At 44.1% G+C, this 576,716-nt stretch overlaps 1 protein-coding gene across 4 annotated transcripts; it reads left to right on the plus strand.

Moving 5' to 3' along the window:
- Nucleotides 1–79,291: 79,291 nt before the first annotated feature.
- LOC144828409 (fucolectin-4-like) lies at nucleotides 79,292–469,426 on the plus strand. Of its 4 annotated transcripts, XR_013610443.1 has the most exons (8): nucleotides 79,292–79,543; nucleotides 199,843–199,916; nucleotides 363,400–363,527; nucleotides 363,619–363,686; nucleotides 381,407–381,496; nucleotides 381,607–381,689; nucleotides 381,801–381,823; nucleotides 398,613–398,744. XR_013610443.1 is itself a non-coding variant. In XM_078686534.1 (4 exons), the coding sequence occupies exons 2-4, from the start codon at nucleotides 199,844–199,846 to the stop codon at nucleotides 466,435–466,437; spliced, it is 504 nt and encodes a 167-aa protein (XP_078542660.1). In that variant the 5' UTR covers nucleotides 79,292–79,543; nucleotide 199,843; the 3' UTR covers nucleotides 466,438–469,426. The 4 variants fall into 4 exon arrangements, 1 of the variants encoding a protein (XP_078542660.1); XR_013610442.1 differs by lacking the exon at nucleotides 381,801–381,823; XR_013610444.1 differs by lacking the exons at nucleotides 381,407–381,496; nucleotides 381,801–381,823.
- Nucleotides 469,427–576,716: the final 107,290 nt, after the last annotated feature.

A 576,716-nucleotide genomic window follows, 5' to 3' on the forward strand; every position in this document is an offset into this window, starting at 1 on the left:
TCTCTGGCCCCAGACCCCGATGCAGGGACCCGCGGGTGGCATGAAAGCCAGCTGCCGCACACAGAGTCGGCTGGGTGAGGTCCGGCGGACTCGCTCGGTGTACTGCATGGTCACTCTGAGGCACCAACGAATCAGGGTACAACTAGTAACAGTGTGACTGAGCGAGCAGCACGCAACTCTTTAGCTGCCTAACCTCGGAGTTAATCCCATGAACAGGATTACAACCATTAGACCCCCAGGATATAGCGGCGGCTTTTGAAAAAATGCCGCGATTTCTACTAAAGTGCCGATTTCGCGGGCACTTTGGTAAAAATCGCGGCATTTTTAAAAAACGTGCCGATTTCGCGGCAAATCGCGAAATCGCGATATCCTGGAGGGTCTGGTTAGCACTAGAATGCTAACTGACTCTCGGTCCTTACATCTTTGATGTCTCATGGAGTTCATGTTTATTCGTTTCTAACTTCCCATTGGTATTTTAAATTGCACTTTCTTGTCTGTTGGGTACGAATCTGTGACTGCGCTAACACTTCATTTGTGTTGCAACTCTCCTGCATTTTCCTAGTGCAAAAGCCTTCTTGCTTCACGGTTCGAGGAAGGCTTTCTAGGGACGCAAAGGTTCGTAGTTGGAATTTCATTTGACTTATCCAGTCAACAATGTCTGTCGGAAGACTATTGTATTTCCTTACCAAAGTTTCCTCCCATTGCAGCCTTAACAATCACGTTCCTTGGTTTTCAGCTGATTTCATTGGAAAACCTCTCTAGCTACAAATCTGTTTTAGTGTTTGAAGTGATGAGGGTAGATAGCAGCTTGCAGGTAAATATTTATTAGTTATAATGAAATCCCCAGCGGAAACGTGTTCTGTGCAATTGTTGTTAAAACTGGTAACCATCTGCTGCATTCACTAATTAGCTCATTGATCCCATAAAGGAAATTTATTACGCCAAGTCAAGTCAATAATACTTTGATTTTATTTTGTTAAAAATCATAAAAGAATGAAAAAGGCACATAATACAAAATAATTTAAAATGCAGATTTGTAAAAAACGAGAGAAAAGCACAGTGAGGTCATATCCTCAATCATCATCAACGGTTAGGATGAGATATATTAAATTGTGTAATCAGTGCAGTTTGTAAAAGGTACAAAACAGTTCAATAAGGAATAATGAAAATATAGTGCCAGTGCAGATAAAATGTGTCCCTGCAGTCGTATCAAAGCCACTCAAGTTCATTCGTTTTTTTTTACCCAAATCTTTGGCCTCCATTTTCCAAAATATAATGGCATTGTATGACTGCAGCTCTGCATGACCTTATTTGTTTTTTCCTAAAAATCTTGCGAAGGTCGATTTTTCGACTTTCTAGTATCGAGGGGCAAGTACATAGGAGGTGTGGTGGTGTCTCTTCTCCTTGTCCGCAGAGGCGGCATTCTTTTGTTGACTATGAAAACTTCCATTTCGGGGTAAAATCCTTTGTGGGGAATGACCCCAGCCGCAGCAGCGTCAGATAATGCTTTTTATAATGTGAGAAGTGTTCAGACAAATACAAATGGGGTTTCAGCATCTGATAACATTGAATCACTAAAAATTATTATGGGCAATGCACAGCGTGTTGATTAATGGTGTGAGTTTGATAATAGTTAATCTGTTTAGATTATAGAGGTGCTCCAACTGGTGGCGTAACCGTCCGTTTGCGCCAAATGTAGATTCTCAAAAACGTGTGCACACAGGATGTGTGAACATCCCAGTATTTGGGCACTCCCTCTGGTTCTTCATATATGAGAAGACTCCATTAGTTTCGTAAATTTCTTTATTTTCAGTATTGATGATGACTTTTTTAAGTTTTCATAATGTAGATTCAATTCATCAACATCATTTGATTGTTTTCATAATCATGATCGCTCCAATGCATTTCGGGCAGGTTGCCCTTTCTCAAGGAGCTGTGATGGCTATTGCACCATCACACGTGAAATACTATCGCGTTATTCCAGTGAGTTGCGTTTAGCCGACAACCTACACGGAGACTTTGCGAGTCCCCCCTTGAACCTCCACTCGCCCGATTGCGTGCTGAGCCATCACAGCTCCTTGAGAAAGGGCAACCTGCCCGAAATGCATTGGAGCGATCATGATTATGAAAACAATCAAATGATGTTGATGAATTGAATCTACATTATGAAAACTTAAAAAAGTCATCATCAATACTGAAAATAAAGAAATTTACGAAACTAATGGAGTCTTCTCATATATGAAGAACCAGAGGGAGTGCCCAAATACTGGGATGTTCACACATCCTGTGTGCACACGTTTTTGAGAATCAACATTGAATCACTGCCCATGCATGATATTTCTTGGAAAAGGTTGTTTTATCCATTGACAACAAGATTCGTTTAGTTGCATTGTTCACTGCATTTTTGATTCCAGAGTAGGACGTGATTGTATGCCAGGCCTCCTCGAGGTGTAGTTCCGAAAGATATTCTTTTAGAACTGTGAAGATGGAATTGTTTGCCCTATCTTGATTTTCAGTCTCTTCCCAACAAGAGTGGACTAAGGTATTGTCTTCTGCTTGCCTCATCCGCCAATAATATTTGGCCATCGTCCCTTGTCTCGCTTGTTTCTGGTTTTTAAGTCCATATTCCAATCAAATTTGTTCCTGAGAGATGTATCAGGGGATTAAGAACAGGCTCTTAAAGAAACTCGATTAGGCTAGGTTTAGGGTGGCGGCATCTTTTGTGTTCAAAATGTCTGACCCATAAGATATGGCAGGTATGAATTTTGCTGCAATTACCCTGAGCAGTTGACCAGTTGAGCAACCTTTTAGCTTGTTCTGTAGGATTTTAAAGGTGAAGAGAAGTTGTTTGACTTTCATGTTGCTTAATATTAAGGATGTGATTGAGTTGAAACCCTAAGTATTTGTACGAATTCACCTGGGATATTGGTTTGTCATCCAATTTCCAGGTGAATTTGCCTTTTGACTTTGTTTTGTGATGTTTGGAAAAGCATAGCACCTTGGTGTTCTTAAGGTTTACCGTTAGTTGAGCAGAGGTGGTATAAGATCCTAGTTGGGTCATCAATTACTGCAGACCTATCGGTGTTTGTGCTAGGAGGACAATGTTGTCCGCGTATTGGAGGCTGGGGATTGGTGTTTTACCCAGTTTTGGGGGGTCAGTTTGCACTAGTCGGAGATGCTTCTTGAGGTTGGTGGTGTAAATGTTGAATAGACTGGGGCCAGCACGCACCCCTGTTGTAGCCCATTTGTAGTTGGAATTTTGTTTGTTATGCTGCGCCCATCTCCTTTCCTTATTTGAACCCACGTATGTGAGTAAAGGTTAATTATTGCCTCCCGAAGTTTAGTTGGTGCCCCCAACTTTGCAATTTGGCCCATATCTTAGCTCTTGGTACTTTGTCAAACGCCGCTTTGAGGTCAATAAAGCACATATACAGGGTACTCGATTTTGCGTAAGCTTGATTAACTAGAAGGGCTACAGCGGAGATGTTTGTAAGGATGCCCATTCCAGCCCAAAATCCGGTTTGCGTGTTTGGCATCAAGTTTGTTCGGCTAATCCAGTCTTCTAAATCTACCAGCAGATTCGAAGCATGCATTTTTGCCTCAATATCAATTAATGCGTTCATTCTATAATTGCCAGGATCCGAATATGAGCCCGATTCGTATATTGGGTTAAAAATGCTTCCTCGCCAGGAGTCGGGGAAAGTGCCAGATGGAAAAACGTGTGTGAAGAGCGTGGTGAGAATACCAGACCAGAATAAAGGGTCATGCCGGAATAAGGTATTTGGCAAGCCGTTGGGCCCTGGAGCTCCCTCAGGTCGTACGTTTTTTATGATTTTGAGAACCTGTTCTTGTGAAATCTGTGGGGTGAATTCTGGTGGTTCTAACTTGGATGTGTCGTGGAATATTCCTGGAATAGGTACCCCTTTCCCTGTTGGCATTCCATGGTTTATATAACACCTGAGGATGAAATAGCGTTATTTGTAAGTTCAATATGGGCTCTCCAGGTGTCTTCCATTATGTCCGAGTTGAAATGTCGGTTCTTGCCATTTGATAGCTGGTTGATGACTTCCAAGAAGACTTTAGAGTCTCTTTGTTTACTGGCATGGAGGAGTTTTGCCCAAAAATGTTCTCTGTAGTCTTTCTTAGCTGCATTGATGTCCCTTTTTAGGTCTTTTCTTGTTTTTGATATTAAGGAGAGGGTGTCCTGAGAGGCTTCTGAACTCCGGATTCGAAGTTGTCTTAGATATTTATTCAGTTGTTTTTTTTGTTTCCTCAGGCTGTTGGTGAACCGCGCTGCCCTGGTGATCTTCCTACTTTACGGCCATTACCTTGTCTTGAGAATTTGTTGCTTAGATCGTGAGTAAAGGATACCCAAGCCTTTATACACGATGATTCGACTTTGAAACTCTCCAAAAAGGGTAGTGCATGTGTGAGTCGTTTTAAGTGATAGCATTGCGTTGGTAGGGACATCACATTGTCTTTTATTAGTTTTACTGTTCTTATGAGCAAAGTAAATGTTTGGGGATGGTGATCGCTTTCTGCCCCTTCTTTTATTTCAAATTTTAAAATGTGAGTGTATAATCAATAATTGAGCCTGTTTTTTGTGTAACCCTTGTATATGCTGGGGGATCTTAGACGGACCTTGTCCAGTTAGGTAACACATTGAGAGTTCTTTCAGCAGGGATGCACTTCTGTTGCCTTGTGTATCACGTTGTTTACTGGATTGTGGGTGGCCTGTTGTACTTTCTTTCCTGCCATATAGTAGGTTCATATTGAAATCTCCTGACAGAATTATGTTGGCATGTGGGTGAGCAAGTTTAAGAGTGGCTAATGTTGCTGTTATATTATCGATTCTTGACCTCTTTTGTTTAGGTGAGGGGTGGATATAGACGTTCAATATTAGCAGGCTAAGAAAGGGTGAGACAACTAATTTAATGCATGACATCCAAGTCGAGTCAAGGTCTAATTCGGAGACATGCCATGAGATGTTGGTCAAGACAAAAATAGAGAGGCCTCATTTAGCTCTTCCATGTTTTGAGTCTCTCTTGGCTGGATTGAGATATTATATGTATCCTACAATTGGAGAAGGATATGTCTGCCATGTCTCTTGGAGAAGAAGTAGATCGTGCTGTGTAATGAATTCCATTAAGTTGGGATCCAGGAGCAGATGTTACAAATGTGGTCTGAAATTGATGATTTGGTTGAATTTGTTCATAACATTCCGTGGCTGGTTCCGGCTGTATTTGTCTGCTTGTAACAGGAGGCTTAACTGCTTCAGGGTAAGCAAATGTGATGGTTATTTTCCTTGTGGTTTGGACTGTGTCCTCGATTGGGCTATGATGATCCGGGCCTTTCGCACCTCTTAGCATGCCCTCTGAGGGGTTAAGTTGTTGTTGAGGGCTTGGGTAACGGGGGAACAAGCTTTTTTATCTCTATGCCCCATTTGGCAAATGAATCCTGCTGCTGCCAGATCATAACGGTGATGGTGAGTTGTCGAGAAAAGTTGCTGTAGTGATTTAATGACCGGTTAAATTGGGGTTTAGTCTGAACTCTATGTTTTCTAAATTACGGGTATCAATATGACTCAAGGAAGGATGTGCTTTAAATAGTTTTAGCACTGCACTTCTGTTGAGGATGTCATGAGTTCCCCTCGAGACGTAGTGGGGGATAAAGTCCCGCTTATTGTAGTTGTCGAAAAAATACGGCCCTTGTTCGGAGTCTGGGCTCTTTTCGATTTGTTTGTCCACCACAATTCGCCTCGGGTAGATCGGGCAAAGTTTAAAAACTTTATTTGTATTGTTTTGTAAATGTGTATCGTTGTTCCTTGCGGATATAGCTGCACTGCTTCCCAGGTAGTAACTATTTGTTTTCAAGGTTGCTCCTCTTCTCTCTGTCATCCTCCTTGGTCAAGGTGGCCTCCTTCGAGCTTGTTGTGGTGGATTCTATCATATTACACCCTGGTGTCGGTATGGTTTTCATAGTTTGTGTAGCCTGTGTTGTTAGGTACCATTTCTTTTCCTTTATGGAGGGCTTGAATATACAGTATAAATTTGCTGGCAGCGGTTGTTCCATTATCGGTTGATTGCAGCTATTTGGGGCGATGTGCTGATTGGTTGATGGAGTTGGGTGATCCTCAGTGTTTATTGGAGTGACATTGTCTTCGCTTTGAGTCACATCTTGCTCAATCGTGGCGCTGGTTAGATTCATTGCCTGTCTAGTTAATTTGCCATTCCTGGCCTTTACCAGGCGATTTGTCTCCTGCTTGGATAATAAAGTTGTTACTTGTGATTGCTTTGATGGTGGCTGGTTGCAGTGATCAATGGGTGGAGTGGCAAAGGTGCCTGTGTTGCCAGATACTCTTGATGGTTGTAGTGTATTTGTGCTTGCCGGTGTTTGAGCCGAATTGGTCCCCATTACCCTTGCATTTTGCTCCATGGGAGGGCTAGGGTATGCCTGATCCTCTTCCCTCAATGTTTCTTTCGCTTTTAATCTGATAGTGTGGTCTTTGATGAGACATCACGGGTGACCCCCAATAGTTCGGTCATTAGAGTTGGGACTGCAGCTAGTTGATCTATTATTTGAGTGCAGTGAAAATGACACATTTGGTAAGTTGTTCCCCGGTCTAGCTGCACCCTCATGATCATCTCATTAAAGTTTTGCTACTTTTGTTTCCTCTGAACGTGGATGGCTAGGGTGTTTAAAAGGTCAACTTGGGTGTCTAACTTATCTCCATGGTAGATCATGGCTTTACCAATGGTATCCATGGTGTTTAGCAAGTGCAACCAGACTGCGGATGATGGTGAGCTGACTCATTGTTCCTGAAGGAGTTGAGGATCCGGTGATGGAAAGCCCAGCGAACCCAGAATCTCACTTGATTGCTCCTTTTTTTGTGAAGGTGGCATCATAGGAAGAGTTGGTGGACCTTTTCTAATGAATGAAGTGGCGAGTCAAATTGATCTTGCTTATTAATGTTTACTTTAACGGAATCCGAGTCGTGTGCAAGTAGGACCACTGGCGAGGTGTATGTGTTTCCAAAAGGACTAAGGATATTTAAACTCATCTGATGTGTTGGGTCAACCTCGTTGTAACCGTTATGACCGAGTAAGAATTGTTGTTGCTGCGGCGCTTGTGATTCTGATGAGAGCGGATAACAGTGTATTAGTGCCTTGATTGCTTTGACGTTGTGACTTTGGCCGCTTTCTGAAAGATGAAGAGCTTTGGACTTCTCTGTTTATCGCGTGCAGGGAATCATTGTCCCGTTTCCTGATGTACTTCTGTTTCGCTCTTGTGGCTCTTGCTGCTTATATCATAGGAAGGATTCATGTCGACTTTGCTTTGAAAGTCAGTAATCTCATTGCTAGGATTGGTATGTTTGGGGCATTTGAAGTCATTGCGGTCTTGGTTTTTCTTGTTGGTTTTTGTGGTCACTTTTAAAAAAGCAGTAATCAGTGCCCGTTTACTGCTGTTTGGGCATAAATAGTGCCTGGTTGGTGCTGATAGAAAGCCTTTCTTGCCTCCTTCATGGTGACGTGTGGGGATTACTTTGTCACTTTATTGCTGGTAGTTAACTTAGCACTTGCCATTCCTGAAGTTGCTGCGGTAACTGTGGTTAAAGCTTCCAACACATAGTATGTCCCTGTTTGGGTCATTCCCCCCAGCGTGATTCCAGGTGAGTTGCGGGTATACTCCATGACCGACGCCGGAGGACCCTCCTTTTTCCTCTTTTTTTTTAATTTGCTGTTTTAAAAAAAATAATTTCTCCCCTCCTCTTGTTTTTCCTGACCTCATAGCGAGTTATTGTCCACCCACTTGGTGAGATTGGTCCACTGGAACGGAGAATTTGGGGGTGAGTTGGGACTATTAACTATTGGCAGTTTTTGTTTTCGTTTACATTTTCACTTGAAAGACTTGGTAAATTGTTGGATTATTCAGTCATTTAAATAAGAATTACGTATTGGGTTCGGCCTGTCCGTCCTGTGATCTTGGGGCAGTGGCTGGGCAATGAAGAGGGAGCACTACTATGATGGCAGGGTGAAGATTGGGGGCATTAATGGTTAAAGGCAGTTGGGGGTGGCCTGTCCCCTGAGGTGGATGGCGTCTGTCTAACTGGTGGCTGCGCTGGCTGAAATTCCCTAGGAAAAGTGACAGTGTGGGGGCGGCGGCTGCCTGCTACAGGAGAGCCGCGCTTGCCTCCAGCGAGGGCTCTTACCCTGATAGTCTGATCAGATTTTGATGGGTTTTTATGGATTGTATTTGGTGGAGGTTAGCGGTGTGAAGACAAACCGCCCGGGGGCAGTTGGAATCAGGGTCCCCTCGCACCTGCGCCCGAAGTTTCTCACTGTTTGTCACCCAAGCCGCCCCCGCTGCTGCTGCCGCCTCCACTGCCGGTCACTGTCAGCACACCACAGCTGACGTGCAGGCATGCATGCTCCTTCCCACCGGGGGCTTTTCACTGGCCTCCACAACCTGTGCAGTCCCTCTCCCACGTTCCGCCGCTCGCCACCTCCTCTTCTAATGGACCAGTGAGGGTGCAGTGGGGGTGGTGCTGGAGCCACGGGAGCCACACAGTACCACCGGTCATTGCAGGGCAGCGTAGCAGTTATACGGCTGGGGGGGGGAGAGAGAGCAAGCAGGCAGGCAGACGGGGGTGAGCGAGGGAGCAAGTGGCTATGTTATGCTCCAGCTCAAGCTGCGGCCCCGGCCCCAAACTACGAGCTCCGGCTCAAAACTCCGGGAGATCTGTGCGCATACTCCACCTCCTCCTCTTCCAGCAACTTCCGGCTAATCGGCTTGTATCCCTCCTTTCCAGAGCTCTTTGCATACTGTTATGAGGCACCAGACCAGCAGCAATTAAAACATGTTTTATTTTAACTGTTAAGGGGTTTTTCCATGTTTCCAATAATGCACAATTTGGCTTTAATAATACCAGATACTCAAATGTGACACGCGTTTTAGTGATATTACTGTGTGTGCAGTCCTTTGGCTTTTAAAGCGGTAGTAGCATATTTTGCATTTATCAGATATTTTGCACTGATTTCCACAAATTAAGATACTTGTACAGAAATGTGTTCATTCTTAAGTAAGTTGTGTAATTTCTTTCTTAGATTAGTACATAACAGTGGCCAAAAGCATTTGACAGTCTTCAAAATGACACACTAATGTAGGACACCGTGCCACATAATTCCAATTAGCATAATTTCACACTACACCACAAAGTTCCATGCCACCCAATTCAACTCCACACATTTCCATTATACAACACATAATTACACACCAAATCACATAATTGAAGTCCACAGCACAATTCCACAACACACCACATACCTCCAATCAAACACAAAAAAATTCCATATCATGCCACAAAATTTAACAGCACACCACATAATTCAACTCGACTACATGCCACTCCACAACACACAATACCATGCAACATAATTGACTCCATTACACAAAATCCCACCCTATACAATTCCAGGGCACTCAAATCCATATAATTACTATCTACATAATTCCACAGCACCCCATGCCACATACCTCCACTACACAACACAACTCCACTCCACAACACACAATTTGAAGCCACACAATTCTAAAACAAACAATTCCAATCCAAACCACATTCTTCCACTCCACACCACGTAAATCCACTCCACTCCATAAAAAATAGGCAAAAGACATTGTCATTTACACCACCAATAGCTCTAACTCTTGCAAATGTGAGACCTATTGAATTGCAAATGCTTGTTTACTTTTCTTACCATTTTCCAGGTGTTGCTTTGTAATGATATATTGTCACTGTTCTCGCAGAGGCCCAGATGTCCTGAACACAATGACAAATTGTTGTATTATCTAGAATTGCTTATGTACAAATTCCAGCTTATTATTATTATTATTATTAAATCGATTCTTGGTATAGCGCATGGCTATCCTTAGGCATCCCAGCTTGCTGCTGGTATTCCAGTGTCCATGGTAATGTCTTAGCTGAGACAGTTAGAGGCTGGAGAACGGAGAGCTGGCAGTGTCTGTTGGTGGTGCTCGCTATGGAATAAACTTTTCTTCAAAATCACTCAGTGTTTGTCTTTACAACACTGGCGATGAGCGACTCTTGTGGGGGACAAGCCTACCCACCACCAACTCCCTCGTGAACCCACGTATTTTTGCTGAACTTGGATTTGTTGCCAGCGGCTTTATGGACTTTATCGTGTTTAGTTTCCAGTGGCTCAACCTGGTTCTGTACACACTCTACGCTTTTGGACTTCGCCGACTGGTAATTATATTAAAAGTTACCTTTGACGTTGAATTTCGGACTCAAGGCTGCTCGCAGGTGACTCGCGCCAGTTTTGTGCAGTTAACTCGCACTCACTCCACTCAAGCTCTCGTCTTCCTGCAAACAATCGGCTCATCATCACGCTTGTCACGTCACGTTGGGCTACGACGTGCAGCCATTTTGTTTACCTGTCTCCATAGCAACTGTGATTGTTTCACGTTGCGGTTCAATTTCTTTACAGCTGCAAAACCGAGTGAACATCGTGTTTCATTCTTTCATTTGTTTTAGTTTTTTTGGTATTTTCACAGTTATTACCAATATGTCCACTACATCCATAAGTCAACATCCTGCATTTTTATCTGAAAACGGTGAGCTTTTACTTCCATGGAAGAGATGGAAGAAATTATTTGATTCTTACTTAGTGACTATTGGTGGGGAAAGGTTTTCAGCGTATAGAAAACAAGCTATTCTCCTTCACAATTTAGGCATTGAGGGTTGCACTATTTATAAAAGTATTGATGAACTGTCTATTGGAGATGGGGATGGTCAAGCTACAGATGTTTTTGAAATGTCCATGAAGATGCTTGAGACTTATTTTGGGCCTCGTATTAACGTTGTACTTAAAAGACATACATTTTCATGAGAATCCAGCAGCCTAATGGGAAAGTTGGAAATTATGTTGCATCTTTAAAAACACGAGCTCGAACTTGCAAATTTGGTGATTTAACAGACTCTTTAATCCGTGATCAGCTGGTAAAATACACTAACAGCTCTAGGGATCAAGAGAAAAGTTTGTCATGGAATCTTTCGCTTAAGGAAGCAATTGCTATTGTTGAAGGTGTAGAGAACACTTCTGGATGGGAAAAAGAAATGAAATGACAAAAACAAGCAACTGAACATACTCTTACACCTAGTAACATCCATGAAGTTTTACTTACTGATCCTCAACAAAATCCGTTAGACAATATTTGTAAAGTGATTCAAACACCTGAAGGAAAAACTCCTAATGAACAAGGCAAAATGAAAGTTTATCGTTTTGGGAGCTTTAATCAAACTTCAAATTATCCAAGTTGTTATGCTAAAAATGCCACTTGCCTCAAATTTGGTACTAAAGGCCACTATGCTAGGGTCTGTAGGTCTAGTGGGAAAGTCTGTGGAAAACTAGCTGCAATGGCTGTTAGCATCAGCTGAAGCCATTTTGTTTGTGGCAGCCATTTTAGTTAGCCATGTGCTTTCTCCCTCTTCACTGTTGCCTGCTCTTGTATTCTGCTTTTGTAATCAGAGATAGTTAACTCCTTCAGTACTGAGCCGGAGCCTTGCACATGCTCAGAAAAACCTGTAGTTGCCAATACCCCTGTCCTAGTATGTAACTGTTAGGCTATTCCTACTGATGTAAGCAGTTTAGTCTCTCCTCCCACTCTGTTGACTAAGTGATTCTTATGTATCCTTATATGCATTTGTGTGCACAATTTTACTGCCTCTTTTTGAGTCTCCCTGCATACTCAGTGGTAAATGGGGTATAAAAGACCCATGATCTTTGTACTCCTTAGACTGTCTCCTACAGTGTCTGAGGGTACCGTATTGACGTAGACTCCCTCATGTGAAGTCAGTCTCCCTCATGTGAGGTTACTAAACTTTTGTTTTACTATTCCAGCTTCTGTGCCAATCTCTTCTTTGTTAGTTTAAGGACCAGGTGCATCAGTGAACCCCTAAAAAGGTTTTTTCTTTCTACAAGTCCACACTGTGGATAGTATTGAAACCATAACTGTTAGGCCAAAAATGGTTGTGTCAAATGTAAGGAGTGATGGTGTGGTGGGAGACAACCTTTACAACGCAACTTTTACTACGCAGTGCCATTACGACGCAACTTTTACAACGCAAACCATTACAACGCATTGCGCTGGGGGGCGCTCTAGGACAGGGAATAGGTTTAATTTACTATCCAACACCTTCCCTACTATCCACGGGGACTGGAGTTGGAATAGTAAATTAAACAATTCACTATACAGCGCCCCAAAGCACTATGCGTTGTAAAGGCATGCGTTGTGAAAACCGTGTTGTAAAGGCATGCGTTGTGAAAGCATGCGTTGTGATGTCATACATCCTGCTGTGGTGGATGCAGACCCCATATGCATGCCAGAATGTGATATTGAGATTGGAGGAAAATTGTTTGTTGTGTTAGGGGATTCTGGTTCTCCCTTCACAATGATTGGTAATGAGTTATGGAACAAAATATTTTCTGATGTTCAGTTGCTCCCACCTGATATTAACTCTGTGAGTTATGGGGGAGCACGGATTGAAGTATCTGGTTATACAGTAATGAGAATATACTTCAAAGGCAGGGAAACTATTGGAAAAATATATGTTGCACAACGAGGGGACAATCTTTTAGGGTGGAGGCACCAAAGAGATTTGAGTATACTTCTTAATCCCAATGCTCTTAAAGCTTCTGATCAGGTTATGTTAGTGGATTGCAGTTTAAATTCCCAAAAATTCTTTGATAAATTTCCTAAAGTTTTTACCGACAAGCTTGGTTTGTTGAAAGACTTTGAGCATCGTATTATTCTCAAACAGAATGCTGTGCCATGTGTACACAAAGTCAGGAAAGTTCCTAATTTGATGATGACTCCACTGAAAGTTGAACTAGATAGATTGATCAGCTTAAATGTGATAGAGAAAATTGAATCCTCTGAGTGGTTCGCCCCAATAGTTTTTGCACCCAAAGATGGTGTAAAGAGCATTAGGATTAAGAGGTCTTAATAAATGGATATGGGTAGACCGCCAACCTCTCTCTAACATTGCTGAGTCCATCACTATACTCAGTGGGGCTAAAGTTTTTTCTGTACTTGATTTGTTTTCAGCATATCACCAAGTGCCGCTTCACCAAGACTCAAAACATCTTACATCCTTCGTGACACCGTTGGGAGCTTTTCGCTTTGTTAGAATGCCGTTCATTTTAGCGTCAGCTGCAGCATGTTTCCAACGTGTCATGAAGATGGTTCTAGGTGATATGTCGAATATATAATTTTTCCAGGATGATATCCTGGTTTATGACAATGAACATGACACCATATTAAGGAAGGCTCTCTTAAGACTGACAAAGGGCTCACTGTCAACAAACAGAATTGTAAAATTAGTGTGTCTCCAGTCACATATCTAGGTCATGTGATTTCTGGCGAGGGTATCCAAACAAAACTTTAGCTTGCTAAGAGCATTATTGATGCTCCTGCCCCAACTGACAAGGAACAAGGCAGGTACTTTATTGGGCTAGATGAGTTCTATGCAAAGTTTGTCAAGGGATTTGCAACTGTGGTAGAACCAATTAGGACTTTGCTCAAAAAAGGAACCCAATGTGTGTGGAATGAGGATTGCAACTCCACATTTTATTCTGTTAAACGTGCAATCAGCGAGATGCCTAATCTTGGCCATTTTGACAAAAAAAAACCTATTCTCACTACTGATGCAAGTTTGTCTGGTTTGAGTGCGGTTCTCACTCAAGTAGATGCTGGTGTTGAAAAAGTGGTTGCATTTGCATCGAGAGCATCAAAGAAAGCTGAACATCAGTACTCATGGATAGAAAGAAAAGCACTTGCAATTGTGTGGGGAGTAAGATATTTTACATTTTACTTATGTGGGATCCCCTTGTGAGATCCGGTCATTGTCCACTTGTGCAGGTAGTCTCTTGCATGGAGAGTGAAAGGTTGACTCCATGATTGAAGCTTTGGAGTGATGGTCTAGAAGAATTCAACTTTCAGGTGCAGTATCTCCCTGGTTCTGCTAATAAGGGTGTTGACTGTTTGTCAAGGCTGCCTATTGAGATTCAGGAAGACTATGGTGAGGCTGAATCCTTGAGAATTTGTTGGGTCAAGGAGCCAGCCATCACACAAGATGAATGGACTGAAGCCAAGTCCCATGATCCTCTCTTACCTGTTGTTACGGGTTTTGTTATAAAAACATGGCCCAGATGCAGTAAAAGTGTTAATTCTGACCTCATGCCTTTTTGGTCAATTAGGGATGAGTTAACCCTTTTGCAAGATGAGTTGATGCGTGGAGAGAGGTAAATACCTCCTTGTGATTTGAGACCCAAACTTGTAAATCGTGCACATGAAAGGCACCTGGGAAGGATTCTCACCAAGGCCCGGTTGCGTGAGAAGTATTGGTGGCCAGGCATGGATCATCATGTCGAAGAGGTAGTCAAAGATTGTTATCAATGTGCCTCTAATGACAAGTCATCAATTCTGCTCCTTTGTCCCCTGTGGAGGTTCTGCGAGAACCTTGGACAAAGCTGGGTTTGGATTTGATGGGTCCTTTTGAGGTATTGGGGCCTTCAGAAAGATTTGTCATTCTTTTAGTTGATTACACCTCAAAATGGGTCTCTACCAGGTGTGTAAGCACAGTCAACACTAGAGTAATTCTTGACTTTCTCAAGTATGAGTTTGCTTGTGAGGGTATTCAAAAATGTTTAATACAGACAACGGTGTACAATTTACTTCTCAGGATATGCAACATTTCTTAGATGATTTTAGAGTAACTCATCTGAAAACAGCTCTTTATTGTCCACAATCCAATGGTCTTGCGGAACGTATGAACAGAGTTAAAGGTTGTGTACAAAGAGCTTTGGAGTCAAAAGTTCCTCTTAAGGAAGTTCTGTGTGATACTTGGTGGGCACAACGCACCACTGTTAACTATGTCATGCAGTGTTTTCCATTTCAAGTTTTGCGAGGTAGACAGGCTCACTCCAAGTTGAACCCTGGATGGTTGCCTTTTCAAAATATTATTTCCTTGGATAAAGATGAGGTGAATTCCAGAATCAAATCTTATCAAAGGAAATATAAAGAGAGATATGACTTTAAAAATTCAGTAAAAGCAAGATCGTGGAGTGTGGGTGATGGTCAAGAAACCCAGGTGGCAGAAGAAGGGTGTCACTGAATTTATGGGTCCTTTTGTCAGTACCTCAATCCAGAAGAATGTTGTGACAATGCATAATCTCAAGTAAGGCCAGCCTTACTTTACCTTCAATTGTTATCTTCCCCCATGGTCTGTTTTGGGGTTGCACGTTTTTTAATCGGAGCCATTAGGCGCAGGATAAAGTTGGTTTTTTAACAGTTATTATGTTTTGAGTTTTACATGTTTTTATTTAGGCCCACTATGAGTCTTAAACTGGGACTAAAATACTTGATCAAATTCACTTTCTTCATACTTTGCACTTTATATAATGCTTTTGCACTGTATGTACTTTAGATCTCGGTCACCCAGTCTGATATCAGGAACGCCATTAACGGGGACTCTTTGTATTTGTCTGAGTTGCTCTTTTGCACCTTGCACTTTATAAAATGTTTTGTACTATACTATATATTAGGTTTCGGCTACTGATTTGATGTCAGGAATATTATAAATGGGGATACTTTTGGTATTTGACTGAGCTGGGTTTCTCTCATTTGGTATTTTATATAATGTCTATTGCGGATATTAGGAATGTTAAAAAACAGGGACTATTTGTACTTGAATGAATTTGCTCATTTGCACATTGTCTTTTATATAATGTCTTTGTATTGTATTGTATTTTTAGGTCGTGGTCTCAGGGCCGATATCAGGAATGCATTCGTTCTCTTTTAAATTGAGCTAATAAAATGTATTGTTGTATGTTTGATCACTTTTTTGGCATTAAGTTGTCGAATAAAGCATTCTTGACTTGACTTGCATAAAGGAAGTAAGTGGAGCATGTCAAGACTTGTAAGGTTCAATGGTGACAAGTCATCATTTCCTTCATGATCTGACTCTGGTGCTGATTTGCTTAATTCTGATCCTACTTTCACAAGGAGATTTCCTTGCAGATCTCATCGTGTTCCTATGCGCTTTAGAGATTATGATGTGAATGTATCTTAATTGTACGGTTTCTTTCTTTTGTTTCTTTTGTTTCTCTTTTTCTCTTTCTTTTCATATTATTAGAATAGAGGAGGTGTTGTATTAGCTAGAATTGTTTATCTACAAATTCCAGCTCACTCCTGGTATTCCAGTCTCCATGGTGATGTCGTAGCTGAGACAGTTAGAGGCTGGAGACCGGAGAGCTGGCAGTGTCTGTTAGTGGTGCTCGCTGTGGAATAAACTTGTCTTCAAAATCATTCAGTATTTGTCTTTACAACACAAATAATTGAAACAGTTGAATTTGGACCAGCTCTGCAGAGTAGTATTAGAAGAAGAGGAAACAAAAGAGGTTAGGGAAATCAAGGAAGGTAGATATAGGAAGTGAAAAGTGAAATGAGCATTGGCAAAGCCAATAGATATGGCTTTATGGTTCCAACTCAAGTGAACAAAGGCATTCAGAAATGCTGTTTGCATGAGATGGATGAAAAAATGCTGTTCGTCACATTTGACCCTGACCTATTGCCTTTGGCAATGCTCGGAAAAAGTAGCAAAAACAATTACATGCTATGTATAATGCACTTAGTAAATAAAGAACTGAATGTGACAAGCGGCATGATGAATGAAAGTTCTTTTCTGATGTCAAATTTTCTTTCATGCATTCCCATGAAAGCACTTCTAGGAATGTCATTGAATGAGACACACACAGCTAACAAAACGAGGGGAGAGAATAATAATCTTCTGGGTGGTGCCAAATCCCGCACTATGTACATTTAACAAAAATGTATAACAAAAAGTTTGCAAGCAGCTGCGCTGTCAGCCAGACCTACAAAGGAAACAAGAGATAGAAAAAAAGGCAAGAGAAAAAACAAGTGAAAGGGAGTACTGGAAAAATTATGGAAGGGACAAAACATGGGAAAAGTAAAGATGGGACAATTGAAAAAGATAAGGGGCAATTTTGGGGGGAAGTTATCGGTGCTTTAGGAAAGAAGAGGTTAAGAAGCAAAATAAGAATAAAGGAAGGCACAGTAGAAACAATAAAGACAGGGACGCAACATGAAATTACCCAATTAAAATATGAGTACAGAGTTATCTCTGTGTCAGTCAAATATTCTAGGTTGCCTCTCTTTATTTTAATTTCTAGCCTGTCAGTTTAGCTATGGTTCTCATTACAAGTTGCAGTATTGTACCCAGCGTGGTATTTCCGGCTAGGATACCTCTTTAGGCCATAACAATGTAGTTGTCTAGTAAGTCCAGGCAGAATCACCAGGCCAGGTTTAATCTGGTGCAGATCTGCTCTCGGTGATGGTCTGAAGCAGAAGCAGGCGCACTGCCCGGCCCAGCCTGCACCTGACCCCTGCAGAGCCACAGGAGGTGCAGACAACACTGCCTCAACCCTGCCCTCACCCCTCCACTCAAGCCATAATCACCAGCCGGCTGAACTACAGCAATGCACTGTACGCAGGGACCACCAACAAACTCATGAGAAGACTCTAGAAGATACGGAACTCATTGGCTAGACTCATCCTCAACCTGCTCAAACAGACCCACATCACCCCACACCTCAGGAACCTCCACTGGCTCCCTGTCCTAATACACCAGAGCGGGAGCAAAGGGCTCCCAGAACTGGTTCCAACTTGAGTATGCAAGGAGAGCACCATATGTGCCCTTCAAAGCTGGAAAGCACCGTCCACCCCAGCCCAATACACTAATTCCTGTCTGGGAGGTGTTCACACCTCCCTGTGACAGGAAACCTATTGTTCTACCTTCCCCTGCTCAAGCTCAGCTCAGCTCAGCAGCATGAGGTCAGAACTGTGTCTAGGGTCAACACTAGCTTGCTGGCAGACCCTGGAAGACTATTTACCAGCAGTATTGGGGGGTTTCCCGGAGGAACACCTCAGTGCATGGAATCATACCTCCAACACCGGTAACGGTGTTGAGGTATGATCCCAACATGTTTGATCCCAAACATGCCCAGGTTGGGCACAGCCACTATATAGTTTGCCATTGCGTAATGAATGATGGCCACCATATGTATCAAAATGGCTGACTGCCTTACAAAGTCTGGAGAATTGACTCTGGGGTTTGTATGGATGTCATGCTTATAACCCAGCAGCCTGCCTTCAGTATTAAAAGTCGTACCTTAAGGGTGACATCGGTTTTAAGTGTAGTGACCACACAAATACACCACCAGCCTTCAGTGCACGCTTCCATCAGGCACACACACCACCAGCCGTCGGTGGACGCTTGCACCAGGCACACACCGCCAGCCGTCAGTGCACGCTTCCACCAGGCACACATCACCAGCCGTCAGTGCATGCTTTCACCAGGCACACCACCAGCCGTCGGTGCTTACTTCCACCAGGCACACACACACCACCAGCCATCAGTGTACACATTCACCAGGCACACACACCACTAGCCGTCAGTGCACACTTCCACCAGGCACACACACCACCAGCCGTCAGTGCACGCTTCCACCAGACACACACCACAGCCATCAGTGCACGCTTCCCCACCAGGCACACACCATCGGCCATCGGTGCACGCTTCCACCAGGCACACACCATCAGTCGTCAGTGCACGCTTTCACCAGGCACACACACCACCAGCCGTCAGTGCACACTTCCACCAGGCACACACACCACCAGACGTCAGTGCACACTTCCACCGGGCACACACACCACAAGCAGTCAGTGCACGCTTTCCCCGGGCACACACACCACCAGCCGTCAGTGCAGCAGGCAGGCTCTTCTCAGAGTTTCTTGGTAAATATGTGTTCGATGCCTGGGTGGGAGTGGATCGAGTTTCCTTAACCCCTTGAGCGCTCGTGACGGAACCACTCCGCCACGAGCCACGGACGCGCTGTGCTGGTGACGGAGTGGTTCCATCGCGGCGCGCCCTCCCCGCCCAGGCTGCCGCGTTCCACACCTGTGCGGCGGTTTTATTGAGCGGGCGGGGCCGTGATGGAACCACTCCATAACAAGCACAGCGCGCCCGTGGCTCGTGACGGAGTGGTTCTGTCACGAGCATGGTGGTGCCGCTCGGCCCCCCTACCCTCCAGCGCCACGGCGGAATTACCGCCGCGGCCAAGGGGTTAAACCATGCTGTGTATGCAGGGGCAGTGCATGAACTCCTATGTGAGTGAGTCATGCTGCCTGGGGCTCACTCACTCCACAATTGCACCTGCACCAGGCTTTTTCTCATCTGCAAAGTTTGGCGCATGCGCACAGCTAGGCAGCCCCCACACCACCGGCTTCCTGCAACCAGAATAGAAACAACATTCAGATCAATGAAAACAAGTTAATTTGATGCAAAGAACTGTTACCAAAAACCATGTCCAGCTATTGTAGATCTGGCAAATTAAACAAAACAGCAACAAAAAACAAATAAACATTGGCATAGCCAATAGGTCTTTCCTTTTTTAACCACTTCAAGTATTTAGTTATGCAGCAGAGTATCCTTGGTGTAACAACACCAACTGTTGCATGGCTAAGCACTAATAAGGTCCCAAATGCGAGACCTATTGGCTATGCCATTGCTTGTTTGGACATGCCATTGGGACACTGAGTCTAAGGCTTCCTTCAGTTTCATGGCTTTTCTCTTATCTGATGGGGCACGTCAAGGGAAGGTTCAGGGAGAGTTTAGCAGGGCATCTGCTTTCCAGGCCATCATGAGCCAGTCCGGCTCTCTCATTGGCCATGTATTTCTGATCACACTTCCTTCATGCAGTATTCTGCCTCTTCTCTCAGCCTTTCAGTGTCTCCCCCGCCCCCTGTTGTGTTGTGGGCCCTAGGCCCACATGCTAAGGAAGGACTGACGCAGACACAGGATCTGTAGTTGTTCAACTGGCCACGAGCACGTGCACCCGGGCCCATTTATTAGCCGGTTCACGTCACTCGTGACGCCGGTGGTGGATGGGTGTGGGGTGTGTGTGCCCACTGCCATAGGGGGAGTGGTTATTAAACTAGTGCCTGTCGAGACACTAGAACTTGTCTCACAGGACACAACATTCCTCCAAAACTTTAATGAAAATAAAAGCTCAATAGTTCAACCTGTAGGAATAACTAACAGTGAAATGTACACCACAGGGTCCATCAGTTTCTCGAGCCCGGCATCAGGAAGACGGTCGACAAGGGCTGGTGAGTTTGAATGTGGCAGGATGCTCTCAACAGATGTTCATCATTTAACCTGATCGGTTCAGGACACAAACTCTTGCTTGAAGATGTCATCTGCGCACTAGGAACGTGACAGTGTAATCATGTCCTTTAGTCACTCGGAACTTCCGTCCGCCGGCCTGGATGATGGTATGTGGTGTGTAACAATAGTTCATTTACTTGCTGCGTCAAGATCATGTTGGGAGTCCATGGTGAAAATTCACTGGATTGCCAGGAAACTGAAGGAAGCCGCAGACTCGGTGTCCCAAGGGCGTGTACAAAAAAGCTATAGGGCGGTAACGAAAACCCCCGCACAGCATTAAGAAGCCAGGGTTTAACATAAATATTGATGTTGAAAAGCATGGGCGGGAGCAAAAGTCCATCTGTTAAAATACCTCTACCCCAATAAATCTCTCGCTGGGCCTGCGCACTGCAATGCTAGGCGCCAGACCTAAAAACAAAAGCATCCATCCTTGAGCCGGCAGAAGCCCCGCCCCCTCTCCCCGATCATCAACACTACAGATACAGGATTATAATGGGGCAGAGGTGCATCTACAGCCAAATTTCTGGTGGGGTGGCTAATTCTTCCAGCCATAGGCAGAGTGGAGATGCAGGGACTCTAAGAAGGGGTGAAAATACAACAACACCTGTTAACAAGTGAATGGTCTTTTGAAGACCTGTGAAGCTGGCAGCTCAAAAACTGTGTGTGCGCCCGGGAAGCTGTCTCAGCCCGGGCTGATACACACAATAGGTGAATTGGGGAGGGGGGCTGAAGCCCGTTGAGCCATATGGGCGTTGAGCGCCTGTGTTCAGGGTTATGATGGGCGGCATAGAGCGGGGCTCTGATGATGTAGGCAGTCTCTCTTACTCCCCTCTCCCCATCTTACCTATTCCATCCAGAGCTCTCACTCGGAGCCTCTGCAGCATTGGTCTTCCTTTACTAGATCTCTGCGCCTGTCTATGATTAGCTGCTGCAGCGCCTAGGAGCCCTAGAGCTTGCACATGGCGCTGTGCAGGGTCACACAGAACGTAGCACGTTAGTGCCCGAGACAGACGCTGCTCGACAGGGACTCACCCTCCCCCTGCTGTAAGGTGCCTCGAGGCTTCTCCGCGCTAGCAGGGTCTGTCCGTCAGCACCTCTCCCACAGCCCCAGCTTTATAAACCCATAGATGCCAAGATTTCAGACTGCTATGTGTGACATTTTCAACATTTTACTGTAATTATGAGTGACATTTTAAAGTCTATGAGTGACACTGTCGCGAGCAAAATCGAGGGATGGGAATAAACATAAATATCAGAAAATACACCCATTTGAGCAACGAGAAACTCTAGGATCTGCTGGCAAGCACCAGAAATCAGGAGTGTGAGGCACACATTACAGCCAACCAGGACACTGTATTAGCCTGGACTACACTACTGATTGTTCAACCCTAATAAAAGTGATTACCAGCACTGCTAGTGGTGTCCGCCCCAGTTGTAACATACTGCCTGCCGCCTAGCACCAGATCTACTACTAGTAGGCTATGAGTGCGGCAGTTCCAGAGCTACTAATATACACCAGGCTCTTGACTTAAACTAAGTGACGCTGGTCGTGCTGAAAGTTGACAGGCACCAGTGTGCTGCCCACAGTGTCTCGGGAGATTGTGACAAGACTTTCTTTTTTGCCTGGCAGGATGTGTTGGCCTAGATGGGGAGTAGGGCATCGCTGCCTGCTGACCAGTCCCACGGTGACGGATCGCGCTGGCGGGCTGCGGGTTACTATTGCAAAGCACAAATGTTCACTTCGAGGAGCCTCTTGGTGCTAATACTCGACAAACAAAAAGAGAGGGAGTCGAACAAGATATGAACAGCAAAGCAGGGTTTTAAAGCTTTTCTAAAGGAAAACACGTAGATGGGCACAGCAGTCCACAGTTTGCACCTGCATGCTGCTGTAACAGAAACTATTGCTTTACCGGTGGCCCGGTGGAGCTTCTGCTGAGATCAAGCTCGAGGCTCTCCCACAACGACGCTGGTGGCTCCACCCTGAGTGAGGGTCTCGATTGGAGCCGGCTGAGTGCCTGTGGCCGTGCGAGGGCGTCCAGGGACTGCTAGACTACCATGTGGCGGCCCGAGGTGAATGATTGAGCCACACAGGGCCTGCCTGGATGAGCCCCGTGACTCGCAGCTACCTCCCCAGACGTTGGGCGGGCCTTGGAGCTTGCTTAGCGTTGCACAGACCGACACGGACCTGAACGCAGCGGCGTCACTAGGGTTGGCGTCACCCAGTGCGGCCCGGGTAACTCATGGTGTCCTGTCCCCCCCACTACTTGGGCACCCGGCGCCCACGAGAACTGCAGGGAGCAGGATTTGGCAGAGGTGCCCCTCTCCAAATGAAAGTAAGAACGTAATAACACCACTGTGCACAAGCAAAGTTTTCTTGGGAAACTAGTGTGAAGCTAGAGTCTGCGAAATTGGTGTAGCGGCATAACATTTGGTGTATTAACGTTGTGAGCTCCAGGAATAATTTATAAAGTATGAGTGTGCGCACGGCTGCAGCAGGGGCCGGCCCGGAACACGCTTGGTGCCAGCACAGCCTCACCACAACACCCCGGACCGATTGTACCCCATTGGGCTGCACCATTCACCGAAGCAATGCACCATAGAAGACCCTGCCGTGCAGCATGGAAAGAGAGGAGGGACTGTGGCCTTGACTTGCCCAGCCGGGGCAGGAGTTTAATGGTGCATCAGAGCACACAGGGAGTCGTTAGCTCTGCCCGGAGCCGCCATTAGCACAGCGAGCCCGGGTCAAAAGGCTTCGATTGGGTTCAATTAGCCTCGAGCGTTGAGCTGCTGCGGCGCTAGAGGCGTCTACCCTCCCCCTCCCCCCCCTCTCCTCTGGAGGAGGCTGAAGGCACCTTCTGCACCCGGGGCTGCCTGGTCCGACTGGGATGAGACTTTTGTGGTCACTGGGGCAGGATGCGCACCTGGAAGAGGCTCGCAGGCCCAGGGGCAGGGGAGGCTCATGGGAAACAGGTAAGGAGCTTTGAAAGTGTGGGCGGGGACTGACGGTGTCACCCCATGTAATGTTGTCACCTGGTGCGGTCCGCACCCCCCCGCGCCCACTAGTGACGCCACTGCCTGAACGGCGCTCATCTGCGCATTCAATTTTGATGAAGCCAGACGGTGAAATCGCTGGGCCTCTGAGGAGGGAGAGATGGTGTCAGCCTCGTAGCAGCTCTTGGGGGCCCCCCTTATACTCACAATGTCGTTCTAAGCTGAAAACCGGGCTCTTGGTTGTCTCCGCAATGGGCCGTGCGGTGAGTTAATACCGGCGTTTGGAAATCTGCGCGCTGGCGCTACGGTTAGGTAAATGTTAAGTGAATCACAGTCACTAACTTACTTGGTTTTGCAGCCTCAGTGTGGCGCGGCAACTGCTGCAGTGGTACGGGTTGGCTTGGCCATGATTCTGGGCCTGGCTCGGCAACTGCGCGGTGTGAATTTATGCTTCCTTTGACACCGGCTGTCTCGGACACCAGCGCCTCGGAATTCATAATCTCATTTATCGCCGTACCTACTGGTCAAATGTTACAAATTTGCCACAAAAACTCCTCAAGGGATGCAAGTGATGCGGATCACTGCACTGAAATGCGTGAGTGTCACAGGTGATGTGTGATACTTGACAGGACTGTAAACCACACCCAGGGCACCCCATCTACCGCCTCACGTGCCCACGCGCGACAGCCCAGAACTGATAGTGAAGGTACGTTTCCGTTCCTATAACACGGCCATTTCCTGGAATTCAGTTTTCTCGAGGCGGCAGGCGGGGTGGGCCTCAATGTTCACAGCAGCCCTGTCCTAGCAGGAGACCCTCATCAGCAGCAACCCCCCCCCCCCCCCTCCCCCCGGAGGTGACATTTTATAGGACTGGCGGCGACAGCTACAGCGAAGGAGGACCTTATGTTATGGATTCTTCAGACAATATTGGCAAAGCTAACAGGCGAGGACTTGGAAAGGAAGCTACAGCAATGGATCATTTATTTTAATTTTATAGTTGCAGTCATGTGCCTAAACACTCAAATAAATAAAACAATTTACCTCCTGAAAGTGTCATCTTTTGGATTATGGGTGCCCTGGGCGAGACATATTTTGGTGGGTCCTGTTGGAAAAAGGTTGAATATTACTATGAATACTGGAAATGTAGACCCTCATGATGCCAAACAAAGCCTGGTTATATGCTAAAATTTAAGAGCCTCACAAAAAACAGTTGAAATATGTCTTGCCTGGGGCTCAAACATTCTTAAGCTTACGCTGGGTAGAGAGAGACAGAGCCCCTGGAAGAAGAAGGCAGAGGAGTGAAAGTCATATTGAGATAACGAAACAGGCAGATAAAACCAAGAGACGAATCACTTTCCCATGAAGCCCCTTGTGGGTAGAGGTATTTGCCACCTTTCCCCATGTATTTTAGCCTTTCCTCTTCTTATCACACTTGTTTCTTTTACCATTCTCATTCCTTCTCCTCGTGCTTTCTTACTTGTCCTTCCTCAGTGCTTTGATTTCTTCTAGCCCTTGCGGTGCTACTTTCCTCATTGTGTTCTTGTTTCCCTCCAGCACTGTCTTTTCTCTCATCCTCCACATCTCTGCTCTTCCTTGGCCCCTTCACACGCCCTCAGCCTTCCCTCTCCTGCCTTCCTGCTCCCTCCAGCCCTTCTCACTCCATCACATCCCTCAGTTTCTTGCAGCATCACAGATGAAGCGGGCCCTGTCCTCCTGCTGTTGATGCACTGAGCACCACTGTCAGAACCCCTCCCAGAGGGCTCCAGGGCAAGCAAGGACTTGTGCAGTCGAATACTTGCTTTTATGTAACAAGCATTGGTAAATGCACTAGATTTCGCCTATGGGAATAATAATTATTTTTATATGGCAAGCATATGAGCCAATGAAAAGCAAGGGCCGGATGTAAGAACCTTTTAAGATTTAGATTAACAATAGATTTCAAGAGCAAGTTCTTTGTGGGCGAAACCTAATAAAGGGACCTTGAGATTCACAATTTCACTTTGCAACTCTTCGTGATTTGCAAGGAAGCTGAGGCATGAAAGGGGTGCCCCTCACCATTCCTTGTGATTTGCAGGCACACGCATCACTGTTTTGCACCTCAAAGGAGAAGTGTGTGAGGGGCCAACTCCACTCTGACAATAACAGCATTGGTCCGTTAAGGAAGCACCCAGATGTCACCTTACACCCATTTTTTTGACCCAGGCTTCTTTTTCTAGGAACATGGGCTGTAATTTCAGCAGTTTGCAAGCGCCAGTGGAGGGCTGTAGGTCTGCTGTTCCCTGCAAGCCCCCAGCCCTGCAACGACAAGCATTCCGAAGGATTCACACAGGGAATGCTAATATCAATGGGTCTGGGACACAGGAAAGCCAACCAAATGTGGATGGGTAAAACCATCCCAGTGCAATCAAGGATTCTGGACAAACATTGGACCACTGATGCACCTGAGAATAGGACGTCGCCACCATCATTTTCTACATTCCAAAGATTACGTTTACATATTTTCACCAGGACAAACAGTGGAGCAAAAGGATTGTTAAACCACTTGAAAAATATATGCATAGTTCTGCTTACTCATTGGTTTCCTTGTGCTCTACAAACCAAAGTCCGGAATCCATCCTATTACACTATTTGCTATGCTTGCAGAATAATAAAATTGAACAAATAGCCTTTGTATCGAACTGCCTTTCAAATTTGAAAAATAGAGAAACATATATTTGCTCCATGAATTGTTACCAGAAAGCGGCAGAAAAGCAGTGCAACGTCGATTTGCCCCAATTCTCCTCGGCGCAGAACCACAGGTAATATGTTAAAGTTTCATTTCTGATCAAACCCTGTTGGCTCCCTTCCCTATCACACAGGCAGGAAAAAAATGCACAATGCTTTTGGGACGATTTTTCCCCCCACACCTGCAAATTTTAATGCAACGACAGCTCTGGAGACAGTGCCATTTTCTTTTAGGTGCGGATTGGGCATTGCTTCAAAGAAGAATGAATTGAAATAGCCGCCTTTTATACAGTAATCAATAGAAGCCACCAATAAACAAATATTTGGAAAGCAACCAAACAACCATGCAGAAACGACCGACACAACATCCAGGGTTCTGTTCATGTAACGTACCGTCCCCTCCTTTTGTAATATATGACCTATTCGCCCATTCCTTCGTCATATCTCAATGAACCTTCTTTTGAAACGCTCCTGTGAGGCCGGATGCCGCTGCCGCCCTAAATCAGCCACAGAGATGACATCTCAGGAAAGAGCACCCCACACCCAACTTGAACCAGGCAGACGTTCTGCATAGTGACACTGCCACTCTTTGAAGCAGTCTCGGCGCAGGAGAGACGCTATACAAACTCTCCATTTCTCCAAACTTCTCTCTTTAGTGAACCCTCAAACCCAGAGTCCTGTTTCCTATTTCCCTCTCTTTCTCCTATGCAGAGCTTGGAAGAGGCGCCTGCTATATATGCAATAACATGTTATAGCTGATGTCATTTTCCATAGCGAAAAATCTTCAATTCAATATGGAAAAGGAGGCGTCAGTAAAAACAAATTTAAGGTGTGACACATTCTGAACGCGACATTATTAACACCTGGAACTGAAATTCCCGCTCGTCAGTTTAGTGTTGGGTGTTGTTATCTGGGAGCCAAGAGTGAGCAGCCCCTTCCCAGGTCAGAGACAGGGCCAAACTGGAACCGAAACCTGCCCTGGCAAACTGCTCGGCCGTGAGTAGGAGGTGCGGCCGAGCTGTGTGCACGGGTCGGTTTCAGCCAATTTTGTTAGAGGGGGCTGATATTGTAGGCCCACTAACAAAAATGCCCCCGCTGGGGGCCAAAAACCAGCCCCCACCTTGGCGGCCCACTGGGGAAACGCCCGGTGCCTGCTACGGCCAGTCCAGAGACATGGGGCCTCATTTATGAGAAATGACGCATCGCTGCGTGAAAGCAGCGATGCGTCACTTCTCAGTGCGCACTCCTTGCGTCATACCTGATGCGTCATATTTATTGTATGACGCATCATGTTGCAAGGAGTTACAGATACGTCAGTATTTCTGACTTATCTGTAAGCGCAAAAGTGACGCATTGCTGGAGTGTGTCACAAAAGTGACGCAGCTCCAGCAATGCGTCCTTTCACATGGGGCAAGCCCCATGTGAAAGGGCCTGCGTCAGTCTTACGCCTGCTGTGAGGCAGGTGCAAGATTTTGACGCAACGGCATCCTAGAAGTGATGCAGTGAAATCTCATAGATTTCACTGCGTCACTTCTACGAGGCTTTTTGCGGGGGAACGCCCCCTGCATACATTATACCTGACGAGGTATAATGTAGCGCAGGGGCTTACAAAGTGACGCATCTGCTTACATGCGTCACTTTGTAAATAGTGCGCAACAGGAGGCATGTTTTACGCCGCCGCTGTGTCACAAAAAGTGACTCATCGGAAGCGCAAAACTAACGCAAGACCTCATAAATGAGGCCCATGGCTCCTTCCAGTGCCTCCGGGAACCTGGACATCTCTTGAGAGCCGGTTACGCTGAGGTGATCTTCGGCCGAAGCTGCGGTGGCAGAACTGTAGCTGTGCCGCTCTGAGATTACTGCTTCAAGCGGGGTGCCTTGTCTTTAGAGGAATTCAAAGGCGGAGAAGTGGCGATGCTGTTGGTTCTCCCAGCTTTATGCCAGTGCCACCAGTGTTGCCAGATTTTGAGACCCTTCCGAAGCCCCAAGCTCTCCAGGTTGAAGCCCAAATTCAGCCCATCGCAAATTAGTATCAAAGTAGCCCAAAGTTGTATCCTTCAAAGTATGCAAAAACAGCTGTCAGGAAACATTCTGACCATACATCTAATTTCAATTCAATATGCGTATAATTGGAGGAGTTTCAATGGGCACTTCTGCAATCATGTCTAAATTTTATTCATAATGACTGATTTTGAAGATTGCCCCCTCTATGACCTTCTCATTGGCACCTCTATCACCACAAATCTAAACCTCCACCTGTCACTGATAGATGAACTTTACAAGAGAGGACTATAACCCATCTGAATTAAGCCCAAGTGCGGAAATGTTGAAACGCATGAAGTAATGTGGCTCCTACAATAGAATATTTCACCAGTATAGTTAATGGTACTTGCAGGATTAACACCACAGAATGATACATGTATAAAGAAACCACCCTGGGGTTAGAGCATTTCCAGCATGATTGGTTTGGCAAGCTGAAAGATTCATCACAGTAGGACAAGAGGCCCATTCCTTCTAGTTAAAATGCCAGAAAGGAGATAATCACATACTCCGATGAGTCCCCTGCCCGCCACTCTAAAGTCCTTCACTGTGACCACTTACTCTGGCACTACTAAATGTGACACTGGACCTCTGTTGGTGCCTTTGTGTTGCAGCGCCAACTAAACTAAAGCTCCCTGTGCTGGAAAGAAACCGGTGAGTTTGTTTGGGGGCCAAATGAAAGCAAGGCTTTTGGACCAGAAAGGAAAAATACCCCTCCCGAACCTTTAGTGATACCCTAGCCCAGCACCTCAACACAAATGCTCCCTCAAGCCTGGTGACATCATGATCACTCCCCTTGCCCCATCCCTTCCCCTCCCTCATTAGCACTGTCCCACTCACGTTTTACCTCTGACCTGCACAGTCTCATTAGCTTACACAGCTCATTTACACCTTTCACCCACGCCGGGATTTAGGTGGAGCAGCTCCTAAAACTAACGTTGAAATAGGTCCCTAAAAGGGCCTATGCTCATATCCTTAGATTTAAGGCAAAAACATGGATTTATTTCTCAGTAGTGCATGTCTGCAGCGCAGTCCCTGTTTACATTTTACCTTCATTTTCAATTCATCCTTCATTTCCTAAGTTTATATGCTTTTTTTATAGATGCATAGCTGTAGTTTTATTTTCATGCAATATATAACTCTTGCATAGTGCAAATTGTCAACTGAGTCACCTCCAGGTGTCTAAGTGAGGGCAGATTGTGGGTTGGTATTTATTACCGAGCACGACTGAGTCCTGCCTCTGAAAGTATGAGTTTCTTACAGTGCCTGCAAATGCTATTTAGGGGTTTAGACTACACCCAATCCTTGCCCTCTCTGCAAAGCAGAATAGTGGTCACATGTAAATTGCAGCCATTAAAAAGTACTGAGAAGGCCAGAATAGAAAGTCACTTATTCGGATCAATTTCCTTCCCTTCCCTCCACTCCAAAGTCCTTCAACATAAGCACAAAATCTGGCAATAAATATTACGCAGTTTATTATAAGTATGAATATTTGTTTTTTCCAGGTGTTGTGTTTCTGTATTTTGATTTTAATGCAACATGTGGCTTGTATAGCACATATTCTGAACTGAGTTGCCTCTTGATGTCTGAGTGAGTTTAAATTATGAGTAGACCTTTATGACGGGCATCATTGAGAGCCCTAAGACTGAAAGCAGTGCGAGTTTCTCACTGTGCCAGCCAATGGGTCTTTAAGGGGTTCTGACTAAATGCACATATAATCCTGGGCCTCTGTGCATAGCACACAGAGTGATGGTTACATATATTCCAATTGCAAATGAAAGAAGTACTGTATGTGTGCAGCAGGAATCTGGGTCATGGCCAGTTTAACATGTCCATCTGGGTAACATGAATATGGAGCAAGGACTCATAGAAAAGAGACATGCTCGGACGCAATCCACTCACATAACTCTTAACCCAGTATTAACCTTGTAAGTGTGAAAATTAATATGCACAACAGATGACACTATAGAAGAAGAAGCTTGCCTATGTGTTTTACTAACGAGTAACTCGAGTGAGATTTCCTAAAAGGCCGCTAACTGAAAATCTTTAGTACGCATGGATCTACTGCATCTACGTAGTATGACGTACTTTCGCTTGGAGGGAATTTCGTGCACTTGCGCAGTTGCTGACAAAATGGCTGCTTTGAACTCACATGTTTGGCATCTGCTTTCCTGAAAACTAAAACAAGTTTGTTTACTAATGCTAATGCGGGGAAAGTATTAAAAAGTAAATGTGGTTAGATTAGTAATAGGTGGTATACAGTGTAATAATTTATTCTTGAAAATAACATCCGTCTTTCTGACTTTATTATTAGTGCGCCTTTGGGCCTCTTGAGTATGACAGAAGTAAGCAGAATCATGCGACTGAGATGTTCATCTGCGCATGCCTATTGAGAGTGAATCCTGAACGATGACTGCAAACTTGAATACAAGCCAAGGCCACTTAGTGTCCTTGCCTGGGAACCAAGTGGTGGAGAGTTCACCAGGATGGAAGAAACTGTGGAAGCTATTACAAATGTTGCAAAAATAATATGAATGCACGTGGGAAATAAAGTTTGAATAAAGAATTAAGGGGATGGGTTTATTAACAAAGGGCTAACTGAAAAGAGTGAAATGTAAGCATGGTGTGATGATCACCTCCCCTTGCCTGTCCAATCAGAGTTAGGAGTTTCATGATATTTAAACATTATTGGGAGGTACGTGAATGTTGTAGGGTATATTTGAAGTACTTCTTAGCTAGTTAGTGAGCATGAGACCGGGATGCTACTCGAAGAGACGTCGATGCTGAATGCTGCAGAGGTCGGGATGCCTTCGGAGTGACGAGAGAAGCAGAAGAAGAATCGAACGCAGAGTCGCTTTATCTTAAATTAATTTAATTAGAAGAAGATCGCTGAAGAATCTCGAGGAGGACAAGAGTGTCAGAGAGGGGTGCTACGCAAGCGTCGGGGATAGAGAGTTCCTATGTCCTGTCCTGATTCCTGTCCTGAAGCCTTTGGTCGCCAGGTCTTCCCTTAGGTACCCTTCCCAGCTCGTTGGCCAGGGGGTTGGTTTTCACACATTTTTAGTAACTATAATGATATGTTTGTTTATGTGCCTATGTCCTTTCTCTCTATCCTCTCCTTTCCATGCATAGTCATTGCGTAGTACAAATGAATACAATTGATTATTGATTTATTGAATTTCCTTCCTAATGAATCGACAGAGACTGTTCTGTACTATGTAAGTGGTTCACACAAAAATTATTCTTAGATAAAGATTTAAAATACTTCAGACTCTGTGATCATTTACATTTTGCAAATGAGTGATTTACGTCTTTTCACCATCAACTAGTTCAACTAATGGTCCATCGAACAGAGGAAAGAACTATTGATTAGTTTAATATTAGTTCAGAACCAGAGGTAACTAATCTTGATATTGGTAAGAAATTCATAAACATGACCCCAGCAGTTATCACCAGGTTGTTGTGAACGTGTGTATGGGCCCAGGTGAGTACATGGCATTAGATTACCTGTTGCTGGTAATGCACTGGATCAATGAGACCAGGGCTATTGGCCATTTTCATCCCTACATCTTCTTTAAATCTCCTATTTGCATACCTCATGTCAATTCTTTCCTCTTCAGCAACAGTTTTCACTCTTTCCTTCTGCAAATATTTCCTTTAGTCAGTGCAGGAAATGACAGGATCAGGCAGCCATTATTGCGCTGGATCAGGGCCAGCATCAGTGAAATATGTTGAATTTGTCCCTGGGTATTTTGTCTGCTTTACTTTCATAGCAACAATGTGTAGAGTGTAAGGAGGGTTGTATGTCAGTATCTAAAACTTAAAGCAGTGGTTGCCTTTGCTAGTAAGACTTTTTGCTACCCCAAAGAACCATTTTTTAGCAACCTGGGAATAAGGAAATCTTGAAAAAGCAAAGTTCTAATCCTATGCTTTGAAGTTTGCATGAAGCTCTGTGGTGCTGGTTCATAGCTGAATGTGCTATATCGGAAGTAATGTAACATATTAACTTTAAGTAAAATCAGGATCTCTCTGACAACAGCAGTAACCCACTTAAGCGATCCACATAAAATACATATCTGCATGTAACAAGTAGGGTTGCCACTTGGCCTAATCTTTTACTGACATGGGCAGTATTTTAAGGTTGGATCTGGTACACAATCACATAAAGCCAGAAAACGTTCCCCTCATCCATATATACTTTAAACAGTAAATATTACAAGGAAGCACTTTAAAATGTGTCGCAGAGCTGCCTTAACGATCCGTGACTGCTAATTAGTATGTAAAAGAACAGAAAAGCTATGTTTTCAAAGGATTACAGTTTTTTTAATGGAAACTTCTATTTAACTGTTACTCCTGGACCTCTGAAGAATCTTAAAAAATGTAAATGTTTCCATGAGAAAAGTGGCAATCCTAGAGGTTGTATTTTGCGCCAGTCACATTAACCCTCTATGCTACTTTATGGCAGGAAGACCTTTTGACTAGAGAAAACACTGATCTCTAGCAAGATAATTAACCATCCGAGTTATCTTACCGTTGTTTTTGTCCCCTGGAAATTACTGGGCAAACATGGATTCTCAGGTTTAGCATAGCAGCAGCTAAACGTGCCAAGAAGATGAGCTTGGCTGTCAGACAAACAAGCATGCATACCTTGGAGCCCCTAACTGCCCCAGTAATTCAGCCTTTTTCAGGAATTACCCAAGTCCTCAATTCTCTTTAAAAACTCCCGACCGAGTGTCACAGCCCCTTTACCGGAGTATTGCACCACACAGCTCAGTACATCTCGCCTCTCGCGCCCTGTGCAGCCCTAGCCAGTTAAAGCAGGACCACAGATACTTAATGGATATGGAGGGATGAACCGCTCACATTTTCCCTCAATAACAGCCCTCCCTGGAGGTCTGGATTGCTCTACACATGCCGTAGCCAACCTCTGGGAAACTGCCCACATCTAATGCTGTCAGCTGCGCCCTCTCTGCCCGGCCCTGCCAAATGTCACTCTTCAGGGGTTGGATAGAAGTGCACTTGAAAGCCTTTGGAGAAAGCTGTTTTCCTCTGCCTGAATAGAGCCACACTTTCTAAAACCCCAAACTCCCGCTCCATAAGTGGCCAAACTGATACATTGGGAATTAAACACTTTCAAGGGTGGAGACAGTGCCCCCTTAATTTGCGGACTGATTAGGTTGCCTGTAGTTTTGCTTAAAAGAAGAGTGGAGGCAGCACCAGGCACAAAGTAACACAAGACCAGGATTGTGTCAAAAAATATATTTTTCTTTTTATTTTCGTGTTTTCAAAGTGCACAGGACAGCCAACGCGTTTCGCTCCCGTGGGAGCTTCGTCAGGGCAATAGAACTGGATGATAATTCTTGCTGTAGTGCAATGAAGTTGATAAAGGGGCTGGCCAATATGATGATAAAAGTACTAGTAGAGAAGATTCCAATATTGGGAATAAAGGTACAAAGAGACGTCACGGGCCGTTAAGTAGATCCTGCCAGTTGCATGAAGGGTTAGGTTTCCAAATTTCAAATATCAATGTTCTAGGTGTTAGTCGAGATGCAACGTATGCGCAGTCCTTGGTAAGCTGCTGCCACACGTGCTCCACAGCGTCTTGTAATTGCAACGGCCCTGCATACGTTGCATCTCGACTTCATTGCACTACAGCAAGACTTATCATCCAGTTCTATTGCCCTGACGAAGCTCCCACGGGAGCGAAACGCGTTGGCTGTCCTGTGCACTTTGAAAACACGAAAATAAAAAGAAAAATATATTTTTTGACACAATCCTGGTCTTGTGTTACTTTGTGCCTGGTGCTGCCTCCACTCTTCTTCGAAGTTTCTATCTGGAATTCCAGTGGGACCGAATCGCAGCAGGTCCTGGAGGTTGTCAGCACAGCAAGATTGACTATTTTAAGGGACGTTGGCCATTTAGAGGTGCTGGTTGCCTGATCCGCTGCGGAACACTTTTCTTTGTAGTTTTGCTTAATTTTGTAGAAGCCCGAGGACAATGGGGGTTCCAAGACCCTGAGGAACTGAAATTTAATCCCAGGAAAACAACATTTTCGACGGACATCAGAACATGCTCGTTGAAACTGATTTTATTTAGTCTTAGTTTGCCTGGGCAGCAGGACATGATGTGCGACTTAGAATAATTAGTATTAAGATTCAGCTTATGCAAAAAGGAAACAAAACAATTCACCTGATGTCTCAGGGTCTTTGGGGTAAGGGCCAACATCACTGCATCTTCTGCATATAACTGCGCGGCAACTGGGGAGCATGCGATTCTAGGTATTTCTGTGAGAGAAGCGGCTAGGTGTGCTGTTAAACGGTTATTTTATAGAGTAAGTAAAAGAGGTGTCAATATGCAACCCTGCCTCACCCCACTCTTCAAGCTAAATTCAGAAGAAAGCTTCCCAAGCAGAGTTAAATGGATCCGTGCAGTGAGGTCCAAGTTCAGACAATATAAAAATTTCACCATGGGGAGATCCACGCCATGATCCAGCATATGTCTCAATCAGGAAGAAGTTCTGTGCTCCCCTAAAAAAATGCTTGGCTTCCAGCAGCTGAGATGATCATTTTGTTCATTTACCTGAGCTTGAATTTTCAGGGGTCCACACATAGCACAGGGATGCTATTAAAGTGTCTTAGGTAACTCAATCATTTTAATTGTTTTTCCTCTGGCAGCAGCACAGATGGGTAAAGGGCAATCATTAACCTTCATGGATTTTTAGGTCTGGCTTGGTAGTGCAACTGTCACCTTACCTTTTAACCTGCACTAATATTATTCTATAGTTATTTTCTTCCACACGAATATATACCAGTTCCCATGGTACTCGTTTGTAATTCTTCATATTACGATACAACATTCCTTTAAAGCCAGGCCTATTGGCATTTCTAATGCTTGATAGGTCTGGCGTAGAGATCGCATCAGCTGTCTAACCCGACTCATTTAATACGTGTTTGGCTGTATTTCTCTTTGAGTGACGGGATTTTTGTCTGATCACCTGTGCAAACCCCCCAAAAAATGGTATGATTGAGAGCCAAGTGGACCAAATCTTGACACAGTTACTTTTCTTTTTGTTCTTTTTTTTTAACTCTTTTTATTATTGATAAGAAACAAACAGACAAGGCAATAAAAAGCAGTACAGCTGGATATGTGTTCAAGGAGGAAGGAAAGTGCATTACAGTATAATACAAAGAATCATTAGTGCAGGGGGGGGGCAGGGGAGAAACCAGAGTCAAAAAACATAGAGGCTAAACAACATTAGGAATGTCGGGTCAGGGGGAAAGAGGAACATCCGGAATATCTGCAAGGGGAGGTGTGCATATATCTCCACGGTAGGAGTTCCATTGACCCCGGATTTTACCCCACTTCTTAGGTCTGCCCCGCGCCACATACACCGTCTTCTCTCTAAACATACACCAGTCCATGTTCTCCTTCCATTCCGAGACCGTGGGCGGTCTCTGGGAACCCCACAACTGCGCAATGTCTCTCTTGGCAACCATATTCCCAAGGGTCGCCCACCGCGTCTGCGCCACATCATAGTCATTCGGTTCCCATACATTCAACAGACAACGCCTGGCTTCAGGCGACAGCGCGACACCCGTGACCTCCTCCATCACAGCATGTACTCAATTCCAAAACTCAACCACTTCCGGACACTCCCAAATTATATGGAGAAAAGTACCAATTAAACCACAACCACGCTTACACAACCCATCCACAGAATAACCCATACGAATCAGGCGAGGGCCAGTCACATAAATCCGATGCAGGATCTTAAGCTGGACGAGTCGGAGACGGGCCGGAATCGCGACCTCCTTAGGTGAGGATATCGCCGATATCCAGTCCTCGTCATCCAACTCTAAACCGTCACTGTTCCAGACCTCCCTCAGTTGCGCCAACAGGTCCGCTCGATCGTTGATCAATTTTTTATTTATCAAAGAAATAGTGCTGTCGCAAGGGCAAAAAGAAGCGGAGACAACGGACATCCCTGCCGCGTACCCCTCCCAAGAACAAAGGACTTAGAAACCCGACCATTTACCACAATCTGCGCCAACGGTTCCTCATACAAAGGTTTCACCCAGCCAATGAAACCAGGACCAAAACCAAACTTCGCAAGGGCAGGCTAAAGGTACGGCCATTCCACTCTATCAAAGGCCATCGTAGCGTCCAAGGAAGCCAAGATGGCCGGTTCACGCAGTGACGCCGCTCTCGCGAGAACGCCATGCAAGCGCCTCAAGTTCAGTGCTGTATTGCGATGTGGAATGAAACCAGATTGATCCGGATGAATCAAGTCACTGATTACCTTTATCAAGCGGTTTGCCAGCAACTTTGCGAGGATCTTGGGTTCCGCATTCAGAAGCGACATAGGCCTATAGGACGCACAGCAATCTTGCGGCTTCCCTTCCTTATGAATCACCACAATGGTCGCAAGACGCTGATCACGAGGAAGGGAGCCAATGTTTCGCAATTCTAGGAACATATCACGAAGATACGACGCCATTTTGTCAGGACGCAGCTTGTAAAGCTCGATGGGAAGACCATTTGGGCCCATAGCTTTTCCCGAACGGACAGAACGAATAGCGAGTGCCACCTCGTTAACTGAAAGTGCTGCGTCCATCAAGACCCTATCTGATTCTGACAGACAAGGCAACGCAATGTCTCGCAACAGCAAATGGGAGTCTTCCTCAGGTCTATCGGAAACTGGGGAATACACATCTCGAAAATGTTCAGCAAAACACTCGACAATCTCAACAGGGTCAGTCGCTCGCACTCCATCAGTTCTCTCAATCACAGGAACCACACGACTCGCCCTCTCCTTTCTATCTAACCATGCAATCAGTTTCAAAGCCTTGTCCCCCACATCATACAGCTGTCCCTGCTGCTCTCTACTCAAAACTCTAGCAGCGTCTGTTATCAACCCCCTATAATCAAGTTGTTTGAGACTGAGGACAAGAACCTTGTCACGAGTAATACCCAACTCCAAATCCCCTTCCAGCTCAGCTATTTCGGTCTCGAGGCGGACCACCGCCTCATTTTTGCTTTTTGCAGAAGAGGACACCGACCCCTCATTCTCAGCAAAATACTGATCCAGAGACTTGACCAACTCAGCCCGGGTTTTGGGGTTACGGAGATACCAGGGATTAATCGGGGCCCCCCATCCCTCAGAACCCATCCTCGTGTCCATCAGGAGCCACAGTGGGGAGTGATCTGAGTTACCCCGAGCCAGATGTCTAACTTCCCTAACTGACGAGGCCTGTGCTGCAGGCATCAAGACATAGTCTAGACTGGAGTGACTACAGTGGGCACCCGAATGTAAGGTGTATTGTGCCTGTCCCGGATGCATCAACCTCCAGCAGTCTACCAGTCCCAGCATCTCCAGAAAGCCACTCAGCCAAGACTGTGATCTCGTGAGGTCCCTGGGGGGATACCGATCTTTCCTACCGGAGACGACAGAATTGAAATCTCCACCCATCACCAGGATGCCATCCGGAAGCCCCAGAACTACCCGCCCCAAATCAGTAAAAGTCGTGGTCTGCAGACCAGGTGGGACATATACAGAAAGCAGTGAGACAGTCTACCCCTCCCACCTACCAGTGAGAGCAGGATTATGTCCTCTACCTCCAGGGGGAGAGAGTTCTTAACTAGAATACCCACCCCCCAAAGAACCAGTAGTGAACCCAGAATGTACAGCAAGACGATATCCTCGCCGATTCATAGCGTAGCAAGTGTTTCTGATCAGGTGTGTCTCTTGCAATAACACTACATCAGGGGAGAGGTGTCTCAATAGTTGCAACACTACCCCACGTTTTATCCTATCCCCCAACCCGTTAACATTCCAACACAGTAATTTCAACCCCCTACCCCCCATCCCAGAAGTGGATGCAGAACCCACCCCATAGCGAACACAACACCCAGATCCAGGAGTAAAACAATACGTTGCCTTGAGAGAAAATGAAACACACCCAAACCCCCCCAACCCCACACCCCAACAGAAGCCCGATACAACCCTCCCCACCCTGCACCCCTGCGTTAGACTCAAAAGCCACCCCAACTTGCAGTGTGCCTGTCGCCCTAACATTAAACTAATCTACAAAAAAAGTCACGCAAATATAAAAGTCATCGAACCACAGCTGTATGTTATGCACAATGTTCGGAAACCGGAAACCACTTCTCATTCTTGCTCCGACGGGCCGCCTTCAGCTCCTCCAGAATGTTCCGTGCGATCACGCCGCGTAGGCAATGTATCAAGCCAGTCACTCACTCTCTCAGGGCGGTCAAAGAAAAACGTCCGATCCTCATATTCAACACGCAGCCGTGTTGGGAAAAGCATCGCGTATTTCATATGCATGTCCCTCAGTCGTTGCTTCACACCCTGAAACCCCATCCTTTGCCTCTGAACGAACTGGATGAAGTCCGGGTAGAAGCTCACTGTAGTGTTCTCGAACTTCATGGGGCCGCCCACCCGCGATGCCTGCAGGATAGCGTCTCTATCTCTGACGTTGAAAATTCTGGCGATGATCGGCCGCGGAGGGGCACCCTGCTTCGGCTTCCCACCTTGCACTCTGTGCGCACGTTCCACCTCAAAGAATTTACTCAGGCCTCTGGGGGCGAGGTGATTTAGGATGAGGTCCTCCACAAGGAGATCTGCAGCGGGTTCTTCCGATTTTTCAGGGACCCCAATAATACGTACATTATTGCGTCTGCCCGACTCTCAAAATCCTCCAGCCGATGAGCAAAGAGATCATTGGAGGATTGTAAGTTGCGAACCTCCGTCTGTAGGTCGGACACATCAGTCGTAAGGCTGGAGGTCTTCAAATCTAAGGATTTGACCTTCTCGTTAGTCTTTGATAAGTCCACTCTGATCAAATTGACCTTGATTGCCACAGTGTCAAGCTTAAGGGCCAGAGCCTCATATTGCTGGCCAATGGAAGTCTTCATACCAGCAATGGCGCCCATGACATCCTGTAGAGTTAAATCAGCCAACGCGGTAGGGCCTTCACTTGCCTCTTCCAGAGTCCTACTCGCGCCACCGGGGGACCCCTTGGGTTGGATATAACGATCCATAACATTCGTTTGAATGGTATCTCCCCAGTGAGTGGTCTTGGTTTTTCGTTTCTCGCTATCGGGTCTGCCCGCCATATTGGGCAGAGTGCCCCAGAGGGGCCTTTGAGGCCTGGTAAAAATGGCTCCACATGATTCACCCACCGGAATCTCCAAAAGCGAATTTCAGCAGTGATATCGCAGCACCCATAAACACGCAGCCGTAGGCACACGATGAATTCACGGGGTCCGGCTGCACCTCAGGCTACCAGACCGGTCTTGAGATAGGATGAGGCCGAAGATCCAAAAACGAAACCGAAAGTGAACTCCAAGGCTGTGATCAGAGCCCCGCAGGACGTTGTTGTTCAACTACTGCCTGGGCACTTTAAAAACTCGAGCCACGGGTAACTCCATGGGGCGGGCCACAAAAGTTCAAAGTGTCGTAGTTGCGGTTCCCGGAGCCCAAATCAATTTCTGAAAGCAGCTATTATATCAGCTGGGTTGCGTCTTCAATAACCCGTCTTCGTAATCAGGATATGATTCAGGATAGATGCGGGAGGTGGCGAGGGTCTCGGGAGCCCTGTGCTCACGCGGCCATCTCGGATGCGCGCGAAGCTCCTCCCTCCTTTATTTGTTTTTTTAATGGGGGGAGTTTTACTTTTTAATGTTTTAATTTGTATTACCTCTGCACCAAAGGCAACTATCGGGTAACAAGAGAATGCCTTTAAAAGCAGGGGGAAAACTGGGTATAATTGAATTCATATGAGATGGGTAGACTGCCTGCTGTTTTTTAAATCTTCCACTCATATGCTAGAGCGTGGTTATCATTACTGCAGCAGGTGTAGTGGCACCTTGGCACAAGGGTGAGAGGGGCACACTGAACCTCAGTTTGGGTTCTTTTAGTGGGTGGTGTTTTTCTTGCTTTAGTGAGCGTCCAAGACTCCCGCCCAGGTCCCTCTGCTGCCCCAATGTAAAAATTGGTAGATTAGGTAACAGCGCAAAAATGTCACAGAATGTTGTAGTTTTATTATGTTTTAGGTTCATTGACCCCACATTGACTCCATACTATGGAACATTAGTGCACTGAGCAGGAATGGCACATGTGACCACATGTAGGGCTGCAATAGGCACAATAACACTATGAATTTGACTTTTTTCTTGGACTTATTCGTTTCAAAATTGGCGACAGGTGTAGATAGAGAGTACATACAGCCCGAGATGTGCAACGGGGTGTAAATCATTTGTACCAACCACTGTGGATTCAGAAAGAATTGGAGAAGAATGCTTGAAACGTGCCACACACTTTTGGAGGAAGGTTCAGACTTGCAGCGTCATGGCCCCCGTCACTAATCAAATCAGGCTGGCCAGAGGTGAAAAACATTTTTTAATTGCTCCAACCAGCGGTTTGAATCCTTGTTGACCGTGAACAATGTAACTCCAAAGGGCATAGGCATCCTTGGACTACACCCGATTCCTGCATTATTTGAACACTAGATGTGGGACAGGCTAGAAAATGTTGAGTACATTATCGAGGTCCATAATGTTTGCCATGCCCTACAACGTCGTGGTTAGTATATAATTGCTATTATTACCTCCACGTCTCTGAAGTGTACCCAGACTTACCTTGCAATGTAATGATTAGGTTGACTTACTGGATGCTATATTTTTTGTCCTGCAGTATAACACATGCAATCTAGTGGGGTTATACCATGGAAAATAAAGTCAAAATCTATAGTACAACAATTCCCTTTTTAGTTCTTGTTGACCTGTCTTTTACAACAGGTTTATCCCCAGATTGTTTGGTTTGTGGCCTTCTGTTTCCGACCTGTTTTTGTTGGTTTTATGACTCTGGACACTTTACCACTGCTGATCAGTGTTAAAGGGCATTTGCTCTCCCTCTAAAGGGTATGTATGGATTGGTGTTTCCATAATTGGCTTATTTGATTTACTAGTCAGTCCCTGGTACAGTGCGCTGTGTGTGCCCAGCGCCTCTAAACCAAATGCTGCTAGTGGGCCTGTAGCACTGATTGTTCCACCCACATAAGCAGCCTGTAATTGTGTGCAGTCTGGTAGTGCCAAGTCGACTTGGCAAGTGTACACACTTGCCAGTCCCTAACCTTCCCTTTTCTTACATGTTAGTCACCCCTAAGGTAGGCATGTCTTGACAGTGAAATACTGCCAATTTCGTTTTTCACTATTGCAAGGCTACCTATTCTCATAGGATAGAATAGGGAGTTCGCTTATAACATCTTATAAACATAACTACGCTTGGGAACAAGGTAGGAAAATAAAGTTTAGTATGCCTGAACTCAGAATGTTAAAATGCATCTTTTAGTGAGGGTGATTTTTACATTCAGTGTTTGAAAATACCACTTTTAGAAAGTTGGTATTTTCCTGCTTAGCCTTACAGTGTGCCTCTGCTAGGATGTATATTGACTGTCTGGCTTTGAAATGACAGGGGCTGGGGATGTGCAGTGGCTCCAAAGAGTCTGGATGAGTCAGCACTACGCTGAATAGGCCTGGTCTGCATTTGGAGTGGTGGGAGGCGTAGCACCTGCACCTGAATAGGGTTGGGCCTGCTTTCCACAATGATACCTCCGCCCCCATGTGGTGTGTCTGGAGGCAGGGCTCACACTGACAATGGAGGTTGTAGTGCACTTGCAAAGTGCCCCCCAGAACTGGTTTGGACTGGGCTCAGAGCCCTGGGCCAGGAAAGAACGAAGAGAGGGTGGAAGAGCTTTCTCCTACATCGCGGCCAAGGCCTAGAATAAGCTCCCAGTCAACAGCAGACACTGCCCTACTCTGCACACCTTCAGGAAAAAACTCAAGACCTGGCTCTTTTGCTGACTCGGAACTGAACTATTTCTACCATTTAAAAGTCATATTGTTATTACTGTATTGTGGATTTTTGTAGTTTTGGGCTTGTTTCGTTTAGATAAAGATTATATATTTTTCTAAACTGGTGTGGTGTCCATTTGTAGTATTTTCACTGTATTACTGCATGTGTTCACAAATGCTTTACACACTGCCTCTGAGATAAGCCTGTCTGCTCGTGCCAAGCTACCAAGGGGGTGTGCAGGGGTTATTTTAGAAGTGCATCCCCCTTACCCTGACTATAAGCAAGGGTCCCTATTTGGACAAAGGTACCTACTCCTGCCAACTAGAGACCTACCATTTCTAACAGTTCTCTTCTGCTGTATTCACACTTTACCTTCTTTTTTGCTTTCTAGTAAAGCTGTAAAAGTACATGTCTGTGTCTGCTTTCCGAGGGATCTGTGATTCATCATGTGCTTTTATCTTAGTTGACTTCAGGGTTATTAGAGAACAGTTTACAGCACAGAGAGGCATAGGTGTTGTGGCAAGGCTATCAACTGCTGGTAGCTTCCTCCCTTGTAAGCAATTTACAATACTGAAAGCTATAATTCCAGGAAATGCAAGACCGATTGCATTTCCAATGCCTGTTTCTTCTGTTAGTAACTGGGCCAAATCATCCTTTCTCACTCCGTGTGATCAGTGTACACAATTCAAGTAAGAATGTGTGCCCATTTTTAGGTCTCTCTAGAGACCGCTTTAACTGTTACACAAAGTATACAACTCACAGAATAAAAGTGGTGGCTGATGAAATTTGAATGGGTCTGGGGAGAAAGAACCAAAATGTATTGCACTACACGAGAAAGTGAAACTGTTTCTTCCAAGTGGTGTATTAAAGCAGTTAGGAAATTCTACCTTGACCTATAAATGGCTGGGCATTGATGATAAGAGGAACAACTACTTTTGATAATGTGTTAAAAAAATTTCAGTAACCAGTTAAAAGCTGTTTATGCAAATTCTCCAGTAGCGTCTAAGGAACGTCTGAGAAAGAGCACTGACAAAGGGAGAGTTTCCTCTGACCCAGTAGAGCTCAGTCAGCACTCACTTATCTGATCGACCCCAGAAGATACCCCACAAATAGAACCTCCCACACACTGCACTTCATATCTCACTCTGATAACACCCTCCCCCCGAACCCATTCAGGAAGGCAAAAAACGACTGGAAGAGAGCCACCAGAGACCGCTAGCATATATCAAAACTCAGCCTGTTTACAGTCTTCTCAAGTTCTCAGAGATTATTCCTTGTTGTACATCAGAAGTGGTTTCTCCATTTGGTCTCTAGGGCTGTGCCCCACTGAAATTCCTACACATTTCTGTAAAAATATTAAATAGATCAATTTGTTTAGTGATACGATTGTATCCCCAAACAAATCGATGTGTATAAGTCTGAGATGTCTGTTCCAGACTGCCTGCTCCTCTTCGCTCTGAAGCGAGAGCTGGAAGTAAATCAACTTTTTGAACTGTGGCCCATGAAGTAGGCATACAGTTCTAAAGTCCTTCATTGCTATTGTAGTCAATGGTGGCATCCACTATAGGCTAGTGACGCTTTCAGCCTCACCGTTTCAGTCGTTGGAGTCTCCATCCCTGTTTGAGGGAAGCCACCTGTCATTCACAGGCATAGATTCCACCCTTTCCTATTCTTCACATGTAGGAGTGGCTGCAAGCATGTGTGATTTGGTGCCTTGTACTCGGTAATGGTAAGTATTATAATGCTAATTTTGTGTCATGCTGAGACCTCAGATCACGCTAACCTCCCCACTGTGACACCCCAGTACCTGGCTGCTTGTCACAGGCCCCTTCAGCAGTAGATCTGCTCTTTTAGTTCCCACGCAATATTGATCCAAAAGACAAGCACAGTGTTTATTCCCTTGCAAAGATGATCCCAATATCCGAGTCAAGCAATGAGAAAGAAATATATGCTTATAGTGAAGACAGTTATCTACTGTATCGTGAAAAAAAGCTGGCTCATTCTTCATGCCTTCGAAATGAATGCCAAAAACATGGGTTGGCTTCAGAACAATGAATGTTAAAAACATTAAGGCTATGTATTTCAGCAATTTAGTACCTCTCTTATTTCATGAGATATTTAATCTTGCATTTCCCAAGAGTCGTAGCTATTTTATCATGTGGTGTTTCTGTATTTTTTCTGTGCATCATATTACTTTTGCAAAGTAATACTTTGAGTTCTGCCAGACATTAATGAGGACATTTGACTGAGAGCTCTGAAGCTGAAATTAAAGCAAAGTGCTTCACTGTTGGCCTCTCTGGAGAGCACACAGAAAAATGGTCATGTATTCCAGCTGAAAATGAAAATCTTTGCAATTGTGTGTGAAGGGGCTACAAATACCAACATATGTACAAGGCACAATCAAATGGAAATAAAGTGCTTAAATGTGAGTGAGTGTAGTGTATGTTTGGAAGTGGGTAGTGATGAAGTGAGGGAGATGTGCGGAAGTGCATTCGGGGTAGAGTAAAAAGAGGGTAATGAAGAGAAAAGATAGGAGCTCGAAGATGTACAGATGGACGAGATATGCAGAGAAAAATGGCATACATATCTAACATAAAGCTCACATAACTGAAGGCCAAAACACCTTACACAGGCCTCAATATTAATAAATTCACAGACTCACAATTTCAGAATTTAAATATTTCCAATGTTAATTGCTTACAACAAATTATTGTTGTTACTCATTTATCTTAAACAACTAACAACCATTACTGTATTGACAGGTTGTAGGTGCATGTCAGTTGTGTTATATATCTGGATGTAATAACATCTCAGAGAGAAACCAAAATACCGGTTGGGTGGCATAATATGTGAGTCACGGAAATTTATTTGACATGTTCACTTTGAGAGAGCCATTTTTCATCCCACTTAAAGATCTGTTTGCACATATTTCTGCGTGCAGCTGTGGGTGCTTCCCGAAAGGCTGGTAGGGGCATTTTCTTTCAAAGTTGATGCCACATGCAGTGCAAGACACTGGACAAGCACACACTTTAAAGGGCTTGAAGCTGTTGCGCTGTACAATTTGTACATTACAGTAACTGTTGAACCTATTAAGCAGCAAAATGTTTCCAGTTTTAATGTCCTTAATTTTTCAAGACTAGATGTTCCCAATGCTTTGTAAGCCTTGCTTTATCATTACATTCAATTGCTTTAAAATTCACCATTTTGGCAATCTTTTTTCAATGTTTTCTCGGGTGGAGGGCCCACCCTTGAATCCATGTTTATCCATTATGCTTTCTCACTTCGCTCTCTACATGAAACCACTTTCAAACGTCACCAGCCAACACTGCTATATATTTCATTGCATTGCTCATCTGATCGACCCCAAAAGACACCCCACAAACTTAACACATTGTACTCCATATTTCAGTCTAATTCACCCATCCTAGACTCCTTCAGGAATTCAAAAAGATGATGAAAGAGAGCCACCAAAGACCCCTTACAAATGTCAAATCTCTGCCGTTTACATTCTCCTCAGGTTCTCACAGATTATTCCTTGCTGTGCATTTCATGTTATCGCTTGACAAATGTACGAAGAGTCACAGATGACAAAGCTGCATTAATTTCCTTCAATTTAGATTAAATTGAACTACAATTGAAACATTCCTGAAGGGGGCACCATTTGATCAAATTACTTCAGTACAATAACAGTTCTATAAAAATGCAAATTGGCAAGAAAAATACAGTAATTTCTCCCTCAAATATGATCATTCATAGCAGTACTGCATTTTTCACTATTAAAAAGTAGTAATGTATTTATCTAGGAGCCTTATTATAAAGGGCGAGTTCCAACCTCTCTGAAACAAGTGCATGGCGCAGAGGCCTGCATAGAAATATCATTAGCACTGACATCGATTAGTTTTACCAGAATACACACTGGCGGGCAGTCTGTGTTAAAGTAATCATTGGGTGAGAGAGGCGCAGCACAGACCACCATGTGTGAAAAAGGCCGCTTTATTGAAACAGGGGCGCAGCACAATATTCCTAGGCATACTCACAATACACAGTGTGTTGCTCACCCTCTACCCCTAAGCTCCCCCTCACGTACCATACCTCAGCAAGTAACTATGTTATAACGTACTGCACTTCTGCAAATGTCAAGTTTTTAACTTTCCCTACTGTTTAACAGTGAGTCTATTAACAACTACTAAACTTAACTTCCTATAACATAACCTTTAACTTCCTGCCTCATTCTGGTGTGAGCTTTTTTACATACTTCCTTTGGGCTTGGTTCACCAATGGCAACAACAATAACCTTAGCTCAGTGGATCCCAATCTGTGCTCCAGATCAGCCTAGTGAGCTGTCAAAACTAGCCAAAGGCGCCGTGCAGAAGGCAATTCTGATTTTCAGTTTTAAGAAATAATCATCCCCAGTTTTTGACTGATCCTGGTGGTAACTGACTATGACTGTGCCCTGGGCTCTGCTAACCGGACCTAGGGCCGGTGCTCTGATTAAAAGGTATATGGAAATTAGATGTAATTACAATTGGTACTGACAACCTACTTGTAAGTCCCTGCTATATGGCAGGGCATATAGGTTTAGGGTCCCAGCAGATTTCATGCACTTAAGTGTGCACTGCTGCTTTGCCTGCTGTCATTTTAAAAGTCAGCCCTACTTTGCAAGCTGCTTTTAAACTGAAATTATATGCAAATTTAACTTTGGATTTAAAGGAATTTCCAAAGTATTAAACAACCTTATTTTTGCATATAAGTCACCCCAAAGGTCTACCCCAGGTGTTCCAAGAGTAGGATGCCATGTAAAAGTAAACAGGGACATTTTAAAAGATGTTTAAATGCCTTGATGAGGGAAAAATATCCACTTCTATTTTTCCCCATTCTCGCAATTTAGTTCCAGAGGCTAACATGTGAATACCTAATGGTAAAGTATAACTATTGACAGGATTGATGGGAGACAGCTAGTACTTAAAAGATTGGTAATGATGAATTCAATAACTTGCCACTGTTGACTTTATCATAACAAGTGCAGAAAGGAAGTTATAGAACTTTCTTTTCTGTGAGCCAAACGCCAGCCAACTAACAGCCTCTCCTGATTGGGCAGTCTTGCCAAGCTTAGCCAAACTGCTTTGATGAATTGATAAGTGGCCTGCATAGAGACAAAGGTTATCTGGGAGGAGATGTGCAGCTGCAGAGAACAGCCAGGAAGAGAGCGGGGTAAACAAACAAGTATTCAAAGAGAGAAGGACAGTAAGGAGAAAGCCAGGCCTACCCCCCTCTTCCTGTACCCCCCTAGACAGATGGGAACATCAGGAATGGAAATTGCAGGAGGTCCGGCAGGGGAGTGTTAAGGAAAATGTGCCACACCAGTAGGTTGGCTTTGCCAGATCCTAACCTCATGGAGAAAGTTGCACCATCATGAATTTTAAAGTACAGTGCTTTGTGGGACAAGAATATGCAACACTTTGGAGGAAGCTGTCATGCTTTTGGGTGCTACCCTGTACCCATTGGTCAGGGTATCACCCTGCTTGTCAACACAGACTACTGGATAAATATGAGAGGGCTGTATAGCAACTCGGATCTGCTGCCTGCCTGAAACTACAGGAAAAAGAAGGACTATCCTGCCCGAGCCTTGGTCTGCACCAAGAGGACTGCCCTCTGAATGACTCCACCTGCTGCACCCTAAGGAACTAAAGCCCTAAAGATTTTACCTTGCTTTAAGAAGAGAAGAAGTGGACTCCTTCAAAGCAACAGGTTAAAAGAGCTCCACCTGCATCATCTCGAGCACGAATAACCAGGAGGTCGTCTAGCAATACAGAGCATTCCTCCTGAATTTAAGCCATGACTTCCACTTTACAGGTAATTTGGGTCAAAGTATGACATGGAAACGTTTGCTTTATCATTACTATTGCCCCAATTTGACTGTCAAAGTAAAGGAGTTTTGGAGCTCCTGTGCAACCTGTCAGGCCAGTAGCAAGACAGGATGCAAGGCAAAGGCTCTTTTGATACCACTGCCTGCTAGAGGTTCGGACTCTCCTTGAGAGGGTGGGATGGACATTGATGGTCCTCTAAACCCAACCACAGATTCAGGGAACTGATATATCTTGGTGGTAATGGACCATGCCACAAGGTATCCTGAGGATATCTCCCTCAGAACAGTCACTGCTCCTTTAGTGGCTAGGATCCTACTTGGTGTGTTCACCAGAGTGGGTTTCCCAAAGGAGTTGGTTTCAGATAGAGGCATGAATTTTATGTCAGACTATCTGAAAGTGATGAATGTGGCGTTACCTACAAGTTCACCACCCCATATCATCCCCAGACTAATGGTCTAGTGGAAAGGTTCGATAAGACCCTGAATGGCATGATCATCGGTTTGTGTGACAAACTCAGGAGGAGAAAGGATATTCACCTCTAATGCCTCCTGTTTGAATGCGGAGAGATCCCACAAAAAGGGGTTGGCTTCAAGCCTTTGAATTGTTGTTGGGCACCCTGTAAAATGCCCATTGTGCATAGTCAGAGAGTCTTGGAAAAGTCTCTCATGGAAACCAAGGCCAATGTGCTGGACTATATACTAGGAGATCACGCATGTCAGATTACAAGTGAAAAGCAAGAGGAAACTGGAGGTCAGCCAAGAGCTCATGAAGCTCTCGCATGACCAAAGGGATAGTTGGTGTGGGTGTTGGCAACTACTAGGGCCCTCCAGGGCAGGGGAATGGGTCTTATCCTATCCTAGGGATAGAGGGTGAGATTACCTACCTGGTAGACCTTAACATCTCCCCAACACACACACACACACACATAGCCACCACAGGATCTGACATGTCAATAGGTTGAAACCCCACCAAGACAGGGCAGACATGGCCATGTGGATGGTCACTGATCTCCTACAATGTGAAAGATAGGTCAGTAGAGGGAGTGGTACTCTCTCCCAAATTGACAGACCAACAGCACAGATACTGCAAGCCGGTGCTAAATCAGTTTGATGGTCTGTTCTCTTTGACCCCAGGTATCACCAGCTGTTATGTACATGACACTGACACTAGTGACAGCCTAACCGTCAAGAACAAGTTGTACAGGTTGTTTGACCAAGTCAGATCCAGCATCAAGGAGGAAGTAGCTCAGTTGCTAGAGTTTGGTAACTTATTTTTATCAGACCTCCCCGTGGCTCTAAATAATGTCAATTCTCACGCTCCTAAAGTAACTGGTCTATTGATGTCAAATCTGCTATACGCTGACGACGTGGTCCTTCTTAGTAAAACAAAGATCAGCATGCAAAGGCTCGTGGATGCTACGTCGGAATCCTAAAAAAAGAACGATCTTCTGATCAATAACAAGAAAACCAAAATCTTGGCGGTTCGTCCAGGGAAAGCTACGAAACTGTCTTGGACCCTGAATAAGGAAAGCATTGTTGAATCCATTTGCCACAAGTACCTTGGGGATATTTTTAACAACAATGACAAATATAAAACCCACTTAGAAGAACTAAAAAGGAAGAGAGTTGCACTTGCTTTTGCAATTGGGTCAATCCATAAGGAACTATAAGGCCCAACTTTCGCACCAACAATACAGGTCGCTCAGGCAAACATCATTCCTACACTAACCTATGGCAGTGAAGTCCTCAAAGGTTTGGACAGTGGCCAATTGAACAAAATCATCACAAAGACCTACAGATCAGTGTTCAAGTTACCGCCCCAAACATCACCGGCACAAATCAGGTTGGAACTGGGAATTTGCCACCAAACACACGCCAGAGCCATGTCTTTTCTCGTGTGTTGCCATAAATTGAGGTCATCAAAGGAAGGCAGCCTAGCTCAACATCTGTGGGCTAGTCTTGACAAGAACTTATGGCGTGCAGGGCATGACTATTGGAAAAAAGGCCTAACAACTTTATGTCTAAATGACCTTTGGAGCATGCACATAAGTCAAAATGAATTCAAACGGCTAGCTAAAATAAGCACAAAAAAGCTATCAATAGTCGAAGACAAGGCTCGCCTAGCAAAAAGAAGTCATGTGTGGTTAACCTTGCAATCTTACGCCTTGCTGACCCCACAGCAGTACTTAACTGTATCTTTTACTGCACAAACAAAATTTGGTTTTTTAAAACTAAGACTGGGAGTAATCCACTTGTTGGTCCATCTACCAAAACGGAAAAGAGATTCAGGACGAGAACTATGTCGACTTTGTGGGACCCACAGAGAAGTCATAACACACATAATTTGTCTTTGACCAAAACTGCTGAACGAAAGACGTTTGCTTCTTAGGCATCTCTGGAACATTAACATGATTAGATCACGTAGAGCAGCTGTTTTGGCCTGCTTTGACCCCAGGAACACTAAACTAAACTGTGCCCTGGTAAGGTACATGGATCACGTAACAAAGAAACTCTGTGAGGGGCCCACAGTCTGTGATCCATCATCGGCATAACATTTTACGGCATAACATTTCGGCAAGCTCCATCTCACATCTGCATCGAATTTGGACTTAATCCACTCCCTTTTTAAATGTATTTTTCTGAAAACCCATATTTGCAAGTTTTTTTTTTTTTTTAATCAAGCAATAACGTTTAACTACTTTTTTGGGGGTAAATTGAGCCCCGTGACAATCCATGGGCTACCCCAGTGGTGCTGGTACTCAAATCTAACTCCCGAAGAGGAAAGACAGAGTTAAGGCTCTGTGTGGACTACAGAGAACTGAATTTGGTCACAAAGACTGATGCCCACCCTACACCTAGAGCTGATGAGCTCATTGATCAGTTTGGGTCTGCAAAGTACCTGAGTACATTTGATTTAACCACAGGCTACTGGCAGATTGTCCTCAGTCAAGGAGCAAAGGAGAGGGTCCGCATTCTCCACACCAGAGGGTCATTACCAGTTCAAAGTAATGTACTTTGGCTTAAAGAATGCACCTGCCACCTTCCAAAGGTCGGTGAGCAGGGTCCTGTCTGGGCTGGAGCAGTACTGTGCAGCTTACCTGGATGATATTGCTGTGTACAGTCCCACCTCGGAGAATCACCTGGACCACCTGAAGGCAGTGCTGCAGGCCCTGCAAGAGGAAGCCTGATTATCAAGGTCAATAAGTGCCAGAAAGGGCAGAGTTTAGTGGTGTACCTGGGCCACCTTATAGGTGGAGACAATGGACAACCTCTTCAACCCAAAATGCAAACTACTGTGGATTGGGTAGCTCCCACATCGCAGACACAGGTGAGGCCTTCCTTGGTCTGACTGGGCATTATAGATGATGTACAGAATTATGGGACTTTTGAGCCCCCCCTGACATGACTACACTCTGAAATCAGCCCAAAAAGTTATTTGGACCCAAAAGTATCAGAGGGCCTTTGACACTTCGAAAGAGACAATGGGTTCAGCACCAGTGTCACTGGCCCCTGACTACACAAAGGGATTTGTGGTTCAGACAGATATTTCAGAATAAGGAATTGGGGCAGTGTTGGCACAAGTAAGTGAGGAGGGCCATAATCATCCAGTCACCTTCATTAGCCGACAACCTTCTCCCAGATAGCAGAGGTGGAGTGCCATAGAGAGAGAGGCTTTTGCTTTGGTTTGGTCCCTGAAAAAGCGGAGACCATACCTGTTTGATACCCACTTTCTACATTCAAACTGACCACAGACCTCTAAGATAGCTCATGCAGATGAGGGGGGAGAATCCAAAGCTGTTCAGGGGATCCATTTCCCTGCAGGTTATGGACCTCACAGTGGAACACAGACCTGGGGCTGCCCATGGCAATGCAAATAGACTTTCCAGGATTTTCCACTTAGTTGATGAGGACTACCAGGGTGCAGCTTAATTACCCATCACCTTTTGTTTTGGCGGGAGTGGCTGTGTGAGAAAGGCATCCATTTTGGTACTGATTAACCCCATGTTTATTGGCTGATTATGGTGATAACTGATTCAGACTTTCCCCTGAACTTCGCTAACTAGACTCTGGGCTGGTACTCTGACTAAAAGGTATACAGTAATTAGATCAGATGTAATTGCAGTTGGTACTAACAACTTACCTGTAAGTCCCTAGTATATGGGAAGGCACATAGGTTTAGGGGCCAAGCAGATTTTGTGCACTTAATAGTGCATTGCTGTGTTGCCTGCTGACATCTTAAAAGACAGACTTACTTTGCATGCTGCTTTTAGACTGAAATTATATGCAAATTTGACTCTGGATTTAAAGGTATTTCCAATGTATTAACCACCCTATTTGTACATATAAGCCACCCCTCAGGTCTACACTGGGTGGCCCCAGGGTAGGGTGCCATGTACAAATAAGCAGGACATTTTACACAATGTTTTATATGCCCTGGTGCAGGAAAGAACTGCCACTTTCGTTTTTCCCCATTGTTAACGTTTTAGCTCCATGGGCTAATCTGGGAATACTTTAATAAAGCATACCTTTTGACAGGAATGAGCTAAAATAATAATTCAAGGACTTAAAGAATAGTAATGATGAATCCAACAACTTGCCACTTTAGGATAACTGGTACAGAAAATAAGTTATATAACTTTCTTTCCTGTGAGCCAAAATCCAGCCTTCTAGCAGCCTCTCCTGATTGGCCAGTCTTGACAGGCTGAGCTAAACTGCTTTGATGAGATGATATGTGGCATCATAGAGAAAAAGGTTATCTGGTGGAGGAGATTTGCACTTGCAAGGAACAGGCCAGGAAGAGGGCTGGGTAAACATACTGGTTTTCAAAGAGAGCAGGATGGTACCCTGCAGCCAGATGGGAGCACCAGGAATGGAAAGGGGAGTGTTAAGGAAAATAGGCTACACCAGTAGCTTGGCTTAGCAAGATCTTAACCCCGTGGAGAAAGTTTCACCATCTTGAATTGATAAGTACAGTGCTTTGTGGGACAAGAATATGATGCACTTTGGAGGAAGCTCTTAAGCTTTTGGGGGGTACCCTATACCCCATTATTCAGGGGTGACCCGCTCCTTGTTTCCACCGAGATAAATGAGAGAGAACTTGTGGTGATGTGATCATGCCAGAGACTTGTGAACATTCCGTGATGTCATCTGGAATATTGTGTTTAACATTCTCTGGAGGCTCAGAGTGGCAGTTGCTATCTGTGCCTGTACGTGAGTACCTATCATACCACGGAACTAGAAACTGAAATATCCTTATTCAGATTCTTGAGAATTTTTCGTCTCAAGTACTTTTTTTCAACAATAAATTCAACTGAACCTCAAGATGACTTCACAACCAAATTTAAACCTAAAAGTACTTTTATGGCTCCCATTTCACATAAAAGTCTAGATACCTTTGAAGCTCTAGTAAAAGTGGATTTGAGTAAAATCAAATACAAAAGATCATTAAAGAATCTGACAAGAGCTGAATACAGCGCCTTACAAGCTATGGCTAACAACAAAGCCATTACAATTCAAAAGGCAGATAAAGGAGGAGGAATGGTAATAATGGACACCACTTTCTACTTGGCTAAAGGCAATGAACACGTGACGGAACAGAGTATATATGATGAAGCAAAGCTTCGCATATTTTGCGGACTTGCTGAAGTCATGAACCTCGTTTATGTGTAATAAGGTAACAAGTGTATGTTTTACTAACGTTTATATTAAGTTTGAATAAGGATTTAGAAGCTTGCACATGTGTTTTACTAAAATAATTTACTCGAGTCACTTAAAATGGCCGCCGCTTGTATTTAGTTACTGCGCATGCGTCAGCCATACTCACGTGTCCTGACGCGTCTGCAGAAGTGGAGGGAAATTTATGCGCATGCGTAATACATAGTTTGGCCCAGTGTGGTACTGCTCGTGCCACTGCTCTTGTTGGTGTTTCTATGTAGCTAACATTTAGACTGCATAAGTATATTTCTTGATGATAAGTTAGAAGTGCAAACCTTGTGATGTGTTTTCATAATGACATTATTATGTATTAATTTGTTTTCGCTTACTTTTCATGTACCGCGGGGAATGGGGGTCTGAGAGAGAGGAGAGCCATCTTGGAGGTCCCTTCTGCGCCTGCGCAACTTTCTGAGGCACAGTGGACCTTGACTGATGGAACACAGCCAGTTGGCAGTGATGGGCAAGATGTTCCTGAGAAAGTCACCTCTGCCCTGCAAGAACAGCGAATGTGGCTCCTTATATGTTACATTGTAATGTTGCGCTACTGTTTGCCGTGTAGTTTCTCATGGGAACCCCAATCTGGCTAGGCGGTACCCAAGTATGCAAATACAGGCTTAAAATGTTGTATTATGATTGGTGTGTTACCCAAATCCTACCTTAGGACCAATCCAAATTGAGGGATTTTGACACTTTGCAACATTGGGGGGTGGTACACTGCCCCAAACAGTATATCTACCCTGGGTACACCTAGGGATGTCGTCCGACTTGTCTGGTTTAGCTGACCCGTCACTGACCCAACTCACTCAATAGGTGACTGAAGATACAGAGAGCTGCGGAGCACTCTGTCCGAATTTGACTATAGACTAAGGTTTTACTGAACCTTAAGGTGCTGGCGAAGCACTTTGCTGGGAGTTCGCTGACCCAATCGGGGTCTTGATCGATAGCTGCAGAGAGGGTGGAGCGCAGGCGTTGCTTCCGAACTGTGGGTTCCGGTCCTGTCCTGAGCGGTCCTGTCCTGAGGGTTTGCTGTCCTGTCCTGAGGTCCTGTCCTGATTCCTAATCTGAGGGTATCCTGTCCTGTCCGGGGTGTCCATTCTGCACCTGCTGTCCTTTGAGGGGTATCCTTCCTTGAGGGTTTCCTGTCCTTAACTGACCCGTGGCCAGGGTTTGGTTTCCACACCAGTCTAGGTAAATATTGCTCTGAAAATTCTTAAACCTTGCACCTTCTGAATTTCTAACTTTTTGCTTCAATAAAGTTACCCATTGCATATGTTATTTTCCATGTCTTTCCGCAACTATTGAAAGTCATTTGCATTTTTCTCATAAACTCGTTCCTATGTCACCTCACCTGTTAGAAATTATATTTTGCATTGCTGTTTGTCATTTTCTGATATGGTCTAGAACCTCCTTACCTAGACTGTTTAAAGGTCCATTCACTTTAAGCTTAGCGTGTTACTCTTTATAGGCTCTCCTATAGTTACCCATGCATAGTCTGTCCATGCTTAAACATTTCTGAATTGCATAGAATTTTCCCATTGCATTTCATGTCAGTATTTCAATGGTTACCCTGTCTTTATTTCTCTATAGTTATATCATTTACATTATACTAGTTATTGAATGCCTTATTCTTGTATACCTTATGAATGAAAATAACGAACTTTAGATAAACATTTTAAAACTTCCAGTTGTCCGTGGTCATTTAAACAGTATTTTGGAATGTTATTGGTTGGGTTTGTATTTTGTTGCCTTTTCCTTTACAGCTAGCTCCCTGATTCATAGTGGTCATTAGGTACCCGTGCTGGTGGATGGTAAGTCGGGTGCACTGAGAAACAATAGTAGGGAACACACAAATTGGTAGAGCTCGTGAAGTCACCTGATCAATGTATATGGTGATTTTGAAAGTACATGGGCCCTGAAGCCGGAAACGGCGAAATTATTGGTCGGGTGGCCTCGCGCGCTCTATCAGTTTTTCTGGTAGCAGAGGATGGTTAGGGACTAGTTGAAAAGTAAGGCAGGGACTAGTTAGGCTAGTCAAGTCGGTAGCTGCTAGTACATTGATGCTGCTATAAGAGCGGCCATTCCAGGGGATCTGATCAGTCTCTTGTAGTGTGTTGCCTTTGAATTCATGAACTGTTTTTTCATTATTATCCTTGTTCTGATATTGTTATATGTATTAATCCATGCGTTTGTCAACCGTTTAGTTTCATGTTGTCCGAACTCCACGGGGAATTGAAAGGGCAAGTGGTGAATATAATCCATTGTCCTGAGGTCACAGGCTTGAGGAAAGTTAAGTGCAGGTTAGGATAACCGGGAAGCACTAACTAGGGTTTTTCCTGAATACATGTGTGAATAAATGTTAGTAACGAGGTTCGTTGGCAAAATTCCCATAGTGGCATAACCTAGTAAGGGTCACATCGGAAGAGTAGCAGGTTCCTTGGAGCTTGGGTGAAAGCAAAGGGGTCCGCTGTGAAACCTTAGACTCGGAACATATCCCGGAAAGAAGTGGATGAGTTTAGGGGAATAACAGGTTCACTGATGCTAAAGTGAAGGGTAGGCGGAAGAGATCTACTCGCAGCGTGTGGAAAGTAAATGGAAGTAGTTTACTTGCAGTAAAACAAAGCGTTCCTATCTAGACACTTGAGCACTGTGGCGAATGTGTATTTGTTGTTAAATAACCAAGCACTGAGCACTTTAAAAGAAAGAAAGTTTCCGTTACCTTGTGAAGGGAGGGAGTCAGTCGCGAAGCGCCTCTGACGTCACTCCGTGCCGCGTTGGGATTGGTAGAAACAGCGGGCGGGTAGCGGGACTGGAATTGTAAAGGAGGGGTGAAGCGCCGAGGAGTGAGAACTGTCTCACGAAGGGGCCGCGCACCCATTGGCGGAGATTATTTAGAGTCGCGTACCCATTGGTCGCACGGATTTCTGAAGCGCGTTCTGATTGGAGGTAGTTTGTAAACAAAGTTAAGCGTAAAAGTTGTATGTGGTACTCGCAGACTACAGGAACTAGACCTGATCCAAGGCACCTAGGGTTTGAAAGGGATCAGTGGAAGACTAATAGATACGATATTATGTACGGAACAAAGAGAAAAATGTCCCTTGTAAGTAAGGTGAAAAATTATTTTAAAACGGACAAACAAATTAAATCTAGAGAAGGTGTTCTCGTCCCACCACCCAAAACTCCCGCCTCATTCATGATGTTTGACCGAGGGTACAACACCTGTGTGTGGTTAGAGAATTGGGTGAATTATACAAAAGATGACGGCGTATTGGCTTTTCCGTTAGAAGGTACTTTCAATGGTAGGATCTTATTTAATTTAAGAACCCGAATGAATGAACTGCACCCCAGACCGAGACTAACGCAGTATGAGGCATTAGAGGAATGGGAGATTGAGGCTTTTGAAAGAGAAAGACCCCGAATGGACAAGGGTTTGACCAAGTGGTACCCCAGGCTGAAACAGGAGTCCAGGGATAAAAGGATGAAACAGTGGAGGCAGAGCATGATTGTTGAGGGTCTGTTTCTCATGATGCCGGCATGTCATAACCCTGCAGCGGGTGAGAAAGGTACCGAAAAGTGTAAGCATTGGGGGGCCCCTGGGGAGTCAGATGATGAATTGATAGATGACATCTGTACCAGAAGTCCGCCACCTTATAATGAGGGGGCCCGACCTTCCAGTGTAGGAGATGCTCCCCGTCGCCACTTCCTAAAGGAAGAGGACAGATCCCTAGGACTGGGAGGGGGTGGTCAGGTATTGCCCTATATTGAGAAACCCGAACCGGCGGAAACAAGGGATATATATCCCAAAGTGCCCGCAAACCAAGAAGAAAAATATTCACGTACGAAAGTTTTCTTTCCCAGACCCCTGTATGAAAACGAAGAGAAACCATCGGGTGCAGGACTGCCTTTTGTTCAACCTCCTTATGAGGAAGAGCGCAGGTCCTTTAACACCGGAACATTGTTCCCAAAACCAAATTATGGTGGAGGACCAAGTGAAATGCATCCTACTGCCCCGAGTTTTACTCCTCCATTGACCCCACAGATATTGCATGACACGACTTTAAGAAGGATACTAGTGGAAAAGGAGCAAGAGGCTCTAGCTAGACAAAGGACAGAAATAATTCAGAAAATTTCACAGTTAAACACCAGTCCTGAGGCGTTGACTATTCCAGTAACTATTGGACCAGTGGTTCCGTTATACGGAAATAGTCAGGGAAATCCGATTACTCCAGTTATGACCCCAGTCATGGCACCCCCGAGACAGGAACCGATAATCATAGATGATCAGTCCAGTGAGTGTGAGTCTGAAGTTGCGTTCTTAGACTTGCCAAACAAACAGACCGGAAAGGGAATGCAGCAGAGGCATAACCCTTTTAATGCGAAAGAAATTAAAATGGAATCAGCAACAGGTACTAGGAGTGTCTCTTTGGTAACGCCAGAAGAAATTGAGAATTGGAGTCGCAAATTAGAGAAACAGACTCCGCAAACGAAACCTTTAGACCTCTACAAGCTGAGGGTAGAAATAGAAGAATTAATGGCAGGAAATGTGGGGTTGGATCGATTGAATACCTACTCTGAAGAAGAATTGTCGTTTATGTGTAAAAGCCTTACAAGAAACACCAGAGTACTCCACGAAAAACTGACAGACACCGCAGCCAGTATGGGGGTAGATATTTCAAAATCCAAGCCCTTGCAGAAACCGTACAGAGCAGACTTCTCAGACAAAGATATAGAACACCTGAATGTGGCAGGGAAAAAGTTGCAGATTAAAGAATTATTGGGGGTACTGCAAAAATGGGGAGATGTGGAAAGATAGAGAAGCAGGTGGGCGAGAAAGAAAGAAGAGGCTCGCTCCCGACAAGCGACTCCTGAGTTTGCTTTAAGGGAGGTAGAAAAACCTGAGCAGTTATGCCCCATGCGTGAAGTACCAGGAGGGAAATATGTGCATGTCCCCTGGTCCAGGCAGGATATTGTGTCCTTTACGAACGATTTTCCAAAATTACGAGAGAAACCAGTAGACTGGTACAGGCAGGTGGAAAGGTTTGTGAAAGTACAGAAATGTCTGTGGAAAGACCTGCATGGGTTTTTCGACATTGTGGTTCCGGTAGATTTATGGACTCAGTGTAAAATAGCCATAGACTGGCCTAGTGAAGAGTACCCAAGGAATAAAGAAACAGGGGAGCCATCGAAGGATGTCATGCGAAAATATGAGCAGGTAATTCAGCATTTGAAAGAAAAGGTGCCCGCAAAGGAAACTGATTGGACCAAGATAGATAGAACAACACAGGAAAGGGACGAGACAGTGCACTCCTTCTATGAGAGGTTATTGCAGGTGTTCAAAACATACAGTGGTATCGATAACATCGAGATGAAAGACATGACGCATTTTATTTACAGGTTTGTAAATGGTTTAAGACCCGAAATCTGTCAGTGGATAAAAGATAATAAAATCTGTTGGCACACCAAAAAGATGGATGAGGTCCTGCGGTACGCAAAGTACTGCGAGGACGAGATGGCAGAAAAGAAAAAGGCCCTTAAGGAGAAGGTAATGTGGGCTCAAGTTAAGCTCGCAGAACAGCAGGAAAAACAGTTGAGTAACATGGTTAAAAATGCTGAGAACAAAGGTCCTGGAGGTGGGGGTGGAGGAAAGCCCCGGCCCAAATTTAGCAGGGAAGAGGCTATGAAGAAATTTCCCTGCCATCAGTGCGGCGAAATTGGACACTGGCGTAACGAGTGTCCCTATTTGATAGATGATAACGCCAAAACACCTGATTTAACTCCACAGACGCAGAAAGAAAGACCAAGAAAGACTCAACCACAGGTAAAAACAGTTCAGGTGCCTCGGGCGCCAAAGCAGGTATACAGGGGAAAACAGGCGGAAGGTGAGGAGATAGAAGTTTGGGAAAGCGGTGAGAACAGAAATGCAGCAACTTCGCAGTATCTGCTAAATGATACCTTCCTTTGTAATGATCAGTACTGACGGGGCCTGAGAGGGGAGGACGAGGAGTGCGTACTTGGCGCTTCCTTGCCGGTAGACCAGTCCGGACCATACATTGAAGGAAAGGTTGACGGGAATGATGTCACCTTTCTGTTGGACACTGGCGCTACCCGTTCCACTGTAAGAACAGTGGACGTTCCAAACCTACCCCTCTCGGGAGAAAATATCCAAGTAGTGGGTGTATCTAATCAATTGATTAGTACTCCTGTTACCGAACCAATGGAGATTTCAATTGGAAATTTTAAACAAATGCATAGATTTGTTGTCTGTGACACCAGTCCAGTGAATCTACTGGGTCGTGATTTGCTGTGCAAAATGAACTGTACTATCTTTTGCACACCAAAGGGTGTTGAAATTCAAACTCCAGATGAAGATGGCATTTATAAATTATTATTGCTCAGACCTGACTCAGAAATCAAACGATTGACCCTGCAGGACTTGCCCAAAGAACTCCAAGAAGCAGTGAAGCCAGAGGTGTGGGACTTCACTGGAAAAGATGTAGGATTAATGAAGGATGTAGACCCCATACAGATAGCCATCAAGGATAATGCAGTATACCCTAACACCAAGCCCTACCGAATGAATGCTGAAGTGAAAGCCGGTGTCACACTGGAAATACAAAAATTACTAGAAGGAAACATCATACAGGAAGTGATGAGTAGCCCATGCAACTCACCGATTATGGGCATCAAGAAGCCTAGTGGCAAGTACAGGGTAGTGCAAGACCTGAGAAAGGTAAACAAAATTGTAGTTCCCTGCTGCCCTATTGTCCCGAACCCTGCAGTGATTCTGTACCAGATTCCCTGGGATGCGGAGTGGTTCACTGTGATTGATTTGTGTCATGCATTCTTTTCGATACCCTTGCACCCCGACAGCAAATTTCTTTAGTCATTTGCCTTCGAAGGTCACGTGTATTGCTGGAACCGGGTCCCTCAAGGGTATACAGAGAGCCCCTCTATCTTTAATCAGATCTTGAAAAAATGTCTAGAGACTTTGATCCTACCTGGGAACTCTGTCCTAGTGCAGTACATAGACGACCTTCTACTGGCGTCTAAAAGTCATAGGGACTGTGTAGTTGACACCATTGCCCTACTAAATCATCTGTGTGAGAAAGGGCATAAAGTGGCCCCTGACAAACTCCAGTTTTGTGCAAAATCAGTGAAATATCTAGGACACCAGATAGAAAAGGGCGTCAGAAAAGTAACATCAGAAAGAGTGAGAATAATTCAAAAGATGCAGTTGCCCCGTACTCAAAAAAAGATCAGAATGTTCCTGGGCGTACTAGGATACTGCAGGCAGTGGATTCTGGGATTTGCAGTCCTAGCCAGGCCTTTGATAAAAATGACCAAGAGAGGAATGCCAGATATAGTAGAATGGGATGATGAAAGCCTAATGGCCTTCACCAAACTGAAAAATTGTCTGTGTACAGCCCCTGCGTTGGGAATGCCAGATTATTCCAAAGAATTTGCCCTATTCTGTGACACTCGCGATAATTGCGCATTGTCAGTCTTGACTCAAGAACATGGCACGACCAGAAGGCCTGTGGCCTATTTCTCTGCCACCTTGGACCCAGTAGCTGCTGGGTTACCTGGCTGTCTGAAAGCAGTAGCTGCTACCTGCGCAAGTTTGGAACAAAGTGAGTCCATTGTCATGGGACATCCTGTGACTGTGTATGTTTCACATGGAGTGGTAATTTTATTGACCAGAACCAAAACGCAGTATCTCACCCCTAGTCGGCTGACTAAATACGAGAGGATTCTTGTGGGTGCAGCAAATGTAAGCATTGTTAGGTGCGGTATTCTGAACCCTGCCACTTTACTCCCCGACCCCATGGATATGGAGGGAGGGGATGATGATGAACATGACTGCATTGATCTGACAGAGTTCAGCACCAAGCCACGCCCAGACATTAAAGAAACTCCATTGCCCGTGCATGACATGGAATTATTTGTGGATGGTTCCTGTCTAAGACATGAACTAGGAGGCCTGAGTGCTGCCTATGCAGTAGTCTCCTTAACAAAAATTGAAGAAGCAGGTTATCTATATAACATAAAGTCTGCACAAGTAGCCGAATTGATCGCTATGATAAAAGCTTGCCAAATTGGGAAAAACATACGCATAACAGTGTATACTGACAGTCAGTACTGTTATGGTGTTGTGCATGACTTTGGCCAATTGTGGCTACAGAGGGAATTCCTGACTTCCTCAGGTACCCCCATTCGAAATGGAAAAGTTGTTCATGACCTTTTAGAGGCCATCCAGTTACCAAAGGAACTGGCAGTGGTAAAGTGCGTTGCTCATAAGAAGAGCATGGACAAAGTATCACTGGGAAATGATTATGCTGATCGAGTGGCCCAATGGTGCGCCAGAGATCACTATACCATTAATCCTAAACGAGGGGGGATCGGAGCCAGCTGCCAACTTCAAGTGTTTGAAGAAGTGCCTACATGGGATGAAGTGAGAGAGTGGCAGGAGTCGGCCCCTTGGCAAGAAAGAGAGAAATGGAAGGAGGATGGGTGTAGACCGAGACGTGTGGATGGTGTCATCTTGGGCCCAACTGGTATGCCTGTATTACCCAGACACTTGCTTGGCACAATGGCAAGATTAATACACGAGGGATCACACATTGGTAGGGATGCCATGATTCTGGTATTTCAACAGACTTGGTACAGTAAGAAGTTCAGGAAAGTAGCAGAGTCCCTCTGCCAGAGGTGCCTGTCATGTCAACAGATGAACCCAGGCAAGAGGACAATGGTAGAGCTGAGCAAAATTGGGAGATCAGGGGGTCCCTTTATAAGGATACAGATTGATTTCATCACCATGCCACGTTGTGAGGGGAAACGATATGTCCTTGTCATTGTTTGCGTATTCTCAAAATGGGTTGAAGCTTACCCTACTTCCCAAAGTGACGCACTGACAGTAGCCAAGTGTTTACTAAAAGAACTGATACCTAGATTCGGGGTGCCATTCATTATTGAATCAGATAAGGGCGGACATTTTCAGAATGAAATAATGGCTGAACTCTGTAAGGCCTTTGGAATAAGACAGAAACTTCACTGTGCATATCATCCCGAGGCTTCTGGAATAGTGGAACAAATAAATGGAACTATCAAGAACAGACTAGCAAAGCTGTGCGATGCATCTGGCATGAATTGGGTGAAGGCCCTGCCCCTGGTCCTGATGGGACTGAGAAGTGTTCCTGATCGCAAAACAGGCCTAAGTCCTCATGAAATCATTATGGCAAGAGTGATGAGACAAGCATGGGTGCCAGGAAGCAAACTGTTGAGTATTACTGATGATTTGGTGCTTGAGTACTGCAGAAGATTGGGTGACCAAGTGCGTTCTATCTCTCGCCAGATTGGAGACGACGGCATCCTCAATCCAACGACTCCTCTCCACAACTTGGTTCCAGGAGATTGGGTCAAAATAAAGAAGCACACTCGGTCAAGCTGTCTGGCACCAAGGTGGGGAAAGAAACGCCAAGTAATCCTGGTGACAACCACTGCAGTGAAGTGTGCAGGTGTTCCCCAGTGGATCCACGCCGGCCACACACAGAAGGTATCACCAGACGAGGAACCTGAAGAAGAAGGGCGTCCAGCGGAGGACTCTGCAGGAGCCAGACCAGAAGCAGCTGACAACGAACAGCCCAGCACCAGTCAAGCTGGAGGAACAGCAGACGTTGACCCAGGAGTAGTTGACTACGAACTGCCAAGAATCCAGCCTGCTGAAGAGGTCCAGGAAACTGAGCCAGGAGTAGCTGAAGACGAGCTGCCAAGCATATGGCCAGAAGAGTGGATACCATTGATCGATCTGACCGAAGATCCCATCCGAACAAGAGAGCGACTTTGTGAAGGTAGAGAGTGGACTAGTCAGGAAAAGCAAGGCACAGGCGAAGAACCTCAGCAGCTTGAGATTCACATCAAAACTGAGGAAGGAGAAGGTCAGACAGGGACAGAACAGGTGTTCGATACACCTCCACTAACTCCTGATGTGGATAAGGGACAGCTTAGACATAGAATAATAGTTCGAGCAGAAGAAAATCAAGAGATCGAAGTGCTTGAACAGGATCAGATAGGGTTAGAAGAACGGGTTCAGGAAACAGTAACAGAAACAGAGACAATCGAAAGCCAAAAACAAAATATTCCTGAACAAGGCCAGATTAGTAATCAGGCAGAAGAACTAGATGCTAGCCCTGGAACTAGCCAGATAGGGGAAGAAGAAGAAGAAAGTGAAGCAGAATTGCCACAAGTTAAAGAGAACAAGAAGATAAGAGAAGAAAGCGAAGTCCAAGTGCCAACTAAGAGACTCAAGAAAAGAAAGCACCTTGAGCCTAGGTTCGTAAAGAAATTGAGGCTAAGGATAAAGACAGTGGAAGAAAAACGTGCAGAAGCAAGGAGAAGTGCGCGGATAGCAGAACAAGAGGAAAACCCTTCCAAAAGAAGGAGTGATCGAATAAAAAGACAAAATAAAAAGTACAAGTCTCCTGAATGGACACTGGTTTTGGAAGAACTTGAAGATCTTGATATAACTGACGTAAGCGACGGAGAGCCCGTCCCTGAGTATTCTGCTGAAGAAGAAGACGAACCACCGTGAATTTGCACAAAGTAAGCTAGTTGTGTAAAGACACAAAGAGGGGTCAAGAAACTTCTTCTGAGCCGAAATGTCTGATTCAACTGTGAATGGTAGACCTAGTTGCAGTCGTTTCAAGACGTGCTGCAAGGTGTGTATATGTAGTGTAGTAGTGCTGATAGTCATCTGGATAGGACTAACAATTTTCATTCCCTTTGCTGTAAGTAAAGATACTAACGTTGTCCCTACTGAAATTGTAAATACTGACAGTGAGGAGCTGACAACACAAAGTGTAGCAAGACATGAGAGAGCACTGAGACAAACAAAACAAGACTTAGAAGCATCAGATGAGGGAGGACTACATTATCATGGAGTTAAGAACAAGACACACTTAAATGTTTTCGCAAACTTGTTGATACACTATGTAGAAACTATGGAAATTGAAGATTGCTATGTCTGCATGAAGCTACCTACTTCTGTAGCTGAAGGCGTGACATACCATCACTTGCCGTTGACATATGGAATCTCCTGTAGCATTTTAGCTAGTTTATTCATACAAAAGAGGACCGTTACAGTACTATTACTCTAACAATGACGTGATCTTTTCTGAACTTCCTATACGTGGAAATTTGAATCCTGTACATACCAAAAGTGACACAATAAGATATATGGGAGACTACTTTCTGACTATAGGTAACATTGACATAGCTGATGCACACAGAGATAACTTGACTTGTTCTTTGCGTGAACAGGAAAAGATGTTCCTGAACATGGCAGAGAAAAGAAGAATTAAAATACAAAAGAAGGCTAATGACGAAAGTCAGAAAAAGCCAAGATGGGCGGAAAACATGGAAGGCACTTCATCTGGTGGAGCGGGTCCTGCTCTGTTGCTGGATTTTGAAAAGAAAGGCAAGCTATGTCTTCACCGCGAGAAGACTAGCTATTATAATAACATTTTCATTGGTTCCAGTGAATGCGAACATAATTACAAGGTAATTGGAGGTTGGGGTTTCAAAAATGGGTCAGAGCCTGTGTTTCCTGGAATTTATTATATTTGTGGGGACAAGGCTTATTTCAAATTGCCGGATCACTGGTATGGAAGCTGCTATTTTGGCATTGTCTTCCCGAAAATATACCATGTGAATGGAAATGCTGGAAGCAATGAAAATACTAATGGCTTAGTGCGTAGTAAAAGAGAAAGTATAGGTGAAATTATGGGTAGTATTTTCAGTGCACTGATACCTGGAGTGGGAGTGGTTCTGAACACTCACAGAATTTGCAAATTGTCTACTATAGTGGATGTATTGTCTACTGAGACAGCTCATGGATTTCTGCTGGTCAATACCGAAATGGTTGCGATTAGATCAATGGTTTTGCAGAACAGACTTGCCCTTGACACCTTATTAGCGAAAGAGGGCGGAGTCTGCCGGATGTTGAGGGCGCAACATTGTTGCACTTATATTCCGGATAAAAGTGTACAGATCAAAAGATATGTGAAAAATATCACTTATTTGACAAAGGAACTCAAACCACTCGAGGTTGATAGTGCCTGGAAGAGACTGGTAGATGGTCTCTCAAATGTAGGTCATTGGCTTGCTAGTGTAGGTAAAAGCTTATTGTTCAAGATACTGATGCCAATTGGAATTATAGGTCTTATCATATTATTCCTTTTTATTTGTTGTAAATACCGCAAGCGCACCAAAAAGCACGAGGTAAATGCAAGAGGAGTGAAACGAAGTGTGGATGAGATCGAATTAGAGGAAGTGAATGATCAGATATACAAAAAGGTGAAGACTTCTCACCCTACCAGAACTGAAAGAGAGAAATTGGAGCGATTGCTGGAAGAGATAGAGCTGTATAAAGTGTGAGAGAAAGTTGGCATCTGGTTCCATTTTTTTATGATGATAGTAAATATCATCAAAGAGGGGATTGATGAAGCAAAGCTTCGCATATTTTGCGGACTTGCTGAAGTCATGAACCTCGTTTATGTGTAATAAGGTAACAAGTGTATGTTTTACTAACGTTTATATTAAGTTTGAATAAGGATTTAGAAGCTTGCACATGTGTTTTACTAAAATAATTTACTCGAGTCACTTAAAATGGCCGCCGCTTGTATTTAGTTACTGCGCATGCGTCAGCCATACTCACGTGTCCTGACGCGTCTGCAGAAGTGGAGGGAAATTTATGCGCATGCGTAATACATAGTTTGGCCCAGTGTGGTACTGCTCGTGCCACTGCTCTTGTTGGTGTTTCTATGTAGCTAACATTTAGACTGCATAAGTATATTTCTTGATGATAAGTTAGAAGTGCAAACCTTGTGATGTGTTTTCATAATGACATTATTATGTATTAATTTGTTTTCGCTTACTTTTCATGTACCGCGGGGAATGGGGGTCTGAGAGAGAGGAGAGCCATCTTGGAGGTCCCTTCTGCGCCTGCGCAACTTTCTGAGGCCCAGTGGACCTTGACTGATGGAACACAGCCAGTTGGCAGTGATGGGCAAGATGTTCCTGAGAAAGTCACCTCTGCCCTGCAAGAACAGCGAATGTGGCTCCTTATATGTTACATTGTAATGTTGCGCTACTGTTTGCCGTGTAGTTTCTCATGGGAACCCCAATCTGGCTAGGCGGTACCCAAGTATGCAAATACAGGCTTAAAATGTTGTATTATGATTGGTGTGTTACCCAAATCCTACCTTAGGACCAATCCAAATTGAGGGATTTTGACACTTTGCAACATTGGGGGGTGGTACACTGCCCCAAACAGTATATCTACCCTGGGTACACCTAGGGAAGTCGTCCGACTTGCCTGGTTTAGCTGACCCATCACTGACCCAACTCACTCAATAGGTGACTGAAGATACAGAGAGCTGCGGAGCACTCTGTCCGAATTTGACTATAGAGTAAGGTTTTACTGAACCTTAAGGTGCTGGCGAAGCACTTTGCTGGGAGTTCGCTGACCCAATCGGGGTCTTGATCGATAGCTGCAGAGAGGGTGTAGCGCAGGCGTTGCTTCCGAACTGTGGGTTCCGGTCCTGTCCTGAGCGGTCCTGTCCTGAGGGTTTGCTGTCCTGTCCTGAGGTCCTGTCCTGATTCCTAATCTGAGGGTATCCTGTCCTGTCCGGGGTGTCCATTCTGCACCTGCTGTCCTTTGAGGGGTATCCTTCCTTGAGGGTTTCCTGTCCTTAACTGACCCGTGGCCAGGGTTTGGTTTCCACACCAGTCTAGGTAAATATTGCTCTGAAAATTCTTAAACCTTGCACCTTCTGAATTTCTAACTTTTTGCTTCAATAAAGTTACCCATTGCATATGTTATTTTCCATGTCTTTCCGCAACTATTGAAAGTCATTTGCATTTTTCTCATAAACTCGTTCCTATGTCACCTCACCTGTTAGAAATTATATTTTGCATTGCTGTTTGTCATTTTCTGATATGGTCTAGAACCTCCTTACCTAGACTGTTTAAAGGTCCATTCACTTTAAGCTTAGCGTGTTACTCTTTATAGGCTCTCCTATAGTTACCCATGCATAGTCTGTCCATGCTTAAACATTTCTGAATTGCATAGAATTTTCCCATTGCATTTCATGTCAGTATTTCAATGGTTACCCTGTCTTTATTTCTCTATAGTTATATCATTTACATTATACTAGTTATTGAATGCCTTATTCTTGTATACCTTATGAATGAAAATAACGAACTTTAGATAAACATTTTAAAACTTCCAGTTGTCCGTGGTCATTTAAACAGTATTTTGGAATGTTATTGGTTGGGTTTGTATTTTGTTGCCTTTTCCTTTACAGCTAGCTCCCTGATTCATAGTGGTCATTAGGTACCCGTGCTGGTGGATGGTAAGTCGGGTGCACTGAGAAACAATAGTAGGGAACACACACAAATTGGTAGAGCTCGTGAAGTCACCTGATCAATGTATATGGTGATTTTGAAAGTATATGGGCCCTGAAGCCGGAAACGGCGAAATTATTGGTCGGGTGGCCTCGCGCGCTCTATCATATATGCCCAGCTTGACAAGGATCCAACAACAGATATAGCCAACACATTGAGTACAAATCTAGACCAGGCCGAGAAACTTAATTGGATCGATCTAAATACCAAACATTATCTGTGGCAACAATTCCCAAGAAGACCTAGAATGTATTTTCTACCCAAAATACACAAAGACCTCAGCAATCCTCCTTTCAGACCAATAGTCTCTGGCTGCGAGTCGATATTTGAAAACCCAGGAAGATTCATAGATAACCACCTTCAATCGTTTGTACAAAGCTGGCCAAGTTACCTTGAAGACACATCAGATTTCTTGAGAAACTTAACGACAATCAGCCCTGAGTCTACTAAAGATTGGATTCTATGTTCTATTGATGTTGTAGCATTATAGCATTATACACATCTATCAACATTCATTGATCACTCACCCTTCCTATTACATGTTGGATTTCTTTTGTTTATGAGATGACGAACATTACATAATTATATGTAATGTCGTATTCATATTTTCGAGAGTAACACCAAAAAATTCGTGTGGAGCTTTACACTCAGTTCAAGTCGTGTTAAGCCTAAAATAGACTTGAATCTACGATATAATGCGAGATAAAAGGAAAGTTATATACACGAAGGCGGTGGTAGACATTGTAGTAGGACTAAAGTGTGGCATTGTTAAAACTTTATGGTTCAAATTACAAACTCTCGTGTGCGGTTAAATTAATTATAGTTCTAGGTTTTGTGGCTCACATATCTGGCAAAAAGATTTTTTTCTTTTAGGTTGTCTCGATTTCACAAATTTAAGGTATTGTATCAGAATAGGTGCATGATCTGTAGTTATTTTTAAAAAAGGGGAGAAGCACAGAAGGATTGTGTTATTTGGAAAGTCAGGTATGTATGTTTCAGTCATTTTGGAGTGAACTGTCTTCGAATACTGATTTTTAAATTTACATGTGATCAAGTTATTGGGTAGTTGAATTTCATAGTCAATGAAAATTAGCATGTAGTGGACTTCCTGGGAGTCTCAAGTTGCTATATTAAATTAGTTCATAGGAAACATGACATCTCTAGTTTATCATTGAGACCTTGTGGCGCTAGCGTTTGAAGCCTCTTTATCCAGAAGACTTCTCGCTGAAGTAGAATTTTTGAGTTGTTGAAGCCAGGCTTTTGGGGTACCACTTCAATTATTTTAAACTTTAATTGTGCTATTGAGTGGCGAAACTCAATCCAATGAACTGCTAATGGTGAGGTGGTACTCTTCTTTCGTATTCTACTTTTATGTTCTGAAAGTCTTATTTTTAATTTCCTCCCCATTTTTCCAACGTATAAAAGTCCACATGGACATTTTATTGTGTAGACTAGATGATCAGAATCACAATTAGCTGAATGCCGCAATCGGATTTTTTCTCCAGTTCTTGGATGGGAAAGTGAATTGCAGTAATGGCGTTATTACAGTTTTTGCAGTTCCAGCATTTTGTTGTGCCTTTATGAGAACTCTGTGTAGATGAATTGATTGTCTACTCGGTGTAGTGAGTAACTCTTTGAGATTCTGTCTGCATTTATAAGCAAAGAGAGGTTTATTTTTGTAAAGATATCCAAAATCTTCTTCTGTTTCTAAGATTTCCCATCTTTTAAGGATGATCTTTTTGATGTCTCTTGATGCTGAAGAGTATTTAGAAACAAAAATTGATCGTTTACTTGTTTGTTTAGGTTTCTTTTCCAGAAGAGAAGATATTCCTATTGAATTTACTCTTGTGATTTGTGAGTCCAGTTTTTCTGAGGGGTATCCTCGTTCTATATATCTTTGTTTTTGCTCTTGTAATGTCTGGTCACAGGTACTTTGTTCTGAGGAAATCCTTCTAATTCGCATAAATTGGGAGACTGGAAGGTTGTTGATCAGAGCTTTTGGATGAAAACTTTGGTAGAGTAATGCGGTGTTTTTGTCAGTAGGTTTTTTATACACACTAGTGTGAATTTGATTTCCTCTTAGTTCAACCAACACATCTAGAAATGGAATGTCTTGTTTATCAGTCTGATAAGTGAATTGTATCCTGGGATCAATGAGATTCAGAGTTTTAATGTTTTTAATCAGAGAAGTCTGTGAATAATTCCAAATAAGAAATATATTGTCTATATATCTCTTGTAATATACCAGGCCTTCTTTCCAAGTTTGATCTTCCATGATGAAATCATTTTCGAATTTGGCCATGAAGGTATTTGCGTATACACAGGCTCCTTCTATTGATGTTGTAGCATTATAGCATTATACACATCTATCCCTCACGCCCTAGGACTTGAGGCAGTCGAAGGGGCTCTATTGCAAGAGAACAAATCTGAAACCACCAATTGTTTTATTATTCAACTTTTGGAGTTTTGTTTAACTAACAGTTACTTCACATGGCAGGACAACTTCTACCTTCAACTTAACGGGAGGTTCACGAATTGTAATTCAAAAAACGTGATCTACCTTATAAAATGCCCATGCAATCTGGAGTATGTGGGCATGACCACACGAGCCATAAAAACGTGAATGAACGAACATAAGAGCAATGTGCGTTGTAAAAAAAGTACTACGAAAATGGCCACGCACTTCTTGACATCCCAACATTGCGTAAACGATCTAAAGTGGACCATCATTGAACAGTTACCCTCTGATGTGGGCCTCTTCCAGAAAGAACAGCGGTGGGTGTTCCGTCTGGGCACCCATCTGAATGGGCTCAATGATGACGTCCCATGGAGTCAATTATCAGCATAAGAGACTACCATTGCGCAATACATTGACTGAACAAAACAATATTTGTCATCTCTAAATAACGGTGTCCGATAGGAGATATATAAAAAAGACCACGAATTCCAAATATCTGAAATTCTGTAATCATACGTATGGTTCTTTTTTTATATGGTTTTATTCATTTATCCCTCCTAAAGGGTTCGTGCACACTTAGACAATAGCAACGCTACAATAATCCTAATTAAAGCACGCGCACTATATACAGTAAAGATACAACAATGTCAGTCTGTCAATTAGGAAGATTTTGGGTCCAAAGCCAGGATTCTCTCAGTAAACAGGAGGCTAAATCTCTCCTTCCTATTCTACTTTACACTGGTATCACCACTCGGAATGAGATGAGATCGATAGTCGGTAGACTTCACACGCGCATTGTGGCCACTGAACGTAGGATGCGTATGTTAGGTGCGCATGCGCAAAGAACAGACATCTTTCAGTACGCATGCGCCATTGATCAGTGGCAGGCGGCCGCGCATGCTCAGAAGCGACCACAGGCGCTCGCAGACGCTAATCCTGTGTTACCTCGTCTGGAACATACAGACGCCCTGTATGGCTACAGAGCGGAATACCCATACATGGGACGGTTTCCCTTCCGCCCAATTAACGAAATGGGCTATAAATAACAATGACCGCTACCTGACTCCACTACAGCGGAGCAGCGTGCGGGGTAAGGCGGTGATCAAAGCGTCCTGACTTTGTGAGTATAATAGTGATGGAGTACCAATAGGCCAGAAACACCTGAAACCATCTATATAAGTAAGTGTTACAGAGTGGATTGTAAAAGCCTCATCATTCTTCACTACAGATAGCCATTGAAGCAACACCCCGACGTTCCTATATTGCTCATGAAGCCAACAAACCAAGCTTCAGAAGTATGAATATAACGTACAGTAAAATCCTAGTACCTTATGTGTTTTATGTTGTTTGTGTTGTGAGTCCTTTTTTCTCTTCAAGCTTATTAAAAGCAAATGGTGAGGTTCCAGGTGACTGCACCTGTATGAACTACCCGCTACATGGGTAACCATTAGGTGACATACATTTTTTTTTTTTTGTCTTTCTACAGGTCATTGTGCTTGTAGCAGACCGCTGTAGGCACACTTAGCCTATTAAACTTTCACTTTTATGTAAATACACATTTTTATGTAGTAGAAGACGTGAGTAGGGAAGGGAGTCTGTGCCCCTGTCCTGAAGAAGGAGCTTGTCTCCGAAACATGTCGACACAAAAGCACATCAGAGGTCCTGTTCATTAATACAACAGGTTTGACCTCGCCCTGCACTTTCTTTTAACGGTACCAGCCAGAGCACAGAATAAAAAAATTTCTTTTCCACTCTAGCGCCAGGTACTTTTTAACTTTTTTCACCACACACCCTACTCACTTAAAAACATAACCCACACACTGTACACCACACATAGCCAATACCTTAAGTGCTCCCACGTAGTCGTTGGTCGCAGCACGCCGCATCCCGATAGAGGGGTGCGAAGAACCCGATGATGAAGCATGACACCAAGGGGCCTGTTGGTGTGTGAGGGGTATTTTCACAAACACTGAGTGCTTCAACATTCATTGATCACTCACCCTTCCTATTACATGTTGGATTTCTTTTGTTTATTTGAATGTCTATTGGAGCACAAATCCAACGATTGGCTCTGCCTCCTCCCTGTGTTTTTGATATGTTCGTCATCTCATCATTTCTGGATATTACAAGCGAGCCGCTTTTTATCCGTTCAAATAGAAATTCAAGCATGGATATCACACAGCTATCTTCATTTCTCTAAACATCCCGGGTCCAGTCCGCTGTCTATCTTTCATCTTACTTCCAGGGATATCAGGAAGAATGTACACTTCACTTCCTGAATCTAGTCCGTTGTCTACCTTTATTTAACGCATGGCGAAATTAGGAAGAATACACGTTTTTTTTCGGCCGAACACGGACGCTAAACGCTACGGCTCTGTTTCTCCCGTAACCACGGGTAAGTCAATCTCAAATTTGCGTTCCTTGATCTCTATATTAATCAAGGCACTCGCATGTGCTAAAACGATTCTTTTCATTTCCTTCTCTCAGTTTCCACATTCATGGACTACACCACTTGTCTTTCAATCGTATTGGAAAACGCTCCTTTTTACACAGGTGAGATGTGTACAAATCACACTGTTTTTGGACTAACAGCCACCTTAGTACATAACATTCAGCTTGAACTTCAAATGTATTTCATTCAATCAATAGGTTGTCACGATTATCCAGCAACACAACCATATTGCTGTAATTAGGTAAGATTCCACACGGGATACTCTTTATGACCAAGTGTTCATATAATACTTGTTTTTTTTTTTAAAAACAAAAAATATTTATTTACAGATGCGCATGGTTAATCGTTCGACATTACGTGTATTAGCGTACTCCATACTCATCAAAAAGGGTAAGACTATATAAAATGTGGTTTCACCAACCTGATCCCATATTAGAACCAATAAATTATCACAGAAATAATCCTTATTCTATATATTCATTTTGGCTAACTACATATAAAAGGCATCGCCATATTTCGTTCCCTTTATACATTCTTTTCTTTATTCCACAGAACCCCTGACGAAGGAACATTCGTTCCGAAATGCATTGGGTCATGATGTGATTGTATTTTTGTTTTGTAAATGTTTTGCATATTATGTTGGAAATTTGAAGTAATGTAATGAAAAAAATGCAAATGTGAAAAAATGCAAACGTATAACTCATTTTTTTGAAAGATTAATGTTTAAAAATTCCTTGTATACATGATTAAGATGTTTTAAAAGGAACACCACTAATAGTAGCTGCATGTCAGAGTCCTAGCTGCCCTTTGGAACTAGGCCACTTACATTTGGCTGCACTAGGGACATCTGTCTTTACTCCCCAATAAATCTACTGTGTTTCTACCAGTATGTCGCATTTCTGACTGCTATCTTTGCGTCAAAAAGGGAATTAGAAGAAATCAGCCGTCAGAAATTTGTTCAAAGTTTCTCTGGGGATTAACTACTTGATGCCAAGTGACTTTTCCGCCTTATTGCCTGCGCTGCCTGTCTCGCGCATTAGGTATCAATGAAAAATTTCCTAGCTAACGTAACGGAAAGTTTCAATTCTATTAAGGACAAGGAGGCGAGGATTATGCAGTCCTTTCTTCTCTTTATTACAAACAGCAAATTCAAAGTGGACCAATAAGAAAACTTTTCAGGAACTACAACTCCCATGAGCACATGGGCTACGGTGTCCATAACCCCAGCCATCCAATCACGAGGGTCTCCACTGTATAACTGGTCCTGACGTCCCTTCCTCTTCCTCTTCTTGTCTGCGAGGAAAGATCTCGAGGACGTTCATCACACCTTCTGGTCTCGTCCTAAAGCAACACAAGACAAACCGTTATCGTGTTCCCCTATCCGTGTACGGAAGCATGGAAACGCAATACGAGATAACCTTTATTTCGAAATAACATGGAATACTAGTATAATAGACATTCGAACCGTAAACATGAGCAAGCAGGAGCGTCTTGAACTCCCGAGGTAGCGAGATAACATGTGAACACTAGTATAATAGACATTTTAAACATAAACATGAGAAGTAGGGAGATAACACCTGAACACTAGTATAATAGACATTTTAACCTGAGAAGTAGCGAGATAACATCTGAACACTAGTATAATAGACATTTTAAACATAAACATGAGCAAGCAGGAATGACCTGAACTCCATAATTAGCGTGAATGCTGCCAAGCAGGGATAGCCGTTTAGATACTCAAACCCCCCTGAAACATTTACTTACCGGAATTACGGAGAAGTTGGGGTGGGAGAGACCACAGCGTCTCGGGGGGGATAATCCTCGCCTCCTTGTCCTTAATAGAATTGAAACTTTCCGTTACGTTAGCTAGGAAATTTTTCATTCTATGTCAGGACGGAGGCGAGGATTATGCAGGTTTAAAGCCTTTCAACCACCAATTCTGCGGCACCAAAAATAGGCTTGAAATAGAATTTCTTAAATGTGGATTCGGAGGGCCCGTCTGCCGTGGCTATAAACTCCTCTAGCCTGCCGCCAAGCTGCACGGCCTTAGAAGCCATTGCTCCCCTCGTGGAATGGGCTCCGAACCTGGTCACATCCGCCCCCGCCTCGGTCGTGGTCCAACGGACCCACCTGGCGATGGTTGGAGAGGAAACCTCTTTGAACGGTTTCTGTAAAGCGAAGAGGAGCTGACGATCCCCCGGAGGGCGATATTCGAGCGTCATGTCCTCGTACACCTTAAGACACCTCACAACGCAGGTAGTGTGGGTTGAACCGGAAAAGTAGGGTACGGTACCGACCTGATGTTAGTCTTGGTTCTCCTAGGCACCGTAAAAGTGACTCCATCTGGGGTGTACGCCCGAGCGGAAAAATCCAGGGCTCACACGTCCGAGACTCGTTAGCACGAGACCCGACAAAACACGATCGCCAGCTTGGCGGACAACCTCGGCCTAGTGAGGGACTGATTATCTCCCCATGAGCGGAGTAGACGGAGAACGATGTTGACATCCCAGAGACAGTCGTATCTGGGTTCTGGGGGCCTAGGCAGTCTAGCCCCTTTCATCAGTTTGCAAACCCACGGGTGCTCCCCTACGGGTGTCCCACCCACTTAGGCATGCCCCGCCGAAATGGCGGAACCGGTAAGCCAAGCCTGAATAAGCCAAATCAGCCAGAAAAAATCAAGACGTGAGTAACGTCCGCCCCCACTGGATCGGTGAGTCTACCCATACACCGAAGATGCCAACTTCCCCAAGCTGAGCGATACCTCCTGACATTTCTCGGAGCCCAGGCTCGCCATGAGGTACCATGTCTCCAGGGGAATCAACGGAGGGGACTCCCCCCCCAAGGGACCCTTGAGCAGCGACGGAAACAAGGGCAGTGGAATCCGACAGTCCCACAACGGTTCCAAAAGGGTGGAACCACGTTTGGGCCCGCCAAGACGGAGTCATCAGGGTCATGTATACTCATAGGCGGCAAAACAGCGCCGTCACTCTAGTCATCATCAGGGTCATGTACACTCGTAGTCGGCAAATCTGCGCCGCCACTCGAATCCTAGGAAAACGAGGGAGCGCGAATGGTAGGTCCAGCAACCAAACCCGCAGGAACGCATCCCCTGCGGTAGGCGTCGGGACTGGTCTCTAGCTCCCAAACCTCGGGGCTGACAGTAGGATTGGGAGGGAAGATTCCCAGTGCACTGACCCCACTAGGTCATCAAAGCCTGGAAGGCCGTCCAATCCAGCCGCCAATCGGTGAAACGCGGAAGTTCCTGGAGTGCCAGACCGCAATCGCGGTTCGCCGTCCCGGAAGGTACACCGTCGACCCCGAAACGGCAGTCCCAGGCAAAAAAATGCCAGAATTAATTTGCCAGTTCTGCCCAGGTCAGAGACCGAGGGCTGCTCCGGCCATCGATGTAGGGCACCGCCGACGCCAAGTACGTGCGTAATAGGATGCAGCCCGATACTCCGCTCTGAGTGAGAGGTCCAACCGTAAGGAACCCGCTAGAGGTTTTAGGCAGGTAAAGTGAAGGCAAAGTTCCTCCACGGATCAACGGCCCCCCCAGCCTGACCGGCTGGCATCCGACTCGATGATCAGATCCGGCTGAAGCCGGAGAGTGTTCGCCCGTTCCGCGCACACACGCGCTCGATCAACCCACGTACTTCCGTCCTCGTCTCCTCCGTCCGGGAGACGTGTTTGGGGTACGTGAGCCCTTGCTGAGGTGTTGCGCCTCCATACTTTGCAGGCCAGCCGACTCCGGGAGATGCCGTCCTTCCGAAGGACCTGAGACAGCTCCCCGCGAAACTCGGTGACCTCCTGAAAAGGAGTGTGGAGGGAGGCCGACTCTGAATGGAATAGGGAACCCAAGGAGACCTGCCTCATGGCCTGAGCCCGGCTATCTGCGCATGCCGCACGCATGCCAGAAGTGGGAGCAGAGCGGTAGTCATGTTCAAGTGTCCTGGGGACGGACCGACGAGTTGATCCAAGTTCAGGATGTCATCGAGATATCCGCTCAGCCGAGCGCCCCTCGCGCAGAGTCCCAACCACCGGCCGAAGGAGCCTCGTCAAGCACCACGGGGCCGAGGGGAGGTAGAATGGCAGCGTTTGAGAAACGAAACCTTACCATCTCAAGGGAACTGCGAGAAAACCGGAGAGGCGGGGAGATGGGACCCGAGAGGTGCGTGTCCTGCAAGACTAGACGGACTATCCGATCCCCCAGGAGAAGGGACCGCGTCGGAAATGGATCCCCTCCATCTTGTAGTGGTGGAACCAGTCACTCCTCGAATCCCCGCGAGTTTTGACCGGCCGAAAGCCTTTAGTTTAGGGGACCGGCCGAAACCTGTGTCCTTTTTCTTGACCAGAAGATACAGGTCAAAATCCGTAGGGTGCCGGAGGACCTGCGGCTCGCCCCCAAGCTTAGGATCGATTGTAATGAGAAGCGACCGCTAACGTTACGTCTCCAACGCGAAGTGCGCAATGCCCAAGAAACATAGGGCGCGTTGGGCCCCAACTGCCACGACCTCTGTGGATAACGCAGACCCCGACTCTTGGCCGACACAGCCAGCTGTGACCTGAGCTAAGGGATCCACGGCATCCAGGAGGTGACCCGACAGTTACGCCAGGAGTGGTCTAAGTCTCACGTCGGGTCCTACGTGAACTTGGCAAAGAACTTGAAGAGTTTCTCATCCGTGTCCGGGGTGACGGCCCCCCTGCCCTCTAGCTTCGATCGAGAGCATTCACCCCGCATGCGGGTTCCAACCTCCTTTTCTCGAGGTTTGCGAAATGTTACTCGCCACACAAGCCGCCACCTTGGGGTCAGGAAACCTCTCCGACGACCTAGGATGGTATATCCTTGTAGGGTCAAACAGATCGGAGGACTTCCCATCCCCATCCTGGGACCCCGATGAGTGAGACACCGGGCGCCATGGTGGGCCTGTGTAGTCTGCCTCAGTCGAGGAACCCCTTCACCGGACATACCCTCTCCCTCCAAGGGGAAACCATCATCATGGTCTGTCTCAAAAGCGACCTCGTCGCCACTCCAGAGCGACCTCGTCGCCATCCTCTCCGGGTGTGACTCCCTCCCGGCAGGGTACATGTATGAGCGTCCGCGCACTCTGCAGCGAGGAGGCCCCCAAACGGTCGGACTCCCCGGGTGCCCCGCGTGACGCTCTTCTACACCCACCCTGCGCGCTTCGAGGTCCGCGGTCCACCGACACTGGGGAACCAACCCCCCGGGGATACCCTGGGCGAGAGCGCCCACCCAATCCCTCGGAGGGGCTAGTCCAGAATCCAGGGCCAGCGACCGCGCGCAACCAACTGCAAGCGGTAAGGGTTGGGAGAGAAATCTCTTCCGCCTCCTGAATTAAGGGGCTTGCCTGGACAGATGCCAGCGTCAGATGAGGGTGAGAGCACGTATACACCTTAAACAAATACAGCAGGTAGCCCCCTCGCCAGTGCTCAAGCAACCCAGCTATCAAACTGGGCGCAGTACCTTGATGCCACCACCAGGTGTCGCTGCGCAGTAGCGCGAGTGAGGGGATCACCGAAGCCGGTGTCAGGCGAGGGTTGGTGAGGCAGAGCGGCGCTCTCCTCAGCGCGCCGCCACGCCAGCAGAAAAAAACCGCCGACAGGCAGCTTCTCCGTAGCGCCGGGCGCCCCACAGAGCCGAGAAAGCGCGGGAAGCGCGCAAACACGGTCCGCGATAAGCGGGAGGATTGACGGCGCAAGCAGAGCCTGACGCGCGTCTGTCACCAAGCGACTCCTACAAGTGCGAGTCCAGCATGGCGCGATACCATAATTAACCAGCTACAAGGCTAAACAGAAGTAAGTGACAATATCGGCGTCATAATAATCACAATGAGCTTATCCAAGTAAAGTAGCGCACAGCAATACCAGACAAACCATATTTCAGTAGGAAAGCTGACGTAACTGAGACTCTATCATTAAGTAGAAACAAGCTAAACAGAAGCACGTTACGTCGTAACAATTAAAACTAAGCATATCCAGATAATAGAAATAATAATAAGCTCAACAATACGTCAGTAGGAAAAGAAGTGGACTTAACTGACGAGCAGAGAAGAAAGAGGAAGAGGAAGGGACGTCAGGACCAGTTATACAGTGGAGACCCTCGTGATTGGATGGCTGGGGTTATGGACACCGTAGCCCATGTGCTCATGGGAGTTGTAGTTCCTGAAAAGTTTTCTTATTGGTCCACTTTGAATTTGCTGTTTGTAATAAAGAGAAGAAAGGACTGCATAATCCTCGCCTCCGTCCTGACATAGAATCTTACTTCTCTGACCGTTTGTGTACAGAGTGATTCTTCGCTGGTGCTGTCTTTTCAACACTGATGACGTAGTGGAATCTCCGGGAATCAGCGCGTTCCTTCTGGTGGCTTGTTGTCACGTCATCATTGCTTCCCCTGTTGCCTAGCTACTATCGTCTGGCTAAAGAAACACTTCCAAGCTCATCATCGGGCAAGGACGTGAAACGCAAAACGGCATGTCTGGAAGCCATTTTGCAACTCTGCTTACTTGGTATTGTGGTTCCCATAGCAACGTATTACGAAAGCTGCCACGAAGCTACGAAGCCATCAGTAAGGAGTGTCATCGGTAAACTTCCTCCACTCCTGGAATAAACAAACGGTGAGTGGAGCACAAGCATTTTCAAGCGGGGAAGTGGAGCGCGAGCAGTTTCAAGCGCGAGCAGTGTCAATTTGACGCGCATGAAGGACAAATGCGCGCTAGTGTGTAGCATTAATTTGCACGATATTAACCAGCTGACAGGTTTACACACACAGCTATTTTCTACATATCTGTTTTTAATCCACTTAACGCTGATACACACAGCCCTTGTGTGTCAGTCGGCAATTTTAAGGTCATTTACATAATTTCACTGACACACACAGCATTTTGAAGGCGTCAACATGTCATTATACTTCTATTTTCAACCTCGCTGACACGCTCAGCCTTTGCGTGCCAATTTAATTTTACATTCAACTTGGCTGGCACGCACAGCATTGTTATATGCATATTTTCAACGCTTTCGCTGATACACACAGCTTTCACACATGTGTGTCATATTATACTGTTTATACTAAAACACACAATTTCCAGCTTTTCAAACTAATACAACACTGCCATCTTGTGGTCTAATTCATCATTGCACTTATATTCATATTCATCAAGCAACTCTTTCAAACATTGATGACTGAAATGTTCCGTCAAAATCCCCATGTTGTGATTGTTCCATTTTATTTGTCTGTGCTGCCTTTAGACGGTACTGCTGTCGCAGCTCCTGGTTTCGGTTTTTATGGGGGCGGGGGGGGAGTGGGTGGGTAGGGAGGGAGGGGAGGCATGGGGGGAGCAAGGGAGTGGGAGGGAGGGACAGGGGGGAGTTGGGGGGTTGAAGGTAAATGTATTAATCGTTGTTTCCCTTTTGTTTATTTGTTGCTCCTTATTTTTTGCAGACAATACCTCTTCTGTAGCACCACACGAGTCATATACTGTGTGCAGGCTCCTATTCAGACATCACACGTGTCCTTGTAGGAAGGAATGTCCACAAATAATTAGTCCCATAATTAGCTGAGGTCACTATGCAGTGGGTGGCACTCAAATGCATCGTCCTCCCGATTATAGTTACCATTATGACACCCACCCTCCCAGCGATCAACACCCTCTAGATGGCTCAAACTAAATCCCTGTGAATGTCAAGGGCCTCAACCATCCAGTGAAACGAAGAAAGGTCTTTGGCTACTTAGTAAAATCAAAAGGGGACGTCATCCTACTCCAATAGACTAAGCTATCAGAGGAAGATATGGGTTATATAAATCTCAACTAGGTTTCACACACTTTATGCTCCTCTGCCGTCCACAAGGAAAGAGAAGTGATCACCCTAATCTCAAAGAAATCAAACATCTCCATTACCTCACACACTCATGACGCAGTTATGACCGGCTTCATTAAGTAACTAGGTATTGAATTTGGCAGCACCTTTCTCGAGACCCTTGAACGCAACGAGTCCATCACGTTAGAAAAAATTAAATCACAACTAGACGGCTGGTCCCCCCGCTTTATAACCTGGTGGGGAAGGGTCGAGACCATCAAAATGATGATCTCTCCCTAGTGAATAATCCCATTACAATGCTCCCTCTCACCTTGTCCCAGGACTTTCACCACAAATTAGACGCGTTACTTTCCAAGTTCCTATGGAAAGGGAATAAAGGCAAGGATTACTAAAAGGAAGCTCTGCCTTGATAAATCTTTAGGAGGGGTCAACTTAGCGAACTTCAAATTGTACCAGACGGCCTTCCTTGCCAAGCAAGGTTCCTACTGGCTTTCATCCCCTACTGGCCACACCTCTGTGTGGCTTGCCGTAGAGAAAGCTCTTTTTAGAAACCTCACTCCAGCGGCCGTCCTAACTGCTAACCTTAGTACGGCCACTTGGTCAAAATCCATCTTCCAGAATACGAAAATCGCCTTGGTGAAAATTGATAAACTCCTAGAAAGCAGTATAAGACATTCTATCTGGGAATCGCTATGGTATAATCGCGCACTACTCTACAAAGGGAAGCCGCTACATAATGAACTATGGATTAAAAAGGGCGTATCTTCTTCCCGCACCAACTGCTTGGAGACTCTTATACCCTCTCTTTCAAGGAACTCCAATCCAAATATGACTTAGACTCGATGGAGTTATACAACTTTTTGAGTATTAAAGCAGGGATCTCTAAAGCAAAATTATCCACAAAACCTCCCTCTCTTTCGAAATATCTAGTTAATCTCAATAGGCTTGGCCACCAGGTCTCCTGGCTTTACAAGCTACTGCACCCGCAACACTCTAATCTCAATAAACATCTCACACCTTTCTGGGAATCTCACTCCTCTTTACCAATTTCAGATTTGGATTGGTCCAAAACCTGGGAATCAACTACGAGACACAAAATAAGCCCTACACTCTCCCAGACGAAATTTTGGCTTCTCCATAAAGCTTTCTGGACACCGGCGCGTCTCTTCTCACACAGCATTAGGGAAAATGCAACTTGCTGTAATTGTAACGACAAGGTTGGAGATTTGGAACACCTCTTACTCCAATGTGTATGCATTGTACCCTTTAGGGACCAAATCTTCAAATTTCTCTCTAATGTCTTCCCTTTCTCTCCCACCAGGGAGCTATCCACTCTCTCACAGATAATGATAGGGCCCTACTAGACTTACTCCTCACTGCTGCTGTGAAGACTGTTCTTAATAACTGGAAGGACACTCGCAAAGCCTCTTTTAAATGTTATTTAGATTGGGTCACCAACCTAAGAGGGGCTGATAACATTTCACTTCAAAACACTCCATGGCGCCCTCTTCACAGACAAATGTGGGTCACTCTTGATAACTACTTCAGCGCACACAAACCTCCTTGAACTTTCCACCTACTCCTCTGTCTCCAGCTAAACACGACCCTACACATTCTCTGCCGACTCCAGCTCATCATGCCTCTACATGCTCTCTACGAGCTAAACCAATAAGTCCATTATCTTCAATGAATGTGAACGCCTATAGGTCACTGTACTTGTGTTGATACTACCTATGCAACGTATACAATTGATGGCATGCATCTTTTTTCTTTCTGTTTGTCCTATGTTTCCATATTGATCTCCTAATGTCTATTATCGCCCATGCATTTATTTCTTTTTATTTCTACAGTCAGTCGCCATCTTATTGTACCCATCATTGGTTCCTATGTTTTTCTTAATGTATGTACATGTCTTTTGTGTTCTTTTTGGAAACAACCAATAAAAACGTTTGAAATAAAAACAAAAATCCCCATGTTGCTGTTTTTCAAGACGACATTCTTATTTTTACCCAAACTGAAGCTGAACACGATTCTGTTCTTGATCAAGTATTCAATGTTCTATCAAACAGAGGGGTCACTTTACAAAAAAACAAGTGCATCTTCAAGGTCAAGGAAATTGAGTATCTAGGCGATGTCATCTCCAAACAAGGTATCAAACCCGGACCAGGTCTTATAAAGAGCATAGTTGATGCACCTCCTCCTCAAAACAAAGAACAACTCATGTCCTTCCTTGGACTCTGTGAATTTTATTCGAAATTTATGAGGGACTTTGCCAAAAACACAATGTTTTAGGGCACTACTAAAGAAAGGATCAACCTATGTATGGTCTGAAGAGTGCCAAAAAGGATTCCAATCCCTCAAGAATCACATAGTGCAAGCTCCTGCTTTGCAAGCATTTGTTGAAGGAAAGCAAACCATTATCACTGTGGATGCCTCCGAGTATGGTTTGGGAGCTGTTCTCTCACAACACGCTAATGGAAAAGAAGATACTGTTGGATTCGCATTTAGGACTCTTTGTCCTGTTGAACAGATATATTCCGTAATTGAAAAAGAACTTCTGGCCTGCGTATGGAGCATTGAAAAATTCAAACAATATGTGTGGGGCAGATCTTTCATTCTCAAAACCGACCATCATCCCTTCGTCGACATCCTCTCAGGTAAAAACATCAAGCGCTCTACAGCTCGTCTAGCACGTTTATCTACAAAACTCTTGGAATACACCTTTTCTGTAGAAAATGCTTTGTTGCAGTTATTAATCAAGACAACTTATCTTTTGCACAAGATGACTGGATTACGCAAATTGATAAGGATTCTATTCTCAAGGAGGTTGCATCTTTCATTAAGAAAGGCTGGCCAAGGGAGAGAAGTCTTTCACATGATCTTCAGATGATCTGGAAAGTTAATGAGGAACTTTCATTGGAAGATGCAAAAGTAGTCAGAGGCGATAAACTCATTACTCCTTCTTGTTATCGAGAGAAGATTATTCTTGCTGCACATGCAGGTCATCTTGGAGCAACTATTACAAAGAGGAAAGTCAGGAATTACTTTTGGTGGCCCAGAATGGATATGCAAATTGATGACTTGGTGAGGCAATGTTCACACTGTAACGCCAGCGACAAAGTCTTAGTACTTGTAGGTACAGTTGAATCTCCCATACCTCCTCCTGGCAGAGCTTGGCAAACACTTGGTATGGATTTTCTCGGACCTTTTCATGTCCTTCCTTCTAGCTCCAATTATTTTTTAGTCCTCATTGACCATTTGTCCAGGTGGATGGAGGTTAAACCCATTTCTACACCCAATTCAAAAAGTGTCATTAGCCGTTTGGATGCCATTTTTCGTAGAGAGGGTGATCATGAGGAAATCCTCACCGACAACGGTGTTTAATTAGTTTCACATGAAATTACCTAATTTTTACATTCTTGCAGTATCAAACATACTAGGACTCCTCTCTGTCATCCACAAAGTAATGGGAAAACTGAGAGGTTTAACAGGGTAGTGGTGGAAAGTGTGCAAGCAGCTTTCAGACCTAAGTCCTGTGTTTTACAAGCTGTGAAGGATCTTGTATGGTCATATCGCACTTCATCTCAAGTAGCTACCAATTTTTCTCCATTTGAACTTATGAGGGGCAGAAAAGCGTCTTCTCAAGTGTATCCCTTTTGGATGGTTAAATCATTTCATCTTGGATGCGACATGAGGTGTATGTGGGAATCTGCATGCAAACCTTAAAATGAAATTTGTTCCAAACCCTACTAATTCTCCACCACGAAAGGAACTCACAGACTCTGTGTTGGAGACTGGGTCAGGGTCAAGAACCCAGTCTCAGTAAGAAAATGTTTTTCTAAATTTCTTGATTTGCAGCAAATTGTAGAAATGTGAAAAAATGCTGTTATGTTGTCTAATGGAAACTGGTGGAGCACCTCTCGTGTCACCAAGGATCCTTCCATTTCTTCTGAAACTGTCAAAGTCAACTAAAAAGTTTCAAGGAAGATGGTGTTAGGAAAAGTACCAAAGTCTGTATTAGACCACGAAAATTAGAAGATTATGTCTACGTTTTATTGCTTGTTCTTCTAAGTTTTATTGCTTGTTTTCCTTTTAGCTTTTTTCTGTCTTTTACCTGCTCCCTCTTTTTCTTTCTTTATCTTTTTCCCTTTACCTGTTTTCTCTTTATATTATCTTATCAAAAAGGGGGAGGTGTGGTGATGTGATCATGTCAGAGACCTGTGAACATTCTGTGATGTCATATGGAATATTGTGTTCAACATTCTCTGGAGGCTCAGAGTGGCAGTTGCTATCTGTGCCTTGGCTGCACTAGGAAAAACCAAAGGTGGTGATGGCCGGAGCGTTGACAATACAAACACTCACCCCCAGTCAACTGACCTGGGTTTAATCCATCACCGTTCTTTAGCTCACTCCGCCACCCCAGTTCAGACATGGCCATATGCAAATCAGTCTGACCCTGTGCCTCATGGGAACAGTCCAGCCCGAACTGCCAAGCCATGTCTTCCCTGGACCGGAATCAAGTTTCCCAGGACCGGTTTCTGGCATTACAGCCGTCTTCAGCCGGGCTTGCTTGACTCCAGTGGCAAAGTGAGCAAGGGACTCACGTCTGAGCATACCCTGCCAACTTAGGGAGAACAAAGAAAAACCAAAGGTGGTGATGGACGGAGCGTTGACAATACAAACACTCAACCCCAGTCAACTGACCTGGGTTTAATCCATCACCGTTCTTTAGCTCACTCCGCCACCCCAGTTCAGACATGGCCATATGCAAATCAGTCTGACCCTGTGCCTCATGGAAACAGTCCAGCCCGAACTGCCAAGCCATGTCTTCCCTGGACCGGAATCAAGCTTCCCAGGACCGGTTTCTGGCATTACAGCCGTCTTCAGCCGGGCTTGCTTGACTCCAGTGGCAAAGTGAGCAAGGGACTCATGTCTGAGCATACCCTGCCAACTTAGGGCGAACAAAGAAAAACCAAAGGTGGTGATGGACGGAGCGTTGACAATACAAACACTCAACCCCAGTCAACTGATCAGGGTTTAATCCATCACCGTTTTTTAGCTCACTCCGCCACCCCAGTTCAGACATGGCCATATGCAAATCAGTCTGACCCTGTGCCTCATGGGAACAGTCCAGCCCGAAATGCCAAGCCATGTCTTCCCTGGACCGGAATCAAGCTTCCCAGGACCGGTTTCTGCCATTACAGCCGTCTTCAGCCGGGCTTGCTTGACTCCAGTGGCAAGGGACATCTGTCTTTACTCCGCAATAAATCTTCAGTTGAAATCCATACAGCATTGTTCAGCATCATTTCAGAATTGCATTATAACTCGGATCTGCTGCCTAAACCTACAACAAGGAGAAGGACTGCCCTGGAGGAACCCTGGCCTGCACCAATAGGACTGCATGCTGAATAACTGCACCTGCTGCGCCCTAAGGATCTACTGCCCCAAGGGCTTTGTCTTACTTCAAAAAGAGAAGGAGTGGACTCTTTGAAAGCAACAGGTTAAATGGACTTCACCTGCATCATCTCCAGCAAGAAGAACCCATCTGCCCACCTTCGGCTAGACTTTCAAGCATTTGACCAGGTGCATTGTGGGAACCGTAGTCCCAACTTTTGAGGAGCATCTCAGATACTCTGGAACTGGTTTTGTGTTTTGGACACTTTGAGCCCTTAAGAGAAACTTCAGGAAGACATTCCAGAAGTTTGGAGAAGTTTGGAGCAACTTTTGGAAAAAGCTCCATAAGGTGACTGATGTCGAGAGTCAAGCTGACTAAGTTAAAACGCGACCCGACCTGTATTTGAAATTAGTCCTGCTAAACGTTTCAGAGCTAAAGACTTCCAGGAGTTGATTGTGGGCTCCTGCTGAACCAAGCTGTTGAAGATCCTGCGAATCCGGCCTGCTGGAGATGTCTGCTCGAAGACAAGAGAAAATCCTCCAGAAAAGTTTCTCAGTGCGAAGGTAAAAGATTGACAGAGGCCTCCCGCTTAGTGTATCTGTAGGACTTGGCCCTTTTTGGCTAAAGTCCTTAAACTTTTTACTTTATCCCAGACCTTTTTTCTGACGTGGTGTTGCCAACTTAGATACTTTGGACACTTTGCCACTGCTGATCAGTGTCAAAGTGCAAGTGCTCACTGTAAAAAGTACAATGGTAATTGGTTGTCCATGATTGGTATGTTTGCCTTACTAGTAAAGTCCTTAGTAAAGTGTACGAAGTGTGCCAGGGCTGGTAATGCGAATGCTACTAGTGGGCCTGCGGCACTATTTGTGTCACCCACAGAAGTAGCCTTAAATAGGGAACTCAGGCCTTTCATTTCAGGGCCTGCACGCAGTTTGTTAAACTGCCATGTTGTTCTGTCAAGTGCACTCACTTGCCAGACCTTACCCTTCCCTTTGTATGCACATCAGACACCCCTATGGTAGGTCTGGGGTACCCCCTGGACAGGGTATAGTGCATGTGAAAGGTAGGACATGTACTAAGGCTCTTTTCTTGTTTGACATTAATTTGGTGGGGAGTTAGTTCACACAGGTCCTTAAAACTTCTCCAGCCCCCAAGTGTAATGATAATGCAGCAAACCGCCCCACTTAAGTACACTAGGGCCTGACAGCTCAGGGCAAAGGATCTCAATACTGATATAAGTGAGTGAGTGCTGGTATTTGTAAAGCGCACTAATGCCGAGGCGTCTTGGCGCTGTGTAGGGTAACATGCTGAAGAACTTGCCACCATCCTCTTTAGTAAAGAGCCATGTTTTAATTTCCTTCCTGAACCACAAATGATTGGGGATTTGCCTTAGCTGTTGAGGTAATGCATCCCAAAGCTTCGAGGCCAGATGTGAGAAGCTCTTCCCTCCCCAACGTTGTCTGTTAATCTTAGACACCACAACCAGCCCGCGAGAGGCAGACCTCAGCGGACGGGTTGGCGTGTACCTTGAAAACAGATGTTGGAGATCGGAGGCCCCCCTCCCGCCAATGCTTTGTGCACTAAACACAGCGCTTTGAAGTCAATCCTACTCTGGACTGGAAGCCAGTATAGCTGCCTGATGGCCTGTGAAGTAGAAAGGTGTTTGGGCAGACCGAGTAGCAATCTGGCAGAGGCATTCTGGATAGACTGGAGTTTGGCCAGTTGTGCACACCCTGCTCCCAGATAGAGGGCATTGCCATAATCTATTCTTGAAAAGATAGTGGCAATTAAAACCGATTTCCTAAGATGGTAAGGGATAAACGGCAAGATCTTTCTCATCCCTTTAAGCACAAAGAAACATGCAGACACTACCTGGTTCACCTGGGACTTCCAAGCCAAATCTTTGTCAAAAATGAACCCAAGGTTCCTTGCTTTCAGCACTGGTACCGGACAGGCTCCGGCCGTCTTAGGCCACCAGTTGTGGTTCCAGATGGAGGCTTTCTGTCCAAATTCTAGGACTTCTGTCTTCTCTGTATTCAGTTTTAAAAAATTAGAGTTCATCCACTGCATGACTGCCAACATACAGCCGGCGAAATCAGCGGGCTTGACGTCTACAGAGTGGGACATGGAGATAATCAGCTGAGTGTCATCAGCGTATGACACCAGCTTAAAGCCCAGGTTCTTTATTATCTTGGCTAAAGGGGAGACATATATATTAAACAAGGTAGGAGATAATGCAGAGCCCTGAGGAACTCCTCCCGGTAGAGTAAAGATGTCTGACTGATGGCCATTCCAGGAAACAACTTGCTCCCTGTCCGACAGAAAAGAGGAGAGGAGATCCAACGCTAGTCCTTTGACACCGATATCCTGCAGCCGTTGGATAAGTACCTCATGGTTTACGGTGTCAAAGGCCGCCGCTAGATCCAATAGAATCAACGTGACTCTACCTCCCTCATCCATTCCCATCCGGATTTCTTCCGCTGCCCTCAGCAGGGCAGTTTCCGTGGAATGATTTGCTCTGAAGCCATGTTGGGTGCTATCAAGAATATGCCATGTCTCTAGAAATGCGGATAATTCAGTGTTCATGGCTTTTTCCACTAGCTTGGCTGGCAGAGGCAAGCAGGAGATGGGACGGTAGCTCTTCTCCTCTGAGGGGTCTAGCTTGGGCTTCTTCAACAAAGGCCGAATACAGGCCTTTTTCCAGGATAGTAGAAAAACTCCCGAGCTCAGGACCTGATTCAAAACCGGCAGTAGTAGAGCACTTAATTCTGCCGGTGCCAAGTGGAGCACAAAAGGTGGACAGGGATTCATTGGAGAGCCTGACTTGGTGTTCATCAGTGAATCGGCCAGCATGTTGGCATCCAACGGGGAAAACGATGAGAGAGCACCTTGTGCTTTACATACACCGTCGCCCCTGCTTTGCTCTGGCAGTGTCTTATCTGCTGATGTGGATGGATCATTATAAACAACTAGCACCTTATTCTGAAATTAGGTCGCCATTTTGACAATGAATGCCTTGTCAGGTTGAAAACTCTCACTTCGGGGGCAACTCAATAAAGTATTGACTGTGAAGAATAGCTCTCTGACTGTGGAGAAGTGTGGCTCACTGGTTAGAAGCGGCAGACCCTGAAGCAGAGGTCAGCCCGGGACCGGGGTTCAATTCCCGACGCGGCAGGGTCTTGGGTCAATGTCCGCGGACTCGATAATTCTCGCTTAGGTGCCTATGCTAACCATGGGTCCCACTCTGCAACTCTGGGCAATAGCTTGCTTAATCTCCACAACGGCCCCAGCAACGCCGGGGATGCCTGGCTTCACCTTGGGGGTGCCCTCTCACAGGGAAAGCCAGGACGGGTTCCCCAGCGGTGTACAGCACCAGGACGCCACGTAACGAGGTAACAGTGCGCTTTACAAGTATACATACATTACATTACATTACTTGAATGGACGACGTCCTGTATCTTCCTGGAATAGTAGGAGGATTTTGCCTGTATAATTAGGCTCTTATAATCGTCTAGTGCAGCGCAATAATTTTTTCTATGAGCTGGATCATAATTCAATCTACAAGTCCGCTCTTTCTGCCTGCAGATAATTTTAGGGATTTTAACTTTGGTGAGTACCAAGGCGCAGACACCCGTTCTTGCCGCACTTTAAGTGATTTCTCCGGTGCTACCAGGTTGGCGGTTTTAAGAAGGCTGGCATGAAGAGCCAGAGCTGCCTCATTAACATCTGGGCAAGCTCCTACTCTTTCCCCGAGGGCACCTAGTAAGTCAGACCTTGTGACTGACTTCCAGGCTCGGTATTTCCTGGTGGGAGGAACAGTGATCCTGTTGCTGCACTCAATATAGGGCCCTAGCCCTGAACTACAGGCTGCGGCTGATTCACTTTAAATTCCTACTGAGGCTATATCATACATCTGCGCGCCTAATAGGATGGGATTGGTAGAGAACCTGCGCTGCTTGTGATGCATGGAACACAGACTTTCTGCATCTGGTGGGGGCATGCTCGAGGTTCACGACATTTGGGCAAGAGTGCTTAGAGATATTGCTAGTATCACAGGTCACGCACCGGCCAACACGGATTTTGTTGCCCTCCTGGCCTATGTCAAGGAGACTTCCCCGGGGGGCCCGCCAGCTAACGGGATGCTACTTTTGCTGACCAAGCATAAGGTGGCAATTCACTGGGGCAGGCAACTTGATCCTACAAGCAAAGTTTGACTGCCAGATGCAGCTCTGTGCCAAGAGCTGCTGGATGTATACTGGGAGCTGATGCCCACCCATGCCCATCCTAGGGACAGTTGGACTCCCCTAACGTGCTATCTTAGACCACTTAGCAACCTGGATTTCCTCGTGCTTGGAGACTGGCTGCTGGCAGCGCCCTGGCATGCATCCCACCACATATTGCTGACTTGCACATATGCCAACTGTCCCTGACACATGTCTTAACAATCTGTCCTGAACTGATGTGTTTAATTCAGCCCTAAACATTATTTAGCTTGAGTGAATCCTCCGAGTGTCAAGTTACCAGTTAATTGTCTGGTTACTCCCCTCCTCTTCCCTCTCCCGCTTCTCCCCCTTCCCCCCTTTCCAGACCCCGACCAATCTTACATTATGGAATGATACTGTTATGTGGTGGACTGTATACAATGCTTTCTGAAATGCAATCTGTACCATTGTAATGTCTGTTGATAAATAGATAAAATATACTCAAAAAAAGAAGTAAACCTTCTAAAAATCCAAGAATAAATGCTACCAAACTTTGAACAGTCTTTCTAGTGTAAATAAGGTTCAGCTTGGGTTCTTTGGTTAGCAAAATATTTTCGACAGCTCATCTTCAACAGTGCTGATGAGAAACCCTCCATGATACCTTGTGAAATGAAGTTGAACTACAGAGCAAGAACATATGAAATGACTTATAATACAGAAGTAAGGTGGGTTTTCATCTTTTCCAGGCAAGGTACAGACATGATTCTAAATGAGCAGGTTTGACATTTAGCGTACGAAGGCGACGGAGCAGGCAGTCGGTGGAACAGAGGAGTTCATGGATATGTCTTACTTGGTGAACAGCTACAAAGGAGAATGAGGCAGTTGTGTTGTGCTGGAGTTGTCAGTGGTCATAACATTGTGTTGAAAAATGTTTTGGTTGTAATAAAATGAAGTACAGTTTTTCCAAATAATGTTTTTCTTTGGGCATTTTTGCATGATCGGCAAATCTTGGATTTTGCAATAACATTCACAATGACATTAATGTGCTTAAATTGCATTAAAATCAACCCAAATCATACCTTTTTGTTTCTCAGATACTTTTTTTTTGCTTTCAACAGCTGGCACCATCTCCTATGAGCCTGTACATTCTGATCACAAGCACACAAGTATGCTTTGAAATACAAAGGCCTTGGTTTTGATGTGTTTCACCTGATGAATGCACATGACCCCACAATGACTGTGGAAGGTGTAGAAACAGGTTGGCTGTTGAAATAGAGGGAAGACTGTCGATGGACACAGGGACAGATCTGTACCCCAACATCCCATTCTCAAAAAAGCCACAACATAATGGGAAAGTCCTAAACCGATTGGGGTTTCAGATAACAATACTGCATCGTCGGCATACAATAACAGGGCATCGACCAACAGTTGCGGCATCTGTACCTAGGGCCTGGAGCTTCTCATCTACACCATTTATATAAAGAGAGAAGAGGAAGTGGGCCAACATGCAATACTGTCTACCTCCCCATGTTATTTGAATGGGCTTTGTCAGTTCTGCAGGGGGGCCAACAAATGCACCATAGCGGATAATCGGTCGTAAATATGGGCCAATAGGGAGGTTTTATCTTTGGTGTGCAAGTTTCATACATTGCCATAATCTGTTATGATTTACTAAATCAAAAGCACTGCTCAGGGCCATATAACAGGTGTATACATCCCTCCTTTTCCCTCATGTACTTCCCCACCAAAGGTTCAGATTTAGCCATTCCTCCACCGTGCCCAACCCTTTCCTAAAACCATATTGAGACTTATTCAGGACTGAGCATTCTTCTTTCCACTGCTCCAGTCCCTTTAAAATAACTCTGCCTAACAATTTTGCTGATGAATCTTGAAGAAATATGGGCCGATAGCATTTCGGATCACTTTTACACCCCTTCTTGAAAATTGGTAAAATAACTCATTCAGCCCAGCAAGCAAGTACATGCCCAGCTCCTGCTGCATTTAAATCCGTGGTGAGTCCAGAGAAATGGTAAATATTTATATGGGTCCAGAGGGACACCACCTACAGCTCCAGTAACTTCCTCAACGCTAAGGGAAATAGGAAACAACTGCAAGACCGACTTAAGATTTGATTAAAAAAGACACTTCTTCATAGGATTGAAAACGGATGTCAAGTGGTCCACCCACTCCTTAGCTGGAACTGAACATCTATCTTTGGTGCTGTATTATCCTTGGGAATGTCTGACAAAATATCGATATCACAAATATCGATATACAAAAATATCGGAACAAAATTATCGAAGTCAAAAATATAGGAATCCTATCCTTAACAAGGTAAGTGCAAATATATCGAAAAAAATATATAGAATGACAAAAATATCATTTTTTGTAAAATATCGTTTTTTTTAAATTAAATAAAAATCTAATATTAACAAAATAATACTTATAAATGTAATAAACATATTTAAAAATGTACTATAATATTGAAAATTAATTCATAATGTAATACAAATTAATATTAATAAATATATAATACATAATACATTTTTTATTAATATTAACTCTAAATTAAATATTTTCATAACTTATAAAAAATAAAAATATAATAAATTACTAATACATTTATATACATAAAACAATCACATAAATAACAATTAATAACAACATAATACTAATAAAAAAGCTAAATACATTTTAGATAGTGTATGAGTAAAAACTTACTATTCCCACTCCAGAGAGTGCAACAGTAGGGAAAGTGTTGGATAGCGTAGGGGTAACAATTACTATTCCAACTCCAGAGAGTGCAACAGTAGGGAAAGTGTTGGATAGTGTAGGGGTAACAATTACTATTCCAACTCCAGAGAGTGCAACAGTAGGGAAAGTGTTGGATAGCGTAGGGGTAACAATTACTATTCCCACTCTAGAGAGTGCAACAGTAGGGAAAGTGTTGGATAGCGTAGGGGTAACAATTACTATTCCCACTCCAGAGAGTGCAACAGTAGGGAAAGCGTTGGATAGCGTAGGGGTAAAAATTACTATTCCCACTCCAGAGGGTGCAACAGTAGGGAAAGTGTTGGATAGCGTAGGGGTAACAATTACTATTCCAACTCCAGAGAGTGCAACAGTAGGGAAAGTGTTGGATAGCGTAGGGGTAACAATTACTATTCCCACTCCAGAGGGTGCAACAGTAGGGAAAGCGTTGGATAGCGTAGGGGTAAAAATTACTATTCCCACTCCAGAGAGTGCAACAGTAGGGAAAGCGTTGGATAGCGTAGGGGTAAAAATTACTATTCCCACTCCAGAGGGTGCAACAGTAGGGAAAGCGTTGGATAGCGTAGGGGTTTAAATTACTATTCCCACTCCAGAGAGTGCAACAGTAGGGAAAACGTTGGATAGCGTAGGGGTAACAATTACTATTCCCACTCCAGAGGGTGCAACAGTAGGGAAAGCGTTGGATAGCATAGGTGTAAAAATTACTATTCCCACTCCAGAGGGTGCAACAGTAGGGAAAGCGTTGGATAGCTTAGGGGTTTAAATTACTATTCCCACTCCAGAGAGTGCAACAGTAGGGAAAACGTTGGATAGCGTAGGGTTAAAAATTACTATTCCTTCTCCAGAGGGTGCAACAGTAGGGAAAGCGTTGGATAGCGTAGGGGTCAAAATTACTATTCCCACTCCAGACGATGCAACAGTAGGGAAAGCGTAGGATAGCGTAGGGGTAAAAATTACTATTCCCACTCCAGAGGGTGCAACAGTAGGGAAAGCGTTGGATTGCGTAGGGTTTAAATTACTTCCCACACTACTCCCCCTGTAACACACAACACACTACACATTATAAAAAAACACAATTAATAAAAGTTTCAATTAATCAATTAATAGCAATAAATATTATTAAATTAATGTAATTATAAATGAACTATTTAACACTTATTAAGTACCAATTAATTAACAATAAATACCAATAAATAAATACAATCTCTTTAATTAATTACATGTAATTATATAACACCCTACTCCCCTATAAACACACAACCCACTACACATAAATAAATGAAATCATTTAATCACTTAATAATTATTAATTACCAATTAATTATTAATTAACAATATCAAAAATTAATAAATTAAAAATATTAACACATTAACTCTAATTAATTCAATTTACTACTTAATATTATTTAATTACAAATTAATTATTAATTAACAATTACACTAAATTAAATATATTAGCACAATAAATCTAATTAATGTAATTAACTAATTAACATTAATTAATTACAATAAATTATTAATTAACAATAACAATAAATTATATATCTTAGCACATTAAATCTAATTAATTTAATTAACTAATTAATATTAATTAATTACCAATTAATTATTAATTAACAATACCACTAAATTAAATATATTACCACATTAAATCTAATTAATGTAATTAACTAATTAGACTAATATAATTAAGTAATTACAAATTAATTATTAATTAAAAAATATTTAAAAATATATTAATTATTATTAAATTACTTCCCCCCCTATTCCCCTATAAACCCACAACCCGCTCTAATACTAAAACGCAAAATGTTAACATAATTACTAATTTTCAAACATACATTTCTAAACATATTTAGCAAACATATAAACAACATAATAAAATACATAACACTAAACAACAAAATTTCGATATTACTAACATACATACCTTAATCTCGATATTCTGTCTGTCGATATTATGGCACATCGATACACTATACCATCGATATTAAAACATCGATATTATTGTATATCGATATTTTAATTTCGATATTTTGTCTGACTACCATCCTTGGGGGGCGGCATATTTATAGTTTTGCCAAATAGAGACATATCTCCAGTTTTGTCTGTCTGCATAAAATTGTGCTATGCCTCTTCCTGTAGCTCTCTTTTCTAATAAATAATGCCTTTTTGTATCTTTACCCAGAAATCGGAAGAAGGGTGTTGTCCCTTGGATGCAATAGTACATGTTTTATTGAATCAACACTTTGTTAATTTTATATTGCCCTTGGTTCTCTTAGAAATGAATTCATTGCATGTGAGATTTCTTCATGGGCCTTTATGATGCAACCAAATCTGCTGCCTGGTGTAGGCAGGTCATATTATGGCTATTTTCAGCGATTAGGGAGATAGTAAAACAGGATGGAACAAATCCTGACCATTTAATACTAACCCCATTCTGCCTTCCTGTTGCAGTATTCAATATCCTAGAATGCTCCATTTGCGGTGGCACATTCACTTGCAGTGTTAATACTTCCTCAACTCTATTCATGGCACCACACCCAGTCAGTCAATAAAATAGCATTTGTAAATGCAACATCACTGGTTTCACTTGTGCAAAATGATTGTCTCTTAACAAGGCGATACTAAACCTATGCCTTAATGTACAGTTAAAATCACAAAAGAATATAAAGTGAATAGTGTCTTGCTCAGAAACTTTCACAGGGACGTTGTTTCAAATATCCCACCTAATGCCACCCTTTTGGAACATCTAAAAACCAATGTATTATATCAAGCCTGAACTGGATTATTTGCAATCTTTAAATTTGGTTCACTCCGAGAACATGTCAATAAAATGTATTGTTTCACAGTGGATTTAAGAAGTTTCCTTTCCTTACTTTTACACTGCCACCCAGATAGAAACGCAAAGGTCTCGGATTGGTAAATAATTCTGTGCAGCCCACACTCTTCAGAATATTCTTGATATGCCCAAGTAAAGGAATATGCAGTGCTCCCTCAAGTGATCTACAGTCCTCAATAACAAGTTGATTAGGTTTTAGAGCGGGTCTATACCAAAACCTAAGCCATCGCATAACAGGATCCAGTGCGACAAGATCAGTGATATACCCCAGTCCTACATCCTCATGAACCACGAATGACGTGGAGCTTGCGGGAACCTCAAAAAGCCTACACAAAAAAATAAATCAACCACTTGAAGCTCTCTGACATCTATATACCCCCAGACATCACACCCATAGGTTGCCATAGGGATACATATTTTACAATATAAACGTAAACGTGGTTACTTATATAGCGCACGTATCACCCCTGCAAAGGGGTCTCACGGCGCTTGCTTAGGGAACCCGTCCTGGTATTCCCCTGTGAGATAACCCCAGGCAGGGTATCCGCAAGGTGAAAGCCAGGCATCCCGCCGCGAGGGGCCGTAGTGGAGATTAAGCAAGCTATTGCCCAGAGTCGCAGAGTGTGAACCCGTGAGTCGAGTAGGCACCGAAGCGAGAATTATCGAGTCCGTGGAATTTTTAGCCCAAGACCCGCCGAGGCGGGGAATTGAACCCTGCTCTAGGACCGCTCTCAGCTTCCAGGTCTGCCGCCTCTAACCCCTGAGCCACACTTCTCCACATACTCCACATAATATACCTTAGCTAGGGCTTGCACTCGTTTAGCCCTGAATCGTTTATCAAAATACATAGTAGCACCCACTGCTCTCATTTGTATGTTCCTTTTAAGAGATTTTTGCGGAATCCAAGACCCTCTATCATCATAGAATACCCCAAATAAGGGAACTTTAGTTGGTTTAACCCCTTTGCCAAAGAACTTAATTCCAGCAGCCTTCTGATAACCAATCGTCCTTGTATGATACTCGGTTAATTAGTTGAGAGATTTAATGAGTCTATAAAACCAATGAAAGCATCCAGGAGACATCAGAGGCCCACAGCAGATCGAGTGATCAACACTGCAGTGTCTGTGTATAATAAAGTGGGAATTCATATAGAGGCCGCCCTGGGAATATCCCTGCAAGAAACTGTAAAAGCATTCTTCAGATTATTGATAAATAGGGTAAATAGCAGTGGTGCCAAAATGCACCCTGCCTTACACCCCCTACACTCCCAAGAAACAGACAAGCTATCAACCTCACAGACAAGCTACCATCCCCCAAAAAATAAAGAACAAATTATTCCGGCATTTACAATAGACATTAGTGATTATAAATTTATGCCGTATTATCAAATTATTAAGGGCTTCCCATAGGGGCTGTGTCAAATATGTTCCTGGCTCTCTCCCTGAGTATCAATAAGTTCACATACCTTCTTTTTACGGAAGTGGGCGTCTAGCAAAATTTCCAGACTGAATAAAAAAAAAAACTATCATTAACACAGCCCTGGAGGAATGTTACCAGATCTTTTTCTGATACATCAACTACCCCCACTCATCTGGCATCAAATGTATTGTTATAATAATGATTAGAGTACTAGGATTATCTTCAATGGATAACAATACAAAATAATAGTATGGTGAAGTAAAAATGTCTTGACCACTTTTTATACAAGGAGGTTTAATACTAGGACAAGAGGGTCCCCCCTTTGCCCTCCCCGAACTGGATGGGGTTGCGTTGCAGTAAATGACAGAAATCCATCAAAACTGATCTTATATACCAACCATGTCACTTGTAAACCCAAAATCTAGGCTGTCTGGGTGCAATTGTGCCAGTCACTAGAGTAGAGCTTATTTACCAGCCCAAATGGTAAAAGGAACCGTCAGGGGATTTAATTCTCAATAATCCTACGTTATTCAAAGATAAATCAGGGAGTTAGTCCTACCGGAACAAACACCAAAGTGTCATTAGCCATCAAGAAAAAGAAAATATCTTAACATAGAACACACGGGAGAACCTAGTAATTTGAAAAATATATCTTTCTTTATATATTTTGTTTACAAATGGAATACAAATAAATAAATAAAATCATTCAGCACAAAATCAAGTAAAGAAGCGGAATCAAATTGGACTAACAGTACTTGACTAAACAACTATTCCTAATAAATCATAGACAACGAATCACTTAATGAGAATACATATTGTTACAGAATGAAAATTTTTCTTAGAAATAGAAGATAAGGTCGACTTTTCGGTCTGTTCGGCTGTAGTCCATCAGACCATCTTCACGGCGAACACAATTATGGCTGAGAAGAAAGACTCTTATTCGAGAACAACTTGCCCACTACCATATATTGGATTAGGGGTTGCTGTTGAGGATGAAACACTGTAAAATAGGAAAATTAATTTTCTATGTTTGGTTATTGAGCCAAAGTCTGTGTGACTACAGATGAATGGCTGCAAACTTCTGTATTAATATCTCAGATCTTAGTTGAATGGCAGCGTTACCACATGTAGCAAAACAGACCCGCTGTTTTGCTCCATGCTCCATTATTCTGCCTAGACTGCGGAAGGCTGGCCTCAGTGCACTGGGTCAACTGTGTAGTAAATGCTACTTAAAGGATAGGTGTCAGTCCATGCGCCTTTGACTTCACATGTCAGAATATAAACCATTACCGCAGCAAGTGACTCGGGGGTCGGCGTTGAGTCCTACATTGTTTAATATGTACATCCATCCCCTGACAATAACAATGAGGTCATTTGGACTCATTGAATTATGAAGATGATGCTCCATTAATATTCTCCATGGCCATATTGGGGGCTGCCTCCACCGGCTCTTTCCATCCTTGCTTATGCAAATCACTACCTGGTTGTGCTCTAATATACTAAAGTGTAACTCTGACAAACAGAAGGTGCTCTTGACTGGCCATAGCTCTCCTTTGCTATATTTTCCGTCTTATTCATCAGTCTCTCATCGAGGAGTGGTTCTGATGGCTATCCTGAGTCGTCGCGACTATTGCAAACCCTCTTTTTTTGACGGAGTCTTCTCTCCTGTTGAAGAATCGTCCACGCATTCACAACACGTCAAACAAACTTGCTCCTCATTGGCATGCTTCTTCTTCCGCAGCTTTGGACTCCTTACAGCGGCACCCACTGGTGAGGAATATTGCTTTCTCACGCCCACAGAGCCTATCACCACCAGGGTACAATCTACCTTAGAAATAAGTTCTCGCACTATGTTCCTGGGCTGCAACCCTAGTTGCAATGATGCCTCTTTGACCCACTGATTCCTCTTTTCTGCCAGTACCAGATTTAACCAGACTCTGCCAGCTGAGTCTCCTCTGTCGCAATGGCCAAACTACCAAAGACCCTTCTGTTACCTTTACACAGAGCACATAACTTGCTGCACTACAGAAAGTCCTACCTATATGCTCCACCACCACATTCTGTCTGTCTCATTGAGCCCTCCCTACAGCAGTTAATAAAATAATAGCATAACAGCACACAATGTGTATTTACTAAGCATTTTCACAGATGTTTGCATTCATATAAATGCACTTGTAAAACTCTCTTTATATATTAAGTCCCTGGTTAGGACAATTTGTTCAACTAACTATCTTTTGGCATAGTGAGCAGGGACACTGAGTCTCTCTTTTCCCACCTGCTGTCAATCACTTGCTCCAATTGTTTTCTCACATTCTGTCATCAATCAAATTACATGATGTCCAGAACATGCAGGGCAGGCAACTCCTCAAAGTCCATAACAGGCAACCCATGCAGGCATTCAACCACACACCAACGCTGAAGAATGGGGGCAGGAAGGTGAGTCTTCACATCTGTTGTTCTCATGTGTTAAGAGATTATTGTGCATGCTCTACACTGCTATCCATGCTCAAGACAGAAAGTGGAAACCAGCAAAACAGCTAAGACTTCTTCTATGTCCCAGGCGTGCCAGCTCTAATTGGGTGTTCTCTGCACATCCAATATCTTTCCTTCCAGTAGGCGGGCAAGTAATAGGCTGTTGCCCTGCATGTCCCTTGTTCTCTGATGGAATAACATGAAAGAGTGGGTTGTCATCCATTTATAGAAATGGCTCTGTTGTCCCATCAGATGCACATCTGAGATAAGTGGTCTAGATCGGGAAACAGGCAGCTCTGGTGTCTGCCAGATCTCATGTCATCAACACTCACAAACACACAAAGCAAAGATGGGGCTTTGAGTCAGCCCTCATCAGCCATTCCAAGTCTGACTGCTTTCATATATTCTCCCATATCAATCTTTATTCGGTTTAAAAAACCCATAAAAGATACAAGATAATAACAAATAGACATTCTGGAAATACCACAAGTACAGTCATCATCTCTTTAAACAATAATTCTGTGCCTGTTCAATTTTCGTTTGGTATGAAGACCAAGCTCAATAAAAGAATTTAAAATTTGCTAAAAGGACTACATGTTTTTCAGATTCATGCATTTAAAACAGAGGATATAAAACTTACAGGCTTGGAATGAGGCTACGAATTGCTAGAACATTTCAATAAACAAACAAAAAAAAAACTCATTGCTTGGGTTTTAGGCATAGTTAAAATGCAAATGTTATAAGGTGCACAACTGCATGTGGCTCCTATGATAATTCACATAATCTCTATTGAAGAGAAAAAAAGTGCAAATGCTGTAAAGTGCCAGATATGTTTTTGGTTCCTTGATATTCCAAGCTAGCCTCTATACAAGTGGTAAATAACCACTAAAATTTGAAAGTGCAAGTGCCTACTTGATAGGACCTCATTACAGGATAGTATATTAAAAATTCATACCTTTCTTTGTTCATAAATTATAGCAAATAAGAATCCGCTGACAATGTTCTGGGTAGTGTAGTGTCAGTTTTTAAAACTTTTGGCCCATCAGAAAATGATCTAATTCCCAAATTCCGACATAATGGCTTAATCAATTTACGCCTAGGGATACCATATGCTTGACAAAAGAACAATACGTGGGAGTCGTTTTCTGGGGTATTGGGTTCACACAGATGACATATATTGTACTAGTCCACAGACGTATTGTGCAGTTATACACTGTTCAAGTACATACTTTATAATGGTTGTAGAAGGAGTAACTCGCAGGAATGTGACCTGCAAGGCAAAGTCTAGCTAGATAGCCCTTTAATATTTCAGTCTCAAAATATGCATAGCAGAGAGTGGCTTTGAGTACAGAAGTTGCACTGCCCAAGTAATTTACTCTTTCTGCTCACATTATTTGTAAAGATAAATAAAAGTTAAATGAAAGGAATAGAACCACTGCTTGATCTGATGTCCCTTGCTCATTGCACCATCAGGATTCAAGCAAGCCGGGCCGAAGACGGCTGTAATGCCAGAAACCGGTCCCCGGAAGCTTGTTTCCTTCCCAGTGTAAGAATTGGCTTTTGTAGTCTGGTCTGCCCTGTTCCCATGATGCACTGGGCCAGGGACAGACTAATTTGCATACAGCCAGGTTCTGAAACTGGGATGGTGCAATGAGCTAAAAAACGGTGTTGGATCTAGCCCTGATCTCCTGACTGGGTGAGAGTATTCTGCTTAATTCAGAGACTCTGTCCATCACCACCCCTTGTTGTCAATATTTTTGTCCACCCTAAGCGTGGAAGGGTATACTCAGATGTGAGTCCCTTGCTCATTGCACCATCAGGATTCAAGCAAGCCGGGCCGAAGACGGCTGTAATGCCAGAAACCGGTCCCCGGAAGCTTGTTTCCTTCCCAGTGTAAGAATTGGCTTTTGTAGTCTGGTCTGCCCTGTTCCCATGATGCACTGGGCCAGGGACAGACTAATTTGCATACAGCCAGGTTCTGAAACTGGGATGGTGCAATGAGCTAAAAAACAGTGTTGGATCTAGCCCTGATCTCTTGACTGGGTGAGAGTATTCTGCTTAACCCTTTAGGTGCTGCCGTCGGCCAACGGTCGTCACGGGCACTACCTCCCCAGTGCTGCGTGCGACCGCTGGACGTCCAGTTCAGCACTGGATAATGGACAGCGCAGCACTGGGGAGGTTTGTTTACGAGCTCCTAAGGTGTTAATTCAGAGACTCTGTCCATCACCACCCCTTGTTGTAAATATTTTTGTCCACCCTAAGCGTGGAAGGGTATACTCAGATGTGAGTCCCTTGCTCATTGCACCATCAGGATTCAAGCAAGCCGGGCCGAAGACGGCTGTAATGCCAGAAACCAGTCCCCGGAAGCTTGTTTCCTTCCCAGTGTAAGAATTGGCTTTTGTAGTCTGGTCTGCCCTGTTCCCATGATGCACTGGGCCAGGGACAGACTAATTTGCATACAGCCAGGTTCTGAAACTGGGATGGTGCAATGAGCTAAAAAACGGTGTTGGATCTAGCCCTGATCTCTTGACTGGGTGAGAGTATTCTGCTTAATTCAGAGACTCTGTCCATCACCACCCCTTGTTGTAAATATTTTTGTCCACCCTAAGCGTGGAAGGGTATACTCAGATGTGTCCCTTGCTCATTGCACCATCAGGATTCAAGCAAGCCGGGCCGAAGACGGCTGTAATGCCAGAAACCGGTCCCCGGAAGCTTGTTTCCTTCCCAGTGTAAGAATTGGCTTTTGTAATCTGGTCTGCCCTGTTCCCATGATGCACTGGGCCAGGGACAGACTAATTTGCATACAGCCAGGTTCTGAAACTGGGATGGTGCAATGAGCTAAAAAACGGTGTTGGATCTAGCCCTGATCTCTTGACTGGGTGAGAGTATTCTGCTTAATTCAGAGACTCTGTCCATCACCACCCCTTGTTGTAAATATGATCTGATAGCCAGGCATCCTGGGTATGTAAATGATCCCTTGCATGACTGCAGAAAGGTAGGGTGCTTTGGCTGTGGAGAAGCGTGGCTCAGTGGTTAGAGGCGGCAGACCCGGAAGCTGAGATCAGCCGTGGACCAGGGTTCGATTCCCCGCCTCGGCGGGTCTCGGGCTCAAAAAAAAATTCCACGGACTCGACAATTCTCGCTCCGGTGCCTATTCAACTCATGGGGTCACACTCTGCGACTCTGGGCAATAGCTTGCTTAATCTCCACTACGGCCCCTCGCGGCGGGATGCCTGGCTTTCACCTTGTGAATACCCTGCCGGGGTATCTCACAGGGGAATACCAGGACGGGTTCCCTAAGCAAGCGCCTTGAGACCCCTGGGTGATTCGTGCGCTATATAAATCGAAATACAAGCTCCAACAGATGGAAGACCTGCCCCTAAAATTCACTTTTAAAATATTAACCATTTGATAAGCTCAGTGCTTAACTTGTAAAACAGTGAGTGCCAGTGCAATGAAATGTTGACGAGCCGTATACCAAGGCTGCATAGCCTTAACCCCACCTGATGCCTTTTTAATCCGCTATCAGACTTTCCCTGCTCATTTGTCTCACTCGTGCATGTTCCTGCGTTCTCGCTTTCTGTTTACTTTCCCTCTGCTTTTCCGTCATTCCGTTTTGTGTGGTTTTCGCTCTCTTTTTAAGTTTAAACAGAGATTTTTATTTTGGAAAAAATGCAACCAAGTGCAAACAATCAGATAAGGTAGCAGAAGGCAATACAACAATGAGTGATTTAACATCATACTAAGAAAAAGAAAGTAGTTGCATATAGACATTTTTTTGTAATAACTGTGGAAAAAGAAATACTAATAACGCGACATTATATATACATTTGAATGTAAGAGAGCTTAATACTTTATAAAGGAAATCAACACTGTAAGGCACAATAGCTGTATAAGAAATATAATAACAACTGAAAAAGAATAGAGAAAGAACTTATATAAGTTAATATATTAGCAAACAATAAATCACTATAAACCATTCATGGTGGTTTGGGGACTTCTTCCAATGATGTGTGATGTTGGGTAAAAGTTAGTGCGGAAGTAACCAAGAAAATAGTCACAGGGTTCCATATGTGTTCTCTTTTCAGGAGTAGAGACATAGGGGAGACATAAGCACGATCGAGTCGATGGTTATAACATACACTGTACCACCAAGTTTGAAAGGAATGTTGTGTGGAATGTTTCCAATTTTTTGTTATTTGTTGGAAAGCAATTGCAATTAATAAATCCACAACGTCCGTGTTATAAGAGAAGGTTTGCCAGTGTTCAGATAGTGTACCTAGAAAGATAGCTGTAGGGGAAAAGGGAAAATGAGTGTGACAGATGGGATTAATTTGAAACCATACCTTCAACCAAAACTGATGCGTGAAAGGGCCGGAAAAAAGCATTTGTAGAAAGTCAGCATGAGAAGCATTGCATGGCCAGCAATTTGAGGAAAGTGTGAGTTTGAATTTATGTAGGGACATTGGCGTGAACATAAGTCGATTGTATATAAAGAAAAGTGTTTGTGTCGTGTTGGCTGATCTTGAAGTCTTGCGGAGTTTCAGCCATCATTTGTCCCAAAATGTAGTGGACCATGAAGACTTTAATTCGCATTCCCATTTAAGTTTTATGTGAGTTTTAGTTCTGTGTTCAATGGTTGTGTTCAGAAATTTGTAAATAGATGAAGCGCTAGCTTGGGCACTTAAAACAAGGAGAATATTGTGGTGAGGTAATGAGGAGGATGGTGTAGAGGATATTAAAATAAGGCATCAACTATACTTTGGGTCAATAACTTAAATTTGAAAGAGAATGATTTTGGTAATTTATAAAGTGCTTGTGCATCAGAAAAAGTAAGAAAAGAATCATCTGAGTAAAGCTGATGGAACTAAAGTAGCCCTCTGTCTCACCAAGCCTTCTAAAAGATGGGTTTGTTTTTCATTTTAAGAAAATTATTATGCCAAATGAATGAGTAGGTTTTCCCTCTCTTGATAGCTTACATGTCTGATGTGAAAAAAGAAGTGCAGATCCCCGAAAAATGAGTGGTGGTGAGCTGCGCCTGCAACCACCGATTCAAATTAAGCACTGAGCAAGCTGATACTGCGTTTGGAGGTGCTACTCATAAATATGGGAGCAGATGGAGGGGCGGGGGGTAGCCTGACTTTATTCTTCTTGAGCCACCATGCAGTGTCCCATACAGAGGGATTATGCTGAAAAGTCTGTACCGAAATATCAGCACATCTTGGAGAAATTGCCCTCTAACAAACTGTAAAAGACACATTCAAGGCAGAAATCCAATAACCAGTGGTTAAATGAAAAGAAAGTTGTCAACTGAAACTCGATTATCAGAAATCATTCACTGAGGACGATAAGACACAAGCAGACTGTTTAGATGTGGCTACCACAAAACACCAGCAAAAGAGACAAAAGCCACTGGATTACCAAATTGATAAGCAAACCCAAACGACACAAGCTGCCAGTGGAGGTAAAAACAAACTCAAAATGCAAACAACCAAAGGTATCATAGACCAAATGTATGAGGTTGTGTTTGAAAGCGTAAAACTGAGTGCCTGGATGATGGCAGTAGGGCTTGTACCCTGTTTACTCACATCTTTCAAATACTTAGCAAAAATGTTTTTGTTGATACATTTTCAAATATAGCAGTGAAGAGGAGCAGGTGAAAACCTCAGAAAGCGCCAGTGGATTACTGAGTGTTTGTGGGAATCACAACATGTGTTAGGGTTAGTGAATGATGGTACAAATCTGGCACGGCACTGAGGATTTCTGACAGCAAGTCTTTACAAGGTGTAAAAATGAATGAGCAATGGTGTGAGTGTGGACATGCTCTATGGGTGTGCCATTGAAGAGCTCCACATGGAATGTGTGATGTTCAGTAACCTGTCTGCTGTGGGTTTTGAGTTGGATGACAGACAACGTTCACACTTAGAATCCAGCCACCCCTACAATGGCTGTTTGGCTGTATTTGCTTTGGACTCTGTATACTAGGCCTCCTGCCTTTTGGGTTGCTTATTGCTCTATAAATACCACTTATGAACATACATGCATACATACAGTGAGTTTGTTAGGATATCATCTTTTATAGGAATTGATCATGTCTAATTCATGTAATCCTAGGGACGTATTGCAATAAGTGCCCTGGGGATGCAACGGGAGTTTGCACCCACTTTGCACCCCCTTCCCCGGAGCACTTTGGTATTACAGAAGGGGGCCCAGACCCTGTGCGTCCCTTTTAGTTTTATAGATAGCCCTGGCGCACTTAAAGCTCCACTGCGACCATAAGGGGGCATTCCCTTCAATCAGCCACTCCGTGTTTTTACATGAATGCGCTGCCCTGGGGCAGCATGAGTTCGCGGCTGCTCCGGGGGCAGCACATTCACCATATTGGGCATAAGCTGTGCTGGGCGCAAACAATGACAATGCGTAATATGGGCCCTGGTACTACCTTTTTCTGGCAATTGTTTATTTTGTGGTTCATAAGTGACAGATACCTTCTCTAAGGAGTCTCTACTGGATGGATGGATGGATGGGTTTTTATATAGCGCAATATCACTGCTAGGTCTCAAAGCGCTTTGCATTGGGAACCCGTCCTGGTTATCCCTGGGTATCCCCAAGGTGAAAGCCAGGCATCCCGCCGCGGGGGGCCGTTGTGGAGATTAAGCAAGCTATTGCCCAGAGTTGCAGAGTGTGAACCTGTGATCCGAGTAGGCACCGAAGCGAGAATTACCGAGTCCGTGGACATTTTGGGCTCAAGACCTCTACTAACCTACCACCCACATCACTTTCAGCACTGCTGCCCTGGAGACCTGATAAAGTGCAGTGAATGAATGAACTAAGCAGCAAAACCACATAGATGTCCAAGACTTAGTACCTTAATCACACAATCATATCAAAAGATATTAACACATTGTACTACGGTTAATGCCCAAGCATATCTAATGTCATGGAGAAGAAGTCACAGGAAAATGAAAAATACTGGCGATGTAAAGTTTAACATAGTATAACATTATGTAAAAAGGCTCACAACAGTGATCTCAATTCTGAAAATGTATTATAATATGAAAATAATCATTACAGAAGGCAAAAGTTAGTTAATCATCAAGGGAATGAGAATGCACATTGTCAAATCATAATGCAAACGTTTAAGCTAGCCCTCTCTAAATGTCAAGCATACTGACATAAGGTCTGTCTCATCTCTGAAGCTAAAAATAAAATGAATAAGAAAGCTGGCTATCCCAAAGTAGCACATCTTTTTATAATGTTTTACACAATTTTCACAGCATGACATTTTGTAAATATGCAGTACTGAAATGTTACTAGCACAGCACTTTAATATTTACAAATAACATGTACTTGCATTGCCTAACAGTGCACATAATTTGCTTCAGACGAGATAAACAATGAATGGTTTTGCACATAACTAAATTGGCATGATATCAAAGGCCCAGGTGAATTGCCTTGCAAATCTTACAACATGGAAATAGCCTTTCAGGCCGAAGTCTGTTAAATATTATGGGCCCGATCATAATGCGGGTAGGAAAGCATTCCCACCTAGGGCCCGATGTGGTTAGGAAGGCCCCCTAACAGCATTTGCTTCTTCCGAATTGGATCGGGAACGTGTCTTCCTGATTGAGGGCCAGATTACGATGCGGGTAGGAACATAGGCTCCCATAGAAGTCAATGAAACTCCAACCAAATCGTATCTGGAAGCATCTGGATGCATCATACTCGGTCGGCCGTACTCTCCCGATCCGAGTCGGTTGGAAACCATTTCCAAACCGATTAGATCGGGAAGATTTCTTAACCGCATCATAATCAGGCCCTATGTCTTTTATTTGCAAGTAGGGACCATAGTTTGTAGCTGGATGAAAATGATTTTCTCAAACAGAATGAACACATAAACATGCAGGGCTCGCACACATAATAAACAGGCACTCTTTTAAATGCATCAGCTTGATACGATCTAGTCATGTCAACAAAAGAATGTGGAAATATGTTCACACATTGCTGTAACAGAAAACATTAGAAATATGTCCTGCCACCATTAATGCATAACATTCTAAGATATTTCTAATATTCTGTATGGTGCCTGTGTCTCCTGTTTGATGTTAAAAAAAGTCCCCTTTTTGTGTTCTCGAAAGCAGAGACCGAAATGTACTTGAGAGGAAATTGATGTGAATATAAAAGGAAGTGATACAGCATGAAGCTTACCAAATGTGTCTTCACCCTTATAACAATCTTATCTTACTAGGCCCATTTCATCATCAATCCGCAGTCTCACAATGGTCTCGATAAATTCATAGATTACTACAAACCATGGTCCTCAGATGGATCTTTTTGTTGATCTGACAGGGACTAGAATATTAGGAAACATGAACAATTTATCTAAGAGGCCCTGGAATAAAATAATTGTAACCTCAAACATAATCCAAAACCTTCTTCAGCCACAGATACAAATGCCTTGAGACAAGAAGTATGACCAAAAGAAACAGACATAATCGATAAGATAATTCATGGAAAATATTTATCTAATGCCTCGTATTGAATAGACAAGTCAAGAAAATACACTTCAAATCAGAAATTTAATGACAAAGTATTATTACCAGTAGCCTCAGAACACAACACATAACATTATTAGACAGCTGGAAAATACTTTGTGGAGAGAAAACAGGATAAATTTGAGGCTCAGTTATTAATCATACATACCTAAAGCAAAGCTGATCGCTTCAAGTTCGTTCTCAGGTAGATCTTCTCAAGTCTGATCTGCTGCACCAAATGCCACTGTTGGAGTCAGACAAGCTCTCAGCCTAAAGGTTATTTTCCTGTACACTTTACCAAAGTACAGGATTGAGGTCGGACTTAAATATAGTTCAGTTCCTTAACGTCTATTCCATCTTGTGTGGATGGAAAGGGGCATACAAAAGACAATTGGGATCCAAAGTCTGTCCAACAGCATGCCACGCAGGAAAGGAAAACGACAGCCAGCCCGACTCCTCCCCTGATGGGCAATCATACCTCCAAATGTTCCAGGTTTACACCTCTTAACATATCAATTCCATTGGTCCATGGGGTTCTCATTGGTCACTCATAGTGGGCTATTGTGGGGTGATCAGTGAGCCACACAAATCTGTAAGAATTAAGTAATCGTTTTTGAAAATTTTATTAAGATTCATTAAGTTCAATTGTATTCCCATTTCGTCACTTCTATGGAAGTGGGTGAAACTTTACTTTGCTAACAGTCTATCCATTCCCAAGCGCTTTACCCTGGGTTTCCAACAATACTGTTACATTTCTATCGAATATGCTTCTTAGCGAGAAGAGAGTCCATTGTTAGCTAATGTAGAAATGAAACTTCACTGAATGTTCTCAAAGGGCTTAGGTTTCTTTCTCACAATATTTTACTTTAACACAGAGTAAGAGAAGCATTTGAGACCTACATGAAAATTAGCTGAATTGCTACCATTTAATTTAATTATAAATCACACATTTCATACATGTATTTCGATTCTCTTCATTATAGAGTTATAGTTTCTTTCAGGTACTGCATATCAGTATTAGGTACTACTAAAAACCTTTTCGTGAGCATCATTTGTATGTTATCATTTTCAAAGCAAATTATTAATGTGTCACTCTCAATACCTGAGTTATTGTATAAACGTTACAGAAGCTCAGATTTGCACTATATCAAATCTCTCTAATGTAAGCAATTTTGCATTTCAAGAACTTCCTCATCTATGTATATATTTCAAGTATGATGCACATTTTGAATGTTATTTTTATCACAAAACTCTCTATTTTAACAATATTTTATTTTCTCACCACACGTAATATGTTCATGAATGTTTCTCATTGACTCTCTTTATTTTGTTTACATTTTCATACCATCATTTTAGAACACTCTGCATGCTTTTACGATGTAGCACGTATTCTCATGTTTTTCGACTTAGCAGGTTAACAGGTGTTCATCACAAAATATTAGTCGTAATGATCTTTTACTGGTGAGAAATGATAACGGTAGATGTCAGATAATATCTACGCTACATTAGGGGCAGAATTTTAAAATTAGGAAAGATCTCATACAGACTTTGAAATATAAGACATCATAATGTCGAACTGTATTCCCAGATTGGTTTATCTCTGAGTAACAGTAAGAAAAATTTGGGGAAGCTAAGTAAAGATTTACTATTCTAAACTCCACATCTACCTATCTTTAACTTATATCTATCTATATATATATATTATCTACTGACAGTCACCAGTAAGTAGTTATAGTTAGGACCTACTTTCCATAGGAAAAGCATTATTTGATTGCTAATAATTTTGATGCTGTTTGATGAATCTTCACAACATTTTCAGAAGTAGTGGGCCAGTCAATTCAGCTGCTGTTTGAACAGCTTTGAGTGATTCATCAGGCAACAACTGAGAAAAGCAGGGTTCCCAAAATGCATTTTCCCAATGCAGATTCTCATAGGATTTTTGAACATGACTATAGCTCAAACTGCTGAACAGAATTACACCAAATTTGGCAGAATGCTAGATGCTTGTCTAGAAAAAGCCCTTTTTGTAATTTGGTGTAAATCCATTCAGTAGTTTTGGAGTTATTAAATATATTATGTTATGAGAGCTGATTGACTGCCACTATTTTAAGCTGGAAGTGGTGGAAGCCAATTTGGGACTGGGTCTCATCAGACAGGGTGGCAGGGTAAGACTACCCTGACCCCTAGGCCTGGTTTTGGGGTGCCATTGGGTCCCCAACGTTTTAAGCCCCAAGGAACCCAACCACTGGGGCCTGGTTGTGCAAACAAATTTGAGTGGGGGCCTGTTAGAAATTGGGGTCTCAAGTTGGCAATGTTTTGCACCGTTGTCCAAGTAGGGACTCTTCTTCCTAGTCAGGGTAAGCAGGATACACTTCTAAAATAACCCCTTCTCATACCCTTGGTAGCTTGGCAGAAACATATATGCTTATCTCGGAGGCAGTGTGTAAAGCATTTGTGCACACATACAGTAATACAGTTAAAACACTACAAATAGATACCACACTACTTTAGAAAAATAAGTAATCTTTATCAAAATCAAACAAGAGCAAACCAACAAAAATCCACTATAAAGTAATCAAAGTGCAATTTTTAGAAAGTAAAAACAGCTTTGTCCACAGCAAACTGTAGACGAGACACTTTCAACACAAACTACCTCTGATGTGTCACAATCACTAAAAAAACAGCCTCAGGGAAGGTGATGCGTCGGTTCCTTACACGCAGGAAAGGCGATGCGTTGGCTCCTTACTCCAGGAGAGGTGATACATCGGTTCCTTATTGCCACGCAGGAGAGGTGATGCGTCGGTTTCTTGCCGAAAGGGAGGTGATGTGTTGGTTTCTTACTGTGTAAGGAGGTGATATGTTGGTTTCTTACTGCAGCCCCAGTATCGTTGTTGACTTGGCGCCACAGTGCGAAGCATGAGGATGCGTCGGTTTTAGATCCGGCGGCAATGGCACTACGTTGTTCTTTCCGGTCGGGGTCCCACAATGGGTTGGGTCTTGCAACCGCACAGCAGGGCCTGCATCACAATCAGTGCAGTGATCTCGGACTTCGAAGATCGGTGCACGGGATATGGCATACTATGATTTCTCCTGATGTGGGCAGGTGCTGCATCGGTTTCTTCAGCAGCACAGAAGTGATGCATCGGAAACTGATGCGGATGCGTCATGCATCTCGTAGTTGCGTCTCTTTTCCAACTTCCAATAGCAGAAACAACCTCCAGAGGCCCAACTGAGCAGCAGGCACCTCTTGGCAGGTCAGAACTCCCAGTAAGGAAGTTCAGGGGAGCTGTGGTGAAGTCTTTGTGTCCCTACGACTTCAAAACAGAAAGCAAGCTCTACTTCAAGCCTTTGGGATCTTCTTCAAGCAGGATACACAGCACACAGCAAAGTATTACTCCTCTTTTTGGCAGAAACAGCTACTGCAGACCAACCCCAAACAGCACACAGCAAATGGGCAGCACTTCTCCATCAGCTTTTCCAGCTTTACTCCTTGGCAGAGGTTTCTCTTGAGTCCAGAAGTATTCTAAAGTTCTGGGGTCAGGGTCCCAATATTTATATTCCATTTCTCTTTGTTCTCTTGTGGTAGAGAGGCTCTGTACTCAGTCAAACCCGGTTCTATCCTCACTGGTCCAGCTTCCTAGCAGGAGGTGTAGATAGCATTTTCAAACACACCATATAAAAATCATCTTTACTAACAGATGCATTTTTATATTCTGAGTTCAGGCATACTAACCTCCATCTTTCTATCTTTGCCCAATGGGAAATTATACTTATGGGAAGTTATACTTATAAGATCTTATAAGTAAACTCCCATTCTCTCCTATGGGACAGATAGCCTTTTAATAGTGATAATTAAAATACACTGTATTTCACTACCAGGACATGTCACACACATCAATTCATGTCCTACCTTTCACATATACTACACCCTGCCCACTGGGATAACTTGTGCCTACTTTAGGGGTGACTCACATGTAAGAAAAGGGAACCACTTGGCAGCTCGACATGGCAGTAGAGAGAGCGTGCATACACTGCAGTGGCAGGTCTGAGAACCCTTTCATAGGCTGCTTATGTGGGTGGCCCAATCAGTGCTGCAGGCCCACTAACAGCATTTGATTTATTGGCCCTGGACACACACAGTGCACTGTACTAGGGTCTTAGTAGTAAATCAAATAAGCCAATCCTGGAAATGCCAATCCATAAACACAATTTACAGGGACAGCAGATGCACTTTAGCACTGATCAGCAGTCATAAACCATCCAAAACAGGTCGGAAACAGGAGGACAACAAGCAAAAAGTCTGGAGGTAAACTTAGTGAAAAAGCCTCATGGCCCCTCCCCAAAGCCATTAATTGCCCTTGGGACCCCATCCCCCAGGGCCATCTACAGCTATGTCCCGGGGTTCCCACCCCCGGTACATAGCAGTTTCTCTGCCAGCAGTGGTGCAGGCAGGGAAACCCGTGTTTGCTATCTATCTCTTGGCGGGAACAGTTTTAAAGCTATGGCAAAGCGACAGCAAATATTAAGGGTAATATGCACGAAGGCAGTTTGCATTTCCTAACAGTGCAAATCGCTATTCATGCCAGTAGGAAATTCAAAATGCCAAATCAGTATGTACGAAAAGCATTTTCATAGGTGCAAAATGCAATTTCTATTGAGTAGAAATCACATTTTGGTAATCATTAAATTGGAAACGCAAACAGGGTGGGCACCCCTGGACATAGCGGGAGCCAGCCCTGTGGGGCGGCTTTCCCCATGGTTATTTATGGTACTAGAAGGGGGGCCATGTGTTTGGTTTTGCCCCAGGTAGGTGGTGGTCTCTGGGGCTGCAGTGGGGGCAGGCGGGACCCCCCACATTGTTACTACTGTTTGACCCGGGGAGGTGGTCAGTCCACAGGGCTGCAGGGTGGTTGGGCGATCCCCCTGCATTACTACTATTACTGTTTACCCCAGGGAGGTAGTGTTCCCCCGGGGCTTTTCAAAAGCCAAGGATGGGGGCCCCATGAGCCCCCCTCCTTTATTATAATAACCCCACATGCCCTGGGATTTGAAAATCAGGGGTGGGTGGGCATCCTGAAAAAGATGTGTGTCTTTTCTTTCCAACTTTGCCATGGATCTGTTGTCCACCCAAAAATTCATGGTAAAATTCAATAAAAAATGCTTTTAACCCATGATGGGGGGACTCCACCCCCCTACCATATTTGGGGGGTGGGGACAGGTATTCCTTCCCAGCACAGGGACTGTGGATCTGCAATTCCATTGCAAGTATCCACGTCCCAGATATCTATATTTTTTAAAAGGTAAATATCTCTAAAACTTCTTAACGGTTTTATACCAAAACACAAAAAGCTCACATGCTGGACTAACATCTAGCTTTCTGCCAAATCTGGTGTAATTCCGTTCAGCAGTTTGGGCTGTTGTCGTGTTCAAAAATGCATGGGGAAAATATGTTTTGGGACCCCACTTGACGGATCACCCAGAAACTTTTAACACAGCAGCTGAACCAATAGTAGCAAAAAGCTAATAAAAAGTTATTGTCAAAACAAAAAACCCTTTCCCTATGGAGACATGTTCCTAACTATAGCTACCTTCTCGTGACTGCCAGTCACTGATAAAATCCTTTTTCTTAGCCTCGACCCAGGGGATGCAGTTTCCGGGCCCTCTCACAGGCACGGGTTGGAGGTCCCCACTACCTTATGTCGGGTTCAGGGTACCCTGCTCCTATGCCTTTTTTGCTTTTATTCAAAGGACTCAGGAATGATGCTCGAGTCCTAAGACGGCTGCCACTACTTTCTGGTTTATGTGGTAACAGCTAATCAGATCTACGGAGAACATCTGTCAGCTCTGCTGATCTTCAACTGCTCAAATACTGCTGAACAAATTCACACCCAATCACAATAAGCACTCTAGCTTTCTGACACATTTGGTGTAAACCTATTTAGTGCTGTGGGCTATAGCTGTGTCTAAAGTACCTATGGAAATATGTATGGGGAAAATGCGTTTTCGGATCCCCTTTTTTCGCGCCCCTCCCTTGACAAATCACTCCAAAACTTTCCATGTGTAAACTCATCAAAACAGTAGCACTTGTTGCTACAAGTTTTGTAGAGATTCGTCAAACGGCGCCAAAGTTATTAGCAACCTACAAAATCCATTTCCTATGGAAATAAAATCCTAATTATAACTAGCCAGCAGTCACCACCTCTGAGTAGTACATGTGTGTGTGTGTATGTATGTATGTATGTATGTGTATATATCTGTATATCAACAACAGAGCTCCCAACATAAAAGGAGGACCGCAACTCAAGCAGCATCTATGCGTTTTGGCTACAAACCAGCCTTGCTCACGATGTATATGTATAGTTAAATGCAATAGTTGTAAACATATCCTTTTTTTTTTTTGCCTTAACGTTATTTTGGTCCTTGAAATTTAGGCCTCAATATTTTGTATTCAATAGTCTGGTAGAATGCCCTCATATTATCTGAATTGTCTGTAAAGTCAATGGTCATACTTAATTAATGGGATGAACACCAGCCCAAAATATTCTAGAATTGTACTGTGAAGGACAGAGTTGGAATAAGGGAAGGAACTTCCAAATACTCATTTTTATTTTTTTTAAACATTTTTATTTGCTTTTTACCATAACTGAACAATACAATCATGTAGTCAGCAGTTCGCACATCCACATCTCCCTCCACCACCCTCTCCACATTACATCCATTGCATGTATAATTTTGATCCGAACAAATGTCCAAAGTGTCCATAGTTTTTAGGCACATGCATGCTCGGGAGGGGTTCGTACCGACAGTCAATTGTCTACTTTGCAAGACTCCCTCATAGCCCCCCATCCAGACCATGATATAGTCTCCATTGTCTCCAGACCTTGCGGAACTTCTTCGGGCAACCCCATGCCTTGTAAGTGACCCTCTCAGCGGCCATATATAGGTCTAACCCTCTCCTCCATTCATCCAATCCCGGCAAGTGTGGTACGCCCCAGTACTTAGCTATGTCTCTTTTAGCTACCACCAGAGCCAGTACCAGGAAGGTCAGTAGCGGTCGCGCTAAATCTACGGCGTTAGTCATACCTAAGAGAGCCAGCCTGGGCTCCGGTTGGAGAGGGATCTCCAGCATCTCACTCAACTCCTTGAAAACCTTACCCCAGTATTCCTGTATCTTGCTACACGTCCATATGATGTGGTAGAAGTCCCCTTCCATGTCTCTGCATCTAAGGCACCTTGTGTTTTCTGTCCTTCCCATTTTGTGTAGCCGCACCCTGTCATAGAAGGTTCTGTGTAGCACGTTAAATTGAATAAGACGCAGCCTGGATTGATCGCACCTCTCTGGGATGCATCAGCACAATGTCCCAATCTAAATCGTCCATGTCTCCCACCTCATTCTCCCAGGTTCGTCTAAGCTTGGCCAAGTCTCCCAGCATGTTATTTGTCAGAGTCTTATATGTGAGTGAGACCGGTTTTTCCTGGATGCGCTCCTGTAGGAGTCGTCCCTCTAACGGTGCGTACTCCGGAAGTTCGGCTGCCTGGATGTTCTGGGCCCGCCAAGCATGTCTCAGCTGCGCATACTTAAAGAACTGTGTACGTTGCAACCCGAAATCTGATCTCAGGGTCATAAAATATTTCCGTTCCCCCCTTGGCACTATGTCCCCTAAAGTGGAGATACCTATATCATCCCATCTTTGAAAGCCATTTAGTTTGTTCAATTCCGCGAGCCATGTACAGCGCCATATCGGCGTCTGTCTCGTGGGCTTCCTTTCCCAGCCAGTGCGCTTCATCGCCTTACTCCAGAGTAGCAAGGTAATTCCTGTAGCAGGAAGCATCTGCCCCCGTCTGGCTACCCCATATAGATAGTACATCAGCGGCTTAGATGACATCTTGTATCTTTCAAGGGCGTACGTGGGATGATCCTCCTGCGCGTGTATCCAGTCATTAATCGGGGCTAAGTGTTCTGCCCAATAGTACGCTTCCAGGTTCGGGAGTGAGATCCCTCTGCTGTATTGATGCCTCTGGAGGGTATTCAGCGCCACTCTGGGTTGTTTACTCAGCCTAAGAAAAGATCTCAACTCCGCATGTATAATCCCGAACACTCTTGAGGGGATTGGATAATATTAGTTTTGTAAGGCGTATAAAAGCTTGGGCAACGTGATCATCTTGAACATTGCAGCCCGACCCAAGAGTGTGAGTGGGAGCTGCTTCCACCGTGTCATGTCTGTTGTAAAATTCACCAGAATCCGTTCCAGATTCTGTCGATATGACAGCTGCCGGTCCAGGGTGACATATACTCCAAGGTTCTTGAAACCCTCTTTGGTCGTTAGCAGTCGTCCCGGTAGTTCTGGCCAGTGTCCCTGTCCCTTCGGGTCATAAAGAACCGACTTGTGCCAGTTAATCTGGTAACCCGCACGGCTGCCATATCGCTCTAACTCTAGGAACAGTTCCGGTATCGTTGTCTCTGGGTATTTGATGTACAAAAGAATAACATCCGCGTACAACGATATTTTTTCTTCTGCCGAGTCCATCTCTCCCTTACTGAATCCCCTAATGGCTACATTCTGTCGTATCTTGGCAGAGATTCCAAATACTCATTTGGTACAATTTGAGACTGATATTAAAAACATCATGTGCTGCATAGTGCCTCTAATATGGGGGGGAGAACATGGCGGCTGCCAGCTGAGCAGCGGCTTGCCTCCAGAGGCCCCTACGTCCTGCGACTAATGAGTAGGCAAGACTGAGTAGGCAAGACTGAGACCCGCGTCCCGCCATCCTGTTCTCCCAAGGCTGTTTGAGTGGAACAACTCACCTTTCCGGTGTTGGGGCTGCAGTTTCATCTCTTCATGGGTGATGTGCATTGGAGCCCGCATCGACCTGCCGTGTTGGCCTATTGACGTCCTGGAGTTGAGGAGGGACCGCAGAGCAGCGGCTCGCGGGCTCCGCCGGACCGATACCGGCAGTGGAAGCACTGGCGATTTTCTTCTACCCTGGAGAGGGCTGCTCATGCGAAGCAGACGGGAGAGCATTTGTTTCCTGAAGACAGAAAGCTCTCGCCATTCCCCTCGCATCCGCAGCTACAACAACCAGAGCAGGGGGACCAGGAGGGGGGGGCCCTTCCTGGCACAGCTCTTGCCAGCACAGCGTTCACCACTGAGAGCGGTAAGCTTGTATCACTTTCCTCGCAGCCGCAGCAGCAACAACCGGAGCAGGTACTGGGGCCAGGTGGGGTGGGTCCTTCCTAGCACAGCTCTTGCTAACATAGCGCTTACAACAAAAGGTGTAAGGAGAGGCAGAAAACGTGGTGGGGCGGTGCATGGGCCGGCAAGGGTGAAATCTAATGGGAAAAATACCAAGCAGCTCCTGGATGGAATAGCTGCTGTAAATAACAGAGGAAAGTGTCAGGGGGAAGGAAGTGCTACCCCAGTCGCGGTTGCTGATAGTAGCTGCTCAACTTTCCAGCGCTGTGAGGATAAGGGCAGGAGCATAAAATCAGGTAGAGCTAAAAGTAAACCTTTGGATCTAAAAATAAGGAGGACCCCTTCTTTGCGGTCATACTTTAAAGTTCAACCACTGGTGATGGATGTGGTTAAACAGGGTAAGGCCCTCAGAAAGAGCATTGTTGGGCAGCTGGAGTTAAGACCCTTTTTGGAGAGGATGGATGTGGCTGGTAGCCCTCTCCCACAACATTAAATTTACCTGTAACTTTACCTGTAACTCCTGGACCTGCTCAAACTACAGCTTTGGATGAAATAGCGACCTACCATGAGGGGAAACCCTAGCTTGTCAAATTATGGCGACCAGCGGTAGCACAGAGAAGACAAAGTCTCTGAGAATCGTGAGATTGTGGGGTCCTCATTGGCAACTCTCTAGGTTTCAAGAAGGGTATTTCCGTCTCTGCTGAGAATCAAGGGGAGTTTAGGATCTTCTGTGAGTCGCTGGAGAAGAAAATTGACCTCCTAAATTCCAGGACAGTGGTTTTGGAGAATTGAGTGATGACTTGGGAGCGGCAAAAGCTGATATAACATCGCTCAAGAGGGAAGAGGTGGTGCTTTGGGACTTCTCTTATGAAATCTGCTCTGATCCTGCCAGAGTCTCCCTGGACAGGCAATGGGATCTGGGCAGGAAGTTGGACGACTTCAAGAAGCTTGGTGCGAATGCCTAGCTTAAATTCCTGGCAACTTTGAAAATCATGCATAACAACAAGATGCACAACATCAAATCAGTTCAAGAGGCAGATGAGCTCTTAGACAGTCTGGGCAAAGTTATGAAATAGTTATCTATTGAGTATTTACACATCACACTTGCACCAGGGTCCCCTGGAGTAGATCTATCCATAGGCTTTGAGGTTCACGAGGTATCAGAAATCAGAGAGACAAGCAGAAAAACACATGCTTATATATTCACACAGGATTACACTTGGAGAAGCGTAGTTAAGGGAATTTGGAGGCAAGGTTCTAGTTTCTGCCTTGTCTAGTATTTGTTCATAAAGGGGTAGGGTAGATTACCCCGGGGAGCAGAAACTGGATTATATCAGTCCAGGTAATGGGTGAAGGGTTCTCCAGGGAGGGGTTCTGGTGGGGGATGGAGGGAAGGAGGGATGCACGGGGTGGGGAGCATTGGGTTAAAAAATAAAAAAATTCCTCATTCACCTTTTAGTATGGCCTTGTCACGTTTGGTCTGGAATTGTTTTTCTCGGAGACTCAGTCGATCTATGACTCATGTGTTTAAACCTCCATGAGTAAGATTCAATTTTTGACCTGGAACATTAATGGTCTGCGAGTGAAAACCAGGAGAGTCAAAATTTTACAGTATTTAAAAGATTCTCCAGCGCAGGTCATTATCCTTCAGAAAACCCATCTTTTAACAGAAGAGATGTCTGGAATATTTAAAAATGTAAAGTGGGTGGAACATTTGATTAGCTCTAATCAGAGTGCTAATATCTGGGGCGTTGCTATTCTGATTAAAAGGCAAGCCAACGCTCGCATCCTAGATACTATGTCCGACCCAAGTGGCAGGTGGGTAATTGCAAAATTGATCATTCTAGGCTTCTTGCTTAATGTGGTGGGCTACTATGGCCCAAACCAGGATGACCCTACCTCTCTGAAAGCCATCTTTTCAAATCTTTTGGAATTTCCAGACCCAGTTATCATGGGTGGGGACTTTAATATCGTCTTTAATCCTAAGCTGAACAAGTCCCCCAGTAGCAGAGCTAGGGTTCCGTCCAGGTCCAGGAAGTACATTCAATCGATGATGGTGCAGACCAAACTCTGTGACATTTGGAAGGACAGGTCGTGTTCTCAGCCAGAACTTTCATTCTACAACAGCAAATATGCCCATAAGTCAAGGATTGATTACATTCTGGTCAGCCATAACCTTAGGGCAAAGTTAAGGACATACGTTATTTTACTTCTCATCAGTCAGATCTTGCAGGTGTGTGGATGGATTTGGTTTTGGCAGAAAAAGTAAAATCGAGGGTCTGGCTGTTTGATCGATCTTTACTTCTTGAAGAATCCGAGCTTAAGTATTTGTTTCAGGAAACAGAGTGGTTCGGCAGGGACTTCGGTGGTATGGGATTCATTGAAGGCTTTCTTAAGAGGTATGATCACGAGTAGGGTATGTTATAAAACAGACATTATAGGGAGGAGGTGGCTCACATGGAGAAGGAGATGAAGGCAGTCGAGCTGAGCTTGAATACAGAGACTGACCCTGAGAAGCGTCAAGAACATCTAGCTAAACTTGGTAGTTTAAAGGACCAGTTGGACACTATTATCCGGGCGAGGATTACAAGTAGGTGGGAGGCAAGTAAGCTTGCCCACTTTGAGTATGGAGAGGGTGCCGATAAGCTTCTGGCATGGTAGGTTAAGTCTGATAGGACGCGTAATCTGATAATACAAATAGATAGTGAGTATATGACTACTGTGTTATCCACAGACGAAGAGATTGGTGTGCTTTTTTTTTCTTTTTTTCAGGAGTTATATAAAGAGGACAGTGTGGTGGACAAAACCACTGCTGTGGTGTGGCTACAGGGGAGCAAGCTTACCCCCCTAAATCCTTCTCAGTGAGAAGATCTGAACCTACATATATCTCAGTAAGAGGTTAGGAAGGACATTTTTGCCTGTAAGGGAGGGAAAGCTGCAGGGCCCGATGGGCTCCCAGCTGAACTTTATAGATCTTTGGGGGAGGTAATAATCCCGACTTTAACAGTGCTCTTTAATGAGATATTATCTGTGGCGCTAGGCTCCCGTATTCATGGGGAGAAGACACTATTTCATTGATTTTTAATGCAGCAAAAAATCAAGTGAATTGTGGGTCTTATAGACCCATTTCGCTGTTGAATGCAGATTACCAAATCTTTGCTAGGATCCTGGCAGATAGCCTGGGAGCAGTGTCGGGAGATATGCTTCATCCCGATCAAAAGGGGTTTGTTAACCCCTTCTATGCTAATGACAAGGTCAGCTCGTCATGGGCGTAACCTGCGCTACGCAGATGACGAGCTGACCTTGTCACGTAACGCGTTTTTTTTAAAAACGCAGCGCGCAGCGGGAAAACCGCTAGCGCGCATGCGGTTAAAGGCAGGAAACTAGCTGACCTCACTTATTAATTTGTTAGCTACCATTTTTCTCTCCCTCTCGGCAGTTATGGAAAAATTTAACTTTGGTGAAAAATTCTGCAGAGTCATTAAGCTTATATATGGGGATCCTTCGGCGAGACTCTTGGTAAATGGTAAATTGACTAACACTTCTAAGATCACCAGGGGTATGAGACAGGGCAGCCCCCTCTCCTCTTTGATTTATAAATTGAGCCCTTTGCTCAGCATTTAAGAGAGGAGCGTGGTATCCTACCATTCAAGTATGGTGCTTGGGAGAGGAAGGTAGCCCTGTATGGTGATGATGTCTTGATAATTTCTGCTGTTTAGAGAGGTCTTTTCCCCAGGTCATTAGGTTATCACAGGACTTTGGGCAGGTATCTGGTTATGAGGTCAATGCAGAGAAAACAGAGGTCATGTCTTGGAAGCTGCCGGAGTGTCAGTACCAGACCAAGTGTAACATGAGGTACTTGGGGGTCAGAATTGTTCAGGACATAGATAAGATCTCAGGGACTAACTGTTTCTAGGGAATGTCAGAAAGTAATGAAATCATGGGCCCATCTCCCATTGACCATCCTGGGGAGGATCAACCTGATTAAGATGGTCGTTTTACCAAAAATTACCTTCTTTTTCAATACTATTCCTTTACATTTCAATAAATTGGGGATATATAAGCTTCAGCAAAACAATTAATTCAGATCGCCTGGAAGAAGCTGAGGTGCAGGAGGGAGAAGGGGGGCCTTGCTCTGCCCGACCTGTAGTACTATGCATGAGCATTTCAGTTGTTGCACTCGAGAATGCTTCTGAATGCTCCGGACCATACAGAGGTGGGGGCCATGTTCTCCGCTATGTTAAAGGGTGTGGGTCTGTCACAGGAGGGATTTATTTTTAAATTTGTAGAACAGAAGTTCTTCAAAAAGATCAGGTTGAAAGTCCTCTTGGGGATGGCTCCAACATGGGCTAGATTTAAACAGTGTACTCGTCTAAACTATTTTTCTACTGCCCAGGAACTCCAGATTACCTGAAAGACAGGCTAGCAATACCACTCAGTAAAGTGGGACTGAAGGTGTGGGGGGATCTGGCGCCTGTCGGCTCACTTATATCATGGTTGTCACTACACAATAGGTTAGAAGAGGACATGTCCAGGTTTAAATATTCACAGCTGCAGAGTTGGTCCCAAAACTTTAAAAAACCTATTGGTATAGGAAATACCCTTCAGGAGCAGCTAGTGGTAAGACCGGTGGGAAGAGAGAGGTTTCTTTCCTATATTGGTCCACAGAGGAAGCTATTTATGGAGATTTTAAATTAGTTGAAGAACTGTGGGGGTCTCCTTACCAGACAAACAGTGGGAAGATCTATGGCAAACCTCCTTTAACACCCTGTTTGACTGAGGAGGAACCATTTGTTCACAAGCCATAGGGCTTATTTATCTCCGTTAAGACTGTCCAAAATATCGAAGGGACCTCCAGTTAGCTGTAAGAAATGTGATTTAGAAAGTGCCTCTGACATTCATATGTTTGAAGAATGCCCAGCGATAACAGAATTGTGGTTAAAAGTAGGTGCAACCATTGTTGAAATTTTGGGATTTCCAGTCCAAATCAGTCTTGCTCTGATAGGTTCAACCAATAAATCAATCACAAGAATTTGTATAGCGCGCTACTCACCCGTAAGGGTCTCAAAGCGCTGAGGGGGGGTGGGACGCTATTGCTCGAACAGCCAGATCTTGAGTTGTTTCCTGAAGGAGAGGTGATCCAGGGTCAGCCGTAGGTGAGTGGGGAGGGAGTTCCAAGTCTTGGCTGCCAGGTAGGAGAAGGATCTTCCTCCAACGGTGGATTTCTGAATTTGTGGGACGGAGGCGAGGGCGAGGCTGTCGGATCGGAGCTGGCGGGTGGGTGTGCAGAAAGTGAGGCGGCTGTTGAGGTACTTCGGGCACATGTCGTGGAGAGCCTTGTGTGCGTGGGTGAGGAGTCTGAACGTGATCCTCTTGTTGACGGGGAGTCAGTGCAGGTCTTTCAGGTGGGCAGAGATGTGGCTGCAGCGAGGGATGTCCAGGATGAGTCGTGCTGAGGCGTTCTGAATACGCTGGAGTCTTTTCTGAAGTTTGGCTGTGGTTCCAGCGTAGAGGGTGTTCCCGTAGTCCAGACGGCTGGTGACGAGGGCCTGGGTGACCGTCTTCCTGGTTTCCGTGGGGATCCATCGAAAGATCTTTCGGAGCATGCGCAGGGTGTTGAAGCAGGATGATGACACCGCGTTCACTTGCTTGGTCATCGTGAGGGAGGAGTCCAGGATGAAGCCCAGGTTGCGTGCGTGGTCCGTTGGTTTGGGTGCGCTGCCCAGGGCAGGGGGCCACCAGGAGTCGTCCCACACGGAGGGAGATAGTCCGAGGATGAGGACTTCCGTCTTGTCTGAGTTCAGTTTTAGACGGCTGATCTTCATACATTCTGCGACGTCTCTCATTCCTTCCTGGAGGTTGGCTTTGGCGGTGGCGGGGTCGTTGGTGAGGGAGAGGATCAGCTGGGTGTCGTCGGCATAGGAGATGATGTTGAGGTTGTGTCGGCGGGCGATGGCTGCGAGAGGGCTCATGTAGACGTTGAAGAGGGTTGGGCTGAGTGAGGATCCTTGCGGGACACCGCAGATGATTTCGGTGGCCGCGGATCGGAACGGGGGGAGGCGGACTCTCTGGGTTCTTCCGGTGAGGAATGAGATGATCCACTCCAGGGCCGCTCCTTGGATTCCGGTGTTGCTGAGGCGCTGTATCAGGGTGCGGTGGCAGACGGTGTCGAACGCTGCAGAGAGGTCCAGGAGCATGAGGGCAGCCGTTTCCCCGTTGTCGAGCAGGGACCTGATGTCGTCGGTGGCTGCGATGAGGGCGGTCTCGGTGCTGTGGTTTGGTCGTAAGCCGGACTGTGAGGGGTCGAGGGATCCATTGGTCTCGAGGAAGGCGGAGAGTTGTCTGTTGACGGTCTTCTCGATGACTTTGGCTGGAAAGGGGAGGAGCGAGATGGGGCGGAAGTTCTTCAGGTCCGTGGGGTCTGCGGTGGGTTTCTTGAGGAGGGCGCTCAGCTATGCATGTTTCCAGCTCTCCGGGAAGGTGGCGGATGCGAAGGAGCTGTTGATGATCTTCCGTAGTTGGGGTGCGGCTTTGTTGAAGATGTGGTGTGGGCAGGGGTCGGTGGGGGAGCCGGAGTGGATGGTGTTCATCATGTGGGTGGTGTCTTCGGTGCTGACAGGGGTCCAGGTGCAGAGGGTGGTGGTAGGGGGCGCTGGTTTGGCGGTTGGGTGCGTGGTTTGTGCGCCGAAACTGTTGTGAATGTCGGCGATCTTGCGGTGGAAGAACGAGGCAAGAGAGTTGCAGAGGTCTTGCGAGGGAGTGATGTCGGTGTTGCAGGCGCTGAGATTTGAGAGCTCTTTGACGATGCTGAAGAGTTCCTTGCTGTTGTGGGTGTTGTTGTCCAGTCTTTCTTTGAATGTTGTCTTCTTGGTGGTGCGGATCAACTGGTGGTGTTTGAGGGTGGTGTTCTTGAGGGCAGTCATGTGTTCTGTTGTCTGGTCGTGGCGCCAGGCTTTCTCGAGGGTGTGGCAGGATTTCTTGGAGTTTTTGAGGTCGTGGTAAACCACGAGGCTTTCCTGCTGCCGGGTCTGCTGGGAGGGTTCTTCAGTGGTGCGAGTTCATTGGCGCAGTCGGTGAGCCACTGTGTGAGGTTGCGGGCTGCTTCATCAGGGTCCATCGTGTTGGTGGGCTGGTTTTGGCAGAGGGTGGTGGTGAGCTGGTCGGCGGTGATCTTGCTCCAGCTTCTGCAGGGAATTTGTTGCGGGTGGTGGTGGGTCGTGGTTCTCCTGAAGTTGAAGTGGACGCAGCTGTGGTCTGTCCAGTGTAGTCCGGTGGAGTGGCTGAAGGAGATGTGCTTGCTGGAGGAGAGGACGGGGTCAAGCGTGTGGCCAGCGTAGTGGGTCGGGGTGTTCACCAGTTGCTTGAGTCTGAGGTTGGCGAGGTTGTCCAGCAGGTGTTGCAGTCCTTGTTGTTCTCCAGGTGGAAGTTGAGGTCCCCTAGGAGGATGTAGTCTGAGGAGGTGAGGGCGTGCGGACTGACGAAGTCTGCGTTTGCTTCGCTGAATTGTGATGCGTGGTCCCGGGGGTCTGTAGATGAGAGTGCCTCTGAGGGTGGTCTTGGGGTTGGTGTGGATCTGGAAGTGAAGGTGTTCAGCGGCAGTGAGGTTGTCGTCGGAGTTGGTCGTGATGCGGATGGTGTTTCTGTGGACGATGGCGATGCCTCCCCCGGTTTGGTTGACGCGGTCCCTCCGGGTGATCTTGTAGCCGTCCGGGATGGCTATGGCAATGTCGGGGGCTGAGGAGGCGTTCATCCAGGTTTCTGTGAGGAAGGCGACGTCTGGTGAGGTTGTGTCGAGGAGGTTCCAGAGTTCCACGGCGTGCCTGTGGACGGAGCGAGTGTTGAGCAGGATGCACTTGAGGTGGTTGTTGCTGGTGCTCGGCTTGGCGGGTGCGGCGCAGGTCCGGAGGCAGGTGAATCGTCAGACCTGGCAGGTGAATGGTCCGTGTGTGCGCCTCGGGGTGGCTTGGTAGCAGGCGGCGTTTCGGCCGGCGTTGTGTGCGTGGAGGGTGGCGTCGTCGTAGGTTTGTCAGGTGCGCTGGCGTCGTCGAGGACCAGGGGTCCAGGCACTGGGCACGGTTCAGGCACGGACGGGCGAAGACGCGCTTGCCTTCAGCGTGCGATCGGCGCGCCCGCTGCTCGTGTCCGCTGCGCATACGCGCGTACTCCATTTAAGGCGAAGTGGGAGGGAGGAGCAGCTGGGAGGCGGGAGCGGGGCGGCCAATGGGTAACAGAAAAAAAAGGGGTGGGGCCGCGAGGGAGCAGCGGCGGGAAGCGGGGCGCGGAGGGGGTGTCCCACCAGGGGTAGTCACGAAACAAAGTGCGGCAAAAACCTACTTACAGAAGAAAAACACTTAAGACAGTAAATAGAGTGCAACAAAAAAACAAGGGCACAGAAGGCAAAGGTGGGAGAAAGAACGAGCAGCAGCGAGGGGGCACCGCCGAGGTCAGGGACGGACCTGTGGAGCTGGGGCAAAGATGCGCCTTCAGCTGGTGGGCCGTGCGGCGTGGGGGTGTCCTGGGGTCAGGTCACACTCGCCTACGCCGCGCGGGCTCCATTTAAGGTCAAGTGGGAGGGAGGAGCAGCTGGGAGGCGGGATCGGGCGGCAAATGGGTAACAGAAAGAAAAAAGGGGCGGAGCCGCGAGGGAGCAGCAGCGGGAAGCGGGGAGTGGAGGAGGGTCACACCAGGGCTAATCACGAAACAAAGTGCGGCAAAACCTACTTACAGAAGAAAAATACTTAAAACAGTAAATACAGTGCAACAAAAAAACGAGGGCACAGAAGGCAAAGGCGGGAGAAAGAACGAGCAGCAGCGAGGGGGCACCGCCGAGGTCAGGGACGGACCTGTGGCGCTGGGGCAAAGACGCGCCTTCAGCTGGTGGGCCGTGCGGCGTGGGGGTGTCCTGGGGTCAGGTCACACTCGTAGCATAAGAGGGGTACAGAGTTCCCCGGGGAGAGTGTGCAAGACAAGTGTGCGTGTAGCGTAGAAGAAGGTAAAAAGGGAGGGGGAATTCCCTTTTTGGAACTAAAACCCTCACACACCTAGCAAGCTAGATGCCATGCTTCATCATATGGGTTCTGCTCCTCGTCAGACTGGCGCTGCAATGTCTGACGGGCACCCATAAAGGGGCTCTTTATAGGAGATCTTTTGTTCCAGCCATATGGTGCATGCGGATGAGAGGGCGAGTGAAAAGGTGTAGTCGTGAAGAAGTGGTGAATTAAAAAAGGTGGGTCAGTACACAGGGAACTTTAATGGCATGGCTGACTCCCTTGATTAAAATAGGTGGGAGGGGAGATATGCGCTGAGAAGGTACACAGCAGAATATCTACAACCCTCTGGTCAGGTCAACATGTTTCTTGCCGACATGGCAATTCTTCAGGACATAAATGCTCAGTACTACACAGTGAACAGTTAATTAAATGTGAATTACAACCTTATTCCTTGAGGTCAATAAGTAAGCAGGCCGGCAGGTCCTGCTGTTGCGATGTGACCTAAGGGGAAAATACACAACATAGGGGTGTGATCAATGCTGTGTTCCATTACTTCCTTGGTCAGATGTGTTCTACGCTATAAAAGCAAACTAGTCAGATTAAAACCAATAACAAACAACAAGTACATGGTGACAGGAGACCCACAATCGTGGGTATGAAAATAGCTATGTTAAAAAGGCGAAAACGCCAGAACTCATGAAGAAAGGGTGAGGCAGACAGGCGCTTACCCTAAGTGATTCCCTAAGGTGCCTCGCAGTCTGCTCTCGTGGGACCTGCACCCATGAGCCAGGTACCTAATGGAGAAAAAAGACGTGCAGTAGAGGTGTCTGCCTGGAGATCAATTCGCACATAAGATTCTAGGGGCCCGATGTAGGTAGGCATTTACAGGTCGGTAACTGCCGAATTCGGCCGTTACCGACCGGTAAATGCCTTTTCCAATGTAGGGGGCATGTATTTACAGATTCTGTATTTTTACCGAATCTGTATTTACCGAATCGGTAAAAATACCGAATCTGTAAATGCAGATGTAGGTGGCGCTTTAAACAGTGGCACAGGCCCCTAAGAATTCGTTATTTAACATGTAATACTATTGCATGGTAAAAAACGAATTCAGGTGTACATGCACATCTGTGCATGTACACCTGTGCCATGTGACACACAGACATGCCCTTATGTCCATCAATTGTTGTTTTTGCATGTGTTACAAAAGGGGATGATGGACGGAGCGTTTGAACAAATCAAACACTCACCCCCAGTCAACTGATCTGGGTTTAATCCATCACCATTCTTTAGTTCACTCAGCCACCCCAGTTCAGACATGGCTATATGCAAATCAGTCTGACCCTGTGCCTTATGGGAACAGTCCAGCCCGAACTGCCAAGCCATGTCTTCCTTGGACCGGAAACAAGCATCCTGGGACCGGTTTCGGATTCATAATCCTCATCAGCCAGGCTATCTTGAATCCAGTGGCCAAGTGAACAAGGGACTCACGTCTGAGCATACCCTGCCACACTTAGGGCAAACAAAGCGATACAAAAGGGGATGATGGACGGAGCGTTTGAACAAATCAAACACTCACCCCCAGTCAACTGATCTGGGTTTAATCCATCACCATTCTTTAGTTCACTCAGCCACCCCAGTTCAGACATGGCTATATGCAAATCAGTCTGACCCTGTGCCTTATGGGAACAGTCCAGCCCGAACTGCCAAGCCATGTCTTCCTTGGACCGGAAACAAGCATCCTGGGACCGGTTTCGGATTCATAATCCTCATCAGCCAGGCTATCTTGAATCCAGTGGCCAAGTGAACAAGGGACTCACGTCTGAGCATACCCTGCCACACTTAGGGCGAACAAAGCGATACAAAAGGGGATGATGGACGGAGCGTTTGAACAAATCAAACACTCACCCCCAGTCAACTGATCTGGGTTTAATCCATAACCATTCTTTAGTTCACTCAGCCTCCCCAGTTCAGACATGGCTATATGCAAATCAGTCTGACCCTGTGCCTTATGGGAACAGTCCAGCCCGAACTGCCACGCCATGTCTTCCTTGGACCGGAAACAAGCATCCTGGGACCGGTTTCGGATTCATAATCCTCATCAGCCAGGCTATCTTGAATCCAGTGGCCAAGTGAACAAGGGACTCACGTCTGAGCATACCCTGCCACACTTAGGGCGAACAAAGCGATACAAAAGGGGATGATGGACGGAGCGTTTGAACAAATCAAACACTCACCCCCAGTCAACTGATCTGGGTTTAATCCATCACCATTCTTTAGTTCACTCAGCCACCTCAGTTCAGACATGGCTATATGCAAATCAGTCTGACCCTGTGCCTTATGGGAACAGTCCAGCCCGAACTGCCACGCCATGTCTTCCTTGGACCGGAAACAAGCATCCTGGGACAGGTTTCGGATTCATAATCCTCATCAGCCAGGCTATCTTGAATCCAGTGGCCAAGTGAACAAGGGACTCACGTCTGAGCATACCCTGCCACACTTAGGGCGAACAAAGCGATACAAAAGGGGATGATGGACGGAGCGTTTGAACAAATCAAACACTCACCCCCAGTCAACTGATCTGGGTTTAATCCATCACCATTCTTTAGTTCACTCAGCCACCCCAGTTCAGACATGGCTATATGCAAATCAGTCTGACCCTGTGCCTTATGGGAACAGTCCAGCCCGAACTGCCAAGCCATGTCTTCCTTGGACCGGAAACAAGCATCCTGGGACCGGTTTCGGATTCATAATTCTCATCAGCCAGGCTATCTTGAATCCAGTGGCCAAGTGAACAAGGGACTCACGTCTGAGCATACCCTGTCACACTTAGGGCGAACAAAGCGATACAAAAGGGGATGATGGACGGAGCGTTTGAACAAATCAAACACTCACCCCCAGTCAACTGATCTGGGTTTAATCCATCACCATTCTTTAGTTCACTCAGCCACCCCAGTTCAGACATGGCTATATGCAAATCAGTCTGACCCTGTGCCTTATGGGAACAGTCCAGCCCGAACTGCCACGCCATGTCTTCCTTGGACCGGAAACAAGCATCCTGGGACCGGTTTCGGATTCATAATCCTCATCAGCCAGGCTATCTTGAATCCAGTGGCCAAGTGAACAAGGGACTCACGTCTGAGCATACCCTGCCACACTTAGGGCGAACAAAGCGATACAAAAGGGGATGATGGACGGAGCGTTTGAACAAATCAAACACTCACCCCCAGTCAACTGATCTGGGTTTAATCCATCACCATTCTTTAGTTCACTCAGCCACCTCAGTTCAGACATGGCTATATGCAAATCAGTCTGACCCTGTGCCTTATGGGAACAGTCCAGCCCGAACTGCCACGCCATGTCTTCCTTGGACCGGAAACAAGCATCCTGGGACAGGTTTCGGATTCATAATCCTCATCAGCCAGGCTATCTTGAATCCAGTGGCCAAGTGAACAAGGGACTCACGTCTGAGCATACCCTGCCACACTTAGGGCGAACAAAGCGATACAAAAGGGGATGATGGACGGAGCGTTTGAACAAATCAAACACTCACCCCCAGTCAACTGATCTGGGTTTAATCCATCACCATTCTTTAGTTCACTCAGCCACCCCAGTTCAGACATGGCTATATGCAAATCAGTCTGACCCTGTGCCTTATGGGAACAGTCCAGCCCGAACTGCCAAGCCATGTCTTCCTTGGACCGGAAACAAGCATCCTGGGACCGGTTTCGGATTCATAATCCTCATCAGCCAGGCTATCTTGAATCCAGTGGCCAAGTGAACAAGGGACTCACGTCTGAGCATACCCTGCCACACTTAGGGCGAACAAAGCGATACAAAAGGGGATGATGGACGGAGCGTTTGAACAAATCAAACACTCACCCCCAGTCAAGTGATCTGGGTTTAATCCATCACCATTCTTTAGTTCACTCAGCCACCCCAGTTCAGACATGGCTATATGCAAATCAGTCTGACCCTGTGCCTTATGGGAACAGTCCAGCCCGAACTGCCAAGCCATGTCTTCCTTGGACCGGAAACAAGCATCCTGGGACCGGTTTCGGATTCATAATCCTCATCAGCCAGGCTATCTTGAATCCAGTGGCCAAGTGAACAAGGGACTCACGTCTGAGCATACCCTGCCACACTTAGGGCGAACAAAGCGATACAAAAGGGGATGATGGACGGAGCGTTTGAACAAATCAAACACTCACCCCCAGTCAACTGATCTGGGTTTAATCCATCACCATTCTTTAGTTCACTCAGCCACCCCAGTTCAGACATGGCTATATGCAAATCAGTCTGACCCTGTGCCTTATGGGAACAGTCCAGCCCGAACTGCCAAGCCATGTCTTCCTTGGACCGGAAACAAGCATCCTGGGACCGGTTTCGGATTCATAATCCTCATCAGCCAGGCTATCTTGAATCCAGTGGCCAAGTGAACAAGGGACTCACGTCTGAGCATACCCTGCCACACTTAGGGCAAACAAAGCGATACAAAAGGGGATGATGGACGGAGCGTTTGAACAAATCAAACACTCACCCCCAGTCAACTGATCTGGGTTTAATCCATCACCATTCTTTAGTTCACTCAGCCACCCCAGTTCAGACATGGCTATATGCAAATCAGTCTGACCCTGTGCCTTATGGGAACAGTCCAGCCCGAATTGCCAAGCCATGTCTTCCTTGGACCGGAAACAAGCATCCTGGGACCGGTTTAGGATTCATAATCCTCATCAGCCAGGCTATCTTGAATCCAGTGGCCAAGTGAACAAGGGACTCACGTCTGAGCATACCCTGCCACACTTAGGGCGAACAAAGCGATACAAAAGGGGATGATGGACGGAGCGTTTGAACAAATCAAACACTCACCCCCAGTCAACTGATCTGGGTTTAATCCATCACCATTCTTTAGTTCACTCAGCCTCCCCAGTTCAGACATGGCTATATGCAAATCAGTCTGACCCTGTGCCTTATGGGAACAGTCCAGCCCGAACTGCCACGCCATGTCTTCCGTGGACCGGAAACAAGCATCCTGGGACCGGTTTCGGATTCATAATCCTCATCAGCCAGGCTATCTTGAATCCAGTGGCCAAGTGAACAAGGGACTCACGTCTGAGCATACCCTGCCACACTTAGGGCGAACAAAGCGATACAAAAGGGGATGATGGACGGAGCGTTTGAACAAATCAAACACTCACCCCCAGTCAACTGATCTGGGTTTAATCCATCACCATTCTTTAGTTGACTCAGCCACCCCAGTTCAGACATGGCTATATGCAAATCAGTCTGACCCTGTGCCTTATGGGAACAGTCCAGCCCGAACTGCCAAGCCATGTCTTCCTTGGACCGGAAACAAGCATCCTGGGACCGGTTTCGGATTCATAATCCTCATCAGTCAGGCTATCTTGAATCCAGTGGCCAAGTGAACAAGGGACTCACGTCTGAGCATACCCTGCCACACTTAGGGCGAACAAAGCGATACAAAAGGGGATGATGGACGGAGCGTTTGAACAAATCAAACACTCACCCCCAGTCAACTGATCTGGGTTTAATCCATCACCATTCTTTAGTTCACTCAGCCACCCCAGTTCAGACATGGCTATATGCAAATCAGTCTGACCCTGTGCCTTATGGGAACAGTCCAGCCCAAACTGCCAAGCCATGTCTTCCTTGGACCGGAAACAAGCATCCTGGGACCGGTTTCGGATTCATAATCCTCATCAGCCAGGCTATCTTGAATCCAGTGGCCAAGTGAACAAGGGACTCACGTCTGAGCATACCCTGCCACACTTAGGGCGAACAAAGCGATACAAAAGGGGATGATGGACGGAGCGTTTGAACAAATCAAACACTCACCCCCAGTCAACTGATCTGGGTTTAATCCATCACCATTCTTTAGTTCACTCAGCCACCCCAGTTCAGACATGGCTATATGCAAATCAGTCTGACCCTGTGCCTTATGGGAACAGTCCAGCCCGAACTGCCAAGCCATGTCTTCCTTGGACCGGAAACAAGCATCCTGGGACCGGTTTCGGATTCATAATCCTCATCAGCCAGGCTATCTTGAATCCAGTGGCCAAGTGAACAAGGGACTCACGTCTGAGCATACCCTGCCACACTTAGGGCGAACAAAGCGATACAAAAGGGGATGATGGACGGAGCGTTTGAACAAATCAAACACTCACCCCCAGTCAACTGATCTGGGTTTAATCCATCACCATTCTTTAGTTCACTCAGCCACCCCAGTTCAGACATGGCTATATGCAAATCAGTCTGACCCTGTGCCTCATGGGAACAGTCCAGCCGGAACTGCCAAGCCATGTCTTCCTTGGACCGGAAACAAGCATCCTGGGACCGGTTTCGGATTCATAATCCTCATCAGCCAGGCTATCTTGAATCCAGTGGCCAAGTGAACAAGGGACTCACGTCTGAGCATACCCTGCCACACTTAGGGCGAACAAAGCGATACAAAAGGGGATGATGGACGGAGCGTTTGAACAAATCAAACACTCACCCCCAGTCAACTGATCTGGGTTTAATCCATCACCATTCTTTAGTTCACTCAGCCACCCCAGTTCAGACATGGCTATATGCAAATCAGTCTGACCCTCTGCCTTATGGGAACAGTCCAGCCCGAACTGCCAAGCCATGTCTTCCTTGGACCGGAAACAAGCATCCTGGGACCGGTTTCGGATTCATAATCCTCATCAGCCAGGCTATCTTGAATCCAGTGGCCAAGTGAACAAGGGACTCACATCTGAGCATACCCTGCCACACTTAGGGCAAACAAAGCGATACAAAAGGGGATGATGGACGGAGCGTTTGAACAAATCAAACACTCACCCCCAGTCAACTGATCTGGGTTTAATCCATCACCATTCTTTAGTTCACTCAGCCACCCCAGTTCAGACATGGCTATATGCAAATCAGTCTGACCCTGTGCCTTATGGGAACAGTCCAGCCCGAACTGCCAAGCCATGTCTTCCTTGGACCGGAAACAAGCATCCTGGGACCGGTTTCGGATTCATAATCCTCATCAGCCAGGCTATCTTGAATCCAGTGGCCAAGTGAACAAGGGACTCACGTCTGAGCATACCCTGCCACACTTAGGGCGAACAAAGCGATACAAAAGGGGATGATGGACGGAGCGTTTGAACAAATCAAACACTCACCCCCAGTCAACTGATCTGGGTTTAATCCATCACCATTCTTTAGTTCACTCAGCCACCTCAGTTCAGACATGGCTATATGCAAATCAGTCTGACCCTGTGCCTTATGGGAACAGTCCAGCCCGAACTGCCAAGCCATGTCTTCCTTGGACCGGAAACAAGCATCCTGGGACCGGTTTCGGATTCATAATCCTCATCAGACAGGCTATCTTGAATCCAGTGGCCAAGTGAACAAGGGACTCACGTCTGAGCATACCCTGCCACACTTAGGGCGAACAAAGCGATACAAAAGGGGATGATGGACGGAGCGTTTGAACAAATCAAACACTCACCCCCAGTCAACTGATCTGGGTTTAATCCATCCCCATTCTTTAGTTGACTCAGCCACCCCAGTTCAGACATGGCTATATGCAAATCAGTCTGACCCTGTGCCTTATGGGAACAGTCCAGCCCGAACTGCCAAGCCATGTCTTCCTTGGACCGGAAACAAGCATCCTGGGACCGGTTTCGGATTCATAATCCTCATCAGCCAGGCTATCTTGAATCCAGTGGCCAAGTGAACAAGGGACTCACGTCTGAGCATACCCTGCCACACTTAGGGCGAACAAAGCGATACAAAAGGGGATGATGGACGGAGCGTTTGAACAAATCAAACACTCACCCCCAGTCAACTGATCTGGGTTTAATCCATCACCATTCTTTAGTTCACCCAGCCACCCCAGTTCAGACATGGCTATATGCAAATCAGTCTGACCCTGTGCCTTATGGGAACAGTCCAGCCCGAACTGCCAAGCCATGTCTTCCTTGGACCGGAAACAAGCATCCTGGGACCGGTTTCGGATTCATAATCCTCATCAGCCAGGCTATCTTGAATCCAGTGGCCAAGTGAACAAGGGACTCACGTCTGAGCATACCCTGCCACACTTAGAGCGAACAAAGCGATACAAAAGGGGATGATGGACGGAGCATTTGAACAAATCAAACACTCACCCCCAGTCAACTGATCTGGGTTTAATCCATCACCATTCTTTAGTTCACTCAGCCACCCCAGTTCAGACATGGCTATATGCAAATCAGTCTGACCCTGTGCCTTATGGGAACAGTCCAGCCCGAACTGCCAAGCCATGTCTTCCTTGGACCGGAAAGAAGCATCCTGGGACCGGTTTCGGATTCATAATCCTCATCAGCCAGGCTATCTTGAATCCAGTGGCCAAGTGAACAAGGGACTCACGTCTGAGCATACCCTGCCACACTTAGGGCGAACAAAGCGATACAAAAGGGGATGATGGACGGAGCGTTTGAACAAATCAAACACTCACCCCCAGTCAACTGATCTGGGTTTAATCCATCACCATTCTTTAGTTCACTCAGCCACCCCAGTTCAGACATGGCTATATGCAAATCAGTCTGACCCTGTGCCTTATGGGAACAGTCCAGCCCGAACTGCCAAGCCATGTCTTCCTTGGACTGGAAACAAGCATCCTGGGACCGGTTTCGGATTCATAATCCTCATCAGCCAGGCTATCTTGAATCCAGTGGCCAAGTGAACAAGGGACTCACGTCTGTGCATACCCTGCCACACTTAGGGCGAACAAAGCGATACAAAAGGGGATGATGGATGGAGCGTTTGAACAAATCAAACACTCACCCCCAGTCAACTGATCTGGGTTTAATCCATCACCATTCTTTAGTTCACTCAGCCACCCCAGTTCAGACATGGCTATATGCAAATCAGTCTGACCCTGTGCCTTATGGGAACAGTCCAGCCCAACCTGCCAAGCTATGTCTTCCTTGGACCGGAAACAAGCATCCTGGGACCGGTTTCGGATTCATAATCCTCATCAGCCAGGCTATCTTGAATCCAGTGGCCAAGTGAACAAGGGACTCACCTCTGAGCATACCCTGCCACACTTAGGGCGAACAAAGCGATACAAAAGGGGATGATGGACGGAGCGTTTGAACAAATCAAACACTCACCCCCAGTCAACTGATCTGGGTTTAATCCATCACCATTCTTTAGTTCACTCAGCCACCCCAGTTCAGACATGGCTATATGCAAATCAGTCTGACCCTGTGCCTTATGGGAACAGTCCAGCCCGAACTGCCAAGCCATGTCTTCCTTGGACCGGAAACAAGCATCCTGGGACCGGTTTCGGATTCATAATCCTCATCAGCCAGGCTATCTTGAATCCAGTGGCCAAGTGAACAAGGGACTCACGTCTGAGCATACCCTGCCACACTTAGGGCGAACAAAGCGATACAAAAGGGGATGATGCGATACAAAAGGGGATGATGGACGGAGCGTTTGAACAAATCAAACACTCACCCCCAGTCAACTGATCTGGGTTTAATCCATCACCATTCTTTAGTTCACTCAGCCACCCCAGTTCAGACATGGCTATATGCAAATCAGTCTGACCCTGTGCCTTATGGGAACAGTCCAGCCCGAACTGCCAAGCCATGTCTTCCTTGGACCGGAAACAAGCATCCTGGGACCGGTTTCGGATTCATAATCCTCATCAGCCAGGCTATCTTGAATCCAGTGGCCAAGTGAACAAGGGACTCACGTCTGAGCATACCCTGTCACACTTAGGGCGAACAAAGCGATACAAAAGGGGATGATGGACGGAGCGTTTGAACAAATCAAACACTCACCCCCAGTCAACTGATCTGGGTTTAATCCATCACCATTCTTTAGTTCACTCAGCCACCCCAGTTCAGACATGGCTATATGCAAATCAGTCTGACCCTGTGCCTTATGGGAACAGTCCAGCCCGAACTGCCAAGCCATGTCTTCCTTGGACCGGAAACAAGCATCCTGGGACCGGTTTCGGATTCATAATCCTCATCAGCCAGGCTATCTTGAATCCAGTGGCCAAGTGAACAAGGGACTCACGTCTGAGCATACCCTGCCACACTTAGGGCGAACAAAGCGATACAAAAGGGGATGATGGACGGAGCGTTTGAACAAATCAAACACTCACCCCCAGTCAACTGATCTGGGTTTAATCCATCACCATTCTTTAGTTCACTCAGCCACCCCAGTTCAGACATGGCTATATGCAAATCAGTCTGACCCTGTGCCTTATGGGAACAGTCCAGCCCGAACTGCCAAGCCATGTCTTCCTTGGACCGGAAACAAGCATCCTGGGACCGGTTTCGGATTCATAATCCTCATCAGCCAGGCTATCTTGAATCCAGTGGCCAAGTGAACAAGGGACTCACGTCTGAGCATACCCTGCCACACTTAGGGCGAACAAAGCGATACAAAAGGGGATGATGGACGGAGCGTTTGAACAAATCAAACACTCACCCCCAGTCAACTGATCTGGGTTTAATCCATCACCATTCTTTAGTTCACTCAGCCACCCCAGTTCAGACATGGCTATATGCAAATCAGTCTGACCCTGTGCCTTATGGGAACAGTCCAGCCTGAACTGCCAATCCATGTCTTCCTTGGACCGGAAACAAGCATCCTGGGACCGGTTTCGGATTCATAATCCTCATCAGCCAGGCTATCTTGAATCCAGTGGCCAAGTGAACAAGGGACTCACGTCTGAGCATACCCTGTCACACTTAGGGCGAACAAAGCGATACAAAAGGGGATGATGGACGGAGCGTTTGAACAAATCACACACTCACCCCCAGTCAACTGATCTGGGTTTAATCCATCACCATTCTTTAGTTCACTCAGCCACCCCAGTTCAGACATGGCTATATGCAAATCAGTCTGACCCTGTGCCTTATGGGAACAGTCCAGCCCGAACTGCCAAGCCATGTCTTCCTTGGACCGGAAACAAGCATCCTGGGACCGGTTTCGGATTCATAATCCTCATCAGCCAGGCTATCTTGAATCCAGTGGCCAAGTGAACAAGGGACTCACGTCTGAGCATACCCTGCCACACTTAGGGCGAACAAAGCGATACAAAAGGGGATGATGGACGGAGCGTTTGAACAAATCAAACACTCACCCCCAGTCAACTGATCTGGGTTTAATCCATCACCATCCTTTAGTTCACTCAGCCACCCCAGTTCAGACATGGCTATATGCAAATCAGTCTGACCCTGTGCCTTATGGGAACAGTCCAGCCCGAACTGCCAAGCCATGTCTTCCTTGGACCGGAAACAAGCATCCTGGGACCGGTTTCGGATTCATAATCCTCATCAGCCAGGCTATCTTGAATCCAGTGGCCAAGTGAACAAGGGACTCACGTCTGAGCATACCCTGCCACACTTAGGGTGAACAAAGCGATACAAAAGGGGATGATGGACGGAGCGTTTGAACAAATCAAACACTCACCCCCAGTCAACTGATCTGGGTTTAATCCATCACCATTCTTTAGTTCACTCAGCCACCCCAGTTCAGACATGGCTATATGCAAATCAGTCTGACCCTGTGCCTTATGGGAACAGTCCAGCCCGAACTGCCAAGCCATGTCTTCCTTGGACCGGAAACAAGCATCCTGGGACCGGTTTCGGATTCATAATCCTCATCAGCCAGGCTATCTTGAATCCAGTGGCCAAGTGAACAAGGGACTCACGTCTGAGCATACCCTGCCACACTTAGGGCGAACAAAGCGATACAAAAGGGGATGATGGACGGAGCGTTTGAACAAATCAAACACTCACCCCCAGTCAACTGATCTGGGTTTAATCCATCACCATTCTTTAGTTCACTCAGCCACCTCAGTTCAGACATGGCTATATGCAAATCAGTCTGACCCTGTGCCTTATGGGAACAGTCCAGCCCGAACTGCCAAGCCATGTCTTCCTTGGACCGGAAACAAGCATCCTGGGACCGGTTTCGGATTCATAATCCTCATCAGCCAGGCTATCTTGAATCCAGTGGCCAAGTGAACAAGGGACTCACGTCTGAGCATACCCTGCCACACTTAGGGCGAACAAAGCGATACAAAAGGGGATGATGGACGGAGCGTTTGAACAAATCAAACACTCACCCCCAGTCAACTGATCTGGGTTTAATCCATCACCATTCTTTATTTGACTCAGCCACCCCAGTTCAGACATGGCTATATGCAAATCAGTCTGACCCTGTGCCTTATGGGAACAGTCCAGCCCGAACTGCCAAGCCATGTCTTCCTTGGACCGGAAACAAGCATCCTGGGACCGGTTTCGGATTCATAATCCTCATCAGCCAGGCTATCTTGAATCCAGTGGCCAAGTGAACAAGGGACTCACGTCTGAGCATACCCTGCCACACTTAGGGCGAACAAAGCGATACAAAAGGGGATGATGGACGGAGCATTTGAACAAATCAAACACTCACCCCCAGTCAACTGATCTGGGTTTAATCCATCACCATTCTTTAGTTCACTCAGCCACCCCAGTTCAGACATGGCTATATGCAAATCAGTCTGACCCTGTGCCTTATGGGAACAGTCCAGCCCGAACTGCCAAGCCATGTCTTCCTTGGACCGGAAACAAGCATCCTGGGACCGGTTTCGGATTCATAATCCTCATCAGCCAGGCTATCTTGAATCCAGTGGCCAAGTGAACAAGGGACTCACGTCTGAGCATACCCTGCCACACTTAGGGCGAACAAAGCGATACAAAAGGGGATGATGGACGGAGCGTTTGAACAAATCAAACACTCACCCCCAGTCAACTGATCTGGGTTTAATCCATCACCATTCTTTAGTTCACTCAGCCACCTCAGTTCAGACATGGCTATATGCAAATCAGTCTGACCCTGTGCCTTATGGGAACAGTCCAGCCCGAACTGCCAAGCCATGTCTTCCTTGGACCGGAAACAAGCATCCTGGGACCGGTTTCGGATTCATAATCCTCATCAGCCAGGCTATCTTGAATCCAGTGGCTAAGTGAACAAGGGACTCACGTCTGAGCATACCCTGCCACACTTAGGGCGAACAAAGCGATACAAAAGGGGATGATGGACGGAGCGTTTGAACAAATCAAACACTCACCCCCAGTCAACTGATCTGGGTTTAATCCATCACCATTCTTTAGTTGACTCAGCCACCCCAGTTCAGACATGGCTATATGCAAATCAGTCTGACCCTGTGCCTTATGGGAACAGTCCAGCCCGAACTGCCAAGCCATGTCTTCCTTGGACCGGAAACAAGCATCCTGGGACCGGTTTCGGATTCATAATCCTCATCAGCCAGGCTATCTTGAATCCAGTGGCCAAGTGAACAAGGGACTCACGTCTGAGCATACCCTGCCACACTTAGGGCGAACAAAGCGATACAAAAGGGGATGATGGACGGAGCATTTGAACAAATCAAACACTCACCCCCAGTCAACTGATCTGGGTTTAATCCATCACCATTCTTTAGTTCACTCAGCCACCCCAGTTCAGACATGGCTATATGCAAATCAGTCTGACCCTGTGCCTTATGGGAACAGTCCAGCCCAAACTGCCAAGCCATGTCTTCCTTGGACCGGAAACAAGCATCCTGGGACCGGTTTCGGATTCATAATCCTCATCAGCCAGGCTATCTTGAATCCAGTGGCCAAGTGAACAAGGGACTCACGTCTGAGCATACCCTGCCACACTTAGGGCGAACAAAGCGATACAAAAGGGGATGATGGACGGAGCGTTTGAACAAATCAAACACTCACCCCCAGTCAACTGATCTGGGTTTAATCCATCACCATTCTTTAGTTCACTCAGCCACCCCAGTTCAGACATGGCTATATGCAAATCAGTCTGACCCTGTGCCTTATGGGAACAGTCCAGCCCGAACTGCCAAGCCATGTCTTCCTTGGACCGGAAACAAGCATCCTGGGACCGGTTTCGGATTCATAATCCTCATCAGCCAGGCTATCTTGAATCCAGTGGCCAAGTGAACAAGGGACTCACGTCTGAGCATACCCTGCCACACTTAGAGCGAACAAAGCAATACAAAAGGGGATGATGGACGGAGCATTTGAACAAATCAAACACTCACCCCCAGTCAACTGATCAGGGTTTAATCCATCACCATTCTTTAGTTCACTCAGCCACCCCAGTTCAGACATGGCTATATGCAAATCAGTCTGACCCTGTGCCTTATGGGAACAGTCCAGCCCGAACTGCCAAGCCATGTCTTCCTTGGACCGGAAAGAAGCATCCTGGGACCGGTTTCGGATTCATAATCCTCATCAGCCAGGCTATCTTGAATCCAGTGGCCAAGTGAACAAGGGACTCACGTCTGAGCATACCCTGCCACACTTAGGGCGAACAAAGCGATACAAAAGGGGATGATGGACGGAGCGTTTGAACAAATCAAACACTCACCCCCAGTCAACTGATCTGGGTTTAATCCATCACCATTCTTTAGTTCACTCAGCCACCCCAGTTCAGACATGGCTATATGCAAATCAGTCTGACCCTGTGCCTTATGGGAACAGTCCAGCCCGAACTGCCAAGCCATGTCTTCCTTGGACCGGAAACAAGCATCCTGGGACCGGTTTCGGATTCATAATCCTCATCAGCCAGGCTATCTTGAATCCAGTGGCCAAGTGAACAAGGGACTCACGTCTGAGCATACCCTGCCACACTTAGGGCGAACAAAGCGATACAAAAGGGGATGATGGACGGAGCGTTTGAACAAATCAAACACTCACCCCCAGTCAACTGATCTGGGTTTAATCCATCACCATTCTTTAGTTCACTCAGCCACCCCAGTTCAGACATGGCTATATGCAAATCAGTCTGACCCTGTGCCTTATGGGAACAGTCCAGCCCGAACTGCCAAGCCATGTCTTCCTTGGACCGGAAACAAGCATCCTGGGACCGGTTTCGGATTCATAATCCTCATCAGCCAGGCTATCTTGAATCCAGTGGCCAAGTGAACAAGGGACTCACGTCTGAGCATACCCTGCCACACTTAGGGCGAACAAAGCGATACAAAAGGGGATGATGGACGGAGCGTTTGAACAAATCAAACACTCACCCCCAGTCAACTGATCTGGGTTTAATCCATCACCATTCTTTAGTTCACTCAGCCACCCCAGTTCAGACATGGCTATATGCAAATCAGTCTGACCCTGTGCCTCATGGGAACAGTCCAGCCCGAACTGCCAAGCCATGTCTTCCTTGGACCGGAAACAAGCATCCTGGGACCGGTTTCGGATTCATAATCCTCATCAGCCAGGCTATCTTGAATCCAGTGGCCAAGTGAACAAGGGACTCACGTCTGAGCATACCCTGCCACACTTAGGGTGAACAAAGCGATACAAAAGGGGATGATGGACGGAGCGTTTGAACAAATCAAACACTCACCTCCAGTCAACTGATCTGGGTTTAATCCATCACCATTCTTTAGTTCACTCAGCCACCCCAGTTCAGACATGGCTATATGCAAATCAGTCTGACCCTGTGCCTTATGGGAACAGTCCAGCCCGAACTGCCAAGCCATGTCTTCCTTGGACCGGAAACAAGCATCCTGGGACCGGTTTCGGATTCATAATCCTCATCAGCCAGGCTATCTTGAATCCAGTGGCCAAGTGAACAAGGGACTCACGTCTGAGCATACCCTGCCACACTTAGAGCGAACAAAGCGATACAAAAGGGGATGATGGACGGAGCATTTGAACAAATCAAACACTCACCCCCAGTCAACTGATCAGGGTTTAATCCATCACCATTCTTTAGTTCACTCAGCCACCCCAGTTCAGACATGGCTATATGCAAATCAGTCTGACCCTGTGCCTTATGGGAACAGTCCAGCCCGAACTGCCAAGCCATGTCTTCCTTGGACCGGAAACAAGCATCCTGGGACCGGTTTCGGATTCATAATCCTCATCAGCCAGGCTATCTTGAATCCAGTGGCCAAGTGAACAAGGGACTCACGTCTGAGCATACCCTGCCACACTTAGGGCGAACAAAGCGATACAAAAGGGGATGATGGACGGAGCGTTTGAACAAATCAAACACTCACCCCCAGTCAACTGATCTGGGTTTAATCCATCACCATTCTTTAGTTCACTCAGCCACCCCAGTTCAGACATGGCTATATGCAAATCAGTCTGACCCTGTGCCTTATGGGAACAGTCCAGCCCGAACTGCCAAGCCATGTCTTCCTTGGACCGGAAACAAGCATCCTGGGACCGGTTTCGGATTCATAATCCTCATCAGCCAGGCTATCTTGAATCCAGTGGCCAAGTGAACAAGGGACTCACGTCTGAGCATACCCTGCCACACTTAGGGCGAACAAAGCGATACAAAAGGGGATGATGGACGGAGCGTTTGAACAAATCAAACACTCACCCCCAGTCAACTGATCTGGGTTTAATCCATCACCATTCTTTAGTTCACTCAGCCACCCCAGTTCAGACATGGCTATATGCAAATCAGTCTGACCCTGTGCCTTATGGGAACAGTCCAGCCCGAACTGCCAAGCCATGTCTTCCTTGGACCGGAAACAAGCATCCTGGGACCGGTTTCGGATTCATAATCCTCATCAGCCAGGCTATCTTGAATCCAGTGGCCAAGTGAACAAGGGACTCACGTCTGAGCATACCCTGCCACACTTAGGGCGAACAAAGCGATACAAAAGGGGATGATGGACGGAGCGTTTGAACAAATCAAACACTCACCCCCAGTCAACTGATCTGGGTTTAATCCATCACCATTCTTTAGTTCACTCAGCCACCCCAGTTCAGACATGGCTATATGCAAATCAGTCTGACCCTGTGCCTCATGGGAACAGTCCAGCCCGAACTGCCAAGCCATGTCTTCCTTGGACCGGAAACAAGCATCCTGGGACCGGTTTCGGATTCATAATCCTCATCAGCCAGGCTATCTTGAATCCAGTGGCCAAGTGAACAAGGGACTCACGTCTGAGCATACCCTGCCACACTTAGGGTGAACAAAGCGATACAAAAGGGGATGATGGACGGAGCGTTTGAACAAATCAAACACTCACCCCCAGTCAACTGATCTGGGTTTAATCCATCACCATTCTTTAGTTCACTCAGCCACCCCAGTTCAGACATGGCTATATGCAAATCAGTCTGACCCTGTGCCTTATGGGAACAGTCCAGCCCGAACTGCCAAGCCATGTCTTCCTTGGACCGGAAACAAGCATCCTGGGACCGGTTTCGGATTCATAATCCTCATCAGCCAGGCTATCTTGAATCCAGTGGCCAAGTGAACAAGGGACTCACGTCTAAGCATACCCTGCCACACTTAGAGCGAACAAAGCGATACAAAAGGGGATGATGGACGGAGCATTTGAACAAATCAAACACTCACCCCCAGTCAACTGATCAGGGTTTAATCCATCACCATTCTTTAGTTCACTCAGCCACCCCAGTTCAGACATGGCTATATGCAAATCAGTCTGACCCTGTGCCTTATGGGAACAGTCCAGCCCGAACTGCCAAGCCATGTCTTCCTTGGACCGGAAAGAAGCATCCTGGGACCGGTTTCGGATTCATAATCCTCATCAGCCAGGCTATCTTGAATCCAGTGGCCAAGTGAACAAGGGACTCACGTCTGAGCATACCCTGCCACACTTAGGGCGAACAAAGCGATACAAAAGGGGATGATGGACGGAGCGTTTGAACAAATCAAACACTCACCCCCAGTCAACTGATCTGGGTTTAATCCATCACCATTCTTTAGTTCACTCAGCCACCCCAGTTCAGACATGGCTATATGCAAATCAGTCTGACCCTGTGCCTTATGGGAACAGTCCAGCCCGAACTGCCAAGCCATGTCTTCCTTGGACCGGAAACAAGCATCCTGGGACCGGTTTCGGATTCATAATCCTCATCAGCCAGGCTATCTTGAATCCAGTGGCCAAGTGAACAAGGGACTCACGTCTGTGCATACCCTGCCACACTTAGGGCGAACAAAGCGATACAAAAGGGGATGATGGATGGAGCGTTTGAACAAATCAAACACTCACCCCCAGTCAACTGATCTGGGTTTAATCCATCACCATTCTTTAGTTCACTCAGCCACCCCAGTTCAGACATGGCTATATGCAAATCAGTCTGACCCTGTGCCTTATGGGAACAGTCCAGCCCAACCTGCCAAGCTATGTCTTCCTTGGACCGGAAACAAGCATCCTGGGACTGGTTTCGGATTCATAATCCTCATCAGCCAGGCTATCTTGAATCCAGTGGCCAAGTGAACAAGGGACTCACGTCTGAGCATACCCTGCCACACTTAGGGCGAACAAAGCGATACAAAAGGGGATGATGGACGGAGCGTTTGAACAAATCAAACACTCACCCCCAGTCAACTGATCTGGGTTTAATCCATCACCATTCTTTAGTTCACTCAGCCACCCCAGTTCAGACATGGCTATATGCAAATCAGTCTGACCCTGTGCCTTATGGGAACAGTCCAGCCCGAACTGCCAAGCCATGTCTTCCTTGGACCGGAAACAAGCATCCTGGGACCGGTTTCGGATTCATAATCCTCATCAGCCAGGCCATCTTGAATCCAGTGGCCAAGTGAACAAGGGACTCACGTCTGAGCATACCCTGCCACACTTAGGGCGAACAAAGCGATACAAAAGGGGATGATGCGATACAAAAGGGGATGATGGACGGAGCGTTTGAACAAATCAAACACTCACCCCCAGTCAACTGATCTGGGTTTAATCCATCACCATTCTTTAGTTCACTCAGCCACCCCAGTTCAGACATGGCTATATACAAATCAGTCTGACCCTGTGCCTTATGGGAACAGTCCAGCCCGAACTGCCAAGCCATGTCTTCCTTGGACCGGAAACAAGCATCCTGGGACCGGTTTCGGATTCATAATCCTCATCAGCCAGGCTATCTTGAATCCAGTGGCCAAGTGAACAAGGGACTCACGTCTGAGCATACCCTGCCACACTTAGGGCGAACAAAGCGATACAAAAGGGGATGATGGACGGAGCGTTTGAACAAATCAAACACTCACCCCCAGTCAACTGATCTGGGTTTAATCCATCACCATTCTTTAGTTCACTCAGCCACCCCAGTTCAGACATGGCTATATGCAAATCAGTCTGACCCTGTGCCTTATGGGAACAGTCCAGCCCGAACTGCCAAGCCATGTCTTCCTTGGACCGGAAACAAGCATCCTGGGACCGGTTTCGGATTCATAATCCTCATCAGCCAGGCTATCTTGAATCCAGTGGCCAAGTGAACAAGGGACTCACGTCTGAGCATACCCTGCCACACTTAGGGCGAACAAAGCGATACAAAAGGGGATGATGGACGGAGCGTTTGAACAAATCAAACACTCACCCCCAGTCAACTGATCTGGGTTTAATCCATCACCATTCTTTAGTTCACTCAGCCACCCCAGTTCAGACATGGCTATATGCAAATCAGTCTGACCCTGTGCCTTATGGGAACAGTCCAGCCCGAACTGCCAAGCCATGTCTTCCTTGGACCGGAAACAAGCATCCTGGGACCGGTTTCGGATTCATAATCCTCATCAGCCAGGCTATCTTGAATCCAGTGGCCAAGTGAACAAGGGACTCACGTCTGAGCATACCCTGCCACACTTAGGGCGAACAAAGCGATACAAAAGGGGATGATGGACGGAGCGTTTGAACAAATCAAACACTCACCCCCAGTCAACTGATCTGGGTTTAATCCATCACCATTCTTTAGTTCACTCAGCCACCCCAGTTCAGACATGGCTATATGCAAATCAGTCTGACCCTGTGCCTTATGGGAACAGTCCAGCCCGAACTGCCAAGCCATGTCTTCCTTGGACCGGAAACAAGCATCCTGGGACCGGTTTCGGATTCATAATCCTCATCAGCCAGGCTATCTTGAATCCAGTGGCCAAGTGAACAAGGGACTCACGTCTGTGCATACCCTGCCACACTTAGGGCGAACAAAGCGATACAAAAGGGGATGATGGATGGAGCGTTTGAACAAATCAAACACTCACCCCCAGTCAACTGATCTGGGTTTAATCCATCACCATTCTTTAGTTCACTCAGCCACCCCAGTTCAGACATGGCTATATGCAAATCAGTCTGACCCTGTGCCTTATGGGAACAGTCCAGCCCAACCTGCCAAGCTATGTCTTCCTTGGACCGGAAACAAGCATCCTGGGACTGGTTTCGGATTCATAATCCTCATCAGCCAGGCTATCTTGAATCCAGTGGCCAAGTGAACAAGGGACTCACGTCTGAGCATACCCTGCCACACTTAGGGCGAACAAAGCGATACAAAAGGGGATGATGGACGGAGCGTTTGAACAAATCAAACACTCACCCCCAGTCAACTGATCTGGGTTTAATCCATCACCATTCTTTAGTTCACTCAGCCACCCCAGTTCAGACATGGCTATATGCAAATCAGTCTGACCCTGTGCCTTATGGGAACAGTCCAGCCCGAACTGCCAAGCCATGTCTTCCTTGGACCGGAAACAAGCATCCTGGGACCGGTTTCGGATTCATAATCCTCATCAGCCAGGCCATCTTGAATCCAGTGGCCAAGTGAACAAGGGACTCACGTCTGAGCATACCCTGCCACACTTAGGGCGAACAAAGCGATACAAAAGGGGATGATGCGATACAAAAGGGGATGATGGACGGAGCGTTTGAACAAATCAAACACTCACCCCCAGTCAACTGATCTGGGTTTAATCCATCACCATTCTTTAGTTCACTCAGCCACCCCAGTTCAGACATGGCTATATACAAATCAGTCTGACCCTGTGCCTTATGGGAACAGTCCAGCCCGAACTGCCAAGCCATGTCTTCCTTGGACCGGAAACAAGCATCCTGGGACCGGTTTCGGATTCATAATCCTCATCAGCCAGGCTATCTTGAATCCAGTGGCCAAGTGAACAAGGGACTCACGTCTGAGCATACCCTGCCACACTTAGGGCGAACAAAGCGATACAAAAGGGGATGATGGACGGAGCGTTTGAACAAATCAAACACTCACCCCCAGTCAACTGATCTGGGTTTAATCCATCACCATTCTTTAGTTCACTCAGCCACCCCAGTTCAGACATGGCTATATGCAAATCAGTCTGACCCTGTGCCTTATGGGAACAGTCCAGCCCGAACTGCCAAGCCATGTCTTCCTTGGACCGGAAACAAGCATCCTGGGACCGGTTTCGGATTCATAATCCTCATCAGCCAGGCTATCTTGAATCCAGTGGCCAAGTGAACAAGGGACTCACGTCTGAGCATACCCTGCCACACTTAGGGCGAACAAAGCGATACAAAAGGGGATGATGGACGGAGCGTTTGAACAAATCAAACACTCACCCCCAGTCAACTGATCTGGGTTTAATCCATCACCATTCTTTAGTTCACTCAGCCACCCCAGTTCAGACATGGCTATATGCAAATCAGTCTGACCCTGTGCCTTATGGGAACAGTCCAGCCCGAACTGCCAAGCCATGTCTTCCTTGGACCGGAAACAAGCATCCTGGGACCGGTTTCGGATTCATAATCCTCATCAGCCAGGCTATCTTGAATCCAGTGGCCAAGTGAACAAGGGACTCACGTCTGAGCATACCCTGCCACACTTAGGGCGAACAAAGCGATACAAAAGGGGATGATGGACGGAGCGTTTGAACAAATCAAACACTCACCCCCAGTCAACTGATCTGGGTTTAATCCATCACCATTCTTTAGTTCACTCAGCCACCCCAGTTCAGACATGGCTATATGCAAATCAGTCTGACCCTGTGCCTTATGGGAACAGTCCAGCCTGAACTGCCAAGCCATGTCTTCCTTGGACCGGAAACAAGCATCCTGGGACCGGTTTCGGATTCATAATCCTCATCAGCCAGGCTATCTTGAATCCAGTGGCCAAGTGAACAAGGGACTCACGTCTGAGCATACCCTGTCACACTTAGGGCGAACAAAGCGATACAAAAGGGGATGATGGACGGAGCGTTTGAACAAATCACACACTCACCCCCAGTCAACTGATCTGGGTTTAATCCATCACCATTCTTTAGTTCACTCAGCCACCCCAGTTCAGACATGGCTATATGCAAATCAGTCTGACCCTGTGCCTTATGGGAACAGTCCAGCCCGAACTGCCAAGCCATGTCTTCCTTGGACCGGAAACAAGCATCCTGGGACCGGTTTCGGATTCATAATCCTCATCAGCCAGGCTATCTTGAATCCAGTGGCCAAGTGAACAAGGGACTCACGTCTGAGCATACCCTGCCACACTTAGGGCGAACAAAGCGATACAAAAGGGGATGATGGACGGAGCGTTTGAACAAATCAAACACTCACCCCCAGTCAACTGATCTGGGTTTAATCCATCACCATCCTTTAGTTCACTCAGCCACCCCAGTTCAGACATGGCTATATGCAAATCAGTCTGACCCTGTGCCTTATGGGAACAGTCCAGCCCGAACTGCCAAGCCATGTCTTCCTTGGACCGGAAACAAGCATCCTGGGACCGGTTTCGGATTCATAATCCTCATCAGCCAGGCTATCTTGAATCCAGTGGCCAAGTGAACAAGGGACTCACGTCTGAGCATACCCTGCCACACTTAGGGTGAACAAAGCGATACAAAAGGGGATGATGGACGGAGCGTTTGAACAAATCAAACACTCACCCCCAGTCAACTGATCTGGGTTTAATCCATCACCATTCTTTAGTTCACTCAGCCACCCCAGTTCAGACATGGCTATATGCAAATCAGTCTGACCCTGTGCCTTATAGGAACAGTCCAGCCCGAACTGCCAAGCCATGTCTTCCTTGGACCGGAAACAAGCATCCTGGGACCGGTTTCGGATTCATAATCCTCATCAGCCAGGCTATCTTGAATCCAGTGGCCAAGTGAACAAGGGACTCACGTCTGAGCATACCCTGCCACACTTAGGGCGAACAAAGCAATACAAAAGGGGATGATGGACGGAGCGTTTGAACAAATCAAACACTCACCCCCAGTCAACTGATCTGGGTTTAATCCATCACCATTCTTTAGTTCACTCAGCCACCCCAGTTCAGACATGGCTATATGCAAATCAGTCTGACCCTGTGCCTTTGTATCGCTTTGTTCGCCCTAAGTGTGGCAGGGTATGCTCAGACGTGAGTCCCTTGCTCACTTGGCCACTGGATTCAAGATAGCCTGGCTGATGAGGATTATGAATCCGAAACCGGTCCCAGGATGCTTGTTTCCGGTCCAGGGAAGACATGGCATGGCAGTTCGGGCTGGACTGTTCCCTTGAGGCACAGGGTCAGACTGATTTGCATATTGCCATGTCTGAACTGGGGTGGCCGAGTGAGCTAAAGAATGGTGATGGATTAAACCCAGATCAGTTGACTGGGGGTGAGTGTTTGATTTGCTCAAACGCTCCGTCCATCATCCCCTTTTGTATGGCTTCGTTTTTGCATGTGTGCCACATGGCACACAAGCCTGACATTGGGGTGCTACAGGGTGTCAAAGTGACACCCCGTTCCCCCTGGCAGGATTCGGTATTTACCGATTCGTTAATTACCGAATCGGTATTTTCCATTGATTCCTATGGGCTTCAAGGCCCATAGCAATCAATGGCAAATACTGATTCGGTATTTACCAAATAGGTAAATACCGAATCTTACAGATTCGGTAATTGAAAAAGAAAAATTACCTACATCTGCCTACTTCCAATTTACCTCGGTATGATTCGTATTTAAGAGTAGGTAAATCGAGATTACCTACATCAGGCCCAAGGTGAGCTGATCACAATTAGCCCATAGGTTGTTACTCTAGGTGGTGACTACCTCAAGTATAGTCCAAGGCCACACCCGCATGGTGAGCGTCATTGCCTGGTGGTAACACATGTGTCGGGGGGGGTTAGTAGTGCCTCACCCGTGGGAGCCGCCAGCACACTGAGTCGGCCCGACACATCACCGAACCCCCACATGTAGAAGACAGTGGAGGGCGGGACAAGCCAGGACCAGACCCACGTACAGGCAAAACCCAGCGGGCATGGCAACTACGCCCATCAGGGACTGTTCCTAGGACACAGGGCCCGCGTACTCAGTCGCGCCGGCAGGTAGAGGCTATCACTGAGGTAGAGCACACCGCGCACGGAGTGTCGCCTGCATGGTACCGGGATAGTACCCGTGGAAGCCCCGAAAAACACTTACCCAGTCGGTGTGTGGTCCTATCCGTAAACACCTACCCCCACAGAGTCTGGTCAGGACGTTGGAGCGACTGGTAGCATACTCGGGGGACGCCCGTTGTATATGTAGCGTCCGCACTTCCGTCCCCCGCCCGGGTCGGGGGGGGCGGGGCCAATATGGATAAGTACTGCGCATGCGCCTGGCAAGTGCTGCGGAATGGAACAACCACCAAGTTTAACCTCAGCATCCTGAGGCTAATTGCGGCGGCCATCTTGGATGTAATAGATATAAACGGGGATATGAGTGCCCGAATAAGTGTCCAAGGAGAAATTCGCTCATGAATGAGTGAACAAGCCAAGGATAGGCAATAACGGGCCCAAGGGATTGATTATTTCAGGAACAATGGTGGCCTGTACGTAGTCCATTGAAATGTGGGGTTCAATTAAGGATAGGTGACAGGGACGCTGGTCAAATCCAAGCATACTCGAATCACCCGGCTGGGAAGGTGCCGACATGCCGGCTTGCAAAACCGCTCTTAAGCAAGGTGGTAAAAAAAGCGGGTGAAGGTAACACTGTGAGGTGATGTTAATGTACAATTACCCCCCAATTGTGGTAAACGCCAGATGGCGGAGATGTTTATGATTATAGGAGCTGTGCAAGGACAGATCGTATTGCGGTGAGATCACTCTGGTTGCTATGGTCTGTCATTGAACGTGTGGTAGAGGCCCAATACAGGTCACACTCGCCTACGCCGCGGGGGATCCATTTAAGGCCAAGTGGGAGGGAGGAGCAGCTGGGAGGCGGGAGCGGGGCGATCAATGGGTAACAGAAAGAAAAAAGGGGCAGGGCCGCGAGGGAGCAGCGGCAGGAAGCGGGGAGCGGAGGGGGTCACACCAGCGGTAGTCACGAAACAAAGTGCGGCAAAACCTCCTTACAGAAGAAAAACACTTAAAACAGTAAATACAGTGCAACAAAAAAACGAAGGCACAGAAGGCAAAGGTGGGAGAAAGAACGAGCAGCAGCGAGGGGGCACTGCCGAGGTCAGGGACGGACTTGTAGCGCTGGGGCAAAGACGCGCCTTCAGCTGGTGGGCCGTGCGTCGTGCGGGTGTCCTGGGGTCAGGTCACCAGGTTTTGGTATATCTAGTGAGATAACGGGTCCTGCTAGGGGGTTCCTCTTTGATGCAATCTTGCTGGCTCGGAGGGAAATCTGCAAGAGATGGGTAGAAGTCGCACCTCCTTCACAGTCGGAGTGGCTGTACTCTATTTAAAACATCTAGGACAGATTTGGGTAGAACGCAGAATAGTGAGAAGAAAGCAATATGGGGTTGTTTATTAATATGGTCTAAGGTTTAGTTTTGGGGATTATAATTTATGGGTTTGAGTTGTCACGCCTAAAATAATTTGGATCCTATGATTAGACCTCGTTGAAACTCTCTGACTGTGTTGGGCCCCTCAGTTTTCATCCTTTTACAGGCCAACATTAACAGTCACTGGCTATACTTAAACCAGAGGAGAGTGTGACCACTCCTTTCCAACATGGGGCAGTGACATTTTAGGACAGTTGAGTGCCGTAGGCGGGGTGCATCCTCCTGGTCCCCTCACAGTAGCCTACGTCTCCTTAATACTGAGAAACGGCAACAACGCCTTATTTTGTCAACTTGGGTCTGAGGCGAATGAGGATAAAAAAAAAATAGTGCCTCTAATAGGGCCCTGTTCAGAATTATTGATGGACACATGGTCCTATCTTTTGGGCACATTCTTATGGCTGCCTTGGCACTTGCCAACCCAATAAGTTGCTTACTTTAACCAGGCTACACCTAACAGGAATAATCGTATGCCTGACAAATCTCAAAATATTTCAATAAAAGTCCTGAGGACATTGTGGACATTAACTCATTTCACATGGCAGAGGGTGTGCCCATACAGCACGGGAATTCTCAGCAGATGCCAAATTTGCACTTCATTACATTATGCAACAGAACAAACTTATTTTGTTTGAAGGCACTTTTTGGACTTGTCAGCCCAGATCCGTACTTCGTCAATGTACATTATACTTGAGGGCGGATACTGAGTGATCACAATTTATGTATGTTTTTAGGTATTTTTATTTAGCGAAGCTTAGCGGGTAGGTATAAGAAGCCAAATTACCCTGAAACAAGATTAAAAAACTAGCATTTTACAAAGAAATTAGGAACAGCTCATGATAGGTAGATAAAGCAACCATATATCGGATAAATAAAAATAACCACAAGTCACTGAAAATATATTTCTGGGGCATCAAGATAAATTGTGACCCAGGAACTTATGGGTATGTTAAAAATGCGGCTTTGTGTACTAGCTACCTCACTATGGCCAGAACCAATGACTTTGGAACTGGGGAACCAGGTTCATGTCTCGGTGTCGGCTCAACATCCTGTGATTCTGGGCAAATCACTTAATCTCCTTGCACCTTAAAAATGAATGTGTCCCTATGTAATGTAACTTGCGCTCATGTAAAGCACTCCAAGTTTGCACTCTATAAAACTGAAGAAAAATATTATAAAAACTTCAGGACTTATTGAAGAGTGGAAGAGGTGTGGCGCAGCGGCCAGGGCGACTGACGCCGGATGCTGGGGCTCATGATTCGGTCCCCGGCACCGCCGGCAGGGGTCTGCCCAGCACCATGTGACTCTGGCTAATAGCTCGCTTAATCTTCCCGACGGCCCCCAGCGCCGGGAAACCTACAAGTAGCTGTGCGCTTTGCAAATTCAGGATTACTTATTATTTGAAAAAATCTAAGATCATTTTCAGAACAAGCAGCAGCTCCAAAGCTGAAGGTCAACATCATATAGGGCTTGATGTAGGTAATTGTAAATTACCGATTCAAAAATACAGAATTTTACCGATTCGGTATTTTCAAATCAGTAATTGCTATGTAGATAATAATTCGGTAAAAAATACCGAATTGGTAGGATTCGGTATTTACCGAATCGGTAATTACCGATTCGGTATTTGCCATTTTTTCCTATGGGCCTGGAGGCCGATAGGAATGAATGTCAATTACCGAATCGGTAAATTGGGAAAAAGTCAAGGGTGGCAGGGTGTCACTTTGACACCATGCTGCACCCCTGATTAGTGCTTTTGTGCACATGTGGCACACACACATGCCCTAAGGCATGTATGTCTGTTACATGGCACAGGTGTAAATGCACCTATTTGCATTTACATAGGAATTCATTATTTACCACCAACTAATCCTTAAAGCCCAGAAGCACTGTTTACAGTGCTTCCTACATCTCATTTACCGATTCGGTAAATACCGAATGGGTAAAGGATGATTCGGTAAATACCGAATCGGTAAATACCGATTCGTCATTTACTGAATCGGTAAAAAAGTATCCTACATAGGAAAAGTCTATTACCGGTCGGTAACGGCCAAATTCGGCAGTTACCGATCGGTAATAGCCTACCTACATCGAGCCCATAGTGTCTGTGCACACATCAGAAATTCCACATTCTACAGCCTCTCCACCTTCACCACCAGCTGTATAAATCCCTTACTTGTGTCATTGCAGGCTGACTCATAATATGGAAGCACCTGACTAAAGGGCTATATTTTTAAATTTGCTACAAGCTATCTTTAAACTATCGATGAAGTTATCTTTCTGGTAGGAACACCTGGGGCAAAGTCATAACAGTATTAATGAGTACAGGGTGGCAGTACTACAGGAGTACTCTTTTGTGCACTCTTACATCAGCTCTATTAGTACTATTTGTAGTATTTGTGTATGAATATTTTTTAAATATTCAAATTTGATTCCCATTTTAGATATTTTGGTGACAACTCACAAAAGCACTCCACATACTCATAAGTGCATAAAATGTAGCTGTCCCTCATTGAAAGCTCGTGCCCCTTCCTATGCAAAATCAATGTAAATGTAAATGTCATGGTACTTATAGAGCGCACTGTCACCAGACGGTCACCTTGCGGTGTCACCTATGCGGTTTCCTGGCGCTGATGCTCATACCGCTGTGGAACCCCTCCTGGCTTTCCCTGTGAAGTGTCCACTCCTGGGCACCCCCAGCGAGAAGCCAGGCATCCTTAGCGCTGTTGGGGCTGGTGTGGAGGCTAAGCAAGTTATTGCCCAGAGTTGCAGCGTGGGGCCCGTGATTAGAATAGGCACCGAGGCGAGAATTAACAGATCTGAGGAAATTGAGCCCGAGACCCCGCCGAGGCGGGAATCGAACCCTGGTCCCTGGCCAGAACTCTGCATCAGGGTCTGCCGCTCTAACCATTGAGCCACACTCCTCCACATATGCTTCCCCTATCGTGCAAGGGTCTCTGTGTTGGTGCTAGGCTGCACAATGCACAGCACAAAAGGAGAGCAGAAATTCTCAATATTTTTTTAAAATATGGAGCATTTCTGTTCTTTTGCTGACAAGCAACACAGTGCAGCAAGTTTCCTTGCTGCACTACATTGTGTGAAACAATAGTAAATATGTCCCTTACAATCCCCACTAACACAGATTTTGCTTGTTGTGGGCACTTGGGCAGCGAGAAGGAGGCTAAACTACGTATTGCTTTAAGGTGCCAATGGGGACGTAATTGCAGGTCGAAGGATCATGTGAGTTCTCAATATATTGCATGAACTTGGGTTGAGGGTCCATAACCGACATCTGGTTCCTGCAAGATGACCACTGGTTAATGCCTGAAGATTTTTAGGAGCAGGGTCAAGTACTCAGAAAGATGGTTTTCCAAATGGAAAATATTGAGTAAGCCACTGGGTGCTATGAGGTCTCCCTTCCGCATCTTTGGGGGCCACATAACTGTCTCCTGCTGTCTCCTGCTGCCAGTTCCCTGCTGCCGGTCTCCCGAGTCTTCTCTCGCCGTCGCCGCAGCTTTCATCTACGCGGCACGGCCACGGAGAGAGGACCACAACCCCCAGGAGCCCTTGCGGCGGTAGCCGCCACCGCCCACATCACGCCAGGAGGAGCTTAAATTCGAACAGAGCCCCGCGCCGCGGGATCGCGCGCGGGTCGCCCCGGGTTAAGACCGGGACAAGGGCGGGACCGTCTGAGGCTGTCCGAGGCCAGACGAGGCTGGGCTGGGCCACCCCTCTGACGTCCCAACTATTGGACAGTAAGAACACTTAACTTTGAACTGTAGAATGGATAAAAGGAGTGTGGGGGACAGGGTGGTGGGATCTCTTGATGCCTTCCTTGACAGAGCGGGATCCGTATTAATTCATGAGATTGAGGCTACCGAACGCAGACTCTCCCTTGATCCCGCCCTCTCAAGGAGAGGATCGCTACCATGTGCCCAGATAACCTCCACTCAGATAGCCCCTGCTATCGTTGCTCCTAGTAATTACTCGTTGTTTGGGTCTCCTAGGTTGCTTCCCTTTAGCCCAGAACATCTTGCCCCACGGCCCTCAAGAAACGTTAATATCCCACGGCTATGGGTGCTATGAACAAAGAACCCCCAAGTAAAAAAATGAAGGGGAGAGGCACCAAGACATTAAAGTCACCTCTAGCATCTAAGGGTACGAGTGGGGCTTTTATATTTGGTAATACTAATTCTAAAATCCCTGCTAATCCCCCCTCAGCCACTACCACCCCCCGTTGACTATAAGTGACATTAGTATCTTATTAAAAGAGCATTTGACAGCCCTACTTGAGCCGATTATTAAAAGGTTAAACTCTGTGGATAGTAGACTCTCTAAGATAGAAGTGGCGCTTGCGCAACCATCCCAAGTTAATCAGACAATGTCCAGTATGCTGGCTGTCGCAAGTACTATCCCTGTTAGAGTAGGGGAAATTCATAGGGATCAGGGTGGTACAGATAGTGCCGGGAGGAGATCACCAAGTCAGGAGGCTTAGGAGTTCTACTGTGCCAGATGCAAGTACGGACAAAACTCTGCCCATAAGAAGGTCACCAGAGCCAGAGGTATCCCAGAAGTTGGCAACTAAGGGTAATGATGGACAAAATGAGAAGCACCCTTACCTCCATCTACCCCCGGAAGCTACCCCGCATACTGTAATTCTAGCCAATGTCCCACCCCTAGCACACGGTACTTTTGAACACTGGTCAACTCTTAAAAATAAAGCCCTCCATTATTTGAATAAAAAAAACGGTTTGGGGGATGTCCTTTTTCAGGAGTTTAAAATGGTCAGGCGTATAGGGTGGGTTGGACATGCTACTAAGACCATGCCAGGAGACTGTGTAGTTGTAAGTTTTAGGCCTCCAGGCCTGGTCCGCCACATTCTTGAAGTGGCTAGTTATGATCAATTTGATAAGGCTGCCATTGGTATTCCTCCCCTCGGTTTCTTATAGACAACACTACTCTCTTAGACTTAGGGGAACTCGAGGATCACAGGAAGAATCCTTTAGGCCTGATCATTCCATCAAGCTCATTAATCGTTATGATGCTCTTTCTACAATTGAAGAAATAGATTGACTGGGGTCGTTCGAACAGGGTGGTTTAATGAGTGGTGACAGGGACGAATCTGAAGGGGTTACACTGACACTTGAATTCCATACCCAAGCAGACTGTAAAGGTTTAATTACTCCCCTAGTTCCCGTGATATTGGCGCCCGATAAACACCAAGTGGCAAAACCTTTTACAACTAGGCGACCTGACCCTGCCCCTCAGAAGTCTTCTATGGTTATTTCTTCTTGGAATATAGCGGGTTTGGAGTCTAAGGCTGTTTCTGACGATTGGTCGCTCTTTATTGAAGGTGTTGATGTTTGGGTATTCCAAGAAACCTGGTCAATTGAGCCTGTGTTTCATGCTGGTTATTTAAGCTTCACAAAACCAGCAATCAGGAGCCAAAGGGGGAGACCAGTGGGTGTACTAACTTGCTGGGTAAGGCAACTTGAGGGGATTACTGTAGAGGAAGTTTATTTTGATAGTCCAGATATCCAGGTTATTAGAGTCAAATCATTTAAAGTTCTTGACTTATTATTGTTCAATGTTTATGGAATGGGCCACTCGGGTGGTAGGTGTTCACAGGTAATTAGGCCCTGGAGTCTTTCTTAGAAGAAGGAACACATAATGCTAACATTATAATAGAAGGTGATTTTAATACCTGCTTTGAGCCCCTGCACACGGAAGATGGTAGCCTCAGTGATGAGGTAGATGAGCATTGGGGTGTGCCCCAATTGGCCCTCCAGCCCATTACGAAATGGACGGAGACTGCCCTTCAACTTAAAGGGCTGTGTCTGGAATGGGGCCTTAGGGCGGTTAACGACAGGACAGTGTCCGACGTGCAGGGTGTGGCGACCTTTGACAATGGGCGCTTCAAAAGTCGCATTGATTATATCCTAGTAAGTGTGGAGCTGTGGCCATTAGTTTTAGATATGGAAGTTCAAAGTCGCCCCGAAAGTGACCATAATCCGCTGGTCCTTACTTGGAATGATAGGAGCATCTGTAGAAAATCTACTATGGAGGCTGCTAGATGCCCCATCCAAGTAGTCTTGGCAAGTGATTTGCGAAGGGTTCAGTGGGCTAAGGTAGCCCTTGATGAAAGTAAAGTGCAAGGGATTAGGGCCCTAGTTTCAGGGTCACTAAAGGAGCTAAATTAATGTGGCAATCAAGAGGTTCTTAATGTTAATCTACCTAGGAGCCACAATGAGCTCTTTACTGGACTTAAGAAATTTTTTATCAATAGTAAGCCAATTAGGAAGCGTCTCATCTACAAACCTAACACATGGTACAATGAATCATGTAGGTCTGCCCACAAGGTTTTAATAGAAGCCATCAAACGGAGGAATTATAGCTCCATTAAGCAGTCTCGAATTGCTGACAAATCTACTCTTCGTAAGGCAAAGAGAGATTGGGACGAGGGGCGATGGCAGAACCTGCTGGTAGCATGTAAAAGCAGGAATATGACCCAGTTTTGGGAGTTGATAAAAAGGGGAAATGGGCAAAGGACTAACATCCCTAACTATAATGTGGAACCGCAGCATTGGGTTGCCTATTTTGAATCACAATTTAAGAAGGGCACTTGTAGTGAGGCTCCAGCCCCGCATATTATCTTAGATACATCTCTGATATTTAATACTAAAGAGGTCGAGGTAGTCTTAAAGACCATTCCAAATGGCAAGGCTCCTGGGCCGGATTGTATCCCAGCTGACTTGTTTAAGGAGGACCCTGATCTTTGGATTCCATACATCACGAATCTAATCAATGCGATAGCAGGGGGTGCTCCAATTCCAGCATCTTGGTGCGGCACAGAAATTATTCCAATTTATAGGGAGGGCGATCATTCCGCGCCGGCCCATTATAGGCCTATAAGCCTCATCGATGCTTTGCAGAAAATTGTAGCAAGAGTTATACTGGGTAGGATCCAGTCTTGGATGCTCGAAGAGAACATCCTTGCCCCGTTGCAGGCAGGGTTCTGGGCCCACATGGGGACCCTAGATCAAGCCTTCAGAATCGTACTGTTATAGTGGAAAGAGGTTCTGCTGGGAAAAGGTATGATTTTTGCTGCTTTCGTGGATTTAAAATCCGCGTTTGACCTGGTCCCAAGATCAAAATTGTGGGATGTATTGCAAGGGTTGGGGATGCCTAAGGAATTGGTTTCTTTGGTGGTTAGGCTTCACTGTTCGAATTATGCTCAGGTCCGCTGGGGGAAACGAGGGGAGATCACTGAAAAATTTGCAGTGGGGAAGGGAGTCCGCCAAGGGTGTGTGCTGGCCCCCACACTTTTTTCGTTATTCATCAATGGGCTCGTGCGGTATTTTGACAACTACCCTACGGATGCGCCTTTGCTTGGTGGCCAAAGGGTACCCCTGCTCATGTTCGCATATGACACCCTGATTTTATCCAAGACGAGACAGGGGCTACAGTTGGCTCTGACTCGTTTTGAGGAGTTCTGCTGCGATCATGATTTGGTGGTCAATGTAGAGAAGACTAAGTTCATGGTTTTTCACGGGGCTAGGCCTGTAACTTCAAGAGTCTTCATGAGCGGAAGGCTCTTGGAGCAGACAAATGTCTTCACTTACCTGGGGATCACCTTTGGCGATAGACTGAGTTCGTTGTCACAATTGAAGCTAATGGCGCTTAAACACTCACAACTAGTGGGCGCATTAATTAAGGAACATAGGCAGTCAAACACTAAGCCTATAGCCCCCGTTGTCAAAGTGCACTCCTTGAAAATAATTCCCGCAATTCTTTATGGGGCTGAGATATGGGGAGCCAGTAATTTGTACCAACTAGCACTAGCTCAGAGCAAATTTTTAAGATCAATAGTGGGCCTCCCGAAATCTACCCCGCGTATCCCTCTCCTGTTAGACCTTGGTTGTCATGCCATAGAGGACATTGCACGATACAGGATGTTGGCCTTCTGGAGAAGGCTCTCGATAACCCCTGAATTATATTTACTTGCTAGGGGACTGATAGAAGTTAGGGTACTGGATTGCTCCAATAAAATCACATGGTTCACTAGTATTAAATCTTTACTTATCGACATGGGGATGAGGGATTTGTGGGATAGTCCAGAGACTGCCCAATTTCCAACAAAAGTAATCTATAGAGCAGCATACTGGAATCTCATTAAAGATAGGAGGTACTCCGCTCTGTCTAGCTCTTCCCTGACTAGTGATTTCTATGAGTTTAAAGATGAACCCAATATGGAAAGCTATTGGGATCTAATAACGAAACCTAGAGATCACAAACTTTACCATCAGTTACGAGTCGAGTCTCACCCTTTAAGGAAGTTCACATGTAAGTGGGCAATAGGCACAGGAGATAAATGCCCGTTTTGTCCCAAGCATAATGAAAATATCGGGCATCTCCTTTAAGTCTGCCCTGCTTACCAGCAACCACGAAGTATGTGGCTTAAACCCCTTTGCAGATCCTTGGGAACCAGTTCAGCTCTATGCGCCAAAAAGTTACTGAAAATCATCTGCAATGGCATCGCAATCATAGGGGTCGCTAAATTCTTGAGCTGGTCCTGGGCTATACGGGAGAAAAACAGGGGGTTCTTATAGTTGGCCAGAATCATACCTGATAATGGCATGGTATGAATTGATAGCTATTACCTTTTAATCTATGTTTTTTTATATGGAAAAGTCTTTGTCCGTGATAAATTTAATCCGGTCTTACTGAGTGTTTTTTAAAATGTAATAATTGGTATTTATATTTTTATCAGGAATAGGTAACTTTACACAATGTTTTATGGTGTATTAGATGAAATGTGTATTTTTATATTCATGTCTTTTAAGATGAACAATCGAAATAAAGACTTGTCGGAATTGAATTGAGTAAGCCACTCTGTTTGCATTGCTGAGGGCACGGAAAGGATGACATCACACTCAACATACACATGGCTCCATGCATGACTCATGTAGCACCACCAGGCAATGGTGATTCCCATGAAATTTGGCAGCTGCATCAGGTTCACTTAAAGAATATGTAGGAGAATCCACCCATTAGAATTAGCCCTGAACTATTGGATTTATCAATTCATGTTATTGTTATTTTCCTTTTAAGAGGACCTTTAAAAGTCGGCCAATTAATTATGCACTACCATGTCCAGGAGCTAATATATATTACAAGGGACATTTGTAAGTGCCAGGATGGGAGGGAATATCGCAGATCCCAAGTTGATCCCTAAGGGTCCCACTAGATCATTGGAGAATAGGGCACCTGGTTAATGTGGCTGCTCCCTTATCAATTCTGTCTGGACATTTTGGCTGCTGATAACAACCAGAGTTGGGTGAAAAGCACCAGACCTGAAGTATTCCTGTAGAGCCTTTTGTTCCAGTTAATTCTAGAGTTGCTGGGGCATTCAGGATGAGGCCCCTCATGTGCAGTCTGGACTGAGACTGGGACTAATTTGCAATTTTACTCTTGTTTAATTGATCCTGATCTTTCTTCCCGTTACTTGATGTTAGAAATTGAGTTTGTGGATGGTAAAAGTATGCACCCTGTCCAAGAATAAACCACAATCCTAATCAGGGTAAGTCAGATGCACACCCTAAATTAACCTGTGCTCACCCTCTGGTAGCTTTCACAGAGCAGGTATAACTTAAGAGGCAAAGTGTAAAGTATTTGTGCAACACTTAAAACAGTAAAACAGTGAAAATTCCACACAAAAATAATCCACACCGGATAACATAGAGCTTAATTTAATTAACAAAACAAGACAAAAATGACAAAAATCTAATAAGTAGAACTGGAGCTATTCATTTTTAAAGACTATCCTGAAATATCATGCTTAGAAACAGGGGCTATGTGGCCACACTTGAACAGGTCAAATCCAAACGTTTAGGCCAACCACGACAAAGTGTGGGTATGATACAGGGACCTATCTGGTCCTGCTAAAAAAGGGCCATTGGTCGGAAGATGAGTCGGCGTTGAAGGCGAGATGGGCAGGGCAGGAAGACGATGCGTCAGATCTGAAACTTAGAATTTGTAGGCGATGCATTGTCATCGAGCAGCACACTCTGGAATGCATCAATGTCAAGCAGCACTGGATATAATCAAAGCATTGTCATCAAGCAGAGCAGATGGCGATGTGATGTCCTTGAAGCAGGTGATGCGTTGACACTGAAGATGTGTCGGTTCTGACCGACGCATGACAGCGATGCATGGATTTTGCTAGTTGCAGCACAGCAAACCCACTTCCAAGGCCCAGGACTTGATTGGCATCACTTGGCAGAATATTACTCACAGATGGCAGAGTCCAGGTGCTGTTGCAGAGCTGCTGGAAGTCTTGATGTCCCTGAGATGTCAGGACAGGAGGCAAGCGGGCAAGGCTTTTGGAGTCACTCAGGTGAAAGTGGTGTAAGTCCAATCTTTTTCACCTAGGCAGAGAGGCCAGCAGACCGCAGGCAGGTCAGTACAAGAGAAATCAGTGCTTTCAGAGCAGTAGTCCAGCAGAGTAGCAGTCCTTCAGCAGAAGTGTAGTCGTTCTTCCTGGCAGAGTATCCACAAGTCCAGAAGTGCACTGAGTTGGTATGGTCAGAAGACACGTTTTTATACCCAGTGGTGCCTTTGAAGTAGTGGAGACTTTAAGAGGTGCTTTGCAGTGACCAGATATCCTTCCTTCCTGCCCTGGCTCCAGAACCACTACAGTAAAAGTGCACATACAGGCTCTGCAGTGGCAGTCCTACAACATGTTTATATGCCTACTTAAGAAGGTGGCACAATCAGTGCTGCAGGCCCCGAATAGTATTTTATTTACAGGCCCTGCGCATGTGTGGTGCACTTTCCTAGGCACTTATATGTACATTAAATCTGTCAATTGTGGATGAACCAATGTCACCATGGTTAGGGGACTGAGCACATACACTTTAGCACTGGTGAGCAGTGGTGAAGTTCCCAAAGTCTTAAGTCAAACAAAAACAATTTAGCAGAAAGTGAGGCAAAACAGAAAAAGGTTTGGGGGAAGACCACCCTCAGGCTGACAAGTCTAAAACTTAAACTTTGAACAAGTTATATGGGCAAGGTGTATTGCAGTTTCTACATGTTACATGCTATGGGATGTTTTACCAAAACACACTATAGTAATGTGAAACACTTACAGCAAGAAGCAACTGGTACAGGATTAAGAAAGGGAAGAAGTGGAATGGAAAGATAATTTTTACCTTCTCACCTGATTTGTTAGGTTATGTTATGTTAGGGAGACTTATAGAGCGCATGGCTGCCCCAGCAACGGGGTGTGCCAGCTCTAGAGGACGGGTGGCAAGGGAGATGTGTCTAGATGGAAGCAAAAAGCCATGTTTTGATCAGTTTCCTGAATGCCCATTGGTCCTGGCAGCTGCGGGCAGTCAGTGGGATGGAATTCAATAGTGCAGGGGCCTGAGATTTAAAGGAGCGACCCCCGGCTCTCTGCCGGTGGACCTGTGGGATGCACAACAGATGGTGGTCAGTGGAACGCAGGGGGCGCAGTGGAACATTGGGGGTGCAGAGTCACCTGCAGGATTTGGGTACCCTGGCAGTGAGCAATCATATTTGTAGTGCATAGAGTTTTAAACTGGACTCTCTGTTTGATTGGCAGCCAGTGTAGACGGTGCAGGAGATTGGAGGTATGACATTTCCTAGGGAGGGCAAACAGAGTACGTGCATCTGCGTTCAGTACCCATTGGAGTCTTGCAGTAACTGTTTTATTTACACCCAGCAGATGACCATTGCAGTAGACCAGGTGGGACTGGACAACCGATTGGACTATCAGTTGGCGAGTGGCAGCGTAATAAAATCTGAGAATGGGTTTTAAGCCACGCAGAAGACCGAAACAGGTACTGGCCACTTTCTTAGCGTGAGTCTCAAATGAGAGGGCGGTGTCAATTAGGAGCCCCAAATCTTTAACTTCATCTTTCAGTGTGGGAGGGATGCCCAAGGTTGCAGGCCACCATTGGTAGTCCCACTTGTGAGTGTCCCGACCCACCAGGAGCACCTCTGTCTTTGCCGAATTGCGCTGAAGATAGTTATTAGCCATCCAGTCTGTAATAGCCAGAACATCGGCACAACATTTTTGTTGCTCCAGAGCAGGGTCGTTGGAGAAGGTGAATACCAGCTGGATATCGTCTGTGTAAGATACCATTTTGATGTTACGCTCTTTAGCCAGGAGGGCGGACATACACGTTGAACAACCTGGGGCTCAGGGCGGAGCCCTGTGGGACACCACAGCTAAGAGGGTAATACTTAGACTGGTGGGGGGGACATGTACCTGAAAAGAGCGTTCTGATAAAAAAAGAGGCAAACCAGGCCAAAGCCCTGGCTTTGACCCCGATCTCCTCAAGACGTTGAAGAAGAATCTTGTGGCAGCCCGTGTCAAAGGCCGCGCTAAGAACAAGCAGAAATAGCGCCCTCGTCTAGCTTGGCCCACAGCTGCTCAGTAACCACCAAAAGGGCAGATTCTGTTCTGTGACTGGGATGAAATCCATTCTGTGATCTATCTAAGATGTGGTTGGCCTCCAGATATTTGGTCAAAGTGATGTTGATATGGGACTCCATGACATTGGCCAAGTAGGGAAGCAGGGAGATAGGGCGAAAATTTTCTGGCAGTGATGCGTCTAGTGTGGTTTTTTTAGCAGTGGGACGACTTTGGCATGCTGCCACGACTTTGGAATCACTGCTGACAGAAGTGAGCCATTGATGAATTCCCAGCCCTCGGTCATAAGGCTGTTATGGAATTTCCTGAAGATATCCGGTTTTCTGGATCATCAGGGGAGTCTGATTTCATTTTAGCCATTAGGGTGGGCAAGTCTTCGAGGAACATGGGTGGCAAAGTTTGTAAGGTGTGTGGAGGTGCTTTCGGGAAGGGGAGCACCATAGATGCAGTGGTACTCCGCGTCCTTTCTAGCGTGTTGTATATACATTCTACTTTATTACTAAAGTGCCTAGCCAGGGAGTCACAGTGAGTGTTGGACGATATGATATAATTGGTCCCTGTGGGGGGTGATGACATATCTTTTATAATGGAGAAGATGGTTTTGGCGGGGTTGGAGCTAGATGAGATCAAGTTGGTATAGAACGAGGCTTTAGCCTTTTGAACCGATTTCTGGAAGGTTTCTATGGCCTTCCTACAGATATTTTTTGCAACAACATCATAGGAATGTGTTGTAATCTTCCTTCCTCTTGTCTTTTTCCACCCCATTGGTATGTTCCTCCCTGTTTCCCCCCTCCCCTAATGGACTGTTCCATTGAAGTGAATGTCTTTAGGCTAATTCCATAATTTTACACTTTTTTTTTTCTGCCCGTAGAGACTCATTGTACCATGCATGCACATGTGTGCACCTAGTCCCCATCAGTTTCATCGGGATGCACTGGTCAAGTGAATTATTATTCCAGCCCCTAAAGACCCTATCAGCTGCCTCCAAGTCTGTGTGGTAAATGTTCAAGGCAGATAAAAAGTTAGTTTCATCCAATATGTGCTTCATGAGGGATTGGCTAGTGAGCCTCAGGGTAGGACCTGCCATTTCAAGGCGCATGGAGATCAGAAAGTGGTCTGTCTAGATCAGAAGAAGAGGAGCATTAACTACTAAGTTGAAAAGATTAGAAAAATTGGGTCCAATAGGTGGCCTGCCTGGTGAGAAGGTCCTTCTACCAACTGGATTAGTTGGCAGGCTTCCAAATCTCCCAGAAGGTTGCAAATCTCCTGGGAATCCCGGCGTTCCAGGTATAGGTTGAGGTCACCTATAATGTTGAAATTAGCAGATTCAAAGGGAAGGGTAGAAACAGAATGGACCTGGGACTCTTGGAAAGCCCTTGCTGGGCCTGGTGGACGGTAAATAAGAAGCTCTGAGAAGGGAAAGTTATGTGACAAGGACATTTCAAACACGGAGCTTTTGCAGCCTGGAATAGTGTGTGGGGAGAGTGAGCAGTGGAAAGCACTTTTGAATATAACTGCAAGACCACCCCTCTTCCGCTAGGCCTGTTCTGAGTGAGCAGCCTATAACCGACGGGTAAGGCTAATGCCGGAATCATTGTGGAATCCCTGGTTAGCCAGGTTTCCATCAGGAGTAGTATGTCTGGGGGTTAGTCCATAAGAAGATCTTAGATGTCCGCATGGTGCTTTACCATTGACCTGCAATTGAGGTTACATATACTAATATTGGTGGAGCCTGGGGCCGTAAGAGAGCATTTGGGGTCTGTAGTAACTTTGAACCAGCGATAGTTACACTGTTTCTATGGGGTGTTATGATGCCTCCTATAGTTTTTGCAGGACACTTTGGGTTGCAATGCAAGCAGCAACTCCAGAGTATAGATTACATTTTGGGGGAGTCCAGAACCAGGGGTCCTGGCGCCTGGCGGCGTACAGGCGCGGACGGGTGCAGGCGGGCTTGCCAAAAGCACGCCTTCAGCACGCAAACGGCGCGCCCCTGCGCGTATGGGCCAGCATTTGGTTTAAATGGTGGGGAGTGGTAAAACACCAGCCTCTTCCACGTCCCAAAATGCATCACTGGCGAGGGTGGGTCTATGTTCTGGTCTCTGCCCTCCACTCAAACTGAAACAGTTCCTTATGCCATGCAGTTTGTGTTGCTGTGTAGAAAGGATTCACCTATCTTATCCCAAAAATAAAACCTGGAATACACATGTGTCTGGTGAGTTATCCATCTAGCCTTTGCCTTATCTTATATAGCATAGAAAGAAACTGCCCCTAACCAGCATCCTGTTTTTTCTATCCCACAATATGGACATTTGCTGCCATAAACAAGAAAGTTATGGATATAAAGTCACTGCTCTAGACCACATCAGCCAAATGTTTTTCACTCACTCAGAGACCTGCCATATGCAAACCAGATTTGGGCCTGCTCCAATTGGCACTCCTAGACTAGGTCCCTTTCACACAGAAACGCAAGCAACCCCAGAGAGGTTTTCACCAAATTAGGGTTTGTCAGTGAAGTAAAATTTGAGTCCTATGGTACAGAGGTCATAAGACCCATGTCCAGACACACTACTCCAACAAACAACAAAGTGATAAACGGAACGCAAAAACTAAATCAGCTACTGGTGAGAGCGGTGGCCAGATTCCAGTCCGTCATTCTTTTGCCCATCATGCCACTCTAGATAGGGAGAGGTGTGGTGCTGCGGCCAAGGCGACTGACGCTGGAATCTGGGGATCAGGGTTCGATCCCCGGCTCCGGCGGCAGGTTAGCCCAGCACCATGTGACTCTGGGCAATAGCTTTGCTTAATCTTCCCGACGGCCCCCAGCGCCTAGAGACCCTTACGGGTGATTGTGCGCTTTACAAATGTGGATTATTATTATTATTATTAGATAGGCAGAGGCTCACCCTATGCAAATCAGTAGTGACTGTGCTCATCATGGGAACAGTCCATCCCAAACTGCCAGTCAATGTGTCCTTCAGAAGGGAACACAAGCAACCACAGACTGGTATTCGCCTGTTTTGGCCTCACCACTTGGGTGTGGCACTTTGAGCACTGGACCTACATTTGGGAATGCCTGTTGCAGATAGGGCATCAACTACAACAAAAACAAGGTACTGGGCTGCATTAGAGTCCATCCTTTTTTACCCAGTGTGTCATTCTACTCAGGGACCGCACTGTGTATATCAATCTTGGCCCTGTTCTAATATTAACAGTATAGCCCAGACTGCCAGACCAGGTTCCCACCAGACAGGAACACAAGCAATGCCAGACTAATATATACATATTTCAGCCTCATTTTAGCAGTACAGTATGTGCCCTGTGGAGCAGCATGCATGGGACCCACATCTGTGCACATCCATCTCACATAGGGTTTATACTGTACCTAACAACAAAGCCTGAATCAATCTCTGTTACTAGTGATTGTTCATGGACCCATCGCTGTCCATACTTTTGCATTCACTGTACCATTCTTGACAAAAAACACCTATATGGAATGTATTCTTTGACTACTTCCAATTGGAACAATCCATTCCAAACAACCAGGCCAACAGTGTCATCGTAAGGATGTTTTGAGGCCATAGGAAAGACACTTTTTGCAGTCCTGTTTGGAACAACTTTGAATTTGGTGTACCTTTTAGATAATGTATGCTTTCATGATGCCAAACAAAACTGTATTGTATTTAACTATTTACCAAAAAACAGCAAAAATTGTTCTGGTCCTTAAAATGACACTGGATAGATAGAGATAGAGTCAAAGTTAGGGGCAAGAAGAGAGAGGAAGAGGGGTTCCAACAGAGAAATCAGTAAAAGTGAGATAGAGTGAGAAAAGGATAGAAAGATCACTTTATGTGGGGAAGTGGGGCCCTAGACAAGTGTTGATTTGGCCGATCTATTAAAATGTTTCTGCGTGCCATGCCCCTCCAGAGGGGAAACATGGAAATCAAGGCCAGATTTAACATAATTATTCCATGCAAGTGATGTAAAGCTTGCGTCGAGAAACACAGTAATCTGTGGACCATGGCCTACGTATCTATTGCAATATAAACATGACTGCCTGGTTTCTGGTATTTGTTATCTTTTTTACAATTATCAAACATTTCTTTTGGTGTCTGTGTACAAATTGCCAACCCATTGCAGCTGTGCTCAAGCCAGCACAGGAGCCTGATTTTTTAAAACGTTTGTGTTACATTTCTCATGGTGTAATTATTTAATTTTACATAGCTCTTCTATGTCTATGAGTTGTGTCATGCTAGCCTTGTTAACTCTGGCATGAGCCTTGTTTATCTTCAGATAAGATTCTATGTTCTGGCCTGTTGGATTGTGCCTGCACATTCTGTATGATGGTCAGTTGCATCTGGACCTTCACTACAATGGACCACAAAGTTGTGCTAGAATAAATCTTCATTTAAAAATTATTCAATATATCTGAACACTTTGTAATATTGGCGATGAGGGAAAGGAAACAAACACTATTATTATCTGCACGGGCACTGAGTGTTTTCCTTGGACCCATGGATTTCATATGGGCGTGTTAAATCTGGAATACTTCAAAATCTGGAATTCTTAAGGTACTGTTTATTTTTCCATATTGTACTTGCGCAGTGCTTCTGGATTGTTATCTTACTGGAAAAACTATTTTGGTGTACTGATTGCACTTGCGGCTGATACTTAAGTTGGAAGTGCCTCGATTGCACCAGCGGCAGACTGTTACATTGTAAGACATTTACTTGCTTGTTGCGATATCTTCAAATTCAAGTAACCTGAACATTATCAACATTTTTATACTGCCACCACGCTTTAAACAACTGTTACGGTAAACTGTTCTACTTTTACCGTCATTCTGTGACCATCGGCATTTTTTTAATCTCTACGGCATCCTTCAATTCCTGCCGTGAGCACTGAAGTCGTTTGCCATAGCGTGTCATCACTAGCGCTGCTGAGTGCTCAAAAGGAAGTACGTCTCGGAACGTCTCTCAAACAACACGCAATCACCAAAACGTTTTACATCACTGTGCACAACGTCAGCGGCGGCCGTTTTGGGTTGCCATGGTTTCTAAATAAATGCTTGGAAAGCGTTTATAACGGCGTTCAACACAGGAAAAGACCCTGTTTAAGCGTTTCACAATTTTAATCAATTTTAACAAAAAGTGAAAACTTCCCATTCAATTCTGTTGTTATATTTTATTTCTTTTAGCAACTTTAAGGCATTTCAATGGCTAGATTTTACCAACTTATTTCAGCTTCAACTACACGGTGAGTATTTTACTGTTTAATATTAATTTACTATTACAGTCGTACACAATTTATAATATAAATACACAACCACAATGCAGTTTGATCCTCCTGACACATTTCTGCAAATTAAAGGGGATCCACCTACACCTTGGACAAGGTGGAAAGAAGAGTTCATTACATACATGAAAGCCATAGATGGAGAACATATGTGTTCTGAAAGAAAAAACATGTCTTTTTCTACATAGTTTAGGATCTGAGGGGCAAATTGTATTTAGAACTTTACCTCAAATTGTTGCACCTAATGATGGAAGTGGTGACAATATGAACGTATATACTAAAGCATTCATGAGAATGGAGAAGAGATTCAAGCCAGTAGTGAGTATTGCACTAAACAGGTTTAAATTCTATACTAGAGTACAAAAAGGAAGAAGAATCATTTGACGATTTTTTAACTGCTCAGAGGGCATTATAGTTACACTGTAATTTCGGTACTATCACAGATGAAATGATACAAGATCAGATAATCGTACATGTCAATAACAAGAAAATACAAGAGAAACTTTGGGTCATGGGAGATCCAAGTTTATCAGAGACTATTTCTGAAGCTAAAGCAATAGAACAATCCGAAAAATAGATAGAAGTGGTAAAACAAAACGCTACCCAAACTGTTAAAGAAGAAGACATTTGTGTTGTTAAATCTAGAAATGAAGTTAAGAATGATCATCAGCAATCTGCACCTCACAATAATACAAAATTTTAATTCAACAAGTTTAATCCACCTCAATATTACAAAAAAATGATAACTCTTTTTCGCACAGTCAGAATTTGTGTTATAGATGTAGTAACAAATCTCACATCGCTTCTTTTCCAGGTTGTCCTGCTATCAATAGAGATTGCAAAAATTGTGGTAGAATCTGACATTTTAGCAATATGTGCAGGGATAGTAGACGTCAATCATTGCAAACACATGGTTCGGTGTCTTACATATCCAGTAGGGACAGTACATCTGCAGATAACTCTTTAGATACTAACAAAGGTGTGGTAGTGTCTATCATAGACAAAGTGTCTAAGAACCAAATTACATCTCCTAAGTGTGAATTTCATATTTTAGGTAAGCAGCTCATGCTCATGGTTGATTCGGGGTCACCATGGACAATTATTACACATCAATATTATGAAGAGAATTTAAGTAGTGCCATTAGTTATGACAAACTTCTGACATAATTGCAGAAAGTTTTGATGGTACAAGAATTGATTTTGATGGTTATTTCAATGTTGAATTATACTTCAAGAACAGATGTGCATGTGTCAAATTGTATATAACACAAAAAGGTGTAAATGTTTTAGGTTGGTGTGACCAATGAAAACTAGGTATGGTATTGAATCTGCGTGCTTCTGAGCCTGTATCCTTATGTGAAGAATATTTAATTTGGAAAGTAGCAATGATTAAAAATGGAGACATACGTTTGGATTAGAAACAAAATTAATCAGTTCCTTTAAAGAAGTATTTTGTGACAAATTAGGAGGGTTAAAAGATTTTTTACACATAATTATTTTAAAAGAAAACGTAACCCCTGTTAAACAAAAACTCCAGGGAGTCCCAATCAACATAAGAGAAGAACTGAAAGAAATGTTAAAAGATTTGTCTGAGGGAGGAGTCATTGAGGCTATAGAGTCCTCAGAATGGGTTTCTCCCATTGAACTTGTTCGCAAACCTGACCAAAAACTTAGTCTGTGTGGACTTGAGAGCACTTAACAAAAATATCGTGATTGATTGTCATCCCCTGCCCAACATTAATGAGATAGTCAGCATGCTAGAGGGTGCACAAGATCGGCATACCATCAAATTGAATTGTTGTAAGAATCTAAGAAATATACAGCATTCATAACACCTATTGTTCTGTATCAATATACCAGGGTGACTTCCGGGTTGGCGTCTGCGGCGTCAGTGTTCCAGAGAGTTATGTTTCACATATTTAGGGATCTGGACAATTTTGTGAAATGTTTCCAAGACGATATATAAATTTTTTTTTAAAACGAGTCAGAACATTTTACACATCTGAATGAGGTATGCAAGAGGTTCAAAAGTAAAGGGCTTACCCTTAAGGCACACAAATGCAAATTATTCAAATGATCAGTTGAGTACTTAGGACACACTTTATCTGTTGATGGCGTGATACCTAAAAAGTCTAATATTGATGTGACTGTTAAAGCCCCATCACCAACCAACAGGGAAAAACTTCTATCCTTTTCTGGGATGTGTGTATATTAAAGCAAATTTGTAGAAAATGTTGCTACCAAAATGGAATCGTTGAGAAAATTATTGAGACAAAATGTAAAATGTGAATGGAGTGATATACAACAAAAAGCTTTTGAGTTCATTAAAGAAGACATTTTGAATGCTCCCACACTAAAAGCATTCTGCATAAAGAAAGAATGCATCATCACAGTAGATGCAAGCTTGTATGGTCTGGGAGGAGTACTTTCTCAGAGAGAAGGTAAAGAAGAGTGGAATGTTGCATTCGCTTCTCGCACATTGAATGAGTGTTAGCGCAAATATGCAGTAATAGAAAGGGAACTGCTTGCTTGTGTATGGGCTGTTGGGCATTATAGACTGTATGTGTGGGGTAGTAAGTTCACCCTTAGAACAGACCACAAGCCATCAGCTAATATTTTATCGACAGGAGGAGGTTGGAATGCCACAGCTAGGATTGCTAGACTTACATCGAAATAGCAGGAATACAACTTTAAGACAGAATACGTACCAGGAAAAAAATATGCCACTGCAGATCTTCTTTCTCATTTACCATGTGATCTAGAGGTTTTGTCAGCACTCAAGGAGTCTGATTTTGTTGTCACTATTAATGATGTGATTCCGGAACAATTCCAAGGTATTAGGGAGGAATCTTGGTGTAGGTGTAAAGAATTGGATGAAAAGTGGTCTGAGTTAAAAAAAAATGTATTACTGAAGGCTGGCCAAAGAAAACTTTGATAGGACTCGAGCTATTACCAATTTTTAATATTTTAGAAGAATTTGAATTAGAAGGTAATTTAATATTCATATCTGGCAAATGTATTCCTTCCAAAGGTATGCAAGACACTATACTTAAAATAGCTCACAAAACCCACCCATGAATATCATCTATGAAACGGAATGTATGACGTTACAACGCATACATTCACAATGCATACCATCACAACGCAAATTTTACAACACAAGATTCATTACAACGCATGCTATTACAATGCATGCCATTACAACTCAGATGCTATTACAAAGCATGCCATTACTACGTAAGTATAGGTAAGTATATCATTTTATTAATATTAATTTTATTTTTATTTAATTACATTTTTTTTAAATAATTTATTTAAATTAATTTTTAATTGTATTTAATAACATTTAATTTACTATTCTAACTCCAGGGGGGTGTAATAGTAGGGTAAGTGTTGGATAGTGTAGGGGTTAAAATTACTATTCTAACTCCAGGGAGTGGAATTGTAGGGTAAGTGCTGAATAGTGTAGGGGTTACCATTACTAGTCTAACTCCAGGGGGTATAATAGTAGGGCAAGTGCTGGATAATGTAGGGGTTAAAATTACTATTCTAACTCCAAGGGGGTGTAATAGCAGGGTAAGTGTTGGATAGAGTAGGGGTTAAGATTACTATTCTAACTCCGGGGGGTTTATTTAAAATAATTTTAATTACAATTAAATGTAATTAAAACATTGAAATGTATTTTAATAAATTAAATTATAATTATTTTAAGAAAATTAATTTAAAATTAAATTAATACTATTTTAATTAAATACTTAACCATACTTACGTTGAAATGGCATGAGCTGTAAAAGCATGCGTTGTAATGGATCTTGTGTTGTAAAAGCTGTGTTGTAATGGTAGTGAGTTGTAAAAGTTACTTTGTTATGGTTGTTTCCCATGGAATGCCTGTTCAGAAGTTTCTTTTGGTGGCCAGGCATGGATACATTTATTGATCGTGTTGTAATAGAATGTACTGAATGTGAGTCAAGTGATAAAATGTTAAGAGTACAAGTTCCACCTTTGAAACCTGTGGCGTGGCCTCATGAACCTTGGCAAAAGGTTGCATTTGACATTTCTGGTCCATTCAATTTCTTGCCTGAAAATTCAAGGTTTGCTTTGGTCATGATAGATTACCATTCCAAGTGGCCAGAGGTCACATTTGTTCCAAATGCCACAACTAATGCTGTTATTGTTTTTTTTTTAAAGAATTTTTTTCTCATGACGATGTCCTTCTATTCTAGTCTCTGATAATGGTGTACAGCTTACATCTCCAGAAATGCAAGCATTTCTCAAAGATTGTAGTATAACACATAATCCTACTTCGTTATATGAACCACACGAAAATGGACAGGACGAACGATTTAACAGGATACTCAAGACTTTTATTAATGAATCTGTGAAATGTGGTGGCAGCAGGATGAATGCGTTAAGAGAACGTTTGTGGAATTTTCGTATCACGCCTCACACCACTACTGAAATCAGTCCTTTTAAACTTCTTAAAGGAAGGGAGCCTGCATCTATTGTGTGTCCTTGGTGGTTCAGGAACAAATGTCAGGATACATTTACTGATAGGGAATGTATACACAATATTGCTAAAAAGATTGGTATTAAACTCATGGTATAATGACAAATGGAAAACTAAAACACATTCTTTCCAAATTGGTGATTGGGTTAGGATTCTCAAACCAGGTTTGATTAGCAAAGGATCAAACAAGTTTGGTAAAGCTATTCAAATTAAAAAAGTATTTGCTAATAGTTTTACCACCGAAGATGGTAAGGTTTGGAATGTGAGGAGATTGGCAAAATGTCCATGGTTGAATAATTATCATTTTGATAATGACAAGTTTATACATCATCCCAGCAGATATTCTAATTGGTCTGATGGTGTGTCAAATAATGACTCTGTGGCTTCTAGAGTTAAGCTATCAGAAAGTGTGAGACAATTGCCAAAGACATTTTTGGAATTTGCGAATTGATATTTTATTGTTCTGTTTTATTTATTGATAAAGGGGGATGTGTTACATTTCTCATGTCGTAATTAATTCATTTTACATAACTCTGTTATATCTATGGGTTGTGTCATGCTAAATGCACTAAAAGCATTCTGCATAAAGAAAGAATGCATCATCACAGTAGATGCAAGCTTGTATGGTCTGGGAGGAGTACTTTCTCAGAGAGAAGGTAAAGAAGAGTGGAATGTTGCATTCGCTTCTCGCACATTGAATGAATGTGAGCGCAAATATGCAGTAATAGAAAGGGAACTGCTTGCTTGTGTATGGGCTTTTGGGCATTATAGACTGTATGTGTGGGGTAGTAAGTTCACCCTTAGAACAGACCACAAACCATCAGCTAATATTTTATTGACAGGAGGAGTTTGGAATGCCACAGCTAGGATTGCTAGACTTACATCGAAATAGCAGGAATACAATTTTAAGACAGACTACGTACCAGGAAAAAAAATGTCACTGCAGATTTTCTTTCTCATTTACCATGTGATCTGGAGGTTGTGACAGCACTCAAGGAGTCTGATTTTGTTGTCACTATTAATGATGTGATTCCGGAACATTTCCAAGGTATTAGGGAGGAATCTTGGTGTAGGTGTAAAGAATTGGATGAAAAGTGGTCTGAGTTAAAAATAAATTATTACTGAAGGCTGGCCAAAGAAAAATTTGATAGGACTCGAGCTATTACCAATTTTTTATATTTTAGAAGAATTTAAATTAGAAGGTAATTTAATATTCATATCTGGCAAATGTATTCCTTTCAAAGGTATGCAAGACACTATACTTAAAATAGCTCACAAAACCCACCCATGAATATCATCTATGAAACGGAATGTATGACGTTACAACGCATACATTCACAATGCATACCATCACAACGCAAATTTTACAACACAAGATTCATTACAACGCATGCTATTACAATGCATGCCATTACAACTCAGATGATATTACAAAGCATGCCATTACTACGTAAGTATAGGTAAGTATATCATTTTATTAATATTAATTGTATTTTTATTTAATTACATTTTTTTTAAATAATGTATTTAAATTCATTTTTAATTGTATTTAATAACATTTAATTTACTATTCTAACTCCAGGGGGGTGTAATAGTAGGGTAAGTGTTGGATAGTGGAGGGGTTAAAATTACTATTCTAACTCCAGGGAGTGGAATTGTAGGGTAAGTGCTGAATAGTGTAGGGGTTACCATTACTAGTCTAACTCCAGGGGGGTATAATAGTAGGGCAAGTGCTGGATAATGTAGGGGTTACAATTACTATTCTAACTCCAAGGGGGTGTAATAGCAGGGTAAGTGTTGGATAGAGTAGGGGTTAAGATTACTATTCTAACTCCGGGGGGTTTATTTAAAATAATTTTAATTACAATTAAATGTAATTAAAACATTGAAATGTATTTTAATAAATTAAATTATAATTATTTTAAGAAAATTAATTTAAAATTAAATTAATACTATTTTAATTAAATACTTAACCATACTTACGTTGAAATGGCATGAGCTGTAAAAGCATGCGTTGTAATGGATCTTGTGTTGTAAAAGTTGTGTTGTAATGGTAGTGAGTTGTAAAAGTTACTTTGTTATGGTTGTTTCCCATGGAATGCCTGTTCAGAAGTTTCTTTTGGTGGCCAGGCATGGATACATTTATTGATCGTGTTGTAATAGAATGTACTGAATGTGTGTCAAGTGATAAAATGTTAAGAGTACAAGTTCCACCTTTGAAACCTGTGGCGTGGCCTCATGAACCTTGGCAAAAGGTTGCATTTGACATTTCTGGTCCATTCAATTTCTTGCCTGAAAATTCAAGGTTTGCTTTGGTCATGATAGATTACCATTCCAAGTAGCCAGAGGTCACATTTGTTCCAAATGCCACAACTAATGCTGTTATTGTTTTTTTTTAAAGAATTTTTTTCTCATGACGATGTCCTTCTATTCTAGTCTCTGATAATGGTGTACAGCTTACATCTCCAGAAATGCAAGCATTTCTCAAAGATTGTAGTATAACACATAATCCTACTTCGTTATATGAACCACACGAAAATGGACAGGACGAACGATTTAACAGGATACTCAAGACTTTTATTAATGAATCTGTGAAATGTGGTGGCAGCAGGATGAATGCGTTAAGAGAACGTTTGTGGAATTTTCGTATCACGCCTCACACCACTACTGAAATCAGTCCTTTTAAACTTCTTAAAGGAAGGGAGCCTGCATCTATTGTGTGTCCTTGGTGGTTCAGGAACAAATGTCAGGATACATTTACTGATAGGGAATGTATACACAATATTGCTAAAAAGATTGGTATTAAACTCATGGTATAATGACAAATGGAAAACTAAAACACATTCTTTCCAAATTGGTGATTGGGTTAGGATTCTCAAACCAGGTTTGATTAGCAAAGGATCAAACAAGTTTGGTAAAGCTATTCAAATTAAAAAAGTATTTGCTAATAGTTTTACCACCGAAGATGGTAAGGTTTGGAATGTGAGGAGATTGGCAAAATGTCCATGGTTGAATAATTATCATTTTGATAATGACAAGTTTATACATCATCCCAGCAGATATTCTAATTGGTCTGATGGTGTGTCAAATAATGACTCTGTGGCTTCTAGAGTTAAGCTATCAGAAAGTGTGAGACAATTGCCAAAGACATTTTTGGAATTTGCGAATTGATATTTTATTGTTCTGTTTTATTTATTGATAAAGGGGGATGTGTTACATTTCTCATGTCGTAATTAATTCATTTTACATAACTCTGTTATATCTATGAGTTGTGTCATGCTAAATGCACTAAAAGCATTCTGCATAAAGAAAGAATGCATCATCACAGTAGATGCAAGCTTGTATGGTCTGGGAGGAGTACTTTCTCAGAGAGAAGGTAAAGAAGAGTGGAATGTTGCATTCGCTTCTCGCACATTGAATGAATGTGAGCGCAAATATGCAGTAATAGAAAGGGAACTGCTTGCTTGTGTATGGGCTTTTGGGCATTATAGACTGTATGTGTGGGGTAGTAAGTTCACCCTTAGAACAGACCACAAACCATCAGCTAATATTTTATTGACAGGAGGAGTTTGGAATGCCACAGCTAGGATTGCTAGACTTACATCGAAATAGCAGGAATACAATTTTAAGACAGACTACGTACCAGGAAAAAAAATGTCACTGCAGATTTTCTTTCTCATTTACCATGTGATCTGGAGGTTGTGACAGCACTCAAGGAGTCTGATTTTGTTGTCACTATTAATGATGTGATTCCGGAACATTTCCAAGGTATTAGGGAGGAATCTTGGTGTAGGTGTAAAGAATTGGATGAAAAGTGGTCTGAGTTAAAAATAAATTATTACTGAAGGCTGGCCAAAGAAAAAATTGATAGGACTCGAGCTATTACCAATTTTTTATATTTTAGAAGAATTTGAATTAGAAGGTAATTTAATATTCATATCTGGCAAATGTATTCCTTTCAAAGGTATGCAAGACACTATACTTAAAATAGCTCACAAAACCCACCCATGAATATCATCTATGAAACGGAATGTATGACGTTACAACGCATACATTCACAACGCATACCATCACAACGCAACTTTTACAACGCAAGATTCATTACAACGCATGCTAATACAATGCATGCCATTAGAACTCAGATGCTATTACAAAGCATGCCATTCCTACGTAAGTATAGGTAAGTATATCATTTTATTAATATTAATTTTATTTTTATTCAATTACATTTTTTTAAAATAATGTATTTAAATTAATTTTTAATTGTATTTAATAACATTTAATTTATTATTCTTTTTTTTTTTTTTTCCGGCACACACATAACACAGAATACAAATAAACTTAATACCAATAATAAACCAAGGTTACTCTCAAGAAAAACAACTTAGTACTAAGCATAACATTCGGCACAAAAAGGAAGAGAAGAGATAGAGTCAAAGAAAAACCATTGTTCCAATAAATAATACATCACACTACATTTACATTGGACCTTTCCTTCCATCGAAGTACCGGTTCCCAAATTTTCCTCCCCCACCTTTTTATCCTTTTACCTTTTTTCCCAAATATACCCTTTTCAAGATTAAACGTCCCCAGTAATAAGGCAATCCACTGCTGTAGTCCCGGGGGTAGGGGGTCCAACCAGACTCTAGCAATCAACAACCTAAGAACTGCCATTGCTACAAATATAAATTCGCTGTGGACACCATCGCCGTCCCTGACTCCTAGCATAATTACTGTTGGTGTTAAAGTCACGTTTAAGGCGAGTGTATGGGCCATAAAATCCTCAATACCCTTTAATAAAGGCCTTAGCTTGGGGCAGAGCGCAAAAATGTGGATACTATCTGCAGCCAAAGCATTACAACGCCAGCAGGTAATCCCTGAGGTTGCCCCCCACCGTGCTATGCGATCTGGCGTATGGTAAAGTTGAAACAGCGTTTTGAAATGTTGCGATTGTAGAGGGGCAGAGTAGAAGGCTGAGCAACCCATCTCATAATCTATTTAAATTAATTTTTAATTGTATTTAATAACATTTAATTTATTATTCTAACTCCAGGGGGTGTAATAGTAGGGTAAGTGTTGGATAGTGTAGGGGTTAAAATTACTATTCTAACTCCAGGGGGTGGAATTGTAGGGTAAGTGCTGGATAGTGTAGGGGTTAACATTACCAGTCTAACTCCAGGGGGGTATAATAGTAGGGCAAGTGTTGGATAGTGTAGGTGTTAAAATTACTATTCTAACTCCTGGGGGGTGTAATAGCAGGGTAAGTGTTGGATAGAGTAGGGGTTAAAATTACTATTCTGACTCCGGGGGGTTTATTTAAAATAATTTTAATTACAATTAAATGTAATTAAAACATTAAAATGTATTTTAATAAATTAAATTATAATTATTTTAAGAAAATTATTTTAAAATTAAATTAATATAATTTTAATTAAATACTTAACCATACTTACGTTGAAATGGCATGAGTTGTAAAAGCATGCGTTGTAATGAATCTTGTGTTGTAAAAGTTTCGTTGTAATGGTAGTGAGTTATAAAAGTTACTTTGTTATGGTTGTTTCCCATGGAACGCCTGTTCAGAAGTTTCTTTTGGTGGCCAGGCATGGATACATTTAATGATCGTGTTGTAAGAGAATGTACTGAATGTGTGTCAAGTGATAAAATGTTAAGAGTACAAGTTCCACCTTTGAAACCTGTGGCCTGGCCTCATGAACCTTGGCAAAAGGGTGCATTTGACATTTCTGGTCCATTCAATTTCTTGCCTGAAAATTCAAGGTTTGCTTTGGTCATGATAGATTACCATTCCAAGTGGCCAGAGGTCAAATTTGTTCCAAATGCCACAACTAATGCTGTTATTGTTTTTGTTTTTTAAAGAATTTTTTTCTCGTGACGATGTCCTTCTATTCTAGTCTCTGATAATAGTGTACAGCTTACATCTACAGAAATGCAAGCATTTCTCAAAGATTGTAGTATAACACATAAGCCTACTTCGTTATATGAACCACACGAAAATGGACAGGTAGAACGATTTAACAGGGTACTCAAGACTTTTATTAATGAATCTGTGAAATGTGGTGGCAGCAGGATGAATGCGTTAAGAGAACGTTTGTGGAATTATCGTATCACGCCTAACACCACTACTGAAATCAGTCCTTTTAAACTTCTTAAAGGAAGGGAGCCTGCATCTAATGTGTGTCCTTGGTGGTTCAGGAACAAATGTCAGGATACATTTACTGATAGGGAATGTAAACACAATATTGCTAAAAATATTGGTATTAAACTCATGGTATAATGACAAATGGAAAACTAAAAAACATTCTTTCCAAATTGGTGATTGCGTTAGGATTCTCAAACCAGGTTTGATCAGTAAAGGATCAAACAAGTTTGGTAGAGCTATTCAAATTAAAAAAGTATTTGCTAATAGTTTTACCACCGAAGATGGTAAGGTTTGGAATGTGAGGAGATTGGCAAAATGTCCATGGTTGAATAATTATCATTTTGATAATGACAAGTTTATACATCATCCCAGCAGATATTCTAATTGGTCTGATGGTGTGTCAAATAATGACTCTGTGGCTTCTAGAGTTAAGCTATCAGAAAGTGTGAGACAATTGCCAAAGACATTTTTGGAATTTGTGCATTGATATTTTATTGTTCTGTTTTATTTATTGATAAAGGTGGATGTGTTACATTTCTCATGTTGTAATTAATTCATTTTACATAACTCTTTTATATCTATAAGTTGTGTCATGCTAGCCTTGTTCAAAAAAAAAACATTTTTATTGATTTTTGCAGCATAAAAACAAACATCAAGCATGTCAGTATCGAGCAACACTCCCACATCCCCAACCCCCCACCCTCCCCTCCCATCCCTTGTTCTAGGAGGACACAGTTTCTTATTTCCATTAGTTCATCCAGAGTTATCGCCCAGGTCCATAACATTAGTAGCACTGGGTCCTGTGGCCCTATTCCATCTATGTCGACCATAAGCTCATGCCTCCATGTCCCTTTAAAGCCCTCCATCCAATCCATGGTAATGACGCCATTTGCTCCACACCCTACCAAACTTCTTTGGGCACCCCCTCGCTTTGTATGTGACCCTTTCGCCCGCCATATATATATCCATTCCCATCCTCCACTCCTCCAGCTGTGGTGCATCAGGCGCCCCCCACTTCCGGGCCACGTCTCTCTTGGCCACCACCAGGGCTAGCACCAGGAAAATCAGCAATGGGCGAGCCAAGTCTACATCATTAGTCATTCCCAGGAGTACCAACTTTGGGTCTAACGGATTGGTTGTTTCCAACACCTCTCCCAGTTCTGAAAGGACCCCCCCCGCCCAATATGTTTGAATGTTCGGACAGGACCAGAGCGTGTGCAGGAAGTCCCCCCTGTGGTGCCCACAGCGTAAACAGCAGGGATCAAGCACTCTCCCCATTTTATGCAGGTGCACTCTCTCAAAATAGGTCCTTTGGAGTATCCTCAATTGGATCAATCTGAGGCGTGATTTAATCGCTACCTCCCTAGGATGCATCAAGACCACACCCCAGTCTACTTCATCCATGTCCCCTACCTCCCGCTCCCACGTGGCCCTAAGGCCCCCAAGTTTATCCGGTCTATTATTCATTATCGCTTTATACGTCAGTAACACTGCCTTCCCAGGGACCCGTTCTTGCAAAAGGCAGCCTTCTAATGGAGCGTACTCGGGGATGGCCTCCGTCAATGCCCCCTCTGCCCTCCATGCATGACGCAATTGCATATATTTAAAATATTGGGAGCGGTGGAGCCCATACTCCTGTTGCAATGAGGGGAAGGATTGCAGTGCCCCCTTCTTTATCACATCTCCCAGAGTAGAGATGCCGATGGCATCCCAGTGCTGGAAGCCTCTCAACTTGCTAAGTTCCTTCAGCCAGGCGCATTTCCACAGCGGGGTTTGTTTTGTTGGTTTTTGGTCCCACCCAATTGTCTTAGTAGCCCTTTTCCACGCCCCCAGCGTAATTTTAGTAGCCGGCAGCAGTCCGGCCTGCCCCCTGCCGCCGTACAGAAAGTATATTCACGTGTGAGTGCCCATGGTGTAACTTTCTAGCGCATAGGTGGAGTGTGTAGCAGGTACGTGTATCCATTCATTAACAGGGGTCAGGTGCTACGCCCAGTAGTAGGCCTCTAGGTCAGGTAAGGAAATCCCCCCATCATATTGGTGTCTCTGTAGGGTCGATAGCGCTACCCTGGGCTGCTTTCCCAACCATAGAAAAGACCGCAGTTCCGCATCGATGTCCCGGAAGACTCTACACTGCATGGGGAAGTATTCATTCTGGAAGGCATATAAGAATCTTGGGAGTGAAACCATTTTAAACATCGCTGCCCTGCCCAGCAGCGTCAGGGGGAGCAATTGCCATCTAGCTGTGTCCTCGGTAAAGTTACGTATTACACGGTTAATATTCCGTTCTTAGGAAAGAGTACCATCAGTCGTTAGAAATATCCCTAGATATGTAAATCCCTCTCTAGTTGTCTGCAGTCTCGCAGGCAGCATGAGCCACACGTCCCCTCCTTGTGGGTCATACAGCGCCGGTATAGTAACCTCTGGCTGTGTGATTTAGAGAAGAACGTCGTCTGCGTCCAGAGACAGTTTTTTGTCAGTGTCGTCTGCTTGTCCTATCCGGAAGCCGGTAATCCCTGCATTCTGTCTAACTGTGCATGCCATGCCTTCAATAGTAAGGGCAAACAACAGGGGAGACAGGGGGCATCCCTGTCTAGTGCCCTGTCTTACAGGGAAGTCCCCTGATAGTGTCCCATTGACCTTAACTCTCGCTCTAGGGTCAGTATATTTAGGTCCAAAGCCAAGACGCTCCAGTACACCTTCCATAAAGGGCCAGTGGACAGCGTCAAACGCTTTTTCAGCGTCCAGGGATAGGAACCAATGGGGGTCCATTCTGTTACATACCTCCATTAACCAGTTATGGGTCCGCCGTAGGTTGTATCTGGTCGCCCTTTCCGGGAGAAACCCCATTTGGTCGAGGTGGACCAGTCGAGTTATGACCCGTCGCAGGCGGAGAGCCAGAATCATTGCATAAAGCTTCACCTCCACATTTAGGAGGGAGATGAATTGGAATGATCGTGGCCTGTCGGAGGTCCAATGGGAATTGCCCCTCTGCTTCGGCATCCACAAAGAGGCCCAGTAGGTGGCGGGTCAGGAGATCCGCTGTTTTTTTGAAGAATTCCGCCGGAAAACCATTAGGGCCCGGGGCCTTCCCCGTGCAGATCCTAGTCAGTGCCTCCCTAATTTCATCCTCCGTGATATCCGCCAACAAGTCCTGTTGGTCTATCTCCTCGAGCGTCGGGAGGTTGATTTGTGCCATGCATTGCTACGCGTCCTCCCGCGTCCCTAGCTCTCGTGGGTCATAGTAGGCTTCATAGAACCCTGCGAAAGTATCCGCAATTCTAACATCTGTTCGGGCCCATCCCCTCTGGTCATCCCTCACCTTCTCCACCCATCTTTCGTCCCTCTCCTTCCTGCTCAGCCACGCTAGTAACCTCCCGCATTTATCCCCCACATCGTAGAGGCGATGCAGAGTAACCAGGGCCTGTGTCTTAGGTTCGCCCGTCCACAGGTGCTTGTATTGGGTTTGTAAATCGGAGAGACGTTTAAGCGTCCCCGGGTCTCTGGTAGCCTGGTGCTTGCTCTCTAGCACCAGTATTTGAACTTTCATATCCTGGACCTCAACCTGGACTTTTCTCCCATCTTCCGCAAGTCTAATTGGGCCCTATCTCGGAGTACCGTTTTGTGTGCCTCCCACAGAACCACCTGGGAATCCACCGACCCTACATTCTCCGCCAGGTACACCTTCACGTCCGCTCATCGGCGTCTCAGAATCTCCGCATTTTGTAGGTCCCATGCCGACAGTCCCCACCCTCTTCCCCCCTCCCACCTCTAACAACAGTTGTGAGTGATCTGATATGCCTCGTGCGCAGTACTCTGCGGTGTCTGAGACCTGCAGTATCTGTCGTGCCATAAATATATAGTCCAAGCGAGAGTACACTTTGTGCGCTCTGGAAAAGAAGGAGTACGCCCTGGTCTCCGGGTGGAGCCATCTCCAGACATCAAGTAAGCCCAGAGTAGTCATTGATTTGGCTAGCAATGTGATACTGTGGGGTCTGTCACGATCACCCATCCTATCCACCACTGAGTTCATCACATCGTTAAAGTCACCCCCTAGAATTTGAATCGTGTCTGCTGGGTTAAGGAGAATATCAGTGACTCCCCGAAGTGTACCTGCCTGTAGTTTGGGTGGGGCATAAGCTGAGACAATCGTGTACTCTTTCCTTCTCCACTGTCCCCTCACCCCCACATATGTCCCCTGTGGGTCCGACCAGGTCTGCACTATTCTCATAGGCGGATGTTTTTTAATCAGGATTGCCACCCCTCTGGAGCCTGTCGTAAACCCTGCATGTGCCAGGACTCTATATTGCCCCCTAGCCAGGAAGGCACATTTGGTACCCTGTAGGTGTGTTTCCTGGAGGAGTATTACATCTGCCCCCGATATTTTCACATAGTTGTTGACCAGTCCTCGTTTGACCTTACAGCCCAGGCCGTTTACGTTCCAGGTCAGTACCTTTAGACCCTCTCGGGACCTGCTGTCCCTCTCAGGGCTGCCCGTCATCCTACCGTGGAATGGGACCTATTAATATCCAGCATCCTGTAATGGGAGTCATCAAGACATGCGTGTGTATGCTCATCATGACAAGCTAAAATGAACCTCCCTCCCCCAGCCGCCCCCCCAACAACGTAAGAAACTTCCCAACTCCCGCCAACCCCACCGCCCTCCCCTTGTAGTCCCATCAGCCACCAAAACCGACTCTAGGACTGTCTGGCGAAGGAAGGTCTGTCGCCCTCCCCAGATATCCCCCCACAAAAACCCACCTCAACCACCTAGAGATGAAACATAGAAAACAACCGCCCCACCAATATTACATACAAGTGTTACTTGGTAATATGGAAGCACAGTAAATAGTGGGGTGAATATAACTTGCGTGCTGTCCGGTTATGAGCTGAAAACATCTCTTCCCAAACTGTCCCATTTCAGGAGTACGAGTCCTGCGTATCAACCTGGGAGCCCTCCGTCTGTTTGGCCGTGTCCTGCTCCATCTCGCGGATGGTTTTTACCAACGGGTGTAGCGACTGGGCATCCGACTCGTCGTCTGCAGAGGAATGACCCCCCGGGTCATCCTCTCCTTCTGATCGTGCCTTCCTCTCCAAGCAGCGAAATCTGGACCCCGCCATGCCTCCTTTGGCGGGGGAGGCCGAGTTCCTCCTCTGCCTGCCTGTCGCATTGTGTTGAGGATATGGCATTGTCTGGACCCGTCGTCCGCCCCTTGATCTCCTCCGTCGCTGTGTCTTCGGCAGTCCCCACTGTGACACTCCACTGGGCTTCGGATGTGCCTCTCCTCGCCGTCCATCTACCGCTCTCCGGAAGGGCGGGCGCTCCTCCAGCCACTGCCACGCATCCTCCGGGTGTGTAAAAAATGTGTCTTTTCTTTGTAGAGTACTTTCAGTTTCGCTGGGTAGATCAGCATGTATTGGATATGTAATTCCCTGAGTTTTGCTTTCACCAGATCAAAAGAGCGTCTCTGTTTTTGCACTTCCTGGCTATAGTCCGGGAATATCATTATGTGGGTATTTTCCATTCTAATGTCTCCCAGTTTCCTCGCTTCCCTCAGGATCACATCTCAATCCGCAAAGTTCAGGAATCGTGCTATGACTGGCCGCGGTCGCGCCTCCTCCGGTGGTTTAGCCAGCAGCGCCCTGTGCGCCCGCTCGATCAGGAAACAGTTGGAGAACTCTACCGTTGAGAAGGTTTTTTGTATCCAAGAGTGCAGGAACGCCGCCATGTTGTCCCCCTCAATTCCTTCTCTAAATCCTACAAAGCGGAGTTGGTTGCGGCGGGCCCTATTTTCCGCATCGTCCACTTTCCATTGTAGCTGGCGATGGGTAGCCTAGAGTTCCACCATATCCCTTCTGAGGGTGGTGATGGAGTCCTCTGCCTCGCCCAGTCGTGTCTCGGCCATGGTCACCCGCTCCGTTAGGTTGCGAAAGTCTTGGCGCAGCAATGTGACATCCGAGGTCACCTCGCCAATCTTGACCTCGAGGGCCGCCCGTGACGCCTGTATATCCTCTCTGGAGGCTTGTATTGCTCCCATCAGGTGCTCTGTGTGCGACTGGGATAGACTCTGCGGAAACCTGGGCCATGGCGTAACAATCCAGTGGCCCCTGGCGTGGCGGTTTGGGGGTGGCGTCCCTTTTGCCCATCTTGACTGTCCCAAGCGTCCCGGCTCCCGGGTCCAGTACCCCCAGCAATCTCCTCCTCTCCACTTTGGTGGGGGGTGGTGGGTGAGGGTCAGTGGATAGATGAATGGCAGTCCCCGTTGTCTGGAAAGGCACTACTCACTCCCGTTCCTCAGAACAGGGCGTACGCGCTGTCCCCCGGCCCGAACGTCCTGAACTGGGTCGCCTCCATGTGCGCGGCCTCCTGGCCTGTGGGCCAGCAACTCTGGCCCCTCTGATCGCGGGCCTCAGCGTCGTTCCATAACGGGCGACTGCCCCAGCATGCCGGTGGGTCGGGGGGGGTGGGGAGGGAATGGTGGAGAGCCCTTTGCCCCGCCCAGGTGCCGATCCCACCAAGGCCTGATCTCACTGACCTCCATTGGTTGTCCCCCACCACTGTAGAGGTGTCCGCTCCCTGGGATGGTGACGGGGGAGGGGCAGGCCCACCGACTTCCACCCCGCTGTGAGGGTACTGGCAGGCCCCGACGGTGTTAGCTGTTCACTTCGGTATCCTACTTCAGTGGCCCGTACTGCTAACTCTCCTGGTGACAATGCCAAATCCGCTCCTCGCGCACGGCTGATGCAGGGCCCTCCCAGGGCCGCTCACCCCCGCAGCCACAAGCCATCTCCTCCTAGTGCCGGGCCGGACTACGGCTTCCCGCTCGCCACGCGGTGCGATGTCTCCTCTGGTTCTGTCGCCGGGGCCCCTGACCTGCGTCGCGCCTCTGGGATCCAGACACCGCCGAGGGGCTCGGCACCAGCCCCACTCTAGAGTCGCGGGCAGAGCCGGCAGCCACCGTCCAGCCGATGTTCACCCACTACTGTCGGACAAGGCGTTCCGATTTCGGCCCCTAGTTTGTGGCAGGACCTTCCGATAGCTATAGGTCCAAAAAACTGGACATTTGGGGCAGTTTGAGTCGTCGGATTTTGATCAGCTCTCCGGAGCCGATGAGGAACACGTCTTATCCGGCCATTTTGTTGGCCACGCCCCCCATGCTAGCCTTGTTAACCCTGGCATTATCGTCAGATAAGATTCTATGTTCTGGCCTGATGGATTGTACCTGCACATTCTGTATGTTGGTTCACTGCAATGGACCACATAGCCGTGCTGGAATAAATCTTCATTTAAAAATTATTCAATTGTATCTGAACACTTTGTAATAGTTTCTTTTATGCATGCTGGGACCTACTGATTGGTCCCCATCTTTTCTCCCTTGTCCTCAGAACTGCTTGTGTTGGTGATTGTGTCTTTGTCTTTTGGTGTCCTCTGTCCCAGAAGTTTTGGGAGTGGAAATGAGCATTTCCCTGGACCACTTCTTCAGGAACATTGTGTATGGAACCAGCATTCTTGTCCCCTCCTCCTAGTTGGTTTGTGGTTGTTGAATTGCTGCTTCTCACTCACAGTCTTCATGTCCCTCAGACCACTGCCCTGACTCATTCCAAAGTGACTGAGGTTTCACAGGATTATGGTGTGTCTCAATATGTAATCACCATTGCCTGTACCCAGAGCTCCTCTAGACCATGACCAAGCAGGCCATGTCTGCATTATTGGTTCATTATGGCCCTCCTTCTCCAAAGATCAGATGGGAGGATGTTGAATGGTGTTGGAAATATAATCGAAGTCCTGATGGCTTTCTTCAGCATCTTTGCACCAGCCTGGTTTGTTAATGCCATGCTCCTCTGAATGATGAGAGTGAAGTCTTTTGCCAATATCAATGAGGATGTTTGGCACTGTCTGCGCCTGGGACTGTAAGGAAGTTGACCAACTTGTGTTGTGAATGTGTCTGACCCAAGACTACCTCTCTTTCCAATTTTCAGGTGGAATTTCTCAAGTAGATTCTTTGATCAGCGACCTCTCCACCCAGGAAAATGCCATTACGAGTATGTTTTACGCACTGAAGCCATGGAGAAGAAAGTAGAGTTGGCATCCAATTATGCACATTCAGCTTCCAATTTTGGTCTACTACCGGCACGTGCCTCTTGCCTAACTTGTAGACCACAGCTTAAGGGATGCACTGCAGGGTTGATTGTTATTTCATTTTTTGAGGGTGACTAAGCGTCAAACCTGGATGGTAATCTGAAAGTCTGACAAATCTCAAAAAGCTCTTTTGAGTCATGGCTCCTTTAGTAAACATGGTTAAAAATCAGCAAATAACCTCATGTTAAAGACTCTTATGTGTCTTCAGTACAGGGGCATGGGTGGTTCTGTGATCCTACCCGTTTCTCCAGAGGATCAGATCATCCCTTTTGATGGACATGGCAGGCAAAGCCTTACGCTGACCATTCCTGGTTTCAACCAGTCCCCAATGTGCTCGCTTATGCTGCCATATTAGGATTATGCTGGCCCAGTGGATGGTCGGCCAAGGGAAGTCTTCAACTTCATTGTCAGGTCAAGTTCTTGAACACCCCAAAGGACTTTAATAGTCACAGTCAATTTCAGGTAGTTTGGTACTTATTAAGCAAGGAATCAACTGTTCTTGTCACTGAGGCAGAGAGGGAACTGGGCTGCTGCTACTCAGTAAACTTGACAGAGAAGCGTTCAGGGGACTTCAGCCTGATGCTGGGTCTGAAAAGGATGTAGTAATGTTTGCTCTACCAGGCATTCAAAATTGTTTTGCTTCAGACACTCTTACTCTATGTCTCTCCTGGGGACTTCCTGACCTCATTGACCCTGATTTATACTTACCTGCATGATCCCATCATCCCTCCTCCCTAAAGGTTCCTCCGTTCCGTCTAAATCCTAGGACAGCATTTCCAGTTCCTTGTCCTTTTTTCTTATTAGCTGGCTTTGGTTCCTTTGCTTATTATGGTTGTCACCGAAATTCTCGCTATTGAGGCATCCTGGTCTTTCTTTGTTTACACAACACGCTAAAATGTACCTCTGCTGTTTCAAAGGAAATATGGTCAGTGTCAGACTTGAGTCAGATGTGTATGCCTCCTCCTCAATAAATGAAATTCATTCCCCTTCTGGAACAACCCTTCAGTCCCAACAAGTTGCCTTAGCCTGTGATTAGCTGAGAATACAGGACAAGATTGTTGCATCTCTCCTGAAGCTTCCATAGGCCTGCCTCTAGCACCTCCTGGCCCATTAGTGCCTGTATTCAGAGAACTATGTGTCATGGATCCATGCCATTTCATAATATTCTCTAAAATATTAATCGAAAGCTGGTCTTTCAGAATTCTCTGTGCAGCACCCCTACCTAAGAGACTGCAGCTTCAAATGATAAGCCTGGGGGGACTGGACTGTTCCATCAAAGTGGCACTTCACTCTTCACAGAGCGGTACCTTGCTCTTTAAGGTTTATGCTTAACACTAGTGGAAATTGAACTACTGGTATTCCTCCATGTATTGTGGACCTTTTCCTGTGGCTACTATTTTTAACATCGCATAGCCAGTGGTTGGCAATGCAACACCTTCAGAGGTTTAGGACCACACCCAGTTGAGATGCATGTTTCAAATCTCCGGAGAAGTATTTTTTCCAAAGCCAACAACTGGAGCTTTCCCAAATGCCTGTATAAAACTTGCTTCAGGTCTTTTAAGGGCTTCTGGAGGACACTTTTAAGCCATTCCTCTTGGTTGATGACTAACATTTTTTTTCTTGGTCACCATTTCCTCCGGGCACTGCCTGAGGGAGATAATTTGTCATACACCTTTCTTTTGGATCTTCCGGGACAAGGTAGCGTTGCACTCAAAATGTTTTTTCATTGCAAGGATCTGTTTTCCTGCCATTGCCCACAGGACCTAGCCTGCCCTGTGTTCAATCAACACCCCCTCCTTCAGATGAGGAGATCTCATTACATTCCTTGGAATAGGCCCTTTCCATACAATGGACCAGAATGGCCTGCTTCTGCCAAAATAGCTTGTTACCTCTGAATTTGCAGACAATATCATGCATCCCTCAATATCATTTTTGAGTCACCATCACTTTGACCTTCCACCTATTTTAAATGGTTCTTACTGGTCCTATCCAGGGACAATCCACCAAACAAATGTTCACTTCTTGGGTTGGCTTAAGGGGGGCTTCCCTTAATCTTGTCGACAGACCTGCCAACAGGCCTTTGTTGCACTATAGTTAGTAAAACACTACAGACTGCTGGTTGGGGGGGTTCACTTTCAACCTCCTTTGGTTCTGTTGTCTTGGCTGTTGTGCAGTACTGACTGGGTGACTAGTTCTTAGGTACAAACATTTTATTTGGTGCTGCAGGACTTCACATCCATTTCCTCCTATTTGTATTGCTTCCAAGTGGTCTTTCTGCTTTGGTATGTTTCTATGATGTTTGGGCTGAGACAGGGAAGTCAGGAGATTACCAGCCCCTATTAGTACCCCCTATTAGTACCAGCCATCTACATTACTCTGAGCCCTGGCCTTCTTTGTCATGGTCCTAGATCATTGGGGTGGGTGGATGAGCACTTTGTTTCGGGAAGCTTTGTATGTTGAAGTCTGGTTATGTGTGGTCCTCATTACGGTTCGAAGGAAAGGATTGGGCCTACCCAGTTTCAAATCAAGTTATTTTGGGACATGTTAGATAAATTCTGTCTACATTATGAGGCAAATCTTATGAGGTAAGGACTGTGTCAAGGAAGACGAGGACCCAGATTTATGAAGATTGGCTGTAAGTAACCAGGGCAGAATTGATGATGCATCAGTACAGAGCTGGTGGTTGACATTGATTGATATGGCATTAACTCCGAAGGGATAGGGAGCATGGCCTACAGCTGACAAAAAAGGCCGCACACTGAAGGAGCTCCACTAGTCACCAGTGTGTGACCCCACAGAACATCCGTCATCATTCGTGGGTCCTAGTTTCACCCACCACAAAGATTTCAGCAATGCACCAAGGTGCACGGCAGCGGTTTATTACCGGCTGGAAGGAGACTGTGACAAATGGAACCCTGAGACGGAACGCAGCTGTGGCCCAAGATGACGATGACCATAGCTCCCTCTTGAACACAGCCGCGGACGAACAGTGACAAAAGAAGTGGTGACGGCTGAGGTCCACGAGCCTTTAGACTCGGCTCGGTCCGTATATCGCCAGATGGCAGGTAGCAGGATATCTGGTGCTGCTCCTCTGTCGGCCGGGGTGGGTGGAGCAGGACCAACAAGAAGACCGAGAGCTGCTGGAAGTGTCGGGGTGAGCTGCGCTGGTCTGCAGCTGGGAGAGCTCAATGTTATCAGTGGCCGTCTCTTGCTGCTGGGGACCTGCTGACGTCGGCTGAAGGTCAGAGGGGGCAGCCCCGTCACGGTCCCGACCCTGGTAACTGGGTTGATTGCGTAGGAGGCTGGGTAGGCTGGTACGAGCCTGAGGGACTGGACGCATCGACACCTGGCTGCTTAGACGATGAGCTCCGAGGGCCAAAGGAGTGTCACTGAACCCCGACAGAGGCTAGAAAAATGGGAGACCCTACTCCCTGCACCGCCAAGTGTGAAGAGTATACTCACACAGTTCCTGTGCCGAGCTGCCTTGGTTGTAAGTACAGCATGGAGGAAATACTGAGGAGCGATTGCCTCCACTTGCCCTTTCTCTGTATGCTGGAGTCTTCCATCTCAATGTCACTTGCTTGACCGCCTTGTTAGTTTGCACCTCGAAGGATGTTGGTGTGAGGGGCCGTCTTGGAGGAGTCATGATCACTCATCCCATAGTGTGAGGCAAGCTTGGCCTTCACGACGGCAGTGGGGCCTCCGATCTTGGCGGATAGAAGTAAGAGTTGGTTGAGACGTACTTGACCGTTGGCTGTGAGGGGACCTTAGAAAACAACACAGTGTGGTGCTTCACGTGCTTCACGGTCTGACAACCGATGCCCTGCTACTAGAGGGGGCATATGTCGAAAATGGTCGTGACCAAAGGCCCTCACCCGAGTAAGTCTAACCAAATAGACAAATACACGATTGCGATAGGACAGATGGTAGAGGTGGGAGGAGAATCAGGGGGCTCCGCAGCCGCGAATGGGAGTGATCTCACACTAGAACCCTCAATGAATGACATTATGAAGGCAAAAAGGGATCTCCGGCGTACCCTTGAACCCAAATGTAACACAGTAAGAAAAGAGGAACCTGCTCAGGGCACACTTCTGCAAAATGGCAGAGCAGGTGGCTCAACTCATGAGGCAACAAACCGACATGATGGCCTGCCTTGAGGATCAGAAAGGAAGGGTCCAGCATAGCAATATCTGAGTTGTTGGAGTTCCAGAGGGAGCAGAGGGGAAATCTACACATCTTATACCCAAGGACCTCATTCTCCACACCCTCCCTTCCAATTATTTCTCTGTTGACTGAACGCATTGGGCATTAAGAACACAACCGCGCCCGGGGGGCCCGCACACATTTATAGCATGCATATTCAACTTCAGAGATTGAGACCCCATCCTACAAGCAGCCCCCTCGCATGGTGATCTGTAGCATGAAAATGCAACAATTTGTTTTTTCCCACAATTTCACACTCAAGGTGCAGCGCCAGCGATGAACTTTTGATGCTGTTAAGAAAAATGTTTAAATACATAATGCTATACCCTCTCAAATTCAGAGTCTTAGCGGATGGGAAATCATTGTTCTTGACCATGCCGGAAGAAGTCTTGGAGCTAATATCCGGAGACGCACAGCCCTGCATCCTCAGCCAGCCCACCCGGCCGGGAGCTTAATGCAGATAAGTGATAACTGTGATTGTAGTGGCGGTCTTCTGAAGATCTCTGTTCTCTACTTTAGGCATAGTGGGTGAGGAAGGCGATGGAGGGATGCATGATCTTGGGCCCCTACAGTCTGCAGTGAAATTTTCTTTCTACTTATCTGGCCCGAGGGAACTCCATGGTCTCATTTGACTATTTATCACTGATAACTATCCATGTGATCCATGTCGGTGGCGAGAGCACCTTCCCATTGTTACATGTACACCTTTGGGTGACTGGCAACCACCATGGATCAACCATCAACACTTCACCGTCGACAAACCCAAGGCACCTAAACCAGCCCCCACCCACCACGAAGAAACTGGAGCAAGGTTACTGACGAGCAACTGAACTCCACCCTCACCCGAGACAGCCACACCTGGACATCCGACGCAAACATCGCAGCTAGAGAACCCCGGCAAACAGCACCCCAGGAAAGCAGCCTGGTTTAACACTGATCTCCAAGAAGCCATGCACACCTACAGACGCCTGGAGAAGAACTGGAGGAACACCAAGACAACCGAAACCCACTCCACCTACAAGGACACCATGACGGACTACCACAACCAAATCAGAACCACCAAGAGGAACTTCATCCACAACAAAATCCTCGCAAACTCCACCAATCCTAAGGAACTCTTCAGTGACATTCAGAAATTCACCAACCCACGTAGCGAAGCTACAGGCATCACCCCGTCTTAAGACTTTTGCTACAAATTTGGGACCTACTTCCACCTCAAGCTCAAAACACTCTACAACAACGTCATTGACCACTCCCAAGATGCCACAGCCACCCCCCACACCTCCAGAGACACCAGTCAGCCCACCATCTCAAACTGGACATTGATCACGACCGATGACACCGCCACAACCATGAAAGGCATCTACTTGGGGGCCCTCACAGACCCCTGCCCCCTGCACATCTACCACAGAGCCGCAGACACCATAGCACCCGAATTACAATGCACCATCAACACCTCCTTCAAAACAGGCACCTTCCCAGATGAATGTAAGCGTAAAGAAGTCAGGCCCCTGCTCAAGAAGCCCAGGGCTGACCTCACCGACCTCAAGAACTACAGGCCCATCTCGCTCCTCCCTTTTGCAGCCAAAGTGGCAGAGAAAACAGTCAAGAGGGAACTGACACATTTCATAGAAATAATGCTGTCCTAGACAAGTCCCAATCTGGATTCGGAAGCAACCACAGCACCGAGACCAACATCTACGTGGCCCCCCTCTCAACCATCGTCCGACAACACGGCCTCAACATCCTGTCCTGTGCTTATGACACCCAGCTCATCCTCTCCCTCACCAGAGACCCCACCACCCCAAAACCTCCAGAAAGGAATCCAAGACTTCATAGTCTGGATGACCAACAGCTGCCTCAAACTCAACGTCGAGAAGACAGAAGTCCTCATCCTTGGAACCACCCTATCAGCATGGGACAACACCTGGTGGCGCACCACCTTTGGAAGCCCACATACCCCATCAGACCACAGCAAAAACCTGGGCATCGTATTCGACTCATCACTCGCCATGAACCGGCTGGTCAATGCCGTCACCACCAGCTCCTTCAACACTCTCCGCATCCTGCGCAAGACCTTCAGATTGATCCCCCGTGAGTCAAGGAAGACAGTACCCACACACTCATCACCAGCAGACTGGACTATGGAAACGCACTCTACGCTGGCATCAACAAGTCCCTACTCCACAAACTCCAGACAATACAGAACACCGGCGCCAGACTCTTCCTCGGCATGCCCCGGCACGAACACATCAGCCAACACCTACGGATACTCCACTGGCTCCCCGTGGAGAAGAGAGTCAGTTTCAAAGTCCTCACCCACGCCTATAAATGCCTACACAACAACGGATCCAAATACCTCAGTAACAGAATCAACTTCCAGGTACCCAAAAGAAACCTCCGATCCTCCAAACTCGCACTGGCCGAAACCCCACACAAACACAGAGCCAGAGCTGGCAGAAGATCATTCTCTCACATTGCAGCCAAGACCTGGAACGACCTACTGGCAGACATCAGACACGCCCCCTCCCTGAACTCCTTTTAGGAAGACTCTCAAGACCTGGCTCTTTGGCTAAACAGATCTGTGTATGCCCCCCCGTGCCTTGAGACCCCTCGGTGAGTAGCATGCTTACAATTCCCTGATTGATTTAGGCACTCTGCATGTTGAGGATGTGGGAGGTATGTTACTCACTTAGCAGGGATGCAGGGAAGGGAGATCTATGGGGACTGTTTGCTTATGTTGACATGTTAAATTGTTTTTCTTATCGAGGTCATGAACAACGCACAACGTGAGCACACACAATGCCATCTGTCGAGCAGGGGCGGCTCAGTCACGAGATACTAAACACCTATTGTGGAGGCACGACCTACATGCATAAGTATATGGACGCGGAATGTAAATGGGCTAGGTAATAAAATTAAATGAACCATAGTCCTGCAGCATATCAAGCGCCACTCCCTTGATATTGTACTGATACAGGAGATGCCCCTTCAGAGAAATCACTATAAAGCCCTGGACCACTTTGGATACAAGCTTGCGGCGCACTCTGGGTATTCCACAGACTCCCGGGATGTAGGCATCCTGCTTCGGAATTCCTCACCCTATACGGTTACTAGAGTGTGGTAGGATTCCTTGGGGTGCTAAATAGCCCTAACTGGTTCTTGGGAGGGTCAGACCCTTACTTTCTGTTCACTAAATGTCCCACCCAAACTCCACACAATAACCCTGCCAAAACGGTAATGTTCTTCTCCTGTATTTATCCACCGGGATCCTCCTCAAGGATAGGATATGAATGCGGTGATGGACCCTTCTTTGGACAGACTGGGCACCACAGGGGGACGAGTGAGCGGACAGATCCTCCCAGACTTTAACTACTTAATGGGTATGGTTGACCTGTGGAGAACCCATAACCCTTATCTGCAAAACTTAACATAATATTCAGCCCCTTGAAATACCGGCTCATTTGGCGCTGGGAATTTTTGATCACTCCGCAGTGGGTATTGAACTTATGGGCCCACTTGTTAATATTGCTAAATTCCCCAGACTGGACCCCTGGTACTTGGGAGAGGCAGACCTTAGAGACAAACTAAAATTCAGGAGAGGACTATTTTAAAGAAAATGAGGTGTCTGTGTCGTCCTCATGCACCCTGTGGGAGTTGTTCAAGGCAGTAATTTGAGGCCAAGCCCAGTCGCTGATAGGAGGGAAGAAGAAGGAGGCCATGATAGAAAGTAGGAACATTGAGCAAGAGATCCTGACCCTGGAGAGGAGGGTACTAGAGGAGGGGAGAGTAGGCCTTCGCCACAGGCTAACATTGCATGAAGGCAGCTCGATCATACGTACTGGCCACACAACGTCGACTCTACGATGTGGGAGACAAGGCCTCCAGACTACTTGTCTGACTAGACAAGAGAGATTGGGACAGATTATGGGCAGTAGGGGTCAAGGATAGAGCAGGAGTCCTAAAGACGACAAACACTGCAATAGCTGAGCATTCGGTTCTTACTATGTGGGTCCCTATTCCCCAGTCAGCGCTAGTTTGAGAGCTGACTGCGAGGAGCTGATGAGAGACCTCTCTCCCAACGCTCATTAGTGACATGAGAGGCACTCTTGACACTGACCTCACAGAGGAGGAAATACTTGCAGCCCACAGTCTAGGAAGGCAGTAGGGCCCAACGGGCTGCCAGTCGAACTGCTTAGGGGGATATACGGCAAGATAGCAAAGCCAATGCTAGAGATGTTTCAGGTGGCATCAGGGCTTGCTTTAGCACTGGTGGCACAAAGTGCCACAATAATTTTTGGCGCCCCTACTCCCCTCGAATTCCCTCAATGCCACCAGGCAAAAGTACCCCTCATCTCTCCAATCATAAGTTATTACTAAACACAGGTCAGTTCCTTGCCTGAGGATCAAAGAACGGCCACAATAGTGGTTATACAAAAATCAGGCAAGCCCCCAGAAAACTGCAAACCCTACAGACCAATTTCTCTTCTGAACGTGGAGGGGAAGGTGCTGGCCAAGGCCTTTGCGACGAGGTTCACAGATGGCCTCGCCTCCATCATCCATGCGGATCAGTCCGTCTTTATGCTGCGTTCGAGCACACAGCACAACCTGTGTAGGTTGTATGGCGTCCTGCACATGACTGGTGTGTCCCCGACCCAACAGACTGCGTTGATGGTGCTAGATGTCTCAATGGCATTCAATAGCATAGAGTGACCCTACATGTTTGCGATGCTACCCATAGTGGGATTTGGCCCAAAGTTATGTGAGTGTAATAAGCTACTTTATCAGGCTGAAATGGCTAGGGTGAGGGTAAAGGGAGTGATATTTAAGGTCTTCCCACTGTGCAGAGGTATCCCGTTATCACTCTTGCTGTTTGCCCTGGCGCTGAAACCAATGGTGGTCTGGAGACGTAAGGATCCACTGATATGGGGCATCCGTCACTGAGCAGATGGGAGGAGTGCATCTCCCTATACACAGGTGACATAATCTTGTACCTCTCCAGACTATACATTTCCTTCATGAGAGATCTCTACATTTTCAAAACGTTTGGGAGCTACTCCAGTTACAATATAAACTGGGCCAAATCAGTGGTGTTTCCCCTATAGGCCCCAGCTCCGAGACTTCCAACAAGGTGTGTTGCACCCTTTATGACTGAGGGTTTCAAGTACCTAGGAATCTTCATGACTCATGACACCCAGTTGTTTCCGCAGCAGAACCTCTCCCTTCAGCTGACCTGATGCTGAGCCGATGTGACGCACTGGTGCACCCTTCCAGTATCTTTACAGGGCAGGGCACCCTTGTGTTAGATAATGGCCCTTCCATGCCTTTTATACGTCCTTCAAAATACACCCTACCCAGTATCCCAAACCTCTTTTAAACAAATTGCCCAAGAGCTCCAGATCTTTCTCCGGCATGGACGTGCACCACATTGCCCTACATAAATTGCAGAGAGGTTTCTACGATGGTGGATTGGCAATCCCCGATGTTAAAATGTACCATTGGGCCTCACAACTCATAGTGAATAACAACTGGGTCCACACAGACTGAGGAGAGCAGGTCTACAGGGTGGACAGAGAGGGCAATGCTGTCCTGTAACTATGATTCCATTCTGTTTTCCCTCCGGGTGAGGATAGATTTACCGCTACATACGGTGGCTGTGGCAAAAAGATACCCGGGTTGGCACTCTAGATTGACAAACATGACCCCCAGAGGCATAGAGATCAGCTGGGGAAGGTGTCTAACTTAAAGGGCTTCTTGCGGTGGGAACAGATAGACAGTGAGTCATATTCAAGAGGGCACTGATCTTTCCGACTGCTCACCCTTATAAGACCAGTTACTTGCAGACCCCGTTCTGGAAAAAGGGATATCGGTAATTTATCGAAAACTGATGAACAACTCCCCCGACCCCTTTAGCTCCCTCAGGCATGCCTGAACTGAGGATATAGGCAACAATGACGATGAGGAATGGGTAGAAACCCTACAGAGTCCCAGAGACATAGTGATCCAAGCCAGATTCTGTCTAATACAGCTTTAAGTCTTGCATCGATCTTACTACCCATGCCCTCTGCTACATAGTGGTAGAGACATCACAATGTGCCAGAGGATGTGCGCAGGAGGGATCCTTTTACCACATCCTGTGGGAATGTCCCACAATCTTCAAATATTGGTAGGAGGAGACGACTGCGATATTGAGGGTCCCGGCGGAGAGGGTGCCTATGGACGCTAACTAGTTGCTATTGATGGTTCTGGGTGAGGAGGACTGACCTCGACATATTGAGCTCTGGCTGGCGTCAGTAGTGGGAGTTGCAAAATGGAATATAGCACAGCAGTGGGGGCCTCTCTTACCCCGTTGGTAGCAGAATGGGAGGCGGATTTAGGCTAGTGCCAGATGGCAGAGGAACTGATCTACAAAAGCAGAGGTTGCCCTAGAATGTGAGAGAAGATATGTACCCCTTGGCAGGATTATAGGGCAACGTTATTGGGGTCATGACTCACCTGCGATAAGAACACCGATTTCGCCGGTGATACCATCAGGAGCTGTGTGCTGTACCAATTACTGGATGCTGTGATGGTGTAAAAAATGGGTGTTTCAAACCCCACTCTGAACGGAGTATTGCTAGAAAGTCCCTGAGTGGTTCTGGAATTGTGCCTCAACAACTTTACAATGTAATACACATGTTTAAGTTTGAGTTTTTGGATTTATAAAGCGAATGGTTACACCAAATGGTGTGTTCCCATGCTATTTCTCTCCAACTGACAATTCCAAGAATCATTTGTCTGCAGTTCATGTATGGCTCTTATGTTGAAATGTCATTATGTGTTCACGAATACGCTTCAGAGTTTTGTTGCATGATGAGCCTGTTCCATGAAAAGAACTAAAAAAGGGATAGTGTGGGAGAGGATGGGGGTCAGCGGGATCGTATTATTATATGATCACCTATAAGATTCTGTTTCCCTCATAGAATGCTGACTGCCATGATTATTCTGCTTGGGGTAAAGATTGAAGAAGCTGAAAGCTGTTTTCCAATATCATCTGGTAAGCAAAGGTCCAAAGCAATTTATTAACTTGTTGGTAGGACTTGAGCATTTAAATGTATAGAATAAATCAGTGTAGCAATGTAATTTGAATAGCTACACAGCTGAGGCATTGGGGATGACTAATACCACATTTGGCTCAGAGAGCCAGGGAATTGGAGTACCAAAAATACTATACAGGTCCTGACACTTCTTCACAGTACACTTTCAAACAAGGGCTATTTGATGTCAAAAAATGTTTTATTTCATATTTCCACATTTAATAACTATAATCATTAAATCCCATCACATCAGTAGAATACTCAATCTCTACTTATTGCTCATATGAATTCTCAGGTCCATGACTATAAATATTCCAATTGCCCAGCACTGTCTGATTGCATTCATGATTATTGTTAGACTGTGTTAGCCTTAGCGTGGTCTTCCCTCAAACTTCTTGCCTCTCTTCTTCCACTTTGCTGGACTTATATTTGTTGGCCTTATTACTATGTGCACTTTACTACTGCTAACCAGTGCTAAAAGTGCCTGTGTCATTCCCCTAGAACGTGGTTAAACTGGCTTATACCCATTTGGCATATGTATTTTTCTTATAAGTCCCTTATAGAGTGGCATACCATATACCCAGGGCCTGTAAATTAAATGGTGTCGGGGAGCCTGCTGCAGGTATTATGCCACCCACTTAAGTTGCAGCTTAAAATACATAACAGGCCTGCCACAGCAGCGTGAATGTAGTTTTAAATTGCCATGTCGACTTGGCAATACAATCTCCTTGCCATGTCCTAAAGTACTGCTTTATTACATATGTCATCCCTAAGGTAGGTACTAGGTAATCCATAGGGCAAGGTGCCCTGCACCTAAAAGATGGGACATGTACTTTTTAGTTTTACATGTCCTGGTAGCAACCAACTTCTACATTCGCTTTTCACTACTGCGTGCCCTACACCTCCCATAGATAACATTGGGGATTCCTTATCACATTTAATCCTGGGAGAAGGTAGCTATTTCATGACTGGTATCTGTGGAATTCTAATGAAAAACCTGATTTAATGGCAAAGTTGGGTTTTTCATTATAAATTTGGAAATGTCACTTTTAGAAAGTTAACCTTGTTCTGCCATTATCCCTTATGCGACTATAGCCTAGGCTGTGTCACAGAGCTGTGTGTAACTGACAGTAACTAACCGTTAGACTTTGTAAATTCCTCCCAGACAGTCATACAATAAAGGGATTAGCGCCATCTATTGGCAGGGTGAGGGTTCAGAGATGATCACAACCCCACTTGCAACTGAATACTGTGCTCTGTCTTCACACAAAGGACCTATCAACTCCACAGTGTGACTGCAGCCAACTTGGAGCCACGGCAGGGGAGTCAGGAAAGTCCATGGACTTCACAGCCACTGTCTAAAAATGTCTCCCACCTTCCAGCAGAAGGGCCCCATGGAATAAAATAGGACCTCAGACACCAACTCTTCAGTTCACAACTGGAGTCTGCCTTGAACCCTGAGAGGCCAGCCTGCATTCTCAAGTGCACCCAGGACTATCACAGTGACTCCAAAGGCTAGTTTACTATAGTTTACTGGCCTCCTGTTCAGAGCCACAGGAACACAAAACACTCCTACCATATTGAACTCATACATGCACCCAGCCTGTGTGAACCCTGAACCCCAAGTGGTGTCCCATCATTCCTGGACCCTTGGTTGTGATGCTAAAGTTACCCAGATGGCAAAAAAAACTAAAACTGAGGCCTTAGAAAATTTGGGGGTAAAAATTGCTCTGAGAACTAAGAGAAGACCAGGACAACCCTGCTTGCTTATCTGCCTGAGGTACATCGCCAGTCGGATTGACTTTGGGGCTTCTCCTGATATGTTCTTCTCGGCAGCAGCAAATCTTTTCAGCAGTCCTTCACTAACGATGTGTCCGGCCTTATGGAACTGACTTGGCTCCAGCCCTCTGACTCGTCCCACTGGAGATTTTTGACATCCCAAAACAAATACTAAGTCTGAACGTAGAAATCTTCACTGCGGCTTCAACTCAAGGCTCCCCGAAGACAAGACTCCCACCTCGGACACCAGCTGCAGCTTTGCCTCGCTGAACTCTACCTTGTCAGAACATTTTTCTCAAAATTATTTCTAAGTCTGAAGGTACGCTCTGACCAGGCCCAAACCACTTTCTGTATCCGAACCTTGCTCCACAACAGCCTGACATATTTCTTAACCTTGACCCGGTCTCACACAACTAGATGGCAGCGGTTCCCATTTTTTTTCTTAAGGAGCTAATTTTCATTATCATTTAAAAAAATGTATGACTCTGGATTTACTGATTACATTTGTGTCATTTTGGTGTAAAACTATTTATTAACATTGACTCTATTTTTCTGAATTGGTGTAGGATGTTTCTTGTATTGTGTTTTTACTGTATTACTGCTTGTGTGCTGCATAACTACTTTACACATTGAATCTAAGTTAAGTGTGACTGATTGTTGTGCTAAGATTCCCAGGGTTGAGCACAACTTAATTTAGTGACTTATAGAGATTTACCCTGCAAGAGATTGTTGCTTGACCAGGGTGCATACTCCAGTCAACCACCAACTCAATTTCTCACAATTTAGTCAACAAACAACCCAATGTCTCACAATTATTGTGCTTTTGACAATTTGGCTATAATGACAATGAATTTCAGTGCATTATAATACATTTCTCCTGTTGAGGCAGTTACAGCAACTAACATTTTCATGTAGTCTTCATCAGGAGCCCTGATCTTCTGCTTGTAAATTCCCCTCAAGAGAGTGGGCATATTCTGTTCATAATCAGTGACGCTTCTAAAACTCTGACTTCTCTTTATGGCTCGGTGGTAACTACCCAAAAGACATATTGCTATAGGCTTCGCTGATCTCAAACTTTCCAATTAGTCCTTAGTAACAATGATTTCCTATTCCTTCCCTCTTGTTCATCATATCCTACAAATTTGTATCAGAAAGCAGTCCGTGTAACAGGGATGCAATCACCGGTTCAGAAAATATTTTTTTTATCCAAATTATACATTTTCGATAATAACTGTACCAGTGAAAGAGGTATGTTTTTAAGATAGGTGGGTAGAGTGGGAGTTTAGCAGAAGCATGACATTTGTCAAAAAGCCGCAGATCTTCTGTCCAAGCTATTTAGAGTGGAGTGGCTTCAATACACTCTAAATAGGGTGGACAGCAGATATGTCACTTTTTAGTTGATGTCCCATGTTAACCAAACACTAAATCGGACCCGGTATCTCCATCCTAAATAATGCTATAATAGATTTACTGCATACCTCCTTTACAATACAACGAGAATATTGGTAGTCGCCGTTGGGAAAAATACTTCATTGGATCAAAAATTGTACAAGAAGAGCTGTTTTTTATTCATATCCCTTCCTAAAAAGAAGGGGTGGAGAAACCAAAGTTGCTTTGATACTGAACTCTCTCACTCCATTCACATTTAGACATGACCTCTCTAATAAGTATTTGTTTATCTGACTCATATATAAATGCAATTCAGGAAATACTAAACAATGCCCAGCATCTGTCTCTTCTCATGAACTGTCCTTGTTCTAAAATAGGGATAAACTCCTTATATAAAGTAGGGTTGAGAGGAAATAACGGAGTTTTACTCTGTGGAATTCTGCAGAGTTACCTAAAAACTCTGCCAGATTTTGTGGAGTTTCCACCCACCTCCACGCACCTTATGAGTGGTATAATGTGAAGTTATGGCAGCTAAACCATATCTCCTGCCAAACAGCTGGGTTAATGCTGTGAAATATTTAACACAAACACACTGAGGAATACATTGAAATGTCACACATAAGGAAACCATTGTGCAGCACAAGAAGCGTTTTCTAACAGGCAGATCTTACGCAGCACATTATAGCCATGCACTTTGCAGGAAGCATCATCTTAAACTAGATGCTGGATGGCTGTAGTACTGAAGAGCCACCAATAACCAAGAGCCAGCACCTCCAGTATGTGTAATGGCAGTCCCAACCTACCATTGAGCTTGGATGCGTCTCAACTCTCGACTAGCTGAGAGTCTGTCAACGACAAATGTATCCTCTGACTGTCTATGAGCAGAGACGTGTCTGCGGGAGGAAACACATGGGTCTTGCGACAAATATGGGGATTAGTGGTAGGGCGGGCAGAGACATGGAAGAAGGACTTGACAACAAATGTCACATGAGAAGGCTCTGCCTAGAGTCATAGATGAAGGACTAGGCCGCTACTTGGCTTGTGTAAATATACCCAGGAGCCCACCCCAGCAGCCCCACAAATGCAGGTCAGAGATGTAGAGTGAAACCATGCAGTGGGTGGGACTAGATGGGGGTCTGATGTGGCAGCAGTGGACATCTTGATGCAGGAGAGCCAGTATCTCAAATGGAAGGCACGGGGCATAAGTTGTGATTTTACCACAGTTGAGGGGTGAACCCAAGGGGGTTGCTGTTGTCGTCTTCCGCCCACCATCCTTGCCCCATTGCCATACTGGGAACAGTTTTCTGCAGCTGGGAAGGGCCTTTAAAGCTCCTTTTTAAAATGTTTGTACTACACAAAGTTCGCAAACTTTAGTACAAAAAAACTGTAGGTGCTATGCTGCAAGGTAAAGCTTTGCAGCTCCCCAAAATCCACCTCCATTCTCGCACTTTGACTCTGCTGAGTTGCTACAACCAGGGCACAAGTCCTATAAAAAGAAGTGGGGGGACTGACCAAGTAAGACACTATGCAAGTAACATCATGATGAGTGCCATGACATCACAACGTAGCGCTAAAACAGAATAAAATAATGCTATTTATATTATTTGTATAAATGCTGGGACATACCTCCCCATCTGACAATCTTGCAGTGCCTGCACTTATATAGAGGGATAGAACAAAGGTAAAAGCTGGCTCCCTTAAGTACCTGTAAAGAGATAGCAAGCTGTGCCTTTTTTCCCCTCCGGTGCATTTACATTTCAGTGTGAGGTTACAGAACACTTCCAGTCAGGATATTCAAACAAAAGGAGGCCTGAGGGCCCCTGAACTTCGGCCTGGATGGAGGTGAAAAAAAATCCCCCTCTCTGCCTGCACGTTGCTGCTGGAAATGGAAAGCAGAGAACGTGCAAACACTGCTGAATCTGTCCTGGTGTGTTGCACTGGGACAAGTTCAACATATTTCTGTCGGGCCCAACTTCCTGGCAGGGGGGCGGCATCCAACCTGTGAAAATAGTAAGTGAACCTTGTGTACGTGCGTGGACCCCCGACTTGTGCCCTAGCTATAACCCCACTGTTCTGCTCATTAGATGGAAGATGGAAGAATCGTTTCATACGGATGGCACCAACTCGTAAGACGTGTGTTTGCACAAGACTGCAAACTGCTAGACTTGGATATGAAGCCTGACAGGACCGGGGCAACATTTCATCCTTCCGAGTTTGCTAAAACTAAGGGGCATATTACCAAGCAATAGCGATAATTATCGCTATTGCTTGGTTAGAGACAAAATTTTACCGCTGAGCTGCGGCGATTTTTATCGCAGATAAACCTTGGTATTACCAAGGTTTATCGCAAATGCGATAAAAAACGGCCGCAATGCATGAATATCGCTGAAAAGTCAGCGATATTCATGCATTACCGAGCTAATGCTCTTAGCCATGTTATCCACCCCCATTGGATAACATGGCTAAGTTCTGGGAAGGACATGGCTTTTGTAGTTCGGACTGGACTGTTCCCATGGGGCAACAGGGTCAGAGCTGATTTGCATATCGCCATTGTCTAACCCAGGGTGGTGTGGAGTGCAAAAAAACGATGGATTTGGGCCCAGATCTTTTGACTGGGGGAGTGTGTGACATTGATCCACATTCAGTCCATCACTTGTTGTTTTTGCAATTGCCGCCCTAAGTGCGCTGGGGATGCCCAGACGTGGGTCCCAGGCACTCCACACCACTTGGAGTCAAGCTAGCCGGGCTGAAGAGAGGTGTTACCTCGAAACCGGTCCGGTCCTCGGATGCTTGATTCCGTTCTGGGAAGGACATGGCTTTTGTAGTTCGGACTGGACTGTTCCCATGGGGCAACAGGGTCAGAGCTGATTTGCATATCACCATTGTCTAACCCAGGGTGGTGTGGAGTGCAAAAAAACGATGGATTTGGGCCCAGATCTTTTGACTGGGGGAGTGTGTGACATTGATCCACATTCAGTCCATCACTTGTTGTTTTTGCAATTGCCGCCCTAAGTGCGCTGGGGATGCCCAGACGTGGGTCCCAGGCACTCCACACCACTTGGAGTCAAGCTAGCCGGGCTGAAGAGAGGTGTTACCTCGAAACCGGTCCGGTCCTCGGATGCTTGATTCCGTTCTGGGAAGGACATGGCTTTTGTAGTTCGGACTGGACTGTTCCCATGGGGCAACAGGGTCAGAGCTGATTTGCATATCGCCATTGTCTAACCCAGGGTGGTGTGGAGTGCAAAAAAACGATGGATTTGGGCCCAGATCTTTTGACTGGGGGAGTGTGTGACATTGATCCACATTCAGTCCATCACTTGTTGTTTTTGCAATTGCCGCCCTAAGTGCGCTGGGGATGCCCAGACGTGGGTCCCAGGCACTCCACACCACTTGTGTAAAAACCTGTGGCGGGTCGGGGGCAATCGATATTTGCCCGGCGGTATTGCCTCTGTGACCCTCTAGTTATTTAATCAATGAAGAGGCAGGCGCTGGAGACTGGAAAGCAGGAAACAAGGTTTTTATTCTCTCCGGAGGAGAACACAACGAAACGGACAGAAGGTATCGTTCTGAGGTGCTCTAACTGCATCCCTGAGGCCTGGCCTCTTATACACAATTTTATGACTTTATTGTACATTACACATTCATGTTAAAGCTTTGATGTATGAAAAAGACATTCCCGGAACTCCCTTTGAGCCCGTTCCCACACACATTTACAGTCGAAGTCCCCACCCTAGTCACAACAGGTGATGAGTATCACGCAGCTGGATATTCCGCCGATTCACGGAAATGTGGGGGTTTGATCGGATCTCATGGAGTGGGGGCTTTGATCAACCCGGGGATCCTTTGATGGGGGAAGCTTTCTATAGTACGGGGAGGGGCAAGGGATGGTATCGGCAGAGCTGGGTGTCGGCCTGGGAACGGGGAAGACAAAACGGGCACACGGGGAAAAAGGGGGTTTGCATCTAAGGGCCGGAGATCATGAAAGGGAAGCAGGGAGCTGTCGCGCTGGGAACAGGATGAGGGCCTGGGGCAGAGCAGCGCCGAAGAGGGGTTTATGACTCAAGGCAGGTGCAAGCAGGGGGTGGTCAGCGTGCAGGCTTAGTGAAGGCGAAGGGCTATGTCAGGGGCCAGCGGCATGAAAAAAAGGGTTCGTTCTGATCGGGGCATCTAACAAAATGGCGGGCGCGCACGACAAAAGTGTGGCATCAGGGGAAAAGGCAAGATGGCGCAGATAATGTTCACCAAAACGTACTAATTTTCAACAGTCCTCCCTTTAACATATTCAAGACATCTTGCTGGTTCATTTTCTACTTGGTTCTATTGTGGTGGGCATGAGAAAGAAAACGGTAGGAACCCTAGATGAAAAGAGTCGTAAACAATACATTTTAACATTTCTAGTTTTAGGAGGTGGGCCTATTTGATAAACTTTGATCAATTTGTCTAGCAGGAAAGTCATAGAAATGCAATACAAAAACGATTCTGTAGCGAGAGCAAGTATTTCATACAGGCAGGTGATTACATATATATCAGGTCCGGATTGGAGCATGATCAATACAATGGCGGCTGGGAGAGAAATGAGGTCTAGTAGAAACGGCGATTGGGGATGTCAAATGTTCTTTGCTGCCTTTCGTTGGCGCTGTTGAGCACCGGCGGTGGAGCTACGAGTCCAGCTCGGTTCTAAGTTCTGCGTTGCAGGGCACGACCCTTTCCTCGCGTTCCTGGTCGGAAAGGTCCCTTTCGCCCTGTGTCCTTTGAGGTGATTGTCAGAAAGTTCAGATGGAAGAAGAGCGTTCAAAACAGTCCATAGGGTAGGTCAGAGGAAAAGGGGGATGGAGCAAGGCCAAATTAGGAACAAACTAGGGGAACGAGAGACTTCCAATAGGCGAGCGTGTGACCGAATTCAGAGAGCGGGGACTTGTCGACAGACACTGGACATCGAGCAGGGGCATCAGGTCGACCCTTTCTTCTCATGTTGTCGAAAACAGTGCCTCGTCCTGCAGCTCTTTTCTGTCGTGGTCTCGCCTTGGCTAATGTCGCAGGTGTTCCTCAGTCTGCAGTCAGGCCTCGTGCTCCCACATCCGGTCCTTCTCTCCTCCAACAGCAGTACCCTTAAACAAGTTGAAAAGACAGTTTTTAGAGAATTTGCAGATGAAGATAATCAAAAAGTCTATTTCTCTCCCAGCTCCAGGCAAAGAATGAAAATGCCCGTTATATTGGTGTTCACAACTGGCATATGAATGACCGGTGACGGGCCTGTTGGATTTACTATGACTTTCCTTTACAATTATTTATTACAGTCAAGACAGTTCATCTGATGGTGACCCACCTTCGTGAGACGAACCTGGCAGAGATATGCTGTTCTCTAGAGTTTTACATTTACAAAGGGTACTGTGAGTCGTCAACATGGTACTACACAGGTATTTTGCTGAGAGATGAACATGGCTAAACATTTCCTTTCTATCGATGCATCCTGCCTTTCAACTACTACGGGGTTCATTTCGATGATTTCTTTACCTTGGACTAGTCTGTTAACCTTGTAAAACATCGCTCTGGATCCTACGTAACCTTTTACAGCCCGATTACTTAATTAGGAGGGACAGGGGTTTTATGGGGAACAACCAGGGACATAGGAAACTTGTGGTAAGGGCATAAATCGACCCATCTCTCACGACCGGAAATGAGGGGTAGTTTCATAATTCCAGTTTTTGGGCGGCTGATATAGGGGGGGTAACAGGGGTGATCATTTTTCTGGTTTGGGTATTGCGACAATTCGGGGCGGGGAGGGTCGCGTATTCTGAGGTCCTTGTTTTATACCATAGGAGCCGTTGACATGTAGTTCCCTTATTTCGGGTCAGATTAGGGAACCTCTGTCGTCTTACCTGTCCTTTCCCTTACGGCCCAACCTTGGTTCATTGACTTCTAGCGGAAAAGGAGAGGTAATGACGCGGTCTCAGGGTGATCGTATTAAAGACAAGTTTTTGTGCAAATACTGACGGTATTTGAAGCCAATTAGGTGGTGTGCTAGGGGTGGCAGTCTGCCAATTTCGGGGCTAATCACTCGGAAGAGTGGGAGTAAAAAAATAGAGGGAGAGAGAGAGAGAGAGAGAGAGAGAGAGAGAGAGGGAGAGAGAGAGAGAGAGAGAGAGAGCGTAACGGCAGGCTAAATAGTACACGTGCAACAGAGAGGGTGGCAGTGTATTCAAGAAAGGCTATTTAGTGCATTACGCAGTAAAGGGCATTCACGGGTCCGCGTTAGGATCTTGTAATCATGCAGTTTGAGCATTAGACAGGGTAGAGGGGACGTGCTTTGAGAAAAAGGAAAGAAGAAAGGAGGTACCATGTTGTCGCACTTCTCGCATTCTCGGTCCTTCGACCAGTTGGGTCGACGCCTCAGTCACACACACACATTCCCTCACAGTTTCGCATCATACGTGACATGGGTTCATTCGTTCGGTCTGGTTTAAGGGTGATCGCTTTTTATCAGGTTGTGCTAATTTTTCGGGTTTGTTCGATACGTGAGCAGTTTGCAGGCGTGCTTAGACACCACCTTGCGGCGCTAGTCCGCTTCGTGTATTAGACATGGCAAGGCTTCGGATCTTCGCCACACCTCGGCTGTAATTTCTGATGTAACCTGCAGAGGGAGGAAAAAAAGGGGGTGGGGGAGACAGCGTTCGCGCACATTCAAATACATGGATTCATAAGTCCTTTACTTACCTCTTACTCGTCTTTCCTCCTCGGGGCAGGGTCCCCGGGGATACGGTTTCTGGAGTCGAGGGGGGGTAGTGTGTCCATATAGGTCGTGTGCGGGGAAACGTAAAAAGGAAACCAGAGGTGCTTAGTGCGAGGTATCTAGTCAAAGGATGTATCTCATTATCGGGATCCTTAAACCTCTTTCAACGCTGTGGCGTTCTAAGGTTCTTCGGTTCTTGGGTCAGCTCCGTTCCCTGATACTTTGGAACGTTGTATTTCATCACATTTACATTATTTCATTTCACCCTCCTTTTACATTCCCTCATTTACACCGTTCGTTTTACCCATCCTTGGAAGTCAAGGTCTTCCTCTACGCGAGAGTTCATGAGTCAGTCGCGTACTTTGAAGGCGGAGTGTCGTGTTGTCGATCCGATCCGTCCTCCAGGGCTGGGCAACCATCTTCTTTTAACCTTAAAGAGAGAGCAGAGTAGGGTGCACAGAAAAGGACTTTCCCACCGATCCCACATTTTTAAAATAAAGCATGCGATACCCGTCCATAGTTTAAAAAACTTTATTTTGCAAAATCATTTCAGCATGTGGATTATGAGGGTGCGGTCGTATTTGGCCGGTCGTGGCAATGGCTAAAGTGCGTACAGTGGGGGGTGTCGTTTGCGGCAATAAAAACATCGGAAAGTTTGACTCATTCATTTGTAAGAAACTAAAACGTCTATTAATTGGCTGGGGGTTCGGGGGCATTTATTTTCATAATTTAGAAGCATAATCGTAATGGTTGTAATCAGATTTCCTATATGCATACCGTACGTGTACGTCGTAAATGAGGTTTACATCAGTTATAAAAATATAATACATTTGTACATTTGTAATCAACATTTGTAACGGGGATCCTTTCATACTGTTCGTCGAGTGAGTTCTCCTTGTCTTTTCTAGCCAAGTGTACAAAGGATCATATAAAATCTCAGAACATCAAGTTTATATCAGTGCGAAGGAACACCACGAGGTGTTCGTAAGTTCCGATTGATACCAGCGCCATTTTGGGCGGGGCCGGCTCAGTCCGGAAGCAGCATCAGGGGGAAATGTTTCCCATTACTGGCAGTTTGGACCAGAGTCCTTTTCGGCAGTTCTAGAATTCATGCTAACAGAAGGAGTGGCAATGTCATGTTTGTTTCGTTGGCGATCAAGGCAGCCGTCCCTTACCGGAAGCCTGCAAAGGCCGAAGGTTCCGCCGGGGACCTTTGTAGGATCTTCAAGGCTGCGGAGATGCTGTCGGAGATGGGGGCTCGTGCTCCAGGGGGCAAATGTTCGAGTTATGTTGCTGGTCAAAGTTACTCTAGTGGCCGGGGCCCGCCTTCCAGCGGACCCAGACGCCATTTTGAGGCCCTACAGGGGCCACTCTCGTCGAGTTTGCAAGAGTGGGAGAGATCCTTCGGAGTGAAAGGAAGAGGTCTCTGTTTTGTGAAAGCGGGACGTTCGGCTGGGGTGCAGCTGTGATGCCCCCACCTGGGGGGCGAGGGAGACTGGTTCGCATCGTCTCCTTCTCCCGGTGCACTCCAGGCCGCTCCTTTTCATCGCCCCGCATGAGGGTTTCTCCACATCCGGTGTTCCCCAAGACCTGTGCTCGGTGCTGTGGGGGTATGGCCACCATTGCACGTTCGGTGCTGCGCAAGTACTGGGGTGCCACCATGGTGTGTTCGGTGCTGTGGAAGTATTGGCACCATCGCCTGACTGGGGGTGTTCAGCGTCGGGCCGGGGGCTGGGAAACCTCCTCTCGGTGGAGGTGGGAGAGGCTCGTCCGCGTCGCCTCTCCCTCCCAGCCCAACTTGGACAAATTGTTGTGGAGGTACGTGCAGGACATCCCGCCGTCCAGGGCTGCTGCGGCTGTGACGGAAGAGAAAAGGAAGGGGTGCCTCGTTCTTCTCTGGACATGTGGCGGGACTGCTTAAGTCTATCCAGGCCCGTTGCGGCTGGCTGAAGAGACATGTGGCGGGACTACCTACAACTGCCCAGGCTGCTGGCTCCTGCTTCTCCTCCGGCTCCCCCATACGTTAAGATTTCCTGACCAAGAGTTGGCGGCCGGGCCCGCCTTATATGGGTTGCCGTCGGTTGGGCGTAGCCGTAACCCTGCCCTACTTTGGAAGGTTCCAGAATGAGGGGGGGGGGGGCGAATGTTCTGTTTGACTTTCATTCTCTACAGTTTACCGTTATTATTCCTTGTTTGTTGTGTTAAATTAAAAGTTCAAGTTCATTAATGGTCTACGGATTTTGTTTTACCATTTCTTTCTTTTCAGGTTGTTTTTATGCTAAGTTTCTGCTAACAGAGGTTGAGTAACACGGAAACACGTGTAGAGGGATGACGCAGATTTGTACATTACATACAAACAAACTCAGACGGGGGGACAGTACAAGTACGACATACAAAGACCCAAGACGAATATAAAACAGTTATTTGGTCATAATTATCTCTTTCCGTCTGTGAATTTGAAACGAGGCTGGGTTCCCGTCTTGACGTTGCCCGACCTAGGAGAACTTGAGCATGCCGCTGAAATTGTCCTGGCGAAATCTGTGCCATCGGGCATAATCAAACGTGGTGGTTCTGTCTGGTCTGTCTATGTAAGTCGGGTTCTTCTTTGTCTCGCGCTTTTTCTCGTACTGCCGGTCTGTCGTTCCTGTCGGCCCTTTGCCTTTACTCACGCTCAGTAGAGTCGGGCATTGGGCTTTCCAGTGTCCGACATACCTACAAAAAGCGCATTGGGCTGGCCCTAAGTCTGGTCGTCTTTTGCATAGTGTCGGGGGATAAGTTGTGGGTAGCGATGTCCTGGGGTTGTCCTGTCGGTATATTTCTCTATTTGGTTTGTCCTCGTCTTTTCTCTGTCGTTGCATAGCCTCTCTGCGCCACATACCGAGACTGTCGAGCATAATTGGCGTTGTCTTATTATTTCGAAGGGCTATTTCTAACGTTTCTATTTTATCAAGGTCAAAGGATCCTGCCAGTGGCCACTGTTTGTCTTGACTATCTTCGGTATACCTGTGCCACAATTTATTATAGGCTATGGTGACTAATCCATAGTTTATGAACATGTCCTTATTAGGGGTGCCTTCTAGTGGAGCTATATGGTCCACCTCTAATACACGGTCCGGGCTAAACAGGCTATTAATCAGTGGGGAGAAGACAGACATGACGGCTCGTAACGAGGGACTAAAAAGTCAGCACTGCCTATCTTATCACTAGGTGCAAAGACCGGACAGAATATTTCTATTCACCGTTGTTTGCAGGCAGTGAATACCTCATGGATCAAAATAACAAAAGACCAATAAATAACAATGGGGAGAATGAGTAGGTCCGCAAAGATCTGCGTTACCTACCCTTTTCACTATCTGCAAAAAGGGTGGTCTCTTCCCTGTTTGCAGACAGGGAATCTCCAGGAAACAATAGTTTGCGAACAACAGTTCAGTTTCAAGTGATTATTGAGTGGGGGAGAAAAAATAAGCACGGCTGTTGCCCTACCTATCCTCCACTGCTTGCAAAGAGAGAGCCCGTTGTTTCTCCGTTTGTAGACAGTGAATCTCCAAATAAAATAAAAAGAGCAATACTAGTATTTTTAAACAATCAAGCAATCAAGCAATTATTTCGCAACTTGTCGTGATTACACAACCTTACCCGGACCGTATGGACAGTTTCTTGTCTTCCGAATCCAGCGCCCGATCGTCCTCTTTTTCTCGTATTTCTCACGGCACTCCTGATGGTCCCCAGTCAGGACCGTAGATCACTCGAGAGAGGTCTGTTCGGAACTAGTGAAGTTCGGATGATCGGCTGCCAGACGAGGGTCTATTGGGCAAGAGCTCTCCCGATCGTTGCAGTCGTTCACTCTGTCGTCGGGACCTCTCCCACTGGATCCACGAGTCGCTGATGGGCCCCACGCTTGGGACGCCAATTGTAAAAACCTGTGGCGGGTCGGGGGCAATCGATATTTGCCCGGCGGTATTGCCTCTGTGACCCTCTAGTTATTTAATCAATGAAGAGGCAGGCGCTGGAGACTGGAAAGCAGGAAACAAGGTTTTTATTCTCTCCGGAGGAGAACACAACGAAACGGACAGAAGGTATCGTTCTGAGGTGCTCTAACTGCATCCCTGAGGCCTGGCCTCTTATACACAATTTTATGACTTTATTGTACATTACACATTCATGTTAAAGCTTTGATGTATGAAAAAGACATTCCCGGAACTCCCTTTGAGCCCGTTCCCACACACATTTACAGTCGAAGTCCCCACCCTAGTCACAACAGGTGATGAGTATCACGCAGCTGGATATTCCGCCGATTCACGGAAATGTGGGGGTTTGATCGGATCTCATGGAGTGGGGGCTTTGATCAACCCGGGGATCCTTTGATGGGGGAAGCTTTCTATAGTACGGGGAGGGGCAAGGGATGGTATCGGCAGAGCTGGGTGTCGGCCTGGGAACGGGGAAGACAAAACGGGCACACGGGGAAAAAGGGGGTTTGCATCTAAGGGCCGGAGATCATGAAAGGGAAGCAGGGAGGTGTCGCGCTGGGAACAGGATGAGGGCCTGGGGCAGAGCAGCGCCGAAGAGGGGTTTATGACTCAAGGCAGGTGCAAGCAGGGGGTGGTCAGCGTGCAGGCTTAGTGAAGGCGAAGGGCTATGTCAGGGGCCAGCGGCATGAAAAAAAGGGTTCGTTCTGATCGGGGCATCTAACAAAATGGCGGGCGCGCACGACAAAAGTGTGGCATCAGGGGAAAAGGCAAGATGGCGCAGATAATGTTCACCAAAACGTACTAATTTTCAACACTTGGAGTCAAGCTAGCCGGGCTGAAGAGAGGTGTTACCTCAAAACCGGTCCGGTCCTCAGATGCTTGATTCCGTTCTGGGAAGGACATGGCTTTTGTAGTTCGGACTGGACTGTTCCCATGGGGCAACAGGGTCAGAGCTGATTTGCATATCGCCATTGTCTAACCCAGGGTGGTGTGGAGTGCAAAAAAACGATGGATTTGGGCCCAGATCTTTTGACTGGGGGAGTGTGTGACATTGATCCACATTCAGTCCATCACTTGTTGTTTTTGCAATTGCCGCCCTAAGTGCGCTGGGGATGCCCAGACGTGGGTCCCAGGCACTCCACACCACTTGGAGTCAAGCTAGCCGGGCTGAAGAGAGGTGTTACCTCGAAACTGGTCCGGTCCTCAGATGCTTGATTCCGTTCTGGGAAGGACATGGCTTTTGTAGTTCGGACTGGACTGTTCCCATGGGGCAACAGGGTCAGAGCTGATTTGCATATCGCCATTGTCTAACCCAGGGTGGTGTGGAGTGCAAAAAAACGATGGATTTGGGCCCAGATCTTTTGACTGGGGGAGTGTGTGACATTGATCCACATTCAGTCCATCACTTGTTGTTTTTGCAATTGCGGCCCTAAGTGCGCTGGGGATGCCCAGACGTGGGTCCCAGGCACTCCACACCACTTGGAGTCAAGCTAGCCGGGCTGAAGAGAGGTGTTACCTCGAAACCGGTCCGGTCCTCGGATGCTTGATTCCGTTCTGGGAAGGACATGGCTTTTGTAGTTCGGACTGGACTGTTCCCATGGGGCAACAGGGTCAGAGCTGATTTGCATATCGCCATTGTCTAACCCAGGGTGGTGTGGAGTGCAAAAAAACGATGGATTTGGGCCCAGATCTTTTGACTGGGGGAGTGTGTGACATTGATCCACATTCAGTCCATCACTTGTTGTTTTTGCAATTGCCGCCCTAAGTGCGCTGGGGATGCCCAGACGTGGGTCCCAGGCACTCCACACCACTTGGAGTCAAGCTAGCCGGGCTGAAGAGAGGTGTTACCTCGAAACCGGTCCGGTCCTCGGATGCTTGATTCCGTTCTGGGAAGGACATGGCTTTTGTAGTTCGGACTGGACTGTTCCCATGGGGCAACAGGGTCAGAGCTGATTTGCATATCGCCATTGTCTAACCCAGGGTGGTGTGGAGTGCAAAAAAACGATGGATTTGGGCCCAAATCTTTTGACTGGGGGAGTGTGTGACATTGATCCACATTCAGTCCATCACTTGTTGTTTTTGCAATTGCCGCCCTAAGTGCGCTGGGGATGCCCAGACGTGGGTCCCAGGCACTCCACACCACTTGGAGTCAAGCTAGCCGGGCTGAAGAGAGGTGTTACCTCGAAACCGGTCCGGTCCTCGGATGCTTGATTCCGTTCTGGGAAGGACATGGCTTTTGTAGTTCGGACTGGACTGTTCCCATGGGGCAACAGGGTCAGAGCTGATTTGCATATCGCCATTGTCTAACCCAGGGTGGTGTGGATTGCAAAAAAACAATGGATTTGGGCCCAGATCTTTTGACTGGGGGAGTGTGTGACATTGATCCACATTCAGTCCATCACTTGTTGTTTTTGCAATTGCCGCCCTAAGTGCGCTGGGGATGCCCAGACGTGGGTCCCAGGCACTCCACACCACTTGGAGTCAAGCTAGCCGGGCTGAAGAGAGGTGTTACCTCGAAACCGGTCCGGTCCTCGGATGCTTGATTCCGTTCTGGGAAGGACATGGCTTTTGTAGTTCGGACTGGACTGTTCCCATGGGGCAACAGGGTCAGAGCTGATTTGCATATCGCCATTGTCTAACCCAGGGTGGTGTGGAGTGCAAAAAAACGATGGATTTGGGCCCAGATCTTTTGACTGGGGGAGTGTGTGACATTGATCCACATTCAGTCCATCACTTGTTGTTTTTGCAATTGCCGCCCTAAGTGCGCTGGGGATGCCCAGACGTGGGTCCCAGGCACTCCACACCACTTGGAGTCAAGCTAGCCGGGCTGAAGAGAGGTGTTACCTCGAAACCGGTCCGGTCCTCGGATGCTTGATTCCGTTCTGGGAAGGACATGGCTTTTGTAGTTCGGACTGGACTGTTCCCATGGGGCAACAGGGTCAGAGCTGATTTGCATATCGCCATTGTCTAACCCAGGGTGGTGTGGAGTGCAAAAAAACGATGGATTTGGGCCCAGATCTTTTGACTGGGGGAGTGTGTGACATTGATCCACCTTCAGTCCATCACTTGTTGTTTTTGCAATTGCCGCCCTAAGTGCGCTGGGGATGCCCAGATGTGGGTCCCAGGCACTCCACACCACTTGGAGTCAAGCTAGCCGGGCTGAAGAGAGGTGTTACCTCGAAACCGGTCCGGTCCTCGGATGCTTGATTCCGTTCTGGGAAGGACATGGCTTTTGTAGTTCGGACTGGACTGTTCCCATGGGGCAACAGGGTCAGAGCTGATTTGCATATCGCCATTGTCTAACCCAGGGTGGTGTGGAGTGCAAAAAAACGATGGATTTGGGCCCAGATCTTTTGACTGGGGGAGTGTGTGACATTGATCCACATTCAGTCCATCACTTGTTGTTTTTGCAATTGCCGCCCTAAGTGCGCTGGGGATGCCCAGACGTGGGTCCCAGGCACTCCACACCACTTGGAGTCAAGCTAGCCGGGCTGAAGAGAGGTGTTACCTCGAAACCGGTCCGGTCCTCGGATGCTTGATTCCGTTCTGGGAAGGACATGGCTTTTGTAGTTCGGACTGGACTGTTCCCATGGGGCAACAGGGTCAGAGCTGATTTGCATATCGCCATTGTCTAACCCAGGGTGGTGTGGAGTGCAAAAAAACGATGGATTTGGGCCCAGATCTTTTGACTGGGGGAGTGTGTGACATTGATCCACATTCAGTCCATCACTTGTTGTTTTTGCAATTGCCGCCCTAAGTGCGCTGGGGATGCCCAGACGTGGGTCCCAGGCACTCCACACCACTTGGAGTCAAGCTAGCCGGGCTGAAGAGAGGTGTTACCTCGAAACCGGTCCGGTCCTCGGATGCTTGATTCCGTTCTGGGAATGACATGGCTTTTGTAGTTCGGACTGGACTGTTCCCATGGGGCAACAGGGTCAGAGCTGATTTGCATATCGCCATTGTCTAACCCAGGGTGGTGTGGAGTGCAAAAAAACGATGGATTTGGGCCCAGATCTTTTGACTGGGGGAGTGTGTGACATTGATCCACATTCAGTCCATCACTTGTTGTTTTTGCAATTGCCGCCCTAAGTGCGCTGGGGATGCCCAGACGTGGGTCCCAGGCACTCCACACCACTTGGAGTCAAGCTAGCCGGGCTGAAGAGAGGTGTTACCTCGAAACCGGTCCGGTCCTCGGATGCTTGATTCCGTTCTGGGAAGGACATGGCTTTTGTAGTTCGGACTGGACTGTTCCCATGGGGCAACAGGGTCAGAGCTGATTTGCATATCGCCATTGTCTAACCCAGGGTGGTGTGGAGTGCAAAAAAACGATGGATTTGGGCCCAGATCTTTTGACTGGGGGAGTGTGTGACATTGATCCACATTCAGTCCATCACTTGTTGTTTTTGCAATTGCCGCCCTAAGTGCGCTGGGGATGCCCAGACGTGGGTCCCAGGCACTCCACACCACTTGGAGTCAAGCTAGCCGGGCTGAAGAGAGGTGTTACCTCGAAACCGGTCCGGTCCTCGGATGCTTGATTCCGTTCTGGGAAGGACATGGCTTTTGTAGTTCGGACTGGACTGTTCCCATGGGGCAACAGGGTCAGAGCTGATTTGCATATCGCCATTGTCTAACCCAGGGTGGTGTGGAGTGCAAAAAAACGATGGATTTGGGCCCAGATCTTTTGACTGGGGGAGTGTGTGACATTGATCCACATTCAGTCCATCACTTGTTGTTTTTGCAATTGCCGCCCTAAGTGCGCTGGGGATGCCCAGACGTGGGTCCCAGGCACTCCACACCACTTGGAGTCAAGCTAGCCGGGCTGAAGAGAGGTGTTACCTCGAAACCGGTCCGGTTCTCGGATGCTTGATTCCGTTCTGGGAAGGACATGGCTTTTGTAGTTCGGACTGGACTGTTCCCATGGGGCAACAGGGTCAGAGCTGATTTGCATATCGCCATTGTCTAACCCAGGGTGGTGTGGAGTGCAAAAAAACGATGGATTTGGGACCAGATCTTTTGACTGGGGGAGTGTGTGACATTGATCCACATTCAGTCCATCACTTGTTGTTTTTGCAATTGCCACCCTAAGTGCGCTGGGGATGCCCAGACGTGGGTCCCAGGCACTCCACACCACTTGGAGCCAAGCTAGCCGGGCTGAAGAGAGGTGTTACCTCGAAACCGGTCCGGTCCTCGGATGCTTGATTCCGTTCTGGGAAGGACATGGCTTTTGTAGTTCGGACTGGACTGTTCCCATGGGGCAACAGGGTCAGAGCTGATTTGCATATCGCCATTGTCTAACCCAGGGTGGTGTGGAGTGCAAAAAAACGATGGATTTGGGCCCAGATCTTTTGACTGGGGGAGTGTGTGACATTGATCCACATTCAGTCCATCACTTGTTGTTTTTGTAAGAACTGCTCAGGGCAGGTGATAGCTTTTGGAGATATTCACGCTTAGCGCGAATATCTCCAATAGTTGGTAATAGGAGATAGCGATGTTAGCGACTGTTTCCAGTCGCTAACATCTTGGCACGCCCACTTTGCATGTCATTAGTGATAAATATCACTGACATGCAAAGTGGGGCCCAAGATGGTCGCTATCTCCTACTAGCTGTCGCTAACTGGTGTTAGCGACAGCTAGGTAATAGGGAGATAATTTTATCTCCGCTTTCTTGGCTTTTAAAGCCAAAAAAGCGGAGATAAACCCCCTTGATAATATGCCCCTTAGACCCTTTAGTACTGGATTGATCATATTGATATTTTTTTAGGTGGAGCCTAGCGTTGCAGCGCAGGCGCAGCACGCACTGTGAGGCATATTGCAGTAGGGACAGATGTGGAAATGCAGTGGAAGCTCCGCCCATATTTTTCATTGGCTGGTGTCATCGTTAATGGTAAATACCGGCTTTTTGATTGATAAAGTAGCTGGGATGAAACACGCATTTGCAATGCAATAGGTCTTTCATTTACGCAAGTTGAATCTATTGGCATTGTAAATGACAATGTCTTTTATTTATGTTTTTAAAAACCAACACATAAATAAATGGCATTGTCATGTACAATTCTGTTAGACCTGGCATCTTTGGTGTGGTTTTCCCCTATCTTTTTGCCTCTATCGCCTGTATTTTTGATGCTGTGCTGGATTTCGTTTTTGCTGGTTTAGATGCTTTGGACACTCTGCCACTGCTGATCAGTGCCAGAGTGTAAGTGCTCCCTCTGTAAATTGTTATTCTGATTGGATATACATGTTTGGCATATTTGTATCTCCATGAAGTCCCTAGTAAAGTGCACTGGGTATGCCAGGGCTGGTGATGACAAATGCTATTAGTGGGCCTGCAGCACTGATTGTGCCACCCACAGGAGTAGCTCTAAAATGGTGTCCCAGGCCTGCCACTGCAGTGCCTGTGTGCAGTTTAGAAACTACCATGTCCTCCTGGTCAGTGTCCCCACTGACCAGGCCTAACCCTTCCCTTTTTGTGCACATCAGTCACCCCTATGGAAGGCCCAAGGTACCCCCCTGGGCAGGGTGCAGTGTGTGTAAAAGGTAGAGCATGTACTAGTGCAGGTGACATGCTCTGATAGTGAATGGCAGCCATTTTCGTTTTCACTATTGTAAGGCTATCTTGCTCCATAGATTAACATTGGGGATGCTGGCTACAGTGGCTACAAGCATTTCTTCTCATAGGAACAAGATGGGACATAAGTATCTAGTATCCCTGAACTCAGAATTTAATAACACATCTTTTAGGAAAGGTTGGTTTTAAATCCTGTGTCTGACCTTTCTGTGTGCCTTGGCCTGTTTGTGGATTGACTGTCTGGTTTGAGAGTGACAGGAGCTGGGAATGCCCCAGGAAGCTGGCTGAGTCAGCCCTAGGCTGAATGACTGCATTTGCAACTGGGGTGGTGGGAGGAGTTAGCACCTGGGCCTGAATAGGGCTGTGCCTGCCTTCCACAATGCTGGCTCCACCTCCTGCTGGGCGGCTGACGACCCTTCCCCTCACACTGAAAGGAAAGGAGAAGCCAGGAAAACAAAGTACTCAGGAGACACCCAGAACTGGTTCAGACCGGGCTCAGGGCCCACTTGCACAAAGAGAACAAAGACTTTTAGGGGTATAAGTACAGGACCCCTGACAACAGAAAATTAGATCAAAAAATGATGCTCTTTATATTGGGGGGGGAATTATGCTCTGACAGTGAAGTTCAGAGTTTAGCCACTCCGCGCTCTGCTTGGAGAGTAAAGTTTATAACTCACACAAACATGCACGTTTGTCCCTCAAACAACAAGCATTTGCAACGCAATAGGTCTCACATTTACGCAAGATTGAGCTATTGGCATTTGTTAGAACTGGGGGTCTCTAGTTGGCAGGGGTAGGTACCACTGTCCAAATAGGGACCCCTGCTTCTAGTCAGGGTAAGGAGGAAACCCTCTGAGATAACCCCTGCTCACCCTCTAGGTAGCTTGGCACGAGCAGTCTAGGCTAACCAGAGGCAATGTGTAAAGTATGTGTACCAACACTCACAGTAACACAGTGAAAACACCACAAACTGACTCCACAACAGTTTAGAAAAATAGGTATTTAATCTAAACTACACAAGACCAAAACGACAAAAATCCAACATACACAGTTCAAGAATATGGTTTCAAAAGAGTTCCTAAGGTTGCGATAGAATTCTTCAGGTTGCGAACAAAATAAAAACAGGTTTCATCTTCGGTTAAATACAACATGTACTTGAAAGTATGTCACAAAACATAACATTGTTGAGTAACTTTTAAATACAATTTATTTAGCTAAACATTTATTTAACAACACGTCACAACATTTATTCAAGAACAATATTTAAAAAACCTACGTTTGGAGAGAATCAAAGAAAAAAATGATGGATATTTGAATATAAACCCCAAATACAATGATCACGCTAGTCTTAATTATAATATATTAGAAACCATTGAGGGCAAAGCATTATCTACAGTTCATAACTTTATCATGTTATCTGTCTCTCTCCTACCATTTCATTACCATTGGTGTTCTCTTGATTCCTACTCTCTTTTCAAAATTAGTAGTATGGATGCCCTGCTACCTACCTAACCTTTCCAAATAATAATAGTAAAATAGGACAAGGAAAACTAAACATCTCTTTTAAGCTTAAATACATTTTAATATAGCGTTTTATAGGAAAAATAAACATACTTGACAAACATAAGTGCTACAATTTCATAAGAAATAATGTGAATACAGTTCATATAATGAACTATAAAAATAGCATGTTTAATGATAATTCTTCATTAAGAAATGTAAACTTCATGATTTCAGCTGAAAAGTTGCCTAGTTTAATGCAAGTTAGTTCTGCGTGCTACTATGCTTCAAGGCAACATACCATTGAGACATAGGCTTTCCCATGCTACCACCCAAGAGTTTGAATGCAAAATATTATATACTAAAATTTGCAGCCAGGGTTATTTCATAAAAATATTACGCATCTTTGGGCAGATGTAAAAGTGGAGCATGTTGTAGTAAGGAGGTCTACGCAGGAAGGTTGTAATTAAGATGATTTATTCATGCAGGTAACAAGTAGTATAACAAGTAGTTAAGTTCTGAAGGAGAGTGTAGTAAATAACCAGGATGTGCCACATGTCTTGAGATGATTTATTGTAGGTTACATGGATGAGGAGCTAGCTTCAAACCAAACAGCTCCAACAGACCCCAACTCAAGAATCAAACATGTACATTCCATTGTATCTAAGCAGCATAAGAATGTACTTAAAGAAACACTACACAAGTAATTAACAAATGGTTTTACAGATTACTACATTACCTTCCCTTCTCAATAAAAAACACAATTCAACAAAGAATGTTGAAAGACAGTAACCGAAATTCATTCCCTGACCCTTTTAGGTTTAATAATGGTGTGGGAACTTCTCCTGAATACTCCAGGAACATTTCCCATACCGGAAAAAGACTCATTATTAATCTTTGATGATGGCTGCCAGTTACAACACTGAACCTTAGCTACCTTTCTCAAGTTCCACCAATAACCACCTTCAATTTGAATAGCATTCCCAACAATTTTACCAACTTTAACAGGTGGACTAAAGTTACTGTCACCTTTGTTGACATGAATAGATTTCCTTATTTTAACCGTGTCACCAACCTTCAGGATGGCCATTTTTGAACCCATCTTCGAGTCAAAACTAATGTTTTGCTGGGCCTGTGTGATAGAAGTATTCCCTTTTACAAAAGACATCAATTTATGCACATCTGACTCAGTATTAAGCCACTTGGACATGCATCCTGGACGGAAAGAAGTATTGGGTTCCTTCCCCTCATCAATTCAAAGAGAGATACTTTGTGGAGGAATGCGGGGTGGTTCTATAAAACCATAGCATACTATTAAGTGATTTTACAAAATCCCGATTACTGGCTTTCTCCCACTTTACACAGTCGCAAACCACCCAATTCATCCTCTCAACAAGTCCATTTCCTTGAGGGTGATAGCTTTTTATATGCCTTACACCAGAGATGGACAAGAATTCTTCAAACTCCTTACTGACAAATTGTTTTACCATTATCGGAAACAAGAGTTTCTGGAAAACCTTCTCTACCCCAGATTTCGCTTAAAAAATCGATAATGGCTTTAGTATCAGCCTCTTTAACCAACTTGTATTCAGGCCATCTAGATGCATAATCAACCAAAACCAAAATAAATCTAAAACTGCCACTGAGAGTCATATACGGTCCCATGACATCTACACCAAGTTTCTCCTGCGGATGGTCAGGACACTCAACAGGAATGAGGGGAGGAACAGAAGTTTTAAGAGACTTGTCGAATGAATTGCAAATGCAACAATCTATCACAAACTCATCAACTTCTGAGTCCATTCCCGGCCACCAAAACGTGTCACAGATGCGACGTTTAGTAAATGAAGACCCTAAATGTCCTTCATGAGCTCTAACCATAATCCCCTTCCTGAACGAGTGTGGAGGAATAAGTTTGTCATTATGTGACAGAATATCATCCTCCACAGATAGTTCGTCTTCAACCTTTGAAAGTAGTTGAAGAGAGGAAGGCAGAACCTTCTCCCTGGGCCACCCACAACTAACAAAATTGCAAACTTCTTGAATAATACAATCATTTGCAAAAGCCACCTTCCACTTTTCCTCAGAACAGAACTGTAACTCCGGTATGTCCACGCCTGCTACAAGGCAATCTTCACAATCCTCAGCAATGAGGTCAGCAAAAGAAACTTCCTCTTCATGGGAGTCAACAGAAAGAAAATCTGCTCTCCCATTCTTACCTCCAATAATATGTCTGATGTCAAAATGATATTGCAATAATTTACTCACCATTCTCATAATCCTGGGAGTACATTTAGTGAGCGTTCCACCCAAAATGTTGACTAAGGGTTTATAATGCGTTTGTAGCAAAATCCTCTAGCCCCACACATAGGAGCGAAATTTCTCGATAGCCCATGCACATGCTAAAAGCTCTATTTTGATGACTGAATATTGTAATTCTGGAGATCTTAAGACTCTAGAAGCAAGTCCTATAGTTCTTTCAACTCCATCCTCCACTTGGGTCAGTGTAGCTCCCAAACCTACTTGACTGGCGTCAACCGTTAAACAACATGGCAAGCTTGGGTCAAAAGGCTTGAGTAAGGAGCTTTCACTTAAAAAAATTGTAACCTCTTGGAAAGCCAAGACGCATTCGTTACACAAACTTACTTCCCTTTTTTAAGAGATTGCTGATGGGACGAACTATGGTAGCGTAATGAGGAATAAACCTCGAATAGTACTCACAAAGTCCTAAAAGTGATTTGACTCCAGTTTTATCTGTTGGAGTAGCAGCATTGGAGATAGCTTCTAAAAGTCCAGGCCTGGGCTTGATACTATCTTGAGTGAGAATATGGCCTAAATATTCCACTTCTGTGCAAAGAAACTTAAATTTTTCTAATTTTAGAACCACACAATGCTCTTGAAATAGACCTAACACTTTATGTAAGACAAGATCATGTGAAACAGCATCTTTTGCAAAAATGAGCACGTCATCTTGGAAAACCAATACTCCGTCAACTCCTCTCAGGATGTTGCGCATCACTCTTTGAAATACCGACGCTGCGGATGCCAACCCAAAGCGCATGCGTCGATATTGAAACGTCCCCAGAGGAGAGACAATAGCAGTAAGATGACGCGACTCAGGATGTAGTGTTGTTCAACCTGGTTATAGGCGCTAGCCAGATCGAGTTTCGTGAAAAATGTTGCATCTTTGGTTGATGCAAACAAATTGTGGATTTTAGGAAGGGGGTGTGAGTCGACCCAGATCTCTTAATTTAGGGACCTTAAGTCAACACACACTCTGAGCTGACCACACCTCTTCCTAGAAAACAACCAAAGGTGAAAGCCAAAGAGATGACTCTGCTGGTTCGATGACTCCTTTCTCACACAGTTGCTTTAACAACTAAATCTTCACTGACACTATAGGGTACATCCCTGAGTTTGTGCTTTACAGGCAAGGTTCCTTCTTCAACTATTATTCTATGTTTAAATCCCTTTACTTTGCCTAGATCAGAGATGAATAAAGACGGGAACTTTTTTTGAAGGGATTGGACTTCATCTGAACACTCAACAACAAGGACTTGGTCTTGGGCTCCAGGTCTCAGGGTCATCTTGAAAAGACCTTGGTGGAACCATCCTAAAATATTAAGTTCCTTAACAGCAACAAACATTTTCCCTCTAATTCTTCTTCCTTTGACCTTCACATGCTACAGGTGTGCGGCCAGGGGGAAGAAGGGGTTGAGTACCCTCCCACGTGTCATCAAAAAGTTTCTGGGTGATCATGGTTACTTTTGCACCAATCAATAAATCAATCAGAGTACTTGTAAAGTGCGCTACTTACCCGTGAGGGTCTCAAGTTGCTAAGGGGAGGGGGTGCCGCTACTGCTCGAAGAGCCAGGTCTTGAGGAGTCTTCTGAAGGCAAGTAGGTGTTGGGTCTGCCGTAGGTGGGTAGGGAGGGTGTTCCAGGTCTTGGCGGCGAGGTAGGAGAAGTATCTGCCACTGGAGGATGTTCATTGGATGCGGGGGACAGCTGCGAGGGCGAGGCTGTCAGAGCGGAGCTGGCGGGTGGGGGTGTAGAAGCTGAGTCTACTGTTCAGGTAGGCTGGTCCGGCGTTGTGGAGTGCTTTGTGTGCGTTGGTGATGAGCTTGAAGGTGATCCTCTTGTCAACGGGGAGCCAGTGTGGGACTCTCAGGTGGGGGGTGAAGTGGCTGCGGCGGGGGGCGTTGACGATCAGTCGGGCAGAGGCTTTTGGATGCGTTGTAGTCGTCGTAGGTCTTTGGCTGGGATTCCTGCGTAGAGTCCGTTGCCGTAGTCCAGTCGGCTGCTGACGAGGGCCTGTGTCACCGTTCTTCTTGTTTTAGTCAGGATCCACTCATAGATCCTGCGGAGCATGCGGAGGGTGTTGTAGCAGGAGGAGGAGACGGCGTTGACCTGTTTAGACATGGAGAGGGAGGAGTTGAGGATGAATCCTAGGTTGCGTGCATGGTCGGTGGGTGTTGGTGCTGTTCCCAGTGTGGCCGGCCACCAGGAGTCATCCCAGGCTGAAGGGGTGGTTCCGAGGATGAGTACCTCTGTCTTGCCTGAGTTTAGCTTCAGACCGCTGTTGCTCATCCAGTCGGCGACGGCCTTCATTCCCTCATGGAGGTTCGTTTTGGCGATGTGCGGGTCCTTGGTGAGGGAGAGGATGAGCTGGGTGTCGTCGGCGTAGGCGATGATGTTGAGGTCATGTTGGCGGGCCACTTGTGCGAGGGGGCCATGTAGACTTTGAACAGCGTCGGGCTGAGGGATGAGCCCTGGGGTATGCCGCAGATGATGTCCATGGCCTCGGTTCGGAAGGGTGGGAGCCCTTTCCCTGGCTTCTAGGAGGCGTGGCTTTAGAGTGCAATGGCAGACCGTGTCGAAGGCGGCTGACAGGTCCAGGAGGATGAGGGCTGATGTTTCACCGTTGTCTAATTGGTGCCTGATGTTGTCTGTGGCAGTGATGAGGGCTGTCTCGGTGCTGTGGTTTCGTCTGAACCTGGACTGGGACGGGTCCAAGATGTTGTTGTCTTCCAGGTGGCAGGCCAGTTGCATGTTGACGATTTTCTCGATGACCTTCACTGGGAATGGGAGCAGGAAGATGGGCCGGATGTTCTTGAGGTACCTGGGGTCCGCCTTGGACTTCATGAGAAGGGCGTTGATTTCGGCGTGTTTGCAGCGTTCCGGGAATGTCGCTGTTTCGAAGGAGATGTTGATGACCTTCCGTAGTTGGGGTGCGATGGTTGAGTCTGCTCTTTTGAATACGTGGTGGGTGCACGGGTCTGACGGAGATCCTGAGTGGATGGAGTTCATGACCTTGCGTGTCTCGTCGTCGTTGATGTTGGACCAGGAGGCCAGGTGGTTGGCGCTGGTGGTGTTCACAGGAGAGGTGGGGTCTGGCGTAGTCGGGGCGGTCATGGTGTTGAAGCTGTCAATAATGTCAGTGATCTTGCGGTGGAAGAAGATGGCTAGTGAGTTGCACAGTTCTTGTGAGGGCGGTATGTCGTTGGCGTTGGCGCTGGGGTTGGAGAGTTCCTTTACGATGCTGAAGAGCTCTTTGCTGTCATGTGCGTTGTTATCTAGGCGGTCTTTGAAGGTGGATCTCCTGGCTAATCTGATGAAGTGGTGATGTCTGCAGGTGGCGTCCTTGTGGGCTGCGTGGTTTTCCAGAGTGCGTTCGTGGAGCCATATCTTCTCCAGTTTCCGGCATGCGCGTTTGAAGGTCTGCAGCTCATCGGTGAACCAGGTGGATCTCTTGCTGGCGTGGTTGTTGGAGCGTTTCTTGAGTGGGGCGAGGGTGTTGGCGCAGTCATCGATCCACTGTCTGAGGTTGCGGGCTGTGGTGTCTGGGTTGGTGGGGTCGGTGGGTGTGTTTTGGGTGAGGGTGGTGATCAGCTGGTCTTCGTGACTTTGCTCCAGCAGTGGCGAGGTAGCTGTTGGGTGTGGTGGTGCGTGGTTGGTTTCTTGAAGGTCAAGTCAAGTCAAGTCATAGCATTTATATAGCGCACTACGTACCCAGAGGGTTTCAAGGCGCTTAGGAGGGGAGGAGGATTATTTGTCAAATATCCACGTTTTAAGCTGCTTTCTGAACGCTAGGTGATTCTGGGTGAGGCGAAGGTAAGTGGGGAGTGAGTTCCATGTTTTGGCAGCCAGGTATGAGAAGGATCTGCCTCCCATGGTGGTCTTGTTGATGCGAGGTACAGTGGCGAAGGCTTGGCTGGAAGAGCGAAGTTGACGGGAGGGGGTGTAAAAGGACAGTCGAGAGTTGAGGCAATCTGGTCCGATGTCGTAGAGTGATTTGTGTGCGTGGGTAAGCAGTCGGAAGGTAATCCTCTTATTGACGGGTAGCCAGTGGAGGTCTTTAAGGTGACCAGAGATGTGTTCGTTGCGTGGGATGTCTAATATGAGCCTGGCTGAGGCGTTTTGGATTCGTTGTAGTTTCTTCTGGAGTTTAGCGGTGGTACCTGCGTAGAGGGTGTTTCCGTAGTCCAGTCGGCTCGTGACTAGAGCGTGGGTGACTGTTTTCCTTGTTTCGGAGGGGATCCAGCGAAATGTTTTTCTGAGCATGCGAAGAATGTTAAAGCAGGAAGAGGATACGGCGCTGACTTGTTTGTTCATTGAGAGTGAAGAATCCAGGATGACGCCAAGATTCCGTGCGTGGTCTGTCGGGATGGGTGCATTTCCGAGGGCTTCCGGCCACCAGGAGTCGTCCCATGCAGAGGGGGATTTACCTAAGATGAGGACTTCTGTTTTGTCTGAGTTCAGTTTCAGACGGCTTTGTTTCATCCATTCGGCGACTTCTTTCATTCCTTCGTGTAGGTTGGTTTTGGCGGTGCTGGGGTCCTTGGTGAGAGATAGGATCAGTTGAGTGTCATCCGCGTAAGAGATGATGTTGAGGTTGTGTTGGCGGGCGATGGCCGCGAGGGGGCTCATGTATACGTTGAAGAGGGTGGGACTGAGTGAGGATCCTTGTGGTACGCCGCAGATGACTTCGGTGGCCTCGGACTTGAAAGGTGGGAGGCGGACTCTCTGGGTTCTTCCGGTGAGGAACGAAGTGATCCAATCCAGTGCCTTTCCTTGGATTCCGATGTTTCTGAGGCGTTGTAAAAGGGTGCTGTGGCAGACTGTGTCGAAGGCTGCAGAGAGGTCGAGGAGGATGAGGGCGACTGTGTCTCCATAGTCCAGCAGAGTTCGAATGTCGTCTGTTGCTGCGATGAGGGCGGTCTCAGTGCTGTGTTTGGCTCGGAAGCCAGATTGTGAGGGGTCGAGGGAATTGTTGGCTTCGAGGAAGGCGGCGAGTTGGTTGTTGACGGCTTTCTCGATGACTTTGGCCGGGAATGGAAGAAGCGAAATGGGGCGGTAGTTTTTGAGTTCGGTGGGGTCTGCTGTTGGTTTTTTCAGAAGGGCGGTGAGTTCAGCGTGTTTCCAGTCTTCTGGGAAGGTAGCGGAGTTGAAGGAGCAGTTGATGACGTCTCGGAGGTGCGGAGCTATGACGGAGTCTGCTTTGTTGAAGATGTGGTGAGGGCATGGGTCTGTGGGGGATCCAGAGTGGATGGAGTTCATCAGGCGGATGGTGTCCTCAGTGGAGATTGGCATCCAGGCGTTAAGGGTGTTGACGGGGGGAAGATGGTCAGCTGATGGTAGGGTGGGTTGGCTTCCGGGTTGGTTGTCAAAGCTGTTGTGGATGTCAGCAATCTTGTTGTGGAAAAAAGAGGCTAGGGAATCGCAGAGGGTTTGAGAGGGGGTGATGTCGTTGGAGTTGGCCGAGGGGTTAGAAAATTCCTTGACGATGTTGAAAAGTTCCTTGCTGTTGTGGGCGTTATTGTCAAGTCGATCTTTGAATGCTGTTTTCTTGGCTTTTCGGATCAGTTGGTGGTGAGTGCGGATGGCGCTTTTGAAGGCGTCCTTGTTGTTGGTGTATGGGTCTTTTTTCCAGGCCTTTTCAAGGGAGCGGCATAGTTTCTTGGACTTCTTGAGGTCGTCGTTGAACCATGCGGCCTTCTTGATGCCAAGTTTGTGTTGACGTTTTTTCAGTGGTGCTAAGGTGTCGGCGGTTTTGGATAACCAAAGGGAGAGGTTGGAGGCGGCTTCGTTGGCGTTAGAAGAGAGGGCTGGGGAGGTTTGAAGGAGCGATGTGGAGATCTGTTCTGTGGTGATTTTGTTCCAGTTTCTTTGTAGAGTTGGTTGGAGGTGGATGATGGGTTTCGGCTTGTTGTAGGTGAAGTGAACGCAGCTGTGGTCAGTCCAGAGGAGATCCGTAGTGTGGCTGAAGGAGACATGGTTGCTGGAGGTGAAGATGGGGTCGAGAGTGTGACCTGCGATGTGGGTGGGGGAAGTGACCAGTTGTTTAAGTCCGAGGTTGTCGAGGTTGTCTAAGAGGGTGGCGGTGTTGCGGTCGCTGATCTTTTCAAGGTGAAAGTTGAGGTCTCCCAGAAGGATGTAGTCTTTGGAGGGGAGCGCGTGTGGGGTGATGAAGTCCGTGATGTCTTCACTGAATTTTGCGCGTGGGCCTGGTGGTCTGTAGAGGAGGGTGCCTCTGAGTGTGGTCTTGGGGTCGATGTGGATCTGGAAGTGAAGGTGTTCGGAGTTGGCGAGGTTGGCATCAGAGCTGGTTGAGATGCGGATTGTTTTCTTGTGGACGATAGCGATTCCACCTCCTGTATGGTCGGTGCGGTCCTTGCGTGTGATCTTATAGTCATCAGGGATGGCGATGGCGATGTCAGGGGCGGAGGAAGCGTTCATCCATGTTTCCGTTAGGAAGGCGACGTCAGGAGAGATGGTGTCTAGTAGGTTCCAGAGGTCAATGGCGTGCCTATGGACCGAGCGGGTGTTGAGAAGGATGCATTCTAGGTGGTTGGGGTCGGGAATCTGTGTTGTGGTCGTAGCGGAGTTGGTGACGGTGCTGCTGAATTTGCAGGAGTAGCAGGAGAAAGGTCCATGGGTGCGTCCAGGAGCGGCTTGGACGCAGGTGGGGGCGCGGCCGGGGTTAAGGGCTAGGAGGGTGGCGGCATCGTAGGTAATGCGGGGGGGGTGGGAGGCGCGAGGGGCAGGGGGTCTGGCGCTGGGCGCGGTCCAGGCGCGGACGGGCGTAGACGGGCTTACCTTTGGCGCACCTTCGGCGTGTCCGAAGCGCGTGGACGCTGCGCGTGGGGACATTGGCCATAAATGGATGGTGGAGGGGGCGGAGCGTGGGAGGGTCAGCTGGGGGGCGGGATCAAGGTGTGGGAGGTGGTGTGGGACGTCACAGCAGACAAAATGGCAGCAACAACAACAACAAATGCTGCGAGGGGCACGTCAAAATTGGCCAAGATGGAGCGTTCAGGGGACAAATAAAGCACAAGTTTCTAGTGGTACAAAGCGCTAAGGAAACGATGGTGAAATGGATGCAGTGATGGTTGGTCCAGTGGAGTTCGGTGGTGTGGTTGAAGGCGACGTGGGTGCCTGTGGAGCAGACAGGGTCCAGCGTGTGGCCAGCGGCATGGGTGGGTGCGGTGATGAGTTGTCTGAGGCCGAGGTTGGCAATGTTGTCTATCCGGGTGGCGAAATTGGCTTGGTATTGTTGTTCTTGAGGTAGGAAATTCAGGTCCCCGAGGAGGATGTAGTCCATGGAGGCGAGTGAGTGGGTGCTGGCGAGGTCGGCAATGGAGTCGCTAAATTGAGCTTGGGGTCCGGGGGATATGTAGATGAGTGTTCCTCTGAGGGTGGTGTTAGGGTCGGTGTGGATCCGGAAGTTCAGGTGTTCGGCGGTGTTGAGGGTGTCATCTGCGTGGGTAGCTACCTTGAGGGTGGACTTGTGGACGATGGCTATTTCTCCTCCGATTCCGTTGGCGCGATCCCTGCGGATGATCTTGGAGCCGTCCGGGATGGCTATGGCAATGTTGGGCACCGAGGAGTCGTTCCACTAGGTCTCGGTGAGGAAGGCCATGTCTGGGGTGGAGGTGTCGAGCAGATCCCAGAGCTCGACGGCGTGTTTGCGTGCGGAGCAGGTGTTGAGGACTATGCAGCAGAGGTGGTTGGGTCCAGTCCTTGGAGGTTTGGTGGCTCTGTCGCAGGTGAAGCTGCAGGTCTGGCAGAAGAAAGGTCAGTAAATCTGTTTTGGGGCGGCTTGGAAGCAGGTGTGGTTTCGGCAGGCGTTGAGTGCATAGAGGGTGCTGGCGTCGTAGCGGAGTCTGGTGTTTTGGTGTTCGCGGGGTCCAGGGGTACCGGCGCTGGGCATGGTCCAGGAGCGGACGGGCACAGTTGGGCTTGCCTTTCACACACCGAAGCGCAGTCACTATGCTGCCTCCATAAGAGGGGGAGAGGGAGGGAGGAGCAGCTGGGAGGCGGGAGCGGTGTGGCCAATGGGAAGCAGGGGGGCGGGGCTGCAGGGACACAGCCTCGGAAGGAACGGGATTGGCTGGAAAACAGGCGGGTGACAGAGAACAGGCATGAGCAGCTGGCGGCCGTGTGGTGGCGTGGGGAGCGACCTGCCTGCAAGCTTAACACATTTTGAACCAACAGGAATATCCACTATGGAATCAACACAATCTTTAGGATCTCCTTCTATGACTTCACCAGAACTAAAGTCGGTAACCACAGAAACCACTTCAGAATCGGATGAGGAATCAGATTCAATCATACATACAGTTGGTTTCTTAAAATTCTTTTGACCCTTTCACTTTAGACAAACTTTTGCAAAATGTCCGACCTTTTTGCAATAATACAAGTGACATTGGAATCAGGACAACGGGATCCCTTAGAGTGAGGCGAGTTCCCACATCTCATACAAACAGCAGTATCAGTATTGATAGACTTGGAAGACTTAGATGATTTTGTCACGCTGTAAGGGAGGAGTTAAGGTTGATGGCATTGATGGGTTCAACAACTTTCTCCTCCAACTCTTTTAGAAAACTATCGAGATCTCAATACTTTTAGCTAACTTTATAGTTTCATCTAAGGAAGGGTCACCCACAGTAAGTACTTTCTGTTTTATATTTTTATCCTTACAATGGCATACAAACTGGTCTCTGATAAGTTGGTCGGTAAAGTTCTCAAACCTACATTCACCGGTGAACCTTCGTAACGCTGAAATATAAGAATCAACATCTTGACTCTCAGGTTGCTTTCTCCTAAAGAACTTATGCCTGAGAACCATGAGGCTAAGTTGCTTGTCAAAACGCAATTTAAGTTTTTCTAAAGTTTCTTGGCACACATCATTCAGTGCAGGATCATCTTGCAGAAGATCAGGCAGGTGTTTAAAAACTGACCTTCCTTCAAAAACCAAGAGAGTACAGCAGTAGATATTTCTTCCTATCTGCAGCAAACCTAGATGCACCTATTGCTCCTAAATAGGTTTCAAAGGCATCATGCCAAACTTCACATCTTATTGTTGGTTCTCCACGAGTATCTAGAAAAGCTGGCAGAGGATTAACTGACTGTAAAGTACACATTGTTAAAAAATATGGTTGTAATTTTACAATGTACACAGTAAATAAAATCTTGTTGAACTACTATAATACACTGTAGTTTTTATCTGTCATTCTAAATAGACAATAGTCATTATATAGTGTATAAATGCAAGACAAAGTCAAAATAAGAGATTTACAAAAAAATAAACAGTTGTACACTTCAGCGTTGAGAATAATGAGAAATTAGAAACACATGGAAGCCAAAATTATTTGTGAAAGTGATAAACGTGCAGCTATGCGTATCAGCATTGTGGTACAATATGTAGACAACAGGAGCTGTGTATATCAGCATAGAGTTTAAGGCTTGAAATACACACAGCATTAAATGTGAAGCTGTGTAAATCAGTGTCGTGAATTCAGCGATTAGAAAAAGGCTTTACACGCACTGTTAGCTGTGCGCATCAGCGTAGGTAAAAAGTGGACCACTTCTTTAGAAAATGAGCTGTGCGCGTCAGCGACACTCAAACTTGAGAACAAAGATGCCTTCAGAGTTGCTACAAATGCCAATTATAGTGCAGTAGATTGCTGGGGGACCATAGATGATGTTCAGCCAATCACATGAAGAGCACAGATAAAGTGTGAGAATGGTTGCTAGGAAACGCTCAGCCAATAGCTTGCACAACGATGACGGTCGTCGCTAGGAGACAACGGAGAGTGGTGACGTTGTTGTTGACGTCGAATGCACTTTGATGAAGAAGAAATCTTAGAATCAAAGGGCACTGATTGTCACGAGAAGACATCAAAGGTAGATGTGCGTGTTGAAAAATGCTGCACGCGGTAGGTTTTAAACGCTGCGAGCAATGTATAGAGGAGGTCTCAATAAAGTTAAACTTAACCCAGCACAACTTAATGAGTAAAATAAGGTGCTGAGTACTATCAAAAGTACATGAGTGCACAGACCGTAGGGCAAGAAGAAAGAAAGTTAAATAGATTAAATGGCCCTACCGTGTCTGAACGCTTGGCTGGCACAGTAGAAACACACTCTGAAGGCACTGAAACGAAGTAGATGGCAGTAGATTTCACTTGAAGACAGTACATGATACAGATGACAGGAGGATGATGAGTCTTCAGGGTAGTACAATTTTGGTAAATCTTCAGTGTAATGAAATCTTGAAGATAAGCACGCTGGGTTGTCCATGTAACCAAGCCCGTCACCAATAAAATGTCATGAAATGATTTATTGTAGGTTACATGGATGAGGAGCTAGCTTCAAACCAACCAGCTCCAACATACCCCAACTCAAGAATCAAACATGTACATTCCAATGTATCTAAGCAGCATAAGAATGTCCTTAAAGAAACACTACACAAGTAATTAACAAATGGTTATACAGATTACTACAGAGAGCCCCACCAGGAGCAGCCTGTCTGCTGCTCGGCCCATGCTCAACTGTCACTTCACCTCTCTGTGTCCCAACATTGCAAGGCACATCATGACTCCAACATTCTATTGAGTATGTAACACAGGCACTGACTGAGCAGGAGGGATATAATACATAACATTACAAATGCAGGATACTACATATCCCTTTTCCTTTCAACAGAAGAACAAATGCAATATATGAAAAAATATAACGAGAGTGAACATTGGACAGATCGCAAGGAAGGAACAACGGAGAGACTGAGAGAACGTCAAGGAAAAGAGCAAGCAAAGCAGAGAGAGTTGATAGAAGGGAGAAGACAGGGAGGAGAGGATAAAGTGTAAGTAAGGAAAAAGAATAAACCCATCCTCTACAACAGTGAAATAGAAAGTAGAAGACAGTGGGACGCAAGAGAGGAAATAAGAAATGAGAGAGACAGACGTACCACAGACAACCCCTACGCACACCCACTGGCCAGGCGGGCAAGTAAGGAAAGAAGGACAAGGCACAACGGGAACAGAAGAGAAGACAACCCCAAGCACAGGGAGAAAAGAAGGAGACGATTCCTCCTGAACAAGGAAGAACAAGAAGAGCATTACCGTTGGCTTGAGACACTCACCAGTGTTTGAGCAAGCCTACATTGAAGATATAGCTCTGAACGGACAAAGATTAGTGAAGAATCCAATGTGGAAGGATAATTGTTTGATCAACAAGGTTAGGACTGAGAAAACCCAGTTCAAAGTGTACTCACGAAATTCACCCCACGTCCGAGAAAGTACAATTGTCATGTTCCAGATGTAAGGCAGAGTCCCACAGGAAACACTCTTGAGGCGAACACCAAAAATTGGCAAGATGCCGCTGGAGAATGGCGCTATATCCGGTGCTTGATAGAGTAAGTGGTGAGCTTGTCAAAGGAATAAAGAGTAATAACGCCTGGTTTCTACAGTACAGTGAGCGCTGATCAAAAACCCAACAACATGGAGGCAAAGAAGCCTTAGGTGCATACACTTGGGAAAAACCCATAAAACTGATTTGACATGAGTGGAAGGCACAGAACACGGCCGTGCTTCTCCTCAGCACCAACATTAACAGAACTTCTCTGCAAACATTTTTTTTAATGGTGGCACGTAAAATGCACAGTGCCAAGAGACTCCCAGCACGCAAAAGTTCCCAAGCGTCCATCGAGCAGCTAAAAATACTGCCTAGCAACTGGGATCACTCTGTAAGAAACGTGCAACAAAGAATTCAGAGGCATGACATCACTGAAGATATAGAGGTGACTCGCACGGCATCACATCAGAGGTAAAATGCACATGCGCTTTTAAACTGTCTAAAAAGATGGTTAAACAGCAAGAGTTGAGGCAAAACAAAGTAGAAGAAGGGGAGACCGTCAAAATGTAAAAAAAACACTTGTTATGTGGTCAGCAGTCTAGTAGTTGAGTGGGTGGAGCTAGCTGGGGATGAGGGGAAGAGGAGGAGGATAGACAGGATAAGGGTAGTCAGAGTAGGGACAGGGACCGACCAAGAGGTAGCTAATAAAGCTGTACATTAAAAGTATCTGTCGTGTCTGTCATCATTGCATTGAAGACACGACAACTGGCGACGAGGATGGGATGGGTGCATCTGCCACCCACAGGACCCTGAAGGAGTGCCCTGTCCTGAGCAGCGTGAGAAAGAGAAGAAACGCTGCCGTGGGAAGCGAGGCTGCCGCCTAGATTGAGAGGCCAGCAGCACATGCCCCTGCTCCACAGTCAAGCCACTGTGTAGAGCCCAGAAGGAGAGGAAAATAAGAAGCGCTGGAGCGCTGAGGAGAGGTGAGGTCGATCGCGCCAAAACGCGACTCACCCCCGATGCGTGGGAGTTGGCAAGGTATTGCCGAGTGAGCGCGGGACCCAGAGGAGCCCACTGGGAGCCCACCCCAGCCTTCATGAGACGTCTTGTTCAAGTGAGGAGCGCAGTGAAAGGCAAGTGAAGCCTGCGGAGGCGCCAGAATGAAAGCGCCGATTTCACCGACATCGGGTCTCACCCCCGATGCGTGAGAAACGGCACGCGGCGAGCGGAAGACGCTAGAGCCTGCCCTGGCCTACCTGAAGGGTGGAAAATGGCCCAGAAGTGGATGTGGAGCTGCCAAATCCCTGCTGATGGAAGAGGGGACCCTCGGTGAGTGTAGAAAGAGCCCGAGTGTGACTGAAGCTGAAGAGGAGCTCAACCCTCGTGGATGACTGGTGGCGGCCATCTTGAAGTCAGGCAGAAGTCAAGGACATCCCTGTGAAGTGAATGGGCGGCCATTTTGAAGTCAGGCAACATTGGAAACTGCAAAACAGGCACTGACAATTGCAGAAACAAGTATTGGTACATGCAAGATTGAAGTAGTGACAATAGCCAAACAACCATTGACAACTGCACAGCAAACAAACACGCGTAAAGGCAGAAAGGAAACGAGAGAACAAACCCAAATAAACGCAAGAGGCGCGACATGAAAACGAGCATTGGCAAATGCAAGTGAGTGGAAGAACAAGCACCGGCAAGCGCAAGGTGACGAGCAAGCCTAAGCAAATGCAAAATACAACAGTGGCACAAGCTGAAGAGAGCAGAAGGCAGTGCCAGAAACAAGTGAAGATCGCGAAGATTGCACTTAATGTAAACCCGATTGTAAATGAACACTGCAGACACTGGTAAGTGCAAAGGATGCACTGAAGACATAGACTGAAAATGCATGCACTGAGAATGCAACAAACATAGGCAAAGGCAAGTACCAAGGTGCATGTTCAGCACCATGTGAAGACCAACAATTCAAGAGCAACAGAGATTAATAAAACAAACGTTCCAGAAGCGTGAGTGGACAAATATCAAAGAAGCCTTCTCTCATCAACGAAGTGGAAGCGCGAGAAGAAGAATAAGGGAACAGTCCTGCGACATTGTCATGCCAGCACATTCCACCATCATGTCGGTGAGAGAAGAAACACATACATCGAGCCCCTGCATTGGAGTGCCACCCCCAGTGACGCAGACCGGCAACCAGAGTCTGGCTCCAGAATGGAACCGGTGGCTGGAATCACTGGATGCATTTCTTGACGTTACCGGAGAGCGAAGAGATAGCAAACGTCTACTACTACTGCTCCAATTGGTGGGTCACGAAGGCCGACGCCTGATCAGAACCTTTTCAGCAAAGGATACAGGAACATATAGAAAACTCAAAAGAACGATACGTGCTCATTTCACCACAAAGGAAGATGTCGATCATGAACGCATCGTTTTCAACGCAGCACGGCGGGAACCAAGGGAATCACTATCAGACTTCATAACGAGATTACAAAAATTAGTACGGTACTGTCAATTCAATACATTCACAAATGAGGAAGCGGTCCGTCTCCGGGCGATTGAGAGCTGTTTAAAACCAGACGCACAGCGCAAGATACTTCGAAGGCAATTCCCGTTAAAGGAAATCATCAGGAGGGCTAAAGCTGGAGAGCGAGCCGAAACAAGAGAGCTGTCAAGAGAATTGCATGTCAATGCAAGAAAAGAAGATAAGTATAAGGAGACATCCCTCGTGTCAGAGCATCAAATCCAAGAGGCAACTGAAACCCGAAAGAGGGAGGATGAAGGTAGACCAGCGACAAGACAGCGGGAAAGGCAAAGTGACATGAAGTACTCTGAGTCAACAAAGCGAAGACAAAAGACTGAGATGATCCAGGAATATGACATCCCCACCGACATAACCTCAGGGAGTTATTCAACTTCAAGGAGCCACTCAACAAATGATACAAACTATTCTAAAAAGGTGTCAAGTGGGATGGATCACATGGATAGAACCGAGGTCAGCCTGCTCAACAAGTATGAAGGAAAGACAAGCCACAGAACGCCGGACCAGTCATGTCAACTCTGGGAGCCGCTACACAAGCACGCCCGAGCAACGCGCGGGTCAACAGAAGAACCATGTAGCCGAAGAAAACAACACTCCCAGGACACAGACACCAGGGCCCTCAACAAGCGAGAAGAAGAAAGAGACCTCACGAAGCTGGGTGATTCACTCCGGCACCAGAAAATGATAGGCAAGCACACTCATGATACCAGTGAAAATGAGGAAACTGGGAAGGGACAAATGACATCATACGAGAGGGGCAGCGACAAAAGGCCCTGGGATCGAACAAAAGAAATAAACGCCTGGTTGTCAGACAGTCTCTCCACGGACACAGCGTGGGAGACATGTCGAGAGACATATGTCAAGAAATGTCCCAAAGACACTTCTGACTCTAAAAGCAGTTTGTCACAGTCTACCAGCTCAAGAAGTGTATCAGTCAAACCACACTTGAAAGAAGGGTCCCGAAGGAAATCAGCGAGAGACTTCTCTGAGTCAAAAGACATGTCGGTACGATCACTCGGATCAACGGACTCAAGCTCACGAAAAACCCCGTGGTATCGATCACCTGAGCGGACAGTGGACTCAGAGACTGGTCCACCCATACAAAGCGACACATCCCACGCCGATGGCTCGGAACAATCGATCACCTCGTCAAGCAACTTGTCCGGTCCGTTGCAGTCTTACCCGGACCTGAGGAGGATACCGTCACCCCTGAAGGGGTTTGCGAGGTTGACTCCAAGGGATTTCGGAAGAAAGACAACCATATGGGACACTGTACATTGGCGGGAAAAAGGACCGTCCCATCACTCCGTCAAAAAGACAAGGTGTGGTGGCAAAGATGGATCAGCATCACGAAGACAAGAGGGGACGAGAACGGAATGTGCCCATGCCCCAATGCTCAAGGAGTTCAACACTGACAAACGCGAGTGGGAGCAGACAGGACCGATAGATCCTGCATATGAGTCCCAGGGTCGTGAGCACGAGAGCATTGATGCCCTTGAACTAATGGACAAAAGAAGTGAACTCACAAACGGATGCTTAGAAAAACAAGTGCCACAATGGAGAACAGACCGCCACTGCCACGCCGAGATATCAGTAGTCACACAGCAAAAAGAAATCGTGACAACTGTGGACTCTGAGAACGAGCGGTTCACACACAATGTCCCACATCTTCAAGAAAGCGCTCCTGTGGTCAAAGACGTCTGTGTTGAGACAACAGAAGGATCAACCAAAGACAGGCCCATCACTGATTCGACTCTACTGATGCTTGAAGACCGGATTGAACCTGGACTCATGCATGGAGACACCTTCCTGTGGCCCAAACAGACTGTCTGCCGATTCATGGGGCTGAACGGACAAGTGCGAACGTGGTCGAAGTTAATTTCATTTTGTTAAGAAAGGGGGAGATGTTATGTGGTCAGCAGTCTAGTAGTTGAGTGGGTGGAGCTAGCTGGGGATGAGGGGAAGAGGAGGAGGATAGACAGGATAAGGGTAGTCAGAGTAGGGACAGGGACCGACCAAGAGGTAGCTAATAAAGCTGTACATTAAAAGTATCTGTCGTGTCTGTCATCATTGCATTGAAGACACGACAACACTCACCACAAAGTTTGTCTTCTACAAATGGCCCCAAACAGCAGTTTGTAATCGGCCAGCATGACAAAAAGAAAACACTGAAGGAAACATATTATATTTGCTTCATGTCAGCCAAAAGTCAGTCATAATACATCCCATGGTGACAGACCAATTTGAAGTCACCATGAAGGCAAAATGTAGGAGAAATGCTCTTCGTGAGAAAAATAAAATGACGTGTGAAAATCTTGTCAGATACCTCACTAATGATATTTATTCGTGTATAAATCACCTGCACGTCACCCAGAGACCGGAGCCCCTTAGTGAGAATAGTAGAAAGCCGTAAGCACAGTATTGTAGACAAGTTGCGCAAGTGGTGTGTCACTGGCCATAGTTCCCATCCATGATGTTTGTTGAAGCTTTATGACGAATTTGAAGTACAACTGGGTCATAAAGTATGCGTATGAAAATGGACATAAGCTTCCCAAATGAATTTACACGCTGTGAGGTGATGGGCTTATTGACACAAGCAGTACTGATATATCAAAGACTGAAATAAGTAATGTAGATGAGCACAGTACACCTGGGCTTGGGCTGTCCGGTGGTGAGGACACTGATGGGGCTGAAAGGCGTAGTGCTTCATCTTACTTGAATTGTCTTCTTCTTTCATTTTCTGCGAAAAACGTGTTTCTTCTTTGATGTCGTCTATGAGGTTCTGTGTGAAACACACATATTTCTTCTTCATGTTTCTGTGGATACCTCCTTGTGTACGTCTTGAGGTTGTCGCAGCTGCAGTTTCTGTAGATTGCGCCATCTACAGGTCCTCTTTTGTTAGCCAGGTTCCTGAGATCCAATTGTAACACATAGATTCTTCACCAACTCGTCACCAAATAAATGTAATAAGGAGGTCCACACAGGAAGATTGTAATTAAGATGATTTATTCATGCAGGTAACAAGTAGTATAACAAGTAGTTAAGTTCTGAAGGAGAGCCCCACCAGGAGCAGCCTGTCTGCTGCTCGGCCCATGCTCAACTGTCACTTCACCTCTCTGTGTCCCAACATTCCAAGGCACATCATGACTTCAACATTCTATTGAGTACATAGCACAGGCACTGGCTGAGCAGGTGGGATATATTACATAACATTACAAATGCAGGATACTATACATGCTCTTGAGGAAAGAGCAACAGAACCATATCTGAATATGTATGGCACTTTTTCCTCCTCTTCCTTTGACAAACTGCAGTTCATTAACTTTAAAGTAAGTAAATGTAGCCCTAGGATGCCTACAAGATTACCTCAGGGAATTAAAAAGTGAGCTTAAGCTTGCCTGTGACCTGTAAAATTCATGCAGGTGACCTCAAGCAGGAAAACAATGGACAGAGAGACTAGGTAAAGGTTAAGAGAAAATATGAAACTGCTGCAACACACCATAGGGAGTGTTCCTTCAGGGAAATTTCAGAGTAGCAAGAAGTGAACCAAGCATGTATGGGATAACATTGTCTGGTACCATCGTAATTTTTCTTCAAAAGAAAGATGATTAATGCAAAACAGTTTTGCTTATTTGCCACATGTCAAGGAAAAATAATAAAGAACAATCAAATCAGCAAGACAGGCTATAAGACAACCTCAGTGATCCTCAGTATCTGACCACTCACTTGATATGCCCCTTCTTCAATAATGTTTAAAAGACATTGAAACACTTGTGGGACTCCATAGACCAAAAACAAGGATAGTTTTCTCTAGCCCCCTACAAAAGCAAGATGACAGCTCCCCCTACAATCAGTGCATCAACCAGCACATCACAAAGACATGAAGAGAAATACATGCTCATTGAATACTATCTTGAAATCCACAGGCAGAGTATATATTACAACCTGAACCTTAAACAAATAGGGATGGGCCTGACGCCGACGAGCATGATAGCATCCCTTTAGAGTTCCTGACTAGCTGGACGCTGGTGAATGCATCATCCTGAGTGGGGCATTGCTCTGCACCCATCCTCGCATTATTTCCCGACATCCAAGTGCACACAGAGGACGCCCGGCAGTTTGAGGTGACACTTGTCGGGACTGACAACTTGATGAGGAGCTATATTGCCAGCAGGACCATCTCCTAGTGTGGATCAATACAGCAGCATGGCAGATCACCCCTGTATCTTCCCACTGCATGTTTGTGTTGTCTACGCTGCCTACCTTGCCGGCGGGTGAAGAAACCAGAGATCTGGGCCTGGGAACTGGTGCAGTTCTACGAGAGTAGACACCCCCTCCTTACAGGTTGGGGGCCTGTGGCAGAGGGAGAGCGCCCCACCACAAAAAGACACAATTGTTGTGCTGACAACCCCTTGTCTGGATAATGTAGATTTTCCTAGTAATTTATGAAGGAAAGTCTTAATTTTATTACACACACAGAGGTGAGTATTATGCTTTCTGATCTTGCTCAAAATTTAATAGCAGCCAAGATAAACAACAAACTACACCTCCCAAAAGGCCAAACAACAAGCTGACCAATGGGAGAATATGGGATCCAGAACAAAAAACAATCATGAAACAATCACATGTATAATGCTAGCTTGAAAGCGAACAGCCATCTTTTCTTAAGCGAACAGTTTAGATATTTTCAGTAACAAGGGAAAAAAGAAAGAATAATACAACAAGCTAGAGTCAAAATAGAAATCTCTTTGCAAGGATCCAAAAAAGTCATCCTTGGAGGAGGAAGGAAGGTCGAAGGCCCACTGCCAAACATTGAAGAAGGACGTAGCAGAACAGAATCCTCCTCAGAATGACGACCAAAATCAGGAAAAAGCAAGTGGTAAAGCTGGTACCGTTGTCAGCAGGGCGTAGAACACATGTTGAAAAGTGTTGCAGTTGGTTAATACTCGCCTCAGTGTATTTAATAAAATTAAGACTTTCCTTCATAAATTACTATGAAAATCTACATTTTATGTCAAGACCGGAGGCACCTATTACGCTTGTTCAAAGCATATCATCAACCAAAGAAGCAGCAGTAATAACAGGTTTGCAATAGAACATTCAAAACACTTTGTCATTGGACCAGTCAGCCGATCTCAGAATGTCCTCCAACCTGGAACCTGCCCAAAAGGCTTTGGAAGCCATAGCTTCCCTGGTTGAATGTGCCCCAATAAGGGAAACATCAGTTCCGGCAAGGGACATAACCCAACAGACCCAACAAGCTAAAGTGGCAGAAGAAACAGGTTTGTGAGGTTTACAGAAAGAAATGAGAAGTTGGGAATAGGAGGACGTTCTGAGATCAAAGGTCTGTTGTTCGTATACTTTGAGACATTGTCCTACACACAATTTAGGTTGAGAAGGAAAATACGGATGAAACACAGAATTCAAATTAGTTTTAGTGCGCTTATTAATATGAAACATTACACCAGAAGGAGTAAATTGACGAGATGAACCATCCTTAGTTTTGACATCAGAAACAGGTTTGATAGATACCAAACACAACAGCATAGTAAGATTGGTCTGAAAGCTTTTTTAAGGATAAAGCTGCATTATCTGGCCAGGAAGAAAAAAGAATGAGGGCCAAATTAAAGTCCCATAACTTAGAGTACTTTGGTAAAGGAGGTTTAGAAAACTTTACTCCTCTTGAGTGGATGTTCACCAACTTGCTTGCCCTCAAAAGTGTTGCGGTTGAGGGGAATCACAGATCTGTAAAGATTAATTGTTCATCGTTCTGTAAGACTTACCTGTGCTGGCGTCTAAATCCAGCAAATGAACATTATAAGTTATATGTGCTGAAAAGGGATCGATATGTTTTCCCAAACACCAGCTTGACCATAAAGCCCAAGTGTAATTGTAAGCTTTAGTTGTTCCTGGAGCCCAGGACCTGCTAATGAAGAGAGAGGCTTCCTGCAAAATGTGGAGGTCAGAGTGGGTGGACACGATATTTTCCAAGCGGACAGAATCTATGAGTTGTCTAGAATCAGCTTGTGCGGAAGTACCGGAAAATACACAGCCAGTTCTAACAGTGATGGGAACCAAATCTTTGACTGCCAGAAGGAGACCACTATCACTAGAGAGGCTAGTTGAGGTCGGACGTGGGAGAGAACCCAGTTAATCATGATAAATGAAAGGAAGGAGTAATTTAGATGAGGAGACCAATCTTGAAGGAAAGCATCTGTCGCTAAAACTCAATGATCCAGACGCAAACTGAAAAAATATGGAACTTGTGTATTGAGATGAGAGGCGAAGAGATCGATATGCAAAGGTCCTCATTTTTGAAACAGAGATTAAAAGAAGGGTGGAAAAATTGCTGGAGTCGTGTAGATAACAAGAGTGCCTGTAGTGTAGTTCCTATCTTCCCAATAGGCTCTGCGCATTGGAATAATACCTACAGCAGTAAAGGCCTAGGCCAGACGTTAACTAGGTCTACTACTGTCGATACTAGACTTAAAGTTTTGGGTTTGCCAGCGTAGCTCAGAGTTCGCTAGAAACTTTCTCGAATGTTCAAGGAGGAATTAACTTCCCTGATTAGACAAGAAGGGATTTAGTTTCTAGGTTATCAAAAAGGAAACGGACACTAGTTACACCTTATGGCCATTGGCATAAGGAATACAGGTCAGAGTAGCCTCAAAAAACTCTAAGTAATGGTTGGAAAAGGTGCGGTATATCTGATTCATCCGCCCCACATTAGAGTTGTGGCAGTTATCATAGGCTACTCCGAAGTAGTGAATTTGCCGGCCTCACCCGAGGCGCCTTTGGTCTAGGGTGCAGTGTCCAGAGAATTCAAAGTGAAATAAGGGGAGTGTAAAGAAAACTGTGCAAAAAAAGAAAAAATAGTTAAAAATGGCAAACGACCCAGAAGTTCTTTAATGAGGGTTAGTTTATACCACATTAAAAAATGGTGATACGATTTTTAGACCGAGTTATTGGGTCCAATAGTATAATTATTAAGGTACGTCGACATGTTTCAGCTCCTTGGGCCTGGAGGGGTCTATGGAGCTTTCGTCAGGACTAACAACAAATAAAATTGTACTTACACAATTTGTGCAGTGGTATTACACATATAGGTACTCTTATTTTGGTTATATGATTCGGGTATTTTCCTCCAAAATCTGCAATGAGATGAGATAATGTACACAGATTGCACATACCCACACACCTTACTTATCTTCTTATAACGTATCATTAATCATGATCTAGTCTGGTTAAACGACATTTTCCTTCTACCAAAACATTATTGCTTTTCTTATATAAAAGGCAATACACATGGGAAGTAGAAATGCTGATATTGTTAAAGCTTAAAGGATACTGGTCTACGGCGCAGGTTTGGGTTTCATTTACAAACGTTCAGAATTGAGTGGCTAGTAGGTCTCATATTGCACAAAGCCATACACAACATTACAGGGATCAGGCGCCTGTGATATTCATTTTGTTTGCATAAACTTTAAGACGCGCTGAACTATTTAAAATATGTAGCTTAGTCAAGTGTTCAAATGCAATTGGAAAGAAAGAAAGAAAGAAATTTGTTCCACAGTCGCTCGTTCAGATTAAATGCATCCGAGCGTTTTTTACAAATATGCTCCGGCGTTTGTTAAAGTGGGAGGTCGAAAGGTGCTGGCAAACATATTTAGCTTTTCAACAATAAGTAGGGATATGCAACACACGTTAAGTAGGAATATGCAGCAAAAGTTAATCGCCTACCTGAAACCAAGAGCACTCCTGCTTCGCCAGGGTCTCGCTTGTAGGGTCAAGCACAGAGCTGTTTGCAAAGGAGATTCCATTAGGCTACTGAAAAGCGTGCATCTTACCGGAGTTACAGGAGCTCGAAGAGAGTCGGCGCCATTACCCGCGTGTTTGGAGAATTCCTGCCTTGTGCTGGCTCTGCCCCCGGGGTGTGGCTCAGGTTGTGAGCCCTGATCTTTAAAGGGCCATTGGCAGCCGTGAAAACGTGACGTGTTTCTTTCTTCCTTATTTTTTCAACAGTGTCTAGTTAACTTTATTAGTCCATCTCAGGCATTAAGACTAAAGAGAATGTTCGTATGGGCTCAATTAGCGTTTTAAATATGGAATAGGGCAGATATGAGACAAGCACCAAAGTAATACACAGTTACGTATAATCTTATTATGGTTCATAGAGATGCAGGGTTACACTCTTATGTTTTCCAAGGGGGTCAGTTGGCAAATCGGTGCCAAAGGATGGCATCGTTCAGCCCCTGGTCGCATGTTTTAAGGCGGTCCACCCACCTTTGTTCTTTTTCAAACAACCTGCGTTCACAGTTACTGTTTTTTTCTGCAAGCATTTCGAGTACTGTCCAGTGGAGCTCTTCTCAGGAGTGGCCTGTTTCTACGAAGTGGGCGCAGAGTTTGGTGGTGTTTTTCTTCAGCCTGATGTTACTTTTATGCTCACCAATCCTGAGCTTAATTTTGCGACAAGTCATCCTGATATATTTCTTGTTGCATGGGCAACTGATCATGTAAATGACATGTGTGGAGTTGCAATTCGTATGCTGGCGCTGTGTCCATACCAGTGTGTCCGTCAGCTGCAACGTTTTTGATACTGTAGTCGTTCTGCAGGCTACACAAGAGCCACAGGGATAATGGCCAGTCACGGGGTTCATGGTAACATCCCTCGTGGTTACATGTTGTTGTTTCGTCACTGGGCGAGTATGGACCAAAACGTCCTTGATGTTCTTGGTTCTGCGATTTGCAAATCTAGGCTTGGGCCAGTTGAAGGCTCCAGTATTCAAGATATGCCAGTTTTTTTTGATCATTTTGTTTACCTCATATGTTTGTGGGCAAAAGGTGGTGACACATGTGGTCAGATCTTGTATTTGTGTCTTGGGATAACTCTGTAAGAGGCACTCCCTGGGTTGATTGCTTGCTCTTTTTTTACAGTACTTCACTGTTTTGGCGGTGTAGTTCCTTTGTAGCAGCTTATGACTTAGATCTTGTGCTTGAGTCAGGTAATCTTCATTTCTGCTGCAATTTCGCTTCAGCCTCAAAAACTGGCTGAAGGGGAGATTATCCCTTAAAGGCTTGGGGTGGTAGCTCTGATATGAAAGCAAACTGTTCTTGGCAGTGGGTTTTGTGTAGGTTTTTGTCTGGAGGGTGTTATTTTCCACAAATATTGTGAGGTCCAAAAAATCTAAGCTGTTATTGCTTGAAGAGTGAGTGAATTTCAGCCAGGGGTCGAGGTGGTTAAGCCAGTGTATGAATTGTTCCAGATCATCTGTAGTGTCCCAAATCAGGATCACGTCATCTATATATCTCTTCCAGTAAAGGATACTGGAAGAGAAGATGTTCGCTGTGTCGTGGATATACTGGCGCTCGAAATTGCTCACGTACAACCCCGCTACCGACGGGGCAAAGGCACTGCCCATCGATGTGCCGTGTGTTTGGAGATAGAGATCTTGCTCATAGGCGAAAAAATTCTCTTTTAATGCTAGTTTGCAGCACTCGAGGATGAAATGTCTCGGAGTATTGTATTGCCACTCTTCAGCATAAAGAATATCTTCCAACACTTGCAGTGTGTCGTCTTGCGGCAAGCTAGTGAACAATGATTCCACAGTACTCGAAATGCTTGCAGAAAAAAACAGTAACTGTGAACGCAGGTTGTTTGAAAAAGAACAAAGGTGGGTGGACCGCCTTAAAACATGCGACCAGGGGCTGAACGATGCCATCCCTTGGCACCGATTTGCCAACTGACCCCCTTGGAAAACATAAGAGTGTAACTCTGCATCTCTATGAACCATAATAAGATTATACGTAACTGTGTATTACTTTGGTGCTTGTCTCATATCTGCCCTATTCCATATTTAAAACGCTAATTGAGCCCATACGAACATTCTCTTTAGTCTTAATGCCTGAGATGGACTAATAAAGTTAACTAGACGCTGTTGAAAAAATAAGGAAGAAAGAAACACGTCACGTTTTCACGGCTGCCAATGGCCCTTTAAAGATCAGGGTTCACAACCTGAGCCACACCCCGGGGGCAGAGCCAGCACAAGGCAGGAATTCTCCAAACACGCGGGTAATGGCGCCGGCTCTCTTCGAGCTCCTGTAACTCCGGTAAGATGCACGCTTTTCAGTAGCCTAATGGAATCTCCTTTGCAAACAGCTCTGTGCTTGACCCTACAAGCGAGACCCTGGCGAAGCAGGAGTGCTCTTGGTTTCAGGTAGGCGATTAACTTTTGCTGCATATTCCTACTTAACGTGTGTTGCATATCCCTACTTATTGTTGAAAAGCTAAATATGTTTGCCAGCACCTTTCGACCTCCCACTTTAACAAACGCCGGAGCATATTTGTAAAAAACGCTCGGATGCATTTAATCTGAACGAGCGACTGTGGAACAAATTTCTTTCTTTCTTTCTTTCCAACTGCATTTGAACACTTGACTAAGCTACATATTTTAAATAGTTCAGCGCGTCTTAAAGTTTATGCAAACAAAATGAATATCACAGGCGCCTGATCCCTGTAATGTTGTGTATGGCTTTGTGCAATATGAGACCTACTAGCCACTCAATTCTGAACGTTTGTAAATGAAACCCAAACCTGCGCCGTAGACCAGTATCCTTTAAGCTTTAACAATATCAGCATTTCTACTTCCCATGTGTATTGCCTTTTATATAAGAAAAGCAAAAATGTTTTGGTAGAAGGAAAATGTCGTTTAACCAGACTAGATCATGATTAATGATACGTTATAAGAAGATAAGTAAGGTGTGTGGGTATGTGCAATCTGTGTACATTATCTCATCTCATTGCAGATTTTGGAGGAAAATACCCGAATCATATAACCAAAATAAGAGTACCCATATGTGTAATACCACTGCACAAATTGTGTAAGTACAATTTTATTTGCTGTTAGTCCTGACGAAAGCTCCATAGACCCCTCCAGGCCCAAGGAGCTGAAACATGTCGACGTACCTTATTAATTATACTATTGGACCCAATAACTCGGTCTAAAAATCGTATCACCATTTTTTAATGTGGTATAAACTAACCCTCATTAAAGAACTTCTGGGTCGTTTGCCATTTTTAACTATTTTTTCCTTTTTTGCACAGTTTTCTTTACACTCCCCTTATTTCACTTTGAATTCTCTGGACACTGCACCCTAGACCAGAGGCGCCTCGGGTGAGGCCGGCAAATTCACTACTTCGGAGTAGCCTATGATAACTGCCACAACTCTAATGTGGGGCGGATGAATCAGATATACCGCACCTTTTCCAACCATTACTTAGAGTTTTTTGAGGCTACTCTGACCTGTATTCCTTATGCCAATGGCCATAAGGTGTAACTAGTGTCCGTTTCCTTTTTGATAACCTAGTAACTAACCTTGGGGAATGAAACGGAGATCTCGATCCCTTATCCCTCCTTCTGATTAATTGGTGTATAAGCAGCGCACAGCTGCGGGATTCACACTTGTATATTTCTTAATATACAAAGAAGCAATGGAAGGCAATCCTGGTTTAAGTTTTGATGCTAAAGATATTGATAAGATACTGGCAGCGCAACCTCTGTTACAGAATACAGAACTTACAGAAGTCCTAGCACAAACCAATGATTGGGACAATCTGACAGACAAAAAAAGAGAACAGATCCGCACTTCCATTCATGGAATTATTATGACGGAGTATCTAAGATTTAAGACAGCACCAAGAGGACTATGGGTCAACAATGCACCTAGGATCTTTTTGCATGATCTAGCTTTCAGGAAAGACTGGTCGTCCATTTCATGGAAGTGTACCTTAGATTACCTAATTCTAATTGTCAAAACTGCAAGAAGATTATCGGATGCCCTATTAAAGGAGATTGAAGAATGTGAAAACGAATTAAAGAAAGGTATCAATCCTGCTATCCTTAAAAAGAGATTGGAAGAAATCAATAAAGAGATGGATGAAACCCGAGAATTCATTATGCAGAGCAAATTGCAGAAACTTGGCAAAGACCTGAAGAAATTCAGCCAAGAAAAAATGCACCCTTACACAGCCGATGAATATACCATACCAGATACAGGCTCTGATCAAGAATCAACAGGGAACAATTCTTCGAACAATTCGGTTACAAGTACGGATGATTACATCCCCAAAAGAGGACGCAATAACTATAGGAACCAACGGCCGAGAAGGGGAAACAGATGGCAGAGACCTTTTTATCCAGGCTTTAACATGCCTTTCTACCCGCCATTTGTACCACAATATGGAGGAGGGTGGATGGACCCTTTCAATCATGGCATACAACATATGCCTCAGCAGGGAGAACAACAAATGGCAGCAAACCCTAACATGCACCAACAAGAGCCGCCTTTTTTATCCAGGGGCCAAAACCAGCCCAGGGGCCGAAAAAAGGCGTTAAGGTGGCAGGACCAACAGAGAAACGTCCAGACCCGAAGCATGGCAGCAACTCAACCATCAACAAGCAAGACCAATCCCTCATAGTGAACCTCTCTGAGCTACAATTGAATGAAGACCAAATAGGAATCCTGAATAAAGGCCTAAGTTTTGTGCCAACACCTCGACTGGATACTTTTAAACTGAAAAGTGAGCTAGCAGAATTCTGTAGGACACTCAAGCTGAAAGCATTCTTCCACAATACTACTAACAGCCAAATTGAAGGAGACACTACATTACGTAGAAAATCTACTTTTAATCCACCACATGCTAGTGTCCCTCCAGAATTCCACACCTTTGAGCAATCCCTAATGAAAGGAGTGGACCAACTTGACAAGGATAGAAAAACCTTTCAAAATCTCTCCAAAAAGGAACGTACAGCCCTTGACTCTTTGAGACAGAATGAGTCAATAGTGGTAAAACCTGCCGACAAGGGGGGAGGGATCGTAATCTTAAGTAAAGACGGTTATAATGATCAATGTCTTACCCTCCTGTCTGATACAAGATTCTACAGAAAACTCAGTACTGATCCTACACAAAGATTGCAAAATACAATATCGATTATGGTACATGAAGCAGAGACTAAAAGATGGGTAACCAAAAAAGAAGCTGATTACTTGATCACGCCAGAACCAAAAATCCCCTACTTCTATTCACTTCCGAAAACTCATAAAAATAGGTCCCCTCCTCCGGGGAGACCTATAGTGTCTGGAATAGGGTCAGTCCTTGAGCCGCTTTCAAAATTTGCGGACGAATTTTTAAAACCTCTAGTACAACGAACGCCCTCATATCTAAAGGATACCCGGGACTTGTTGGTACAGATCCAAGCCAAAGCATTTGATCCAGGAACAATGCTCCTAGTGGGCTTGGATGTGGAATCATTGTTCACTAGCTTGCCGCAAGACGACACACTGCAAGTGTTGGAAGATATTCTTTATGCTGAAGAGTGGCAATACAATACTCCGAGACATTTCATCCTCGAGTGCTGCAAACTAGCATTAAAAGAGAATTTTTTCGCCTATGAGCAAGATCTCTATCTCCAAACACACGGCACATCGATGGGCAGTGCCTTTGCCCCGTCGGTAGCGGGGTTGTACGTGAGCAATTTCGAGCGCCAGTATATCCATGACACAGCGAACATCTTCTCTTCCAGTATCCTTTACTGGAAGAGATATATAGATGACGTGATCCTGATTTGGGACACTACAGATGATCTGGAACAATTCATACACTGGCTTAACCACCTCGACCCCTGGCTGAAATTCACTCACTCTTCAAGCAATAACAGCTTAGATTTTTTGGACCTCACAATATTTGTGGAAAATAACACCCTCCAGACAAAAACCTACACAAAACCCACTGCCAAGAACAGTTTGCTTTCATATCAGAGCTACCACCCCAAGCCTTTAAGGGATAATCTTCCCTTCAGCCAGTTTTTGAGGCTGAAGCGAAATTGCAGCAGAAATGAAGATTACCTGACTCAAGCACAAGATCTAAGTCATAAGCTGCTACAAAGGAACTACACCGCCAAAACAGTGAAGTACTGTAAAAAAAGAGCAAGCAATCAACCCAGGGAGTGCCTCTCACAGAGTTATCCCAAGACACAAATACAAGATCTGACCACATGTGTCACCACCTTTTGCCCACAAACATATGAGGTAAACAAAATGATCAAAAAAAACTGGCATATCTTGAATACTGGAGCCTTCAACTGGCCCAAGCCTAGATTTGCAAATCGCAGAACCAAGAACATCAAGGACGTTTTGGTCCATACTCGCCCAGTGACGAAACAACAACATGTAACCACGAGGGATGTTACCATGAACCCCGTGACTGGCCATTATCCCTGTGGCTCTTGTGTAGCCTGCAGAACGACTACAGTATCAAAAACGTTGCAGCTGACGGACACACTGGTATGGACACAGCGCCAGCATACGAATTGCAACTCCACACATGTCATTTACATGATCAGTTGCCCATGCAACAAGAAATATATCGGGATGACTTGTCGCAAAATTAAGCTCAGGATTGGTGAGCATAAAAGTAACATCAGGCTGAAGAAAAACACCACCAAACTCTGCGCCCACTTCGTAGAGACAGGCCACTCCTGCGAAGAGCTCCACTGGACAGTACTCGAAATGCTTGCAGAAAAAAACAGTAACTGTGAACGCAGGTTGTTTGAAAAAGAACAAAGGTGGGTGGACCGCCTTAAAACATGCGACCAGGGGCTGAACGATGCCATCCCTTGGCACCGATTTGCCAACTGACCCCCTTGGAAAACATAAGAGTGTAACCCTGCATCTCTATGAACCATAATAAGATTATACGTAACTGTGTATTACTTTGGTGCTTGTCTCATATCTGCCCTATTCCATATTTAAAACGCTAATTGAGCCCATACGAACATTCTCTTTAGTCTTAATGCCTGAGATGGACTAATAAAGTTAACTAGACGCTGTTGAAAAAATAAGGAAGAAAGAAACACGTCACGTTTTCACGGCTGCCAATGGCCCTTTAAAGATCAGGGCTCACAACCTGAGCCACACCCCGGGGGCAGAGCCAGCACAAGGCAGGAATTCTCCAAACACGCGGGTAATGGCGCCGGCTCTCTTCGAGCTCCTGTAACTCCGGTAAGATGCACGCTTTTCAGTAGCCTAATGGAATCTCCTTTGCAAACAGCTCTGTGCTTGACCCTACAAGCGAGACCCTGGCGAAGCAGGAGTGCTCTTGGTTTCAGGTAGGCGATTAACTTTTGCTGCATATTCCTACTTAACGTGTGTTGCATATCCCTACTTATTGTTGAAAAGCTAAATATGTTTGCCAGCACCTTTCGACCTCCCACTTTAACAAACGCCGGAGCATATTTGTAAAAAAACGCTCGGATGCATTTAATCTGAACGAGCGACTGTGGAACAAATTTCTTTCTTTCTTTCTTTCCAACTGCATTTGAACACTTGACTAAGCTACATATTTTAAATAGTTCAGCGCGTCTTAAAGTTCATGCAAACAAAATGAATATCACAGGCGCCTGATCCCTGTAATGTTGTGTATGGCTTTGTGCAATATGAGACCTACTAGCCACTCAATTCTGAACGTTTGTAAATGAAACCCAAACCTGCGCCGTAGACCAGTATCCTTTAAGCTTTAACAATATCAGCATTTCTACTTCCCATGTGTATTGCCTTTTATATAAGAAAAGCAAAAATGTTTTGGTAGAAGGAAAATGTCGTTTAACCAGACTAGATCATGATTAATGATACGTTATAAGAAGATAAGTAAGGTGTGTGGGTATGTGCAATCTGTGTACATTATCTCATCTCATTGCAGATTTTGGAGGAAAATACCCGAATCATATAACCAAAATAAGAGTACCTATATGTGTAATACCACTGCACAAATTGTGTAAGTACAATTTTATTTGTTGTTAGTCCTGACGAAAGCTCCATAGACCCCTCCAGGCCCAAGGAGCTGAAACATGTCGACGTACCTTATTAATTATACTATTGGACCCAATAACTCGGTCTAAAAATCGTATCACCATTTTTTAATGTGGTATAAACTAACCCTCATTAAAGAACTTCTGGGTCATTTGCCATTTTTAACTATTTTTTCCTTTTTTGCACAGTTTTCTTTACACTCCCCTTATTTCACTTTGAATTCTCTGGACACTGCACCCTAGACCAGAGGCGCCTCGGGTGAGGCCGGCAAATTCACTACTTCGGAGTAGCCTATGATAACTGCCACAACTCTAATGTGGGGCGGATGAATCAGATATACCGCACCTTTTCCAACCATTACTTAGAGTTTTTTGAGGCTACTCTGACCTGTATTCCTTATGCCAATGCCATAAGGTGTAACTAGTGTCCGTTTCCTTTTTGATAACCTAGTAACTAACCTTGGGGAATGAAACGGAGATCTCGATCCCTTATCCCTCCTTCTGATTAATTGGGGGATTTAGTTTCTGACAACCATAGAACATGACAACTTTGCTCTCCCCTAATCAAGAGTCAATCTCGAGAGTCGTGTGAACAAAAGGCAAATTATTTTACTCAGTCAGTACGTGCATTCTTAGTCTCATCAGAATGTAGAGAAAAGGAAGAGACGGGCGTGTTCAATAAAAAGGTGTTATTTATTGATCAGTCTCTTTTCTCATACAAGAGAAATGGATCGATATTATTGCAATACTTATAGTAAAGTAAAGTGCATACATTAAAAGCAATAGTATAAAATAATACTGTAAAAACATTGATATGGTTTCTAAGCCATAAGATGTTTAAAATGAATAAAATATATTACATACACATATACATTTGACTAAACGTACTCAACTGGTGTTTCTAGATACGCCTACCCCGTGTACCTGACCTGAGTCTAATACGTGGGCAGGAATAGAAAGTTACAGTTTAAGTTAAGTTTGTTTTTGCCAGGTGAATAACTAAAGAATCCTCTGTGAGGGGTTATTCAGTTCTGTACCTGGAATTTAGGATGAATGAGGAATGGTATCTCTCTCTCTGGTCTCGATATTCCAGGCTGCCTGCGAGGGCTACCCAGAAACGCCGGTGCTGGATTCTCGGCAGGAGAAAGCAGCGCGTCTCTCAGCGCGTCAGGAAGGCGGGGCTGCTGCCAGCGGGGTCTGCTCTGCTCTTGGCTTCGGCAAGTATGGCTGCTCCGTCTCGTCACCACGCGTGTGTTTGCATATGGCAAGATCGGTAATATTTATACCTTTAAGGTGCCGAGATTGACGTAAGGATGGACATAGATACGTCAATAAAGATGTCATACGATTTGCTCGTTAGCACATTCTTTTACTAAAGTTCTCGGTGAAATCAAAACAATGGCCGCAGGGTTTTGCCCAGGTTGTCATAGGTTTGATTTGTTATGAGAACTCCGTATGCCTTATCAGGGGCTGGAGGAATATCGCTTGTCTAATTAGATCGCAAGCGTTATGACCTAATCAGATAAAACGTTCCTGTGCCGTAGTGTGACTGCGTCAGATAACGGTATCTGCATCATGGGGGTTTTCTGCCTCATGGGCTGACTGCTAGTTAACTTGTTGGTTTGTTTAACTAGAATAGGGTCAGGAATAGGGGGATCGATTCAGAACCTATAGGAATACATGACACCCACTCCACGCTAACTATGGACATATTTACTAATCTAGGCATAGTATAACATAGTACAACATACTATAGAGTAGTGTGTATACCTTACCACCCCAAAATACATAAATGCATTTTGAAATTCTTCAAATATACTGAAAAATTGCAGACATATATATTGTATGCACTCAAGCCGTAGAATAATGCCAAAGTAATCGCATTTGTATACATTATTGCTCGTTTGGTATATGAGAATTACACATGAAATGGTTTCTGACAGAAAAAAGTTTCGAGACCATTCCATCACAGAATAAAATATCTTTATGAACATGCCAGCGGGCAGCTAATGTCTATAAGCTATCTAAGATTTAGAAACCTTAGTTCTCTAAGAATAGTTCTTACTTTAAGCAGAAGATAGTGTCCCGAAAAATATGCAAAAAAATTTGGGGCTGCTGAAAAAACTGCTGTCCGTGAACTGGAGTGAAAATGTTCATGTGACTTTATTTTTAAAGTTGAAGGCCGAATTCAGGGAACGCCGTGTGCGAGCTTGCTCAAAAGTCTCTATTTCTGTTCGGGTGAGAACATCATATCATTTAGGCTTTCGAAAAAACTGTCAACAGCTTCCTGGGAAAGTTCCACTAACTCGGAAATAGGTGTAATCATGCATTCTTGCGCATGATTGTCTCCATTGACATTCTGATTTGCATTACTGACAGAAGGTCGTACCTGTTCGATGCTGCTTTCATCTTGAGCTTCACTACCCATCAATCGTAGTGGTGAAGCTTCCACGAATGCCGTCATCAGGATTGGTAGCCTTTGAGGGCAGCACAAAGCATGAACCTTAATCGGGCTCAACAATGTTTCTGCATCCATCGGCGCATCCGATTGTAGCGTCAGACAGGTGTCTAACACGCATTCTTCTCCGCATAGCAGACACCTCAATACAGGTAAAACACATCTTTGCCACATTGGTCGAAATGATAGAAACCAAGTCATGTTCAGGTCTCTAAGCCGGGAGAGTCCCAGGATTTTTGATATCCGGTCCCGGTATCCAATGGCTAGGATTGTTTCTTCCCTTGTCGCAAGAGTTTTGTCTGTGACATGGGTTGCCATAACGAAAAATAAGGACTAAGAATAGGATTCCTGCAATTAGTCCCAGGATCAGGGGAAGTCCGCCAAAAATCGAATGGACGAAATCTGGAAAAATACCCAGTATGGCTTTGAATGGTGTTAATGCCATCGAAAATACTGTCTTAAATACCCCTGAGATCCCATTGGTATCAGAAATATTTAAGATTTCATTCAGGATTTCCGCGAAATGTACGGGGGAATTAGTTGATAATAATGTATGTATCTCTGCAGTCGTCCTTGCGACTTGTAGATCATACGTTTCTTTTGATGACGAGAGCCTGGTAGGCGTCTGAAGAAGGACTGTTTTCATTCTGCTTAAAGTATCTAATCGAATAGAAGTAATTTTCAAATCGGGCCATGCCCTTGCCTCCCTGTCTGGGAAGGAGCTGGGGAACAATGTGCGTCCACAGCACTTGACCTTCGCAGTAGTAGTTACTAGATAAGGAGTCCCGGGCATAAGACTACAACATCTGCGGTCTACAATAAGAATGTAACTCCCATTATAGAGTCTTTGAAAGAATGGTTCTATTTCTGTTGCAGGTGCGCCTTGCTGGTGACATGAAAGGTTGTATGAATTCCCTTCACAGGCTCCATGCAAACTAATTCCGTTACACAGAAGCGTGCCGCTTAGTGACATCGCACAATTGTTGCCACTAAGAAACACTTTCTGGCCTTTATCACTGACACATGCATGTGAATAGGGCAGGTTCCATGTTGTTTTAAGGTACCCCTTTCCCAATTTCTCGTACATGCCAGCCTGTATATATTTTTGGCAGTATTGAAACCTGAAGGTTGAGATTGGAATATCTATGATTCCGTGTATTATCCATTCACTGACAGGTCGTTCTGACATTGTCATTGGTAATCTTTCTAGTTTTTCAATGCTCAAGATTGTATAATCAGCACCCTTTTGCGCCATACCGATTCGTCTATCAGTAAGGTTAAAGATTTGGAATAGTGACGTTGTGTTGATTAGACGCCAAGGCACATAGCCTGAACGCAGATTTTGTAACGTCCAGCCAAGCTGTACAATAGAACGCAATTGTGACTGACCATGTTGTAATAACAGTGAGTCTTGCGATAATATATCGATTGCTGAAGACACAATGCTGTCCAAAGAAAAAATTCTGGAGGACAGAGTCATTAACCCATTGTCCACTACAGAAAGTGATTTTTCCAAATTGATACGGTCAATTTCCCGTATTCTCTCTGCTGTTTCAATTTGAGTAACCTTCCAGGCCTCATTGTATGCTGCATATACAGAGGCTGCTATGAAACGCTTTTGACGCTGTTTGCGTGGTCCCAAAGTGAAATCACGCAAGTCAGCACCATCAGTAAGTAAAGTTAGGTGTTACTTAATTTCAGGCAGTGTGGAAGTTTGTAGCCATTGAAGGCATAATTTGCCCACACTGTAGGTGGTAATTATCCCTGGGTGATGTCTTTGGGGATATCTAGGGTCTGGCCTGGTCATTTTGAAACCTTGTGTTTTGTTCAGGAATCTGTCTTGACAGTTATTAGTATCTGTGGGCCAAATCAACCACTGTTTCCAATCAGGATGTGTTCTGTTTTGGTTTAATATTTGGTTTACGTCTACCTCTTCATCTGTATCAGAGTTATTGCTAAACATTATTGGCTTTGGAATAGACGGTTTATTTAAATCTTTGATTTTGGCTAAGCCAAGACAGGTGGTTTGTTGAACAGTGTCATTTAAAAATATCATTTGTTCTGGGATCATGCAGGCTCTAAACAAAGCTTCTATACCCTGTACTTGCCATTCTTTTGTACCCCAAACACTTTTCAATTCAACATTTTTGTCCCAATAATCAAATCCAAAAGTATTCATTTGTTCAAAAAATGAGTCTGAATATAACAATTTTGTGTTGGTTATCATGGTTTTCATCCCTGTCTTGTTTGACAATTTAAAGTAAAATGTTTCAGCATTACTTGTGTTAAAACCTGAAAGGTATGAATATTTGTCATAAACGGTTCTTGAGCTCCCTTTTGGAGGTGTTGCACAATGTTCCCATTGATTATAATTTAAAACATTTCTAGGTTGTGCAGATCTATGTAAAAAGTGATTACCATAGTGGTTATAGCAATACATACTGTCATAATTTGTAGAACCCTGCAAATAATCATGTTTGGTAAATTTAGCAGACATTACTAAGTCAGACATCATGTTATTAATGCTTTCGAAGTCCCAATCATCAGCAAATGAGTTTGGTTTTGCAAAGTCACTCAATGAGATCTTAATTTGGTGTGGATATTTCAGGATCTCGACCGGACCATACATTTCATAGTCAGTGTTGTCCCAGGCTACCCCACCAGGTATTGGATTGGCTGTGAAGTTGGCTGAAGAAAGTTCTCTTTTCTCGACGTGTGAAGATGTGTGTGGTTTGAGGATCAAGTTGATTTTCTGACTTGCTGTGTCCATTTTAGCATATTTTCCCTCAATGAAGCGTCCCAAAGTAAGTACCATGATGAGCCAAAGTATGAGGATAAATGCACCAAAACCCACCCAAAATTCAATCCATGGAGAAATCAGATATGTTTCTTTCAGTTGTCTCAAAAGTTCCTTAGCTTTGTCTTTAAAGGTTTTTGATGATGGCTGTGTCTTTGATTCACTGAAGCCTTCAGAGGAATCATCGAAGTTTATGAAGTAGCCGGATGCAGTTCTGTCAATTGTTCCAATTGGTTCAGGATTTTTGTTTCTTGCATTGTCACTTGGTACTTCATTATAGATTGGTGTGTCTCTGCTAAATGTTTTTATTTGGGTTTTCAGAGGTCTGAGTTCTATTGCATTGTTGCATAGTCCTTGTTGTTCTTCTGTAGGCGTTTCGAATGTGATTAGCCTCCTCGATAGGACCTCTGTACTGGTAGCAAACCTTGGTGTTCTGCTACTTATTGGGAGTCCACTTGGCCTACTGTTTGTAATCGGCCACATGTTGTGGTTTTACCAGGTCGATGGATACAACTCGGTTCTCCTTTTTACCAGCAAGTGGCGGTAGTACAACTGATCTTGTCCCGTTGACAGACAAGACAGGAACTGCTTTTCTGTAAGAAGGCCCAAATTCCTTCTTTACCGCGATCTTTTCCCTGACTAGATCCCCGACTTTTGGAATCCAGACAGGTCTTGCTGGGACAGGTGGTGGTTCTTCAGTGGTTGTTGGCTGTTGTTTCAACTTTATGTTGCTCAGGTCTTTTCTTGTTTTGTTTAAGTCCTGCAAAATAGCCAAACGGTCTTTGATATCAAAGGTTTTTTCTTTCAACACTGAAGTCTGACTATCAATGTCAGAGATCATCATCCTAGTTCCAAATAATAATTCGTACGCACTGAATCCCTTCAGAGAATTTCTTGGCAAGTTATTGAGACTACGTTGGACACTTATTAGATGTTTGACCCACCCAGCTCCCGAACCTAATATCCTTTCCGCTATAGATTGCTTTATGCCTTGGTTTTTTCTTTACACCATCCCGTACCCTCAGGAAGGAAGTGAGAAGATTCCCGCTGGACTGTGCTCATTTGATCATGTTTCCCCTCAGGCTTGAGGGCTAGAGTGGAGACAATGGTCAAACGTAGCATGCTCTTAGCGTATATGCCATTTAGACTCGCAAATCTTTGTATAACAGTCCGGATGTCAGCCGAGTGCTGGTGATCTACATTATAAGTGGAACTAGCCTGTACATGTTAATCGCAACCCTTCCTTTTTACTCCTGATTTTTTCTGGAGTAGAACGACGAGGTTTTAAACTGTTTCTTTCCCCACTGCGACCTCTGTTGCAGTTTGGGCAGTTTTTTGCAAACATGGTATGACGCAGGCTCATGCCTGGCCACCAGTACATTGATTGTAATTCTTCCAGAGAATCTTTTAGTTTAAGGTGTCTGAGACCCTCGCCCATATGTGCGTCTGCGATTAACAAGTTTCTCCTGTCCATGTTTGGAATCACCCTATCCCCCACTCCAGGGATTCGAGCAAAAGGAACATTGTTTGCATCAGTTATGTATGAGTATTTTACTGGAAAGCCTTTAGGGAGTGGTTCTATCGAATCCTTTTCTGAAGCGCTGACAGCTTGTAATATTTCGCTGTCTATTTTTGTTTTTGACCGGGTGACGGCAGCTACGGAAGCCGTTTGCACAGCTGCCTTCGCGGCCTCATCAGCCAATGAATTCCCTGCAACGTGAACGCCATCACGTTGATGACTCAGTGTATGTATCACGTGAGTCTTTGGTAGTTCTTTTTGTAAAAGAACTACTTGTTCCCAGAGCATTTTATGCTTGATTGTGCCACCTTTCGCATCCTTGAAACCATTCTGAAGCCAGATCTGCAAGTATTCATTGTAAGATTGAACGCAATAATACGAATCGCACACTATGAGTGTGGGGAATTCTCGATCGGTATTTTCAAGCGCCATCTTGAACGCCAGTAGTTCAGCTCGCTGAGCTGTACAATCTCCTAAAGATTGTGTTTTAGTGATTGCTGGTTTAAATTTTCCTTCGTGCCAGCGACCTTTAACGATCGCGCACGCAGCACTGTAAGCTTGCTTACCCCCCACTGCGGGTTGTGCTGATCCGTCTGTATATATTATACAGCCGTAGTGGTCTAGAGGCAGAATTTCGGTTGGCGGAGGACATTCAAATTCATATTGGAGAAATTCGTGTGTTTTTAAGTAAGGATCAAATTCGTACACCACGTCTGTTGCAGCAAGAGAATTAGCCCATTGTATCCATCTCGGATGGAGTGCTTTAGCATTTGGAATGCTTGCCTGTGTTACCGCCTCTAGGGCTGGTATTGGTGTCACGATTATTATTCGTTTACTTTGTGCCAGGGCTCGTTCTTTTGCTATAGCTGTCTGTGTTGCTGTAAGAATTTTTTCCGTTGGGCTAAATTTCATTTCAGCCTTAGTGTACAAGTGTGATTTGAATGCAATTGGTACCTTTTCTCCCTCATTAGAGGTCAGGTATGTGAATCCGCATCTCCCTGGGATGACTCGAATCACAAGATTGCGTGTGTTATCACGTGTTTCTAATTTTGTTTTAATTAGCATGTCTGTTTGTAAGGATCTCAAAATTTCTGTGTGTATTTGAGTCCAATTGGATCTTTTAAAATCTGGTTTAATTAGATCATAAAAGGGTTTGACCCTTTCTGCGTAATTTGCAATGTATGTTCTTCCGAAATTTAGGAAGCCTAGAATCGACTGTAGGTTTTTTAGTGTTCTAGGTGCTTGGATTACGGCACATTTCTCTAGGAAATTGTCAGCCAGGCTTTTGCCTTCACTTGATAATTCATATCCTAAGAACAGGACTGTCAGATGGGCAATTCTGGACTTTTTAAAGTTGAATTTGTAACCCTCTGCAGCGAACCCAAGTATTATGGTGTTCACTCTTTTCAAGTGAGTATCCAAGTCATCATCTGTTAAGTAAATGTCATCGACATAAGATAATGCTTCATCATCATATAGTTGTAGTAATTCTGTTACTCTCGCTGAGAATACCCCCGGGCTGTTCTTGTACCCCTGGGCTAACCGACAGAATTGCTTTTGAGTGCCATTTACTGAGAATGCAGTTAAATATCTGCTCTCTGGTGCTATGTTTTGACAAAAGAATCCATTGGAGATGTCCAAGGTTGTTTTGTATTTTTTGCGCACTATGTTATTCATTAGTGCAGCACTGTGTGAGTTTTGCACTGCAAAAGTTTTGCAACATGTGTTAAGGTGTCGGTAATCCAAAACTAGACAATATGAATTGTCTGGTTTGGAGACCGGAAACAAAGGATTGTTCATTTGTGAGGTGCAAGTTTCAATCACCCCCTGGTATTCTAGCTGATCTAGTATTTCATTTACCTGTTTTTTAGCTTCTTGCTTAATTGGGTACTGCCTTTGTGCAGTAGGTTGTGATTTTAACTGGATTTTGTGAGGAGGAGAGTCCTCATCCCATCCTACGTGATTTTTATATAAAGCAGGAGCTAGAGCCACTGCCCACTTTCTAGCAAGTGTGTATTTTTTATGAATTGGAATTTGATTTGAGAAGGCAGGCATAATTACTTCTTCGCCATGCGGGCACTCCCTGACAAACTCTGGTGGCCAGTCTTTTTCAGCTAGAAGGATATCATAGCCCTTGGAGAGATTATCCCAAAATAGTCCCCTTATTTTCCTAGTCTTATCTCCCTCTATACGTAATGTTATCTCGTATATCTTGTGGGGTTTGCTAACTCTGGTGTCTGCAGTTTCCACTTGAAGATATTCATTCGTGTCCACTGTCTCCAGATGATTCATAAGGACTTTGCGAGCTATGCTCACTTCTGCTGCGCTGTCTAGCATTGTCTGAGCCCACTCTCCGTTTTTCAGTTGTGTCCTCAGTATTCTCGGCATTGTTAACTACCTTGATACTGGCTACCTTCTTTTTTGGAAATTGTAATTTCTTTTTTAGTTGAGCAGGTTCCTTGTCTTTGGACTTGGCGTGCTCTTCTCTTTGTTCTGATCGTCCTCTTCTTTCCGATTTCTGCGAGGAAGTCTGAAAAGATTGAGAGGGACGTGTATCAATGTCTTGATATCTATCAGGCTTTTTTATATTATCCCTATTTCTAAGGTTATATCTTTTCCCAGAGGGGTCACTCTGGGGTGACCTGTGTCTCTGGTTCGGAGATTTCTCCCTTCGCCTAGGAGACCTTCCTCTGGACTGGAATTTCTTTTCTTTAGGATTGGATTGTTTGTTTCCATCCCAGTTCTTTTTTGGTGAATTACTATTAAAAAATATTTTTTCTGGACTTTCAGTCAGTTGCGGTTTTACTGGTATTCCACCTAAACTATCTCTACCTAGTTCCTCATAGGATTTTTCTATGATTCTGGCAATTTCAGCTGGTTGGTCTGCTATATCTGTCTCCTTTAACCTCTGGCGGATCGCCACGTTTGCTGCTTCACCTTTTATGTTGGCTAGTAATATAGCCGAGACCTGCTTGAAGTCTTTCAGTAATTTCATACCAAGAGTTAAAGCGGGCTCTGGACCGTATTCGTCTTGAATTTGTTTTAGCACATCTGGTATTACCGAAATGGATGGAACACCGTGCGTTTTTGTGTAGATGGAAGCAAAGACTGTACCCCAAGTGTCACAGTCCTCAATGTGTGGTGCGATTCCCATTGGAAGACAGATAGTCAGAATCCTGTGTTTTTCTAATGGGGTGGTGTCAGGAAACACCGCCTCTATTTGGGTAATTTTCTGTGCCAACCAGAATGGTATTTGTTCCCGTTTAGCCGGTACCTTACCTAGGCAGGACTGGATGTTCTGTGGTGTAATTTTATTTGTGTTCCCCTGGTGAGGGGTCAGCTGTGGAAGTTTAATCGCTGGCTGAATTGTTGATGTCCGCATCACATACTGAACTAATTGTCTATGAATTTTTATTAATTGTTTTAGCTGTGTTAACAGTTCTGCTGCAGACATCCCATTGATGTCTGGATGTGGTGTGTATCCGGCTAGGACCGGCCACGTTGCTCCTGGTCTACCTAAAGGACCGAGCCTGGTGATGTGATTATTATGTTTTAGGGCGCCATCAAATAAGAGCAAATGCTCTTGGAATTTGAGTGGTACTTCCACCTCCTCGAAAGGAGTGTACTCATTAGGAGGTTCCTCTATTTTGTAATAGTGGAAGTACTTTGTTAAAGCATTTGCTGCTGGAAAATGTATCCATGAATAATATACCTCTGTCTGCCGATATTCGTGTGCCTCAATTACGAATATGACTGTACCACCTCTAGGTGTCAGTCCATTTTCTATAAGTTTTAAGGTTATAGATTTCCTTTTGATGACCGGGATGAGTATTATCTCCGGGTCTGCATTTTGTAGTGCAGTATCAGCTTCTGCTATTTCAGCTGCTAATCTAACTGCCTCTCTTTCTTCTTCATTGTCTGACATTTTACTGTCCTGAAGGTTATTTCTTTTGTTTGCAGATCAGGTTTCGTATGGAACAAAGGTTAGATGCACAATATTTTGGAACTGTTTATCCTTCAACGTTGACTATACCAAGAACCATACATAGGAGTTCCCTCCTGCGAGGTCTGGCGGATATAACCTTTCACCCACTCCAGACGTCTTTGGAGTATGTGGGAAAAGGGGTCTGAATGAGAAAGCACGACTGAGTTACTCTAAATGTCTTACGTTAGTTTTATCGCCCTTTCCAAACGCGTTGGGCGCCATGTAGTGTAGTTCCTATCTTCCCAATAGGCTCTGCGCATTGGAATAATACCTACAGCAGTAAAGGCCTAGGCCAGACGTTAACTAGGTCTACTACTGTCGATACTAGACTTAAAGTTTTGGGTTTGCCAGCGTAGCTCAGAGTTCGCTAGAAACTTTCTCGAATGTTCAAGGAGGAATTAACTTCCCTGATTAGACAAGAAGGGATTTAGTTTCTGACAACCATAGAACATGACAACTTTGCTCTCCCCTAATCAAGAGTCAATCTCGAGAGTCGTGTGAACAAAAGGCAAATTATTTTACTCAGTCAGTACGTGCATTCTTAGTCTCATCAGAATGTAGAGAAAAGGAAGAGACGGGCGTGTTCAATAAAAAGGTGTTATTTATTGATCAGTCTCTTTTCTCATACAAGAGAAATGGATCGATATTATTGCAATACTTATAGTTAAGTAAAGTGCATACATTAAAAGCAATAGTATGAAATAATACTGTAAAAACATTGATATGGTTTCTAAGCCATAAGATGTTTAAAATGAATAAAATATATTACATACACATATACATTTGACTAAACGTACTCAACTGGTGTTTCTAGATACGCCTACCCCGTGTACCTGACCTGAGTCTAATACGTGGGCAGGAATAGAAAGTTACAGTTTAAGTTAAGTTTGTTTTTGCCAGGTGAATAACTAAAGAATTCTCTGTGAGGGGTTATTCAGTTCTGTACCTGGAATTTAGGATGAATGAGGAATGGTATCTCTCTCTCTGGTCTCGATATTCCAGGCTGCCTGCGAGGGCTACCCAGAAACGCCGGTGCTGGATTCTCGGCAGGAGAAAGCAGCGCGTCTCTCAGCGCGTCAGGAAGGCGGGGCTGCTGCCAGCGGGGTCTGCTCTGCTCTTGGCTTCGGCAAGTATGGCTGCTCCGTCTCGTCACCACGCGTGTGTTTGCATATGGCAAGATCGGTAATATTTATACCTTTAAGGTGCCGAGATTGACGTAAGGATGGACATAGATACGTCAATAAAGATGTCATACGATTTGCTCGTTAGCACATTCTTTTACTAAAGTTCTCGGTGAAATCAAAACAATGGCCGCAGGGTTTTGCCCAGGTTGTCATAGGTTTGATTTGTTATGAGAACTCCGTATGCCTTATCAGGGGCTGGAGGAATATCGCTTGTCTAATTAGATCGCAAGCGTTATGACCTAATCAGATAACACGTTCCTGTGCCGTAGTGTGACTGCGTCAGATAACGGTATCTGCATCATGGGGGTTTTCTGCCTCATGGGCTGACTGCTAGTTAACTTGTTGGTTTGTTTAACTAGAATAGGGTCAGGAATAGGGGGATCGATTCAGAACCTATAGGAATACATGACATGCCAATCCGCGATGGAATTGAGATTGCCTGGGAGATATCCCGCTCTGACTAAGATCTTGTTGTGAAGGCAGAATTTCCCAGAAACTCTTTGCTAACTCCGCAAGAGGTTTGGATTTGGTTCCTCACAGATGGTATATATAACGAACCGCAGAAACATTGCCAATGCGAAGGAAGATAGAATAGCGAACTCTGTCCTTTGCAAGGCTCTTGATTGCAAAGGAACCTGCCAGCATCTCTAAACAGTTAATGTGCAATCTCAACTCTTCAAGAGACCATGCTCCACCAGTCGAGATTGTACCACAAAGGGTGCCCCTGCCTGTCCGACTTGCAACTGATTCTAACACAAGATCGGGGACTGAGGTGAAGAAGGGTCTGCTGTTCCACGCATCTAATTGGTCCCTCCGCCATTGAAGTTCTAGACGAGTTTCTCGATCTGTGGAAATCATATCTGAGTAAGCCAGCCCTGATGCAGATGGTGGATTTTTAGGAGCTGAATGGCTCGATAGTGATTAGGCCCTTTAAAGGTTGCTTGGATGGAGGTGGACAACAGCCCTACAATTCATGCCAGGGATCTTTGGGAAATCAAGGACTATCGGAGCACCTGAGAAATTTTGGATGTGATTTCTGAAACATTTGATTAAGGAAGATGGTGGAAGAATTTATGAGAAAACCTAGGAAAACGATTTACTGAGTGGGAATGAGCATAGATTTTTCAGGATTTAAGAGAACACCCAGATCTGACAGGACTGAACAAGTGAGGTGCAAATGTGACAACAGTATTTGTTTGTCCTGATTCATTAGCAGGATATCCTCCGGTTTCATTATCTTTGTAAATAACCAAGGTGCTGAAGACAGACCGAGCCATTGAAATGTAAGAAATTTTCTGTGAGAATGATGTATCAGAATTTTGAGCCATGCAGCCTGTAAATCTATTGTGACCATCCAGTCATGTGAACGTAAAGAGTTTCTGAGGTAAATAATGGTTACCATTCTGAAGTGACGATAAACTACAAATTGGCTAAACCATTTCAGATTTATGACAGGACGCCTCTTCTTGTTTTTCTTGCAAACCAGAAATATAGAACTTAGAAACCCTGATGGATTTAGAGGGGCACATTTGAATTGCTTGTGTTTGCAGAAGGGATTGAACTTCTATTGACATGAGATTTGACATGCCGGTTGAGAAAATGAGAGGAGGAGGAAAAAACTATTTGGAAAAGTGGAGCGTACAATTCTATAACATAACCTTGATTAGAGATTAGGACCCAGGGATCTGCAGTTAGAGTTTGTCATTTTGGAAAGAACAACCTTAAGAGCCCCCCTACCCGAGAAGGATTTGAGAGACTCACCTTGCTGTGACTTATTCCTGAAGTTCTTTTGTCCACATGCTCTGAAACCTTGACTCCTTTGAGGGTAGAACCGGGGTTTGAATTCCTGGTAATTGGATTTGGAATTAAATGACCCTTTGGAGCCTTGGTTATGGTATGAATGGATGGCAAAGCAACTCCTAACTCAACCTGCCCGTCCAAAAACCTGTTGAGAAAAAAACTTTCTTTAATGATTGCTGAGACTTATAGATTGAGGCAAAGGTGGTGATGTATTCACTTAAGTCCTTTACAAAAGAATCACCAAACAGAAGACCATCAGCCTTAATCGCAGGATCAAGGGTAGCTAAATTAGCCAACTTGGGATCCAGCTTCAAAAGGAGACCTTTACAGCATTCATGGATAATTGCTGAGCTGGCGTTGCTAACAAGACAAAAGGCTTGTTGAATCCATAAAGAAATATCTTGTGGATTTAAATCCATGCCATACAACTGAGCAGATTCCACCCAATCAAATATGCGTGCAAGGGGCCCTACAACATGCAATAACTTATCCTGGCAATTAGACCAGGCCTTATCAACCCCTTTATGAGGGTCCTTGCAAAACTTGGAAAAGAAAGTTAACAAAGGTTGAGCAATAGCCGGTGTAACTGTAATATTAGAAGAAAGGGAAGATCTAGGAAATTCTGACTTGAGTTTGGATCTGGTGGATTTATCCCAAGAAGACAAAGTCCAGCGGAGATATAGTCACCAACATGAGAAGCAGGGAAGGACTCCGTGGAGTTAGGATGGGGAATAGAAGATTGGTCAATCATAGGGGAACCTTCAGAATCCAGAAGTGGTCTAGAAGTAAAAGAATCAATTTTTGCTTTCTTAATTAGATGGTAAAAAGAAGGATTATTGGCACTAAATAAATCAACAACATTGATTGTGTCACCTAAATCATCATATGTGTCCAAAATCTGAAAAGTCACAAGTTTCTTAAGTACCTCAGATTTTTTTATCTGGTTTTGCATTTGTCAATGGAAGTAAAACTCCCCTCCTTAGAAGGAGGCATGAGAGGCACTTTGTCCTCAACCTTATGTGAGGAAACCTCACTTAACATTCGTGATGCATCATTATCAGAGATATTGTCTTTTGCGTTGGAAGGTACCGATTTTCTTTTTCTGCTATCCCCCGCAGAATGGGCCAAAGTTTTGGACATCAGAGTTAAAATAGAATTTTCCATATTTTTTTAAATTTTTTTTATGGAAGCTTCAAAAGCATATTTAACATAAAAATTTATAAAAACATTTAAATCATTGTTGAATGCCTCTCCTTCATTTTCCAAATCAGAACACGGAGAGCTATCAATCTCCATAGCAAATATAGGCAAGCAGGCAAAATAAGTAATGAAATGGTTAAAAAGAGAATTAGGAGAGGCTGGCCGCTAACCGGAGACAGAACGCTATGAGGGAACGGAAGAAACCCATGCTCTGGCGAGGGACAATCAGCAAGTTCAAAGTGGACCACCCGGGAGGAGAAGGAAATGCAGACGACGCCACATCTGAGGGGAGAGATGGTATAAGATTGCCAACTCGTGCGGCGTTGAGAGGAAAGACTACGCCCGTGAGCAACAGGGAACGAACGTTAGTGCCACAAAATAATGTGGTTAAACCCAGAAGTGTCACTAGGACCTGGGTGAAATGGGGTACAATAAGGGTGGTGGTCCCAGTGGCAATGCAATATTAAATGTACATTAACATCATTTGATAAATCAATTTTAACCAATTTTTAAGCATATTGAAAATATTTAATCACATTGAACATATAATGCCTCATGTTCGAACAGAGCACATTTATCACACAGGTTTCTGCATAGGTGCCCCAGAAAGGGAAAGGGAGGAATAGGTGCATCAATACCTGTTATTGTTTTTTTATTTTTTTTATTTCAAAAACCTTTATTAAATGATTGTACAGTGCATCAGTGCAATACACATTCCGGAGGATCCATAGTTGCATTATATAACAGCAGTAACCACCTTACCGTAACTACAATCTTTAAACTATAACTTCCCCCCCACTCAACACTTTCGATGTCGACCTATTTCCTTACAGCATGAAACAGATATATTTCACAAAGAACTTGTTATTGTTATTGGAATTGTCAATTTATTCCTATTAGGCGCACAGCTGCCTTAGGGTTTCCCGGCGCCGCCTGGAAGGTCAAGAAATAGAAAAAAAGACCTTATAAGTTGAATAACCAGGTTTTGAGGCCCTTGCGATAGTTCACATAATTAGTTTCATTCCGAAGTGTGCTCTGGAGGGAGTTCCACAACCAAGGGCCAAGATAAGAAAACGACTGGCCACCCATCCGGGACAGTCTAATCCTTGGCACAACAAAATTAGCCGGTGAGGCTGAGCGTAGTGCGCGTGAAGGGATATAGCGCTGGACTAAAGTCTTCAAGTATTGTGGTGCTTTGCCACCGTTGATTCTGAACATATAGCTCAAGGCTTTGAAATTTATGTGGTTCCCAACCCTGAGCCAATGTAAATCACGAAGGATGCCTGATACTGAAGCCCTTTTGGGAATCTTACAGAGCACCCTAGCCGCCGCATTTTGGACCATACTTCCTAATACTTTCAGCATATAGGATAAAGAATCCATCCCTCTCGGCATTTGGAGCTTTTGGGCTCAAGCTTGTTCTCTCCGCCGCAAGGCTAGGTGGACTAAGGGTATTTATTTTGCTTACTCTATATTTTTTAATGGATTTAATCTGTTGTCTTTAAAGCTTGTCTCATCACCTGAAAGTACTCTAAGCCCCTTTTCCATTACCTACAGGTGCCCCTATGGTTCTGATGAAGACCGTCTTGTAAGGAGTGAAATTTCCTACACCAATCCTGAGTCGAAATTTCAACAGCTCTGTGTTCTCTGTGTTGAATGTGGACAACAGTGATAGATTCACTGTGTTCTGTTCTTGTAAGTAATTTAGCCTCGGTTAAGGCTGGCTAGGATTTTTATGCGTTTTTGATGTATACACTGTTCTCTGCCCTCCCTCCATCACTCACCCTCTTTTTTGCACATTGATGAACCTATTCCTCCCTTTCCCTTTCAGGGGCATATATGCAGAAACATGTGCAATAAATTTGCTATGTTAGAACATGAAAAAGACACACAATTGATGGACGGAATGTAGATCAAATCAAAACATTGACCTCCAGTCAAGAGATCTTCGTAAAAACCATCATTCTTTTGCCCACCATGCCACCCCAGTTTAGACCAGGCCATAATCAAATCAGTCTTGACCCTGTGCCTCATGGGAAGAGTCCAGCCCAAACTGCCAAGCCAGGTCCTCCCTATACTGGAAACAAGCATCGTAGGGCCAGTTACGGGGTTTCACCCCTCATCAGCCAGGATAGCTTGTTTCTAGTGGCACAGTGAGCCCAGAACCCACGTCTGGGCATACCGCGTGCACCTAGGGTGAGAAAGCAAAAGACACACAATTGATAGACGGAATGCAGAACAAATCACCCTAAGTGGAATGGGTATGCCCAGACATGGGTCCCTTGATCACTGTGCCACTGGATTCAAGCTAGCCTGGCTGAAGAAGGGTGACATACCCTGAAACCAGTCCCAGGATGCTTGTTTATTGTCCAGGGAGGACCTGGCCTGGCAGTTCGGTTTGGACTGTTCCCATGAGGCACAGGGTCAAGACTGATTTGCATATGGCTGGGTCCAAACTGGGGTGGCATAGTGGGCAAAAGAACAATGGATTTCACAGTAAATGATAGTGAAATATAAATCCCATGTACTTACCTTGAATGCGAGCAACAAGAAAAGAGGGTTGTTCGCAGTCAAGCTAAGCTTTATACATGTGATTGTTTAATGATTGGTTTTGTACTGGATTCTATGTTCTCTCATCGGGCAGCTTGTCACTTGGTCTTTTTGGAGGTGTAGTATGTTATTTATCTTCATTGCTATTACATTTTGAGGAAGATCAGAAAGCATAATGTTAGCCTCCCGTCTTGACATAAAATGAACTGCAGCATACTGGGACATCAGTAGGTGAGGCATTAGCAATAGAGATAAGACATCAGCACTGGCAGTTTAGGCTGGACTGTTCCTCCCATGAGGAATAGGGTCAAGCCTGATTTGTGACTAGGGGTGAATATTTGCATTGCTCAGCATTCCATCCATCATTTGTTCCTTTTACTATGATTTGTCCCCCTGCAAGGGGACCTCCTTTACACATCTTACATTGTGGAGATGAGACGTTGATGAATAGGCCTTTTGTCCTTTGGATGTCAATCTTAATGTTGCCTAAGTGATACTCCTTTGGTGTTCTGTCTGTCTAGCTCTTCGATACATCCCATTCACAGACAGATTGATGGGGACGACCTTGATGACCCCAATCCAGATTGCTTCTGACAGAGATCCAGCAAGGGCATACCCACTGATTGCATCTACCCTCTTAGCATTCTGTTCATTGGTCTTTTCAACCTCTGGTGCCTGCACATGTCCAAACTATTAGACATGTCAGCCTTAGGGTGATCTTTCCCTGAATTGATTTGACAGCTTGCCTCCTCTTTTTACTGATTCTTTTTGTTGGCATTAGGACTGTAAGTACTTTACCACTGCTGACCAGTGCTAAAGTGCATGTGCTTCTCCCCTAAACATAGTTACATTTAGTTTTTCCACAACTGAGTTATTTAATTTGTCTGTAAGTCCCTAGTAGAGAGCACTACCTGTGCCCAGCGCCTGTAAATTAAATGGTACTAGTCTTCCTGTTGGAGGCTGTCTCCAACACAACGACGACCACAGTCACTTCTGTGGGTGCCATGGCACAGGACTCTTCAGCCAAAATGCCATATGCCACAGACACTTTACTACAGGAACCTTTGGAAATCAAGCCTTCCATGGGTCAATCAATGAAACAATTTCGAAAGCGTTAACAGAAGTTTAATCTCTCAGATTGGGTATTACCTCCTTTCATCAATGAACTAGGTGCCACTGATGTACGGTCAAAGGATGTTGAAGCATACATAGACAACATCCCCTGATGGTACTTAGAGATCTGGGTGTTGAGGCCAAAGGTCAGGACCGAAGTAGAAGGGGCAATATTCATATCACCGGAGTCAGTCAGTCAATATTTCTTTATTTGATTAGTAATTAATAGTCATAAAAGTACAAGCTAAAAAACCTTTGACCATACAACTTTCAAAATAAAAACAGCCAAAAATATATATACAATTATAAAAAGGATAAACATTTCATCTAACATTATCATTAAAAACTACAATATACAAGGAGCATCATACTTTGGTAAAAAACGGTTAAACATGTATGGCAGAATTAATTTTTATGGCACATGTTATGAAAGAAATCACATCTAAAATAACAGTTGTATCTAATAATAGTTGTAATTGCAAAAATGCGGGTCTATATTGATAAAAATCTCAAGACTTTAAAATAGGAGACAAATATATTTTTCGCGGGAAGTCATAAGTTGGACAGAATAATAGCAGTTGGACTAGAGTTTGCAGGGAAGTTCCATCACATGGGCATGTTTAAATGGAATTGCTATTGTATTGCCCAGGAGGGAAGCAGAGAATGCACCGTATTGAGCCCAATTGAAACTTTGTGAGCAGGGATGTCTCCCATGGATTTTTAAGGCTCCACACCTGGATTTATTTGTATTATCTTGCAAGCTCTCATTATCATTTTCCAGGGCCCTTGATTCCCTCGTTCCCATAATTAGGCTAAAATATTTCTCCTTTATCCTCTTCCCATCTGCTTTGACAATTGACTGAGGAGCATAATACAATTCAGGGTGCTCCAATTGAGTAGCCACGTTTTTAATGTATGCCAGCCATGGTATCTTATCCCCCAGGTGCCAGCCAAGACAATCCTGAATTACTTCCCTATTAAAAGCTGTGTGGTGTCCACACCAGACAGCGATCCATAGGAGTAATAGGGCTATTCTTACATAATTTTCCACAAAGCCCAAGAACCGATTGGTTTAACGGGGGATGGAAAGACCGAGCCTATTGATTGGAGCTAGAGGGTCTCAATTTTGCCCAGGATCAAGCTATGCTATATGGGGCGCTCAAACCCTCCACCTTGTCCACACTCACCCGAACTGTCTTCCTTGCATGGCGATCTGCACTGCAGCACACTCAGAGGGATGCCAAGCTCACATTATAAACGTCCTTTTGGTGCGGAACTTGGTTTAGGGAGATCGGAGCACTATTGGGTTTCCAGAAATAGGACTTGATTGGTATCACCCACCTGATCTCCTTCCAAAAGCTACAGCAAGCATACCCCCTGCACGCTTCCCAGTTCTACAAGTACCTCCACCTGCGGCACGCCCTTATCACCCTTATCCCTAACCACAAAACCTTCCCGGAATTTAGCCCTCTTGAGGCCAAACTACTTATGGGAAATCTAGGGCAGGGGGAATATCCCAGATATACAAATCCCTGATAAACAGTACTCCGTCCACTCTTGATCCCCTTAGGATGGGAGTAATGGATTGGCCCCCTAGAGCAGGAAGGCTGGAGAAATGCACTGATGGCCCCCAGGGTACTAACTAAATTGGCGATAGAGCATGCAGACTTTTACCATATGACCTGGTCCTGTGCCCCCTCTCCCAATAGTGGGCATCAATTGTAACTGAACTGAGTAACATCCTGTGTTGGACGGTTCCCCTCAGCCCCCTCGCTCTTCTCCTGGGAGGGTTGGATGGACTGGTTGGCTTGCGCACCGATAAGTTACTGGGAACGGCCATGCTGCTGGCCAAAATAGACATTGCGGTGGCATGGCAAACACCAACAGGCCCCTAAATTGCAAAATGGAGGCGAGGAGAAGATTGGTGTGCCACCCAAGAAAAGTCTGTGTATGAGGCGAGAGGGTGCCCCGTCAAACACAATCGCATATGGGACAAATGGTTGGGCTTAATTAACTGAGTCAATATAAGTGTGGGGTGGGTCGTAGGGGTACAGGGATTTTTCTTAATTTAAAGTATCCTTTGGATTATTGACTTAGTGGCTCTCACGGATCCATATTGAAATGTCTTATATGTTGCAGTGACGCTCTGTTCTGTTTTGTTTTATTTTTTTCTGCAAAATCCCAATAAAATTGCTTATACAAAAAAAAGCCAAAGCCCACTCCATCAAGAATGAAGGTGCTAGGGCTTTCCTGGACCAACCCCAAGTTGTTTTCAACCAAATCAATTCTCTTAAGTACTGGCAGACATTTCATCTTAAAAATCTGGAGGTCAGGAGCTATAGGGTTATAGCCTATTAAGGCAGAAAACTTAAAAAGAGTAATGCAAGCTTCATTACCACGTTGACCTCTGACAGCCATACATGAGCTGCAATTGCTATGTTGGTCAAAAGTGACTCCCAAATATGAAAAAGAACTAACCTCTGAGATTGCACAACCCTTATTACATAAGGGCCTAACTTTAGAGGTGTTCTTCCCACTGATCATTGTATGTGTTTTGGAGATAATAATGTCTAGATCAAAATCATTTACAAAATGTATAAACATGTCCACAAAGCTCCTTAGGACATTAGCTTTGCGGGATAATATAACCTCATCCTCTGCACACAACTGAGATGGTGTAATGATGAGGAGCCTGGCTATTATTAACGCCTTAACCGCGGCGGTTTTTCCGCCGCCGTGCAGGCGTTCTATTGAGTGGGCGGGGCTCCATCGGCCAACCTGCGAGGTAGAGCTGGTTAATAAAATATTTATTTGGATGGTCACAGAGCAGTCCACTTGCTTCCTAACCTCTAATCTGCAGTAACTGACTAAACTAGAACTCTCATGCATTCTTTGTGGCAATGGCTACATGGCCACAGTTCTATTTATGACATTATTACACCTTCCCCCTCCTTGACAACAAAGAAAAACAATGCTGAACACAAATAAAATGAAACAAACAAATGAAGAATAAGGAAATAAATCATCAACATTGTTCAATCAGTCTTTGATGTCTTTTTTGTGCCCTTCCTGTTCTAAGAGGAATGCAAACATTGACATCATCCCCTTCTCTACACACTTCATTCGAAGGGTGTATAAATCTCGTGAAATATGACTTGTTCCATATTATCTCCTTATCCTCCTTCAAAGGAGTAATAGCTGAACCCTTCACCCTAGGCACTTCCGAAGGAGACCGGTGAAATCTGCTCATAGAATTCCGTGTTTTATTTTGTCTTACCAATACCTGATCTTCGATTTTTGTAACTTCCTCTATGAACATATTTCCTTTGTTCCAGATTTTGCTTCATCTTTCCTTTCCTTTCATTATCTCATCTCTCTTTGCAATTTGTGTAGGTTCTTTAGGAGGTTTCAATGGCATTTGTGACTTTGCAAATCGGAAAGGAAGGCGCAACCGTGGGAAAAGAACTTGTAAACAGCCCAAAGTAAGCTCTGATATAACTCCTAACCCTAGTCTCCCTGCGCATTTGGTGGACTTAGTAGAAGGTCAATTTGAAACTCGCTTGGAGCCGGCACTTGTGACCATTGCTAAGGACATAGTGGACTCCCTGAACTCTTGTGTGGCAAATATTATAAAGAAATGTGAACACATTGATGAGTTTATGAGGGAATTTAGAACACAACACACTGTCCCAAAGCATACAAAGCATACAAGGGAACAACACGAGAGTCCATCGAATGCATGCAGACAGAGGGCAGCCACAGATCCCTACCCTTGCAAAACTCCCCAAACTCCCCATAACCAGCCTAGGAGCTATACAACGCAAGGGTCTAGGGATGAGTCACTCCTTGGGGGACAGCAGACTAAACATTGCGAGGGTAGATCGGTAAAGTTTACCGGATACGAGTGTCCTGGCAATGGGTCTGGTAATACAAAGTCTCGCACATTAAACCTCCCCCCAGACGCCGCACCCTTAGTGGTAATCCTAACAGGGGTCCCATCTTTAACTAACGGCTATGTGGAAACGGAGAGTGACCTTTTGATCAGGACAAAAAGGTGGTGCTCCCAGTTTAATAGCGGGAGTGTTGATGTTGCATTAAATATTATTATGGCTAGACGGGTTGGGTGGGTTGGGAAGAGAGACAAATGCATAATGGGTGATTGTGTGGTGGTCAACTTTAAGAGGGCAAACATCGCTGATAGCCTGCTGTGGGATGGATCTGAGATTGATGGTTCTGGTATCAGGCTGCTTCCCTTGGGTTACTTCTATCCCCCCCTTCTCACCCACAGTTCAAAACTCACACATCAAGAGTATCACTGCTTCCACGTCCCTATTCGATAGTACCTGTTATGAAGAATAACTCCTATCAAACACGCCAGGCCACACTGATGATAGAGGGACGGGTTATAGCCCCCCAGGGCCTATCAGGCCCACGTAGTCCAGGAAGTCAGCCTGGCTTAATTGTCTCAAACAGGTTCTCTCCCCTTTCCAGTTTGGAAACCAACGACTGACTAACAAACACACGGTTGGGTGGTACAGAGCAGAAAATGCAGGACGAATGTAGACCCACCCACAACTTACTTAGCTGGAATGTGGCGGGGCTGAGAAACAAGGTTGCTGATGAGATTATCGCACTACAGGAGACATGGGATACAGGGGACAAATTCTGTCTGGATGGGTATAGTAGCCACTCTGCGAAGGCGGTCTCAGGGCTACATGGGAGACCAAAATGAGGGCTGCTTGTGTTCACATCAGTCAAATTGACTGGTTCCTTCAGAAAGTTAGACACAGCTTCAGTCAACATCCTGTGCTTAGAATGGGTCAGCCCCAATTACTCAACTATTTTACTGGTACAGTTTTATAATGCTCCTGAGAAGAACATGGGGAACTCTCACCTATGTTCTTTGGCAGGCTTCTTAGATGATTACAAGTCAACACACAATGTTTTATTCGAAGTAATATTAATGGGCGATTTTAATATACATCCATGCGGATGGAATTGCCTGGTAGAACACCAAGCGGGCCCTCCTGGATCCATTACCACCCACTACGAACACACACTACAAGGGGAAATGTTGGAAGATTTACTTGCTAACATAAATCTGTTTGAGGTAGACGGGGCTAGGGGGAAGGATAGGGCCCCGACATTCATAGGTAGACATGCTGACACGGTGATTGATTTTATCTTTGTCTCAGCTGGTATAATTAATGTGGCCTCCTCATATGAAGTCTTAGTTTTAGCCTTCAGTGACCACAATCCCCTGACGCTGACCTTTGGGGACGTTATGGATAGACGAGTGGAGCGATTGGCTGGTTGTACCAACAATTTAATTCCTAAAGATCAGGGCAGGAGACTAAACTGGGCCAAGGTGGTCCCAGATACCTTCATGCAGGATCTTGCAACTAAGGTACACGCGGACATGGCAGTTTTCTTAGATGACACGGCAGCTGATAAAGACACCATTGGCTCCTTTGTTGCCATCTGTTCACAAATTAGCCAGGACCTGAAGTGTAATAAGAAGCAGGAAGCTTCAAACCAACCAAGGTGGTTTGACGCCAACTGCTCGAAAGCTCACAAAGAATTAATGCAAGCACTAAAACAAACCCCTAGAAATAGCGAGCTTTTTGCTGGGCGTAGAAAGAATTGCAAACTAGCTATGGCCAATTGTAGAAAGGCCTTTAAAAGGGAGGCCTGGGATAGTCTTAGGTCGACTTACGTCCTCAAAGACAGTAGCAATATTTGGGCAACAATTAATCATTCCTACTTCTCAGGAGTGGACAATTCAGTTATGGATTGTGTGTTCCCGATGAGGAATGGGTCGCCCACTTTAGTAGGATATATGATAGTGAGGAGGGCAACACGGCAGAGTTGGGCTTTACACACACACACCCAGCCCCTCCCTTATGCTTTAATGAGGCAGAGGTTCAAAGGCCATATAGGAGATGACGAAAAACAAGGCTCCTGGTCCAGATGTTGTGCTTGCAGATATATATAGGACCCCATTAAAATTTTGGGTAAAGACATTAACAAATGTCTTTAACTCCACAACCACATCAGGGTTCCCTTTGTCGTGGGCTACTTCTACAATAATACCCATATTTACAAAAGGCTTGAGAAGTGACCCGGCCTGTTACAGGCCGATCTCACTGCCGTTAAGATCCTGGGCAGAGTCATCCTGCACAGACTCGGAGATTGCCTGAAGGAGAGGGGGATCCTCTCTGATTTACAATATGGGTTTAGGGCCAAAAGAGGCACCCTCGACCAATGCCTAAATCTCCACATGTTAATTAGCAAATACACCCAGGCCAAGGAGGGCCTGTTGTATATGGCCTTCATAGACCTGACATCGGCCTTCGACCTAGTCAATCGAGCAAAGCTGTGGTCTATCCTGCTTAACTTAGGGATAGACCCGCCATTGGTCAATTTCCTAGCTGTCCTCCATCAAGGTCTCCTAGCTTCCATTAGAGTTAACAAGGAGGGGGAATGCACCAGGTTTTTTAGTTCAAAATGAGGTGTCATACAGGGCTGCATCCTGGCGCCCCTCCTGTTCACCTTATAAATTTTGAATTTTTGAATTTTATTGAATTTATGAAGCGCACGTTCACTCTGCAGTTTCTTGGCGCTGGGGGGAACAAAAAGCTAAAAAGACACAGGAGCTAAGGGCTAAAAGCCTGTTGGAACAAGAAGGTTTTCAAAGCCTTACGAAACTCCATGTAGGAAAGGGAGTGTCTAACGGACAGCGGGAGTATGTTCCAGAAAGTGGGGGCGAGGACCGCAAATTTCTGGCCTCCCGATCTTGGTTTTTTGAAACGGAGGATGACAAGAAGGGATTTGGAGGAAGAACAAAGATCCCTGGGGGGGCAGTAGTTGGTGAAAGCCGAATTAATAAAGGCAGGGGCCGTGCCTGCCCGGGCCTGGAAAGTAAGGCAACCGAGTTTAAAGAGAGCCCGTTGTTTAATGGGGACCCAGTGGAGGGAAAAAAGGAGAGGAGTAGAGTGGTGGGACTTGGATAGGCCAAAGATCAGGCGGGCAGCCTGATTCTGCACTAACTGAAGCCGCTGAAGTGCGTAGGCAGGAATGCCATTGTAAATAATGTTGCCATAGTCGATTTTGGATAGGACCATGGCCATTAAAATCAGTTTGAGTGCAGGTGAGGAAAAAAAGCGGGATATTTTCCTAATAACGCGTAAGGTGAAAAAACAGGAGGAAACAACAGAACTAATATGGGAGTGAAGTGTAAGCTGGTGATTGTGTGAAATTCCAAGGGTTTTGACAGAGTGAGAGGGGTTGGGGGGAGGACCAAGGGAGAGGGGCCAAAAGGAGGGAGACCAGGGGTTGCCGCTGCCCCCAGTCAGAACCAACTCTGTTTTATCCGGGTTGAGCTTAAGATGGTTCGTATTCATCCAATCCCGGATAAACAGCATGACTGACTGGAAGCAGACGGCACCTAATGTAGGGGTGGAAAAATTTAAAATGAGTTGGAGGTCATCAGCATAGTTATAGACTGTGACCTCCATTTGTTGCAGTGCGAAAATAAGGGGAAAGATGTAAAGATTAAACAAAAGGGGGGAAAGAGAAGAGCCCTGAGGGACACCACAGTGCACACTGCGTGGAGGAGCAGAGAATTCGGCCAGATGAACAGCCTGGGAGCGGTCGGACAGGAAGGAGCCGAGCCAGGACAAAAGGATGGAGTGGTCCACCGTGTCAAAAGCGGCGGACAGATCCAGAAGGACTAAGGCCTGGGGAGTATTGGTATCGAGCCCCTCCCTGAGTTGGTCCATGACCGAGATGACCACTTTCTCAGTTGAGTGGCGGGGGCGGAAGCCCACCTGGCAAGGTGACAAATAATTAGTGGCCTCAATAAAAGAGCTGAGCGTCTGGGTGACATGAGACTCAGCCACCTTTCCCAAATACGGGAGAAGGGATATGGGGCGATAATTTGCTGGGGAGGCAGGGTCCGCCCCGGGCTTTTTTAATATCGGGATGATTTTAGCAGTCTTAAAGGGGGTGGGGACAGAGCCAAGGGAGAAGGAATCATTCAGAAGGGTAAGAGCAGGGGAAGGACAATCTGAAAAAATCTGACAAAGAATGCGAGCCGGGCAAATGTATATATTATTATTATATATACAAATTATATATAAATTCACTTGAAAAATACTTGGAGGGGGCCACATTGGATATACCGCGCGCAGGGGACTATGCAGTCCCAGCACTGCTTTACGCGGATGGCGCGGTGCTACTTGCCCGTACTGGGCTGGGGCTGCAGATACTCCTGGATGCTTTTGGGGAATTTTGCAATCCTTAGACCTCCAGGTAAACAACAAAAAATCGCATGTCATGGTCGCAGGTAAACGACCAAAGGCTATTAAATTAAAACGATTTGCCTGCAATGGCGAAGAGGTAACCAGGGTCCCGGTATTCACATACCTGGGTGTCATTTTCGACGAAAAGGGCTCCTGGGTCCCCCAAATAAAAGCAAAAGGCATAGCTGTTACCAGATCAACCTCAGCCCTACTGGGCTTCGCAAAACGCTTGGGGTCACGTCCCACTGAGGCTCTGCTAACAGTATATAAGTCCAAATGCCTTTCAATAGCAATGTATGGCGCATCACTATGGGGTCTTTTACCTCAAGGCAAACTGCAGATTATAGAGAACAAATTCCTCAGATCCTTATTAGCGGTCCCTCAATCCACCCCAGTATTTTCGATGCATACTGAGTTAGGACTTGGTTACATTTCTGACCAGTTACACTTGGCTCCATTAATCTGTTGGGCCAAAACTTGGCTTAACACCCAAATTACATTGAATCACACCATTCTTAAAGACTGTATGGCGCTAGATAGAGCAAATAAAATCCCATGGCTAGCATATATTAAAAACACTTTTTGTAAATTGGGTCGGCCAGACTTATATGCATTCCCAAATCTGCTGCAGAAGGGAGATGTAAACTGGATCAAGGTTAACTTCCTTGGATTAGCTGAGCAAGAACGGGAGGCAGTAGAGTTGGTAAAACCTGGCGTAAGAGCTAATTATATGCTCCTGACGACTCCACTAATTGAACCCTACCTAAAGATTGTTACCATCCCGTTCCACCGACATCTTCTTGTCAGATTTAGATTTAACATCATTCAGTTCTCCCTGGGTGATTACCCTATATTGGGTAAATCTGACCAGTCCACCCCTTGCAGTTGTGATAACTTTTCTGATCAATCATTAATGCACTTTATTATGTTTTTGTGATCATTTTGTTGATATCAGAAAACAGTTTTTGGTTCCATTACTGAGAGAAGCGGGATTTACACAAGTGCGGCCCGCACTCTTGTACCTACAACTGCTGGGCAGCACCAGGGTAATTTTTGGTGTTTCAAGTTTTCTGGTTGCTGCTATGCGTATTAAGGCCAAAAGTCAGTTGGTGAACGTCCTTGAGGTGTGAGATTTTAGCTTAATCAATTCTTATCTATTTACCCATTTTATGTACTTTTATGATGATGAATTGGCTTTTATTGTTTTTTAACATTTGAATTGTTTTTAAATTCATGAATAATGTTATGTAATTGCTTTTATGATTTTAATTAATTGAATAACGCTTGGTTTGACTGACTGACTGGCATTTGTGGTAAACGTGTTTGTCCAGACTGGCCAGACATCAGCTCTGCAGGAGTTTTTCCAGTCGAACCATGAGGCGTATTCCTGTAGTCACGAATAACTTGGCACACAGCTTGATTCATTGAAATGTCTGTTAGTTTTACTCCTTGCATACTTTTTTTGAATGTAGCCATCAATCTTTCCACAATAGTATTTGCTTGTGGCAAGAGTTGGGTAATTTTCCTATGTCTCACACCCATATAATCAAGAAATTTGGTAAATTCTTTTCCATTAAAAGGCGGATCATTATTTATTTTTAAAACTTTGGCTATACCCCAAGCTGAAAAAATGTCAGCAAGAACAGGTAATATCACAGATACAGAAGTGGATGGCACTCATTTCCCAAATGGAAATCTAGAATATTCATTAATGAGCATAAATAAAGAATGCCCTGAATCTAGAGGTCCATAGAAATCACATGCTAGTTCAGACCACACAGCATCTGGCAGTTTAGGCATCTGCAATTCTTCAACAGTTCTTTCTCTTGTGATACATTGGCAGAAATGACAAGACTGTACAATTTCTTCTACTTGACTGTCAAACCTCGGAAACCAAACTTTTTCTCTTAAGAGTGTTTTTGTCGCTGATATCCGTCTATGACTTTAATGTGCAAGATTAATGACACATCTTTGTAAATTGCTTGGAATGACTATTCTGTTTCCTCTTATAAGAATGCCAGAAGTGGCTATTGGTAATTCAGCTTGAATATTTTTTAATGCAAGCACATTTATTTTTTGCATATTCCTGGTTGAAGTTTTGTTAATGCATTGACATTCTTCCATCTATTTGTGTTTATTATTCTTTTCACTTCTGGTAGGCAATTGACTTTATTATTTACATGGATCAGTTCTTGTTCAGAGATCACTTCAGTAACTGTCGACTCAATTATGAAGCTTATATGATTTTCTGTATCATCCATTTCATTTATGTCTGCATCTGTTGGGTGTCTAGACAAATAATCAGCTGGATTTTACTATTTTCCTGGCTTACAATTTTTTTATTTATATCATAGTCGATCAAGCTCATACCCCATCTTTAAATCCGAAACGGTCTTTTCACTTTTTTATTCCCAAAAATAGTCATGAGTGCTTGGTGATATGTTACTATCACAAATGGTTTTCCGATCAAAAATTCATGATAATGTTCACAGACTTCCGCCTAACTCTTCTTTTCCGGCTGAGAGTATTTCTTTTCTATATCTGTCAGGCTTCAGCTGGCATGTGAGACCACAAACCTTAGGGTGTCTTTTGGCAAACTTTTGCTAAAGTAGAATAGCACCTAGTCCCAGTGGACTTGCAACTACTACTATTTCTGTGCATACATTTGGGTCAAAATAATTCAAATTTGCTGCTGTTGCTATGTCACTTTTTATCTTCTCAAATGCATTTCTGCATCCCTTACTCCAAAGGAATGTCTGCTCCTTCTTCATAAGCTCTGTTAGGGGTGAACTGACAGTAGCATAATCCTTGATATAATGGGGACATAACAAGCTATTCCCAAGAAAGAGCGTAATTCTTTTATATCTTTTGGACAATACATTGCAATAAGTGATGGTACTTTCTTCGGATCTGGTCTCGTTCCATATAAGAATATATGACCATAAAATGTTGGGTCCGGTTTTGCAATTTCACACTTTTCAGGGTTCAATGTTAGCCCAGCTTTTATAGGTTCTTGAGAAACTGCTCTTAGTGCTTGATCATGTTCACTTTCTGTTTTTCCAAAAGCAAGAATATCATCACTGTAATTCATTTAATTTTTTACCGGTCTAATTACATTTTTTATGATCTCTTGAAAAATATCTGCTGCTGAGCATATTCCAGAATTAAGTCTTTTGTAACAGAATAACCCCATATGCGGTGAAAAAGTTGTAATATATCGTGATTTCTCATCAATTTCCAATTGATGATACCCCTTACAGAGATCTAACTTCGACAAAACTGTCACCCCTTTGAAAATACTAATCATGTCGTTCAAATGAGGACCAGGATGCCTCTCTCTCTCAATTGCAGTACTCTGTGTACTCATGTTAACACAGATTCTAATCTGGCTTGTGTCCTTTTTCGGCACCACTACAATCGGAGGCACCCAAGGTGTTGGACCTGTAGCAGGCTCAATTATGTCCTGTTTAAGTAAATAATTAATTTCCTCTTCAACTTTACCATGCAGGTGAATTCGGAGTCTCTTGTGCATTCATGCTACTTGTTTAACTTTTTCATTTACGTGCAATGAAATGGTTTTTCATTTTAATTTTCCAAGACCTTTTGTTAAAACAGGAAACTCTTTGAGATTATGTTGTTCCATTGTCACAAGAAACGTCATGGCCAACAGTCCATCAATTGAGCTGGGGCATTACTTAGCAGACATGGCCCAGTGGTTTCTCTTTTCAATACATGTATTTTTTCTTTAAAAGACACCTTTCTATAGGATAAACTTTATTCAAACTTTCCTAAACAAGTTACAGGGCTTTTTGCTCCCCATTGGAAAACTTTGATGAAAGTAGAGGAGGTTTAGCTTTCATTTTGCCATATTCAGCCGTGCACATGATATGACATGCTGCTCCACTGTCTAACACAAAAGATACTTTTTGAGGTCCTACTAATATGTCACAGAAGCTATTCTTTCAATGTCTTCTTTTTTTAACAGATTGATCTTTTCATCTTTATTTCCTTCTGACATTAAATACAATCGCTCTTGTTCAATTTCATCAGCGGAAGAATCATCAATACTTTCCATTTGTCTCAAATATTTTGTATTTCCTTTCACTTGATGTTTCCACATTTTTTCATTGTCCTTTCTTTTGAACCTGCATACAGTAGATAAATGATTCATTCTTCCACATTCCTTGCACTGTTGTCCCATGGCTGGACATACATTTGTATCTGAAAATGGTTGTCCACATCTGTAACGTCTTCTTTTCTCTTTTCTAAAAGCAGTTACCTTTTCCATACTACTATTCATATTTTCATGCTTTTTCTTTATCCTTTTCTTCATTTTTGCTGTCTTTTTTAGTCATTTGGCGAACTTGTTCTAATGTTTTAACTCTTCCTTCGTCCATGGTATTTACATGCTTTTTTGCTTGAGCATCCTTTCGTGCCATGCGTAGAATCGTTCTCAAGTCGTAGGTTTTCTCCAAACGTTTTTTTCTGAACTCTAATGAATTGCATCCTTGACTGACCCTTAACCTGAGAGCTTCCTAATTGTTAAATTTATCAGATTCAACAAAACATGACTATCTTTTTTAAATTGGTCACAAATTCATCAGTGGTTTCATTGTCTTGCTGGCATGTCATGTTAAAAGTGTATCTTTCAAATTCTACGTTTCTGTGTGGGTCAAATCTTTCATTCAAACCTTTCATGATGCCTTCATATGGATTTTTATTTGCATCTGGGAACGTGACAATAATATCTTCCACTTCATCACCCGCTAAATTGAGCAGTTAATCCTTTGCTTGCTCATCAGTATATTTTTTGCATGTTGCTTTAAGAAAATGTTCATATCGCCTTGAGCCACTTTTCCCACCTTTGACCGATTGTTTGTTTATCTGTAATATCAAATGGTAAAGGTCTTCCATAGATCATACTTCACACATTTTCTTCCTCTTCTTCATTCATGTGTGTGTGCTTACGCACTTGTTGAACTTTCTCTTTCTTCTATTGATATAGGATCCATTTGTATTGTTTTATTGTTTACCTTCTTAGTATATTTTTAGGCTTAAAATCGTTGTAAAATCAAATTTGCCTGACCTTATTATGGACTTCTGTGTTATTCTATTGAAATGTTCCAAAACATTCCTGGTTTCAAAATGGCCAACAAGATTTCTAAAGTCTCATGTGATTTTCTTGCCTGCTTTTAAAATGTCAGTCATTTATGACAGATCAGGTGAGCTGTTGAGTGATTTTCTCACCAGATTCTAAGATGGCCGCCATTTGTGAATGATCAGGTAAACTCCCGCGAGATTCGCCACTCACACGCTCGAATTTCATAAGAACAAGCTGTTTCTCATGCTGGTAAGCAGTTTTCTTCACTTTTGGCAAAATGAGTCCAATTTGTATGCCTGAGAGACGCAATGGCTCTAATATTGTGCAGATTTTGGTCAGTTTTTTTATGACGCACAGCAAGCACTCTTACCACAATTAGAAGAACAGGCTGAGGACAGGCAGACGTGAGTTCACATAAGTGCTCTTGGCATATCCTTTCCGTTTTCTATCGGAAACTATTCAGGCCATTGATATACAATAAAAATAGGAAAGGGGGCCAATATACAACTCAGGTTAAAGGAGTCTATATATTCCCACTTCTGGCCAAACCTAACAGTTGCAGCTATTTCTAAGTGCATTGCTCGTACAAATTCCAGTAGGGTTTTTGGCAAACCCATGCCAGCTAGTGTCGACCACAGCTTGGACCTATTAACTCGGTTGAAGGCACTGCTTAGGTCCATGAACGCTAGATGGTGCTTTTCTTTGCCACCACATAGTTGCCTATTATCAACTCTTGATTTAAGCATTGCTCCATAGTTCCTTCCCCTTCCTGAAACCATACTGAACTGAACTTAAAATATTACTAGTTTGGGCTTATTCCTTCAATCTCCCCAAAATTAGGTGTCCAGCCACCTTTAGAATTGAATTTAACAGAGAGATTGGTATGTAGCAGCTAGGATTCTGGCAGTTCAGTTTTTTTACAACGGGCACAATTGTGGAGTGCTTTCAATCCTTAGGTATTTTACTAGATGCAACTGCATTAAGGATGTTAGTTATCAATGGGGCCCAAATGGAATATTTAGTTTGTATAAATCCATTGGAATTCTATAGGGCCAGGAGCCTTATTGGTTGGGTTGATCCTAATCTCTTCTCTTACTTCATCTAATTAGAATGTTAAGGGAATGGGAAACACAATGAAATACTCACCAACTACTAATGTCGCCCAAGTACATTTTAGAAGAAAGTTGTAACTACTGTTCCGATGAGATATTATTACCTTTGTCAACGTCGGTGACTAGGGGCAAGTCCTTACCTTTGACTTTTTGCCCAAAGACAGTGGAGGCCCTCTTGACACAGGCAGTCATTTATCTATCCCATGATTCTTCCTCAAGTTTTTTCTTTCTTTCTTGTATGGCCACCTTGTACATTGTTCTTGCCCGTATAACATCTGGTTTACTTATTGGTAAAGTTTTAAGAGTCTCCCTTAGCCTCTTATTTGCTAGCTTGCATTCTCGATCAAACCCCCCGATTTTGTTTGATTCACTGTGGCGGAGGGCTTTTCATGATCTCTTTATTGGATTTAGTGAGGTTCTCAAAGGCTTCTAAGACCTCATCTGGAGGAGGATCAATCCTAACCAATGGATTTATAAACAGGTCAATATTAGTAGCAACTAGGGATTTAAATATCTCGGGTCTGTGTAATGCACCACCTAATTCTGCACCCCTTGTCTTCAGTTTCCAACCCAATTAAACCTGGTTTACTGTTTCTTGCTACACCCAAGGGTATTGATACTTCAAACACTAATTGGTTATGATTACTATAACTGGTGGATATGATGTCATCTGATCTAACTCGATCTCACATTGACCTTGTTAACAAAAATATAGTCAATGGTTGTCCCCTTGCCCCACCCAATAAGGTTGGCTTGCCATTAAAGTATTTGTCTATGAGTGAACCTAAGTCTCTTATCATCTGCTTGCCTCTATCATCTGCATCAGCTGCATGGCTATATTGCACTTCCTTCACAAAAGAATTTTCATCTAAATTAAGTTGGCCTATCTTGGCATTAAAACAGGCCTCTAATACCAAGTTAAAGCTCTACAATCATTGACAATCCCTAGTTTCTAAAGTGTGGAATACCTTGAATAACGCAGAGATTTGGCAGCCCAAGTTTAGCACTGTGTTGTATAAGTTAACCAAGAAAGAATTACAATTCCGAGTTGTCACCACCCATATTACCTGGATCCCACTGTGCTTGACAGGGATGACTTTGGTTTTGAATAAGTTTGTAATGTGAATCAGGATAGATAAGCCACCTTGTGCTCTCCTTTCACCCTCACCTATTGCAGGGATGTGGAAGGATTCATATACAGCCACAAAAAAGGGTTCACATGCCCAGGTTTCACATCATATGAATTAACCAGATTTAGCCATTCCGGGCTTTTGTTCCAGCAAACAAACCTAAAAATGGAGGGCCAATTTTCAAGTGATTCAGGAGTATTGTTCTTATTTATTAAGGCTAAGGTTAATGGCAATTCCCACTTGTCACTTCGTTATGGTATGTTACTGGGCACTTGTAAAGCGCACAGCTACTCCACAGAGTGTCCCGGCGCTGGAAGGCCCCTGAGACAGTGCAGAGCACAAGCCGACAGGAAGAACTCTACTAAGGTTGGAAAAGCCAGGTTTTTAGATTTCTCCTAAAACTAAGGAGATCCTGTGCCTGTCTTAAGGAGAGCGACAAGCTGTTCCATAGCCACCACCTGGAAAGAGCGCCCCCCCATGCAAGGGCAAGTGAATTTAGGAACAGTTGACAGCTGCTGGGTGGAGGATCTCAAGGTTCTGATTGGGATATAGTGTTGAATTCTGTTCCTGATATAAGGGCCCCTATGTTGTGAAAGGCCTTAAAGGCCGATACTAGGGCTTTAAAATGTTTATGTTTATGTTTATGTTTGGCATTTATAAAGCGCGACTTATACCCGAGGGCGTCTTGGCGCTGAGATTTGTGGGATTATTGTTCTGTGCGACTTGTGGTGTCCAAATGGATTCAGAGATAACAACTATTGGTTAAACAACCATGTCTTTAGTTTCTTGCGAAACTGCAGGAGTGATGGGCTTAGTCTAATATCTTGGGGCAAGGTGTTCCATAGTTTAGGTGCCGCTGTCAGGAAGCGACGATCACCCCATGAGACTGTTTTGGACCGAGGGACCGTTAGTTGGTTGAGATTGGAGGACCGGAGCTGTCTAGGGGGCAGATATCGAACCAACTGGTCCTTTAGAAATTGGGGACCTTTATTGTTTAAGGACTTGTAGACTAAACATAAGGATTTGAATTTAATCCTATTGTGGATTGTCAACCAATGTAAATCTTTTATTGTTCCTGATATTGCCGCAAATTTTGGAAGTCCGGAGAGTAGACGTGCTGCAGCGTTTTGTATCGACTGCAGCTTTTTAAGGACCCTGGCCTGAGTGTTTAAAAATAAACCATTGGAATAATCAAGGGCCGACAGAACCAGGGAGCTAACCAGAGTTTTAATGGCAGCTGCTGGTAAAAACGGACTTATTTTCTTGATCATGCGTAGCTTATAGTGTGCCGTTGATGCTACTTTATTCGCATGGTCTACGAGAATGAGAGCATCGTCAAAAATGACTCCTAAATTTCTGACCTTAGCCACTGGAGTTGGAAGAACTCCGAGAGTAGATGGCCACCAGGCTGAGGACCAAGGTGGTTCAAGTGGTCCGAAAATGACCACCTCGGTTTTTTCCGAGTTAAGTTTTAGGCTGTTTATCGCCATCCAGTCTTCTATGGCCAACATTCCATCTTGAAAGCGTTGGGCCACCTCCAGACCATCGCCTTTAATGGTTAGTACCAATTGCGTGTCATCTGCATATGAAGTTAGGCTCATCCCATGGCTTTTGATGACACTAGCAAGGTCCGACACATAGATATTAAATAGTGTCGGACTTAGGGATGAGCCTTGAGGAACTCCACACGGCAGAGACAGCTGAGCAGATTGGTATGTCCCCAAGACGACAGCCTGGGTTCTGTCCTTGAGGAATGAGGCGAGCAATTTTATTACCGTTTGTCCAATGCCCATATTACCGACACGGTCGATCAAGATCTTATGATCGACCGTGTCGAAGGCTGCAGACAAGTCCAACATTACCAGGAGTGCTGTGCCACCCTGGTCTCGTATAGCTCGCACTTCATCTGCCGCCTTAATTAAGGCTGTTTCGGTCCCATGATATTTCCGGAATCCGAACTGTGTGTCATCAAGCCGTCTATAATTCTCAAGATACTCCGACAGTTGTGAATTCATAGCCTTTTCGACCACTTTTGCTATGAAGGGGAGACTGGCAATGGGCCTATAATTCGTCAGGTCACTTTTTTCAAGGCCCGGTTTCTTTAAAAGGGGTTTCAGAAGTGTCTTTTTTAAAACAGTGGGATAGGTTCCTGAACTAAGGATGGAATTGGATACCTGAGTAATTACTGGTATTAAGACGTCAACAGCAGGGAGAAGGACTGATACCGGGCAGGGATCTAATGCAGATCCCGTTTTAATAGAGGTGACAATGGTCTTTACTTGGTCATCGGTTAAAAGATTGAAGCTGTCTAAGAGGGTTGTATGTTTATTGGAGAGCGGGAAGTTAGTTATGTTGGACTTGGACGTAAACGTCTGATAAATATCGTCTACTTTAGAGAAAAAGAAACTAGCAAGCTCATCACACATTTTTTGGGATGGAGGAGGTATAAGGTCGGGAAGACTACCGGACAAAATTTTGGTGATTTCATAAAATTTTTTACTAGAGTGTTGAGCTTGCTCAATCTGGGCGAAGTAAAAAGACTTTTTAGCTGTTGCTATCATTCCTTTATAAACGGCGAGTGAATCTTTATATCGCTTTCTGCTTGCCGCGTCATATGTTTTTCTCCACTGCCTTTCAAAGTGCCTACTATGTTGCTTTTGTTTTTTTAATTCTTCTGTGTACCACAATGCTGTAGGCCTAGCTCGGTTTTTGGATATAGACTTTATGGGGACCAGGAGATTGGCAGCATGGCCCACCCAGTCATGAAACTGTGATGTTGCAATGTTAGGATCGGGTGAGATCACAGGTCGCGTGATGTCTAGCTGATCTACAAGTTTTGAATGATTGATGTTCTTCCAGGCTTTAAAGGGAGTGTGGGGGTAAGTATCCTCTTTCACAGTGCCAGTGCAGGGACATCAGTGGTGGGGTCATATGTGTCCTCAGCCCAACCATAAGTAAAGCTCTTGCCGCATCATTTTGTACTACCTGCAGGTGGCCTAATAGATAGTCTGGGAGGCCTAAGTGCAGAACATTGCCATAATCGAGACTAGATGTAATCAGGGCCTGGACTACTGTTTTCCTGTGTGGAACTGATAGAAGAGGAAGGAAATCCCCCAACATTTTAAGTAGCATATCCCGCCACAGTTTGGACCTGGGACTTCATGGACATGTTTGCGTCCAGTTACACCCCAAGATTTTTCACGGTGGTTACTGAACTTACTGGAGGAGACATGTTCTGAGGCCACCACTGGCGCCATTCCTTGCCGGGGTTATAACTGAAAAAAATTATTTCGGATTTTTTGGAGTTGCACATCAACTGGTTCTGTCTGAACCAGACGAACGCCTTCGACAAGCAATCATTTATCTTGCTTCCTCTCAGCACACCGTCCTTTTCGTACGTGAACAACAGCTGCGTGTCATCGGTGTAGGATATTACTTTAGCACCGCATTCCTCCGCCAAAAGCGCCAGGGGTGCCATGTACACGTTGAACAGAGACAGTCTCAGAATAGATACCTGTGGAACTCCTACTTTCATAGAGCCAATGAGGGCCGAAAATGGTGGGGCCCATACTGTTTGCTGGCAGCCTTCCAAAAAGGAAGTAAAACACCTAGTACTGTGCCCCCAATGCCACAGTCCTGGAGTCTGAGCAAGAGTAGATCATGGGGCATGGTATCGAGAGCAGGAATTCCATGTAGTCAATCATTTCTGTCCAGACCTGTCAGCGGAAGAAATTAGTTGGCAGACGGAATGAAATAATTATTCTCAGTTTTTCTCTGGTAGGTCTGGGTGTGAATGTTTGTCGGCTTCAAATGACCATAGAAAAAACGTAAGGGTGCGAGGATGAGTCCCTCATCTGTCAACCGTTGAGAACACGAACTAAGGATTAACCTCTTTGACAGGGATGGATCTCTACAAGTGACCACAATACAATACCCTTTTCGCTGTTTTCTTCCCAGTCCCACCCATCATACCTTTATGAAAAAAATATTATCATTATGCTCTCTTACGTTAAAAGAAGCATTTTTACAAAAGCAATGGCAAACAATTTTCTTTTTTTAAAGTTTTATATAGCAGGAACTAGACCCGAAGATATCAAGTATTAAAACGCTTTACATGAGCACCAGTTTCGTTACAGATGGATACAGTTATTTTTGTTAGGCACGGGAAAATTAAGTGATTTGCCCAGAATCACAGGATGTTGAGCATTGATGCTGAGACTCAAACCTGTTTCCCCAGCTTCGAGGTTGACTGCTCTAGCCATAAGACTACATTCTCTCCTCTTTATTGTGTAGCTGCATAGTCGATTCCTTAGAAGATAACTCAGGGACCCCTATTATTACTACTACATATAGGTCACATTCAGGAGGGAGGTTTAGTGTAGGCAAGTTATCCTTCTTGTGTGAGTGGAAACCATTACCCTACTTGTTGTTCCTGTTACTCCATGCTTCATTAAATAAGCCCCCTTCTGCCTGGATTGGATCCCTATTTATCAGCCGGGCAGGCTTTAGAGATGACCCTGGCGGATTACCAACCTCTCCCCTGTGCATCTGAGTTCTTGAATTGGTGTTTGGGCAGGGGTTAGCCTCAACCACTATAGCCCTAGCATTAGTGACCTTAGATCCATTTGCAGGTATATTATTACATTGAGTACCCAAGGTTTGATCTCTTTTAGAGCTTGAACCATCCACCATCAGTTCTATCTTGTGCATCTTCTCATACAAAGGTGCAATACATTGATGTATTATTTGTTTAAGGTAATAGTTATTCAGGTCCCAGTTGGTATAGTCCATACCCATGTCCAACTCAGTGCCAGAGCCCTTAAGTAGCTCCTTTTTCTTGGAGCCCCTTGTGCTTTGTTTTGCTATTGTTGGGCGTTTATTTTTATATTTCCTTTTGAACACTGGTGTACACAGACTATTGTCTAGGCATTCTGCTTCAGCTACATCAGATACAGAGGGGGAGATAATCAACGTCGCAGTAGATACACATTTGTTGCTCTGTTTGTATGTGAGCTGCATAGGCAGCTCAGGCAGTCCCTATTCTCCCCCCACACTCAAACAACGTTCAGCTATTTCTATTTCTTTTGATACTTTCCCCCCCACTCTCACCAGCTAATTGTCCACTGTGGTCATAGTCTGGGGCTTTGTGACGGATCCCCTTCCCTTCCCCTGGACTAGTTTCTGCTTGCCCATTTACTGTTTTCTTAAGCTGGATCCTTATGAAATAAAGAAGAAAACCACAAGGTGTTGCCCAGCCCAGCCTCTTCTGGGCTCTGATGAGTGCAGACAGACCTGCTCCTAGCTCGGGCGTGTTCTGCGAAGCGGGAGCCCTGGGATAAGCAATACATGCCCCCGGGCATGGGCTGAGTGGCGTCGGTGGCTGCCACAAGCATCCTCGGGGCAAAGGGGAAAGGGGTAGAATTTCACTTTTCAGGGGGCAATTCTACCCAGCAATCGGCTGTTAGTAGGCCATGTCATGGCAATTGGTCAGAGTTGTTATTAGAGCAGGTTCCAGGGAAGTCCCAAAATCTTAGCCGTAGAACAATAGCAGACCTTCCAACCCCAGCCACGATCACACAATCCAGCTGCCCAAATAGAAAGTCTGAGTGGGAGCCCACAAAGACTATTCCCCCACCTTGAGCACCAATAAGCTCATAATGTAGCCCAGCATGAAGTCACAAAGGTGGCAGCGGGGCCGGCAATGACACCCAGGCCATCCTGTTCAAAAGAAGTCAAGACGGCAACCACAATTGTCCACCAGCCGTGCAGCAGTTCTGTGCTCCGGGGCCCCTCGCAGAGGAATCCTTGGCCTCGGCATAGCTGCTGTCTCTGCCCCAGTGATCTGCAGGCCTCTCAGCTATGGGGCTTCTCCGTAGTACCAGAGGAAATGGCAGGAGCAAACAGGCTTATGTTCCTCTGCAACTGCTTACCAAACCTCCTCTACTTGATATTTACACCGCAATTGGAAATACAAAGGTATATAGGGTCAGAGCCAGTGACCCTTCTTCTTCTCAGAGACCTCACCCTATTCTGGCTTGCCTCTTGAGACACCAGTAAGTGGGCTGGTCATGTCTGCAGCGAGTAAATATGGCCCTTGTCAGTAGGGGAATCACATGATTTGCATTTCGGTGCATTTCTCTCACAACCAATCAAACGGAAAAGTGGATCCTGGCACTACGCCCCTGCCTCCAGAAAAATGACTTACTATTTTGGAACGAGCAATGATGTGTCGAACACAAGAGTATGAGGATCCGAAAGAGTTGGCAAAATTCTTGGATGCTCTGGACATCAGTGATATGGTGGAGTCAAGCTATCCTGGCTGATGACGGCTGATAGCCAGAAGCCGGTCCTAGGATGCCTGATTCCGGTCCAGGGAAGACATGGCTTGGCAGTTCGGGCTGGACTGTTCCCATGAGGCACATGGTCAAGGCTGATTTGCATATGGCCATGTCTGAACTGGGGTGGTGTGGAGTGCAAAAAATGATGGATTTAAGCCAGGTTCTCTGTACTGGGGTGAATGTATGACATTGCTCTGCATTCTGTCCATCAACAGTTGTTTTTGCATTTGTCACCCCGAGTGGGATGGGTATGCTCAGACGTGAGTCCCGTGCTCTCCACACCACTGGAGTCAAGCTATCCTGGATGATGACGGCTGATAGCCAGAAACCGGTCCTAGGATGCTTGATTCCGGTAAAGGGAAAACATGGCTTGGCAGTTCGGGCTGGACTGTGCCTCATGGGAACAGTCCAGCTTGGCAGTTCGGGCTGGACTGTTCCCATGAGGCAGAGGGTCAAGCCTGATTTGCATATGTCCATGTCTGAACTGGGGTGGTGTGGAGTGCAAAAAAATGATGGATTTAGGCCCAGATCTCTGTACTGGGGTTAATGTATGACATTGTTCTGCATTCTGTCCATCAACTGTTGTTTTTTAATTCCGTTGAATGTCAGGTGCCATCTGTATCTCACATACAGCACAGACAACGTCCCCTGCCACAAAACTAAGCATTGACTGGGTGAGGCCTGCTGATCTGTCACTTGGACCGGTTTTGGGATTCCAGTCCGCTGCCAGTTGGTTCTGACTATGTAATGTATTATTTTGCGTCACATTTGTGCATGTATAAGTTAATTCCTCATGCTTTGTATGTTAATTTTTCATATTTCTAATCACTATATTATCCAGGTAACACATTATGTAAATGTTGTGTAAACCTACTAGACATTCGGTCATCCCATTCGGAACTTAGATGTAGTCACATGGCCGATGCCTTAGAGACTGGGGCCCTTCCACTGGCAGACACCCTCCCACCCCATGTATACAGAATGTGCTGCCCATGTTCTCCAGAACTGGGAATGGGGTATTCCCCAAACCTCTGCAAGTTGTAATATATTTGTCATTACAGTGTTAACTCTTGTATTGACAGCTTGGAGACAACCTTTGGTTTGTCCTCATCATTTCCCTGCTGATGCCATTTGACACCACATAGATGCCACTGTTCCCGATGGATGCCTCAGACCCTTAAGGATCCTAGTGCTTAATGTAAATAGGCTGATGCACTTTATCAAGAGAAAGAGAGTGGCCTCTGTTGGAACCGGCAGCATCTAGTTAGCTGAAGGGATGGCCCCAGCCAGACAAACACTATAGCTCCCGTCAAGGGCAGGTGAGTACACTCGCTGTATAACCCATGCTCACCCTCATGTAGCTTCACACTGAGCAGTCAGGCTTATATTTGAAGCAATATGTAAAGCAAAGGAACAGCAGCCACTCACAATAACTACACTGAGCTTCACAAATTAGACTTTACACAGAATGTATGTAAAAAAAAAATATTCAACACTCCTATTCAATCATTATAACATTAACATCATATACTTTTGGGCATCAGACACATTTTGAAATATTACCAACAGTACTAGGCCCACTCGTATTGTTACGCCTTCAATAGTATGCACACTGTGGGCAATTCCTAATCCACCCCACAATAGAAAAAGCGCATCCTTAAGAGGAGCACAATATCAATAGTATATGCATACGCTTACTATAGGCAAACTTTTTTAAAAGCACAGTAGTCTGGAGCCACACTGGAAAACCCAATGTCAGATGTACTGTGCGTTTGGCATATAATCATTGTAAAAAAGCAGAACCAATGTCTAGTGTTGTAGTTCTGAAAATTCTGGACTCGAGAATTAAACTTCATCATAGCATGACGATTTTTTATATCAAAAGACCGAGAATGGCTAGTACACTATGTACAAGCATTTTCGTCATATTCGAGTGACGATTTCACCTCAAAATCGTCATTTTCGTTCTGAACCCTTGACTTTCATTTTGTGTACGGCAGCCATTTTGTGAGTCGCCCTTTACATAGGCTTATAATACAGCTAAATTCAATTCCAAAGGACACGTACACCTTAATTGACTTTTCTCTGACCTGGGCAATTTGGAACCATTGCCCCAGGCCAAACCTGTTTGGTCAGTTCCTCTCCCAGTGGCCGAACAAGATAGCATCAAGGCTCAACAGGCCATAAACCCTTTTGATCGCACACACACCCTGCCGAATCTTGCTCACACCTGTCCCTCCTCTTTTCTCTCTCACTTGCTTTATGATGGGAAGGTGCCCGTTTTTATTGGCGGTCCACCTGTATCTGATGGAAATGCTGGGCCTTGCCGGGTAATTTGATGTGGGCTGAACAAACTGAAATATGGGCTTGTCATCATGACTCTGCTTTTCCTTTGTATTGGAAACATTTGAATGGTATACTAAAATGTTAGGAATGTTTGCCTAAAGCACAATATTTCGTATAAAAAGAGAAGCCTGACTTTGTAAATTTGAGCAGTCTCCTGAGAATATACATCCCGTGCTGTTGTACTTCTAGGACGCCTGTTACCTTGGTTGCAGCCAATAAATTCGATCTTTGACTTCACCTAGAAGACTCTGAGTTTCTGTGGTCTGAATCAGGAAAGTACTCGAGGTCTTTGGGTGTGTTCCTTGACACCACTGGGTTACCGGTTCGGTACCGGTTCTGAAAAACCCAGTACCTCAGTTGGCGCCCAGCGTGGGGCGATACCAGCGGTACCGGTCCAGCCAGAGGTTTGTGAGGAGCTTCGTGTGAAAATTCTGGAGGAAGGCCGCCACTTCATCGACCCCTGCATGTCGACGTGGTCTTTGCTGCGAGGTTCCCCGCTTCCCGACGGTTACAAAGGACTGCTGCCCTGGCTATCGCCCTGATTTGTTCAGAAAAGGGGGTGGTGATGAACAGAGTGTCTGAATTAAGCAGACCACTCTTACCCAGTCCAAAGATCAGGGCTTGATCCATCACCGTTATTTATCTCACTGCCCCATCCCAGCTCAGAACCTGGCTATATGCAAATTAGTCTGTCCCTGGCCCAGTGCATCATGGGAACAGGGCAGACCAAACTACCAAGCCAATTCTTCACCAGAAAGGAGACAAGCTACCGGGGACCGGTTTCTGGCCCTGATTTGGACCCTTGAAGTTTGGTAGAGCGAAACGATAAGACGAGTCTTCTGGTGACGTCATCGATATCTCAGTTAAGTACAAGTGGAGCGTCTCCCAGTCCTTAGTTGGTTCTTAGTTTTGGGTATCCTTTGGGATCACTTTGTTTGGAACTTGCAAGTGCAAAACCGAAGGACTCGTGTATTCACGAGAAATATCGTAATCGATAATCCTTTGAAGTTTGAAGCTAGACTAGAGAGCGAAGATGCCTGGTCCTAGCAGACTTGGAAATTTGTTTTGTCTTAGTTGTAGTAATAGGGATTCCCGATTGGAGGACTTGTGTCCGGTTCCTCAGATTGGAACTCCAACTTATGAATTATATGTGAAACATGGAGTAGGCCCCATCACATATAATGAAGTGTGGATCAAATACACCAGAAAAGATGGTGTTTTAAAATGGCCCCAATATGGGAGCTTTGATACCGAAATTCTAGATAACCTCGAAGTTAAACTTTTCAAGAAGAAAGCCCGGCCGGCGATGTTTGACTCTTTCCGCCTATGGCGTAAGGAAGCCAAACAGAAGGAAATTAAATTAGAGAAGAAAAATAAGAGAGAAAGGGGTATTTCGATAATGCAAGCTGCTATGCAGTTTAAAGACAATGAAGAAGAACAGATGAGTGAGCAGTTGCACAGGCAACGTAAAATGATCATTGATAAATACTATCCAGCTTTGCCGCCTCTTCAGCAAGATGCAGCAAAAGAGCTTGAAAAAGATCCGTTAATGGCGCATTTGTTAAGTTCGCCACCCCCCTATGCGCAAAATGCTACGGCACCTCCGCAACCTTTAGTTACGCAACCTGTGATTGCATTGCCTCCTGCTCCTCCACAGCACCCACCAGCTGTTCTTCAGTTGGCTCCTCCTCCTCCGGTGCAGCCTCCTCAAGGGCCACCGACTTTTACATCTGCTCTGCCTTTACTTCCTACAACTTTGACTACTATATCGACTACAACTCCTGCTACTTCTCCTGACACTGCCTCTGCATCTACCTCGTCTCACTCTACTTTCCCTTTTGTATTTTCATCGACTTCTCCTTTTGTTCGTCAGAGAGTGGCTAGTACTGTCGCTAATCTTTTGCATCCTCTCTTTGGTGCAACGAGTGTGACTCCTGACCCAGAACGCAAACAGTTGTGTAGTCAACAGCCTGATTCTAGGGAGAAAGAAACGTTGAATTATTTGGCACATAAATGGGTTGCTGACCCGGAAAGATATGATTTAGAATGTGTTATGGATGTCTTCACCCAGTGGAAAGCATCAAAGCAGAGATACGTTTTTGAGAAAATGTGTGTTTTTCTATGTGAAGATTTAGAGAAAAATGATTTAGACTCTAATCCTCCTGAGTTGAGCCATGTACGGTTTGAGTTTTCAAAAGGCTCAATTGTGGGTTCAGATGTTAAGAAAGCAGTTGCGACGTTGTTGTCATTTAGAACTGAGGGTGTTTCTAAGTCATTGTTTGAGTCTGATTCTTCTGTTAGGAAGAAGGGAAGACACTACCCAATGAGAGAAGTTCCTCCGGTATGGAAGGAAGCAATTCAGGCTGATGCCGCTCTTCATATTGATGCTGTACCAGCCCACTTTCAGCGTGTGTGGGTACATGTTCCTGTCATGCACGCACCTTATTGTCTCACGAGTGTCCTGGTATCTCGATGCTAAGTACCCTGCTTCACCCCTATCACCCTCGGGAGTCAGGATATAACGCCAACACCCAAGAGGTACCAGGGGGAAAACAGGGGAACAAAACAAGGGTAGAGGGGGAAGATACAGCGCTCCACAGTCCTCACCCAAGACAGAGTTAGGACAATCTTCTTCCGTCTGGTACTGCAGTAAGAGAAAACAGAAAGCAGTGAATACAAACCCCTCCCCACACTAATCCCAAAAGGACTGGTTTGAGAACTAATGATATACCTTCAGAATGTGGAGTATATGTAGGTATCTGGAAATTATAAGGGCTGGAAGGGTAGAAACGTAGAGACTGGAAGGCGTAGTAAAACCAGGTATGCCTACTATCTGTAAGTTGAAAAGGCACCATAAGTATTAACAACACTTTAAGGGGAATTGTCTTACGTCTATCCGTATAGGACTCACCTATAACAATGAGGCATATAACTTCAAACAGAAAACGTAGTTTCATCAGTAACCATCCGTTACTAATTCCTTGTTAAAATTCACAAGAATGAAATAAGCTAAACACACAACACGAGCTCTATGAGAACTCCACAGGAAACAATAAGGCGTACGGCGGACTGAACCCTTAGCAGGTGATAAGAAACTCACATGCTGAATAAAGTATACGAGTAAATGAGAGAACACTAGGAAATATACACGAAGCACTTCGATTCAAGTACTCACAAAACAGCTACTACAGGAAACGCGGAATACGATAGAAACACGGCCTCCCTCCACTAGCTCCTCGGACGACCCACACCGTGACCCGGAACGAATGCCCAAACGCTAGCTAATTGCGAAGCGTTTCCGTGAGCTTGAGGCGGGCCTAAGTGTTCTAAGAAAACAAACTGCGCTTGCGCGATTCTTTGCGCATGCATCCCACCGATGTCCGCCTATGTTTGCCAACCACTGCCAACCCCGTATTTTGGATCGGCGGCTGTTTCTCTGAATTCTTCTCGGCGGTACATGGCGGAGCGTAAGCAGGCATGACAGTTCCATGGAAGCGAGCTGAAGTTTTGACCCTTAAACAGACATTGCCTGATCCCCGTAAAAATTCCGCAGGGTATTACAAAGAGTTGTCACAGACTGCTGGGTCATGCATCATGAATTTAGCGGATATAGATATGTTGTTTGGGAATGTTGTTCCACAGCCTTTGTGGGGAAAGATTCGTCATGCAGATCATGATCAGGAGTTAGGTGACTCATGGGCTAATATTACTGCTGTAGATGCCCGACAAGTTGGTGGTGCTAAACCCGAGCCTTTAGTAGCAGATCTCCCTGGTAGGATCATTAATTACATGAAAACGATAATGCCTGCGATGCGTGCAAACTGGGATAAATTGTCTGCGTGTAAGCAGAAGAAAGATGAAACGGTGTCTGATTTCTTCACCAGGTTTGAAGAAACTTTTGTCGACCACAGTGGTCAAGATATGAGCACAGAAGGTGGTCAGCGACTGTTCGTCGATAAATTTGTGCACAATCTGCTTCCCGAGTTGTGTAAAAAGTTGAAAGATTCAGAGAGTTCTTGGGCAGTTTCCTCTTCAGCACAGATATTGGCTACTGCACAATATTACGAAAATAGAGACAAAGATGAGAAAGATAGAGCAGAAAAGAAAACTAAAGAGTTGAAAACAAAGGTTTTGTTACAGCAAGCATATCCGCCACGTGGTGGTAAAAATAGTGGTGCTCAGGGTAACTATCAAAATAATTATCAGCAGCCTCAACAGTATCAGAGGAACTCGCAAAGAGTCGAGTATACTCAACCACGTGTCCCTGTAGGCCCCCATCAGTGTTCATATTGTAAGGAAGAGGGTCATTTCAAGTATAGTCCTATTTTATTACAGCGTGCAAATGGTGCTTCTGGTGTAAGAGGTCGAGGTGTTCAACAAGCATCTAGAGGTAGATGACGTGGAAATTTCCCCCAGAACACACAGTCTCTTCCACCTCAAAATTCAATAAATAGGTTCGATCAACAGAATAACGCGTCTGGTAGGACAGCTCAGTACTATGCTGATGATTACTATGCAGAAGATGAGCATATGGAAGGTAATGATTGCTAGGACAGCCATAGACAAAGAGAGGGAGTTGTTTCAGTTCCAGTAGATCAGAATGGACCATACGTTGAGGTGATTACATCAGGTGTGTCAGAGCCTTTTCTGTTGGATACTGGTGCTACAAAGAGTTCTATTATGCACTCCAAACTCCCTGGCGCACCTTTGTCTGGCGAAACGAATGTATCAGTGGGTTTTTTATGGCGCCCCGGTTAGAAATCCGATTTCTGACCCTTTGTCTCTTTCTGTTGGTCCTTGTGAATTCGAAGCACCCCTCATTCTGACAACAGGTTGTGGTGAAAACCTGTTAGGATTGGATCTGTTAAAAAGGTTGTATGCGACTTTGTACTGTTCTCCTTCAGGAGTACAACTTACTTTAGGTAAGAAAGTGGTTTCTCCAATGTATTTGTCAAGGGATAAACTTCCAACAGAATTGTCGTTTCTTCCTGATATTCTTTGGGCTACTGGTCCTAATAATGTGGGCCTTTTGGAAATACCACCATATGTTGTGACATTGAAAGCCAATGTTAAAATGCCACGAATTCCCCAATACAAAATCTCTAGTGAAGGTGAAAAAGCTTTGCTAGCGATCGTTTACGATCTGATTGAAAAATATGTGATTGAAGAAACAAGAGGCAACGTTTGCAATAGCCCTGTTCTGCCTATTTTGAAACGTACTGATCCTTCCCAGCCACCTGTTTACAGATTCGTGACAGATCTTAGAGAGGTGAATAAAATAGTTGTGCCACAATTTCCAGTTGTTCCTCACATTACTGCCCTATTAACTATGATTCCAGCTTCTGCAACCTGGTTTTCGGTGATTGACTTGAAGAATGCTTTCTTCAGCATCCCGATTGCTGAGGAGAGCAGGAATATTTTTGGCTTCATTTTAGGAGGAGGAAGCTTCCGCTTTAAACGCGCTCCCCAGGGCTACTGTGAAAGTCCATCAATATATAGTCAAGCTCTAAAGCCACAGCTTGATACAATTGCTTTACCTGATGGTGCTACTCTTGTACAGTACGTTGATGATTTGCTTGTCGCTGTCGCTGCAGATACTGAGGAAATATGTAAAAAAGCCACGTTGTCTTTATTGCGTCACCTGTGTGAGTTACATCACAAGGTGTCACTTTCCAAATTGCAATATTGTCGACAAGAAGTGACCTACTTAGGTCATCTCTTATCGAAGGACGTTGTTGCCAATTGTAACAGAATTAGATGCTTCAGAGCAGCATGATTGTTTTCTTAGAACAGAAGAAGAAACGAAAGGGAGAATAGATCTCCAGGATACTCCTCTTGCTAAGTGTGATGGTACATTATGGGTGGATGGTTCATGCTTCAAGCTTCCAAATGGTGATACGACTGAAGCATATGCTGTCACGACTTTGCATGCAATTGTTGAAGCTGCACGTATTCCACATAATTCAGCTCAAGCAGCAGAATTGATTGCACTCACGAGAGCATGTGTGTTGTCAAAAGGAATGAAGGTGACTATCTATACCGACAGTCAGTATGCATTTGGAGTGGCTCACAGTTTTGGACGATTGTGGAAAGAACGTGGGTTCCTGACTTCGCATGGAGCTAAGATTCAGCATGGTCAGTTGGTGAATGAGCTTCTTGAATCACTGACCTTGCCTCTGCAAGTGGCGATTGTGAAATGTAGTGCTCACAAGAAGGTGACTGATGATGTTGGTCGTGGGAATGCATTTGCTGATGAAATCGCGAAAGAAACTGCAAGGAATGTGATGAGCCGAATGTATGTTGCAGGCCCTGCAAGATGGGTTGGTGATGCTGGAATGTGTGAAGACACGATAGAGAGTGTGAAGTCCATTCAAGCTGAGGCCACAGAGAAAGAGTTGAGTGTGTGGACAGAAAGTACGGGTAAAATGGATGCAAATGGTTGTTGGGTTGAATTGTCAGAGCATCAGAGATGGTTGTTACCCGATGCATATGTGCTTGCAGTGGTTACAATGGCTCATGGAATGGCTCACATCAGCGTGAAAGGGATTTGCAAGTTGTTGGCTCCAGTATGGCAAAATTCAGGAATTCCCAAGTGTGCAGAGAATGTCGTCAAGAATTGCATGGTGTGTCTGAAACACAATCCTGGTAGGGGAACCCCAACTCCAGCTGGTCATTTTGCACCTCCTACGTATCCGTTTGAGGTTTTGCAGCTAGATTTCATCCACATGGAGAGGTGAAACAATTTAAAATACGTACTCGTTGTTTGTGCCTTCTCAAGATGGGTAGAAGCATATCCCCTAAAGGACAATACGGCCTTGTCCACAGCGAAAGCCCTTGTGAAAGAGTTCTTCCCTAGATTTGGAATGCCTAGAATGGTCTGGAGTGATAATGGAAGTGAATTTGTGGGTCGAGTGATGAAGAAAGTATGTGAAGGGCTAGGCATTCAGCAAAAGTTCCACGCTGCAAATCACCCCCAATCAGCTGGACTAGTAGAATGTTATAATGGCGCGCTTAAGTTAAAATTGGCCAAAATTCAAGAACCACAGGTCTTAACCGCATGCGTGTGGGCGGAATTCCGCCCGTACGCTGGGTTTTGCGGAATCGCACTTTACGTGACGAGCTGGGCTCGTCATGAGCGTGCGAGGAGGCTACGCCATGACGAGCCCAGCTCGTCATGAGCGTCGAAGGGGTTAAATGGCCTGACGCTCTCCCTTTAGCACTCCTATCAACCAGAATGACTGTACATTCGCGAGTGAAACTTAGTCCCTATGAAATTGTCTTTGGCCGCCCGGCCAACATATGGGGGGTGCCAAGGCCCAAAAAGTTCAGTGAGATCGAACACCCTGTTTTGCTTGATTATTTGTACGAATTGACAGCTAAATTGCGTGTTTTGCATCAACAGGTTCATGACACCCTGCCCCCGGTCTCTGAAGCTCCAGGACATCAGATTGACCCTGGATCCTGGGTCCTCGTGAAAAACTTCCAGCGAACCAAGAACGAGCAGCCCAGGTGGACCGGACCACACCTCGTCCTTCTTTCCACAAGATCAGCTGTTCGAGTGGAGGGGAAGAAAAACTGGATCCACGGGATCCACTGCAAGCGGATCCCCCTGCCTCTGCCGTACGACCAGTGGGTCCAGAAGGGTGTCGCCGACTCAGAGACTGGAACTGTGCCACGTTTTCTGCCTTTCAGTGATGCACGTGTAAAAGGAACACTTACTGAACAAGAGAGTGATGAAATTTTGCAACCAGCTGTATCACCGTCAATTCCATTAGACACTACAGAACCTGAACTCCTTTTCAAAGACCAAACAGTACTTGGGAAAAAGCGCTATAATTTGAGGCCGAGACCTATGGACAAATAAAATTCTTTTTTTCCCTGCCATTTTTGAAACGTGCAGCTCTCCCATCTGAGAAACTTGCTCATTTTTGTTTTTCGAACCGCCATCTGGGTTCCGCTACTAGGGCCGCGATTGCCCAAAGTCTTTGGGGTGCAGCTGATGACGTTAGGTCGACAGTTCTGGTTGGTCCAAGGGAGTTGCCCTAGACTGACAGAAGCATTCCTTAACAGAAACAACCTCCCATCGCGGGCAGCACTTTAGAGAGGATGGAGTTTTTCGAGATGGAGAGACCTGCCAAAAGAGTGAACTTTAAAGCCAAGATATGTAATATAATGACAAAGAAAAGCTTTTTGATATTGTGCATTTTCATGTTATTCAGTGTGATGATATTTTTAATAAGTTATGTTTTGTTCTCTTTTCGAGTAACATTTGCACCCACTACATCGCCTATACCTCCTCCTTCCACTGTTTCCTCACATTCTTTTCAACCCCTTCCTGAACACGAATCAGCTAGAAGATTAGAGTTTATTAATAGCTCCTTTGTTCAGCTCTTGCACCAACACCAACTAGTAATGAACACAACTAACTGTTGGGTGTGTGGTCTTATGCCTCACACAACGGATAAAGGTATCCCTTATCTGGTCCTGCCATTCAGTCACAATGGTTCTGTGTGGGCATACAGGAATGGCCTAGGATCTGGAACTCACTCCCTCCCGAAACCAGGCTTATCTCTTCCACTACACTCTTTAAAAATGAGGTAAAAGCTATCCTCATGGCTAAATACACTTGAACTATTATCTCGAACTCTGGCAAGACTATATGCACCGATCTGTACTACATGTTTGATCCCTGTGATTATTTGTATTGTTATCTTTTTACCCACTTGATTGGCATTGTAGCCACCTACTTATACTGTTTGATCTATTGATATATCTGTCTGACTATGCTCCCTCATGTACCCATCTGTGTAAAGCGCTCTGATATCTGCAAAGATCTTGTCCGCGCTATATAAAACTTTCAAAATAAATAAATAAATAAATAAATACAGAACAATGTTCATATATGCACGTGAAGTCCACCCCCTACGTTCTGTAAAAGACAATCCTAAGAATAGTGCTCTAGTTAAGGGTATAGTCGACATGATTAAGGAAGATATTTCTTATGAAACTACCCCCGAAGATGAGACACTTGCCTATATAGGATGGAACGTGACCGGATATGGAGCTACTCTGAGTGAGAAACAGCAAGCTAAGAGATCTTCCCCGATTTGGATTGTACCCCATCAGGGTCACCTGTGTCTGCAAGGTACTGGCAAGAATCCCAGAGCTCAGTTAGGGAAGAGTGTCTGTACTGAAACGTATGTTTTTGGGTCTCAGACTTCCCCTGCGTTTTTAGCAGCTAAGGGTACCTATTTCATCTGCCATGATAGAGCCTATACATGGTTGCCCCCTGACTTTTCGGGCTCATGTTTTGTTTCGTTCCTGTTGCCCCCCACCTACACAGCAGCGGCAGATTACCACAAGACAAGGATAGTTAGAGGTGTCTTGAGTAAAGAAGACACTGCAGAACAAGAATTTGGGGACTTTGCGAAGTGTTTTCTGCCGTTCTGGGGACCCATGGTTAACAGCAGGAACATAAGGCAATTGACAAGGGTGGTTGAGTCCACAGTAGTTGAAACTGCTGGTGCCCTTAGTAACTTGACTGCTGAGCTCCAGTCAGATCGTCTTATGACCCTTCAGAACAGGGTCGCTTTAGATGTCATACTTGCAGACCGAGGTGGGGTATGTAGATTGATCCAATCGAGTTGCTGTGTTTTCATTCCAGATAACGCTCCAACAGTGTACCAGGCCTTCTCCAAACTACATAAGATTTCCGAATCTATTCATGTGGATAAAGGAGATTGGTCGTTAATGGGATGGTTCTGGGAACTGATATCCGCCTGGGGATGGAAAATTCTGATGGTCATTGGGATGGTCTTAGCCATTCTTTTCCTGTTCTGTCTGTGCGTGCAGTGTGCTCCTGCAATATGTGGCCTCTGTGCTACATCATGTGTAAGGAAACCTGTATCAAGAGACGAGCTAAGTACTAGAATGATGTTACAGCAACATCTCAATGACTTTAGGAATATAGACCTGGACTCAGATTAGCATGAGATTAGGTTAAATTGCCTATGTAAGGGCAAAAGGAGGGTTTGTAGTTGGACTCGAGAATTAAACTTCATCATAGCATGACGATTTTTATATCAAAAGACCGAGAATGGCTAGTACACTATGTACAAGCATTTTAGTCATATTCGAGTGACGATTTCACCTCAAAATCGTCATTTTCGTTCTGAACCCTTGACTTTCATTTTGTGTACGGCAGCCATTTTGTGAGTTGCCCTTTACATAGGCTTATAATACAGCTAAATTCGATTCCAAAGGACACGTACACCTTAATTGACTTTTCTCTGACCTGGGCAAGTTGGAACCATTGCCCCAGGCCAAACCTGTTTGGTCAGTTCCTCTCCCAGTGTCCGAACAAGATAGCATCAAGGCTCAACAGGCCATAAACCCTTTTCATCGCACACACACCCTGCCGAATCTTGCTCACACCTGTCCCTGCTCTTTTCTCTCTCACTTGCTTTATGATGGGGAGGTGCCCGTTTTTATTGTGGGTCCACCTGTATCTGATGGAAATGCTGGGCCTTGCCGGGTAATTTGATGTGGGCTGAACAAACTTAAATATGGGCTTGTCATCATGACTCTGCTTTTCATTTGTATTGGAAACATTTGAATGGTATACTAAAATGTTAGGAATGTTTGCCTAAAGCACAATATTTCGTATAAAAAGAGAAGCCTGACTTTGTAAATTTGAGCAGTCTCCTGAGAATATACATCCCGTGCTGTTGTACTTCTAGGACGCCTGTTACCTTGGTTGCAGCCAATAAATTTGATCTTTGACTTCACCTAGAAGACTCTGAGTTTCTGTGGTCTGAATCAGGAAAGTACTCGAGGTCTTTGGGTGTGTTCCCTGACACCACTGGGTTACCGGTTCGGTACCCGTTCTGAAAAACCCAGTACCTCAGTGTCGTGAATCACAGGTGGTCCGCATACAATCACTCCCACACACAGAAGTGGAGAAGTGTGGCTCACTGGTTAGAGGAGGCAGACCTGGAAGCAGAGGTCAGCCCGGGACCAGGGTTCGATTCCCTGCTCGGTGGGGTCTTGAGTCCTAAAAAAAAATGTCCATGGACTCGACAATTCTCGCTCCGGTGCCTAATCGATTCATGGGTTCACACTCTGCGACTCTGGGCAATAGATTGCTTAATCTCCACAACGGTGGTGATGGAGTGGTGTGGCTCACTGGTTAGAGGCGGCAGACCCGGAAGCAGAGGACGGCCCGGGACCAGGGTTCTATTCCCGACGCGGCAGGGTCGTGGACCAGGGTCAGCGGACTCGATAATTCTCGCCTCGGTGCCTACTCTAACCAGGGATCACACTGGGCAACTCTGGGCATTAGCTTGCCTCATCTCCACAACGGCCCCCCACATACGCCGGGGATGCCTGGTTTCACCTTGGAGATACCCAGTAGGGACCATCTCACAGGGAAAGCCAGGACGGGTTCCCCAGCGGTCTACAGCGCAGAGAGTCGATTCTAGCGCTTTAGAAACCCACAATTAATTAATTAATTAACGGCCCCTCGCGGCGGGATGCCTGGCTTTCAACCTGCGGATACCCTGCCGGGGTATCTCACAGGGGAATACCAGGACGGGTTCCCTAAGCAAGCGCTTAGAAACCAGTGGTGATTTGCGCTATACAAATCCATGTACATTTACATTTACATATACATTTACACTAACTCCGCACGACTACGCAGTAAATCTGGTATCAGCTAGTCTGTACAATTTTCAATTTTTCAATTTCAAAAGTGCTTTATTTCGAGTATTACTCATAAAAGCAGACAAACATACATATAATAAAAAACAATTAAATTGCAACGTCATATTAGACTTAAGCACACAGTTAGTATTTAAAAACACAGTACGTGAAAAGAGAATTATCAAAAGCAGGATTAATATGAAAAAGTGCCAAAATAGTAATCACAAATGAACACATTTTTTAAAAAAATATATCATAAAGTTTCTAACCGATGATACGTTAAAATTAAATATATTATAATAAATAAAAGATAGATACAAGTCTAGCAGTCTCTGACCAAATAATCAATTTTTTTTTCAGAGAATAGACTGTAGCCTAGCAGTCTCTGAATATATCATAAATTATTACAGAGAATAGACGTGTAACTAACAATTCATGTGAACGACAGAATAACTTATTATCCTCTAATCGTTCTCTGTCTTATAACCCAAGCCCACCCCAGGTACTTTGCAATGGCAATTATAATCCAGTTAGCAGATGTAGTTCTTAAAATCCGCAATGCTACCATGCTATTTTTTGTACCTAGGTTCCTACACATTGGAGCCAACCAAACTCGCCTAGGAATGGAGTACCTTGGACAGGAGAACAGAAAGTGACCAAGAGTCTCATTACCTACCCCACAGACAGGACAAGTTGACGCACCTCCTGCTTTCCATTTAGATGTTAGGTTAGATAAAGGCAGAGAACCTACCCTCAGTTGGAAAAGCAGTTTCCTGTCCATGGGCTTTAATATATAATCCCAATACATTTCATAAATTGGGTACAACTTGGTCTCTAGGTAGCAGGTAGTCATAGACCCACTATGTAGACTAAGCATACTTTTATTAACAACATGTTCCCAATAGATACTTTTTATAGTGGACTTGGAAGGGAATAGAGCCCCAGCTGGGTCAACCCAGAGAGCATTAAGTCCTATATCGAACAAGGCAATCTTCAATGATTTAAACCATTTAATTTTGTTGTAGCAGTCACTTGTGACAACATCTTTAAACCCATTCGCATAGTGAGAGAGCTCTGGCGTGGTCCAAAGCCTACGCCAGTATAAAATCGGGCGTAATTTAGCTTTATCAGAGATTGCTCTCCTACCTAATTCATATCGTAGAGGCAATTGCGGGCTGCTCTGAGGGACGCCTATCAGATTCCTATAAAATTTATTTTCAGAGGTTTGGAGCTCCTGAAGGTTTTCATACCCCCATAGTTCCGCACCATACAGGGCAGACCCTATTGCTTTTGCCTCGTAGATTATCAAAGGTGGTTTGATGGGCTTAGTGAGCGATTTCCTTTGCTCTTTGATGATTGTGCCAGCTATTTGCTTGTGCCTTAATGTAGCAATATTAAGGTGTGACCGCCACCTGTTATCGTTGGAAATGTGGATCCCTAGGTAGGTAAAGGATTTTACAACCTCCAGGGTACGACCGCTCAGCGAAATATTAGGTTTAAAATTTCTGTGTGGATTGAAGGCCATGAGTTTTGTCTTGGACCCATTTACCTCCAGTCCATGAGCTACACAGAAATCATCAAATATTGCCAATGCTTTTTGCAACCCAGCTGGTGTTTTTGATAAAATTAAGGTATCATCGGCGAACATTAAAATTGGAACTTTTTCACCTGCAAGGAAGGGAGCGTCCACTGCCTGGGACTGCATAGAAGAAACCACACCATTAATAAAAAGAGTGAACAGAGTAGGCGCCATTGAACAACCCTGCCTAACCCCACGCTCAACTGGGAATTCAACGGTGTCATTACCATACCCGCCCCAGCGAATTTTGGCATAATTGCCCTCATGCAACCGCATGATTAAGGACAACAATTCCCCGGGGACCCCAAGTGTCACAAGAACTTCCCACAGTTTTGACCTCGGGACCAGGTCGAAGGCAGCCCGCAGATCAACAAATGATGCGTACAGGCTGCCTCCACCTAGCACCACGGTCCTCCACTGGATCAGCTGAAGACGGAAGACTTGGTCCACAGTGCTGGTTGCCCTGCGAAAGCCAGCCTGAAAGGGGGATAAGATGTTATTATCCTCAACCCAATCAAGCAGCCTGTTGACAATTACACGACCAACTATTTTTTGAACAGTATCGATCAAACTAATCGGGCGGTAATTACTAGGCAGAGCGCGATCCCCTTTCTTGTATATCGGGATGATAACAGCACCCCTCCATGTTACAGGAATGTCTGCACCTCTGGCAATGTGATTGATTAACAGATGTATATATTTAGACCACCTTGCAGTATCGTTTAAAAAAACGTCTGCGGGTACACCGTCAATGCCAGGAGCACGACCATGATGGACAGTTTTAAGTGCCATCAATATTTCGTGCTGCGTAAAGGTGTCAGCTTCCGACGTGGCAAAGGGTTCACATGCGCTATCCGTAGACAGGTCGCTCGAAGCATATTGTTCACTAAAAAATTTAACCCAGGCATCCTGGGGGACGTTATTTGTGGTGGCGTCTTCAATCCTCTCATGGCCCCATTTAACTATGTGCCAAAATAACCTAGAGTGGTTTTGGTCACTGGCACTCTGTAACATATTCCAATGGGCTTCGTCCCAATCTTTTTTTGCCTTAACTATGGAAGATTTATATTGTGTCCTAGCTGTCCTGATGGCCTCCTTGTTTTTATTTTTAATCGCGACCCATAAGCGGGCCCTGGCCCCCTTGCAGTCTTGGTTATACCATTTGGCTGGCCTATGATTCCCTGGCTTTTTATTAATATTCGGTTTTAAAAAATGGCATTGTATTTCTTTGAAAAGGTCGTTGTGGACCTGAGTAACCATGTTTTGGGTAGGGGGTAACCCGACCACACCCTCAAGGGCCACAATGGCCTTATCAGTTGCCATATTTATTTTTTCTAAAGCCAGCGGGTCAGTTTTAACACTGGTCCACCTCAGCCTGCGCATATCATTTGAGGATATAGTCAGTGGCGGGAGAGGTTCAGCACAGGTATTTAAGGCGGCATCAGACTTCCACCAGTTATGAAGGACACATAAAGGGTCATGATCGCTCTCTAACCTTTCCAAAAACAACCATATCAATGACCTTTGGCCATAGGGACATACTACATATTACGTAGTCAATACGGCTCTTGTTTCTTCCATTGTTGAAAGTCATAGCTGGTACTCTGTCAGACTTTGTCCGACCATTCAAGGCCCTTAACCCATGTTCAAGACACATAGCGTTTAGGCCAAGGATATCCTCAGTCCAGCGAGTTATTGGAACTGTAGTGAGAGCGGGAATATCCCATAAGGTGTCTTCTTCCATACCCAGTTGTACATCACCAATGTCTAAGGGCTCAAAAGTGCGATTTAGATCGCCAGCTATTAATATATTATTCCCTGATGAGTGAGTTTCTGATAAGTTGTACAAAGACAAAAGGACCTCAGATTTTCTTACATTTCCCCCTCTGGCATATATATTATAAATGTCCATGGAGGTAGATGAGTTACCCTTTAATCGAATGAGCTGGATATCTTTTTGATGAAGCTCAATATTTCTCACATCAACCATGAGAGCCTGGCGCACCCATATCGTAAGTCCCCCCATAGGTCGCCCTTTAGGACCCTTGGTGGCTGGGAGGTAAAAATTCAAATAACCAAGCGCGAATACAGGATCTACAGCCCAGGTTTCTTGGAAAATGCAGACATCGTATTGGCTGACAAAACCAGACCATATACCGCAATCCATTTTGGAACAAAGCCCCGCAATGTTCCAAGACAATAAATTCCCAGTTGTGATTGCTGCTGTAGAACCAGTGCAATGAGCCGTCCCTGTTAACAGTAGATCAACATTACCAGTTTCATTAGTATTTGCAATAGCTACACCAGCTCTAGGTACAATAATATCTGTCACATCTTGTAAAAATATAGGACAACTCGAAACCTCTGTGTAGTTTGCAGCCATAGGAACTTGCAACAACGTGGTAGAAGTGCTTGGTAGTCAATCACAAGCGTCTAGGTTGGAAAGTGCAGCAAATCTATTTTCCACTCCTAGACCCCACTCAGCAAGATCAGACAAGTCTGTACAAAATGTTCTTGCACACATATGCACTCAGCACCCTAATGTGGTGGCACTGATACCCAGCAGGTCAATGCATCACATAATACAGACTCCGTAGCCCAAGTCTACCTTCACCCTCTAGTTCACCCTGATCATCCTATAGCCCTGGATGGAAGACAACCATCCCCGCCCCCGGATGCTGGGACGCATACGGCTAAAGTCACAGAGTCTGGGTCCTAGGGAAGCAGGTGGGGATTAGTAACAGTTTTAATTAGCAGGTAGCAGTAAACAAGGGTAGTTTAGCAGCCACTCTGGAAGTTCACCTACAGGTCTCTATTCACAAAGGAAGCACAGAGTCTATTGAGCCACTTTCGAACAGTCTGGGAAATGTTCCTTCAACCCAGTCAATCTTTCTCGTTACTACCTGGCATATAGATTTCTTCTGGAGGGGTCAGGTGTGGAAAGGGCATTTGGTCGAGTGCAAAGAGGGTTGGAAAAGGAACAACTGATGAATGGAGAGTAACACAGGGGAGCCTCTCAGTACGATGAGGCACCCCGATCAGTACACAATGATCAAGGTATTGCCCAGGCCAGCCTAGTACAGCATCTGGTGCGCATTGGTAAGAGTATTACCAGACACCTCAAATTTCAAACATGATGAGTTGCAAGTTACGCACCTCCCTGGATATGAGGAACAATGACTGGTGCACGTAATATGGACTAAACAAAGCAATTTCGGTCAAACACAAAGCGAAGATTGCAATTCCATACCTCCCTGGAAATGAGGTACAAAGTCCGGTGCACAAGGATACAGGTTGAATCAGACCAGTCCGGTCATAGACACAAGTGTAAGTTCAGCAGAGCCACATGAGATAGAATGAGGCACTCCTACTGGTACACCCCCACCTCTGAGGGTTGCACCCAGTCAATCGGACACCTCACGCTGTAAGCATGCTGTCAGGGCGTCACATGGGAGAGATGTGGCACTATTGATGAAACGGGCAACGTGGGGTCACGCAACTAGAGAATCCGCTCACCAACTCAAGACACTTATGAGTGTCCAGGTCCCTGCAGTATGGCAACCAGCAGCCTTGGATGCAATCAAGATTTCTTGGGCTCCACACTAGACAATCTGGTCTTCAGATACAAGTCATAATTACAATCTTACACGGCTCTACCCGATTATATTCAGTAGCCGATTTGTGCACTTAAGAGGGCACCGCTCTCCAGATGTCACAGGTAGATAGTGTAGGTCCCTTGTGGGAGATCTTTGATCTCCCTGAGCTCTCCAGAAGAACAGGAGACCCACAGTCCTGCCCTTGGAGAGCACACTTCAGGGTGCCACACTTCAGCAGGTCCTCTGCCCTGGGCAGCCTCTATCTGGACAGTTAACTTCTGTGTGCACAGCAGAGTCCTCTGGCAATATGCACCACACGGTCTGGATTATACAGCCCCACATCCCCACAAGCGTATCTGGGCCTTTGCTGAAGGATGGTACCTGTGGTTATACAGTCGAGTTTCTTTAAAATTTAGAACTTTTTCAATGGGTTTCCATTTGAATCACAGACGTCTCCCCTAAATTATACAAGTACGTGTAAAGTGGTCAGAGTCTATTAGTTTACTAGATATCAAATGTCAAACATAAGCACAACATAACTTAAATCATAATAGTTCATAGACTCCAGAAGACAGGATGATTTGTGTCACCACCTATTGTAGCAAGAGCCATGAAATAAGGAAGATAGTCAACAAACATTGGCACATTGTGTCAGATGCCATCGAAAACCCAACCCGCCAATGCACGCTTTTAAGAAGGCTAAAAGCGTCAGATACTGCATAGTACGATCCATGCTGGACAATCTACCGGTCCCCACCATTAAATCAATGCTGAACTTACCTATTACGCTTGGAAATTATAAGTGTAGCAACTGTAAGGCATGCACACTATGCATAGAAACCAAAACAATCCCACATAACAACCTGACGGTATCTTTGAAATCATTCACGAACAGCAATAGCAATGGAGTGATCTATGCGATCTTTTGCCCCTGTGGCTTAATTTATATTGGACAAACCAAACAAAAAATCAAGAACCGGATACTGCAACATTGTAGCAGAATAAGATGCCAAACGGCAGGGGCACCCTTGGTTGACCATTTCCTAGAAAACACCCACACACCAGAATCCTTGAAGTGGTTGGTTATAGAGAAAATCACGCTAGGCCCACGGGGCGGTGACCTTAACTCTATCATGAATGTAAGAGAATGCAAGTGGATGCAGTCCTTTGACTCTGTCCGCAATGGATTGAATGAATTGGATGCCACATTTGCTCAAATGGCATTGATTGATCCTGATTGATACAACCTAGGGTTAGGTCTATTTTGAGATAACTGTTCCTCTTAAATATGAACAAAACCAGGTACCCTCTAGGTGCAATGTACAACCACACCTATGACGATGTTTACAAATTGGTCTATATGTGCAATGGTTCCACCTTTATATGTATTGTATGATTCGATACATTTTAGGTACAATGTACTTCTAACTCTAGGACTATGTTCTTATTATTACCTATATACTATAGGGTTATGTCCATTGTCTCCACTGACCTATGCTGCCCACTTTTCTAAACCAATTGATTATATATGTAGAACCCCCATTTAGACTGTGACAATTACTGTGTCTGATCTATATGTTTATAATCTATATGTATAGGTGTAATGAGATCCATCAGACAGGAAGCATCTAATTGGTTTTATTTCTGTCCCTATACAGTTGGCAGTAACTTATTCCATTCCTGTTTAGGTCCAATAACGTATTGCTAAATCGATTTACCAACTTCACAATAAGATTCCCCGGTTCTTTGTTACTGTGAAGCTAGACGAGGCTCTGTGAGAATCCAGCCTTGCTCACCTCGAGGATCAAGGCACTTGCAATAGTATCTTTCACCCCGATCCCTTGGTAGGATCAGGTACTGCTTCATGATTGGCTGCCGGTTGGCGAGCCCCAGACAGTATCCTGCTGCTGCACCGCGAGGCAGCTCAGACATTGCCCAGCAGCCGACCGTGGATGACATATACAGGCTCTTCCATGTGAAGACGAGGTAAGCACTTGCGCTTGATTCTTCCCTCGGACAAGCCGCACTTGATTTAACTTAGGCGCTTTCATCTAGCCGACCACTACCGGCAAGGGCGCGCTCAGGGCTACTACCGTTACCCCTTTACAACAGTAGCGTCACCACATAGAGGTGTGCAGATAACGCTCTGTTCACTTTGACATTATCAAGTGTTCGCACTCGGGCTGCGCGCATGATGCTAGGACCTTGTTGATGTATTTCTATCTGCCATGCGAAGTTACCCGCATACATCGTCTATGGGGCTCCAGATTGCATTCCGCAGATTATTATTATTTCACCACATACGACACCCACAAGACCGTTTTGTATCATGTAACCCCGGCTTGACAACTAGTTCCCTTTCGATTACAAATTATTCTGAGCCTTAACGCGCTACCCTGTTAAGACCTTGACCATGCAACATAAGCGTTACGACAGTTTTTTACTGACCAGACCCTAACAAGAACTTTATCTCAATCTTCAGATACCACCAGGGAGTGTGACGCTTGACGCACCCTCTTGGCCAACGTCTGAATACATCATATCAGCTCAATACAAGACATAAGAGACTGGAAAGCCCTTTCGACCAAGTAAGTCCCCCTTTGACAACTTTTGAGATTTCATGTTTCCAGGGGAGGTTCACCCTCCACCTCAGTCTATAATCGATCCTTTTGACCATTTGCAGGTATATCTCTCCACATATGAACCCTTGATGGTCCCAACCTAAGAGCCACTGGATGGCCTTACGTAAAGTATGCATTCTTTTCCTAGCCCAGCCCGAATGTACAAATGAATTAGGTTATTAGTCTGAGATATTCATTTTAATTACATTATCCATAGGCGCTCCTGTTCTTTTTGTCCTGATGAAGACCCCAGCATGAGGTTTCCATTAACCCTTATACCAGGGGTCGAAACGTAGACGACCAGACCACGCCATCTCTCTGAACATAGGAGTAAACTATGGAATAATACAGATCCTATGTTGAAGAGCTCTATGGAACTTATGATCTAAATCAGACTGTAAAGGCTGCACTTGATTTTATTGTGATTGTAACAGGATCACAACACCTTTACCCAGTCCTCACCTCTTTCCATCACACCTATTCCCTCTAACTACCTCCTTTCCTGTTCACTTTGAGCGCATTGTTTGAATTATAATGTGAATAATATTGCACGTTGCTTCCCAATTTCAAGCTATCCTTATGATGAATCGTAAATGAAATTTGTCTCTCATTCATGTGCATAAGTTCAGTTGACTTATGGAATTAATGGATATGCTTGTGTATATGACTGTGTAACTCAATGACCTTGGGTACCCATTGAATGATACTAAATATCCAGCTAATTATGTATGAAAATAAAATACACACTGGATCTATGAACTATTATGATTTAAGTTATGTTGTGCTTATGTTTGACATTTGATGTCTAGTAAACTAATAGACTCTGACCACTTTACCCCTACTTGCCTAACTGACCCAGGTCAGACAGTTTGTAGGGTCTTCCCCGTTATAACTTATCACTCCCCTAAATTATAGGCCTCTCTGCCATGGGGCCATCAAATGCAGATCTTAATCTTTAGTGAGGATATGATCCAGCTCCTAGAAGCTTCAGAGTGTCACAATGTCTGTCTACAATCTTTCCCATGCAACCCTCAAATGACAGAGGTCAGCCGTTCTCGTGGGATGCCCATGGTTTATTGCAGAAACTGGAGGAATGCACAGATGTACTCCCCTGACCCCTGGTGTTCCCTGGAGACAGGCACCACAAACCACAATTCTCTTGGACCATTGAAAAGTCCATATTCTATAAGTTGCCTTCTAAGTGAGTTATGCCAGAAAACCCTTTACCACTGGAAATTGTTTGACATGGTGAATCCATTAATAGGAAGCCTGATGAGGCTGCTCCATTGCCAGCCATTATTGTAGCCTGAAGTAATTTTAACCACTTCCCCATGTTAACCTATGGGGAGAGCAGACCTTATAGGTAGTGCAAACACACGTGGGTATTCCTCAATACCTGGAGTCACTTGCATTCTGGCGCACACAGACCTGCGTCGCCAGGTTGGACAGATAGTCCCTAAACTGCATGTGCGCCCTCCTTTCCCTCGAGTCTGCAGAGCAGACTGGACATGAGTTTTACTTATACATGTGTCAGTGTGCAAGCACCAGCTTGCTATAGCAGGTTGTACACACAATCATGGCCACCATAGGTGCAGGTGCGTAGATACAGCGGCCTACAGTGGTAAGCTGCTCCTGAGTTTAATCACAATAGATGCCAGTGCGCACACACTGGTCCATATTTGTAGACTGGCCCATGTTCAGACCATTAAGTCAATGCTTCTTCCCAAGATGGTTATGAAAGGTGTGCACACTTTCACACGTATTTACAGTGGGAGTATGAAGGCCATGTAAGAGAATCAGAAAAACCCGGGTGGAAAAAGCATAAAAGTTCAGGGAACTGCTACCTGAGGAGTACCAGGCCATTGGTATGAATACGTCTCTTACAAAACCCATGAAGATAAACACAGACGTTGAAGTTATCTGTGTCAGTATTGGAAGACAATGCTGATACTGTCCTCTTTGTGCAATTGTTGTGGGCAGCTGGGAAGGCCCTCATCAGGGGAATCCTGATTAGGGACTTTGTGGATTTTAAGAAGTGTTGCAAGTCAAAAAGACGCCGTCTGGCAGCTTCCACACAACAGGTGACCACGGTATACAACTTTGAAACAGGCACAATCACAGACCACCATACTGACTATTAGGGATGTGAACAACATGCTTGCTACTCACTAACCCACATGACATCCTTCAGGATTTCACCACTTTCTATGATCAATTAGATTCCTCGACTGCACATGGCACCTCACAGGTAGAACAAGGCTTTTTGAGCAGGCTCACCTTGCCCACGCTCACACGTGAACAAGCAACGTCACTTCGGAGAGAAAAGACACAGGACAGGGGCCAGAATCAGCGGAGAGTACCCCAGTATAGTGGCAAGTTTTAAAGCGTGTTTTGTAGAAGCCTACCAGTCCCATAGGTTAGGGACTACCGTGTACTCTCTGCAACATGAGTAATATCAGCAATAGCTGTACAAAGAACCTTGAGGATACTCTCTTCACAAAATAAATGTACCAATTTAGATACCAATAAAACAATGAGATGAGGCTTCTTACCTCTTCATTTCTCTCTTGCAGTCCAATCAATCCTATTACTATTCAACCCCCCTCCCACCACCTGGCCTAGATAATTTTGCCACTCCTTCTCTTTTTAATGTGCCGGTTGCCAATTGATTTACTCCCCTGGCTATACTTCATTTTGTTGGTTGATTCATTGGTATTTCATCTGTTGGGCGTTTATCTTGTTTGGAGCCCTCAGACGGATTTATACCTACCAATCTATCCAAGTTAATAGTCAGTCAATTGAATACTAATAAGGAGGCTTTATTGGTATTTCCTTCATCTGTATTGCAGATAAGTGTTAACTCTGCCTCCTGGAATATTGCTGGGATAACCAGACTGGGTACAAACTATCAGAGGCTATGACTTGATTTGTTTCCAAGAGACATGGCATTTGTGTCCTTCTAACATCAATGGCTATACTTCATACCATTCCCAAGCCCTCTCTTCATACATGGCCAGAGCAAAAGGGGGGGGGGCTTTCTTACCTTGGTGCCAGTTGCTTGTGATGGTAAAATTACTTGGAAATCTTTTGATGCACCACATTTTCAATTGCTTTGGTTTGAGGGCAAAATACAAACATTTTTGTTGCAAAAATTTCCTAGATAATAACTTTGCAACAGGTCTCACATTTACGCATGTTTGATCTATTGGCATTGTAATGACAATGCCTTTTATTTATGTTTTAAAACATTAAAAAAAGGCATAGTCATTTACAATACTAATAGCTTAACCCATGGACCCCAGCGCGAATTCCTCCGTGGTGCGGGTGAATTAATGAGTGGGTGTGTTTCGGATGGCCCTCCTCCGCACATGCCCACTGGGACGTCGGATGGCCAGGGGCCGTCCCACGCGCCCAACGGGTTAAAGTCTTGCAAATGTAAGACCTATTGCTGTGCCTTCTCAACTAATTGTTAGATTGCAAATATCAAAGGAAGAGACCAACCTGCAAGGTATTGGTGGTGGTGGTTTTGGAGGTGGAATTGGTAGTGGTGGGATTGGTTTGGTGGTGATATTCGTGGTGGTAGCATTGGTATTAGTGATATTGGGGGTGGTGGTGGCATTGGTAGTGGTAGGATTGGTGGTGGTGGTATTGGTGGTGGTATTGGTAGTGGTGGGATTCGAGGTGGTGTATTGGTGGTGGTGGTATTGGTGTCAATGGTATTGGTATTGGTGGTGGTGGTATTGATTTTGGTGGTGGTGTTATTGGTATTGGTGGTGGAGGTTTTGGTGGTGGTAGTGGTATTAGTGGTGGTGGTGCTATTGGTCACATTGGTGGCGATGGTGGTAGCATTGGTGATGTTATTGGTGGTGGTGGTATTGGTGGTGGTATTGGTGATGATGGTGCTTGTATTGGTGTTGGTGGTATTGGCACCAGTAGTGGTGGTGGTATTGGTGGTGTTGGTATTGGTTTTGGTGGTGGTTATATTGGTAGTTGTGGTATTGATATTGGTGGTATTGGTGGTGATGGTATTGGTGGTGGTAGCATTGGTGGTATTTGTGGTGGTATTGGTGGTGGTGGTGGTATTGGTGGTGATAGTGGTGGTGGTACTGGTGGCATTGGTGGTGGTGGTATTGGATTGGTGGTGGTGGTATTGCTATTGGTAGTGGTATTGGTTGTGGTGTCATTGGTGGTGGTGGTACTGGTGGTGGCGGTGCTGGTGGAGGTGGTATTGGTGGTGGTATTGGATTTGGTGGTATTGGTATTAGTGGTATTGCACTGGTGGTGATGGTGGTATTGGTAGAGGTGGCATTAGTGGTGGTGGTATTGGTGGTGGTATTGGAATTGGTGATGGTGATGGTGGTATAGATGGTGGTGGTATTGGTATAGGTGGTATTAGTGGTGGTAGTATTGGTGGTTATGGTATTGGTGGTGGTGGTGGTAGTATTGGTGGTATTGCTGGTGGTGGTGGTATTGGTGGTGGTGATTTTGGTGGTATTGGTGGCAGTGGTGGTGGTGGTATTGGTGGTGGTGGTATTGGTGGTGATATTGGTATTGGTGGTATTGGTGGTGGTGGTGGTATTGGTGATCTTGGTGATATTGATGGAGGTATTGGTAGTGGTGGTATTGGTGGTGGTATTGGTTGTGGTGGCATATGTGGTGGTGGTAGTGGTGGTGGTGGTACTGGAGGTAGTGGTATTGGTGGTGGTATTGGATTTGGTGGTATTGATACTGGTGGTATTGTATTGGTGGTGATGGTGGTATTGGTAGAGGTGGTATTGGTGGTGGTGGTATTGGTGGTTGTGGTTTTGGTGGTATTGGTAGTGGTGGCGGTGTTGGTGTTGGTGGTGGTAGTGATGGTATTGATGGTGGTGGTGGTGGTGGTATTGGTGGTGGTGGTATTGGTGCTGATGGTATTGGTGGTGGTCTTGGTGGTGGTATTGGTGTTGGTGGGGTATACAGACAAAATATCGATTCCAAAATATAGAATTGCAATAATATCGAAGTGAAAATATAGAATGGACAAAATATCGAATGGACAGAATATAGGCAACAAAAATATTGAATTTAAGGTAAGTAATTTAATATTGATTTTCATAAATATAGAAAGTCAAAATATCAAAGTATATAATATAGGTATTAAATATGTCAAATTTTTAATAATATGGAATTTTTTAAAGTGTTTTGTATGTTAGTATATGTGTGAAAAGTGTAAAATTCTTTTATAATTTATTTTAAGCAATGAATTTTATGTTATTTAATTTTTGCGTAATTTAATTCTGTTGTGGGTTGTGGGTTTATAGGGGAATAGGGTGGGAAGTAATTGAATTATAATTAATTAAATATTTAAATGTATTTATTGGTATTTATTTTGAATTAATTGTTAATTCATTTTTAATTGGTAATTAATAACATTTAAAATGGCAATTAATTTTACTTATTTGATTAATTGAGAATTATGTTAATTTTATACATGTATTTCCCTTAGCAGGTTGTGGGTTTATAGGGGAATAGGGTGGGAAGTAATTTAATTGTAATTAATTAAATATCTTTATTGATTTATTGGTAATTAATTTTTAATTGCTAATTAATTAATTGTTAATTGGTAATTACTTTGTATTAATAGGTAATGCATTTGAATAATTAATTTTTATTCTTATTTTTAATTGATTATTTATTATATTATATTAAATTGGTAATTACTTCTAATTAATATTTTATTGGTAATAATATTTAATTTATTTTTATTAATCTATGAAGTATTTACTTTCCCTACTGTTGGACTCACTGGAGTGGGAATAGTAATTTTTAACCCTATGCTATCCAACACTTTCCCTACTGTTGCAACCTCTGGAAAGGGAATAGTAATTTTTACCCCTACGCTATCCAACGCTTTCCCTACTGTTGCACTCTCTGGAGTGGGAATTGTAATTTGTACCCCTACGCTATCCAACGCTTTCCTTACTGTTGCACTCTCTGGAGTGGGAATAGTAATTTTTACCCTCCGGTTATCCAATGCTTTCCCTACTGTTGCACTCTCTGGAGTGGGAATAGTAATTTTTACCCCTATGCTATGCAACACTTACCCTACTGTTGCACTCTCTGGAGTGGGAATAGTAATTTTTACCCCTACGCTATCCAACGCTTTCCCTACTGTTGCACTCTCTGGAGTGGGAATAGTAATTTTTACACCTAGGCTATCCAACGTTTACCCTACTGTTGTAGTTGCTGGAGTGGTAATAGTAAATGTTACCCTCCCGCTATCCTACAGTAAAAATATTGTATATTATTAATTAATACTATGTTAGTATATATATATATATGTGTTAAAAAATGTAATTGTATGTTTTTTTAACTTAAATTAATTATTTAATACTTTTAAAGTTATTTAAGTATTTTTAAGTATGTTTTAGCTAATTATAGTTATTTCATTAATTTTAAATTACTTTTAAGACATTTAAAAATTTTTGATATTTTGACTAACTATATTTTTTTCTCGATATTTTTGATTCGATATTTTTGTACTTACCTGTTTGTAGATAGGACTTCGATATTTTTGCTTTCTATATTTTTACTTCGATATTTTTAGTATTCTATATTTTTGTGGGAGAAGTGTGGCTCACTGGTTAGAAGCGGCAGACCCTGAAGCAGAGGTCAGGCCTGGGACCAGGGTTCAATTCCCGACGCGGCAGGGTCTTGGGCTTAATGTCCGCGGACTCGATAATTCTCGTCTCGGTGCTTACTCTAATCATGAGTCACACTCTGCAACTCTGGGCAATAGCTTGCTTAATCTACACAACGGCCCCAACAGCGCTGGGATGCCTGGCTTCAGCTTGGGGGTACCCAGGAGGGGTAATCTCACAGGGAAAGCCAGGAAGTGTTCCACAGCGGTATACAGCGCCAGGATGCCCTGAGATGGGGCGGCAGTGCGCTTTACAAGTATACACATATTTACATTTACATTTTGTATTCTATATTTTTTCAGTGATCCGTTGGTGGTATTGGTGGTGGTGTTGGTGGTATTGGTGGTAGCATTGGTGGTGGTGGTATTGGTGGTGGTAGTATTGGTGGTGTTGGTGGTATTGGTGGTGGTGGTGGTATTGGTAGTGGTGGTGTTGGTGGTGGTATTGGTGGTGGTGGTGATGGTGGTGGTATTATTGGTGCTGATGGTATTGGTGGTGGTGTTTTAGATGGTAGTGATGGTATTGGTGGTGGTGGTATTGATGGTGATATTGTTGTTGGTAGTGGTGGTGGTATTGGTGGTGCTGGTATTGGTAAAGGTGGTGGTATTGATGGAGGTGGTGTTATTGGTGCTGGTTGTGGTGGTATTGTTGGTGGTGGTGTTGTTGTTAATAAAACATGCTTTTGAAAACAACCCATCAGGTAGCTTTAGTTCAGATTACATGTAACACAGATGTGTTTTTGTCATCTACAGCCCATTAGCACAGGATTATGTGCTACTTGGAATTCACGTGACTTAATTCGCGAATAGTGGTGGTATTGTTGGTGGTGGTGTTTGTATTGGTGGTGGTGATACTGGTGGTATTTGAATGAGTGGTGGTGGTATTGATGGTGGTGGTAGTATTGATGGTAGTGGTGCTGGTATTGGTGGTATTGCTAGTATTGGTGGTGGTGGTATTGGTGGTGGTATTGGTGACAATGTTGCTGTTATTGGTGTTGGTGGTATTGGTTTAAGTGTTATTGGTGTTGGTATTCGTGGTGTTGGTATTGGTTTTAGTGGTGCTGGTGGTTGTATTAGTTGTTACGATATTGATGTTTGTGGTATTGGTGGTGATGGTGGTATTAGTAGTTTTGGTATTTGTGGTGCGTCTTGGTATTGGTGGTGATGGTATTGGTAGTGGTAGTATTGGGGGTATTGGTGGTGGTGGTATTGGTGGCGGTGGTAGTATTGGTGGTGATGGTGGTGGAGGTATCGGTGGCATTGGTGGTGGTGGAATTGGTATTGGTGATGGTGGTATTTGTTTTGGTGGTGGTATTGGTGGTGGAGGTATTGTTATTGGAAGTGGCATTGGTATTGGTGGGAGTGGTATTGGTGGTGGTGTTGGTGGTGGTGGTATTGGTGGTAGTGGTGGTCTTGGTGGTGTATTGGTGGTTTTGCTGGTATTGGTAGTGGTGATGGTGGTATTGGTGGTGGTGGTGTTGGTGGTGATGGTGGTGGTGGTATTGATGGTGCTGGTATTGGTGCTGATGGTATTGGTGTTGGTGGTGGTCTTGGTGGTAGTATTGGTGGTGGTGTTACTGGTGGTGGAAGTATTGGTGGTATTGGTGGTGGTGCTATTGGTAGTGGGATTGGTGATGATCGTGCTGGTATTGGTGTTGGTGGTATTGGTGTTGGCCCTGGTGGTGGAGGTATTGGTGGTGGTGGTATTAGTTTTGGTTGTGGTGGTGGTTATATTGGTGGTTGTGGTATTGATATTGATGGTATTGGTGGTGATGGCAGGTGCTCCTAGCGGTAGTGGGCTGTTTGTGCGCTAGAGGGAGCTTGTGAGCATCGTGAAGCCAGGACGCCAGGACGCCATTCTTCTCCGGTCGGCTGGTCAGGAGGTCGAAAGGCTGGCTGGCTGGCTGACTGTTTGTTATTGCCGAGACTAAACGGGCGATTTCGCTGTTTGCACGCCTTGTACCTGCACGCCGTGAGCTGCCGTGAGTTGCCGTATCTCCACCGCATCTGGCGGGTGTGGCTCCGCAGCTCCGCAGCTCCTCGGCTCCCAGCAAGCAATGCAAGCAGAGCTGGTGAGCACGGACGGCAGGCGGCAGGCGGCAGACGGCAGTGCAGGCTGCTGGTTGTCAGGAAAGTCGGGCAGGGCGCGGGAGCGGTGCCCTGCTACCCTGGGTGCTCCGAGTGCTGTTCGGGGTGATCACACCCCAAAAAAGGACAAGAAAGACGACGGGAAAGATGACGAGAGGACGACGGAAAGGACACCACAAAGGGGGAGGCGAACATACAAAAACAGGAAACTAATTAATAGCTCCTAATGGGGGCATGTTAAGGAGTGTGAGGAGCGAAGTATTCCTCCTACTTGCAAGTCCTCCTACTTGCTGAATCCTACTATGGAGATGAAAAAAAAAAGAAAAAAACAACAGTAAAACAACAGCAAATCACTGCAATTGTGACGTTGGAGCCAGTGAGCCAGTGAGCCTGTGAGCTTACTACCTTTTGCCTGGTGCTCCCCCTCAGCAGACACAACTCAGGGGTCACAGTAAGTACAATTGGGGGTGACGGTGACCTGTATATTGTGTAATGTATACTGTGTACTGAGTATTGTGAACTGTGGTGCTGCAGGAGGGGTGAAAGGCTTTGGAAAAATACTCGGGAAAGACCTGTGAAAAACTAAACAGCTTGGATAGCTTGGACAATTGGAGGTCAGGGGGGGTGAAGTGTGCCGGTCTGTGTGAGCGAGGTCGACAACATAAAGGGTCACCATTGTCCCCTTTGTCTCGCTGAGGATCCGGGTTATACTCCTACAGTGCTTAGCTTTCCTCCCCGCACTTGTTACATTGCCCCCTCCCCGACAGCAGCTGTCCATCACTTATAGGGCAGACGGGCTTGGGAGGGTGAGCACCAGTGGGTGTACGGGGTTAAAGGAAAGTCACAAGGAATAATGCGCTCTGGCAAAGTGAGAACTACAGGAACAACTGTCAGACGTATTAAGAGAACTCAACAGCCAAAGGTGAAAGCAAATACTGCAGGAGCAAATCAAATTCTAATTTCCCCAATAGCCAGAATGTTTGCAAAATCAGGAAAAATTCCGGATAAGTTTGAGTTTATGAAAGACCCAGCGGGCGCTCTCATCACCATGCGTACGGATAGGGAAAAAGACAAACTTCAAACTCCAATAAAGCCGACGTGTATGGAAAAATACAATAAACAAGCGATCCAAAGTACTCCACAAAACAGTGATGGTAATATACAAAGGGAGGACCACGAATTCCAAATTTCAGACCAGGATATCTCAAATGTAACTATCTACCCTGATAAAAAAAATGACAAGCCATTCGAACTAGAGGATTTAGAATTACAGGACATACAGGATATACAAGGCGTACTTACTAAAAACAGTATGATGGAAATAAACCGAGTACCAATTCCCATAGAAGTAAATGTGGAAATTATGAATAAACCTCAGACATCAGTTGATGAAAACATGATCAAATCAGCTAGTACAATAATTCACATAAATGGGTATGAGAAAAAAGAAAAAAAACTAACGCCTAAAGTATGGCATGATAACAAAACAATTGAGGATGTGCTCTCACAAGCAAACACCCTCCCTACATCAGATTGTGCTTTCTTGACAGGACAAATAAACGGAATGCCAACTGAAAGTGATTTAAAAGAACCAAAAATCCCAGATGTTGGAGTAAATTGGGACATATTCTATCAAACATCGATGCTAACTCTAGAGGCGTTAAAATATCAGTCGAATAAGATGGACATTCAGATTGACCTACTCACAATGATGGCAAATGCGGTTACAGGGATAGATAACAAACTCGCACAGCTCAATAATCTGATAATCAGAGTCCAAAATGATAAGCAAAATACGGACATTGAATGTATTTGCACCCCTCTTATGGATAAGCTTGTAGCAATACCTAATGTTTTGCATACTATAATAGAAGATACAAAAAGAGCTCTAAAAAAAGAAATTGGCCAGGAAGTGAACATAAGAAAAATAAATGGGAGGAGACGGAAACAACAAAAAAGGAGGAAAAGAACATCACGCTAACAATGGATAAAAAAGAATTGGCAATATAAAGGAAGTCCCAGGATAAAGAAAATGTACAGGATGAAAGAGACTTGTCAATAGAAACCCAACTAAGGTATGAAACACATGAGGACGCAACCAGTATAATAACAAAGGTCGACCAAGTTTGTAAAGAGCAGGATACAACCAATTATATTATGTCAAAACGACAAAGGAAAAAAATACGTAAAGCAAGGAAAAATCATAAGCCTAATATCTACAAGTTTGATGAATCAACAAAAACTGATGATACAACAAAAAATAATAGAGTACAACGTGAAAAATCAATTGAAAAGAAAATTCTTTCAACAACTAAAAACGAGCAAAAAAAAAAGTATTCCCAATATTTGTACAAGAACCATTACGTGAACAAGCATTGAATAAGGAGGCTAAAAAACAGCATGAAGTGATTGAAAAAAACCAAACGGCTACAATTAATCCACCACGGATCACAAGTCAGATAATAAGGGAAGAAGATGTAATCCAGGAGGATAACTTAAAATACGATCAAAACAATGTAATAATTGACAGTATGCCATTAAAAATAACAATAAAACCGAGCGAGCAACTATATCAGCATTATAATGTGAACGCAGAAACAAGTTTGAAAGTCAATAAAAATGATGTAGCAAGACTGTGTATAGAAAGAACAGGAGAGCCTAAAATCAAATCTCCGTACTGGGATCAATTGACAATTGAAAAATGGGAAGGAGAAAAACAAATTAGATATAAAACAAAACACATAACAGAAACCTTGTACAAAGAAAATGAACTGCCAGTTGAAAAAACACAGCTCATATTTAAGCCTGAATATAAATCCAGAGGTAGATATGACATATTGAATAGAGGGAACATCTTCAGGTTATTCAAATCAATTCCATCATTAAACAACATTAGGAACGATGATATTACTTCTATTGAATTCATTGCCGATAAAAATAATACCCAAGAATTGACCCTGGTAACACTAAAATCAACATCAATAGCAGAGCAAATAATAAAGGAGTTTTCAACATTTAAGGCCTGGGGAATATATATCACAAAGCAGGCGCCGAAAGTGTATCCTACTCCATTTATTAATGAAATAAATCTGCTCCAAACAGAAAAATATACTAAACAAAAAGGAACAGTGTTAAGGAATGCCCGGGGGAGATCCATTAGCACATTGAGAGCGGTTTCACCACCTACCACAATAGAAACACCTCCAGGAATAAATGAAAAATGGATTGCACAGGCTCTGCATAGCAATATAGAACAATGAAAGAACTACACTCCAACCCCACAATCAAAAGTAACAGGGTTGAGATTGTGTTCATGGAACATAAATGGAGTAGGGACAAAGCTTTCCAATGCACAAATAAAGTCTATCCCTTTACCATGTCACATTTTATTTCTTCAGGAAACCTGGGAAGAAAATCCTTTTATTTTGGAGGGCTATGTAGGATACTATGAAAATGCAAGTAAAATTCATAGATATGGACGTCCGAGTGGAGGGTTAGCAACTTTCATCTCCTGTGACATACAAGCTGAGCATGAACAACTAGTATCGCATAGTAATAACATTCTTGTAGTTAGACTGAAATATAAAAATGCAGACCAAAAAATAGGTCTTTAATTATGATCAACGTATATATCCATCCAACAAAAACAAGTAGAACATCTACATGTGCAACCCTCAACACCATCCTATTGGAACAAATGCTAGAAAACCCATTAGTGGACTATGTGATGACTGGGAATTTTAACCTTAATTTACTAACACCGTTCCTAAGGGATGATGTAGCACAATCACAAGACCTTCAATGGCCAATTCCACACCAGGATCACCAAGACGTCATGGTAAAACAGGCACAAAATCAAATTGGTACAACATTCATTAAGGATATAGAAGGGTTGGGATTACGAGTCCTTAATGGCCGATTTAAAGAGGATACACCCCCTGCATTCACGTATGTTGCACACAATGCGAGTACTAGGATTGATTATACAATGGTCTCACTGAATATATTTCAAAACATAAATTCTTATAGGGTAGTTAAAGTTGGAGATAGTGACCACTGCCAGCAGTTAATAACTACTAACATTAGAAACAATATTTACCAACCATATCATTCTGTGCCGGGGTACATTGGAACAATCAATTATAAAAAACTAATTTGGACCAATCTGAATAAGAATAGTATGAATGAAAAAGTTGAGAATATTATAAAGAGCTGCTTTACTGAAAATACAACGGAAACAGCAGCTGAGCAGTGGGAGGAATTCACCAAGAAACTAGTAAAACCACAAATCTGGGTTAACCCCAACAAAAGAATGGCAAAAAGGAAAGAAGAAGGAGAGGACTCATATATGAATCTTCCATACACAATAACCAAGTTAAAAAGAGCTCGGAACAGAATAAGGAGACCAATTAGCACCACAGCTATTAATGACGAAATGGTGAACAATCTAAAAGCATTAAATCAACACCTGAGCAAGCTAATATGGAATGAGAAATACCAAGCTAAACAGGAAATGTGGTCGAAATTATTTCATGCAAGCAAACAAGCAAATGCAAGAGAATTTTGGAAAATTATAAATAAATTAGTACGGCCGAACAAATTGGAAGTTTCATCAACTCTAACTGAGCAAGAGTGGGTTACCTATCTTGGAAAGCATCTAAACAGTAATGGAGCTATAAAAATCTTTACAAAAATACAGCATAGCTCAAAAAAAGACACTGACGAAATGCAAGAACAAATTGTAATCTCGAAAGAACAACTAGTAAAACTAATAAGGAAGCAGAAAGATGGGGCACCCGGCCCCAATGGGATACCGTTTGCCCTTTTTAAAGAAAACCCTGACTTTTGGTCGATTTACTTGGAAACGGTATTTAAAGAAGTTATAGAGACAGGAAACATCCCGGAGTCCTGGTGAGGATCTTTAATCTCCCCCATATTCAAGAAAGGTAATTGGGCCCTTGCAGAGAACTATAGACTCATCACCCTACAAGACACGGATGCTAAACTGTTTGCTGGAATTTTACTGATTAAATTAAATGAATGGGCATCAGAAAATAAGATCTTGCCATTCAATCAAACTGGTTTTATTAAGGGCCTTGGAACAATGACAAACATCATGGCACTATCACTAATAATTGAAAAGTCACTTAGACTAAAACAGCCCCTGTATCTATGCTTTGTAGATTTTAAATCTGCTTTTGATTGTGTGCAAAGGAACTTATTGTGGAAAAAGCTTTATGAAAAAAACATTCCAAATGAACTATTGAAACTGATTCAATTACTACACAGTAAAACTTGGGTAAGAGTAAGAATGGGGGATGGCCGATCACTAACAAAGGAGATTCCAGCAATAGACAGGCTAAAGCAAGGATGTGTGTTGGCCCCTCTCCTCTTTAATTTATTCCTTGGAGATCTATCAGGGAACCTGGATGAGCTCAACGCACATCCTCCGAAGCTAGGGGACAAACATATCTCTAACTTAATGTATGCAGATGACGCCATCCTTTTAAGTCATACTAAAATCGGTCTTCAACGCCTAATTAACAGAACAGCTTTGTATGCTCAAGAAAATGGAATGATAATAAATGAAACCAAAACAAAAATCATGGTGGTCACTAGGAACATAAAACTGAGACAAAAAAACAAATGGTATATGGAAAACACCCAACTGGAACAAATAGAAGTATACAAGTATTTGGGTGTACTATTTGACCAAAAAGGAAATTTTCATTCACAAAAACTGGATATACAAAGAAAAGCTAATTCACTTACTGCAGCATTTAAGATAGCACAGAAATCGCTCGGAAATCTGACCCATCAACCGCTTTTGAAAATTATAGGGGCTAAATTGCTCCTAACAATAACATATGGTAGCGAAGCATTAATGGGGATGGATGCGGAAACGATAAACAAGGTTCTTTCTAAAACGTATAAAACTCTTTTCTATCTTCCAAATAACGCTTCACCAGCACAAATTAGACTGGAGTTCGGTTTAAACAATCAAGAATTTGCAAGAAAAGGCCAATTTATGACCATGATAATCATCTATCCCAATTACTTTGGCAAGAAATAAATAAGAACACGAAATCGGTTGCATGGAAATATCTCAATGAGGCAATAGAAGAGTTTGCACTAATGCCAATCTGGATAAATATGATAAGCAATGGATCATTTAAAAAAATAGTAAATCGAACAACAAATCACCTATCACTAGTAAAGGACAAAGATACGTTGGCAAAAAGAAAGCATTCGTGGTCAGTAATAAATGGATACGAAAAAAAGAAAGTACAAGAATATCTGGAGACACCCTGGTCTGAAAAAAGCAAACAATGTCTCATAAGAGCAAGATTTGGAATACTACCAGGCCTTAGTCATGCCCCGCCGTGGAAAAAGACCAACAGCAACACATGGTGTAGACTATGTAACGGTGGAGAAGAGAATATTGTCCACCTTCTATTTATCTGCCCTGGTCTCCGAAATGACAGATGTGCACTACTGAAACCTCACTTTAATATTCGTGGAACAAGGACATGTAGGCAGGCTTTAAAAATCTGTCTTCATTGAAATGATATAGTCATGAACGCTGCCTTTGTAAAGTTCCTAAAGATAGCATCTACAAAACTGGGAGAATGATTTAGAAAAATTGCTTTTAAAATACTTTTTAGAGAAATCTTTTTAGGATATAATTGTTTTTTACTGTATTTTAAAAACGATGTTTTTGTATTGGAAATATTGTAAGATTTTAAATAATCAAACAATAAAGAATTATCACCCTCACCCTGGTGGTGATGGTATTGGTGGTGGTAGCATTGGTGGTATTGGTGTTGGTGGTGATACTGGTGGTGTGGTGGTATTGGTGGTGCTGGTGGTGGGGGTATTGGGGGCATTGATGGTGGTGGAATTGGTATTGGTGGTGGTATTGGTATCGGTGGTGGTATTGGTTGTGGTGGTTTTGGTGGTGGTGGTATTGGTGGTAGTGGTACTGGTGGTGGAATTGGATGTGGAGGTATTGTTATTGGCAGTGGCATTGGTATTAGTGGGGTGGTATTGGTGGTGGTGGTATTGGTGGTGGTCTTGGTGGTGGTATTGGTAGTGGTGGTATTGGTAGGGGGATTGGGGGTGGTATTGGTGATGATGTTGCTGGTATTGGTGTTGGAAGTGGTGGTGGTTGTATTGGTGGTGGTATTGGTTTTGGTGGTGGTCGTGGTTGTATTGGTAGTTGTGGAATTCATGTGACTTAATTCGCTAATAGTGGTGGTATTGGTGGTGGTGGTGTTGGTATTGGTGGTGGTGATATTGGTGGTATTTGAATGAGTGGTGGTGGTATTGATGGTGATGGTAGTATTGGTGGTGGTGCTGGTATTGGTGGTATTGCTAGTATTGGTGGTGGTGGTATTGGTTGTGGTATTGGTGACAATGGTGCTGGTATTGCTGTTGGTGGTATTGGTTTAAGTGGTTTTGGTGTTGGCATTGTTGGTAGTGGTATTGGTGGTGTTGGTGTTGGTATTGGTTTTAGTGGTGATGGTGGTTGTATTGGTTGTTGCGGTATTGATATTTGTGGTATTGGTGGTGATGGTGGTATTGGTAGTTGTGGTATTTGTGGTGCGTCTTGGTATTGGTGGTGATGGTATTGGTGGTGGTAGTATTGGGGGTATTGGTGATGGTGATATTGGTGGCGGTGGTGGTATTGGTTGGTGATGGTGGTGGAGGTATCGGTGGCATTGGTGGTGGTGGAATTGGTATTGGTGATGGTGGTATTTGTATTGGTTGTGGGATTGGTTGTGATGCTTTTGGTGGTGGTGGTAATGGTGGTGGTGGTACTGGCGGTGGTATTGGTGGTGGAGGTATTGTTATTGGCAGTGGCATTGGTATTGGTGGTGGTGTTAGTGGTGGTGGTATTGGTGGTCTTGGTGGTGTATTTTTTGGTTTTGGTGGTATTGGTGGTGGTGATGGTGGTATTGGTGGTGGTGGTGTTGGTGGTGATGGTGGTGGTGGTATTGATGGTGCTGGTATTGGTGCTGATGGTATTGGTGTTGGTGGTGGTCTTGGTGGTGGTATTGGTGGCGGTGGTGTTACTGGTGGTGGAAGTATTGGTGGTGGTGCTATTGGTAATGGGATTGGTGGTGCTATTGGTGATGATCGTGCTGCTATTGGTGTTAGTGGTATTGGTGTTGGCACTGTTGGTGGAGGTATTGGTGGTGGTGGTATTGGTTTTGGTGGTGGTGGTGGTTATATTGGTGGTTGTGGTATTGATATTGATGGTATTGGTGGTGATGGTGGTATTTGTGGTGATGGTATTGGGGGTGGTAGCATTGGTGGTATTGGTGTTGGTGGTGATATTGGTGGTGTAGTGGTATTGGTGGTGCTGGTGGTGGGGTATTGGGGGCATTGATGGTGGTGGAATTGGTATTGGTGGTGGTGGTATTTTTATTGGTGGTGGTATTGGTTGTGGCAGTTTTGGTGGTGGTGGTATTGGTGGTGGTGGTACTGGTGGTGGAATTGGAGGTGGAGGTATTGTTATTGGCAGTGGAATTGGTATTAGTGGGGTGGTATTGGTGGTGGTAGTATTGGTAGGGGGATTGGGGTGGTATTGGTGATGATGTTGCTGGTATTGGTGTTGGCAGTGGTTGTATTAGTGGTGGTATTGGTTTTGGTGGTGGTGGTGGTGGTGGTGGTCGGGTTGTATTGGTAGTTGTGGTATTTGTGGTCATATTGGGATTGGTGGTGATGGTATTGGTGATGGTAGTATTGAGGGTATTGGTGGTGGTGGTGAAGGAAGTGGTGGCAGTGGTGGTGGTGGAATTGGTATTGCTGGTGGTATTGGTTGTGGTGGGTTTGGTGGTGGTGGTATTGGCAGTGTGGTATTGGTGGTTTTGGTGGTATTGGTAGTGTTGGTGGTATTGGTGCTGATGGTATTGGTGGTCGTCTTGGTGGCGGTATTGGTGGTATTGGTGGTGGTGGTGGTATTGGTGGCATTGGTGGTGTTGGTGGTAGTAGTGGTGGTGGTGGTATTGTTGGTGGTGGTATTGTTATTTTCAGTGATATTGGTGGGGGTGGTATTGGTGGGGGTGGTATTGGTGGTGATGGTGGTCTTGGTGGTGGTATTGGTGGTGGTGGTATTGTTATTGGCAGTGGCACTGGTATTGGTGGTGGTATTGGTGGTCATATTGGTGGTAGTATTGGTGGTCGTCTTGGTGGTGGTATTGGTTGTGGTGGTATTTGATGGTGGTGGTATTGGTGGTTTTGGTAGTAGTGGTGGTATTGGTGGTGGTGGTGTTGGTGGTGGTGGTGGTAGTGGTAGTATTGGTGGTGGTGGTATTGGTGCTGGTGGTATTGGTGCTGATGGTATTGGTGGTGGTCTTGGTGGTGGTATTGGTGTTGGAGGTATTGGTGGTGGTGGTGGTATTGGTGGTGTCAGTGGTATTAGTAGTGGTGGTGGTATTGGTGGTGGTGGTATTGGTGGTGGTGGTACTGGTGGTGATGGTGGTGATGGTATTGTTATTGGCAGTGGCATTGGTGGGGGTGGTATTGGTGGAGGTATTGGTGGTAATGGTGGTCTTGGTGGTGGTATTGGTGGTGTTGGTGGTATTGGTGGTGGTGGTGGTATTGGTGGTGGTGGTGATGGTGCTGATGGTGATGGTGGTGATGGTGGTGGTGGTATTGGTGCTGATGGTGTTTTTGATGGTAGTGATGGTACTGGTGGTGGTAGTGATGGTGATATTGTTGTTGGTAGTGGTGATGGTATTGGTGGTGCTGGTATTGGAAGAGGTGGTAGTATTGATGGTGGTGGTGTTATTAGTGCTGGTTGTGGTGGTATTGGTGGTGGTGTTGTTGTTAATAAAACAGGCTTTTGAAAGCAACCCATCAGGTAGCTTTAGTTCAGATTACATGTAACACAGATGTGCTTTTGTCATCTACAGTCCATTAGCACAGGATTATGTGCTTCTTGGTATTAACGTGACTTAATTAGCTAATAGTGGTGGTATTGGTGGAGGTGGTGGTGTTGGTATTGGTGTTGGTGATATTGGTGGTATTTGTATGAGTGGTGGTTGTACTGATGGTGGTGGTAGTATTGGTGGTGGTGGTGCTGGTATTGGTGGTATTGCTAGTATTGGCGGTGGTGGTCTTGGTGGTGGTATTGGAGGTGGTGGTATTGGTAGGGGGATTGGGGGTGGTATTGGTGAGGATGTTGCTGGTATTGGTGTTGGCAGTGGTGGTGGTTGTATTGGTGGTGGTATTGGTTTTGGTGGTGGTGGTGGTGGTCATGGTTGTATTGGTAGTAGTGGTATTTGTGGTTGTATTGGTATTGGTGGTGATGGTATTGGTGGTGGTAGTATTGAGGGTATTGGTGGTGGTGGTGGTGAAGGTATTGGTGACAGTGCTGGTGGTGGAATTGGTATTGGTGACAGTGCTGGTGGTGGAATTGGTATTGGTGGTGGTATTGGTTGTGGTGGTTTTGGTGTGGTGGTATTGGTGGTTTTGGTGGTATTGGTAGTGGTGGTGGTATTGGTGGTGGTGTTGGTGGTGGTGGTGGTGGTGGTGGTAGTGGTGGTGGTGGTATTGGTGGTGATGGTTTTGTTATTGGTGGTATTGGTGCTGATGGTATTGGTGGTGGTATTGGTGGTATTGGTGGTGATGGTGGTATTGGTGGTCGTCTTGGTGGTGGTATTTGTTGTGGTGGTATTGATGGTGGTGGTATTGGTGGTTTTGGTAGTGGTGGTGGTATTGGTTGTGGTGGTGTTGGTGGTGGTGGTGGTAGTGGTAGTATTGGTGGTGGTGGTATTGGTGGTGGTGGTATTGGTACTGATGGTATTGGTGGTGGTATTGGTGGTATTGGTGGTGATGGTGGTATTGGTGGTCGTCTTGGTGGTGGTATTTGTTGTGGTGGTATTGATGGTGGTGGTATTGGTGGTTTTGGTAGTGGTGGTGGTATTGGTTGTGGTGGTGGTGGTGGTGGTAGTGGTAGTATTGGTGGTGGTGGTATTGGTGGTGGTGGTATTGGTACTGATGGTATTGGTGGTGGTCTTGGTGGTGGTATTGGTGTTGGTGGTAGTGGTGGTGGTGGTGGTATTGGTGGTGTTGGTGGTATTAGTAGTGGTGGTGGTATTGGTGGTGGTGGTATCGGTGGTGGTGGTATCGGTGGTGGTGGTATCGGTGGTGGTGGTATTGTTATTGGCAGTGGCATTGGTGGGGGTGCTATTGGTGGTGGTATTGGTGGTGATGGTGGTCTTGGTGGTGGTATTGGCAGTGGTGGTATTGGTGGTGGTAGTATTGGTGGTGTTGGTGGTATTGGTGGTGGTGGTGGTATTGGTAGTCGTGGTGTTGGTGGTGGTGTTAGTGGTGGTGGTGATGGTGGTGGTGGTATTGGTGCTGATGGTGTTTTTGATGGTAGTGATGGTACTGGTGGTGGTGGTATTGATGGTGATATTGTTGTTGGTAGTGGTGGTGGTATTGGTGGTGCTGGTATTGGTAGAGGTGGTGGTATTGATGGTGGTGGTGTTATTAGTGCGGGTTGTGGTGGTATGGGTGGTGGTGTTGTTGTTAATAAAACAGGATTTGAAAACAACCCTTCAGGTAGCTTTAGTACAGATTACATGTAACACAGATGTGCTTTTGTCATCTACAGCCCATTAGCACAGGATTATGTGCTACTTGGAATTCACATGACTTAATTCGCTAATAGTGGTGGTATTGGTGGTGGTGGTGGTGTTGGTATTGTTGCTGGTGATATTGGTGGTATTTGTATGAGTGGTGGTGGTATTGATGGTGGTGGTAGTATTGATGGTGTTGGTGCTGGTGTTGGTGGTATTGCTAGTATTGGGGGTGGTGGTATTCATGGTGGTATTGGTGACAATGCTGCTGGTATTGTTGTTGGTGGAATTGGTTTTGGCATTGTTAGTGGTGGTGTTGGTGGTGTTGGTATTGGTTTGTTGGTGCTGGTGGTTATATTGGTGGTTGTGGCATTGATATTTATGGTATTGGTGGTGATGGTGGTATTGGTAGTTGTGGTATTTGTGGTGCGTCTTGGTATTGGTGGTGATGGTATTGGCGGTGGTAGTATTGGGGTTATTGGTGGTGGTGGTATTGGTGGCAGTGGTAGTATTGGTGGTGATGGTGGTGGATGTATTGGTGGCATTGGTGTTGGTGGAATTGGTATTGGTGGTGGTGGTATTTGTATTGGTTGTGGTATTGGTTCTGGTGGTTATGGCGGTGGTGGTATTGGTGGTGGTGGTACTGGTGGTGGTATTGGTGGTGGAGGTGCCATGTAGATGGGCTTTGCCTTCACACTGTGTTAAGTTAGCATGAGTTTATTAGAAGTTTAAACGCTATTTTTCCTTTCTGCTGCTTCTGCACACGACACATATTGTTATTAATGCTTTGAGCCTAGTAGAATATTTTGCTGCACACGAGAATAATATGTTTTCCTATAGTATCAGATTTGCTTGGTAAGCTATGTCTGAACAGAGAGTGCCGAGGCCTTCAAGATTATTTCAACACAGTGGTCTTTTCAAGCTTGAATCTTTTCAAATGGTTTACTTTTGAATTACTACCCAGTTGTGCTACGTAGTTTTTTGTTGTACCTCTTTCTTACTGTGTCACTATGGCTGACGTTGACATACCTCAGCATGGTCGAATTGCGGTTCGCAATCATTTGCAGGCTTATAACGTCAGGTTGGACGGCATGGCAGTTATTATGGTTGTGAGTACGGAGGTAGCTTACCCATACGAAATGTTCTATTCGTGGGTGACCTCCCCGGCTGTGAACGCAAATACTAATGTGTTCGACACTTTTACTGCTACTGTCATGCCACAGGAATATGTTCCATATAGGACACAGGAAGTTCCGATTAAGGCTTGGCAGCATCGAATTTGGTTTATTGGTGCCCTACCCCACTCTTTGCTAGGCTCAAGGTTAGGTCCTTTGTCCATTCCAGGCGCTACCTGGCCTGTTTTGGCTGGATTTACACCGCATCCTAGACATAGAGCGGTTCCTGTTGCATATTTACGGCTGTTACATATAGTCGCAATTAGTGTAATTCGGTCATTAGTGCAATACATTACCCGCAACCTCCCGGGCGGACTGAGCGGTATGTAGCTTAGTCCTGTTATGGTTAATGCAGTGATGGGCAAGCGCCCCCAGGATAAGGATGATATGCCTTTCTGGCTTGCCGAGAAATTTGACCAGCTGGAAGCAGTATTTCCTAACACGACTCCTGTTGAGAAACACAGGATTCTGACAATTAGTTTGCCTAAAGACTTAATACCAGAGGCAGGTGACTGTGAGTCTTGGGGTAAGATTTTTACGGCAGTGTACACAAGGTGCTTCGGCACTCCGTCAATGACCGTCCTTCCCTCGGTCATTAAACGTGTTCAAGATGAGCACTGATCTGAGGCAGTGGTTGAATTGGGTATGCGGCTCTGTGGCAGTTTTGACGTAGTTTCCAATCTCGTCCTTGTGAATGTCAAGGGAGATGCAGTAAGCTTTCAGTTGTCTAATGCTTTGCAGGCGGTTCCCGATGCCGATAAACCCCGCCAGTTACGAAGAATTATTACGGCGGCTTATAAAACCGTGGGCCGTAACAGTTTCGGTGTCAAGCCTTTCTCTACAAAAGAGAAAAAACAACCCCAAGGGCAGAAGTCGGAAACAGACGACCAGCCCAAGGCTAAGAGGCAAAATTGGCAGAAAAAACAAAAACAGGGTAAACAACAGAAACAGGGGTCACGTCCTGCATCTCCAGTGCCTGCACCTACAGAACGTGTTTATGACTTGCGCGATCGCGCGTTGATAGAATCTCTTGATCGTTTTCAGGTTTCTGAACAACGCTCTCCTCGTTCTTTTCAGGACTCATCGGCCTCATCGACTGGTGGTGGAGGAGGCGGCAGAGGTCGGGGGTGGCCAGCAGGGATGCGACCAGTCCAGCCCGAAAGACGGTAAAGGCAAGCAGGACGATTCAACACCGAAAATACCCCAGTTTCAGAAAAAGAAAGTTGCCGCTTTAACAGCGAGGTATGCCACAGATAGTGAGAATGCAGCTTTGGAATCTGACATGGGCTCTGACCTTGCTGGACAACGCGGCGGAGATTACCATAGTGTGAGAGGCCCTGCGTCCACTACTGAAGGTGACAGCGACTGACCAGTATGTTGTTGTGGAGACAGCTGATACCAGAGTAGCTCCCCATGATAGACTTTATAACATTGTCCTTTTATTTGTGGGTGACATACAACGTACCATAAAAGGGGTATTTTGGGAAAAGCTTATGACTACCTATGACATTTTGTTAGTGGAGGCTGACTGGCCCCCAACTTTTGTCCTCACTGCTCCGAGAGCGGAGGAGGTGATCCTCCCTAGTTTCGTGCACTATGTCTCAAAGGAGCATGCGCTGAATTTTGCAGAAGAGTGGGCTAAAGTCCTTGCACCGGCTCTCTAACGTACACACTGTGGTTGGGATACATTTTCCCCACTCCACGATTCCCTTATGGTCTATGCCACAGCCTCAACCTCAATATCCCATCCGACCCGAAGCCAAGGCTTCCGTTGCGGAAATCCTTGAACAATTGGAATATCAAGGTGTAATTGAAACTTGTGTGTCACCAATGAATAACCCTCTTTTTACTGTGACCAAGCCAGACGGCTCGTTCTGTTTGGTATTGGATTACCGGCATTTGAACTCGCCTTGTCGTACCTGTGCAGTACAGAATACCCACGGCTCTGCTTTAGTGATGGTCTTGTGCGTAAACGGTTTAAAACCACACTTGACATTTCCAATAATTTTTTTACCCACAATTTGGGTGGTCTTAGTTCTCAATGGACCAGTTTTACAAGTGGTGTCAAACAGCGCCAATACAAACGTTTACCTATGGGCTATAAGAATAGTCCAGGCGTGTTTGCTGTCTGCATTGTCTCTCTCTTAGAGAGAGTGAACACGGATGCGTGTTCGTATGGGGATGACTTATATCTCACAGATGACGAGCTTTGGGCGCATCTGTGTCGCGTTGACCGCATAATTTGTAACTTTGCGGTCTTTGGTTCCAAATTCAACTTTGCAAAGTCACACATTGCAGAGTACACAGTGTTGTTCCTGGGCTATGAGCTCAACAATGAAGGTCGAGGATTGGCTCCTCACTTCTTGGAGGTACGCACTCCTACAACTCTGAAAAAGTTACAGTTTTTGCTGGGATTTTTGAAATTCGGGGATACATACATCCCTGAATATGCCCAGCGTATGAAGCCTTTTTATGCTTTGATACAGCCTACTTTTACCAAATCTTGCTGGCTGCCAGAACATTCAGCTATTTTGCGATCTTTGCAGGCTGATCTTCTAGAATCTAAATTCTTACTGACTCGTGATAACCACACGAACCTGGTGATAAGAATCATCCCTGGGGCGGTGGGTTTCACTTACCTTACTTTTAACGAAGGAGACACAGTACCTATTGCTTACAAGTCACACTTGTACACTTCGACAGAAATTCGGTTTTCCACTGTGGAAAAAGTTTTGACAGCAGTGCAGATGGCAATTCTTAAGGAACGTGCACGGTCGCAGGGAAAACGCATGTTGGTTGTTACCCCGTATCCTGCATTAGAGGCAGTGACTAAAGCCAGTGTACCTAATTCTAAAGCTTTGCACCCACAGTGGATACAATGGGCAGCATCATTGACGTCTCTGGGTGTCACATCTATTTTTTATGCCTCCCTACAGTCACAAGAGTTTTTGCTGTATGAATTTGTTCATCCTGCACCTTTGACTATGTGGTCTTTGGAGGATTTCCATTGCATCGTATACACTGACAGTTCAGCGCAAGTTGCGCATGGGTCTAAGCACGTATACGTTTCAGCTTGCTCCATTGTGGTAGGTGACATGGTGAATGATGAGTTCAAGTCCAGGGTCGTGCACGTGCAGACTTTAGGGGACTGTACCGCACAATTGGCAGAGCTTCATGCTCTGATGCTTGCATTGGAGTACGCTGATCCTAGTGTGATGACTCTTATTGTGAGTGATTCTTACAACTGTGTCCAGTCATACAATGAAAACCTGTTTTTTTGGATTCAGAATGATTTTCGTGATTCCAAGGGTAGCACAATAAAACATAAAATGATCTGGGTCTGAGTGGCTGAACTTAAAGAGCAGTTGCCACTCGTGTTTGTAATTAATACTCTCGGTCATCAGCACATAGGAGTCCACGCTGTTGGCAATTCATTGGCCATTGAGGCCGCAAAATCAGCAGTGTCAAAATATTTGGTTGCAGCAGTTACACGTTCCAGAAGTAAGATTGATGATGATATCTTGGCAGCTGTTGCTGCGACTGAGAAGGGAAGTAAATATCCTAAGGGGTTCCCTTCGAAGTGTTCATACCACTTAAGTCCTGATATAGTTCCTTATGTGAAAATACCTGACGTTGGTGAGAGGTTAATTCCCAACGCGGACCGCAGGTGCTCATTGATTACAGCTGCCCATGAACGTGTTGCGTCTGCGCATGTGGGCGTTTTGGCTACTGTATCTCAGTTACAACAAAGTTTCTGGTGGCGGGGACTGTACAAACAGACACGTGATTATATCCTTCAATGTGACATTTGCCAGCAGATTAAACCTTCAACTGCTGCACGTCCGCCCCAGACACAGTTGTACATTTCTAATAAATCACTTGGTTGTGTTTATTTATATCACTGTGGTCCTTTTTCTTCTGATACTGCGTATAAGTACATCTTAGTAGCAGTTGATTTATGCACACGCTTTGTGTGGGTGTGGCCACACCGCAGCGCTGATTCACGAACTGTCATAAGAGACTTGCGTGTCTTTGTAGGGATTTTTGCCTGTGGTACCTTCCATTCAGATCAGGGTCCGACTTTCACCTCTAAGGCGTATAAGGATGCCATGGCTTAGTTGGGGGTCCAAGTCAAGTTTTTGTCTCCATACAGACCTGAGGGTAATAGTGTTGTGGAACGAATGAACCGAGATTTAAAGCAGTCTTTGACAGCTAGAGTTATAGGCACCGGCAGGAACTGGCTGGCCCACCTCAATAGCGCTCAGCGTGCTCTAAATAATCTCCCCAGAAAGTCTCTGGGTGGGCGGACCCCATACAAAATACTCTTTGGTATCAAGCTGTTTGTACCGGACCTTGACGGTCTAGACCAGGCGGCTGTTGTTGCCTCCTTTGACATTGCAATATTTTACATACTCTACAAGAGACGAGGGACAGTCTTGCAAAGGAACATTTGCCCTCCACCTCGAATGATGCGTTGCAGATCCCGGTAGTTGGCTGGCTACCCCAAGTTGGTGAATTGGTTCGAGAGAAGATCGAGAACAAGAAAGAGCTCCAGTTCCGGTGCTTGGTGTGAAGAGCACAAGGACAGTCATTTTACCACCACTTCCAGGTCGGAAGGAAAACAGGTATATCTCCATTGACAATGTCAAGATAAACAGAGTGGCCGATTCTTCTTAGTATGACACTGGCAGTCTCATGTCCTTTGATTTTGAGAAATTCTGTTTCAGTCCAGGCTTCTGATCCAGTGGCTGATATTGCCCTTGAGATGCCTGCAGTTTCTAGTACTTTATTAAGTACACTGCCTGGTACTCAACTTGATGAAACTGACTACACTTACCCAACTGACTTATCGATGCCTGATTTGCAAACTCGCTTGGCTACAGAATCCCGATTTTCATTTGACACTGATTCACAAAAATCGAGGAAACCCTCTAAGGTCTCTATTTTGGCTAAATTGTTTTTAAAAAAAATGTTGATTCCCCCTTGGACTTACATTTGGTTGGGGTTTTTTTCAATTTACCTTTTCATGTCAATTGGCTTTGTGGTGTATTTTTTTCGACTTGTCAATGGACACTATGTCGAGGAGAGAACATGCATTTTACATATCAATGGAATATTGGCTCCCCATTCCTCATTACACAGATTGAAGAGAGACTTGGCTTTTGTTAACATCACTGCTTGGCCTGTCTTAGATGGATATTGTATGGGGTGCTGTTCGTTTTCAAATTCATGGGCCCACTGAGGTTATAAATGTCCCTAATGTGCTTAGCGTTTCTATGGGGGATGTAATTAAACAAAATCTACGTTCTGATGATTGGGATGTTCAGGCCATCGAAGCTTTGTTCTCTGATTTGAAATATTATGCTGCCTTTGATGCTGAAGATTTTTATCTAGAATCTGCTAATTACGGTGATTTATATTGTTACCAACATTTTGGCAATCACTACCTGCATAAAACTAATACAAGGAGGAACACTGTAAATTATACACAATGGGAGCATTGTCCAGCTCCTATACAAGGCAGTTCTGCTTCCTTTTTGAAAAGGCTCACTTATTTTAGTGGTTTTAATCAGTCAAATCCCAATGCATTTTATTTTAAGATGACCGAAAAGTCCACATCCAAAGTTAGACTTACAGATACTAAATTATTGTATTCGAAGTGATTTCTGGACCAGTTAGCTGTAGGTGGCTACGAGTTGTAGAAGGATACAATTGACCTTAAATCAGTTTGGGGTTCTAAAAGCTGGCAAGTGCAAGGCACTGAGGCTTTGCACTGTGCATGTCTCATCCCGAACCATATGTTGTTCTTGAATTCTACAATTTCACAGACAACATGCTTTGGATTGGCAACTACTAAAAAATGAAATGCTCCTTCTTTTCCTGAATTAGAAGAATATTCCGGTTGGAATAATGCCACTAAATTTTCAATCAGAGAGTTACAAACTCTTTTGCTAAATTCTTCCTTTAACATATCCAGTTTGGATCTTAAGGGTTGGTTGCTCTGGCACAGAAGTGCTGATTCTTGCCAGCATCGTTTTCTGGGTTTGGCTCCAGGCTTTACACAGGTCAGGGTGAAAGTGGCCATTATGTTACCACCTATTCTGTAGGCAAATTATGTCAGAATTGGCTCAAACATTCCACTTTGACGTCGGTTAAATTAAATTTATCTAAACTGACTGACGATGTTGATCTGAATGATTTTATAAAAGGCCTGGCAAACCGCAGATCTAAAAGATGGATATATGCTATTTACAACGAAGTCTGGAAAACGTCCCAGATTGAGGCGGCTGCCCGCATTAGGGCTATAGATCAGGCTAATTTAGAGACGGTGCAGTTGTAGATAACAGCATTAATACGCTTTATTCTCGCATTTACACATTAGACAATATTGTATCATCTGTTGTTGATATTGTGTAGGATGAAGTGTCTGTTTTGTACCATGGTCAAAATCCATTGTGTTCCATTATACAGTTTGCATGGACTTTACAAACCCTAAAAGCTGGTAAAATGCCATGGCATTGCATGAACACCTCATCATTGTTTGCCCCGTTTAATTTAACTGACAAGCAACGTTTACTGTCAATGAAAGATGCATCCTTTTCTATTTTACACATTGAAAGGTTAGAACCATTACCGTTTTCTGTGGTGGAGGCCAATTCAGCAACGTGGCTTATCCACGAGTTAATAACTCTCCCGTTCCTCCTGTTCAAGTTCGAGGGGTGTATGAAGTACTTTGCAATTGGTAGATATGAACCTGTTGGAAGTGCTTAGCTCCATGAAGCTTGGTCACTTTCATTTACCTATAGATGCCTTAGGGAGGGTAAAGAAGTTTATTTGAACGGTGAAGATTGCACTGAAACACCAGATCACTCGTTGATGTGCAGACATATCCAATTACATGGCTCTTGTAACCAGAATGAGCCGAATTTAGCCTGTATTCTGAAAGGTACACCCGGTGCCTGCTATCGTGCCCACATTCACATTACTGGCAAACAGGAGTAATTTACTTTTAAACAATGAAGATTGCTGTGGGCTAATAAAAGGAATTGTTTATGTAGTTACCATCGGTGAACGTGTGGTTTGCTGTAAGAATGTAATGTATCCTCCCCGCATGGGAAGCTTGATGTTTCCATCCGGCCCATGACTCCGACGTTGAATGCAGAGTTCAACAAGATGAGTCGCATAAGAGCTCTATTGTCCCAGAAAGAAGTTGCCCTCACATCTGCTCGTGAGACATTCGTCCTTCACGTGGCTAACACCCGCACAGAGGTGCATGCTTTATTAAATACTGACCTGCCTTTGCATTTCAGTGAATTAATTCACACTATCTTTAATGCATCCTCCACAACGGGGCTGGCCCACTTTGTTAAAGTTATAAGCAGTGGCCTTGTGACTTTTTTTCAAACTATATTCAGTGTCTTCCCTGCTTTCTTTCATTCTATTTTTCCAGCCTATTTGGTGGATTTCCCTTGCTACTGGCTATAGCTGCAGGCGTCCTTTTACTGTTTTGTTTAATTCAAAATGGATGCACGTCCTGTGTCACGTCTGACGCTCTTTCGCAACCGAATCCTTGAGTACTATGGAGTGCTGCCTCTTGCTACTTTGAGTGCGGCTTCTGGATTATCATTTTGATTTTCCTACTTTACATGTGTCCAGCCTGTCTTTCATTGCCTGAGTTGCGATTGCGACTGGGCCCTGGATTTGTGTCTCTGCAATATCTCCCGATGTGAATTATAATCAGCTTATGAGCTACTTAGTTGCTCATGAATTGCTTTGTTCTGATGGAGGGATAATGGCCTTTGCAGCGATGCATGGAGTTCTGGGTCGTTGGAATGTGTTCGCAGCGGCGCAAAATTTCTTGGCACACAGCTTCATTGAAAACCCACCGAGTTGTCCTCTGATGGTGCTAGAGGCTCCGGTAATTGAAGAACATGTATGTATGTATGTTCTTTCCCACTTGTAAATTGGATAGCTCAACTATTTTCAGATGAGGACAGTGACTTCCTATTGGAGGCTGTTGCTGCATATTTTGCATATACATTGTTAACTCCTTCCATGCTCATGACGGAACGGTTCCGTCATCAGCGTCGGTGCTCCGGTGCTGATGACAGAACATTTCTGTCATGAGTCAATATGATTTATAACCCTTCAGCACTGCAGCGAAATTCGCGCAGCACTGAAGAGGTTAAGATGAGATATGTCATCGCTTCTCTCTCTCATAACCGAGGTCATTTATTAGACATCGAACATTTTTATTTTTTATTTTTTTCAAGCCTCTACAACATTTTTTCTCTGCCCCAGGCCTATTGACTTTGCTACGGCCAGTGACTTTATTGAATTCACATTCTTATATGACTATGAGGATCTTAAAAGACACAATTTTTTTCTTATTATTTCCCTTTTGCAACTTTGAGACTGGTTCTGACTGTCTTTCTTGAACTCTGCATTCCTAACAATTTGCCCCTTATCTTATCTTATCTTATCCGTGCTCGGATCAAGGGAGGGTGTCATGTAGAAGGGCATTGCCTTCACACTGTGTTAATTTAGCATGAGTTTATTAGAAGTTTGAACGCCATTTTTCCTATCTGCTGCTTCTGCACACGGCACATATTGTTATTAATGCTTTGATCCTAGTAGAATATTTTGCTTCACACAAGAATAATGTTTTCCTATAGTATCAGCTTTGCTTGGTAAGCTATGTCTGAACAGTGAGTGCTGAGGGCTTCAAGGTTATTTCAACACAGTGGTTGTTGTTCAGTTTGATCAGCGCACGTCCTAGACATAACACATAAGCAGCTGTGGCCAACTCTGGCTTTTGGTGCGTTTAATAATGCACTGCGCAGAGCATGCACACACACTTGATGAATATTCGCATGCAGAGAGCTGGGGTAGAAGATGATGTGATCCCTTTCTACTAAGACCAGAGATATGGGGCCACCCTTCTAAAACCCAAAGAGACCTTCTTTAGATATAATATAATATACTAGCAAGGGAGGGTAAGACTGAGGTGCTATTTAGCCTTCTTCCCTTTAGCATTTTAACATGCTTTCTCCCTTTGTATTTTATGGACTAGTAACTATGCCAATAACCTTGTTGCTTATAATATGTTTGCTTGTATTAGCTAAGATACTACGCCTAAGAACACAGCATTAGAAATAAATATTTCAAACTTGCACGTGTCTTCATTTACTCCGCGTTCTGGATTGATATGTTAGTATAACGAAAGAGTGTTCATGTGTTCCACGTTACCTGAGGTGTTCTAAGTCCATGTTCTGAGTTGTCTAATCATTGGGGATATGGAAGAACCAATGAGACACTGATTGCTAGTCTGGTAGGGGATTTTAGATACTGAGGTGAGTTTTGATACACCCTAATTCACTGAGGTTCTAAGTCTCTATGCACAGTTCTGTGTAGGAGCAGAATCCCAGTGACAGAGGTATTGTTGTTGGCAGTGGCATTGGTATTGGTGGGGTTGGTATTGGTGGTGGTGTTGGTATTGGTGGTGGTGTTGGTATTGGTGGTGGTGGTGGTTTTGGTGGTGGTATTGGTGGTTTTGGTGGTATTGGTGGTGGTGATGGTGGTATTGGTGTTGGTGGGGCTGGTATTGGTGCTGATGGTATTGGTATTGGTGGTGGTCTTGGTGGTGGTATTGGTGGTGGTGGTGTTACTGGTGGTGGAAGTATTGGTGGTATTGGTTGTGGCGGTATTGGTAGTGGGATTGGTGGTAGTATTGGTGATGATCGTACTGGTATTGGTGTTGGTGGTATTGGTGTTGGCACTGGTGGTGGAGGTATTGGTGGTGGTTTTATTGGTGACATTAGTGGTAGTGGTATTGAATTGGTGGTGGTATCAGTATTGGTGGTGGTATTGGTTGTGGTGGTATTGCTGGTGGTGGTATTGGTGGTGGTGGTATTGTATTGGTGGTGATGGTGATATTGGTAGTGCTAGTATTAGTGGCGGTGGTATTGGTGGTGGTATTGTTGTGTGTTTATGGTGGTGGTATTGGTATTGGTGGTGGTGGTGGTATTGGTAGTAGTGGTATTAGTGTTGTTAGTATTGGTGTTTGTGGTATTGGTGGTGATAGTATTTGTGGTGTTGCTGGTGGTATTGGTGGTGGTATTGTGGTGGTGGTTTTGGTGGTATTGGTGGCAGTGGTGGTATTTGTAGTGGTGGCATTGCTGTTTGTGGTGGTATTGGTAGTGGTGAGATTGGTGGTGGTGCTATTGGTATTAGTGGTATTGGTGGTGGTATTGGTTGTGGTGGTATTGGTGATATTGGTGGTGGTAGTGGAGGAATTGATGGTGGTGGTGGTGGTGGAGGTATTGGTGTGGTAATGGTGGTGGTATTGGTGGTGGTGGTATTGGTTTAGGTGGTATTGGTTGTGGTGGTATTGGTGATGGTGGTATTGGTGCTGGTATTGTGGTAGTGGTATTGCTGTTGACATTGGGGGTGGTGGTATTGGTATTGATGGTGTTGGTGGTTGTATTGGTTGTTGTGGTATTTGTGGTGGTATTGGTGGTTATGGTATTGGTGGTAGTAGGATTGGAGGTATTGGTGGTGGGGGTGGTATTAGTGGTGCTGGTGGTGGAGGTATTGGTGTCATTGGTATTGGTGGTGGTGATATTGGTATTCGTGGTGGTATTGGTTGTGGTGGTTTTGGTGGTGGTGGTATTGGTGGTGGTGGTACTGGTGGTGGTGGTACTGGTGGTGGTATTAGTGGTGGTGGTATTGTCATTGGCAGTGGCAATGGTATTGGTGGGCGTGGTATTTGTGGTGGTATTGGTGGTGGTGGTGATCTTGGTGGTGGTCGTATTGGTGGTGGTGGTATTGGTGGTTTTGGTGATATTGGTGGAGGTATTGGTGGTGGTGATGTTGGTGGTGATGGTGGTGGTGGTATTGGTGGTGGTGGTGGTATTGGTGCTGATGGTATTGGTGGTGGTTGTCGTCTTGGTGGTGCTATTGGTGTTGGTGGTATTGGTGGTTTGGTGGTATTGGTGGTGGTATTGGTGTTGGTGGTGATATTGGTGCTGATGGTATTGGTGGTAGTGTTTTTGATGGTAGTGATGGTATTGGTGGTGTATTGATGGTTTTATTGTTGTTGGTAGTGGTGGTACTGGTGGTGGTACTGGTGGTGCTGGCATTGATGGCGGTGGTGTTATTGGTGCTGGTTGTTGTGGTATTGATGGTGGTGTTGTTATTAATAAAACAGGCTTTTGAAAACAACCCATCAGGTAGCTTTAGTACAGACTACATGTAACACAGATGTGCTATTGTCAGCTACAGCCCGTTAGCACAGGATTATATGCTACTTGGAGTTCACATGACTTAATTCGCTAATCGTTTCTCAATCCATTTTACTTGAAATAGACATGAGACAATGCCCAGTTAAAGTGATTGGATGCAGGCACCCGAATTACGTGCTGCTTAAAAAAACAGGTAAATCGTTTTGGCTGAAGCAGCGCATGTCCGGCCTGTAGAAAGAAAAACTCAATAATGTAAATAGTGCTTACAGACTAAATAACAGGTAACAACTGTAGTAAAGGGGCCAGTAGCAATGGGAAGTTACTATTAAGCCTATTAACGATTCCGAAGGCAGCATTTACGAAATACAATGACACAAGCCAATATAAAATATGGGCAAAGAGTGGGCACAGCTTCTCTCCCATATTCTATTGGTGGTGGCATTGGTGGTGGTGGCATTGGTATGGGTTATAGTATTGGTGGTGGTGTTATTGGTGGTGGTGGTATTGGTGGTGGTGGTATTGGGATTGGTGGTGGAGTTATTGGTATTGGTGGTACTGGTACTGGTACTGGTATTGGTATTGGTATTGGTGGTGGTGGTATTGGTAGTATTTGTAGTGGTGGTATTGGTGGTGGCACTGGTGGTATTGGTGCTGGTGGTATTAGATGTGGTGGTACTGGTGGTGGTATTGGTGGTGGAGTGATTGGTAAAGGTGGTGCTGGTACTGGTACTGCTATTGGTATTGGTGGTGGTGGTATTGGTGGTGTTTGAGGTGGTATTGGTGTTGGTGGTATTGGTCTTGGCAGTAAGTAATGTTTATGGTACTCAAATTCTATTGTTATTTTAGACTGGAGAATGCAATTTGTTCTAGATTCAAAGGCTAAGAGCTGTTTGAAGAACAAAGTTATATGAGCTTAGGGGACTAGTAGCACAATCTAATCTAAAGAGTCTGTTGATAAGTACTGAATAAATTGCATTTTGTCCTGTTGGGGAGAATTGTTAATGGCCAACTACTGACATTTTTGAAGGTGTTGCTATATGCACATTGCACTTTAATATTGCTTGTGAATGGATAATCATAATATCTGCTGCTAACACATGTCAAAAAAAGTCAAAAAAGGTTTATTGCATAATTAGTTAAAATCGTTACAATTTCCACATGTTAATGTTATGGTACAAAAAATGCTTACTAAAAAGATTAGACTCTTCCTTTGTTAAAAATATGTAAATTAGTTTTAAAAAAAGGGTTTCTTCCGGGGGAAATTCCCACTGGCGTTAGGAGGTCAGGATGTTATTACATGTTTTTGCAAGGTTTACCAGTCATTGGGATCAAGGCAGCGTTATTGACCCGCTTCTTTAACCCTGTCCTTGTTCCACAAGACTCAGGCGTTTTTTCACTTCTGCCAGGAATTTTATTCCCCGGCATGCCAAAATAATTGAGCTCCCTCCCAGCCAACAAGTTACCGCTTGCCTGCAGGTGCGGATTTTTAACTCGTTGCAGATCTGTTTTAGTAGTCGACGATGTTGTACCAGGAGAGCCGGACAGACGCACAAAAAGTGAGCTAATGATTCTGTTTTATAGCCACAAAGTCTACAACTCTCGGTCTGGTAGTTACCTTTCCAGGATGGTACTAGGTCCTTCGAAATGTGCATACCCATCCTATAGGCTGTAAAGGCTATTTTTATGTGCACATTGAAGTGAGAGGTTAAGTATGCTTGCGGTCGTCCAGCTTTAAAAGAGTTGATTATAGTCCAACCATGTCGCCGCTTGAGAAGTGATGCTTTGTCATCTTGGAAAGATTTTGTCCTTGCTGCCTTGTTGGCTAATCTACTTATGTTTGCTTTATCCGTCACGGACTCCCATGTGCCTTCCAACCCCAGCTCCATTACACAGGTTTTCAAATGTTTTCCCCAAGGGCACAGGGTTCCCTTCACTCCTTGATTTTTTATGGCTTCCCAGTTTAACCAATCCATTGAATTCGGATCTGCGGATCTTAACTTGTGACACAGTTTTATGAAGCCGCTCATGCTCCTATATTTCTGGTTTTGCAGAACGAATTCCAGCCTTACTTGCGGGGCTGAAGCACTCTTTGGAAGATTAAAAACTGCTTTATAGATTTTGGTTTGGAGCTCATTTAATAGGTCTATTTCCTTGCCACACCAGGTGACGAGACCGTAAGACAATGATGGTAAAATTTGTGCCGACATGACCTTCAAGAGGTGATTGTAGTTCAGGCAGTTCATTTTTGCTTTTAGCAACCGGTAAGCAAAGATTAGGCTTTGGGCTTTTGCGCGTGTTGCAGTTATATGCTCCGTTTGTTTTGCTCCCTGGGATATTGTTACTCCGAGGTATTTATACGAACCTTGTTCGTTCACCTTCGTCCCGTTGAACGTCCATGTGTAACTAAGTTTTTTTGGATCTACTAAACGGACCACTTTGGTTTTTTCTTTATTTAAGTCCAGACCTTCTTGTCTTAAATATACTGATAAGATGTTTAAAGCTCTTTGTAGGCCGACTGGGGTTTTGCTCAGCAGGACTATGTCATCTGCGTATTGCAGACAGGGAATTTGCCGGTTTGCCAATGAAGGTGGGTGCACTTCGTCTGTGTCCAGCACTGTTGCAAGATCGGAAAGGAAAAGGTTAAAAAGGGTGGGCACTAAAACACAGCCTTGTTTTAGGCCCTGGTGTGTTTGTATGTTCCTTGTTGTATAAGCTCCATTTCCCAATTTAACCTTTGCCCATGTGTCTTCATGCAAAACTTTTATTGCCTGTATTAATTTTGTTGGCGTCCCCCAAAGCTGCAATTTACCCCATAGACGCTCTCGGTTGACTCTGTCGAAGGCAGATTTGATATCAACAAAATAGGCATATAATCGTGCGCCCTTTATTGATGTTCTGTCCATTAATAGTGACAGGCAAGTTAAGTTGGTAATAGTCCCCATATTCCACCTAAATCCTGTCTGGAACCAGGGGATTCTGTGAGATTCTTCGATCCAGTCTTGCAGCTTTAGGAGGATACAAGAGGCGTAGAGCTTTGCTTCCACGTCTATCAGCGATATAAGTCTGTAATTTGTTGGGTTGCCATGGTCGCCGTGTTTAAATATTGGATGAATCACGTTTCCCTTCCATGATGCAGGTACCTGTGTGTCATGATAGATTTGGTTAAAAAGTGGCGTTAGGATTTCTGCCCAGAATTCCGGGTCATGTTTAAAGATGGCGTTGGGCAGCCCATTCGGGCCTGGTGCTTCTTCAGACTTTAGCCTTGTATTGATTTTACAGAGTTCCCCTCTAGTTGTTAATTCTGGGACTGTCATCTCCTCTTTTGAGCAATCCTTTATCACCGGTCCTACTGTACCTGTGTTGTGAATTCCCAAATGGCCATTCTCTACTGTATTTGTTACCTGTGTGTTGTTTGGAAGGCCTGCTGTTGTTATACTGTAAAGGGATTGCACGTGTTGAGACCAAGAGTCGGCTCCTACTCCCGCTTCCTGGTAGAGTTTTGGTCCTTTATTTAGATCGTTAATGATGGCCCAAAATTCTCGACTGTTGGGGTGTTTTCCTGCACTTAGCAATCTATTCCATAGCTTCTCCTTGTAGGCAGCTTTTGCGATGTTTAAAGACTTCCTATAAGCGCTTCTGGCTTCAATCAGATCCCCCTTGTTTATTTGTAACCCCAATTTTTTTTGCCGAGCTAAACGTGGGACCTCGTTTGCTACCCTCCTTTTTTTTCATTCTTAATTCGTTGGAAAACCATGGCTCCTTTTTAAGGGTAGACTTACTCGGTACACCTGAAGTTGCTGGAAATTTGTGAAGAAGGTCCAGGACCAATAGCTCCCAATTTTTTACCAGATCCTCCCTTTTTTGCAGCCCTAACTCGGATTTTCGAACAGTTACAGCAAGCTGGATTTTTTCCAGCGTTTCTCCTCGCCATTTTAGTTTCTTTAAATTGAATTTAGAGGCTTGGTGAAGCAAACTTGATATTTTCGGTGCCACGTTGGGCGCAGTGTTTAGGGAAGTTATTTGGGGGAAGTGGTCGCTTTCTGGCCGTTGGACGATTTTGAAGGTCTCAATGTCTGGAATTAAGTCGTCACTTACTATTGTGTAGTCTATTGTTGAGTGGACCCTTCCACTCAGGTACATAATACCTGCCGGCCTATCCCCCGTCGTGTTGCCGTTTAAAATCGTCAGACCCAGGACTCTTGGATCGAAGGCTAACCTGAGGCCTCCTTTGGGCTGTCGCGTGATTCCTTTTGCCCTATGTTTACCAATTAGATCACAGTTGAAGTCCCCTGAGATTAATAGTGGACATCCTAGGTAGGTTTTTTGCATCATTTTAATCAGCGACGTCAGGCACATTTGTTTTTCTTGTTGTAACTTCCGATCAGGGTGGATATAGACATTGAGGATTATGATTTGCCACTGTTTGGGCCCAGCTGACATGGATTCAGTGATTCTGGTCACTTGTACCAAGTTGAGGCCTACATCCAGTGTTTCTGATGACCAGTTAAATTTTTGAGTGATGTGAGTTGATAGACCTCCCCGGGGGTGCCCAAAGTTTGAGTGTCTTTCTGCCGGGATGTGGTGGATCTTAAAGCCTGGTATTACACTTGGTGCTAATTTCCATGTCTCCTGAATCAGGATTATGTCTTGGTTGGAAAAAAATAATTGTGTTTCATGGTCCAGCTCCATTTCTTGGAATCCATGTACATTCCATGTGCATACTGAGATTGTTGTTGAGATTATTTTGGCACTCTGCGTTTCCTCCCTCCTACATGGAGAAAATGAGAAATGTTTCTTTGTGTTAGGGACCCTTTTTACACAGGAACGTTGGGACCCAGGACCAATCTGTTTTGACCCGGCCGTGCTGCCTTGTTGGTTGGTTGGTATCTATCAAGATTTCCCCTTCCGCTATGCTTGCAGCGGCTGGTGAGGTAGCACGTGCTCCTAATAAACAGGAGAACGGAGGACGTTTTTTTCCGTTACCCTTAGATTCATTGTGGGTGTTTATTTGTAACGGAAATGGATATCTTGGGCTTGTGTTTCTTACAAGCGAGATTCCCCATGTTTCGAAGTGATCTTTTGTGGAGAATATCTTGTCAGCGATGGCTTTTGAGGCCCACGTTGTGACGGTGACTTCAGACTCTGTATGATGGGGTATTCTTTTGAATTCAACTGTCAGAAGGTCCTGTGATGTTATCTCGTTTAACTCCTCTATTTCCTGGAATAATTTTAGCAGGTTGCCTCGGTTTAGGAAGTCCTGAGGCCCCTTTGATGGATATTCCGGGATGAATGTTAGATTGTGGAGTGTCGATTCAGAATAATGGAGGTTTTCTTTGGCATCTTTAGGCTGTTGAGGCTTCGTAATTTCATTGAGTTTGGGAATTGTAGAGGGCGGGTCTCGCTCCCGGTCCGTATTTGCTGACAACGTCAGATTAGTTGGACTGTGGTTTGGACCTGGATTATGATGCCCCTTTAAAAAAGAGTTTTGCCAAGTTTGTAGTAAGGCACAGGTGCGCTGCATTTCCGAAACGGTAACGCACATGCGGGTAGGTACGGTTTTTGGCTGTGGGTCTTGAATTTCTCCTGACTTTTTATTTAGGAGAGATTCCGGTTTCAGGCGGGTGGACTGTGTTCCGGTGGACTTCGGACTGTTATTGTCAGCCGGTTTTGACAGACCTTGTCTCCCTATGTAGTCTCCCTTGTTTTCTCTGGGCCTTATTTGCTCTGGGCCTCCCTTTTCGGTAATCCGGGTAAAATTGGGGATTCCTTCCATGTGAATCTGGATGCTCTTTGGTACTGGTGTTTTTTCCATTGGGCTGCTAAGAGCTTTGGCTGGTACCAAGTTCATTGTGCTGTGTTGGTTAACAGATGTTATTGTCGCGCTCTGCCTAGGTTTGTCCTCCCTCGCGGGTAATTGGGACTCTCGATTTACTGGCATCTGAATTAGACCATCCTTGCCGTCTTGGGGCGTGGTGGGAGAATCGGAATTGGAGTCCAGAGCGGTGTTTGCGTTAAAGATCGGAAACAGCTTGCCTGGGTCTGTAGTTTGTTGCTGCTTATACTTTAATCTGGCTTTCCTGGCCTTTTTCTTTTGTCTCTCGGTTGCTATTTTTTCCTCTTTAACGACAATTTTTTCCTCTTCAACTAGTATTTGGGGGGGCAATGCTGATTCCTGGTCTTGTGCTGATCTTTCTAGCCCCACTTCCCTCGAGATGTATTCTAAGTCCTTTAGGTAATTACTGGTTGAATGCTCCTTTATGATTGACCTGTGAGGGCCGGGAGTGTGATTTTTCTGGGATAAGATTTGTGATTTTTTTTACTGGATTGTGAGGGTGTCTTACCTCCCGTAAAATATCCATCAGAATTACAGGCAAACTTGCTAGTTTTTCAATTATTGAGCCACAACCGCAACAAAGCTGTTGTTTATTAAAGTCTGATTGGGCCTCTAGTTTCCCCTGATTTTTTAAAAGTGAGGTAAGTGCGTCCATTTTTGAGTTTAAGCCCGCAATGTGGCCTGCCACTAGAGTGATGAGGTCGATTTGCACCTCCATTTTATTCGATTGAAAGCTCAAAACTTTTATGGCTTGATCTAAGGAGCTTAGTAAGGTCTTAATCCAAATGGTCGACTGATCTCCTTGAGTCTTATTTGAAACTTTTGTATCAATGTCCATCGAGCTGCCCGACGAGATGGTTATTGGTGCAGTTAGATTTACGTAAGGATCGTTTATTGTCATAATGTTACTGTCATTTATGGTGAGGTTTTGCTGGATTCTTTCTTCTACTGGCCCTCGCGGAGTAGACATCGCTAGACCTAGACTCGGGTGTAGATTTTTTGGACTTGGCTCAGATCGTAATGCTCTGCCTTGGGTTTCTAGGTACATTGATATCATTTCCGTCAGTTCTTCCAATTCGGAATCGTTTGACAAAAACAATGGTTTGTGCCTTGGGTCACTATCGCACGGGGATTCAGCGTGTAGGTTGCCCTGGCTTGTTGAGCCCTCCTTGGGTCTTATCTGACCTTTAGGATCATTTACTTCCACCACATTGGTAAGTGTTGTGCTGTCAGTTGTTTTCCGACTGTGGTCCTTTATGGTCGCATCTGCCAAGGGGTGCTTTTGAGCTTCTGTGTGGTCGTTTTCCCTTGCGTGGGGGTTTAGATGGTGTACTTGTGCGGTAATTGTCAGTGTGCTTCCCTTGCTTCCCTTGGGTGAGGGACCCTTGGATTGTATACAGGGATTTGGCCCGTCGCTCATGCTTAACTTGTTTTTGTCCAGAGAGGATAGAACATTAATTGGGGAAATTGGGTTTGGTAAGTTGCTGGCTTCAGCTGTTGGCGTGTAGATTGCTGCAATTGGATCTTTTAAATAGAAGAATTTTAGGAGCCCCGACTTTCTTGCGGTTTTTGATGTTGATTCGGGGGTGGGCGCTGAGACCAACCTCTCCCTTTGGCCGACTTGAGCCCCCAAAGATATGTCGTCTACGTTTGACTTCTTTGAATTTTTCGGGGGTTTCTTGTATTCCACCGTTCGTCGAGTTCTCCCTGACCTCATTGTCCCCCGGTTAGAGCTCTTTGCCCACTTCTCCTTTGTGGGTGAGTAAGCTTTGCTCTCGCTCTTTGTCTTGATCTCACTCTGCCTGCGAGTGTGCGCTGCGAGTACCCCCCTGCCCTGTCCCCGGGAGGTGCTTGCTGTCAGGATGCCTCTGTTTTGGCACACCGCAGGTTGGCGTGGCTGGGGTGGGTGGATCCACTTGTCCTCCGGTTCCGACTACGGCATTGGCGTTGACTCCAATGCTCTCTGTCCCCCCAGCGCCTTTCCTCTGCTTCCAACTACAGGGTACCGGATCGGCTTTTTGGCCCCCCCAGGGAGTTTTTTCAGGGGGCCAGGTGAACTGGGCAAGACTAGCTTGGCTGGACAGGCTCCCCTTCCGCCTTCCGCCGTGGGGCTCTGCGCTCGCGCCTGCCTCCAGCCTCCAGCGTATCGGCAACGGGGGCTGGCGTTGGGCACTCGGCGCCTTTGGGGTAGCCTGCGCCTTGCTGGAGGTTTAGGACTCGAGGCTCGGGGCTCGTGGGTCGTGGTACTGGTTCTGACGATGATTTCGGAGGAGATGGCGGTGGTGGAGGCGGCGGCGAGTGGAGACGGTGTTGTTGTTATCCCAGCGCAACGCTAACACCCGCTCACACCTGCCTGCGGCTCGCCTGCTCCACGAAGACTCACCCGCCCTCCTCAACTCCTGCTCACCGGTTACTGGCTGTGGTCGGCTGTGATCAGGCTGCCGCTGCCGCTGCTACCGCTGGTCAGCCCCAGGTGCTCTCGCTCTCGTACCGCTGCGCCGCTTCTTGCACCCCTGCTTTGGCGGGCACAACGGGATGGCAATGGGATGGCGACTGGATGGAGATGGCAAGATGGCAAGACAGGTGGCCCGCTCCCGTCTCCAGATAGTGGAAGAAAGCCGATCTGGCGTTTGGCGTTTGGCTTTTGGCGTTCTACGGCTCTCTGGCTCCCTCCTCTGGCCAACAGACCGCTGCTCTCGGGCCGTTCCCACCGGGAACCGAACTCCGCCACCGCCGCCGCCATGAACCTGGAGCCGCTCCGAGAAAACCGATGCTCGGCTATAGCTACCAGGGGTTACAACGGGGCGCGCGGCTCCGGAGGGCACAGACGCAGGCTGTGGCTTCGTGGACCTCTCGGACTTCGCGGACTGCGAGCACCAAAGCGTCTGCCTTCCGCACATGCGCACAACAGAAAAAGGTCAGTTCAGAGTGGTGCCAACATGCCACTTCAGTTAGATGCTGCTAAAATAGTATTTGCTGCTAGCACAAGGCACCTTAGTAAGTATAATGCATGTTAATGATTTTTATGTATGTTTTTAATATTTTGTTAAAATGTAATTTATTAACTCATTGGTGGATCATTCCAAGGATGATAATAGTTTTGTGTGACGCGGGAAAGATGGCCCGGGCCATCTTTCCCGCGTCATGGAAAAGAGCAATTGTTAGACCTATTTTAAAAAAGAATAATGCTGACCTTAAGCAACCTATTAACTATCGCCCCATCTCCCTTCTTCCACTCTATGGCAAAGTAATGGAGTCCCTAATAAAGAAACAACTAACCCAATACTTAGAAGACAACACCCTATTGGACACCTCCCAATCGGGCTTTAGATCCTGCCACAGTACCGAGACCGCCCTTCTGGAGGTAGTTGATAACATTCGGCTAGCCTTGGATGCCAAACAATCTGCCATCCTGATCCTATTAGACCTGTCGGCGGCCTTCGACACCATCTCCCACAGCGTCCTGTTAAGACGGCTGGCGGAGATTGGTGTCGGAGGTCGTGTGCACAGATGGATTCAGAGCTACCTATCAGGGAGACGGTCACAGGTCAAGATTGGCTCATTCTCCTCCTCCTATGTGGATAACGACAAAGGTGTCCCTCAGGGCTCCATACTGAGCCCTACATTATTTAATGTATATCTATCCCCACTGGCGAACGTGATCAAAACATATGGCTTTGATACAGTATCCTACGCCGACGACACCCAGATTCTGATAACTTTAGGCCCCAATCCAGCTGATGCCAAATTGAGATTCCAACAGTGCATGATGGCCATCCAAGAATGGATGACAAACAAATATTTAATGTTAAATGCAGAAAAGACGGAAATCATGCTGTTTGGCATGGCAAACAAAGTCTGGACAGAGGAATGGTGGCCTCATCTCTAGGCATATGCCCAACCCCAAAAAACTCAGTCAGAAATCTGGGAGTCATCATTGATGATAAATTGTCCTTGTCCCCACACATAAATAGGGTTGTCCACTCCAGTATAGGGCTAATGAGAAGTCTTAGGAAGATCTTCAAGTGGCTCCCACTTGCCTCCCGTAAACCTCTTATTCAGGGTCTCATAATCAGCTGCCTTGATTATGGCAATGCGCTACTGGCTGATGTAAATGATAGCGCTCTAACCAAACTCCAGACTCTACAAAATTCAGCTGCAAGGCTGACACTTGATCTTCCTCCTCGCACCCCCTCAGCTCCATGCCTGAAGGCCCTTCACTGGCTCCTAATAAGAAAGCGAATCTCATTCAAAATATGTTGTTTGGTACATAAATCCATCAATGGTCAGAAATGGGGACAGAAGCCTTTCCAAAATAGGCCCCTTGACCTGGAATACCCTTCCTGTATCTCTTAGAACGGACACAAACCACAAAACTTTTCGTAAAAACCTTAAAACTTGGCATTTTAACTGAAATTAAATCCCACGCCAGTCCTCTATAGCCCAGTCCTTTGGTGAGCGCTCTGAGACCGAACGGTGAGTTATGCGCTATACAAAAATAAAAATACATACATACATTCATTTGTTTTTTTTCCAGTTTTTCTCATTTGTAATGATTTTAATTAATCAACAAATAAAATTCTACTTCTGGTGTTGGCACTGGTTCTGGTGGTATTGGTGGTAGTGGTATTAGTTTTGGTGGTGGTGGTGGTGGTTGTATTGGTGTTTGTGGTATTGATATTGTGGTATTGGTGGTGATGGTGGTATTGGTGGTGGTGGTAGCGTAGCATTGGTGGTGGTGGTGGTATTGGTGGAGGTGGTATTGGTGGTAATAATGGTGGTGATATTGGTGGCGGTGGTATTGTTATTGGCATTGGCATTGGTGGGTGCGGTATTGGTGGTGGTATTGGTGGTGGTATTGGTGGTGGTATTGGTGGTGATGGCATTGGTGGTGGTGTTTCTGATGGTAGGGTTGGCATTGGTGGTGGTGGTGGTGGTATTGATGGTGGTATTGGAGCTGGTTGTAGTGATATTGGTGGTGGTGTTATTAATAAAACAGACTTTTGAAAACAACCTATCAGGTAGCTTTAGTACAGATTACATGTAACACAGATGTGCTATTATCAGCTACAGCCCATTAGCACAGGATTATGTGCTACTTGGAATTCACACGACTTAATTTGCTAATCATTTCTCAATCCATTTTACTTGGGGGGTTGAAATAGACATGAGATAATACCGGGTTAAAGTGATTGGAAGCAGGCACCGAGTCACGTGCTGCTTAAAAAAAACATAAGTGGTTTCGGCTGAAGCAGCGCATGTCTGGCCTGTAGAAATAAAAACTCAATAATGTAAATAGTGCTTAAAGACTAAATAACAGGAAACAACTGAAGTAAAGGGGCCAGTAGCCATGGGAAGTTACAAATGAAGGCAAGGCCATACTAAGGAGGAACTATCAAGCATATTAACGAATCCGAAGGCAGCATTTATGAAAGATAATGACACAAGCCAATAAAAAATATGGGCAAAGAGTGGGCACAGCTTCTCTCCCTTATTCTGTTGGTGGTGGTATTGATGGTGGTGTTAGGATTGGTGGTGGTGGTATTGGTGAAGTTGGTGGTGGTGTTTGCATTTGTATTGTGGTGGTGGTATTGGTATTGGTGGTGGAGTTATTGGTAGTGATGGTACTGGTACTGGTATTGGTATTGGTGGTGGTGGTATTTGTGGTGGTGGCATTGGTAGCGGTATTGGTGATGGCAGAGGTGGTCTTGCTGGTGGTGATATTAGATGTGGTGGTGGTACAGGTGGTGGTATTGGTGGTGGTGATATGTGTGGTACTTGTATGAGTTATGGTGATATTGATGGTGGTGGTGGTATTGATGGGGGTGGTAGTATTGGTGGAGGTGGTAATGGTGCTGGTGGTATTGGTGGTATTGCTAGTATTGGTGGTGGTGGTATTGATATTGGTGGTGGTGGTAAAGGTATTGGCATTGGTTTTGGTGGTGTTAGTATCAGTGGTGATGGTATTGGTTGTATTGGTCGTGGTGGTATTGGTGGTGGTATTGGAGGCGGTGGTATTGGTGATGGTATTAGTGGTGGTATTGGTGGTATTAGTGGTGGTGGTATTCGATGGTTGTGGTATTAGTGGCGGTGGTATTGGCATTGGTGGTGGTGGTATTGGTGGTATTTGTAATAGCTGTGGTGATATTGGTGATTGTGGGGGTATTGGTGGTGGTATTGGTGGGGGTATTGGTTTTGGTGGTATTGGTTGTGGTGGTATTGGTGGTGGCATTGCTGGTGGTGGTGGTGGTGGTATTGGTGGTGTTGGTATTGGTATTGGTGGTGGTGGTGTTGGTGGTGGTTCTATTGGTCGTATTGCTAGTTGTGGTGTTGGTATTGGTGGTGGTGGTATTGGTGGTGGTGTTGGTATTGGTGATATTGGTGGTGGTGGTGGTATTGGTATTATTGATTGTGTGGTACTGGTGGTAATAGTGGTATTGGTGGTGATGGTGTTATTGGTGGTGGTGGAGGAATTGGTATTGGTGGTATTGGTGGTGGTGGTATTAGTGGTAGTGGAGGTGGTGTTATTGATGGTGGTAGTGGTGGCATTGGTGGTGGTGGTATTATTGGTGATGGTGGCATTGGTGTTGGTTGTATTGGTTGTATTGGTGGTATTGGTGGTGGTGGTATTGGTGGTATTGATGGTGTAGTATTGGTGGTGATGGTGGTATTGGTGGTGATGATGTTAGTGGTGGTGGTATTGGTGGTGATGGTATTGGTGATGGTGGTGGTATTGGCAGTGGTGGTATTGGTGTTAGTGGAGGTGAAGGTATTGATGGTGGTGGTGGTGGCATTGGTGGTGGTGGTGGTGTTGTTGTTGTTCATAAAACGTGCTTTTGAAAACAACCCATCAGGTGGCTTTAGTACAGATGACATGTAACACAGATGTGCTTTTGTCAACTTCAGCTAATTAGCACAAGATGATGTGCTAACTGGAATTCAGATGACTTAATTCGCTAATCATTTCTAAATCTATTTTACCTGGGGGCTGAAACAGACACAAGATAAAGCCGGGTTAAAGTGATTGGAAGTAGGTGCCCGTGTTACAGGGTTGGCCTCGCTGCTTAAAAAAAGACAAGCAGTTTCAGCTGAAGTAGCGCATTTCTTGCCTGCAGTAAGAGAAACTCAATAAAGTAAATAGTGCTTACAGACTAAATAACAGGTCCCGTGTAACAACTAAAGTAAAGAGGCCAGTCACCATGGGAGGTTACAAATGAAGACAAGGTCGGACTAAGGAGGGACTAACAAGCCTATTAACAAATCGGAAGGCAGAATTTACGAAACACAATGATGCAAGCCAATGAAAAACTTGGGCAGACAGTGGACGCAGCTTCTCTCTCATATTCCACTACAGCAGTCTCACAGAGTGAGCAGTGCATGAGTGCTGTCACTAAGCTCAACCTCAAGAGAAAGGATTTAAGCAGGAAGCAATTCTGGTATTCTACTGACCTCTACTGGGTATTTTCTATCTAGACAGTTAAATAGAGGCAAAATTACAACCCTGGGTGCTTAAGGAGTTTCAAAGCGCTCAAGAAGCAATACACATTTATATTTTCACTACATAAATTCTGTTTCCTCTGGGTGCTTACAATGTTCAGGGGAGGAAAACACCAACCTCCTCCCTGCGTAATCAAAGCGATTAGGCACACTTAAAAGTCCACATACATTGAAGCACTCCACTTATAACAGCTCAAAATAGCTCAATTAGTTAAGTAATACAAAATCATCCAAAAAGCTCTTGAAGGTTTTTCTTCTTTTATTTCTTTTCCAATTCCAATCCCAAACCAACGCGTTTCGTCGAGGTTATTAAACACCCAATGGCTTCATCAGGGCTGGAAATAATACAAAATATTTCTGTCTTAGCATCACATACATTTTTTTCTCAATTAGAGTAGAGCAGATAGAGCCCCACATGGCCCATAGAGAAAACCTGTGTCTTTCAGAATTCACATTTCATTAGTGAATACATGCACATACTAATAGAGTAAATATATCTGAGAACATTTCTGTCCAAATTAAATACATAGTCCCAACATACAACACAATGGTGACTTGAAGTGACCATTGCCAGATCATGCAATAGAAAAGTGAACAGCCTCATGTGAGATTGCTTGTGTAAATCAGCTTAAATCCCAAAATGAAAATTGTATTTCGAAGGTATTTTACCTTATCTTCTTATATAATCTTGCCTAGAGGAAGAAAACATTTGCTTACTCTTAAGCATCGGCACAAAGAGAAGATTATTAATCAATCGCGTGATATTTCCAACGCTCAATTTTTACTTAACAGAAATTTCCTACCTCGTATCGTAGGGAGAATGCTCTTTTTATAATCCGCTGATATCCTCCAGTCGGACTAAAAGTCTCTTTTGTGCTCGTAACTTCTAAAAAAATAAACATTACTCCATCTCAAAACACTTATTCATCTCTCTTGTCTAACAGCTCATTTCGAACACCAACAGAGGAGTAACTTTTAAACTTAACTAATCTCACCTGGAACAAGCAACTAAATGGAACCAGGAAGTGTTGGAGGTGTCGCCTGTAATCGGGACGCCAAGACAACGTGGGAGGTAAGCGTTTGGAATGGAGGGGCATAAGGTTTCAATATGATACACTGAGTTTCGGATTAGTAATGGCACAATATGCGTTTTTGTTCAACAGGGAGAGGTGCATGGTTTAAGGGCGGCGAAGTCAAAGCGAGGAGATATACAGTAAAGCTAAAGATTAAGGTACGAGTTTGGAGGCTTGTATCGGTGTGATAGAGCGCGCGAGGTCACCCAACCAATAATTTCGCCGTTTCCGGCTTCGGGCCCATATATTTCAATTCACAATATACATTGACCGGGTGACTTCACGGGCTGCTACCAATTTGTGTGAATTCCCTACTGTTATTACTCAGCGTACCCGACTTACCATTCACCGACACGGGTACCTATGACCACAACGGATCAGGGAGCTAGCTGTAAAGGAAAGGCAGCAAAAATACAAACTCAAAATGACATTCAATACTGTTTGTAAATGACCACGGACAACTGGAAGTTTTAAAATCTTTATCTAAAGTTCGTTCTCGGTAAGCATTAGATTTACAAGAATAAGACAATCGATAATCAAGATAATGAAAAGTACATAGCTATAGAGAAATAAAGTCAGGGTAATCATGGAAATACTAATATGGGATGCCACAGGAAACGCTATGCATTTAGGGCAAAAGTTCTTTGGATAGTTTAAGTAAGGACGTTCTAGACCATATCAGAAAGTGACAAACTGCAATGCAAAATATGATTTCTAACAGATATGATAACATGGGAACACGTTATGAAAATATGCAAATGACTTTATGATTCAATAGTTTGCGGCAAAGCATGGAAAAAATCAACATGTGCAAAGGTGTGTCTTTATTAAAGCAAAAGACCGAAAAATAGAAAGGTGCAAGTTTAAAGATTTCAGAGCAATATTTACCTAGACTGGTGTGGAAACCAAACCCTGGCCACGGGTCAGTTAAGGACAGGAAACCCTCAAGGAAGGATACCCCTCAATGGACAGCAGGTGCAGAATGGACACCCAGGAAAGGACAGGATACCCTCAGATTAGGAATCAGGACAGGACCTCAGGACAGGACAGGAAACCCTCAGGACAGGAATCAGTACCCGCAGGGCGGAAGCAACGCCTGCGCTCCACCCTCTCTGCAGCTATCGATCAAGACCCCGATTGGGTCAGCGAACTCCCAGCAAAGTGCTTCGCCAGCACTTTAAGGTTCAGTAGAACCTTAGTCTATGGTCAATTTCGGACAGAGTACTCCGCAGTGCTCTGTATCTTCAGTCACCTATTGAGTGTGTTGGGTCAGTGACAGGTCAGCTAAACCAGACAAGTCGGACCATTTCCCTAGGTGAACCCAGGGTAGATATACAGTTTGGGGACGGTGTACCACCCCCCAATGTTGCAAAGTGTCAGAATCCCTCAATTTGGATTGGTCCTAAGATAGGATTTGGGTAACACACCAATCAGAACAGACTATTTGGAGGCCTTATTTACATCTCTGGGCACCGCCTAGCAAGATTGGGGATCCCATTAGAAAATTGCGCAGAATACAGGGAAAGAAATACATTTTAGCAACATATTAGAACAATATCGTGATGCTGCGGGCGAAGGTACTGCTTCCCAGGGTGGCTTCTGGTATCAACCTTCTTTGGCAGCAATTCAATGCCATTATGGCTCCTGGCGAGTCTGCGCACAAGTACCCTCCAAGATGGTCTCCCCATCCCAGCACCCCTCCGAGTCGAGGATACATGAAAAGTAAGCGAAAACAAATTAATACATAGAAACAACGATATGAAAAACACATCATTGGGTTTGTACTTTCAACTTATCACTAAGAAATATACTTATGCAGTCTAAATGTTAGCTACATATATACGAGCACAAGAGCAATGGCACGAGCAGTACCACGTTATTGCCAAAGCTATGTATTACGCATGCGCAACTATTTCCCTCCAAACCTGCAAACACGTCAGGACACGTGAGTGTGACTGACGCATGCGCAGGAGCTATTTCAAAGCAGCGGCCATTTTAAAGACTCAAATTAGTTGTATTAGAAATACACATAGGCAAGCTTCATTGATTTCGTTTCAAACATGAAATAAACATTAGTAAGACATACAAATTATTACTTGGTTATACATGGACGAGTTTCATGACAAAAGCAAGTCAATCCCCTCTTTGATGATATTTACTATCATCACAAAATAAATGGAACCAGATGCCAACTTATCACACCTTATACAGCTCTATCTCTTCCAGCAAGCTATCCAGTTTTTCTCTCTCATTTTTGGTAGGGTGAGAATTCTTCACCCTTTTGTATATCTGATTATTCATTTCCTCTAATTCAAGTTCATCCACACTTCGTTTCACTCCTCTCGCATTCACTTGATGCTTTCCGGTGTGCTTGCGACATTTGCAACAGACAAATATGAAGAATAGGATAAGACCTATAATTCCAATTGGCATCAGTATCTTAAACAATAAGCTTTTACCTAAGCTAGCAAACCAATGACCTACATTGGAGAGACCATCTACCAGTCTCTTCCAGGCACTGTCAACCTCGAGTGGTTTGAGTTCCCTTTCCAAATTAGTAATGTTTTTCCCATATCTTTTGAGCTGCACACTTTTGTCCGGAATATAAGTGCAACAATGTTGCGCCTTCAAAATCCGGCAGACTCCGCCCTCTTTTGCTAATAAGGTATCAAGAGCAAGTCTGTTCTGCAAAACCATTGATCTGATCGCAACCATTTCGGTATTGACCAGCAGAAATCCATGAGCTGTGTCAGTAGACAGCACATCCACTATAGTGGACAATTTGCAAATTCTGTGAGTGTTTAGAACCACTCCCACTCCAGGTATCAGTGCACTGAAAATACTACCCATTATTTCACCTATGCTTTCTCATTTACTACGCACTAAGCCATTAGTATTTTCACTGCTTCCAGTAACTTTGTTCACATGGTATATTTTCGGGAAGACAATGCCAAAATAGCAGCTTCCATACCAGTGATCCGGCAATTTGAAATAAGCCTTGTCCCCACAAATATAATAAATTCCAGGAAACACAGGCTCTGAACCATTTTTGAAACCCCAACCTCCAATTACCTTGTAATTATGTTCGCATTCACTGGAACCAATGAAAATGTTATTATAGTAGCTAGTCTTCTCGCGATGAAGACATAGCTTGCCTTTCTTTTCAAAATCCAGCAACAGAGCAGGACCCGCTCCACCATTTGAGGTGCCTTCCATGTTCTCAGCCCATTTTGGCTTTTTCTGTGTTTCATCATCTGCCTTTCTTTTTATTTTTATTCTCCTTTTCTCTGCCATGTTCAGGAACATCTTTTCCTGCTCACACAAAGAACAGGTCAAGTTATCTCTGTGTGCGTCACCTATGTCGATATTACCTATAGTCAGAAAGTATTCGCCCATATAGCGAGTAACGTCACTTTTGGTATGTACAGGATTCAAGTTCCCACGTATAGGGAGTTCAGAAAAGATCACGTCGTTGTTTGAGTAATAGTACTGTAACGGTCCTCTTTTGTAAAATAAACTAGCTAAAATGCTACAGGAAATTCCATATGTCAGAGGCAAGTGATGGTATGTCACGCCTTCAGCTACAGAGGTAGGTAGCTTCATGCAGACATAGCAATCTTCAATTTCCATAGTCTCTACATAGTGTATTAACAAGTTTGCGAAAACATTTAAATGCGTTCTATTCTTTATTCCATGATAATGTAGTCCTCCCTCATCTGATGCTTCTAGGTCTCGTTTTGTTTGTCTGAGTGCTCTCTCATGTATTGCTACACTTTGTGTTGTCAGCTCCTCACTGTCAGTATTTACAATTTCAGTAGGGACAATATTAGTATTTTTGCTCACCGCAAAAGGAATGAAAACTGTTAGTCCTATCCAGAGTAATATCAGTATAACTATACTACATACACATACCTTGCAGCATGTTTTGCAACGACTGCAACTAGGTCTACCACTCACGTTTGAATCAGACATTTTGGCTCAGAAGAAGTTTCTCGACCCCTCTTTGTGTCTTTACACCAGTAGCTTACTTTTGTGCAAATTCACGGTGGCTCGTCTTCTTCTTCGGCCGAGTACTCAGCGACTGGTTCTCCGTCGCTCTCGTCAGTTATATCAAGATCTTCAAATTCTTCTAAAACAAGCGTCCATTCAGGAGACTTGTACTTTTTGTTTTGTCTTTTTATTCGATCACTCCTTCTTTTGGAAGTGTCTTCTGGTTGTCCTGCTATGCGAGCACTTCTTCTTTCTTCTGCACGTTTTTCTTCTACTGTTTTTATTCTCAGTCTCAATTTCTTTATGTATCCAGGCTCAATGTGCTTTCTTTTCTTAAGTCTTTTGGTTGGTACCGAGACTTCGTTTTCTTTTCTTGCCCTCTTGTTTTCATTAGTTTGTGGCAATTCTGTTTCAGCTTCTTCCTCTTCTATCTGACTATTTCCAGGACTAGCATCTATTTCTTCTGCCTGGTTACTAATCTGGCCTTGTTCAGGACAGTTTTGCGTTTGTTTTTCAAAAGTCTCTGTTTCTGTTTCCTGAACACGTTCTTCTAATCCTATCTGATCCTGTTCAAGCACTTCGATCTCTTGATTTTCTTCTGCTCGAACTATTACGCTATGTCTAGTCTGTCCCTTCCCGACATCAGGAGTCAGTGGAGGAGTATCAATCACTTGTTCTGTCTCAATCACTTGTTATGTCCCTGTCTGACCTTCTCCTTCCTCAGTTTTTTTCACAACAAAATTTTTATTATGCAATGGAAGGGAGGCAGAGCAATAGCTGTGGTTCCCCACAATCAGGAGAGTGCCACCAAACTTTATAACACATTGTACGTTTGCCATTGTGATGTCAAGGAAAATGAGAATAAGACAAAATAGACCACCCTTCCCTACATCCCTACCCCACCCAACATCCCCAAACGCCCAACTACCCCACTACCCACCCCTTATCCTTCCCTAACCCATGCACGTGTCAAAGGAAATACAGTTTTTAATATTCGTGAGGTGTGACACAGTAACGAGGCCCCCTCGGAACCTTTGTCTATAACTCCTCCTCATTTGCTGCAGGGGCATCAAGCGGCAACCCCCTATACTCCGCCCATCTCTTCCAGATCTTAAAATGCTTACGGCGGCAGCCTCTCGCTTCAAAAACAGGCCGCTCCAGTCCCATATAATAGTCCAAGGCAGCCTTCCATGCACTCAGGGGGGGGGCGCGGACTCCCTTCCACGCTCTGGCCAGGTCTCTCTTGGCCACCACCAGTCCCAGCAGCAATAAGTGGCGCTTATATACGTTCCCACCAACCCCTTCAAGTACGTGGAGTAAACCCAGACGGTGAGTGCGTGGGAGATCCCAACCCAAAACCTCAGACATGCAATCCCATACACCCCTCCAGAATCCAATCAGTCGAGGGCATGACCACACAGTATGTATCAGCGTACCCACAGCCGCTCCGCACCGCAGACAGTCCGAGGAGCTAATCAGTCCCGCTCTCCAGAGCCGCTCCCGGGTATAATAAGATTGATGGAGATATTTGAATTGGATCAGGCGAAGCCGCATCGCTACCGCAGTACCGCGTGGGGACTCCAAGGCCTCCCTCCAGTCATCCTCATCCAGGGGACCAACGTCAACCTCCCAGGCCGCTTTCAGAGGGAGCAGGGTGGAAGAGCAGTGGGTCACCATCGACTGGTAGATGCGAGAGACCTTTTTAGTACCAAGGTCTCCCATGAACACCTTCGCCTCAATGGGGCTAAACTCCGGGAGTGAGTCTAGATCCGCTATGCTTGGTGTAAGTGCATGCCGGAATTGTAAGTAACGAAAGAACTGAGTTTGGAGCATACTGAACTCAGTGCTGAGCTCCTGAAAGGACTTAAGGGTAGTACCTGACATAACATGTCCCAACATTGATATACCTATGGCGTCCCAGCCATCAAACCCGGAGAGTGTCATCAGTTCGGGAAGGCGTCCATTGTGCCATAGCGGTGTCTCAGCTGTCAGTTTACCCCACCAACCCATTCGTCGTAAGGCCTGGCGCCACACCGCAAAGACCACCTTCGTAACGCACGGCAGCCCCCGCCGCAGTCGGGCCGAGTAGAGAATCGTGTGTAACGTATGATCCCCCATCAAGTAGTGCTCCAGGGCATACGTCGGATCCCCCCTGTCGCCATACCACCACTCATTGAGGACGAGCAGTTGCGAGGCCTGATAATAAGATAACAGATCGGGGGTGGCCAATCCACCACAATATGTGGAAAGGAAACAAGTCTTTAGTGCTACACGAGCCGCGCCACCAGCCCACAGAAAGTGTCTCAGGGCGGAATTAGCCTGCCGAAACCACCGGGGAGGAATAGGATGAGGGTAATTCTGTAATTGGTACAAAAGACGTGGGAGAGCTACCATCTTAAATATCGCTGACCTACCAAAGATGGTGAGGGGCATCCGGGACCAAGTCTTGACATCTTCTTGAACTTTATCCCACACGGGCACAATATTGCGCTCCCACGTGACTTGGGTGGATTCGGAAAGGAACACCCCTAAATATTTCAGACCGTCCGTAGCATGCTGCAAGTCCATCGCCCAGGGATCTATCTCCGCCTCGCCTCCCAGCACCCAAAGGGTGGATTTGCCCAAGTTTAAGCAGAGACCCGAGACCTCTCCGAATATGCGCATGATTTCTAACACTCGGGGCCCCGAGCGTCGCAGATCTGTGAGAAAAAAGAGGACGTCGTCCGCATACAAGGCAATCCTGTCGAAAAGGGTCTCAGACCAGACAAAGCCCCGGAGCTGAGCATCTATGCGCACCCAGGAAGCTAGAGGCTCCATGGCCAACGCAAATAGGTACGGGGACAAGGGGCATCCTTGACGGGTCCCCCGTCCAATGGAGAATACCTCCGAAATGGCCCCAGCAACCCTGACAGACGCCGTGATATCAGTATAAAGCAACGAAATATAGGACAGATACACTGGGCCCAGGTTGAGGCGGGACAGAAGAGCAAAAAGGTACGTCCAGCTAACAGAGTCAAACGCCTTATGGATGTCTGCTAAGAGCAATGCCGCTCTGTCCCCAAGCGACCCCATCGCGTCAACCGCCGCCTGTGCCCGTCGAATGTTGTGACGTGTCGCACGATGTGGCATGAAACCTGCCTGGTCCGTATGGACCAGTTCCACCATATGTGGGAGTAAGCGGTTCGCTAGTGCCTTTGCTAGTATTTTGGCTTCCACATTAAGCAGTGAGATAGGGCGATACGAGTCGTGTCTGTCGGGGGGTTTGCCAGGTTTCTGGAAGACCACGATCTCGGCATGTCGCCAGTCCGGAGGCAGTCTGCCCCGCTCTCGTGCGATCTCCAGAGTGTTCCGATAGTGGGATCCCAGGAGGAGCTGGAATTTCTTAAAAAACTCACAAGGGTAGCCATTGGGACCCGGTGCCTTCCCTACATTAAGTTGGCCCAGCGCCTCCCCAAGTTCCTCGGCCGTGAGGGGAGCATCAAGTGTCTTCCTGGCCTCGTCAGACACCGCCCGGGGCGGTAAGTCGTCAATGAATTTAGCTACTTCGTCCGCGTGGAGACTATCATGAGGGGCATATTGGGACTGGAAATAACCCGCAAAACTCGCTGCAAGCACAGCTGGGTCCGTAATCGTCACTCCGTCGTCGGCAGTGAGGCCCGGCAACGTAACCGGTTGGAGACGGCGCTGACACAGCCTATGGAGCATGGTACTGGACTTGTCCCCCCATTGATATATTCTGCTCCGCGTGGCCAGCCACGCCAGTTTAGCCTCGTCAATTAAGATAGAGGCGTATGACTGTTGTGCCTGGAGGAGCAACCGTATCGCCACCTCATCACCCCCTCCCCTACTCCGACGTTCTAGGTCTTCGACGAGTTTGGCTCCTTCCTCAGTTTTGATGTGAATCTCAAGATCCTGAGGTTCTTCGCCTGTGCCTTGCTTATCCTCTCTAGTCCACTCTCTACCTTCACAAAGTCGCTCTCTTGTTCGAATGGGGTCTTCGGTGAGATCAATCAATGGTATCCACTCCTCTGGCCATATGCTCGGTAGCTCGTCTTCAGCTACTTCTGGCTCAGTTTCTTGGACCCCTTCAGCAGGCTGGACTCTGGGTAGTTCGTCATCAACTATTCCTGGGCCAACGTCTGCTGATCCTGCAGCTCGACTGGTACTGGGCTGTACGTCGTCAGCTACTTCTGGTCTGGCTCCTGCAGAGTCCTCTGCTGGACGCCCTTCTTCTTCAGGCTCTCCGTCTGGTAATACCTTCTGGGTGTGGCTGGCGTGTACCCAATGTGGAACCCCTGCACACTTTACTGCTGTGGTTGTTACCAGGATCACCTGACGCTTCTCTCCCCACCTTGGCTCCAGACAGTTCTTCCGAGTATGCTTCTTTATTTTTACCCAGTCTCCGGGAACCAGTTTGTGGAGAGGAGTCGTTGGATTGAGGATGGCGTCTTCTCCGATTTGGCGAGAGATAGAACGCACTTGGTCACCTAATCTCTTGCAGTATTCAAGCACCAAATCATCAGTAATACTCACCAGTTTGCTTCCTGGTACCCATGCTTGTCTCATCACTCTTCCCATCAAGATTTCATGGGGACTTAGGCCTGTCTTGCGGTCAGGAACACTTCGGAGTCCCATCAGGACCAGGTGCAGGGCCTTTACCCAGGTCATACCAGATGCATCACACAGTTTTGCTAGTCTGTTTTTGATAGTTCCATTTACTTGTTCCACTATTCCAGAAGCCTCTGGACGGTAGGCACAGTGAAGCTTTTGTGAGATTCCAAAGGCCTTACAGAGTTCGTCGATCACCTCATTCTGAAAATGTCGGCCTCTATCTGATTCAATAGTGACTGGAACCCCGAACCTAGGTATCAGTTCTTTTAGTAAACACTTAGCTACCGTCATTGCGTCATTTTGGGGAGTAGGGAAAGCTTCCACCCACTTGGAAAATAAACAGACCATGACAAGGACATATCTTTTCCCTTCACAACGTGGCATGGTGATGAAATCAACCTGTATTCTTACAAAGGGACCCCCTGACCTCCCAATTTTCCCCAATTCCACCGCAGTTTTCTTGCCTGCGTTCATCCTTTGACATGGCAGGCACCTCTGGCAGAGGGACTCTGCTACTTTCCTGAACTTTTTACTGTACCAAGTCTGTTGGAACACTAGAATCATGGCGTCCCTACCAATGTGTGATCCTTCATGTATCAATCTCGCCATTGTGCTAAGTAAGTGTCTAGGTAACACAGGCATACCAGTTGGGCCCAAGATGACACCATCCACACGTCTTGGCCTACACCCATCTTCCTTCCACTTCTCTCTCTCTTGCCAAGGTGCCGCCTGCTGCCACTCTTTCACTTCATCCCACGTAGGCACTTCTTCAAACACTTGAAGTTGGCAGCTGGTTCCTGGCCCCCCTCATTTTGGATTTATGATATACCGATCTCTGGCGCACCATTGGGCCACTCGATCAGCAAAATCATTTCCCAGTGATACAGTGTCCATGTCCTTCTTATGAGCGACACACTTTACCACTGCCAGTTCCTTTGGTAACTGGATTGCCTCTAAAAGGTCTTGAACAACTTTTCCATTTCGAATAGGGGTACCTGATGAAGTCAGGAACTCCCTCTGTAGCCACAACTGGCCAAAACCATGCACAACCCCATAACAGTACTGACTGTCAGTATACACTGTTATGCGTAGGTTTTTCCCAATTTTGCAAGCTTTTATCATAGCTATCAATTCGGCTACTTGTGCAGACTTTACGTCAAATAGATAACCTGCTTCTTCAATTTTTGTTAAGGAGACTACCGCATAGGCAGCACTCAGGCCTCCTTGTTCATGTCTTAGACATGAACCATCCACAAATAATTCCTTGTCATGCACAGGCAATGGAGTTTCTTTAATGTCTGGGCGTGGTTTGGTATTGAATTCTGTTAAATCAATGCAATCATGCTCATCATCCACCCCACCTTCCATATCCATTGAGTCGGGGAGCAAAGTGGCGGGGTTCAGAATACTGCACCTAACAATGTTTACATTTGCAGCACCCACAAGGATCCTCTCGTATTTAGTCAGCCGACTAGGGGTGAGATACTGAGTTTTTGTTCTGGTCAGTAAAATTACCACTCCATGTGGAACATACACAGTTACAGGATGTCCCATGACAATGGACTCACTCTCCTCTAAACTTGCGCAAGTAGCAGCTACTGCTTTCAGACATCCTGGTAATCCAGCAGCCACTGGATCCAGGGTGGCAGAGAAATATGCCACAGGCCTTCTGGTTGTGCCATGTTCTTGTGTTAGGACTGACAACGCGCAATTATCGCGAGTGTCACAGAATAGGGCAAATTCCTTGGAATAGTCTGGCATTCCCAACGCAGGGGCTGTACACAGACAATCTCGCAATTTTGTGAAGGCTGTTAAGCTTTCATCATCCCATTCTACAATATCTGGTGTTCCTCTCTTGGTCATTTTTATCAAAGGCCTAGCTAGGACTGCAAATCCCAGAATCCATTGCCTGCAGTATCCTATCACTCCCAGGAACATTCTGATCTCTTTCTGAGTACGTGGTAACTGCATCTTTTGAATTATTCTCACCCTTTCTGATGTTACTTTCCTGACACCTTTCTCTATCTGGTGCCCCAGATATTTCACTGATTTTGCACAGAACTGTAATTTGTCAGGGGCCACTTTATGTCCCTTCTCACTCAGGTGATTCAGTAGGGCAATGGTGTCAATCACACAATCCCTATGACTTTTAGACGCCACCAAGAGGTCGTCTATGTATTGCACTAGGACAGAGTTCCCAGGCAAGACCAAAGTTTCCAAACATTTTTTCAAGATCTGATTAAAGATAGAGGGGCTCTCTGTATACCCTTGAGGGACCCTGTTCCAGACATACACGTGACCATTGAAGGCAAATGAGAAAAGAAATTTGCTATCTGGATGCAAGGGAATGGAAAAGAATGCATGACACAGGTCTATCACAGTGAACCACTCAGCATCCCAGGGAATCTGATACAGAATCACTGCTGGGTTCGGGACAATAGGGCAGCAGGGGACCACTATCTTGTTGACTTTTCGTAGGTCCTGCACTACTCTGTACTTGCCACTAGGCTTCTTGATGCCCATAATCGGTGAGTTGCATGGGCTACTCATTACTTCCTGTATGATGTTTCCTTCTAGCAATTTCTGTATTTCCAGGGTAACACCTGCTCTCACTTCTGCATTCATTCTGTAGGGTTTAGTATTGGGATATACAGCATTGTCCTTTATTGCTATCTGTATGGGGTCCACGTTTTTCATTAACCCTACATCTTTCCCAGTAAAGTCCCATACTTCTGGCTTCACTGCTTCTTGAAGTTCCTTGGGTAAATCCTGCATAGTCATTAGTTTAATTTCTGAGTCAGGTCTGATTAACATTAATTTATAAATGCCATCTTCATCCGGGGTCTGAATTTCAACACCCTTTGGTGTGCAAAAGATGGTACAATTCATTTTGCACAGCAAATCACGTCCCAGTAAGTTCACTGGACTGGTGTCACAAACGACAAATCTATGCATTTCTTTAAAGTTTCCAATTGAGATCTCCATTGGTTTGGTAACAGGAGTACTAATCAATTGATTAGATACACCCACTACTTGGATGGCTTCTCCCGAGAGGGGTAGGTTTGGAACGTCCACTGTTCTCACAGTAGAACGGGTAGCACCAGTGTCCAACAGAAAAGTGACATCATTTCCGTCAACCTTCCCTTCAATGTATGGTCCGGACTGGTCTACCGGCAAGGAGGCGCCAAGTACGCACTCCTCGTCCTCCCCTCTCAGGCCCCGTCAGTACTGGTCATCACAAAGGAAGGTATCGTTCAACAAATACTGCGAAGTTGCTGCATTTCTGTTCTCATTGCTTTCCCAGACTTCTATCTCATCACCCTCTGTGACTCTTCCCTTATGTGCTTGCTTTGGAGCTCGGGGCACCTGAATCGTTTTTACCTGTGGTTGAGTCTTTCTTGGTCTTTCTTTCTGCGTCTGTGGAGTTAAATCAGGTGTTTTGGGGTTATCGTCAGGCAAATAAGGACACTCATTTCTCCAGTGTCCAATTTCTCCGCACTGGTGACAGGGAAATTTCTTCATAGCCTCTTCTCTGCTCATTTTGGGCCGGGGCTTACCTCCTCCCCCACCCCCAGGACCTTGGTTCTGAGTGTTCTTGGCCATATTACTCAACTGTTTTTCCTGCTGTTCTGCAAGCTTCACTTGAGCCCACATGACCTTCTCTTTGAGAGCCTTTTTCTTTTCTGCCATCTCGTCCTCACAGTATTTTGCATACCGTAGGACCTCGTCTACCTTTTTTGTATGCCAACAGATTTTATTATCCTTTATCCACTGACAAACTTCGGGTCTTAAACCGTTTACAAACCTGTAAATGAAATGCGTCATATCCTTCATCTCGATGTTATCTATACCACTGTATGTTTTAAACACCTGCAACAGCCTTTCATAATAGGAGTGCACGGTCTCGTCTCTTTCCTGCGTTGTCCTATCTATCCTGGTCCAATCAGTTTCCTTTGCGGGCACCTTAATTTTCAAATGCTGAATTACTTGTTCGTATTTTTTCATCACTTCAATCGACGGCTCCCCTGTGTTAGAGTCCCTCGGGTACTCCTCACTAGGCCAGCCTATGGCTATTTTACACTCGGTCCATAGATCTACAGGGACCACGATATCGAAAAATCCATCTAGGTCTTTCCACAGGCATTTTTGCACCTTTACGAACCTTTCCACCTGCCGGTACCAGTCAACTGGTTTTTCACGCAATTTTGGGAAATCGTTAGTAAAGGACACAATATCCTGTCTGGACCATGGAACGTGCACATACCTCCCACCTGGTACTTCACGCATGGGGCATAACGTTTCAGGCTTGTCTACTTCTCTCAAAGGGAACTCAGGGGTCGTTTGTCTGGATCGAGCCTCATCTTTCTTTCGTGCCCACCTGCTTTTCCATTTTTCCACGTCTCCCCATTTTTGCAAAATTGCTAGCAGCTCTTTAATCTGCAACTTTTCCCCTGACACATTCAAGTTCTCTATATCTTTGTCTGAGAATTCAGCTCTGTAAGGTTTTTGCAAGGGCTTGGATCTTGAAATATCTACCCCCATACTAGCTGCAGTGTCTGTCAGCTTTTCGTGGAGCACTCTGGTACTTCTGGTAAGGCTTTTACACATAAACAGCAATTCTTCTTCAGAGTAGGTATTTAATCTGTCCAATCCCACATTTCCTGCCATTAATTCCTCTATTTCTACCCTCAGTTTGTAGAGGTCTAAAGGTTTCGTTTGAGGAGTCTGTTTTTCTAATTCACGACTCCAATTTTCAAATTCTTCCGGAGTTACCAGAGAGACACTCCTAGTACCTGACGTTGATTCTAATTTAATTTCTTTCACATTAAAAGGATTTTGCCTCTTCTGCACTCCCTTCCTGGTCTGTTTGTTTGGCAGGTCCAAGAACACAACCTCGGACTCGCACTCACTGGACTGATCGTCTATTAGTAGGGGCTCCTGCCTCGGCGGGGCCATGATTGGGTTCATAACTGGAGGGTTTGGACTTCCTTGATTATTCCCATACAATGGAACCACTGGTCCGATTGTTACCGGAATAGTCAAAGCCTCAGGACTGTTATTTAACTGGGATATTTTCTGAATTATTTCTGTTCTCTGTCTAGCTAGGGCCTCTTGCTCCCTTTCATCTAGTATTCTTCCTAATGTCCGGTCAGGTATTATCTGTGGGGTCAGGTGAGGGGTAAAACTCGGGGCAGTAGGATGCGTTTCACTTGGTCCTCCACAATAATTTGGTTTAGGGAACAAAGTTCCTGTGCCAAATGACCTGCGCTCTTCCCCATAGGGAGGCTGTAAAAAGGGCATTCCTGAACTTAATGGTTTCTCTTCGTTTTCATAAAGAGGTCCGGGGAAAAAGGCTCTTTCACGGGAATATTTTTCCTCCGGGCTCGCGGGCACTCTAGGATATATATCCCGTACCTCCGCGGGTCCGGGATTCTCAAAATAGGGCAGTACCTGACCACCTCCCCCCCTACTTAGGGCTCTGTCCTCTTCCTTAATAGATGGACGCTGGGGATTTTCTCCTGCCCTGGAAGGTCGGGCTCCCTCATTATAAGGGGGCGGACTTCTCGTAAAGATGTCATCTAATAATTCATCGTCTGACTCCCCAAGAGCTCCCCAATGCTTACATTTTTCTGTCTTTTTCTCTTCCCCCGAAGGGGTACATGCTGGCATCATGGGAAACAGACCCTCAACAATCATGCTCTGTCTCCACTGTTTCATCTTTTTATCCCTGGTCTCTTGTTTCAGCCTTGGGTACCACTTGGTCAGACCTTTGTCCATTCGGGGTTTCTCTCTTTCGAAAGCCTCAATCTCCCATTCTTCTAATGCCTCATACTGCGTTAGTCTCGGTCTGGGATGTAATTCATTCATTCGTGTTCTCAAATTAAATAAAATCCTACCATTGAAAGTACCGTCTAACGGAAAAGCCAATATTCCGTCATCTTTTGTGTACTTTACCCAATTTTCCAACCACACACAGGTATTGTACCCTCGATCAAACATCATGAACGAGGCGGGAGTATTTAGTGGTGGAACAATCACGCCCTCTCTGGATTTAATCGGTTTGTCCGTTTTGAAGTAATTCTTTACCCTATTTACAAGGGACAATTTTCTCTTAGTTCCGTACATAATATCGTATCTATTGGCTTTCCACTGATCCCTTTCAAACCCTTGGTTTCTTGGATCGGGTCTAGTCTCTGGACAATACGAGTGCCACATACGATTTCTACGCTTAACTTTGTTTACAAAGTTACCTCCAATCAGAATGCGCCTTGCAATTCCGTGCGACCAATGGGGTGCACGCGTTCAACTAGTTTCGACCAATGGGTGCGCGGCCCCTTCGTGAGACAGTTCTCACTCTTCGGCGCTCACCCCTCCTTCACAATTCCAGCCCCGCTACCCGCCCGCTGTTTCTACCAATCCCAGCGCGGCACGGAGTGACGTCAGAGACGCTTCGCGGCTGACTCCCTCCCTTCACAAGGTAACGGAAACTTTCTTTCTTTCTAAAGTGCTAGTGCTTGTTTATTTAACAACGAATACACATTCGCCACAGTGCTCAAGTGTCTAGACAGAGAAAGAGTTATTTTACTGCAAGTAAACTACTTCCATTTACTTTTCACACGCTGCGGGTAGATCTCTTCCGCCTACCCTTCACTCTAGCATCGGTGAACCTGTTATTCCCCTAAACTCATCCACTTCTCCGGGATATATCTGAGTCTAAGGTTTCCCAGCGGACCCCTCTGCTTTCATCCAAGCTCCGATGAACCTGCTACTCTTCCGATGTGACCCTTACTAGGTTACGCCACTATGGGAATTTTGCCAATGAACCTCGTTACTAACATTTATTCACACATGTATTCAAAAAGACCCTAGTTAGTGCTTCCCGGTTGTACCTAACCTGCACCTAACTTTCCTCGAGCCTGCGACCTCAAGGCAAATGGATTCTATTCACCACTTTGCCATTCAATTCCCCGGGGAGTTCGGACAACACTGAACGAGACGGTTTACAAATGCATGGATTAATACATATAACAATATAAGAACAAGAATAATAATGATAAAACAATTCATAAATTTCAAAGCAGCGTATTCTCAAGAGAATGATCAGGTCCCTCGGAACGGCCACTCTTATAGCAGCATCAATATACTAGCAGCTACCGACTTGACTAGCCTAACTAGTCCTACCTAACCTTTAACTAGTCCCTAACCATACCTCTGCTACCAGAAAAACTGATAGAGCGCGCGAGGTCACCCAACCAATAATTTCGCCGTTTCCGGCTTCGGGCCCATATATTTCAATTCACAATATACATTGACCGGGTGACTTCACGGGCTGCTACCAATTTGTGTGAATTCCCTACTGTTATTACTCAGCGTACCCGACTTACCATTCACCGACACGGGTACCTATGACCACAACGGATCAGGGAGCTAGCTGTAAAGGAAAGGCAGCAAAAATACAAACTCAAAATGACATTCAATACTGTTTGTAAATGACCACGGACAACTGGAAGTTTTAAAATCTTTATCTAAAGTTCGTTCTCGGTAAGCATTAGATTTACAAGAATAAGACAATCGATAATCAAGATAATGAAAAGTACATAGCTATAGAGAAATAAAGTCAGGGTAATCATGGAAATACTAATATGGGATGCCACAGGAAACGCTATGCATTTAGGGCAAAAGTTCTTTGGATAGTTTAAGTAACGACGTTCTAGACTATATCAGAAAGTGACAAACTGCAATGCAAAATATGATTTCTAACAGATATGATAACATGGGAACACGTTATGAAAATATGCAAATGACTTTATGATTCAATAGTTTGCGGCAAAGCATGGAAAAAATCAACATGTGCAAAGGTGTGTCTTTATTAAAGCAAAAGACCGAAAAATAGAAAGGTGCAAGTTTAAAGATTTCAGAGCAATATTTACCTAGACTGGTGTGGAAACCAAACCCTGGCCACGGGTCAGTTAAGGACAGGAAACCCTCAAGGAAGGATACCCCTCAATGCACAGCAGGTGCAGAATGGACACCCAGGAAAGGACAGGATACCCTCAGATTAGGAATCAGGACAGGACCTCCGGACAGGACAGGAAACCCTCAGGACAGGAATCAGTACCCGCAGTTCGGAAGCAACGCCTGCGCTCCACCCTCTCTGCAGCTATCGATCAAGACCCCGATTGGGTCAGCGAACTCCCAGCAAAGTGCTTCGCCAGCACTTTAAGGTTCAGTAGAACCTTAGTCTATGGTCAATTTCGGACAGAGTACTCCGCAGTGCTCTGTATCTTCAGTCACCTATTGAGTGTGTTGGGTCAGTGACAGGTCAGCTAAACCAGACAAGTCGGACCATTTCCCTAGGTGAACCCAGGGTAGATATACAGTTTGGGGACGGTGTACCACCCCCCCAATGTTGCAAAGTGTCAGAATCCCTCAATTTGGATTGGTCCTAAGATAGGATTTGGGTAACACACCAATCAGAACAGACTATTTGGAGGCCTTATTTACATCTCTGGGCACCGCCTAGCAAGATTGGGGTTCCCATGAGAAAATTGCGCAGAATACAGGGAAAGAAATACATTTTAGCAACATATTAGAACAATATCGTGATGCTGCGGGCGAAGGTACTGCTTCCCAGGGTGGCTTCTGGTATCAACTTTCTTTGGCAGCAATTCAATGCCATTATGGCTCCTGGCGAGTCTGCGCACAAGTACCCTCCAAGATGGTCTCCCCATCCCAGCACCCCTCCGAGTCGAGGATACATGAAAAGTAAGCGAAAACAAATTAATACATAGAAACAACGATATGAAAAACACATCATTGGGTTTGTACTTTCAACTTATCACTAAGAAATATACTTATGCAGTCTAAATGTTAGCTACATATATACGAGCACAAGAGCAATGGAACGAGCAGTACCACGTTATTGCCAAAGCTATGTATTACGCATGCGCAACTATTTCCCTCCAAACCTGCAAACACGTCAGGACACGTGAGTGTGACTGACGCATGCGCAGGAGCTATTTCAAAGCAGCGGCCATTTTAAAGACTCAAATTAGTTGTATTAGAAATACACATAGGCAAGCTTCATTGATTTCGTTTCAAACATGAAATAAACATTAGTAAGACATACAAATTATTACTTGGTTATACATGGACGAGGTTCATGACAAAAGCAAGTCGCAAATGCGAAGCTTTGCTTCATCAGGTGTAATACGGGAAGCGTTTTTATAGTGGTTAGGAATATGTTGGAGACTTAATTGTGACCTTTAATTTTCAGATTGACAGAACAAAAATCAGGCGAGATAAAGAGAATTGAAATTAGGAATAAGGAAACTGGACAAAAACGATAGACTGAATAGTGTTCCAGGTGAGATTAGTTAAGTTTAAAAGTTACTCCTCTGTTGGTGTTCGAAATGAGCTGTTAGACAAGAGAGATGAATAAGTGTTTTGAGATGGAGTAATGTTTTATTTTTTTAGAAGTTACGAGCACAAAAGAGACTTTTAGTCCGACTGGAGGATATCAGCAGATAATAAAAAGAGCATTCTCCCTACAATACAAGGTAGGAAATTTCTGTTAAGTAAAAATTGAACGTTGGAAATATCACGCGATTGATTAATAATCTTCCCCTCATGCCGATGGTTAAGAGTAAGGAAATGTTTTCTTCCTCTAGGCAAGATTATATAAGAAGACAAGGTAAAATACCTTCGAAATACAATTTTCATTTTGGGATTTAAGCTGATTTACACAAGCAATCTCACATGAGGCTGTTCACTTTTCTTTTGAATGATCTGGCAATGGGCACTTCAAGTCACCATTGTGTTGTATGTTGGGACTATGTATTTCATTTGGACAGAAATGTTCTCAGATATGTTTACTCTATTAGTATGTGCATGTATTCACTAATGAAATGTGAATTCTGAAAGACATAGGTTTTCTCTATGGCCATGTGGGGCTCTATCTGCTCTACTCTAATTGAGAAAAAAATGTATGTGAATCTAAGACAGAAATATTTTGTATTATTTCCAGCCCTGAGGAAGCCATTGGGTGTTTAATAACCTCGGCGAAACGCGTTGGTTTGGGATTGGAATTGGAAAAGAAATAAAAGAAGAAAAACCTTCAAGAGCTTTTTGGATGATTTTGTATTACTGAACTAATTGAGCTATTTTGAGCTGTTGTAAGTGGAGTGCTTCAATCTATGTGGACAGTTAAATAGAGGCAGTTGAACAGAAAAAATAGCCCCTAAGCAAAAGTGGAAGCAGACAAGCCTGGGGCTGATCTCCAGAGCCCACAAAGTACAGATCTTCCAGACAGAGCAAGCACTGTCTAGGCTCGATCTAAAAAGGAGATAAAGGCTAAACTGGGGGCTATATCGCGATCTCACATGTTCAATCTACCACAAACAATGATGGCTGAGGTCTATTAGATCAGCTTGAGAAATGGACTGAGTTAAAAATTATTCTGTCTGACTTGTAGTATGACTTTTGTCCCAAGTTAGGCACCACACTTGAGCAATCACTAAACCTGTACATTCTGATTTCTAAGTATATCAAAGCCAAATCAATCAATCAATCAATCAATCAATCAATCAAGGACATTTATAGAGCGCACTACTTACCCGGAGGGTCTCAAGGCGCTTGGGGGGGGGGGGGGGGGGGTGCTACTACTGCTCGAACAGCCAGGTCTTGAGCTTCTTCCTGAAGGAGAGGTGGTCTTGGGTCAGGCGCAGGTCGGTCGGGAGGGAGTTCCAGGTCTTGGCGGCCAGGTGGGAGAAGGACCTTCCTCCTGTTGTCGTTCTTCGGATGCGGGGGACGCCGGCGAGGGCGTGACTGGCTGATCGGAGGTGGCGTTTGGGAGCGTAGAAGTTGATGCGGTTGTTGAGGTAGCTCGGGCCTTGATCGTGTAGGGCTTTGTGTGCGTGGGTGAGGAGACGGAAGGTGATTCTCTTGTTGACGGGGAGCCAGTGCAGGTCTCTCAGATGTCCGGAGATGTGGCTGCGTCGGGGGATGTCGAGGATGAGTCTGGCTGAGGCGTTCTGGATCCGCTGGAGTCTCTTCTGGAGCTTGGCGGTGGTTCCGGCATAGAGGGCGTTGCCGTAGTCCAGTCGGCTGGTGACGAGGGCCTGGGTGACCGTCTTCCTGGTCTCGGTGGGGATCCACCGGAAGATCTTCCGTAGCATGCGCAGGATGTTGAAGCATGACGAGGAGACGGCGTTGACTTGTCTGGTCATGGAGAGGGAGGAGTCCAGGATGAAGCCCAGGTTGCGTGCGTGGTGTGTCGGTGTGGGTGCGGTGCCCAGGGCGGGGGGCCACCAGGAGTCGTCCCAGGCGGAGGGCGAGGAGCCCAGGATGAGGACTTCCGTCTTGTCTGAGTTCAGTTTCAGGCGGCTGGTCGTCATCCACTCGGCTACATCTTTCATCCCTTCGTGAAGGTCGGCTCTGGAAGCGGCGGGGTCGTTGGTCAGTGAGAGGATCAGCTGGGTGTCATCGGCGTAGGAGATGATGTTCAGGTTGTGTTGGCGTGCGATGGGCGCGAGGGGGCTCATGTAGACGTTGAAGAGGGTGGGGCTCAGCGAGGATCCTTGAGGGACGCCGCAGATGACTTCGGTGGCCTCTGACTTGTACGGTGGTAGACGGACTCTCTGTGTTCTTCCGTCGAGGAAGGAGACGATCCATTCCAGTGCCTTCTCCTGAATTCCGACGTTGCTGAGGCGCTGCACTAGGGTGCGGTGGCAGACAGTGTCGAATGCCGCGGAGAGGTCTAGGAGGATGAGGGCCGCTGTTTCTCCGTTGTCCATCAGGGCTCGGATGTCATCGGTGGCAGCGATGAGGGCGGTCTCGGTGCTGTGGTTGGCTCGGAAGCCAGACTGTGAGGGGTCGAGGGATCCATTCGTCTCGAGGAAGGCGGCCAGCTGTTTGTTGACGGTCTTCTCGATGACTTTGGCTGGAAACGGGAGGAGCGAGATGGGGCGGTAGTTCTTGAGTTCGGTGGGGTCCGCTGTTGGTTTCTTTAGTAGAGCGCTGAGTTCGGCGTGTTTCCAGCTCTCCGGGAAGGTGGCGGTGTCGAAGGAGGTGTTGACGATGTCCCGCAGGTGGGGTGCGATGACAGCGTCGGCCTTGTTGAAGACGTGGTGAGGGCAGGGGTCGGTCGGAGATCCGGAGTGGATGGAGTTCATCATGCGGACGGTGTCATCGGTGCTGATCGGAGTCCAGGCGCGGAGGGTGGTGGTGGGCGGCGTTGCTGCGGTCGTTGTGTGCGATGGTTGAATGCTGAAGCTGTTGTGTATGTCCACGATCTTGTTGTGGAAGTAGGAGGCGAGGGAGTTGCAGAGGTCTTGCGATGGGGTGATGTCGTTGTTTCCGGCGTTGGGGTTGGAGAGCTCTTTCACGATGTTGAAGAGTTCCTTGCAGTTGTGTGCGTTGTTGTCCAGTCGGTCCTTGAATGCAGTTTTCTTGGTGGCGCGGATCAGTTGGTGGTGCTTCCGGGTGGCAAGCTTGAGGGTGGTCATGTTGTCCGGTGTTGGTTCCCTTCTCCAGACTTTCTCGAGGGCTCGGCAGTTCTTCTTGGAGCTCTTGAGTTCGTCGGTGAACCATGGGGCTTTCTTGCTGCCGGATCTGCTGGGCGGGGTCCTCAGAGGGGCGAGTTCGTCAGCGCAGTTGCTGATCCACTTCGTGAGGTTGTCGGCGGCCTGGCTGGGGTTCGCTGAGCTGGCGGGAGGGTGCTGACTCAGGGAAGCGGCGAGCTGGTTGGCTGTGATCTTGTTCCAGCTTCTTCGGGCAACCTGTTGCTGGTGGTGGTGGGTCGTCGTTCTTCTGAAGGTGAAGTGGACGCAGTTGTGGTCCGTCCAGTGGAGTCCTGTGGCGTGGCTGAAGGCGATGTCTTTGCTGGATGAGAAGACGGCGTCGAGAGTGTGTCCGGCGAGGTGGGTGGGGGTGGTCACCAGCTGCTTGAGTCCCAGGTTTGCGAGGTTTTCCAGCAGGGTGGTGGTGTTGCGGTCGTCGTTGTTCTCCAGGTGGAAGTTGAGGTCCCCGAGGAGGATGTAGTCGGCTGAGGGGAGGGCGAGCGGGCTGATGAAGTCGGCGATGTCCTCGCTGAATTGTGTGCGTGGTCCCGGGGGTCTGTAGATGAGGGTGCCTCTGAGGGTGGTCTTGGGGTTGATGTGGATCTGGAAGTGCAGGTGTTCGGCGGGTGCGATGGTGTCGTCGGTGTTGGTCGTGATGCGGATGGTGTTCCTGTGAATGATGGCGATGCCTCCTCCTGTCTGGTTGACGCGGTCTCTCCGGATGATCTGGTAGCCGTCCGGGATGGCGATGGCGGTGTCGGGCGCTGAGGAGGCGTTCATCCAGGTTTCCGTGAGGAAGGCGACGTCTGGGGCTGTGGTGTCGAGCAGGTTCCAGAGCTCGACGGCGTGTCTGTGGACGGAGCGGGTGTTGAGCAGGATGCACTTCAGGTGGGTGCTGCTGGAGTTCGGCTTGGTGGGTGCTGGTGCAGTGCAGGTCCGGGTGCAGGAGAACTTGCAGGACTGGCAGATGAAGGGTCCGTGGGTGCGTCTCGGGGTGGCTCGGTAGCATCCAGGGGTTTGGCCGGCGTTGAGTGCGTTGAGGGTGGCGGCGTCGTACGTCCGGCGGGTGGGCTGGGGTCTGCGAGGGCCAGGGGTCCTGGCGCTGGGCGCGGTCCAGGCGCGGACGGGCGCAGACGGGCTTACCTTTGGCGCACCTTCGGCGCTCAATCGGTGCTCCCGCTGCGCGAGTCCGCTGCGCGGTCGCTCTGGGGACGTTATAAGAAGGGAGCCGGTCGGGAGGGTCTGCGGGGAGGCGGGAGCGCAAGCCAATCGGCTGTCGGGGGGGCGGGGCCACGGGCTGGGGCGGCGGGAAAAGCTGGTGTGGGCTCGGCGGCCTTCGGGAGGCTGGGGCGGCGGGAAAAGCTGGTGTGGGCTCGGCGGCCCTCGGGAGGCTGGGGCTGCGGCAGCGGCAGCAGGCACAGGAGCGTGGGGGTGACCAGGCCGTAGGCGCAGTGGTCACTCCCTGGATCTTGCTCTGGCTCCCCTTAAGAAGGGAGCCGGTCGGGAGGGTCTGCGGGGAGGCGGGAGCGCGAGCCAATCGGCTGTCGGGGGGGCGGGGCCACAGGCAGGGGCGGCGGGAAAAGCTGGTGTGGGCTCGGCGGCCCTCGGGAGGCTGGGGCGGCGGGAAAAGCTGGTGTGGGCTCGACGGCCCTCGGGAGGCTGGGGCGGCGGGAAAAGCTGGTGTGGGCTCGGTGGCCCTCGGGAGGCTGGGGCTGCGGCAGCGGCAGCAGGCACAGGAGCGTGGGGGTGACCAGGCCTGTACAGGGCATTCATCAACCTAAGACCTCGGTTTTGCTTTTGACATTGTTAACAAGTCAAAACCCTGGGGTACCCTGAATTAAATGGGGGTAGATAAGCTCATTGTAGGCTTTGTAAGACAGTTTTATATCAAAGTCACTGTTAGTGTGAGATATGGTTCAAATAGGGAAGCCTATGTGCTTGCCACGTTTCTCTTTCCATTATATTTCAATGGGCTGGAGAATTATCTGTTAGAGACTGGTACTGAAGTTCCCCAGGTAGGTGAACAATGGATCCCAGGATTACTGTACACCAACGATGAAATATTGATGGTAGGATGCCCACAGAAATTGCTGGACTCATTCACTTCATTCATAGCCCAACTGGATTTGACATCAACCAAAATAAAACCCAAATATTGACTAGAGCTAAGATGGAAAACAGGGAATCTCTCCTTTATCAGATCACAAAAGATAAACCTGAAAAGGTCTTGAACAGGAATTGGCACATTTTATAACTTGATGAACACTTAAAAGATATTGTGGGCCCAAAACTCATCATTACCTTATGGGGGACTGCAACCCTTGGGGATATTCTGAGACATAGCTTCTATAGCCCCATTCAAAATCGATCAGGATGGATAAAATACCCACACAGAACAGCTGCAGACTGCTCAGGGCTCCTTCTTCAGCCCCATGCTTTTCAGCATCTACATGGCCCCGCTCGCAACTATTGTCAGGATCCACAAATTCAACATCGTATCCTATGCCGATGACACCCAGCTGATTCTATCCATCACCAGCGAGACCACCAGTGCCAGAAAAACCTTCCACAACAGGATGGAGACCGTCACCGCCTGCATAAGAAACAACTGCCTCAAGCTCAACTCAGACAAGACCGAAGTCCTCATCCTGGGGCCCAACACCTCCGTCTGGGAAGAATCAAGGTGGCCCGCTGAGCTAGTACCCCCCCCACACCCACTGACCATGCACAAAATCTCATCATCATACTGGAGTCCTCACTCACCATGTACCACCAGATCAATCGCCGTCATCTCATCATGCTTCCACACTCTTCACCTGCTTCGGAAGTCCTGCAGATAGATCCCCCACTGAGGCCAGGAACACAGTCACCCACACACACACATCATCAGCAGTCTTATTTATGGCAAAGCACTCTATGCAGGAGCCACACAGAAACTCTTTAGGAAACTTCAGAACATGCAGAATGCCACAACCGAACTGGTCCTCAGTGTCCCACGCTGCAGCCACATCTCAGAACACCTACAAGAACTCCACTGCTCCCAGTCAACTTGGGAGTCACCTTCAAGCTCCTTACACACACCTACAAATCCATCCATGATGCCGGACCAGCATACCTGAACCAGTGCCTCTCATTCCAAGTACACACCAGACCCTTCCGCTCTGCAAAACTAGCATTCGCCACCATCCCTCTCATCTGCAAGAACCAAGAACAGAAAAAGATCTTTCTCCTACCCCGCCGCCAAATTCTGGAACGCCATGCCCTTCCACCTCAGGCTCCCCCCATCTCTGATACAATTCAGGAAGGATCTCAAGACCTGGCTATTCACAGTGCCCAGTTGGACCTGGTAACCCCCCCACCTCCTCCCTCCCCTCCTTAAGCGCCTTGAGACCGTCACGGGTGAGTAGCCATGCTTAACAAGTACTGATTGATTGATTGAAAATACCTGAGTAAAGGTTTAGTATAATGTGATGTATGTAAAGCATGCCAGTTTTGCCAAAATACACAAGAATATAAAACCCCTCAAGGACAAAAAGTTATGATAAGAGAAGTGATAACATGCAGTACAAGGTATGTAAAATATGTTCTTGAATGGGACTATCAGAAAAGTACATACATTGGTAGAACTATCAGGAAATTGAAAGTAAGCATTTTATAGTGCATAAGGATTGTAAAAACTATGACAGTTCATTTTATGGAGACCCATCAGAGTTCCTCAAAGGGGTTTAGCTATTATGGCATCAAACATATAAGGTAAAGATAGAGGATTGGAACTGAGGAGCTGAGGAGACTCGAATCGAAATTGATTGTAATGATGGGAAATGAAACTCCATTGGGCCACCTCAAATGATGCGGAATTACATATACATCTATGAAGATCATCTTGTATTGAAGGCCATTGATGTTGACTCCTTTATGCCTAAATATGAACTTTGATATACATTTTGTATAATAAGTGTTCTACTATCTAAATTATGTGCATATTTTTAATGAATAAGTGCTTTTATAATAATAATTTTGATACACTTGCTAAAGTATACACAATGGTGTTAACTTTCCCTGTAGGTATCCAAATGGCGTCATGTGGACTGATATGACAAGCCACACAAGACATCATTTTGTGCTATTCTGGATGTAATGTGGGCATAAATATATGATTGGTTGATGGACTCATCAGAACCAATTATTCAGAAATAGTCATGGTGATAGGATAATCATATGGGTGCACACAATACCTCGAGGATGCATACTCTGAATATAAGGTTATGTTTTGGATTTGGTGAGAAATGATATACCAGCATATGCATATGGAGATTTTTTGTGTAATCATGGTAGAGATCTTAGGATGAATAACATGAACAATTATTTAGTTGAAAAGAGAGACTGAGTAGATTAATCATGTGCAGATGCACATGAAATATCGTGAGCCCAGGGAGAGAGGATTATAGTTGACCCTTGAGGAAATGAACACATGCTTTTGTAGACATACACAGGGATTCACAAAAATTCATGAAATGGGCTCATCTAGTAGAGTATGGTAACTGTGTTTATGACTAGTCAGTTGGTGGGAGATTCTCGTCCATGGGTATACTTCACACTGATGGACATGACATTTTATGGAGTAAAGATTGTTTACTACTATGCACAGAGATGCATGAAGCACTTCGTTACATATACCTTGTTTGCACAAACACACTTGTTCTCTTTATGATGTTGGATTAAGATGTCATTACTGAGAAAATAAAACATCCTACAAAATCTCAGTGAACAAATTATAACAGGATTAAATGAGTCTATCTATTATCAGAGATATTAATAAATGTTGTGAATGAGTTGCATTATTCACAATACTGTGTGATACATCATGCAAGGTTATTTGTTACCAAATTTTGGGTCATATTTATGGCCAAGTGACACAGTGCAGTCACCTTGCTGCATTGTGTTACAGGGAAAGGGCAGGAATGATCAATATTTATCACAATACAGCACATTCCTGTCCTTTCCCCAGCACTGGTGCATAATGGATGCCTAGTGCCAATGCAGGCATGTAGGATTGCTTTTCTGCAGGAAGGCTCATCTTCCTTCACAAAAACAATCCCTCGAGGCTTTTTCCTCTTCCTATGTGTGCTACAGAACACCTAGAAAGAGGAAACAATTAGCAGAAATAAAGATATTTATCCTTGTTTGCATCTCATCTGGGGAGCTGTAGGTTTTTGACTCATTCCCAGGTCTACCACTTCTGGTGCACTCACCTGGAACACCCATGCAAAACCTATAGAAACACCTCCTTGGCACAGAGTAATGTGCCATAGCAATTTGCGCTGCATTGCATTACTTAAGATTTATGATACCATTAAGTGCCATACAAGGTGGCCTTGTGTGGCATAATAAATCTCATTTTTAACTTGCGCCATTCGTGCACCACATTGTGTGGTGAAAGAGTGTCTCAAAAAAGCTTATAAATATGCCCCTTAGTGAACTTCTTTTGATTTTGGAAAAGGTTGTGCCACCATTGATGAATTTGAGGGTGGAAGGATCAATGGAACACTTCGCCACCACAGTTCAGACACAGCTTTCTGCAGGGACACAGACGTGGGTCCCTTGCTCACTTTGCCACTGGATTCAAGCTAGTCTGGCTGGTGAGGGCTGTTAGCCTGAAACTGGTCCCAGGATGCTTTTTTTCTGGTCCAGGTAAGACATGGCTTGGCAGTTCAGGCTGGACTGTTCCCATGAGGCACAGGGTCAAGACTGATTTGCATAGAGCTGTGTCTGAATGAGGGTGTTGAAGTGAGCTAAAGAATGATGACGGATTCAACCTAGATCTGTGACTGGGGGTGAGTGTCTGAAAAGTTTCAGCACTCCAGCCATCATCTCCTTGTGTATGCTTTGTTCGCCCTAAGTTGGCAGTGTATGCCCAGACGTGGGTCCCTTGCTCACTTTGCCACTGGATTCAAGTTAGCCTGGCTAATGAGGGCTGTTAGCCCAAAACTGGTTCCAGGATGCTTTTTTCCAGTCCAGGTAAGACATGGTTTGGCAGTTTGGGCCTCTGTAGTTTGTCCCTCTCATTCCTTGGTGACAAATCTGTTTTCCCTTCAAATTTCTCCTTTGCTCTGTGCTTAGGCCTGTGTGCTCAAACAGTGCACCCCCAGGCTCCATTTTGTGTTCACAAGCCAGTGAGGCCAGCCCCCCTGCCCCTCTGCCTCCCCCCCAGCAACAGGGATTTTCTACATCAAAGGGTGCTTCTGTGAGCTGTTTAAACTGTATCTACTGGAGCCTGTGCACTTCGTTTTTTGGCCCTCAGGGGTTGTAAAGTTTTATTCAAACAGTATTGTTAGATTTCGAGTTAGTGAAGCCTTAAACTGCTGAAGTCCAAAGTTGTGGATTGAGACTGTCTGTCTCCTAGGAGATTCTGAACAGGAGCAAGCAGCTTCCAACTCCCTGGCCATCAAACCTTGTCTGAGGTTGCTGGGACCTTATATGGTGTGCTAGTGGTTGGCACATGTGTACACTGATTGGTGGTTGTATCTGGTGTTTCTATTGGGTTAGGGTTAATGTCCTCATTGGTTGGGTATTTGAGGGTTCTGATTGGCTTCTTGGTCTGTGATTCAATCATTGCAGGGTTGGGACTAGGGCTAGGGTTAGGATTTCTATTGGAAGTAGGGACTAGGGCTTCCTATGTTATTGGTTGTTGGGAGTAGGGTGGGACTAGGGCTAGGGTTAGACCTTTAATTGGAAGTAGCTATTTAGGGCTTCTGGTGTGATTGGTTGTTGGACCAGTTGTGGGACTAAGAGTAGGGTTAGGCTTTCTATTGGAAGTAGGGACTAGGGCTACCTGTACCATTGGCTGCTTGGAATTGGGTTGGGACTAGTGGTAGGGCTAAGGCCTTTATTGGACGCAGAGATCAGGGTTTTTGAACTGATTGGGTGCTTGGACTAGGGTTAAGATTGGCTGTAAGGTCCTGGTCTCCTATTGGTTCTAGATGTTAGGGCTAGTGTTGTGATTGGATAGTGTTAGGGCTAGGGTTCCCATTGGCTGATGGGGTCACCTGATTACTAGGGCTAAAAAAAAGGCCAGGCTAAGGGCGTCTCAGCCCGGGCGTTGAGGGGACAAGGGTAGTTGCCTGTTTGGGCCTGTTCGAGACTGGTTGGTACTAGGGCCAGAAATGCTGCCCTTTTTCTCAATTAACAATACCAAGCCCACACCATCCACAACCACAAACAGAGCAACACACTCACACCAAATATACACCACGCACACCACTATGCACAGATTAATGTACCAGCATGCACCACCAACCCAACCAAACCACATCTACACACCCTACTATCCCAACTACCACACATATCCACCATCACCCACAAACAGTACACAACTCTATCCTATACCACTAACCAATCACTCATTACTAACACAACGCCAATCAACACCATAAATAACTACATCCCACTCAGACACACTCTCCCTGCTGCAATTACACCTAACAGTCCACCTTTTATCACTAACAAATATATAATGATCCTTCCATCAGTTGTCCAACCAACACCCTCCTCTCCCTTCTACCATAATAACACTAACACACTATACACACACTGCACACCACCACACTTTGTAACTCTTGAAACAAACCAGTCTAAGATAAACACTCTCACCTCTACGTCATTCCCTCCTACACACAACATACACTTTACACATAAACACATCACCACCCCCTCTACGTCACAACCTCCTCTCACAAACAATACTACACAACCAAATCAGGTGCATGAAACATATACATCAGCACCCCTTTTCACCACACCTCAAAAGCAATACATATCACACACACAGCACAAGATCTTCAGAGCGCAACACCTCATAATACTTACTATCACATAATACATACATATACCCACCTTTCAAAGCACACAAAGGAACAAACACCAATGCCAAGCTTTCACTCTTCCACCACACCTAACACAGATACAGCAATACAGCACCTCTCTTCTAACCGCCTCTCATCCATTGGACAATTTAGAACATTACGTCATGACCCACATGCTGCACCACCTCCCCAGACTCATACACCTTCCGCCTTTAACACACACAAAAAATATAAGCAACATGCCACACCTCACAACTTTGCTTCCCCAATTCTACAGCACAACAATGTTGCACCACAAAAGCAACACAGCACTCCAACTCATTCTCAAACACCATCTCCAACACATACACATGCAGACCCATCAAAATGTCTTCTTAGCATGCTGGATGAGGAACATGATAAAGAACAGCTACACGATTGCTATCCTAATACAGCTAACACCAGCACTAAAACACACCTGCTACACACCCACACAATACTGATCACTCTTCTACAAAACAAAGTTCCACTATCACCAAAGGCCACTATCTACACTGTCTACTAATAAATGCTCGATCCCTCTCTAAAAACAAGCATCAAATCTACGACCTTCTCACCGATGCAAAACCAGACACACTATTCATAACCGAATCATGGTTGGGAGAGGATATGGCTCCAGTCCTGCATGAAGCCATTCCTCTAGGCTATCAAATAATCACCCAAAATCGTATAGCCAAAAAATGAGGTGGTCTAGTTGTTGTATTCAGGCAAACAATACATATCACTAAAGTTGACAACATCTCCATAAAGAATTGTGAGGCTCTTCTAACAAGTTTCAATCCTACACCGTCTTCCACCTGTAACTTCCTGCTCCTTTACAGACCTCCACCTAGCAAGGCAACATTCCCAGACGCACTTCTAGACACAGTTTCAAATCTGATAACAATACACTGCAACCTGTGCATTCTGGGTGACCTTAACATTTGGTTTGATAAAACCAATATGACCCATCCAAAAACAATAATCACTGGTCTAGACGCATTGAACCTGCAACAGATTGTCCCCAATCAGACACACATTGCTGGACATATCCTAGATGTCATTTTTGCTAATACTGAACTAGTTACCTTTCAAACTATAACTCCAGACACATGGTCAGACCACCACTTGCTTGCTTTCCAACAAAAAACAACACTAAGCGACTCACCTAAAACTACCTTACATCCATCCACCTATCGGCCGTGGAACAAACTCAAGTTGGAACACTTGGAAACATAACTAACATCCAGTATAAATCTGGAAACCATAAATTCTGTTCAGAATCTATATGAGTGGCTACAGGAAGCTTTTGACATCCTGATACCACTCAAAACCACACAAAAGAACAAAAGGAAAAAAGCGCCTTAGAGAAACATAGAAATAAAAGACATAAAACAACAAATTAGAAAGGTGCAACGTACCTTGCTCAAAACAAACGCCAAACAAGACAAACTTCACCTACAAAAATGTAACAGATTATATAAGTCGGCTATCAAAAAAGCTAAGAAGAGGTACTTTTCAGACAGAATTCAAAACGCTAAATGTGCAAACTAAGAATTCTATAAAATACTCAATGAATTTCGAAAACCAAATTGCCTAGAAGGAACTTATCCTGTTACTCAAGATTTCACAGACAAACTGGCAAATCAATACATGGACAAAGCAGACACGTTGGACTCATACTTACAACAGAAACAAAGCACCAGCACTAAACCTTGTACAAAAAAACTATCCAAGAATGCTCTAATCAAGCCTCTCCGTTCCTTCCAACACATATCACACGATAAATTTATGGACATGGTCAAAGCAAGGAGGCCTGCCGGCAGCCCTTCTGACCCCTGTCCGCCACAAACTTTCAAGACAATTCTTTTAACAACCTCTGCTGCCATTCCAGTAAGAAGAATCATCATCGATTCCTTAACTACTGGAATATTTCCAGAAGAACTCAAAAAGTCATACATACGCCCTTTACTGAAGAAAACAAACTTGGACCCGCTGAACCCCGACAACTACAGACCCATTACAAATGGACCTTTCCTGGGCAAACTTATAGAAAGAGCAGTGTTCGCCCAGATGTCACAATTCATTGAAGAGAATGACATACTTTCAGATTTCAAAACAGGATTCCATCCACGAAGAGGCACTGAATCTGCCCTCCTTGCCATCTGGGATGAGCTAAAGAATACAGTTGACCGCAACGGGGTTGCTGCCCTACTCCTCTTGGACCTCTCAGCTGCCTTTGACACGGTTGACCATGACACTCTGAAACAAAGAATTTATGAAGCCGGCATAGAGGGAACTGCTCTAGACTGGATCGCATCCTACCTTCGAAACAGAACTAATGTCACTCACACCCCACCTTTCTCGTCCAAACCGTACTCCACAAAAGCATGGGTCCCTCAAGGTTCTATCATCTCGCCCATGCTTTTCAACATCTACATGAAGTCTTTACCAGTACTGATCAATAAATTTCACCTCACGTGCTACAACTATGCAGATGACACGCAAATACTCCTTCAACTGAAATGCCGCAAAGACATTGGAAAATCACCAATTTTCAGCTGTCTCAGAGCCGTGGATCAGTGGAGCCATCTCAAATTGAATGCTTCAAAAACTGAAATACTCACGTGTGACGATTGGAAAAATTACAACCCGCTTGCCGCATGGCCTGATGAACTTGGATCACTGCCTAAAGTATCGAAGGAAGTAAGAAACCTCGGAATGACCATGGACTCCAAGCTGTTGATGAATGTCCAAGTAAATAAACTAGCAAGATCAAGCTTTGCTACTGTAAAAACGCTGCGACAAATTTTCCCTCATTTGGGATTTCCACATAAGGTCCAAGCTACCATCTCCCTTGTTCTATCCAAACTCGATTACGCCAATAGCCTCTACCATGGATCACCTTTAACGACCATGAAAAGACTACAATGGATTCAGAACTCGGCTGCCAGACTACTCTTGCATATCAAACCACGAGACCACATCTCCCCTGCCTTGAAAGCCCTGCATTGGTTACCGGTTGCCAGAAGATCCACGTTCAAGCTGCTTTGTATTACCCACAAAGCAATACATGGAATAGGACCACTCTTCATCAGGAATAAAATCACCAAACACATTCAACAAAGGAACCTACGCTCTAAAGGAGCATCTCGCCTCAAAATCCCACCATACAAGAAAAAAACAATGGGTGGCACATCCTTGTCTGTTCAAGCAGCCAAACTATGGAACTCTTTACCCCCCAACATAAGATCCACCGACAACCACCTTATCTTCAGAAAACTACTCAAGATCTGGCTCTTCCCCACATAAGCACCATACGGAAATAGACATTTACAGCATATCCCTCTGTATATAAGCATTTGTTTTCACTATAGATATGTACCTATCTTTGTGTATTACTTTATAAAACATGTAAAACAATTATGTTGTTAAGAGAAGAAAAAAATTAAAAATAAATAAATAAATAATAATAATATTCATCAATAAAAATCATTTTTGGTCTACATGTACATACTTCCATTGTACATCTATGTACCTTCCATGTACTTGGATCTGTGTGTCTGTTACTTTTCTCCTGAAAAAGCATATCCAATGCACTACCCTATTTCTCATCCTGTGCCTCTATCAATATATTTAATCTAAATATTCTTACTTCTTTTATGTATCTATATACTTTCAATGTACTTATGGATCTATATATTTATCACTTTCTTCTAATTTAGCATTTCCAATACACTAGGCTATTTCTCAGCCTATACTTCGCTCAATATATCTTCTAGCCCAACCTTCTGACTCATCGCAAACTTCTTTCTACTACTCCTTCTAATGCACTACCCTATCTCTCATCCTATATATCTATCAATATATCCTCTACATCCACTCTCTCATTTGTCCCAAACCCCATACCACTACTATGATTGCCAAAATAACCTTTTCTAGACTCTCTCCTGCTCTACCACTCCTTGCATCATCTGACACCTCTTTTTACTACACCGATCCCCTAAAACAAAAATTTCTAAACTCTCCCCTCTGACTCTTTCCCTCCAAAACGAATTTTTACTCATCCAAAAGCCTCTTGCTACTGCTAAGACTTAAAAAAAATAGGAAAAAAAAATCCTTCACTCTTTTATCCTTCCACTATCCTTTTTCAATCAAAATTAACAGACTAACATGTTTCACTTCTCAAATTCCATATTCCATATTCAACTATACTAATATACTGCCCAAATAACTGAATAACATATTTTCTACTCAAATTACTTCATATTTATACTATACTAATTTTCAACACTAATCCTTTATGGGTTCCGGAGTGGCGTTCAACACCCATCAGGGGTAACAAGTGCTCTATGAATGCAAATCTTTCTTCCCCTTTTATCCATCCGCTATCCTTCTCACTCCAAGTAACAGACTAATATCCACCACTGAAATTACCTCATATTTCACCATATTAATTCACCACTAATCCTTTATAGGCTCCCTGAATAGCATGCGTCAACAAACGAGCGATAAATAAAAACAAACCTTTGTCCTACTCTATCCTTCTGCTATCATTCCAAATCCAAATAACTGATTAACCTATCTACCACTTAAAATGTACTTGCAAGTTTCACTATACTAATTCAACACTAATCCTCTGTGGGTCCTGGAGTAGCGTGCTACCCGCCGAAAAAGCGTTTCGGCGCCTCGTCAGGGGTAGTGAGCGCTATATAAATGCAATTACAATACAATACAATACAATACAATACAATGAGGCACAGGGTCAAGACTGATTTGCATAGAGCTGTGTCTGAACTAGGGTGGTGAAGTGAGCTAAAGAACGATGATGGATTCAACCTAGATCTGTGACTGGAGATGAGTATCTGAATATTTTCATCTCTACATCCATCATTTCCTTGTGTTTGCTTTGATCCATCGGTGTTCCTATGCAACTCCCCTGGACTTTGATTCTTCCCCAGATTTACAAGAACTTGCAAACTTGGGGATTAGTCAAAATCGTTAACCTTCCCAGTTGAGGTAAAACTATGAGAAATATCTCCATTTCTCCTTCTTTCTTCTGCTTTTTAAGTGTGCTGCAGTCTGTAGCACACCTGTAAAGAAGAATATGCCTGCCCTTATTGTTTTAGGCAGGAAGCTGTTCCTTCCTGCACAAAAGCAATCCTGCATTATGGAGCAAAGGTCTCTGCTATGGTGGTAGGCTGCAAAAAGGGTGCCAGTGCAAAAGAAAGGAAAGGAATGTGCCAAATTTCCTTAAATACTGCACATTCCTTCCCTTTCAGTCGCTCAGTGCAGCACAGCAAGGGGACTTGCTGCACTGCGCTGCATTGTGTTACAATGTCATAGTACAAACAGGATGGACTTTTAGGAATAGGGAGTTGGTTCACAAAGGCATGAAAGCGTACGAAATAGAGTTCTATTGTAACACTACTTTCCTTTCTCATAAATACTTTTATGAATCAGCTACAAAGTTCATTGATCACAATAAAGGCAGTGCTGTGACAGCTAAACTTATTAGGTCATCAGGTCAGCAAGTTAAAACCCACTTACTTTTGTGCTCTAACAGCACTGATTTCTTAGTCGACAGTAGCAGCCATTGTGGGATCAAAACTGCCCTGTGGCCCCACTATTCAGTGCCTCTTCGAACACTCTGAGGACACTGTGAGAAGTTTCATTCTACCCCTTCCTGTTCCCTTAGATTGAAATATGTTTTTCCTGTACGAGATATGAGCCCAATGCGGGCCCAATTGCTGGGTGTCAATTTAAGATAGGGTTGACCCTTAGTTGAATTTGATATCTGAAGAAGATTTTACCTGCATGTTCATGCAAACTCATGGGCTTTTGAATATGCACGTTTTCCCAGGTCAACTACAATCCCTTTATCTTCCTTCACATGTGAACCTTTTGTCATGATTGTATAGTTGTATAGTATTCCTCATACTTTTCCTGGAATATTTAATAAAAGGTTCCTAAAACCTCTAGATGTGGTTTGTATGGAGGGCTGTGTCTGTTTCACAGACCTTGATTCCCATCATTCTTTCAGGAAACAACCTAGCAAAGGAAGGAAGAGCCAGTCAAAGCTCTACACATGCCACCTATCCATGGGCTTATGCTTCGCGTGCCATCGATGGAGTCTATGATGGAAACTTTCATAAATCCTCCTGCAGCCTCACCCAGTTTCAAATGTCTCCCTGGTGGATGGTGGATCTGAAGCAGCCCCGAAGAATAGGGTCCGTTGTAGTATTCAACCGGAATGACTGCTGCCAAACCCGCCTCATTGGGGCGGAGATCCGTGTTGGAAACGCTCCCGGACACCGCAATCCTGTGTAAGTAATCACTACAGTTTTTAGCATTTTTATTATCGTCCACAATACAAATTTACCTGCGTTGCGATAGATATTTGCATTTCGTTTACACCCTTGTTTAAAATGAATGTAGAATGACATGTCCAAGTGGTAATTTCACCTGTTTTGCATGTGCTACTGACTCTGGTCACAGGTGTGCATGGACAGCTACCACCAGTTAAAAGCTGCTGGTGACTGCTCATGTAATAAAAACACTAAACTAATCTCCCACCCTCAAAAACCTTCAGTTACATTTAAAAGAACCATGTTGATAAAGCACCTCTGCCACTGCAAAGTAACTTTCACTTGGTTCGCACCCAGAAATATGTGAACGATCTGCAGAAGAAAGTCCTAGGAAAACTGTATCATGTGAAATCAAACTTCACTTCTCTATACTAGCGCCTGGAGGTGTCAAACCCCTATTTAACATTTCTTTAACCTACATCAGACTTTCAGGAGCAAAGGACATACTTGCAGAAGTGGACAGGCTGTCATAAACCAGTCAGGACCCTGTGATCAGCCATTTCACACCTGAACTATGTCTAAGTTCACTGCCAAACAATGCATGGCAGAATGTGCCCTAACTTGGAAGGGACTGTTCCCCAGGCTGAAGGCAGAGAAGAACCTAATCTCTTGTACAACAGGAAGCACCTTGAAATTCAACCAGACATATGTGCCTTTCAACATCAAACTTTCAGGTAAAGGTTAAAAACTGGGGAGAACACAGGCATGGGATAGATTACTAAATCTAGATTCAGACTTTAGTGCCACCAAGCCTGCACGCATCTCATCAACAAGAGATGACCAGGGATTCACACCCAGTCTCAACTCAAAGCATGGGAATGACCCTGCAGGAATGACCCTGCAGAGTTGAGCCAGCTGTAAGCTGTTGTTACTCATTGTATACTATTGTAGTTTCATTTAAATGGAGCTTCATCCTACTGGTGAGGTGCCAACGCATACTTCCTGATGTATTGCAAGGTCCTAGTTAGGGAGTGCAATGGATGAAGAGTGAGTGCTTCTCATGTAACCTATGTTTGGAATGTTTCCATGTCATGAGTGAGGCCAAGAGCTGTACTCTTCCTGTGTTTTGTCACTGTGGCAATGCAGAAGTGAAAGGGAGAGAGGAATACAATTAGATTTTATCGTAAGGATGGCCTGAAAGTGTGTGCATGCAGTGTAACCTATGTGGGAAGTAGTTTGGTTTGTGCGTATGGCAGTGATTGCTCAAGGCCACAGTGGTAATGTAGCTGTGCCCATGCATGGGTTTAGGAAAAAATTGTGCAAAAGACACCTCTATTCATAAGCGCAAATATTTTCCATTTGGATTGGCCTGTATTAAGAAGTTTAAGTGAAATAGTGTTAGGGCATCCGAAGTGCATAGAGATGAAGTACTACAGCATATGCTCTCCAGCCAAACAGGGGGCTGCAAAAGACCAACCGGAATGTGCATTACTGAACTTGACAATTAAAATCTCCAATAAAGAGTTTTTTTTAACAAAACCAATGTGCATTAAGCAGGTGGCTCTGGTAGGTGCTCCAAGGAGTCCCTTAAGGAGAGGCATACGGCCACAGACTGGGCATTATACACACTGTTGTGACACAATATTGATTATAACAATAGTATTGTAGACTTTTATTGGTGCATAAACATTGTCCAAGAAAATTTTGATTTTCTATTATCGCTATGTCATACACCACAAATATCGTGTACCAAAACACCTTTAAAACCTATATTGTGCAGAACCCTATGGAGAATGTATTTAATAAAATACAATATTAAAAGTAAAATGTATTTTAAACAATAATATTGCCTACCAATTTATTGATCAAATATTTGAAAAGAATCAGCCACATCAACACAATGAATTATATTTATATTCACTGAAAAAACCATAGGTTAGAGACCATATATAGTTAGCTGGACATTTTATTGACATAAAACCAATGAAATTCCATATATAGTTAGTTGCACTAACTATATATCGCGCACCCGCAATCCACTGCTGATGATGTCACATATTACATCATTCATGACATGGTCAGTGACATCACTGATGACATCACTGATGACATCTCAAATGACATCACTGATGACATCACTGATGACATCTCAAATGACATCACTGATGACATCATCTAGTGTCTGTGTGTTTTTGTAAAGTTTAAATATGTTTTACATATTGAAGAATGAGTGGATGTATGGAAGACTGAGTGTGTGTGTGGCTGGCTGGGAGGTGTGTGACTCTGTGCATATCAATGTGTACTTGTATCAGTGATTGTATAAGAGAGTAAGTATGTGTTAGTATATGTGTGAAAAGTATGGTGTTCTGTGTTTAACTGTATAGATGAGGAAATCGAAGTGTGATTGATTCTTCACAGGACTGACTAGGTGTATGAGTGCATATGATAGTGTTGTAATAATGAGTGACTGTATGTATGAGTGATTGTATGGGTGAATGAGTGAATGTGTGTGTAGACGTAGGAATCAGTGAGTGCGTATGTAGTAACTGGTATTGGTGTGTCATGATGTCATCAGTGATGTCATTTGAGATGTCATCAGTGATGTCATTTGAGATGTCATCAGTGATGTCATCAGTGATGTCACTGAAGTATGGTGTTCTGTGTTTAACTGTATAGATGAGGAAATGGAAGTGTGATTGATTCTTTACAGGACTGACTAGGTGTGTGAGTAACTCCATGGATGAGTGGCAGTGTGTGAGTGTCTGCATAGGTGTATGAGTGCATATGATAGTGTTGTAATAATGAGTGACTGTATGTATGAGTGATTGTATGGGTGAATGAGTGAATGTGTGTGTAGACGTAGGAATCAGTGAGTGCGTATGTAGTAACTGGTATTGGTGTGTCATGATGTCATCAGTGATGTCATTTGAGATGTCATTTGAGATGTCATCAGTGATGTCATCAGTGATGTCACTGACCATGTCATGAATGATGTAATATGTGACATCATCAGCAGTGGATTGCGGGTGCGCGATATATAGTTAGTGCAACTAACTATATATGGAATTTCATTGGTTTTATGTCAATAAAATGTCCAGCTAACTATATATGGTCTCTAACCTATGGTTTTTTCAGTGAATTTTCAAGGTTTTGTAAATGCAAATTCCTAACTATATATGGTCTATAACCTATGTTTTTTTCAGTGAATTTCATTGGTTTTTTAAAAGCTAATATCTATAGCTGTAAAATATATTCTTTATTACGTGACGTATCACGTAGCCACGTGAGACGCCTCATGACGCGTCGCATAACCGTGACGTATCGGCTCTGCAGCGCAAACAAAACCCGTAACGTAAGCGTGCCGGAGCACGCTTACAGATATATATATTTTTTTAACCTTAATTAGACAAAATCCACACGTGCACATATCTTGAGGCCTTGCAAAGGCACATCAAACAAACAGTCCCTACAATTTTGCCAAGTTTGCTGGAAATCTATTCCCTTAATTTTTTTTTTACTGTTTCTCTTGGTTTTCCCCTTGTTACGCTTACCGGGACGCTACCCGGTACGCGAACCGGACGCTCCAAAAACACAAGATGGCGGACTCCCGTTACGCTGCCGGTTAGCTGCCCGGTTCGCGTACCGGGAAGCGCCTCTACCGCGAAAAATCGCGGGGGACTTTAATATCCCCCTCATCAATCCTAGGGGGTCAGGAGGGGTTTACCTTGCCCCCTTTCCTTCATTTCCCCTTCTTTTTTCACCACATCTTGTCTCTCGAACCTACCGAGAGACAAGATGGCGGCCGCTCCGGACTGTTTACAATGTTGACAGCTACGCTGCCGGTTAGCTGCCCGGTAAGCTGCTCGGTGAGCTGCCCGGTGAGCTGCCCGGTGAGCTGCCCGGTGAGCTGCCCGGTGAGCTGCCCGGTGAGCTGCCCGGTTCGCGTACCGGGACGCGCCTCTACGGCGTAAAATCGCAAAATTTTTTATTTTTATTTTTTGCCCCGCGGGGCACTTTAATATCCCCCTCATCAATCCTAGGGGGTCAGGAGTGGTCTACCTTGCCCCCTTTCCTTCATTTCCCCCTTCGTTTTTCACCACATCTTGTCTCTCGATCGTACCGAGAGACAAGATGGCGGCCGCTCCGGACTGTTTAGAATGTTGACAGACACCGGAGAGCCAATCAGCTTCGCTTCGCGAAGTTCCGTTACGCGTCAGGTACGCGAACCGGGGCGCTAACCGGAGCGCTGTCACAGATATATATATTTTTTTAAACGTTAATTTCTCAAAATCCACTGGAGCACATATATTGAGACATAGCAAAGGCACGTCGGGCAAACCATATCTACAATTTTGCCAAGTTTCATGTAAATCTATTCAGCCGTTCGAGCTAAAAGTGAGTCCAACCGCCCTATGGAAAAATTAATGGGAAAAACGCGTTTTGGGACCCCACCTTTTTTCCTCGGCCCCCCTTGATGGAACCCCCCCAAATTTTCAGGGGCTGCTCAGAAACAAAATGTGCCATTTTCCTGAAAATTTCAGCCAATTCCGTCCACAAACGCCAAAGTTATTAGACATAGAATTTTCAGAAATCCCATAGAGAAAAAATCCTAACTATATATACCCACTGGCTATCGCCAGTAGGTAATATACATATATAAACATATATAATCTGCATATCTATATAAATATAAATGCATGCATACATATACATATATGCATACATATGCATGTTATTTACATAAAAGTTTTAAAAACACTAATAAAAGCAAAGCTAAAAAGCCACCTCATTACAAACAGAATGGCTTTAACTTAAACGAGGGCGAGATCTATTGCATTTTCAATGCTTGTTTACTTTGGTTCTATCAAGAAGGCATTCAGATGTGTCACACATTTGCCATAAATTCTGAATGTTAGCACTCTAGTTGCTCATTAGATCACTGTAGTAAAGCTAGTGCTCACCAGGGAAGTCTGCTGCTAATCATGGTTTGCAGCCATTTTCCCGCATTTTTTATCCCGCAGACTTTCAGTCCGCATACCATTATCCCGCAAGGTCATTGACCTCGCATACCATTATCCCGCATTTTTTCAAAACGCATGTGCATTTATCGCGCATGCCTTTACAAAGAATTACGTTTTAAAGGCATGTATGGTAAATGCATTTGCGTTGTGAAAACCACGATGACGAGAGAGGTAAGTGGGTTTGTGTTAATTTTTTCATGGGTTAGTGATTGTGTAGTGTAGTGTAGTGTTGTGTAGTGTAGTGTTGTGTTAGTGTAGTGTAGAGTTGTGGTGGTTGTTTAGTGTAGGGTCATGCTGGGGGTAGTGTTTTAGGGTTAGGGTTGTGTTGTAGTGTTTGCGTAGTGTAGGGTCATGCTGGGGGTAGTGTTTTAGGGTTTAGGGTAGTGTTGTAGTGTTTGCGTAGTGTAGGGTCATGCTGGGGGTTGTGTTTTAGGGTTTAGGGTTGTGTTGTAGTGTTTGCGTAGTGTAGGGTCATGCTGGGGCTAGTGTTTTAGGGTTTAGGGTAGTGTTGTAGTGTTTGCGTAGTGTAGGGTCATGCTGGGGGTAGTGTTTTAGGGTTTTGGGTAGTGTTGTAGTGTTTGCGTAGTGTAGGGTCATGCTGGGGTGTAGTGTTTTAGGGTTTAGGGTAGTGTTGTAGTGTTTGCGTAGTGTAGGGTCATGCTGGGGGTAGTGTTTTAGGGTTTTGGGTAGTGTTGTAGTGTTTGCGTAGTGTAGGGTCATGCTGGGGTGTAGTGTTTTAGGGTTTTGGGTAGTGTTGTAGTGTTTGCGTAGTGTAGGGTCATGCTGGGGTGTAGTGTTTTAGGGTTTTGGGTAGTGTTGTAGTGTTTGCGTAGTGTAGGGTCATGCTGGGGGGTAGTGTTTTAGGGTTTTGGGTAATGTTGTAGTGTTTGCGTAGTGTAGGGTCATGCTGGGGGTAGTGTTTTAGGGTTTTGGGTAGTGTTGTAGTGTTTGCGTAGTGTAGGGTCATGCTGGGGGTAGTGTTTTAGGGTTTAGGGTAGTGTTGTAGTGTTTGCGTAGTGTAGGGTCATGCTGGGGGTAGTGTTTTAGGGTTTAGGGTAGTGTTGTAGTGTTTGCGTAGTGTAGGGTCATGCTGGGGGTAGTGTTTTAGGGTTTAGGGTAGTGTTGTAGTGTTTGCGTAGTGTAGGGTCATGCTGGGGGTAGTGTTTTAGGGTTTAGGGTAGTGTTGTAGTTTTTGCGTAGTGTAGGGTCATGCTGGGGTGTAGTGTTTTAGGGTTTTGAGTAGTGTTGTAGTGTTTGCGTAGTGTAGGGTCATGCTGGGGGTAGTGTTTTAGGGTTTATGGTAGTGTTGTAGTGTTTGCGTAGTGTAGGGTCATGCTGGGGTGTAGTGTTTTAGGGTTTTGGGTAGTGTTGTAGTGTTTGCGTAGTGTAGGGTCATGCTGGGGGTAGTGTTTTAGGGTTTAGGGTAGTGTTGTAGTGTTTGCGTAGTGTAGGGTCATGCTGGGGGTAGTGTTTTAGGGTTTAGGGTTGTGTTGTAGTGTTTGCGTAGTGTAGGGTCATGCTGGGGGTAGTGTTTTAGGGTTTAGGGTTGTGTTGTAGTGTTTGTGTAGTGTAGGGTCATGCTGGGGGTAGTGTTTTAGGGTTTAGGGTAGTGTTGTAGTGTTTGCGTAGTGTAGGGTCATGCTGGGGTGTAGTGTTTTAGGGTTTTGGGTAGTGTTGTAGTGTTTGCGTAGTGTAGGGTCATGCTGGGGGTAGTGTTTTAGGGTTTAGGGTAGTGTTGTAGTGTTTGTGTAGTGTAGGGTCATGCTGCGGGTAGTGTTTTAGGGTTTAGGGTAGTTTAGTTGTTTAGTGTATGCTAAAGGCATATTCGTTCTAAAAGTTTTCGTTATTTTAATTTGCGGCCTAATAGTACATGCGGGATTTTTTTTGCGGACTGATGGTATGCGGGATTTCGTCATATATTCGCTAATCATACTTTCTATGGCAAAATGAACCCCCTCATTTTGTTCCTTTTTAAATTAAATGTTTTAAGAGTTACCACTTTATTCCAATCAAGATGGCTTCAGGTGTGCCATACATTTGTAATAAGTAGGACTGTTAGCACTCTAGTTGTTCTTTAGAACACTCTGGGACATTCTGTCATTGGGCTATAGTTGGGCTACATCTGGCTGATATTTGGGCTACATTTGTTTTTTTTTGTCTCTGGTGGCCATCTTTGGGCTACATTGGGCTACATTGGGCTCCATTGGGCTACATTTGGGCTCCAACATATATATAGCCCAAGGTAGCCCAATATATATTTTTCAAAGTTAATTTTCGTAAAAACCACTGGAGCCTATATCTTGAGACATAGCAAAGGCACATCGGGCTACCAGTCCCTACAATTTTGCCAAGTTTGGTGTAAATCCATTCAGCCGTTCAGGCTAAAAGTGAGGCCAACCGCCCTATGGAAAATTGCATGGGAAAAACACTTTTTGGGACCCCCCTTTTTTCTCGGCCCCCCCTTGACGAAACCCCCCCAAATTTTCAGGGGCTGCTCAGAAACAAAATGTTCCATTTTCCTGAAAATTTCAGCCAATTCTGTCCTCAAACGCCAAAGTTATTCGACATAGAATTTTCAAAAATCCCATAGGAAAAAAATCCTAACTATATATACCTACTGGCTATCGCCAGTAGGTAATATATATATATATTACCTACTGGCGGTCGCCAGTAGGTATATATAGTTAGGATTTTTTCTCTATGGGTTTTTTGAAAATTCTATGTCTAATAACTTTGGCGTTTGTGGACGGAATTGGCTGAAATTTTCAGGAAAATGGCACATTTTGTTTCTGAGCAGCCCTTGAAAATTTGGGGGGGGTTCGTCAAGGGGGGGCCGAGAAAAAAGGGGGGTCCCAAAACGTGTTTTTAATATTGAGTTTTCCATAGGGCGGTTGGCCTCACTTTTAGCCCGAACGGCTGAATGGATTTGCACGAAACTTGGCAAAATTGTAGGGACTGGTAGCCCGATGTGCCTTTTGTAGGTCTCAATATATGTGCTCCAGTGGATTTTGAGAAATTAACGTTTAAAAAAAGATATATATCTGTAACAGCGGACCTGGCAGCGTCCCAGGACGCGTACTTTACGCGCAACGGAGCTTTGTGAAGCGAAGCTGATTGGTTCTCCGGCGTCTGTCAACATTCCAAACAGTCCGTAGCGGCCGCCATCTTGTCTCTCGGTAGGATCGAGAGACAAGAGGAGGCCAAAGCGAAGGGGCAAATGACCATAAGGGGGCATAGTACATTGTCGCTCACCCCCTAGGTTTGATGTGGAGGTTTTAAAAGGGCCCCGCGGGGCAAAAAAAAATAAAAATAATAATAATCGAACAGCTGAATGGATTTGCACGAAACTTGGCAAAATTGTAGGGACTGGTAGCCCGATGTGCCTTTGCTAGATCTCAATATATGTGCTCCAGTGGATTTTGAGAAATTAACGTTCAAAAAAAGATATATATCTGTAACAGCGCACCGCTTCGCGTACTTTTCGCGTTACGGAGCTTTGCGAAGCGAAGCTGATTGGCTCTCCGGTGTCTGTAAACATTCCAAACAGTCCGTAGCGGCCGCCATCTTGTCTCTCGGTAGGATCGAACAGCTGAATGGATTTGCACGAAACTTGGCAAAATTGTAGGGACTGGTAGCCCGATGTGCCTTTGCTAGGTCTCAATATATGTGCTTCAGTGCATTTTGAGAAATTAACGTTCAGAAACAAGATATATATCTGTAACAGCGCTCCGCTTCGCGGAGATAAAATTATATGTGTATTACCTAGCTGTTGCTAACACCAGTTAGCGACAACTAGTAGAATATAGCGACCATCTTGGGCCCCACTTTGCATGTGAGTGATATTTATCACTAATGACATGCAAAGTGGGCATGCCAAGATGTTAGCGACTGGAAACAGTCGCTAACATCGCTATCTCCTATTATCAACTTTTGGAAATATTCGAGATAAGCGCGAATATCTCCAAAAGCTACCACCTGCCCTGAGCAGTTCTTAGCCATGTTATCCAATGGGAGGTGGATAACATGGCTAAGAGCATTAGCTCGTTAATGCATGAATATCGCTGAGTTTTCAGCGATATTAATGCATTGCGGTAGTTTTTTATCGTATTTCCGATAAACCTTGATAATAGCAAGGTTTATCTGCGATAATTTTTGACGGTAAAAAAATCGTTAGGGATAAATATCGCTTAACTTTGGTAATATGCCCCAACGTCTGTTAACGTTCGATTCGAAGGAAATCAGGAAGTGTTGAAAAACATTGTCTGCGCCATCTTGTCTTTTTTCAAATGCCACACTTTTGTCGTGCACGGCAGCCATTTTAGATGCCTTGACCAGACCCACTCTGTGCACGCTGTCGATCCTTAGCATGGCTCCCCACCCTCGCAAGCATCTCCCCCAGGCAGTGGTCACCCCCGCTCTCTGTCTTATGCATGGGTAATAAACCTCCCCCCATCTGCGCTGCTCTTCCCTGAGAATCACACCCTGTGCCCGCCCGACACCTCCCTTTCGCCCTATTCACTACCGCACCCTCTGACACTCCTTTTCCTCTGTGTCCGATTGTCCAGGCTGGTCCTAGGGTATCAGCTAGCCCTGCAGATGTAGTTTATGGCCACAGCTGTAAAGAATCACCCCTCTTCAAAGGAGTTATAGTAGATCAAGGCCCACACTCGATGAGATCCGTCACAGCAGAAGCGTTGCTATTATCTGAAAACCATCCTGTATTGTGATTGGGGAGGGGACCGAGCCTGAAGCGGAAGATTCCAGGGATGACTCTTTGTACATCAAAGTTTTTACAATTATGTGTCACATTAAAAATATATAGCACTCCGACAAAGTGGTAAGATTATAAAACTTTAATAATTTATAAATATATACAAGAAAACAAAAATAGTAATAACATATAAACATTTTTAGGGAAAAACAACGAAGTAGCGGTCGGCTGTGCGAATAGTCCCAACGCAGCACAACGTCCAGATTTCCGGCGTGGGGCGTCGCGGGGGGTGGGTCATCAGTAGCAAACTGTTGTGCGAATAGTTCCAAGGCAGCAGAACGCGCTGAAATCTAGATGACACTAAAGTGATGTCTAGTAAGTTGCCACCCAGCAAATAACGGCATGGGGCGTCGCGGGGGGTGGGTCATCAGTAGCAAACTGTTGCGCGAATAGTTCCAAGGCAGCAGAACGATGGCACCAAGGTGATGTCCAGTAAGTTGCCGCACTGGTTTTGGTATCCTACAATGCTGCTCCGAATAACGGCGCGGGGCGCCCCGGGGGAGGCGGCGTGAACGGGCCTCTCCAGGTGGAGTGTCATCTGTTGTAGTGGGGCGCCCCTTTACCGTTTCAGTTGCCATTCCGTCCGTTTTTGGTCCACTGTGTCAAAAGCCGCAATTCAGCTGAGTTGCGCCCACTCTTGCGGTGCAGCGATAGGCGGCTGTCACAGGACTCTCAAAATGGCGGCAGGCTGTTTCCTTTTTGGGCCTGGTCCACTGAAATGGCCCTGGGACACCTTGGAAATCGGACGCTTGTCTGCTAGGTCTTGGACCCATTCTCGAAAGCGTCCCCTCCGCCTTGAGAATTCATCAAAAGTTTTGGGGGCTCCGACTCCTGCAGGCTTCTGGTGGGGAGCGGCTGCCATGATTGCTCGCGGAATGACCACGACTGAGCTACGAGATGGTGGTGCTCTCATGCTGACGCCAGCTTCAGTCTGAAACATCCAGAAACAAGGTGGGGCTTTCATCGTTTGGGAAAAAAAAAAGTTTTCATCCAATGAAAAGTGTTGTTTTTAGGTCACATGATCAAGCCTTCCATCATTAGGAAACCAAAAGTAAAATGAACCAATGAAAAGTTTTATAAACAAGTCACATGACCTGTTATGCGGCATAGGGTGTAAAATGCGGAGAAAATACGTTGGCACGTGAGGCGGCGTCAGTAGCGGACCGATGTGCGAATAGGCTGAAGGCAACACAACGCGCCAAGATCCGGATGGCACCGAGGTGGTGTCCAGCAAGTTGCAGCACTGGTGTGGCCATCCTACAATGCTGAAAGTCGGCGTGGGGCGCCCCGTTGGCACGTGAGGCGGCGTCAGTAGCGGACCGATGTGCGAATAGGCCGAAGGCAACACAATGCGCCAAGATCCGGATGGCACGGAGGTGGTGTCCAGCAAGTTGCAGCACTGGTGTGGCCATCCTACAATGCTGAAAGTCGGCGTGGGGCGCCCCGTTGGCCTGTGAGTTTGCGTCAGTAGCGGACCGATGTGCGAATAGGCCGAAGGCAGCACAACGCGCCAAGATCCGGATGGCACCGAGGTGGTGTCTAGTAAGTTGCCGCACTGGTGTGGCCATCCAACAATGCTGAAAGTCGGCGTGGGGCGCCCCGTTGGCCTGTGAGTTTGCGTCAGTAGCGGACCGATGTGCGAATAGGCCGAAGGCAGCACAACGCGCCAAGATCCGGATGGCACCGAGGTGGTGTCTAGTAAGTTGCCGCACTGGTGTGGCCATCCAACAATGCTGAAAGTCGGCGTGGGGCGCCCCGTTGGCCTGTGAGTTTGCGTCAGTAGCGGACCGATGTGCGAATAGGCCGAAGGCAGCACAACGCGCCAAGATCCGGATGGCACCGAGGTGGTGTCTAGTAAGTTGCCGCACTGGTGTGGCCATCCTACAATGCTGAAAGTCGGCGTGGGGCGCCCCGTTGGACTGTGAGATGGCGTCAGTAGCGGACCGATGTGTGAATGGGGCCGAAGGCAGCGCAACAATATTTTCGGAATAGAAGACACCACTAGGCGCTGAGATTCCAAGATCCGGATGGCACCGAGGTGGTGTGTAGCAAGTTGCCGCACTGGTGTGGCCATCCTACAATGCTGAAAGTCGGCGTGGGGCGCCCCGTTGGCCTGTGAGTTTGCGTCAGTAGCGGACCGATGTGCGAATAGGCCGAAGGCAGCACAACGCGCCAAGATCCGGATGGCACCGAGGTGGTGTCTAGTAAGTTGTCGCACTTCTGTGGCCATCCTACAATGTTGAAAGTCGGCGTGGGGCGCCCCGTTGGCCTGTGAGATGGCGTCAGTAGCGGACCGATGTGCGAATGGGGCCAAAGGCAGCGCAACAATATTTTCTGATTTGAAGACACCACAAGGCGCTGAGATGCCAAGATCCGGATGGCACCGAGGTGGTGTCTAGCAAGTTGTGGCACTGGTGTGGCCATCGTACAATGGTAAAAGTCGGCGTGGGGCGCCCTGTTGGCCTGTGAGATGGTGTCAGTAGCGGACTGATGTGTGAATGGGGCCAAAGGCAGCGCAACAATATTTTCTACAATATTTTCGGAGTAGAAGACACCACAAGGCGCTGAGATGCCAAGATCCGGATGGCACCGAGGTGATGTCTAAGTTGCGGACCGATGTGCGAATGGGGCCAAAGGTAGCGTAACAAGATTTTCTGTATGGAAGATACCACTAGGCGTTGAGATGCCAAGATTCGGATGGCACCGAGGTGATGTCTAGCAAGTTGTGCCACTGGTGTGGCCATCGTACAATGGTAAAAGTCGGCGTGGGGCGCCCTATTGGCCTGTGAGATGGTGTCAGTAGCGGACTGATGTGCGAATGGGGCCAAAGGCAGCGCAACAATATTTTCTGACTGACACCACAAGGCGCTGAGATGCCAAGATCCGGATGGCACCGAGGTGATGTCTAAGTTGCGGACTGATGTGCGAATGGGGCCAAAGGCAGCGTAACAATATTTTCTGTATGGAAGATACCACTAGGCGTTGAGATGCCAAGATTCGGATGGCACCGAGGTGGTGTCTAGCAAGTTGGTGTGGTCATCCTACAATGCTGAAACTCGGCGTGGGTCACCCCATTAGCCTGTGAGATGGCGTCAGTAGCGGACCGATGTGCGAATAGGCCGAAGGCAGCACAACGCGCCAAGATCCGGATGTCACCGTGGTGGTTTCATAGTTGAGAGGCACTTCATCTGCAGTGGGGCGCCGAGATCCGGATGGCACCGAGGTGATGTCTAGCAAGTTGCTGTACTGGTGTGGTCATCCTACAATGCTGAAATGTAGTGGGGCGCCCATTTACCGTTTCAGTTGCCATTCAGCTGAGTTTCAGCTGCTCTTGATGCTACAGCGACAGGCGGCTGCAAGAGGACTCTCAAAATGGCGGCCTGTTCTTTGGATTTGGGCCTGGTCCACTAAAATGGCCCTGGGACACCTTAGAACTTGGACGCTCGATTTTTTTTTCCTTTCCTGTACATGCAAAAAAAGGTAAATGCCCGGTACGTTACACGCTTCATCTGCCACGATGAACTCTCCAGAGGAACCGAAAAAAAATATAGTTGTGGTAACTATACCATGCATCGTCATATGGAGAGGTGGCACCAATTAATTATAGTGCTGCATAAAAGAGAGATTTGGAGGAGAACCCCTGACCTGCTAGTACATTCATCAAAGAAGTGGCACTGAGAGCTTCAGAGGCAAGGGAAACGGTCCCAAATATTTAGAAGAACTTTGGAAAGATTAAAATGACATGTTTAGATTGTGGTAAATTAATTTCATGTGGACAGATGAGTGTTACTCTAATAAATACAGCATATGAACATCATCATAGTCGATGGTTGGTAGAGACATTTTGACTATATCCTGGACCTGCCCGTCCTCGCCCAAAATGGCGCCGGAATAAATGGGACTCGTAACTCCTTGTTGTGTACTGGTTGCAGAACCTTGAAATCACGAGATACGTATGCAGTTTTGAAGCACATGGCGGGCGGGGACGAGAATTGATTGAATATTTCGACATCCCTATTGATATTAAGTTCTGATGTGTTATTGATTACTGTACTGTTGAAAGTTCGAATTAACGTCACCCATGGTACTTGCCCGCAAATGTATATCTAGATAATTTTATTGTAACTGGCCCTGTCGTATTTTAATTATAAAATGTACGTCCACCGATTCCGTAACTGTTAGACACCTTAGTTCTTGCAACCTAATGGCCCGCCCGTTACGTTCCTCTACAGTGTAAATGTCTATTCATCATATACGATTACAGTTTGCTCCGTGGCAGGCCCACGTGGTTATAGGCTCGTATTTGTATAATGAAATTTTCACAATAAAGGTTTTTAAAAGAAAACATGGTAGTAGTATATACATTGGTAAAGTTTTTAATAATAGTCACTGTTTTAGAATCATTAAAAGGCAAGTGAAATAAAGCAGACCAATTACATGAAGGGTAAAAGGTATAATACGAAGGAACGCAGTAAAGATAAATGGTCAAGGGCTGTTGTGTTTTCTATTCCTGCAACATAAAGTGATCAATAAGAATCTCATATTCAGGCGTATCGGCGACTAAGACAGCAGGTCGACCCTCTTTTGCTCAACGGCTCCGTCATGGGACGAAGAAACGCTCTTTTTCTCGAAAAAAGAATATATTTTACTTGCAGGACAGTTGTAAAATTTCCGGGAAAGTACATTAGCCTGGAACATTATAACATATATTTAAGAAAAAATAATGTTCGGAAGTAATTAAAAGCGTAATTTTTAGGTGATATGACCAAGGCTTTCATCATTAGAATAAGAAAAGTAAAATGAACCAATGAAAAGTTTTATTAACAAGTCACATGACTTGTTATGCTTACGTTACGCGCTGCGCGCCCCGGATGACTTCCGGATGCGCTAACGCGGCGCGTCATATGACGCATTACGCGACAACGCAGGTCCAGAATATAGTCAAAATGTCTCCACCAACCAGCGGTCGAAACACAACCCCTTTCAGCAGGCTAAATAGTTCTGTTAAATGACAACAGAAGGGACAGGCAACAAGAACCATCAGTCAAAGAGGGGAGGGCTAGTTCTTCTCTACCGGGTTACATTGGGGCGCTACCGGAACTGATCGAATTGGTAGTCTACAGTGTTTCTGGATGTTTCAGACTGAAGCTGGGGTTAGCATGAGAGCAGCACCATTTCGTAGCTCCGTCGTGGCCATTCCGCAACCAATCATGGCAGCCGCTCTTTATCGTTATTTTGGGCGGGGTGGGTGGCGGAGCCGAGCTGTTTTGCAGCCATCATTGTGTGGAGTTCAGTTCATCTCACTAGTTTTGTATTTGTCATGAGGGGTTGTTCCTAATGTTTCTATTTTAGCGAGGTCAAAAAGAGATCCCATTAGTGGCCTACTGATTTTGCTCGATTCTTTTTCTTTTTTTTTACACGATTTTTCGTTATCTGCAAAGACTAAACAGAGTATTGCGACTCTGTGTTTGTTTGTAAATAGAGAATGAACCAAAGAGAACTAATTCTAAAATAGTAAATACTTGGATAACAATCAATCAAATGGAGAGAGAAGCAGGCACGACGGATTACAACGGGGGCAAAGGCCTGCGTTAACTACCTTTCACTATCTGCAAAGAGAGAGTACTCCTAATAGAAAGGAGGGGGGGGCACCATTCAAAGCAGATCAGTGTGCATAAACACGAAAATGTTTTCACTTACCACGTACTTGACATTCGACAGCTTATGATATTTGCTATTAAAAAACCATTGAAATTCACTGAAAAAACCATAGGTTATAGACCATATATAGTTAGGAATTAGCATTTACAAAACCTTGAAAATTCACTGAAAAAACCATAGGTTATAGACCATATATAGTTAGGAATTAGCATTTAAAAAACCTTATTTTACTCACACAAAACCATTGAAATTCCATATATAGTTAGTTGCACTAACTATATATCGCGCACCCGCAATCCACTGCTGATCATGTCACATATTACATCATTCATGACATGGTCAGTGACATCACTGATGACATCACTGATGACATCTCAAATGACATCACTGATGACATCACTGATGACATCTCATTTGACATCATTCTTGTGCTAATACGATAAACCTCTTCAGACTCTAATATAACCTTAGATACACTCAGTGTATACAGACACTCACACACTGCCACTCATCCATGGAGTTACTCACACACCCAGTCAGTCATGCAAAGAAACAATCTCACCTCCATTTCTTCAACTATACAGTTAAACACACCTTACTTATTGAAACATATACTAACACATATTTACTCTCTTATACAATCCCTGATACAAGTTCACAATGATCGATACAACCACTCACTCATTCAGTGGCTCTCATGCACAGTTATTTATATATGCCAACTCTCACATGTACTGTGTTTAACATATGTACTTACTATGACATGTAGCATTGAGATATCCATTCACTCATCAATACACTCATGCACACAGTCAACTGCCCATGTAGCTGTTTCCACATGCAGTCTTGAACTCATACACCTAGTGAATAAACTGCTCACACATCTATGCATAGAGTCACACACCTTCCAGCCACCCCCACACAAACTCAATCTGCCATAGAAATACTTGGGCAACCAATTAATAACACATATAGCCTCTCGTATAGCTAATGATCAACAAATGCAGCAGTTTACAGAACAACAGACATAATGATGCACAAATTAAGACAGTTTAGTCACTAACCCATGCACTCAGTGAGACACATTTAATCACTCACTCATACATTCAGTCATGCACCTACTAAATCCTTCGTCCAGACACTTATACATCTACTCATTCTTCAATATGTAAAACATATTTAAACTTTACAGAAACACACAGTCACTGGATGACGTGATCAGTGATCTCATCAGTGATGTCATTTGAGATGTCATCAGTGATGTCATCAGTGATGTCACTGACCATGTCATGAATGATGTAATATGTGACATGATCAGCAGTGGATTGCGGGTGCGCGATATATAGTTAGTGCAACTAACTATATATGGAATTTCAATGGTTTTGTGTGAGTAAAATAAGGTTTTTTAAATGCTAATTCCTAACTATATATGGTCTATAACCTATGGTTTTTTCAGTGAATTTTCAAGGTTTTGTAAATGCTAATTCCTAACTATATATGGTCTATAACCTATGGTTTTTTCAGTGAATATATATATATATATATATATGTTATTTATATATGCCAACTCTCACATGTACTGTGTTTTACATATGTACTTACTATGACATGTAGCATTGAGATATCCATTCACTCATCAATACACTCATGCACACAGTCAACCGCCCATGTAGCTTTTTCCACATGCACTCTTGAACTCATACACCTAGTGAATCAACTGCTCACACTTCTATGCACAGAGTCACACACCTCCCAGCCACCCCCACACAAACTCAATCTCCCATACAAATACTTGGGCAACCAATCAATAACACATATAGCCTCTCGTATAGCTAATGATCAACACATGCAGCAGTTTACATCACAACAGACATACTGATGCACACATTCAGACAGTTTAGTCACTAACCCATGCATTTAGTACGACACATTTATTCACTCACTCATACAGTCAGTCACGCACCTACTAAATCCTATATATATATATTCACTGAAAAAACCATAGGTTATAGACCATATATAGTTAGGAATTAGCATTTACAAAACCTTGAAAATTCACTGAAAAAACCATAGGTTATAGACCATATATAGTTAGGAATTAGCATTTACAAAACCTTATTTTACTCACACAAAACCATTGAAATTCCATATATAGTTAGTTGCACTAACTATATATCGCGCACCCGCAATCCACTGCTGATGATGTCACATATTACATCATTCATGACATGGTCAGTGACATCACTGATGACATCTCAAATGACATCACTGATGACATCACTGATGTCATCACTGATGACATCTCAAATGACATCACTGATGACATCACTGATGACATCATCCAGTGACTGTGTGTTTCTGTAAAGTTTTAATATGTTTGATATATTGAAGAATGAGTGGATGTATAAGTGTCTGGATGAAGGATTTAGTAGGTGCGTGACTGACTGTATGAGTGAGTGAATAAATGTGTCGTACTAAATGCATGGGTTAGTGACTAAACTGTCTGAATGTGTGCATCAGTATGTCTGTTGTGATGTAAACTGCTGCATGTGTTGATCATTAGCTATACGAGAGGCTATATTTGTTATTGATTGGTTGCCCAAGTATTTGTATGGGAGATTGAGTTTGTGTGGGGGTGGCTGGGAGGTGTGTGACTCTGTGCATAGAAGTGTGAGCAGTTGATTCACTAGGTGTATGAGTTCAAGAGTGCATGTGGAAAAAGCTACATGGGCGGTTGACTGTGTGCATGAGTGTATTGATGAGTGAATGGATATCTCAATGCTACATGTCATAGTAAGTACATATGTAAAACACAGTACATGTGAGAGTTGGCATATATAAATAACTGTGCATGAGAGCCACTGAATGTGTGAGTGGCTGTATGGATCATTGTGAACTCGTATCAGGGATTGTATAAGAGAGTAAATATGTGTTAGTATATGTTTGAATAAGTAAGGTGTGTATAACTGTATAGTTGAGGAAATGGAGGTGAGATTGTTTCTTTGCATGACTGACTAGGTGTGTGAGTAACTCCATGGATGAGTGACAGTGTGTGAGTGTCTGTATACACTGAGTGTATCTAAGGTTATATTAGAGTCTGAAGAGGTTTATCGTATTAGCACAAGAATGATGTCAAATGAGATGTCATCAGTGATGTCATCAGTGATGTCATTTGAGATGTCATCAGTGATGTCATCAGTGATGTCACTGACCATGTCATGAATGATGTAATATGTGACATCATCAGCAGTGGATTGCGGGTGCGCGATATATAGTTAGTGTAACTAACTATATATGGAATTTCAATGGTTTTGTGTGAGTAAAATAAGGTTTTGTAAATGCTAATTCCTAACTATATATGGTCTATAACCTATGGTTTTTTCAGTGTATTTTAAAGGTTTTGTAAATGCTAATTCCTAACTATATATGGTCTATAACCTATGGTTTTTTCAGTGAATTTCATTGGTTTTTTAAAAGCTAATATCTGTAGCTGTAAAATGTATTCTTCTTTAAATCCAAAAATATATTTTATATGTTTATTAATAATTTTTTTTTTAATATTTTTTTTTCTTCGCTCCCGCTTCGCGAATCGGGAAGCTTCCCGTTAGCTGACCTTGATGCCGCGAAATAGTCCGCGAACCGGTAAACGTTCCTTTAGCGCAACTGCCGCGTTAGAAAACAACATCGTGACGCCTCGCGTCCGCATGACGTTTCGCGTTGTCGCGTGATACGTCATATGACGTGCTACGTTAGCGTACCCGAAAGCGAACTGGTACGCGAACCGAGGCGCAAAGCGCAGGTTCACGGAAGCAAACCGGGAGGCGGCGCAAAGCGCGTAACTTAAACACAGCAGGTCATGTGACTTGGTAATAACACTTTTCATTGGTTCATTTCACTTTTGGTTTCCTAATGATGTAAGACTAGGTCATGTAATCTAAAATTAACACTTTTCATTGGTTGAGAACTATTGTTTTTCCCAAATGATGAAAACCCCTCCTTCTTTCCTCACTCTGACTTTCATCTTTGTGAGAGAAAGACCCTTTGTTACCAGTGAGCAATGGCTTCTTTAGTAGCTTCAGCTGGTGCTTCCCCACCACCTCCACCACATCCAAGGAAGAGAGGACCACCTGCTGAAGTTATAATTCAGCAAGAAGAGGAAGAAGAGGAAGAGGAGGAAGAGCAGGAAGAGAGGCAGTTTTTGCCTGAGGAGCCCAGGAGGTCTCACCGGAAAGAAAACTTCATTTGGCAATTTTTTTAATTTCCCAAAGGCCAGAAAAAAGTAAATGCAAGATACGTAACTTGCCTTATATGTCAAGATAGACTGTCCAGAGGGACCGAGAAGAAATACAGTTACGGAAACTACACAATGCATCGCCATATGACTAGGTGGCATCCTAACAACTACAGTGCTGCACAGTTTCGTAACGAACTAGATAATCCCTGTATTATGGCCAGAAGATCTGTTTTACCGGAAGTGACGGGACCAGAGGGCAGGGAGATGGTGCCAAATATACAAATGAGATTTGGGGAAGTAAAACAAATCTGCGTACATTGCAATGGATTCATTTGCTACAGAGAAAGTAGCATCACTCTGATCAACAGAGCTATTGACAATCATCTTCCAGTTTGTCCGAAACGCCCCAAACAATAAATTCTTTTTTTTTTGTTGCTCCTGTTGAGCCCTTTACAATGAATCGTTTTCGTTTCCCCCCCCCAAAAAAACCAAAAAAAATATAAAACCGTTCAGAAAAATTCAAAAAAAGTAAAAAAATGTTCCGAAAAATAATAAAAAAAATATAAAACAACAAAAACAATAAAAAAAAAGTTCTTTTCAGAACTACCTCCCCGTTATTAAAAAATTGGTAGAATATTTGGAACTCTGCCAACCTCTATTTCTCTTGGTTCGCTTCCCAGTTCGCTCGCCGGTACGCGAACCGGGAGCGAACCAAAAACATTTTTTTTAAAAAAAGAACAGTAAGTATAAGGGAAGGAAACAGACAGTTATGTTAAAAGAAAGACAGCTATAGGGGAGTAAACTAGAGATACTATTACCCGTAATCCACTGCTGATGATGTCACATATTACATCATTCATGACATGGTCAGTGACATCATCAGCAGAGGATTGCGGGTAACAGTATCCCTAGTTTACTCCCTATAGCTGTCTTTCTTTTAACATAACTGTCTGTTTCCTTCCCTTATACTTACTGTTCTTTTAAAAAAATTTTTTTTAGATCAGTCAGAAACAGTGAAAGTAATAGAGACAGAGTGAGTGACCAAGAGTGAAGAAGTATGAGAAGAGAGGGACTAAGAAAAATAGTGAAGGAGTAGAGTAATTAAGTAATAGAGAAAGGAATGAGGGAAGTAGCAAAGGCAGGAAAGTGATTCTTAAAGAAATGAAGCAGTGGAAGTAATAGAAGTTAAATGTGATAGAAATATAACAAAAAGAGTACAAAACATTTACCTTATAATTGTCGTTAAGTTAGTCATTTGTTCTTTTTATACTAAAAAATCTGTGAAAGAGACAACAAACATTTGAAAAATATTAAAACATGTTTTTAATAAATTAGAAAAAACAAGGGAAAAGATTGAAGGACAAATAGTTTTTCAAGAACTTTGACACTTACAGAAGCCTCTGCTTCTCCATGCCCCTACACAGTCCTAAAAATATACATTTTAAACTAATAGTATCTTGATGCAGATGAAGTGAGTCCTATCTTGCAACATTGTGCATCTTTTGCATGACTGCTGCATCGGTTTCATGTGGCATTGTTTTTTTACAGCATGACACATCTGCCTAGATTCATCATTTTATAATTTTGTCGCCTCATAGCAAATCTTTTCAACCGCGACTGCGTCACAAAAGTGACGCACAGTGGCGCAAAAGAGGCATACACCTATCATAAATCTGTCCCTAACATGTTAAATAATTGATTCAGGATGACAATAAGGTGTGGCCTATCCAGAGGTTTGTTTAAGGTGAGGCCTACTCAGGGTTGCAGATCAAATTTACACTTATTGAAGAATATAGAGGAGATAATACATGTGAACGCCTACTAATGAAGTAAGTCATGTCCACTTCACTCTTGAACAAAGGCTAGACCTCTTCTGTGTCCGTGGACAGACCTAAACTTCATCTGCACAATGTCATTCGTAAACTTAGGAAACACAGGTGATGTAATTGAAAAATGTGGAGTTTATTTTCCTCATTTCACAATCACATCACCTGTGTTGCCTTTGCTTAGGTATCTCATAGTGCAGATGGAGTCTAGCATATCAAACAGTACACAGAAGTTGAGCAGTGTATACAACAATTTTGACACTTAGAAAAGCTTCAGCTTCTGCATGTCCCCTACACAGTGCTAATTATATACATTTCAAAGTGATGGTATCTTGCTGGAGATTAACCGAAACCTATCTTGCAACATGGTGCATGTTTTACACAAAAGTGACCCACAGCGGAGCAAATGAGGCGCACGGTCATCATAAATCTCAGCCTAACATTTTAAATCATTGTTTCAAGATGCCGATAATGTGTAACCTATTCACAGATTTGTTTCAGGTAAGTCCTACTCAGAGTTGCAGATGAAATTTAGGTTTGTTGAAGAATACAGAGAAGAAAATACATGTGCAGGCCTACCAACCAAGTGTGTCATGTCGACTGCACTCTTGGACAAATGTTAGACCTCCTCTGTCTCCAGGAACAGGCCTAAACCTCATCTACACAATGTGATGTGTAATGTTAAGAAACACAGGTAATATAATTGAAAAACGTGCAATATTTTTTCCTCATTCCACAATCATATCACCTGTGTTTCCTTTGCTTAGGTATCTCATTGTGGAAATGTAGTCTATCATATGAAAGACTACGTAGAATATGAGCACTGTATGCAACAACTTTGACACTTACAGAAGCCTCACCTTCTCCATGCCTCCTACACAGTTCTACATGTACATCATAAATGCAAACAGAACAGAATTAATTATACATGTTAAATGGTTTATTTTTGCTGTTCTCAGAATGTATCAAATTTCACTAAAAACAGTGACTTGAAGGTATTCATCATATAACAGCGGGGAAAAAAAAACACAATCAAAATGATTGTGTTTAAAAAACCCATACAACATAACAAATCAGAATTCAGAACTCCTTAAAGTTAACTTACTTTCCATGACGGCGAAGGATGTCCTATGAACAGCTTACACTCTGTTGTGCTGTTATTACTTTCAACCCGCCACTTTCTGAAAGAAAACCTCCATCGTTTTCAAAAACATGTTACATACAATAAATGACTTCTCGCTCTCTACCACACGTTTCCACAAGGCCAAATCGTGTCAGAGCCATTTATAACTCTTGAAATTCTTGTAAGCCAATCCCGTCATGTTGTATTTCCGCAACTTTCAGAATTAAAATGTTGAAGATCATTTTCACAATCCTGGATTACTAATATCTTACCTTTCTTGCTCAGTCATGTTCTACATTTCCTATGACACTGATACTGCTTACTATGAAGCAGACTTACACTATCTCTATGACTACTACAATTATTAAATTCTCTACATCACTTTTAATCACAAAGCAATATAAAACAGTAGACAGCATTGCAGACTTACATTCCCTCTACTCCATGTTTTGATTGCCTGCTTGAATTTGCTTATAAAAAGAAACAGTTTTTCTGAATTCATTCAAAGTGCAGTTATTTCAACATGACGTCCAGTGTTATGGTAAGAAGTTATGTCTCTGTACTACACTTATCCTCAAGGCCAAATCGTGTAGGAGCCATTAGAACTTCTTGAAATTCCTCAGAGCACATCCCGAGATTCTTTCCCTAAAATTTTGGTTTTAAAAACACCAGGTAACAGTTTTTAAGGTCATACGGCAATTTTTTTTTGAAAATTAAAACAGAATCATTGCAGAATGACCAGCCGTTTCTAGACTTTAAATAAGCTGTGTAATGTCCTGATGTTATTGAAGGACCGTCATGATATATAATTGCTGCAGTTACAAAAGTCCTTCCTGATATTGACAACTGTGAAGCCACAAAATTTTTAATTAAAGTTGTCAATTTTGTTCCATCAGGCCTACATCGTTGGAACATTAAAATAACATACTGGCCATATGTTCGTATAAATAATGTGGACATCATTTCAGATTTACATTGGCTACACTCCATGCTGTGATCAGCTGCTTTTACTAGTTTATTAAAAGAGACTGATTTACTGTCTGGCAAAGTTAAATATATAAATCTTTCTGAGTCTACACTAGTACTACTTGATACCCTACAGTTCTCGCAGTCATGCTGCCATTGATAAGAAAGCCCAAACAGGTGATCTACATCTACACCTTCAGCATGCAATACATCAAGTATATACATTAAAAACTCCTGACAATCTTGCTGAATATTTTGAGAGAATTGTGTTTGGCCTGAACATCTGTCTAACAGATTTCGAATTTCAGACACACTTTCTATTTTTGTTCTATCTGTGCTACATTTCTCTAACACAGAATTTAACAAACTGCAAAATCTTTGATCAGAATTGACCACAATCTCTTCTTTTACATTTTCTAGAGAAAACAAAACATTAACCACTACATTAGCATAGCAGTTGACACCAGTACTGTTTTCAAATTGAAAACCAACAACATCTTCAACAGAATCCTTTTTGTTTCTGCTTATAATTTCAGGTTCATCGACTTTTCGTCTTTTTGCTGCAACCTCCCTAGTATTTGTCACATTTCTTCGTTTCCGGCCTACCACACGTTTCTCAAACAAAGGATATTGAGGCAAATGTGGCGCATACTCTCTTCTTAACCTATTGTATTCCTTAACACAATCTAGATCCGCACAAATGTTTGTGACATCACACTCAATCAAGTACAATCCCGATAAAGTTCTAACTCGTGACAATGCCACATATGCCATACCCTCCTTGAACACAGAACTGCCAATATTCACCAATGCACTGTCTACACTTAAACCTTGCGATTTATGGATTGTCACCGCATATGCCAAGCAAACAGGAAACTGCTTACGGCGAACATATAAGTCTTTTACAAGCAAAAATCTAGCAGAGCAACGACCAATTAGCTGTACTTCCTCAATGCCATCAAATTGAATTTTTAAAAATTCAATTCCATCTCTATTTCTGTATTTCACAAAATCAACAACATTACCCATTGATCCATTTACCAGACCTCTTTCAACATGTAAATTCCTTCTTAAAATTATACGGCAGTTCAAGCACACATTCAGAGTCTTTTCAAAACCTGCAGTTTTAGATATAGTCTTCTCTAATGAATCCAATTTTGATTTCAAATTCTCAGACAAAATAATTGTTGATCCCATATGCTCTACTCTGTCAATAGCTTCTAGTTTCACAATCTCCTGCTTTTCCAAATGCAACATTTTGTTGTTGAATTTGGCACATTCTGCAAGAGTTGGCATCAAACATATTCCAGATTTCTTCTCAGTAATTTTCTGAAAAATATTCTCAGGCACAACATCTTGTTCTGGATATAAATTTGACAGTAATCGTGCATGTAAAGCTTCTTTCCCATGCTCGGTCACTTTTCCAATTCTAACATCTTGTAGAATACTCTTGTAAACTTCATCCTTCGCCTGACGCATATTTTCATGCAGTTCAGCATAATTGAAGTTTAACCATATATTGACGTTGCCAATGCTCCCTAGGCACTTCCTGGTATCTTCATGCGTGAGCATTTTGAACACAGGTTGCCCTTTCACTGGTGTCAGCTGCAGAAGATCTCCGAAAACAATGATGTGTTTGCCACCAAATAACACATCATACTCTGTTTTGAGAACTTCTTGCATTCTCAAATGCACAAAGGCAAGCATGACATTGGAAACCATGCTTACTTCGTCAATGATAAGAAGTTTCATTTTCCTCAAGATTCTTGAAACTTCAAAACAAGCATCTCCAGATAGCTTGTGATATTGTAATTTGTTGTCATGCTCCACTGGCAGCATCAGTAAACGATGTAAAGTAATCCCTTTAATGTTATGTGCTGCCAGTCCAGTTGGAGCGGTGACAACACAAGACAGCGATGACTCTGTCCTTTCCTGCAAATAGCATGAAATTGCTTTAATAAGGAAACTTTTTCCAGTTCCCGCTTCTCCACTCACGTACAGTCGGACAGGCTTCAACGACGTACATGAACACTCTTTCTTGTCATGACTTAATCCATGATCAATTTGCATGGTAACTTCGTCATATATTTTCCTCTGCTCAACGTTGAGTTGTCTTTCCAACTCTTCTAAGTTAACCGCATCCTCCTGAGCATGTGCCATGGCTCTTTCCACTTCATTCATAGCAGTTGCAGCTTCATTTTCGATAACAGGTCCTCCTAGTGGATCCCGACTCAATGAAGCAGAACTCTGACTGTCCTGAGAACTGTCTCTGGCAATCTCGGCTGCAATCGTTGCTTCCTGCTCAATTTCCGCATTCAACATTTCTACATATTTGGGAAAAGCAGGACATTCTATGGTCTCCTTGGCAGCATTGAAAGAGTCTTCGTAACAGAGGAAATCTCCAAGCAGTTCCTCTTCTGCACGCCAAGGCTTGAAAAGTTGCAAAAGTGCTAAATAGAAAAACTCCTTTTTTTCAGAAGATTTGCCACTCAATTTTCGATGGTTTACCAAGTGGCATTTTCTTTGCTTGACCAGACATCCCTCACTTCCTATTACAGCATACACTCCTTTCTCAGTATCTTCTTTGATGTTCCTCTTGAATATGTAATTTTGAAGAACCTCATACAGACAAACATTGTCGAGGTGTTTGCTTCGATTTGGATAATATGTATCCAACATGTTGGTCTTCAAAATGTCGGTACTGTTTGGCTCCTTTTCCGCCAAATACTCAATTTCCCGCACAGGTTTCAGAACTTGATTACGCGTTGCAGCAAGACTAAGACTCGCCCAAACAATACTCCTGGACTTGGCATAGAGACTTGCTGAAGACAACCAGTCAGAGCATTCGTAAGCTCCGATTTCTCGATGCGACAACATCTTCAGACTGAAACTGTACAACTTCTTGCTGAGGCTCTTTTCATGTGAAATGTCCTCCCACATATCCTTCAATTCTGTCTTCTCTTTTTTGGTGATGTAAGATGTCACATACCGAGCCACAGCCATACAGTTATCAGCCACAAACTGTATATCCATGTTAGCATTCAACATAGACAAAATCACCGGGTTGTAGTCGTTGATGTACTTGGACTCTTCGTTCCTCTTCAAATTGTATGTGTTTTTAGGTGATTTCTTCATCACATTATGTCGCAGCGAAGACATCAAACTGTTTACTCTTCCTTTAGAAATCACCGGTCGTGGAAAGCCGAAACGACATTTGGTGTAGAACTTGTCCTTGTTTCGGAATTTACGACGACAGTACTTTCCACATCGATGGCTTTGGAAACGTAGAACTTTTTCTCTTAGGCTTTTCTTCTCCTTTGTGTTTGGAACAGCACACGTAGAATACTGTTGTATGAAACTCATCACTGAGTCTTCTGGATCCGTTCCAAATTTAGGTGCATCCTTGATCTACAGCAGCATATGTATATGAGGAGCACCTCTTGCTTGGTACTCCTTTCTCCAGAAGAAATCCAACACCTCTCCAAGAGGTGGATTCTTCTTATTCATGATGAAAGACATCATAGCTTCAAATCTATGATTGAAGTACCTGCATACATAGACTGGATCCAAAGAGCACAGTTCTCCGGGTGTCTTGAATTCGATGTTTTCGATGTTTGCATTTGCCTCTCGTAGAAATTCAAGTAAGTCTTCCCAGCCATACTCGGCACAGCTCAGAGTGAGGAACCATGTGGGAGTTCCTAAGTTCCTCAGCATACATTTTAAATCACCATGACGACGGTACCAGTACTCATTAGTACCACGCTGACACGCCATGAGATTAATCAGGTGAGAATCCAAAATACTGTCATGTGTATACCACTTTTCAAGATGTGGTTCACTGCATATGACAGTCCAGACAGATCGCTTTCAAACAGGAGATGAAACAAATAGGGAATGCATTGTCGAAACCTAGCATCTCCTGCATACAATCGCAAAGTCCGGTATTCAGAAGCAGGAATTTGATGAGGTCGCTCATCATATCTTCCTCCCTGACCTGTTGGAAAAAGCTGTGGGAAACACCGAGCTTCCAAACTTTCCTCCCAAACACTAATGGGACTCCCTTTGGCTTGTTTCATTTGAAACAACTCAATAGCATTCCCCATGACTTCCTTGGAATGCAAAGGATGAACACTATAATGTTCATATATTTCTTCACTAGTACAGGGTTCTACTTTCTCAATTTGACCAGCACACAAATCGCTATCCTCTTCCTCACTTACTTCCTCTTCTGCAACATATACATTTTTATAGTATTTATTATTTTTTTTCAAATACAATGTTGCCTTTTTGACTTTCCTAACATCCACTAAATCTTGCCATATTTTCTTATTCTTTGTCGGAACCCCATTAACTAAGATAACCAGAGGTTCCTCTTCCACTTTTTCTACTCCAATTGTGTTAATGTTTTTCTTCAAATCTAGAGGCAAATAAACAACTCTTCCCTTTAATCCTCTCTGTAAATCTGATGGAGGCAATTTCCCTGTCTTTGGCTCTATTCTTACAATAGCCTGAAAGGGATGGATACTTTGAATCAAAATAGATTCATAAGTATTTAAATCCTTCAATTCAGAAGGAATCTCAACCAATTCCAGATTATTATGAACTGCTCTAGCAGGCATCTGGTTTTGATTTAATTTGTTACAACAATAAGTACACACACGTTGATCCAATCCCAAATCAAAACAATTTTCTACCATCAAGTATGTTGTAAAATCCTTCAATTCACTATTATTTTCCCTTTCACTTTTTGCATATAAATCCACTAACTTAGTCTGATTCTTATAATAAGTGCGTCGACAACACACACAAGTGAAATTTGGCCTCTCACTTGATTTCACCTCAAACGTTGCAATTTCCCTCTGGAAATTATCTGTACTGGAAAACTGTACACTATCTTTCACATTACTCTCTTCTTCTTGGTCAATTTCAACATTCTCCTCTTTACTTCCAAAGTAACAAAACTCAATTTCTTCACATATATTCTTCACATCTATTTCAGAACCATGCAAAAGAGCAGCGCATAATTGTTTAAGCATAATTGCTGGACTCTTAGCATAATACAACATTCTAAGTAATTTCCTCACTTTATTATGATGCACTGCTAGCATCCTGAAATGATGAAAAACACTCTGGCATACTCTCCTGGAAAGACAAGCCAGTGAATGCCCATGCAAACCTGTCACTTCTCTCACTCTGCAAGGATCTAATTCTTGCAACAACTTCATTTTCTGCTTCAAACGTTTCTTATTAAATGACCGTATAAAATCACAAAGCAAATTGATGGAATCCTGTCGTACACTGCAAATACTAATACACTTCCAGGTGTACACAGGACCCTTAGGACGTCTTCCTAAAACCTCATTACCTAACACCTCTTCTATCTCTGTTGTCACAAGTTTTTCTTTTTCAAGTGGACAACCATCTTTCACTTCATAAGCTCGACCACTGGTGTCAACTGCATGCACCAAATCATTATCCTGGAAATAACTCTCCTCATTAAAAAATGCCTCCGAGCTTGAACTATGCATCCATTCTCCAGAAAAAACTTCACAAAAATTACTACGATTAACTATTCTCTTCCATCTACTATTTCTTTTGAAATCATAAATTGCCTTGTTTAGCTTCCTAATTCTATTGATTATCAAAATAAATAACTTACGTTTAATTTCAAATGCCTGATCAATGACTTTCTCAACTATTTTTTTTCTCTTATAAAAAACCACTTTCTGTTCACCTTTCTTAATATTTTTTAACAAATTGCCAATTATCCTGTTGCGGAACATTCGTTTACGAATGTCCCTAAACTGTTGTTTCCTTCTACTATCATGCACAGAGTTATCTCTTGCTCTAGCAGTAACATTTTTCATTGGCCTTTCCTTTCCGTTTGAATTGCTTCTCCTTTTCTGGACTGAAACATTTTCTGTAGTAATATTTTTTTTACTACAGATATTTCTTATGAATGTTTTTGTACTCTTACCCGGTGCTTTCTTGGTGACTTGACAAATATTTTTGTTAGAGAACTGCTGCTTTTTTTCATTGACCTGCTGTCTTTGACGTTTTGCAGCCTTTCTCAGTCTTTCTTTGGTTGGCATGCTGAAATCTTCAAATGATCTGCAGTTGAATCTGTGGTAAAATATAATAAAAAATGTTATTAACCACTATTACCCAACAGTAAATCAATAACAGTCATCAAAAACTTAACACACTACTTAACATTTTTACATAGAAGATTTTTTAGTGCTTGGCAAATTTAGAATACAGAAATAGCAGAAAAGAAATGGAATTTATATTCATTTTACCTGTGCTGTTTTATATGTGAATCTGATCTAATTTTATGAGCATATTTTAATATTTTATTGAAGACACTACACATAACCTGTTTTTGAAGGTGTCTTTATTTTTAAATTAAACGGTTTACATTTTTACTTTTTATTTGTTATACGTTTTTTAAATAAATGTTTATAGTTCCATAGGCTCAAGCACGTCAGCTTCCCATCCTATGTCATACAATTCTGACAAATCTGCATCCTCATCACGTTCTTCTTCATCCTCACGATTTAAATCATCCAAGGGATCAACATCCACTGATGTTTCAATTACGAGTTCAATGATGAGGTCGAAATCAACTGATTGGTGATTGTCGCTCATGTTGATGTTGTCTTTATCTTTAAAGAAAGATAACAACAATGAGATGTTGCAGAGTAAGAGACAAATCTCAGAGATTATAATAGTAAAATTGTTTAACAAGAGTAACATTTTGCAGCTATTATTTAGCCATGTCCAGCGATGCTGAGGAGGTGAAGCCTATGTCCAATTTTTCAGTGAACAGGACTCATCTCTTCTTAACCTTGGATAAGCCTCACCGACTCTGTGTCCCCTGCACATACTTAAATGTAAAGGGGCAGATTGATGTTAACTAGCACATCCCCAGGGATGCACCAGTTAACGTGCACCGCTGCTCTGCCGCCCATGGTGTGCCGCATTTACAATCAGATAGGACAAAGCTGCGTCAAAACCCTGCGCCTGGTTGAAGCAGGCATAGGTCTTGACGCACATAGGCTGAAAGCTAAAGCAACAACTAAGTGTCGTGTGCAGAAGTTGCAAAAAAGGAAAAATGGCGTTTAAACCGGTAATGAGCCCATGCTAACTTAACACGGTGTAAAGATATCCAGGATCTACATCAGTTTGGGGTTCACAAACCTGGCAGGTACAAGGCACTGAGGCTTTGCACCGTGCATGTCTCATCCCGAATCATATGTTGTTTCTGAATGAAACAATTTCCCAGACCACATGCTTTGGATTGGCTACTTCTAAAAAATTAAACACCCCTACTATCCCGGAGTTAGAGGAATATGATGGTTGAAGTAATTTTACTCGGATGTCCATTAGTGATTTACAGGCCCTACTCCGTAAGGTTGGCTGCTTTGGCAACGTAGTTCAGATTCTTGCCAGAATCGATTTTTGGGTTTAACAGAAGGTTTTAAAAATGTTACATCTGATCCCCGGTTTGACTTGGTCCACACTGTCACGACTTACTCTGTAGGAAAATTGTGTCAGAATTGGCTGAAGCATTCAACTTTACTTGCAGTTAAAAGTCACCTTTCTAAACTGAATGCAGACGTGGATTTGAATGATTTCATTAAAGGCCCGGCTAGTGGCAGGTCGAAAAGGTGGATATATGCAGCTTACAATGAAATTTGGAAACTGACTCAGATTGAGGCTGCTACACGCCTTAGGGCTATTGATCAAGCGAATCTTGAAAAAGTGCTTGCAGTTGTTGACAATAGTATTAGCGTTCTTTCATCTAGAATTTACACACTAGATGACATTGTGTCGTCAGTTGTCGATATTGTGCATGATGAAGTGTCAGTGTTATACCATGGTCAGAATCAATTAAAATCAATCATGCAATTTGCTTGGACCCTTCAAACTCTGAAAAATGGTAAAGTTCCCTGGGGATACATGAACGTTTCTTCTTTATTTGCCCCATTCAATTTGACTAACAAACAACGCTTGCTGTCAATGCGTGATGCTTCCTTTTCTATGTTACATATTGAAAGGTTAGAATCTTTGCCTTTTTCAGTGGCAGAGGCCAATGCTGCAACGTGCCTCATCCACGGTTTAATAACACTGCCTTTTGCTTTATATAAGTTTTCAAATTGTATGAAATATGTACCAATAGGTCGTTATGAACCTTTAGGTAGTGGTTTTCTTCATGAGGTCTGGTCGCTTCCATACACATACAGATGTTTCAAAGATGACCAAGAAGTTTATCTGAATGGAGAGGAATGCACTGAGACGCCAGATCATTCACTAATGTGTAGGCACATACAGTTACACGGTTCATGCAACAAAGACCGACCAAATATGGCTTGCGTGTTGCAAGGCACGCCAGTTCCTGCTATCATCCCCACGTTCAAGTTGTTGGAAAATGGTAGTTATTTGATGTTCAATAATGAAGATTGTTGTGGGTTAATTACAAGTATTCCTTTTATCGTAACAGTAAGTGAACGGGTTATTTGCTGCAGAAATGTTCTATTTCCTCCCACACATGAACATAGGGAGTTTTCAATCTGGCCACAAATACCAACCTTGGGTGCAGATTTCAACGGCATGGCAAGAATAAGGGCTCTTTTGTCTCAGAGAGAGGTGGCCTTGAGTTCGGCCCGTGAAACTTTCGTGCTTCACATAGCGAACACCCGTACAGAGGTGCAGGCCCTTTTAAATACTGATTCGCCTTTGCATTTCAGCGAGATGGTTCGGACTATCTTTAACGCGTCCTCCACAAAGGACCTGGCGCATTTTTTTAAAGTTGTTAGCAGTGGTCTCGTGACTTCATTTGAGAAAATCTTTGGAGTCATCCCTGCTTTCTTTCATTCTATTTTTTCCACTTTGTTTGGTGGATTCCCAGTTTTACTTGCATTAGCAGCGGACGCTCTTGTGCTTTTTTACATTTTTAAATATGGATGTCCTTCCTGTGCAAGGTCCCGCCCTGCAGCTGCTGACGCTGTTCCGCAATCGCATGCTTGAATATTATGGCACAATGCCGTTGGCGATATTAAGCACGGCATATGGATTATCTTTTCGATTCTCCTACTTCACCTGTGTCCAGCCTGTATTTCACTGCCTGACCTGTGATTTCGATTGGGCCATTGATTTGTGTCTCTGCGGACCGGTTTCTCCTGACGTCGACTTTAATCAGCTGATGAGTCCTATCATTACTCACGAGTTGGTTTGTCCTGGCGAAAGGATTATGGCTGTGGCATTGATGCATGGACTAATTGGTCCCTGGAATTTACTGGCGGTCTTTCTTGGAACAGAGCTTTCTTGAAAACCCACCGAGCTGTCCTCTGATGGTGATAGAGGATCCGGTGCTGGGAGAGCACGTATGTTCTTTTCCGCTTTTAAGTTGGATGGCTGAACTGTTTTCGGATGAAGACGGTGACTTCCTATTGGAGGCTGTTGCAGCTTATTTTGCATACACAGTTATGTCATAGACCTTTTTCATGTTTGATATGCTGAGTACTAGCATTTCATTGACAATTCATTGACTTATTTGTCAAGTTTTTATTATTTAGCTTGCCTATTGGCTTAAGCCTCGATAAAGTAGTTGGCTGTTTTATTTTTTTTTAGCATTACATTTTGCTAGTTTTTAATGTTTTACCTTGCGGACCGTGCACATATAAAGTTGCAATCTGCTCTCATGAGATGGCACTTCTATTATCTTATTCAGTTCGTTTCCGGATCATGGGGGGGTGTCATGTAGATCCTGGATATCTTTACACCGTGTTAAGTTAGCATGGGCCTATTACCGGTTTAAACGCCATTTTTCCTTTTTTGCAACTTCTGCACACGACACTTAGTTGTTGCTTTAGCTTTCAACCTAGTAGTTCATCGTGGTTTACATGAGAATAATATGTTATTGCTCTACTATCTGCTTTGCTTGTTAAACTATATCTGTACAGCGAGAGCTGAAGTTTCAAGAACAACACGATACAGAATTGTTATGAGGTCTGATCTCCACGACTTCATAGTCATAACATAAGTGCAGCTTCTACCAATTCTGGGCATGAGGCGGGTTTTATATTGCTTTGCCGAACACACATACACAACACTTGATGCGGTTCACATGAAGAGAGAGCTGGTGTATGCTGATGTGATTCCTTCAAATCTAGGACACTAAGGTATGGGCCCGCCCTAAACCAACCCAAAGACACCTTCTTAGCAAATAATATAATATGTGTATTAGGGAGGGTGAAATATAAGTGTTGCTAACTCTTATTCATTTACAGCATGTTAACATACTGTCACCATTCGCTTTTTATGTACTAGTAACTATGCTGGTAATTTTGCTACTGATAATATGTGTACTTGTATTATCTAAGATACTACGCCTGAGAAGACGGCATTAGTAAATAAACATTTCAAATGCACATGTGTTCTTCTTAACTCCATGTTCTCGTTTGTAATGAATATATAACGACCGAGTGTTCATGAGTTCCACGTATCCTGAGGTACTGTAAGTTCATGTTCTGAATTGTCTAAAGATTGGGAGTTTGTTATATCCAATGTGACACTGTAGCTAGCTTGTTAAGGGGTTTTTGGGTACTAAGGTGAGTTTTGGGGCACCCTAATTCGCCGAGGTTCCAATCCTCTGTGCTTAGTTCTGTGTGAGAACAGAAACCCTACGACAGGGGCACCCCTGAGCCTTGCTGGAGCTTCATCACACTTGCGATACAACTCCAGCAATGCGCCACCTTTACGGCACAGATGCGTCACGCATCTGTGCTGTTTTTGCCCCATGGTGCGCCGCATTGTAAATGCAGCACACCATGGGTGGCGGAACAGCGGCGCAGGATGACTGGCACATCCCTGGTGGTGCGCCAGTCATCATAAATCTATCCCTAAGCTTCTTATCTTGTTAGAGATGAACCGCCATATGTATCATCAAAGTTTTTTGCATTTCCTAAATAGCGAACTTTAAGGAATAAATAGCGATTCTTTACCATTCCTAATTTGCGATGAGCAAATTGCTAATTGCAAATTACCCATTCATTTCCATGGAGCAGGAGACCCATAGGAATAAAGGTGCAATTTGCGATTAGCAATTAGCTCATCGCAAATGTGGAATTTTTTCAAGGGTGCAGGGGTGTCTCAAGAACACCCTGCTGCACCCCTGAAAAAGAAATTTGGAGGCATATGGCGCACATAAATTTTAAAAACATTCCTTTACCTCAAAAACGATTTTCAACTCATAATTTGAAAACACTGCCCACGGGGAAATGACTTAAAATGTCCTCAAGACACATGAAAGTGTTTTTTTAAAGCCGTTGCAACTTTTTTGGGTCACTTTTAACATGGCTATGTAACTCAAACAGTCAAAATTTAAATTTACCATGCACAGGTGGGAGCATATTTACAAGGAATTTGCTCCACGGGGAAAGGTCTTTTAATTTAATATTGGAAAAATAACATCAGAGACACTGAAATGCCTTATAAAGAAGCATACACCATTATGTCCTTGTCATAAATTTTAAAAGCATTCCTTTTCCCCAAAAACGATTTTCAAGTCATAATTTAAAAACACTCCACATGGGGAAATGACTTAAAATGTCCTTAAGACACATGAAAGCGTTTTTTGATTGCCTTTGCAGCATGCTTGGGTCACTTTTAACATGGCTATGTAACGCAAACATTCAAAATCTAAATTTGCCATGCACAGGTGGGACCATATTTACAAGCAATTTGCTCCACAGGGAAAGGTCTTACATTAAAATGGAAAAAATAACATCAGAGACACTCAATTGCCTTATAAAGAAGCATACACCATTATGTCCTCGTCATAAATATTAAAACCATTCCTTTTCCTCAAAAACGATTTACAAGTCATAATTTGAAAACACTCCACAGCTCCTATGCACATAAAAACCCTGTCAGTACTAATGCTTCACATTTTCTCCAATTACAATTTCTCAAAGAAACAAAATCTATTTGTAAAACACTTGACACAAAGCAACATTTGAAAAACACAACTGTCTCTCTTTCTATACTGATTGGTTAAATTATCAGAATAGAGAGATTTTATACATTTTATGTAACCATCAGGAGATGCTGCTTATGCTATGCGTTCCCGTAGGAATAGTGGAAAAACTTAGGTTGTATGTACAATATGGAGAATGAAAAATTTCCACATTCCACATTTTCTCGTGTGCCCATTCAGGGCATAATAATAATAATTTTTACACTCAACCTGTGGTTCCTCTGAATATATATGAGTCAGGATTGTTAATTGTTATGAAACCTGTTAAAATGCTCATTTTTTCTTGAGGGCAAATGGAGGCTTGACATATTGGGAAGTCGATGAACGCATAGTTATTGATGCTTTGTGTCCAAATATATATTTTTATACTAATTTCTATAATTATATTTTGAGGCTTGTGACTTTCCTTGCTACTCCACGGGTTTGTTTAATGTGTTTAATGTATTGGACATGGCTCTGAAACACTCAATGTGCTACATGTTAAGATGGCCGACACAGTAATCATGTAATGAGACATTTAGTAGCCTTCTTTATGTTCCTTACGATTTTAACTTGCACGTGCACTTTATAATGGTGAAACTTTATCAAAGTCATTGACATTGACAAAGCCAGACCGGCGAAACAAGTCTGTCAAATACTTGGAGGGGGATTTTCATTTATGGAATAAAACACAATCTAAACGGATTTGCAGTGTGCTCCTTTTTTGTTAGCTGACGTGATTTCAGCGGACTGTGTTTACAAAATATATTTATGTATATATAAATATAAAAGATCAAGGGTCACTACACGTGCAGAACAGACCATGCCATGTATTTGCTGAAATGCATTTGCGGGCTCCGTTATGTAGGTAGCACAAAGCTACAAGTGCATGCAAGAATCCTACAGCACTTGAGGGCAACAGTTAATTCTGACCCAACATATCCTGTGGCCCGACATGTCAAAATCGAACACAACAATAATCTGAATGTGTTACAATATTATGTTATTGACAGTGTACAACCAAGTAAGAGGGGCGGCAATCGGGAAAAGTTGTTACGACAACTCGAGACCAAATATATCTTGGAACTCGATACTAAGACCCCAAGAGGGCTTAACATTTGTGAGGACCTACATCACTATCTCTAGATTGTTATAATATCTAATTCCCTTCTTGGATAACACTTTATGAATTTGACCTGGCGCTGATATTTATCTATATATTTATATATGTATTTATTAGTATGTATTAACTATATTTTTAATCTTTTTATGAGGGTTTTTAGATCTTTTTTATGGTGTTCAGTTGATGTGTATTTTATCATGGATTTATATTTATATGAATTTTTGGTTTTGTGCTATTTATTGATGCCATTGCATGGATCTATTGACCCCATGAATTGATTAAAGGGAACAATATTGGAAATAAGAGGTTTAGTTTGCTCTCATTTTAGTTCTGCTTTGACACCTTGTCCAACTATGAATTAAAGCCCTGTAACAAGTATATTTGTAATTATTTGATTAGGTTAGCTGCCTCTGCTCCTAACCCTGCCCCCTGTTATTATATAGTTTAAGCAAGTTCCCAGCTGGGAACTTTATGCACTTTATATACAGTACTATAGCACATGCACTTTGACTGTCATCTGTCGGGATCAGACACATAAATATATACTCAGATGGTTTTTTGTCCAAAATATAGGAATAAGTTACTAAAACACTGATCAACTATACCATATGCGGTGGCCGACTAATCCAAATTTGAATGGTTGAATGGTAATTGGGTTAACAGTAAATGACAGGTCATGCAAATATAACTACTTAATAATTCTATGTATTGGAACAGTTATATTTTTTTCTTCTTTACTCGTTTTTCAGTGTTTATACGCATTGGGCAAAAAAACTTTGCATATGTACATTTCTTTTGTTGTAACAAGGTGCACCTTAACAATTGAAATGTTGACATGAAAAAATAATGATGTATGCTTTGTATTTTACGTTGCATATTGTTTGAAAATTGGCCATCGAATATTTTTCAACATTCAAAAGTCTGTTTTCCCATTTCCCTCACAAATAAGGTTATAGTCTGCTTTCTATGTCTTGAAATGGTCAGATAACAGCCTTAGCTCACGATTGGTTAATGGTGATTTAAAATGTGAAGGGGGTACTTTGCACTGACATCCGGTGATCAAGGCGACTGAGTTCGCCGAAACGCGTCTGGTGTTTTTTTCGGCACAAGCAATGCACTTTTGAAAATCCAAAATAAAGATTACCTGCAACTGAAGCTGAAGCAAGAGTCTGTTTCTCCGTCTTTTGCTGACTGGCATCGTGGAGCTTTGTTTGATATAAATATATATTTTCCCCATTTTCGTCATGGCATTTGTGTATTGTAACCTATGATGTTCATATGTGTGTACTTTTGTATATTTATTCTTTTATTATATGTTTCTATTCCTCACATTTAAGAAAATGGAGATATGTTGTAACTTGTGTACTATTTGCGCTCTCGTGTTCCATTCTAAGCCATGAGTTATGAGAGTGTGAAATGGCTAGAGTGGAACATGAAGAGATGAGAAAGGAGCTGCGAAGACTATATTGGAGCTGTGCTATTCTTGTTAGTGAGAATAAATAAATAATTGAAGATAAACTTGCTTCTTGAAGTTAATCTTAACACATTTAATATGAACAAGACAGGGAACTTTGGAAGATATACATGTATATATTGTACTTTCATAAATTTCAGATGACATCATTAACATGTAGGTCATAGCATCACATCACATCAGTGCAATAGACTATTCACAGTAGGAAACTGCATACATGGTGCTGGCTTGCAACTATTTTTAGCACATCATGAAGCTCAGTAGCATTGAAGCAGAAGTGCACAACATCGAACAGGATGAGAAGCATTCACATGTGGGCATCTTCCTTTTGGCCCAGAGGTTTACACAGTATTATCAACATTTTGACAGGTGGGACAGGATTGCTAGGGTCATCCTCCAACCAAACTATAAATGCAAAATAAGAACCCAACTGTAAAGGATACTAACCGTCTACAGGGGAAAACAAAACATTTCTTGTAAAACCCTCACTTAACTGATCCTCTCACTTCCCCTCTCTTATAGGTATAGAGGCAGCGTGCAACTGCAGAGGTTTTTTCCGAATAAATCACTAATTGCGTTTCTAAGCATTGACCTCACATCTTCACACAGAGCACGGACCACCACCTTCTTAATATATGGCTGACATTACTGGTCTTACTTTCTCAGACAAGGAATTAGAAAGAACATTAGCTACAGTATCCCCCTTTGAAAGGACTAAGAATCCTGAACTGGGCATAGCCAATACCAATTGGGATGAATTAACCAGCCTGAAAAGGACTCAGATTAAGAGGCTGTGGGAATTCCTCCTAGCAGGGATTTCTCTGTAATAGCTTGGAATGCAGCCGGCCCAAAGTCTAATAAAAATAAATTCTTATTATTGAAGGATCAGAGCACGGACATAATTTGTCTACAAGAGACCTGGATCACAATGGATTGGTCCATTGAAGATTATATGGTGCTGAGCCGGCCTGCGCTCCAAGTGAATAGAGGACATGCTAAAGGAGAAATCACTATTATGCTTAGTACAAATTTTAGCTGGTCTTATAAATAATTTTTTCATGATTCTAACTTGATTCAGGCAATTAAGTTACATCTCAAGGACTCCTAGGATCATTTAAATACTCTGTTAATTGTAAACGTATATCTTCCTCCAGATGCATCCCATGCTCACCTAATAAAAGATCTATTTGTTTTTATTTCCTCTAATACTGAAAAAAATGAAGCCCTAAAAATCCCCACGGCACAATTTCTGAATAAAGTAGGACCGATAAAAGGGGTGCCTTATTACTTGAAGGTCTGAGAAGCTTAGATCTTATAATTGCTAATGGGAGGTTAGAAAACGACATTCCTGCAAATCATACTCATAAGGCCCCAACAGGGATATGGCGGAGGAGGAAACAGTGACCCATGTAATGCTCTTCTGCTCTGCATATTAGCAGTCCAGGTCCAAATGGATTATTCAACTGTGCAGAAACTTGGGTATTAGGAATGACTGTGAATTTTGCAGGATCCTAAAATCTGACACAAACCCAGTTTATGTTGTTGCAAGTTCTAAATTTCTCCTTGCTATGTGGTTAAAACGAAGGTATCTGCTAAAGAATGGCACTTAGTTACTTGTGGCTGTTTTTATGAAAGTCTAACTAATGCAACTGCAACATCCTGGAAATTGCCTCTGAATGAGAGACAGAGTGCTTGTAAGCCGATAGCCTCATTGAATACGGACGTTTAACTTTTACGGCTTTTTAATACTTCTTATATGTTTTTATCCCTAAATTATTCTTTTTAACATGAAATTGGCTTCCTTGTCTTTCTGCCCTGACCTTCACTCAATATGTAAACGCCAGTTCAATAATGAAAATGTATTTCCTATTCCTGCTACTGATATATTTTAATGTATTTTATTGTATTGGAAATGCTTTTATGGCTGAAATAGCCGCAATGAAGTTTTTTTATGATGATGATGATGGTGACTTAATCAATGTATTGTAGAGGAAAAGGCAGAGGAAAAAATGCTATCTGATGCAATTAAAGGAAGAAGGTGCATGGGTGCAGTTCAAAGAGGCAGCCTTTAAAAACAACTTCCCAAAATTTTGGAAAGCAATTGCTGACTGCTGCAGTACAAGAGTAAAATCTTTCCCCATTCCAGTTAAAGATGAGGATTGGAAAATCCACTTGGTAGAACTCTACGCAGCAAACACTAACGCTCCTAGTTTCCTCCCCGCTGCCCTTGACCCTTTGGAAACTCTTTTTTAAAACAAATATTTTTATTGAGTTCTTGGCAGAGAATCAATGACATAATGATTACCAAATATCCAATATGTAAATCTAAGCATACTGAACTAAAAATACATTGAAATCGCCTACAATAGGTACAGATCAAACAAAAAATATTTGTATTTAATCAGAAGCATGATATCCCAGATCCCAAATGTCCAGCATTGAACATTTTTCTCAGTCAAAGTAATCTTTCCAAATTTTAGTAAATTTACGTAAAGCTCCAATCCTTTTTGCATACCTAAGTTCGCTGTTTCTAACTCTCTTAATTTTTTGTAAACATTCATCTGCAGTTGGAATTATTTCTGTTTTCCAATACTTAAGAATAAGAGATCTGGCAATTGCAACAATGATGTACAAAAGCTTCACTAAGGAATCTTCCAAATTAAGCTCTGGATCAACCCCAAGTATAATCAAATTATTACAGTTAACAATCATAAAATGTAAATATTGAGACAATATAAAAAACAAATTTTCCCAGAAAACCTTAATTTTAGGACAAAAGGCAATAATATGTGACCAATTAGCCACATCCGGTTGAGTACATCTGAAACAATTAGATGATACATTACTGTACATTTTGGACATCACTGCCGGTGTATAATATAATAGCCATTTGCTAAAGAAAAGCATACGTCTCCAGTTAGCCCCTCTAAGGACCGTGAAATTTAATTAATTAGGGTTTTCCAGTTTATTTCCTTTAAATTGAAGCTTTCATGTTTCTGCCATTTTTTTATCGCTTTGGCACTCACATCCTCCTCCCTATTTTCCACCAAACTTTTCCTCCATGCTCCCGCCCTCTTGAATACTGGGGACCAAAAGATATCGTTCGATAAATTAGAGGTCTGACTTATTTGTGTAATATCAATATTGCTCAATAGCCTATACAGCGCTACATATGAGCCCATAAGAAGAAAATTACCACGTATTAACAATACCATCTCATCGGGAGTCAACCAGACTCCAAATTTAATAAAATTTGATAAGTTAACGAACCCATATCTCGCCCAAGTACGTGTGATATCAGAATCTAATCTGGTTCCTAATCCAAAAACAGCCTCTCTTAATGGAGTTACTAGGGACAGGAGAGAGAGTGAGTACCTTTTCAGCATAACATCTCGCTTTTTAAGAAACCAACAGAAAGTCTTGTATCTGACTAATTTGGGTGATTTAACAATCGCGAGAGGAGAAGGTATTTGGGATTCTTTGCAGATTAAATCAAAAAAGAAATTAATAAACAATACATCTCTAAGTGCTGGATATTTAAATCTCGAGAGATACTGCACAAAATATGCATAGTAATAATCTTTTAAATTTGGTAGGCCCAATCCACCGTGTTCCTTATCTACGTATAGGGTTTCTATAGCTATTCTTGGAGTCTTTTTTGCCCAGATGAAGGTTGAAAAAAGAGATTCAATCTTTGAAAAGAAAAACCCAGGAAGGGAACAGGAGATGGTTGAAAACAAAAAGTTGAAAAGTGGAAGTATTGACATCTTAATTAATGCTACTCGGCCGAAAATAGACAAAGGAAGCGTATCCCATCTTAGGAACATAGCACGAACTTTCCTGATTAAGGGTTCAAAATTGAGCGTATATAGATCGCGTACTGAAGATGAAAAATAAACCCCTAGGTATCTTTTGGGTTTATCGGTTATGCATCTCCGAATATCTGAATGCAGATCCGTGTTGTTATTCCCACTGATTATGATCTCAGTTTTCCGTTTATTAATACGATACCCCCCCAATGCTTCAAATTGTGAAAAGATGGAAAAGGCTTGCTCTTGCGACTGCATATCGGATTTCAACAGAAGCATAATATCATCTGCGTACAGTTTGATCTTATCCATACCAACTATCGGCGGAGAAATATTTTTATCTTTTCTTATTGCAGATGCTAGAGGCTCGATGAAAAAAGCAAAAAGAATGGGGGAGAGAGGGCAACCTTGTCTTGTTCCTCTTTGAACAGGAATAGACCCAACCATCAGTTTATTAATTAGAATATGGGCTTTTGCTCCCTGGTACAGATTTTTAATTAAAGTAATGACTTGAGAAGGTATACCAAATCGATATAAAATGAAAAAAAGAGTGTCCCAAACTACTAAATCAAAAGCTTTTTCTGCGTCTAAAAGAAGAATTAAAGCCGATACCTTACGAGTTTCAAAAAAATCTAATGCTTCAACTAAATAATGTGTGTTAGTGAGGAGTTGACGGCCAGTGATAAATCCATTCTGATCTGTATGAATTAACTGTGACGCAACCTTATTAAAACGAATAGAAAGCAATTTTGTAATAATTTTGTAATCCGTATTTAATAAAGTTAGAGGCCTATAGGAGTTTGGATCTTTTGCTTCTTTTCCTTTTTTCAAAAAGCTGACCACTGTACCATCATAGAAGGATGTCGGGATTGGTCCCCCCTGAAGCATTGAATTAACTAATAAAAGAAGTACTTCAGAAAGAGAGCCAAAAAATGTAATAAAAATCGGCTGGAAATCCATCTGGGCCGCAAGCCTTACCATGTGGTGAATTTTTAACTACCAACTCCAATTCTTTAATAGAGAAAAAAGAAGCCATAACTTCTTGATCCATATTGGAAAGTGATGGAAGAGAGTATTTATCTAGAAATACATTTAAACTAACTTGATCCAAAATATGGGAAGAAGAATAGATATTTTTGTAATGAGTTAACATAATTGCTCCTATTTCCACCTGATCTGAAGTGTCTACTCCGGTGGTAGGGGATTTTAAGGAACGAATCAGGTTGGCTGCTGCTTGTTCCTTTACTTGCCATGCCAAAAAATTTCCGGTAAAGTTGCTATGCTCATAGGATTTCTGCACTTGCCTATAAAAGATTTCCTCGCTTCTTGAGAAATAGTGAGCGCTCAAATCACGTTTCGCTGCACTTAATAGGTTTTTTAAATCGACCGAGGGATTGTGATATTTTTGATGTATTAAGGCCTGTATTTTTTGCTGTAACTGGTTTTTTGTATCACGAAATATAGCTGCCTCTCTTGCATCCCTACTTATAATAATGCCCCGAATATACGCCTTCAAAGTGTCCCATATAGTATGAATTGGCGCTGTCCCCATATTTCGTTCTAGAAAATCCTTTATCTCTGCCTGGACAGACATAACCCAAGGTTCATCATTCAAATAGGATTTGTTGAAGACCCAACGTTTCACCACATTAATCCTTACATCTAGCTCAATTTCAAGGACAAGCATTGCATGATCGGAGAAGCCATTATGTAAAAACTTATGATCTCGACTAGTAAGTATTGAGGAAATTAGGAAGAAATCTATACGAGAAAATGACTTGTGCCTCCCCGACCAGCATGTATATTCTCTGTTATGAGGGTTTGTTAACCGCCAACACTCAGCTAGATCTAAAGTCCTAATATTATTAAGAATAGTCTGATGAGATTTAGGTTTAGACTGCTTTTTTCTGCCCAAGGTTGAATCAATTTGTGGGTTCATCAATATATTAAAATCCCCTCCAATAACTAGATCTCCATTAACCATAAGAAGGGACTGAAACATTTCTTCATATATTAAAGGGCAATCGTTAATGGGAGCATAGAAGTTCACAAAAGTAATGGGAGAAGGTCTATTCTTGATTATACATTTAGCCCAGCACCACCGGCCCTGTCTATCTGCTTCAGTGTGAATTATTTCTGCCTCTAATTTCTTACTAAAAAAAAGTGCAACCCCCCGCTGTGACTCTGAAAAGAAAGAGAAACCTCGATAGTCGGCCCATCCTTTAAACATGGAAAATGTATCTGCTTTAGAGATTGCGATATGAGTTTCTTGTATCATAATGACTGCAGGATTCTCTGTTAAAAGCCATGCCTCTATTGCCCTCATTTTCTTCTTATTATTGAGACCGTTTACATTAAAGGAAATGATTTTCAAACCCAACTTAGACATAGTACAGACATATGAATTAAGTGCATATAGTTCATTCCAGCCCTTATTTCCCCAGACTCCTTAGAACCATCTGCTTCTAGCTTAAAAAATATATTAATCATCAGACATAAAACATAAATAACATAATGAAACATCTCTCCACCAAGAATTTTTTTTTTCTTTTTTCCCCGCCCTCTCCTCCCCCCCCTCCCCCCGCCTGGTCTGTGGCACCCTACTAACTCTCTATCCTCTCCCCCCACGCTTGCTACAGCACCCTTCCCTTGACCTTGGGGTGTAGTGGTAAAACACCCCCTGACCCCCAGACCCGTGCTCCTCCCTCCCCTCCCAAAACCCAAGAGTATAGCCATAATGGCGTGTCAGAATGTAAGAGTAAGAGTTTAAGAGTAACAAACGAAAAATAAAGAATTAAACCGTTCTATCACTATTAAACATTTTGTATTTCATGTAGCAAATCCTGTGCTTCCTCAATATCGGATAGTAGATAGAATTTACCCTTAATCAGAACTCTAAGTTTAGATTGCTGTGCTATCATCGCTTGAGCCCCTTGAGCTTTAAAAAGTTGGAGCATCTTTACAAATTCTTTCCTCCGTCTGGCCGCGATAGCTGACATATCTGTGAATATTCGGCATTTCACCGTAGCATTCACAGGAAATTGTCTTTGTTTGAAAGCCCTAGACAATATTTGTTCCTTTACTCTAACATCTGCGAAATTTAGTACAATAGTACGCGGAAGGGTAGAATTCGGAAATGGTTGAGCAGGAACCCGGTGGGCTCTTGTTATAGTGAGGTCTCCTTTATATTCCGGTATCACCCTTGTTGAAGAAAAGAGGTTACCCATGCCAATGTGTCCGACCCCTCAATTCCTTCCGGAACTCCTACGATACGTAGGTTGGACCTCCTATTATAGTTTTCCAACTCATCAAGTTTTAGTTCAAGAGCCCTTGTGGTTTTTATAGTCCCTTTAGTGTCCTTTTTAACTTCGACCATTTGATCCTCCAGTGTTGAAATCCGTTCTTCTGCTTCCACTAAGCGGGCTGGAAAAGTAGATACTAATTCTTCTATTTTGTCCATTTTGTCCAGTCTCTGGTGGATTGTCGAGAGTTCTGCATTTTGCGACCTTTTTATTTCTCTAACTTCCTCCAGAATCAGGTTAAGCATATCTTTCACGGACATTCGCATCTCTCCCTCTCCCTCTGTTTCCGTATTCATCTCAAGCAGAGGCCCAAGGTGGTCTGCTACTCCCCCACCTGTCCCCACTCCTGCCCCCATATCGGTGACTTGAAGTGGCACCGTTGCTGTACTTAATATATCTTTTGTTTTATTATCAGAAGTATCGGTAGCTTGCTTTGAGTCACATGCAGTATTGGTAGGAGATGCCAAGTTTGAACGAGACGCAGCTATGCTCGGATCCTTTGAAGTAATTGTACCATTCGATTGATTTTGTAATGCATCCAAGCCCATTGAATTCTTTGGGGGGACCAGGTTAGGTGAGAGAGGCGAGACTTTTTTTGCGAAAAGGGGGAACTGCTTAGCCACAGAAGGAATAGGTGGAGGCAGCAAAGGTGGATGAAATGAATCATGGGTATGAGATGCATCATCAAGGTGAGTTTCGGTCAAGTTATCTCCCATTTGCGACTGAGCCAAACTATCTGTTAACAAATCCTCGACCTCAGAGTTATCAGATGAATGTGCTGAGTCATCATCCTTCAGGGAATTTCCTTCTGTTAATTTAGCTGCTGCCTCCTTTGCCAGCTGTCGCCGTTGTCTGGCTTTGAGACGAGCATTAAGTAGTTTCCCCATTGTGCTCACGCTGGAGGATGGAGGCTTTCGAATAGGCTCTCGAATAGTAATTGAGTCTTTAATTAGTCTTGAAATTGTTATGAACAGCTAGGAGCTAGAAATCAGACAAAACACCCCTTTACTTCCTTGCTTGGTTCAGCCCAGCACCACAGGCTACAGCACACGAGCAATTACACCCAAAAAAAAAATAAAAAAAAGGGGGCTTACTGTTTTATGTGTCCGAGCCAATTAGTACCATCCAATATGCAGTGTGTATCTGATAAAAATCCCAACTCGATTTTCACCAGACGAAGAATACACTGTTCGTTTCTCTACTGCTTGTTTTGCTTCTTTACTTTCAGAATACAAAGGAAGAAAGAGCGCATGAAAGTCAGAACCACACGTTGCATCTGGCCGTTTATGGCTTCTACAGCCACTTCTTCCGGCGCTTTAATTATCAGTTCGCTCCGTTAAACAGTCTCTGCAGCCTCTGCAGCCTCTGCAGCCTCAGTAAATTCCTGCAGCAACACAGGGAGAGATTGTCATGTTAAACACACGAGATTTTTCGAAAAAAAAAATGCTTGATGGGCTTGGTCCGCTTACTTTACGATGAAGTAGTGCTCTGCCATCCCTGCAGTCAGTATTGCATTCTTGTCAACGGCTACAAACGCCGGTGGTGATGTGGAGATGTGCTGCTCCTGATGTCTATCCGACCGTCGACTCTAAATCAATCGATCAAGCAGCAAAAAATCCGAACGCCGGCGAGGTAGCAGGAAAGCAACGCTCCGCCGTTCCGCCGTTTCAACTGATAATCTGCCCGCTAAGCGTAGAACTAGAATCCAAACGCTGATGGAGGTAGCTGCCTGCTCCTCATGTCCGCCGCCATCAGAAACAACCTCGTGGAGGGGAGGAGTCACAGCACGGCTCACAGGTGCTACGTGGAGGCGTGGAGCTCCACTGTAGCGAGCCCTCCCTCGACCCTTTGGAAACTCATAGATCCAACAGTGTACACTCAGTGACTGACATAGTTGATTTTATAAAAAAAATGAGATCCTCAGGAGCAATGGGTTCGGATGAAATACCGATGACGGTAATTAAAAAGGAACCACTTTGAGGAAAATGAAATTTTGCCTGACCAAGATGCCCCCTACGTGTACCCTATGTTACATGTGTGTTACATATATGTGCATGTCACCCATGCTTATTTTCCCTTAAGTGGCCTGAACAAAAAGGCCTCTGCAATCACGTCCTGCTTTAGGATGCCAGAAATTAAGTCTCCCATGTAACAAAGTTAAGTTAGCATTTGTGGCCCATGTATTTACATTGTGCACTTTTAAATAAATCACGATGAAACCTTTTTGTGGCTCAGCCTGAGCCATTTTCTGAAATAAGGGTTTTTCATGACTCCTGACACACTGAAGGCTGCAGTTATGCATCTCTGACCTCGCATGCTTCTAGCTCAGCCAAAAGAAATCCAGCAAGGGCTGCCAAGACAGTATATTTTGCTTAACAGTTATCTGCATGCCCGGTGAAAAAGATAAACAGAACCCGTCTGCTGAGATAGGGCCCAGCTTTTCTGTCTCTGTTTAAATGAAATTACAGTACTTGCATCTGTAAAAAGCTCACAGCCCCATGTAATGAACGAAGAAATATATGCTTTTTCTGATTCTTAGCGATGAATAACCTTTGCTTCAGATAATACATCCCCGATATCAAGATATCAGATAGTACTAGATGTGCTGGTCGCCCTGACACTGAAGGCTTCTCTACTAGACTTAAAGTCAGCTCTCCTCCCAGTTACACGTCAATTGCACGTCATGACCAAGTTGCACACAAGTAGGGCAAAGTTCCAGCTGGTCATGCAAACTCCTCCTCTGTGTACCACCCACCTATGACACCTACCTATCACCTACCTATGACTCATAAAGTGTACACCCACATGTACGCCCACATGCTCTTATCTGTTTCTTTCTCTGTTCTGCGTTCCTTCCTACGCCCTATGTACAAGACAAAATGTATAAATGTTGTTCATTTGTTATTAAATGTTAGAAGACCCTTCCTGAACCTCAGTGGTGATGGAACAGATTCTCCCTTAACTCGAGTTATTGGAATAAAGCCCTTTTAACTTGGACACCACAGACTCTCTGCCTCTCATTTGATACATGCTAATTGTTAATGCCTAGAAATTATGCCAGGGTAATTATTTTATTTACCACATTAATTTGGCGCCTGAACAGGGACTATCCCTTTCCCCACGCGCCGGAGTTGTAGGTCTAGCCTTTGCCTCCCTCCACAGCCGTGACGGACTTTCAAGTGTACACGCCATTGGGATTTCCCGCTACTCCCTCAGGCCCAGGAGGAGGACGGACTGCGACCAGGCATCCGTACGAGGCGGTGAGGAACGCGGATCGTCTCAACCAGAGCCCAACCCGTGAGAGAGCAAGGTCCGAGGTCTCCAGAGGTCCACCTGTTCCGAGGCGCATGCGTAGACATCCGAGGCCTTCAAGTTTCAAGCTCTGCTTCCCGGTGATTACCGCAATGGGGAAGGCATAAAGTTTCAAGACGGGTTCATTTTATATGAACACGGTCAAGACGGGTCCACAGTAAAACGTGGAAACGGTAAAGACGGGTTCACGTTATTCGTGAAAACGGTAAAGACGTGTCTCATTTATATGAGCACGGTCAAGACGTGTCCATTCACATGTTCACGGTCAAGACGGGTCCATGGTAAACGTGGGCACGGTAAAGACGTGTCTCATTTTTGAGACCGGTATGGTTGTACTGTATTCCAGTGCATAAAGTTTTTCAAGTACATGTTTAGCTCTCTGTATCAGTTTAGGTTGTAACTGTTTTAGTGTTTAATATTTGTTTGTGTGTGAATGATTGTTGATTGTTTCAGTCTATTTTGTGAATATTGGTTTCAAACATGCCACTGTTTTCAAAATTGCGTCAGATAGGGACCAGAAAAGGTATACTAGAAGAGTCAGTTAACATCCCGCCTAGAGACACACCTGGTCATTATATGTATAATAAGCATGGATTAGACACCATTTTGTTTTTAGATTTATGGGTAGACTATACAAAGGACCTGGAGGAAAAGTATAGATGGCCTATCTCAGGAACATGGGATTCTGAATGCATTATGAGGGTGGAAGAAGCGCTATGGAAAAGGAAGTCAAGACCTTCTCAGAAAGATGCCATCAAATTGTGGTGCAAAGAGTCACATAGGAGAACAGAGAAAGAATTCAATAAAGCAGAGAGAACTAAACAAGCAGGGGAAAAAGCCAAAGAAAAAGAACTACAGGAGGAGGGGGAACGGGTCAAAACAGAACAGACTGATAGGGAAAATGAAATTTTGCCTGACCAAGATGCCCCCTACGTGTACCCTATGTTACATGTGTGTTACATATATGTGCATGTCACCCATGCTTATTTTCCCTTAAGTGGCCTGAACAAAAAGGCCTCTGCAATCACGTCCTGCTTTAGGATGCCAGAAATTAAGTCTCCCATGTAACAAAGTTAAGTTAGCATTTGTGGCCCATGTATTTACATTGTGCACTTTTAAATAAATCACGATGAAACCTTTTTGTGGCTCAGCCTGAGCCATTTTCTGAAATAAGGGTTTTTCATGACTCCTGACACACTGAAGGCTGCAGTTATGTATCTCTGACCTCGCATGCTTCTAGCTCAGCCGAAAGAAATCCAGCAAGGGCTGCCAAGACAGTATATTTTGCTTAACAGTTATCTGCATGCCCGGTGAAAAAGGTAAACAGAACCCGTCTGCTGAGATAGGGCCCAGCTTTTCTGTCTCTGTTTAAATGAAATTACAGTACTTGCATCTGTAAAAAGCTCACAGCCCCCATGTAATGAACGAAGAAATATATGCTTTTTCTGATTCTTAGCGATGAATAACCTTTGCTTCAGATAATACATCCCCGATATCAAGATATCAGATAGTACCAGATGTGCTGGTCGCCCTGACACTGAAGGCTTCTCTACTAGACTTAAAGTCAGCTCTCCTCCCAGTTACACGTCAATTGCATGTCATGACCAAGTTGCACACAAGTAGGGTAAAGTTCCAGCTGGTCATGCAAACTCCTCCTCTGTGTACCACCCACCTATGACACCTACCTATCACCTACCTATGACTCATAAAGTGTACACCCACATGTACGCCCACATGCTCTTATCTGTTTCTTTCTCTGCTCTGCGTTCCTTCCTACGCCCTATGTACAAGACAAAATGTATATATGTTGTTCATTTGTTATTAAATGTTAGAAGACCCTTCCTGAACCTCAGTGGTGATGGAACAGATTCTCCCTTAACTCGAGTTATTGGAATAAAGCCCTTTTAACTTGGACACCACGGACTCTCTGCCTCTCATTTGATACATGCTAATTGTTAATGCCTAGAAATTATGCCAGGGTAATTATTTTATTTACCACAACTTCTGAGGCCTACGTTTTTAGTCCCTCTGTTTAACTTTTGTTATTCTCACGGGAAGACACTACAGATGTGGTCTGGAAGTATTTTAATCCCCCTACACAAAAAGGGCTCTAGAACTTCTCTGGGTAATTACAAGCAAATTGCTTTATTAGATGCAGTGGGAAAAATATTTACACGCAGTATTCTTGATCATCTCACAGAATGGGTCATGGAGAATAAGATCCTCCCTATAGAACAAGCAGGTTTTAGGAAAATTCATTCCACTCTAGATAATATTACCATGTTGAAATGAATAGAGAAGAAATATACCCTATCTCGCAGATCAAATGTTTACATGGCCTTCATATATTTTTCTACTGCCTTTGATAAGACACGCCGTGGAGCTCTGGAACCTGCTCGACACAACATCACCAGACGTCGCCTTCCTCACAGAAACCTGGATGAACGCCTCCTCAGCGCCCGACATCGTCATCGCCATCCCGAACGGATACAAGATCACCCGGAGGGACCGCGTCAATCATACTGGAGGAGGCATCACCATCATCCACAAGAACACCATCCGCATCACGACCAACACCGACGACACCCTCACAGCCACCGAGCACCTGCACTTCCAGATCCACACCGACCCCAAGACCACCCTCAGAGGCACCCTCATCTACAGACCCCAGGACCACGCACACAATTCAGCGAAGACATCGCCGACTTCATCAGCCCGCATGCCCTCCCCTCCGCTGACTACATCCTCCTCGGGGACCTCAACTTCCACCTGGAGAACAACAACGACTGCAACACCACCACCCTGCTGGACAACCTCGCCAACCTCGGACTCAAGCAGCTGGTGACCACCCCCACCCACTACGCCGGCCACACGCTTGACCCCGTCTTCTCCTCCAGCAAGGACATCTCCTTCAGCCACTCCACCGGACTCCACTGGACGGACCACCGCTGCGTCCACTTCAGCTTCAGAAAGAACACGATCCACCACCACCAGCAACAGATTGCACGCAGAAGCTGGAACAAGATCACAGCCGACCAGCTCGCCGCATCCCTGAGCCAGGACGCTCCCGCCAGCTCAGCGAACCCCAGTCATGCCGCCAACAACCTCACGAGGTGGATCAGCAAATGCGCAGACGACCTCGCCCCACTGAGGACCCCGCCCCGCAGACCCGGCAGTAAGAAAGCACCCTGGTTCACCGACAAACTCAAGAGCTCAAAGAAGAACTGCCGAGCCCTCGAGAGAGCCTGGCGCAGAGGCCAGACAACATGACCACCCTCAAGCTCGCCACTCGGAAACACCACCAACTGATCCACACCACCAAGAAAACAGCTTTCAAGGAACGACTGGACAACAACACCCACAACAGCAAGGAACTCTTCAACATCGTCAAAGAGCTCTCCAACCCCAGCGCCGGAAACAACGACATCACCCCATCGCAGGACCTCTGCAACTCACTCACCTCGTACTTCCACAACAAGATCGCAGACATACACAACAGCTTCAGCACACAGCCAATGCACCCTATGACCGCACCAGCACCCCTCACCACCACCCTCCGCGCCTGGACCCCGATCAACACCAAAGAAACCATACGCACGATGAACTCCATCCACTCCGGATCTCCAACCGACCCCTGCCCTCCCCACGTCTTCAACAAGGCCGACTCCATCATCGCTCCCCATCTACGGGACATCATCAACGCCTCCTTCGACACCGCAACCTTCCCGGAGAGCTGGAAGAATGCAGCACTCAGTGCCCTCCTGAAGAAACCATCAGCCGACCCCACCGACCTCAAAAACTACCGCCCCATCTCGCTCCTCCTGTTTCCTGCCAAAGTCATCGAGAAGACCGTCAACAGACAGCTGGCCGCCTTCCTCGAGATGAATGGATCCCTCGACCTCTCGCAGTCCGGCTTCCGGGCCAACCACAGTACCGAGACCGCCCTCATCGCAGCCACTGACGACATCAGAGCCCTGCTCGACAACTGGGAAACAGCGGCCCTCATCCTCCTGGACCTCTCCGCGGCGTTCGACACCGTCTGTCACCGCACCCTAGTGCAGCGCCTCAGCAACGTCGGAATCCAAGAGAAGGCACTAGAATGGATCATCTCCTTCCTCGCCGGAAGGACACAGAGAGTCCGCCTCCCCCCGTTCAGATCAGAAGCCACCGAAGTCATCTCCGGCGTTCCTCAAGGCTCCTCGCTCAGCCCCACCCTCTTCAACGTCTACATGAGCCCCCTCGCGGCCATCGCACACCAGCATAACTTCAACATCATCTCCTACGCCGACGACACCCAGCTGATCCTCTCTCTCACCAACGACCCCGCCACCGCCAGAGCCAACCTACACGAAGGGATGAAAGACGTAGCCGAGTGGATGATGAACAGCCGTTTGAAACTGAACTCGGATAAGACGGAAGTCCTCATCCTGGGATCGTCGCCCTCCACCTGGGACGACTCCTGGTGGCCCCCTGCCCTGGGCAGCGCACCCAAACCAACGGACCACGCACGTAACCTGGGCTTCATCCTGGACTCCTCCCTCACGATGACCAAACAAGTCAACGCCGTCTCCTCGTCATGCTTCAACATCCTACGCATGCTACAGAAGATCTTCCGGTGGATCCCCACCGAAACCAAGAAGACGGTCACCCAGGCCCTCTTCACCAGCCGACTGGACTACGGCAACTCGCTCTACGCCGGAACCACTGCAAAACTCCAGAAAAGACTCCGGCGGATCCAGAACGCCTCAGCACGCCTCATCCTGGACATCCCCCGACACAGCCATATCTCCGCACACCTAAGAAACCTGCACTGGCTCCCCGTCAACAAGAGAATCATGTTCCGACTCCTCTCCCACGCACACAAAGCTCTCCACAACCAAGGCCCAAGATACCTCAACAACCGCCTCAACTTCTACACTCCCACCCGCCAGCTTCGATCGACCAACCACGCCCTCGCCGCCGTCCCCCGCATCCGAAGAGCCACAACGGGAGGAAGATCCTTCTCCTACCTGGCCGCCAAGACGTGGAACTCCCTCCCCACCCACCTCCGCCTGACCCAAGACCACCTCGCCTTCAGGAAGCAACTCAAGACCTGGCTGTTCGAGCAGTAGCGGACCCCCCCTCCCCAAGCGCCTTGAGACCCTCCGGGTGAGTAGCGCGCTATACAAATACCTTGATTGATTGATAAGGTAGATCGGCTGCTTCTTTGTAGGAAACTACAAAATATGGCATTGCCTGCTCCCCTGTTGTCCTTAATTATCGCATTACATTCTCAAACCTCGTGTCGGGTACTAATGGGAGGAAATCAAGGATTAACATCTGTAATTCCAATAGAAAATGGTCTGAAACAAGGCTGTTTATTTGCCCCACTACTATTTTCCTTATATTTAGCAGATTTACCCGTCTGTCTTTCTCAGTGAGAGGGCGATGCTCCAAAGATAGGTAGCCGTCCTTTCGCATGTCTCCTTTATGCAGAAGATATAGTAGTGATGAATCTTACCCCTATAGGGCTAAACAAAAAGTTGTCATCACTACAGAATTATACAACGGCTCATTTTTTGAAGATCAATGTTTCCAAAAGTAACATTTTAATCATGAAAAGTGGCAGAAGTAGAATATTAAGCAAATTTAATTGGCATAATGGTCTTGAAAAGTTGAAGGTGGTTTATTCATATTCATATCTAAAGAAAATAATCGCAAGCAATACGAAGAATATACTTCATATTGAACACAGCTCCAGTAAAGCTATGTCCCACGCTACTGGTCTGCGCATTTTTTATAATACAATGGGTAGAAGGCATTTTTTACATCTACTGATGGTGGTAAAAGCAAAAATTCCATCAACCTTACTCTATGCTTTTGAATCAATCCTGGTAAAGGAATGGAGTTTTTTAGAGAAGATAGAAGGCCAGATTTTATGAAAATTGTGTAACTTTAATACACTAGTTTCTTCAGCTGCTATTAGATTGGAATTTGGACTGATAAGCACCAGTATTCAAGGCATTTCCAGAATTTTATGTTGGGGATACCAGTTAAAAAATAGTGAATTTTATTCACTAAGAGTTTTCATGTGTAAGGAAATTTTCTGTGGTAGGGGGAGAAATACTCATTATATCGAGATTTCTCTCTGACCCTAAAACATTTTTGTGTTCAGGAAGAATCTTTGATTTCCCTCCCGCTATTAGAATTTAAATCCATCATAAAAAACTTAAGTGGTAAGATCCGCTTTAATAGAGATATTGAGTTCTGTAATACTAAAGAGAGACTAAAGATAATAGCAAGGACCAAGTCCCTGAAACTTCCCCAGAAATATTTAACTTGGAACTTAGATCATGGAACAAGACGCTGGTTCTCCTTATTTAGATTAAATCTCCTTCTGTAAATGATTTGATGGCACACTGGTCTCAGAATTCGAAAAGTGGATTTTTTTTTAATTTTTGTGAATTGAGCATCCAGAACTTGGATCATGTTTTGTTTGTTTGTCCCGAAGTGGCATTTCGTCGTCGTCGCCGGCTTAGGCCGATGTTTTTACAAAATGGTATTAAGGATGGAGCCTCAGCTCGCAACTTTCTTTGTATTCCCAAAAATGAAGCAGTGTGCGTAAAATTAATTGTATATTTTCCAAGTGGGATATAATTTCTGAATCATTGACCCTCTTTGTAGTCGTTTTTCCCCTCTTAATTACAAATGTATTTCGCATTGTTTTCTCTTCTATTCTAAAGGGTTTTTGCATCACTAATTGTTAACCTTAAATTGTAAATTTGCACAAGATCCGGTTGCTCTCAACTTGTTATATGCACAATTCAGGATTTGCCCTGTTCTCTTATTGCTGGTTGCTAATTCCAAACTTTGACCCATGAAGGTGCTCTATGTTGTCCCAGCTGCTTTCTAATTGCTACTTGCACAACTCAGGATATGCCCTGTTTCCTCATTTTTGGCTGCTAAATTCTAAACTTAATCCCTTGAAACTGCTATACGTTGAAAAAGATGTATTCGGACTGCCTTGTCATTCTGTATTTTCACATGATTTTATTGTATTTTATGTATTAATTTGTATGTATTCTTTTAAGTGGACCTCGTTGGAGTTCTAAAACTTTAATAAACTTAATTGAATTGAATTGACTCAGGTTAAAACATGATACATGGCATAATGATGACTGAATATCTGTGAGTGAGCACAGCTTCTCGTGGTCTCATAGTGCAAAATCAACCCTTTATTCTCCAGCATGATGAAGTGATAAAAAAGACTAGTCCCTGATTTTATGGAACAGCACAAGGAACAGGCTTGCTTAATCATAAAAACATTGGCTTCAAATACACACAATTGAATTCCGCTTGAAGTAATAGCAATCTGCATCCGCCTAAAGGAGAGGCTAGATTATCTCAACCAAACTATGAGTGATTTTGAAGCAACAATTAACCAGACTGGACTGCTCGGCTCCCAATTGCATTTGTATACAGGGCAGAGTAAACCCTGAATAAAGTCGGCTAGCATGGGCGGAAAAGTGAATTAATGAATGAAAGCTTTATTGTTCAATTAATCAAAATTGTTACAATATTCTATCAATAAACAAAGGAATGTTTAAAATCTCACTGAATTTTACTAATACTGAAAAAATGTTAAAACTATTAAAATAATAACAGCACTAGTGCTTAGCCTTCTAATTGATGCACGCTTCTTCCGCCATACCCTTCACCTTTCTGTTTGCTACCAGGTCACAAACCTGATAGAAAACAGGTTCTGAAGTGTCCTGAAGGTGTCCTGAAGTTCCTCGTCAGGTTTCTGAACACCGGCTCCTCATTTTTCACTTACCTAGTATGGGCTCTTTTGTATTGTGCAGGGATGATGTTCTAGACTCCAGAAAATCTGCAAAAAAAAGGAAAAACTAACAACCTTTAAAAGTATCCACATTATCTTCAAAGGCGGTAACGTTCTCTGCGCAATGTATATATATATATGTACAACAAAGAAGCCTGCATCCAACTCCAAGATAAGGAATGTTACATGAGGATAAGCCCAACCCACAATGTGGGCATTCAAGAAAAATATCACAATGAGTTATATAGATGGAAAGGAATGGGCCTCATCAGTAAAGATTAATTTAACTACCTAAAGAATGACTACCCAGTGATACCACAATTATATCTTATACCAAAGGTGCACAAAAATGAAGAAACACCACCCGGAAGGCCAATAATATCAGCAATTGGCAGCCTATTTGAAAAAACTAGTATCTACATTGACGCTTTCCTGCAACCTGAGGTCAAAAAACTCCCGGCCTATATCAAAGACACGGGGGATTTTCTGTCAAAGATTTTCGACATCGAATGGCAAGATAATTACCTATTTATGACATTAGATGTCCAATCTCTGTACACCAGTATCAGACACCGGGATGGTCAGAAAGCTATGGAACACTATCTAGGAAAAAGACCTATTGAACTATTTAACCACACGAAAATGTTGTTGGAAATGGCAGAGTGGTGTTTGACAAATAATACGTTCATTTTTGACAGATTGCACTATAAACAGCTTCAGGGATCGGCCATGGGAACTTGCTTCTCCCCCAGCTATGCGAATTTGCATATGGGCTGGTGGGAGGAGCAGGTACTGAAAGTCCAGCACTTTGACACGATGCAAAACAATGTAATGATGTACAAAAGATACATCGATGACATTTTCATCCTATGGCGTGGCAGTGACAAAGATGCAGAAAATTTTGCACTAGCTTTGAATGAAAACATGCTCAACTTGAAATTCACTTGTAACACCAGCACTGTAAATATCCAATTTCTTGATCTTGAATTATATGTGCAGAATAATAAGATACAGACACGCACATTTAGGAAACCCACTGCAGGGAATGCCCTTCTTCATGCACACAGTTTTCACCCTACACCATTGAAACAGTCAATCCCCTACGCTGAGTGCCTGAGAATGACATGGAACTGTAGCACCCCTGAAGGACTCACTAGTGCCAAACAAGATTTATTCAATAGACTCAGGAAGAGGGGGTACACAGAGAACACATGCCAGAGGGCAGAAGCCAAATGTAGTGTTAAAAACAGGAAAGATCTGATTTTCCCCAAAAGTGTGGTGAAAGATACGGACCACAGCAAGAGAACTCCCCCGAGATTAATAACTGGGTATAACAGAACCATAATAATCTCCGAAAAATCCTGAGAAGGCACTGGCCGTTAGTCCGGGGGGACCAAAGCATAGGTGAAACAGTGGGCAAAAATCCTTTGATCACATTCAGAAAGGCCACGTCTATGAGGAATGAACTCGTCTGCAATGCACCAATACTAAAAAAGACAAAAAATTGGCTTAATTCCCAAAAAGGTTTCAAAAAATGCAGTAAGTGCAAGGCGTGCACACACGGCGTAAACACCACCAAAGTTCACGTTCCGTTCAGAAATAAACCATACATACTAAGTGTTACCAGCGATAACAACCAACTAGAGCCTTCACCGTTGTTACACAAATGGGATGTATGACTTTGTCCTGCTGAATGGGTGAATATGTGACATGGGCGATGCCCCACCTACACTGCACTTCATTAGACCTTTTCGCTTTGGTCAATCATTTACCACCCCGCTACATGCACCTATTCAACTACCCATAGGGAGGAGCTTGGGTTTTGGACCTCATAAAAACATTTTGCTCTTTCTCCCCACCTTGAGTTTGAGAGTACTTTCCCAAGGTGCCTGGTATCAGAGCAGGAGGGGAACCAGTTATTGAAGTTGCTGATGTCACTTGATAGGTGGTCTGTGTTTTTCCGTTGTTTTTTGTAGTGTGGGGGATCAGGTGGATAATGGAGGTTCTTCTGTGCCGGGGAAAGTTTCATTGAGAAGCTGACACTAATGTAATCCATCCAGGTGATGGGAGTGGGTGCACTGACCAAGAGAAATATTGAATGAGGTGCAGACCGTGTCTAAGATGTGCCATTTGACATGAGAGGGGCAGACAAATGCTGAGTTTCCAAAGCTTTTGGTGAGGGCGGCAAAGTTGGGGTTGTTCAAGTGTTCTGGGTGGAAGTTCATGTCTCTTACAAGGATGTAGATGCTGGAGTTGATGACGAGTGGGAGGACAGTAGATCAGAGTTCTGCTTATAGTGAAGTTGGCTGTGACGTGTAGTTTGGAATTGAGGTGTTATATGCAGATGTTTCCATTTTCGGAGTTGGTGCTGCAGCTGATGTTGTCCTTTATAATGATGGTGATTCCTCCTCCAGGTTTGTGACAGTGGTCCTGCTAATTATCTTGGAGCCAGTGTGAATGGCTGACGCAATGTCTGGTGTTGATGCTGTGGTCAGCCATGTTTTGCTGAAGAAAGGGAGATTTGGGGGGAAGTTGATCAATAGGTCCATATAGTGTGGCTCACTGGTTAGAGGAGGCAGACCTGGAAGCAGAGGTCAGCCCGGGACCAGGGTTCAATTCCCGGCTCGGCGGGGTCTTGAGTCCTAAAATGTCCATGGACTCGACAATTCTCGCTCTGGTGCCTACTCAATTCACGGGTTCACACTCTGCGACTCTGGGCAATAGCTTGCTTAATCTCCACAACGGCCCCTCGCGGCGGGATGCCTGGCTTTCACCTTGCGGATACCCTGCCGGGGTTATCTCACAGGGGAATACCAGGAAGGGTTCCCTAAGCAAGCGCTTAGAAACCGCTCGGTGATTTGTGCTATATAAATTCCTGTACATTTACATTTTACATTTACATCTGTTGCAATATGTTGAGGGATTGGGTGTTGAGCATGGTATCAAGGGGTGTGCTGTAGGTGCCCTTTGTGTGCAGGTAGGGGTTTGAGAATAATCATGTGGTTGTGGTGGGTGTCAGAGTCATGAGTGTTGCAGTGCTGGTGAAGTGGCAGGATGTGCAGGTGCAGGCTCCTTCCATGAAGTGAGGTGTGGTGCAGCAGTAGTGATGTGAGTTTAGTCGGTGTTCAGTGAGTGGAGGAGCACAGATGGTTAGTGATGGGTTGGGGGTTGAGGGTGCTGATCAGTAGGCACAGACGTTGCACAAACGGGCTAGCCTTTGCTGCACCTTTGGCATGTCAGTGGTAAGTAGGCTAAAGGTCAGCACTGCTGCTGCACATAAGTAGATACTGGGATGGGGAAGAGAACAGGTGGTGGTGGCTGGGGCTGGAAGTGGTGTGGGTGAGAGCTGGGAAATGGCACATGTAGCAGGTAAGGAGAAAATGGGAGGGAGGGGGATTGCAGAAAGGGCATGAGCAGTTAGAACTGAGGCATGGTGCTAGGCAAAAGACAAGGACACAACAGGTAGAGAAAACAGGTGAAAAGGTATGAAAATTAGATTAAGGCCAAAAACAAGGACACACTAATAGGCAAAAGGCAGAAAAAAAAGAAGGGTGAACATGCAGGCAAAAGACACTTGACAGGAGATTTGAGAAAGACAAAACTGGCATAGGCAAAGTATTGAGAAATCCTGATGGGTTAAATACAGTAAAACGACTCTTAATAGGAGATGTGTGAGAGAGACAAAACAGGTACAGAAAAAGTGGTAAAAAGCAAAGATGGGTAAAATTGGGTGAAAAGACACTTGGCAAGAGAGAGATGACACAATTGTCAGGAGAGGGTGAAAACAGTGAAGAGAGAGGAAAAGGGTGAGATAAATGGAGAGAACAGCAAGCTGGGAGCCTCAATGCACTAACGCTGTGCCTAAAACAGCCTTGAGGGGTTGGAGGACAGTTGATAGGTTAGTTCCAAGGTTCTAGGGCCATCACCTGCTTAATTATGTAGTTTAATGGAAGGGCATTTGGCACTGAAGAATCAATTTGAGTAGTCTAGCTTCATGGATTTCTTGACGAAGGATTTGTAGGTCCACTGGAAGAAAATGTGTGACAAATTTGAAGATTTGTGTATTTGGATTCTGGCTTCATTCCATGAAAAATATTTGGTGTGATCCTTGCAAATAAAATGGTTGTGTGGACTACTAGTGGCACCCACAAATTGGAAGAAAGAGTTAAGAGATGTATTATTTACTGCAGAAATGCCCAACAATCTCAGACTAGGTCATGTCCACTACAGTCTGCGCCCTTACCAAAAAGACTATAGGAAAAAGTTAGATGGATTTCCTAATACAATTCTAGGTTTTGTCTATTATAAATACAATGCTTTGGTGTTTGTGGAGTATTACTTTAAAATGGTACACTGCATTTTTTTTACTGGATCCTGATTTTTGTTTCTATGGTGCTGTGAAGCAGTTTAACTGTAATATTGTGCCCTTTATGGTGATTTGTGGAATACACGAAGGCTGGTAAAAGCAGTAGGACTGGTATTGAGGAAGGAGCATAATTTGGAAGCAGGGACTTATGCAGACCATCAACAAGACAATGAGGGCACATGAATATTGCAATTCAGAGCTTGAAAGCACAGAATACTACTCTATTTAAAGCCTGAGGGCTTCAAATGATGTTTGGAGTCTGGACACAGTATGGTTTAGGTTTCACCGCCCCTGTCATAACCACCTGCTACATTTATAGTTTGCTGCCATAGTGGTTGGCAGCCCTTTTAATCCTTTTAGAGCGCCTACTTCTTGTGTGGGATAGGCTTTAATTGGAAAAATATGTTTTTACAACGACAGTTCCCAAAAGCATAGCTAAAACATAATTCATATCTCCCATGTGGGTGAAAATGTCTCATAATATAGAGGAGACATTTGTGGACTTTTTTCGCTGTAGTCCACCATGATTTTAATGGTAGTTCCTTGTGGAACAGGTGCTGGGTAGCACAGAACCTCTGATGCCATTTCCTCCAGGTAAGGTTCCATACGAGACTGACAGCGCCAGTGGCTAAACTGACCCAGGAAACTGTGTATTTTACATGGCCTTAAAATAAGATAACAGAAAAGAAGGGTGAGCCGACACAAGAGTACCAAAGATTTTGAATTAACCCATTACCACCCTTCTCTAAAGAGGAAAATAGTTCATGTATTGTGGAGCTATGTTTTTTAAATTTCATTCCCACACTTTGGGGCATATGTCCAAGCCAACAAAACCAAATGACCTAGTTCTTTAAGCAATTTACATCCAGATCTGTGAACACATTTGGATTGTCAAATGATCACTCCAGCCACACCTCTAACTCTAGAGATTGTTACCGTGTCCCAGTCTATTGCCATAATAAAAGGTAGCCATACTCTGATCAACACATTACGAAACAGCACAGGACGAACATTCACCAGAAGGACAACAATTGAAAAAATATGTGAATAGCTAGATGGCACCTCACGGGCGCACCACCAATGGGACCCCTGGTTGGTACTCACCAGGATGGCCCTGTTCTCATCATCGGTGCCACCTAGCTTAACGTAAACGTGTCCGAGACCCAAAGGAAAGGAGACAGTGAATGGTGCAGTGTACACAAAACTTATATGTGACAAGGACTAACAACATTCAACATATAACGAAAAAGTTACTGTGCAAGCAAGCCACAAAAAACTTTGACTCGCATTCTCTTGTTGCAAACAGTAAACACATATACATAAAAAGGAGAGATGTGAATACTACCTATTGATTCACACTCTGCTTACAGCCGACATGTTTCATTGCCTTGGTCTTTAACAGGCAATTTCTTCAGGGCAAAATAATGAGCTGCCACTGCCAAGAACACTGCGCTTTGAGTGCCTGTTGGCCAGTTTTTCTCTCATACCATTCAAGAGAAACACCTTTTTAATATCAAATCACAACCCCCGGCGGTGAGTGTGATTCTTTCTCCCTTCGGTACTTTTATCAGTGGAGAATAGTCGTTCGGCGTCTTCTCAGCACTGTATGGCTACCTTTTATTATGGCAATAGACTGGGACACGGTAACAATCTCTAGAGTTAGAGGTGTGGCTGGAGTGATCATTTGACAATCCAAATGTGTTCACAGATCTGGATGTAAATTGCTTAAAGAACTAGGTCATTTGGTTTTGTTGACCTACTGGGTGGAGGGCGACCTAGTTCTGTCTTTCCCTCTTGACTCCTATTATATGTGCATATGTCCAAGCCCCTATCGCCGCGGGAACGTCACTTTTTGTGACGTTCCTCCAGCGATTGGAGCCTTGCCTTATGTACAAGGCAGGGTTAAGCCACTTAACATGGGTTAATGTTGCCTTGTACATAAGGCACCCGTTCACGCTATGTTTAGTGTAAAAGGGGCATGCAGTGGGTGTTTTGGTGGGTGTTCCAACGCAACACCCATTGTATTTGATGCTGTCCCCTATATACAAGGGTGCCGTACAGAGGAGGGAGCGGTAAAATTAAAGCCAGGAAAATCCAGGTGTTTAATTTGCGAAATGAGAAAAAATGTATAATTTCTCCTCATTTTTGCTTTACGCAGCACACATGAAAGTTACAAAATGGCATTTTAGGATTGGTCATGTGCAGGAAGGGACACTTTCCTACACATAACCAATCCTCCCCTGCACACAGACACCCTTGCACTCTGTCGCAAGGGTGCCTGCGTTGTTGCTAAGTTGTTAAACTTAGAGCCATCGCAGGGGGGAGCGCAAGGCTGCCCCACATTCTTGTAAATATGGTGGAGCCTTGCATTTCCAAAGTGGCGGAGCATGTTGTTAAGCCCAGGGGGCTACGCCACTTCATTGTGCATATCCCGATTTGTGTCTAAATTGCACCTTGTTCTGTGTTTTTTAATTCTTGGAAGTGACAGATTTGATATGTGCATCTTCCTGTGTCATTTACATTTCCTGGTAGATCTTGATTTCTGCAGGGATAATGGAAATGGCAGCTGGTGGACCTGGTGTTGACCTGCAACTCTTGTCATGAAAGAAAAGGTGGAAGTACCCCCTGCATGATTAAAGCACTATTTGTGATATAAATCAATCAATCAATCAAGACATTTATAGAGCGCACTACTCACCCGTAGGGTCTCAAGGCGCTAGGAGGGGGGGTGCCGTTACTGCTCAAACAGCCAGGTCTTGAGCTTCTTCCTGAAGGCGAGGTGGTCTTCGGTCAGGCGCAGGTCAGTCGGGAGGGAGTTCCAGGTCTTGGCGGCCAGGTAGGAGAAGGACCTTCCTCCTGTTGTTGCTCTTCGGATGCGGGGGACGGCGGCGAGGGCGTGGCTGGTTGATCTGAGGTGGCGCTTGGGAGCGTAGAAGTTGATTCGGTTGTTGAGGTAGCTCGGGCCTTGGTCGTGTAGGGCTTTGTGTGCGTGGGTGAGGAGACGGAAGGTGATTCTTTTCTTGACGGGGAGCCAGTGCAGGTCTCTCAGATGTCCGGAGATGTGGCTGTTTCGTGGGAGGTCGAGGATGAGTCTGGCTGAGGCGTTCTGGATCCGCTGGAGTCTCTTCTGGAGCTTGGCGGTGGTTCCGGCGTAGAGAGCGTTGCCGTAGTCCAGTCGGCTGGTGACGAGGGCCTGGGTGACGGTCTTCCTGGTCTCGGTGGGGATCCACCAGAAGATCTTCCTTAGCATGCGTAGGATGTTGAAGCATGATGAGGAGACGGCGTTGACTTGTCTGGTCATGGAGAGGGAGGAGTCCAGGATGAAGCCCAGGTTGCGTGCGTGGTCCGTCGGTTTGTGTGCGGAGCCCAGGGCGGGGGGCCACCAGGAGTCGTCCCAGGCGGAGGGCGAGGAGCCCAGGATGAGGACCTCCGTCTTGTCTGCGTTCAGTTTCAGGCGGCTGGTTGTCATCCACTCGGCTACATCTCTCATCCCTTCGTGCAGGTTGGTTCTGGCGGCGGCGGGGTCGTTGGTCAGGGAGAGGATCAGCTGGGTGTCGTCAGCGTAGGAGATTATGTTGAGGTTGTGTTTGCGTGCGATGGCCGCGAGGGGGCTCATGTAGACGTTGAAGAGGGTGGGACTCAGCGAGGATCCTTGGGGGACGCCGCAGATGACTTTGGTGGCCTCTGACTTGTACGGTGGTAGGCGGACTCTCTGTGTTCTTCCGTCGAGGAAGGAGGTGATCCATTCCAGTGCCTTCTCCTGGATTCCGATGTTGCCGAGGCGCTGCACTAGGGTGCAGTGGCAGACAGTGTCGAATGCCGCGGAGAGGTCTAGGAGGATGAGGGCCGCTGTTTCTCCGTTGTCCATCAGGGTTCGGATGTCATCGGTGGCAGCGATGAGGGTGGTCTCGGTGCTGTGGTTGGCTCGGAAGCCAGACTGTGAGGGGTCGAGGGATCCATTCGTCTCGAGGAAGGCAGCCAGCTGTTTGTTGACGGTCTTTTCGATGACTTTGGCCGGGAACGGGAGGAGCGAGATGGGACGGTAGTTCTTGAGTTCGGTGGGGTCCGCTGTAGGTTTCTTGAGTAGAGCGCTGAGTTCTGCGTGCTTCCAGCTCTCCGGGAAGGTGGCGGTGTCGAAGGAGGTGTTGATAATGTCCCGCAGGTGGGGTGCGATGACCACGTCGGCCTTGTTGAAGACGTGGTGAGGGCAGGGGTCGGTTGGGGATCCGGAGTGGATGGAGTTCATTGTGCGGATGGTGTCTTCGGTGCTGATCGTAGTCCAGGCGCGGAGAGTGGTGGTGGGTGGCGTTGCTGTGGTCGTGGCGTGCGTCGGTTGGATGCTGAAGCTGTTGTGTATGTCCGCGATCTTGTTGTGGAAGAAGGAGGCGAGGGAGTTGCAGAGGTCTTGCGACGGGGTGATGTCGTTGTTTCCGGCGTTGGGGTTGGAGAGCTCTTTTACGATGCTGAAGAGTTCCTTGCAGTTGTGTGCGTTGTTGTCGAGCCGGTCCTTGTATGTATTTTTCTTGGTGGTGCGGATCAGTTGGTGGTGTTTCCGGGTGGCGAGCTTGAGGGTAGCCATGTTGTCCATTGTTGGTTCCCTTCTCCACACTTTCTCGAGGGCTCGGCAGTTCTTCTTGGAGCTCTTCAGTTCGTCGGTGAACCATGGGGTTTTTCTGCTGCAGGGTCTGCTGGGCAGGGTCCTCAGAGGGGCGAGTTCGTCCGCGCAGTTGCTGATCCACTTAGTGAGGTTGTCGGCGGCCTGGCTGGGGTTCGTTGAGCCGGCGGGAGGGTTCTGGCTCAGGGAGGCGGTGAGCTGGTCGGCTGTGATCTTGTTCCAGCTTCTTCGGGCAACCTGTTGCTGGTGGTGGTGGATCGTCGTTCTTTTGAAGGTGAAGTGGATGCAGCTGTGGTCCGTCCAGTGGAGTCCTGTTGCGTGGCTGAAGGCGATGTCTTTGCTGGATGAGAAGACGGCGTCGAGTGTGTGTCCGGCGAGGTGGGTGGGGGTGGTCACCAGCTGCTTGAGTCCGAGGTTAGCGAGGTTGTCGAGCAGGGTGATGGTGTTGCGGTCGCTGTTGTTCTCCAGGTGGAAGTTAAGGTCCCCCAGGAGGATGTAGTTGGCGGAGGGGAGGGCATGCGGGCTGATGAAGTCGGCGATGTCCTCGCTGAATCGTGTGCGTGGTCCCGGGGGTCGGTAGATCAGGGTGCCTCTGAGGGTGGTTCTGGGGTCCGTGTGGATCTGGAAGTGCAGGTGTTCGGCGGTGGTTAGGGTGTCGTCGGTGTTGGTCGAGATGCGGATGGTGTCTCTGTGGATGATGGCGATGCCTCCTCCCGTCTGGTTGGTGGTGCGGTCCCTCCGTGTGATCGTGTAGCCTTCTGGGATGGCAATGGCGATGTCGGGCGCAGAGGAGGCGTTCATCCAGGTCTCTGTGAGGAAGGCGACGTCAGGGGCTGTGGTGTCGAGGAGGTTCCAGAGTTCGACGGCGTGTCTGTGTACGGAGCGGGTGTTGAGCAGGATGCTCTTGAGGTGGTTGCTGCTGGTGTTCGGCTTGGCGGGTGGTGGTGCAGGGTAGGTCCGGATGCAGGTGAACTTGCAGGCGTGGCAGCTGAAGGGTCCGTGGGTGTGCTTCGGGGCGGCTTGGTGACATCCTGGGATGCGGCCGGTGTTGAGTGCGATGAGATCGGTGGCATTGTAGGTTCGTCGGGTCGGCTTCCGTCGGTGGGGGCCAGGGGTCCTGGCACTGGGCGCGGTCCAGGCGCGGACGGGCGCAGACGGGCTTACCTTTGGCGCGCCTTCGGCGCACAATCGGCGCGCCCACTGCGCGTGACCGCTGCGTGTTCGCACGGTCGCCATATAAGGCCAAGTGCGCGGGTGGGCGGAGCAGCTGGGAGGCGGGAGCGGGGAGGGAACAGAAAGAAAAAAGGGGCGGGGTCAGCGGTGGTGGCGGGAAGCGGGGAGGGAAGACAGAGGGCGGTTACAGGCGGCAAAACGGGCGAAACAGCGGGAAGGAAACAGTAATGGACAAAATACAATACCAAATACAGACAGTAAACGGGCAGTCAACAAGGACAGATACAGCACTTTTAGAATGAAATTTAAACAAAATATACACCAGGGGCACAGGGAGAGAGGCGGCGAGAGCGGACCACGCTGCGAGATGAAGGGGGCGTGGTCACGATGCGGCAGCCGGGTAGCGAGGCAGTACAGGCGGGGGGCACACGCAGCAGCTGGTGGCCGTGCGGCACGGGGGTGTCCTAGAACTAGGTCACACTGACCTGCGTCGCACGGTCGCCATATAAGGCCAAGTGCGCGGGTGGGCGGAGCAGCTGGGAGGCGGGAGCGGGGAGGGAACAGAAAGAAAAAAGGTCTAGACTGACAAAGCTGGCGTGGGTAAAGGGTTTCCATTTACAAAAAGAAGGTCTGTGGTGCAGAAGAGAATGTTTGATTGGAGCCAATCTATTTAACCAATATTTCTTTAGGCAGTCTACATTTTTCTATTGTATAGATGTAAATCCAGTTGAAAGATAACACTTTTTCTGGATGAAAGTACACCCAATTAATTGAAACATCTTCCCTCTTCTTCCCTAGCTGTGGCATCTTTGGTAGGAGCTCTGTGTACGATCCTGCCGAGTTCTGCTGCCGTGGGAAGGTGGGTCGGTATATCAGTATCATCATCCCAGATCGGAAGGAAGTCCTTTCACTGTGTGAGGTGGAGGTCTATGGTCTGAGGAAATAACGTCGCTGAAGTCTGATGGGGAAAGATGTGGGCTGTGAGACATTCTTCTGGCAATGCACGGCCATGGGCAAGGAGATGACATTTGATCAATGTGTCACTTTCTTTTAATGCAAAATTCACAGTAGCATGTAGTTATTTTTCTAAAGAAACAGTTTTTGAACACATAGAATTTGACATCTCTCACCTATCAGCAACACTGTAGCATTTCACTTCAGCTTCAACCACTGGTTAAACCACGACTTCATCATCAAGATGTCCAACCTTCTCACAGTTGCCTAGGCACCTATCATATACCACTTGTCAATGGGACAGCCTAACTAAGGGCCTGATTTAGACCTTGGCAGACGGGTTACGTCTTCACAGCGGTGATGGAAATGCCATAATATGAATCCTATTATATCCTATGAGATTTATATTTTGGAGGACAGGATATCCGTCACCATTGTGACAGAGTAGCCCATCTTACAATATCTAAATCAGGTCCTAAGTCTGTCAAAGACTCCCTTTAACTTCCTGCTACGTAACAACATAATCACCCAGCACGTCAATCTCACAATTCTCACTGAAGTTAACATTGCAGGCTTCACCTGCTCCAGTCTGTCAAACCAGACCTGCAGTCTTTGAAGCCTGGTGGACTGGACTGACCAATGAATCATTGCTTTTGAACTTCTGTGATCCACGTCTCCATAATGAGGAAAGCAAAATCCATCAGAACTGCACTACAGCTCTCTCAGGAACTTCCAAATGCACTCCACAAACCTATGTCAATACTAATTACCATAGCCTTTAGACTCTTTTCAATGATTTCAAGCGAATCCTTCAATCAACAGCTGACACCCGCGTCCCACTCCAACGTTATTACCAGAAATCAAAACCATCTGCCATGTGAAACAGCCAAGAGCTCCCCAAGAATAAGTGGGCCATACTGTCATAATTGAACAAACAGTGCTGAACAATGCCACAAGAATATACACTGAAATGCTTCTGCACCAGCAGCATGCAACTGTTCAGTCAAGACCACACAGCACATCACCTTCATCAAAAAGACCTCTAACAGGATCAACACCCTCCTTAAAACTTCAAACATTGTGTAAATTCCACTAGAAGTTCCCCACCCATCCACTCTGAAGAGAAATACATTGCTATGAGTGAATTATTCTCCAACAGGTGCATTAGAATCAGGAAACAGAGAGCTTGCATGCAACCATCCAGCACCATCACAACTATTTTACCACCCAATCTACTAGAATTGACCACCTATAGCACTTTCTCCACTGACTCTGTCATCTGCTGTTCCTTCAGGCCGCCACCTATGAAGGCAACATAATTATTTTATTCTCAGCCAATAGAACCCCAACCCTTTTGGAGTTTCCATAGTTTGCAACTGGAAACCAGTTTGATTTTCAGTGAGCTCTCCCTATATGTAAACACCCTTGTTTTGACATAGGGAGTTGCCACTACCTTACCCATGATATATTACCTAGGTCATCTTCCCCTACAATGTTATCATCTCTCCATGATATCTTATCATGTCTTGCCTGCTTCCAGTTACCAAGTGTCACCTGAAGAAAAATATGCCACCTAAATGGGCACGTTCAAGATAACACTTTGTCAGCTAATCCATCTTCTAAACATGTACCCTCTGCAACAACCTATCCTGTTTCTACGATTAGCCCCTTTATATGCAACAACAAAATTACATTTTTCTTTTTTTTCTGGCAACATTTCCAGAGGGCTTTTATAAATGGCACATTGTTGTTTTGTTCACGTGAATCCATTGACCATACTCTGACCTTGAAATCACTTTTCCCCCTCAAGGCTATATCCATGCTTTATTGATAGGCTGATAGGCTATTGAAAAATTAATAAGAGAAAACATATTCACACCACATTGCCACCCTGCCCCAGCTCCTTCATGTCACTGAGGTACTGCCTTATCATTGTCTGCCCCAGGATGTTTCTGATTAGTTGTTTTGTACCACCATTTTTGCTCTACTGTTCTTCGAGTCATGCCACGTCTTGCCGTGCAGCACAGGCATGTTTCTGTTCCAGATTCTATCTGAATAAATAAACCTAAGTCAAACAAGCCAGCATTCTGATCCCCTTCACAAGTGGGAGACCCATATTTGAATGTATCTTTAAAGTAAAGGGCCTGTTCACAAAGACATTTTGTAGGAGTAATACCACAATAGTATTGCGAACCATATTCACAAGAGAGATCCACTAACCTCCGGCTGGAGATCTCTGCATCCTCCTTCCTATCTCCTATTTAGGGATCTCTGCCACGAGTCTTGGAATGTCAATGTTAGTGGTTGGAAAATATGATATTTATACCACTAAATTGGTGGGGTGCAGATACATTTAAGAAACAGGTTTAAGGGATGGACACTGAATTCTTAAACACACCCATGAAAGAATAAGACAGTGATTCACAAAAGCTAAACCTACATCTATAACAGTAGTACTACTGAAAGAATAGGCTCATATCTACTCCAGCACTCAATCACCCAAAGCCTGCCCACATAGGAAAGCAAGACACAGATAGAAAACCATTGCTTTACCTTGTTAATTAATATATTTGTTACTTTGCCCTTCATTTTGAGGAACAATTGTTTGAAGAGGAGAGAGAACGTGGAGAGGATTTACTAACAAGTATGTGACTAAATAGTTTTGTTAGGAGAAGTTATTGTAAGTGTAATGTATTTTTAGTAAAGAGTGATTTGTTTTTTTTGAAAGACAGACATGTATGAGATTTCTTAGTATGTAAACTGTCTGTAGCTGAGCTCTACAAGGTTTCCTTTCATACCAAATGGTGAAATGAGAAATAATTTTTCAATGTACCACGCTTGAATGTGATTGACATGTTTTTGTAGCCATCAGAACTCCACCCAATACATATTTGAAGTGAAGTCAATGCTTTTATATATTATCAGACCCTAAACAGGGATCTAGGGAAAACCGTAATGATCAGAAAGAAAATATTTTTGTTCTCTCCAATCACACACACAGAAGATGCACTAAAGCCACTTTAAATAAAAAGCATGTTTATTTCAACAGGTGCACCCTGTTGCTCATTATATCTATAATAACCATAGAGAATACAATTAAAACTACACAAATGCAAGTTGTGCACAATACAAATAAAATGAACATTTTTAACATGATTAAAATATAATCTAAAAGCCTAACACCCTAAAAAATGACTTCAATGCCTTACACTAGGACAGCATGGAGAGTAGAACAGCTACATTTCCTTAGAGAGCAGGGGTCTACTTCATACCTCTAAAAATCCTGTAATTATCAGGTTTCAAGGAAGCTATGTTTCTTGAGAGCAGCAAACACACCTTCAGCATCAGCATCAACTCCTCCCAGGCTTTGTAAGAGCTTTCAGTAGAAAGGGCCATACAGTGGCAGCATCTCTGAGAGGAGGGATAAACCTTTGCTTGTGAAAATCTGGGGCGGAGGTCCTCTCCTGATAAGTGGTCAAGTGGCAATCCTTTTATACTGTATCTTACCCAAGATCTGATCTGCAATGTCACCTTAGGAATCTTTGCTATACCAAATAAGCATGAAGATGCTAATTCAAGATGCATTCCTTTAAACATATAAGGTAAAAGTACAGCAATTCAGAAAACACTATTTTGACTAGTTTGCTTTGTTTGACCTTGAAATTGAGATAACAAGTTCTACACTGAGTTGCATTAGGTATTTTGTGATGTTTATATATACATTACACAACACTTTCACAGGTTCTTGTAAAGATAAGGACAGATGAATCTGCATCAAAGGCAGACATGTAGATGATTCTGCAAAAATGCAGAAAAGTGAGTTGTGACCTACTTACAATGGAGTGGGGCCATATGTCTTTAAATAGTTTGACTATCTGTGAAGCATAGGGAAAGACAGAAGAGCATGAATACTGAGTTCTTTCCTGTCTTCATGTTTTTTTGGATCAGGTAGAATAAACAGCAGGTTAGGATGCTTGGTGAAAAGGACATGACCTCTGAGGAGGATTTGTGCCCACCTCCAGGAAGAGAATTTGCCACCTGCGTCTTGGAGATTTTTGCCCTCACTCTTTCACTCTTTTCTTGTCACTTTTACTTGCTGTTTCCTCCTAAGTGAAGCTCCTCATGCTCTTTAGTGGTGCTCCCTGCTTCCTCAAATAAGTCACCCTCACCTTTCTTTTATTAAAGCAGATGTTTGCACAAACTGCCCTTCTATCTCAATGCACCCAAAGCTAATATGTTGTTTGTTTTGTTGTAAACCTGGCCCTTAGACTGTACCCTCAGTCCAGCAGATGAGTGGGCCATCCAAGAAGCAAAAAAAGGTGTTTCTTATAATCACCATCTAATTTCCTTCCTAGCTGCTCCTTTTTTTATTTAATGTATGCATGTATTGAATAGCATACTTATATAGTGCGAACTGTCACCCAAAGGGTATCCTGGCGCTTTGACTCCATCATCACAGCACAAGCTGAGGAGAATCACACAGGCCTAGAAAAGAGGTGGGACTTAAGGCCCTTTTTGAAATGAGTCAACACATTCAGCTTCCGAAAAGAGAGTGGGAGAGCATTCCACAATTTAGCGGCAGTAAAGCTGAAGGAGCGGCCACCCATTCGTATCCTCTGAATGCGAGGGACCCCAACCAAGAAGGCAGAAGAGGAACGTAAGGGCCTAGCTGCCGAGTACCATTTAAATTTATTCTGAAGAACAATAGGTCCAAGTCCATGAAGTGCTCTGAAGACAATGCAAGAAGCCTTGAAGCAGATTCGCTGATGTATAGGCAGCCAATAAAGGTCCAAAGATGACGATGCAGAGCGCGCACGTGAAAGAGCCAACTTGGATGCCATATTCTGGATCTGCTGTAGTTGTCTTATCAGAGAGCTAGGGCCACCTAGAAGTAGTGCGTTACAGAAGTCTAACCTACTGAGTATGATACTGCGCACTACCTCAGGTCTCGTCAGCAAAGGTAACATGGGGAGAATTTTACGCAGCATTCTTAGCAGCATCACGCAGGTGCCAATAGTCTTATTCACATGAGCGTCCAGTTGTAGATGAGGACCAAAAATTACTCCCAGATTGCGAGCTGCATCAGCTGACTCGACAGTGACCTTAGTGGTGGAGGGCCAGAAGTCGACGGGCAGAGGGCGCAGGATTTTATCTAGTGAGCAGTATAGAACCTCTGTCTTAGATCCATTAAACTGGAGGGAATTTTCCCTCAGCCAGTCCGCCGTGGCCAGCGTACAGTGATGGAAAGTCTCTGTGGAGACAGCATCCTTACCTTCCAAAGAGAAGATAAGTTGCGTGTCATCTGCATCATTTATTACCGTGATACCAAAAGATTTAATCAGCTTGAGCAGGGGGCAGAGGTAAAGATTAAACGAGATGGGGCTGTTCGCTGAGTCCTGGGGAACACCTTGACCTACCATTCTAGTATCAGACATAAAAGGAGGCAGAGTCACTACTTGGTGTCTGTTATGGAGGTAGGAGACTAACCAGTCCCGGGCTGTGCCAACCACCCCACTGTCCTCCAGTCTCCTGATCAGTATAGAATGGTTCACAGTGTCGAACGCGGACTACATGTCGAGCAAAACCAAAAATGCGGCTCGACCACTGTCGACTCGCAAACGTAGGTCATCCAGAACAACTACCAGTGCAGATTCTGTACCATGTGCTGGTCGAAAACTGAACTGGGCCACATCAAGGCAGGCATTCTCCTCAACAAAGTGGGAGAGAGACTTAGTTACAAACTTTTCCAGAATTTTAATTGGAAACGGCAATAAGGAAATGGGCCTATAGTTCGCGGGGCATAGAGGATCCAAAGTGGCTTTTTTTAATAGAGGAGATACCACTGCCAGTTTCCAACTGTCAGGAACAGTGGCAGTTCTTAGAGACCTGCAACATATCGAGTATAGACAGGGGAAAAGCTCAGTCTGAAACAGCTTCCAAAACTTGTGAGGTAGTAGATCAAGCGGGGAGCCTGATGATGTACTGTTAGCCATAGTACAAAAATCCTCATATGAAGGGGGAATAAAACTAGACAGCACAGTATGCACGGTGCGTTTCCCCTTATCAGATGAAGTCTGTGTAAGTAATGGCTCAGCAGTAGCCTGAGTATTAGGAACATTTGGTGCAGAAAGTCCAGGTAAAATGGCAGTGATCTTGTCCTCAAAGGTAGAGGCCAAGGAATCACATAGCGCCTGTGAGGCAGGGATATAATTAGTGCCACAGGCAGGGTTGGAGAGATTATTAACAATTTTAAAAAGGGTTTGGGACTTATTAGCCGACTGAAGTAGCATGTCCTCTAGGTATTTAGCTTTGGCGCTTTTGATCTGTGCTTTGTGGCCTGGAGCGACTGCTTTAGATGAGTTTTGTCCAACTCAGTATAATGCTTTCTCCAAGTTCTTTCAGCTTGTCTATGGCACAAGTTCAGCTGTCAAAGTTCCTTGGAGTACCAGGGAGCAGAGCGTTTAGATCTATCCTTCACTTTCCTTAGAGGAATAGTTTTATCTAAGGACTCTGTTATCTGCGAGCAAAGGCTCCGATAGTTATCTTCCACCCCCTTCTCCAGAGTAAATCCGCTTATAGCCAGACTAGGTAATGTAGGACATTTCAAAAGCTTAGTCCACTGCTGAGTAAAACGAGTGTTAACTGAACTATTATCCATGTGAGGGTCATTGCGGAGTTGCAACGAAAACTGAATGTGTGCATGATCGGTCCAGCATTGTACAGTTATATCCTTGACCTTGACCCATGTTTCATCCGCAAAGATAAGATCTAGGATATGGCCCTTCGAATGTGTCGGGGAAAGCACCAACTGCTGAAAAAGAATGTTACTACAGGCTTGGCACAGTTCTTTATAGGCTTAATCAAGGGGGCCATTCAACCAAAGATTAAAGTCCCCTAAAATCACGAGCCTAGCGTGAGAATTAAAAAGATCATAGATAAGATCCACCAGTTTGTGCGAGACTGTCGTGGTACTGCCAGGGGGTCTATAGCAAAGCAAGCCCAAATAAAGAGCTCCCCTATGACCTATAAATGAAAAGCCCATCAATTCTATGCCTTGAACATCTTTGACCTCAAAATCCATCAGATCAAAGGCTTCCTTAAAAATAAACCCAACACCCCCACCTCTACCATCCACACGAGGATTATGCCTAATCTTATACCCAAGGGGACAAGCCAGGCCAAGCTCAACCCCGCTATCTGCCCTTGTCCAGGTTTCTGTTACAAACAGTACATCCAAACAGTAGTTTCAATAAGGAGTACTATTTCCGAATGGTGTTTGCACAAGGACCTCACATTGAGCAGACCACAAGATAGAGTAGTTGTAGAGTTATTAGCCCCAACAGATTGAGTAATCGGGCCAAGTTGCTGATGTACCTGAATTAGCTCTTCCCTGGTGTAGACAGAGTGAGCTGAGGTGGGTTGGCCAGCATGGCTGGCGCAGATCGCGGCCGGTGCGCGAACGGGCGCGGACGGGCGCAGATGGGCGCAGACGGGTGCAGACGGGTGAAGACGGGCTTGCCTCTGGTGCGCCTCCGGCACGCCATCGGTGCGCCAGCGCTTGCGTATTCTGGTTTAAATCCCCCATTGAGCGCAAAAGTCAGAGGACCCCCGACTAAGATGGCGCCTGTTGACGGCACTTTCCAAGTTCTTCCTCCCAAGATGGCGGCCAAATAGCCGCAACGAGATGCAAATCAGCCCAAAACAGCCTAAATCCTGCAAATGCAGGGTGAGAAATACTTTTAGTGTGCAAGTGAGATCTATCGCCTAGTTATCAGGGCAGCAGCAGAGTGAGTAAAAACAGCAGCGCGATACAATGAGAACGGCGCTGTTAGATCTGGGGGTCTCTAGTTGGCAGAGGTAGGTACCACTGTCCAAATAGGGACCCTTGCTTCTAGTCAGGGTAAGGAGTAAACCCTCTGAGATAACCCCTGCTGACCCTCTAGGTAGCTTGGCACGAGCAGTCAAGGCTAATCAGAAGGCTATGTGTAAAGTATTTGTACCAACACTCACAGTAACACAGTGAAAACACCACAAACTGACTCCAGAACAGTTTATAAAAATAAAGGTATTTAATCTAAACTACACAAGACCAAAACGACAAAAATCCAACATACGCAGTTCAAGAATATGGTTTCAAAAGAGTTCTTAAGGTTGCGATAAAGTTCTTTATGTTGCGATAAAAAAATTCCACAGTTGCGTGAAAAGTTCACAGTTGCGACACGTTTAGCTCACAGTACCTTTAGTTGCGACAAAGTTCCAAAAGCAGAAGCTGGTGCGGAGGAAAACAAGTGATTCGTTGCTCCTGAGACCCTGGGGAGGCGTTTGTGACAGCCCCACTGCAGCAGCGGGAGTGCTGCGACGAATCCGGTCTGTATGGGGAGGAAGGCCACGATCTTTGGAGGTGATGCAATCTCTGGGGTGACGATGCGCGGACCAGCGGTGATCTTCTCTCTCGCAGCTCCTCGATGCGTTGGCTTTAGCGATGACTCTCGCAGCGACGTGATGCAGTCCGCAAGCAGGCTGTGCGGTGATCTCACCCAGCGACAACAGGCTCTGCGACGACACTCGCAGCGATGTTAGACTTCCCGCACCGATCAGGTGCGTCCCGCAAAGGAAGGATGCGACGGCTCTGACAGCGGTAACAGGCGCTGCGACGATCTCGACCTTCGTAGCTGCGGGAATTTTCTCGCACTGTCGGGGATGCGCTCCACAGCGAGCGATGCAATAGCTTTTCTTTAGCAAAGTCTCTCAAGCTTAGTTTCCAGGTTCCCAACAAAGGTACAACTTCCAGAGGCACCACACATGGGCCCAGCACTGCAGGAAGGACAGAACTCTCTCAGTAGAGCTCAGGGGAAGCTGGGGGTGAAGTCCTTTTGTTCCTGGGACTTCAGAACAGTGAGCCAGCTCTTCTCAGGCTCTTGGAGATTCCTTCAAGCAAGGGGACACAGCACAAAGCAAAGTCCTTCCCCTCTCCTTGGAAGCAAAGCAACAGCAGGGCAATCCAGCAGAGCAACAGCTGGACAATCTTCCTTCTTCAGTTTCAGCTTTCTCCATGGCAGAGGTTCCTTCTTGATTCCAGGATGATCTAATTTTCTGTTGTCAGGGGTCCTGTACTCATACCCCTAAAAGTCTTTGTTCTCTTTGTGCAAGTGGGCCCTGAGCCCGGTCTGAACCAGTTCTGGGTGTTCCTTAGGCACTTTGTTTTCCTGGCCTCTCCCTTCCTTTCAGAGAGAGGGGCAGGGTCGTCAGCCAGCCAGCAGGAGGTGGAACCAGCATTGTGGAGGGAAAGCACAGCCCTGGAGCACTTTGTTGACATGATTCCTTCTCCTCTTTCACAGTGCAGGGCAGAGACATCAGACGCACCACAGGGGGTGGAGCCAGCACTGTGGGGGTGGGCACAGTCCTATTTAGGCCCAGGTGCTAACTCCTCCCACCACTCGAGTTGCAAATGCAGTCATTCAGCCTAAGGCTGACTCAGCCAGCTCCTGGGGAATCCCCAGCCCCTGTCCCTCTTAAACCAGACAGTCAATCCACAAACAGGCCAAGGCACACAGAAAGGTCAGACAAGAGAACAACAACGTTCTAAAAGTGCTATTCTCAAACACAGGAGTTAAAAAACATCTTTCCTAAAAGATGTGTTATTAAATTCTGACTTCAGGGATACCAGACTTCTATGTCCTATCTTGCTTCTATGGGAAGATATGCTGGTAGCCACTGTAGCCAGCATCCCCAATGATAGCCTATGAAGCAAGATAGCCTTGCAGCAGTGAAAAACAAAAATGGCTGTAATTCACTTCCAGAGCATGTCATCTGCACAAGTACATGCTCTACCTTTCACATACACTGCATCCTGCCCAAGGGGGTACCTTGGGCCTTCCATAGGGGTGACTAATGTGCACAGAAAGGGAAGGGTTAGTCCTGATCAGTGAGGACACTGACCAGAAGGACATGGCAGTGCATAGACTGCACAGAGGCACTGCGGTGGCAGGCCTGAGTCACCATTTTAGGGCTACTCATGTGGGTGGCACAATCAGTGCTGCAGGCCAACTAGTATTATTTGTCATCACCAGCCCTGGCACACTCGGTGCACTTTACTAGGGACTTCTTGGTAATACAAATATGCCAATCATGGATAACCAAATACAATATAATTTACATAGAGAGCATATGCACTTTAGCACTGATCAGTGTGCAGAGTCCTATTGCCAACAGCCACGGGTCAGGTAAAATAAGGGAGGAAGAAGCAAAAAGTTTGAGGATGACCGTGCAAGAAGGCCAGTTCCAACAGGCGCTAGGACGAAGAAGTGCTTTCTAAAAGAATTAAAATTAATTTCCAAGTTGTTCAGTGGAGGAGCAGCAGAGTGATCGCACGCACTGCAAGATTTAGCAAAGTAGAGTTTGTTAATATGTTAATTGTTTAGGTATAAACATTTAATAATATCTTTATTCATTGCAACGTGTTCATTCCATCTGCTTGATATATATATACAAGTTCATTCTGCACAGTTCTGACTGCCTTTCTTGCAATTGTTTTTAAATACGGAATGAGGTATCATAGAAGTTGATCAAGACTTCTCGGTTACTGTTTTTAAATAATGAGTGAAAGATTAGTACAGTTATCTGATAATTGTTTATTTTTGAAAAAGTTCAACATTATTCAAACAGGGGGGTGTGGCCAACCACCAATGAAAATGGTTGTGTTCTGAGGCAGCTCCTGCCATCCATCTACGTATTCCCTCATCAATCCACCATATAATCTGTCCACATGACATGCAACCCTAAGATTTGGGAACTACAAGTCACAGTGATACCTTATAGCTGCTTTTTTCCCCATGTTTGGGGCATTTTTGTGGCCTAGATGGACTGGCCTGTGTACTAATATGGAGTCCGGTTCGAGTATGGCCCTATGTCTGCTGTGCTGACTAGTGACGGGCAATAGGAGAGTGTGACTTACAGCCACTGACCTGTCACCTTGAGCTTCCTTTCCACTGCTGTGGACACCAGGTCCTTCACATGAGCCTTGTGAGTACATTTGCCCCACCTTGAAAGCCCCCATGAGTGCTACTGAAACCTGCCTCTACAGCCACCCCTGGCTCCCAGCCAGTGTGAACCAGCAAGGCTTGGGTATGTAACTCCCCAGACTCGATCACCCAAATATTGAAATCACAAAAAGGTGTCAAGGGAGATTTTTTTTTTCTCTAGTATTCGTGATAAACCTTAGACCATTGATTCTGAGGTTTGTGTGCTTTATTCCGCTTAGTTTAGATATTTCAAAAAGACATTCATAAATCAATTGGACATGTCTTTTAAAAGGAAACACCACATTTCAATGCGTGATTTAGAACCATTTCTTTTGAAAAAATCTACAACACATACATAATGCAATACATTTTTTTGTGAGAAATATATATACAACACACCAATGATCACAAGACAAACATCAACAACTTATGTGTGTCAGCCTGAAATTAAACCAGTCCTGCGTTTACACTGAACACGCTAGGCGGACAATTATTCAAAGACACATGATTCCCGTGGATTCTTTTGTGCTGCCTACTGATTGAGAGGGCATCCTGCGGGGTTGAGGCCCGGGGTTGACTGCACTTCATGACCCTTGATATCGTCTGGGGCCTCCCGTACTGGAGATATTGACTCAATCGGTGATGCTGCAGTAGGCATTTGAACCCAATGGCTGGACCCTATGCTGGGTGAGTAATCTTTTTCCCTGTTTGGAAAATGGAAATGATCTGACCCACTGCCACACAGGAGGGTGCTGGACAGAAGGCCTGGGACCTGCTTCATCTCTAATGCCCTTAATTATTGCTATAGTTTCTGGTATCATATAGCTGTGGGTGCCTCCACCAGATAGCGAAATGCTTCCCTCCGGCCACTGAAGCCAGGTTCTTGTGCCACTCTGCACAGCTTTGAGGGTAGGGTGTGTATAACCAGAGCTAACTCCCCTCCTTCGGGGCCTATGATCAGTGACCGTACATCTCAACATTGTCTGCCCTTCTTGTCTGCGTGAAGCCTGGAGACATCTCCAGCACAGACTTAGGGGCAGATTTACAAGCCCCCTGCACCAACAGTAGATCACTTTTCCTGATGTACTGGTGGCACAGGGGGCACCTCCATATTTACAATGACAGGAAAATCCACTGTGCATGACTTTTTCTCCACTTGTAAATATGGCCCCTTCACACACAGCACTTTGTGTTGAATGGGCGTTCCATGGGTCTTGCTGTGGGTGTTCCCACGCAACACCCATGGAACAAGACACATCACCAGATTGATGAGAAATCATAAATCTGGAGAAGCGTCTGCACACTACGCCACCCTAGAGATGGCGTAGCGAGGCGCAACGAGGAGAAATGTTTTTATTTCTCCTTGTTTTACTCTTTCAATGCGTGCTGCATTCTGCAGAATGCATTGAAAGAGGAAAATGCTTCTAGAGATTGTTTTTGTGCAGGAAGGTGCACCTTCCTGCACAAAAACAATCTTCCCACGACGCAGGCATCCTTGCACCATTATGCAAGGGTGCCTGCGCCTGCGCATGGCTGCAGTTAGGCCCAGATCTCTGTACTGGGGTGAATGTATGACATTGTTCTGCATTCTGTCCATCAATTGTTGTTTTTGCATTTGTCACCCTGAGTGGGATGGGTATGCTCAGACGTGAGTCCCATGCCCTCCACACCACTAGAGTTAAGCTATCCTTGGATGCTTGATGCCGGTCCAGGAAAGACATGGCTTGGCAGTTCGGGCTGGACTGTTCCCATGAGGCACAGGGTCAAGGCTGATTTGCATATAGCTATGTCTGACCTGGGGTGGTGTGGAGTGTAAAAAAACGATGGATTTAGACCCAGATCTCTGTACTGGGGTGAATGTATGACATTGTTCTGCATTCTGTCCATCCATTTTTGTTTTTGCAGTTTGGGTGCCAGCGCAGGGGGAAGCACAGAGAAGCAACATATTCTTGTAAATATGTCGCATCTTCATGCTTCGGAAGTGCCACAGCGTGGCGCACCCAAAGTGCTTGCACTTCCTTGTAGATCTGCCCCTTAGTGCCCTTATTGAGCTAGCCAATGGCCCTGATGTCACCTCGAGGTGGAGCAAGGGAAGCTGAGGGGATATCGGTGGGAAAACCGACAGGCCGCAAGATACATATATAGTGCCTCTGGCAGGCAACGGTGATTTCTTTTTATTTTCCTTTTATTGAATTTTAACATCAACACAGTACAGTGGTAGCCTTCACATTTGCATTGGGACAGTTAATGAAGTACATTACATTAATTAAGACGTACAGTGGTTCTTATTTCTGGATCTCAATTATAGTCTACAGGTCTTGTTGAGTTTCAATTTAGATTCCTTATGCATTTCCCGATTTATGCCCTTATATAGGTACAATTCACATTGCCCTTATATAGGCATGGACACCCAGTCCTTATTTAGGCATAGTGCATTCGACCCAAATACAGGCATGGCTACTTACATCCGTTCATCTATGTCACAACGATTTCTTGGAAAACCAGACCCTTAAGCCGTTAGGGACATCCCCTTGCTTGAATATTGATTTTCCTAGAAACTCATTATTATTCATGAACATCTATTCCTTAGAGGTTCATTCATGATGTTCATATGCCCGAATCTTACGTCAATACTGTCATTCCTAAACACCTTCAAGGTATAAAAATACCTTCACTTGCTATGGCAAAGCACTGTGTGGTTCGGTGCAATTCTACTTGCACGACGCAGCTCGCCACAGCAAGTACCGAAGGAAGCCAACTCCCCAGCTGACGCACTGAGCAGAAGCTGTCATCCTCCTGCCGAGAATCTAGCTCCAGTGTTTCTGACTCCTCTTGCGGGGTGTTGGGAAATTGAGTCCCGGGAAAGATATTCCAACCTCTCTCATTCTTAGGTATGGAGCTGATTAGAACCTAGAGAAACCTTTGGCAATTCTTGGCAAAACGAAACCTATGCTAAACCAGCACATACTTCTTCCCTCGTACTAGACCTAGGTTAGGTACACTGGGGTAGGCGTATTTTAGAAGCACCAGTTGAGTATTTTTAGCCTGTGTTATTTATGTATGTATTTTTATATATGTCATAGCAACAGACCATGCTATTGCAGTATTATTTTATATTACTGTTTATGCTGTACAAATTATACTTTGCATTCTGTCTAACGATTGTAGCAGTTCATATCTCTTGCATTAGAAAGAAGACTGTTCAATGAACCCTTTTTATTGAAACGCCCATCTCTCTATTTCTGTGCATCTCTGTAGAAACGAAGCATGCACGATTGACTAGGTGAAATAGTTATCTATTGTTTCCACGACTCTGACGATATTGTTCTGACTCAAAGAGAAACAACGTTGTCATGTTTATGCGGTTGTCAGAGAGTAATCCCTTCTTGTTCATTTGAAAAGTTTCTAGTAACCTCCGAGTTAGCTGGTACACACAATGTTTACATCTTTACATTTAGAATCGTTGCATTACAGGTTACATTAGTTAAAAGAGCATAGCAAAGTACAGTACACATAAACAATGTTTCAGTAATTCGAAGGAGGGGGAAGGATGGAGTAATTGCAGGGAGACGAGGAAGAACAATGTCCAATGACCGACTGGGTAGGTGACGGTCAAGGGGGAAACCAGGGTCCATCTCCTCATTAGCTGTCAAGCAGCTCCACCCGTCATCAGCCATGCTGCTCAGGTCTCAGCGTTCAGGAAAAACAGTTTTATATTATTTGATTTGTGAAGGTTATATAGCGCTATCAAGACCCGGAGGTATAAGAGCACAAAACCAGGGGAAACGTTGCATTAGAAGGTACATCAAAAGGTTTAAAAAGCGCTGGGTTTACCCATAGGTATCAGAGCGCTATAACAGAGGAAGCATTGAGTTATAAATTGCGTAGTAAGGTAAAGTAAAACAAACAACGAGGGAGAGAGATCTTATAGGAAAGGAGGGGAGGAAGGGGCCATAGCGGGAGACGAGGAAGAACCGTGTCCGATATCCGGCTGGGTAGGTGACGGTCGAGGGGGAAATCAGGGCCAATCTCCTCATTAATTGTCTGGCAACTCCATCGGTCATCAGCCATGTTGCTCAGGTCTCAACGATAGGGGAAAACAGTTTAGAATAGAAACATAGGCTACGAGGATAGAAGTAAAAGAAGGTGGTGGGGAGGGCATAGAAACAAGCCAGAGAAGGCGCTGGGGCTACCATTTAGGCCGATGAAAATGAAGGAAAAAACAGCTTTCCTGTAGTTGCGTTCATTCTTCCCTTGGGTGTCGGCGGGTGGATCAGACTACCAATAGCAGCACACCATTCATGTTTCCTGATCATGCACAAACCCTTTGGCCCCCCAGGGGCGCTTCCAACAGCCCCCAGGCCCACGCAACCCAGGTCCTGGGAAGGCGTGGAGAAGCTCCGGACCAGCCATTCAATTACTGCATTAGAGCAAGGAGGCAAGAGGGGGAGCCATGGACGAGGGAGAGGGAGGTTACTGCAAAACCTGGGGTCTAGAGCGAAGAGATAGTGCCAACATGATAAGGTGTGGTGAGAAGACATGAAGGAGGATTTACCAAAAAACGTTGAGATGAGAGAGTCTGATTGATTTAGTCAGACTCACTGTAAGCCGGACGTGGTGTAAAGAAGAGCTGGTAACTCTAGGTGCAGAGGGCGTTTGCCTGTAAAATCAAAACATGGAGACTTGGTACATACTCCATTAGATGACATATTTTCGGTGACAAAAGAGTGAGGTGTACTTAAAGGTAAACAGACTTACTAATTAGGCAGAGACGGGTACGTCTAACATTTGAGAGATGGGTATTGATGTGCAAAGAGTACTGCCATAGAACATGCCCTCTGTAAACAAAAAACAAAACGGAGACTCAGAGTACGCTCCATTGGTGGGTCATAACACCAAAGGCAAAGGCGATCCAAGCGCAGGGGCGGCCATCCAACTTACTTATTCGAGAAAGACGGGTGCGTCCCCATCAGATCGTGGTTCTGTGTTCCGAATGCGGTCACGGAGAATCCCTAACCCGGATGTGGCTAAATAACGCCATGACGTAGGGGAAAAGGGTACCCGGATAAAAAAGTCTAGACAGATACACAGCTTCCGGACCCGGAATAGCCGGTGTTCTAACTAGCTGATCTTCCCCATCGGTTTGATCTCCCCCTACATCAGAGGGGAGATTAGAAATACAGCACAAAGCTAACTATCTGCTCTTCCCGGTCGGTTTGGTCTTCCCTTGCTATAACGTGCTTTGCTGTATTTGCGCTTCCCCTACGGGGCTTATAAATTCCGCTACAACCTGTTTATTTGTTGCCAGGCTTTTGTCTATGCCTCCCCTAAAGCGCTGCTGCTATTTTACGTGTGCCTGAGTGAAAACTCTTATGGCCTGTGTAAACTTTGCTAATATTTACAGTTTTAATTATTAATTGTTAATCTATTTTCGTATGTAGCATATGAATACAGTAAAGGGAAAAAAAGTCACCAAGTTTTTTGTTTCTAAATAATTTTTTGATTTTTACAAAATAAGTATTTTTTGTTGTAATAATGCCACAATATTTTATATAAACAATTAATATATTTATACCTACAAATATATTTCTAAATATTGATCCATATCACAATACTTATAACAATGAAACATGAAATTCGAAGGCGAAATAAGGATAACTATTGATAAAACCGCCCCACTAAAACTTTTTAAACCCAGGCCAGCAAAAAAGCATGAAGTCTGGTTTTCTGACCACTTACGAACTCTTAAACAAGGAGCCAGGAAACTGGAGAAAAGATGGAGAACTTCCCATCTCCTTGAGGATAAAGAAAGATATTGGGCTGCACTATCCTCTTATCACAAAGCAATACGGTGTGCACGGAAAGCACACATTGCTATCCAAATACAGGAGGCTGGGAACTCCCCTAGAGTTCTTTTTCAGATAGTGCAGACACTTGCTAAACCATCAGCATGTGAAGCCCCTGACATGTCATCGCAAAAATTGTGTGACGAAGTTTCCTGTTTTTTTACTAGCAAAATTGATAGAATTTATGACAAGATTTTATGTACAAATCAGTCCACACCCACCAATATGACATTCCCCTCTGATCCTATAAATTCCATCGTGGACATACAATCCCTGGACAGTTTTCCCCTTATCTCATGTCTAGAAACCTCTACCCTTTTAAAACGGATTAAGAGTGGAAGTCCAGAGGACGTTATTCCTGCTACGTTAATGCCTATTCTGGAAGAACATTTAAGTCCACTGGTCACAGAACTAGTAAACCTATCACTCACGTCGGGTACTGTCCCCAAGGAATGGAAGCGAGCACTCGTCAGACCTACCAGGAAAAATACCACCATACCTTGGTCTGACTTGAGTAATTTAAGACCCATCTCTCTGCTACCCTTCTTGGGGAAAGTTATAGAAAAACACGTTAACAAGCACCTGTCCATACACATCGAACAAGTAAAAGCTCTTGATGAATCCCAATCAGGATTCCGCCCCAGATATAGTACTGAATCCACCTTGCTGTCTGTTACCGATGACCTCCACGCCTACCAGGACAAGGGTCTTTCTGTCATCCTGGTTCTACTAGATCTATCGGCAGCGTTCGACACCGTGTCTCATTCCATCTTGACTCAACGGTTGTCGAACGCTGGCCTTAAGAACAAAGCCCTTGATTGGATAAGGAGTTTCTTAACAGATCGCACCCAGACAGTCACCATGGGTGCATTTCGCTCGGCGGAAACAGAGATTTCTAAGGGGGTGCCACAAGGCTCATGTTTGAGCCCCACGCTCTTTAATATCTATGTGGCACCCCTGGCAGGAGTGCTGCGTAGATACGGGTTTGTTCCCGTATCTTACGCAGATGACACTCAGCTCCTGTTCCCTTTTAAGACTCTTTCCGCTGAGGTTAAGAACTCTTTCTCATCTGGTATGGAGGAAGTGGCTAATTGGATGTCCAACAACTATCTCCAATGTAACGTCAGCAAGACGGAGATCATGCTATTTGGGGAAGCCAAGATACTTTGGACCCCTGACTGGTGGCCATCTGAGTTGGGAGCAGTCCCTGAACCCAAACAGGTCGTGAAGAATCTTGGAATTCGACTTGATCACGACCTGTCTTTAAAACAACATGTCAGCTACATTTCGGGGATATGCTTCCACACCATTGGCTTACTCCGCAAAATCTTTCCACTCTTACCCAATCTACAAGAAAAACTCTGGTTCAGGCACTTATCCTGAGCCGGATTGATTATTGTAATGGGTTGTTACTCTCTGTCAATGAAGGAGTACTGGACAAATTGCAGGTTGTTCAGAACATGGCGGCTCGCCTTGTTCTGAATGCCCCCCCCCGACAACTGCATCCAAACCCCTCTTTGAACAATTACACTGGCTTACAGTCAGACAAAGGGCAACATTCAAAATATGCTGCCTAATCCACAAATGCTTGAACGGACAAGGACCCACCTACCTGGAAAGGAAATTCAAACCATATGTTCCTTCACGATCTCTCAGATCAAGCAATAATTTTCTTCTTATGGTTCCACATGTTAAAAAAGTTAGACACGGAGGTAGAGCCCTGTCCACCATGGGTCCCAAGATGTGGAATAAGCTTCCTTTGGCCCTAAGGTTATGTAAAGAGCACCTAACCTTCCGGAAACAGTTAAAAACTATCTTGTTTAAAAACGAAATCTAAACATCTCTCCATTGTGTAGTTGCTAATTTACTGGGCATAAAGCGCAGAGATACTCCTGGCGGAGTGATTCTAGCGCTATACAAACTCATAAATAAAGAAATAAATAAATGAGAAAAATGAATTCAGCAAATTACAATCAATATGTTTTTTTTTTTAAATGTATTAAACAGATATGCGATCCACTCTTACATATACAAGAATCAATAAAATGTGCATTGGCAAATGTCCGAAGCATTGTACATAGGGTAAACAATCCTTCAGAGGGATCAACAGCAACATACATGATGTATTTCGATTTTATGGTTTAAGATAAATCAAAATAATGAAAATGCAATGCAAATAATTAAAGAATAAAAAAGGGAAGAGAAAGTAAAACAATAAAAAATTAAAAAGAGAGAAAATAAAGTATACGCGTCTGGTTGCGAGAGAGAGGGAGCAATTCAATCATCACAACAAAAAACCATTGAATAGCAGATTGTTGGTAAAGGACAAACAGTATTACATTTTGAATCAGGACAGTCCGCAATGAACACAAGTGTGAGAATAAATACCTTCTCATAGGAATATAACAGCAATTAGGAACCAGCATTTGAACTCTGTGACAATCGTGGTGTCTGCTATCTCCAATCTCCACCATTCAGTGTAAAGGTGCACGTGGCACAGGTTGTAGCAAAGGCGCTCACAGTCAATCTATGCACAAGCGCCTAACCCACTACCTCCGGAACTGTGGAATTCATGGATTGGGACTGCGATTCCTGGGTAATTTTTGCAATATATGTGCGATACGGCCCCCATATGTCGATTGGACGTAAAGCAACTGGGACCTGTGTGGAGAATTCTTCACTGTTGACATTGCAGTAGGCCATGCTACGAAGCCAAACCTGAGAGCTGGGTGCGAGTCTAGAGCCCCAAAGCAGTGCAATCTATCTCTTAGCTAATGAAAATCCAATGGCTGCCAATCTACGGGTAGCGCACGAAAATTTTACGACATATACCAGTAGTGCTATCTCAGGGATGGGTGTAAGCTGCAAGTCCAGTATGTCTCTGAAAATACGATGAACCTGAACCCAATAGTCATGAAGCAGAGGGCATGTCCAGGAAAGGTGGGAAAAATCAGCATATGGGGCATTGCATTTAGGGCAACAGTGTGATTTATTAGGGTCAATCTTGTGGGCTAGGGCAGGGGTATGATACATCCGTCTCAAAAACTTAAAATGTATTATCTTGTGTCTTTTATTAATGGATACCTCCCTGGTGGCCACACAGCACACCGCCCATTGATCGTCAGTGATTGAGTTCCCAAGGTCTTTTTCCCACGCGGCACGCAATTCCGCTCTGAGGAGGGAAGCGAGGCCAGACATAGGGGCCGATTAGGATGGCGGACGGACTTGCGTCCGTCCGCCATCCCAGAGGTGGAGGGACCGTCCGCATGGGCTGCGGCGGTCCCTCCGTGCAAATTAGGATGTGACCGCCACCCTGGCGGTCACATCCTGGATATTTAACATTGCGGCGGGTGCTGCTTCAAGCAGCACCCGCCGCAATGTTAAAAGTGCATGTTTTACATTTACATGCACAAAGCGGCAGGCACCGCGCGGTGCCTGCCGCTTTGTGCATGTAAATACTGGGGGGTACCATAGGTACCCCCCATGTGCACCCCCCACCCGCCTACACCCTGGGGGCCCGCAACGGGCCCCCAAAATCAAAAGTACACATGCTTTACCACGGCGGAAAAACCGCCGCGGAAAAGCATGTTTAAAAATGCATCCTAATTTGGCTGGCGGTGTCTGATAGACACTGCCAGCCAAATGAGAGCTTTTCCGCCGCGGTTGTAATCCGACCGCGGCGGAAAAGCAGCGGACAGAAACCAAGACCCACCAGCCATCGTAATGCGGCGGTGGGTCTTTGGTGACTCCGCAGAGGATTTTCCGCCTCCTCCGGGCCGGAGGTGGCTTCCGCCGGCCCGGAGGAGGCGGAAAATCCTCCATCCTAATCGGCCCCTTAGTTTGTATAGCTTAGAAACTACATGTGCACACATCTGACTCTGTATTATGAACGTGAGAGTCGCCGTGTCCTCGGGGGGAAGTGGAAACGTGGGGAAAGCAGCTCGAAGCACAGACCGGAGCCTAGTCAGTATGAAAGAGTCCATAAATGATTGATCAGCAAAGCGCTGATCCTCCGTCACGGAGAACACATGTCCGTCCAGGAACAGGTCCCCGACCGTGCGTAATTGATATTTGGATAATGTATGCTGAACCACAGACTCGCCAGTGATTGGGAGCCAGTGAGCATTAGGTAACGGAAGGGCAGAGGAATATAATACCTCAATCTGTAGTAACCTACGCAGTTTTTCCCACGCCCAGCATGTGGTGGAAACTGTTTGTATGTCCTGTGGGTCCCGACGAATCCCCTTGGGGAGTATGGCATGAAGCGGAACAGGCAACACCAGGTCCGCCTCGGGCCTCAGATACAAAATTCTAGAGTCTGGATGGAACCATGAGTAGGCATACGAGCACTGCGCGACCAGATAATAAAGATAAAAGTCGGGTACACCAAAGCCACCCCTCTCATAAGGAAGCGTTAAGGTACGCCAGGAAACCCGCGTGTTTCTATCACCCCACACCAAATGCAACAATAAGGAACGGAGTTGCGAGAAAAAAATCTTGGTGAGAGGAATAGGAATGTTGTTGAAGAGGTATAAAAACCGAGGAAGTATGATCATTTTAATAATGGCGATCCAGCCTGCCATGGATAAGGGGAGGTGGATCCACCTCTCCAGGTGATCTTCTACAAAATCAAGGGCATGCCCGTATTTCAAGTGAATCATGGACACCGTGTCAAGGTGGACATGAATTCCCAAATATTTTACTGAATCTGTGGTCCACTCAAGAGGAAAAGCACACTCCCATTGCGAGGTGGAGGGGGTAAGCGGAGAGACGACAGATTTGTGCCAGTTAATGCAAAGGCCAGACTACTCTCCAAAACGGGTTACTTCCAATAACAGGGGTTCCAGATTGGTCTGCGGTGTTCGAACATACAGAATCGTGTCATCCGCATATAAAGAAAGGAGGAGAGGCCCCGTGCGGAACTTAAGCCCCCTATGGAGGTGTTGTTCTTGAAAATGATGAACCAGAGGGTCCATCGCCAGTATGAACAGCAGCGGGGATAATGGGCAACCTTGTCGTGTGCCACGTGAGAGTTTAAAGTTTTCCGAGATGGTGCCGTTTACGCGTAGCCGGGAAGTAGGAGCAGTATACAATAATTCGACTGTAGCCACAAACATTTCGGGCATACCCATCTGTCTCATGACCGATAAAAAAAGGGCCATTCCAGCGTGTCAAACGCTCTCTCTGCGTCCAAGAACACTGCTGCGGCTGGGATCGAGGGGTCAATCCTGTGCAATACAGAGAACAATGTTATCAGATTGAAGGAGGTGGACCTGTGTGGAACGAATCCGGACTGAGCCGGTGAGATAATAGATTCCATTAATAATGATAGGCGTACGCAAGAACTTTAGCCAGAATTTTGTAGTCTAGATTCAACAATCAAAGGGGCCTGTAGGAGCCGCAAAGGGAGGGGTCGCATCCAGGCTTGGGGCGAAGAACAATAACTGCTTCCCTGAGCGTGGGCGGCAGGACGCCAGCCTCCAGTACTTCCGCGTAAACATCTACTAGCCTTAGGACAAGTTCCTCTTTGTATTCCTTATAGAAATCAGCCGAGAAACCATCAAGGCCCGGCGCAGAGAAGCCCTTCAATGCATCAATGGCTTCAATTATATATTCTGGAGTGATGGGCATAGCGAGGAACTCCTGCATGTACTTCTCTAGATACACCATTGCGATCTCATTCAGATAAGGGCCGGGATTACGCTGTTCCCCTGAAAGTGTAGATGTGTAAAGGGTCTTGTAATACGACAAGAAGGTATTGCAGATGTCGGGGGTGGCGTGGTGTCGTGTGCCCTGATTGTCAACAATGTCAGTGATGTACGATGCCTGCCGAGGAGGACGGAGTAGTTGCGGTAACAATTTGCCAGGTCTGTCACCCTCTCCATACTGACGAGCCGTATAATGCTTGTTCAAAAATGTTAACTCCCTGTCCGCAGTCTCCCGAAATTCCAATAGTAGTTCCAGGCATTTAGCTACCTTCCTATCAGATGGGGCAATAAGTATGTCTTTCTCCATCCTGGAAATGTCCCTCTCGATATGGGTCAGGGTGGATCGGATCTCCCGCAGAGCTCCCACATGTTCATCAATACACACCCCGCGAATGGTGGCCTTTAATACCTCCCACAACGTGGCCCATGTTTCCACAGATCCTGTGTTGTTGTCGAAATAGTCATCAATATAGTTGCGGATCTCTTCTTTGAAGGCCTGGTCCGCCAGGGCCCTGCCAGGGAATCTCCACTGTCTTTCCTAACCACCCAGTCTGGGAATCTGTAGAGTCAGTACAATGGGGGAGTGGTCAGACAACGTGCGCAGAAGTGTGGAGAGGCCGTCCACCCAGCCGACCACTCCCGGGGAGAGAAGACAGTAATCTATCCTAGTACTAGTGTTGTGGAACCCAGAATGATGTTTATAATTGGGCGAATGTGGATGTAGTCGTGCCTCTATGTCTATTAGGGAAAACTGAGTGCAAATGTCTGCAAGTGCCGAGCGAGACCGGGGCTTGCAATCTGGGGAAGGGGAGGTACTGTCTCTAGCAAGGTTGTAAATGTAAATGTAAATGTATTGCGACTTATATAGCGCACGTATCACCCGAAGGTATCAAGGCGCTTGCTTAGGGAACCCGTCCTGGTATTCCCCTGTGAGATACCCCGGCAGGGTATCCACAAGGTGAAAGCCAGGCATCCCGCCGCGAGGGGCCGTAGTGGAGATTAAGCAAGCTATTGCCCAGAGTCGCAGAGTGTGACCCCGTGAGTCGAGTAGGCACCGGAGCGAGAATTGTCGAGTCCGTGGAATTTTTGAGCCCGAGACCCGCCGAGGCGGGGAATCGAACCCTGGTCCACGGCCTATCTCAGCTTCCGGGTCTGCCGCCTCTAACCACTGAGCCATGCTTCTCCACTCAAACACAACACAACACAAATTAAAGTCACCGCCCAGCACTAACAGATCTATGTTGGAATGAAGTAGCGTCACCTGTAGTTCTTGGGAAAAAGCGGGGGAGTCTATGTTGGGACCGTAAACTCCCACTAATGCAATTTTGTATTCCATTAGCACTCCGATGACTACCACATACCTACCCTCTCTATCTGTGTTACTGCTAACTAATACAAACAGAACACGCCTGTGTACTAGAATTGCAACTCCTCTGGCATACCTGCTAAAATTCGAGAAAACTCTGTGGGCGCCCCATCCCCTGGCAATGGTGCGTTTCTTGAAGAAAAAGAACATCTACCTTGTGTCGTGATGCATAATTTAGGACCTGTTTGCGTTTTCTTGTGGTGTTCAAACCGCAATCATTCCAGGAAATTAGAATCAGTCTGGACGGCCCATACTGCAGTCCTATCCTGGCCATAATTCAGGCCAGAGCATAGATGTGAATATGTGTGTGACCGTCAATCCACTCTCAACCGCATAGCAATGAATCACAAAAAAGGATGAACATAAAAACAAAAAATACCCCCCCACCCTCCACCCAGCCTCCTCACACCCCAAAATAGGCAATCCCTGTACAATCGAACACTGTAACTTCAAAATATCCAAAACAATGGCCATATGGTGAAACACTGAAACAAACAAAAATTTACAACCCCAAATAAGGAAAACATGAAGGCATTCGCCATAGGGGATAGCAACGCCACGCCTATAGGTCATCCCAATTATAAGCGACATCCGAACTGATAATAAGTATATGAGACTATATAGAGTTCACATCAAGTAGTCAAAGCAGTGAACATTATCTATGAACCAATAGTGTCAAGAATTTAACCCTGACCGGTTTCAGCAAAGAGGTCAGCACTGGCTTGCGAGTCCTCACGAAGCGGAGAGTGTAGCACGGAGTTGGATATCCGTGGTGAGCCCTGTTTTTTATAGTTCTGGCAAAAGTCTTGGGCCTCAGTGGGGGAATCAAAGATGCAGCATTTGCCATCAATATCGACCTTCGACCTAGCCGGATACAGCGTTCTGTATTTTAAACCCAGTTTGCGTATACTTGCTTTAACTCCAGGTTATTTGCCACGCGTCTCCTGAACCATCAACGTAAAGTCCGGGAAGAAGGACAGAGTGCTGCCTTGCCATCGCACTTCTCCTGCTTCCCGCGCCGCACGCAGCAAGGCATCCCGGTCGCAAAAGTTCATGATTCTGGCGATAATGGGTTCGAGGGGGCTGTCCAGGGTGAGGTCTAGGGCCCAATGATCTGTGGGCTCGCTCAACCACAAAGCCACTCGTGAAGGTGTCCTTGTCGAACAGTTCAATGAGGAGTTGCTCAACAAAAGTGTCGAAGCGCCCCGTAGCCGTCGTCTCCGCCACGCCAATTATGCGTATATTGTTGTGTCGACTACGCGCTTCCAAATCTTCGTTTTTGATCGCCGCTTCTTTCAGTATTTTTTCGACCCGTGCTAGCTGCTTGAGTGATTTTGTGGCATTACCTTCTACATCCGATATTCTGGATACCGCCACGTCCAGGCGTCGGTCATGGGCCTGCACTTTGGATCCCGTATCCGTGATTTTCTGTTCGCAGCTGTCAATGCCATGGCCAGAGCAGTGACGAGTACACTGCGTGCAGAAACAATGTTTAGTACCAGGCAGGGAGGCAATGTATAGCGCAGGCAGCTCTACATAAGATGTAGGGGGTACCAATGCCTAGGATAGATCAAGAAAATGACGTCAATCCGCCTCCATGTGCCTCCGAGTAGGGCAGACAGTGTCAGGCAAATCTTCTACCCAGGTTCCGGGTGCAAAGTGCAGCAGTGTTCCGGCCAGTGCGCCACACCCAACTGCCCACCACGATGTCTCCAAGGGGCAGTGGATAACGCCGACGCTTCCCCCACTGATTGTGGATCGGGGTAAGTGCCCCACAACGGGAGACCAATGTGCGTGGCCGGAGGGGAGAGTATGTGCCCTTTCGTGTGGTAACTGGTCATAATATCGATTCCAAAATATCGAATGGACAAAATATCGAGTACAAAATATCGAGTATAGGTAAATATCGAAAATAAGAATATCGATGTGCAAAATATCGTTAAATTTAATAGTAATAAAATATCGAATACAAAAATATCTAGTCAAAAATATCGAGTAGTATTAATATCGTTTTTTTAGTGTTGGTAAAAATATCGAAAATATAAATATCAAGTGTTAATAATATAATAAAAAAATAAAAAAGTGTATAAAACTATTTTTTTTTTATATTTAGTCAATATTTCTAATGTAATAAATGTGTAATTTGTTAGAAAAAGTTTTCTATTAGGGACGGGATGTTGGGTTATTAGGGGATAAGGGTGGGGAGTAATTAAAAAATATGTAGTCCAAATAATTAATCATTTGTATAAAAATAAAAATTGAAAATGAAAAAAATGAAAAAATATTAAAACATACATTTTTTAATAAAATTATTCCCAAAATATGAAAAATTAAAAAAAATTGAAATTTAATTTTTAGGAGTGGGATATTGGGTTTTTAGGGGATAAGGGTGGCGAGTAATTTAAAATGTGTAGGAAAAGTAAATATTAAATTGAAAAAAAAATATTTAAAAATAAAACAATTAGGAAAAATGTGTAATTTTTTTTAATTTTTTTTAAAATAATGTAAAAATAACATTTAAAAAAAATGTTAATGTTAATGTTTAGGAGCGGGATGTTGGGTTATTAAGGGATAAGGGTGGGGAGTAATTTAAAAATACGTAGTCTAAATAATTAAAAAATTTATATAAAAATATAAATAGAAAATGAAAAAAATAACAAAATATTAATACATAAACTTTTTAATAAAATGATTCCAAAAATATTTAAAATTTAAAATGTCAAAATAAAAATAGAATTTTAATGTTTAGGAGCGGGATATTGTGTTATTAGGGGATAAGAGTGGGGAGTAATTAAACAATGTGTAGGAAACGTAATTGATAAATTGAAAAAAGAAAAAATGAAAATGAAAAAATATTTGGAAAATTATGTAATTTAAAAAAAAAAACAAATTCAAAAATAATAAAAAAAACATTTTTTTAAACATTTTTTTAACGTTAATGTTTAGGAGCGGGATCTTGGGTTATTAGGGGATAAGGGTGGGGACTAAATTAAAAAATTGTAGGAAAAGTAATTAATAAAATGTCTAAAAAATAATTTTGAAATTCTAAAAATAAAAAATAAAATTCTATACATTTTTTAAAATAAATATATGATAATTAAAATAATAAAATTTAAAAAAAATACAATAGAACGTTAATGTTTAGGAGCGGGATGTTGGGTTATTAGGGGATAAGGGGGATAAGGGGGGAGTAAGTTAAAAATACTTTAAAAATATTTTTTAAAATACTTTAGAAAAAATATAAAATTTTTGTTAAATAATATATAGAAAAAGAAAAAAAACTAATTTTAAATCTTTTTCTTTTAAATTTATAAATTAAAATAATATAGTAAAACATTCTTTTTTAAATTCAAATAGAAATTTTAAATATATAACTAAATATAATGAATTAAATAGAAAGACAAAAAATAAAATTTACAAATGTTTTAAAAATTTCAAAAATTAAAATTTTGGGGAAATAAATATTTATAAATGTAAAATTTAAATTTGAAAAATATTACAAAATATAATGAATTAAATAGAAATAACAAATTATAACTTAAAGAAATATACAGATAGATATATATTTTTTTTAATTTTATAAAGATTTTAAAACAAATTTGATAAGCATAAATTGTAAAATTAATTTATGTATAAAAATACAAATTTAATTAATCAAATATTAATAAAATGAATGAACAAAAACATTATACAATATATAAATACGATAAATATAATTAATAAATTAGGATTTAGAAAAATAAATTTAGAAATATATTTAAATAGCAAAACTAAATAAATCACTTCAATATATTGCATGTATAATTAATAATGTTTTTTGTCCACTGTTTTCAATTAAATATAGTGTAAATATAAAAATAATGTTGGATGTTTTAACAAAGATTATAACACATTAATTGAATATTACTAGAAATAAAATATATAAACATATATAATATCATCACTAATTTATAAAATATGGAGGAAATAGTATAACATTTCTAAGAAATATATCAAAAAATTCCCAAAATTTTAAATTAATTAAACGTTTGCTAATTTTACTAAATTTATCTAAATAATCAGATTATTTCTACATTTAAGTAAAAAACAATTTATCACTTGTAATTAAAATATCTTAAGAAATAGGTAAATGTATATAAATTTATAATGGGTCAGTGTTCAGCGGCTTCCCTGATATTTGTCTGACTAGAGTTGGAATAGTAAATTATAATGCGTCAGTGTCCAGCACCTTCCCTGATATTTGTCTGACTGGAGTTGGAATAGTAAATTATAATGGGTCAGTGTCCAGCACCTTCCCTGATATTTGTATGACTGGAGTTGGAATAGTAAATTATAATGGGTCAGTTTCCAGCACCTTCCCTGATATTTGTCTGACTGGAGTTGGAAAAGTAAATTATAATGGGTCAGTGTCCAGCACCTTCCCTGATATTTAACTGACTGGATTTTGAATAGTAAATTATAATGGGTCAGTGTCCAGCACCTTCCCTGATATATTTCTGACTGGAGTTGGAATAGTAAATTATAATGGGTCAGTGTCCAGCACCTTCCCTTGTATTTAACTGACTGGATTTGGAATAGTAAATTATAATGGGCCAGTGTCCAGCACCTTCCATGATATATTTCAGACTGGAGTTGGAATAGTAAATTATAATGAGTCAGTGTCCAGCACCTTCCCAGATATATTTGTGACTGGAGTTGGAATAGTAAATTACAATGGGTCAGTGTCCAGCACCTTCCCTGATATATTTCTGACTGGAGTTGGAATAGTAAAGTCAGTGAAAAATAGTTTATCCGCCGTCTGTTTTCGACGAGCATCTAATTCACCTGCCATGTTGTTACAGTATTCACAAGCAAGCGCTGTGCGCGTATTTGGGCTTGTGGTTGTTTGTGAGCCCTCACGCGCTCTCCGTCTCCTCAGTAATCAATGTTAAGTTTGACAGTTTACAGGACCAGCATGCATCCAACTCGAATGCCCGTAAGCGTCTCCAACTCACCGGCTCCCCTGCAGGAATATGCCCATCTGACCACCGCCTCTTAACGTGTTAGTTTGTTGGTTCACCGTTCGTATGCACCCTCGGACGGGCATATTCCTGCAGGGGAGCTGGTGAGTGTGTGTCTTTCTGAAAAATATATATTAGTGAGTAATATTTAAATATTTAAATATATGTATAAGTGTTTCACTTTGTGTATAAGTGGATGCATGGGTTGGTGAGTAGCTACATGTGTATGTATATGGGTTATTAGATGTTTTTCTTAGTATCAGTATTAGAGTTTGCATGGTTCGGTGGGGGTATTACTTAGCACCTAGATGCATGAATGACTGACTCTCTGTTTGTATGTGTTTTGAAGACAGCATATGTGCAGGACTGTATGGGTGGATGAGTGTGTATATGTGTGTGTTACTGAGTGAATGACTATCTCACTAGTGTCTTTATCAGTAACTACATATGTTTTAATCTAATATATGTGAATATTGATGTATATAAGTGAGTATATGTGAGAGTGAGGGATTCTAAGAGTTCTTGTTTAAATAAGTATGTGTTTCTATAAGTGATTGTTTAAGAGAGTAAGTATGTCCAAGTTTCCTTAGAAGTAAAGTGGTAGTGTGTGTATAGCTGCATATGCACATAAATGGATGTTGAATAGTTTATTTGCATGTGTGAGTATGTGTATGAGTAACTTTTGGATGACTGTCGGTGTGTAACAGGATGTATAGGTGTATCACTACATATGATGAGTTAGTATATGTATGAGTAACTATATAGAACTGTTGGTGAATGAGTGGATGTGTACATAGATGGTCGAATTATTGAATTGGTAACTGGTATGGGTATCTCCATTTTTTTGAAAATGTTAGTTTCTATTATTGAATATGTGTTTCAAGGGTTACATTACAGTGAAAGGAGGTCTGTCAGTCTGTCACAAGGATGGTGTCATCAGTGATGTCATGAGTGATGTCACTGACCATGTCATGAGTGATGTAATATGTGACGTCATCAGCAGTGCATTGCACGCGCAAGTTATAGTGAGTCCAACTAACTATAATGTGGGCATTTCAATGGTTTTATGCGAGTAAAATTTCCAGCTAACTATAACTGGTGTGAAACCTATGGTTTTTTCAGTGCATTTAATAGTTTTTTTAATGCTAATTCCTAACTATAACTGGTGTGAAACCTATGGTTTTTTCAGTGAATTTCAATGGTTTTTTAATAGCAAATCTTTATAAGTATAAAAAATAAAAAAATTTAAAACGAATTTTAGATTGTATAATTATGTTAAATTTGTATTTTTTTATTTTTAACCCCGGGGCGCTCCCGGGGCGCGTACCGGTGAACGCACGGGTAAGCGCAATATTACGGCGCGCCTTAGGGCGCGTACCGGACAGCTTCCCGGGAGCGCTATTCCCGCGAACGAAAACAACATCGTGACGTATCGCGCAACGTCTTGACGTGCTTACGCTACGCGCCCGCGGGCGCGCCCTGGAGCGCGACTACGGGCGCGCCCCGGGGCACGTAGCGTAAGCGTGTCGGGTCATGGGACCTGAAAATAACACTTTCAAATGGTGCAGAATAGTTTTGGTTTCCAAATGAGTTAAGCCCGGGTCATGTGACCTGAAAATAACACTTCTCATTGGTTCAGGACAGTTTTTTTTTGCAAATGATGAAAGACCCCACCTTTTTTCCTTATTCTGACTTTGTCCTTTGACTGAGGAAGACTTGTTTCAGCAATACAGAGAATTGTTTTGTACTTTCAAATGGCTACACAGCAACAGCTGGAGCATCTGCTCCACCACCACCACCACCACCAAGAGGACCACCACAACAGTACATTGGTGGTCAAGAAGAGGAGGAGGAGGAAGAAAAAAAAGAGGAGGGGAGAAGATGGCTGCCTGAAGAAAATACCCCATACAAACCAAGGCCACACATTGTATGGGAGTTTTTTTTCAATCCCAGAGGGCAAGAAAAAAGTTAATGCGGCCAAGGTAACTTGTCAAATCTGTGGCATGGAACTCTCAAGGGGCAACCCAAACAAAAAAAATATTCCTTTGGTAATAATACCATGATTCGACATATGACCCGCAAGCATCCTAACAACTACTCTGCTGCAGAGATCAGGGAACTGGCCAGTAACCTCCCCCAGAAATCAAGGACCACCTCCAAAAGAAACCAACCCACTCCATCGGGACCAGAAACAACGGAGATGATGCCTTGTATTCAACCACGATTTGCAGATTTTAGAATCACATGTATTGAATGTGGCAAGCTCATCGCCTATGGTGAAAAAAGCGTAAAGCTCATCGTCCTTGCTGGTGACAATCACAATTGCCCCAAAAAAAGTAATTTTTTCAGTTTTTTGTTTTTTGCTCCAGTTGAGCCATTTTCAATTCCCTTTTTTTTTGTTTCTCCCCATTAAAAAATACAAAAATATATACAACTGTTTTGAAAAGCCAAAAAAAGTACAAAATGTTCAAAAAAACATTAAAAAAAATATAACTCAACACAAAGAAGAAAAAAAACTGTTCTTTTTAGAACTACCTTTCATTTATAAAAATAAACCTATATTTTTAAAGAATCTCTGTCAAATTGTTTTCCTTAGGGTACGCGTACCGGGGCGCGCACCCAAAAAAAATAGAAAAATAAAATTTAATGAAGGAGTTAGCATGAGGGAAGAACACAAAGAGAGTAATGTTAAGAGAAAGAGAGCTACAGGATGAACACAGAGGGATTGTTTATTACATAGTAAAAAACAGAGAAGGTTTAATAGGGTGAAAGTGAGAAAAGTAAAATGACTAAAGGAGCGAAAGAAGGGAAGAGAGAGGAAGAAGACTAAAGTAGAGATAGTGGGAGAATCTGAGTGGATGTTGAAAGAAAAAGAAAGGACAGTAAAAAATGGAGAATGAAGGGTAGTGGCGGAACTGGGATAAATGAAACACGGTGAGGGAGGGTAAGAAAAGACCAGTTAGTATAAGTAAAGAGGGGTAAAAGAGGGTGAAAAATTGAATTAGGATAAGACATGGGGAGTGACAAAAAGAAAGGACAAAGAGAGTAAAGGAAACAGTATCTGAATGGGTTTGAGTGAAACAGCAAAGAAAAATAACTAATATACTGTGTGTGACTTATAGGGAGTCAGTGGGTGTAGGTCGGGGCGTGGCTGTGTAAGGTGTGTCTGTGGGTGTGGCTGTGTAGGGTGTTTCGGTGTGGGTGGAGGTGAGGGTGTGTGAAATATGTGTGGGGAGTGTATGGGTGTGGGTGTATATGTGTGCGATGTATGTGTGTGTATGGAATGTGTGTGTGTGTGTGTGAAGAGTGTGTGTGGGGGGATTTTTTGTGTGTATGTGGTGTGTGTGTGGTGTGTGTGTGGGGTGTATGTTAGAGGTGTGTGTATGTGTTGGGAGGGGGATGAGGTGTGTGTGTAGGAGTAAGGTAAATAATTAAGAAAAACAGAATGAGTGAAGAAGCAAAGGAAGGGAACAGGGGGTAAGTGAAGTAAAGAATAGGGATTGAAAGAAGTTGAATATGAGAGGGGAAATAGGGAAATTGGAGTAAACATGGAGAATAATAATAAGTGAGGGAAGCAGAGTAAAGACACAGGAGTGCGGTTGGTTGAGAAAATATTAGTGAGCTTAAAGCAAAGGGTGATGACAAAATAAATTTTTATAGTCATACTTACCATATAATAAATGTAACTTTAATTACATTTTTTTACTACACTTTGTATCTGTGAAAGAGAGAAGAAAAAATGAGTTATAATTAGTAAAATATGTATTTTAAATTAAAAGATACAAATGAAGAGGTTAAAAATCATAACAGTGTATTTAGAAATAAAGTAAGAGTGAAGGACACAGAAAGGGAAATAAAGTAAGGTAGAAGGATAAAAAGAGAAAAAAGAAATAGAAGGAGAGCAAATTACTAAGAGTAAGGCATATAGATTCACTGACAGAGAGGAAGAGAAGAACAGAGAAATGAACTGAAGGTAAGAAAGATACTAAAACAATATGAGTTAGCAAAACTAAGTCAGGAAACAGTAGTAAGTAAAAAGATAATAACAGAGACGGAAAAAAGTCTAATTAAGGATGCATTTAGAAGATTGAGAAATAGAAGATAACTGAGAGTAAGTGAAGAACAGTCAAAGTGAAGGGATAAAGGGAGAGAGGATAATATACAATGATTGAGGGAAATGGAGTGAGGAAGTTAGTAGACAGACACACTAAGAGAAAAACTGAGTGAGGTAGAGTACAATAGGTGAGCAAAGGAAATGAGTAAGGGAGCAAAAAAACAAGAAAGAGAGTAGAAGACGACTAAAACAGTGGTACTGAGACAAAATAATTTGGGGATGAAAGTAAAGAGAAATACATTGAAAGAAAGGAAATGAGGGATAGTAATGGAACCAGAGTAAAAGAAATGGGATGAAGAACGATGACAAAGGAGCAGTGAAGTTGTTGTAAAAGAAATGATAGAATGTAGATAAACATAAGTGAACATAACACAAGGAGAGTGAGGCACTGAGGACATAGAGGTTGTTAATGAAAAATAGAGAGAAGAGGTCAAAAGAAAGGAGCAAACAAAGATAAGCGAGGGAGAGTGGGTGATTTATAGTGATAGAGTGCGACAATACTGCTGAGTGAGTAAAGAGGAACTACTAAAAGAGCAAAGGAGGAAAATACGGAAAATGGAAGTAAAGCAGAGAGACTGAAAGCTGAAAAGTTATGCAAGGGAGAGAGGGGATGTAGACAGTTGAAATGAGAATGAGGGGTTGTGAAAGAAGTGGAGTAAAGGAACGGGGTTGAAAGAGAGTGAAAGAAAGACATTATAAGTGAGTAAAAAAAGCTGGAAGAGGGTGGAAAAAGAAAAGTGAGTGTGAGACAATGGGAAAATAATTTAAATTACAGAATACAAACTATAGATTAACTTGTACAACATGTTACATAGTTTATTTTTGCTGTTCTCAGAATATATTGAATTTCACTTAAAAAAGTGAGTTCAAACTACTCATCATATTACAGCGGGGAAAAAAAACACAATCAAAAAGATTCCAAAGTTAAAAATAACAAATATACACTAATCTTTGATTCACTTACTTTTCCTTTAGGCCAAATAGTATATCATGAAGGTCCGTTTCTCGTTGGAAAGTACTGTACTGTTCACTTAAAATTCCATTTCATCGACTTTCTAGAAGAAACGCTCCAAGAACATTTGAAATATATTCATTATTTTCATACACTCCTTTTTTTCACTCATGACTCTTTGCTCATTCCTTAACTTTTCCTTTAGGCCAAATAGTGTTAGATGTATGAGCATACTTTCAAATTAATTAAAAGAAACTCTGAAATTACCATTGGTACCCCCCATGTGCACCCCCACCCCCACGGAGTCCCTGGGGGCCCGCAATGAGCCCCTGCAGGGGGACTCCGCCTGCCTTTCCGTGGCGGCATTGCCGCCACGGAAAGGCGTGCCAGAATGCCCATTGTAATATGGCTGGCGGTGTCTAACAGGCACCGCCACCATATTAAACATATTCCGCCCCGGCCGCAAGGCCACCGGGGCAGAAAACAGGCGGGCGGTGATTTTCACCTCTGCGGTCCCCCCGCCATCCTAATATGGCGGGGGGGAATTTGGCAATGGATGTCGGGCGGATTGCCTCCGCCAGGTCGGCGGTGGCTACCGCCAGCCTGGCGGAGGCAATCCGCCCGACATCATAATGGACCCCTAGATATGAATTTTTTAAGTCATAATGCAAACGTTGTTTAAAAGTCAAATGAGTATCGTTACAAAGGGTCCAACCTTTACAACTTTTTAAATAACATGTGTAATGCCCTGATGTTGTTGAAGGACCGTCATGATAAATAATAGCTACAGTTCCAAACGTTCTTCCTGAAATTGATAACTGAGAAGCCACAACATTTTTAATAGAAGTTGTCAATTTCGTTCCATCAGGTCTACATCGTTGGAACATTAAAATTACATAGTGACCATAACTTTGTAGAAATAATGTGGACAGCATTGCAGACTTACATTGGGTACACACCATATTGTGATCAGCTGCTTTAACTAGATTATTGAAAGACACTGATTTGCAGTCTGGTAAAGTCAAATATATAAATCTTTCAGTGTCTATTCTATTAGTACTTGATAAAGTACAGTTCTCCAGTATTACATCTTTCATAGATTCACATGCTTGTATCTTCCCCGTCGTCATGGTGGGAGTCTCACGGTAACAGAATGACCAAGCAGTATCATAGAGAAGAAAAACTGCATAGAAAATCCCCATAGGGGCTGTATTATTTGGTAACCAGACCACATCTTTGTTTGGACCAAAAGCCAGCCAATCAGCATTGCTGCCCTGCCCTCACACTCCCCAGCAGAAGCTTCCTGCCTCAGATTTCCAACCGCCTTCGTGTGATAAGGAGTCTCCCTGAGCTCTGCTCAGTTTTCTTTCTGTTCCTGAGTGAACTTTTGACCTTTTGGAATCTTGTTTCCTGTCTACTACATTAAGGTACTGTGTGTACTTATTTCTCTTATAATGGCTGACGGCTCTAAAAAGAGGCTGTTCAGGCCATGCAGGTCCTGTGGGAAGGCCAGACTGTTCTCTGAGGACCCACATGAGGACTGCCTTTACTGTCTCTACCCTAAACACCTGGTGAAAGACTGTAAGTTTTGTAGAACATTTTCTGACAAAACTAAAAGAGACAGAGAGGCTAGACTACTGTTATGGCTTCAGAAGAAGAAGGCCACATCAGGCTCAGATTCTGAGGAGGGATCTTCTCATTCAACTCCCAAGAAAAGAAAGGCTTCTGTTTCTGTGGAGAGAGCGGAGTCTAAAAAGAGTAAAACTAAGGAGAAATCAACCTCATCTCTTCCTATTACTCCTGTGGCGAAACAGTCCAGTCTTAAGGAACCTGGGTCTGCACCCTCTACCAGCTCGCTGGCTTCTGCTCCAAGGTCTGTGGTGAAGACTTCGGCTCCGTCAATGACGACTTCGTCGACGACTGTGGCTTCGTCGACGATAAGGTCTAAAGCTACGTCGACGACTGCGACGTCTACGATTACAACATCGACGAGTAAAATCTCAATGTCGACGAACAGGCCGTCGACGACGACCACGACGACTCCGTCGACGACAGGTTCGACGTCGAAGATGTCTACGGGGGCAGTCTCGTCGACGATGGTTCCGACGACGATGGTTCCGTCGACGAAAGTCCCGCCGACGATGGTTCCGTCGACGAAAATCGTGCTTTCATCCGCAAAAGCATTCAAATCACCGCAGTCGAAGACCATGATCTCGATCCGGTCTTTTCAGTCTACAAGGGGTTCATCTACCATCAGTGAAGCTGCAGAGTTCACCTCATGGACAAAGATTTCACCTTTGCCGCCGTCCTCATTGCTAGAGCAGGACTCAGATGGCGAGGAGTCCTCAGGTGCCGCCTACAGTCCTTCTCAGCTGCAGATAAAGAGCCAAGACACGGATGAAGAGGAGGTTTATTCCTTCAAGGACAGACCACAATCTTCCAGATATGAGTCATTTCAGGAATCTGGTGATTATGATGAAGAAGAGGAGGAGCAGCATGAGGACTCGAGGGAGGAAGATCATCAGGAGACGATGTCTATACCCCTCAACCTTGTCTCTGATCTTAGGTTGATGTTGAATGACTACTACCGTCGCTTCCCAGAGGCGAATTCCTCGCAACCAGCTAGGCAGACGCCTTCCTCTCAGACACCTGCAGCACCTGCTCACCAAGAACAGGGGGTGAGATCGCCGCAGGTTGTTACTATAAGGGACGACCTTACGGAATCCGACGAGGATGAGCAGCCTGAAGAAGGAGAACTCGTTCAGGATGCTTCAGGACAGGAATGGGACGAATACATTTTACCATCGACTGCATCGCCTGAACCACTCAAATCTACCTCCCCTCCTCAAGATATCGGAGGTTTTCATGATCTCATGGAAAGGGCGGCCAAAAGATTCAATCTGGATGTTGAGGTACAACAAACGGATTGTTTCTTGTATGACTTCAAAGATGAAAACAAGAGGTCGCTTCGCTCTATTCCAATTATCCCTCACATCTGGGAGGAGGGACTGAAGATCTTGAAAACACCTGCGTCTATAGCGGTTTCAGTTCCCCGCATTGACAAGAAATACAGAGCCCCAGAGTCCACAAAAGCCTGCCTCATTGGGCACCCCAGGCCTGAATCAGTTGTGACGCAGGCGGCACAAAGAAATTCTAAGAACCCGGTGGCTACTTCCCTAGTGCCACCTGACAAGGAGGGAAGGAGAATGGATGGAGCAGGTAAGAGGTTTGCAGTCATGGCTGCCTCTACCATTAAAGCGGCAAATGCTATGGCGCTGCTTGGACGATACAACAGGCAAATGTGGTCTGATATTGCACCCATACTTTCTGCTCTCCCAGAGGACAAAAAGGAGGAAGCGGCAGCCATACTTAAGGAAGGCTCTAAATCTGCTGCCGAATCTATCGACATCGCCATGGATATTTCGTCCATGGCCTTCAGGCAGATGGCTGGAGCGGTTTTGCTTCGCAGACAGGGCTGGCTCAAGGCGACGTCTTTTCGTCCAGAGGTACAGGCGAAAATCGTTGATATGCCTTTTGACGGTGAAAACTTATTTGGAAAGCATATCGATGAGGCGTTGCAAGGCATAAAGTCGGACACGGATACAGCTCGAGCGCTGGGATCGCTTCAGCAAGGAAGGTTTCAGTCCTTTCGGAAGAGAGGTTCAAGAGGTCAATTTAATCAAAGATCCTCTTTTCAATCCAACCGATATCAGCCGTACAATCAGCAGGGATATCGACAGTATAACACTAACAACCAATTCAGGTCCTCCAACTCCTCTTACCAACAACAGTCCAGAGGCAAATCTAACGCCAGGGGGAAACCTCAGCAGTCTAATAGACGTCAATGATTTCAGGCCGGCGCTCCCCACACAACGGATCCACGGCAAAGACCACTATCTGTCTCAATTTTACAACAACTGGATGTCCATTACATCGGACAAATGGGTTTTAGATGTCATAAGCAGGGGCCACATTCTGGAATTTGTGGAGATACCTCCGGATCAACCCCCAGTACTCAGGCTCAACAAACATCGCCAGGAAATGCAGAAGGAAGTTCTCTCGCTTCTGCAAAAGGGAGCCATAGAGGAAGTGCCGCAACATCTCAGAGGGAGAGGCTTTTACTCGCATTTCTTCCTCATCAAAAAGAAACAAACCCGGAAATGGAGGCAGGTATTGGACTTAAGGGATCTAAATCGATACATAAAAAAGATACCCTTCAGAATGTTATCGTTACAAGAAATTCTTCTACTGATAAAAGAAAACGACTACATGGCCTCCTTAGATCTCATGGATGCGTACTTCCATATTCCAATTCTTCGGAAGCACAGGAAGTATCTCAGATTTGTTGTGGAGAGTCGCCACTTCCAGTTCAAGGTCCTGCCATTCGGACTCAAGTCAGCCCCGAGGGTATTCACCAAATGCATGGCCCCGGTGGCAGCCCATTTACGACTGCAAGGGCATTACATTTACCCATATCTGGACGACTGGCTGGTGACAGGTCCATCCTTCAGGGAGGCAGCAACATCTCTTCAGAGCTGCATCCGACTGTTTCAGCGATTGGGCCTGAAGACCAACTTAGAGAAATCCTCGCTGACTCCGGCCAAGGGCATCCAGTTCCTGGGGGCATGGATATGCACCAGTGCAGGGAAAGCCTACCCTTCCGAAGAACGAATGGGAAAGATCATGAGGCTAACGGCAGCTCTTCAAGCAAAAAGGTCCACTTCCGTGAGGATATACAAATCCATGTTGGGGATGATGTCATCCTGCATCCCTCTGGTGCCAAACTGTCGGCTTCGAATGAGGCCTTTGCAGGAACAACTGGACGAGCAGTGGGCCCAGGCCAAAGGTACCTTCGAGGATCGCATTACCATCACAAGCCATATGAAGGGGGCAATGTCATGGTGGAAGATTCGAAAGAACTTGGATCAAGGCTTGAGCTTCATTCCTCTAGATCACGACTTCGTGATGACAACGGACGCTTCGCTGAAAGGATGGGGTGCGCATCTTCAGGAGCTGGAAATTCAGGGCCTTTGGTCAGACTGGGAAGCTCAGCTTCACATAAACATGTTGGAGCTCAAAGCGGTGTTCCTAGGTCTTCAAGCATTTCTTCCCAGAATACGGCAATCGTCAGTACTGATCCAAATGGACAGCACCACTACCATGTTTTACCTACTAAAGCAGGGCGGTACGAGATCCAAACAACTGTCGACATTGGCGCAAAGAATCTGGAAATGGCTCATAACCAATGGAATTTCAATTCAGGTTCAGCATATTCAGGGAGTCCTCAACACACGGGCGGACGCCCTGAGCCGTGCTACCAAGGCGATGCACGAGTGGGAACTACACCACACTCAGGTTCGCCTCTTGTTTCAAAGGTGGGGCACTCCCACATTAGATTTGTTCGCAACGCAAAACAACTCAAAGTGTGTTCAATTCGCGTCCAGATACCATCAACAGGGCTCCAAGGGAAATGCATTCCTCATGGATTGGACAGGAAGGTTTGCATACGCGTTCCCTCCCTTCCCGTTGATACCGCGAATACTGCGCAAAATGAGATTGGAACCGTGCCGGATCATACTGATAGCACCAGCCTGGCCGAGACAGGCGTGGTTTCCAGACCTACTTCTTTTGTCGAGGGGCGAGAAAATCCAGCTCCCGACATTTCAAGACCTCATCTCCATGCAAGAAGGGCAAATTCTGCATCCGAATCTACAATCTCTAAAATTGTCAGCATGGAACCTCACGAGCGGGAGTTTCAAAATCTAGACATTTCACAAGAATGCAGACATGTTCTCTCACAGGCTAGAGCTGTATCAACAAACAAAACATATGCAGCGAAATGGACACGTTTCTGCCATTGGTGCAGCAGACAAAACTTGCATCCGTTTGAAGTACCACCTGAAGGTATCCTCCCTTACCTGCTGTCACTATCTAAGGCAGGTCTGTCGCATGCCTCGGTCAAGGTACACTTGGCAGCAATATCGCGCTTCAGGCGGAAGCCAAATGAACCATCTCTCTGGTCCTCCAGGATAATAAAGGAGTTTATCAAGGGACTTTTTAGGGTTTATCCACCCATCCAACGCCCTCCTGTGCCGTGGCACCTCAACACAGTACTATCACAGCTTATGAGGCCTCCTTTCGAGCCTATTCACAAGTCAGATTTGCAGTTCCTGTCATGGAAAACGGCCCTCCTTCTCGCCTTAACATCAGCAAGGAGGGTTAGTGAAATCCAGGCCTTTTCAGTGGAGGAACCCTTCTTACAATTTCGTCAAGACAGGGTTATCCTAAGGACAAATCCTACCTTTATTCCCAAGGTGGCAACATCTTTTCACCTCAATGAACCCATTATTTTGCCTACTTTTTTCAGCAATCCTTCATCGGAGGCAGAAAGAGCCTTACATTCTTTAGACATTTCCAGATGCCTAAAGTTCTACATTGAAAGGACAAAAACGTTCCGCAAGTCCAAGCAATTGTTCATTGCTTTTGAAGGGCAAAGGAAGGGTCTTCCTTTGTCAAGACTGAGTATTGCCAGATGGATCTCCGCAGCTATCCTGAAATGTCATGAAAAAGCGGGGAAGCCGCTAGATTCTAAGGTACATGCACATTCCACAAGGAAGATGGCAACTTCGATGGCCTTGTTTGCAGGAGTGGCGCTGCCTGACATCTGCAGAGCAGCAACGTGGAAGAGCGTGCACTCATTTACGAGACACTACTGTCTGGACACTGCGTGGAAAGAGGACACGGCAGTGGGACAAGCTGTTCTGAAACGTCTTTTTCAGTAAGGTATGACATAATGGCATGTTTTGTTGTCTATGCAATACTTTGATTTATGTGTCAACATGCATTTATCGTATTTCTTGTATTATGATGTGTATTGTTATACCTTTGTCTTACGGCAGAGCTTCCTTTTTTAGTTCTGTCCTGGAAACGCTACTAATTTGGTGAGCACTGCTTACTACTCTGATACAAGCATGTGAATCTATGAAAGATGTAATACTGGAGAAGGAATTAGTTACTTACCTGTACACTATAGTTCTCCAGTATTATCTTTCATAGATTCACATGCGCCCGCCCGCCTCCCCGTTTCTCAGGCAGATCCTGTTTCTCGGTATTTATCCATGTCTCTCACTCGGGGACGGAAATCTGAGGCAGGAAGCTTCTGCTGGGGAGTGTGAGGGCAGGGCAGCAATGCTGATTGGCTGGCTTTTGGTCCAAACAAAGATGTGGTCTGGTTACCAAATAATACAGCCCCTATGGGGATTTTCTATGCAGTTTTTCTTCTCTATGATACTGCTTGGTCATTCTGTTACCGTGAGACTCCCACCATGACGACGGGGAAGATACAAGCATGTGAATCTATGAAAGATAATACTGGAGAACTATAGTGTACAGGTAAGTAACTAATTCCTTATCACAGTCATGTTGCCATTGATAAGAAAGGTTAAAAAGATTTTTTATATCTACTCCTTCATCTTCCAATACATCAAACATATACATTAAAAATTCCTGACAATCCTGCTGAATTATCTGTGAAAATTGATTTTGACCAGAACATATGTCTAGAAGATTTCTAATTTCTGAAACACTTTCTATATTTGCTCTATCACTGCTACAATTCTCTAATACAGAATTCAATAAACAGCACAATGTTTGATCCCGATTTTCAACAATCTGTTTTTGTACATTTTGAAGAAAAAAACCAACATTAACTACTACATTAGCATAGCAGTTGACACCAGAACTGTTTTCAAACTGAAATCCAACAACATCTTCAACAGAATCCTTTTTCTTTCTGCTTACAATTACAGTTTTATCTACTTTTTGCCTTTTTGCTCAAACAGAGGATATTGAGGCAAATGTGGAGCATACTCTCTTCTTAACCTATTGTATTTTTTAACACAATCTAGATCAGCACAAATCTTTGTTTCATCACACTCAATCAAGTACAATCCTGATAAAGTTTGCCATACCCTCTTTAAATACAGAACTTCTAATGTTCACCAAAGCACTATCTACACTTAAACCTTGAGATTTATGAAATGTCACTGCATATGCCAAACAAACAGGAAACTGTTTTCGGCGAACATATAACTCTTTCACAAGCAAAAATCTAGCTGAACAACGACAAATTTGTTCTATTTCGTCAATGCCATCAAATTTAATTTTTAAAATTTCAATTCCATCTCTATTTTTGTAATTCACAAAACCAACAACATGACCCATTGCTCCATTTACCAGACCTCTTTCAACATTTAAATTCCTTCTCAAAATGATACGACAATTTAAACACACATTCAGAGTCTTTTCAAAACCAGCAGTTTTAGATATAGTCTTCTCTAATGAATCCAATTTTGATTTCAAATTTTCTGACAAAATAATTGTTGCTCCCATATGCTCTATTTTATCTATAGATTCCAGTTTCACTATGTCTTCATTTTCTAACTTTACTATTTTGTTGTTGAACATGGAACATTCTTTCAGAGTAGGCATCAAACATATGCCAGATTTCTTCTCGTTAATTTTCTTAAAAATATTCTCCTGATGAATGTTTTCATTTGGGTACAAATCAGAAATTAATCGTCCATGTAAAGCTTCTTTCCCATGCTGACTTATTTTTCCGATTCTTACATCTTGCAGAATATTTTTATAATCTTCATCCTTTGCCTGCAGCATATTTTGGAGTTGTTCTGCATATTTGAAATTTAACCATATATTAACGTTTCCAATGCTTCCTAGGCACTTCCTGGTATCTTCATGCGTGACCATTTTAAACACTGGTTGACCTTTCACTGGAGTCAACTGCAGTAGATCTCCAAAAACGATAATGTGTTTTCCTCCAAAAAAGACATCATAGTCTGTTCTAAGAATCTCTTGCATTCTCAAATGCACAAAAGCAAGCATTAGATTTGAGACCATGCTTACTTCATCAATGATAAGAAGTTTCATTTTCTTCAGCGTTCTCGAAACTTCAGAACACACATCTCCAGATAGCTTGTGGTATTGCAATTTGTTATCATGCTCCACTGGCAGCATCAGTAAACGATGTAAAGTAATCCCTTTAATATTATGTGCTGCCAGCCCAGTTGGAGCGTTAACAACACAAGACAGCGGTGATTCAGTCCTTTTCTGCAGATAAGTTGCAATTGCTTTAATCAGAAAACTTTTTCCAGTTCACGCTTCTCCACTCACGTACAGTCGGACAGGCTTAAATGATGTACATGAGCACTCTTTCTTCTCATGACTGAATCCATGTTCAACCTCTTCTGTGACTTCGTCATATATCTGTTTCTGCTCAAGGTTTAATTGTTTCACCAAATCTTCTAAATTAATTACATCCTCTTGAGCTTGCTCCATAGCTCTTTCCACCTCATCCATGGCAGTGGCAGATTCATTTTGGATAATTGGTCCTCCTAGTGGATCCTGACTCAATGAAGCAGAACTCTGACTGTCTTGAGAACTGTCTCTCGCAATCTCTGCAGCAATTGTTTCTTCTTGCTCTATTTCTTCATTCAACATTTGCAGATAATTTGGAAAAACAGGACATTCTATGGTATCCTTGGTTGCATTAAAAGAGTCTTCATAACAGAGAAAATATCCAAGTAGTTTCTCTTCTTTACGCCATGGTTTAAAGAGTTGCAAAAGAGCCAAATAGTAAAATTCTCTTTTATCTGGATTTTCACAACTCAATTTTCGATGATTAATCAAATGACCTTTTCTCTGTTTCACTAAACATCCTTCACATCCAATGACAGCATATATTCCATTATTGATATCTTCTCTGATGTTCCTCTTATAAATATATCTTTGCAGAACTTCATAGAGACAAGCGTTCTCAAGGTGAGGACTTCTATTTGGATAGTATGTATCCAACATGTTTGTCTTCAAAATATCTGTGCTTTCTGGTTCTTTCTCTGCCAAATACTCTATCTCTTGTACAGATTTCAAAACTCGGTTTCGTGTTGCAGCAAGACCTAGACTTATCCAAATGATGGTTCTAGATTTGGCATAGAGACTTGCTGATGACAATCGATCAGAACATTCATATGCTCCAATTTCTCGATGCGACAACATCTTCAGACTGTAACTATATAATTTCTTGCTTAGACTCTTTTCATGTGAAATGTCCTCCCACATTTCCTTCAGTTCTGTCTTTTCTTTTTTTGTGATGTAAGACGTCACATATCGAGCCACAGCAATAGAGTTGTCAGCAACAAATTGAATATCCATGTTAGCATTCCACATGGACAAAATCACTGGGTTGTAGTCGTTGATGTACTTGGACTCTTCGTTTCTTTTTAAATTGTATGTATTTTTTGGTGATTTCCTCGTCACAGTATGTCGTAGAGAAGACATCAAATTATTTACTCTTCCTTTAGAAATCACTGGTCGTGGAAAGCCGAAACGACATTTTGTGTAGAACTTGTCCTTGTTTCAGAATTTTCGACGACAGTACTTTCCACAACGATGGGATTGAAAGCGTAAAACTTGTTGCCTTAAACTGTTTTCTTCGGTAGTTTTCGGAACAACACATGTTGAATACTCTTCAATGAAGCTCATCACTGTCTCATCCGAATCTGTTCCAAATTTGGGTGTATCTTTAATCCACAACAACATATGTATATGAGGAGCACCTCTCGCTTGATACTCCTTTCTCCAAAAGAAATCCAAAACCTCTCCAAGGGGAGGATTTTTTTTGTTGGTAATAAAAGACATCATAGCTTCAAATCTATGATTGAAATATCGGCACACATTCACTGGATCCAAAGAACACAGTTCTCCAGCAGGTTTGAATTCTATATTTTGAATATTTGCATTTGCCTCTCGTAGAAATTGAAGTAAGTCGTCCCATGCATACTCGGCACAGCTAAGAGTGAGGAACCATGTAGGAGTTCCTAAGTTTCTTAGCATACATTTCAATTCCCCATGACGACGGAACCAATACTCATTTGTACCACGCTGACATGCCATGAGATTGATTAAATGAGATTCCAAAATATTATCTTGCAGATTCACTTTCTCCATAAAGTCCCTCGCCCAAACATTTTGCAAATGTGCTCCATTTTTCAGTATATGGTTTACTGCATAAGAAAGCCCAGGCAAGTCACTTTCATACAGTAGATGAAACAAATAGGGAATGCATTGACGAAACCTTGGATCTTCAGCATATAATCTTACAGTTCGGTACTCAGATGCAGGAATTTGAAGTGGTCGATCGTCATATCGTCCACCTCGACCTGTTGGAAATAAATGTGGAAAACATCGAGCTTCCAAACTTTCTTCCCATACACTAATGGGACTTCCTTTTGCTGCTTTCATTTGAAACAAGTCAATTGCATTCCCCATCACTTCTTTGGAATGCAAAGGATGAACAGTATAATGTTCATATATTTCTTCACTTCTTGATACATCAACTTTTTCAATTTGGCCAGCTGAACAATCACTGTCTTCATCTGCAGCTGTTTCCTCTGCTTCAACACATACATGTTTGTAGTACTCATTGTTTTTGACCAAATACAACGTTGCCTTTTTGACTTTCCTAACATCCACTAAATCTTGCTAGATTTTCTTACTCTTTGTCGGAACCCCATTAACTAGAATAACCAGAGGTTCCTCTTCCACTTTCTCTACACCAATGGTATCAATATTTTTCTTGAAATCTAGAGGCAAATAAACAACTCTTCCCTTTAATCCTCTCTGTAAATCTGAAGGAGGCAATTTCCCTATCTTAGGCTCCATGCGAACAATAGCCTGAAAAGGTTGGACACATTGAATCAAAATAGACTCATATGTATTTAAATCCATCAATTCAGAAGGAATGTCTACCAACTCCAGATTAATTTATCATAACAATATTTACAAATACGCTGTTCAGAACTCTAATCAAAACAATTCTCCACCCACAAATAAGTAGCAAAATCCTTCCACTCATAATTATTTATCTTTTTACTTTTTACGTATAAATCAACTAATCTAGTTTGATGCTTATAATGAGTTCGTCGACAACACACACAAGTAGAATTCGGCCTTTCACTTGATTTCACCTTAAACCTGGTAATTTCCTGGTCAAACTTTTCTGTACTTGAAATCTGTACATTGTCTTTCACAATACCTTGAATTTCTGTGTCAATTTCTACACTGTACTCTTTTTCACCAAAATAAGAAATCTCAATTTCTTCACAAATCTTCTTCACATCTAATTCAGTTCCATGCAAAAGAGCACTGCTTAAGTGCTGGACTTTTTGCAAAATACAACATTCTCACTAATTTCCTCATTTTGGTATGATACACTGCTAACATCCTAAAATGATGAAAAACACTTTGACAGACTTTTCTAGAAAGACAAGCCAGTGAATGGCCTTGCAAACCTGTCTTTTCTCTCACTCTGCAAGGATCTAAATCTTGCAACAACTTCATTTTCTGCTTCAGACTTTTCTTACTATATGTACGTAAGAAATTACAAAACAAATCAATTGATTCCTGTCGCACACTACAAATAAGACTACACTTCCAAGTGTACACTGGACCCTTAGTACGTCTCCCTAAAACTTCATCAGTTAACACCTCTTCTGGTTCTCTAGGCACAAGTTTCTCTTTTTCAATCGGACAACCGTCTTTCACCTCATATGCTCGACCACTGGTGTCAACTGCATGCACTAAATCATTCTCCTGAAAGTACCTCTCCTCATTAAAAAATAGCTCACAACTTGAACTGTGCATCCATTCTCCTGAAAAAACGTTACAAAAATGTGTCCGATTAATTACTCTTTTCTGTCTACTGTTTGATTTAAAAACATCAATTGTGTTGTTAAGTGTCCTAATTCTATTGATTATTAAAATAAATTTTTTTTTCTTAACTTGAAAAGCCTGATCAACAATCTACATTTTTCTTTTTCTTATAAAAAGCAGCTCTCTGTTTACCTTTCCTAATGTTTTTTAACAAATTTAAAACCACCCTATTGCGAAACATTCGTTTACGAATGTCTCTAAACTGATTCTGCCTTCTATTCCGATACATATTATTCTCTCCTGCTCCAGTAGTAAGATTTTTTGAGGGCCTCTCCTTCCTTTATAAACTTACTCTCGCCTTCTCTTTTTCTACATGCTGTCCAACATTTTTTTTGTTTCACATATGTTCCATAAGAAAGACTTAGTTATCTTACCAGGAGCTTCTTTCCTGTTTTTTGAAGTCTTTGTTGTGGAGGACTGCTGTAATTCCGATGCTGTTTTTGTTTGTAACCGTATTTCATTTTTCCTTCTTCTTTGCCTTGAGGGCATCTTTCCTTACTCTTGAAATCTTGATTTCAATCTGTGTTAAAGAAGAAAATAGCACATTATAGACCACTAAAGCAATGACAAAAAGCAAACGGTCTATTCAGGGTTACAGATCAAGTGAGGATTCTCCAGGGGTGCAGAAGAGGTGAGACCTGTATTGAAGAGTGTAGTGGAAGAGAGGTATGTCCACAGGTACAAAGAAAGTGGGACCTGTGTCTAAGAGTGCAGTAGGAGATAAGCTTCATGAAGTCCAGTCCACTGCACTCTTACACACAGGCTTCACCACCTATGCTCTCCAGGAAAGGCCTCTCTCCCACTACAGTCTTGAACACAGGCCTCACCTCGTCTGTCCCTCTGGACATGCCTCACCTCATCTACACAATCTACTTCCTAATCTAAGGTAACACAGGTGACATTATTGTGAAACGATGAAATATATGTATTTAATCATGCAGACACTATTTATTCCTTCTCAAAAAACAAAAATTCATTGTTTTTCACCAAAATCGTTTTTTAAATAACATTTTAAACACACAGTGCAGGTCATATGTACAAGCATTCAGTGTCCATGACTACAGTGGAGAGGACTAACCTCCTCTCACCCTTGGACAAGCCTTACCTCATCTCTGTCCTCTGAACAGGCCTCAATGTATTGAGTATAATTTATAGTAAGTAGGTGCAGATGAGGTGACGCATGTCCACGGGTGTAAATAAGCTGAGGCCTGTCTAAGCATGCCAATTAGTTGAAGTCTATTCAGGGTTGCAGATGAGGTAGGGATTGTCTAGGGGTGCACAAGAGGTATGGCCTCTATTGAAGAGTGTAGTAGAAGAGAGGTCTGTCCACGGGTGCAAAGAACATGAGACCTGTGTCTAAGAGTGCAGTGGGGGATAGGCTTCATGAAGCCTAGTCCACTGCACTCTTAGACACAGGTCTCACCACCTACGCTCTCCAAGAAAAGCCTCTCTCCCACTACAGTCTTGAACACAGGCCTCACCTCCTCTGTCCCTCTGGACATGCCTCACCTCATCTGCACAATCTACTTCCTAATGTGAGGTAACACAGGTGACATGATTGTGAAAAGGTCAAATTTTTTTATGTAATCATGCACACACTATTTATTCTTTCTCAAAAATGTAAAACTCATTGATTTGCCCCAAAAATGTTTTAGTAGTGTAATGAAAAGCTTATACATATGACCTTTTCTCTGTTTTTCAAATGTTATTCTAAAAAAAAGATTATGAGGCCTAAGCAGGAGTGCAGATGTGATGAAGCCCGTCCAGGGGAGCACAAAAGGTAAGGCTTGTGTCCAAGAGTGCAGTGGACAGGACTAAACTGGAGTAGTGTGTAAAAAAAAGATGAGCCTCATTTATAAAGCCCTGCGTCAGTTTTGCGCTACTGATGCGTCACTTTTTGTGATGCATAAGCGGCATAAAACATGTGCCTTGTTACGCCATATTTAAAAAGTGACGCATGTAGGTGGATGCGCAACTTTTTAAACCTCTGCGCCACATTATACCTCTTTCAGGTGTAATGTACACAGAGGGGTCATTTCTCCACAAAAAGCCTCGTAATAGTGATGCAGTGAAATCTATGAGATTTCACTACGTCACTTTTAGGACACTGTTACGTCAAAAGCTTGCGCCTGCCTCACAGCAGATATAAGACTGAGGCAAACGCTTTCACATGCAGCTTTCCCCATGTGAAAGGATGCATTGCTGGAGTACAAGCATTCCATTTCAGTACTGAAAACTCACTATTTTACAAAATACATTTCCTCTCTCTTGCAAACAATCCTACCAAGCATTACCAAACAAATAACACAAACCAACAGCAAAGAAGCTCAGTGTGCTTCCTAATCTGAGGTAACACAGGTGACATGATTGTGAAAAGTTCAATTTTTTTTATGTAATCATGCACACACTATGTATTCTTTCTCAAAAATGTAGAAGCCATTGATTTGTCCCAAAATCGATTTTTCAATAACATTTTAGAAACACAGTGCAGGTCCTACTATTTATTCTTTCTCAAAAATGTAAAACTCATTAATTTGCTCCAAAAATGTTTTAGTAGTGTAATGAAAAGCTTATACATATGACCTTTTCTCTGTTTTTCAAATGTTATTCTAAAAAAAGATTATGAGGCCTAAGCAGGAGTGCAGATGTGATGAAGCCTGTCCAGGGGAACACAAAAGGTGAGGCTTGTGTCCAAGAGTGCAGTGGACAGTACTAAACTGGAGTAGTGTGCAAAAAAAAGATGAGCCTCATTTATAAAGCCCTGCGTCAGTTTTGCGCTACTGATGCGTCACTTTTTGTGACGCATCGGCGGCATAAAACATGTGCCTTGTTGCGCCATATTTGAAAAGTGACGCATGTAGGTAGATGCGTCACTTTTTAAACCTCTGCGCCACATTATACCTCTGTCAGGTGTAATGTACACAGAGGGGTCATTTCTCCGCAAAAAGCCTCGTAATAGTGACGCGGTGAAATCTATGAAATTTCACTGCGTCACTTTTAGGACACTGTTACGTCAAAATCTTCCACCTGCCTCACAGCAGGCGTAAGACTGAGGCAAACGCTTTCACATGGGGCTTTCCCCATGTGAAAGGATTCTGACACCTAAGCAGGAGTGCAGATGAGATGAAGCCTGTCCAGGGGAGCACAAAAGGTGAGGCTTGTGTCCAAGAGTGCAGTGTACAGGACTAAACTGGAGTAGTGTGCAAAAAAAGATGAACCTCATTTATGAGGCCCTGCGTCAGTTTTGCACTGCTGATGCGTCACTTTTTGTGACGCATCGGCGGCATAAAACATGTGCCTTTTTGTGCCATATTTAAAAAGTGACGCATGTAGGTAGATGCGTCACTTATTAAACCTCTGCGCCACATTCTACCTCTGTCGGGTGTAATGTACACAGAGGGGGCATTCCCCCGCAAAAAGCCTCATAATAGTGACGCAGTGAAATCTATGAGATTTCACTGCGTCACTTTTAGGACACTGTTACGTCAAAATCTTGCACCTGCCTCACAGCAGGCGTAAGACTGAGGCAAACGCTTTCATATGGGGCTTTCCCCATGTGAAAGGATGCATTGCTGTAGTTGCGTCATTTTTGTGACACAATCCAGCAATTCGTCACTTTTGCGCTTACATATACATCAGAAATACTGACTTATCTGTAAGTCCTAGAAACATGATGCGTCATACATTAAATATAATGCATCATTGGTGTCACAAGGAGTGCACAGTGAAAAGTGACGCATCGCTGTGTGCTTCCTAATCTGAGGTAACACAGATGACATGATTGTGAAAGCTTCAAATTATTTTATTTAATCATGCACACACTTTTTATTCTTTCTCAAAAATGTAAAAGCTATTAATTTGCCCCAAAATCGATTTTTCAATAACATTTTAAAAACACAGTGCAGGTCCGATGTACAATCATTCCATTTCAGTACTGAAAAGTCACTATTTTACAAAATAAATTTCTATCTCTTGCAAACATTCCTACCAAGCATTACCCAAAAAAATGAAACAGACCAACAGCAAAGAAACTCAGTCTGCTTCCCAATCTGAGGTAAAACAGGTAACATGTTTGTAAAAGATTCAAATATTTTTATATAATTATGCACACACTATTTATTCCTTCTTAAAAATGTTAAAGCCATGGATTTGCACTAAAATCGTTTTTCAATTACCATTTTAGGGACAGAACACAGGTCCTATGTACAAGCATTCATTGTCACTACTGAAAGCCATTAATTTGCCCTAAAATCGTTTTTTATTTAATATTTTATGAACAGAGCACAGATCCTATTTACAAGCATTCATTTTCACTGCTAAAACCCATTGTTTTCCACTAAAATCGTTTTTCAATTAACATTTTAGAAACACAGCACAGATTCTATATACAAGCATTCATTTTCACTACTGAAAGCCAATAATTTGCTCTAAAATCGTTGTTTATTTAATATTTTATGAACTGAGCACAGATCCTATTTACAAGCATTCATTTTCACTACTAAAACCCATTGTTTTGCACTAAAATCGTTTTTCAATTAACATTTTAGAAACACAGCACAGATCCTATATACAAGCATTCATTTTCACTACTGAAACCCATTGATTTGCACTAAAATCATTTTTCGATTACCATTTTAGGAACAGAACACAGGTCCTATGTACAAGCATTCATTTTCACTACTGAAACCCATTGATTTACCCTAAAATTGATTTTTAAAACAACATCTGAACAGAATCTGAACTCTCTATCTAAATGAATCATAACTCACCTTTACAAATGCTTTGGGAGATTCAGAACAGTGTCAGATACACACACCAATATTTCTTTAGCAGAGCAAAAGGTATGTTCTCCAGGCACTGCAACCATTAATGGCACAGAAAACCTCTAATTCTACACACATATTGCTCAGGGTAACCAATCAAAACTCTTCCCTCTCTATTTTCAAACCAACACCCTTTCCCCCCTCAGCCTTTTCTACCTGTTACCATGGCAACTCCCTCCTCACTGAGCTCTCAAGGTTAAAAGTTTATTCTACAATGTTGCAAATGAACTCAGCAAGGATGTTTGACCTCTCAATACACCAGCTTATTCGCTGCAATCTTTCTTTAAATGACTTTTTCTTAACCATTCAAATTACTTCTTTCACAGAACAGAACCATGCACCCTAACTTCCAGTTTTCAACTATCTGAATTCACCAATCATTGCTTGTGATTGAAATGCACTGAAACTACACAGTTTTTTTTTTACAAACTCATACTGTTCCAACTGCCATTTCATTCCCACACTTCATCTGCACCAGAGCCTCCTCTTGCCATGTATTCTGTCTGGATTATTGGACATATCTACATCCACTGGGCTCAAAGGTATGCAGCTTCCAGAAATTTTCACAACCTTGACTTACCAAATGTAGACATAAAATGGATTGGCCAAAGAGGATTGAGATGTCATCAATTGATACCATTGGTGAAAACCTTTTTGCATCTGCCACACTCTAACCTTATAATTCTGCACTGTGGTGGAAATGACTTAGGCACTTTGACTGGGGTAGGTCTGGAGATGCTTTTAAAGGATGTGATGTATTTACTATGGGTACTGTATCGATCCCCCTATTTCTGACCCATGTCTGGTTAATAATTAACTAGCAGCCATTCAACTGCACAAAAACCCGTTATCTGATTAGCCATACAACGGCACAGAAGCCCGTTATCTGATTAGGTCCTAGCGCATGCCATCTCATTAGGCAAGCACTATTTCTCCAGCCCCCTAATAGGCATACGGAGTTCTCAAAACAAATCAAACCTACAGCGACCTGGGAAATCCCCGCAGCCATTGTTTTGATTTAGCCAAGAACTTCAGTAAAGCATGTACGAACGACCAGTTCTTATGACATCCTTATTGACGTATTTATGTCCATCCTTACGTCAATCTCGGCACCTTTCAGGTATAAATAATACCGACATTGCCTTAAGCAAACACACGAGGTGGTGACAAGATTGGAGCAGCGAGACTTGCCGAGGAGCCCAGCTGACAGCGAAGCCCACAGACGCTGCCCCTCCTTTCTGACGCGCTGAGAAAGAGACGCTGCCTTTTCTCCTGCCGAGAAATCCAGCTCCGGCGCTTCCAGCCACCCTTGCAGGCAGCTGGGATATCAAGCCCTGAGATAGAGATACCAGCCCTCCAGCCTTCTAAATCCCAGGTACTGAACTGAATAACCCCTTGCAGAGAATTCTTGAAGCAGACCCTTGGCAAAGCAAACTTAACTTAAACTGCTACTTATCTACTCCCACCCACGGATTAGGCTTAGGTCAGGTACATTGGGGTAGGCGTAGTTAGAAGCACCAGTTGAGTACGATTAGTCAATGTATATATGTATGTATCTATTGTATCCATTTTAAGTATCATATGGCTAAGAAACCATATCAATGCTTTTACAGTATTATTTTATAATTCTGTTTTTACTGTATGCACTCTACTTAACAATAAGTATTGCAATAATAGCGATTCATTTCTCTTGTATGAGAAAAGAGACTGATCAATAAATAACATCTTTTATTGAACACGCCCGTCTCTTCCTTTTCTCTACAATCTGGTGAAACTAAGAATGCACTGAACTGACTGAGTAAAATAAGTTGTCTTTTGTTTTCACACGACTCTAGAGATACACTCTTGATTAAGGGAGAGCAAAGTTGTCATGTTCTATGGTTGTCAGAAACTAAATCCCTTCTTGTCTATCCAGGGAGGTTAAACTCCTCCTTGTCTATTCGAGAAAGTTTCTAGTGAACTCTGAGCTAGCTGGCAAACACTAAACTTTAAGTCTAATATCGTCAGTAGAAGACCTAGTTCACCTCTGTCCTACGTCTATACTATTGAAGATATTATTCCAATGCGCAGAGCCTATTGGGATAATAGGAACTATACTACATGGCACCCAACGGTTTGGATAGGCGATAAATCTAACGTAAGACATTAGAGTAACTCAGTCGTGCTTTTTCACACAGACCCCTTTTTCCCCATAATACTCCAAAGACGTCTGGAGTGGGTGAAAGGTTATATCCGCCAAACTTCGTAGGAGGAGACTCCTAAGTAAGGTTCTTGGTTTATTCAACGTTGAAGGATACACTGTTCCAAAATATTGTGCATCTAATTTTTGTTTCCATAGAAACCTGATCTGCAAATAAACAAAATCTTCTTGTCAGTAAAATGTCAGACAATGAAGTAGAAAGAGACACAGCTAGAATAGCAGCTCAACTCCTAGCGGATGACAATAGTCTCCTACAGCAAGGCCCGGATGCAATACTCATCCCGGTCAACATAAGAAAATCTATAACTTTAAAACTTATAGAAAATGGACTGACACCGAGAGGTGGTACAGTCATATTCGTAATTGAGGCACACGAATATCGGCAGACAGAGGTATTCTATTCATGGATAAACTTTCCAGCAGCAAACGCTGTAACAAAGGACTTACACTATTACAAAATAGAGGAACCTCCTAATGAGTACACTCCTTTCGAGGAGGTGGAAATACCACTCAAATACCAAGAGCACCTGCTCTGGTTTAATGGCGCCCTAAAACATAATAATCACATCACCAGGCTCGGTCCACTAGGTAGACCAGGAGCAACGTGGCCGGTCCTAGCCGGATACACACCACATCCAGACATTGAAGAAATGCCTGCACCAGATCTTTTAGCACAGCTAAAACAATTAATTAAAATACATAGACAATTAGTCCAATATGTAATGCGGACTTCAACAGTCCAACCATCGATTAAAATTCCACAGCTGATCCCTCATCAGGGGAACACAAATAAAATTACACCACAGAACATACAGTCCTGTCTAGGTAAAGTACCCGCAAAACGGGAACAAATTCCATTCTGGTTAGCACAAAAAATCACTCAAATAGAGGCAGTGTTCCCTGATACCACCTCTGTTGAGAAACACAGAATTCTGACTATCTGTCTTCCAATGGGAATCGCACCACATGTGGAGGACTGTGACACTTGGGGTACAGTCTTTGCTTCCATTTACACAAAAACACATGGTGTCCCATCCATGTCAGTAATACCAGATGTGCTAAAACAAATTCAAGATGAATACGGTCCAGAACCTGCTTTAACTCTTGGTATGAAACTACTAAAAGACTTCAAGCAGGTCTCGGCAATATTATTAGCCAATATAAAGGGAGAAGCAGCAAATGTGGCGATCCGCCAGAGGTTGAAAGAGACAAATATAGCAGATCAACCATTTGAAATTGCCAGAATCATAGAAAAATCCTATGAAGAACTAGGAAGAGATAGTTTGGGTGGAATACCTGTAAAACCCCAACTTATTGAAAGTCCTGAAAAGGTATTTATTAAAAATAACCTAAACACTTCAAAGAAGATCTGGGATGGAAATAAACAATCCACTCCCAAAGAAAAAAGATTCCAGTCCAGAGGAAGGTCTCCTCGGCGGAGAGAAAGATCTCCGGACCAAGGACGCAAGTCTCCCCAAAGGGAGCCCTCTGTGAAAAAATACAACCTTAGAAATAGGGATAATATAAAAAAACCTGATAGATATCAAGATATTGATACACGTCCCTCTCAATCTTTTCAGACTTCCTCGCAGAAATCGGAAAGAAGAGGACGATCAGAACACAGGGAAGAGCACGTCAAGTCCAAAGACAAGGAACCTGCTCATCAAAATAAAAAATTACAGTTTCCAAAAAAGAAGGTAGCCAGTATTAAAGTAATCAACCATGCCGAGAATACTGAGGACACAGCTGAAAAACGGAGAATGGGCTCAGACAATGCTAGACAGCGCAGCAGAAGTGAGCATAGCTCGCAAGATCCTTATGAATCTTCTGGAGACAGTGGACACGAATGAATACATTCAGGTGGAAACTGCAGATACCAGAGTTAGCAAACCTCATAAAATATATGAAATAACATTGCGTATAGAGGGGGATAAGACTAGGAAAATAAGGGGTCTCTTTTGGGATAATCTCTCCAAGGGCTATGACATCCTTGTAGCTGAAAGAGACTGGCCACCAGAGTTTGTCAGGGAGTGCCCTCATGGCGAAGAAATAATTATGCCTGCCTTCTCAAATCATATTCCAATTCATAAAAAATATACACTTGCAAGAAAGTGGGCAGTAGCCCAAGCTCCTGCATTATGTAAAAACCATGTGTGATGGGATGAGGACTCTCCTCCTCACAAAATCCAGTTAAAATCACAACCTACTGCACAGAGGCAGTACCCAATTAAGCAAGAAGCTAAAAAACGGGTAAAAGAGATCGTAGATCAACTTGAATACCAGGGGGTGATTGAAACTTGCACCTCACAAATGAATAATCCTTTGTTTCCTGTCTCCAAACCAGATAATTCATATCGTCTTGTTTTGGACTACAGACACCTTAACTCATGTTGCAAAACCTTTGAAGTACAAAACTTGCATAGTGCTGCACTAATGAATAACATAGTGCGCAAAAAATACAAAACAACATTAGACATCTCTAATGGATTCTTCTGTCAAAATATAGCACCAGAGAGCAGATATTTGACCGTGTTCTCAATAAATGGCGCGCAAAAAAATTTCTGTTGTTTGCCCCAGGGGTTCAAGAACAGCCCAGGATTATTCTCAGCAAGAGTAACAGAGTTACTACAAATATATGATGATGAGGCATTATCTTATGTCGATGACATCTATCTGACAGATGATGACTTGGATACTCACTTGAAGAGAGTGAACACCATAATACTTGGGTTCGCAGCAGAGGGTTACAAATTCAACTTTAAAAAGTCAAGAATTGCCCATCTAACCGTCCTGTTTCTAGGATATGAACTATCAAGTGAAGGCAAAAGCCTGGCTGACAATTTCCTAGAGAAATGTGCTGTAATCCAAGCACCTAGAACACTAAAAAACGTACAATCAATTCTAGGTTTCCTAAATTTCGGAAGAACTTACATTATAAATTATGCAGAGAGAGTTAAACCTCTCTATGATCTTATAAAAAAAGATTTTGAAAGAATCAATTGGACTCAAAAACACACAGAAATTTTGAGATCTTTACAAACAGATATGTTAGTTAAAACAAAATTACAAACACGTGATAACACACGCAACCTTGTGATTCGAGTCATCCCAGGAAGATGCGGATTCACGTACCTAACCTCTAATGAGGGAGAGAAGGTACCAATTGCATACAAATCACACTTGTACACAGAAGCTGAAAAAAAGGTTCAGCATTAAGGAAAACATTGTTCATGCGGTTCAAACAGCTGTAGCAAAAGAAAAATACCAAGCCGACGGTAGACAGGTTACAGTCAGAACAGCGGAATCAGCTTTTGAGGCATTAACAACACCATGTAATCTACCGACAACGGCACTGAATCCAGAATGGATACAATGGGTAAATTCTGTTGCTACAGACAAAGTAAAATACTATTTTGACCCGGAAATGAAAGAATTAAAATATCTAGAATATGAGAGAGAATACCCTCTGCCAATCGACATTCTGCCTTTACGACAGTACGCCTGTGTAATATATACAGACGGTCATGCTCAACCCTCAGTTTGGGGAGAGCTGGCTTACAACGCCACATGCGAAATTGTAAAAGACGTGTGGCGCAGAGGTAAATTGAGACCTCTATTTACAAAAACACACTCAGTGGAAAATAATTCAGAACAACAAACTGAAATAATAGCGTTAAAAATGGCACTAGATAATGTCGATCGCGAATTCCCGACACTTATAGTGTGCGATTCGTATTACTGCGTCAAATCATACAATAACGATTTACAGAAATGGATTCAAAACGGTTACAAAGATGACACAGGTGCCACAATAAAGCAAAAAGCGCTTTGGGAACAAGTAGTTCTTTTACAGAAAGAACTACCAAAAACTCACGTGATACATTCACTGAGTCATCGGCGTGATGGCGTTCACGTTGCAGGGAATTCATTGGCTGAGACAGCCACAGCGGTAGCAACTGAATCGGCTACCGTAGCTACAAAGAAGCGTGCAGTAAAATACATTGACGGTGAAACTGTGCTGGCAGTAAAAACGTCATCAAAAGGCGACTGCTCAGCGCTACCGATCAATTACCCACTCAATTATACATACATAATCGATGCAAACTCAGTCCCTTTTGCTCGAATCCCTGGAGTGGGGGATAGAGTAATTCCAAACACGGACAAGAGAGTCATGTTAATAGTAGACGCACATATTGGCGAGGGTCTAAGACATCGCACAATTAAAGATTCTCTAGCAGAATTACAAACAACATACTGGTGGCCAGGAATGAGTCTGGACCAACACCTATTCGCGAGGAACTGTCCAAACTGCAACAGAGATCGCAGTGGTGAACGAAACAGTATATTCCCACGGCTTTTCGCTCAATAAGGAATAGGCTACCAACATAAACACACCCAGTATGAATAATGCGTCATATTAACATGTAGAGACTATTTTCACATATAATGTAGACCCCAACTTTCGGCTGACGTCGGAACTGTTATACAAAGATTTGCGAGTCTATAATGGCATATACGCTAGAAGCATGTTACGTTCTGACCAAAATCTTTCCTTTAGCTCTAAAACAGCTTATGGGGGGTGCCTGGCCAGAATGAACATTGCATTGCGGAACTCTTCTCACTTCCTTCGTGAGGGAAACGGGATGGTGTAAAGAAAAAACCAAGGCATAAAGCAATCTATAACAGCAAAGGTATTAGGTTCAGGAGCTGGGTGGGTCAAACATTTAATAAGTGTCCAACGTAGTCTAAATAACCTGCCAAGAAATTCTCTGAAAGGACTCAGTCCGTACGAACTATTGTTCGGGACTAGAATGTTGATCCAGGACCTTGATAGTCAGACTTCAGTGGTTAAAGATAAATGCTTTGATATCAAAGATCGTTTGGCTATTTTACAGGACTTAAATGAAACAATAAAAGACCTGAGCAACATAAAGGTGAAACAGCAGCCAACAACCACTGAAGAAAAACCACCTGTCCCAGCAAGGCCTGTCTGGATTCCAAAAGTCGGGGATCTGGTCAGAGAGAAGATCGCGGTAAAGAAGGAATTTGGGCCTTCTTACAGAAAAGCAGTTCCTGTCTTGTCTATCAACGGGACAAGATCAGTAGTACTACCGCCCCTTGCTGGTAAAAAGGAGAACCGAGTCATATCCATCGACCTGGTTAAACCACAATCATGTGGCCGATAACAAATAGTAGGCCAAGTGGACTCCCAAGAAGTAGCAGAACACCAAAGTTTGCTACATCCACAGAGGTTCAAACTGAAAGACTAATCACATTTGAAAAATCTACAGTGAAACAACAAGGACTATGCAACAAAGCAATGGAACTTAAACCTCTTAAACCCCAAATCAAAGATTTTCATCAAGAAACACCGACCTACGATGATGTAACTACAGACTTTTCTGATGAAACAAAGCAAAATCCAAAAGCAAAAAGTAATCCAGAAGCAATTGGAACAATTGACAGAACGGCATCCGGCTACTTCATCAACTTCGATGATTTTTCTGAAGATCCAAGTGAACCAGAAGTACAGCCATCAACAAAAACTTTTAAAGACAAAGCAAAGGAACTTTTTCATCAACTAAAGGGAACCTATCTGACTTCTCCATGGATTGAAATTTGGGTGACATTAGGTGCATTTGTCCTCATACTTTGGCTCATCATGGTACTATGCTTGGGACATTTCATTGAGGGAAAATATGCTAAAATGGACACAGCAAGCCAGAAAATCAACTTGGTCCTTAAACCACACACATCTTCACATGTCGAGAAAAGAGAACTTTCTTCAGTGAACTTCACAGCCAATCCTATACCAGGCGGTGTAGCATGGGACAATACTGATTATGAAATCTATGGCCCGGTTGAAATCCTGAAGTATCCACATCAATTTAAGATCTCGTTAAGTGACTTTGTAAAACCAAGCACATTTGCTGATGATTGGGACTTTGAAAGTATTAATGATATGATGTCTGACCTAGTAATGTCTGCTAAATTTACAGAACATGATTATTTGCAGGGTTCGTCTAATTATGATCAAATGTTCTGCTACAACCACTATGGTAACCATTATCTCCATAAATCTGCACAACCTAGACATGTTTTAAATTATAACCAATGGGAACATTGTGCTACTCCTCCAAAGGGTAGTTCTAAAACATTTTATGATAAATATTCATATTTTTCAGGGTTTAACACAAGTAATGCAGAAACATTTTATTTCAAATTTGCCGAATAAGACAGGTATGAAGACCATGCTTACAAACACGAAATTGATATATTCAGATTCATTTTTTGAGCAAATGAATACATTTGGTTTTGATTTCTGGAACAATAACATTGAAACAAAAACTGTTTGGGGTACAAAAGATTGGCATGTACAAGGTATAGAATCATTGTTCAGAGCCTGCATGATCCCAGAACAAATTATATTTTTGAATGACACTATTCAACAAACTACCTGTCTTGGCTTAGCCAAAATCAAAGACTTAAACAAACCGTCTATTCCAAAGCCAACAACGAACAGTAATAGCTCTATAGATGTTGAGATAGACGTGAACCATATTTTAAACCAAAACAGAACACATCCTGATTGGAAACAATGGTTGATCTGGCCCACAGACACAAATAACTGTCAAGACAGATTCTTGAACAAAATACAGGGGTTCAAATTGACCAGGCCAGACCCTAGATATTCCCAAAGACAACATCCAGGGATAGTAACTACTTACAGTGTGGGCAAGCTCTGCCTTCAATGGCTACAAACATCCAAACTGGCAGAAATTAAGCAACACCTAACTTTACTTCAAGAGGGTGCTGACTTGCGTGATTTCATTATGGGACCACGCAAACAGCGTTAAAAAACATTTCATAGCGGCCTCTATATATGCAGCTTACAATGAAGCTTGGAAAGAAACTCAAATTGAGACAGCAAAAAAACTACGGGAAATTGACCGTATTAATTTGGAAAAATCACTTTCTGTTGTGGACAATGGGTTAATGACTCTGTCCTCCAGAATATATTCACTGGACAGTATTGTGTCTTCAGCAATCGATATAATATCGCAAGACTTACTGATGTTACAACACGGTCAGTCCCAATTGCGTTCTATTGTACAACTTGGCTGGACGTTACAAAATCTGCGTTCAGGCTATGTGCCTTGGCGTTTAATCAACACAACGTCACTATTTAATATCTTTAACCTTACTGATAAACAAATCAGTTTGGCACAGAAGGGTGCTGACTATACAATTCTGAGCATTGAAAAACTTGAGAGATTACCATTGACAATGTCAGAACGACCTGTCATTGAATGGATAATACATGGGATAATTAATATCCCGATAACAACTTTCCAGTTTCAATACTGCCAAAAATATATACAGGCAGGCCAGTATGAAAGGTTGGGTAAAGGGTACATTAAGTCAACATGGAACTTGCCCTATACACACACATGTGTTAGTAATAAAGGCCAGAATGTGTTTCTTAGTGGCAATAATTGTGCAAGGTCACTAAGCGGTACACTTCTGTGTCAGGGTATTCAGTTTGCATGGAGCCTGTGAAGGGACTACAAATAACCTTTCATGTCACCAGCTAGGCACACCTGCAACACAAATAGAACCATTCTTTAGGAGACTCTCGAACGGGAGTTATATTCTAATTGTAGATCGCAGATGTTGCAGTCTGCTGCCCGGAAAACCTTATCTCATAACCGTGACTACGAAGGTCATGTGCTGTGAACGAGTATTGTTCCCAAACGATGCTCGAGACAGGGAGGCAAGGTTATGGCCCAGTTTGAAAATTTCTTCTATTCGAATTGATACTTTAAGCAGAATGAAGACTGTGCTCCTACAGACGCCAACCCGGTTAACGTCATCAAAAGAAACGTATGATCTCCAAGTTGCAAGGACAACTGCAGAGATTCATTCACTGTTATCAACCAATTCCCCCATACATTTCGCAGAAATACTGAGCGAAATCTTAAATATTTCTGATACAAGTGGAATCTCGAGTGTATTTAAGACAGTGTTTTCGGGAGCTTTAACCCCATTCAAAGCCATCCTGGGTATTTTTCCTGATTTTGTCTATTCCATCTTTGGCGGACTTCCTCTCCTTTTGGGACTAGTGGCAGGCATCCTATTTTTGATCCTGTTACTTCGCTATGGCAAACCACGTCACAGACAAGACACCAGCGACAATGGAAGAAACGATCCTAGCCATACACTACAGGGACCGCATAACTAAAGTCCTTGGAATAGCCCGGCTTAGAGACCTGAACATGACTTGGTTTCTTTCATTTAGACCGATGTGGCAAAGTTGTGTTATGCCTGTATTAAGGTGCTTGCTATGCGGCGAAGACACCTGTCTGACACTACAATCGGATGTGCCAATGGACGCAGAGACTTTGTTGGGTCCGGTAACGGCTAATGCATTGTACTGTCCCCAGCGGCTACCAATCCTGATGACGGCATTCGTGGAGACTTCACCACTGCGATTGAAGAGTAGTGAAGTACAAGATGAAAGCAGCATCGATCAGGTACAACCTTCTGTCAGCTATGCTGATCGAAACATCAATGAAGGCAATCATGCTCATGACTGCATGTTAATAAAATTTTCCGAGTTAGTCGAACTTTCGCAAGAAGCAGTTGACAGTTTGTTCGAAAGTCTCAACAATATGATGTTTTCACCAGAGCAGAAAGAATGACTTTGAGCAAACTAGCACACGGCGTTCTCTACACCCTGAATTTGGCCTTCAACTTTGAAAATAAAGCAATAAGAAATTTTCTCACCAGTTTTAACGGAGAGCGGGACATTTTTTTTTTTCCCTTTCCATTTCCAAAAATATTTACGATTTTTTGGGACACTTATCTTCTGCTTACAGTAAAACTATTCTTAGAGAACAAAATTTCTATTTTTAGCTACTCTAGAGACATTAGCTACCCTCTAGCATGTTCACAAGTATTTATGATTTTGTGATGAGATGGTCTCGAATTTTTTCTTCTGTATTAAGAGCCATTTCATGTGTAATTTCCGCATTTCGTTCATGCTGATTTCAAAATATGCGTATTAGATTTTGCATTATTATTCTGCTTGAAGTGCATATAGTAACTATACTCATCTTTTCGTGTATTTCGCATTTCCAATTTTCAAAATGCATTTGATTGTATTTTGGGGTGGTTCGGTATACACATGCACTACTAGTTTTATTTACTATGCCTAGATTTGTAAATATGGACATAGATTACGTGGAGTGGGTGTGATGTATTTACTATGGGTACTGTATCGATCCCCCTATTTCTGACCCTTGTCTGGTTAATAATTAACTAGCAGCCATTCAACTGCACAAAAACCCGTTATCTGATTAGCCATACAACGGCTCAGAAGCCTGTTATCTGATTAGGTCATAGCGCATGCCATCTCATTAGGCAAGCACTATTTCTCCAGCCCCCTAATAGGCATATGGAGTTCTCAAAACTAATCAAACCTACAGCGACCTGGGAAATCCCCGCAGCCATTGTTTTGATTTAGCCGAGAACTTCAGTAAAGAATGTACGAACGACCAGTTCTTATGACATCCTTATTGACGTATTTATGTCCATCCTTACGTCAATCTCGGCACCTTTCAGGTATAAATAATACCGACATTGCCTTAAGCAAACACACGAGGTGGTGACAAGATTGGAGCAGCGAGACTTGCCGAGGAGCCCAGCTGACAGCGAAGCCCACAGACGCTGCCCCTCCTTTCTGACGCGCTGCTGAGAAATCCAGCTCCGGCGCTTCCAGCCGCCCTTGCAGGCAGCTGGGATATCAAGCCCTGAGATAGAGATACCAGCCCTCCAGCCTTCTAAATCCCAGGTACTGAACTGAATAACCCCTTGCAGAGAATTCTTGAAGCAGACCCTTGGCAAAGCAAACTTAACTTAAACTGCTACTTATCTACTCCCGCCCACGTATTAGGCTTAGGTCAGGTACATTGGGGTAGGCGTAGTTAGAAGCACCAGTTGAGTACGATTAGTCAATGTATATATGTATGTATCTATTTTATCCATTTTAAGTATCATATGGCTAAGAAACCATATCAATGCTTTTACAGTATTATTTTATAATTCTGTTTTTTACTGTATGCACTCTACTGAACAATAAGTGTTGCAATAATAGCGATTCATTTCTCTTGTATGAGAAAAGAGACTGATCAATAAATAACATCTTTTATTGAACACGCCCGTCTCTTCCTTTTCTCTACAATCTGGTGAAACTAAGAATGCACTGAACTGACTGAGTAAAATAAGTTGTCTTTTGTTTTCACACGACTCTAGAGATATACTCTTGATTAGGGGAGAGCAAAGTTGTCATGTTCTATGGTTGTCAGAAACTAAATCCCTTCTTGTCTATCCAGGGAGGTTAAACTCCTCCTTGTCTATTCGAGAAAGTTTCTAGTGAACTCTGAGCTAGCTGGCAAACACTAAACTTTAAGTCTAATATCGTCAGTAGAAGACCTAGTTAACCTCTGTCCTACGTCTATACTATTGAAGATATTATTCCAATGCGCAGAGCCTATTGGGATAATAGGAACTACACTACTAGGACACCTTTGGGCAATTGATGACAATTTTTCCACAAACTGCCATGGTATATTCCAATATATGCCAAAGACAGAAATGGAACTGGTCCAACCAATTTTGTCCACAATTTGAGAAAGCACGGAAACATGTGAATAAATCTGTTTCTGCTTACATGAGAGACTATGGAATGGGTTCAATATACAACAACAACTTTTGTTACAACATGCAAGATATCTACAGAGCAGATGGTGTGCACTTCTCAGATGAGGGGAATAGAATATTCCTCCTGAATTTAAGACTGTGCATTGGTACCTACTTGTAGGTACCTAAATCAGCCACAGAACCCAAAAGCTCTTTTCAGGGCTACCCTACCTCTGATCACTCCAAATGATTATCTTTTTCTAACTTTTTTCACTATTTTTCACTAAAGTACGCTCCCCGGTACGCTTCCCGGTGCGCGTACCGGGCGCTCACCCCGCGAAAAATAATCATTTTTTTTCCCGCCTATATGGGCCTCCTAAGACCCCCTCAGAAAACCTAGAGGGTCAGGGAGTGCCTACCGTGCCCCCTTATACCCATTCCCAATGTTGTTTGTCCTCCATTTTCTGTCTCAAATCTACCGAAACACAAAATGGAGGACTCCCCTAGCGCTGCCGGTACGCGCACCGGGGCGCGCACCGGGAAGCGCTCCCAAAAAATGTTAAAAGTTAATTTACATAAAAACCACTGGAGACACTGCGCTCCAGTGGTTTTTCGAATGCGGACTGTTTAGAATGTTTACAGACACCCGAGAGCCAATCAGCTCTCCGTACGCGCCCAGTGCGCTCCCCGGAGCGTGTACCGGGGCGCGGCTATAGATATATATATTTTTTTAAACCCAAATTACTCAAAATCCTCTGGAGCACATATCTTAACACATAGCAAAGGCACATCGGGCTACCAGTCCCTACAATTTTGCCAAGTTTGGTGAAATCCATTCAGCCGTTCAAGCTAAAAGTGAGTTTGACCGCCCTATGGAAATTAACATGGGGAAAACACGTTTTGGGACCCCCTTTTATCTCGGCCCCGTTTGATGAATCCCCCCCAAACTTTTAGGGAAGGAGCGGAGAGCCGCGAGGCACATTTGAGGAAAATATCAGGCAGATTCCTCAGCCGGCGCCAAAGTTATTCCCAATAGAATGTTGCAATTTCCCTATGGAAAACAATCCTAACTATAACTACCTACTGGCGACCGCCAGTAGGTAATATATATATACATATATATATATATATATATATATATATATATGTATATATATATTACCTACTGGCGGTCGCCAGTAGGTATATATAGTTAGGATTTTTTCCCTATGGGATTTTTGAAAATTCTATGTCTAATAACTTTGGCGTTTGTGGACGGAATTGGCTGAAATTTTCTGGAAAATGGAACATTTTGTTTCTGAGCAGCCCCTGGAAATTTGGGGGGGTTCGTCAAGGGGGGGCCGAGAAAAAAGGGGGGTCCCAAAACGTGTTTTTAACATTGAGTTTTCCATAGGGCGGTTGGCCTCACTTTTAGCCCGAACGGCTGAATGGATTTCCACGAAACTTGGCAAAATTGTAGGGACTGGTAGCCCGATGTGCCTTTGCTAGGTCTCAATATATGTGCTTCAGTGGATTTTGAGAAATTAATGTTCAAAAAAAGATATATATCTGTAACAGCGGACCGGGCAGCGCTCCGGTTCGCGGACTTTACGCGTACCGGAACTTCGCGTAGCGAAGCTGATTGGCTCTCCGGTGTCTGTCAACATTCTAAACAGTCCGGAGCGGCCGCCATCTTGTCTCTCGGTAGGATTGAGAGACAAGAGGAGGCCAAAACAAAGGGGGAAATGACCATAAGGGGGCATAGTATATCGTCCCTGACCCCCTAGGTTTAATGTGGAGGCTTTAAAAGGGCCCCGCGGGGCAAAAAAAAAAATTTTTTTTTTGTTTTTTTGCGTGGGTAGCGCCCGGTCCGCGAACCGGGAAGCGTTCTGGGCAGCGTACTATTATGAAAAATGAATGATAGACTTTTCAAATACTGTATGTTAATTGATTGTTGGTTTTGTTGATTATTTTTTAATTTTTTTATTTTTTAAGCAATTATTTATTATTGTGATTGTGTTTCAAAATTTAATAACATTTCTAACATTTAACTAGTTTATGAATTACATATAAAAATGATTAAAGACTCAAACAATTTTTTTATTTTACATACAATTTTATTTTTCAGATTATTTTTCAAAATTTAATAGAACGTCTAGCATTTGACTGTCCGATATGTCCTCTTGTTGAGTGAACATAAGTTCCCACATTTGACCGTCATTATAATGGAGTAAATGATCGACAGATTCTACACATTGAAGTAATTCATAGTCCCGTGACTCATCCATGAATTCTAAGTCATCAATGGGTTCCATAACTTGTTCATTGTTGCTGTCCAGAACAATTTCGAAGGAAACATTCTGCTCACCTTCCATTTTATTGCTGTAATTTGCATAAAAAATAAATATATCAGTAGTGATAGGACACTGTTGGGTTTAAGTTCAGACAGGTACTTGTGAGTTTATAACAGAGAAGTAATCTATTGGCACTGTATGGTTTCAGGCGTGAAGTAGTACTATTAAAAAGTGCCTGTGAAGAAGCCTAAGTAAATTCATAATTATACCACAGAAACCTAAATCAATCCATAATTATAATAAAGAAGCCTTTCTCAATGTCTAACTCTTACAGAGGGATAGTATATAACTATCTGAAAATGTTTTCAAATTTATAAAATAATATCTCACCTTCTAAAAACAAGTTTAAGTTGTGAGTGAAAATGATCTTGCAATGTAATTCAGGAAGTAGTAGTCAAAATGGCTGTGTTTCTCTCTCTTTCTTTATATATATTCAGGTACATAACCAATCAAATGTCAGGTAAAAAAAGTAGAAAATGAAAGTAACATTTTCATTGGTTGTCAATTCCAACACTTCAGATGTGTTTTGAGAAGTAATTTACCTCAGGGTATTTAGAGAGGTCTACAGGCTAAATGGTTAAATGGAATTCCAATCAAATTTGTGAAAATGGTAGGGATTGGTATGTAGTATGAGCTAATCTATATTTGGTGAAATTGTCTCCAGTGGCTTTTCTGTAAACTACTTTCCCACCTTTTTTGATGGTGCGCTTCCCAGGGAGCGACCTGGTACGCGAACTGTTGAGCGCCCCGGTTCGCGAACCTTAAGCGTTACGGGAGTCCACCATTTTGTGTTTCGGTCGAATTAAGATACAAGATAGAGGGCAAATAATGTTCAGAATGGGTAGAAGGGGGCACGGTAGACTTATCTTGACTCCCTAGGTTTTCTGAGGGTGGCTGAGGAGGCCCATATGTGCGAAAAAAAAACATTTTTTAAAAAATTTAGCGAGGTTAGCTCCCGGTTCGCGTACCTTTTTTTGAAAATTAGTGAAAAATGTTAGAGTAAAATAATAATTGTGAGTGATCAGATGTAGGGTAGCTCTGAGAAGAGCTTTTGGGTTTATGGTACATTTAGGTACTTATAAGTAGGTACCAATGCACAGTCTTAAATTCAGAATGAAAATTCTGTTGCCCTCATCTGAGAAGTGAACTCCATCTCCTCTGTAGATATCTTGCATGTAGTAACGCAAGTTATTGTTGTACATGGAGCCCATTCCATGGTCTCTCATGTAAGCTGAAACAGATTTGTTTACATGCTTCCTCGACTTCTCAATTTGTGGACAAAATTGGTTTGACCACCTCCATTTCTGTCTTTGGCATATATTTGAATATACCAAGGCAGTTTGAGGAAAAAGTGCCATCAATTGCTCAAAGGTGTCCTTTAAAAGCATTTCCAGACCTACCCCAGTCAAAGTGCCCAAATCATTACCTCCACAGTGCACAATTAACAGGTCAGGTTTTGGCAAATGCATAAAGGTTTTCACCAATGGTATCAATTGGTGACATTTTAATCCTCTGTGGCCAAACCACTTAATTTCCACATCTTGTAAATTGAGGTTAGGTAAATTTCTGTTCTTAGCATACCTGTGAGCCCAGTGGATATAACTATGTCCAACAATCCAGACAGAAAACATGGTGAGAGAAGGTTCTGCTGCAGTCAGATGAAGTGTGGCAATGAAATGGCAGTTGAAAAAATGAGAGTTTAAAATGAAAAAAACTGTGGAGTTTCTGTGTTAATGAAGCAGTAACAGTGATTGGTGGATTTTGATTGCTGAAAACAGAAAGTTAGGGTGCATGGATGAGTTCTTTGAAAGATGTATTTTGAATGGTCAATAAGAAATCATTAAATGAAAGATTGCAGTGGATACGCAGGTGCACTGAGAGTTCAGAGTTCAATTGCAACATTGTTGTGTGAACTTGCAAACACCAGAGGTCTTCCAAGAGGTGGTTGCCATGCAGAAAAGGCATGAAATGGCAGAGGGGGGAAGGGTTTTCATTTGAAAAAAAGTGAGGGAAGAGTTTTGATTGGGTGACATGAGAGATATGTGTGAAGAATTACAGCATTTCTGTGCTTTTGATAGCTGCAGACTCTGGAGTGCATACCTTTTGCTCTGCTGAAGACAAATTGGTGTGTTTCTGAGACTGTTTTCAAACTCAAAGTATTTGCTAAGGTGAGAAAATATTTCTTTAATTTAGATAGAGAATAGTGTGCTTTAAGGAGAAAATTATGAAGAAAGTTGTGTTTTTCAAATGTTGCTTTGTCTCAAGTGTTTTACAAATAGATTTTGTTTCTTTGAGAAAATGTAATTGGAGAAAATGTGAAGTATTAGTACTGACAGGGTGTTTTTCTGCATAGGAGCTGTGGAGTCTTTTCAAATTATGACTAGAAAATCGTTTTTGAGGAAAATTAATGGTAATAATATTTCTGACAAGGACATAATGGTGTATGCTTCTTTATAATGCAATTGACTGTCTCTGATGTTATTTTTCCCATTTTAATGTAAGACGTTTCTCTGTGGCGCAAATTGCTTGTAAATATGCTCCCACCTGTGCATGGCAAATTTAGATTTTGAATGTTTGTGTTACATAGCCATGTTAAAAGTGATACAAACATGCTGCAAAGGCAATCAAAAAACGCTTTTATGTGTCTTAAGGACATTTTAAGTAATTTTCCCATGTGCAGTGTTTTGAAATTATGATTTGAAAATCGTTTTTGGGGAAAAGGAATTGTTTTTAAATTTATGACAAGGACATAATGGTGTATGCTTCTTTATAAGGCAATTGACTGTCTCTGATGTTATTTTTCCCATTTCAATGTAAGACCTTTCTCTGTGGCGCAAATTGCTTGTAAATATGCTCCCACCTGTGCATGGCAAATTTAGATTTTGAATGTTTGTGTTACATAGCCATGTTAAAAGTGATACAAACATGCTGCAAAGGCTTTCAAAAAACACTTTCATGTGTCTTAAGGACATTTTAAGTCATTTCCCTGTGGGCAGTGTTTTCAAATTATGACTTGAAAATCGTTTTTGAGGTAAAGGAATGTTGTTCATTTTTATGTGCGCCATATGCCCCCAAATTTCTTTTTCAGGGGTGCAGCAGGGTGTTCTTGAGACACCCCTGCACCCTTGAAAAAATTCCTAATTTGCGATGAGCTAATTGCTAATCACAAATTGCACCTTCATTCCTATGAGCCTCCTAGCCCATGGAAATGAATGGGTAATTTGCAATTAGCAATTTGCTCATTGCAAATTAGGAATGGAAAAGAATTGCTATTTATTCCTTAAAATTCGCTATTTAGGAAATGCAAAATAGTTTGATGATACATATGTCGGTTCATCTGTAACAAGATAAGAAGCTTAGGGATACATTTATGATGACTGGCGCAATAAAGTGGACATTACTTACTTCATTGGTAGGCCTTTACATGTATTATCTCCTCTGTATTCTTCATCAAGTGTAACTTTAATCTGCAATCCTGAGTAGGCCTCACCTTAAACAAACCTCTGGATAGGCCACACCTTATCGTCATCCTGGATTAATCATTTAAAATGCTAGGGACAGATTTATGATAGGTGTATGCCTCTTTTGCGCCACTGTGCGTCACTTTTATGATGCAGCGGCGGTGCAAAAGATTTGCTATGAGGCGACAAAATTACAAATTGATGCATTTAGGCAGATGTGTCATGGTGTAAAAAAAACGTGCCACATGAAACCGATGCAGCAGTGATGCAAAAGATGCACCATGTTGCAAGACAGGCCTCACTTGGGGCCATATGTATCAAGCTAATTAGCATTCGCAAAGATCAAAATTCTGCAAATTTCGGCCTTTGCGAATGCTAATTAGACAAATGGTATGTATCAAACAAGTTTGATGCAAAATAAGGAATAGCAATATTTGCTATTCCTTATTTTGCGATTGCACTGAAGGATTTGCAAATTTTTCGATTCCTTAAATGCAATGTATCAAACAAAAAATATGTAAAATATGACATTAAGGATTTGGAAACTACCACCAACTTCTAGTTTGTGGTAATTTGCAAATTCTTTTCAAAAAGCTTTTTTTCCAAGAAACAAAAGGTGCCATATGACGCCAATACATGCCCTTAAGGCATGTATGTGCGCCATATGCCCCCAAATTTCTTTTTCAGGGGTGCAGCAGGGTGTTCTTGAGACACCCCTGCACCCTTGAAAAAATTCCTAATTTGTGATGAGCTAATTGCTAATCACAAATTGCACCTTCATTCCTATGAGCCTCCTAGCCCATGGAAATGAATGGGTAATTTGCAATTAGCAATTTTCTCATTGCAAATTAGGAATGGTAAAGAATTGCTATTTATTCCTTAAAATTCGCTATTTAGGAAATGCAAAATAGTTTGATGATACATATGGCGGTTCATCTGTAACAAGATAAGAAGCTTAGGGATAGATTTATGATGACTGGCGCATCACCAGGGATGTGCCAGTCATCCTGCGCCGCTGTTCCGCCACCCATGGTGTGCTGCATTTACAATGCGGCGCAGCATGGGGCAAAAATGGCACAGATGCGTGACGTATCTGTGCTGTAAAGGTGGCGCATTGCTGGAGTTGTATTGCAAGTGTGATGCAGCTCCAGCAAGGCTCAGAGGTGCCCCATCTCCACAATGTTGCGTCAAGACCTATGCCTGCTTAAAGCAGGCGCAGGGTTTTGACGCAGCTTTCTCCTATCTGATTGTAAATGCGGCACACCATGGGTGGCAGAGCAGCGGTGCACGTTAACTGGTGCATGCCTGGGGATGTGCCATTTAACATAAATCTGCCCCTTTACATTTAAGTATGTGCAGGGGACACAGAGTCGGTGAGGCTTATCCAAGGTTAAGAAGAGATGAGTCCTGTTCACTGAAAAATTAGACATAGGCTTCACCTGCTCAGCATCGCTGGACATGGCTAAATAATATCTGCAAAATGTTACTCTTGTTAAACAATTTTACTATTATAATCTCTGAGATTTGTCTCTTACTCTGCAACATCTCATTGTTGTTATCTTTCTTTAAAGATAAAGACAACATCAACATGAGCGATAATCTGCAATCAGTTGATTTTGACCTCATCATTGAACTTGTAATTGAAACATCAGTGGATGTTGATCCCTTGGATAATTTAAATCCTGAGGATGAAGAAGAACGTGATGAGGATTCAGATTTGTCCGAATTATATGACATAGGGTCGGAAGCTGACCTGCTTGAGCCTATGGAACTATAAACATTTATTTTAAAAATGTATAATAAAAAAAAAGTAAAAATGTAAACCGTTTAATTTAAAAATAAAGACACCTTCAAAAACAGGTTATGTGTAGTGTCTTCAATAAAATATTAAAATATGCTCATAAAATTAGATCAGATTCACATATAAGATAGCACAGGTAACATGATTATAAATTCCATTTCTTTTCTGCTATTTCTGTATTCTAAAATTGCCATGCACTAAAAAATATTATATGTAAAAATGTAAAGTAGTGTTTTAAGTTTTTGATTACTGTTATTGATGTACTGTTGGGTAATAGTGGTTAATAACATTTTTTAATATATTTTACCACAGATTCAACTGCAGATCATTTCAACATTTCACCATGCCAACGAAAGAAAGACTGAGAAAGGCTGCAAAACGTCAAAGACAGCAGGTGATTGAAAAAAAGCAGCAGTCCTCTAACAAAAAGATTTGTCAAGTCAACAAGAAAGCACCGGGTAAGAGTACAAAAACATTCATAAGAAATATTTGCAGTAAAAAAAATATTACTACAGAAAATGTTTCAGTCCAGAAAAAGAGAAGCAATTCAAATGGAAAGGAAAGGCCAATCAAAAATGTTACTGCTAGAGCAAGAGATAACTCTGTGCATGATAGTAGAAGGAAACAACAGTTTAGGGACATTCGTAAACGAATGTTCCGCAACAGGATAATTGGCAATTTGTTAAAAAATATTAAGAAAGGTCAACAGAAAGTGGTTTTTTATAAGAGAAAAAAAAAAGTTGAGAAAGTTATTGATCAGGCATTTGAAATTAAACGTAAGTTATTTATTTTGATAATCAATAGAATTAGGAAGCTAAACAAGGCAATTTATGATTTCAAAAGAAATAGTAGATGGAAGAGAATAGTTAATCGTAGTAATTTTTGTGAAGTTTTTTCTGGAGAATGGATGCATAGTTCAAGCTGTGAGGCATTTTTTAATGAGGAGAGTTATTTCCAGGATAATGATTTGGTGCATGCAGTTGACACCAGTGGTCGTGCTTATGAAGTGAAAGATGGTTGTCCAGTTGAAAAAGAAAAACTTGTGACAACAGAGGCAGAAGAGGTGTTAGGTAATGAGGTTTTAGGAAGACGTGCTAAGGGTCCTGTGTACACCTGGAAGTGTAGTAGTATTTGCAGTGTGCGACAGGATTCCATCAATTTGCTTTGTGATTTTGTACGGTCATTTAATAAGAAAAGTTTGAAGCAGAAAATAAGGTTGTTGCAAGAATTAGATCCTTGCAGAGTGAGAGAAGTGACAGGTTTGCATGGTCATTCACTGGCTTGTCTTTCCAGGAGAGTATGCCAGAGTGTTTTTCATCATTTCAGGATGCTAGCAGTGCATCATAATAAAGTGAGGAAATTAGTTAGAATGTTGTATTATGCTAAGAGTCCAGCAATTATGCTTAAAAAATGATGTGCTGCTCTTTTGCATGGTTCTGAAATAGATGTGAAGAATATATGTGAAGAAATTGAGTTTTGTTACTTTGGAAGTAAAGAGGAGAATGTTGAAATTGACCAAGAAGAAGCGGGTAATGTGGAAGATAGTGTACAGGTTTCCAGTACAGATAATTTCCAGAGGGAAATTGCCACGTTTCAGGTCAAATCAAGTGAGAGGCCCAATTTCACTTGTGTGTGTTGTCGACGCACTTATTATAAGAATCAGACTAAGTTAGTGGATTTATATGCAAAAAGTGAAAGGGAAAATAATAGTGAATGGAAGGATTTCGCAACATACTTGATGGTAGAAAATTGTTTTGATTTGGGATTGGATCAACGTGTGTGTACTTATTGTTGTTGCAAATTAAATCAAAACCAGATGCCTGCTAGAGCAGTTCATAATAATCTGGAATTGGTTGAGATTCCTTCTGAATTGAAGGATTTAAATACTTATGAATCTATTTTGATTCAAAGTATCCATCCCTTTCAGGCTATTGTAAGAATGGAGCCAAAGACAGGGAAATTGCCTCCATCAGATTTACAGAGAGGATTAAAGGGAAGAGTTGTTTATTTGCCTCTAGATTTGAAGAAAAACATTAACACAATTGGAGTAGAAAAAGTGGACGAGGAACCTCTGGTTATCTTAGTTAATGGGGTTCCGACAAAGAATAAGAAAATATGGCAAGATTTAGTAGATGTTAGGAAAGTTAAAAAGGCAACATTGTATTTGAAAAAAAATAATAAATACTATAAGAATGTATATGTTGCAGAAGAGGAAGTAAGTGAGGAAGAGGATAGCGATTTGTGTGCTGGTCAAATTGAGAAAGTAGAAACTTCTACTAGTGAAGAAATATATGAACATTATAGTGTTCATCCTTTGCATTCCAAGGAAGTCATGGGGAATGCTATTGAGTTGTTTCAAATGAAACAAGCCAAAGGGAGTCCCATTAGTGTTTGGGAGGAAAGTTTGGAAGCTCGGTGTTTCCCACAGCTTTTTCCAACAGGTCAGGGAGGAAGATATGATGAGCGACCTCATCAAATTCCTGCTTCTGAATACCGGACTTTGCGATTGTATGCAGGAGATGCTAGGTTTCGACAATGCATTCCTTATTTGTTTCATCTCCTGTTTGAAAGCGATCTGTCTGGACTGTCATATGCAGTGAACCACATCTTGAAAAGTGGTATACACATGCAAAACATCTCGGCAAGTGACTTTATGGATAAAGTCAATGTCCAAGACAGTATTTTGGATTCTCACCTGATTAATCTCATGGCGTGTCAGCGTGGTACTAATGAGTACTGGTACCGTCGTCATGGTGATTTAAAATGTATGCTGAGGAACTTAGGTACTCCCACATGGTTCCTCACTCTGAGCTGTGCCGAGTATGGCTGGGAAGACTTACTTGAATTTCTACGGGAGGCAAATGCTAACGTAGAAAACATCGAATTCAAGACACCCGGAGAACTGTGCTCTTTGTATCCAGTCAATGTATGTAGGTACTTCAATCATAGATTTGAAGCTATGATGTCTTTCATCATGAATAAGAAGAATCCACCACTTGGAGAGGTGTTGGATTTCTTCTGGAGAAAGGAGTACCAAGCAAGAGGTGCTCCTCATATACATATGTTGCTGTGGATCAAGGATGCACCTAAATTTGGAACGGATCCAGAAGACTCAGTGATGAGTTTTATACAACAGTATTCTACGTGTGCTGTTCCAAACGCAAAGGAGAAGAAAAGCCTAAGAGAAAAAGTTCTGCGTTTCCAAAGCCATCGATGTGGAAAGTACTGTCGTCGTAAATTCCGAAACAAGGACAAGTTCTACACCAAATGTCGTTTCGGTTTTCCACGACCGGTGATTTCTAAAGGAAGAGTAAACAGTTTGATGTCTTCGCTGCGACATAATGTGATGAAGAAATCACCTAAAAACACATACAATTTGAAGAGGAACGAAGAGTCCAAGTACATCAACGACTACAACCCGGTGATTTTGTCCATGTGGAATGCTAACATGGATATACAGTTTGTGGCTGATAACTGTATGGCTGTGGCTCGGTATGTGACGTCTTACATCACCAAAAAAGAGAAGACAGAATTGAAGGATATGTGGGAGGACATTTCCCATGAAAAGAGCCTCAGCAAGAAGTTGTACAGTTTCAGTCTGAAGATGTTGTCGCATCGAGAAATCGGAGCGTACGAATGTTCTGACCGGTTGTCTTCAGCAAGTCTCTATGCCAAGTCCAGGAGTATCATTTGGGCGAGTCTTGGTCTTGCTGCAACGCGTAATCGAGTTCTCAAACCTGTGCGGGAAATTGAGTATTTGGCGGAAAAGGAGCCAAACAGTACCGACATTTTGAAGACCAACATGTTGGATACATATTATCCAAATCGAAGCAGTCACCTCGAGAATGTTTGTCTGTAGGAGGTTCTGCAAAATTACATATTCAAGAGGAACATCAAAGAAGATACTGAGAAAGGAGTGTATGCTGTAATAGGAAGTGAGGGATGTCTGGTCAAGCAAAGAAAATGCCACTTGGTAAACCATCGAAAATTGAGTGGCGAATCTCCTGAAAAAAAGGAGTTTTTCTATTTAGCACTTTTGCAACTTTTCAAGCCTTGGCGTGCAGAAGAGGAACTGCTTGGAGATTTTCTCTGTTACGAAGACTCTTTCAATGCCGCCAAGGAGACCATAGAATGTCCTGCTTTTCCCAAATATGTACAAATGTTGAATGCGGAAATTGAGCAGGAAGCAATGATTGCAGCCGAGATTGCCAGAGACAGTTCTCAGGACAGTCAGAGTTCTGCTTCATTGAGTCAGGATCCACTAGGAGGACCTGTTATCGAAAATGAAGCTGCCACTGCTATGAATGAAGTGGAAAGAGCCATGGCACATGCTCAGGAGGATGCGGTTAACTTAGAAGAGTTGGAAAGACAACTCAACGTTGAGCAGAGGAAAATATATGACGAAGTTACCATGCAAATTGATCATGGATTAAGTCATGACAAGAAAGAGTGCTCATGTACGTCGTTGAAGCCTGTCCGACTGTACGTGAGTGGAGAAGCGGGAACTGGAAAAAGTTTCCTCATTAAAGCAATTTCATGCTATTTGCAGGAAAGGACAGAGTAATCGCTGTCTTGTGTTGTCACCGCTCCAACTGGACTGGCAGCACATAACATTAAAGGGATTACTTTACATCGTTTACTGATGCTGCCAGTGGAGCATGACAACAAATTACAATATCACAAGCTATCTGGAGATGCTTGTTTTGAAGTTTCAAGAATCTTGAGGAAAATGAAACTTCTTATCATTGACGAAGTAAGCATGGTTTCCAATGTCATGCTTGCCTTTGTGCATTTGAGAATGCAAGAAGTTCTCAAAACAGAGTATGATGTGTTATTTGGTGGCAAACACATCATTGTTTTCGGAGATCTTCTGCAGCTGACACCAGTGAAAGGGCAACCTGTGTTCAAAATGCTCACGCATGAAGATACCAAGAAGTGCCTAGGCAGCATTGGCAACGTCAATAGATGGTTAAACTTCAATTATGCTGAACTGCATGAAAATATGCGTCAGGCGAAGGATGAAGTTTACAAGACTATTCTACAAGATGTTAGAATTGGAAAAGTGACCGAGCATGGGAAAGAAGCTTTATATGCATGATTACTGTCAAATTTATATCCAGAACAAGATGTTGTGCCTGAGAATATTTTTCAGAAAATTACTGAGAAGAAATCTGGAATATGTTTGATGCCAACTCTTGCAGAATGTGCCAAATTCAACAACAAAATGTTGCATTTAGAAAAGCAAGAGATTGTGAAACTGGAAGCTATTGACAGAGTAGAGCATATGGGATCAACAATTATTTTGTCTGAGAATCTGAAAACAAAATTGGATTCATTAGAGAAGAGTATATCTAAAACTGCAGGTTTTGAAAAGACTCTGAATGTGTGCTTGAACTGCCGTATAATTTTAAGAAGGAATTTACATGTTGAAAGAGGTCTGGTAAATGGATCAATGGGTAATGTTGTTGATTTTGTAAAATACAGAAATAGAGATGGAATTGAATTTTTAAAAATTAAATTTGATGGCATTGAGGAAGTACAGCTAATTGGTCGTTGCTCTGCTAGATTTTTGCTTGTAAAAGATTTATATGTTCGCCGTAAGCAGTTTCCTGTTTGCTTGGCATATGCGGTGACAATCCATAAATCGCAAGGTTTAAGTGTAGACAGTGCATTGGTGAATATTGGCAGTTCTGTGTTCAAGGAGGGTATGGCATATGTGGCATTGTCACGAGTTAGAACTTTATCGGGATTGTACTTGATTGAGTGTGATGTCACAAGCATTTGTGCGGATCTAGATTGTGTTAAGGAATACAATAGGTTAAGAAGAGAGTATGCGCCACATTTGCCTCAATATCCTTTGTTTGAGAAACGTGTGGTAGGCCGGAAACGAAGAAATGTAACCAATACTGGGGAGGTTGTAGCAAAAAGACGAAAAGTCGATGAACCTGAAATTATAAGCAGAAACAAAAAGAATTCTGTTGAAGATGTTGTTGGTTTTCAATGGTGTCAACTGCTATGCTAATGTAGTGGTTAATGTTTTGTTTTCTCTAGAAAATGTAAAAGAAGAGATTGTGGTCAATTCTGATCAAAGATTTTGCAGTTTGTTAAATTCTGTGTTAGAGAAATGTAGCACTGATAGAACAAACATAGAAAGTGTGTCTGAAATTCGAAATCTGTTAGACAGATGTTCAGGCCAAACACAATTCTCTCAAAATATTCAGCAAGATTGTCAGGAGTTTTTAATGTATATGCTTGATGTATTGCATGCTGAAGGTGTAGATGTAGATCAGCTGTTTGGGCTTTCTTATCAATGGCAGCATGACTGCGAGAACTGTATGGTATCAAGTACTACTAGTGTAGACTCAGAAAGATTTATATATTTAACTTTGCCAGACAGTAAATCAGTCTCCTTTAATAAGCTAGTAAAAGCAGCTGATCACAACATGGAGTGTAGCCAATGTAAATCTGAAATTATGTCCACATTATTTATACGAACATATGGCCAGTATGTCATTTTAATGTTCCAACGATGTAGGCCTGATGGAACAAAATTGACAACTTTAATTAAAAATTTTGTGGCTTCGCAGTTGTCAATATCAGGAAGGACTTTTGTAACTGCAGCAATTATATATCATGACGGTCCTTCAATAACATCAGGACATTACACAGCTTATTTAAAGTCTAGAAATGGCTGGTCATTTTGCAATGATTCTGTTTTAATTTTCAAAAAAAAATTGCCGTATGACCTTAAAAACTCTTACCTGGTGTTTTTAAAACCAAAATTTTAGGGAAAGAATCTCGGGATGTGCTCTGTGGAATTTCAAGAAGTTCTAATGGCTCCTACACGATTTGGCCTTGAGGATAAGTGTAGTTCAGAGACATAACTTCTAACCATAAGACTGGACGTCATGGAGAAATAAGTGCACTTTGAATGAGTTCAGAAAAACTATTTCTTTTTATAAGCTAATTGAAGCAGCCAATCAAAACATAGAGTAGAGGGAATGTAAGTCTGCAATGCTGTCTACTGTTTTACATTGCTTTGTGATTAAAAGTGATGTAGAGAATTAAATAATTGTAGTAGTCATAGAGGTAGTGTAAGTCTGCTTCATAGTAAGCAGTATCAGTGTCATAGGAAATGTAGAACATGACTGAGCAAGAAGGGGAAGATATTACTATTCCAGGATTGTGAAAATGATCTTCAACATTTTAATTCTGAAAGTTGCGGAAATGCCAAATGACGGGATTGGCTTACAAGAAATCCAAGAGTTATAAATGGCTCTGACAAGATTTGGCTTTGTGGAAACTTGTGGTAGAGAGCAAGAAGTCATTTATTGCATGTAACATGTTTTAAAAAACGATGGAGGTTTTCTTTCAGAAAGTGGCGGGCTGAAAGTAATAACAGCACAACAGAGTGTAAGCTGTTCATAGGACATCCTTTGACGTCATGGAAAGTAAGTTAACTTTAAGGAGTTCTGAATTCTGATTTGTTATGTTGTATGGGTTTTTTAAACACAATCATTTTGATTGTGTTTTTTTTTCCCCGCTGTTATATGATGAATACCTTTAAGTCACTGTTTTTAGTGAATTTTGATACATTCTGAGAACAGCAAAAATAAACCATTTAACATGTATAATTAATTCTGTACTGTTTGCATTTATGATGTATATGTAGAACTGTGTAGGACGCATGGAGAAGGTGAGGCTTCTGTAAGTGTCAAAGTTGTTGCATGCAGTGCTGCACTTCTGCGTACTCTTTCATATGCTGGACTAAATCTGCACAATGAGATACCTAAGCAAAGGAAACACAAGTGATGTGATTGTGAAATGAGCAAAAGAAATTGCACGTATTTCAATTACATCACCTGTGTTTCCTATCATTACGAATCACATTGTGCAGATCAAGTTTAGGTCTGTCCAGGGAAACATAGGAGGTTTGGACTTTGTTCAAGAGTGCAGTGGACATGACTCACTTCATTGGTAGACCTTCACATGTATTATGTCCTCTATTCTCTTCAACAACTCGAAATTTCATCTGCAACCCTGAGTAGGGCTCACCTCAAACAAACCTCTGGATAGGACACATCTTATTGGCATCCTGAAGCAATCATTTAAAATTTTAGTGTCTTGCGACACTTTTCTGAGACAACAGCAATGCAAAAGATGCACCATGTTTTAAGATAGGCCTCACTTCATCTGCATCAAGATACTGTTAGTTTAAAATGTATATCTTTAGGACTGTGTAGGGGGCCTGGAGAAGCAGAAGCTTCTGTAAGTGTCAAAGTTGTTGAAAAACTGTTTGTCCTTCAATCTTTTCCCTTGTCTTTTGTAATTTTTAAATACATGTTTTAATATTTTTCAAATGTTTGTTCTCTCTTTCACAGATTGAAAGTATAAAAACAAAAAGTGAGTAATTTAACGACAATTATAAGGTAAATGTTTTGTACTCTTTTCGTTACATTTCTATCACATTTAACTTCTATTAGTTCCACTGCTTCATTTCTTTAACCCTCAGTTTCCTGCCTTTGCTACTTCCCTCATTCCTTTCTCTATTACCTACTTACTCAACTCCTTCCACTCTTTTTCTCAGTCCCTCTCTTCTCATAGTTCCTCACTCTTGTTCACTCACTCCGTCTCTATTACTCTTAGTGTCTTTGACTGATCACTCTATCACTATTTGTTCATAATGCTTTCTCTGTGTAGTTGAAGCACACTAAGGGGCATATTATGAACACAGCCAATAAAATTATTGCTGTTTTTATTGGCAGAAAACTGGTGCAAAAGTGGTTTTAGCGGCAGTTTTCTGCCGCAAAAGCGGCTTTAGCGACACATTTCTGCCAATAAAAGCTGCAAAACTTTTATTGCCTATGTTGATGATATGGCTCTATGTTACTTACATTTCTTTGCTGTTTCAATTAATCTTTTTCTGTTATTTTTTGTTTTCTGTTTTCTATTTTTTCTCTCTGTTAATCCCCATGTTTTAATCTTATTTTGAACATTCACTCACATTCTCCAAGAAACTCTTCTTTGTTAATGTTATACTCTCTTTTTTTTTCTATCACTTCCTTATCTATTTTGTTTTTCACAATTATACCCTCTTCCGTCTTTTCTTCGGTAAATAGATCTATTAAACAGTATCTCTTCTTTACTCCCTATAGCTGTCTTTCTTTTAACATCACTCTCTGTTTACTTTCCTTATACTTACTCTTTTTTTTTTTTTTTGGTTAGCTCCCGGTCCGCGTACCGGGAAGCTAACCGGGAAGCGAACCAAAAGAAATAGAGCTTGCCAGAGTGCTAAACATTCTAGCAATTTTTTTTGAAAGGGGAGGTAGTTCTGAAAAGAACTTTTTTTTTAATATTTTTGTTGTTTTATATATTTTTTTATTTTTTGAACATTTTTTGTTTTTTTTTTATTTTTTGAACGATTTTATATATTTTTAGTTTTTTTTAGGGGGGAAACAACAAAAAACAGGCATTGAAAAGGGCTCAACAGGAGCAAAAAAAAAATTACTGGGGGCGGTTAGGGCAATTATGATGTTCATAAGCCAGGTTGATAGCATTTATACTCATACTCATTTGAGATGTCATCAGTGATGTCATCAGTGATGTCATTTGAGATGTCATCAGTGATGTCATCAGTGATGTCACTGACCATGTCATGAATGATGTAATATGTGACATGATCAGCAGTGGATTGCGGGTGCGCGATATATAGTTAGTACAACTAACTATATATGGAATTTCAATGGTTTTGTGTGAGTAAAATAAGGTTTTTTAAATGCTAATTCCTAACTATATATGGTGTATAACCTATGGTTTTTTCAGTGAATATATATATATATATATATATATATATATATATTCACTGAAAAAACCATAGGTTTCACACCAGTTATAGTTAGGAATTAGCATTTTAAAAAAACTATTAAATTCACTGAAAAAACCATAGGTTTCACACCAGTTATAGTCAGCTGGAAATTTATCTCGCATAAAACCATTGAAATTCCCACGTTATAGTTAGTTGGAGTCACTATAACTTGCGCGTGCAATGCACTGCTGATGACGTCACATATTACATCACTCATGACATGGTCAGTGACATCACTCATGACATCACTGATGACACCATCCAGTGAATGTGTGTCTTTTTAAAAAATAAATATGTGTTATATATGTATATGTAAAAGTTGATGGAAGAATAAATGTTTAAATAAGTGTTTACATGGATGTTTTAAAAAAAAAAAATAATTGGTTAACTGGTTTATTATGTAAATAAAGGCTGCAAAGAGCATGCCTTCCCCAAGAAATACTTCCTTCCAATACAAAAGCACAAATCTGAAAGCTTGGTCCAGGGTCCCTATATGTGATCGAAAACCCGCCTGGAAGGGCGTTAAAATGTTTCAGACATCCAGCTCTGGATACGACCCAGTACTAGACGTGCTATGATTTTTTGTACTGCGTCAATAAGACTTATCGGCCGATAATTGGCTGGGGCAGAGCGATCGCCTTTCTTATAGATCGGCAGCCCCAAACCAAGAATCAGGAACCGATGCTTCACTGGCAATACCATTGGCTAAGGTTGTTAAATAAGGGACCCACAAGGCTTGTTCTTCCTTAAATAGGTCTGCGGGGATACAGTCTGGCCCGGGGGCTTTACCACACGGAATCATTTTCAAAACTAACTCCACCTCACTGGGGGCAAATATCAGGGGCGCCACATAAGTAAGGGACGGTGTGACTATTGCATTCCTATCCCTGATCTTAACCTGGTTTTCAAAATAACTTATCCACTGTTGTGGCTCAACATGAGTAGTGGGAGTTATAAGTTGCGGACACTTTCCCCATTTAAGTAGGTGCCAGAATTGAGTCATGTTCCGGCCTTCGCATGCCTGAAGTAACTCCCTCCAACGATTATCATCCGAATTTTTCTTAGCTTTGGTCTATGCAGCTTTATAAGTGGCCCTACAAGTTTTGATGCCGTCAGGTAATCTATATGTAATAGCTATTACCAGGGCTTGTTTGGCCTGTCTACAGCTATTCTCATACCAGGAGCATGGTCTCTGCACTTTATTATTGTTTGAATTTGGATGATTTTTAATAAAAATCGTTGTAAGCCCCAAAAGTAATTCACTATGGATACCCAGCATTCTATCATTAAGCACCTCCTCGGTCTCCCAGCTGGTTAATTTGTTCATGGTGCGTTTAACCATATCTCCTATGGCGGCCTGTGATCTATCATCTGTGGCTATCTTTGGCTACCGAACCCTTCTTTGGTCGTTGGTAAGGATTACTTTCTCCTGTATAGGGGCATCTTCGCCTATAAGGGAGCTGGAGAAACTGTTATCAGTTATTGTCAGGATCAAGGGATTGTGGTCGCTTTCCGGTCTATTCACCACTACCATATCTACGATGGCCGACCACATTTCCACATTAGATAAAATATAATCAATCCGACTGCCAGCTCTGCCATTGTCAAAGGTCATTTCCCCTTGCCTGTCAGACATTGTTCTACCGTTAACCGCCCTCATACCCTTATCTAGGCACAGCCCCTTCAATTGCAGGGCCGCCTGGGTCCATTTCCTTATAGGTTTTAACTCCAACTGCGGGACACCCCACAATGCGTCCTCAACTTCGGTGAGCTTACCATCATTCTCGTCCAGGGGCTCAAAGCATGTATTAAAATCTCCCACCACTACCCGATAGCCCACATTCTCCACTGTGCTGAGAAGGCCCTCCAGAAGTGAGGTAATTGGAGAGCACCTCCCTCCCGGGAGACCCATCGCGTAGATATTAACAATGAGAATATTGAGGCCCTTCGAGGAACTGACCCTAATAGCCATAATGTCGGGGCAGTCAATAGGAACCTCTACCACGGAGACCCCCTCGCGCTGACGTACTCAGATGGTCAAGCCACCAACTGGTATTTCCCTGTGGCCCTTTACTGCAGGTTTGGAGAAATTCAAGTAACCTAAGCGGAATATACCTTCCACCTCCCATGTTTCTTGAAAAGTCCATATGTCTATTTGGTCAATGAAACCAGCGTAGTCAGATAGATGTAGCTTTGACTCTAACCCCGCTATATTCCACAAGGAAACCATAGTAGAGGAGCTGTTTGAACTTGGACTTGCCGCCAGACAAGCCACGTTACTGACAGTGTTAGGATGCTGAGCTGTGGGCAATCTGGGGGAGCCCACATTGTTGGAGGCTTTTGCCTGTATAGGATTATCTCCTAGGCCATGCAATGAAGCAAGTTCTGGGAGCTCCGGACCTAAAGATGCCGAAACCCCGGATACCTCTGGCTGGGAGAAATCATTGCCATCCCTCAGTCAATCGTTTTCCTCTAAAGTGGACAGGGGGTCAAATCGATTACTCGTCATGATGGGCTGGTCACTAAGATGCCTACCCCACTGGGGTGTTCTCTCTGTGCTGTGTTGGGTAAATGCCCCTCAGCCCCATCTCTCCCAAATATCGGCTGTAAGGAAAACCTATCTCCACCTCCTAACTCCCCAGACCCTCGCATGTACCTGGCACCTCGCACCCCCCTCTTATTGTTCCTAGGTGGCCAGACCTATCATCACCAATCTGTAAATTAGACCAATTACCCGCAGAGATTTTGGGCCTATAAAAGTAGCCCAGGTCTTGAACCTGGATGAGTGATCCCAATTGTGGCCAGTTACCCCTGCAAATGTAGTCTGCTATCTTAGGATCACTGAAATTAATAACAATGCAGTCACCATCTATGTTTTTTGTGCTCCCACCTACCCAGTCCACTCTCCTTACATGAAGAATTTTACATTTTCCATCTCTGGGCAGTGGTCTGTTGATATTTAACCAGAAGGTTACCTTATTTTTCAACTGGTCATAGGTTTAAATTTTACCATCCTCCAGTGCTAAATCGCCAGTCGAGACCGCCACATACGGTGTGCAATCTGGAGAGAGGTCTAGGATTGGGTGTAGGTACTTATCTGCATCTCTAAGCCTCCCCCTATCGTTGCTACTTCTGGCCGTACCCTCGAGTAATGGTGCATTCCTACCATTTCCTTTACCGCCCCTAGAACCTTCTGGGCATTCACGAGGTGCTAGGAGCACAGTTGGAGTTATGCTTGTTGATGTGGTAACAACAGATATGGGGCATGCAAGCAAATCCCTCCCCCATCACTCCTTTCCTCATTTAACAGTCCAGGGATCACCATTTTATTTTCTATCCCCCCCCCAAGGCAGACATCACCCAGCTTTCTGTTTCTGCAAGTCTGTTTTCAATAACTAACAGTCTTGTCATTAGGGGTTCCAATGAGGCGGTTATTAGGGCCCCAAGTTTCTGCCAGTATGAGTCTGCCATTATCGGTGGGTACCTAGTGGTGCTATCCTCATTTGTAGTAATTATTGCACTGACAGACCCGAGTGACTCTTCCCCCATGGTGGGCACTGCTTGAGATGGTTCTTTATTTCCTCCCAGTTCAACAGTCTTGGGCTTCTTGCCCTTTTGCTGGTTGCCTCCTCGCATCACTCCTCGTTTCCTTTTAGTGGCCCCTCCCTGCATGGGAGTATGTAAGTTGGTAGGATCAGTGGGCTGCACATGGATTTCTACTACACTCTCTCCCGTTCTCTTTAAATGATGTGACTTACTGCTATTTTGTGTCTTAGCTCCATCTGCACGATCGCCTGCGCCCAGCAATATTGGCGAGGTTGGGTATATAATTATTGTGGTTTGAGTAGAGTCCATATCAGGAGTATGGGGACGGATTCTTTCCGGTGTGCGTGCCTTTGAGATGGCCCCCGTAGACGACCGTTTAGCAAACAACGGCTCCAGTGAGAGACGCCGCTCTGTGACAGTGATCTCGCGGGCAAGCACGGATGACGCCCTTGTTATGAACTGGTCAAGAGTACCAGCCACATAATCAACACCCGTTACTTTCCTTCCCCTTCCTCCCCGTGCCGTCATTTTGGCTGTATACTGTAGCAACAGACGGTGATTCCTGAGGCAGATAGAAGGTTCAAAAGTGACTCACCCTCTTGTGCGGTTCTTAAGTCCATTAGCTGGGCAATGATCTGGCATGTAAGGGGGCTGGCCCAGCTGGTCCAGTCTTGAATGAGCCCACCCTTGGCCCGGGCTTCGCCCGCACGAGTCCCGCGCAGTAGTGATCGCATGTGGTTTAATATCATTGGTAGGCAGAGTTGCAAGGTCCGCAGGTGAGCGAGGCATTGGGCGATGAAGTCCTCCTCGGAAAACAGAGAAAGTGGTCCAGACACTGAATCCGGCCGCGAGCCGTTTAATATCACTGGTAGGCGGAGTTGCAAGGTCCGCAGGTGAGCGAGGCAGGGGCTCTTGGGCGATGAAGTCCTCCTCGGAAAGCAGAGAAAGTGGCCCAGACACTGAATCCGGCTGTGAGCGGCTCCCGCGAAGCGGGAGCAGCGAGCCGTTTAATATCACTGGTAGGCGGAGTTGCAAGGTCCGTAGGTGAGCGAGGCAGGTGCTCTTGGGCGATGAAGTCCTTGTCGGAAAACAGAGAAAGTGGTCCAGACACTGAATCCGGCTGCGAGCGGCACTGTACTGTAAATACGGTGCTCTCAACTTTGCGCTATATAAATATGCCAAAAATGAACTCGAGCAATAGCACACACTTATAAATTTACTATACACTTTGCATGCAGTATTGTAATGATCCAGTTTCTAAGTTCGTATTTGTAAAATGAGCGAGAGAAAGTTATATAACCAAAGTTTTTGTTACTGCCAGAGGTAAGATATTTGCATACGCTGTTTACAGCACAATATAATTTGGTAGGGCCCAGGAGCAGAATTATTCAAACATATTAAATACACAGACACAGATAGATAGTTGAAGTGGGTACAGGCACATGCGCTCGACTCCATTTTATTACGGTGCTGTTGGTATCAAGTACAATAGTAATCATGATATCATACACAGATATTTAATCATAAACGGTTTATGACTTCTGCTGTACAAACGTAGGAGCACTACATATGAAATAATACACAGAAGATTCTAAAATAAAGGGTTCATGAGTTGTGGTGCACTGAGGTAGGGGCGGTTTGTGTGTAACCGGCGATGATGCGTGGTCCAGATAGACCGCACTGGTAACAATGTGTATTGACTACTCAATTTTTCCTTAATAAGGCCATGTGGTGATTATTTATAAAGTACTGAGTTAGTGGTACGTCTGGTGTTTAGTGTGTGCTCACCCTGCGATGATGCGTGGTCTGAACGGGCTGCGCTCAAAGTATTGACTGTTGCTGGACTGCATGAACTTTGAGGGAAAAAAACCTAGCATCGATGGTTATCAATTGCTCTGCAAACTAGGTCTACTGATTGCTCCCAATAACAAATTAAACGATTGTACTTCACGCAGTGCATTCTAACTTTCCCAAATTGGGGTTGTATATCTGGTGGGGATGTTGAAGGTGATGCCCCAGAGGTACTTGATATTACCGGTAGTGGAGGTACATATTGGCGCAGTTTTCTACATTCTTTGGGAGCAAAATTCACAGGATGCAGGGTTTGAAGGTGCTTGCGCATAGTAGCAGTGCCACAGGAGTATTTTTTGTCTCTGCCTTAAATAAATCAAGGCTGAATTTAATTCTGTCTCTAGTGTAGATCCAAAGCTGAATTCAAGTTGTGAATCCTACTGTCTGCAGGGTACATCGGAGGCAGTAGTCAGCACAGTTATAGAAGAATGCTCTTTTCACTTATTTTAACACAATCTGAATACATGCAGTATATTTGTCTCTGCATTAAGTAAATCAAGGCTGAATTCCCTACTGTCTGTAGTGTAGATGCAAAGTTGAATTCAGGTTGTAAACCCTGCTGTCCACAGTGTAGATCTTAGGCAGAAGTCGACACAAACATCGTGGAATGCGTTTTGTCACATCCTTTAACAAAATCTAAGGACATAGAGTACAATTGTCTCTGCCTTAAATAAATCAAGACTGAATTCAATGCTGTCTATAGTGTAGATGCAAAACTGATTTCAAGTTGTAAACCCTGCTGTCCGCAGTGTAATTGAAGGCATTAGTCAGCACAGTTATAGAAGAATGCTTTTTTTCACTTATTTTAACAAAATCTGAATACATACAATATAATTCTCTCTGCATTAAGTAAATCAAGGATGAATTCCCTACTGTCTGTAGTGTAGAAACAAAGCTCAATTCAAGTTGTAAACCCTGCTGTCCGCAGTGTAGATTTCAGGCAGTAGTCAACACAAACATTGAGGAATGCTTTTTGTCGCACCCTTTAACAAAATCTGAGGACATAGAGTACAGTTGTCTCTGCCTTAAATAAATTGAGACTGAATTCAATGCTGTATGTAGTGTGGATGCAAAACTGATTTCAAGTTATAAACCCTGCTGCCCGCAGTGTACAGTGAAGGCAGTAGTAAAGCACAGTTATAAAAGAATGCTTTTTTTCATTTTTTTTTTTGTCCTCATATCCATCATGGTAGAAGAAAGCCATCTAGAAACAGGCCAAAGAACCGCTGTCTCAGTATTATACTGGATGGGATCATATGGAGAGGGGGGGCCCGACATCCCTCAGCTGTTAGTGGCTTAGTCTCACTTTTGGCTGCCATTGGGGAAGCCCTCAGCATATCATGAGCTGGACTTGACCGGTTATCTGCTGCATCGGAGGCTGAAGCATGGGCACCATAGTAGTGTAATCATTGGACCCGGGAAAAAAAAAAAAAAAACCCGGATCTTTATTGTGCCCAAACCAGCATGTGCCAAAAGGCTCTTTTGTTTTTATTTCCCAGTCTAGCTAGATCCATTCTGGCCGTCTGTAGGATGGATGCCAACCAGTCTCCATATGAGGGAGGTAGGGGGTCCTTCCACCTCCTGCAGATCTCTCTCCTTGCCAAGAGGATAGTGTAGAAGGCAAGACTTCTTGCTGCTCCTTGTGTTCCTGTCAGGATCCCAAAAACTTACTAAGGATAGATCGATGATAACTGGGACGCCCAACGATATTGAAAGGGTCTTCCCTATTGCTTCCCAAAATGTAGCGACACGAGGGCATTCAAAAAACATATGAGTGTCTGGTGCTGCCTAGAGTCCACACCTTACACATACGACTGGGTTGCCTAAAGCAAATTTAGATAACCTCTGGGGTGAGTAGTAAGCTCTATGTAGGGTGTATAGATGATTCCTATAAAGCCAAGAGGGTTTTACTAAATTCTTTAGGAGTTCAAATGAGGTTGACCAAAGTTTTAGTAGATCTTGACCCCTAATTAAGGTTCCCCACAGATGGACTGGTAGCGTGAATTCACCATCAGATTCCTCAAGCCGGAGACTGTACCATTTTGAAACCTCCTTTTTAGATGGACCAGTACTCACTAAGTTCGTTATTACTTGACTGAACCCTCCAAGAGTGAACCTGTTTCTTTTTAAGGGTTTAGAATTATAGGCCTGTGTCCAGCTAATCATTTGTAGGTATTTAAACCTCAAAATTGTTGACCCTGTCCTGTTCTGGAGGTGCTCCCACGAAAGCAAATCTCCCTTATAAAAAAGATCTCCCCAAACTTTTAGGCCAGCCTCTTTCAGAGGCATGGCTAGAGTGTCTTCTAGCCAAGGCAGGCTTTCAGGCAACCCCCAGAGCGGTGTTTTTTTACAGAAGTACCCTTGTTTTATAAAGTTTGTTAACTCATTCCACATTTTCGCTAATCCATATAGGACCTTCAATGTAATCTTTTTAAAAAATTTCGGGTTGCCAAATTTGAATAGGTACCCCGACTGACTAAGGCCTTCCCCCTCCAACATGGCTGAAAACATCAGGCCTACCCCATGATCTGTCGGTTTTTTTAACAGCATTCGAGTATGCGACAGCTGAAATGCCCAAGCATATAATTTTAATTCTGGGGCAGCCAAACCTCCCTTCTCCCATCGCCTTCTAAGCTTCTTCCAGGCAATTCTTGGAGGTTTTTTGTTCCAGATAAAAGAAGTGATATCAGACTGTAATTTAGATATGTAAGACTGTTCAAAATAAAGAGGCATGGTATTGAAAAGAAATGAGATTTTGGGCAAAATGGACATTAATCAAATTTACTCTCCCAATTAAGGATAGTTGCAGATGGGACCACGATTGCATCAACTTTCTACATTCTTTGGCGACTGCTGAGAAGTTTACGGAAGTGAGTTTGTTAAGATCTTTTACAATATTTAAGCCCAGATAACGCATTGATTGGCCCGGCTGCACTATCAGAGCACTGACATCATTATTCCAAACCAACATCTCAGTCTTGGAGGTGTTGATCTGGTACCCCGATATCTGACCAAAACGCCAAGCAATTTCAAATATTACAGGGAGAACTGTGGTGACATCTGATGTAAAGATAAGCAGGTCATCGGCATATAGAGCCACCTTTCTCTCCAAATCTCTATGACAAAAAGATCTGATGGTACACTCTCTCCTAAGTTGTTGTGCAAGAGGCTCAATATAGAAGTCAAACAAGAGGGGGGAGAGCGGGCAACCCTGCCGTGTCCCTCTAGTTATAGAAAAGGGATCTGACAACTCCCCATTGATCAGTATGCTCGCCATTGGACTTCAATACAGCAGACCTACTGTTCGGCGGAATCCCTCACCCACGCCGAATTTGGCCAAGGCCCCCGACAGGTATACCCAATTGACCCTGTCGAAGGCCTTGGTTGCGTCCAGCGTGAGGATAGACAGGGGCAGGTTCTGTGAAGCCGCTATGTCTATTGCCCTTATTAGCTCATACGTAAGTTCATATAGCTGTCGCCCCTTTACAAATCCCTTTTGATCTGCATGTAGGACAGACGGGGCTACCTTGGCCAACCTAGTGGCCAATACTGTGGTAAAGATCTTGTAGTCCACGTTTAAAATTGAGATTGGCCTATATGATTCACAGGCATCTTTAGGTTTCCCGGGTTTCAGGATGAGCGAGATTGATGCATTGTCCCATGATGCCGGCGGAGAATGACCTTCAAGGAGGATTTGATTAAACAGCTTGGTAAGAAAGGGAACTATCTCAGCTTCTAGGATTCTATAAATTTCTGCAGGTAAGCCGTCGGGCCCTGCGGCTTTACCCTTCTTACTTCTGTTTATGGCGGCTCTTACTTCTCCTTCAGTTATGGCGCTATCCAAAAAAAGGGATTGTTTGTTCGTTAATCTAGGTAGATCTATATGTGATAACCAGTCTATGACCTCCTCAGGGCGAGTTGAAATGGTTTCAAAGAATTCTTTAAAGGCCTCCCTTATTTCAACATCTGATGTTAAAGATTTGTTACCCACATTGATAGTGGCTACGTTGTTCCGGGCCTGGTCTGTTTTGGTCTTCCAGGCAAGCATTTTACCTGCCCCTTCGCTGTATTCAAAATGGGCCAACTTACTTGCCTGCCATCTCTGCTGCAATCTAAGATCCAATACTGTACCAAGATTAGTCTTCAGAGATGCCATTTCCCTTCTTTGTGTATCGATGATGGATTCATCTGCCCCTCTACTAGTGTTGATAAGATTTTGGAGGTTAACTATACTTTTTTCAATTAAAGAGATTTGCTCCTTGTACTGCTTCCTCTTATGTGATACTTTCCCTGTTATGAGCCCCTCAGAAACGCTTTAAACGAGTCCCAAATGATCCTAGTAGGTGCAGAGTCGATGTTCTCTAAGAAGAAATTGTGAGACTCAAGATTGAGGCATACCATGTCCTCAGAAGAAGAGACAAGTGAACGATCGAAGGACCATCTTGGTAGCGCTCTCTCCGTTCCTTGTGCTAGATCCATTACCACTGCAGAGTGATCTGAAAGATGTATTGGGAGATACTCAATGGATCTAACATACTCCGCCAACCTCCGACTAATTAAAATAAAGTCGATCCTTGACTGGTGTCTATACTTATAGTTACGGAAGGACACCCCTTGCTGGTTCCCGGACTTCTCTCTCCATATGTCCAGGTATCCATACGTTTTCATTATAGAGTGTAGCATAAACCTAGATTTAGATAGGACTAAGGATCTACTATTGGGGGATTTATCCAAGATCGGGTCTAGAACCACATTAAAATCACCCGCTATGATGGTTGGCTCCGGGAAAGACAGCAACTGAGAAAACATGACCTCCAGTGTAGATGGGTCGTCCTGATTCGGCCCGTAATAGCCCAAGATTGTAATTTGAGATCCAGCTATCATCACTGATGCGATGGCCCATCTGCCACCTGGGTCCACCTGTTGAGATATTAGCCTGGCTTTGGCCCCTTTTCTAAAAATTATAGAGACACCTCTAGTGTTTGCCGTCTGAGTGGTTGAGACTGTAAAGTCAATTCATCTGTTTTTCTTAGTCAAGTCAGCCATTTCTGAATATGTTAAGTGGGTCTCCTGGAGTATATTGACCTGCGCTTCGATATCTCGCAGGTATTTTATGATTTTATTTGCCCTGGGTTTGGTGCGCAGGCCATTAATATTCCAGGAGAAGTATTTTATATTAACCCTCTCTGTCATAACAATTCATAAACAAAGGAGATACAGGGATTTCCTGTTGATAGAACCCCATTTTGCCCCAAAAACTTTCCATAAGATTGCCGATCTTCTTTCTTTCTAACCTGTCTTGACTTACTGAGGACTTTTTTCCATGTTTCACCCCCCTCCACCTTCCCTAGCAAAGTGCCTCCCCCATCCCAGCTCCCCACCCACGGAAAACCCTTGCGATATCTAACCGGAACGGTGTCCGGTTGATAGCGCCCCTCCGCGAACTCCCGGGAAGAAACGGCACACTCTAAACGTGAGAGAAAAAACAACAAAAAAAAGAGAAAAAGGAAAATACCTGTTGATATCTAATCATTACAATTCCCCATCTAACTTTTAGGGTTTTTAAGATTAACTTACTCTGATTTTATTTTTATTTTTTGTTTTTTTCCCTCCCACTTTTTTTTTTTTATTAGAAACTTTAAATCAGAGTAAGAGAGCATAACGGGATTAGCCCCAAAGCTTATTACTACATCTAGGAGTTAAAGCCACTCTCTAATGAGTTACAAGACTGCTATTCATGATTTGTGTTTACTACCCATCTGCATCAAGAGATCATCAGCTGCCTGGACTGACCTAATGTTAGTCATCTTGTTATTGTACATAATTTTCATAGCAGCAGGGAATGTAAGTTGAGCTGTAGCTCCCAATGCTCTAAAGGCCTCGAGGCGCCTCCCAAACTCCCATTGTTTCTCCAAGGTGATTCTTGAAAGATCTGACCTTATCGAGAAAGAAAACCCCTTTCCAGCCAGAGATTTTTGCCTAAGTGCTAAATTTAGGATTTGCTCTTTCAAAACGTATGTGTGAAAGTTAACCAAAATTTTGCGCGGTTTTACTCTCTGAGCGTTACGTTTGAAAGGATCCCTATGTACTCTTTGAATATCCGTAGCGAGAACTTCCAATGAATGCTCTAACCTCAAGGATTCTTTCAGCAATACTGCTATGTATTGCTTTATGTCGGACCCCTCAGAGCCCTCTGGTATGTTCAAAATACGGAGGTTCCCTCTCCTCGCGTTATTTTCTAAAGACTCCATCCTGTCGGAAAGTGCTTGTTCCTCTCTAGAGAGCCTCTGGATATCCATTTTCGCCTGGTCCAAGTGGACCGATAATGACGATGTTGTCTCTTCAAGAACTCCAGTTCTAATTGTGAGCCCATCAATTTTGTTGTCCAAGGACTCGCAATAGCTTCTTATTTCTGCTTGGTTGGCAGAAGACTCCGCAAACCCCTTCCTTATTTCCATCGTAAGGGCTGAAAACATACTTAATATAGAAGCTGGAGTTATATCATCTTTAGCTTCGGATACCGTTTGATCTGTGTGAGTAACAGTGGGGCATTCGATCTGATCAATGAGATCTCCCCCACGGGACATTGCTGCTTCACTGGATCCACTAACAGGAGCCCTAGTAAGAACCTGGAGATCTGAGTCTGAAACTCCTTGGGGAGTGTTCGGTAAAGCCGCCCGATCTGAGACCGCCTGAACGGACAAGACATATGGAATAGGTCCCTTTTCCTTATCTGCCCGGGAAGGTTGTGGAGGCTGACTTTTTCCCCCATCTCCTGAATCCAACGTGGAGTCTTCATGCTCAATGACCCCCTCTTCAATGCCTTCCTGCTCCGGCTCGACATCAGGAAGAGAAATGGCCATGTTGCAAACTTCTGGTAAAGGAGAGGGTTCCAATTCCGATTCAGATAACATTGCTTGGTCCCCTGAGAGATGTAATATCTGAGGGATGGCTCACAGACACAGATAGATATTTGAAGTGGGTACGGGCACATGCGCTCGACTCCATTTTGTTACGATGCTGTTGGTATCAAGGACAATAGTAATCATGATATCATACACAGATATTTAATCATAAACGGTTTATGACTTCTGCTGTACAAACGTAGGAGCACTACATATGAAATAATACACAGAAGATTCTAAAATAAAGGGTTCATGAGTTGTGGTGCACTGAGGTAGGGGCGGTTTGTGTGTAACCGGCGATGATGCGTGGTCCAGATAGACCGCACTGGTAACAATGTGTATTGACTACTCAATTTTTCCTTAATAAGGCCATGTGGTGATTATTTATAAAGTACTGAGTTAGTGGTACGTCTGGTGTTTAGCGTGTGCTCACCCTGCGATGATGCGTGGTCTGAACGGGCTGCACTCAAAGTATTGACTGTTGCTGGACTGCATGAACTTTGAGGGAAAAAAACCTAGCATCGATGGTTATCAATTGCTCTGCAAACTAGGTCTACTGATTGCTCCCAATAACAAATTAAACGATTGTACTTCACGCAGTGCATTCTAACTTTCCCAAATTGGGGTTGTATATCTGGTGGGGATGTTGAAGGTGATGCCCCAGAGGTACTTGATATTACCGGTAGTGGAGGTACATATTGGCGCAGTTTTCTACATTCTTTGGGAGCAAAATTCACAGGATGCAGGGTTTGAAGGTGCTTGCGCATAGTAGCAGTGCCACAGGAGTATTTTTTGTCTCTGCCTTAAATAAATCAAGGCTGAATTTAATTCTGTCTCTAGTGTAGATCCAAAGCTGAATTCAAGTTGTGAATCCTACTGTCTGCAGGGTACATCGGAGGCAGTAGTCAGCACAGTTATAGAAGAATGCTCTTTTCACTTATTTTAACAAAATCTGAATACATGCAGTATATTTGTCTCTGCATTAAGTAAATCAAGGCTGAATTCCCTACTGTCTGTAGTGTAGATGCAAAGTTGAATTCAAGTTGTAAACCCTGCTGTCCACAGTGTAGATCTTAGGCAGAAGTCGACACAAACATCGTGGAATGCGTTTTGTCACATCCTTTAACAAAATCTAAGGACATAGAGTACAATTGTCTCTGCCTTAAATAAATCAAGACTGAATTCAATGCTGTCTATAGTGTAGATGCAAAACTGATTTCAAGTTGTAAACCCTGCTGTCTGCAGTGTAATTGAAGGCATTAGTCAGCACAGTTATAGAAGAATGCTTTTTTTCATTTATTTTAACAAAATCTGAATACATACAATATAATTCTCTCTGCATTAAGTAAATCAAGGCTGAATTCCCTACTCTCTGTAGTGTAGAAACAAAGCTCAATTCAAGTTGTGAACCCTGCTGTCCGCAGTGTAGATTTCAGGCAGTAGTCAACACAAACATTGAGGAATGCTTTTTGTCGCACCCTTTAACAAAATCTGAGAACATAGAGTACAGTTGTCTCTGCCTTAAATACATTGAGACTGAATTCAATGCTGTATGTAGTGTGGATGCAAAACTGATTTCAAGTTATAAACCCTGCTGCCCGCAGTGTACAGTGAAGGCAGTAGTAAAGCACAGTTATAGAAGAATGCTTTTTTTCATTTATGTTAACAAAATCTGACTACATACAGTATATTTGTCTCTACATTAAGTAAATCAAGGCTGAATTCCCTACAGTCTATATTGTAAATGCAAAGCTGAATTCAAGTTGTAAACCCTGCTGTCCGCAGTGTAGATCTTAGGCAGTAGTCGACACAAACATCGAGGAATGATTTTTGTCACATCCTTTAACAAAATCTGAGGACTTAGGCTACAATTGTCACTGCCTTAAATACATCAAGGCTGAATTTCATGCTGTCTGTAGTGTAGATTCAAAACTGATTTCAAGTTGTAAACTCTGCTCTCCGCAGTGTAGATCGAAGGCAGTAGTCAGTACAGACATTGAGGAATGTTTTTTGTCGCACCCTTTAACAAAATCTAAGGACTTAGCGTACAATTGTCTCTGCCTTAAATAAATCAAGGCTGAATTTCATGCTGTCCGTAGTGTAGATCCAAAGCTGAATTCAAGTTGTGAACCCTCCTGTCCGCACTGTATATCGAAGGCAGTAGTCAGCACAGATATCGACGAAGAATGTTTGTCATTTATTTTAACAAAATATGAGGACATAGAGTACAATTGTCTCTGCCTTCCATAAATCAAGGCTAACTTCAATGCTGTCTGTAGTGTATATCCAAAGCTGAATTCAAGTTGTGAACCCTACTGTCCACAGTGTAGATCGAAGGCAGTAGTCGATAGATAAATAAGTCTGTGGTGCTGAGGTGCTGAGTTCGCAATGGGCCTGTATCGAGGAGGCACGTGGTCATGGTGGCGGCCACATGGCAGAGTGAGGACCTTCGCTGTGGCAGAGTCTTTTCTCTTTGCAGAAGTTAACCACACCCAAGGCGTAGCCTTTTTATTTATACTCTTACGCTAGAGTTGCGTACGTTGGAATAGCCCACTCTGCTTCTGCTTCAAGGGGGGGGAGACAACACAGCTACATGACCGAGATATTCCCCAGAGTCCGAGATAATATGGTTGTGTCCACTGTGCAGTGCACTACATGTATCAATAGTATATTTACACACAGAAACATTTTTGGTTTGTATAGTGAATTGTGTATAGCATTTCACTGGTAGTCTTGGCATTGTGTAAATTATTGTTGATGTGCATGTTTCCTCCCTTATACATAGTTAGTTGCCACATCTCTGAATATTGAGCTAGTGTGCTGTTGAGGGGATATATTATTTTGGGAAGGTCCGTTGTCCTGTTTTGCACTGCCTCTGAGGTGTTAGAGGGGGAGGGGTCAGGAGGAGTGATTATAGTGGTGGTGGCGCTGGGTGTTGTGATTTTGTTGTGTGTTGGAAGTTCATAATTAGTACTTCTCTCACATATTCATCTTTAAATATGGATTTGAGTTGGATGTAATTCACGCAGTACATAGTAGACGTTCCTACACTAGTTAAATGTTGATTGTTAGAAATGGTAATTTCTGGTTGGGTGAGGCTTGCCATCAAAAAACAAAAGTAGCTTAGAGGGTAAAGCTAGTCAATAGGTCGCCCTCCACTCAATATGCAACTACTACACAACAAGACCTAGACTATTGAAGCACTTGAAAAAATTCCCCCTTCTTTAGGATATTTCGTTTGTTGCTTTCTATTTGCAGACCTTGCTCCCCTTCCTAAGTATTAAATGGGGTAGCCGAAATACCTGAGGGTAGTGCTATATTTAAACAGTTGCCCGATTCTCATACACTAGTAAAATACAGTTGTGAGACCAATCATGCCACACTTAATCTCGTGTCCAACATATATAGTGCTTAACCGAAAAAAATTGTGAAAGAGCGAGATGGCACCTCACGGGCGCACCACCAAACGGGGACCTGACTGGTACTCGCCAGGACAGCCCTATTGTCATCATCGGTACCATCAAGCTCGAAACAGAGAATAGTGTCCAAATACACAAAAGATTTGTGAAAAAAATGCAGTGAACATAAAGCAAAAAAGTGACCAATACAGTGTCAGTCAAAACATTAAAACACTCATACCACAACACAGACAGTAACATTTTATTCAGTTTCTTGTGTTGTGTATGGAAGAATAAAAGGAAACAAGTAGATGTGGTTATCACCTATTTAACCACTCATACTTTTACTGGACAGCCCTGTTGTCATCATCGGTACCATCAAGCTCGAAACAGAGAATAGTGTCCAAATACACAAAAGATTTGTGAAAAAAATGCAGTGAACATAAAGCAAAAAAGTGACCAATACAGTGTCAGTCAAAACATTAAAACACTCATACCACAACACAGACAGTACAATTTTATTCAGTTTCTTGTGTTGTGTATGGAAGAATAAAAGGAAACAAGTAGATGTGGTTATCACCTATTTAACCACTCATACTTACTTCCCAGTAAAAGTATGAGTGGTTAAATAGGTGATAACCACATCTACTTGTTTCCTTTTATTCTTCCATACACAACACAAGAAACTGAATAAAATTGTACTGTCTGTGTTGTGGTATGAGTGTTTTAATGTTTTGACTGACACTGTATTGGTCACTTTTTTGCTTTATGTTCACTGCATTTTTTTCACAAATCTTTTGTGTATTTGGACACTATTCTCTGTTTCGAGCTTGATGGTACCGATGATGACAACAGGGCTGTCCTGGCGAGTACCAGTCAGGTCCCCGTTTGGTGGTGCGCCCGTGAGGTGCCATCTCGCTCTTTCACAATTTTTTTCGGTTTAGCACTATATATGTTGGACACGAGATTAAGTGTGGCATGATTGGTCTCACAACTGTATTTTACTAGTGTATGAGAATCGGGCAACTGTTTAAATATAGCACTACCCTCAGGTATTTCGGCTACCCCATTTAATACTTAGGAAGGGGAGCAAGGTCTGCAAATAGAAAGCAACAAACGAAATATCCTAAAGAAGGGGGAATTTTTTCAAGTGCTTCAATAGTCTAGGTCTTGTTGTGTAGTAGTGGCTGAGGCTTGCGCCAAAGCCAGGTAAAAACCCCCACTCTAGTCAGGGCAAGGAAGTTACCCGCCAAGATAACCCCTGCTCACCCCCTTGGTAGCTTGGCACGAGCAGTCAGGCTTATCTCAGAGGCAATGTGTAAAGCTTTTGCGCGCGCTCCCAGCAACAACACCCAAGGCCTACCACAAAGGAAACTCCACACAAGGATATATATAAATAGCTTTGTATTATACCACAAACATTAGATAATAAACATATACTTTACAAGGGGCGAAGGGCATGGGTAGAATTTACAGGGGATATATGTACAGGACAGGGCCACATGGACCACTGTCAGGAGCAATCACTTTTAGAATTAGCACGTAGAACATAATCATACTGTAGTACAAAAACAGCACATAAAGCACACAACCAGTACTCACTTGTAACAGGTAAACACCACCTACGCAATCCTAAAACACCCTAGGTAAATATCACGCAGGGCACCATGACCTCACTAGCATCACTCTACTAGGGCAAACAACCTCCTAGGCATAAAAACACATATTTAGAGGCATGGGCAAAGGCATTGCATCAATCACATTAGGCAGGAAATCACATCTGCACAAAACACATAGGGCCAAACATGTACCCCCCGCAAGGGCACAACACAAGAACTGTTCCCCAGGCCAACTGGCCTCTCTGGGGCTGAAACGCCCTGTGTCCAGAACAGTCAGGGCAGGCTGCGCAGGCAGCCAAAGAACAAGCCTAAACGTGGCAGCTGCCCACTAAGTGCTGGGCAGCTGGGATTTCGAGCCTGGCACCAACGTGCCTCCTGGCTCTCCTGTGGCTTAACCAACAATGTGGGCTCAACAACACAGCAGTGTCCCCAAAATCACGTGGGGGCCTGGGAGCCTCGGGGCTCTGAAATACAAATGTGCCCCCTCAGCCCTCGTGGGCTTTAAACACAAAATGGCCCCACCGTTGGAGTCCCCCTCCTGGGGATTCAAAGCAACTATGCCCCAATGAGCCTCTCTGGCTCTAAACAACAAATATGCCCCTGAGCCTCTCTGGGCTCCAATGAACAAAATTCCCTTAGCACTGGGGGAGCGTGCACCACTGGGGGGGCGGGCACCGGCAATGTGCCCCGATGTCCCCTCTCCTATACTGCACCAGGCCCCACTCACCGGTGTCTGGCGGCGGCATCCTCTTGTGGCTCCGTGCACCATCGGGACTCGGGGGAGCCTCGCAGGTTGCCGGCTGCTTCTGTGGGCAGCGCAGGGACTCCTTCTCCGGTCGTCGGTCCCCCTTCAACCATGGGGGCTAGGACTTCCTTGGGGAGCCTCAGAGGCTCCAGGCAACCTTCCTCCACACCGGAGCGTGGGGTGGGCTCCCGGCAGCTTCCGACTTCCTGTCTGTGGCGGGCCTGGCCCCGTCACGCCACCGCTTGCCTGACTTTTGCGTCAGAACTCGGGCCGGCAGCCAATCACAGCGTGGCCCGGGGAATGATGTCACGGGGTGTCCCGGGCCATACGGCGGTGATCTTACGGGCAAAATAAGGGGTAGGCTCCCGTTCCAAATCAATAATAAAGTGAGGTGGGCACTCGCTTGGGGGGCACAAGTACCTGAATCAACAATCAAAATTGGCACCAGTGCGGCGTGGGCAGCCGCTTGGGTAACAAGAAAGTGCGACCAAGCACTTTGTGGCAAAATAAAGCACTCCCAGGCGCTAGGGGCCAAATAAAGTCCTCCCAGGCGCTAGTGGCCCAAAAGTTCAGCACAAAGTCCGTTAGGAGGTGGGGGGGCAAGGCTGGGTCCAGAGCCAGCTCACATGGTCCTCCTAGGCAGGGAGGCAATCCCCAGTGGTGGTCCTCCTGGCGCCCAGCAGCAGCCCCCCTCAGGAAAAGGATCCAGGAAGAGAACATTTTGTAAGGGGACACAGCCCCTTCTTATACTAGAAAACCCTTTGTCTCAGGGTGCAGGGTGGGGGAAAAACCAGTCGCAGCTGGTTTTGGAGCACTCTTGATGTGCTCAGCCACCCTTCCTATTCACTAATTAGGCTAGGGTCATCAGTCGCACCACAGGGGGCGGAGCCAGCATTGTGTGGGGGCAAGTCCAGCCCTATTCACCTTCCAGGTGCACCCCTCCCTCACATCAGCATGCCAATCTCTCTACTCACCACCGGGGCAGACCCATCCAGACTCCTGGAGCCAGGCTCACCAGCCAGCTCCAGCCAATCACACGCCAGCACACTCACTGCACACGCACACCCATGTCTAGAAGTGGCACTTCCACACTAGACACATTCATGCCGCACACATCATTGCGCAGCATTCTATCTCACAAGTTCGCACATACCAAACTCGCGCCTGCACTCCCCACGCATCAGGAACTAACAAGGTCACACACATTCCCCATGCATTCCTATGGGAGGGCAGGCAAACCTCACTACATGCACGCACTTTACCCTGGGACACAGGGAAAAAGTGCGCCAAATCAGAAATCACAAATACCAGTTCACCATCAAAAGCAAAAAGTTCAGGGGTGAACCAGCCAAAAAGGCCCGGGTCCAACATTGATATTAATTTGTTAATGCTCAATGGAACTATTGCCTCTTTTTTTAGGTAGTGTTGTAGATTTGGTTTGCTGTTGAAAGTATGGGGAAGTGGTGTTTTTTTGTTTTTTCTACAGGAACGCTTAGTTTGTATATTATTACCGTTAGTTGTGGTTCTGATTTGTAGTGATTTTCTTGGAGGAAGGAATCAATTGCAGAGTGGTAATATTTGCAGTTTTTACTAGGTTGAGAACAAGAAAATAATTGATAAAGATAGAAAATAAAAGAACATTACAATTATGAATTATCATTTAAAAAACCTTTAAAATTCACTGAAAAAAATAGTTTTCAGGCAGGTTATAGTTAGGAATTATCATTTAAAAAACCTTAGAAATTGACTGAAAAAACCATAGGTTTCAGGGGTGTTATAGTTAGCTGGACATTTTACTCAAACAAAACCATTGAAATTCCTCGCGCCCGTAATCCACTGGTGATGATGTAACATATAACATCATTCATGACATGACATGGACAGTGACATCACTTGTGACATCACTGATGACATCTAAAATGAGCCCACCAGGTACCTCAAGTAAGCGCCACAGAGCTGTGTTGCAAAGAGATGTAAAAAGGGGTGTGGCCTCAGAACACCTCCCTGCAACGCAGCTCCCTGGCGTATAATGGTGGTAACTGGTGGGCTAGATGGCCGCCAGGTGACCTCAGGATTCAAGAGGACTTAATCCCCCAACTTAAAACACACCACAGGATGTGTTTGCATAGTGGTGAAGGTAGGAGGCGGGGCCTAAGGTGATATGTGTGCAAACACACCCTGTGGCGTGTTTTAAGTTGGGAAATTAATTCCTCTTCAAACCAGAGGTCCCCTGGGAGTCAACTAGCCCACCAGGTACCTCCAGTAAGCGATACGAGGCTGTGTTTCAGAGTGTTGTAAAAAGGGGCATGGCCTCTGAATACCTCTCTGCAATGCAGCTCGCTGGCGCATACTGGAGGTACCTGGTGGGCTAGTTGGCCCCCAGGGGATCGCAGCATTGAAGAGGAATTATTTCTCCAACTTAAAATGCGCCACATGGCGTGTTTGCACACATGTCCCCGTAGGCCCCGCCCTCTTCCTTCACTATTTTACAAATATTCCTCTAAAATCAGTCAAACTACGAATTCCGATTTACTCACCTGTTATCAAGAGAGAACTCAGTGTTGTATCTTTTAGCCCAGCACTGACCCTGAAAAGTAATACTAAGCGTACTTACCAGTAACTTGTATTTCCTTCCATAGAAATCCATTGTGTGGTTTTCAGCAGAAAAGTTTCTAATTGTCAATTTTGGAAATGTACGAATATTCCTCTAAAATCAGTCAAACTACGAATTCCGATTTACTCACCTGTTATCAGAGAGAAGCCAGTGCTGCATCTTTCAGCCCTTTTATGCTAAATACAGAGGTTCAGGGTTGGCCTGAGAAGGTCCAGTAACACAAGGTTAAGTATTATTTAGTTAATTGAACAAATCGGTTCTGGGAGCAAGCTTCATAGGGCAACAGATAAATATTTAATCATCGTAAGCAAATTGATAGTTACAGGTGCTCACATAAGTGACAAGGGTGCGTAATGTGACTGAGTGAGAGTGACACTACATGACATATCACACAAAACAAACATTGAAAACCAGGGCAGTATGTACAAGTGGGAGGATTTTCAAGAGAGGGTTGACGACGCTTCGATCTTTTGTAACTTTAGATCATCATCAGGACTGTGTGAGCATTCTGGAATAATTCTGTAGTGGGAATCTTAGTCTCGCTTCGGTGTTAGGATGGTTGGTAAAGGAATTAAGCAGGATAGACTTTGCAGATTAGATGCTTCAGGATGGAATCATCCTTCAAGTAATGTAGGGATATACAGGGAAAGTTTTCAGAATTGGTATATTGGATTAGTGCAGTACAATAAAGAGACTAATTAGTGCTCTAAAATTGGTTCAATTGGAGGGGGGAACCAAGCGTATTCTGGTGGATCCGGATTTATCAGCTTAAAGGATAACCAGTGTCTATTAAATTAGTCCCATGGGTTGGGTCAGGAAGGGAGGCGTCATCTTAATTTCATGGCCCTCGTGGAACTTAAGGAAAAGCAGGCCTGTTTATCAATCCCTGGTGCTAGCGGCTCAATCGTCCTTGCGGCTACTCTCGCTGCTTATTACATTATAAATTACAATACAAAATATACTTTCTCGGAATTAAATACTTTAGTTTAAATACTTTGCAAATAGGCAATAGACTTTTAAGTACAGTAGTTACAGTTGTTGCAATGGGTAACACAATTTTAAACACAGTGCAACATTGACCTCAATGGGAATTTCTAGTTAAATGTAATTAGTTACTTTATAAATTACTTTTCTAACCACAGGACTGGATCCTAGATTCTGTCCTGGATTACTTTTCTAACCACAGGACTGGATCCTAGATGCAGTCCTTGGACGTATCCTGTAAACGGTTGAGTAAAAGCGGTTTAGTTACAGTAGTGATTTTTAAGGAATATTATTCCATTTTAAAGTTGACACAGAAATGTTTTCACATATAATCACCAATGTTATCCTACGGCTGAAATTAATTTAGCAGGTGCTATCGTCATTTTTTCATACTCAGTGGTGGAACCTGGATCCAGCACTGGTGCATTTCCTATAAACAGTTGAAAGAATGCGTTTAACTCATACAGGCAATTTGTTAGGAATATTTTTAGTTTGTGAAAATACACACTTAGAATCTTTTCTAGTGAAAACCAGACAATGGATTCCTATGGAAGGAAATACAAGTTACTGGTAAATATGGTTAGAATTACTTTTCAGGGTCAGTGCTGAGCTAAAAGATGCAGCATTGGGTACTCTCCTGATAACAGGTCAGTAAATCAGAATTCGTTGCTCGGATGATTTTAGGTGAATATTTTAAAGAATTTTCAAGTGAAACCAGTCAATGTTAGCCTATTGAAGGAAATTCAAGTTACTGGTAACTATGGTTAGAATTACTTTTCATGATTAGTACTGGGCTCAAAGGTGCAACACTGAGGTCTCTCCTGATAACAGGTGAGTAAATCAGAATTTGTAGTTCTGCTGATTTTATAGGAATATTTTAAAGTTCCAAAACTCCACACATAGAAGAATTTCCAAGTGAAACCAGTCAATGTTACCCTATGGAAGGAAATTCACTTAGCAAGTAAGTAGTGTTATAGTTAACTTTTCTTACTCAGTGGTGGGTCATGGATCCAGCACTGCTGCATCTCCTGTAAACAGTTGAAAGAATGTGCTTAAGTCATACAGGCAATTTTTGAAGAATATTTTTAGTTATTGAAAATAGACACTTAGAAACTTTTATGGTAAAAACCATACAATGAATTCCTATGGAAGGAAATACCAGTTACTGGTAAGTAGGGTTAAAATTACTTTTCAGGGTCAGTGCAGGGCTAAAAGATGCAGCACTGGCTTCTCTCCTGATAACAGGTGAGTAAATCAGAATTCGTAGTTTGGTTGATTTTAGAGGAATATTTGTACGTTTCAAAAATCGACACAGAAACTTTTCTGCTGAAAACAACACAATGGATTCCTATGGAAGGAAATACAAGTAACTGGTTAGTACACTTAGAATTAATTTTCAAGGTCAGTGCTGGGCTAAAAGAAGCAGTACTGAGTTCTCTCTTGATAACACGTGAGTAAATCGGAATTCGTAGTTCGACTGATTTTAGAGGAATATTTGAACAATGGTGAAGGAAGGGGGCGGGGCCTGCGGTGACATGTGTGCAAACACACATTGTGGCGCATTTTAAGTTGGGGAATTAATTCCTATTTAATGCTGCAGTCCAATGGGGGCCAACTAGACACCAGGTACCTCCAGTATACGCCAGCGAGCTGCGTTGCAGAGAGGTATTCAGATGCCACGCCCCTTTTTACAACACTCTGCAACACAGCTCCATGGTGCTTACTGGAGGTACCTGGTGGGCTAGTTGACTCCTAGGGAACCTCTGGATTGAAGAGGAGTTAATTTCCCAACTTAAAACACGCCACAGGACGTGTTTGCACAGATATCACCTTAGGCCCCGTCCCCTACCTTCACCACTATGCAAACGCGCCCCGTGGTATGTTTTAAGTTGGGGATTATGTCCCCTTGAATCCTGAGGTCCCCTGGTGGCCAGCTAGCCCACTAGGTACCACCATTATGCGCCAGGGAGCTGCGACACAGAGAGGTGTTCTGAGGCCACGCCCCTTTTTACACCTCTCTGCAACGCAGCTCTGTGGTGCTTACTGGAAGTACCTGGTGGGCTCATTTGAGATGTCATCAGTGATGTCACAAGTGATGTCACTGACCTTGCCATGAATGATGTAATATGTTACATCATCACCAGAGGATTACGGGCGCGAGAGCTACAGTTAGTACAACTAACTATAACGGAGGAATTTCAATGGTTTTATATGAGTGAAATGTCCAGCTAACTATAACTGAACTTAAACCTATGGTTTTTTCAGAGAATTTCTAAGGTTTTTTAAATGATAATTCCTAACTATAACTTGCCTGAAACCTATGGTTTTTTCAGTGAATTTTAAAGGATTTTTAAATGATAATTCCTAATTGTAATGTTATTTTATTTTCTATCTTTTTTAATTATTATCTTGTTCTCAACCTAGTAAAAACTGCAAATATTCCCACTCTTCAATTGATTCCTTCCTCCAAGAAAATCGCTACTAACCAGAACCACAACTAACGGTAATAATATACAAACTAAGCGTTCCCGTAGAAAAAACAAACAAACACCACTTCCCCATACTTTCAACAGCAAACCAAATCTACAATGCTACCTAAAAAAAAAGAGGCGATAGTTCCATTTAAAACTAACAAATTAATATCAACATTTAAATAGTGTAAGGACGTCGACTATGTAGTGAGTGAATTACATCCAACTCACATCCATATTTAAAGACAAATATATGATAGAAGTACTAATTATGCACTTCCAACACACAACAAAATCACAACACCCAGCGCCACCACCACAACAACCACCCCTCCTGACCCCTCCCCCTCTATTACCTCAGAGGCAGCGCAAAACAACAGGACAACGTGGACCATCCCAATATAATAATATGTATAAGGGAGGAAACATGCACATCAACAATAATTTACACAATGCCAAGACTACCAGTGAAATGCTATACACAACTCACTATACAAACCAAAAACGTTTCTGTGTGTAGATGTACTATTGATACATGTCGTGTACTGCACAGTGGACACAACCATATTATCTCAGACTCTGGGGAATACCTCGTTCATGTAGCTGTGTTGTCCCCCCTACCTTGAAGCAGAAGCGGAGTGGGCTAGTCCATCATAAGCAACTCCAGCGTAACAGTATAAATAATTAGGCTACGCCTTGGGTGTGGTTCACTTCTGCAAAGAGAAAAGACTCTGCCACAGCGAAGGTCCTCACTCTGCCACGTGGCTGCCGCTATGACCACGTGCCTCCTCGATACAGGCCCATTGCGAACTCAGCGCCTCAGCACTGCAGACATATGTCTGTATCAACTACTGCCTTTGATCTACACTGCGGACAGCAGGGTTCACAACTTGAATTCAGCTTTGGATATACACTACGGACAGCATTGAAGTAAGCCTTGATTTATGTAAGGCATAGACAAATATACTCTATGTCCTCAGATTTTTGTAAAATAAGTGACAAAAATTATTCGTCGATATCTGTGCTGACTACTGCCTTCGATCTACAGTGCGGACAGCAGGGTTCACAACATGAATTCAGCTTTGGATCTCCACTACGGACAGCATGAAATTGAGCCTTGATTTATTTAAGGCAGAGACAATTGTACTCTAAGTCCTCAGATTTTGTTAAAGGATGCGACAAAAAACATTCCTCGATGTTTGTGTCGACTACTGCCTAAGATCTACACTGCGGACAGCAGGGTTTACAACTTGAATTCAGTTTTGCATTTACACTATAGACAGTAGGGAATTCAGACTTGATTTACTTAGTGCAGAGACATTTATACTGTATGTATTCAGATGTTGTTAAAATAAGTGAAAAAAAGCATTCTTCTATAACTGTGCTGACTACTGTGGACAGCAGGGTTTACAACTTGAAATCAGTTTGGCATCTACACTACAGAAAGCATTGAATTTAGTCTCAGTTTATTTAAGGCAGAGACAATTGTACTCTATGTCCTCAGATTTTGTTAAAGGATGCGACTAAAAGCATTCCACGATGTTTGTGTCAATTTCTGCCTAAGATCTACACTGTGGACAGCAGGGTTTACAACTTGAATTAAGATTTGCATCTACACTACAGACAATAGGGAATTCATCCTGATTTACTTAATGCAGAGACAAATATACTGCGTGTATTCAGATTTTTTAAAAATGAGTGAACAAAAGCATTCTTCTATAACTGTGCAGACTACTGCCCCCGATGTACACTGCAGACAGTAGGATTCACAACTTGAATTCAGCTTTGTTTCCACACTACAGACTGCATTGAATTCCGCCTCAATTTATTTAAGGCAGAGACAAAAAATACCCCTGTGGCACTGCTAGTATGCGCAAGCACCTTCAATCCCTGCATCCTGCGAATTATGCTCACAAGGAATGTAGAAGCCTGCGCCAAAATGTACCTCCACCACCGGCAATATGAAGTACCTCTGGGGCATCACCTTCAACATCACCACCAGACATACGTCCCCAATTTGCGAAAGTTAGAACGCACTGCGTGAAGTGCAATCATTTAATTTGTTATGGGGAGCAATCAGTAGACCTAGTTTGCAGAGCAATTGATAACCATCGATGCTAGTTTTTTTCCCCCTCAAAGTTCATGCAGTCCAGTAACAGTCAATGCTTTGAGTGCAGCCCGTTCAGACCACTCATCATCGTAGGGTGAGCACACCCTAAACCCCCGACGTACCTCTAACTCAGTACACCATAAATAATCATCACGTGGCCTTATGACGGCAAAATTCAGTAGTCAAAACACATTGTTACCAGTGCGGTCTTTCTGGACCACGCATCATCGCCAGCTACACACAAACCGTCCCTACCTGAGTACACCACAACTCATGAACCCTTTACGTTAGTATCTTCTGTGTATTATTTCAATGTAGTGCTCCTACATTTGTACAGCAGAAGTCATATGATTAAATATCTCTGTATGATATCATGGTTACTATTGTACTTGATACCAACAGCAATGTAATAAAATGGAGTTGAGCGCATGTGCCAGTACCCACTTCAACTATCTATCTTTGTCTGTGTATTAAATATGCTTGAATAATTCTGCTCCTGGGCTCTAACAAATTATATTGTGCTGTCAGCAGCGTATGCAAACATCTTACCTCTGGCAGTAACAAAAACTTTGGTTATAAAACTTCCTCTAGCTCATTCTACAAATACGAACTTAGAAACTGGATCATTACAAAACTGCATGCAAAGTGTATAGTACATTTATAAGAATGTGCTATTGCTAGAGTTTTCTTTTTAGCATATTTATATAGCGCAAAGTTGACCCAAAACTATGGCTTCAATTTACATGAGAACCGTATTTACAGTACATTGTTAGGCACAAATAGATTACGTCATTTCTCTACAATAACAGGATGTGGATGTGACTCTAGTGATCGAACACTGATTTCGAGCACCAAGTTCGACAGTATACCCGAATTACCACATACATATATTTATATTACCAGCCCTTCATGTGCCAAAAACTGCAACCTGAAGCTTTCACACCCCTGTATTACTACAGCTACAACACTCCTCTGAATGTACAGCAAACATTTATATTTGCAGAAATGCGTCATGTGTACCATCTTTTATGTGTGCAACTATGGATGAATGTAGGATCAGTGATTCCCCTTACCTTCCAAGTTGGTCATGTTGTGGGACTTTACAGACATAATGACACATTTACGTGTAATACACCCGCGTGACAGCAGCACTACAACACAGACACCCGAATCAGTTGATTTCTCATATAGCTCAAGACGGAACCACACCCATAGCTCCGGAGTCATCGTTCATATCCTCGCGCAGAACTGGCATATGTCAGTCCAGCCCACTCCGCTTATGCTTCCAGGAAAAAACAACATTGCTACATGGCCTAGATTTCCATTGTAGTCATTTCTTAGTTCCAGGTCTAGTTGTCAGAACGACACACACACCATCCGTCATGGCTGGTATACACCCACACCACACCCATCCAGCACATGCGTCATAACACACGTGACCCTACCAATAAAAAAGACGGGGCGCACATGCTCTACTCCATTTTAGAGTTGCTCCCATCGCAAGTGCTGTGATGGCCCATCCTGGTGGTTCCGACGCCTCATGTAGGCCTACCTAACAGGGGGCCCACCACCACGTGCGTGGCCTTTTTGGTCACTGAGTTAGTGGTACTGCAAGGATTGAGTGGGTGAGGAACCTGCGATTATGATGGGTGCACGAGTATGTCCTTTCCCATAGCAATATCAAGACTCAGCATGAAATGTGAGACTTCTTAGTGGCAGAGTGGGACTGCATAATGTAGAACATGCCCTGTCCATGAAAAGGTGAGCAGTGAGGCCTGGGTGCGCAGCATAGGGTGTAGATGAGGTGCAGTAGACTGAATACAAAAAGGCGATGCAGCGATTTAGTCGTATGCAATCCTTTATACCGTACCTTATTGCATTTGTATTTTTTTTCCTATAGCAGGAAAGTTTTTATAGTCGGTCAAAAGTCCGTTGCTCGTGGTGATTGAAACCACGTGTATCACCACGCACCACTTGTTTTCTATAACCGGATGGAAAACATTACTATTCTACTAATTCTTCATAAACCGAAGCCCATTAAACAAGTTGAA

This window comes from Lissotriton helveticus, chromosome 4_1 (genome assembly GCF_964261635.1).
Source record: "Lissotriton helveticus chromosome 4_1, aLisHel1.1, whole genome shotgun sequence".
Classification (NCBI taxonomy): domain Eukaryota; kingdom Metazoa; phylum Chordata; class Amphibia; order Caudata; family Salamandridae; genus Lissotriton; species Lissotriton helveticus.

Excerpts from the sequence above, each read along its gene's own strand:
- LOC144828409 (XM_078686534.1), top strand. The coding sequence starts at position 199,844 with ATGCTGACTGCCATGATTATTCTGCTTGGGGTAAAGATTGAAGAAGCT. Across the intron at positions 199,917-398,612 it reads CTGTTTTCCAATATCATCTG|GAAACAACCTAGCAAAGGAA; the intron begins GTAAGCAAAGGT and ends TCATTCTTTCAG. Across the intron at positions 398,896-466,289 it reads CCCGGACACCGCAATCCTGT|CTGTGGCATCTTTGGTAGGA; the intron begins GTAAGTAATCAC and ends CTTCTTCCCTAG.